At 39.5% G+C, this 543,905-nt stretch overlaps 3 protein-coding genes and 2 pseudogenes across 6 annotated transcripts; 1 reads left to right on the top strand and 4 right to left on the bottom strand.

Annotated features, from left to right (window-relative positions):
- Positions 1-128,024: 128,024 nt before the first annotated feature.
- RAB3C (RAB3C, member RAS oncogene family) lies at positions 128,025-527,530 on the bottom strand. Of its 3 annotated transcripts, none has more exons than XM_060295790.2 (5): positions 527,405-527,530; positions 409,779-410,006; positions 296,329-296,447; positions 193,227-193,351; positions 128,025-136,325 (listed from the first exon to the last, which is right to left on the bottom strand). In XM_060295790.2, the coding sequence occupies exons 2-5, from the start codon at positions 410,004-410,006 to the stop codon at positions 136,138-136,140; spliced, it is 660 nt and encodes a 219-aa protein (XP_060151773.1). In that variant the 5' UTR covers positions 527,405-527,530; the 3' UTR covers positions 128,025-136,137. The 3 variants fall into 3 exon arrangements, with proteins under 3 accessions (XP_060151773.1, XP_060151772.1, XP_060151771.1); XM_060295789.1 differs by lacking the exon at positions 527,405-527,530 and adding an exon at positions 437,590-437,814; XM_060295788.1 differs by lacking the exon at positions 527,405-527,530 and adding an exon at positions 436,770-436,937.
- LOC115845630 (pre-mRNA-processing factor 40 homolog A pseudogene) lies at positions 361,847-364,717 on the bottom strand (annotated as a pseudogene).
- GAPT (GRB2 binding adaptor protein, transmembrane) lies at positions 491,780-527,538 on the bottom strand. 2 transcript variants are annotated; one of them, XM_030843691.2, is made up of 3 exons: positions 527,405-527,518; positions 511,781-511,900; positions 491,780-493,423 (listed from the first exon to the last, which is right to left on the bottom strand). In XM_030843691.2, the coding sequence occupies exon 3, from the start codon at positions 493,136-493,138 to the stop codon at positions 492,665-492,667; it is 474 nt and encodes a 157-aa protein (XP_030699551.1). In that variant the 5' UTR covers positions 493,139-493,423; positions 511,781-511,900; positions 527,405-527,518; the 3' UTR covers positions 491,780-492,664. The 2 variants fall into 2 exon arrangements, with proteins under 2 accessions (XP_030699551.1, XP_060151774.1); XM_060295791.1 differs by lacking the exon at positions 511,781-511,900 and having other exon boundaries at positions 527,405-527,538.
- On the bottom strand, positions 520,092-520,606 carry LOC132596992 (acireductone dioxygenase-like; annotated as a pseudogene).
- A 744-nt stretch (positions 527,539-528,282) lies between the features above and the next one.
- On the top strand, positions 528,283-534,240 carry PLK2 (polo like kinase 2). The gene is made up of 14 exons (XM_030843654.3): positions 528,283-528,688; positions 529,315-529,422; positions 529,564-529,680; positions 529,881-530,010; positions 530,241-530,328; positions 530,805-530,900; positions 531,010-531,208; positions 531,308-531,455; positions 531,814-531,911; positions 532,213-532,342; positions 532,575-532,815; positions 532,937-533,066; positions 533,303-533,413; positions 533,546-534,240. The coding sequence occupies exons 1-14, from the start codon at positions 528,419-528,421 to the stop codon at positions 533,735-533,737; spliced, it is 2,058 nt and encodes a 685-aa protein (XP_030699514.1). The 5' UTR covers positions 528,283-528,418; the 3' UTR covers positions 533,738-534,240.
- The last annotated feature ends 9,665 nt before the right edge of the window (positions 534,241-543,905 follow it).

The raw sequence follows: 543,905 nt of genomic DNA, 5'->3' as shown, positions 1-543,905 counted from the left end.
GTGCTCTCACCTGCAGCCAGTCTTGGGACTTTCCATCTCTGTCTTTATTAGCACATCCCCTCTCCCTCCCAACATAAAAGTGCTCTCACCTGCATCAGAGCAGAAACACCACTCCTGGGTGTTGTCAAGACTGCAGTGGTTCCTTACAGTTTCTGGGCTCTTTGCTTCCTTCTCACGCACATGGTGCCCGCTGAGGCTGGGAACCCCTTACGCCCACCACAGATACAAAGGATACCACCCTCCCAAAATCCAGAGCCACTCCCCAAGATAGTCCAAAAAAAAGACGGACCTAGACAATTCCTCTGAGAGCTGGCCACGGTCAGTAGGACCCAAGCCGCAAATGAAGTACATTCCATTTCCTGTCCGGCCTTATATGAGCTGCGAACGGAGTGCAATCCACATTTCTGTCGGGCCGTATTTTGGGGCCCCCAACTGGAGGGTTGAGCAGCCTGCACAAGAAGGAACTGGCAACCTGTGTGCCCCAGGCAGGCAGAAAGTCACGCCAAGTTGGCAGGACACAAAATGAGACAAACAAGGAGGCAACGGCTGTTCCTGGGAGAGAAAGGATCCACAACCAAGGGCTCAGGCTTCGGCAAGGAAGGGAAAACTTGAAATTTTACCTTTCTCAACGGGGCACTACAGAGATCCAAGCGAGCTGACGCTGGTAAGAATTCTCACCCTTCCTTGGCTTTTCTGCTGGTTTTCCTAGGATCCCATCTGCAGGCTCCAGAGTGAGTAGGGTTTCAAGTAGAGAGTGTAGCCCTGTGTCTGTGAGAACTGACAAGGCTTTTCATTAATTTGAATGTTAGCTTCTCCTGGGCTGTTGAAGGGAATAACTGATAACAGTTGACTGGAGAATATCTGCGAGTCTGGTCAACCCTGGGAGGGGCCCTCTTTCGAGGGTAGATATGGGGGCATTCGAGTTGGAGTGGAAGGATTTGACAAAACCTTTTTTCCAGTGTCCTAAGTGAATGCCAATGAGACGATTTGTTTTGCCGATGGACCCCAGGAGGGTGCAGTGGGGGAGGCCCAGGTGTTCCAGGTTTCTGGCTTTAAGGCTGTCGCCGCTATAAGGTAACTGACTTGGTGGGCTTTTAGTTACGGCCTTGGGGTCTCTTCAGAGTGGAAAAGCAATTCAGCGCAGGCTTAGTGAGTACTCAGGCATCGGAGGGTACAGGCGTCGGTAGGAATCACCTCTTTGGTCTTTAATTTTTCATTAGCCTTTTACAATGAATTTCAATGATGCTTTTTTGGAATCTTGAAGCTTTTGGAGGCTTCTGCATGCCAATTAATATAGATATCCCATTCTGTTCATTGGTTTGGGAGCCCTTGCTTTCAGGTGCACTTCTTAAATGAACGATCTTCCCTAATTGGAAAGTTCCCCATGACAGCCATTGTAATTCTAGGTTGTCTTAGTAAGATTTTGCCATTTTTGTAGATATCTATGGCTTCCTGGACCACAGTTCTTAGACTTAAAATAAGCAGATGTGCCGGGAGGTGGCATACTCAGGTCTTTGAAACTTGAGAATCCCGTTACTTTAGCTAAGCCTTGGGTCTCTAGGAGACAAATGAATACCTAAGGGGGATGTGCTGTTGGGCTAGGGCTTTTGTGGTGTTTCAAAAAACTTGCCAAAAACTGTTTAAAAACGATGAAAGAAGATAATTTGGGTGGTACGAATGGAGAACTGCCAAAGGGGGAAGAAAGCAAGGAGCTTTTCTAGGTTAAAGAATAAAGAACAAGAAAGAGACAAATAGAAAATATCTGCTTGGCTGGGGACAAATACTCAACCTTGTTTGGGGCAAGAAGCCGGAGGCGGCCTGGTGTCTGGGGATTGGCTGACTGGATACACTGTGTTTCTGATCAAGAGGCGCATTTACAGGAACACAAGTTATGTAAGTTTTGGTTTGTTGATGTGGCATCTCAGGCAGGAGCCGCTCCATCTTGGGCCTAGAAATTTATTTCAACAGTATTTTGTACATATCCCTAGATTAGATGTGTACATACCCCTCACTAGCTTGTGAGATTTTGCAGATAGTGTGCTCCTTTTGGTCTGGCTAGTAAAGATTTAAGTCAAGACATCAATATTTGCCTGTTCCTTCTCCTCTAATACCAGTGGTCCTTGCACTGACATCAGAATCAACTAGATTCTTGTTAGAAATGCAAATGATCAAGCCCCAACTCAGATCTTGGGAATAAGAATCCCTAGGGGTGGGTCCCAGAATCTGTCTTTTAACCAGTCGTCCTGTTATTCCTATGGGCCATAAAGTTTGAGAAACTCTGTTCCAGACCTCTTGGAGTTGTTTTTTCCTCTTTCGGTTTTGCAGAAAAGCAGAATTATCTCAACCCCCTTTCTAATTCACTGCATTTACTCAAAGGGATGCATGTTACAGCAGGAGTTTCAACAGGTGTCGCATTGACAGCTAATGGCAATTGGAGGAACGGTAGAAACACAGGTTTAACCAGCCAGTTTCCATCAAGCAGGAATAGTGAAGCCAGCTATTGGCTCTCTTCAGTAGCAGAGGAAACCTCAGGTTAGCTGTTACCATTATGACAGTTATTGACATAATTACGGGTTCTGGACCCAATTTCAATGTGGAGGGTTGGAGAGGGTTCTTCATACCAACAAGGAATTCGCTTACACCAGCTGGGGGTCCTACAATTCAACTTAATCCTGGCACTATCCACCTGGAGATAGTATTGGATTCCACAAGGGCTACAGGACTCAGTACTAGAAGACACTCACCCTCACCCCTCCATCCCCACCTCCTCCACTTCAGAGGCCAGTGGCAAACTCAGGTCGTTACCTGCACTTCTGACCTACTAGCTATAGATCGGGGGTTCCAGCGACACCCCCGTCTTGGGTTCCATTAATTTGCTAGAGTGGCTCAGAGAAATATTTTACTTACTAGATCACTGCATTATTATAAAGACATATCACTCAGCAATAGCTAGATGGAAGATATATAGAGAGCAAGGTATGGGGAAAGGACAGAAGTTTCCATGCCCTCTCCAAGGACATCACCCTCCCCAAATCTACAGTTTTCACCAGTCTGGAATCTCTTCGAACCCCAATCTTTTGGCTTTTTTAATGGAGGTTTCATTCCATAGGTATGATTGAGTAAATCATTGGCCATAGGAGATTGAGTCAACCTCCAGCCCCTCTCCCTGGAGGTCAGGGAGTGAGACTGAAAGTTCCAACCCTCTTATCACATGGTTGGTCCTCCTGACAATCAGCCCCCATCCTTAGGTGTTTTCCAAGCCACTATTAACATAATAAAGGACAACTTTACCACTCTCAACACTTGGGAAATTCTGAGGGTGCTCAGAGCTTTATGCCAGAAACTGGGAAGAAGACCAAATATATGTTTTTATTGTAAGTTACAGTATTACATATCACAGTTGGCATGGGCTAAAGGGTGTAAGATTAAAATATCATTCAAAGAAGAGATGAGACAAAGGAGAGAAGATCCCGCCCATATCCTCCCTGCAGGGCCATTAGTGTAATAGATGGGGACTGAGCACCTTCACCCAGCTTCAGTGGCCCCATTCTGGCTGTGAGTCACACAGCGCGTGCCCCTCTGCTTTTGTAATTGGGTGAAACCCCACAGCACAGGGCTTGGAATCTGGCATCACAAGGGGCCGCCAAAGAGGCCACATGACACACCCAGAAGTTCAGAGGGTTAACTTTTTTTTTTTTTTTTTTGCGGTACGCGGGCCTCTCACTGTTGTGGCCTCTCCCGTTGCGGAGCACAGGCTCTGGACGCGCAGGCTCAGCGGCCATGGCTCACGGGCCCAGCCGCTCCGCGGCACGTGGGATCTTCCCGGACCAGGACACGAACCCGTGTCCCCTGCATCGGCAGGCGGACTCTCAACCACTGTGCCACCAGGGAAGCCCCAGAGGGTTAACTTTGACCATTGGGAATCCAGAGATGGGAGGAAGCCAGGTCAGTTAATTTTTTTTCCTTCTTTCTCTGTGGCTGCTCTGAGGCAAGGTTTCCTCTTGAAGCCACGGGGACAATCCCTATATTCCTATCCAGTGGAAGCCCCTCCGAAGCTGCCTGCAGTGTCTCAGCTGCACCTTGTGAGGCAGTAGCCAGCGTGGAAACATCACAGCACACTGCTTCCCATCTTTCCTGCTTCCCTTTTTCTTCCTTCCTTGCTTCTTTCAGCCTTAATCCTTTTTTTCTCACCCCACTGCCCAAGGGTTTGCACCTCCCAAGTAAACTCCCATCACTTTAATCTGTGCCTCCCGTTCTGTTTCCTAGAGACCAGGGGCTCCATGCCATGCTTTACATTCAGAACAGCAGACACATATATATATATACTACCAAACGTAAAATAGATAGCTAGTGGGAAGCAGCTGCATAGCACAGGGAGATCAGCTCGGTGCTTTGTGACCACCTAGAGGGGTGGGATAGGGAGGGTGGGAGGGAGGGAGACGCAAGAGGGAAGAGATATGGGAACATATGTATATGTATAACTGATTCACTTTTTTATAAAGCAGAAACTAACACACCATGTAAAGCAATTATACTCCAATAAAGATGTTAAAAAAAAATCAGCAGACGCCAAATTTGAGTATATGTGCATGTGCATTACGTTTAAAATAAGACCTTTGGATATTATAAGCAGAGACTGTGCCTTCTTCATCTTTGTTTTCCTATAACTCAGTTCAGCATCTGTCATATAGCAGGTGTTCATTAAACAGGAAAAGAATGACAGGTGGGTGAGTAACTGCCTGAAAGAATGAGGTTGATGATGAAGAATGGATGGAGAGGGTGTGAACTGGCCTAGAATGGATAAACAGGAACTGACACAGTTAAGGGGCCAAAGGCAGCTAGAGGAGAATATGGAAGCAACCCAAGTAGAAGTTGAAGGGATTAGTCCTTCTAATTAGAAACAAAGGACATGGGAAGAGAGATACTGTGACGCCCTTCACCTTCTGGGAATTCTTATTCGTACCCACTGTAAAGCAACATTCTTGCTTGCCTACTCTATTATTACCACCCCCCCCACTCCCACTTCTTCCTGGGGAGTGGAAGTTGGAATTAGTTTGGGTCTTGTGAAGCCACGGAATTCTGGGGAAATTCGGCCCCTCCTTAGTCCCACAGGCTGATTCTGAACCTTTTATGGAATTCCTCTGCCTTTGCCAGTGATTAGGTTAGAATTGTGGCTTGCAGGGCCGCAATTCTAGACAATGAGATACAGGTGACTCCCGGGAAAGTATCCCACACTCTTACAAAGGGAGAAAAGGAAGGGACTGGGCTTTGGAAATGGTTCCTGAGGCTGCCATCGTTGGACTGTTATCTTGAGACCATGAGAGGAATTATCTGAAGATACAAAGAACATACCAAGGATGACAGAGTTGATGACAGAACTGTAGTCTTTGAAGATGTTTTTGAGCTGCTGAAATAATCAACTTGACTTCTAAGCTAATTATGTAAGATAATGACCAGTTTTTCATTATAATGTAAGCCATAACAGTTGGACCTTCTGTTACTTGCCCCTGAAAGAATCGTGACGAACACCTCCACTATCTATTCCAACAACATGCCAGGGAGTCTGGCATGTTGGGAGGCACGCCTGGCACAATGGAAAGGTTGGGGCTTTGGCCCCAATTAGCTGAGTGACTGTAGGTGTGTTAATTGATATCTGTACCCTACTTTTTCTCATTTTAAATATGGTAATTATGATATTAGAATCTACTCTAATTCTTCACAGTGTTATGAAAGCAAATGAATTAATGCTAATCTAACTGTAAACTTTATTTTTTTAATTTAATTTAATTTTTTTATACAGCAGGTTCTTATTAGTTACCTCTTTTATACCTATTAGTGTATACATGTCAATCCAAATCTCCCAATTCATCCCACCACCACCTGCCCCCCCACCCCCGATCTCCCCACTTGGTGTCCATATGTTTGTCCTCTACATCTGTGTCTCTATTTCTGCCTTATAAACCAGTTCATCTGTACCATTTTTCTAGATTCCACATATATGCATTAATATATGATATCTGTTTTTCTCTTTCTGACTTACTTCACTCTGTATGACAGTCCCTAGGTCCATCCACGTCTCTACAAATGACCCAATTTCATTCCTTTTTATGGCTGAGTAATATTCCATTGTATATATGTACCACAACTTCTTTATCCATTCATCTGTTGATGGGCATTTAGGTTGCTTCCATGACCTGGCTATTGTAAATAGTGCTGCAATGAATATTGGGGTGCATGAGTCTTTTTGAATTATGGTTTTCTGTGGGTATATGCCCAGTAGTGGGATTGCTGGGCCATATGGTAATTCTATTTTTAGTTTTTTAAGGCACCTCCATACTTTTCTCCATAGTGGCTGTATCAATTTACATTCCCACCAACAGTGCAAGAGGGTTCCCTTTTCTCCACACCCTCTCCAGCATTTGTTGTTTGTAGATTTTATGATGATGCCCGGTGTGAGATAATACCTCATTGTAGTTTTGATTTGCATTTCTCTAATAATTAGTGATGTTGAGCAGCTTTTCATGTGCCTCTTGGCCATCTGTATGTCTTCTTTGAAAATGCCTATTGAGGTCTTCTGCCCATTTTTGGATTGGGTTGTTTTTTTAATATTGAGCTGCATGAGCTATTTATATATTTTGGAGATTAATCCTTTGTCCATGGATTCATTTGCAAATATTTTCTCCCATTCTGAAGGCTGTCTTTTCATTTTGTTTATAGTTTCCTTTGCTGTGCAAAAGTTTTTAAGTTTCATTAGGTCCCATTTTTTTATTTTTGTTTTTATTTCCATTACTCTAGGAGGTGGATCAAGAAAGATCTTGCTGTGATTTATGTCAAGGAGTGTTCTTCCTATATTTTCCTCTAAGAGTTTTATAGTGTCCAGTCTTACATTTAGATCTCTAATCCATTTTGAGTTTATTTTTGTGTATGGTGTTAAGGAGTGTTCTAATTTCATTCTTTTATATGTAGCTGTCCAGTTTTCCCAGCACCACTGATTGAAGAGGCTGTCTTTACTCCATTGTATATCCTTGCTTCCTTTGTCATAGATTAGTTTACCATAGGTGCATGGGTTTATCTCTGGGCTTTCTATCCTGTTCCATTGATCTATATTTCTGTTTTTGTGCCAGTACCATATTGTCTTGATTACTGTAGCTTTGTAGTATAGTCTGAAGTCAGGGCCTCTGATTCCTCTAGCTCCATTTTTTTCCCCTCAAGATTGCTTTGGCTATTCGGGGTCTCCTGTGTCTTCATACAAATTTTAAGATTTTTTTGTTCTAGTTCTGTAAAAAAAATGCCATTGGTAATTTGACAGAGATTGCTTTGAATCTGTAGATTGATTTGGGTAGTATAGCCATTTTCACAATATTGATTCTTCCATTCCAAGAACATGGTTTATCTCTCCATCTGTTTGTGCCATCTTTGATTTCTTTCATCAGTGTCTTACAGTTTTCTGAGTACAGGTCTTTTACCTCCTTAGGTAGGTTTATTCCTAGGTATTTTATTCTTTTTGTTGCGATGGTGAATGGGATTGTTTCCTTAATTTCTCTTTCTGATCTTTCGTTGTTTGTGTATAGGAATGCAAGAGATTTCTGTGCATTAATTTTGTATCCTGCAACTTTACCAAATTCAATAATAAGCTCTAGTAGTTTTCTGGTGGCATCTTTAGGATTCTCTATGTATAGTGTTGCGTCATCTGGAAACAGTGACAGTTTTACTTCTTCTTTTCCAATCTGAATTCCTTTTATTTCTTTTTTTCCTCTGATTGCCATGGCTAGGACTTCCAAAACTATGGTTGAATAATAGTGGTGAGAGTGGACATCCTTGACTTGTTCCTGATCTTAGATGAAATGCTCTCAGTTTTTCACCATTGAGGATGATGTTGGCTGTGGGTTTGTTGTATGTGGCCTTTATTATGTTGAGGTAGTTTCCCTCTATGCCTCCTTTTGGAGAGTTTTTTTCATAAATGGGTGTTGAATTTTGGCAAAATCTTTTTCTGCATCTATTGAGATGATCATTGAGATGATGGTATTTATTCTTCAGTTTGTTAATATGGTGTATCACATTGATTGATTTGCATATATTGAAGAATCCTTGCATCCCTGGGATAACTCCCACTTGATCATGGTGTATGTACTTTTTAATATGTTGTTGGGTTCTGTTTGCCAGTACTTTGTTGAGGATTTTTGCATCCATATTCATCAGTGATATTGGTCACTAATTTTGTTTTTTTGTAGTATCTTTGGTTTTGGTATCAGGGTAATGGTGGCTTCATATTTTGAGTTTGGGAGTGTTCCTTCCTCTGCAGTTTTTTGGAAGAGTTTGAGAAGGATGGGTTTTAGCTCTTCTCTAAATATTTGATAGAATTCACCTGTGAGGCCATCTGGTCCTGGACTTTTCTTTTTTGGAAGATTTTCAATTTCATTACTTGTGATTGGTCTGTTCATATTTTCTGTTTCTTCCTGGTTCAGTCTTGGAAGGTTATACCTTTCTAAAAATTTGTCCATTTCTTCTAGGTTGTCCATTTTATTGTCATAATGTTGCTTGTAGTAGTCTCTTATGATGCTTTGTATTTCTGCGGTGTCCGTTGTAACTTCTCCTTTTTCATTTCTAATTTTATTGATTTGAGCCCTCTCCCTCTTTTTCTTGATGAGTCTGGCTAAAGGTTTATCAATTCTATTTATCTTCTCAAAGAACCAGCTTTTAGTTTTATTGATCTTTGCTATTGTTTTCTTTGTTTGTATTTCATTTACTTCTGCTCTGATCTTTATGATTCCTTTTAGTAACTTTGGATTTTGTTTGTTTTTCTTTCTCTAGTTCCTTTAGGTTTAAGGTTAGATTGTATATTTCAGATTTTTCTTGTTTCTTGAGGTAGGATTGTATTACTGTAAACTTTCCTCTTAGAACTGCTTTTGTTGCATCCCATAGGTTTTGGATCATTGTGTTTTTGTTGTCATTTGCCTCTAGGTATTTTTTGACTTCCTCTTTGATGTCTTCAGTGATCTCTTGGTTATTTAGTAATGTATTATTTAGCCTCTATGTGTTTGTGTTTTCTTACTTTTTTCCCCTGTAATTTATTTCTAATCTCATAGCACTGTGGTTGGAAAATATGCTTGATATGATTTCAATTTTCTTAAATTTACTGAGGCTTGATTTGTGACCCAAGATGTGATCTATCCTGGAAAATGTTCTGTGTGCACTTGAGAAGAAAGTGTAATCTGCTGTTTTCAGATGAAATGTCCTATAAATATCAGTTAAATCTATCTGGTCTATTGTGTCACTTAAAGCTTGTGTTTCTTTATTAATTTTCTGTCTGGTTGATCTGTCCACTGGTGTAAGTGAGGTGTTAAAGTCCCCTACAATTACTGTGTTACTGTCAATTTCCTCTTTTATAGATGTTAGCAGTTGCCTTATGTATTGAGGTGCTCCTATGTTGGGTGCATATATATTTATAATTGTTATATCTTCTTCTTGGATTGATCCCTTGATCATTATGTAGTGTCCTTCCTTGTCTCTTGTAACATTCTTTATTTTAAAGTCTATTTTATCTCATATGAGTATTGCTACTCCAGCTTTCTTTTGATTTCCATTTGCATTGAATATCTTTTTCCATCCCCTCACTTTCAGTCTGTATGTGTCCCTAGGTCTGAAGTGGGTCTCTTGTAGACAGCATACATATGGGTCTTGTTTATGTATCCATTCAGCCAGTCTATGTTTTTTGGTTGGAACATTTAATCCATTTACATTTAAGGTAATTATTGATATGTATATTCCTATTACCATTTTCTTAATTGTTTTGGGTTTATTTTTGTAGGTCCTTCCTTCTCTTGTGTTTCCCTCTTAGAGAAGTTCCTTTAGTATTTGTTGTAGAGCTGCTTTGGTGGTGCTGAACTCTCTTAGCTTTTGCTTGTTTGTAAAGCTTTTGATTTCTCCGTCGAATCTGAATGAGATATCTTGCCAGGTAGAGTAATCTTGGTTGTAGGTTCTTCCCTTTCATCACTTTAAATATATCATGCCAGTCCCTTCTGGCTTGTAGAGTTTCTGCTGAGAAAGCAGCTGTTAACCTTATGGGAGTTCACTTGTATGTTATTTATCATTTTTCCCTTGTTGCTTTTAATAATTTTTCTTTGTCTTTAATTTTTGTCAGTCTGATTACTATGTGTCTCGGCATTTTTCTCCTTGGATTTATCTTTCCTGGGATTCTCTGTGCTTCCTGGACTTGGGTGGCTATTTCCTTTCCCATGTTAGGGAAGTTTTTGACTATAATCTCATCAAGTATTTTCTCAGGTCCTTTCTCTCGCTCTTCTCCTTCTGGGACCCCTATAATGTGAATGTTGGTGTGTTTAATGTTGTCTCAGAGGTCTCTTAGGCTGTCTTCTTTTCTTTCATTCTTTTTTCTTTATTCTGTTCTGTGACAGTGAATTCCACCATTCTGTCTTCCAGGTCACTTATCCATTCTTCTGCCTCAGTTACTCTGCTATTGATTCCTTCTAGTGTATTTTTCATTTCAGTTATTGTATTGTTTATCTCTGTTTGTTCTTTAATTCCTCTAGGTGTTTGTTCTTTAATTCTTCTAGGTCTTTGTTAAACATTTCTTGCATCTTCTCGATCTTTGCCTCCCTTCTTTTTCTGAGGTCCTGGGTCATCTTCACTATCATTATTTGGAAATCTTTTTCTGGAAGTTTGCCTAGCTCCACTTCATTTAGTTGTTTTTCTGGGGTTTTATCTTGTTCCTTCATCTGGTACATAGTGCTCTGCCTTTTCATTTTGTCTATCTTTTGTCTTTCTGTGAATGTGGTTTTTGTTCTACAGGCTTCAGGATTGTAGTTCTTCTTGCTTCTGCTGTCTGCCCTCTCATGGATGAGGCTATCTAAGAGGCTTGTGCAAGCTTCCTGATGGGAGGGACTCGTGGTGGGTAGAGCTGGGTGTTGCTCTGGTGGGAAGAGCTCAGTAAAACTTTAATCCACTTGTCTGCTGATGAGTGGGGCTGAGTTCTCTCCCTGTTGGTTGTTTGGCTGAGGCGACCCAGCACTGGAGGCTACAGGTTCTTTAGTGGGGCTAATGGCAGACTCCGGGAGGGCTCACGCCAAGGAGTACTTCCCAGAACTTCTGTCAGTGTCCTTGTCCCTGCAGTGAGCCACAGCCACCCCCTGCCTCTGCAGGAGACTCTCCAACACTAGCAGGTAGGTCTGGTTCAGACTCCTATGGGGTCACTTCGCCTTCTCCCTGGGTCCTGATGCACACACTACTTTGTGTGTGCCCTCTAAGAGTGGAGTCTCTGTTTCCCCCAGTCCTCTCGAAGTCCTGCAGTCAAATCCCACTAAAAGTCTGATTCTGTGGGAATTCCTCCTCCCATTGCTAGACCTCCAGTTTGGGAAGCCTGACGTGGGGCTCAGAACCTTCACTCCAGTGGGTGGACTTCTGTGGTACAACTGTTCTCCAGTTTGTGAGTCACCCACCCAGCAGTTATGGGATTTGATTTTATTGTGATTGTGCCTCTCCTACCATCTCACTGGGGCTTCTCCTTTGCCTTTAGATGTGGGGTATCTTTTTTGGTGAGTTCCAGTGTCTTCTTGTCGATGATTGTTCAGCAGTTAGTTGTGATTCCAGTGCCCTCTCAAGAGTGAGTGAGTGAGTGCACGTCCTTCTATTCCACCATCTTTTCTCACTGTAATTTAAAAGATGGTTGCATCGAGTACTAAAAATTAAAAGAACTAAAGTGGAACAGAAAATATTACTGTTGCCACACACAGTAAGTTTAGTCTTCTGCAATTATTGTTTCATTCACGTGTGTAGTTGTACATGCATGCATGTGTATGTGTGCATAGCTGTCAGGTTAAATATTTTTCTTGCTTTAGGTCATGCACAAAAAAGTTTATGAAGCATGGATTTAGAACAAACTCAACACCTGAGATGACTAGAGGAACCTGGGTCTCTCTCATCAACCCCCACGCCTGCCAATTTACTTTCCTTCCAGAATTCCAGAATGATTTCTAAAGATAAATAAAAATTGACCAAAAATGGAGTCCTAATTTGAAACATAATAGGTAGCCACTGCTGGTTTTAGGGCAGTATAATGGTGCAGTGTTTGGGAAAAGATCCCAACAGTGATATTTCAGATTGTGTGGAGAGGAAAATAGACAAAGTGATTTCCAGGTGTATTAGTCAGGGTCCTCCAGAGAAACAGAACCAATAGGATGGATAAGTAGATAGAGAGATAGATAGGTAGATAGATAAATACAAGCAGAAATTTATAGAAATTGGTTCACACAATTATCAAAGCCAAAAGCCCCATGATCTGCTATTTGCAGACTGGTAGACCAGGAAAGCTGGCATTATAGTTCAGTCCAAGTCCAAGGGCCCAAGAACCAGGGAGCCAACTGTGAGTCCTGGTCCAAGTTTGAAGGCCTGAGAAGCAGAAGCACCAATGTTTGAGGGGAGGTAAAGATGGATATCCCAGCTGGAGCAAAGAGAGAAAATTTGCCCTTCCTCTGCCTTTTTGTTCTATGCAGGCCCTCAAAGGACTGGATGATGCCCAACCGCATCAGTGAGGGCGATCTTCTTCACTCAGTCTACTGATTCAAATACTAATCTTGGCACACAAGATTGGCACACCTTGGCACACATCCAGAAATCTGGGCATCCCTTAGCTCAGTCAAGTTGATACATAAAATTACCCACCACATTTGGCTTTTGAGAATCTGTGGTTTCCAGAGCCTTGTTCTAGAAGACTGAAGACATAGCATGCCAGCTCATCTGTGTGAGAGGACAAAGGCAATGCCACACTCGGGAATACTAGTTGGAAGTCTCAGCTGAAAATCAGCTACTGGACTAATACATCCCTTGAGGGTTAGGTATGTAGCTTAGACTTGCCTGGGTCTCAAATTGCACCTGGTCTAGTGCTGGATAGATGTAAGCCATTCATATTTGAGCCATCATCCATCGCAAAATTTTCAAACTAATATACATTTCCTTTCCCTTGTTTTGATCCTCTGCTGAATGTTGGGGTAGTCTTCAGGTGAATTGTGGTGATGTGCAGTGTCTCCTGGGAAGAGACAGAGAACAATGGAATGCACCCAGAACCAATAGGATACCCCACACCTCATGGGAAAGTTGGCTGCTTCGGGGGACAGGTAGCTTTGCTCTGTTTTGTGAACATAGGGTACTGCTTAATTTTATGCTCCCTTATCAGCAACGTACATCCTAGAGGGATATGGGCTAAAGAAAAGAGGAGAATGAATTTTGCAATTCTTCTTACTGCCTAGACACAAACAGGAGACACCTAAGTGGAGGTGGGGCTTGCTCACCATGACCTTTAATCAGCATGGGGCTCAAGTGTGTGCACAGGCAAGAAAAGCAAAAATTATTCCAGTGCAAAGGAAAGAATAAAATCAAATCCTTTCAAAATGCAGGTTCTGCCATGGTTTGTTTTTCTTCTTTTAATGAGCAAGTAGAGAAGATTAGACAAAATTATTTTTTAGATCATTCACACTTATCTGGGCAAGGGATAGGGCCTTCAACCATGAAGAGAGAACAGCAAATTCAAAATCAACTGAGTGATAACTGCCTCACTATGGACCACTGTGTTAGGTGCCTTAAAGGACTGGTGCTTGACTCTTGCTTTTGAGGAGCTTTCAGTTTGGTTGGAAAAGGATGGTGGAAAAGGTAGGAATCAGGGAGGAGTATAGTGAGTACTGAGGCCACATCACACCTGTGCTTTTTCATTTCAAGTTGACAGGAACACAGCGTTCCCTCTGTTTTACAGAGAAGTCAAAGGAGGCTGAGAAAGATAAGGTTGCTCATTCAAAATGTCAGAGCTGATATTTGAACATAAGCCTGCTTGTCTCTCAAGTCACCTCTATCCCCTGGAAAGGAAAATCTTTAACCTGATTGTTGCTTAAGTTCCTTATTTCTTTTGCTTAAGTTCTTTACCTTGTCAGCTGTGAGTATTCAAGTTATTATTTTTGGGATTTCTTTTTCTTATCTCAAATTTCCATCTTCTTTAATAACTACTATCAATATTATTAAAGTAATTAACATGTTGGGAATGTGGTTATTTTGCTCTACATTGAGCAAATACTTAACATACATTATTACCAGATCTTATTGCAAAAGTTGGTGATCACCACCTCCCCCTCCCCCTCCCTCTTCCTCTTCTCATTTTAGAAATTAGAAATACAAGTGAAATACAAAAAACTTAAAAACAAACAGACAACCTTGTGTCCTCAGTATATGGCAGAGCAGGATTTCTAACTTATGCTGGCTGACTTTTCACTAAACCTCTAACATGTACACATATATGTACACGTGTGTATTTAAAACAGTTTCATTCCCATGTTTGAGGCCAATCAAATAAGAGTGAACACAGAAAATCCTAATAATTCATTCTCTGTATTCTGGGCCCTTCTCAAATGCTCTGCAGATGCCTCTTTGTAGCAGCCAGTCTCATTCAATTTCTTAAAGCTGATGAAGATCAGTGTGTTCAGTGCTCATGCAATGATTCTCAACATGATGAGTATTTTTTACCAAGAGTTGAATTGCAGCATAGTGAAATATACCACCATGTTTGCCAACCTTGGAACTCAGAAAGAGGAAGAGGGCCACAAGTTTTTGTTCCTGCCAACATCCTCCATTTTTCTCTAATTTATACACATGCTAACAAGCAGCTGGGCTCAAAACATGGACTCACCTTGCCAGGAAGGCCCTCCGAGACTTGACCCCACTGTTGGGACCTTCTCTTCCCTCTCCCTGGATAGCCTTAGGGAGAAAGGGGAAGTTCCCCAAGAGCCTTTTGTAATTTCATCCCTTCTCTGGTTTTACTCAGGTTCATAGCGCTGTGACCTATGTGAACTCTTTCTCTTTAATACAAGAAATAAAAATGTTTCTTCCATCAATGCAGACCTCAAGAGAACCTCTGAGTTCAGGTCTCTCAGTACAAGGGCCATGTCTTTCTGCCAGAATCACTCCCAGGGCAGCCCTTGAGCTGGGGAGTGGTGTTCAAAAGTATGCTGATGTGGGCTTCCCTGGTGGCGCAGTGGTTGAGAGTCCGCCTGCCGATGCAGGGGACACGGGTTTGTGCCCCGGTCCGGGAAGATCCCACATGCCACAGAGCAGCTGGGCCCATGAGCCATGTCCACTGAGCCTGCGTGTTCGGAGCCTGTGCTCCGCAACGGGAGAGGCCACAACAGTGAGAGGCCTGCGTACCGCACAAAAAAAAAAAAAAAGAGAGAAAAAAAAAGTATGCTGATGAGATCTGAAGAAATGAAGAGTTGACATACTTAACTGTCCTACCCCAACCTGCAGAGCTTTGTAACCAAGATGGTAGCTGAGCGGTGATAGTAGCCTAAGGGAGAAGGATGCAGAGGGCGTTTTCCTCCAGGGCAGTCCAAGCTATTGTTCTGAGCAGTCAGGGTCCAGTGCTGCCAACACGAAGGGGCTGAGGTCTTTGTGGGGCCCCTTGGACCCTGAGAGAAACTTGGAGATCTCTGGGCCCAGGGAGTGAGATACACCTGGCTTCAGATTGTCACCCTGAGCATATTCTTCAACTAATCTGAGCTCCAGTTTTCTTTCCTATAGGATCTATTTCACATGCTTCTTATATTTATTAACAATTTTAAAAATTTTTATAAAAGCAATACAAGTACATTATTTTAAAAGTCCAATTTTTACATGACTCATTACCGTGTATTAGTTTACTCAGGCTGCCATAACACAGTACCATGGACAGAGTGGCTTAAACAACAAAAAGTTATTTTCTCACAGTTCTGGAGGCTGAAATCCCAAGATCAATGTGTCAGCAGGTTTGATGTCTCCTGAGGCCTCCTTTCTTAGCTTGCAGACGGCTGCCTTCTCCCTGTGTCCTCACATGGTCTTCCCTCTGTGTGCACATCTCTGGTGTCTCTGTGGGTCCAAATCTCCTCTTATGAAGACACCAGTCAGATTGGATTAGGCCTACCCATATGACCTCATTTATCTTTACTCACCTCTTTAAATACCCTATTTCCAAACACAGTCACATTCTGAGGTGTGGGAGGGAGGCGGGGTTAGGGTTTCAGCATGTAGATTTGAGGGGGGCATAATTCAGCCCATAACAACCAACAAAAGGAAACCCTGTACCTATCCCTGCACACCCTGATTTCCACTTTCTGAGAGCCTAGCCCTCCTTTTCCTTTTTCTTCCTGTATTTACTGCCATATTTATAAATGACTTGTTTGTACTGCTATTTTTTGCTTTTCTGATTTTAGCTCTAATCTGATTTTATTATCAGAGATGAGGATATACCCTCAGTTCCCATCCCCACATGCTTTCTTAAAGTCTTCTACCAGAAGTGTATCATGTTTTTGGTTAGATTATAATTAAGAGTTTGCATTGTTATAGTTATGTAAAAAATTATATACAGCCAATCCATGTATATATAGTTTGTTATAATTACATTTGCATTTTTCTGTAGTGCCTTTCCTGAAGATAATAATTATTTCCATTTTTATTACCTTAGTTTTCAACCTCCTTATCACTGTTCATCCCATGCTCTCCACTGAAGCGAATCTCCTTTCATTGTCATGAACACATCAGGGAGTTCTGGCTTTCACTGGCACACCTGCTCCATCCGGGATGGTTGTTTTCCAAGCCTGTGGCTTTGAGATCTTGTCTTGACTACTGTCCTTGGATCTTTGTTCAGCATCCTCCTGGAGAATCCCTTCCCCTCTTGCTATATTGGATCTTCTGTTTCCTGGATCTTAGTGTTTTTGGTTTTCTTGGCTTATTTCTTATTTTACTTACTTTGGTGTAGCTCATGCCTTTGTAGCTTCCTGAGAAAGTGCATAGTAGATAAATTTGATAAGACTTTGAGTATGAGAATGTCTTTATTTTACTCTGCTATTTTCATCTTAGTTAAATAGAGAATTCTGGGTTGGAAATACATTTTCTCTCAGATCTTTGCAGATGTGCTAATTTCCTGCCTTGGCACTGAGAAATCAACTGACTCTCTGATTCTTATGTAGATCACCTAGTTTTCCTTTCTTGTTGTTTTTTCTTCATTTTCTTGATGCTTTTAAGATCTCTTTGTCCTATTTCCAACCAGCCCTCCTGTTTGCAGAACCCACTTGTGCCCTCATTTCCACAGGTCCCTGGATTCTTCAGTTTCTGAGCCTTTCCAGGATTCTGCAGAGCAAATTGCTTATTGATGGGCATCCCTTGCTCTGGGCTGTGTTTTTTTCTAATTCTGCTCCCAGCTCACCTCTCCATCTGCTTCCAGCTTCTACCATATGGTTGTGACATCTTCTTTTCCATTCTCTTCATCCTTGTGGGTTTATGCCTTTAAAGAAAATCCTTTTACTGTCATCTTTGTGGAAAAATATACAAATATGCATATTCAACCCCACTTGTTTAAGTGAAAGTTCCTCACAGAATTATCATAAAAATTAGAAATTCTATATATATATTTACAACCACTTATCATATATAGCACCTGTTACATAGCAGGCACTGAAAAAATAATATTTATGTATATATGTGTAGCAGAGGGCTAACAGGGATTTAAACACACTGAGGAGCATATGATGGCCTGGAAGCAACCTCTGCATGAAGACTTACAAAAATCTTAAGAAAAAGATGGAGCCTGGCATGATTCAGTAAAACCACAGTTAGAGGGAGAAGTACTTCTGAACATAGGACAGTATTTTCTGTTACTAGACTGCCTCTCCCAGCCCCATGGATTCATGCCTATGCCCTTGATAGGGAAAAAACTCTAAAAAGGAATGCAGCAGACTTTGGTTTTAGGTCAGTATTTGTCCATAATCTGCTGTTATGCTTCAGCCTTCAGAAAGCCTACTTCATTATTTCCGACATCTGTGTATCAGTGATGATATAGTTACATATCAAATCAGTGTAACAGCATCAGATACACGAACAAGGCATGTAATTAAAGGTATTGTTAATATCTCTACACTGTCTTTCAGATCCAACTTTAGAGAACAAATCTACAATGTGTGAGAGGAGAGTTGTGCTTAATGAGGGCTATAGAAAGATTTTGAATATTAGTTCACCTTGCTGAAAGGACACTCAGAGAAGGTGCTGCATGAGTTTGGAGGCACTGGGTAAAGAGTTAGACAAATCAATTTGCCACTCACATTCATAAGAGTTGGTGATAAAAACTACAAGAATTCTGAAATATCTACGAGTTGCTGCACTGAAAGTAAAGAATTAAGGGGAAAATGCCAAAAGGTAATGAGAAAAGAATCAGCAAAGGGGAAATTTTCAATTAATCAACCCAGGATACTTCTTGAGCATATTTTGTGTCAAGATCCTAAAGAAGTGGCCAGAGAGATAAGGAGGAAAGAAAAAGGAGGTCATCCCACCCTGGGGTCCCATGTCTGTTGGATAACAAGGTAGTATTTTATTCATGACAAATCTGGGCAGAAACCAAAAAGAACAACAGTGGGGAAATGGGATTTGAATTTGGTCGTGGTCAGAGATGTGGGTAAATTCAATGATTTTCAATCAGGTGGGAAAAAGGCCCCCAAATCTAGCTGTTCAAAAATTTACAAACAGAGCTTCCCTGGTGGCGCAGTGGTTGAGAGTCAGCCTGCCGATGCAGGGGACGCGGGTTCGTGCCCCGGTCCGGGAAGATCCCACATGCCGCAGAGCGGCTGGACCCGTGAGCCATGGCCGCTGAGCCTGCGCATCCGGAGCCTGTGCTCCGCAACGGGAGAGGCCACAACGGTGAGAGGCCCGCGTACTGCAAACAAACAAACAAACAAAATTTACAAGCACATGACAAGCATACTTAAAAGCTAATGGCAGAAAGTGACAACAAAGGTAACCTGAGGGTCACAAGTAAACTGGATTTCCTGAATAGCTGGGCAAGCAGGTTGCATTTGGGGAAAGCACCAGGTAAGTGTAAAGGGAGGGATTCTCTTTTTCATTCTCCTGAGAGACTTCACCTTGGAAAATGATGGCATTATTGCTGCCTTTTTGGAAGGCAAAAACCAAAGGATCCTATTGGGTTGGAATGACTTTGAGCTTGTACCCAAATGTGGCCAGCCCCTTTGCAGACAGCTTATTTACCTGATCGTTTCCCCTCGTATCTGGAGTCCCATCTCCCACCTCTCTGACTCCATTAGCTCCAGTTCCTCTCAAATGCCAGCTGAAAGCATTTATTTTTCTCTGTTACCCAGACCCCTTAATTTGCAGCTTCGTTGGCTTTTGCTTAGTATTAGTAATCCTTGGTGATTATTTCCACACTGGTGATTGTTGTGGCATTGGCAATTGTATGAAGTGTTTGGTGATATTGTTGTTTGGGGGAAGCTGGGGGAGTGAGGGAAGTGTTATCGTCAGAATTCAGTGGCCTTTAAATGCAGTTTGGTGCCAGTGCACTGGGGGATTCTCTGACACTCGTGGGAGTATTTCATTCTTACATACTAGGAACGACCCGAGAGACCCACCCCAGTGCATCATTCACAATAGAGCCTGCCTTTTAAATAGCTTTTCATTTGGTTGAAAGAACAGATTCCCACACAGTTTTTAGAATGCATGGAAAAGCCCCTATCATTTTCCTGCCTCTACACCCTCTTCACATGCAACCACACAGTTCTTTGCTCTATGAGAGAGAGAGAGAGGGAGAGATGGAGGGAGAGAGAGAGATGGAGGGAGAGAGAGAGATGGTGGGAGGGAGAAAGAGAGTGGTCACAGATGACTCTCTGGGCTGTGCAATGACCTTTCCTTCTTAACTGTTCTGTATAAGGTATATGCCTTCACTAGGCGGTGTGCAGAAATAATGAGTGGGTAGGAGATTTATTCTATGCTAGTATCACCACTGCCACCACCCACACGGACATATGACTGCATTCCACGATCGCTTCCTTTTGTTTCTATGAAACACTTCTGACTATGAAAGGAATTATAGAAGGAATATGTACGTGCTCATTGTTGAAAACTTGGATAGAAACAAAAAGCATACAAGGTACAAGAGCAGAAAAGAAAGAAACAAACTCGGAATACCACTCTCAGAGCCAACTACTTAATACTTTGTGGTATTACAAATCAAGGATTTATTTAATAATGTATCAAAGATTTACCGAGTGCTTACAACATACCAGTCATTACGCTACTTGCTGCAAATACAGAAGCAAACAAATGAGGTCCTTACTCTTGTGAAAATGTGCCCCTGTGAATGTAAGTCCAGTCTGAGATGTTTCCTGACCTTCTAGCTCCTGTACAGTGTGTTCTGCAGTCATAAAAGGCCCACTTCCGGGCTCCCTGGTGGCGCAGTGGTTGAGAGTCCGTCTGCCGATGCAGGAGACACAGGTTCATGCCCCGGTCCGGGAAGATCCCACATGCCGCAGAGTGGCTGGACCCGTGAGCCATGGCCGCTGAGCCTGCGCGTCCAGAGCCTATGCACCGCAACGGGAGAGGCCGCAGCAGTGAGAGGCCCGCGTACCGCAAAAAAAAAAAAAAAAAAGCCCACTTCCTAGGGGCTCTCTAGGCTGGGTTAGCTGATCCCTTTCCTGTCTTTATGCAAGGTTCTTCGTGGCTTATCAAGCAAGATGGTGGGCATCCTGCTCTGAAGGAGGGAAGCTGTGAACATTTGTGCTCCTGAACATCTGGCCAACCACTACATCCTCTGGGGACTGACAAAGATTTATGGAAGAGCCCATGCTGACAAACTGAGGGATTTTTGTCATCATTGTTGTTGTTTTTTATTTTAAGCAAGCAAGCCACTGGGCTGGTCCTTAGGTCACTGTAAGCACCTCAGCCGAGTTTGCTGGTGTCGCCATGGACTCTGTTCATCTGTTTATTTATGTACTTCACAAACTTTTACAGAGTACCAGTCACTGTGCTAGACACTGGGATGGCAGAGAGAAAAAACAGCAGAGAAACTCACTCTCTAGTTGAGGGGAGATTCCTTATAGACAATTACAGTGCAGTGTGCTAAGCACTCCAACAGGCTGGGAGGAGAACCAAAGGATGGTCACCCAACTTTACTGCGGTCTGGGGACAGGTAGTTCAAGAAAGTCTTTCTGGAGGGGAGATCTGATCTTGAAGTTTGAATAGAAGAAGCAGATGAAGGGTGGGGTCGCAATTAAAGAAGAAACAGCATGTGCAAATGCCAGTGAGCATTAAAGAGGCTGGTGCCGTGGAGAGACAACCAGTAATTCCCTGTGGCTTGTTCACTTTGCAGGGGTACAGTGTGAACAATGAAGCTGGCCAAGTGGGATTGATGCCAGATTTTGAAGGGCTTGTTTCTACTAGGCTTGAAGGTTTAGACGTTGTCCTTAAGTTATCCAATAGCTATCAAAAGATTTTTTTAAAGCAGTGGCAGAATCAGTGCATAGTATGAAGAGGACAGGGAAAGAGGATGCTTTTATAATTCAGGTGAGAGAAATAGGCCTAGCAGAGATGGAGAAAAGAGTTGAGAGATGTTAAGGAAGGAGAAGCAACAGAAGTTGATGGCTGGCTGAGTGCTGGAGGGTGAGGGTTGGGATGACTCCCTGGTTTCTGATTGGACAACCCAGTGGGTAGTGATGTCCTTCACTGAGACAGGTGATACTGATGGAGGGACTCAGCTAAGAGATGGGTATTCAGAAAGGAAGAGGGACTGAGGAGGAAGGTGAAAAACCAGCAAACAAGCACATTAACAAACAAAAAAAGCCAACCAGAAAGAAGAAAAACCAGGAACTAGGAGATCACATGTGAGCTAGTCAAGAATGATTTCCTTGGTATAGTAGGGGCCAGGGAGAGATTACAGTGGGTTAGGGGGTACGTGAGAGGTGAGAGGGAAGGAACAGCCATGGCAGGCTGCTGTGCGGCTGAGCTGGGAGGAGGGAGATGGGGGCTGTGCACCAGCCTGAGGAGGACTTAGTGATAGATTGGGGTGGGAGTGCCTTCATTATGGCACTGAATTGAGGAAAAATGGCAAGTAGAGAAGGCGAGGTTGAAGGTTAAAAATGAAGGGCTAACTGATGAAACAGACTCCCTGAAGAGAGATCCAGAACACAGACCAGTACTTGTCCAACCACACAAGGGTGAAGGCTCTGGCGGGAAGCACCTTGGAAATGTGTGGGTATCACAGTGCTTTGGGGCTGTTAAGGCATCACATGCGCAGAGTCCAGGCATGTTCTGTGTCCTGCACGGGGTGATATAGTGAGGAAAGTCTCCACATTCCAACAGCTTTCAAATGACCTACCAGCCAGGAAAGTGAGAACCCTCTTTAGCATTACCTGAGCCTGGAACCTAGCACTGTTTTTCATAGAGACAAAAAGTAATTTTTAGGTAGTTTTAGTATAGATTAAATTTTCCAAAGTTTCAACCACAGTATAAATCAAGGGAAGATTGTACTGCGTTTTACTGGGACTTATAAAGCATTGCTTGTCGTTTTGGAGTGGCATTTTTCTCCTGCTATTTGAGTGCCAATATTAAATATCTGTGTCTGTCTCCACATTCATAATTCCCACACAGCGACTCCACATCTAGATGTAAGGCTTTGTCTACCTAATTTTGTATCCAGTATAATAGTACGTGAGCTTTCACATACTGAAAAGCATATTACTTTCCTTTCCTTTTCCTTTTATTTTAGAATTATGCTATTACATCCATTAAAGTATAATTATCTAGGTAGGTTATATTCATTTCTCGATATTAAAGGGAAGGAGAGTTACAAAATATTTTATTTTTATAGAAAGAGCATAGGATCTGATTCTGCTGAGAATCGCCAGCAAACATAGAAGCGTTTAGGAGGAGAAGTTATTAAACACTGCCCTAGAGAAGGCAGTAAGGATGGATAAGACTCACAGAAGCCAAAGGAGGGGGGGACATGGAGTTGAGGGAATCATCCTGTCCTTTATCCTCTGTCAAGTAGGAGGTTAAGATGTGTTCAGAGTGAAGGAGAAAGTGAGCTTGAAGAAAGTGCCATAAGAGAGAGAGAGGAAAGCCAGTGGTGGATGAATGCTGTCTTCAGACACTTGGAAGATCACCAGGCAGTGTTAAAAGTCCAGCTGAGGTTGGAGACCATAAATTTGTCGAGAGCCTCAAGCAGCAAGGCTCTCGCCTTTGCCAGAAGAGCTCAGTAGGAGCGCTTCTCCAGGGGAGCGGAGAAGGCTGGCTGGATTCATCCAGGGTTGGAGTTTCCCTAAGCAAGAGTAGCAGAAGAATAAAAGATCAGGTCACCGAGAACACTGACTACCAGACTGAGCAGCTTAGCAGTGAACCATGATTAGGGCCAGAAGGGACACCTAGGAGACTGTTACATTATAAAGGCCCCTGGTCAACCTCAGGGGCCCTCAGTGGTAGTACATCCTTCCTCTTTCTATTCCAAGAATGGAACCAGCTTTGTCCCCTACCTGGTTTGTTAGTTGGTGAAGCTCTTTTAAAAGATTTTCCTTTATTTAGCTGCATGAACTTTTTTGCTCTGACTTACATGGGCTGACATTCTCCCAGGACTCTGTAAAGAAAAAGTGCAGCTTCCAGGCCTCCTGATGTAAATGGAGGCAGGCTTTGCTAAGGTGAAGGTGAGGGTTCCCAAATCCAGAGGGAGGGTGGCTTTTAAAGGGGAAAGTCAGTACAAACTAAGCTGAAAATATGAGGTATAGCCAGTGGAAACCCCTTGGTTTAAAAGAAAAGAAATGCTCTGTGACTTCCCACATGTCCTCTGAAGAGTCAGACTTTGTAGAATCAGGTGGGACCTTCCAAGTTGCTCATCTAAATTTCCATCCTAGTTTCCATTTCCAAGCGTTGGAATCTTAAGTGGTAGCCTCTGGCCACACAATCCGAATCCCGTCCTGTTCCCCTCTTCTCCTTAACGGCGGTGGAAGCAAAAGAGGCACCAGGAAAGGAAGAGCGTCGCCATCAGATGGCCACATTCAGATGTGGGGACTAAAACATGGAAAGGGAGGGAGGGGCGAGTTGCTTCACCGGTGCCGTTGCTGGAAGCTGAGGACACTTGAGCTTGGAGACACTGGGAATGTCAAGGGCATGACTGGGCTTGGGGCAGGGGTGCACACTCATGTGGGACTTGGATATGGGTGGCAGACCTAATGTAGAAACTGATATAAAATGCTGTGAGGTCTCGATGAATAAGGTGCTGAGAATATCTTCCTTGAAATATCATGAATAGAAGTGACTAAAACCAACATGAATTCATATCAAGAATAAACAAGAAGTAAGAAAAGGGTATGATGAAGGGAAAACCCAAATGGAAAACCCAAGTGGCTAATTGTCCATAAGTATATGAACAATTACACAAACACTAATAATCATAGAACTGCAAATAAAAATGGGGCACTGGAGATCGGAAAAATATGGAAACTTAAATAACAAAGCATTGGCAAGGAGGCAGAGGATAGGAGTCCTCAAGCATTGCTGGTGGAGCTGCAGACTGTTAAAGCCATTCTGGAAAGTGATTTGGCAGTACTTAATGGAATTAAACATGAGAATACTCTGTGACCGGCTGTCATCCTTGTCTACTTATACCCAAGAGAAATTCTTTCAAAAATTCCTAAGGGAGGCTTCCCTGGTGGCGCAGTGGTTGAGAGTCCGCCTGCCGATGCAGGGGACACGGGTTCATGCCCTGGTCCGGGAAGATCCCACATGTCGCAGAGTGGCTGGGCCCGTGAGCCATGGCCTCTGAGCCTGCGCGTCCGGAGCCTGTGCTCCGCAACGGGAGAGGCCACGACAGTGAGAGGCCCACGTACCTCAAAAAAAAAAAAAAAAATTCCTAAGGGATGTCACAGGGCTATCGTTATGGTGGTGTTTGTGGTAGTGGGGAGTTGGAAGTAATCTGGGTGTCTATCACTAGGGGAGTATGTAGGAAAAGTACGGTGCTCTGCAGCACTTAGAAGTAAGAACTAGATGTGCTCATTGTAGCAAGGATAGAGTTTTAAAAATAGCGCTGAGTGAAAAACCTAAGAAACAGAACAATACCATTTAAAATGGGAAACACATGCAGACATATTAAATGCCCTACACACTTTGCAAAGATGCTGTATTTATTTAGGAAATTGGATCAATGGCTGTAACAGAAGGACTCAAAATAATGATTAAACTGGATAGATTTTTCTCCTGTTAAAATTCAGGAAGGTGATACAGAGGGGGTGCAACATCATCAGGGACCCAGCTGTTTTTGTCATTTTACTTTCCCACCTTCAACTCGTGACTTTTATCTCAGGGTCCTCTGTGACTACCTGATCTCCTAGCACACAATCAGAATCTGCCCGGTGGGGAGAGGGAAAGGAAAGGAAAGGACACATTTCCGCCTACAGAGCAACCTAGAAGTTGACACATCACTTTTGCTCATATTCCGTTGGCTAACATGAAAGTGTAGTCATGCCTAGCAGCCAGCTACAAATTCTGTTAGGATGCAAGGAGGACAAGGACCAGTGCCTACCATAGACATGTACGTGTGCAAGTAACACAAGTCAGGCGCCTTAGGGTGGGGGCCTGAGGACGGAGGAATGGGCATCGGGATGAAAGGGGAAGAATGACATTTGTACAAAATAAGAAAGAGTCTTTGTGTAGATTCATGATGAAAGTGTATCATAAACTGATGAAAGTGTATCATAAACCTATGATGACAGCACTCCTCTGTACCTATGGAAGGAAGGAAGGGAGGGAGAGAAGGAGGAGAGAGGAAGGAAAGAAGGAAGAGAGGGAAGAAAAAGAAGAAAGAAGGAAAGAAAAATGGCAGAGATTATGGTCACACGAGAGTCCCTGGGAGAGCAGTGTGGGGAGACATAACACAAGTAGGTGAGTGCGAGGTGTGCCAGGATGGGAGGGAAATTTTCCCAATAGTCTCATGAAACCACCAAAAAGAAGCAGAGCTGGTCTCTGGTGTCATAGGTCAGCTTGGCTGCTGACTTCCCTCCTGGTCACTGGACTGGTCACAGATATTCCAATTGCTCAAGTGCACAGAGTCAATTACATGTAAGATCAAGGGCAGGGTTTTCCAAGGCCGAGTATTTTGTGAGTCAGTGAGCTCTCCACATTCTCTTTTGCAGACACTGAGGAAAACAGAGGGGTGGGTACTGGGGTAGAGCTCCCAAGCCACCATGCTCTGGGGAGGAAATAAAGAAGAGGATGAAGCAGGCTTACCAGTCTGAAGACTTTGCTGGAAAGCACTGACTTAGGTTCAGAGTTTAGCAAGTCTCGTTTGACTTATGCAAAGGAGAACGAAGTCTCAAAAATGATTATGTTATAGTTAAATCTGAACGGCTACAGTGAGTATCTTTAACTGACTGGCTAATATCTATGTATTCTAATAATCAATTACTTTGTAATTATCCATTAGCAGTATCTGTGATGGAATAGGAAGAGAATAGCTTAGAAATGGTACAGATGCAAGTTCACATTCTTGCTTTAGTACTTGTAGATGTAAAGTCTTGGGCAAGTCACTTAACCTTTCAAAGCCTCCCTACATTGGTAAAATGAACATAACAGCAGTTACCTAGCAGAGTTACTTAAGATACTGTAGGTAAAATAAAGTGTCTGCAGTGCCTGTTAAACAGGTGTCCAACAAATGTTAACCTTATCCGCTAAATACCAGAATGGGTCTTTTCCCATATTATTTTTAGTTGGTCATTTGGCTAATACAGAAGTTCACTATATTTCTAGTTAATAAGTGCATGTGTGAAGAGAAAGCGAGAGCATTAACACTGATCAACCTATTTCATTTACATATAAAATTCTCATCTTTTTTAAATTTTATTCAAGTATAGTTGATTTACAATGTTGTGTTAATTTCTGCTGTACAGCAAAGTGATTCAGTTATATGTATATATACATTCTTTTTCATATTCTTTTCCATTATGATTTATCACAGGATATTGACTATAAACCCCTGTACTATACAGTAGGAGCTTGTTGTTTTCCATTCTATATATAATAGTTTGCATCTCCTAACCCCAAACTCCCGGTCCTTTCCTCCTCCCACCCCCTTCCCCCTTGGAAACCAACAGTCTGTTCTCTATGTCTGTGAGTCTGTTTCTGGTTCGTGGAGAAGTTCATTTGTGTCATATTTAAATGCCACATATAAGTGATATCATATGCTATCTGTCTTTCTTTTTATGACTTACTTCGCTTAGTATGATAATCTCTGGGTCCATCCATGTTGCTGCAAGTGGCATTATTTCATTCTTTTTTTATGGCTGAGTAGTGTTCCATTGTATGTATGTACCACATCCTCCTTATCCATTCATCTGTCGATAGACACAGAAGTTGTTTCCATATCTTGGCAATTGTAAATAGTGCTGCTATGAACATAGAGGTGCATGTATCTTTTTAAATTATAGTGTAGTCTGGATACATGCCCAGGAATGGGATTGCTGGGTCATATGGCAACTCTGTTGTTAATTTTTTGAGGAACTTCCATACTGTTCTCCATAGTGGCTGCACCAACTTACATCCTCACCAACAGTGTAGGAGGGTTTCTTTTTCTCCACACCCTCTCCAGCCTTTGTTGTCTGTAGACTTTTTTTTTTTTTTTTTTTTTGCGGTATGCGGACCTCTCACTGTTGTGGCCTCTCCCACCGCGGAGCACAGGCTCCGGACGCGCAGGCTCAGCGGCCATGGCTCACGGGCCCAGCCGCTCTGCGGCATGTGGGATCTTCCCGGACCGGGGCACGAATCCGTGTCCCCTGCATTGGCAGGCAGACCCTCAACCACTGCGCCACCAGGGAAGCCCGTCTGTAGACTTTTTAATGATGGCCATTCTGACTGGTGTGAGGGGGTACCTCACTGTAGTTTTGATTTGCATAAAATTCTCATCTTTAATGTTGTCAATCCTTTTAAACCTACAGGTCAGTCATTTTTCCCATTGTTGAAACAGTTGATTCTGGGACACCTATCCCACAAAGAGCATGGCAGCAGGAGGGGAGAACACAAGAGACCAAGTGACATGATGAGAGGGCTGTCTTTTGACCACAAATTGGGCAGCATTCACATCTTCGGTTATGACATTAAAAAAGAAATGCCACGAAGAACTTTTGAAACAGTTGAAGGAAAAACAGTCAATGGAACAAAGTCTTGAACGTAGAGAAACCTTAGCTGTCCAAGAGAACAGTCCTGCTGTTTTCTGGGAACACACGCAAAAGTAGAATCAAGGGTCGCATGCCAGTTCATTCAGCATCCAGCTTTGCACTAAGGGAGAGCCAGAACGAAGCTTCACCTAGCTTAAGGACCAAATGAATCACCACAGAGCTCAGATGTCAAACACACCGATGGAGAAATGAATAATTTTCAGTGAATGACTTTCAGCATATACTTAAATCTTAAACTAAAAGAAATCGCATAATAGCAAGGAGACTCCTCCACTAGCTGGGGTTTTCATGAGATAATTACACCCCTGGAGGATTAAGGTATCACCTTTGTTTTGGGCTCTGTAAGACTATGGAACTGATTGTCTTTCAGTTACCACCCCCTGCTCTGTCTCTGGCTCCAAGACCTGATGGTAGGTAAGGGAGAATATATTTGTGTGTAAAATCATGGGTATGTTTTATCTGGCTTGCTGTCACATACCTTGTGTTTCTTAAGGATAGCAGAATAATCATAGAAATCAGAGAATCCATTTGCAGACTTTAAACTGAACCTCCTTTCAGCCCAATAAGTTTGAAAGAAATTATACCCACAGCCATACATACACACCCACACCCACATCCCTAAAGGAGGACATTTATAATCACCATTTTCTCAAAAAGAATCTTCATAGCTTAATGGGATAAGCTCACTTGCAGGAAAAATTTTATCTTTAGATGAGTTTGTATGTGTATGCAATGAAAATATAGTAGATTATTTCTCTTTTCACCTTAGCTTTTAATTGCAACAGTTCCTTTTATGCGGGTGCCTTGTCATATCTACTCCTTTATCTCTTTTATAGAATCCCTGTTTGGTTCCTTAATCCTTAATTGTCCTATTTTACATAATGTTTAATTTTATGAGTTGCCTGGAATATTTCTGGAAACCTAGATGTTTTAAAATCAGTTGAATAAACCCTCCTTTTCCTGAACAGAAGGAGGTAAATTCCCGTAAATATTCCCTTGCCAGATTCAGAATTCTGCCACGGTCTTCAGAACCTCTCTTGTTCAGGTGTTCAAGTTGCTTCTTTCTCTGCAAACTACTCTGTCCCCTTAACCTTCACCAACCTGTCCTAACTCAAGTAGTGGCTTTATCATGCCTAGATTACACATACAGTGTTCACCCTGGCACCCTCTCCAGCCAAATTTCCCCTCCATTTAATCCCCAAAGTGATGCCAAGCCAGCCTTTTTATAGACAGCTCAGGGTCTCCTAGGTCACTGACTATTGTGGCTAAAAGCTAAGGTTATGTCCATTCAGCCCCAAACTTTAATCGTCAGTGAACATCTAAGCCCCAAGGTCGATGTGATCAGCTTCCCAGACCCTTACGCCTAACCAGGAGACTATGTTGCCTTCTTCTGGAATGATTAGGACTTATCCTCTTGAGATCAAACAGAGATGATGGAGTTTGTACTCCCAAGGATTGTTTTCTTGTCCCACAAGTCTGAAACACAGGGCAAAGGCTCTCGGAGTTGGCATGTTTATTATCGGACAAGGTGACAACCTTTCATGCTCCTGGTCTGTTTGACTGGAAACAGGGATTACAAACTCCCCGAAGGACCAATGAAGGAGAAGCATCTTCAGCTAAAAAACAGTAAAAGCATTTCTGTGTAGCACATGCTCTTTCCCTGGTACTCCTGAAGTTCCCTGGGATCTGTACAAGTTTACCTCTACACACTGGCCAGCTCAGGGTGACGATTATCAAGCTGATTTTATTTGGTGTGCTCATTTTTTAGGGCTGCCAAAAAAAGTACCCAAAACTGGGTGGCTTCAAATGACATAAATCTATTCTCGCAGAGTTCTAGAGTCTGGAAATCTGAAAGCAAAGTGTAGGCAGGGCCATGCCCTCTCTGAGGCTTCAGAGGAGAATTCTTCCTCACCTCTTTCTAGCTTCTGGCGGTTCTCAGCAATCCTTGGCATTCCTTGGTTTGCAGACACATCACTCCTGGCTCTACCTTTTCCAACCCGCAGCCATCTTCTCCTTGTGTGTTTCTGTCTCTTCACGTTCTAGCCTCCTCTCTAAGGATACCAATCATACTAGATTAAGGGTCCACCCTACTCCAATATAACTTTATCTTAACTAATTACACCTGCAAAGATGTATTTCCAAATGAAAGGTCACATTCTGAAGAACTAGGGGTTAGGACTTCAGTGTGTCTTTCAGGTGGGACATGATTCAACCAGTAAAATTTGGGATAAATTTAGCTTAACGCCTCCCAGATGCCCTTATATCCTGCAGGAAAGAACTTGTCCTTAAGGTGAAGGGTACACAGTTGGGGTGGGTGTTGGAAAAAGCACAGATCCTCACCTCTCCAGTGCTCAGAAGGAAGAAATCACCCTTTGCTCTTCTGAGGGCCTCCGTTTCTGTCCGCCAGTTGGCACACACTGTAGCCCGTGTCCCGACAAAGGTTCTGTCTGCGTTTGCAGAGCGAGCAATCAAAACTACATCTGTGCTGTGAAAACGCTCGCAAATCTGCCAGGAACATGAATAACAGGCATTTTCCACAAAAGTTCCTCTTCCTCAGTCAAGCCAGGAACTGTTTTCTGAAAGCACCACAGAGGCAGTGAGTTTTCTGGTTGTAAATCTCTTTGTAAGGAGCCAGATCAAGTGCCAACTTCCTCTGCCCAAGTTTCCTCTCCTCCAGCCCCGAGGCTGGCCTTAAGGGAGAAGCTGGGAATGTGCTTCTGCCTGGGGACCACAGGCAAGGTCATCCTTGGGACATTGATGGGGGATGAGAAGGAAGTAGAGGGTGCCGGGGAGGGCTCAGGTTTGCCTTTGGCTTCCTAGTGAGGAGCTAGTGGGCTGAGAGTGTGGGCGGACAAGGGTGCGGGCTGTGCTGGAGCAGCTGGCCTCCCTCCCAGTCCCCCAGCTGCTTCCCTCCCTGGTGGCAGCTGCCTGGGTACTCCTTTGATGCAGCAAGAACACTCAGAAGGGGCTCTGTGGGACAGGCCCTGGGCAGAGCTGTGAGACAAAGCGTGTCAGGGCTGCCGTGCCACACACATGCCCCCTTCCAGCACCTCAGCCCACTCCATGCCTCTGCCCATCTCAGCCAAGCTTGCCTCTCACTTGGCTGGCTCCTACCCTTTATGTTAAGAGGCAGACAGACCCAAAGTCGATTGCGCCTTTTTGCTCCATCAACTCCTATCTCAAAAGAAGTAAAATCCAACAAGAAAGCCTTGAAAAACACTGTCTTTCCTGATAGCTTAAATAAGGTGGTAAAATGGGTAGCAGGCAACATTCTGCCATAAAACAATAAAATATCGAAAACTTGATCTTACAGATTCTCCCCCCAACATGATTGCCTCATACCCTCTCTTCTCTTCTCTCTCCTCCTCCAGGTTTCTAAACCACTGTTTCTTCTCGTGTAAAGTGATCTTGGCTCTGCCTTTCTTCATTCTGCTTCTGGACCCTTTGCCTTTTGTCATCAAAACAAAGGCAACGAAGCATTGTGAACGAAAACTCTTCCCATAGAAACCTGGTAGAGGAAATACTGAACCAGTAATAATTTTGGTCCATATTACACTCTCCCCAAAACTTGAAAATCTTTTATTCCTTAATGCACTAAAAAGTGAAGCTTTAATTGGAATTTTAGGTACAGAGTGGGGGAGTTACTGCTGGTATGGGGGGGAGGGGTGCAAGTGGAGAGGTTGGTGGAGAAGGGATTACCCGTCTCCTCCTAGAATAGCTCTGGGGCCCAGTGATGGCTCCGCCCCTCTATGGAAGTTTCTGGTGAAGGCCCTAACTCCCTGCCCTTCTACACCCTGGGCACAGGGCTGACTCAGAGCACCCAGGTTCAGGCTGGGTTGTATGCCTCAAGAGATCCAAACTGGTGTTGGCTGTAGCTGCATGCACAGTGCTACCAGGTTAGGCTGTAACCATAGATCATCATCTCCCCGAAATACCCAATTTTAATTGTATTTAGTTTCATCTCCAGGTGATGCAAATGAATTGTTGAAAAGTTGTGCTTTTACCTCTTTGTTACAGCCCCAAGGAGGTAAATCCCCTAAAGTGAATTTTTTTCTTCCATGCTTATATAGAAGCTAGCTTTACCTCAAAGTTCAAGACTGTCCCACTCCTACACATCCTCCATGAGTTTGTAAATCCTCAAATTATTTAAAAGGCTCAGCATCTCTGGTTCTAGTCCACAGCTTTGAGACAGTGGAGTGGGCTGAGGCGGAGGGAGTAAAGGGATGGGGTGGGGGTTGAGTGGGTGGGGATGACAGGAGAGGAGATTGTAGTCATGAGCACACCATGTCACCAGTCCCCAAACTCGCCTCAACGCTGTGAAGTCTCAACACAAAACTGAAAGGGTTCATACCTAGGACACTGAGACTTCCCCTGAGACATTCTTATGAGTTCATATTTGACTAGCAAGCTCTGGAAGGGAAGCCAGGCCCTCCAGTGACGGCATGGGGTGAAGGAAAGGGGTTATAACCTGGGGCAAAGAGTGTAGTTTGCTAGTGGTTCTTCCTATTCATAGTAGTTATTTCTATTTTGTGCCATTTTCCTTTCATCCTAACTCATTTTTCTTAATAAAGCTTGTTGTTCCTGACTCAGTGATGAGATACCTAAGGAGGTTCTTATCCTAAATTACTGATTTGTACTAATATCCATAACCACTAGCCTCCTTCATTTATCTAAGAAAGGCTTTCCTGAAAGAAGATGTTGATGTTGAGGTGAGCTGGCCAGTGACTCATTAAAAGACCTTTTACACACAGATGGGCTGGTAAGCAAGGGAAGGGCTGGACAAGCAGTTCCTGGAGTTCAGAAGCAGCTATAGTTACAGATCTCTCTAGGCTGCTGGAACCACAGCCGAGGTCTCCTGGGCAGTCCTCCAGACCCAACCAAAGCTACCCTGGCTCTACTGCCTGGCTTCCAGGTGGCCCATGCAATGTGTCCACCTACACCATGGCTTTACTAAGAGTACTGTGGCGGTGCTACTATCCTCAAGGCTGATTAAGGCAGATCCAACCCTCACTGGGTAAACCATCGACCCACACTTGGAAGATCAGTAACTTTGAAGACAGAGAGCAAAGAGAGTATGATTGAAAACAAAAACCTTTTGCCCCAAATTCACCTTTCTTATATTGTATTTATTTAACAGGTATGACTGCCCAAATGGTTCCTTTTTCAGCAAACCTAAAATATTATTTTTCTAAAAGATTGACGGGAATACAGATAACCTCATTTAGGTTATGATCCTATAAATTGTACTGCCTTGGTCCAAAATTATCTAGCTGGTCAATTTCAGATAACTATCAAAGAAGAGAAGCTGAAGCATGGCATTTGCATGGTCAGCTCTAAAAGAAAGGATGAGATGGTCAGATATGGAGAAACTCTCTTCATCAGTTAGATCACTGGCTAATTATGCCAGGCTTGCAAATAAAAATCTCCCTTAGACTTCCCAGCTTCACTCAGAGAAAAACTCTAGTCTATAGCTAGATTATACCCCAATATCAGCAAGTCATCCCACTAACTGCTGGTCAGGAAAATGTGCAAACAGCAAAATGCGGGAAGTTCAACCAACACATCCTCACGACTGTGTAGACAGGATCAACTGAGGAGGGACTGGGGGAGTCATCTCCGAATAACAGTGGCATGTCTGGAACCGTGCATATGTGCATATACAATACGTGTTTATGTCTCACATACATAGTCAAGACAGTTCCAGCTCTAACTAGTACATCCGTGAGCCGGTCGCACAGCCATCACCTGATTTCCTTTTATGGGCTTGGCACTTCACACACCATTCATTTAATATGAGACACTTTAAATTAAAGAAATTAAAAAAAGAATTTGCTGAGGTCTGACTCAGAGAAAAAGAATGGAAAGCTAAAAACAAGACACAACTCCAACTGAAATAAATTTGAATACTCACCATTCTCTATATTCTCAGTACTCATGTCTTAGGCTGAAAGCTCTCAGTTTTTCGATGAACTGAGTAATACCAGTGACTGCAATTGCTGTCCAGATGACATGAGTTCACAAGATAAAGATAAAAACATTTAATTCAGTGTTCCAGGAAAATAAAAGTGTTCATCTGGTTGAGAGGAGGAAGACACTAACAATTACATTCTAGAAATTGCTATGGCTATAAATGTCTGATTCTTTTTTTTAATTTAATTTTTATTGAATGAAAGATTCTTTAACTTCTGTAGTGCTCTACTATTTTCAAAAGTTTCACACAGATGATTTTATATAATCCCATAATAACCCCTTTTTCCCCCATACCCCTGTATTGACCCTCCCCCTTCCCTCTCCCCACTGATAATCACTAGTTTATTCTCTATATCTGTGAGTCTGCTTCTTTTTTCTTTTTTTCACTAGTTTGTTGTATTTTTTAGATTCCACATACAAGTGATACCATACAGTATTTGTCTTTCTCTGTTTGACTTATTTCACTTAGCATAATGCCCCTCAAGTCCATCCATGTTGCTGCAAATGGCAGAATTTCATTCTTTTCTATTGCTGAGTAATATTTGTGTGTGTGTATATATGTATATGTACACACACAACATATTCTTTCTGCATTCATCTGTTTATGGACACTTGGATTGCTTCCATACGTCAGCAATTGTAAATAATACTGCTGTCAACACTGGGGCACATGTATCTTTTCAAATTAGTGTTTTTGGTTGTTTTGGACACATACCCTAGAATGGAATTGCTGGGTCATATGGTAGTGATATTTTTAGTCTTTTGGGAAACCTCCATACCATTTTCCACAGTGGCTGCAAAAATTTACATTCCCACCTTTACTCCACATCCTTGCCAATTGTTATTTGTGTTCTTTTTGATGATAGCCATTCTGACCAGTGTAAGGTGATATCTCAGAAATGAAAAAGAAGCTACAACTGACACCACAGAAATACAAAGGAACATAAGAGACTACTACAAACAACTATATGCCAATAAAATGGACAACCAAGAAGAAATGGACAAATTCTTAGAAAGATACAATCTCCCAAGAATGAACCAGGAAGAAATAGAAAATATGAACAGACCAATTACCAGGAATTAAGTTGAATCAGTAATTTAAAAACTCCCAGCAGACAAAAGTCTAGAACCAAATGGCTTCACAGGTGAATTCTACCAAACACTTAGAGAAGAGTTAGCACCCAGACTTCTGAAACTATTCCAAAAAACTGAAGAGGAAGGGACATTTCCAAACTCATTCTATGAGGCCAGCATCACCCTCATACCAAAACCAAACAAAGATATCACACAAAAAAAGAAAATTACAGGCCAATATCACTGATGAATATAGATACAAAAATCCTCAACAAACTATTAACAAACCTGAATCCAACAATACATTAAAACGATCATACACCATGATCAAGTGGGATTTGTCCCACGGATGCAAGGATTTTTCAATATCCACAAATCAATCAATGTGATACACCACATTAACAAATTAAAGAATAAAAAAAAGATCATCTCAATAGATGTAGAAAAAGTTTTTGATAAAGTTCAACATCTATTTATGATCAAAACTCTCCAGAAAGTGGGCATAGAGGGAACATACCTCAACATAATAAAGGCCATATGTGACAAACCCACAGCTAACATCATACGCAATGGTGAAAAGCTGACAGCATTTTCTCTAAGATCAGGAACAAGACAAGGATGTCCACTCTTGCCACTTTTATTCAACATAGATTTGGAAGTCCTAGCCACAGCAATCAGAGAAGAAAAACAAATAAAACGTATCCACATTGGAAGGGAAGAAGTAAAACTGTCACTGTTTGCAGATTACATGATACTATACATAGAAAATCCTAAAGATGCCACCAGAAAACTACTAGAGCTCATCAATGAATTCAGTAAAGTTGCAGGATACAAAATTAATATGCAGAAATCTGTTGCATCTCTGTACACTAACAATGAGCTATCAGGAATAGAAATTAAGGAAATGATCCCACTTACTATCACACCAAAAAGAATAAAATACTTAGGAGTAAACCTACCTGAGGAGGTAAAAGACCTGTACTTGGCAAACTATAAGATACTGAGGAAAGAAATCAAAGATGACACAAACACGTGAAAAGATATACCATGTTCTTGGAAGAAACACTGTTGGTTAAAATGACCATGAAAGGCAATGTAAAGATTCAATTCAACCCCTATCAAAATGCTAATGGCATTTTTCACAGCACTAGAACAAATAATTTTAAAATTTGTATGGGGGACTTCCCTGGTGGCACAGTGATTGAAAGTCCACCTGCCGGTGCAGGGGACATGGGTTCAGGCCCTGGTCTGGGAGGATCCCACATGCCACCGAGTGACTGGGCCTGTGAGCCACAACTACTCAGCCTGTGCTCTAGAGCCTGAGAGCCACAAAACTACTGAGCCTGTGTGCCACAACTACTGAAGGCTGTGTGCTTAGAACCTATGCTCCACAACAAGAGAAGCCACTGTAATGAGAAGCTCGCGCACTGCAACGAAAAGTAGACCCCGCTCACCTCAACTAGAGAAAGCCCATCCACAGCAACAAAGACCCAATGCAGCCAAAAATAAATATTAAAAAAAAAATTTGTCTGGAAACAAAAAAGATCTGGAATAACCAAACCTATCTTGACAAAGAAGAATAGAACTGGAGGAAACATGCTCCCTGACTTCACACTATACTACAAAGTTACAGTAATCAAAACAATATGGTACTGGCACAAAAATAGATACAAAGATCAAGGGAACAGAATAGAGAGCCCAGAAATAAACCCACACACTTATGGTCAATTAACCTATGACAAAGGAGGCAAGAATATACAGTGGAGGAAAGACAGTCCCTTCAATAAGTTGTGCTGGGAAAACTGGACAGCTACATGTTAAAAGAATGAAATTAGAACACTTTCTAATACCATATACAAAAATAAACTCAAAATGGATTAAAGACCTAAACGTAAGACCAGATACTATAAAACTCCTCAAGGAAAGCATGGGCAGAACACTCTTTGACATAAATTGCAGCAGTATATTTTTGGATCTACCTCCTAGAGTAATAAAAATAAAAACAAAAATTAAAAAATGAGACCTAATTAAACTTAAAAGCTTTTGCACAGCAAAGGAAGCCACCAACAAAATGAAAAGACAACCTACTGAATGGGAGAAGATATTTGCAAATGATATGAACGATAAGGGGCTAATGTTCAACATATATAAACAGTTCATACAACTCAACATAAAAAAACACAAACAACCCCATTAAAAAATGGGCAGAAGAATAGAGGAGACATTTTTTTCCCAAAGAATACAACAGACGCATGAAAAGATGCTGAACATCGCTAATCATCAGAGAAATGTCCATGATTCATGACTGAACTCTGCCTCTGCAAATGTGCCAGGGAGCTGCCATCCCTCCATGTCAGGCCTGGCCCCAGGCCTCTGCCTGAACCCACAGCAAGCCCCCACCTGGATCGCAGGCCAGTTGTTCACATGTGGAGCTGCTTGCCTGTAAGGTGTTAACCTGAGCCTGACAGGCAAAGATGGTTTCCCACATTTACCCTTGGTGCTTCCTGGATCGAACTTTAGATTCTCTGTTGACCCCATTAATAATTAAGAAGGAAAGAGAGGCTATTCTGTTGTGAAGTAGAATGATGCCGATGAGCTTTATTTTTACACCTCAGGATTTCTGTTTCCTCCCTCATTCAGGAAAGCTGTTAGATAACTCTGGATGATGTCACTGCAGACCTCCTCCCTGTGTCCTGATACCAGATATGGGCAGTTTGAAGTAAGCTTTAAGGGATCAGCTCAGAGGAGGGAGCCAAGTTTCCACACATAGCCATGTGGCGACCAAGTGACAGCACAGAGGAGAGGAAAGGGGCTGTGTGCCCAGAGCGGGGGAGCGGACGCTGGGAGCTGAGGCTCCATCCTCCAGTTAGGACTCTAGCTGAGTAGCTTCCCAGTGCACAGGTCTATGACACGAAAAGCCAACAATCCCATCTTGGAAGTCACTGCAGACCACCTTACCACACCAGTTCAACTAGTCTAGATTCTGGGGTTCAAAGCCTTGTAATTTATAGAGCAAAGGTCCCCTAAAGTCAGTGTGGGAAACTGCAGATTGGGAAGCCAATAAAAACCAGGGGATAGAAGCCACTGGTATTTAAAAATGCTTTGATAAGATTGATTGAAATATTCCAGGGACCAAAATAGGCTATTTTTAATATCCGGCACCTTGTCAGCGTACAAAGGACATTCACCTTAATCAGTGCAGAGTGGGTGGGGTGGGTGGGAGGACTTTAACGTTTTCTTTCTGAAGGTCAGAGTGTCCTGAGGGTGTGTGGGTGACGTCTGTTTCACCACTGTTATGGGAGGTTTTGTTACTGTGGCCCACGTTTAGCATAGCCAGAACCGCAATGTTTCTTAATGACATTTAGCTGGTGTAAAAAGGCACTTAATAACAACAGCAAAAATCTCTTCTACTGTAGTTTTTATCTTCCCGTCCAGGACCACTGAAGGCACCTCTCTTCCATCACACCCTGCTGAGGGGATCTGAACACCAAAGCACTGGGCTTCACCTCAACCCAGTGACCTACATAGTGTGCACCCAGCCATCCAGGCTCCTGCAGGCAGCAGACTGGGTTTCAGCATCTCTCCATGGGCTGCTACTGCCATCTCGGGGGAGGGGGAAGCGGGGGGAGTGGGAAGCCAGGGGAGGGGAGAGCTGGGGTTAGGCTTGGGCAAGTCATTGCATAGGGCTGCCTCTTACAATGAGGAATAGTAGCATGTCTGTTCCCCTGCCCCACATTCAATGCCAGAAAATCCCTTCCCTAATACACATTTTCAAATGTCCCTATAGGAAGGAGAAATGTGGTTAAGGAACTTCATATAAAAAGAAGTGAGTCATAAAAATTCAAGCCTCTTGCATAGCTGCGTATGAAGAGTTGAAGAGTTTGGACACCACATGGCCAGTCTGCATGGAGGCATCTTCTAAGGAGGCATTATTCTGAGCCCAGGAGTTTTGTACCCCATAGTTTTCCACAAATGATCTTACCTGTGATCTCAGAGAAAAAGAGACAAGTAGACGAGCAGAGAGAAGTGGCAATGAGATAATGTTCAGACAAGAGATTGATGCGTGTCCCTAGTTCCCAACGCTGTCCCAGTCCCTCCCTCCACAAGTGTCTCATGAGACCTGCTGGACTTTCCACTCTTAGATCCGTGGGATTGTCCACAGCCTTAAAATAAATCTCCTTCCCCTTTTGTTTTTGGCTTAAGCTAGTTTAAGGTATTTCAGTTATTTTTAACAAGAAAAGCTTGACTCAGAACTTATACTTGAAAGGATAATTTTTAATGCATGATGCTCATAAAACAAGCCATAAACACAGCAAGATCATGGAGGAAATGTCATACATATGGTGACCAGGTTTGCCTGTAAGTCTTAGTTTGTATGATTGCCCCCCTTTCATGTCCAGTGTCTCAGTTTGCCAGTAAATTATATGGTCACCCTAGCCAGAGGATCCAAAATGAACAACCAAGTTTTCATGAAGAAAGTTGACCTTAACAGAAGAAGGACTTCAGATAAGAGGAAGAGGAAATATTTTGCCTCAAAGAGTCTCCTTTAGCTGTAGAGGCACCTGAGCATGGTATAAGATGAAAAATAGCTGGTCCTCAAGCAATCGGCTGTGGATAAATAAAAAAGGGAGAGAGTAAGATTACTCTATTCTGTTTACCTTCACTGACAAACCCATGTATTAAAATCTGTTACAGTGGGCTTCCCTGGTGGCGCAGTGGTTGAGAGTCCGCCTGCCGATGCAGGGGACACGGGTTCGTGCCCCGGGAAGATCCCACATGCTGCGGAGCAGCTAGGCCCATGAGCCATGGCCGCTGAGCCTGCGCGTCCGGAGCTTGTGCTCCACAACGGGAGAGGCCACAACAGTGAGAGGCCCGCGTACCGCAAAAAAAAAAAAAAAAAAAAAATCTGTTACAGTGACCCATGGCAGTAACTAATTCTGGTTTGGTAGACAGAATGGCTAGTGTTTTAGGTTTATAATCCATTAAGAGGAATATTACCTAATCAAAGTGCTTAGATGACCCCGTCTAATTGGAGTCCTTCCTTGTTGCAAGAGGAGCAAAGCAGCAAAGGGATTCTCTCCTTTATGAGAGCAGTGGTGATTTCCAAGGTTAAGGGACATATGAAGAGAAGGTCTATGTGAAAGTCCAGGGGCCACATTTAAGCAGCACTTGGCAAAAGCCACTGTACCTCTGGCACCAGCCAATGGGTTGTTTCCCTTTGAGGGTTCTTGTTGCTGGGGTAATGGCACTCTATAGAGTCGAAAGTCAAAAATGCTTTTTTTTTTTTTTTTTTTTTTGCTTTTGGTTTTTAATCTTATCTCATTAATTTTGGATACGTGGGTAGTGTTTTGAACACTTAATGTCTGATCCTTTTTCTTGCAGCAATTCATTTTATCAGCAAGACTTTAGTCAGTCATGTGGTTCTGCTCATCCCTGGGGCCAAGTTGCTCTGATCAAAGAGGTCTACTCCCTTCAGCAAAAAGTTCTTTTCTACTCTGTGCGTGTGTCATGTTTCTGTTTTACGTTTCTACATCTAGGAAGAGAGAGAAGGAAAATAAAGATTGGACTACTTTCTCCCATTTTAATCTTTGGTGGAGAGGCAGTATATCAATTACTTAATTAAACAATGGGACTAATGTTGAACATCACCTGTATTGTAAACTGCTTGCTATGAGTTTCTGAATACCCCTGTGATGGTTAATTTTATGTGTCAACTTGACTGGGCTAAGGGATGCCCAGGTACTTGATAAAATATTATTTCTGGGTGTGTCTGTGAGGTTGTTTCTGGAAGAGACTATTATTTAAACTGGTGAACTGAGTAAAGCAGATGGCCCTCCCCAATGTGGGTGGGCATTGTCCAATTTCCTGAGGGCCCTAATAGAACAAAAAGGTGGAGGAAGCGTGAAATCTCTCTGTTGGAGCTGAGGCATCCATCTTCTCCTGTCCCCAGACACCAGTGCCTCTGTTTCTCGGGCTTCTGGATTCAGATCAAGAGTTACACCATCCGTCCCCTATCACCACCACCACTAATTCTCAGGCCTTAGGACTTGGACTGAATAACACCACCAGTTTTCCTTATCCTCAGGCTTACGGATGGCAGACTGTAGGGCTTTTTGGCCTCCATAACTACATGCGCCAAATCCTGTGATAAATCTCCTCTTGTGTGTGTCTACATATATCTTATTGGTTCTGTTGCTCTGGAAAAACCTGACTAATACAACCCCTCAAAGAGCTTCGACTCTCTTGTTTTTTTCTTTTGGGCTTTGCATCTGTGCAAATAGCAGGACTTCAATTTGTGACTATTGAGGATGCTTTCTGTTATCTGGGGATTTTATTTTTTTTAGTTTTTTATTGAAGTGTAGTTGATTTACAATGTTGTGTTAGTTTCTGGTGTACAGCGAAGTGATTCAGCTATATATATGCATACACAGGAGATTAAAATCCACAACTAACTAAAAAAAAATACATATATATATATATTCTTTTTCGTATTCATTTTCATTATGGTTTATTACAGGATATTGAATATGTTTCCCTGTGCTATACAGTAGGACCTTGTTGTTTATCTATTTTATATATAGTAGTTTGTATTTGCTACTACCAAACTCCTAATTTATCCTTCCCCTACCCCCTTTCCCCTTTGGTAACCATAAGTCTGGGAGTCTATTTCTGTTTCATAAATAAGTTTATTTGTGTCATATTTTAGATTCCATACATAAGTGATATCATATGGTATTTGTCTTTGTCTGTCTGACTTACTTCACTTAGTATGATAATCTCTAGGTCCATCCATGTTGCTGCAAATGACATTATTTCATTCTTTTTTATGGCTGAGTAATATTCCATTGTGTGTGTGTGTGTGTGTGTGTGTATGTATACATACACACACACACCACATCTTTATCCATTCATCTGTCAATGAACATCTAGGTTGCTTCTATATCTTGGCTATTGTGAATAGTGCTGCTATGAACATTGGGGTGCATGTATCTTTTCAAATTAGAGTTTTCTTTGGATATATGCCTGGGAGTGGGATTGCTGGATTATATGGCCATGCTATTTTTAGTTATTTGTGGACTTCAATCTCCTGCCTTTCTTTTCTGAATTCATAGACTACTGTTTTTTTGCTGTATTCACCTTCTCTGTTGTCTTTATCCATCTTCTTCCCCCGCTCCTGTCCAATCCCATTTCCCCTTTTTACTTTGCTATATTTACAGATCCAATGTATTGTAATGTATGTACCTATAGAAGGCTCTAAAGTAGATCAGTACATTCATCAAAACCAAGGCCAGAGCTGGAATTTGTCTGCTCTCCTGTTTCCCAACCTGTTATGTCTGGCTGCTTTCTCCATCACAGCCTCAAATGATCCGCTAAGAAAGTAAATGGAAATATTGATATCAAAAGCATAAAGCCGAGTCCGCCTGCCGATGCAGGGGACGCGGGTTCGTGCCCTGGTCCGGGAAGATCCCGCGTGCCGCGGAGCGGCTGGGCCCGTGAGCCATGGCCGCTGAGCCTGCGCGTCCGGAGCCTGTGCTCCGCAACGGGAGAGGCCACGACAGTGAGAGGCCTGCGTACCGCAAAAAAAAAAAAAAAAAAGAAAGCATAAATCTGCTCTAACACTAAGGCTCTGGCCATGTGGACATGCCCTGAATTTGAATACCAATGTCATCACTTGGTCAAATTCGTTTTTTTCTTCTGGTTTTATTGAGTTGTAATTGACATATAGCACTGTAATAGTTTAAGCATAATGGTTGGATTTACATACGTCATGAAGTGGTTATCACAATAAGTTTAGTGAACATCCATCATTGCACACAGGTACAAAATTAAAGAAATAGAAGGCAAAGATATTTTTCTTGTAATGAGAATGCTTAGGATTTACTCTCTTAACAAGTTTCATATATAACATATAACAGTGTTAATTGTGTTTATCATGTCGTACATTACATCCCTAGTATTTTTTTATCATATAAATGGAAGTTTGTTCCTTTTGACTGTCTTCATCCAATTCCCCCTCCCCTCGCCTCTGGTAACCACAAATCTGATCTCATTTTCTATGAGTTTGTTTGTTTGTTTCTGAAGTAGAATTGACCTACAACCCTATATTAGTATCTATTACACAACATAGTGATTTGATATCTCTATGCATTTCAAACTAATCCCCATAATAAACCTAGTTAGGCTATGCCCACAACATCAAATTCCTGAGGTAAAGTCCAAGTATTACTTGGTAAAATCCAATTCAAAAAAGTCTTAAAATTCAGACTCAAATTTCCCTTTAATGAGTTGAAAGTCTGAAGTCCAAAATTCTTAAGTTAATGTCCAAAAACCAACTTCAAAGTTTCTTATTCTTTTCGGTTTTGTCAGAACCCCAGTGGTTTCTGAGTGATGGAGAAAAAACAAAGGAAGACTTTTTGATTTGTCTCCTTAAGTTGTTGGTCAGTGAACGCTAGTTGTCCAGAACCCATGACGTGTAAACTTTAGTGCAAAGGGGAGAAATATTTTTGGCATTAGACATTGCTTTGCATTAGAAAATTCGTCTATGTACACCCTCCACTCTCTGAAAGTGGCTTTTGAGATACTGCTGTCTTCTTTCAGAGTCCAGAAACATGCAATAGAAGCAGCCCTTCTAAGTCACCCTTCTCATTTGACTTGCCTTTCTTCCCTAGCCAGCATAATCAGAATCTCTTAATTTTTGTTTCTTCTTTGAGCCCCATGTTCCTGTCTCCTCTCTGACCCTCCAACTTCCACCCTGTGTTGTATGAAAGTGGGACTTTGTCTAGTTTCCTTGTCTTTACTATCTCTTATAGAGCAGGCATTTTCTATTCTTTGCTAGATACAGGTGGTGCTTCTTATCTGTGGGTTCTGCACCCGCAGATTCAACGATCCACAGGTCAAATTTGTGGTTAGCTGAATCCATGGAGACAGAAACCACAGATGTAGGATCCCTTGTAAATGACTTGAGCATGTGGGGATTTTGGTATCCACGGGAGTTCCTGAAGCCAATCCCCTGCAGATACGGAGGGAAGACTGTATCTTTTTTCCATGCCTTCTTGCTGTGAAATTGCTTAGGTCTGAAAACCTGTCACCCGGAGGAGGTTCTCCCTTCTCCCCATATTTGTTGATTTTGGAGAATCACATTGAACAGATTCCCGAGCAAAGCTGTTGTTGATGCTTCTGAAGCGTGTGTCCCTGGGGCGTAGAGACCAGCAACGTTTCTGCTACGCACACCTCCAGACGCAGTCCTTCTCTGCTTTTGGATATTCCAGGCCTTGAGTAGCATTTTCTCTGCTGCCTCTTTTGCTGCAGTCCTGGCTTTGCCTCTAGTGTTTTATCTTCCTCTTCCCTGCTGCTCCTCTGCTTTGGGGAAGGTTCAACTGACGTCTAACTTTTGACTCTGTTTCTCAAGCTGGTGCCCTGCTTTCCCAAATCGTTTGCTGGAATTAAGAGCCTGCCTTCCTTTCACATCTTCGTTGCCTTCTGGCTCAGTCATTTGTTCTCAATTTGTGTCCTGTAATGAAAAATATCAAATCAACCGTTGCATGGTAAACATTCATTTAACTGTGTTGTGTCCAGCAGTAACAAGGAAGGAACTATTGATCCACCCCAAACAGAAGGGTGTCAGGTGCACTATGCTAAGTGCAAAAAACCAGACTTAAAAGGTGACACACTGTGTGATTCCATTTATATGGAAATCTGGAGAGTTATTATATGGACATTCTGGAACTGTCAGAAATATCCTTATTTTTAAATAAATCTTATCAAACTTCTCCTGCTTGACTGAGGTAATCCCTCCTGGGAGATAGTCTCCCATCAGAATAGAATGTAGCTCAGGCCTGACTGGTCTCAGTCTATACTCACCTTTCCTGGTTCTCCTTTCATCTTTGCAACTTTCTTTCTTTTTTTTTTTTTTTTTGTTTAACATTTATTACCTTTTTTTTTTTAATCTTTATTGGAGTATAATTGCTTTATAATGGTGTGTTAGTGTCTGCTTTATAACAAAGTGATTCAGTTATACGTATACATATATTCCCATATCTCTTCCCTCTTGCATCTCCCTCCCTCGCAACTTTCTTTTAGAATCTTAATTCTGCAGATTTCTTGGTCATGCTCCCTTGTGGTACAGGCAGTGGTCCAAGGACTGTAAACTTTTAATCAATCAAGTTGTGCTTTGACTATTTTATATGACTCTTTTTGGCCTTCCCACTCAAATCTGTCCAGATCTACTGAATAGAGTTTACAAAATCTTTACACAACTCTCTTACTATGGATTTCCACCTAAAAACACCCTCATAGAAACACTCATAAAAATGTTTGACTCTCTGGGTACCCATGGTCCAATCAAGTTGGCACATAGGCTAATCATCATCACTAATATTCTGGAATCAGACAGTGGAGAAGGTTGCACACATTGTGAATATACTAAAAACCACTGAATTGTACACATTAAAATTAGGTTAAAATTGTGAATTTTATGTTATGTGATTTTTATCTCAATTTTAAAAAGTTAAAACCAAGGAAATACCACTACATATGTATGTATGTGTGTATATATATATAAATATATATGTATATATATGTGCACATATATATTTAAAGAGACAGATACACATGTATATAAACTTATATATATGCATAAGAACTGACAATACCCAGTGCTAGCAGAGATACAGAGTAAGTATAATTCTTGTACATTGCTGTTGGAAATGAAAAATGATACAGTCATTTTGGAAAATGTTTGGTAGTTTCTTAAAAAAATAACCATACACTTACCTTAAGACTCGGGTATTCCACTCCTAGGTAATTACCCAAGAGAAATGAAAACTTATATTCACATAAAAACAGTATGTGACTGTTGATAGCATCTTTATTTTAGTCTCCCTACCTCCTAAATGGAAACAACCCAACTGTGCCTCAGTAGATGAATGGATAAGCAGCCTGTGTTGTGCTGGGCAGTAACAAGGCAGGAACCATTGATGCACCCCAAACAGAAAGATGTCACATGCAGTATGCCAGGTGCAAGAAGCTGAACTCAAAAGGCGACATACTGCATGGTTCCACTTATAAGGAAACCTGGAGAATTATAATGTGGGCATTCTGGAAGAGGCAGAGCTATAGGGATGGAAAACAGAGCAGTGGTTTCCACGTTCTAGGGGTAAAGATAGGGGTTGACTACAAAGAGGTGAGGGGGGATTTGGGGGCTGATGAAACTGTTCTATATCTTCACTGCGGTGATGGTTACACAACTTATATATTTGTCAAAACTCCTAGATTTACATGGTAAAAAAAGTCTAAATTTTATTGTACGTAAATATCTTAATTTTTTAAAATGGGGGAAATGCATATACATATCCTTGGTACAGCATCTGACATAGAGTCAGGGACTCAATAAATGTTAAACGTAATCTTTTATTTTTTAAAGGATTAAATGATATGAACACCTAAAATAAAAGCTAAACTTTAATTTGTTGTAGGTTATTGAAACTTTTCCTGGCAGCCGTACTGATATAATGAGAAATCCCCAAGGGTATTTAAACATAAAGTTGGGAATGGTTGATTTAAAGTTTCCATGACCTTTGGACATCCTTTATTTGGGGCAGGTATTTCATTTGCCCTTGATTTATGTTATGCCGGAAGGAGTCCAGCTCTTTTCAATTTGTATGGAAAGGAGGACACTTAAAGGGGCTCGAGTCTCAACTTGTGGCTGACAGAATACTTAGAGTACCGATGTGAGGTAAAATGAAAAAGGTAAGCTTAAAGTAATGAGTTCTCCCTAGAACTAGATCTATTCAGCTTAAAAGACTGCCCTTTATTCTGAGATCATGTCCTTTCTTCTTATTTTGATACTCAAAGGTCTTTTATTTATGAAATAGTGGTTATGGCGGATAATTTTTTGATATTTTGTTGTTTTTTAGATGTTACAAGAAGAGTCTACAATGCTATTTCAGTCATTCTCTGTTCTCTCTCTGTCTCTCTGTTTCTTTATCTGTCTATCTGTCTCTCTCTTCTCACACACATCTATCTTTACCAGTCAGTGAAATCCAAGAATCTGTCTGGTAAATACCAGTTAAGATCTGAGTTGAGCATGTTGTATGGGGGTCATGAACCTGGCCATGCCTGGCTGGACCTCCTGTGGCCATGGCTTTCCTTCTTCACCGTCCCCAGTCTCTGCCCAGGCTCTTGTGCCCAGCTGACCTCAACAAAGGCAGCAGCTTAACGCGTCTCAGAAATGTTTTGAAAATTTAGGAGGCATTTTCTAAGTTCCAAGGACTTGCTCAGAAATGTTGGATTGAAATGATCAAAATCTAGGCTTTGCAGGTCACCTGTTTTGCCCCATGAAGGGTGGAATTCACACCTCTTTGGATACTTCGCTGTTTCACCCTGTCTGCCTGGAAAACAAACAAAACAGCCCTGGTTCTATCAAGGCTGGGTTTGGATCGTGCCTTTCACCCTGCTCTCAAACAGGATCCCACTGTGATCACATATTTTCATAGATGCTGCCACTCTCCACTTGTACACTTCACCTGCCGTGGAGAGGTCTTTCCACTGGCCTGTAAGAACATGTCTTTTAAAGGCATTCTCTGAGCTGAGTATCATTCCACTGTTAACTCTACTGAGAGTCATGTTTATTTTTGCAACCCAATTGAGATTTAACTAGGCTGCCATGCTGTGCGACAGGCTCCGGGAGCCCAGAGTCCAAACTCAGGGGTAGTAAACAACCGTCACTGACTGCCGTTGGCCAGCACTTTAGGATCAATCTAAATTTGTCTTGAAAAATTACAGTACCTTATAATAGTTACACTCATTAACAGTTTATATGATTCTTTGCATATGTGGTTTTCTTTACAGATGATAGTTTTATTAATCATTCCTTATAAGAAGCCCATAAAACCAATTGTTCTTTGCCTGGGAGGCCATCGTTTCTCTCCCTTTTCACATCTTCCCATCTCCCAACCTTGGAGTGATAGTGTGAAATGAAAGGCTGGCCCCCTTGCCTCAAGAGGGGCTAACTTTGTGGTGCAAACTCTGCATAGGGTCAGACCGAAGTTAGTCTCTGGCTGAAACCATATGTGGCTCCATTTTTTCCCTCCCTCTTCTGCTTCTCTCACCCCCCCCCCCACCTTATCCTGACAGCATCCCCCAATCAATAATTTGAACAAGAATCTCTGTCTCAGGCTCTGCTTCTAGGGAACCCTATAAGACTGGCATGACCCCAAAGTCGCCACAAATGGTACAGATGTGGAAAAGTCCAGCTGCCTTTGAGATAATTTGTCAAGAGCACTTCCCACTAGGGACAGTCTACATTATGTGGCAACAAACCAGCCCAGGCTTATCTTCTCTTTGAGGTGAAAGTTGGCCACTGCAGTTCAGGTTATTTTCCTGAAACGAGGGGAAGAAACATTGTGAAGATTCAATAAAGCATATGACACATCATAATGCTGGATACTCTGGGACTCAAAGGCATCAATGGTATTGAGGAGTGTACACATTCCTTGTGGCTACTGGAACAAATTATCACGAACTTGGTGGCATAAAATAAATTTATTCTCTCACAGTTTTGGAGTCCAGGTGTCCAAAACCAGTATCACTAGGTCGAAATCAAGGTATCAGCAGCAGGGCTATGCTCCCTCTGGAGGCTCCAGGGGAGAATCTGTTCCTTGCTTCTCCCAACTCCTGGTGATAGCCAGCATTTCTTGGTCTGTGGCTGCATTACTCTAATCCCTGCCTCTGTGGTCACAGTACCTTCTCTTCCATCTGTGCCGTATCTCCCTCTGCCTCCCATTTATAAGGATGTACGTGATTGCATTTAGGGCCCACCCTGATAGACCAGGATCATCTCCTCCTCGTCTCAGGATCCTTAACTTCATCTCAAATGGAATGATCTTATTTCCATGTAAAGTACCATTCACAGGTTCCAGGAATTAGAATATGTTATCTTTGGGGTGACCATTTTTCTACCTAACACAAGGAGACAATTGCAGTTCTACTTTGTATTCCTGTGTTCCTTGTAAACCTCTATCACCAAAGGTGAACCAAAAACTTTTGCTTTACTTATTTTATGCTTACCACAATATATACTATGGAAGATATAGAAAAGTGAAATCACAGTCCTGCTCTCAAGATCTTGCCATCTATTTCAGGAGAAGTACCCCATGCTCAAATTAACGTAACTTATTACCACTGACACAGGAGTCTTTTTTTTTTTTTTTTTTTTCTTTACTAAAATTATCTATTTTATTTATTTATTTTTGGCTGTGTTGGGTCTCTGTTGCTGCGCAGGGGCTTTCTCTAGTTGCGGCGAGTGGGGGCTACTCTTCGTTGCGGTGTGCAGGCTTCTCATTGCGGTGGCTTCTCTTGTTGCGGAGCATGGGCTCTAGGCGCAAGGGCTTCAATAGTTGAGGCACTCAGGCTCAGTAGTTGTGGCTAGAGGGCTTAGTTGCTCCGCGGCATGTGGGATCCTCCTGGACCAGGGCTCGAACCCGTGTCCCCTGCATTGGCAGGTGGATTCTTAACCACTACACCACCAGGGAAGCCCGACACTGGATTCTTGTAGGCCTTGTATTCCAAGAAGAGATAGAGAAAGCCAGTGGGCTGGAGTGGTGAAGGGAAGCTTTAGAGAGAGGTAAGACTTGAACCAAATCTTGACATTTTGTTGAAGTTGGGCAAGCAGAGGAGAAGAGGGTTGTCTTCTTTCGTTCTGGCTGCTGTGACAAAATACCACAGACTGGGTGGCTTATAAACAACAAAAATTTATTTTTCACAGTCCTGGAGGCTTGGAAGTGCAAGACCATGACACCAGCATGGTAGGGTGAGGGTTATCTTTCAGATTGCAGGATTCTCATTATACCCTCACAAGGTAGAAGGGGCTAGGGAGCCCTGTGGAGTCTCTTTATTAAAGTACTAATCCCATTCACGAGGGCTCTACTCTCATAACCATCACATTGAGCATTAGGATTTCAACATGTGAATTTGGGGGAGACACAAATATTCAGACCATAGCAAGAGTTCAATTTATTTCTTCATTTGATTTTTACAATTGCCCTTGAGGGTTGTTTCTTTGGAACATTTTTTGGCCCGACTCATATTAAGAAATATATTTTATATTATGACTTAGTGTATGAAATGTACTTATGGAATAAAAGTTTCATAAGACAATATTTATTTTTAACACTTCCAATCAGTTCTGATTTTTTTAAAAAATTCTATTCCGTTCTATTCCATTCCATGTTATTTCATTAAAAAATTGCTGGTTGAGGCTCACTAGCTCACTAAATTAGATCATGACCACTAGAATGGATTGAGATACAGATATTTGAAAAATACCACTTCAATGCAAATACTCTCTATCATGATTTCTGACCATATTGGTTATTAGTTATCTATCGCTGTGCATGACAAATTATCCACAAACTTCCTGGCTTAGAACAATACCCATTTATGATCTCAGAGTTTCTGAGGGTCAGGAATCTAGGCATTGTTTAGCTAGGTACTTCTACCTCAAAGTTCTCTCACAAGGCTGCAATTTAGTCAGAGCTGTGGTCTCATCTGAAGACTTGACTGGGAAGTGTTACTCAGAGCTGTGGTCTCATCTGAAGACTTGACTGGGGAACAGAAGGATTAACTTCCAAACTCATTCATATGCTTGTTGGAAGGATTCAATTCCTTGTGGACTTTGAGAGTCTCCATTATTTGCTTGCTGTTGGCTGGAGGCCTCCCTCAATTCATTTCCATGTGGACCTCTCTACAGGGCACCTAGTGACATGAGAGCTGGCTTCATTAGAGTGAGTAAAAGAGAACAAGAAGGAGTGAGCAAGGCACAATCACAGTCGTTTCATAATGTAGTCTCAGAAGTGATATTCTACCACTTTTGCTGTATTCTCTTTGTTAGAAGTGAGCCACTAGGCCAAGCCCACACCTAAAGGGAGAGAATTATGCAGTGGAGTGGGGAGTCACTGGATACCATCTTATTGGCTGCCTACCACATTGGAAAACCTGGTATCAGCAAGAGAAGATATTAGTGGTTCTTGAGGGAATTGAGCATAATGTGAAGTCTAACTTGCTTAATCCATTAGTGAGCCATCTTGACTTGTGATATCCAGAGTGTGACTGTTGTCTACAGGTATGACCTTGAGGAACAAAATACTGAAGAGCATGGCTTTAAGGCAAATAGGGAAGCAAGAGTATTGCCTTAATTTGACATTCAATGAAAATGAGCTGTGATGGTTGACTTGCTCGTGCTCATATTGTGAGTAAGTGATAATACTGTAGTTATCACCCAGTTCGGCTTAGAGAGATTAGTAACTTGACCAAGGTTGCCCAGTTCTCCTGACTTGATAATTTATTAACTTGACCATGGTTACACAGTTAGATGTTAACACAATACTATACTCTCTTGTACCAGGCTAGAAGTTTGAATAAGAAGAACTGATGCTCTCTTTCATGTTAAATTAGCCAAATTTAGGAACTTTTTACTTTCTCTGAGGCAAGGAGGATAGTATAGCTCTTATGGAGGAAGCAAACCCTTTTAATTTTTTTCAGATTTTATCTCAAGAAGTAGGCATTCTTCTCTTCCACCTAACCCCAGTCCATTCTTCATTGGGAACAAGTAATTCTAGCAGTCTTTAGAAACTTGATAATGATTAAAGAAAAACATTGAGGAGTCTTAAGAACAGGATGCTATATCACACAAAGTTAAGGTCTTACTATCTTTTATTTATTTGAGGGATTGAAAGATTGGCATTTGGGAGATACACTTCAAGTTCTTTTTAATTTCAAGTTCGTAGACTCGTATTTCTCCTGGGGCTCCAAGTTTGACCTATATAATGTCTTAGGAATGCTCAGATGATTAGCCAGTGAGTCACTGATAGACAGTTGGTCCTCTGAATCTGTGAATTCTGCATCCAGAGATTCAACCAACCATGGATTGAACAATTTACATAGCATTTACATTGTATTTACATCTATTTACACAGCATTTATATTGCATTAAGTTTATAAGTAATCTAGAGATGATTTAAAGTATGTGGGAGGGTAATTCCCTGGTGGTCCAGTGGTTAGGACTCCGAACTCTCACTGCCGTGGCTCCAGGTTCAATCCCTGGGCAGGGAACTAAAAATCCCACAAGCCACATGGCGTGGCAAATATATATATATATATATATATATATATATATATATATATATATATATATATATTTATATTTATATAAAGTATATGGGAGGTTATGCATAGGTCATATTATGCAAATACTATGCTATTCACATAAGGGATTTGAGCATCTGTGGATTTTGGTACCTACAGGGGTCCTGGAGCTAATCCCCTGCAGACTGAGAGATGACTGTATCTATTTTATATATATACAATTTTCCAGTTTGTTGAATGCAGTCTAAATACTAGGAGGAAGGGGGTGACTTCCAGTAGCAAGAGGTGGTGAGAGATCTAGCAGGATGTAGAAGAGGATAAGTTTGAGCACTCAAGGCCCTTTCTGTAGCATCACCCCAGGAGGGAACAATAACACTGCTCTTCTTTACCCTGCTCTTGTTGCTGTGGTGATCTCTACACTCACAGCAGCCAGAGACAATTGTGCTGAGACTCATCTCCTCCAAGATCCTCTCCTCCTGATAAACCACTAGAGAGATTTCAATGACAATGCTCACCTATGATGCAGGCTGCATTCAAATGATGGCATTGAAGGCTTTGACTAGCAGGAGGAACTATCATGGAGTGACCCAGAAAAGGAATTTTGTAAAGAACTTTCTCCTGAACTAGGAATAACCTTGGGGTTTGAGAGAATTTTCTAACCTTTCATTCTGTCTTCACTGTAATCATACCTCCGAGGTTCTGAAAAAAAATCTGCCCTGAGCTTCCACTTTGGATTAAGTGGGAAAGAGGGTTGAGGCATGAAATTAAATGAATATTTCTTTCTTTTCCTGTTTCTCAGAATTTTATCCAGGGATGGTGGGGAAAGGAAGATGGAGATGGTGTTTTTTTATCTGAGAGATCTTTCCTCTCTCCGGATGCTAAGACATAGCAAAATAGAATAAAATTGATCTGTGAGTTCAAAAAAGGAGACTGAGAAGGCCAAAGGAGGATTTGGATACCTTGAAATTAATGATGAAAATTATTTTAAATATAATGAAAATATTTTCGAATGATTAAAAAATTAATAATATACACTTATCTTTTGATTCTTTGTTTTCAATAACTGCTGATCATTTTTAGCAAGAGATCTTTGCAATGCAAGGGTCTTGGCTGACAGAGATGTTGGTAGAACTTCTACTCATGAACAAGTTCTTGAAACTACTCGAGTTTTCCATTCAGGGCCTGTATTCCTGTCTATTTTCTTTCTTCTCTCCCTCCAGTCTTTTCTTCCTGTCTTCCTGTGTCCTAGTTGGTTAAGCATTTGATCTCTTTGGTTAACATGCACTGGGGAGTGGAGACTGCCAATGGGAATCTCAGCTGATAGCTGGGTCTTAAGGAAACTCAGGAAGAGTTGACTCATCAGGCTCCACAGAGAGAGCAAGAGGCTGGGAAAGCCTGGCCTCACAAAGCCCAGGAGGGGTCAGGATGGCTGTTTGGAATGCCAGCCCCCTTCATACACACACACTTCCAAACACACCCAGCAGCAGGACTCAATGTCTCTTGGCCCGGGGCTCTGCCTTTCCTGTGGTTCTGCTATACTCAGCTTCTGCTTGCCTTGGCATCTTCTTGCTTTTTTCTTCACGGCTGATTCTCTCTACATTTCCCACTTCCAATTCTGAGGAAAGGTCTGGCTGGCCACCTAACTGTCATCATCTCTCTTTGCACAGAGCTCTTTGTGCAAGATCACATCACGGGTCCCAGGCCCATGTGGGAATTGGTAGTTTTTGTGCCAGAGCAGGTCACGTAGCCTGAACATTGCCAACCCTACTGGAATTATTGCTTGGGAGCCCCTCTCCCCAGTGGGGCAGTTTTTCTCAATGGGACGGGGAGGTCTCACACGGTGACTGTCTGCCAGGAACACTCTTTTCCACTAAGACACCCATGGCTTCAACAACATCTTGTCCCACATGTTTTAATCTGACTTAAGAATGACTGCTCATTTACTTGGTAATACTCCCTTGAAGGAAATTTGCAGGTGGGCTAGGCAAGATCTTCTTTCTTTACTCACAAAGGAATGCTATTACAGGTAAGAGTACACCAGTGAGATTTTAGAAAGTGTAGGTGAGACCTCCTCTAATCTTGCTTTAGATTGGCCGTGACGATTTGCTAACCTCTTCCTTGGTGTGTGAGTGGACATTGAACAGGAGACTGACTGGAGCTTATGCATGGACACTGCCATCATCTGTCCAGTTCATCAGATCAGCCAAACCATCCATCTAAAATGGATTAAATGATAATGACCTCAGACTGTGGATGAATCTGTTTCCCTACAGGTGTTTCTCATTCTGGGTCAACTGGTTCTCATCTTCCTTGCACCACGTGGCCAAGAGTCATGGCAACGTGGAAGATGCAGACACGGAAGGCTGGGCAGTGCAGAGGTGAGTCATACATGGCTAGCTTGGGTTTTGTTTCTCTATTTCTTTGTGCCTGACTGCTTACATGTCTTGTTTGGGGTCGGGAAGGATACCATTTGGGAATACATGCTTTCCTTTTGAAAAGGACTGATATGGGTAGAGTTTGAAAAGTCAGCCATTTCAGGAACTTTACCAGAGTTTCCTCCTTGACCTAGTTTGCAAGTCTGCTGCTGTGTTTCCTATTTCAGCCCTTAAGATTGAGGTTGCTATGAAATGCCTTCAGTTCAGTTTGCTCCAGAGGCCAACGCTCCAGCATCTGGTCCACAGCAAGTGACAGAAAGTCACTAAATTGCTCAAGGTGTCCTCAGTGTAACCAATAGCCCGCCTCCCACTAAGGCAACCAGCTTGGAGCCCTGCGTTCTAAATGTGAGCTCATCTTTACACAGTGAGAGAGAGAATGAATTTCTGTGAACCTGCGTTCTACACCTCTATTTATACATCTACATGTTTTCTGCTTCCCTTTAAGATAACAAAAATCTGTAGCTGAAACCACAAATTGCGTAAATGACCTCATTTAATCTGCTTACTTCTTCCTCTTCAAGATTGTATTTAAAGAGTTAAAAAAAAAAAAGGACAGGAGGATATGCAGGTGTAAATTTCAGATTTGCTGTTGAAAATGCAAAACAGTGAAAAACTACCTGGGCAGAGAACTTACTGAGAATAACAAATGATGGCGAAATGCCTGAGGATGTCTTATGAATCATTGTATATTGATTCATGTTTTTGAGTTCTGGTTTAAAATTCACCGTCAATGCCTTATGTGGGAGCTTCTTACAATGCAGAATCTCAGGTCCCAGCTCACAGCTGCTGAGTCCAAATCTGCATCTTCACAAGTTTCCCAGGTGATTCTCAGGCACTTTAAAGTTGGAGAAGCACTGGCCTAAATACTTTGTTGGTTGTTGTCATGACAACCTGGTCACTTTGATTCCAGTTGTTTTATTTTTAATCCAGCCCAATTCCTCCCTGCTCAGTGGTCTGCAAGTCTTCCCCATTGCCTGGCAAACTGAGCCCAATTTTTTTTTTGGGGGTGGTGGTGGCGTAAAGGCTGGGCACAATATCTACAACCTACATTTCTAGGCTCGCTTCTTCTTAGTCCCCCCTACACACATGTATCTCCATTCACACTAGGATATTTCGCTCATCATGCGAAGGTGTGTGACTTGACATTTCTTATGCTGTTCTTTCTGTCGGATGCACCCTCTTTTCCTTTCCTCCCTGTATGCTGAGATCCTGTCAGGTCTATAAGACCATATCAAATGGTCTATCCTTTGAGAAGCCTTTCCACAAACGGACAGGATTCCTCTGTCCTTTTACTCCTGTAGCACTTGGTTTATAGCTCTTCTATGGTGTTCTTCTGAGAATGGTTCATTTTACTCCCAGAGTGCTCATCTGAGCTTCTCCTACCTCTCCCAGCCCTACTGCATATTGTAAGCTCTTTGAAACAGTGGCCACATCTTAACTCATAACTGTCCTCCCAAAGTCATGGCCTCAGTACCTTGCACGTAGTGGACAGTCAGTAAATTAAACTCCTAGGCAATACAATTGGTGAATATAAAATCATCATATGGTAGGCTTCACATATAAGGTGGTGCTGTACACATCGTGAGCAGGATTTTTAGTGCATGAAGAACACACTCTCGCTCAGTTCTCTTTTTGAGTACTTGCTTCAGTGGCAAAGGACAAGAATGAACTCTTTGGCCTTAGAACGTTGTGAAGCAAATTGGTCCCAGGATGCATTGCATCTGTGGTTTGCCCACATTCATGTGGGGCACCCACCAGGATGACAAGCTCAATGTGTGAATCTTGGTTCTTTGACTTCCTAGGTTTATCCCCTTGGGCAGGTAATTTGAGCTCTCTAAGCCTCAATGTTTCACATAATTAAGTAAGACACAAGACATTTATCACGGTGCCTGGCACACAGAAAGCACTTAATAAACAGTAACTATTTTGATAATTTCAAAGATAATGATGAGAATTGTGATAAAATTAATAGGACCATCTATTTTATTATTCTAAGAAAACATTTAAACCACCAGATCTTCAGATGATATCTAACCTGGAGTGTTCAGTGCTGGTCTTCTATGGCAGACAGTAGTGGACAGATCAGAACCCACACGAGACACTTCTCACTTGTCATTGGATAGCGTTATCTCCAAATGATAAAGTGCTATTAACTCAATCATGGAAAAATAGTATTTTCCTCTCTTTTTCTCTCACACTATTTAAAAAATTTCTCTGCATAATTTATTATTTTTAAATCAAATCCTACACAGAATAGAACCTATAGTTTCTAGCAACTTTAAAGTAAGAATAATCCATGTGGAATAACGTACATAAAGAAAATTTGTTATCATCCTGAACACTGACAAGTAACGAAGGTAGAGGGGAAAAATAATTAGATCATGGCATTACCAACATCCCCGTTTTCCATTTGTGATATTGCCATGGTGATGGAAGAACCAGTTAGTGGAACAAAATCTTTTCCTTGCTTGGCTTATTTTGTCACCTGTCCTATTGGAAAAAGTAGCGTATTGATAGCTTAACAGTTTTAACATAGAAATCTTGATTAAGTTGATGGATTTCTACTTTCTTGAAACATCCGTCATTGACTAGCTCTTCCTTTTCTGACATTGCAATTTTCAAAATAATTTTCCTTTCCTTTCCATCCTCCAACATTGCTCATTCTCTCTGGCCTCAGATTTTTGTTAAATGAAATCATATTCTCATCTTTCATACTTGTTACTTTCTTATTAAATTTCCAACTATTTCAGTGCATTATTTAATATTTCCCATGACATCAATGACTCCACTGCCCTTTGGACTTTCTTCAATTTGTTTCGTATGTTAAATTATGTGAAACTGAAAGGAGGATTTCAGACATTTTTTTACTGGCAGTTCTCATTAAGAAGGGTCTCAGATTATCACTATCATTGGAGAGGCCTAGAAATTTGTAGGAAAAAATGAAGCCAGTGGGATCTTACTGTGTCAAATAGAAAGGATTAGAAAATTCTGTGGGCTCTAGAGACCTATTTTTTCTCTTGCCTGCTATCCTGTTCTTCCTTTGATAGCAGCATCTCATTTTCCTTTGGGGGATGCTCCTCTCCCACACTTAGACCATATGATCAGGTCGGGCTGACCTCATACCCTCTTGAGAGGCTGGCACATGGCCCAGACCTGGCCAATGAGGTCCCCGGCCAGATCTTTCTCTGGATTCAGTGTGAAAGGCATTTTTCCAGCTAAGGTGGTGAAGTAGGTAAGACGTAAGCTGGAGCTGCTATTGCCTGTCCTTGTCACCAGGGCAGAGCTTACCTTTGGATGAAGCCATAGAGAGAGAAGCAAAGCTCAGATGAAGTGAGAGTGACTAAGGACCCACTAGGCTCAAAATCAGAGCTTTTGGTTACATGAGCTATTGAAGCTCCTAGCTTAAGCCAGCCTGGGGTGTGTTTCTGTTACTGTGAGCTGAATTAGTCTGATACAAGTAACCTTGATTCATTCTTAGCTATCTGTGGCATGGAACAGTAAGGAGGAAATAAGAGTGCTTCTGAATTTCCGTGTGGGTTTTATCACGTAAGAACCTAGGAGAATCTGGCTTGACCCTGTTTACATAGACTTGGAAGCAGCTGAGCACAGTGGTAAGAGCAAGAGCTTTGGGAACAAAAAATACTTGGCTTCAGATTCTACTCTTGCAGCTCTGTGGCCTTGGGCTCTTTGCTTCACCTCTTTGACCCCCAGTAGGATAGCATGTGGACAAGACTGGGGGGCGGGGGTGTGCAGGGTGACATTTTGGGAGGGTGTGAAAGGAAACTCAGTGTCTCATGATGGTAAAGCACCTGCAGCCTCGCAGGACAGGAGCAGCCATTGTGGCGACCGCACCTCAGAGTCCTGTGCACAACCCTGGGTCTCATCCACTGTGTGCTCTGTAGAAACCCATGACTTTGTAAACCAAGCACCTGAATCCAGCCATGTCACTGCCATTTTTAAAATCCCTCAGTAGGGCTTCCCTGGTGGCGCAGTGGTTGGGAGTCCGCCTGCCGATGCGGGGGGCGTGGGTTCGTGTCCCGGTCCGGGGGGGATCCCACGTGCCGCGGAGCGGCTGGGCCCGTGGGCCGTGGCCGCTGGGCCTGCGCATCCGGAGCCTGTGCTCCGCTACGGGAGAGGCCGCAGCGGTGAGAGGCCTGCGTACCGCAAAAAAAAAAAAAAAAAAAAATCCCTCAATAACTACTCGTTGTCCAGTCTTCTGAACTTATACATAAAAAAACTCTTCCCGATCTGACCCAGAAAGCCCATGGATGGCCGCTGAAAGATAGATGGTACTTGGCGCAAATTGCATAAAGGTATGCAGGGAGAGGTTGAGTTACAAAAAGGCCCTTTCCTGGGTGGGTGCAGGAACGTTATGCGGTGTGCAAACAGCACAACCTTCTATGGGAGGGCCTGCCTCACCTCCACCTGGCACTTTTTTTTTTTTTTTTGCGGTACGCGGGCTTCTCACTGTTGTGACCTCTCCCGTTGCGGAGCAACAGGCTCCGGACGCGCAGGCACAGCGGCCATGGCTCACGGGGCCCAGCCGCTCCGCGGCACGCGGGATCTTCCCGGACCGGGGCACGAACCTGTGTCCTCTGCATCGGCAGGCGGTCTCTCAACCACTGCGCCACCAGGGAAGCCCCACCTGGCACTTTTGCCTTTTTTCTTAGGCAGAGTAGCACCATCCTACCTTCTGGCCATAGAGAATTTCTTCCACTTCTTTAAAGGCCTAGCAGCTTTCCTCCCTCTGGCCCTGTTATCAAAATCTGTTTTCTCAGTCTGGAAGCTTTCTCACTTCCTTGATACCTGGAGAACACCTACCTTTGAGGCAGGTGTGAGCAATTCTCCCAGAAGCCTTCCCTGATCACATCTAGGCTAAAGGTGACCTTAGTATCCCATACTTAGCCCTTCCATGACACTTGTCAGATGTTATTTTTATTATGATTGCTTGTTGAATTGTCTGACTTCAGACCATTGGGTCTTAGTATGTGAAGGCATCACAGTCACTTAGGGATCCCATTTAAAGTGTAAGATTTTGGGGATCCAATCCCAGAGATTCTCCTCCAGTTACTCTGGGCACTGGGATTCGATCTTTTTAAGGTAGGTTTAGGGTGTAAGTACTGAGCCCAAACTTCCAGATTTAAGTCATGGCTCTGTTCCCTAATGGTGTGACCTTTGGCAAAGTAATTCACTTTTTTGTTTCAGTTTTCTAGTCTGTAAAATGGGGATAATAATAATAGGTCAAATATAGTGTTGGTCTGAGAATGAAATTACACTACGTGTAAAGCACTTAGTTTAGTGGCTGCCCGTACCACGCCCTTAATACATGGTAGCTGTTACTGCTAGTGATGATTCTGAGGCAGATGTTCACCAGACCACACCTTGAGGGGCACCACATTAGATGATGAGCATTCCAAGGTCAGCAAGCTGGTCTGTCTTACTCACCTGAGCCCCCAGAACTGAGCACTGTGCCTGGCACATAGTAGTCACTCAAACAACCCTCTTTTGCTTTTTTGAGTAGTTGGTATCCACACCAGTCATTTGGCACCTTTCCTTATTTTAGTGTATATTATAGATTACTCACTGCTTTCTGGCCTTTACCTTGTCTGTCATCCAAATCAGAGGTATCACAAGGGCAGAGGGTGTGTCTGACACCCCTTGTATTTCCACCCAGCAGGACTTCCCCACGTTTCTTCATGGAAACAGAGCTGAGCTCATCACTCTTCTTGGAGTCATCACACATCTGTCCCTTCTGGAGAGCAGAAGCCTGCAGCCCCCAGCATGGTTCCCCATATAATGTGGAACATTCAATTCCCTAACTTCTTCCTCTCCCACATGTCAGGAGACAGATATACTACATCAACCTTAGTAACATGAATGCTTACTTCCAAGGTGGGTGGTGGCAGTGGTATACTGTTCAATGTTTAAAAATAAGCTCTCTGGAGTCAGGGATGGGGAGACCCCTGGTTTACTGTGGTTACCAATTTCCATGGCATAAATATTTCCACCATGCCTGATTTCAAGCTACCAATGAGATGCAGCTGGATGTAGAGTTGGAAAGAAGTGTGTGCAACCTGCTCCTGTGAGCTGGTCAGATGTGTGATGGCTCCAGCACGTCATTAGTCCATGGGTGAGTAGGTATTATCATTTCTGGAGGGGTGGGAAACCTATACAGGGTGCCACTGAAAGGCTCCCCAGAAGATTCTGAGAATTTCCTTTAAGGGGGAGCTCTGCCTTCCTTTTCTATCAACCAGAATTACCTTTGTAGATAATTATCAAATTCAGAAAGCTGCTGGGATTTGGGGGAGGGGTATAAGGAACATGGATGCTAATTTTTCAAGTTTTGTCCGGGTACTTTGGGTCAGGGGCAAGGATATTAAGAGAAGCTCGGGTGTTAGAGTGTATGTTTAGCAGTAATTCTCCTGATGATGCAAACTGCAACCACTGTAGCAAGTATTCCTCCACCTATTGCTGGTACTGAGAATTTCTTTCTCAGATGAGTTTTCAGAAATTGGAGAGTTTCATTGTTAGGTGGTTTCACATCTTATTGTGTTTATTGATGAATGCATGAATCAAACTATCCAAAATTTTTTTCTACTGCCTTCCAACGCAAACTCTCTATTGTAGCAGGTCTGGGATTTTCATTGTTTTCCAAAGCCCACGCTCACTCTTGCTTTTATACCTTTGCATTTTCCTATTGTCCTTCTTGGTGGCATTACTCTTTCTCCCATGGTGGAGCCTAGGGCATGGGAGATGAGGAAAGGAACTGGACACAAATGTACCCTCTCTTCTTGGCTAGATCAGAGTCAGGAAGAACTGCGTATGTGTGTGCGGGTGGGTTTATGTGTTTAGAGTCTGTTATGCAATAATGGCCAAGAATCGTTGAGTCTTTACTACATATCAGGTACAATGAAAATGCATTAGTTCATTTCATCCTCAGAACAACTCTGTGAGGTAGGTACTGTTAACATCCCTTTTATAGAGGAGGAAATGGAGGCATAGGAAGGAAAAGCAAATTGCTCAGATCACACAGGTGGTTGATAGGAGAGCTGGGATTTGAACCTAGGCCTGGGCTAGATACATAGGGCTGTGAAGGGCTCCACTAGGTTCTCACCCCAAGCTGTGGCTTGGGTGGCGGTTTGGTGGGAGCAGTGTGGTTGTTACCACACTGCTTACCTTTCATTCTTTCATCCACCTTTACCTAATCCCATAGGATGGGACCGTGTACGCCAGTAACTATGATGTCTTTTAAGAAGGCATTGGCTATTAGTTGTCCACACTCCAGGGAAGATCCCCTTGGTCAACCTCATCCAGTGATACAGTAGCAATCTTTCCCTGAGAACTCCCCCACAGCCTGGTCAAGAGGGGCATGCTAAGAGGGGCAGAGAGCGCTGGCTCTCCTCCAATCTTCTTTCTTCCCTTCTCTACGTAGAAACAGAGGTTCTAGCTGGGTAAATGCCAGTGATGGCCATAATTCCCAGGTTCCTCAGCAGCTTGATGTGGCCAGTTGACTGCTTTCTGGCAAAAGGGATAGGAGAGAGAGTGAAACATCCAATGTCGAGGTTACGCCCCTAAAGGGAAGAGTGTACCCTCACTTCCCATTTCAGACGAAGGAACGCAGTCTTTCAATTATGCTTCTTCTTCTTGGACAAGATGGTGGCAGCCATGAGTGGAAGCCATGCATTGAAGCCTGGACTCCTGACCACCTTGAGAAGCAGAGTTTTGCTATCAGCTTGGATTTTTATGGGAAAGAAACTATTAAGTATTTAAACCACTTTTGTTTTCGCTCTCTGTTATATTACCTCAATCTAACTAAGACATCGAGAGATATTCAGCATTTGTAAATCACAGCAATTACTTCCACTTCCTTACAAAAATCTTTTTTTCTGCTTACATAGGCCCTTTCATGCTCCTGTTACCACTCTCACTTGTCCCCATGGAGAGTGTCTTTCCTCCAATTCTCCGTACCGTCCATCTCCCAGAGCCCCACTCCCTTTATGTCTCTTGCTGAGACCAAGCCCACATATATTAAGCAGATGAGGAGTGAGCTGGGGTTCAGGCAAAGTTTGGGGATGGTGCTGAGAGTAAGACAGGGGATAGGATAAAAGCCAAATGTCAGGCGAGGCAGTGAATCAAGTATCTGCTTGCAGGGAGGAACCAGGGAACAGGAAGAAATGGCGTCAATACAAAAATGAGTCCAAAAGGTAGGCAGGTACGTAAGACCAGAGGACAAAGAAGAATTCGGAGGTTAAAATACAGCCGTGGGTGAAAGTCCGATGTGCATTTAGGAGAAGAAAAATAGACACATCCAAAAAAAAAAGCAAGGAACCTTTGGAAGTTAGGTGAAGCTGCCCCAGATAAAAAGACTCTTAGAGCTTGCCTGCTGTAGCAGGAACTCAGGGCTGACTCAGGCTGAGATCCACCGAGAGCCCGGGGTAGCAGCTCACAGTTCCTGACTGGCCTCCTGGCCTTGTTCACGCAAGAGCTCAAGTCGTGCATGAACCTTTCTCGTCTAGTAGACACTGTGGTGGCGTGGTACAACCTAGGGGCTGGCTCAGTCAATAGCCCTTCCAACCTCTTCTTGTCCCTTCTCCACATTAGAGTCAGGAGAGTTAAAGGGTCCTTGAAGCCTGATTATAGATGTAGCCTCAGTTCTGCTGAGCAGATGCAGCCCTATGCTGCTGGGAAGGAGGATGTGACCTGTGTGCTCAGCGCTCCTTGTAAGCATGGTGGCCGAGCTCTGTTCCCCAGGCATCTCTAGCAGAGTTTGCACTCTCGGGTGTCACTCTCGTGTCATTGGTGCTGAGTGGCAGACAGTCATATCACTGATTTCCGACAGAACGGTCCTTGGGTGGTTGGTTACTTCCTCTGGCTGCTGCTTAGCATCTAATCCTGGCTTACTGGTCCTGCAAGAGATTCTATAAGCCACCTAAGAAATTTCTTTTTGCTTAAAATAGTAAGAGTCGGTTGTTTGCAAATTAAGTGTTCTGGTGGCTACATTCATATCGTTTTACATTGTCTTTAGATCTTTTATATCTATTGCTATATCTTGCCTTCACAGCTATAGCATAAGCAACTTTTAGATAGAGAACATGTTTTATTCCTTTATTTACTCATTTTTTGTTCCTTCCATAGTGCTGAGTACACAGTAAAAGCTCAAAAAGTACTTTTTTTAAACTTGAAATGTGGCTCTTTTTGAGGAAGGAAATATGAACTGTTCAGTGATCTGTGTGGGAGATGCATAAAATGAGCCATTGTTGTGCAAGAAGAAAATATTAGAATAGAAACTTAAAATTTTATGAGCATAATTTTTTATCATTTTACTAATATTTAATACAGATTGATAATAGTACATACACATGGACAAACAAATGTGGGTGTGCACTGCCAGAAAGTTGTTACTTATATGGGTGAGAAATTTTAAAAATATTGGAGGCCCCTGGACTGAGTGACCTTTCACGATGCTTTCCAGTGACTTTTTAAAACACCACTCAGATTTCTCATCAGAGCCAAGAGACGGGCAGAGAGCTTAGTAGAGTGCCATCTGGTGGTGAGTACTTCAACCTGCAGGGTCGATCCCATTGTTCCTCCAGCAAGCTCTCTCTTAGCTGGACTGCAGGCATAGGGGACAGTTCGTAGGAAGGAGAGGGTGAAACTCATCTGGTCCGAAGGAAGCGAAAGAGTGGAGAAGGCATAGAAGCACAGGACACAGGACACAGTGAAGAGGGAGACAGGTGGGTAGAGACACAGACTAAAATAAAAATCTGTACGTAAAAGACACAATGTGACTAAGACAGAAACGTGTTGCAAAAAGGATCGATCGTGCCTCCTGGGTTCTACTTATCCACATTCATCATCAAAAACCAAAAGGCCAGGATGAAGGGGGCCTGAGCGCTCCTCTCTCCCTGGGGCCAGGTGTCATCGCAGAACAAAGAGACCTGCAGGCTAAACTTTACTTCGCCGAGAAAGAAATTATCTTTCAAAGACAAACACGTGGTACCTAACCACAAAGAGCAGAGCCTGAAATTCTCTTCTCTACCAGATGAATGACGTCATGTTTCCTGCTCTGGATCCTTGTCTCCTTGACTAACCGCCCCTCTGGGGGAGGTCTGGTCATAAGCACGTTAGAACAGACACTGCGTTTTTCTGGGGCATCACAAGGTCACTGGCTGTTACGTCAGAGGAGGCTGCTCCTTGGGAAAATGGAAGCAAACAATGACAATTATGCTTCCCAACAGATGCCCGTGTCCTTAATCTGCCCGCTGTGGAGTGAAACAGCAAAGGAGACATTTGAGTCAGCCCGGGATGAGGTGTCAGGACTGTCCAGTTTTGATGAAGAGGCACTGGGGAACAGGGCGCTGATGTCTTCTCACTACAAGTGTCCCCTCTCTTTTATGCACAGGGGGATAAAATAAATCAAGAGGAACAGGTGAAGGAACGCAGGCAGGGGAAGGAGGGAAATGATGCCTGAGAGAGGGAGAGAGGGGATAGAGGGAACCACACAGCGGGACTTCCCTGTTCTTCTAGGCAGAGAATTTCATCAGGATAGCACATAGGGGTGAGGAAGGGGGAGAGGGCTGGAAGGAAGGTCCGGCAGAAACAGTCACCTTCAGAACAAAGAGAGAACAAAGATCTTGGGACCTCAAGCTTCCGTGACCATGCTGTGGGAGTTTGCAGGAAAGCAGAGGCTGCGCGTTGGCAGTTTGGTCTCAAAAAAGCAGAAGGCTCTGGTCAGGAGCAGATATTGGGGGTTTCCTAGCTGGAGTGTCACAGGGAAGATTCTTCAGTGACTCAACTTATGGGAGTCACTGAAGGAGGTGGGTTAAAGCTGCGTTAAATGTGCAGCAGAGCCTCCTATGTGCCGCGTGAGGGAGCGTCCCCGGCTCTGCTGAGTGTTGGCAGGGGGCAGGACAGAGTCAAGGTGACCTCAAGGGTCTGCTCACTGAGCTTTACCGTGGTCATCGTCAATGGAACACAGTGCTGTGGGGAAAGGGGTTCGGGAGACCACTTCCCCTGTCCTTAGGTTCATGACCCAGTATGTGTCTATCTTCTCTAGCCTTATTTCTTTATCTGCAAAGTAGGTAGACTCGTCCTTGTTTAATCATTCATTCGTTCCTGATAGAGTTACTGAGCAGCAATGAAATGCCCACAACTCTGCTCCGTGCTAGGACTGTAAAATGAATCAGCCTTGCCCTGCATCCAGGCCTTACCCAGCCCCATGCACTTTATCTATTTATTTTTTACACGGAAATTTTTATTTTATTTTTCTATTGAAGTATAGTTGATTTACAATGTTGTGTTAGTTTCAGGTGTACAGCAAAGTGGTTCAGTTATATATATATGTGTGTGTGTATATACTATTATTTATATTATTTTTTAGATTCCTTTCCTTTATAGGTTATTACAAAGTATTGAGTATAGTTCCCTATGCTATGCAGTAGGTCCTTGTTGGTTACTTATTTTATATATAGTAGTGTGTGTCTTTTAATCGCAAACTCCTAATTTATCCTTCCCTCCCTTTCCCCTTTGGTAACCATAAGTTTGTTTTCTATGTCTGTGGGTCTATTTCTATTTTGTATATAATTTCATTTGTGTTTTTTTTTCTAGATTCCACATATAAGCAATATCATATGATATTTGTCTTTCTCTGTCTCACTTCACTTAGTGTGATAATCTAAGTTATCCATGTTGCTGCAAATGGCATTATTTCATTCTTTTTTTGTGGTGAATAATATTCCATTGTATGTATATGCCACATCTTCTGTATCCATTCTTCTATCAATGGACACTTAAGCTGCTTCCATATCTTGGCTATTGTAAAGAGTGCTGCAGTAGTGAACACTGGGGTGCATGTAGCTTTTTAAATTATGGTTTTCTCCGGGAATGGGATTGCAGGAGCATATGGTAGCTTTATTTTTAGTTGTTTAAGGAACTTCCTTAAATGTATCAACTCACTACCACTACCCTCAGAGGGCAGTGCTTTCATTATCTCCATCTTACAAGTGAAGAAGCCGAGCACAGATTAAATACCACACCAAGGGCACACAGCCGCCAGGAACTGGAGAGTCTGAATTTGAACCCAGGCAGCCAGCACCAGAGGCCAAGTTCCCACCCTCTGCTCTGCCTCGGGGTAACCACAGGCTTGTCGTTTTGTCTAGAAAATGGAGGAGGTTGACTGCATATTCTCCGAGGTTGCTTCTACGCCTAGGTTTAAAGAGCCAACCATGCGGTATCTCAGGGTTAGAAAGAACTGCCTGCAGCCGGGCTTACTCCACGTGCCCTTGTTCCACGCAGAATGTGGGAGCAGACACCCTCCCCAGTTCCCCACGACTCCCCAGGCTCTCAGCCCGTCCCCCTCTGTCGTGGCCAGAAGTGGACGCACAAATGTCATCTAGTTGAGCACAGATGTGAGTCACCGTAGCTCTTCTGAGAAGAAAAGAGGGAACACTGGATGTTAGGGCTACCTAGGAGAATATCTCATACTTTTTTTTAATATGCACGATTTTACGTCATCTACTAAAACTGTGGTTAACAGGCTGACAAAATTATATGCTCTGGATGCCCTGATATCCATGACAATAAAGTGCTACTTGAGGCAAAAATGATAATGTCCACTTGGCTCAGTGTTTGTTTTTGTTTTTTTCAAAGCTAGTTAAACCAGCGTTAAAAAGAAGCTTATTTTTCTTCTATCCCAACCCTGCTGGTGACCTGGTCTCCAGATGTGTACATCCCAGAGGGGCCAGGAATGAGGGTAGAGTTGGCGGTGGGTGATGGAGGGGTTTTCAGACAAATGAAACAAAAGCCAGTGCTGGCTGACCTTCGGGGGGCATACCCAAGACGGCAGGGCCTGAGTGGTATGGTTTTTGAAGGAGGGAAAAGGATGTATGTTTGAAAAACAACCAACCAACCAACAATACTCCCATCTCAAGAAGAAGTTGTAGGTTCCTATATATATATATATATTTTCGGTACGCGGGCCTCTCACTGCTGTGGCCTCTCCCGTTGCGGAGCACAGGCTCCGGACGCGCAGGCTCAGTGGCCATGGCTCACGGGCCCAGCCGCTCCGTGGCATGTGGGATCTTCCCGGACCAGGGCACGAACCCGTGTCCCCTGCATCGGCAGGCGGACTCTCAACCACTGCGCCACCAGGGAAGCCCCAGGTTCCAATATTTTTAGAGCATTACGGGCAGAGGACCACTCAGGGGAAGATGATGGTTGCCTTCTCCCTGCATTTCTACTCCACACATTTCTGCTACGAATCCCCACAGAGGGGTGTGAGGAGGGGGCTCTGTGACTGGAGAGCGGTCCCCCTAATCAGGGACACTCGTGACTCGGGGGCAATCCTTGTCAGAGCGTTAATGGGCTTTATAAAAACTCATTTTTCTGTGTCAAAGAGAGGCTGGATAGGTCTGTGGGTCCAGCAAGAGGAGGTGGAGACCACCTAGGGCTGGACGCCAGGGGGTAAACAGGGGAGGCGAGATGGAAGACACACAGGAAGGCACAGCCCCAGCCAAGTGACACAGAGCCCAGAGGACCAGTACCGAGCTGAGCAGGCCAACAGCTGCCCAGACAGTGTTTGCACCAAAAGCCAAAGACCTGGGACGTGAGGCCAGCAGGGGAATAGTTCAGCCACTCCAGAAAACAAAGGTCTGCCCTGGGATAAGAGAATGGAAAATGCCAGTTGGCCTGGGGATGACTCTTCATCCCCACGGCAAGGCCTGAACCCTCGCAGGGAAAGCTGGCAACAGATGGGCTCTGTCAGAGGATGCTGAGTGCTTGGAGACCGACTGGGAGTGGACCCGTGGCCTCCCCCAGCGCCCACCCCGCGATTCAGAAGTGTTTGCTACCGGCATTAAACCAGCTGAGGACGGGAGGGCAGTGACAGGATGTGCTGGAGAACAGGATATCTGGGGAGAGTCTTCAGTGAAGAAACTCCCCATAGTTTCGCCCTTGGAAATCCACAGAAGGAATCAACAAGAGCCTTGCCTGGGAGGAAGCGTCCGTCTGACGGGGAGGGCTGTGGGCTTGGGTAACACTTGGAATCACTTTAAGATGCTGGGAGTTGGTAGTAGAAAGCAGACAGGATACAGAAAGCGTTTTAAGTCAAAAATTACAGCTGAGTTAAAACAGAAATGCTTCTGGAAGAGTTAATGATGTCCTGAAATCAAGCTGAGGAGTAAAAGACTGAATCTTTCCCGGCACTGGGGGGATCGGAGAAGGGGAGGAGAGGGGTTACCAAACCAGACGCTGCGTCTGGGAGGGGCTTGGAGGTGGACTCTGGCGGAGCGGGGTGGAGGACGCACACCAGGGCCGGGGGATCACCCCCTTCAGTCTTGGTCCTGGGGGTCTCTCTTGCCTCACCTTCGAGAACATACATATTCTGCCTAAACTGAACCTATACAGGCTGCAGACTCCGCCTTTCTGAGGCGCTGTGCCGTCTGGAGATTGCACGCTCCCACAACTGCCCTCCTTTTCTGTGCCTCTTAGGAACGCAGAGACGTGTTGATATTATAAAGTGGTAAATGGGATTCAACTATTCTCTGAGAGTAGACACACACACACACACACACACACACACACACACACACACACACACAGAGTCTCCTTCATATTAAACTATCTCAGTGTATTATCAGTAACACTCTTCACAACGGAGTCCAGAACAGTAAAGAACTACAGCTTCAGGCAACTTGAAAACAAGAGACAATTGAGTGACACATTCCAGCCACCTTCCCGCAGAAAGCTCAACTCAAGATGCATCTGATCTACAAGTCCCCTGGGTCTCAGCCTTAGGGTTTGGGTTCTCTCTCAGGCACGTGTTTTTCTGGTCTCCGGTGAGAATGCTGCTCAGGCCACCAGCCTGCACCATTCTGGCCTGACCGGAGGGCGCCCTCTAGTGGCTGTCTGGAGCAGGTTCTTTTAATTTCCAACCCACCAAATTTAGAAATACATAATCCCAAAGGCAACTGTGGAGTTCTTAAATCTCTTAATTCTTTTTTTGATAATGATAATTGCTAACTTGTTTGAACACTTAATACCTAGATGTATTAATTCTCACAATTGTCTCCTGTTTTACAAATGAGGAAATGGAGGCACAGAGAATTTACCTCATGTGTCAAGATCACGCAGATGCGTTGTGGAGCGGGGTGACTTTGAACAGCCATATTCTAGAGCCCAGGCCCCAACACTGCCTTCTTCTCTCTTCCTAAGCCGTGTATAGGGCCCAGAATGCCAGGGTCACCACGTCGGTCTCTAGGCCTTCAACAGAAGGGCACTCAACAGATTCTGTAACTAGCGCTTGGATTTCTTTGTGAATCATCACTTTAGACAAACTTGTAGCTTCATTTACTGTTAAAAGATGGTTCACTTTACAAGGTAAGCTCCCTGAACAAGGTTCTGGGCTCAATTTTGCTACCATAGCAAAAAGCATTTAAAGCTTAAAGTATCTTCTATTCTTCAATTTCCTCATATCTAAAATGTAACTAACACATTATTCCTACTTTTTTTCCTTACAGATCCTAAGTTCTGTAGACAAATTTAATAGCTCTTTGGGGTTTTGAAAGCTACTGTCTTCCTGTTATTCGGAGAGTTAGATTCCTGAGGTTTAGAGGACACTGGTTTTGAAGCCAAAAAGAATCAGGGTTGCATCTGGCTCTGCTTTTCAGCAATGGGTTGACCCAGGCAAGCATTTAACATTTCTGGATTCCAGTTTCCTTACCTGTAAAATGGAGGAATTTAACCAGATGAATTTTAAGCCTCCTACTAGTTGGAATATTAAGTATTGGTAGGTTATGAGAGGAAAAATATAAAAAAATGCCATCATGATTAAAAGGTGTTGATAATTTGGTTCATACAATCGTGTACCACATGCTCTACCTTCTAGATCTGGATAAGTTAAGCTCGTTATTATCTAAATTCCTATGGGAAATGGGCTGGCTGACTTGGGATCCTCAATTAGGAATGTCAAGGTGAAAATGAAATGCCCCATCCAGTCTCTGAGTAGTTCGTATGAACTAAAATAAATTAGGATACATTTTCCAATCTTGTGTTAAAATACTGGCGTGCACATGGCCACACACTTTCTTCTGTTATCTGTGTACCATGGAAACCCACGGCATATTCGTAGTAATATAGGTGACCCATGTTATTTAAAAGGAGTATTCTCCTTTTTCTTAATTTGAGTCACAATCGGCCTCCTCTGAAAAGCAACCAAGCCCAGGCTCAGATGCGTGTGGCTGTCCATGATTAATCTTTACAGAGTGTGAGTGCAAGAAGTCAGGAGTAGAGCTTTTCTTGAAACCACTAAAGAGCAGGGTCAGGCCTGGATTGAAGAGAGGAAGAGGAGGATATTTGGATCTGAGCTTCCTGCAGAGCAGGAAGTAAGCAACTCTCTTTTCCTGATCTGCAAGTGATCAGCTTTTACAAGGATTATTTTTTTATTATTTTTATTTTTATTTTTTTTGCGGTACGCGGGCCTCTCACTGTTGTGGCCTCTCCCGTTGCAGAGCACAGGCTCCGGACGCGCAGGCTCAGCGGCCATGGCTCACAGGCCCAGCCACTCCGCAGCATGTGGGACCTTCCCGGACGGGGCACGAACCCATGTCTCCTGCATCGGCAGGCAGACTCTCAACCACTGTGCCACCAGGGAAGCCCAAGGATTATTTTTTAAGTCAAGTTATAGCAGATCAATTTAAATGACTGGAATCAAAGGAAGGAAGCATTTTCTGGTGCAGGAACAGGAAGCATAAAGTCAGACTTAAACTGTGGTTGGAAGATGAGAGAGAATCAGCCAGGCATCAAGTGTTCCGGTGTCCAGGAGAGGGCGTCATCACTCAGGGTTTTCAGTTGCCAACAACAGAATCCACCTCTGGCTTGGTTAAGCAGGGGATTCTCAGAATGCTTGAAAGGGTTGAAAATCTAGGCTTTGAACCTAGACAGCCAGGAATGGGTCTTGTCTGCAGGCTTCCTTCCCAAAATGATTCCACACAGCTCATTCTTTTGCTTTCCCAGTTTCAGATTCAAGTTCTTGCATGGATACACCCAACTTGCGGAGCTCGGGTCACATGCCTCTACCCCAGGTGCAAAGGAAGCTGGGAAAGTGAGCTTTGGGCTTCTGTAAAAAAAGCTATCTCCTTCTCCTAAGGGGTGGGGAATTCTCCAAACCAAATATATTAGTCAGATTCTTAGCACTCTCAGCTGGGATGATTCAAGAGTTTCATGAAAAACTACTCTAATTATAAAGGTGGGGACAGCAATAAGGAAAACCAACAAGTTCCCCAGGGCCAACAACAGAACAGAAGTCATTACCACGTCCAGACCTGAAAGGATAGGGAGCTATCACTGCAATGTAGTAAAACCTGTAGCTATAGCAGTTGTGGCTCCATAAAGAGGAAGGCAGCCGCTATCAACCTGTATCCTGGCACCGGACACAGGTTGCCAGGGGAACCTGAGTTGGGGAAATAAATACCTTGCTTCCTCTCTCCCCACTTTTCAATCTCCTGCTGGTGCCTCCCATTAACTGAACACAATTGGAAGCTAGCAGTCCAGGGAACTCATGATGCCGTCCTTGGAGATTGGCCTTTCAGGCACAGAGCCAGATGAAGAAAGGTAAAGATTGGACATGGAGGGCCAAATGGAGACTATCCAACACCTAGGAAGGGAAATCAAAGGTGGGGGCTGCCTCACCATCATAAAAAATATTCTCTACAAAGTTGAGGGAAAGGGACCCAAAATAGAAAGCCACATGGTGCTGTTGCCAGCAAACAGAAATGATTTCACTTCTTCCTTTCCAGTTTGGATGCCCCTAATTCTTATTCTTGCCTGATTCCTGTGGCTAGGACTTCCAGTACTGCGCTGAATAGAAGTGGGGAGAGTGGGCATCCTTTTCTTGTTCCTGATATTAAAGAAGAGGCTTTTTACTTTTTACCATTGAGTATGATATTAGCTGTGAGCTTTTCACATATGAGTGTTATTATGTTGAGGTACATTCTTTCTATATCTAATTTGTTGAGAGTTTTTATCATGAAAACATACTGAACTTTGTCAAATGTTTTTTATGCATCTATTGAAAATGCCAAATGATTTTTATCCTTCATTCTGTTAATGTAGTATATCACATTTATTGATGTGCATATGTTGAACCATCCTAGCATCCCAGGGATAAATTTCATTTGGGCGTGCCGTTTGATCCTTTTAATGTGCTCTTGAATTCAGTTGCTTGTATTTTATTGAGGATATTTGTGTCTATGTTTATCAGGGATATTGACCTATAATATTCTTTTTTTATGGTGTCCTTGTCAGACTTTGGTATCAGGGTAATACTGACCTCATTAAATTGAGTTTACAAGTGTTTCTTCCTCTTCAGTTTTTTGGAAGAGTTTGAAAAGTATTGGTATTAATTCTTTGAACGTTTTGCAGAATTCACTAGTGAGGCTATCTGGTCCTGAGCATTTATTTGTTGGGAGATTTTTTTTATTACTGATTCGATCTCCTTGTTCATTATTGGTCTGTTCAGATTTATTACCCCATGGTTCAGTCTTGGTATGGTGCATGTTTCTAGGATATTATCCATTTCTTCTAAGTTATCTAATTTATATAATTGTTCATAGTAGTCTCTTATGATCTTATGTATTTTTGTGGTATCAGCTGTAATGTCTCCTCTTTCATTTATACTTTTATTTGAGTCTGCTCTCTTTTTTTCTTAGTCTCAACAAAGTTGTGTCAATTTTGTTTACCTCTTCAAAAAAACAACTAAATTTCATTGATCTTTTCTGTTGTCTTTCTCATCTCTATTTCATTTATTTCTACTTTAATCTGTTATTTCTTTCCTTCTGCTAACTTTGGGTTTAGTTTGTTCTTTTTTTTCTAGTTCCTTAAGGCATAAATTTAGGTTGTTATTTGAGATCTTTCTTTCCTCTTAATGTAGGCATTTATCACTAAACTTTTGCCTTAGAACTGCTTTTGCTGCATCCCGTAAGTTTGGTATGTTATATTTCCATTTTTGATGTCTTAAGATCTTTTTTAAATTTCCCTTTTTATTACTTCGATGACCCACTGGTTGTTCAGGAGTGTGTTGTTTAATTTCCACATTTTGGTGAATTTTCCTACTCTCCTCCTGTTATTTATTTCTAGTTTCATACTATTGTGTTTGGAAAAGATATTTGATATTATTTCAATCTTCTTAAATTTGTTAGGATGTATTTTATGAACTAACATATTATCTATCCTGCAGAATATTCTGTGTGGTATTTGAGAAATAGGTATATAGTGCTGTTGGGTGGAATAGTCTATATATGTCTATTAGGTCCATTTGGTATAAAGTGTAGTTCAAGTCCATTATTTACTTATTGATCTCTGTCTGGATGGTCTATCCATTGTTGAAAGTGGGGTATTGAAGTCCTCTACTATTATTGTTTTGCTGTCTATCTGCCTTCAATTCTGTTGACTTTGAATATCTGGGAGAGAGCTCCAGAGTCAGTTCTGAGCCCTGAGGATGTATGAGTTGGAAAGGGATGCTACCATAAGATGCTTTGAAAGGAGAATTCATTATCTTGGGTGCAGCTGGGTGTCAGTACAGAGCCATCCCAGATATCCTAATGACAAGTAAATGAGACCTAGACCAAGGAAGCAACAATGAAAATGGAATGAAGGGCTGGATTTAAAAGCTATGGATTTATGGTCACCAGTCATAGGTGCTACAGTCTTTAGCAAACAATAACTTAGCAGGGAAAGGGTCAGAAAAAATTTAAGATGCCTAAGCCCTCAGTATTTTGTGGCTAGGAGAATTTTGATGTCATTAATAGAAGGAGAGAAGTCAAGAAGAAAAACTATTTAGGAAAAAGATGTGCTGATAGTTATTGTTGAGGTTACAAATGTAATCTTCTGCAGAAAGCTGCATAATTCCTGCTTCTAGGAGAGATGAGGTACACACGTACATAATTGGGCAAAAATATGGAGATGGTAGGTGCCATATGAATGGTACCCAGAAAGGTGTTATGGGAATCTAGAGGAGATTACAGCTGGGAGAGTCAGGGAGGGCTGCACTGAGAAGGTGGAATTCAAGCTGGGCCTTGAAAAATGGGCAGGATGTTGATAGATACTTAAAAGATGACAAGTATCTTTAGATACTTAAAAGATAGATATTTAAAAGATGACATAGGAGAGCCAATTGGTCATATGTAGTAAAATTGAAAATTACATGTAGTCAACAATCTGTAATTCTACCTACAATTATACACCTTAAAGAAAATGTAACTTTTATATATAAGGATACATACACAGGAAAATGTAATGAGTAAGACTGAAATCTCTCTAAATTTCCATCTACAGGAGAATTGATAAAAGATGGTGTTTCATGCAATAGAGTTCTATATACCTATTAAATTAAATGAAGTAGTGCTACATGTATCAACATGGGTATATCATAAAAATATTAGTAATGAGAGAAAAGAGTATATGTGCCAGGGTCCCATTAGAAAACATGGTACTCTGATGTTTGATGGAGTTTAACTGAAGATAATTGAATGAAGAGACTATATTCAGAGGTGTGGATAAGTAAATGGAATCAGAGCGTTGGTAAGATACTTGGGAACTAGTAACAAAGGGAAGTTTTCACCACTTCTAGACTTGAAATGTTAAAAAGGAGGGATTGGGGTTAATGGAACCTGGTTAGAGATGAAGCCATAAAAGAGAGGCTGCTGGAAGGGAGTTATTGTCAAAAATGAAGCCACTGACAGAAATGCAGCTAGACAGGGAGATAGCAGAGGGGATGAATATCTTACACGTATGAGATTCCTATATCTGCTATAACAAAATGGCATAAAACTTAACATTTATTATGTTAATGATTATGGAGGTCAGACATCCAAATTGGGTTTTACAAGGCTAAAATCAAGGCATCAGCGGGACTGCATTCTTGCTGGAAGTTCTAGAGGACACTATATTCTCTTGCCTTTTTTCAGCTTCTAGAAACCGTCTGCATTCCTTGACCTGTGGTCCTTTCTTCCATCTTCAAGGCCAGAAGTGTAGCTATCTTCCAATCTCTCTCTCTCTCTCTCTCTCTGACCCCTCTGCCTACCTCTTATAAGGACCCTTGTAGTTACATTGCACTCATCTAGAGAATCCAAGATAATCTTCTCATATCAAGATCCTTAACTAACCACATCTGCCCCCTTTGCCATATAAAATAACATACTCACAGGTCCCGAGGAATAGTACATGGACACCTTTGGGGGGTCATTATTCTGCCCATCATTTCATACTTTCTCTTCTGCCACTCTACCATCTCCTGCTGTTGCTTTCCAATGGACAAATCCAACCAGCAGCAGAGAGCAAGGAAGCCCAAGGATGCAATCCATGGAGGTCACTTTTTTGGGGACAGCTGCAGAGAAGAACAGAGAATAGAATTGGGGTGGTGCATTGGCAACTAACCACTGAAAAAATCTAGTTATATAATGAAATGTATAGTATGCTATCATTTATACAAGCTGGAAAACCTATAGAACATTTAGAATAATGCTACATGCTGTCAGTGGTTATACATAGGTGGTAATAATATTTTTAAGATAATCTTTTTATGGTAGGATAAACTTAGATTTACAAAAAAATTATGAGAACAGTACAGCTAGTTCCCATATAACTATACCCAGTTTCCCCTATTATTAACATCTTACATAATGTGGTACATTTGTCACAAATAATGAATGGTTGCGGATGCATTATTATTAACTGAAGTCCCTGGTTTACTGAGATTTCTTTGCTTTTCCCTAATGTACTTTTCCTGCTTCAGGATTTATCTAGGATATCACGTTACATTTAGTCATGTCTTCTTAGGCTCCTCTTTGTGGTGACAGTATCTTAGACTTTTCTTGTTCTTGATAAATAATAGTGTTTTAAGGGTGTAAGGAAATCACAAGCACCAGTTCCAGGACATCTGTTACCTCTGGGGAGGTTGTGAGGGCCACAGGCTCAGGAGCAGATACATGGGGGCTTCAGATACATCTGTAACGTGTGATCTCTTTAAAGAGATGTAAAGTACGTGTGACAAAATATTTAGAATTGATAGCATTGGGTGGGGTTAAGTTTATTATTCTATTTTTTATTTGTTTGAGATATTTCAGAGTCAAAGGATTTGACGGGTCGAGAAGAAAACTGCCAGGTAGTTGGAGGAGAGTGAGAAAAGCAGAGAGAAGGGGCCGCAGTCTAAGGAGGAACGGGCTGTGGTTAGACGGAGCTGGAGCACAGGGTCCTCAGATGCTGTTGGAGGGATGTGTGGCTGGAAACTCAGGCTCTGGACCTACTGTGGATGCTGCTGATGGAGGACGAATCAAGCTGCTTCATCATCTGAGGGCCACTGACAACGTTGGAGTGGGATTAGCACGGTTCATCTTTGCAATGTGTGGAAGTTGCTTTGGAGAAGAATTAAGGAGTCAGCTCAGCTAGGAGAATGGTACAGAGGTACAGGTGTGCAGTGATAAGGCTTACATTTAAAGGGCAGCAAATACTTATTGTTGACTCTTCTAGTGCTCTGTGTTTTATTTGATTTCATTCTCACAACAACCCATTGAGGTAAGTAGTAGTATTACCACCTGTCTTTTGCAGATGAGGAAGCTGACCCACAGAGAGGTTAAAAAACTTCCTGATGGGGCTTCCCTGGTGACACAGTGGTTAAGAATCCACCTGCCAATGCAGGGGACACGGGTTTGATCCCTGCTCCAGGAAGATCCCACATGCTGCGGAGCAACTAAGCCTGTGAGCCACAACTACTGAGCCCACGTGCCACAACTACTGAAGCCCGTGCAGCTAGAGCCCATGCTCCGCAACAAGAGAAGCCACCACAATGAGTGGTCCACGCACCGCAACGAAGAGTAGCCCCCACTCGCTGCAACTAGAGAAAGCCCATGCGCAGCAATGAAGACCCAACACAGCCATAAATAGATAGATAGATAGATAGATAGATAGATAGATAGATAGATAGATAGATAGAGAAATAAAACAAACTTCCTAATGTTCATAAATCTGGAAACTAGGGACACTGGATGGGGATGCAGCCAGGCTCGCTCCTGCAGACATGCACCCAATGTTCCTGCTCTGATCCCACCCTAGGCTGATAGCACTGGGAGAAGTGAGGAAATCCAGGCATTAGGGATAAGGAAGACGTGGGTGTGGGGGAATTAATGGTTTCAAGCCTGGTGACCAGAGGATATCGTTACCCCAGAGAGAAACTTTAAGTATCAGGAGGAAGAGCTGGATTGAGGAGTTGGCTAATAGGAAAAGTTGTGTCTGAGGGGCTGAGGAAATATCAAGCAGGCAGCTGTAGAAGTGGGGACCAGCTGCTCTGGAGCACGAGAGTTAAAGCTGTGTGACTGAGCCAGAATGTTTCCTTCAGGGAGGAAAGGAAGAGAGAAAAGTGAAAGGCAGGAAGGTATAAAACTGTAAAGATAGAAATGGTTTTATAAGCTTGGCTCATGAAATATTTAGTAGGCTTTTTACTTAGCTATGCTATTTCCTCCCACCTTCGTTTTGGGCGAGCTTGAGTGAGGTAGTTTGTCCTTTCTTTTTTACAACATCTTCCACTCGCAGAAGGGGTTCTTCGCTTGGTGTGGTTTCTAGAAGGATGAAATAGCATCCCTTTGCCCCAATTTATTCTCATATTATTTATATTATCCTTTCCAGTTTAGCCAAGTTCTTTCCACTTTCATCTAAAGAGAATAATATTCCCTTTCTTTTCAACATTTTTAGTTTATGCGAACTATGCCTCTTTCACGGTAAGATAACAAATAGAAGTTTAAATAAACGACTTAAAAATGTAGAGTGTGTGGGCAGAACTTTGCTGACTTTTTAAAACTCTGTCTTTGATGTCAGAGTGAAATTAAGGTTTTATGTGCTTATTTTCTTTTGTCGCAATGAGGAGGTACTGGGGACGGGACTCTAGCTTCTTCGTCCTACAGTGGTTCAGAGTTGAGTGTTACTGAGGCCCATTTTAAAACACTGAGGAATGAATACCTTTTAAAATGTTTGACTGCAAATTGGTAAATCTAGGCAGTCATAATACGTCAGATTACTGTAAAACATGAACTATCTGCTGAAGTATGTTATAAAATATGCATTTATTGCAAGACTGCTCTAGGGGCTATGAAATGCAAGCCAGAATCAGGTCAGTCTTTTTCTTCAGGTATTTCTGAAGAAATCTAAAAAGAGTTAGAGGAGGAAAGTGTTGATATAAACTCGAACTTTGTTGTTCTCATAGAAAGGAAGATTTGTAGAATGTCCTTTATTAGTCAAATCGCTTATATATGCTATATAGAATTGCATGGAATAAACAAGAGGGGAAGCCAGGAATGGAAGGAATGTTAAAACAGGAGTCAGGAGATTTGGTACCATCCCTAAACTGCTATAATCCTGGACAAACCAGGGTTTGCTCCCACCCTCAGAGATACCATTTTCATTGATCTGGGGGTGAGGTCAACGTTTGGTATGTTTAAAAGCACTTCCCAGGTGATTCTACTGGGTACCCAGCATTGAGAGCCGTTGCATACCACAACAGTTTGGTATCACGGGACAGCCAGTGCTCATTTTAGGAGAGACTGAAGCAGAGTTGGAGGGGAACATAGTGGACATTTAATTGACTTTCAATATCCATCTCACTCAAATGCTTAGCCTAAGCCAGCTAGGGGACCCTCCTTCTCCTGCTGGTAATGGGCTCAAGGTGGAGCACATAAGCCAGTTGTGGTTGATGAGACATAAGAAGTTCTCTGCTGCTGCTAGCTAGGGCCTGGGGGTGTCATTCTGGGAAAGGTTTCTCTCACCTGAGAGAAAGTCCCAGAAGGAGATACTCTCTCTTCTTCCTCCTGCCATTTTTGTCTGGATGTGATGCTTGTTTCCACCAAAGCTATCTGGCTACCTGCCTATAGAGGGAATAAACATCAAAGCTCAGAAGACCCTGGGTCTTGATGACATTGTTAAGCCACTGTATCAACCTGCCTTGGAGCCCATCCTACTTCTGAGATGTTATAAAATAGATATTTAAAGACACTTTGATTTAGATTTTATTTGTAGGCAAACACACCCTAAATGATGTAGCGAAAGATAGTTCATTCCTGACATAAAGACAAAGGAGAGTTTTCTGATGGTGGACCTCTCTGGAACCAGGGCAGTCTTTGTGTGGCTTGGGTGAAGGCCAAGTCTGAGTTCTGGAATCATAGACTGATAGACTAAGAGAGCCATATTATTCCAACTCCCTATTTTTGCTGAATAGGTAAGAACCAGAGAAGTAATATGACCTTCTAAGGTCACACAGCAAGTTGGTGATGTGGTTATATCTAGAAAACCCAACTCAGTTAGAAAGACCACACCATACCATACTTCTAACGTACAACTAGGTCTTTTATATCCTCCATGTGTACAGTGATGCCACGTCCTCAGTATACACAGTGATACCAAGAATGTTTCTTACCAAACTTAGAAAGTGTGAAATATGGTGTTCGAGTTTTCAAATCATTATGGGGTCTTGCTCTGAGAGAAAGGTTTCATTCTGAACAATACAGATTTGCCAATCAAGAGAAATTAGGTAATGGACCAAATTCCTTTTGCTCCATATCATAGGCCATCAGACCTGGTTGAACCTGTGCCTTACCCTGGAGCAAAGCGGGTGTCCACCTCCTTCACATGACTTTTCAGAAACGTAAACAATTCACTTGCCCTTCCATGCCTTCCCGTCACAGACATTACACTCTGAACTTAGGATTCCTTCCTTCCGTCTATGGCTCTTTCTGATATTAAAAGGAGAATAGGTCTGGGAGGGGTAATACTCAAATCCATGCTTCTTAAGCAGAGGTAAGGGGACCCCTGTACAGCCTCCCAAGGGGAGGGCAAAGGGGAAACAGGGCACACCTTCCTAGAGAACAGACTTAATCTGATGGTAAAAAAGAAAAAGGTATAGGAGAAATCCAGTTTCATGGGGGATCTCTTCACTTCTTTCTGGGGAACTTTGGGTGGAACAGTTTACAAGTTCTGATAAGTTGCTCTGCCTCAGTTTGGATGAATTTTTTCTCTAGAACATTTCACTGAATGTTAGCTGAGCCTAAAAATGGAGCTGGCTATGGTCAGAGTTCCACTTACCATGATTGTGTGGCACATTGTATCAAAACTTAGTGGTGTCAAACAAACAACAAATTGTCATGAGCATGGATTTTGTGGGACAGGAATTTGGACAGGGTACAGCAAGGCTGGGGCCTTATTTGAAAAGCTCACTGTCAAGCTTGAAGGCTGGAAGGGTTGTTCACTTACCTTTTGGGGGTGAAAGCTGGCTGTTGGCCGGAGCATCAGTCCTCTCACATGGGTTAACTTGGGCTTCCTCACTGTGTCCACACAAGTGTCCTAAAAGACAGAGCCAGGCAGAAGCTGTACCCTTTTTAGATGACTCAGCCTCGGAAGTCACTTAGCATCGCTTATGCCATATTCTATGGATGGGAGCACTCAAAAACCTGCCCAGAATCAAGGGGAGGGGACACAGACCCCACCTCTTGGGTGAGTGGCAAGGTCTTGGGAAAGCAAGTGAGACTGGAAACACTACTGTGGCTTTTTTTTTTTTGCGGTACGCAGGCCTCTCACTGTTGTGGCCTCTCCCTTTGCGGAGCACAGGCTCGGGACGCTCAGGCTCAGCGGCCATGGCTCACGGGCCCAGCCGCTCTGCGGCACGTGGGATCTTCCCGGACCGGGGCACGAACCCGTGTCCCCTGCATCGGCAGGCGGACTCCCAACCACTGCGCCACCAGGGAAGCCCTACTGTGGCTTTTTGAGAAAATAAAATCTGCCACGGTTAGCTTACCTTGGTCATGGGAATTTCATCTTCTTTTGAGTCTATCTTCTATGGCTATAGAGAAATCCTTCCCTTTGTCTATATCTCATTCAGTTGAAAAGTTGTTTTAATAAAAACCTATGAAGATTATGGATGCATCAGTCTAAACCTGTTTGTAGTGCTTGAAAAGTACTTCCAAATGAAGGCCCTTCAGGAACATCTTTACAAACGATGAAAAGTACATTAAATCTGCCTCTGAAGATAGTGTTGTCAAGGTAATTAAGCAGCAGATACTCAGAAATGAGCTGGATCCTGATGCTGTCTTAGACCTTCTGAATTTAAATTTCCTCCCTCTGAAAGGTAAGACCTGGCTCTGTCCACCTCAGAAATTTGCAAGACAGTGTTGCGTGGTGGGAAGGTTGGGACTTAGAGGGTTTGGAATCAAACCTTGACTCACTGCCCAACTCTGGTCTTGGACAACTACATCATTTTTAAAAGGCTTTGTTCCTCATCTAGAGTCTAGAATAAGGACCCTAATAGAAGCTACCTCCTGAAAATGCCTGTAAGTAAGCAATACAGGCAGGCACCTAATGTTATAGTTATCTCATAAGGCCAGCTGTGATGCGGATTCAGTGGCAAAATGCAGTTTAAGTCATTTTGCACACTGTAAACCCTGTGGAGAATTTGGTATTATTGTTATTATACCCAATTTGCTAGCTCTCACCTAGCTGAAAAGTTCTGAAATCTGGTGCTGATGAGATTTACCCAATAAAATAGTTTAAAATATGGATTCTTGCCAACTAGTTTGAGAGATTTTACTCAGTGGGTCTGAGGTTGAAGCTGAGAATGTGTAATACCCCTGCCCCAGGTGATTCTGATGCATCGGATGAATTCAAGGTGGGCATTTGGGATCTACTAAGAAGAACCCTAGGGAACCTGAGCCCTTGAGCAGTAAAGGACATGGAATGGAGTTCTGCTTCATAACAGGCAGTTGGGGGAGCTCCTGCTACAAAGTCTGCAGGCATCAGAAGATGTCAGGATGCCTGCACACCTGGGAGGGACACTGGGAGGAGGGAGGGGAGACCGCCAGACAGAGGTCTGTCTCGATGGGAGTCTATTAGCCTCATCATTGCCCTGGGTTTAGTGGGTATGAGGGTTTGTCTATAGTATCGATTAAGGAAAGGCATTTTTAGCTAATAAAGTAGGAAAATTACCCAGGACTCAATTTTTGTTTGAAAGATCAAATAACTGAGGAGCAAACCACACTTTGCAGAGGACCAATTTACATGTCAAGCAGCATTAAAAGAAGCTGCTGATTCCTTTCGCCCCATGGTGGATTTGGTATTTCTGACAGAGATCTGCAGCAGTAAGCTGGCGGTCGATACATCCGGCCCGTAGTCCCCTCTGCCTTTCCGGAGGAAATGTACGCACTAATTTCAAGGACTTGCCACTGAGTGAGACACTGACAAGAAGTCAAAAGTGTTTTATCTTATTTTCTTTGGGAAGCGCATTCCCGGGGCCGTCTTGGAGAACTCAGAATGGTTATTTTTAAGGAACAATTTTCAATCTGTAACATAGTTTTGCCTGCCTCCTTCCTTCCAGCATACTCTTACTTCTGTGATTTTTAAAATTTTAACAGTTTTTGGTAAAACATTTGCCACTTGCATGGTTTAACAGAAAAAGTTGTATCAATTGAATGATTTTCCATATCCCCATTTATTCTCTTTACCCACACATCATAGTCTAAAATAATTTTAAAGATATTGCTGAGTATCTTTCCAACTTAAAAAAAATCCTCATAATTACTTTATATTTGTCCTCACTACCAAAATTTCCTGTTTTGAAAGTATTCATACAATTGAATATATATGGAATGTACATTGAATTTATGGAATGTAAAATAATATTCAGTTTATTATTCTTCATGTATTTCTTTTTTCATGTTTTTGTTTCTTTTTAAGTCTTTTGTAGCCTCCTCTCGGGATCTAAGGATTAGTAAATGGTATCTAAGTTATGTATTCATATCCCATTCTACTTTCCCTTATCAGAACTGACATAGAAAAAGACACAATAATTCTTACTCTGCCCTCTGGTGGAGACAATTGAGTACACATTTCCTTTCTAGCCTTGTCTACTGTGCAGCATGTAAAGAATCATACCTACCACACGTTACGCATTACATTAAGCGTTGTGGCAGGCACTGCATCCATCGATTAAGTCTGACAACAATTGAGGATGATATTATAAGGAAATTGATGATCACAGAAGTCAGAAACTAACACACAGAGGCAAAATTCAAATCCAAGGCTGTCTAAATCCAAAGCTTTGCTCATGCCCTTATGCCATGCTGCCTCCCATCCAATATCTTCAAAAAAGAAAATAGCCTAATGAAACTATGCATTGGGTCTCTGATAACTATATGCAGGTTTGCCTATAGGATTTCATGTCAGAAAAACCTGGCTTTAAGATCCATTCCTCCCACTTTCTGTCTCTGTCTCCTTGGTCACCTTATTTAATATCTTTAAATCTCTGTAGTCTCATGTATGATTCTTGATGAGGATCATGGTGGCCACATTTCAGAGGTCTTTGTTGAGAATTAAACAACTAAAAGAAATCCATAAACACACAAGGTAAGCAATCAGTGCATGGTTGATCTGATGACCATAATCTTGTTGAAAAATATTGTGCATGCCCCAAACTCAAATTTGTTGGGTACACTTTCTTTCTGTTGTTGACTTTTATGACTTCTTCATAAATTTTAAATGCAAATTTCCTGGTAAAAAGGGACTTTGAGTCTTTTGACATCTCTTGGAGCTACCCTGGGGACTGCCATTTTCCCCTCAGTGGGTCTAATTTATGAGAGAGTTGCTTTTGTTTTCCTAGGAAGGGGCAGGTACTCAGGCTCAAATGAGAATATGGTCCCTGAACCTTTGCTTCTTGTATATAATTCTTTTTTTAAATTTATTTATTTTATTTTATTTATCTTTGGCTGCATTGGGTCTTCGTTGCTGTGTGCGGGCTTTCTCTAGTTGCGGCGAGCGGGGGCTACTCTTCTTTGCGGTGCGTGGGCCACTCATTGTGGTGGCTTCTCTTGTTGTGGCGCACGGGCTGTAGGCGTGCGGGCTTCAGTAGTTGTGGCACGTGGGCTCAGTAGTTGTGGTTCACGGGCTCTAGAACACAGGCTCAGTAGTTGTGGCGCACGGGCTTAGATGCTCTGCGGCATGTGGTCTTCCGGGACCAGGGCTCAAACCCGTGTCCCCTGCATTAGCAGGTGGATTCTCAACCACTGTACCATCAGGGAAGCCCCTTGTATATAATTCTATTCAAAGTCATTTAGGAATTCATCTCCTAATAAGAAAAATGTATCAATTTATTAATTTAATGGTTTACTTATGATTTGGTCACTAATTTCTCTCTGGTGCCAAATCTTGCTAACTAAAGGGCCTCACCATGCTTGAAAAAGAAGTCACCTTCCAATGAAAATGTTTTCAGTGAAGGAAACAGAATGGTGTGGGGTGGTTGAATGATGGTAAAGCTCTTTTTAAACTCAAGCCTCAGAAACTCATGAAAAAATAAATAGCACAATTTAAAAAATCCACAATGCTTGCAAGAATGTGGTGGAATTTTTTGCAGGAATTTTTGCAGGAATTTTTATGTCAGTGAGTATATAAGTTGGCATAGTGTTTTTGGACAGTAATTTGTAGTAACAGGTTTGAACATGTTCATGCACACTGAATTTTCACTTTCAGAAATCTGCCCTAAAGAGCAAAGCAAGCAAATCTTTAGCTAAAGAGCCGCTCATCGTAGTGTTACTGATGACCAAAAGCTAGAAGTGACCAAAGTGTGAATAATAGAGGATAACTTATATAATTTACTGTATTTATAGTACAATGAACTACAGTATATCTATTAAAAATATTGGTATGGGAGATGACTTGGGAAAATACAACACAGTGACAGGTGGAAAAAGAAAACCAAAATACTGAACTATCTATACTATAAACTACGTATGTATGTATGTATCTATGTGTCTATCAATCTTCAAATTATATACATATACGTCCCATTATAAATACACTATTTCCTTCCTATTCCATTCTCCCTCTTCCTAATCTAACAGAATTTTCTGTGACACTCCAGAGCTACTTCTTGCCTCCAGTAGGTCATATAATCAAGAATGGATTGTACTGAATCAGACATCTCCACTGCTGTTAGAAATTGCTGTGTTCACATGTTTGTTTTTGCCTACCATGGGTTGTTGAATAAGGAAAACATCTGACAATCAACAGGGGTATGGATTCAGAAATTATGATTGGCTGTTTATTTCTAATGTGTAATTAATATAATAACATCATTATTTTCTGGATTTTTTTTTGGTCTGTTTAACAAAAAAGCCAGTTCTATACCTGGCTTTAATTTGCGCATTGTTCAAAAGAGCCAGATATCCCTTCAATAATAAATCATAGCATTTTAATCCTATTATGTATCTTTTGCATCTTCAGCTCTGGTGAATTATATAATCGACATGTAATAAACACATATTTAAAGTGTATAATGTGATAACTTTTGACATATGTACAAACCTGTGGTATTAGTTATCCTGTTGTGTTACAAATTACCCCCCCCCCAATTAGTGGCTTAAAACAATAAGCATCTGTTATCCCACAGTTTCTGTGGATCAGGAATTTAGGAGCTCAGCTTTTGGGATAATGCTCAGGACCTCTCACGTGGCTCCAGCCGGGATGTTCAAAGGGCTGCAAACATCTGAAGGTTTGACTGAGGCCAGAGGATCTGTTTCCAGGACGGCACACTCTCATGCCCATTGGCTAGAAGCCTCAGTGTTTTTGCTTGCTGTTGACAGGATGCCTTAGGTTACTTGAGTGTCCTCACAATGGCAGCTAACTTCCCCCAGAGTAAGTGATCCAAGAGAGAACAAGCGAGAGAAAACTGCAGTGCTTTACGACGTGGGCTCTGAAGGCTATCGTCACTTCATCTTTATTCTACTTGTTAGAAGCAAGTCACTAAGTGCAGCCCTTACTCAGAGAAGGAAGCTTAGGTTCCACTCCTTGAAGGGAGGAGTATCAGAGAATCTGTGAACGTATTTTAAAACCAGCACACCCATGAAATTAGCAACACCATCAAGATAATGAATATATACCATATTAATCAGATTCTAAGCCAAATTAAATGTTATTGTGTTTAACAATATTTTAATTTTGGTGAAGTTACTAAATTGCACACAGTAGTTTTGCAAATACCACTGTTCCCTTGTATTCACAGAGCACCTTTCAGACTGAATTATGTTTTAAATGTTTTCAAAATTTTTCTTAGAGTAGTCAGCACATCTTTTATGCATGAGTCTGGTGAACATCCAGCAATTTCTGGCCAGAAATATAAAAATTCCTTATTTGGGGGATAAAGAAAGGGGAAAGGATGCAGCAGAGGATAAATAAGAACATGTACATAAATTATATTTCCTTATGTCAGGCCTTTGACTTCCTCATGGCCTCACCGGAACAGATTATTTGGAACTCCTAAAGAAAGATGTTTTTCTGATAAATGCTGAAAATGTGTACTTACTTCTAGTATGCTCACCCAGCATCTCTTCAACAAGCACATGGAGGGCACGTTTTCTAGCTCCTCCTGAGTTTTTCTGAGAGCATAGGGTTTTCTCTGCCGTTTCTGCTGACACATCAAGCACCTATGTGACGACCACAGCAACACAAGCGCCATCACCACCTTCCACATAGTGTGCACTTCGTATGTGTATCAGGCACTGTGCTGTCTGTTGCACACACATTAGCTCATTTCTTTCTTACTCTAGCCCCGTAAGAGAGGGGTAGTTTTCTCATTTTATTTTTTTTTCTGTTAAGAAAATTGGTGAAATTAAGACAGTTGCCCATGGTCATTCATTCAGTAATTTGCTCACCCTTCATTCAACAAATATTTTAGGAGCGCTAGCTCTGTGCCTGGCAGTCTAGGTGCTGGGGATTTGAAGGAACAAAAGAGAATTCTCTACCTTCAGAACTACATGAAGGAGGTGAGATTTAAACACAGGTTGTTCAAAGTCTGCACCCCTAACCACCATATCAGTGGTTCTCAAACTTCTATGGGAATAAACAGCACCTGAGAATCTTCTTAATAAGGCACATTTACTCCTTATTGGAGGTTTTAGTTCAGAAGACCCAAGAATCTGCAATTTAATCAGCCATCATAGGTGATTCTAATATAAGTAGTCTGAGGACCACACTTTGAGAAACACCCCTTCAACTACCAAAGAGAGGGCACACTTTTCTTCATTGTGCCCAGTTATAATGTATCCTCAGTACTTTCCCCCCTATTTATATACTATTTAAATCAGTCTCCTTGAATCCAGAGTTTGTATGGCCCAAGTTCATAATAATGTAGGTTTCTCTTATCTGGATTCTACTTCTCTATTTTGGAAATATTTTGCTCTATGCAAACTATAACGGTTAAACCAGGGCTAAAAGGGTGTTTGAAATACTGATACTTTTTGTTCCACATCTAAATATACCCAGTTTCTACATTGTTAACAAACATTTTTCCCCTTGTCCACAATAATAGATCTTAGGGACTTCTAGCTGAAGACCTCTTCCTGCAAATGGAGAGGAATAAAGTACCCCCAGTTTTAGAAAAGCTCAGGAAGAGAGTGACTGGGCATATTAGTTATCTATTGCTGCATAATAAAGTATTCTAGAATTTAGCAGCTTTCAACAAGCATTGTCTCAGTTTCTGTAGGTCAGGAACCTGAGAGTGGCTTAGCTGGTTATTTCAAGATCAGATTCTCTCAAGGATGTGATCAAGAAGATGGATGGACCTACAGCTGTCTCAAGGCTCCACTCCAGGTAGATGTGTTTCCAAACTCATTCATTTGGCTGTTGCCAGACCTAAGAAAACCTGCTTCTGCTTCCAAGCTGAATCCCGGGGACGAATCCACTATAGGTCTGCCTCACAACATGGCAGCTGGCCTCCCCAGAGTGAGTGATCAAGAAAGAGTGAGAGAGAGTGCCCCAGGAAGGAAGCTGCAGTCTTTGATAATTTAATCTTGGAAATGATGTCTCGTAACCTCTGTTGCATTCTATTTGCTAGATCCATTTCCCACTTAAGGAGAGAGAATTATATAAAGGCATGTGGTAGGCACACTAATGGCTCCTCCTAAAGATGTTCACTCCTTAATCCTTGGAACCTGTGGAGATGTTATATTACGTGGCAGAGGAGTTTGCAGGTGTGATTAAGTTGATTGACCCTAAAGTGGAGAATATTCTGGATTATCCAGGTGGGGCCAATGTAATCACATGATCTCTTAAAAGCAGAAGAAGAACGTGAAGGGGTGTGGCAGAAAGGGAAGTCAGAGAGATTTTAAGGCTGAAAGGTGCAGGTTCTGAGACGTAAAGGTCGTGTGCAGTGACTGGAGAGAGGCTTCTAGGAGCTTATCCAAAGCAAGTAAGATACATAGAGGCTCCAGCAAAGACTGGTCCTGGGTGACAATCAGTAAGGAACTGAGGACCTCAATCCTACAACCAAGGAAACTGAAATCGGCCGGCAACCTAAAAGAGCATGGAAGCAGATTCATCCTCAGAGCCTCTGGTAAGGAGTGTGTCTCTGTTGATACATTAATTTTTAGGCTGGTGAGACTAGTAGGACTTCTGCCTACAGAACTGTGAAATAATATTTGGGCTGCTTGCTTTAAGTTGTTAAATTTGTTGTAATTTGTTTTGGCCACGTAACAAAACATGATACCACCAGGAGATGGGGTCCTTAGGGGGCAGCTTACCATACTGAGTGTGTGCAGAGGTTGAATGAGTTTCTTATAGAAGCATGGGGAGCACATTCTGCAGCGCCTAGGTTTACCTGGGAATAAAGAGGTGCTTCTGCCAGTACAATGGCAAATGTAATGTCCCTGCACTCTTGCAAGAGGAATGGGCAAACTCGTTTTCATGGGCCACGACCAGAAAGTAGAAATGGCTTGAAAAGAAAAGGAGATAAAAGGGGAATTAATGCTATAGGGGCCATTCACTGTTGGTGGGTTTGTTTGGTGGGTTGTTTGTCATGATGTTGTCATGGCTTCAGTAGCACTGACCAGGGCTCCATTTGCATGCTCAGATGTTGACCCTACTGGTAATAAGGAAGCTGCTGCTCTTGGACTTAATAATTCCTGGTTGGATGAAGAATAGGGAACAGGTGGAAGGGCAACTGTAATGGCCCTTGAATAGCTGGATAACCCTTGATGGAAAAGAAAGCTCTACTTAGCTCAGTATTTTGGGAAAGCTGTACCAAACTGGTATCTCCTGTTAGGTTTTTCATGCTTCATAAAACTGGACCACATGAAAAACACCTGAGGAGCTTTTTTTTTTTTTTTTGCAGTACGCGGGCCTCTCACTGTTGTGGCCTCTCCCGTTGCGGAGCACAGGCTCCGGATGCGCAGGCTCAGTGGCCATGGCTCATGGGCCCAGCCGCTCCGCGGCATGTGGGATCTTCCCGGACCGGGGCACAAACCCGTGTCCCCTGCATCGGCAGGTGGACCCCCAACCACTGCGCCACCAGGGAAGCCCTGAGGAGCTTTAAAAAAATACTTAATCCTGGGTCTCAGCACCAGAGAATCTGATTAAATTAGTCGAGGTAGAGTTAGAGAATCAAGTTGACAAGCCCTTCTCTCTGGGCTCAGAGGATAATAAATTACCCCAGAGGATAATAAATTCAACTTATGTGCCTGACACATAAAAGCTCTTTATATAACATTTATTAAATGCATAGATGAATAAAATAATGCACACTGCCCCCAGAAGATTGAAAACACCGTAAAACTGTACTTGGTTTTAATGATCAGATCATGCAGTGACTTGAGGGTGGTCTTAACATTGAATAATTTACATTGAAAGTCCAAGGGTCTTTCCAATTAAATCACTGTATTTGAGGATGGCCTGGGGTCAAATGGAAATGATAAAATTCCAAAAAGCTATTATACTTTTCAATATCGTAATGCTCTTTGAAGAGTTTTTTTTTTTTCCTTTTCTACTGACACAGTACAATGAAAATGTTCTAGGTCTTTACCATTTAAGAGCAGACAGATAGTGAGAGAAATATTGAAATGTCTTTTATAGAGAGTCACAGTAACCTTAGGAGAACACCAGCAATTGTGTAGTATAGCAACTGCAATTTAAACTACAGAAAGGGAAAAAGATTTTTCTGGATGTCCTCTTAAGGTCCCATTCAGTTTTTGATAATATATAAAAATTGTGAGTATTTTTGTGAAAACCCTATTTTCAGCTCTAGGATTGGAATTCATGGCACCTAAGAACCTAATCTATTTTCCAAGACCTTTTTTTTAAACTAGCTTTTGATTTCTTGCTTATACTGTCAAACTTCCGTAAGAAATTCTCCCTCCCCTCCCGCTTCCCATTGCAAATCCTGACTGCACTTTAGCGCAAGTATCAACAAATGGCCTTTTGTGAATGCCATCTTTTTCCTTGCTAAGCCTATGTTATGTGTCAGTTTCCAGGATTTCTACTACCAACACCACTCCTCCCTCCAAAGTTCTATTTTTAAATGTCCTTTTAATTTTGACTTGCTCTCCATTAGCCTACCCGTCTTTTGCCTTTTCTGTTCTATGAATAGAGGCAAGGGCAAAAAGATGCCGAGGAATATGTTATTTTATACTTGATCTGAAGTGATGTCAACCACAGGGAATGCATCACACCTGGTGTATCCCAATGAGAAAAAAGTATAAAGGAGCAGCTGCCGGCTTTTCAGAAATATCACCTTCCCTTCTCCTGCAAATGGTTTTGTGATTTGGTGGAAAAACAGCAGTTTAAAACCTTAGCTCCGTTGGGTGTGTCACCCACTTAACGAATGGTTTCTGGTTTCTTCGACATTAAAAATGTAGTCATCACTGTCAAGATGAGGTAATGCTTTTCTTGGTTAAATTTTTTTTTTAATAATATTCAATGTCTGTTTCAGTATGAACCTTAAAAAGATAGTTGTTTTTCATCTCATCGTAAGTAGTTGTTGGAAGCTCCATGCCCTACAGATTAGTAAAAATATTAGGAAAGGACAAAAGCAATTAGTTTGAGATGGTTGTATAGAAAATAAAGTGCATAGAGAGGGAGCAGAGGAGAGAGAAACAGTACAAATGGGAGAATAAGACTTGGATGGAGAGGATATCAATTTTTGCTTATATTTTCGAACTCTGTTGGCTCTCTTTAACATTAAATGATATGTAAGCATCTCATTTTGGGAAATAAAACCCTCCTTTAGACTATCCTCATTAAATAACCCTCACTTGTATCTTCAACGTACCTGAAAGAATAGTGTCTTATCTTCATCATTACCGTTTGATTCTCTGCCCATTGCAATCTTTCTCCTCCATTGCTATTCTACAACTGCCCCTGTCGACATGACTGGCAATCCTGATTTTTCTTCACATAATCTGAAAATGTGGACCACTTCTATCTCAAAACTCTCTCCTCTCGTGGCTTCGTGTATCCCACTCTCATCCCATTCTCCATCCATCCCTTTTTTTAAGTATACTTGATTTACAATGTTGTTTTAATTACTGCTGTACAGCAAAGTGACTCAGTTTTTATATATATATATATATATATATACACACACATATATATATATATATACACACATTCTTTTTCATATTCTTTTCCATTATGGTTTATCACAGGATATTGAATATAGTTCCCTGTGCTATATGGTAGGACCTTATTGTTTGTCCATTCTATATATACCAGTTTGTATATGCTAAACCAAAACTCCGAATCCAGTCCTCTCCCAGGCCCCTCCCCCTTGACAACCACCAGTCTATTCTTTGTCTCTGATCTTTTTCTGTTTCATAGATAAGTTCATTTGTGTCATATTTTAGATTCTACATATAAGTGATATCATATGGTATTTGTCTTTCTCTTTCTGACTTACTTCACCTAGTATGATAATCTCTAGGTCCATCCATGTTGCTGCCGATGGCATTATTTCATTCTTTTCAATGGCTAAGTAGTATTCCATTGTATATACATACCACATCTTCTTTATCCATTCATCTGTCGATGGACATTTAGGTTGTTTCCATGTCTTGGCTGTTGTGAATAGTGCTGCTATGAACAAAGGGATGCATGTATCTTTTTGAATTATAGTTTTGTCTCGATATATGCCCAGGAGTGGGATAGCTGGATCATATGGTAATTCTATTTTTAGTTTCCTGAGGAACCTCCATACTGTTTTCCACAGTGGCTGCACCAACTTACATTCCCATCAACAGTGCAGGAGGGTTCCCTTTTCTCCACACCCTCTCCAACATTTGTTATTTGTAGACTTCTTCATGTCCATCCATCTATTAAGCCTCTCCTTTTTCAAGTTTTTTTTGGGAGCTTGCCTTCCTTGGTTGCCTATAGATGTAGTGTATCCTAGTTCCCAGTTTTCTCTTCTGATATGTGACATTCTCCTGCATTTTGTTTTCTCTACTCCCCAGAGTTTTGGTTATTGTACCTGTTTTTTTTTAATTGAGTATATTTGACATACAACCTTGTATAAATTTAACATATACAGCATGTTACTTTGGTACTTATATATTGTAATATAATTTTGTAGCTATATTTATAACATCACATAGTTATAGTACAATATTGTCTAAAGTCATTATACTGCTACTCGTTGCATATTTGCACCCTTAAGCAACATCAGTCTTATCCCCCACCCCATTCCCTGGTAACCATCATTTTACTGTTTTTTATGAGTTTGACTTTTTTATATTTCACATATAAGTGTTATCATACAGTACTTGACTTTCTCCATCTGTCTTATCTCACTTAGCATAATGTACTCAGGGTCTATCCATGTTATCGCAAATGGCAAGATATCCTTCTTTCTCATGGCTCAATAATATTCCACATCTTTTTATCCATTCATCCACTGATGAATATTCAGGTTATTTGCATGTCTTGGCTATTGTGAATAACACTGCGATGGGAGTGCATACATCTCTTCAAACTCCTGTTTTCATTTCCTTTGGCAATGTAATGGAAAAATGCAGTTTTCCTCCTTCCATTGTAGGGAAAAAAACAGTTCTTCCCTACTATGAGTTTCCTCCCTGTGAGTCTCCTTTACTACTCATAAAAAAACACTTCACTTTTGGTCACCAAATATATAGAAGTTTTTCCCCACATCAAGCAATTCTCTGTGACACCAGCTGGGTGTCCTCTAATTTAGCTCAATTCTAAAACTCTACGTGTATAGAGTCAGATCCCATAAGTTAAGGGCTCAGTCCTACAGGCCTTCCTTCCAACAACTTCCCAGGTTGTCACCTGGGCTTTTTGAGAAAATGGCTGTTGGTTGGAGGTTATGACAACTTCTTCCTCATGTTCAATTTGCTAGAAAAACTCACAGAACTCAGATATGTTTTACTTTTCTACCAGGATATGCTGAAGGATATAGTAGAACATCCAGATGAAAGACAAGTGTAGGGCAAGATCTGTGGGAAGGAATGCAGAGCTTCCATGCCCTCTCTAGGTATGTCAGTCTCCTAGCACCTCCACCTGTTCACCAACCTGGAAGATCTCCAAACCCTGTACTCTTTGGATTTTACAGAGGCTTCCTCATTCCTAGGCATGATTTTTACAGAGCCTTCCTCATTCCTAGGAAGAGGCTTGATCATTCCTAGGCATGATCAATTATTAACTCCATTTCTAGCTCTTCTCCCCTCTCTGGAAGATGTGGGGTGGGGTTGAAAATTCCAAACTTCTAATCATGGCCTGGTCTTTCTGGTGACCAGCCTCCATCCAGGAGCCCACTCAGAGTCACCTCCATGTAACAAATAAGAGCCCTAGGGTGCATTATCCCTTAAGAAATTCTAAGAGTTTAGGAGATTGCACAAGATGGTGGAGTAGAAAGACCCTGAGCTCACCTCCTCTCACAGGCACACGAAAATCACAACTTTTTGCAGAATAACCATCAGTGAAAAAGACTGGAACCTACAAGAAAAGATCTACAAATGAGATGAGGAGGGACACAGTTGTGATACAGTGAAATCCCCTACCCCCAGGTAGGTGATTCACAAACAGGAGAATAATTACAATTGCAGAGGTTCTCCCAAAGGAGTGAGAGGTCTAAGCCCCGTGTCAGGCTCCCTAGCCTGGGGGTCCTGCACTGGGAAGATGAGCATCCAGAGTATTTGGCTTTGAAGGCCAGAGGGGCTTACTTTTGGGCGAGCCAGAGGACTGTGGGAAATAGAGACGTTACTCTTCAAGGGTGCACAAAATATCTCACATTTCTGGTGCAGAAGCAGTAATTTGATAGGAGTCTGGGTCAGATCTACCTGCTGATACTAGATAGTATCCTGGAGAGGCAGGAGGCAACTTCATCCTACCCCTGGGGATGTAGACACTGGTAGCAGACATTATTGGGAGTTTGTTCTTCCACTTGGATACTGGTGTTGGCAAGCACCATTTTGGAACCTTCCCTCTAGCTTATTAGCCCAGGGCCCAACCCTGCCTTGGCCCAATCATCTGTAGGCCCCAGTTCTGGGACATTTCAGGCCAAGCAACTAACTGGGAATGCACATAGCCCCACCCACCAGCAGACAGGCTGCCTTAAGAATCTCTAAGCCCACAGCCACCTCTGGACATTGCTCTGCCTGCCAGAGTGTCCAGGACCCAGCCCCATGCACCAGTGTGCAGGCAGTAAACACAAGACCTCCCAGGGTCCTCCATCCAGAGACTGCAGACCCAGCTCCACCACCAGTGGGCAGACATCTGGCCCAGAATCACTAGGACCCCAGCCCTACCCACGAGTGAGCCAGCTCCAATATTTACCCACCAGCCAATGGACACCAGCTGTAAGAAAACCATAGCACCACAGTCTGCAAACCTGGCCCATCCACTAGCAGGCCAGATTCTGCACTGGGGCCAACTGGGCTCAGGCCCCACCCACTAGCAGGCCAACACAAGCTTCAAGATACCCTGGGCCCACAGCCAAGTGCATCAGGAGCCAGTCCCACCCACCAGCAGCCCAACACCTGCTCTAGGACCCATGGGCCCTGCAACCAGACCCCAGGACCCAGCTCTGCCAACCAGAAGAGCACCACTAGCCCCAGGACCTGACTTCACACACTAGAGGGTGGGCAACAGCTCCAGAGTCACCTGGACCCTGACCCTGGCTTACCCCGGTAATCCAGCACTAGCCCCAGGGATCCTGGGTTTCTTCAGCCAGCCAGCTGCCTTGTGACTCAGTCCCTCCAACAAGCAGCTGGCAGCCTCCACACAAGGCAGGACCTGGCAACCAAACAGACTAGGGGCCAACAAAGCCTACAATATCACCCACATAGTCAGCCCACCACAACAGAAAGACCCATGCAGCCCTCATAAGGGGAACACCTAGAGCATATTGCTCTGGTGAAGAGAGGGAAGTGCACTGCTGGAATGCATAGGACATCTCCTACAAAAGCCTACTTCTTCAAGATCAGGAGATGTAACCACCTTACCATAAAAATTAAAAAAGCAAGTTAGGCAAAATGAGGTGACAGAAGAACATGTAAAAATGAAGAAACAATATAAAACTCCAGAAAAGAACTAAGCATGACATGGAGATAGGCAATCTACCCAAGAAAGAATTCAGGGTAGTGATTATAAAGATGATCGGAGAACTCAGGGGAAGAATGGATGCACAGAGTTAGACGTTAGAAGTTTTATAACAAAGAATTAGAAAATATAAAGAACAACCAAATAGATGTAGAATACAATAATCGAAATGAAAAATACACTAGAAGGAATCAACAGTACGCTAAATGATATGGAGGAATGGATTAGTGAGCTGGAAGACGAGTAGTGGAAATCACTGATGCTGAACAGGAAAAGAAAAAGGACAGTTTAAGAGACATCTGTGACAACATCAAACACTAATATTCACATTATAGTGGTCCCAGAATGAGAAGAGAGAGAGAAAGGAGCAGAAGACATAATTGAAGACATGGTAGCTGAACACTTCCCTAATCTGGGAAAGGCAACAGACATTCAAGTCCAGGAAGTGCAGAGATCCCCTTACAGCAGGGGTCCCCAGCCCCCGGGCCATGGACCAGTACTGGTCCATGACCTGTTAGGAACCAGGCTGCACAGCAGGAGGTGAGTGGTGGGCAGGCAAGTAAACTTCATCTGTCGCTCCACATTACTCCCCATTGCTCACATTACCGCCTGAACCATCGCTCCAACCCACCCCGGTCTGTGGAAAAATTGCCTTCCACAAAACTGGTCCTGGGGCCAAAAGGTTGGGGACTGCTGCCTTACAGGATTAGCCCAAAGAGGACCACACCAAGACACATGGTAATTAATATGGCAAAAATTAAAGAGAGAATATTAAAAGTAGCAAGGGAAAAGTAACAAATAACATATAAGAGAACTCCCGTAAGGCTATGAACTGACTTTTCAGCAGACATTCTGCAGGCCAGAAGGGAGTGGGGTGATATATTTAAAGTGATGAAAGAGAAAAACCTACAACCAAGAATCTTCAACCTGGCTAGGTTCTCGTTCAGATTTGATAGAGAGATCCAAATCTTCAAGACAAGCACGAGTTAAGAGTTCAGCACCACTAACCAGCTTTACAAGAAATAGAAGACAATATACTGAATTAGAGAAAATATTTGCAAATAAAATAACTGATAAGTGATTAATATCCACAACATATAAACAGGTCATACAACTCAATATCAAACAACACAATTAAAAAATGGGCAGAATACCTAAATAGACATTTTCCCAAAGAAGACATACAGATGGCCAACAGGCACATGAAAAGACGCTCAACATCATTAATCATCAGAGAAATGCAAATCAAAGCCACAATGAGCTATCACCTCACACCTGTCAGAATGGCTATCATCAAAATGACCACAAATAACAAATGTTGGCAAGGATGTGGAGGAAAGGGCACCCTTGTACACTGTTGGTGGGAATGTAAATTGGTGCAGTCACAGTAGAAAACAGTATGGAGGTTCCTCATAAAACTAAAAATAGAACTACAATATGATCCAGGAATTCTACTCCTGGCTATATATCTGAAAAAAATGAAAACGCTAATTCAAAAAGATACATGCACCATAATGTTCATAGCAGCATTATTTACAAGAGCCAAGATATGGAAGCAATATGTGCCCATCAACAGATGAATGGATCAAGAAGGTGTGATACAAACACGCACACACTGGAATACTACTCATCCTTAAAAATGCAATATTGCCATTTGAAACAACATGGATAGACTTGAAGGGTATTATGCTAAATGAAATAAGAGAAAGACAAATACTGTATGATATCACTTACATGTAGAATCTAAAAATAAAACTAGTTAATATAACAATAAAGCAGACTCAGAGATAAAGAGGACAAGTTAGTGGTTTCCAATGAGGAGAGGGAACATGGGAGAGTCAAATTAGGGGTATGAAATTGAGATACAAACAACTATGTATAAATTAGATAAGCAACAAAGATATATTGTCTAGCATAGGGAATTATAGCCCATACCTTGTAATAACTTTTAATGGAGTATAATCTGTATAAGTACTGAATTACTATGCTGTACACCTGACACTAATATAACATTGTAAATCAACTATACTTCAATTAAAATTTTGGGAAAAAGAAAAACAGTTTAAGGAGCTCTGTGCCAGGAAGCAGGGGCAGAATCTATATCTATCTATCTATCTATCTATCTATATTTTTTCTATTATTCCACATGTTATATACCCAGAATTGGAATTGCATGATCTTATAGTATTTCTATTTTTAATTTTTTGAGGAACTTCCATATTAATTTCCATAGTGGTTGGACCAATTTGCATTCCTACACTTTTCACCATATCTTCGCCAGCCTCTGTTGTCTCTTGATTTCTTGATAATAGCCATTCTAACAGGTGTGAGGTGATATCTCATTGTGGTTTTGATTTGCACTCTTCTGATGATTATAGATGTTGAGCATCTTTTCATATATCCATTGGCCATTTTGATGTACTCTCTGGGAAAATGTCTCTTTAGTTGTTCTGTCCATTTAGAAAATTGGACTGTCTTTTTGTTATTTTATGAGTTATTTATATATTTTGAATATTAACCTCTTAATATATGGTTTGTAAAAATCTCCTATTATGTAGAATGTCTTTTCATTTTATTGTTTATCTGTTTATTTATTTTGCTTTTTGTTGTTTGTGATTTTAGCATCATGTCCAAACAATCATTGTCAAGACCAATATTAAGGAGTTTTTCCCCTATGTTTGCTTCTAGTAGTTTTATGGTATCAGGTCTTACATTTAAGTCTTTGACCCATTTCAAGGTTAATTATTGTGAGTGGCATGAGACAGAGGTCCAGTTTAATTGCTCTGCTCGTGTTTCTCCCTTTCTCCCAGCACCATTCATTGAAAAGATTATTCTTTCCCCGTTGAGTGTTCTTGGCTCCCTTGTCAAATATTAGTTGAACATATATGCCAGAATTTAAATCTGTGCTCTGGATTGTGTTCTGTTGGTTTATGCGTCTATTTTTGTGACTGTGTCATTCTTTGTAGTATAGCTTGACATCAAGAAGCATGGTACCTCAGACTTTCTTTTTTCTCTGGACTGCCTTGGCTATTTGGGGTCTTTTGTGGTTCTACATAAATTCTAGAATTGTTTCTTCTATTTTAGTGAAGAATAATTTTGGTATTCTGATGGGGTTTGTATGAATCTGTAAATGGTTTTGGGTAGCATGGACATTTAAACAATATTCTTTCCATCCATAAACACAGGTGTCTTTTGTGTATCCTTTGATTTCTTTCATCAAAGTCTTATAGATTTCATTGTATAGATCATTAACCTCCTTGGTTATATTTATTCCTAATATATTTATTAGGAATATTTATTCCTAAGTATTTTATTGTTTTTGATGCCATTGTGAATGGGGAAGTTTTATTTCTTTTTAGGATCTTTCATCATTAGTATAAAAATGCAAATTATTTCTGTATGTTAATTTTTGTATCCTGCAACTTTACTGAAATCATTGATTAATTATAAAAGTTTTGGCTGACTGATATTTTCTGTATATAAAATCATATCATCACCAAATAGCAACAATTTTACTTCTTCCTTTCCATTTTGGATGTCTTTTATTTCTTTGTCTTCCTTGTTGCTTCAGCCAGGATTTCCAGTACTATATTAAGTAGGAGTGGTTAGAGTAAGCATCTTTGTCTTATTCCTGATCTTAGAGGAATTGATTTCAATTGTTCCATCTGATAATCTCCAGGTCCATCCATGTTGCTGCAAATGGCATTATTTCGTTTTTTTAATGGCTGAGTAATATTCCATTGTATATATATACCTCATCTTCTTATCCATTCCTCTGTTGATGGACATTTAGGTTGCTTCCATGTCCTAGCTATTGTAAATAGTGCTGCAATGAACATGGGGGTGCATGTACCTTTTTAAATTATGGTTTTCTCTGGAAAAAACCCAGGAGTGGGATTGCTGGTTCATATGGCAGCTCTATTTTTAGTTTTTAAAGGAACTTCCATACTGTTCTCCATAACAGTTGTACCAATTTACATTCCCATGTTGGATGGAAGAGATGGAACACCATTCTGACTGGTGTGAGGCGATACCTCATTGTAGTTTTGATTTGCGTGTCTCTAATAATTAGCAATGTTGAGCATCTTTATATTGCTTTTTGGACATCTGTATGTCTTCTTTGGAGAAATGTCTATTTAGATCTTCTGCCCATTTGTTGATTGGGTTGTTTTTTGATGTTAAGCTGCATGAGCTGTTTGTAGATTTTGGAGATTAGTCTCTTGTCTGTCACATAATTTGCAAATATTTTCTCCCATTTTGTGGGTTCTCTTCTTGCTTTGTTTATGATTTCCTTTGCGTGCAAAGTCTTTTAAATTTAATGAGGCCTCATTTGTTTATTTAAAAAATTTTTTTATTACTCCAGGAGGTGCATCCAAAAAGATATTGCTGTGATTTATGTCAGTGTGTTCTGCCTATGTTTTCCTCTAAGAGTTTTGTAGTGTCCAGTCTTACATTTAGGTCTTTAGTCCATTTTGAGTTTATTTTTGTGTATGGTATTAAAGGATGTTCCAATTTAATTCTTTTACATGTAGCTGTCCAGTTTGCCCAGCACCATTTATTGAAGAAACTGTCTTTTCTCCATTGTATAGTCTTGCCTCCTTTGTCATAGATTAATTGACCAAAGGTGTGTGGGTTTATTTCTGGGCTTTCTATCCTGTTCCATTGATCTACCAGTCTGTCTTTGTGCTAGTACCATACTATTTTTATTACTGTAGCTTTCTAGTATAGTCTGAAGTGAAGGAGCCTGATTCCTCCAGCTCCATTTTTCTTTCTCAAGATTGCTTTGGGTATTTAGGGTCTTTTATGTTTCCATACAAATTTTAAGTTTTTTTTTTCTGGATCTCCAAAAAAAGACATTGGTAATTTGATAGGGATTGCATTAAATCTGTAGATTGCCTTGGGTAGTATAGTCATTTTCACAATATTGATTCTTCCAATCCAAGAACATGGTATGTGCTTGTGTGATCTTCTATTTCTCTCATCAGTATCTTATAGTTTTCAGAGTACAGATCTTTTTCCTCTTTAGGTAGGGTTATTTCTAGGTATTTTATTCCTTTTGATGTGGTGGTAAGTGGATTATTTCCTTAATTTCTCTTTCTTATCTTTCCTTGTTAGTTTATAGCAATGCAACAGATTTCTGTGTATTAATTTTGTATCCTGTAACTACCAAATTCACTGATGAGCTTTAGTAGTTTGCTTGTAGCATCTTTAGGATTTTCTATGTATAGTATCATGCCATCTGCAAACAGTGACAATATTACTTCTTCTTTTCCAATATGGATTCCTTTTCTTCTCTGATTGTTGTGGCTAGGACTTCCAAAACTATGTTGAATAAAAGCGGCAAGAGTGGACATCCTTGTCTTATTCCTGATCTTAGAGGAAATGTTTTCAGCTTTTCACCATTAATTATGTTGTTAGCTGTAGGTTTGTCATATATAGCCCTTTATTATGTTGAAGTACATTCCCTCTATGCCCACTTTCTGTACAGTTTTTATCATAAATGGTTGTTGAATTTTGTCAACAGATTTTTCTGCCTTTATTGAGATGATCATATGATTTTTATTCTTCAATTTGTTAATATTGTGTATCACACTGATTTGCGCATACTGACAAATCCTTGCATCCCTGGGTAAATCCCACTTGATCATAGTGTGTGATCTTTTTAATGTATTGTTGGATTTGATTTGCTAGTATTTTACCAAGGACTTTTGCATCTATGTTCATCAGTGATATTGGCCTGTAATTTTCTTTCTTTGTGGTATCTTTGACTGGTTTTGGTATCAGGGTGATGGTGGCCTCATAGAATGAGTTTGGGAGCATTCCTTCCTCTGCAGTTTTTTGGAATAGTTTCAGAAGGATAGGTGTAAACTCTCCTCTAAATATTTCATAGAATTCGCCTGTGAAGCCATCTGGTCCTGGACTTCTGTTTGTTGGGAGGTGTTAAATCACAGTTTCAGTGCTTGTGATTGGTTTGTTCATATTTTCTATTTCTTCCTGGTTCAATCTCGGGAGATTGTACTTTTCTAAGAATTTGTCCATTGCTTCTAGGTTTTCCATTTTATTGGTATATAGTTGCTTGTAGTAGTCTCTTATGATCCTTTGTATTTCTGTGGTGTCCATTGTAACTTCTCCTTTTTTATTTCTAATTTTATTGATTTGAGCCCTCTCCCTTTTGTACCTGATGAATCTGGCTAAAGGTTTATCAATTTTGTTTATATTTTCACAGAACCAGCTTTTAGTTTCATTGATTTTTTCTATTGTTTTCTTCATCTCTATTTCATTTATTTGTGCTCTGATTTTATGATTTCTTTCCTACTACTAACTTTAGGTTTTGTTTGTTTTTCTTTCTCTAGTTGCTTTAGATGTAAAGTTACGTTGTTTATTTGGGATTTTTCTTGTTTCCTGAGATAAGATTGTATTGCTATAAACTTCCCTTTTAGAACTCCTTTTGCTGCATCTCATAGGTTTTGGATGATCATGCTTTCATTTTCATTTGTCTCTTATGTATTTTTTGACTTCGTCTTTGATTTCTACAGTGATCCATTGGTTGTTTAGTAGCATATTGTTTAGCTTCCACATGTTTGTGTTTTTTATAGTTTTTATTTTCTTGTAGTTGAATGTTAATCTCATAGTGACGTGGTTGGAAAAGATGTTTGATATGATTCCAATTTTCTTAAATTTACTGAGCCTTGTTTTATGGCTTAGCATGTGATCTGTCTTGGAGAATGTTGCATGTGCACTTGAAAAGAATATGTATTTGCCTGCCTTTGGTTGGAATGTTCTTTATATATCTATTAAGTATATTTGGTCTAATGTGTCATTTAAGACAGTATTGGTTTTCTGTCTAGATGATCTCTCCATTGATGTAAGTGGGGTGTTAAAATCTCCCACTATTATTGTGTTACTGTCAATTTCTCCTTTTATGGCTGTTAGCATTTGCCTTATATATTGAGCTGCTCTTATTTCGGTTGCATATATATTTACAATTGTTATACCTTCTTCTTGGATTGATCCCTTGATCATTATTAATGTCCTTCATTGTCTCTTGTAACTATTTATTTTAAAGTCTGTTTTGTCTGATATGAGCATTATTACTCCAGCTTTCTTTTTTTGCGGTACGCAGGCCTCTCACTGCTGCGGCCTCTCCCGTTGTGGAGGACAGACTCCGGATGTGCAGGCTCAGCAACCATGGCTCATGGGCCCAGCCGCTGCGTGGCATGCGGGATCCTCCTGGACTGGGGCACAAACCCCTGTCCCCTGCATCGGCAGGCGGACTCTCAACCACTGCGCCACCAGGGAAGCCCTCCAGCTTTGTTTTGATTTCCATTTATATGGAATACTTTTTTACATCCCTGACTGTCAGTCTTTATATGTCCCTAGATCTGAAGTGGGTCTCTTGTAGACAGCATATATACAGATCTTGTTTTTGTATCCATTCAGCCAGTCTATGTCTTTTGGTTGGAGCATTTATCCGTTTACATTTAAGGTAATTACTGATATGTATGTTCTTATTGCCATTTGGTTAATTGTTTTGGATATGTTTTTGTAGGTCTTTTTTCTTGCCTTCCTATTCTGTTCTCTTGTGATTTGATGACTGTCTTTTGTGTTGAGTTTGGATTCCTTTTTCTTTTATTGTGTGTGTATCTACTGTAGATTTTTGGATTGCAGTTACCATGAGGTTTTGATACAGAAGTCTCTCTCTCTCTCTCTCTCTCTCTCTCTCTCTCTCTCTCTCTATATATATATATATATATATATATATACACACACACACAAGATTGTTTTAAATTGCTGGTGTCTTAATTGCAAATGCACTTCCAACATCCTGCATTTGTATTCTCTTCTCATGATTGCCGGTTTTGATATCATATTGCATTTGGGGGATTTCCTACATTTACTCTATATTTGCTTTTACCATTGAGCTTTTCCATTCATAATTATCTTGTTTCTGGTTTTGGCCTTTTTTTTTTCCACCTAGAGAAGTTCCTTTAGCATTTGTTGTAGAGCTGGTTTTGTAGTGCTAAATTCTCTTAGCTTTTGCTTGTCCGTAAAGCTTTTGAGTTCTCCACTGAATCTGAATGTGAGCCTTGCTGGGTAGAGTATTCTTACTTGTAGGTTTTCCCTTTCATCACTTTAAATATATCATGTCACTCTTTTCTGGCCTGCAGAGTTTTTGCTGAAAAATCAGCTCACATCCTTATGGGGTTTCCCTTGTGTGTAATTTGTTGCTTTTCTCTTGTTGCTTTTAATATTTTTTCTTTGTGTTTAATTTTTGTCAGTTTGATTCACACGTTATCGACCAGGGGATTTTTGCAGAAACTAACACCTGTGCCCAGTGATTTCTTATGTAAGTGAATATTGAAACACCCACATGTGTGTAAATATCAACAACTTTTTTTGCACTTAATGTATTTATTTGAAACTTTTATGTGTCTTACTAAAGCATTCTAATATTTTGTTAGACTGTGATAGGCAGTACAGCAGGCACCTCTGTGCAGGGGAACAGAATATCTGTTACAAATATACTGTGTTTCACTGCACTTTTCCCTTGAAGAGCAGACTCTACACTTTCTGGAGGGTTTTTTTTTTTTTTGTCCTGTTGGTATTATTTCCTCTAGATTATGTTCTTTTATTTATTTTATTTATTTTTTTATATTTTATTTATTATTTATTTTATTTATTGTCAACAAGGTGGATCTTTGTAGGGGGCTCTTTTAGAAACACCACAAGAAGAACCAGGTGTGGAACTACCACTACATTCACAAGAATGGTCAGTTACCTATTCTCTAGCTACTGCTAACAAAAATTGCTTGTAAGTCATTTTATTCTGTGCATTAAGGCTACAATAAATTTTAAACACATTGAATAAACTGCAGTTACTCAAATAGACACCCACTTTCTTATATCATTTTTGAGTTTTCTGGAGGATATTGAAGTTTGCTAGATATTGATCAGATCAATCAATTACTTTCCTATATTTATTATACTCTAACATACAAGTGGACTTAGTTATCTCATGGCCGGTCCTCCTGTCTTCCTTTCCTATAGATGCTATGGAGGCAACATGAATAGTTGTCACCATGCAGGCTAGCTTCTTGTCTTTCCATATAAGAAGAATCACTTCTCCCTTCTGTAAGAATGTCATTTCTCCCCTCTGTAGATTTTTAGATTTCTCCTTTAATTAGTTTAGTAGACCATGATTCTCTCTTATAGTCCCACAGACTCTGGTTTTATTCTTCAACAATATTTCAGATGTGGACACATTGTTGTAATAATTGTCTTGCTAAATATGGTGCCATGAACCAAGATAAGGTTGTAGGACTAATAATATTGTTTCTTGCAGTTTCTTTCCTTTACCCTTCTAAATCTCAAGTTTGCATATACATCCAGTTTCACTTTCACTAAACATCCTGACCAAAATTTCATATTTTGTAAGTTATCCAGAATTATACGTTTTGAATCGGAGTCATCCTCTCCATTTTATCATTGCCTCATCAAGTGATAGCTTTTGTTTGGGTATATAGATCGATTGAAATTTTGGAAGAAAATAATCCAAAAGAAGTTTAACTTTTGAAATTCTGTCTGCAAGAAGTGGAGTTTCCAAGTTATCATGAAAGTGAAGAAATGTCATTATTTGTTCGAACCTTCTTCTCGTCATAATCTTTGAAAAGATCGGTGTTTCAAGTAAGGGATAAGTCGGCCAGTATTCTTTCCAGTGTGACTTTCTTATTTGTGCTATCAAAATTATTAATCCAAGAAACTTCTTCATGTCACTATTGGTTACATCAGTCCATTTTAAAGCCTTGTCATACTTTTTATATGATTTTTCATTCTGTTGCCAATACAAGTTTTTTGAGAAGTGACCAACTCGAAAAAGTCGTTACCAAAAATTGTTATTTCAGGCTTCCCTGGTGGCGCAGTGGTTGAGAGTCTGCCTGCCGATTCAGGCGATGCAGGTTTGTGCCCCGGTCCGGGAAGATCCCACATGCCACGGAGCGGCTGGGCCCGTGAGCCATGGCCGCTGAGCCTGCGCGTCCGGAGCCTGTGCTCTGCAACGGGAGAGGCCACAACAGTGAGATGCCCGCGTACTGCACACACACACAAAAAATTGTTATTTCACTGACATTTTGCAGGTTATTACATTCAATAGTTACCCCTGGCACACCTGTAAAGTCTTCTAATTTTCATGAAATGTTGTCCCCATCCACTCTTCTGTAGAAGCAAAGAAGCATTCTACAGCACCATGAGTTTCATTTTCACTTTCCATATCAGAATCAATCACTAAAATTTTTTGTCTTTTTTTGGTCTAATATTCACATTGTCTGAATCAGAGCTATATTCTGAAGAACTATCATCTTCTGAGACACTAGTATATATGTCACTCAGACAATCAGAAAGTATATAAATAAAATTCACTGAAAAATTATTCTTCACTCAAAATTTTCTGATGTGTAATTTTTGAAAATTTTATAGTAATAAACTTGCATTTATAATATACACAAAGTTGGAACAAAAACCTGATGGAGCAAAATGTGAATGATAACAACAATCATAAGTTGTATAATGAACCCTTGATCAATTTTAAGCTCTAACAATTTCACACGGTGATGTTAATTATATCACTCTCTAAAAACGTATTGATACATTTCCGATCAGTAATTTCAGATAACAAAAGACTTATTAATACATCTCCGGTCAATAATGTGTTAAAATGTGTCTCGGCATATTCTTCCTTGGGTTTATCCTGTATGCAACTCTCTGCACTTCCTGGACTTGAGTGATTCTTTTCCCATGTTGGGGAAGTTTTTGGTTATTACCTCTTCAAATATTTTCTCAGGCCCTTTCTCTCTCTTCTCCTCCTCAGAACCCTATAATGTTGGTGTGTTTAATATTGTCCTGAAGTCTCTTAAACTGTCCTCATTCCTTTTCATTCTTTTTTCTTTGTTCTGTTCTGTGGCAGTGATTTCCATCATTCTGTCTTCCAGCTCACTTATCGTTCTTCCTCCTCATTTATTCTGCTATTGATTCCTTCTAGGGTTTTTTTTTTCATTTCAGTTATTGTATTGTTCACCTCTGTTTTTTTGTTCCTTATATCTTCTAGCTCTCTGTTAATCATTTCTTGTATCTTCTCAATCTGTTCCTCCATTCTTTTTCTGATATCTTGTATCATCTTTACTATCATTACTCTGAATTCTTGTTCAGGTATATTGCCTATCTCCACTTTAATTAGTTGTTCTTCTGGGGTTATATTTTGTTGCTTCATCTGGAACATATTCCTCTGCCCTCTCATTTTGTCTAACTTTCTCTGTTTAAAGTCTTCATTCTGCATGCTGCAGGATTGTAGTTCCTTTTGCATCTAGAGTCTGCCCCCTGGTGGGTGAGGCTGGTCTAGGAGTCATGTGCAGGCTTCCTGGTGGGAAGGATTGTGTCTCATCCCTCTGGTGGGCAGGGCTGTGTCAAGTGATATGTATAGAGGCTGCTGTGAGCTCAGGAAGACTTTAGGCAGCCTGGCTGCTGATGGGTGGGGCTGTGTTCCCACCCTGTTTGTTGTTTGGCCTGATGTGTCTCAACACTGGAGTCTACAGGCTGTTGGGTGAGGCTGGGTATTGATGACAAAATGGCAGCCTCTAGGAGAGTTCATGCTAATGAGTACTGCCCAGTACCTCTGCCACTAGTGTCCTTGTCCCCACAGTGAACCACAGCTGCCACCCCCACCTCCCCAGGAGACCCTCCAAGACAAGCAGGTAGGTCTGGCCTATGATCCTATGAAGTCACTCCTTTTTCCCTCAGTCCTGGTGTGCATGATACCTTGTGTGTGCCTCCAAGTGTGGAGTTTGTTTCCCCTAGTCCTGTGGAGTTCCAAGCCCCACTGGCCTTCAAAGCCAAATGCTCAGGGGGCTCCTCCTCCCATTTCCATACCCTCAGGCTGGGGACCCTGAGGTGGGGCTCAGAACTCTCACTCCTGTATGAGAACCTCTGCAATATAATTATTTTCCAGTTTGTGTTTTGCCCACCCAGCGGGTATAGGGTTGGATTGTATTGCAAATGCACTCCTCCTACTGTCTCATTGTGGTTTCTTCTTTGTCTTTGGATGTAGAATATCCTTTTTGGTAGGTTCCAGTCTTTTTTGTCAATGGTTGTTCAGCAGTTAGCTGTGATTTTGGTGTTTTTGTAAGAGGAGTTGAACTCAAGTCCTGCTAGGCCATCTTGTCTCCAACACCTTCTGGTTTCTCACTGTGGTGGATAGAGACACAGGGGCTTGTTGATGCTAAAAAGTGATGGGGATTCTTTCCTCTTTTACCCAGTCTTTATGTTGCTTTCAGTGTTACTGAGTGTGGTTGTTTGTGACCTTGGGCAGGTTGCTCACTCTTTTCTGGTCTTCTTTTTCTCATATATACATATATGTATTTTTTTCCCTTTGTTCTTTCTCTAGTTTCACTTATTCATATGGTGCCATGTGCAGAGACCTTGTCCCCAGGCACTTCAGACCAGAGTTCCTAGTGTGAAACTGCTGTGCTGACACTGCAGCTCGGGGGACCTTTTCTTTTTGATAATAGCCATTCTAACAGGTGTGAGGTAATATCTCATTGTGGTTTTGATTTACATTTCCCTGATGATTAGTGATGCTGAGCGTCTTTTCATGTACCTCTTGTTCATCTGTATCTCTTCTTTGGAAACATGTCTATTCAGATCTTCTGCCCATTTTTAAAAATCATACTTTTTCTGCTATTGAGTTTATGAGTTTTTTAATATATTCTGCATATTAACCCCTTGTCAGATATATGACTGGCAAATATTTTCTCTCATTAAGTGGATTGCCTTTTTTTTTTTTTAAAGAAGATGTGGGTAGGAGTTTATTAATTTATTTATTTTTGGTGTGTTGCGTCTTCATTTCTGTGCAAGGGCTTTCTCTAGTGGCAAGTGGGGGTCACTCTTCATCACGGTGCACGGGCCTCTCACTATCGTGGTCTCTCTTGAAGTAGATTGTCTTTTCATCTTGTTAATGATTTTCTTTGCTGTGCAGAAGCTTTGTAGTTTGATGTAGTCCAATTTGTTTATTTTTCCATTGGACTGTGATTCGATGTCAGTTTGAGATAATTATTTCTTATTCTGTGTGAATAAACATTTTTGGAATTAGGCTGGTAATAAAAGCATATGAAATAGTGGCTTTTATGTAGGGTGGATATATGTTACTTTTGTAAATGTTACAGTTATTGTAATTGGAATTGTTAAGATAAATAGTGTGACTAGTGTTAAGAAGGTAAATAAGTTTATTACTTTTATTGGGAGTTGTACCAATTTTTTGGTTCCTAAGACCAATGGATAACTGCTATCCTTTTTTTAAAAAAAAATAAATTTATTTATTTAGTGGCTGCATTGGGTCTTTGCTGCTGTGTGCGGGCTTTCTCTAGTTGCAGCAAGTGAGGGCTACTCTTTGTTGTGGAGCACAGTCTCTCTAGGCATGCAGGATGCAGTAGTTGTGGCACACAGGCTTAGTAGTTGTGAATCTTGGGCTCTAGAGCACAGGCTCAGTAGTTGTGGCACATGGGCTTAGTTGCTCCGTGGAATACGGGATCATCCTGGACCAGGGATTGAACCTGTGTCCCCTGCATTGGCAGGCGGATTCTTAACCACTGTGCCACCAGGGAAGTCGCTGCTATCGTTTAAAAGCTTGAAAAAACCATACTGTTAGGTATGGAGGCATGAATTAGCAGTTCTTGCATAATTTTTTGGTAAATGAGAAGATCTAGTCTTCTGTTACTAGATTTACAATCTAGTGTTTTTTTAAACTAAATTTACAGTACAAGGGCCCTAAAATGATTTTGGGGTTTAATGATAGGAGTAATAGAGGTAACAGGTGAAGGGTTATGAGGGCATTTTCTAGTGCAAATGATGGTTTGATATTGTTGATATTATGTGTATATTTGTCTCATTGTGTTATGGTTAACATATATAGGGAGTATAGGGCAGTAATTATATTAATTGCTATTAAGATAATGGTAATGTTTGATCATGAAATAATATGTAATATTACTACAAATAACTCTGATAGGTTGGTAGTTGGGGATAGAGCTAAGTTTGTTAGGCTTGCTAATAGTCATCATGTTGAAATTAATGGGAGAAATGTCTGTAAGTCTCAGGCTAGAATTATTGTTTGGCTGTGGATACTTTCATAATTTGAATTTGCTAAGCAGAATAGTGTAGATGATGTGAGGCTGTGAGCAATTATTAGAGTGGTAGCTTCTATATAGTTTCAAGGTGTTGGATAAGAATAGCTACGATAACTAAAGCTATATAACTAACAGAGGAATAGTGATTTTAGGTCTGTTTGGCATTAAGCAAATTGAACTGGTTATAATTATTCCTCATAAAGAGAGTATGAGGGAGGGATATGATATAAAGTCCGTTAATGGATTTAATATTTTTGTAACTAGCAATATACCATAACCTCTGAGTTTTAGCAGTATGGCTGCAAGGTCTATAGACCCTGCAATGGGGGCTTCTACATGTGCTTTAGGTAATCAAAAGTGGAGACCATATAGGGGTATTTTTACTATAAAGGCTGTTATGCATACTAATCATATGAAAACGTTGGATCAGGTGTTGGATATTGCTTGAGTTCAATATTGGATTATTAGAAAATTAATGAGCCTGTGATACTCTGAATATATACTAATGCTACTAAGAGTGAGAGGGACCCTACTAGTGTATAAAATAAGAAATAAAGTCCTGCATTAAGTTGTTCTGTTTGATTGCCCTATTGGGTAATGAAGATAAGTGTTGGGACTAGTGTTGCTTCAAATAAAATGTAAAATAAGGTTTGTTCTGTGTGCCAGTAAATGTTATAATTAGGAATATTTGTAGTTTTACTAGCATAGTAATATATAATTTTTTTCCAGGTTAATGATTCTTTGAACAGGTGAAATTGGCTGGCTATTAGTATTAATGGTAAGAGTCATGTTAAAATTAAAAATGGTGCTAATAAGGAGTTGGAGGAAAAACTAGTGAAAGTTAAGATTTTTGTCGTTGAATTGGTTTAGGAGAGAAAGGCTTATGAAATGAATTAATAGGCTATGTACTGTAGTGTTAATTCAGATTATGTTGCTTTTTGATAGTCATGCTGGTGGTATTAATATAATTGCAAGGATAATAATTTTTAACATTAGAGATGTTTAAGGTTTTGTACGTAATCAGTGCCATATGTGTTTGATACTATTACCAGTAGGGATAGTCTGAGTGCAGCTTTGAAGACGGTGAAGAGTAGCAGAACGATTGGTATTATGCTGGCCAAGGTAAAATTTGTGTTTAGGATTATTAGGGTTGCTATAATAAATAGTGATAATATTATATCTTTTAGGCATAGTAGTGAGGATATTAGGTGAGACTGATATATTAATAACCCTATGAGAGATACTATAAATACTGTAACAATATTTATATATACTAAAGGCATTTGGTAATTATGAACTTAATCATATTCTAATGAGTCAAAATCATTTATTTTATTTTAAACTAATTACCATATTCAGTTCATTCTAGTCCTTTTTGGATTTATTTGTAGTCTAGGCTTGTTGCTAGTGATAAGATTAGGAATAGTGCTATAATGAGTATAGTTTTTAGATTGTTTGAGATGCTTATGGTAGGGGTAAAAGAAGATCAGTTTCTAAGTCGAAAAGGAGAAATGTAGTAGCTACTAGGAAAAATTTTATGGAAAAGAGTAGATGGGCTGATCCTATGGGGGTCAAATCCGCACTCATAGGGACTTGCTTTTTCTGTATAAATATTTAATTGAGGGAGTCAAAATGCGACGAATACAAGAAATGAGGCTAGTGCTATATTTGTAATTAATGTCAGTATCAGGTTTATTATTCTTTTTCAGATTATACCAAAACTGATTGGAAGTCAGTTGTACTATTTAATTCTAAAAGAATAAGATCCTCATCAAAAAATAGATACATAAAGGAATAGTCATAGTACATCTACAGAATGTCAGTATCAGGCAGTGACTTTGAAGACTAAATGATGATTAGATGTAAAATGATGTTTTAATTGACATAAGAGGCAGACAATAAGGAAGGTAGAGCCAATAATTACATGTAGTCTGTGAAATCCTATAGCTATGAAGAAAGTTGATACATACACTCCATCTGAGATTGTAAAAGATGCTTCATAATATTCTGAGGCTTGTAGAAGTGTAAAAAAACACCTAAAGCAATTGTAATAAAAAGAATTTAAATCATGTGTTTGCAGTTTCCTTCTATGAGGCTGTAGTGGACTCAGGTAATGGATACCCCAGAGGCTAATAGTACAGAGGTATTGATGAGTTGAACTTCTAGTGGATTTAGGGGACAGATGCCTGTTGGTGGTCAGCATCCTCCTAGCTCAGGTGTGGAGGCAAGGCTTGAGTGGTTAAAGAACTTAGAAAAAGCCAGTAAAGAAAGAGGACTTATGAAATAATAGGATTATTCCATATCAAAGTCCTTTTAGAACAATTGGTATATGATGGCCTTGGAAAGTGCTTTCTTGGATGGTGTCTCAACATCATTGATATATTGTTAAGGTATTTGTTAGTGGGCTTGGTGACAATAATGTTGAATTAAAGTGAAATCACATAATTAGGACTGATGTTATTAGCAGGGCTGAAAGAGCTCCTGTGAAGGGCCAGGGACTGGGGTTTACTATATGATATGCATGGGTTTGGTGGGTCATTATGTATTATTGTGTAAGTAAAGGCTTCCTAGTAGGATAAATATGTAGGCTTGAATGATGGCAACAGCAAATTTGAGAATGGTGAGGAAGATAAGGATAATAAATGTAATTAAGGCTGTGGCAGTGCTAATATTTAGTAATGTTGGAGTTGCTCCTCCAATTAAATGAATCAACAGGTGTCCTGTGATGTTAGCTGTCAAGTGTATGGCCAGGGTTATTGATTGAATAAATAAACTGATAGTTTCAATGATAACTAGTATGGAAATAAGAGGAACTGGTGTTCCTTGTGGTAGAAAGTGAGCTAGGGATGTTTTTACTTTGTGACAAAAGTCTGTAATTACAGTCCCTGCCCATAGGGGAACTGCCATGCCTAGATTTATTGAGAGTTGTATAGTAGGTGTAAATGAATGTGGTAGTACTCCTAGTAGATTTGTTGATCTGATAAATGAGTGATATTAGTATTAGTGTTCAGGTTTGTACTTTGTGATTGTGAATAGCTGTTATTTGTTTTGATGTTATTTGAACTAATCACTTTTGAATAGAAGTTATATGCTTGATTAGTAGGTTAGGTGTAGGAAATAGAACGCTTGGAAATATGATAATTAAGATAACAACAGGAAGCCCTGTTAATGAAAGAAGCAAATAAATTTTCATTCATTTTATTTCTAAAGGAGTGGGTTGTTTTAGTGTTTTGGTAATATTGATTCTGGATTTGAATAGTAAATATGTTTTGAAATTTTTAGTTGAAATATAATGAATAGGACTAGAATTATTGATAGGATAGTAATAAATCATGTTGATGTATCTAGTTGCGGCATATCATTAAGGGGAGGATTAACTCCCAAGCTTTAACTTAAAAGGTTAACGTTATTTAGCTTCTTAACGTATTTATAGTATTGATGCAGATCATTTCTCAAAGTATTTTAGTGGTACTAATTCAAGGACGATGGGCATAAAGCTATGACCCACAAATTTCCGAGCATTGTCCGTAATATAGACCTGGTCATGCTTCCTGGAATGGCATCTGTTTTTAGGCCTAGTGAAGGTATAGCTCATGAGTGTAAAACATCTTTTGAGGAGATTAGTATTTGGATTGTTATTTCTACAGGAACAACTACTCTGCTATCTACTTCTAATAGTCGTAATTCTCCTGGTTTTAGATCTGATGTAGGAATTATATAGAAGTCAAAGTTTAAGTCTTCACAGTCTGTATATTCATAGCTTCAGTATCATTGGTGTCCTATGGTTTTTAGTTAGAGAGGGATTATTAATTTTATCCATCATGTAATGAATTCATAATGATGGTAAGGCAATTAAAATTATGATAATAGCTGGTAAAATTGTTCAGATAGTTTTTAATTCTTGTGCATCTATTGTGCTTGTATGTGTTAATTTAGTTGTTAGTATAAGTGAAATAATGTAAAGAACAAGAGAGCTAATTAAAAATATTATTAATGTATGATCATGAAAGTGTAGAAGTTCTTCTATAATGGGTGATGTTGCATCTTTAAATCCTAGTTGGAGGGAATACGCCATGGAGATATATAGGACTTTCAGCTATAATTCAACTTTGACAAACTTATGTAAAATTGTACTAATGACTCATTTATTGAAAAAGACATAATGGTTATGCTATTGGCTTGAAACCAGTAGAAGAGGGTTCGAGTCCATCCTTTCTTCACTATTTTAAATTGACATAAATGGGTTCTTCAAATGTGTGATATGGTGGAGGGCATCAAGTATAGTTACTCTAAATTTGTAGTAGTTAATCCTACTGTTAAGACTTCTCATTTTGATGCAAATGCCTCTCAAATTATGAAAATTGTTAATATTACTGCTATTAGTGAAATAAAGGAGCCAATTGATGAAATACTATTTCATGTTGTGTAGGCATCAAGGCAGTCAGAATATTGTTGTGGTATTCCAGATAGACCTAGGAAATGTTGTGGGAAGAAGGTTATATTTACACCTACAAATATAATTACAGAGTGACCTTTTGCTCATGACTCATTGAGTTCATAACCTGAAAATAGTGGGATTAAATGTACGAAGCCTCCTATAACAGTGAATACTGCTTCTGTTGATAATACAGAGTGGAAGTGTGCAACTACATAATATGTATTGTGAAGGACAATATTTAGGGTTGAATTAACTAAAACAATTACTGTTAGTCCTTCTACTGTGAAAAGGAAAATGAAGCCAAGAGCTCATATTATGACAGGGGATCATTTGATATTACCTCCGTGAAGTGTTACTAGTCAGCTAAATATTTTACTCATATAGGAATGGCAAAAATTATAGTAGCTGTTGTAAAATATGCTTGTATATCAACATCTATTCCTACTGTAAACATATGGTGGACTCCCATGGTAAACCCTATGAAGCTGATTGACATTAAGACTCAAACTATACCTATATACCCAAAAGGTTCTTTTTTTTCCTGACAATATGTGGAATTATTCCAAATCCAGGTAAAATAAGAATATAAACTTCAGGGTGTCCGAAGAATCAACATAAGTGTTGATATAAGATTGGATCACCTCTCCCTGTGTCTAGGTTTCGGTTTGTTAATAGTATAGTAATTCTGGCTGCTAAAACTGGCAGTGATAGTAATACAGCTGTAATTAGAATGGATCATACAAATAGTGGTGTTTGGTATTGGGACAGAGTGGGTGGTTTTATATTAATAATTGTAGTAATAAACTTAATAGCACCTAAGATTGAGGAAACACCTGCTAAATGTAGGGAAGAAATGGTAAGGTCAACGGAAGCTCCTGCGTGGGCTAGGTTTCCAGCTAAATGTGGATATATGGTTCAACCTGTACCGGTGCCAGGTTCAACTACTGATGATGCGAGTAATAGTGTGAAAGAAGATGGAAGGTATCAGACGCTTATATTATTTATGCAGGGGAAGGCTATATGGGGTGCTCCAATTATGAATGGGACTAGTCAATCTCCCAAACCGCCAGTTATAATAGGTATAACTACAAAAAAGATTATTAAAACTGCGTGGGCTGTTACAACTATATTGTAAATTTGATCATCTCCAAGTAATGTTCCGGGTTGACCTAATTCAGCATGAATTAATAGGCTTAGAGTAGTGCCTGCTATTCCAGCTCAAGCACCAAATAATAAATATGAAATACCAATATCTTTGTGGTTGGCTGAGAATAATCAGCGGTTTATGAGCACAGGTAAAATGGTTAAGTAAGCATTAGACTGTAAATCTAAAGACAGGGGTTAAGTCCTCTTTTTGCCACGTCCTGTGGTCAATCTAACATACTGAATTGCAAAGAAGCAGCTTCAATTCTGCCCGGACTTCTTCCGCCTGTTTTTCCCTGACCGTGGGGGAAGTAGCTTGAAGCCAGTTGACTAGAGTATTTAGCCTTAACTAAAATTTCCTGGGAAATGTGAGCCCACCAATCTAGTGAGGATTTAGCTTAATTACAGTGTTTGATTTGCATTCAATTGATGTAAGATATAGTCTTACCATCCTTATTAAGTAAGAATTAAGTAAATTATACTTATTTAGGGTTTTGAAGGCTTTTGGTCTATACTAACCTAAATTCCTAGTCCATTACTGAAAAGACTGGTGTAAGTGGTAATAGCATTGTAGATATAATGATTACTGTTGGTAGGAACATCATTTGTTTTGTGAAATCAAATTGTCATTTTATTTTTATGTTGTTGGTGGAGGGAAATATAGTCAGTGCTGTGGAGTATGTGAGTCATATGAAGAAATATAGATTAAGTAACGTCATAATACCTATTAATGTAGGTAAAATAATGTTATTATTTTTTGTTCTTTCTTGAATGATTATTTATTTTGGTATAAAGCCTGATAGTGGTGGAAGACCTCCTGCTGATAATAGGGTGATTAGAATAAAGGTTGTGAATGGGCATTTTATTTCATGTCTGTGATAGTGATAGTGTAGTGGTGGCTGAGCTATAAATAAATGGTATAAATATGGTAAACATTATTATGATATAGATTAGTAGATTTAGGATTGTTATAGTTGGATTATACCATATAATAACTTATTATAGTTATTCACCCTATATGGGTGACTGATGAGTAGGCTATGATTTTTCGTAATTGGGTTTATTTAGTCTGCCTCATCCTCCAATTATAATTGATAATATAGATACAGATAGTATTAAACTTAGGTTAATGGATGGTGAAATTTGGTATAATACTGATAGGGGTGCGAGTTTTGTCATGTTAATAAAATTAAGCCTGCTATTAACGAGATGCCTTGTGTGGCTTCAGATACTCAGAAGTGGAATGGAGATAGCCCTAGTTTTATGATTAGGGCTATTGTTATTACCATTGATGCTGCTGAGTTAAAGATTTTTGTAATAGTTCATTGGCCGGAATATAATAGGTTAATTATAACCCTATTCTAAGTAATAATGATGCGGTGGCTTGTATCAGAAAATGTTTAATAGATGCTTCCATGACTCATGGGTTGAATTTTTTTATTTTAATGGGAATAATGGCTAGTATACTTATTTCAACTCCAATTCAGATAAGTATTCAGTGTTAACTGGTAACTACATTTATGTTATTCCTGAGATAATGGTTGTTATGATGATAATAAGAATAACAGGATTTACTAGTAGGGGAAGGATATAAACCAACATTTTCGGAGTAGAGTTGATCATATCAGAATCAAGGATAGAATGCTCAAATTCACAAGAAGGAAATTGTTGATAGTAGTGTTTTGATAATGAAGTTGGTTGTGTATAGTTCTGATGTGTGGAGGTTGTGCAGGGCTCCTAGAAAGAGGATTGTTGGGAAAATATTTGTTGTGATGTTGTTGGCATGTTCTGCTAAGAAAAATATAGTGAATGAGCCTGCTGCATATTCTACATTGAAGCCCAATATGAGTTCAGATTCTCCTTCTGTTAGGTTGAAGGGGGCTTGATTGGTTTCTGCTAGGGTAGAAATAAATCATATTATGGCCAGTGGTCATGCTGGGAAGATTATTTATAAATGTTCTCGTGTTGTGATGAGGGTTGAGAGGGTAAAGGATCCGTTTATTCGAAGGATTGACAGGAGAATGCTTGTTAGTGTTACTTCATATGAGATTGTTTGTGCTACTGCTCATAGGGCTCCAATTAGTGCATATTTTGAATTGGAAGCTCATCCAGACCATAGGATGGAGTAGACAGCTAGGCTTGGCATAGCTAGTATAAAAAATACCCCTAAGTTTATATCAGTAAGGAGGTAGGGTATGGGTAGGGGAATTCATATGCTTAGGGCTAAAGTTAAGGCTAGAATGGCTGTGATAATAAAAATGGAAATAGAAGATGTAGCGGGTTGTAGTGGCTCTTTGATGAATAATTTGATTGCATCAGAGATAAGTTATAGTAGGCCATATGTTCCAAAGATATTTGGTCCTTTTCGAAGTTGCATAGCCTAGAATATTTCATTCAATTAATGTTAGGAGTGCTACAGCTAGAAGAATAACGATAATGAGTATAAAGATATTAATTATAAACATTTTTTTAGGGAGAGGATTTGAACCTTTGGTTATAAATTTTTAAGTTTTACACAATTACTAGACTCTACCACCCTAAGAAACCCTGTTCTTGGGTAACGTTTTCTATATGTTAAGATTATATCATTAACTGATTTTAAGGTGCTTTTAAAAGGTAGGCCTCATTTCTCTTGTCCTTTTGTACTGGGAGAAATATGTAATAGATAGAAACCTACCTGGATTGCTCTGGTCTGAACTCAGATGACATAAGACTTTAATTGTTGAACAAATGAAACTTTAATAGCGGTTACACCATTGGGGTATCCTGACCCAACATCGAGGTCGCAAATCCTATTGTCAACATGAACTCTCGAATAGGATTGTGCTGTTGTCCCTAGGGTAACTTGTTCCATTGATCAAAATATTTGGATCAATAAGTGATAATGTGTTTTGACTAGTAGGTCTAGATTTTAATCATGAGGAAGCTTTTTTGTTCTGCAAAGTCACCTCAACCAAAACTGTCAGACCCTCATGAAAATTATATTATTCCTCGGTGGTTAAGTTATATTTATTTGGGTTAATTAATTAAAGCTCCATAGGGTCTTCTCATCTTATTTTTTTACTCCTACTTCTTCACAGGAAGGTCGATTTCACTGATTGAAAGTAAGAGACAGTAAAACTTTTGTGTGGCCATTCATACAAGTCCTTATTTAGAGAACAAATGATTATGCTGCTCGGGCAGGATACCACAGCTGCTTAACAGTTATCACCGAGCAGTCAGTGCCTCTAGTTATGCTAGAGGTGATGTTTTTGGTAAACAGGAGGGTTTATGTTTGCTGAGTTCCTTTTACTTTTTTTAATCTTCCCCTGGGTGCATACCTGTGCTGGGTTAACAGTGTACTTAATAAATAATTTAGTGTTGAATTGTGTTTATTTGCTGTTAACTATCAGTAATATTATCAGTTACCTTTGTTTTGGATATTAAATCCAAAAAATAATCACAAAGACTGATGTTAAGGAGATTGCTACCTTTGTTTACTTCTAGGAGTTTTATGGTTTCAGGTCTTACATTTAAGTTTTTAAGCCAATGTGAGTTAATTTTTGTAAATGGTGTAAGATAGGCGTCCAGTTTTATTCTTTTGCAGTGGCTGTCCAATTTTCCCAGCATCATTTATTGAAGGGACTGTCCTCTTCCCACTGTAGATTCTTAGTTCTTTGCTTGTAAATTAATTGACCACATATGTGTGCACTTAACTGCTGGGCTCTCTGTACTGTTCCACTGAGGTATGTGTTCGTTTTTATGCCAACATCAAACTTTTTTGATTACTATAACTTCACAGTCTAGTTTGAAATCAGCATGATGCCTCCAGCTTTGCTCTTGCTCAAGATTGCTTTGGATATTTGGGGGTCTTCTGTGGTTCTATACCACTTTTATGATTTTTTTCTATTTCTGTGAAAAATGCCACTGGAATTTTTATAGGGATTGCAATGTCTCTATAGATTTCTTGGAGTAGTATGGACATTTTAACCATATTAATTCTTCAAATCCATGAGCATAGAATATCTTTTTATTTATTTGTATTTTCTTCAATTTTTCTTCATCAATGTTTTGCAGTTTTCAGTGTAAAAATTTTCACCTCCTTGGTTAAATTTATTCTTGAGTTTTTTTTCCTTTTTAATGATATTTTAAATGGGATTGCTTTCTTAATATCTTTCTGATAGTTCATTGTTAGTGTATAGAAATGCACCAGATTTTTACAGACTGATTTTTATATCCTGAAATTTATTTAGTTCTTGCATTTTTTTTGGAGGTGGAATCTTTTGGATTTTCTATATATAAGATCAGCAAATAGTGACAGTTTTACTTCTTCCTGTGTGAGTTGTATGCCTTTTATTTCTTTTTCTTGCTAATTGCTCTGGCTAGGACTTCCAGTACTATGTTGAATAAGACTGGTGGGAGTAGTCATCCTTGTTTTTTCCTGATCTTGGAGGAAAAGGTTTCAGGTTTTCACCAGTGTGATGTTAGCTGTGGGCTTGTAACTGATAGGTATGTCCTTATTGCTATGTACATATATGGCCTTTTATGCTGTGGTTTGTTCCCTTTATATCCACCTTATTAAGAGCTTTTATCATAAATGGATGTCGAATTTTGTCAAATGCTTTTCATTAATATGATGTACTACATTGATTTGTGAATGTTCAACGATCCTTGAATCTCTGGAATAAGTTGCACTTGATCATGGTGAATGATTCTTTTAATAGTGAATTCGGTTTGCTGATATTTTGAGGATTTTTGCATCTATGTTCATCAGTGATTGTAGTCTGTAGTTTTCTTGTGGTGTCCTTGTCTGGTTTTGGTATCACGGTAATGCTAGCCTTCTAAAAAGAGTTTGGAAGTGTTTCCTTTTCTGTTTTTTTCGAAGGGTTTGAGGAAGATTGGTATTCATTAAATATTTGGTAGAATTCACCAATGAAGCTGTCTGGTCTTTGACTTTTGTTTGTTGGGAGGTTTTGGATTACTGATTCAATCTCCTAACTAGTAATTGTTCTATTCAGATTTTCTATTTCTTCACAATTCAGTCTTGGTAGTTTTTATGTTTCTAGGAATTTATCCATTTCTTCTAGGTTGCCTAACTCAATGGTGTGTACTTCTTCACAGCAGTCTCCTGCAATCCTTTATAGTTCTGTGTTATGCATTGTAATGTCTTTGATTTCTGATTTTGAGTCCTCTTTTTTCTTGGTGAGTCTAGCTAAATATTTGTAATTTTTTTTTTTATATCTTCAAAGAACCTGCTCTTAGTTTCATTGATTTTTTTTCTATTGTCTTTTTAGTCTCCATTTGTTTCTATTCTGATCTTTATTTCCTTCCTTCTGCTAACGCTGGGTTTTAAGTGTTTTTTTTTCTAGTTCCTTGAGTAGTAAGTTAGGTTTTTTTTTTATTTGAGATATTTGATTCTTGATGTAGGTATTTATGGCTATGAACTTCTCCCTTAGAACTTCTTTTGCTGTATCCCATAAGATTTGGTTTGTTGTATTTCCATTTTCATTTGTTCAAGTTTTTTTTTTGACTGCATTGTGTCTTCATTGCTGTGTACAGGCTTTCTCTAGCTGCGGCAAGTGGGGACTACTCCTCATTGCAGTGTGCGGCTTCTCATTGTGGTGGCTTCTCTTGTTGTGGAGCACAGGCTTTAGGCATGTGGGCATTAGTAGTTATGGCACATGGGCTCAGTAGTGGCTCGTGGGCTCTAGAGCGCAGGCTCAGTAGTTGTGGCATACAGGTTTAGTTGCTCTGCGACATGTGGAATCTTCCCTTGTCCCCTGCTCTGGCAGGAAGATTCTTAACCACTGCACCACCAAGGAAGTCCCCAAGGTATTTTTTGATTATTTTTTGGACCCATTGATTATTCAGTAGCATATTGTTGAATTTCTACTTCTTTGTGAATTTTCCAGTATTCTTTAGTAATTGATATTTAGTTTCATATCATTGTGGTTAAACAGATGTTTGATATGATTTCAGTCTTCTTAAATTTATTAAGACTTGTTTTGTGGCCCACCATACGATCTATCCTAGAGAATCTTCCATGTGCACTTGAAAAGACTCTATAATCTTTTGGGTAGAATTTTCTTTATATACCTGTTAAGTCCATCTGGTCTAATGTATCGTTTAGGGCTGATGTTTCTTATTTATCTTCCGACTGGGACAATTTATCCAATGATGAAAGTGGGGCTTTAAAGTCCCATACTACTATTGTATTGCATGGCTTATTCATTTAGGTCTATAAATATTTGCTTCACATATTTAGGTGTTCCTATGTTGGGTACATGAATATTTACAAATGTTATATTACCTTGTTGATTGAACTGTTTTCATTATGTAATGCCCTTCTTTGTCTCTTGTTACAGTCCTTGTTTTAAAGTCTATTTTGTCTGATATAAGTATACTTACCCTAGCTTTCTTTTAGTTTCCATTTGCATGGAATATCTTTTTCCATCCCTTTACTGTGTATGCCCTTGTGTCTTTTGTAGCCAGCCTGCAGATGGTTCTTTTAAATTTTTATTTTATCCCTTCAGGCACTCCATGTCTTTTGAGTGGAGAATTTAATATATTTATTTTAAAGTAATTATTGATAGATAGGTACTTATTGCCATTTTTATTGTTTCTGGCTGTTTGTATTTCTTCTGTTCTTCTCTTGCTCTCTTCCTTTGTGATATTATGACTTTCTGTAGTGGTGTTTTGTATATCTTTAGCTTTCTCTTTTGTGTAGCTACTGTAGGTTTTTGCCTTGTGGTTACCATGAGGCTTTAATAAAACAACTTACATTTATAACAGTCTAATTTAAGTTCTTAACAACTTAAGTTCAAATGCATCTAAAGCTCTACATTTTAATCTCCCCCCTGCCTCATTTTATGTTCTTGATGTCATATTTTATATTTTTATCTTATGTATCCCTTTCCTAATTATTGTAGTTATAGTTATTTTATTACTTTTGTCTTCTAACCTTCATACTAGCTTTACAAGTGATTAATTCACCATTTTACATTAGATTATTCCTAATTTTACTATATATTTACAGTGAGATTACTTCATATCTTTTCCTGTTACTAATTAGTGCCCTTTCTTTTCAGCTTAAAGAAGTCCCCTTAACATTTCTTTTAAGGACAGTTTAGTTATGATGAACATTTTTAGATTTTGCTATCTTGTCTTCAATTCTGAATGATAACTTTGCTGGGTAGAGTATTCTTAGTTTGAATATATTGTGCCACTTTCTTCTAGCCCACAAAGTTTCTGCTGAAAAATCTGATAGTCTTAGGGGGGTTTCCTTTATGTAACAAATTGATTTTCTCTTGCTGCTTTTAAGATTCTCCCTTTGTCTTTACTTTAGACATTTTAATTATGTGTCATGGTGTGGGTCTGTTTTGGGTTCATTTTACTTGCAATTTTCTGGATTCCTGGATCTAGATGTCTGTTTCCTTTCCCAGGTTAGGGAAGTTTGGGGCCATTATTTTTTCAAATAAATTTTCTGACACCTTTCTCTCTTCTCTTCTGGGGCCCCTATAATATGAATATTGGTATGCTCAATGTTGTTCTTTAAGTCCCTTAAGCTATCTTTACTTTTTGTCATCATTTCCTTTTGCTGCTCTGATTAGATAGTTTCACTGCCCTGTCTTTGAGTTGACTGATCCTTTCTTTAGCTTCATCTAGTCTGCTATTGAAATTTTCTAGTGTAGTTTTCAGTTCATTTATTAGATTCTTCTGTTCTATGACTACTATTTGGTACTTTCTTATATTTTCTATTCCTTTGTTGAAATTCTCACTGTGTTCATTCTTCTGAGTTTGTTGAACATCTTTATGACCATTATTTTGACTTCTTTATCAGGCAAATCAGTTATATTTGTTTCATTAAGAACTTGTTCTTAGGTGTGTTCTGCCTTTTAGAACACATTTTTCTGTTTCTTCTTTTTCCTTGACCCTCTGTGTTAGTTTCTATGTATTAGATAAAACACCCACCTCTCTCAGTCTTGAAGGAGTGTCCTCATGTAGGAGATGAACCTTATCGTTCAACCCTGCCCTAGCTCTTGGTTGCCTTTTTTGATTGTTCAAGCAGATTATTTTATTCTTAGTGACTCCCAGTAGTTGAGGCTGTCAGTGTCCTAAAGGGGAATAGCTCAGTCAGTACATAGATTCAAGCTGATGGAAGCCAGACCCTTAGGCAGCAGCTTTTGAAGTACACAAATATATATATGGTCTTATGTGACTCTATGCATAAGTTTCACTGGCCACAGGAGTCCTGGAATCTAAAGGCATCTTGTGGGTGGCAGTTGCAAAAATTGGGGTGCCAGATGAGTACACAAGGTCCTTTAGAAAAGATACAAGTGGCCTAGAGCAAGGCATAGAGAGAGCACAAACATGGAGTCCAGCAGCTTCTGTCCTTGGAATGCCCCTCTGTTAGGCCCTAAACATGTGACAAAGTAGAAGCCTGTTCCCCAGGCTGAAGAACCAGGAGAAGCGAATAGACCTCTATCACATAAAGACTGGGGATGTGTTTCAGTCTGCTGTCTGCACAGTGTCTTGGGAGTGGTAGCTTGCCAAGAACCATCTCTCTGTTTATTACCATCCCATGGAACTCAGGAAAGCAAGCCCTGCTGGCCATCAGAACCAGGCCATCAAGGGGCATTCCCTGGGGGGCAACCACAAAAACAAAAGCACCAGACATAAAAACTGGGCACCAGACACATGTAAGAGCCCTCCTCTTGGGGTGTGGCAGAGGGAGAACACAAAGATTGTGCCTGCCCTCTAATGTTTCTGGAGAAGATTACATTAAGCTCTTAGATGTCTGTTTAGTTAGAAACCTATCCCTCAGGCCGTAGCTTGAAGATAAGCTGGTAGGCCTCTTTCACAGAAAGACTGGGTGTCTCAGTCTGCTGCCTCTTGCTGTGCTCTGGGGGTGGCAGCCATGTAAGAACTCTTTCTCCATTGGTTACTATTTTTTAGGATTCTCAAGCTTGAGCTCCACTGGCCACCAGAGCCAGGCAATTAAACTTGGCAGGGTGCCAGAGAGGGTAAGCACTCCTTTCTAAGGGATAAAGGTGAGCTGAAGCATGGCAGAGAGAGAGCACAGAGATGTTGCCCGCCAGCCTCTGTCTCTGGAGAGTACCCTATCAGGCCTCTAGATGTGTATTAAATTGGATGCCTGCCCCTCTGGCTGATACTTTATGTGAAAGAGGCTTACTTGCTTGTCTTAAAGCCTGGGCTCCTCTCAGTTGACTGCCTCTGTGCTGGTTTCTGAGGCAAACGAATCTTGAGTCCACAAACTCTTTATGGGCTGTTTCTTGGTTTGCTATAGACTCATGGGTCTCATGGATGTGAGCCCCATTGATTTTAAAAGCTAGATGTTTTGGAGTTTATCTCTCAGATGAAGACTTTAAGAGTTGGGGTGCCTGATGTGGAGCTCAAACCCTTTCCTCCACAGGGAGAAGCTCTGGGTTTTGAGTTCTCTCCTGATTGTGGGTCACCACACTCAGTATGGAGTTTATGGTGAGACTGTCTCAGCCTCTCTTACCTGCATTTTTTTTTTTTTAATTTGCCCAGTGTATAGGGGTTGCTCAGGTAGTTTTTCATTTTCTTTCAGTGGAAGTTTTTCGATATGTAGCTACAGATCCAGTGTGCTCATGGGATGAGATGAGTTCAGGATCTTCTACATCAACATCTTGAACCAGAACCTGTACTTTGTCTTTGAGTTAGTGGAGCTAATATATACTTAAACTGAGCCAGAAATGTCAGTGTCTCCTCTCAGTTTCTAGTTCTCACTCTTGAAATCCTATTGGTCACCATTACCTACTTTCTAAATTGAACTATCGTGTATCCTGTACTCTTCACCACTACTGAGCCACCTTTATTTCAAGCATATAGATAACCTAACAGCTTTTTAATGCTTGTTCTGTTTCCACCATTGCCTCCTATTAGTCCATTTCCTATATTGCCATTTGAGTGATCTTTCAAAATTCAAATCTGATCAGACTAATTTCTTGCTTAAATTCCTTCAAGAAATTTTCAAAGCTGGAACATGAAATCCAGACTTTTAAAGTATTTCAGAAAAGTGTGATGATCTCAATACTGAGCCTCTCTTTTTCTCTTCCACCCTGTGATGACCTATGTGAATGGTTTTGGAGTTCTAGGAATACACAGTACTCTGCTCTACCTCTGTGGTTTGCTTTTGTTGCTCTCTCTGTGTGGAATAACCTTCTTCTTCCACTTCTGCTCCAGCATAACTCCTACATCTCCTATATGTTTTAACTCAGGTTTCTTTTCTTCTAGTACACTTTCCTGAAACATTGCAATCTTTGCCTCCAATCTGGGTTAATTGCCCCTCTTCTGTGCTTTCACAGTAGTTTGTATGTAACTTCTATATAGGCACACATCAAATTGTATTGTAATTGTCTGCTTGGTAGTATACTGTTTTGATATTTTAATCCAGACTTTCTCCCAATACTTGCCTTCTTATATTGTCTATACAATATATTATCTTTGCCTTTCTACCATTCAGTCAGTAGAATTGCTTTAAGGGGGGAACAATATACTTTAAAAAAGAATATGATTTTTAGTTGAAATTGCCTGAGATTTAGAATTAATAAAAAAGAAATTCTAGTGCAGAAGGACTTGGGGCATAAAAAATAGATTAGGAAGAAAAGTTGAGCAGTCAGACTACCTCTCCACCAGACTAAAGATTCTTTGGACTTGGTGGGTATGGGGTGAAGTGAGAAGAAATTTAGAGGAGAAATAAGAGAACCTTCAGACTTGAGTGTTCCCGAGAAGTGTCCAAGACCAGAGCCTGCCATGTGGCCTTTTATTTAGAAGTCTTTTTCAGGACCAATAGGAACGTAGAAAAAATGATTAGCATCTTCTGAGGGTGCCAGATATATTCTTTCTAGGTCTACCTTTTCAATGTTATTGAGAAAAATAGACACATAGTAACTTCATTTTTTAAAAATTAAAGCCAGGGTGATTATTTCTGAGGGGTGAACATAGAGGGGGATTCCTGCTAAAACCAGTTGGAACTGGTTTAGCCACAGAAACCTCAGAATGACCATGAAGCATGTGTAGTTCTTCTGAGGTCTTGCTACTGGCAAGACTTTTACCTAGGGATAGAGGACTCTTGTCTAAAAAAATGTATTTCATAAGATTTCAAGCAGATATTTTTGTGAGTTCTTTTAGAATGAAACAACTTTCTAATGTTCACTTCAATTATTTATTAGACACAAATATTAGGAAAGAGTAATATATAAACTGGTAATCTATTAATATTAACTTATACATTTTCCTCTATCACAATTTGTATGAGTTCACTGAGGTAGTATTCTATTTATGTATTTTCATGTACACCAAGAAATTAGCACATAAAAGACATTCTATAAATGTTTGTTGATTAATATAACTGGAAGTCCCTTAATTTATTATTTTCCATTAATTTTGATTCTTTTCATGTTGCCTGCTTTGTCTAGACAGACAGGTGACCCTCTTGTCACTGAGTTCTGTTCAGGAAGTTATTTTGACCCTGTGGACCCATGTGGATATTCCTAGGACCGTCTTGCTTGGCTTATTTTTAGCACAGAGTTTGGGAAACAGCTTTAGAGGCATATTTGAAAGAAAATATGTGGAAATAGAGCTGTTGGCATGACTAGAACATTAAGCAATCTTAAAATTAGTAGTAGATCTGCTGTGATGCAAATAGATGGATAACTGGGTGCTTCACCATGCTCTGAGGTCCAAGACCAAGGCAAGCCTGCATATTACCTGAAGCATCACTGCATCACACACCATTCATTTAAAAAAGCCTATACCACTCACACATCCCATCCATACATTGCCTGGTTGAATGCTTCTTTCCCAGGCTGTGTCAGTAGGGTGCAAAATAATCATTGGAGCCTAGAATTCAGATACAGGAACACATGGTCTTCAGGTAGCAGAGGTGACTTTTTAATACCATAGCAGCCTTTCTTGATTCTACAACCAAGAGCTTTGACTCTGGAATATAGTCAGTCAGGTATAAAAAGTTACCTACCTTAAAAGATGACAAATGTTAGAGTTAACTCCTTTGCCTAAGTCCAAAATCACGTGTAGGAAACTCATAGCCCTAAATAAAAATACACTCATTCTGTCTCTAGTTCAAGCTCAGCACTGTGCCTAGGATTGTAGATGAGGAAGGAAAAAAATGAAAATAGGTATCCTAGGACCAAAAGTAATACAAATTGAGAGGAGATGAAAAATGTTCTCAGACCAAGACTGAGAAATTCAGGAATATAGTCTCTTAGATATTTATTGTAATCTCCAAATAAAACAAGATAAACCCAAAGAACAAAAACCACTTTCTATACAGAATTCACATACAAACTTAATACCTAATAGAGCACATACAGTTCTTACACAATTAATTTTAATAAAGAGAATTAAAACTTCACAATGTGAATACACTTTATAGCGTTAAACCCAGACAAGAGCTCCTGTGGACACATGAAGAGTCATAATATTTGCTGTGCAGCAGTAGTGTTCAAATAAACATCACGATCACTATATGAAAGCATTAAGCTGTTACTCAATTTTTTCTCAAGAAGAGCTCCACAGTGCAGTCACTAAGAAGGAGCCGAAAGTGCCTGGTTACAAAGGAAGGTATTCATCTATGCACTTCCCCACACCCTTTATGGGAAACACAGAACCACAGAAAAATCTCTGGGCTCACATCTGCCTGGTTGACACTGGATTTGACAATGCCTTGTGGTTTGGTGCATGGGCAAAATGTCTAAATCTACTGTTCTTATGAGCTTCAGATTAATTTGTGTTTTGGGCCCGAGTCTGGGGCTGTTCAGCACAGAGGAATATGATGATACTGCAGCTTGCTTTCCTCATGGGGATAAAAACAGAGAGAACCAAACTGGGGTAATTTGTTGGGTTTCCGAGGGCCAGTCTTGTTCTCTGGAGGAAAACAATGATCTCTAGCTGCCAGCTCTGTCCCCCTTCCATTCAAGGGAACAAACTGTGACCTTTCCCATTTATTTGCCTGGCACAATCTCCTCTATCTAATTCTTTCTGGGATCATGTCTCACCTCTTCAATGGAGCCATTCTTGACTTTTCCTGTTTTTGTAGGTTTCACATTCTCTGTGCTCCTATAGCCTGACATAACATAGCATTTAGATCATATCCTGGTATTTCTTTCCTTGTTCTTCAGTCAGTAAGCTTATTAGAGGCCAGAGCCATACCTCTTCCATGTTTGATTCCCACAGCACTGAGTACATGGTATTCAGTAACTATTGATGACTAAATATTTAAACACACCCTTAAATTATCATTCTAATGTGGGCTACCTGCTTATATTTTTCTTTTTTTAAAATTTGGCACGAAGTAGTCTCTAACCTCCCTGTTTCACCCACCTCTACTTGACTTCTGTGGGTCCGAGAGCAGGCTATCACATGTAAAATAGGGCCACATATCGCTGGTAGTGGTCCAAAGCCATTTAATATGATTGGCACATTCTCACATGTCAATTTCAGGCAATTGCCATAGAGAGAACTGAAGGCTTCCTGTGATGTACAGAGGGCCATGGTCATCTAAAACCAACTGTTTTTCATCATTTTTAGTGAAAAACTCAACGTTTTTCCCAAGGGTATTATGATTTACTCTAACTAAATGAAAAGGCAAAACACAGTATTACAATGAGTGTTTTGCCTTAAAAATTAAAATGGGAGTTTAAGGTAGTTGTCCTACTTGAAACTTCATATACATAAATACATAGTTTTTGGTAATCCAGCAACCAGGCCTAATTTCTTGATTTTGTATCTCATTGAAGTTCTATGCCACCAATTATGAGATTAACCAAGGGAGTCTGAGGACGAATATATGAGTTTATGATGACATACCAAAGTGATTTAAGGATTCTGACTTGTTTCTCCTATATTATCAGTGTGGACAATTGAGAATTGAAAGTGAATATAATATTAGCAACAACCTAAAAAGACATCAATATTTTAGGATTCTCAGGATTGACAGTGTTAAATTTGCAAACCAAACACAAGGTTGAGTGACAATAAAATATACACAAAAATATGAGTGAAAATTCTTAGGAGACAGAACATGTGATCAACATTTCAGAGAAAAATAAAAATGACTTTTCCTTATGTGCATATTTTTTCTTAGGTTTCTAAATTAACCTCTTATAAAAGGCTTAAGGAAGATTCTGAATTAAAGAAGGGAATGCCTATATAAAATAAACTAACAGCCATTCTGTCTTGAAAATAAAATCCACAATTCTAAAAGGCAAAATTGACATATATTCCCAGATCCTAAATGTTTGGTCTTATAGGGGAAAAAAAAACATACCTTGAAGTAGGCACAGAGGAGTTTCACATGACACCAATAAGGTATTTACTGTATAAATTGTACCACTAGACAAATACAGCTACACGAAATAATCTGAGTAAGTCAAACAGCCATCAAAGCATCTCACACATTCATTATTATTCACTCTTTCACACTAGTTTATATACACTGAGTAAGTCATTAAATATTGCACTTATTGGCCCATGAACCCTCAATTCTGAGGTGTTGAAAAATAGAAAACAAATCTATTTTTATAACATATTTCATGCAACATTTAAGACATTTCAGTTCCACAAACACCATTAAGTAGTTGTACATTTGGACAGTTCAACGGTATCACATCACGTCTGACATTAACAATATATTAACAGGAATTACAGGAAATTTTCATTCAGCACATATCCTAGGGATGATGAGACAATGCATGGAAAACCGTCATACTGAAACAGCGTACAATCCCCAGATTTCACTTTTATGAGGCGTATGGAACCACTAGACAGATGTAATTTATGCTCACATCCCTGAAAGGCCAGGTGTCTGTGGCTCATGTACCATCTGCATCTTTAAGAATGGCATTCATGAACCTAAGCAACCTCTAGTGCCAAATAATATGACCATGGAAACATTTCCATCAAGAAATAAAGCCACAGCCAACTCTCAGTTGTCCACAATGAAGGAAAGTATGAACACAGGTGAATGAAATACACAGGTACCCCCCCCCCCAACCTCATTTCAGCAAGTAATGACCGGTTGAAACTCTACCACTAACTGTACTGATGGGAGGTAAATGGTGAAACTTGAGTCTCATTTCCTATTCTTGGTCCTGTCACTCTGTGAGGAGAGTGCTTTAAAAAACTGAGATGATAAAAAAAAATCAGGAAGTAGAAAAGAGAATTGTAAATAGAAAGCTCAATTTGTCCACTAGCTACATGGTCTGATCTTAATACCCGAACTCTGACAGAGGCTTTGAAATAATTTCTTTTCTCTAGAAGGTTTGCAAAATATATTCTCTCTATCCTCCCCTTTTAATGGGAATGAATTCTCTGCACAGAGGCAAATCAAATCAGTGTGAAGAATCTATTTTGTAGACCTTTTTAAGGGAAATGCCAGTTACAGTTGTTGGAGCATAGTAAAATCTCCCTTTTCCCTAGCACTGAGAAAGCACCATATATGGAAATTTTCCTTCATAGAAAAGGTATCTGTGTTTGAGTGTGTATGTGCTGGGAGGGGCAACACTCTCTGTGTGGCCCAAGTGTAAATATTTTAATCTACTTAAGTGAAGTATTTGACTAGAGTGTCAAGCATTCCTGTAAAGGTTTTTAAGAAAAAAACATTTATTTATGAAACAACAATAGGTGGATATATTTTAAACAAATTCTTTAGACCTGTTTTTGTCCCCTTAGAGGATATTGTATTTTTAGAACCTGGAACCCTTTAGGTTCACTGTAGAGATAATCAAGATGCCTTTTTTCCTGGTTATAAACGTCATCTTTTACTCAATTTTCCTAATTTGTTTCAGAATATAAAACAGGTTTTTGTCTTTAACTGGCTTTGATCAAAAAGTTATCTGAAATATAAAGGAATCTAAAAAGCTGACCCTGATTGTTCAGCTGATCAGAAAGAATTCACCATTTTACTGGTAGACCCCTAAAACACAGGTATTATACACAAAAGGGCAAAGCCAAGCAGATCTGGAGTGGCTGCATCTTCTAGGGGGTGATTAGAAAGGCCACATGGGTCTAGTTGCTCACATGGCAGCCTGACATGGCACACTGAGTGAGTACACACACAAAGGAACAAAGAGTTCTAGTTACCAGTCATGCAAACTATAATTTAGAGAGAGAGAGAGCATTCTTCAGACAGAAAGGCTACCTCCCAAGTATGCCACGCCAAAAATTCCTGATGGAGCATTCCAATAGTAGGTGGAAATTATTAAACACTTTTTGACCTAGAAGGGTTTTAATCATGACTTTAAGATTTATCTTAGTATTTCACATGCAGCTGCTACCTCAGCCTTGGGATAGCTTGGGAGAGTCTGGATACATTTTTAACATAGTCTCACAGATGCCACACAGTTGACTGAAGGATGGCACAGTATATCCTCACTGAGCACTAAGAGACACATTGGATAAAGTACATCAAAATGAGCCACTGATTACTGACTACCACGCTCCAAAATTAATGTTGCTTCATGGAAGTTCAGTTAACAGTAGACTGTATTTTACTTTAAAGCAAGAACATTGCATCCCTGAAAGTCTATCCTCAGTATAGATGTAGTTAAAATGGGAAGGTTAAATTAGTTCCTGAAAGATAACCAATGTGCTGAACCAAAGAGCTATTATTAATCTGGATAAGAGTTAAGTAGGTGAAATACATATTTGTTTGTTGAGTATGTAGATGTCTTGTATAATTGCGGTTGTAGTGGAATGCATAGTTCATATTTAACATAACGCTGAGGCTTTCTGCAGCAACCAAAGACATCATCATAGTTCCCATTCCAAATAAAAATCTTAGCATTTATTTACTAGGCGGGCAAAGGGATAATGATTTTAAGTTAAACTAAAGAGGTGGTTAGAAGTTTATCAAGGCAGTAGAGGTTGCTCAGCAGTGGCAATGAACTAATTCACTGTCTTAATTCTTCTTATAAGCCCATAGATATAATGCTAACTTGTAAACTGCCATCTTAGGACTTAAGAAACTTCATGCACCTTCTACATCCACTCACAACCCCAAAAGCTGAAATGCGGGTCCACTAAATGGCTGTTTTTGTTTGTTTGTTTGTTTTGCGGTACGCGGGCCTCTCACTGTTGTGCCTCTCCCATTGCGGAGCACAGGCTCCGGACGCTCAGGCTCATCGGCCAGGGCTCACGGGCCCAGCCGCCCCGCAGCATGTGGGATCTTCCCGGACCGGGGCACGAACCCGTGTCCCCTGCATCGGCAGGCGGACTCTCAACCACTGCGCCACCAGGGAAGTCCTAAATGGCTGTTTAGAGGAAATAATTTCCAGTCCAATTTTTCATTTACATTTAGAACAGAAAGGAATGTCCCCAAACCAAAGCTCTTGGAAGTATCTGCTCAAAACAATCAAGGTTTGATTATAAAAGTAATCGGAGGGATGGGGTGATGAGGAGAGGGGTGACAGAGGAAGAGAAATTTGTTCTTGAAACACTAATTGAGTTGCATCAAAGACAAAACATGGCTGTCTACAATTTACACACTAACACAAACATACACTTTGTAAGATGTCTCTGTTCTTTTGAATACAAATTTAGTTAGGCCATTAGTAAAAATGATCTGTGGTTATTTAAGCTGTTGGCAGACAGAATATGGGAGATATTGTATGCGTGTGTGTGTATACACATTTGTGTGCATGATGGCCTAAAGGGTGAAAAACCTTGGAACCACAGCATTATAAATAATATAGCTTGATGCCAATAGAAGTTTACTTAGTGAATCCTAGGCTGGTTCTTCTTTTGCCAAACTTGATTTTAAAACCAGGATCTCTTGATGAGATTAGGAGTCGAGAATTTTTCTCTCTTTTCATGTGCTTTACCGCAGGAGCATAGGTGCTCAATTCATTGAGCTCTGTGACGATCCTTTTTGGAAGCGTCTCACTTAGAAAATCACACTGGGGTAGGGGCTTCAGAACTGAGAATCAATTAGTAAGCCTCTACTTCCATTGAGGCTTGAAAAATAGAAATTATTGGATGTCCCTTGGCACTGACACCTGGGCCATTCTTGCATTCTGCTCCCGACTGGCACACAGTAGCTCAAGTCTGGTATGTTTGACACTGTGGAAGTGGGTACTTGGCTTAGGTCTTCTGGTTCTAGAGCCGTTTAATTTCAATGGCAATTAGCTCTTCAGGGAAGGAGTTTACAAGAGGGCAAAACTCAACTTTCTTTCCCATTTTCTACCCTCTCTGATTTTGCTTTCCATTTTACGATAATATGCATATCAATGTTCTTCTGAAAAAGCCATCTGAGACATCATATTGAGGTCCTTGACATCTGTACGTATGTATGTGAGATCAGGTCTGAGAGAGGATGCGAAGGTCTTCCTAGTTCTATTGCTTCATATTAGATTGTAAAAGTCAGCTTAACAGCTATATCATTTAACATGGCCATTTTCTAGACCATGTTAAAGAAATATTACAGTATCATGCAAACAGGTTTCTGTTGCAAACAAATCTGCTTTGATGGCCCCTGCCTTCTCTTTCTTCCCTTCACTTTAATTTCTGTGATTTTTGAAGCTAGTTGCCCCATTAAAATCTAATAAAGCATTAATGTCTTCTTGTCTTCACTAGGCTAAGGTCTACCTTGCAGAGTGCCAAAGTGAAGATTTATTGCCAATTAGTGGATCTTAGGCTAAGATGAGCAATAATAAGAATGTGGATATGCTTAAGACATCCCAAATGCTTTCTCCTGTAATTTTCATCTTCTAACTTACTAGTAATATATGTGACCTAGTTCCCTGACTTGCAGGCATTTATCCTCCAGAGATCTCTTTAGATATGCATCTTTCCCTATCAATATCCTTGCTCAAGAATCTTGCGCTCAATACTTTCATGGGAAGTGTCTCTGTTTTTGAAAAGAGAAAAAAATCTTTTACATGATCACCAAAAAAGGGGAAAGTTCACTTAATGGAACTGCCCTTCCAAATATGCCAATGTGTGCCTGCTGCCTTAAAGTCCTAGCCGTAAACAATGCTGGGTGGTGATACAGATGCTGTGTCTCTTTTCAGTCCTCACTTAGAATCGCTGGTGGGATTGGTTTGCTTGTTAATCATATATGGTCTTCAGGAAATCCAGGCGAAGGAATCTCTAGGAGAAAGAATCTGGGTGTTCAAATGGTTTCCTTTCTCCTCTCAAATTGCTTATGGCACCCTAAGATTTTTCTGTAACTCTCAGCTCCAAAGAGAGGTCTCTGAGTAACTTAAGCATGTTTAAAGGCTTACAGAATGGGGATACGCCTTAAAGGTATAAATACTTGGATTGAAAAGGATTAGCGATGATAATTGTCTTTTCCTCAATCTGAGAGCCATGGAGATACTGTTTAACTGATTTCTAGCCAGGTAAAAGAACCTAGGGAGGTGCGAGCAGAAGGCAATGTTTGGGGAAGCAAGCCTACATCCTATGGGAAGAGGTGCTCTAACAAGCTTCAACTTGACCTCTGTTCCAAGAGTTGGTAATTGTTCCAGAAAGTCGCGGTGGTATATGTCATGGGGGGGAGCTCAGGCCTTGGAATCCCACTGCTACTCATATCCTTCTTGGTTAAGACGCTTGTTACATAACACATTCAGCAGATACCTCTGTCTGTCAGTGCCCTCAAATATTCAGAATGTTGGGTGGTGCAGTCTTGGGTTAGGTATTCCTTATTTAAACATCTAAACTAAGACTACTGTTAAAATCTACTTCCAGTCAGGTAAATATTAATCTCTTGGTAAATTTGCAAGGGCCTTAAACAATTATTCAAGTTCTTTATAGTCAATGGTCTTCTCAGTTATAATAACACTGAAAAATAGATACCTTTCCTGAACAGTAAACCAACCACACCCATGACAGTCTCCCTAATCATGAGTAACATTTCCACTTGATTTTCGATTGAGAGTAAAGCAAATAAGGCCTCCTGAGATCTCGCCCTGCTCACACCACACACACAACCAATTTCTTGGTTATCATCCCTACAAGTGAATAGCATAATTTGAACCCGTAGCCCAAAACTCAGTTGTACTGAAATTATAATCAGAGGTCCCAGCAGTAGCTTAATCTAAGAAACCTGAAACAAAAAGAGCCTAGAAGACAAATAACAAATCACATGCAAACATCTGATGTTTATAGATGGATAGTCCTTACAAAGTTAAGATCACATATTTGTCACTTATTAACACCGGAAATCTCCCCGGAATTGAATGCATGTTTGAGCCACAGACATCAAAGATTTCCCTCAAATAATTATTAGGCAGTATAAATGAAGGCTAATTGACCATTTATAAATGCTATTTTTAGCAACCAACCCCTCTGGAGCTGCCTGTACCGGGACACTAACAGCCACAGTTGGGCTGCGGTGGGGGAGGGGTTTCCCTGAGCCTCGTGTTCTGCTTTGCAGCAGTGATGGCTGGATCTGTCTCCAAACTCTCGGACATTTTGTCGCAGATGATATCCACGAGACGCTCAAATGTCTGCTTCACATTAACATTATCCTTGGCACTTGTTTCAAAAAACTCAAAACCTGGAAGAAACACAAAGAAACACAGCTTGGTCACTTCATACTTCTGCGGAAATTAAATGGGACATGGTGATGGTAGGACAGCAGTGGCTGGTAGGTTTGGTTTGGGTGGGAGATGAGAGGCAGGATTGAACAAATGCTACCATCTTGCTATCCATTAACAAGAAGTATAAAGTCGAATTAGTGATGTTCACATCTTATTTTTCTCTAGACAAAAAAAAAAAAAAAAAAGCCTTGGCAAGAGTTAGTAAGGACGACATGAAGAATCCTTGACACAGTCTGTCTCTGCCATCTCTTCCTGCAACCCCTGGATCAGCATGCAGCCTCTTCTAATCTTTTCTAGGTCTGGGGTTATTTGGCATTTTTTTTTAATTTCCTCATTTCAGATTCTACCAAGATTATTAATTTTCATTTTTTCTTTAACTTCAGGCTTAGAAGACTTCATGTTCATATTCTGCTGTGAAAGGGACTCCCAAACTCCAACATAATGCAGCTCTAACTTTTTCCATGTCTGTCCTACTGCTGCCTAGTAAAGTGTTTGAGGGTAGGCCTTTGGTAAATTTCCAGTATTTAACTGGACATAAGGTGGCACTAAAGAATCATTGGATTTACCCTAAGCGAGCTCCAGCCTCCTTTAGGAAATTTGAGTGGTGTTAGCCTAACAGCCCTCCAGGGCTTTGTATACCATTGCAGCTAGCTACTGGTGCTGATTTTTCCATATCTTCTGTTACCTGTCAGCAGCAATGTTTTATCAACATCTGGGAAAGGACACGATAAATTTCAAATAAGCTGCCAGAAGTGCAAGAAGTTACAAAAAAATGCAGTGGCAGTTTCACGCATCGACTGATGTGTCACTGTACCTGGGTAGAAGCAGCCTTAGTAGGCTGCTCTGTACACAGCCTTGTCACTATTGTTTGCATTCACATTCCACGGGCTGAGCTTGCCAGTCAGTTGCCATGACAACCTCCCCACTAGGCCAGCCAGAGATTGCTCTGGTCCATCCAGGGAATGTTGATTTAGGATGTATTGGGTTGAACACAGAAATGCTGTCCTAATCCATTCTGAATTTTACACCCTATAAATCCTCTGGTTACATCTGGCCCTATCTCTGAGGAGCCACATGGATTCAGAATGATTAAATCATGTGATTTCATCCCAGCTCCTGGGGCCAAAAGAGGAAAAAATGGATTAATATTTTGAATCCATGTCAAAATCGCTCTCATGAGCTAGAAATACTTATTTTCTTAAGCAGTATTGAAGATAAACAACAAAAAGCAATTTTCGTGAATTAAAATTTAGTTAAGATAGATGATGATCTCTGAGCTCGAATTTCTTTAGTTACTGTGTATTCTGTTAAAATCCGAGTGAGTAACCGCAGGATTTGAGCTGAAGGAGCGAGCATGAGTTAAGCCAGGTTCTATAAAATAGAGAATATTTCAAGCCCTCTTTGCCTTGTATTTATTTCCCTTGCATTTGTCTCTCTGGACAGTGTTTATATAGCTCTCTTAAATTCCTAATTTCTTTACAAAATTCTGGCATTAACAGAATTCTCTTTTCTAATGTTTGCAATCTATAGGGCTAGATCGTTCACCTTTCAGCAATTTGATCCAGATCTTGGAAAGCACAATTGCTTAGAATCCATACTTGCCTAGATGTCAGGACTATTTGCATCCTTGTGGGGATTTTCTCAGTGTTAACAGGAGGGTGCTTTAAGTCACAAGATACCAAAACCCCACTGAAATCAAGATCCCTAAATGAGATTTTGTGATAAATTATGGGATTTTTTTTTCTCCAAAGGTTTCACTTTTCTCTCATCGCTTCTGCTGACACATCTTTTATTTATTAGCATGATTTGGGGGAAGGCACTGAACTTGAAGGGTATCATAAAAGATTTGGCCATTGTAAAACAAACCACAGTAATCCGTGCAAACCTTTATCAAATGTGATTCTTTTAATCTGGGCTTAGAGACACACAATGCTGCTGGTGTACAACTTAAGGTCAGTAAAATGATCCTTGAGCCCAGGAGCCAGAATGCTCTGTGTCTTGACCTTAACCTGGAACCCCAGGAAGAGAACACCATATTATAACAGCCCTCCATTTATCCAGCATGGCTGGAGAAGGAGATGCCATAATGTGGTGAGAGGGATGGATTGTCAGATGGGAGATTTAGCCATAGGAGCAATACTTACTGGCTTTGTGACCATGGGAAAGTCATGTTTTTATTCTTATGTTCTTTATTTATGACATTTGTCTTACATTAGGCTCAAATGAGAAAATATATGTAAAAGTGCCAAGCAAACCAGAAAATGTTATTATATAATTATACAATAACTATATAATTAAATACTATTATTATAACAACAATAATAGTAAGAAACTAACATTTGGGAGGTTACTGTAGAACAGGTGCTATTTAAAACACTGTATCTGTAAGGTAGGTGCCAGTATTTTCTCCAAATTATTGATAAGGAAATAGAGGCACAAAATGGCTGAGTACTTTGCTCATTTACTTGATCAGCCAGTAGTGGCAAAGCTGGCATTTGAACTAAACCTGAACACTCTCCTCCTCCTTCAGATACTCTGCAAAGCCTACTGTTTGGTTCCAGTTGAACTGGAAGTTCTATGTTAAGTAATACAACAAACTTTCATCAATTTACATAGTTAGTGATTAACTAGATTTAACACTCCGGGTGAAACATATGAAACATCTTTTCTTAATGATTCCAAAGGTACTCTGGTATTTTGTGCTGCTTAAGGTTCATCAAGGTGGCCATCAGGACAGCTATATGTCTATAGAGAAATATGTGAAAGGTTCTGGAAATTAGGCCTCCTCTCATTGACCACATGTGCTGTTGGTCATAAAATGAGATATTCAGGATCAAACTCAACATCATTATTTTAGCATATAGTTGTTTGGATTCAGGGCAAAGCAAGTTTACTGTGCAATAAATGATTCTCCATCCTGGGGAATCAGTATCTACAACCAAGCAACTCTATGTGCGACCACACTCCACACCTATGGGTGTCCATGGTGTTTAAAGCTCATGAACTAAATTGTAACCACAAATTCAAACACTTCAGCCTACTTCAGCCTTTATTCTTCTATTGAGTCATTGTTGGGTTTTATGGCCATTACCTACCAATGTATCATACTAAATTCAACTATAGCAGCATGACCTTGTTCTTAGAAATATTTAACCTCCCATTCATACACACGAACATCAGTGGAAAGCCAGCACTTCAGCCAGTGATCCCTAGGAAACAGTCTTTTTCATAAAACTTTGAAGATCATTTCCAATTTACTAGGTAGGACAGCGTGATTTGGCAGATCAAATAAGTAGCCCAAGGTCACAGAGCAAGCTGATTGTGAAGGGTGACAGAGATCTCCTAATAAATAGGTTGCTGACTTAGCCTACAGTCTTGGACACCTGTCCCTCAGACTATATCATCCTGTATTAATAATTGCAGCATACACATGTTTTCATCAACAAATCAGTGAACACTTTCAGTTGATCACAGAAGCACTAATCATCCATTCTAATTTCTCTCTGGCACAGACAGCAATGTTCCAAGCTGGATAAGCCTTGCACCATGGTTCAGAACATCTTTTTTTAATAAACATTTATTGGACTATAAGTTGATTTACAATGTTGTGTTAGTTTCAGGTGTACAGCAAAGTGATTCAGTTACATACATACATTCATTCTTTTTCAGATTCTTTTCCCGTATAAATTATTAAGAATATTAAGTAGAGTTCTTGCTGGTTATCTCTTTTATATATAGTAGTGTATATGTTAATCCCAAACTCCTGATTTATCTGCCACCACCATATTTCTCCTTTGGTAACCATAAGTTTGTTTTTGAAATCTGTGAGTCTGTTTGTTTTGTAAATAATTTCATTTGTATTTTTTTAGATTCCACATGTAAGTAATATCAACAGATATTTGTCCTTCTCTAAGTGTCTTACTTAGTATAATAATCTCTAGATCCATCCATGTTGCTGCAAATGGCATTATTTCATTCTTTTTTATGGCTGAGTAATATTCCACTGTATATATGTATCACATCTTCTTTATCCATTCCTCTGTCAATGGACAGTTAGTTGCTTCCATGTCTTAGCTATTGTAAATAGTGCTGCAATGAACATTGGGGTACATGTATCTTTTCAAATTATGGTTTTCTCTGGAAAAAACACAGGAGTGGGATTGCTGGCTCATATGGCAGCTCTATTTTTAGTTTTTTAAGGAACCTCCATACTGTCCTCCATAACAGTTGTACCAATTTGCATTCCCACCAACAGTCTAGGAGGGTTCCCTTTTCTCCACATCCTCTCCAGCATTTACTGTTTGTAGATATTGTAATGTTGGCCATTCTGACCATTGTGAGGTGACATTGTAGGTTTGATTTGCATTTCTCTAATAATTAGTGACGTTGAGCATCTTTTCATGTGCTTTTTGGCCAACTGTATGTCTTCTTTGGAGAAATGTCTATTTAGATCATCTGTCCATTTTTTGACTGGGTTTTTGGTTTTTTGATATAGAGCTGTATGAGCTGTTTGTATATTTTGGAGATTAATCCCTTGCTGGTTGCTCCATTTGCAAATATCTTCTCTCATTCTGTGTGTTATCTTTTCACTTTATGGTTTTCTTTGCTGTGCAAAAGCTTTTAAGTTTAATTAGGTCCCATTTGTTTATTTTTGTTTTCATTACTCTAGGAGGTGGATCCAAAAAATACTGCTGTGATTTATGTCAAAGAGTGTTCTGCCTATGTCTTCCTCTAAGAGTATTATAGTGTCCAGCCTTACATTTAGGTCTTTAATCAATTTTGAGTGTACTTTTGTGTATGGTGTTAGTGTTCTAATTTCATTCATTTATGTGTAGCTGTCAAGTTTTCCCAGCATCACTTATTGAAAAGACTGGCTTTTCTCCATTGTATATTCTTGCCTCCTTTGTCGTAGATTAATTGACCATAGATGCAAGGGTCTATTTCTGAGCTTTCTATCCTGGTCCATTGACACAGCAATTTGTCTTTGCACCAGTACCATACTGCTTTTTATTTTCTTCTGATTTTATTTATTTTTTTGGCTGCATTGGGTCTTTGTTGCTGTGCATGGGCTTTTCTCTAGTTGTGGAGAGTGGGGAGTACTCTTCGTTGCCATGTGGGCTTCTCATTGCTGTGGAGCATGGGCTCTAGGCGCGCAGGCTTCAGTAATTGTGGAATGCAGGCTCAGTAGTTGTGGCACATGGGCTTAGTTGCTCCATGGCATGTGGGATATTCCCAGACCAGGGATTGAACCTGTGTCCCCTTCATTGGCAGAAGGATTCTTAACCACTGTGCCACCCAGGGAAGTCCCTACCATACTGTTTTGATCACTGTAGCATTATAGTATAGTCTGAAGTCAGGGAACCTGATTTCTCCAGCTCAGTTTTTCATTCTCCAGAATGCTTTAGCTATTTGGGGCTTTTTGTGTTTCCATACAAATTTTAAGATTTTTTTGTTCTAGATCTGCAAAAAAAGCCATTGGTAATTTGATAGGGATTGCACTGAATTGGTAGATTGCACTGGGTAGTATAGTCATTTTGACGATATTGATTCTTCCAATCCAAGAACATGGTGTGTCTTTCCATCTGTTTGTCTTCAATTTCTTTCATCAGCATGTTATAGTTTTCAGAGTACAGGTCTTTTGCCTCCTTAGGTAGGTTTAGTCCTAGGTATTTTATTCTTTCTCATGTGATGATAAATGGGATTGTTTCCTTAATTTCTCTTTCTGATCTTCCATTGTTAATGTATATAAATGCAAGAAATCCCAGTGTATTAATTTTGTACCCTGCCGCTTTACCGAATTCATTGATGAGCTCTAGTAGTTTGCTGGTAGCATCTTTAGGATTTTCTATGTATAGTATCATGTCTTCTGCAAACAGTTTTACTACTTTTCCAATTTGGATTCCTTTTATTTCTTTTTCTTCTCTGATTGATATGGCTAGAACTTCCAAAACTATATTGAATAAAAGTGGTGAGAGTGGGCAACCTTGTCTTGTTCCTGATCTTAGAGGAAATGCTTTCAGTTTCTCACCATTGAGAATGATGTTTGCTGTGGGTTTGTCATATGTGGCCTTTATTATGTCGAGGTAGGTTCCCTCTATGCCCACTTTCTGGAGAGTTTTTAATAATAAATGGGTGTTCAATTTTGTCAAAAGATTTTTCTGCATCTACTGAGATTATCATATGGTTTTTCTCCTTCAGTTTGTTAATATGGTGTATCATATTGATTGATTTGCGTATATTAAAGAATCCTTGCATCCCTGGGATAAATCACAATTGATCATGATGTATGATCCTTTTAATGTGTTGATGAATTCGGTTTTAATGTGTTGCTGGATTCGGTTTGCTAGTATTTTTATTGAGGATTTTTGCATCTATGTTCATCAGTGACATTTCCCTGTAATTTTCTTTTTTTGTGGTATCTTCATCTGGTTTTGGTATCAGGGTGATGGCAACCTCAAAGAATGAGCTTGGGAGTGTTCCTTCATCTGATATTTTTTGGAAGAGTTTGAGAAGGATAGGTGTTAGTTCTTCTCTAAATGTTTGATAGAACTTGCCTGAGAAGCCCTCTGGTACTGGGCTTTTGGAAGATTTTTAATCACAGTTTCAATTTCAGTGCTTGTGATGGGTCTGTTCACAGTTTCTATTTCTTCCTGGTTCAGTCTTGGAAGGTTGTACCTTTCTAAGAATTTGTCCATCTCTTCTAGGTTGTCCATTTTATTGGCATATAGTTGTTTGTACTAATTCTTATGATACTTTGTGTATCTGTGGTGTCAGTTGTATCTTATTTTTCATTTTTTTTTAACATCTTTACTGGAGTATAATTGCTTTACAATGGTGTATGAGTCTCTGCTGTATAAAAAAGAGAATCAGCTATATGTATACATATATCCCCATATCCCCTCCCTCTTGCATCTCCCTTACACCCTCCCTATCCCACCCCTCTAGGTGGTCACACAGCACTTAACTGATCTCCCTGTGCTATGCAGCTACTTGCCACTACTATCTATTTGATATTTGGTAATATATATGTCCATGCCACTCTCTCACTTTGTCCCAGCTTACCCTTTCCCCTCCCAGTGTCCTCAAGTTCATTCTCTATATCTGCTTCTTTATTCCTGTCCTGCCCCAAGGTTCTTCAGGACCATTTATTATTATTTTTTAGATTCCATATATATGTGTTAGCATACGATATTTGTTTTTCTCTTTCTGACTTACTTCACTCTGTATGACAGTCTCTAGGTCCATCCACCTCACTACAAATAACTCAATTTCATTTCTTTGTATGGCTGAGTAATACTTCATTGTATATATATACCACATCTTCTTTATCCATTCATCTGTCGATGGACACTTAGATTGCTTCCACGTCCTGGCTATTGTAAATAGAGGTGCAGTGAACATTGTGGTACATGACTCTTTTTGAATTATGGTTTTCTCAGGGTAGATGTCCAGTAGTGTGATTACTGGGTCTTATGGTAGTTCTATTTTTACTTTTAAAGGAACCTCCATACTGTTCTCCATAGTGGCTGTATCAATTTACATTCCCACCAACAGTGCAAGAGGGTTCCCTTTTTCCCACACCCTCTCTAGCATTTATTGTTTGTGGATATTTTGATGATGGCCATTCTGACTGGTATCAGGTGATACCTCATTGTAATTTTGTTTTGTATTTCTCTAATGATTAGTGATGTTGGGCATCCTTTCATTTGTTTGTTGGTAATCTTTATATCTTTGGAGAAATGTCTTTTTAGGTCTTCTGCCCATTTTTGGATTGGGTTGTTTGTTTTTTTGATATTGAGTTGCATGAGCTGCTTGTATATTTTGGAGATTAATCCTTTGTCAGTTGCTTCGTTTGCAAATATTTTTTCCTGTTCTCAGTGTTACCTTTTCATCTTGTTTATGGTTTCCTTTGGTTTCCTTTGCTGTGCAAAAGTTTTAAGTTTCACTAGGTCCCACTTGTTTAGTTTTGTTTTTATTTCCATTTCTCTAAGAGGTGGGTCAAAAAGGATCTTGTGATTTATGTCATAAAATGTTCTGCCTATGATTTCCTCTAAGAGTTTTATAGTGTCTGGCATTACATTTAGGTCTTTAATCCATTTTGAGTTTATTTTTGTGTCTAGTGTTAGGGAGTGTTCTAATTTCATTCTTTTACATGTAGCTGTCCAGTTTTCCCAGCACCACTTATTGAAGAGGCTGTCTTTTCTCCATTGTATATCCTTGCCTCCTTTGTCATAGATTAGTTGACCATAGGTGCATGGGTTTATCTCTGGGCTTTCTATCTTGTTCCATTGATCTATATTTCTGTTTCTGTGCCAGTACCATACTGTCTTGATTACTGTAGCTTTGTAGTATAGTCTGAAGTCATGGAGCCTGATTCCTCCAGCTCCATTTTTCTTTCTCAGGATTGCTTTGGGTATCAGGATCTTTTGACTTTCCATACAAATTGTGAAATTTTTTGTTCTAGTTCTGTGAAAAAATGCCATTGGTAGTTTGATATGGATTGCATTGAATGTGTAGATTGCTTTGGGCAGTACATTCATTTTCACAGTGTTGAGTCTTCCAATCCAAGAACATGGTATATCTCTCCATCTGTTTCTATCATCTTTAATTTCTTTCATCAGTGTCTTATAGTTTTTGCATATAGGTATTTTGTCTCTTTATGTAAGTTTATTCCTAGGTATTTTATTCTTTTTGATGCAGTGGTAAATGGGAGTGTTTCCTTAATATCCCTTTCAGATTTTTCATCATTAGTGTATAGGAATGCAAGAGATTTCTGTGCATTAATTTTGCATCCTGCTACTTTACCAAATTCATTGATTAGCTCTAGTTTTCTGGTAGCATCCTAAGGATACTCTATTATATATAGTATGATGTCATCTGCAAACAGTGACAGCTTTACTTCTTTTCTGATTTGGATTCCTTTTATTTCTTTTTCTTCTCTGATTACTGTGGCTAAAACTTCCAAAAGTATGTTGAATAACAGTGGGGAGAGTGGCAACCTTGTCTTGTTCCTGATGTTAGAGGAAATGTTTTCTGTTTTTCACTGTTGAGAACAATGTTGGCTGTGGGTTTGTCATATATGGCCTTTATTATGTTGAGCTAGGTTCCCTCTATGCCTACTTTCTGTAAGGTTTTTTTATCATAAATGCTGTTGAATTTTGTCAAAAGCTTTTTCTGCATCTATTGAGATGATCATATGGTTTTTCTCCTTCAATTTGTTAATATGGTGTATCACATTGATTGATTTGCATATACTGAAAAATCCTTGCATTTCTGGGATAAAGCCCACTTGATCATGGTGTATAATCCTTTTAATGTGTTGTTGGATTGTATTTACTAGTATTTGGTTGAGGATGTTTGCATCTATGTTCATCAGGGATACTGGCCTGTCGTTTTCTTTTTTTGTGATACCTTTTTCTGGTTTTGGTATCAAGGTGATGGTGGCCTCATAGAATGAGTTTGGGAGAATTCTCCCCTCTGCTATATTTTGGAAGAGTTTGAGGAGGATAGGTGTTAGCTCTTCTCTAAATGTTTGATAGAATTCACCTGTGAAACCATCTGGTCCTGGGCTTTTGTTTGTTGGAAGATTTTAATCATAGTTTCAATTTCAGTGCTCGTGATTGCTCTGTTTATATTTTCTATTTCTTCCTGGTTCAGTCTCAGAAGGTTGTGCTGTTCTCAGAATTTGTCCATTTCTTCCAGGTTGTCCATGTTATTGGCATATAGTTGCTTGTAGTTGTCCATGTTATTGGCATATAGTTGCTTGCAGTAATCTCTCATTAACCTTTGTATTTCTGCAGTGTCAGTTGTTACTTCTCCTTTTTCATTTCTAATTTCATTTCTAATTCTATTCTACCACTGCATCATATTCTATTCTATCTTTTTTTCTTGATGAATCTGGCAAATGGTTTGTCAATTGTTTATCTTCTCAAAGAACCAGCTTTTAGTTTTATTGATCTTTGCTATTGTTCATTTCTTTTATATTTTTTTCTGATCTGATCTTTATGATTTCTTTCCTTCTGCTAACTTTGGGGTTCTTTATGTTCTTTCTCTAATTGCTTTAGGTGTAAGATTAAGTTGTTTATTTGAGATTTTTCTTGTTTCTTGAGGTACGGTTGTATTGCTATAAACATCTTCCTTAGAACTGCTTTTGCTGCATCCCATAGGTTTTGGGTCATTTTGTTTGCATTGTCATTTGTTTGTAGGTAGTTTTTGATTTCTTCTTTGATTTATTCAGTGATCTCTTGCTTATTTAGTAGTGTATTGTTTAGCCTCCATGTGTATGTATTTTTTATAGATTTTTTCCTGTAATTGATAACTAGTCTCATAATGTTGTGGTTGGAAAAGATTCTTGATACAATTTCAATTTTCTTAAATTTATCACTTGGTTTGTGACCCAAGATATGATCTATCCTGGAGAATGTTCCATGAGCACTTGAGAACAAAGTGTATTCTGTTGCTTTTGGATGGAATGTCCTATAATTATCAATTAAGTCCATCTTGTTTAATGTATCATTTAAAGCTTGTGTTTCCTTATTTACTTTCATTTTGGATGATCTGTCCATTGGTGAAAGTGGAGTGTTAAAGTCCCCTACTATTATTGTGTTACTATTGATTTCCCCTTTTATGGCTTTTTAGCATTCTCCTTGTGTATTGAGGTGCTCCTATGTTGGGTGCATAAATATTTACAATTGTTTATCTTCTTCTTGGATTCATCCCTTGATCATTATATAGTGTCCTTCTTTGTCTCTTGTAATAGTCATTATTTTAAAGTCTATTTTGTCTGATATGAGAATTGCTACTCCAGCATTCTTTTGATTTCCATTTGCATGGAATATCTTTTTCCATCACCTCACTCTGTCTGTATGTGTCCCTAGGTCTGAAGTGGGTCTCTTGTAGACAGCATATATATGGGTCTTGTTTTTGTATCCATTCAGCCAGTCTATGTCTTTCAGTTGGAGCATTTAATCCACTTACATTTAAGGTAATTTTGGATATGTATGTTTCTATTACCATTTTCTTAATTGTTTTGGGTTTGTTATTGTAGCTCTTTTCCTCCTCTTGTGTTTCCTGCCTAGAGAAGTTCCTTTAGCATTTGTTGTAAAGCTGGTTTGGTGGTGCTGAATTCTTAGCTTTTGCTTGTCTGTAAAGTTTTTAATTTCTCCATCAAATCTGAATGAGATCCTTGCTGGGTAGAGTAATCTTGGTTGTAGGCTTTCCCTTTCATCAGTTTCATTATGTCCTGCCACTCCTTTCTGGCTTGCAGAGTTTCTGCTGAAAGATCAGCTGTTAACCTTATGGGGATTCCCTTGTGTGTTATTTTTCTCTTCCTGCTTTTAATATTTTTTCTCTGTATTTAATTTTTGATAGTTTGATTAATATGTGTCTTGGCATGTTTCTCCTTGGATTTATCCTGTATGGGAATCTCTGTACTTCCTGGACTTGGTTGGCTATTTCCTTTCCTATATTAGGGAAGTTTCCTATATTAGGGAAGTTTCAAGTATTTTCTCAGTCCCTTTCTTTTTCTCTTCTTCTTCTGGATGCTATAATTTGAATGTTCGTGTGTTTAATGTTTTCTAAGAGGTCTCTGAGACTGCCCTCAATTCTTTTCATTCTTTTTTCTTTATTCTACTCTGCAGCAGTTATTTCCACTATTTTATCTTCCAGGTCACTTATCCGTTCTTCTGTGTCAGTTATTCTGCTATTGATTCCTTCTAGATAATTTTAAATTTCATTTATTGTGCTGTTCATCATAGTTTGCTCTTTAGTTCTTCTAGGTCCTTGTTAAACGTTTCTTATATTTTCTCCATTTTATTTCCAAGTGTTTGGATCACTGTTGCTATCATTACTCTGAATTCTTCTTCAGGTAGGCTGCCTGTTTCCTCCTCATTTGTTTGGTCTGGTGGGTTTTTACCTTGCTCCTTCATCTGCTGTTTCTCTGCCTTCTCATTTGCTTAACTTACTGTGTTTGGGGTCTCTTTTTGCAGGTTGCAGGTTCGTAGTTCCCATTGTTTTTGGTGACTGCCCCCAGTGGCTAAAGTTGGTTCAGTGGGTTGTGGAGGGGACTGGTGCCTGTGTTCTGTTGGATGAGGCTGGATCTTGTCTTTCTGGCAGTCAGGGCTACATCCGGAAGTGTGTTTTGGGGTGTCTGTGAACTTAGTATGATTTTAGGCAGCCTCTCTGCTAATGGGTGGGGTTGTGTTCTGTCTTTCTAGTTGTTTAGCATGGGATGTCCAGCACTGGAACTTGCTGGTCATTGAGTGGAGGTGGGCCTTAGGGTTGAGAGAGAGACATCTCTGGGAGAGCTCTTGCTGATTGATATTATGAGGTGCTGGGAGGTCTCTGGTGGACCAGTGTCCTGAACTCTGCTCTCCCACCTCAGAGGCCTCACACCCAGCCAGAGCACCAAGACCCTGTCAGCCACACGGCCAGGTATGTGGGGAGTTTCTTGCCTTTTGGGTAGTCTGAGGTCTCTGTCAGTGTTCTGTAGGAGCTGTTCTGCATGTAGATGTATTTTTGTAGAGGGAGTTGATCTCCATGTCTTAATCCTCCGCCATCTTGAAGGTCCTCCCTCATTTCTATTTTTATTGATTTGAGCCCTCTCTCTTTTTTCCTTGATGAGTCTGGCAAAAGGTTTATTGATTTTGTTTGTCTTTCCGAAGAGCCAGCCTTCATTGATCTTTTGTACTGTTTTCTTCATTTCTATTTCATTTATTTCTGCTCTGATCTTTATGATTTCTTTCCTTCTACTAACTTTGGGTTTTGTTTGTTCTTCTTTCTCTAGTTGCTCTAGATGTAAGGTTAGGTTGTTTGAGATTTTTCTTTTTTCCTGAGGTGAGGTTGTATTGCTATGAACTTCCCTTTTGGAATTGCTTTTTTGCTGCCTCTGATAGGTTTTGGATCATCATGTTTTCATTGTCGTCTGTCTCTAGGTACTTTTTTGATTTCCTCTTTGATTTCTTGAGTGATCCATTGGTTATTTAGTAGCATATTGTTTAGCCTCCATGTGTTTGTTTGTGTTTTTTACAGTTTCTTTTTCCTGTAATTGATTTCTAATCTCATAGGGTTGTGGTTGGAAAAGATGCCTGATATGATTTCAATTTTCTTAAATTCATCAAGGCTTGATTTGTGGCCCAAGATATGATCTATCCTGAAGAACGTTTCATGTGCACCTGAGAAGAATGTGTATTCTGCTGCTTCTGGATGGAATGTTCTACAAACATTAAGTCCATCTGGTCTAATGTGTCATTTAAGGCCTGGGTTTCCTTATTGATTTTCTGTGTGGATGGTTTGTCCATTGATGAAAGTGAGGTGTTAAAATCCCCCACTACTATTGTGTTACTGTTGATTTCTCCCCTTATGGCTATTAGCATTTGCCTTATATATTGAGGTGCTCCTACGTTGGGTGCATACATATTTACAATTGTTTATATCTTCTTCCTGGATTGATCCTCACTTGTTCATTATGTAGTGTCCTTTGTGTCTTACAACAGTCTTAATTTTAGTCTATTTTGTCTGATATGAGTATTGTTACATCAGTTTTCTTTTGATTTCCATTTGCATGGAATATCTTTTTCCATACCCTCACTTTCAGTCTGTATGTGCCCCTCAGTCTGAAGTGAGTCTCTTGTAAGACAGCATATATACAGGTCTTGTTTTTATATCCCTTCAGCCAGTCTATGCTTTGATTGGAGCATTTACATTTAAGGTAATTACTGATATGTATGTTCTTATTGCCATTTTGTCAATTGTTTTGGATTTGTTTTTGTACGTCTTTTTTCTTTCAGTTGTACATCTTTTTTCTTCCAGTACCCTTTTGTTCTCTTGTGATTTGATGACTATCTTTAGTATTAGATTTGGATTCCTTTTGTGTGTGTGTATCTATTGTATATTTTTGGTTTGCAGTTCCCATGAGGTTTTGGTATAGCAGTCTATATATAAACAAGAGTGTTTTAAGTTACTGGTCTCTTAATTTCCAATGCATTTCCAATATCCTGCATTTGTACTCTCCTCTTCTGACGAATGCTGGGTTTGATATCCTATTTTTGTGTGGATGATTTCCTGCCTTTACTGGTGAGCTTTTCCATTAGTAATTTTCTTGTTTCTAATTATGGCCTTTATTTCCCCCACCTAGAGAAGGTCTCTTAGTGTGTGTTGTTAGGCTGGTGTGGTGGTGCTGAATTCTCTTAGCTTTTGCTTGTCTGTAAAGCTTTTGAGTTCTCTGTCGAGTCTGAACAAGAGCCTTGCTGGGTAGAGTATTCTTGTCTGTAGGTTTTTCCCTTTCATCACTTTAAATATATCATGCCACTCCCTTCTGGCTTACCGTGTTTCTGCTGATAACCTTATGGGGTTCCCTTGTGTGTTAATTTTACTATTTTCTCTTTGTTTTTAATTTTTGTCAGTTTGATTAGAATGTGTCTTGGTGTTCCTCCTTGGGTTTATCTTGTATGGGACTCTCTATACTTCCTGGACTTCTGTGACAGTTTCTTTTCACATGTTAGGGAAGTTTACAGCTATAATCTTTTCAAATATTTTCTCAGGCCCTTTCTCTCTCTCTTCTCCTTCTGGCATCCCTATAATGTGAACAGTGATGCATTTCATGTTGTCCCAGGGTGAGGCAGCAGAGAGAGGTGGTACAAACCAGATTTCACTCTTCTGCCCAAGGGATGTGATCCTACACCCTAACATCATACCAGTAGAAGGATACCTGCAGTAGAATCACCTGAAACACTTAAGAGCTTTTAAACTTCACCCCCAGACATACTGGAATTGTGAGGAGGAGAAGGGCCTTGAATATGCCCTTTAAATAGCTCCTTAGGTGGTTTCTTATGCACATGAAAGGTTAAGATTCACTAGCCTCTCTACACCCATGTTCATTACAGCATCATTCACAATAGCCAAAAGGTGGAAGCTAACCCAAGTATCCATCAACTGATGAATGGATAAACAAAATGTGGTATATACATACACTGGACTATTATTCAGCCTTAAAAGAAATTCTGACACATGCTACAACATGTATGAATCTTGAAATCATGCAATGTGAAATAAACCAGTCACAAAGAAGTCAAATTCAGAGAGACTGAAGGTGGAGGGCCAGAGTCTGAGGGAGGGAAAAACTGTTGTCATTTAGAGTTTCACTTTTGCAAGATGTTCTGGGGATTGGTTGCAAAACAAAGTGAATACATGCTGAACTGTTCACTTAACATAAAATTTACCATGTTAGCCATTTTTATGTGTATTTTACCAAAATTTAAAAAAAATCATAGTGATAAATGCCTCTATTAAGAAACAAGAAGAATCTCAAACTTAATACCTCACTACCTCAAGAAACTAGAAAAAGAAGAACAAAGTCCAAAGTTAGCAGAAGGAAGGAACTGACAAAGATCAGAGTTGAAATGAATGAAGTAGCAACAAACAAAAAGTAATAGCTGGTTCTCAGAAGAGATAAGCAAAATTGACAAACCCATAGCTAGACCTTCCAAGAAAAAAGAGAACTCAAACCAGAAATGAAAGAAGAGACATTACCACAGCAATACAAATGTTCATAAGAGATTGCCATGAACAATTATATGTCAACAAATTGGACAACCTATGTTTCTAGGAATTTATCCAAGATGGAATCATGAAGAAATAATCTGAACAGAACAATTACTAGTAAGGAAACTGGATCAGTCATCAAAAACCTCTCAACAAATAAAAGCCCAGGATGCTTCACTGGTGAATTCTATCAAAGAAGAATTCATAGCAACACTTCATTTTATGATATTTTTATGATATCAGCATTACCCAGACACCAAAACAAGGACACAACAAGAAAATTACACATCAATATCCCTAAAGAAATCTTCAACATAATATTAGCAAACCAAATTCAACGATACAGTAAAAGAATTTTATACACCATGATTAAGTGGGCTATATTCCAGGGATGCAAGGATGATTCAACATCTGCCTATCAATCAACATGATACACCACATGAACAAAATGAAGGATAAAAATCTTCATCTCAATAGGTGCAGAAAAAGCATTTAACAAAATTCAGCATCCATGTATGATAAAAAAAACTCTCACAAAGTGGATACAGAGGGACTGTACTTCAACATAATAAAGGCCATATATGCCCAGCCCACATCATACTCAATGAGTAACAGCATACTCAATGGTGAGAAGCTGAAAGCTTTTTCTCTAAGATCAAGGAACAAGGCAGAAATACCGTCTCTTGCCCCTTTGATTCACCATGGTAGTGGAAGTTTGAGTCAGAGAAATCAGGCAAGAAAAGGAAATAAAAGGCATCCAAATTGGAAAGGAAGGAGTAAAACTGTCAATACCTGCAGATGACATATTAAATACAGAAAAGCCTAAAGACTCCATCACAAAACTGTAGAACTAATAAACAAGTTTGGTAAAGTTGTAGGATACAAAATCAATTACAAAAATCTGTTTTGTTTCTATTCAATAATAACATAATCAGAGAAATTTTTAAAAATCCCATTTTCAATTACATTAAAAAGGAATAAAATAAATTTAACCTAGGTGGTGAAAGATATGTATACTGAACTGCAAGACATTAATGAAAAAAATTGAAGATACAAATAAATGAAAAGATAGTTCATGCTCATAGATTGGAAGAGTATTGTTAAAATGTCCATACTACCCAAAGGAATCTACAGATTCAATGAAATCCCTATCAAAATTCCAATGGCACTTTTCACAGAAAGAGAACAAACAATCCTACATTTTATATGAAACCACACAATACACCCCAAATAGTCAAAGCAATCTTGAGCAAGAACAAAGCTAGAGGCAACATGCTCCCTGATTACAAACTATATTATGAAGCTATAGTAATCAAAACAGTATTTTGTGACATAAAAACAGACACACAGATCAGTGGAAAAGAGAGCCCAGGAAGAAAACCATGTAGATGTGGTCAGTTAATTTATAACAAAGGAGCCAAAAGTATACAGTGGAGAAAGGATAGTCTCTTTAATAAGTGGTGCTGAGAAAACTGGACAACCACATGGAGAAGAATAAGACTGGATCACTAACTTAGACCATACACAAAAATTAACTCAACATGGATAAATGATTGAACATAAGACCTAAAACTATAAAACTCCTAGAAGAAAACATGAGCAGTAGACTCCTTGATAATGGTCTTGGTGATGATATTTTAGATCTGACTCTAAAAGCAAGAGCAACAAAAACAAAAATAAACAAGTGGGACTACATCAAATTAAAAAGCTTCTAAGGAAACCATCAACAGAATGAAAAGGTAACCTACACATATCAATAGCAAAAAACAAAACAATCTAATTAATGAGAAGAGGACCTAAACAGACATTTTTCTGATGAAGACAAACAGGTGGCCAAGAGGTACATGAAAAGATGCTCAACATCACTAATCAGGGAAATGCAAATCAAAACCACAATGAGACATCACCTCACACCTGTCAGAATGGCTATCATCAAAAACAAAATAACAAGTGTTGGCAAGAATGTGGAGAAAAGGGAACCCTTGTGTACTGTTGGTGGGAATGTAAATGGGTGCAGCCACTGTGGAAAACAGAATGGAGTTCCTCAAAAAATTAAAAATAGAAGTACTGTATGATCCAGGAATTCCACTTTGGGTTATTTATCTGAAGAAACCAAACAATAACTGGAAAAAATATATGCACCCTCATGTTTATAGCAGCATTATTTACAATAGCTAAGACATGGAAACAACCTAAGAGTACATAGATTGTGTGAATGAATTTTAAAAATGTGATATATGTGTGTGTGTGTGTATATATATATATATATATACACACGCATGTATATATATATACACACACAAAATAGAACATTATTCAGCCATATAAAGATGAAATCTTGCCCTCTGCAACAACATGGATAGACTTTGAAGGCATTATGCTAAGTGAAATAAGTCAAACAGAGAAAGACAAATGCTGTATGATCTAATTTATATGTAAAATAAAAAGATTCAGCTCAGAGATTCAGAGAACAGATTGGTGGTTGCCAGAGGTGGGGTTGGCAGGGTAGGCAAAATGGGGGTCAAAGAGTACAAACTTCCAGTTATAAAAGATTTACTATCCTTATACACTGCTGATGGGAGTGTAAAATGATGCAGCCTCTTTGGAAAACATTCTGATACTTTCTCAAATAGTTAAACATACTTATTGTATGACCCAGCAGTTCCACTTCTAGGTACAGTACAGCAAGAAATGAAAACAAACGTCCACACAAATCTTACACAGAAATGTTTACAATAGCAATAGTTATAATGAACAAAAAGAAACAGCTTGAGTGTCCATCAACTGATGAATGGATAAATAAAATGTGGAATATGCATATAATGGAATACCTTTCAGCCATAAACTACTGATACAGGCTACAATGTAGATAAACCTTGAAAACACTATGTTAAGTGGAAGAAGTCAGACAAAAAAGGAATACATAGGATATGATTCCATTTATATGGCATGTCCAAAATAGGCAAATCTATAGAGTCAGGAGAAATAGGAAGTAGACACTAATGAGCATAGCTTTTCTTCCTGGGGTGATGAAAATTGATTGTGGTAAATGTTGCACAGCTCTGTGAACATACTAAGAACCACTGAATTGAACACTCTAAATGGGTGAATTGCATGGTATGTGAATTAGATGTCAATAAGGTGTACATATATATGTATTTATTAAGAATCACTGTTTTAAATGAATGAGAATGTATGTTGTCCAGAAAAGGCCTCTCCAGAAGGAATCTCCATGCCTTACTGGGGGAACCATTCCACCGATAAAGGATTCTGTCAATCAGAAAATAACGCCTCATGCCCAACACAAACATTTCAAACAGGTATTTGTGCATTGTTTTTGCTCTAGCCTCAGTGGAGATGACAGAGAAGCTGCTTATTAGGAGGACATTTGAATACATTCTGGTGAATATGAGGAACACAAACCACTCTCAGCTTGGCTGCCGGTACCACTCTCTCTACTTGGCTCCCTGACGGTCAAGTGAGTGCCGGGTCCCACAGATGTCTGGCACTTTTTCAGACCAATACCCACACAGGGTAGCTTAAGGCTGAAAGCATGCTTCTCATTAAGGTAGCAGGTCCCGGGAAGGCTCCCCTTGGCACCTGAAGAGTACTGAAATGTCACAGCACCCCACAAGAGACTCTGTTCCCCTTGCAACTGTACTGCATTAGTGGTTATAATCACAACTCAAATATTCAAATATTGAGCATTAACTACCACCTTCTCAGCCTTTTCATATTCCCACGCATCAATGGCTATGCCATGTTGGGAAATACCATTTGTTTCCATAAGACATTCTGGGGAACTGTTTCTCTTTCTCCACCCCAGGAAAATCTTAAACACCCTTTGGGGCACTATGACTGTGTTCAACTTCATTTTGAGAGAAAAAAATTACAACTGTCTTTTCGTTCCATAAAAATCATAGTGCGGTAAATCATTTTCATCTCTAATTGTTAAAAATCTATGATCTGTCCTTAGGTTTCTATTCCCAAACTCCTAAATGAGAAGACTTTCTAGCTGCAGTGTCAATGTCTTATCTTCCCTTTCCTGTGGAACTGAATGAACCGGAGCAGCAAGGAAAGGTCATTCTGTTGCCAGGTGGGTGACATTTGGACCAGATCTTGGGATTGCTGAGCAGCACGACAAGCTATGATATTAGCTTGTTCCCTGCTGGGCCCCAGCCTGGAGACAGACTTGAGAGGAATTGATAAGGATTTTGACCCACTTGCCTGAAGAAGGGCCGCAGAAAGCAGACAAAAGCTGGAGAATGGGAGTTCAGCCCAAGGTCTGTGTTGCTAAAATAAAAGGTCAAGTATTCTAGTCTTTGAGTCCTTGCCCTTAGCCAGGCCTGACTAGTTGGTAGCTTTCTCCTGCTTTGTTAGTATTCTGAAACTATGCAAGGATCATTCCTGCTCAATGTAGAGGCTTCCTCCTGGTCCTTCCCTCTGCAGATATTAGCTTAACACACTTCATATGTGGGAGAAGCTCAGATAAACAATACAGAGGAAAGGAAGCTTTCTGAGCTTGCTGGTGTAGCAGCTCCCCATGCTACATACAGTTCATCATTCTCAGTCAATCCACCCCCAGAATCCCACACTCAGTGAAGCTTGTCCACTCCCTGTCTGTTGTAGAGACTCAACACAAGCCCCTTGCAGCTGTGCCATGTGAGTTATCTCTTTGAATCATTGTCCTTCACCCTTTCCCCCTTCCCAATCCAACCTACTCTTCAAGACAGAGGCTCCTGTATGTTATATCTGGTCCCCAGACTTAACATTTATATTTTGAGCTTACCTTTAAAAATCTAGATTTCTGGAGTGGTATCACCAAGATGATGACACAGGTCATTCCTGACTTCATTCCTTCACAAGGGGAACGACTAACAACTGTTCATGTAATAAGACACCACTGAGAAAATCCTAGAACATGTGGAAGAGGCTGAAGCACCCCCCTGAACCCCAGAGAGCCAAGACAGACTGCATTAGCACGGTAAGAAGAGCAACTACATGCTGACTGTGTTGCTTCTCCCCCAGGCTGGTACAGCACCACACCAAGAGCTGATACTTCTTCCAGTGGGAAAGAGAGCCCAGGGTGGACGTTCAGCTTCCCCAGTATTGTGGGTTGCTTCTTAGGAGCCTCCATTCCACACACATCCCACAAGGGATGGCAAGGGAATGTGTAAGGCTCAGCCACTGGGAATCTGATGGTGATAATGTGCAGGGAGAGGCTCACAACAGCCAGCACTTGGATCTTGACAGATTGAGTTCCTATCTGCAGCACCCAAGTAGCAGTCCCAACCAGTGGCTTTGCTCATCTGTGGAGCCAAGATGGTGGTGCAGTCTGACCAGGGAACACAGCAGGGTATGGTTCTGCTTGACACAGGTCCTCAAAGAGTTTTCTTTCCCTGCAACTCGGCCTTTCCCCACTCAGGCACGAGAGCTGAGTCATAGCCTGGCTCACTCCTGAACGTAACTCCCAGCACTGCCTAATCAAAAAGGCTCGTCAGAACACCTGGAAGCTGCATAGCCCAACAACACTTGAGCAGAGAGTGTGGCAGGCAGAGTTGGTTTTCTGCAGAGCAAAGACTGTCGGTGGTCCTGTATGGCTTGGGAACTTGGGATGTGGGTTGGCTTGAGATAAGACCAGAAGTGGATCTCGTTCTACTTTTTTGTCGGGGGAGGGAAACTAGTTCATAGCTCCACCCATTGCTGAACATAGCCTTCAGCCCACGTGACCAGGGTACCGAACCAGACCATATATGGAGCTGTGCAGCCTATCTAATAGCCCTGCTTACATTGGCACTTAAACAGAGAGCACAGCCTATGGCTTTCCTCGTCTTCAGAGAGCAAAACCAGTGGCCCCACTTGGACAGGGAATTCAGTGTACAATCTTGACAGATTCAGGTTTCTAAACAAGCTGTACCACCTCTGGGGTATGTCCTGCTATGCTGCCATGGCAGAGAAGTTAATTCATAACACCATCTACTGCTGAGTATAGTACCCAGTTCCAACGATGTAAGAAGCATGGCCAGAGAACCCAGATAAATACAGAGCCCACCCTGTAGCCTGGCTTCGGCAAGGAACCAAGCCAGCAGCACACACCCACCCCCCAACCTCAGAGCTTGGGCAGTGGCTTCACACCAAGGATGCTGCCAAGAGACACATCCAGAAACCCAAACTGAGCTGACTGGTGAACTCTCTCTGCCAAAGTGAACCTATAAAGTTTGGATGAGGGAACTGTTTACTCAAATGTGCTGATACCAGTGTAAAGAATTAAGAATCATGAAAAATCAGGTAAACGTGACACCACCAAAGGAAACTAGTAAGGCTCTAATAATTGACACTAAAGAAATGGAAATCTATGAACTGTCAGACACATCAGAACAGTCCTCTTAAAGAAGTTTAGTGAACTACAGGAACACACAACTAAATGAAATTAGGAAAACAATGCATGAAAAAATATGAAGTTCAGCAAAAATATTAAACTTCAAAAAACATATCATAGAGCAGAAAAATACCATGAACTAGAGAATCCAATAAAGAGCTTCAAAAGCAGACTCAACCACACAAAAGGAAGAATCAACAATGTAGAATACAGCACATTTACAATTACCCAGTCAGAGGAGCAAAAGGGAAAATGAGAAAGAGTAAAGTAAGTCTGTGGAACTTATAGGATACAATCAAAAGGAACAATATCCACATTATGGAAAGAGAAAGGAGCAGAAAATATATTTAAAGCAGTAATGACTGAAAACTTCCCAAACCTAGTGAGAGAAACGGACATCCAGATCCATGAATCCTAAAGGACCTTAAGTAGATATACCTGAATATGGCTACATCAGACACATTTTAATTAAATTGTCAAATGTCAAATATAAAGAATTCTGAAAGCAGCTAGAGAAAAGAAAGAAGTGACAAGGGAACACCCATAAGATTAGTGGTAGCTTTCTCAACAGAAACTTTTTTCAGTCCCAGAGACAATTAGATGATATATTCAAAATACTGAAAGAAAAACTTATATCAGACAAAACAGACTTTGAACTAAAAATGGTACAAAGAGACAATGAGGGTCATTATATGATGATAAAGATGTCAATCTATAATGATATACAAAAATTGTAAGTATTTATGCACCCAACAGTGGAACATCTAAACATATAAAGCAAAAACTAACAGAGCTAAAATGAGAAATAAAGAGCGATACAATAATAGTTGGGAATTTTAATACCCCACTCTCAACAATGGATAGATCATCCAGATAGAATAAAAGAAGGAGGATTTGAACAACACTACAGACCAAACAGACCTACACAGAGCATTCTATCCGACAACAGAATGCAGTTGAAAATCCATGTATAATCTCTGTCTCCACAAAAACTTAACTAATACCCTACTGTTGACTGGAAGCTTTACCAATAACGTAAGTTGATTAACACATATTTTGTAACTTATATGTATTATATGCTATATTCTTACAATGAAGTTAGATGAAAGACTTAAAACTATGAGAAGGTATATTTACCGTACTACACTTCTCAATACCATATATTTGTCATCCATTTACAAAAAGATAAATTGTATGTCAGTACCAACACATTAATATTGTCTTATATGATACAAAACACTGTAGATGTTATACTTATTACTAACACTAGAAATCAAAATGAAAAGGTAATGTGAAAAAGTTAATGCATTGATAATGAAGAAGCAGTAACATGATTGCTTCATGGTAGCCTAGCCGACAAATAAAATTATAAAATATTTACGGCATACAAATATTACAGTCATATTCATAAGACAGTACTGGAAACATTTATTTAAAACCCACTTACCAAGTTTCTCCAATTATGAGAGAGGGGCATACTGTATGGTAATGTAATACCATATTATTAATCTTATATTCAATTCACTCACCCAACTGCTATGTAAGGATACATTAGTATTTAGATATATTATATGCATTCATGACATACCTGACTTTTAAAAATATTTTTCAATATTTCTAGGCTATGTGATTTGTCTGTGAGATTTCTCACATTGTTGAAAATCTCCAAATATTTTTTTCAACATATTTATTTTAAAAAAAGCAACATATAAGTGGACCCATGCACTTTATCGTTTTTTTGATTTAACATCCTTAATGGAGTATAACTGCTTTACAGTGCTGTGTTAGTTTCTGCTGTATAACAGAGTGAATCAGCTATACATTCACATGTATCTCCATATCCCCTTGCTCTTGCATCTCCCTCCTACCCTCCCTATCCCAACCCTCTAGGTGGTCACAAAGAACCAAGCTGATCTCCCTGTGCTATGCGGCTACTTCCCACTAGCTATCTATTTTACATTTGGTGGTGTACATATGTCCATGCCACTCTCTCACTTCGTCCCAGCTTACCTTTCCCCGTGTCCTCAAGTCCATTCTCTACATCTCCATCTTTATTCCTGTCCTGCCCCTAGGTTCTTCAGAACCTGTTTTTTTAAGATTCCATATATATATGTTCACATACGGTATTTGTTTCTCTCTTTCTTACTTCACTCCATATGACAGTCTCTAGGTCCATCCACCTCACTACAAATAACTCAATTTCATTTCTTTTTATGGTGAGTAAATATTACATTATATATATGTGCCACATCTTCTTTATTCATCTGTCGATGGACACTTAGGTTGCTTCCATGTCCTGGCTATTGTAAATAGAGCTGCAGTGAACATTGTGGTACATGACTCTTTGAATTATGGTTTTCTCAGGGAATATGCCCAGTAGTGGGATTACTGGGTCGTATGGTAGTTCTATTTTTAGTTTTTTAAGGAACCTCCATACTGTTTTCCATAGTGGCTGTATCAATTTACATTCCCACCAACAGTGCAAGAGGGTTCCCTTTTCTCCACACCCTTTCCAGCATTTATTGTTTGTAGATTTTTTGATGATGGGTGTTCTGACTGATGTGAGGTGATACCACATTACAGGTTTGATTTGCATTTCTCTAATGATTAGTGATGTTAAGCATCCTTTCATGTGTTTGCTGGCAATCTCTATATCTTCTTTGGAAAAATGTCTAGGTCTCCTGCCCATTTTTGGGTTGGATTGTTTGTTTTTTTGATATTGAGCTGCATGAGCTGCTTGTAAATTTTGCAGATTAATCCTTTGTCCGTTGCTTCCTTTGCAAATATTTCCTCCCATTCTGTTGGCTTTTTCATCTTATTTTGGTTTCCTTTGCTGTGCAGAAGCTTTTAAGTTTCATCAGGTCCCATTTGTTTTTATTTCCATTTCTCTAGGAGGTGGGGTCAAAAAGGGTCTTGCTCTGATTTGTGTCAGAGTGTTCTGCCTATGTTTTTCTCAAAGAGTTTTACAGTGTCCACTCTTACATTTAGGTCTTTAATCCATTTTGAGTTTACTTTTGTGTATGGTGTTAGGGAGTGTTCTAATTTCATTCCTTTACATGTTTTCCCAGCACCACTTATTGAAGAGGCTGTCTTTTCTCCATTGTATATTCTTGCCTCCTTTATCAAAAATAAGGTGACCATATGTGCATAGGTTTATCTCTGGGCTTTCTATCCTTTTCCACTGATCTATATTTCCATTTTTGTGCCACTAATATACTGTCCTGATTATTGTAGCTTTGTAGAATAGTCTGAAGTCCGGGAGTCTGATTCTTCCAGCTCTGTTTTTCTTTCTCAGGGTTGCTTTGGCTATTTGGGATCTTTTGTGTTTTCATAAAAATTGTGAAATTTTTTGCTCTAGTTCTGTGAAAAATGCCATTGGTAGTTTGACAGGGATTGCATTGAATCTGTAGATTGCTTGGGTAGTATAGTCATTTTCACAATGTTGATTCTTCCAATCCAAGAACATGGTATATCTCTCCATCTGTTTCTATCATCTCTAATTTCTTTCATAAGTGTCTTAAAGTTTTCTGCATACAGGTCTTTTGTCTCCTTAGGTAGGTTTATTCCTAGGTGTTTTATTCTTTTTGTTGCAGTGGTAAATGGGAGTGTTTCCTTAATTTCTCTTTCAGAGTTTTCATCATTAGTGTATAGGAATGCAAGAGACTTCTATGTATTAATTTTGTATCCTGCTACTTTACCCAATTAATTGATTAGCTCTAGTAGTTTTCTGGTAGCATCTTTAAGATTCTCTATGTATAGTATCATGTCATCTACAAGCAGTGACAGTTTTACTTCTTCTTTTCTGATTTGGATTCCTTTTCTTTCTTTTTCCTCTCTAATTGCTGTGGCTAAAACTTCCAAAACTATGTTGAATAAGAGTGGTGAGAGTGGGCAACCTTGTCTTGTTCCTGATCTTAGTGGAAATGGTTTCAGTTTCTCACCATTAAGAATGATCTTGGCTGTGGGTTTGTCATATATGGCCTTTATTATGTTGAGGTAAATTCCCTCTATGCCTACTTTCTGGAGGGTTTTTATCATAAATGGGTGTTGAATTTTGTCAAAAGCTTTTTCTGCATCTACTGAGATGATCATATGGTTTTTTTCCTTCAATTTGTTAATACAGTTTATCACATCGATTGATTTGCCTATATTGAAGAATCCTTTCATTCCTGGGATAAACCCCACTTGATCATGGTGTATGATCCTTTTAATGTGCTGTTGGATTCTGTTGGATAGTATTTTCTTCAGGATTTTTGCATCTATGTTCATCAGTGATACTGGCCTGTCATTTTCTTTTTTTGTGACATATTTCTTGTTCTGGTATCCGGGTGATGGTGGCCTCATAGAATGAGTTTGGGAGTGTTCCTCCTTCTGCTATATTTTGGAAGAGTTTGAGAAGGATAGGTGTTAGCTCTTCTCTAGATGTTTGATAAAATTCGCCTGTGAAGCCATCTGGTCCTGGGCTTTTGTTTGTTGGAAGATTTTTAATCAATTTCAATTTCAGTGCTCATGATTGGTCTGTTCATATTTTCTCTTTCTTCCTGGTTCAGTCTTGGAAGGTTGTGCTTTTCTAAGAATTTGTCCTTTTCTCCCAGGTTGTCTTATTGGCATATAGTAGCTTGTAGTAATCTCTCATGGTCCTTTGTATTTCTGCAGTGTCAGTTGTTACTTCTTTCTCATTTCTAATTCTGATGATTTGAGTCTTCTCCCTTTTTTTCTTGATGAGTCTGGCTAATGGTTTATCAATTTTGTTTATCTTCTCAAAGAACCAGATTTAATTTTATTGATTTTTGCTATTGTTTCCTTCATTTCTTTTTCATTTATTTCCTTCATTTCTTTTTCATTTATTTCTGATCTGATATTTATGATTTCTTTCCTTTTGCTATCTTTGGGTTTTTTTGTTTTCTTTCTCTAATTGCTTTAGGTGTAAGGTTAAGTTGTTTGAAATGTTTCTTGTTTCTCGAGCTAGGATAGTATTGCTATAACCTTCCTTCTTAGAACTGCTTTTGCTGCATCCCATAGGTTTTGTGCTGTCGTGTTTTCATTGTCATTTGTTTCTAGGTATTTTTTTAATTTCTTCTGATTTCTTCAGTGATCTTAGTTATTTAGTAGTGGATTGTTTAGCCTCCATGTGTTCGTATTTTTTACAGATATTTTCCTGTAATTGATATCTAGTCTCATAGCATTGTATTTGGAAAAGATGCTTGATCTGTGACCCAAGGTATGATCTATCCTGGAGAATGTTCCATGAACACTTGAGAACAAAGTGTATTCTGTTGTTTTTGGATGAAATGTCCTATAAATATCAATTAAGTCCATCTTGTTTAATGTGTCATTTAAAGCTTGTGTTTCCTTATTTATTTTCATTTTGGATGATCTGTCCATTGGTGAAAGTGGGGTGTTAAAGTCCCCTACTATGATTGTGTTACTGTTGATTTCCCCTTTTATGTCTGTTAGCATTTGCCTTATGTATTGAGGTGCTCTTATGTTGGGTGCATAAATATTTACCATTGTTATATCTTTGTCTTGGATTGATCCTTTGATCATTATGTAGTGTCCTTCTTTGTCTCTTGTAATAGTCTTTATTTTAAAGCCTATTTTGTCTGATATGAGAATTGCTACTCCAGCTTTCTTTTGATTTCCATTTGCATGGAATATGTTTTTCCATCCCCTCACTCTCAGTCTGTAAGTTTCCCAAGGTCTGAAGTTGGTCTCTTGTAGGCAGCATATATATGGGTCTTATTTTTGTATCCATTCAGCCAGTCTATGTCTTTTGGTTGGAGCATTTAATCCATTTACATTTAAGGTAATTATTGATATGTATGTTCCTATTATCATTTTCTTAATTGTTTTGAGCTTGTTATTGTAGGTCTTTTCCCTCTCTTGTGTTTCCTGCCTAGAGAAGTTCCTTTAGCATTTGTTGCAAAGCTGGTTTGGTCGAGCTGAATTCTCTTAACTTTTGCTTGTCTGTAAAGGTTTTTATTTCTCTGTCAAATCTGAATGAGATCCTTGCTGGTTAGAGTAATCTTGCTTGTAGGTTTTCCCTTTCATCAGTTTCAATATGTCCTGCCACTCCTTTCTGGCTTGCAGAGTTTCTGCTGAAAGATCAGCTGTTAACCTTATTAGGGTTTCCTTTGTATGTTTGTTGCTCTTCCCTTCCTGCTTTTAATATTTTTCTTTGTATTTAATTTTTGATAGCTTGATTAATATGTGTTTTGGCATGCTTCTCCTTGGATTTTTCTGTATGGGACTCTCTGTGCTTCCTGGACTTTGATTAACTATTTCCTTTCCATATTAGGGAAGTTTTCAACTATAATCTCATCAAATATTTTCTCAGTCTCTTTCTTTTTCTCTTCTTTTTCTGGACGCCTATAATTCGAATGTTGGTGCATGTAGTGTTGTCCCAGAGGTCTCTGAGACTGTCCTCAATTCTTTTCATTCTTTTTTCTTTATTCTGCTCTGCAGTAGTTATTTCCACTATTTTACCTTCCAGGTCACTTATCCATTCTTCTGCATCAGTTATCCTTCTATGGATTCCCTGTAGAGAATTTTTAATTTCATTTATTGCATTGTTCATCACTGTTTGTTTGCTCTTTAGTTCTTCTAGGTCCTTGTTAAACGTTTCTTGTATTCTCTCCTTTCTATTTCTTTACTATCATTTGTGTGAATTCTTTTTCAGGTAGACTGCCTATTTCCTCCTCATTTGTTTGGTCTGGTGGGTTTTTACCTTGCTTCTTCATCTGATGTGTGTTTTTCTGTCTTCTCATTTTGCTTAACTTACTGTGTTTGGGGTCTCCTTTTTGCAGGCTGCAGGTTCATAGTTCCCATTGTTTTTGGTGTCTGTCCTCAGTGGCTAAGGCTGGTTTAGTCAGTTGTGTAGGCTTCCTGGTGGAGGGGACTGGTGCCTGTTTTCTGGTGGATGAGGCTGGATCTTGTCTTTCTGGTCAGCAGAACTTCATCCGGTGGTGTGTTTTCGGGTGTCTGTGGACTTATTATGATTTTAGGCAGCCTCCCTGTTACGGAGTGGGGTTGTGTTCCTCTCCTGTTAGTTGTTTGGCATAGGATGTCCAGCACTGTAGCTTGCTGGTTGTCGAGTGGAGCTGGGTCTTAGTGTTGAGATGGAGATGTCTGTGAGAGACCCATGCACTTTAAATTGATGTCATTCAAGGGTCAACTATACACATTCTTTTCAAATGTACATGGAATATTTTATAGGACTGACCATATTATGGGCCACAAAAGAAGTCTTAGAAAATTCAGGAAGATTAAAATCATACCAAGTATCTCTTTTAAAATCATACCAAGTATCTCTTTGCACCACAATGATATGAAAGTAGAAATCAATGACAAGAATAAAGATAGAAAATTCATGAATTCATGGAAGTTAAATACTTCTTCAACAACCAATGAATCAAAGATTACAGGGGAAATAAACTATCTTGAGACAAATGTAAATGGAAACACTACTTACAAAACTTATGAGATGCAGCAAAAATAGTTCTAAGAGGGAAGTTCATAGAAATAAATACTTTAAGAAACAAGAAAGGTCTCAAACAACATAACTCTATGCCTTAAGGAACTAGAAAACAAAGAAGAAATCAATCCCAAAGTTAGAAAAAGGAAAGAAATAATATATTAGAGCAGAAATAAATGAACTAGAGAACAGGAAAACAATAGAAAAAGTTAACAAAACTAAGAGTTGATTTGAAAAGATAAATACAATCAACAAACCATTACCTAGACAACCAAAGAAAAAGGAGGACTCAAATCACCAAAATTATAAATGAAAAAGGAGACATTATAACTGGTATCTGAGAAATTCAAATGATCATAAATGGCTACTATGAAAAATTATACACCAAAAAACTGGACAAGCTAGGAGAAATGTAAAAAAATTCATAGAAACATACAACGTACAAACAATGAATCAGGACAAAATAGAAATTCTGAACCAACCACTTACTAATAAGGAGATAGAATCAGTAATAAAAAATCTCCCAACAATGACACAAATGAACTTATCTACGAAACAGAAACAGACTCACAGACATAGAGAACAGACTTGTGGTTGGCATGGCGGGGGGAGGGATGGATGGATTGGGAGTTTGGGATAAGCTGATGCAAACTATTATATACAGAATGGCTAAGTAACAAGGTCCTACTATATAGCACAGGGAACTATATTCAATATCCTGTAATCAACCATAATGGAAAAAAGTATGAAAAAGAAGGTATTTATATGTATAAATGAATCACTTTGCTCTTCAGTGGAAATTAACATAACATGTAAATCAACTATACTTCAATAAAATAAATATTTAAAAATCTCCCTACAAAGAAAAGCCCAGGACCAGATGGCTGCAGTGGTGAATTTTATCAAACTTTTAAAGAAGAATTAATGTCAATTTTTCTCACACTCTTCCAAAAAATTGAAGGAGGGAACATTTCCAAAATAGTTTTTTGAAGACAGCATTATCCTGCTACAAAAGCCAGAAAAAAGCACTGTAAGAAAAGAACTACAGGTCAATATTCCTAATGAATACAGATGTAAAAATTCTCAATAAAATATTAGCAAACCAGGTTCAGCAGCACAGTAAAAGGATTATACACCATGATCAAGAAGGATTTATTCCTGGGATGTAAGGATAGTTCAACATAGGCAAATCAATCAAAGTGATACATCACAGAAAAAAACACTGAAAATATTCAACACCTGTTCATAATAAAAATTCTTAACAAATTAGGTAGGAAGGAATGTGCTTCAATGTAAAAATAAAGGTCATATATGACAGGCCCACAGCTAACATTAATGGTAAAAGGTTGAAAGCTTTTCCACTATGATCAGAAATAAGACAGGGGTGCCTACTCTGACCACTCCTGTTCAACATAGTACTGGAAGTCCTAGCCAGAGCAATTAAGCAAGAAAAGTTTTAAAAAGGCATCAGATTTAGAAGGGAAGAAGTAAAAATTTTCTCTATTTCCATATGCTATAATTTTAGACATAGAAAATCTTAAAGACTTCAACAAAAAACTGTTGGATCTAATCAACAAATTCAGTAAAGCTGCAGTATATAAAATTAACATACACAAATCAGTAGTGTTTCTATACCATCACAACAAATTATCTGAAAAAGAAAACAATCACATTTATAATAGCATCAAAAACAATAAAATACTCAACCAAGAAGGTGAAAGATTTCTACTCTGAAAACAAGATACTGATGAAGAAAATCAGAGGCAAAAAAAATGAAAAAGCATCCCATGTTCATGAATGTAAAGAATTAATACTATTAAAGGGTCAATACTACCAAAGGCCATCTGTAGATTCCATGAAACCCCTATTCAGATTCCAATGGCATTTTTTACAGAAGTAAAAAAAAAATCCTAAAATTTACATGAAACCACAAAAGATCCTGAATAGGCAAAGCAATCCTAAGAAAGAAAAACTGGAAATCTCATACTTCCTGGTCTCAAACGGTACTATAACTCTATAATAATCAAAACAGTATGGTATTGGCATAAAAACAGACACATAGACCAATGGAACAGAATGAATATCCCAGAAATAAACCCAAACATCATTTGACAAGGGAGCCAGGATGCTCAATGGAGAAAAGAGAGTTGATTCAATAAATGGTTCCGGGAAAATTGTTATATCCACATGTAAAAAAATTAAATAGATCTCTATCTTACACCACTCACAAAAATTAACTTGAAATAGATTAAAGACTGAAATGTAAGCTCTGACACCACAAACTCCAAGAAAACAGGAAAAAAGCTCCTTGACATGGGTCTTGGCAATGACTTTTTTTCCATATGACACCTAAAGCACAAGCAACAAAATAGAAAATAAACAAGTGTGACGACACCAAACTAAAAAGCTTCTGAATAGCAAAAGAAAAAATTAACAAAGCAACCACCTATGAAATGGGGAAAAAATAACATTTGCAAACCATTTATCTGATGAGGGGTTAATATGCAAAATATACAGAAACGCATACATCTCAATAGCAGAAAAAAATAATCCAATTAAAAAATGAGCAGAGGATGTGAATAGACATTTGTCCAAAGAATACACAGACGGCCAACAGGCACATGAAAAGATGCTCAACATCACTAATCATTAAAGAAATGCAAATCAAAACCACAATGAGATGAGATATCACCTCATGCCTGCTAGAATGGCCATCATCACAAAGATAAGAGATAATAAATGTTGGCAAGGATGCGGCGAAAAGGGAACCCTTGTGTACTGTTGGTGAGATTGTAAATTGGTACAACCACTATGGAAAATAGTATGGAGGCTACTCCAAAAATTTAAAATAGAACTACCATATGATCCAGGAATTCCATTTCTGAGAATATCATAAAGGAAACAAAAGTACTGTTAAAGCAATATCTGCACCTCCATGTTCATAGCAGCATTATTTACAATAGATAAGGCACAGAAACAGTCTAAGTGTCCAGAGGCAAATGAATAAAGAAGTGGTGGAATACACATACATACATACACACACACACACACACACACACACACACACACAGGAATATTATTCAGGAATAAAAGTGAAGGAATTCCTGCCATTTGTGACAAGATGGATGGACCTTGAGGGCACTATGCTAATTGAAATAAGTCAGAGCAAGACAAATACCGTATGATCACACTTACATGTAGAATCTAAACAAAACAAAACACCCCCAAACTCATAGAAATAGATATTCAGATTTACGGTTACCAAAGGTGGCATGAGGTGGTGGGAGACTGGGTGAAGGCACAAACTTCCATTTGTAAGATTATAAGATATAAAAGTACTAGGGATGTAACATACAAGGTGAATACTATAGTTAATACTGTTTTATGATGTACATAAGAGTTGTTGAGTTGTAAATCCTATGAGTTTCTCTTCACAAGGAAAAAAAAATTTTTTAAATGGTTGTCAATTTATTGTGGTAATCATTTCATGGTATATCTAAGTCAAAGCATTATATTGTACACCTTAAACTTATACAGTGCCGTCGTCAATTATATCTCAGTAAAACTGGAAAAAATTCAGATTTCTGGTTTATCTTTAAATTTTGGAATACTCATGGGTCTTTGGTCGCACACCCTGATATCTGTGGCTGGTCTACTTCAGATGGGCAGTCTCTCTTCAGCTGACACAATCTCTGTCACAGTCATGTCTCTTTGGCATGAAATCCATGTTTCAATTGTTAGTTCCTTTTGCACTGGCACTTCTTGACCCCCACATCTCTATTAACAGTGGGAAAATGGAAGCTACATAGAGAAGAGCCTATTGTTTCCAGAGAAAGGAGAGTACATTACTTTTGTAAAACAAACTGTGTTTGAATCTTACACTTAGCAGCTTCACTCTTTCAATTATTTGCATCACCTGCCCATCCCCTGTAGGTATTTGATTTTGAAACTTTCAAGACCTAGCTGATAGCCAAGACATGGAAGCAACCTAAATGTCCATAGACAGAGGAATGGGTAAAGAAGATTTGGTACATATATACAATGGAATATTACTCATCCCTAAGAAAGAACGAAATAATGCCATTTGCAGCAACATGGATGGACCTAGAGATTATAATGAAGTCAGACAGAAAAAAATATCATTATTATATCACTTATATGTGGAATCTAAATAGATTATACAAATGAACTTATTTACAAAACAGAAAGAGACTCACAGACTTCAAAAACAAACTTATGTTACCAAAGGGGAAAGGTGTGGGGGGAGGATAAATTAGGAGCTTGAGATTAACACACACACACACACAATTATATATAAAATAGATAACTAATAAGACCCTGCTGTATAGCACAGGGAACTCTACTCAATACTCTGTAATAACCTATATGGGAAAAGAATCTGAAAAAGAATGGATATATGTTTATGTATAACTGAATCACTTTGCTGTACACCTGGAACTAACAACATTGTAAATCAACTGTACTCTAATATAAAATAAAAATTAAAAAAAAAGAGACCTAGCTGAGACCTTACTGAACTCTAAGGTCTTGCTGGATGACTCCAGTGTGCACTGAACATTCCCTGCTCCCTACTAATTCTCTTTCTACCTTGTATTTGGAACTTAGTAGTTGCTGTTTTGTACTAGGTTCAAAATTTGCAAAACGTAAATTCACCATTTTAGCCATTTTAAAGTGTACAATTCAGTAGCTTTTAGTACACTCACAATATTGTGCAACCACCACCACTACCTAATTCCAGAACATAATCATCACCCTGCCAAAATCTCTGTATCCATTAAGTAGTTAATCCCCATTCTCAGCCTCCCCTTACCCCACCTCCTCATGCTAGGTGTATTTTGATCCCCAGTTAGATTGTGCATCCCATAAGGACTTCTCTCTATCTCACACGACATTTAATATAGTGCCTGACACCAGCAGATGTCTGGTAGATTTTGGCTAATTAAAGGACTGATTGCTGGGAGAAGGGGAAGAAAGGGAATGGAAAAATAAAAGAGAATCAGTTATTCTTTTGTTTATAGTTATAAAGTGAGTACAACTGTGAGCAATTTTGTCAGCCAGATTATTTCTAGGTGGGGTTTACCTAGTACAGAATTCCATGTAATATTATTTTGTTTTTGCCTTGCGGAAAATTTGTGATATAAAACAAACCATCTCTATCCAACTGTGAGGAAAGATACATTTCTGAAACTATTGAAGAAACGCAGAGTTGTTACACTTCAACACTTCAATAGTTGTTAATTCAGGTGTTGAAGTGGAGGTTCTGTCAGACTGGTTTTGGTAAAGAAGGATCATTTATGATTGGCAGAGTAACTGTGTAGACGGAAATAGCTGCTGAGTGTTTAAAAGGAGTTTTTCTTAAATCGTTTAAATATTCCCCGTGTACCTTAACATTTTAATAGGCTTTCAGTGATAAAGGAGACAATTTCCAGACAGCCTATTTGAAGGGAAAATATCAATAACTTTTATTGTGCAGGATTTTAGTTTACAAATATATTTATATGCATTATCAGTGGCTTATTTTTGCTGTGAGGGATGCATGTGACTTAGAGCAAGTAGTGTAATAAATGTTCAATTATCAGGGCCCAAATTAATGAGATCTCACTGTGATATCCAAGGATGTGGAATCTTAAATATAACTAACTTTTACTGAGCACACACTATGTGCAAATACTGTGCCAGGCATCTTGCATCTATTTCCTAATCTTGGGACAAGCTCCATGAAGTACTTTCACACTGCCCATTTTACAGTTGAGAAAAGTGATTGGGTCACACGTTTGGCAGACCAGGACAGGAAGTGAAGTCTGACTCTAATTCCTGCATTCTTAATCTCCAAGCATCCCTTAATTTCTATTTTATATTCTGGCAGCACCACACTCAAACATTATAGAATGATAGCTGTCAGCTTCAGAAAAATGTTCTTGGGGATTCTTATCCACCCTGAGTAACATATTTTAACGTTTACCCACTCTTAAAATCAGGACGTTCTCCTCAAAGCCTAAATCTAGTTCCTTTCTATGGTAACACAGCCTAGTTGTCCTATTTAGAACAGACACAGAAAGCATGTGAAGCTTCATGCAAATGATTTTCCTACATATAGTGAGAGATTCTGAAAGTTGTAATTAAGCCATCCCTTCTCTTGACAAATCTTGAATCTGGAAAAGGAACCATCTCTCCAACAGCAGTTTCTTTGTTCATTAAGCCATCAAGGCAGAGGACGAGATGATGATTAATCCTGCAGTCTTTTTTTCTCCCCAGTTTTAATGAGAAATAATTGACATACATCACTGTATAAGCTCAAGGCATACAGAATGATGATGGTTCAACTTACATATATTGTGAAATGATTTCCACATTAGGTTCAGCTAACATCCATCTTCTCATAAATACAATAAAAAGAAAAGAAAGAAGATAGCAGGAAAAAAACTTTCTCCTTGTAATGAGAACTCTTAGAATTTACTCTCTTAACATTCTTATATACCATACAGCTGTGTGAGCTATAGTTATCATGTTGTACATTATATCCCTAGGACTTATTTATCTTATATATGGAAGTTTGTGCCTTTTGACCACCTCCATCCAACTCTCACTCCTCCCTCCCCCACCTCTGGTTAACCACAAATCTCATGTATCTTCTTCTATGAGTTTGGCTTTTTTTTTTTAAAGTTTACACATAAAAGTGAGATCATACAATATTTGTCTTGTTCTAACTTATTTCACTTAGCTTAATGTCTTCAAAGTATAGCCATGTTGTTGCAAATGGTAGAATTTCCTCGTTTTTTTAAAATGGCTGAATAATATTCCATTGTGTGTGTGTATACACTCCCCACAACTTCATGCGTTCATCCATCTATGAACACTTAGGTTGTTTCCATATCTTGGCTATAGTAAATAATGTTGCTATGAACATGAGAGTGTAGATATCTTTTCAAGTTAGTGCTTTTGTTAACTTGGATCATATGGTAGTTCTATTTTTAATTTGTTTGAGAATCCTCAAAAAGCCACTGTTTTCCATAGTGGCTGTACCAATTTATATTCCCACCAACAGGGCATAAGAGTTCTCTTTTCTCCACATCCTTGCCAGCATTTATTATCTCTTGTCTTTGTGATTATGGCCATTCTAAGAGGCATGAAGTGAAAACTCATTGTTGGTTTTAACTTGCATTTCCCTAGTGACTAGTAATGGTGAACATCTTTTCACGTACCTGTTGGCTTTTTGCTTATGTCTTCTTTGGAGAAATCTCTCTTCATGTCCTTTACCCATTTTTAAATTGGGTTATGCACTTTTTGCTATTGAGTTGTATGAGTTATGTGTTTTGAGTAAACTTCTTGCTTAGAATGGCAATTTCTCTGTCAGTTAAAGCCAATCCAGGAGAATGTCAGTTAATTAAAGTAAAGGCAAAAGAGAGAGACAAAATAAGGGTGTAGTATCTAGACTTAGTGGGGGTAAAACTTCTATTCTGATGACTTTCATCAGGAAAAGCTTTCAGCTATTTCTCTAAGAGCAGAAACAAGACAAGGATGCTCACTCTCACTACTTTTATTCAACATAGTATTGGAAGCCTTAGCCAGAGAAATCAGGCAAGAAAAGGAAAAAAAAAAAAAAAAAAGCATCCAAATCAAAAAAGAAGTAAAACTGTCACTTTTTGCAAATGACATAATATTACATATAAAATAACATGAAGAATCCACCAAAAAATTTTCCAACTAATAAACAAAGTTAGGGAAGTTGATGATACAAAATCAATATACAAAAATCTTCTGTTTCTATACACTAATAACAAACTACCAGGCAAAGAAATTAATAAAACTGTCTCATTTACAACTGCACCAAAAAGAATAAAATACCTAGGAATAAATTTATGCAAGGAGGTGAAAAACCCATACACTAAATCTATAAGACATTGATGAAAGAAATAAGATACAAATAAATGGAAAGATATTCCATGCTCATAGATTGGTGGGATTAATATCATTGAACTATCCACACTACCTAAAGCAATCTATAGATTCAATTCAATTCCTATCAAAATTCCAATGGCATTTTTCTTTCACAGAAATAGAACAAACAATCCTAAATTTTATATGGAACCACAAAAGACTCTGAATAGATAAAGCAATCTTGAGCAAGGACAAAGCTGGAGGCATCATGTTCCCTAATTTCAAAGTAGATTACAAAGCTATAGTAATCAAAACTGCGTGGTACTGGCATAAAAACAAACACATAGCTCAATGAAACAGAACAGATAGCCCAGCAATAAATATTTTGTCAATTAATTTACAACAAAGGAGCCAAGAATATACAATAGGGAAAGGACAGTCTTTTCAATAAATGGTACTGGGAAAACTGGAAGCCACATGCAAAAGAATAAAACTGGAACCCTATCTTACACCATACATAAAAACTAATTCACAATGGATTAAAGACCTGAATGTAAGACCTGAAACCATAAAACTGCCAGAAGAAAACAGGCAGTAAGCTCCTTGACATTGGTCTTGGTGATGACCTTTTGGATCTAACTCCAAAAGCTAAGGCAATAAAAGCAAAATTAAACAAGTGAGACTACATCAAACAAAAGATTCTGTACAAGAAAGGAAACCATCAACAAAATGAAAAGGCAACCTACTGAATGAGAGAATATATTTGCAAATCATATATCTGATAAGGGGTTAATATCCAAAATATATAAAGAATTCATACAACTCAACAGGAAAAAAAAATCTGATTAAAAAATGGTCAGAGGATCTGAATATACAGTTTTCCAAAGAAGACAAACAGATGGCCAACAGGCACATGAAAAAATTCTCAACAACACTAATCATCAGGGAAATACAAATCAAAACCACAACAAGACATTATCTCACACCTGTTAGAATCGCTATTATCAAAAAGACATGAAAAACAGGTGTTGGCAAGGATGTAGAGAAAAGGGAACCCTCGTGCACTATTGGTAAGAATGCAAATTTTGCAGCCACTACGGAAAACAGTATGGAGGTTCCTCAAAAAATTAAAAATAGAACTATCACATGATCCAGCAACTCTACTTCTGGGTATTTATGTGAAGAAAATAAAAACACTAATTTGAAAAGACATATGAACCTCTATGTTCATAGCATCATTATTTACAATAGTCAAGATATGGAAACAGCCTAAATACCCATCAATGGACGAATGTATTGAATATAAAGAAAATGTGGTACATACTTATACAATGGAATCCTATTCAACCATAACAAAGAATGAAATCTTGCCATCTGCAACAACATGGATAGATTTTGAAGGCATTATGCTAAGTGAATAAGTCAAACAGAGAAAGACAAATACCATATGATCTCACTTATATGTGGAATCTAAAAAAACAAACCAAAAAACGAGCTCATAGATACAGAGAACAGATTGGTGGTTTCCACAGGAGGGGGTTGGTGGTGAATGAAATGGGTGAAGGAGGTCAAAAAGTACTAAGTCATGGGGATGTAATGTACAGCATGGTGAGTATAGTTAATAATGTGTTGTATATTTGAAAGTTGCTAAGAATCTTAAAAGTCCTTATCACAGGGAAAAAAGTGACTATAAATGGGGAAGGGTGTCAACTAGACTTATTGTATTATCATTTCACAATATATACAAATATTGAATCATGTTGTACACTTGAAACTAATATGACAATTATACCTCAATGAAAATAACTAAATGCAGAAGAGAGAGAATAGGGTGTAGTATTTAGATTTAGTGGGGAAAATTTCTATTCTGATGACATTCATGAATGAAATACCATGGTTTAGATATCGTACACAGATATGGAAGAGGTGCCTACAGGTACCAAATAGAATGTATCCTTGGAATTTGGGATTGAAACAAGAAAAAGTCACCCACTGAGGAATAACGGTGCTAAATTAGTGCTACAAAGTACATGAGATTAGCCATATGCAGGCATAATTCACTGCAAGATAGGATTAACAGATGACTCTGGTGAGAACATGCATGACATTTCCCAAAATCCATTAAGGGACTAGGGTGTCTCCCAAATTTCTAACACAGGAGGCAAGATCTTTCTCTTAGCCATGGCCTAATGAGTTTTAAAATTTCCAAGGTGAGACCATCAGGAGAGAATGGAGTTGGTCTGCATGGAGTCAAGAAAAAGGAGAGTCAAGGATTGAGAGTATTTACTGTTCAGCATGGTCAAGGGGAAAGAGAGGGTGCCTGACCAAGTTGTGTGAGTATTCAGGTTTGCCTACCTGCCCACTTCCATTGGAAAAGGAAACACTGTCCTTGCTCACTGGTATTCCTATAATGTCACAGACCTGGCACATAGTAAACAGTCAATACAATAAGGAATAAATGAGTGAATATTGTTGGGTTCCCTTTTCTTTGCTCTAGGGCCACTGAGAAACCTTATGAAATTGAACGCCTTTTCTAAGGGTATTATCAATTGACAATAGGATGCACTTGATTAGCTGTTAGAAATATTATCAATGATGTAACATTTACACTTCTCAATAATAAAAGGCATTTTTAATTACAAATCAGTCCCTTGTGAATTTGGTTAGTGTGATTTGTTCCCCCACTCTCCCCTGCTCTGATAATTTTGCCTCAAGGGAAAAGAAATAATATTGGTAAGTGTACAAAGCTGGTAAACAGACCTGGACCTCTGCCAACTGTGCTGACCAAGAATATATTTCACAATTCAGTGTGATCAAATGGTCCTCATTGATTTAAACTCTTTCAACTCTCAACACTTAGCAGATTAAACTCTATACCAATGCTGCAGTTTGTATTTCTTATATCTGATGTTAATTTTATTGTTAAGTAACATTGATATTAGCATTTGCTGTTTTTTTAAAAACCAAATAAAAGACAAAGACACCAGTTTATACAGATTTCTGTAACATGGAATTGGGTTCATTTATAAACATTTCACAAAATGAGAAGAGGTCACAGCTTGGAAGATCATTCTAAGAGGAGAAGCAAAGGTAGGGTTCTGAGCCAAATCCAGGTAAGAAAAGTGAGGGATGGATAATTTTGTAAGATGGGACATGTGACATATCAATTTGAGGTTGTTTAGAAGATAAGCTTTGATTCACAAGTGGTAGCAGGACAATGGGAATTTGGAGGTTCTTTAGCAAGAACATATTGAGCATATCAGCAGCCCTTGGAGCAGAAGGACTCATGGGAATGAGGATATCACCAGAGATCAATGTTGGTAGAAATCTGGATCAGTAAGGAGAAATATGGGAAAGACCACCTAGGTTAGTGGGGTTGACTAAAGAAAGTGGTGAGTCAAAGAAGGATTCACCAGGGTCTTCATTTACTGGGAGATGTGAAAATATTAAATGAGTGGCAGTTCAGAAGAGTAGCAGCATGCAGAACCCCGAGGTAAATGAGGAAGTTGAGTTTACCACTCAAACATGCTGTGTGGGTGGGGATCCATGGGCTGGATGACCATAAAATTTATCATTTAAACCAAGTCATTTTTGAGATTGAAAGGGGGTGCTATTAATACTCATACTGAAAAATGAGCATAAATTGAGACTGTCCTGAGCACACTGGGGCACACAGTCACTTTATTCATAAAGAACAGATACTTGCTAGGGAGTGAATTTTAGCTTCCAGTAAAGAGAGTAGAGATTCATAAGATTATGAGATAATGGAGAGCAAGAGTTCATATGAATTGGGGAGCTCAAAGGAGACAAGGATCAGGAGGAAGTAGGGGTCCCTTCCCTTCCTACCACACAAGTAGGATCACACCTAAACTAATCCAAACACGTTAAAATGGACCCTGTTGATTTGCTTTATACCTCCTGGGACTACTTAGCCAAAGAGAAAGTGAGCCAGTGGAAATAATTGTTGGGTGGCCATGTTTCCAGGCAGAGAGTTGTGTGCAGACAGGTACTTAGAGCATTTAAACAGCACTGAATCCAGAAATTGGAAATTCTTGTTCTTTCATAAACACTATGATTAAGATTTAAATAAATCTTTAAAAATCTTCTGAAGAACAAAGTCAATGCATATATGATGCAAGTGGTTTCAGTTTTAAAAATAGGCTTCAGGGTACTGCTCTTCTCATTAGAGTTTGTGGCTCCTCAGCCTGGCTTTATTACAGAATTGGTTTTGTAGGGACAAGAGAAAGAGATTAAAAAACTGAAGGAAAAAAATACGTTATTAAAGTGTGGTTGCTGGAGGCAACATTGCAGGTCTGAGCTTGACAAGAAAGCTTTAAAATAGCCCAGGCAGGAGTGTGTTCACCACCAGAAATGCTCATGCTTCTCTGGCTTGTGTACCCCACCTAACTAAGTGGCCCTTGGCAAGCTAAACTGACACTATAATGATAGGCTGAAGCACACGAATTGAAATTAGCTATAAAAATGTGCACCCCACCAACCATTAAACTAGTTATGGTCTGTTGCTAAAGACAAGGTTAATAATGCAGACATGGCCATGATGGCCAGTTCTTATGATTTGCTTTACTTTTTCCTACCAATTAGGAAATGCATACAAAATTAGGAAATGTTATAAAAAATGCATTTAATGGAGGCAACTCTTAACAACAATTTAAATTCATAGAAAGAAAGGGATGGCTACTTGCATTTGAAAAATAATTTACTGTCATCTTTAAAACTATGGATTTCTGGTTTCCAGTGTCTAGGTTTAATGCTAGTTCTTTCCATTTGCTCACTAGATCTTGTCCCATTCACCCTATGGCTCTCCACCAAGTAGCTCCATTCTCCTGACTCTCCACCCTCTGCTTCTTCTTGGGTTTCTTCCCTTCTGCCTGTTAACATGCTGATTTTACTCCCAAATTTCCCTCCATAATGACTTCAATTAGTTACTCAAGCCAGAAACCTTGGGTCATCTTTTACCCCCCTCAGCCTTCAGGATCCAGATATTCACCAACTGTTGTTAGTTCTACTGCTTAAATATGTAAAAGTTTCTCTCCTCATTTGTACCCCACTGCCACTGCTCAGTTTAGGCCTATGGTCCTCAACTTCAGCACAATCAGGTAACACATGGGCAGAACATAAATTAGGGGTTCTCAACCCTGGATATACATTAGAATCATCAGAGGAGCCAAAACACCAGTGTCTGTACTCCAGCTTTAGAGATTTTGATTCATGTGACATACATGTGTGTGTGCACACATGAGCTTCCTGTTCTCCCCCTATAAACCATCATCTAATCAGTGATCTCCAAACACTTTTTTTTAAGTCTAAGGATTGTACAAACAAAAAAAGTTTCAAATGAAGTGACGTCAGCATCATGGCAGTGTGAGTCATCACTTTTCCTCTCCCCTTTTATTTACAATGAGTTGGACATTCACAACAAAACCAAACTGCCTCTGTCCATTGTACCAGGACACCCAAGAAATTTCTTCCTGCCTGTGTATTAGAAAGTAAGTAGATAGGATCTCTGAGGATCCAAGAGAGTTGATTAGCCTGCCCCACTCCCATTTGGCACTATGTTGGAACTGAACCATACTCTAAAAAAAATGGACTTAACAGACATATATAGAACATTCCATCCAACAGCAGAATATACACTTTTCTCAAGTGCACATGAAACATTTTCCAAAATAGACCATACAAGACACACACAAAAAAAATCTTAGCAAATTTAAGAAGATTGAAATCATACTATCTTTTCTGATAATGGCATGAACTAGAAATCAGCAAAGAAATGAAAATAAAACATTAAAACTTATGTGATGTGGGAAAAACTATTCTGAGAGGAAAGTTTATACTGAAAAAAACAATGTATTAAGAAATTAGAAAGATCTCAAATAACCTAACTTTACAACTCGAGGAACAAGAAAATGAATAAATTAAGCCCAAAGTTAGCAGAAGGAAGGAAATAATAAAGATCAGAGCAGAAATAAATGACATGGAGTTTAGAGAAGGAATAAAAAGGATCAATGAAACTATGAGCTGCTTCTTTGAAAAGAAACAAAATTGAAAAACATTTAGCCAGACTAAAAAAAAAAAAAGAGAAAACTCATATAAATAAAATTAGAAATAAAAAAGAGACATTACAACTGATACTACAGAAATTCAAAAGATCACAAGAGACTATTATAAACAATTATATGCCAACAAATTATATAACTTAGAAGAAATAGATAAATTTATAGAAACACATGACCTAACAAGACTGAATGAGAAAAAAATAGAAAATCTGAAAAGATCAACAATGAGTAGAGACTGAATCAGTAATCAAAACTCTCCAACACATAAAACCCCGGGGGGGGGGGGGGGCTGATGGCTTCACTGGTGAATTCTACCAAACATTCAAAGAAGAATTAATACCAATCCTTCTCAAACTCTCCATAAAATTGAAGAAAAGGAAACACTTCCAAACTCATTCTATGAGGTCAGCATCACCTTGATACCAAACCAGATAAGGACACCACAAGAAAAGTACAGACCAACACCCCTGATGAATATGGATGAAAATATTTTCAACAGAATATTAGTGAATCAAATTCAAGAGAACATAAAAAGGATTACACACCATTGTCAAGTGGGATTTATCTCTGGATGGTTCAACATACACAAATCAATAAATGTAATCATCATATGAATAAAAGATAAAAATGACATGATCATCCCAACAGATGTAGAAAAACATTTGACAAAATACAACACCCTTTCATGATAAAAACCCTTGGCAGATTGGGTATAGAAGGAATATACCACAACATATATGACAAACCCACAATTAACGTTACACTTAACGGAGGAGAATTGAAAGTTTTTCCACTAAGATCAGGAATGAGACAAGAATGCCTACTCTCACCACTCCTATTGAGTATAGTACTGGAAGTCCTAGCTAGAGGGATTAGGCAAGACAAAGAAATAAAATGCATCCAAATCAGGAATGATTTGCTATTTGTAGACAATATGATTCAGTATATAGAAAATTCCAAAGTCTCAACCAAAAAACTTTGGAACTAATCAACAATTTCAGTAAAGTTATAGGATACAAAATTAACATACAGAAACCAGTTTCATTTCTTTACACTAAGGTTGAAATATCTGAACAAGATACCATTCACAATAGCATTAAAAACAATAAAATACTTAGGAATAAATTTAGCCCAGGAAGTGAAAGATCTGTATAAGACTATAAGAAAACTACAAGGCTTTGCTGAAAGAAACTGAAGACACAAACAAGTGGAAAGACATCATACTGTCATGGATTGGAAGAATATTATTACTATCTCCATAACATCCAAATCTACCTACAGATTTAATGTAATTCCCAACAAAATACCATACGCATTCTTCACAGAAATAGAAAAAACAATCCTAAAATTTGTATGGAACCACAAGAGACTCCAAACAGCCAAAGCAATCCTGAGGAAAAAGAACAAAGCTGGAGCTATCATACTTCAAACTATACTACTAAGCTACAGTAATAAAAAACAGTATAGACGCATAGACCAATGGAATAAAGTTAGAGAGCACAGAATTAAACCCCTGCTCATAAAATCAACTAATATTTGACAAGGGAGCCCAGAGCACCAAATAAAGAAAGATAGTCTCTTCAACAAATGGTGTTGGGAAAAATGGATGAACACATGCAGAATAATGAAAATGGACCTTTATCTCACACCACTCATAAAAGTCAACTCAAAATAAATCAAAGACCTAAACACAATACCTGATACTATAAAACTCCTAGAAGAAAACATAGGGAAGAAACTCCTCAACACTGGTCTTGGCAATGACTCTTTGGATATGATACCCAAAGCACAAACAACAAAAGCAAAAATCAACGAATGAGACTACATCAAACTTAAAAGCTTTTGCACAGCAAAAAAGAAAAAAAAAAGTTATTAAGAAAATGAAAAGACAACATACAGAATGGGAGAAAAAACTTGCAAACTATTTATCCGGAGAAGGGGTTAATATCCAAAATATATAAAGAGCTTGTGCAACTCAAAGGCAATAAATAAACAAAAACTATGATTAAAAATTGGGCAGAGGATCTGAATAGACATTTTTTCCAAAGACGTACAGATGGCCAACAGGTATGTGAAAGAATGTTTAACATCACTAATCATCAGTGAAATGTAAGTCACAACCACAAAGAGATATCACCTCACACCTGTTAGAATGGCTATTACCAAAAATACAAAAATTAACAAGTGTTGGTAAGGGTATGAAGAAACAGGAACCCTTGTGCACTGTTGATGGGAATATAAATTGGTATAGCCATATATGGATATTCCTCAAATAATTAAAAATAGAAATATCATATTATCCAGAAATTCCACTTTTAGGCATTTATACAATAAAAACAAAAACATTAACTCAAAAAGATATAGGCACCCTTACGTTCACTACATTATTATTTACAATAGCCAAGATATGGAAACAACCTAAGTGTCCATCATCGGATGAATGGATAAACACACATATGCACACACACGTACACAATAGAATATTATTCAGCTATAAAAACGAAAGAAATCTTGCCATTTATGACAACATGGATGAACCTTGAGGGAAATATGTCAGAAGGAGAAAGACAAATACTGTATGATCTCACTTATATGCAGAATCTCAGAAAAAAAAGCAAACCACCTCCCCCCAAAAAAACCCTCCAAAATAAAACCCACCTCAGATACAGAGAACAGACTGGTGGTGAACAGAGGTGGGGGCCGGGGGTTGGGCAGGCAAAATGGATGAAAGGTTCAAAAGGTACTAATGTCCAGTTATAAAATAAATAAATCACAGGGATGTAATGTACAGCACAGTACCATAGTTGAAAATACTGTATTGCATATTTGAAAGTTGTTAAGAGAATAAATCTTACGTTCTCATCACAAGAAAAAAGTTTTTGTAATTATGTATAGTGATGGATATAGACTTACTGTGGTGATCATTTTGCATTTTGCATTACATACAAATATTGAATCATTATGTTACACACCTGAACTAATATATCAATTATACCTCAATAAAATAAAATAAAATACTGTTGACTGAGTCCCACCAGAGAGATCCCAATTTAACTGGCCTGATGTATAGCTTGTACACTGGTATTTTTGAGAACCCCTTCTCTAGATTCAATCTTCCTTCTATTTACTTTTCTCCTCTCCTTGCCCTGGTCTTGCCTGAATTGAATTTTCTGAGAAAGAAGTGAGATCCCCTCAATGTTCTGAGGCCTACCTGTGACTTGAGTTAATTTATCTGTTATTCCTAGTCTCAGAGCAGTCTTATGTTGCTCTCTCAGCGCAACAAAGAAGAAAGACAGCACACTTTACAATACCTTAATTTTTCATTATTTAGAAGGGAACTACCGTTAAGTAGTCCTCCTGACAGATTCCCTAAAATAATGCTCTAAAGGTACTAAGAAGTTGCTGTTAACCGGTTAGTGGTAACTGTCTCAGCGTAATTTTTTTTTTTTTCGGTATGCGGGCCTCTCACTGTTGTGGCCTCTCCCATTGCAGAGCACAGGCTCCGGACGCGCGGGCTCAGCGGCCATGGCTCACGGGCCCAGCCGCTCCGCCGCATGATGGATCTTCCCGGACCGGGGCACAAACCTGTGTCCCCTGCATCGGCAGGCAGACTCTCAACCACCGCTCCACCAGGGAAGCCCTCAGTGTAATTTTTAAGGCCCAGAGAGTGAGGCATCAAGAATTTTCAGAGGTTTCTTATAAGGCACAGAATGAGTAGTAAAGGAGTTTTCCAATTTACTGGTTGGAGGAAATTCCATAAAGCTGGGCACTGTTTGAAAATAAATATTATGTACTTGGGCAATATTGCATTTGAGAAAATTTATCCTGAACAGTGTTCTAGTCATTTTCTGTCATCTTTCACTGGATCACTGTGGATCACTGGAAGATTCTGGGGTCCATGAACAGAGTTTAAATAGGCTTATCTGTAATATAGACCCTAATTCTCTCCTGGATTGTAAAATAGAAAACTAAACACAGTTAAGACCTAATCTGTATCTCAAGGTCGTTCCAAGTATACAGTGACTCAAGCGGAGCTTAGCAGTCAGGAGGGTGTGACGCTGGTAATTATAATTCTCTTCAATGGAAAATGTATAAAGAGAATCTGGCTGTGTAGGATCAGGCTGCATGGATCCAAAGTTCAGTGAAGTTACTGCTTTGTTCATTCTCACCTGAGTTGGCAATGAAAGACAAGGGTGTTTACACTAAAAGACTCAAATTAGAAACCAATTGAAGAATCCTAGAATCAGAGTTCCTAAATTAGGCATCCCTGAAGTCATCCAATCTCAGCAGAAATCAGCAGCATGGGCACTAAAATCTCAAGAGGTAGACTTTCCTGGCTTGGTAACAATGATGTTCCTTTCACCCTAGTTAACATGTCCCCAAGAGTGATATCAGGGCATATGAAGCCGCATGGTCAATGTGCTCAAACTTATTCTTGGTGGGATAGAAATGTCCCATAGAGTCCAAACTCTATTAGCCATGGTGTATCTGCCTTACTTGATTTATCTAGACTTTTGGGGAAGCAACTATATTGAATATATCCTGTCTGCACCACCTCCCTCCTCCAGAAACAATCAGTTCTTTTAGTATATACTTTGTTATGTGAAGGAGTATCCTTTCTGATTTGTCTTTAATTTACCTTTTTCTACTTCAAGAGATTATTCCCTTGAAGGAACTGTTTAATTAAGCCAGCTTTTACTGAATCAATGTTTCAGAGTTTATAGACATAGAATGTGACTTTTTTTGTCACTCTTCATATTCTTAATACAGAAGGAACTATATATTTGCAGATCTGTATGTCCCACCTTCATCCTTCAAGTTATACTTGTTTTGAAGGGCTGGAAACAATTTATGCATTCACGATATTTTATTGTATTTTTGACATGCAGACCACACATTAAGCTCCACGAGGAGGAAGATACCTATTTTATGACTCCTTAATATCATTACAGGTGTTTAATAAACATTTGAAGATGAATAGACAAAACAAAACAAGTCATTAAATGTGAAAAGAAGGGGAAACAAATTTTACAGGTTGGAAAGATGGCAAAGTATAAGAATATTTTATAGTTGTCAGAAATCCTCATGGGTTCCCTGTGCTAGACAAGGAGGAAGGATGGAGACGACAGGGTTGGAATTTAGTAATACAGGCACATGATATCATGACAATTATTTGAATGGAGAGTAATAGGATATATGTATCTGTTACTTGCTTTAGGAAGAAATATGAATGCAAATTAAAAACAAAATTAGAGCCTTACAAATTAGTTATTAAAAACATCACTTCTCTCCAGAAGCAAATTTAGTTTATCTGCAATTTTTGTTTCTCTGACTGCATTTTTAGGAAACCTCAGAGTTTCTGCACTTTCTGCCCATTCAGTGCTTGTAAAAATGGTTCAAGTATTCTTTCTTCTATAATTTCAGGGCAATACAAATCCATTCTCCTCCATACATTTCTTTGTTCTTATTCCCAGTTATATTACTTTTATTTTAGGAAAATTTCTATCTTTAATTATTTCTATTTTTTCTAATTTAATATTTTTACATTTAAAACAAATTATGAGACTGTACATATATATAGATTATTGCCATATTATAAATTTGGCATTTGGATAAAAATAAAAATTGAAAACATATCTATATATTGTTATAGGTACACGTGCCTATAGTAAATACCAAAAACACACATGGGAAGAATGATACTAGCTAGAGGATAATGTTCAGCTCAGGGGCAGTTCCCTACCTTCTCCAAACACTTGCAGCTATTTAAGCCAGTGTTCTAAAATTTTAGGGTTGTAGGAAAGTCAGAATGTCGTTTGTTAAACATGTAGATTCCTGGCCTTCAGAAACTTTGAAGCAGCATGCCTGAGTTAGGGTTGACAGATATGCACTTGAAAAAGAACCCCAGAGGATTCAGCTGCACATGATTTAGAGGACCACCCAAAATCGGAAGTATTGAATACATGCAGCTGGCAGGTGGGTAGAGGGTCAGGTGAAAGGGTCAGGGCTAAGACATGACTTGGCTGTCATTGGTTTATAGGCAGAGTCCATGCCTCAGAAGTGGTTGGGAATATCTAAGGGAGAGTGCAGAGAGAGAAGAGTGGTGGGCCAAGGATGGAAAGGCAAAGTGCGAGAGGGAGAAAGAGGAGGAGTCTCCCAAGGAAACAGCCAAGGTATGGCTGGAGAGAGAGCACCATGGTATAGAAGCCAAGATGGCAGAATGCAAGAAGGAGGGCATGCCCAGGAGGCCAAATGAAACAAAACAACCAGGAAAGGGAAGACCAGAAAAATGCTGATTGTCTGCATAGTGCATCACAGGCGCCACAATGGTTGCTCCTGAAAGGCAGCATTATGACTGTATTCCCAAGCACCTGATGTATTGTAAATGTTTGGATTGGCAAGGGCAGCTGACATACAAGTATTTTAAAGACCTCAGCTACAGCTCAGTTCCATCAAGTACCTTCATTAGGATAAGCAAATGTTATGGATGTAACCATCCACAATGGAGAATTAATTGTAACTAGATCAATACAGCAGTGTTTTTGAACCATCTGCTAAGATGTGGTAATGACATTTATAAAACAGTGCCCAACCTTTGTGTGTGTGTGATGCTGTTCTGGACAATGGAATTTTACCAGTAATTAAAAGAAAATAAAGCTAAGACCTTTAAAATCTTTAAACTGATTGTGAGGTTTTTTTCCCCGTATAAATGATCTCTCATGATCATTTATAGAAGGGTGTGTAGTCATGAAAAGAACAAAGCACATTAAAGAAGGTAAACGACTCTCTAAGAATGCCCAAGTGTTGGTTGCTATGACAACTGCTGGGGTTTATTGAATACAGAGCAAAAAATCAATCAGAAATCATTGGAGGAATGTGTATGGGTACATAAACCATTTCTGCCTCACAATTTCAGGAACTTTCCTTCATCTGTGTACCGCATGAAAAGGGTTTGTGTCAGTCAGTGGAGTTCCAAGGAAGGCTGCCCTCTTGATGCATTCACACCATTCTACATGTCCCCTTCCACAACATGACCTTCTCAACACCCAGGTAATTTATTACAGTGGTAAAAAATGTAACCAGCTACCTGGCTCAATGTCACTAAAATATTGGCTCCCATCTATTGTTCTTTGAACCAAACAATTTTCAGGTTTATATATAGAAGTCACTTACGTCTGTGTAGCAGTTTCTTCCCTCCACATAGCATATGCCTGACTAGTCAAGAAAATACAGGGAGGGAAGAGATTGTCTCAGGCAGCCACCCTGCCAACCCTCTCCCAGATTTCTTTTCTCTCTTCTCTTGGGGAATCTACTGTTCTCCATTCCTAACTTCCTGAGGTGCTAAGAGGACAAAGAAAAGATAGCCAAGTTTTTCAGACTTTGGGGGGAAAAAGATTGTTAAATTGATGGAATGGGGAGAGGCCCTATGAACGAGATGATAAAAGCTCAAGGGCAGCCACAGAAAGAACAGACATCAGCTGTATGATTTTGTCATGGGCGAATGTAAGAAAGTTTGGTGGGAGGGTTCTTGCAGTCATTGGGTGATAACCTTTGGTCTAATGAGCTCACTAATCTCATAAGGAAATGGTCAAGCTCTCAGACTGGACTGTGCATAGTTCATTTATGAGATGACCAAGTGACAGGGTGCCCCACTGAGAGGATGTCTGCTTCTCTAATCTGTGCTGCACACTCCCTGCAGATTAATCACAAAGTACCCCCTTCAGAAGAGTGTTTTTCAAATTATAGCGGGTTGAAGCACATTAGTGGATCCTAAGATTTATTTAGTGAGTTGAAACAATTATTAAAAGAAAATGAAAAATAATAGAAAAGAGAATAGCATCAGAACAAATCTCATCTAATAAGAGTAAATGTGTTTTGTAAAACTTTGGTTTCATTCTCTTTCTACGTATGTATGCACTGGGTTGCTAGATTGAATGCATTTCTTACTGTAGGTCCTGGGCAAAAAGGTTAGAAAGCCAGACTCTCAGAAGGAAGGGAGGGAGGAAAAAGGGACAGGAGGGAGTGAGGTGGGAAGGAGGGAGGAAGGAGGGAAGGACAGGAGGGAGGGAGGGAGAAGGGAGGAAGGAAGGGAGGGAAGGAGGAAGGAAAAGAAAGAAATTCCAGCTCATTTGCTTAGGGCTGGAATTGTCCCCCAAATCCACTCTACTTCCATAACATCACGCTGGGTTCCAACTTTTCCACTCTCTGTCCTCCCAATGTTCCTCTCGATGTCCTTACTCCACTGTGCCCTTTATTCATGATGCTTCTTCTCCTCCTCATGGTTTTCATATTCTACTCTCCTTTCAGGAACATTCAAAACTTGTCTTGCCATTTAACCCATATGATGGTTAGCTCCTCTCGTCACTCACCTCTTCCTAGCTGTTCTGCTCATTTCCATACATTTTCCCTGTTTCCTCTGCATTGCTCCTTATCTGCCTCCCATCTCACTTCACTCTCACACCTCCTTCTAACACCTGTGTCTGCCTCCCTCCCTCTGTTGCTTTCCTCTTGGCGCCTGTCTCCGAGCTTATCATATCCTCATAATGCTGTTTTTGTTGTTGTCCTGTTATTTCTGCTTTCTTGTGTGTATCTCTGGTCTCCCCACTTGATTGGAAGCAACTTGAGCCGAGGGACTGTGGATCACACTTTTTTGGTATCCCCCGTGATGTCTGACACAGTGCAGGATACACAACTGGTACCCGGTAAAAAATGCCTTGAATTAATAAATCAATCATGGCCATTGCAGCCTCTCTCCCCATGCACCAGTCCCTGCCATGGGTGTCCCCCAGCCGCCGCCTCCTCTGTGCCCCCTTCCCACCAGGGCAGGCTCATGTGCTCTGGGGCAGCCTCAGGAGCAGATGCCTGTGGGTGGCCCACATGCATAGGTGGGGCTGAAACCACAGCTGAGCCCCAGGGACCGTGCAACTAAGGAGGAAGAGATGAAATCTCCCCTTACTGCTGTGCAAACTGAGGATTTACACCCCTGCAACCGGCTTTGTAAACTCAGCACCTGCAGAACATCTGAACAGACAACGAGTGCTCCTACAGTTGAGACGGGTCTAGCTTTAGTAGCTGTGGACTTTGTGGACACGTACACATGGGTGTTGGGCCAGGCCAGAGTCCGAGCTGACCCCATAGCACCCACAGTGGATGCAGATCCATGATTACTGCAATCCTGGAACCTGACTTCAGTGGACCTACACTAGTGGCCTGGTGAAAACAGCACCTGAGAGACACCAGGCCAACTGCCGGCACACCCACACAGTTAAGGTGGGGCTGAGAGCAGTGCCAACAACAGTGTAATATGAGAGCTTGCACAACAGGTGAAAGGTGACACAACAGAGCACACCCACAGGTGAACACTCTAGAGGAGGGATACTCAGTGGCTTCTCTCCCAGTGGAAGGGCTCCAGTCCCACCTAACTCACACCACAGATCAGAATCACAGCCAAGAAACAGATCTGGGGGCCTCTACTCCAAGAACTAGGGAGCAGACCCCACCCAACAGGGCAGTGACAACCACAGAACAAAGGGGAGGTTCAATATCCAATGCAGGCTCTTGTCACTACAACATCAGTCACACCTCCTATCAAGGGGATAATGGACAGCATATACTGAGGAAAGAGGTGGCAGACACCTATACTAAAAACAGCCCTAGCACCAAAAAAATTTAAACCCATGCAGGCCACACAGAAACGTTCCCACATAAAAATAGCCCTCCAAGACACAGTCTGAGGATCTGGCATTGGGAAGAAGAACCCCCAGAACATTTAGCCTTGAAAACCAGCAGAGCTTGAGTGAAGGAACTCCACAGGGCTGGGAGAAAGAGACTCTACTCTTGGAGGGTGCACACAAAGTCTCGTGTGCACTGGGACCAGCAAAAAGCAGTACATCCATAGGAACCTGTGTTAGACCTACCTAGGGGTCTTGGAGGCTCTCCTGGGGAGATAAGGGTCAGCTGTAGATTGCTGTGTGGGGCAAGGAGACTGGTAGTGGAGGTCCCATGGAATACTGATTGGCATGAACTCTCCAGGAGGTCCCAACTTTGGCACCATACCCAGCCCGACCCAACAACCTACAGGCTCCAGTGCTGGAAAGCCTCAGGCCAAACAACAAAGAAGATAGGAACACAGTGCTACCCATCAGAAGACAGGCTGCCTAAAGTTGCACTGAGCTCACAGCCACCTCAAATCACACCCCCTGACACAGCCCTGTCCACCAGAGGGACAAGACCCAGCTCTACCCACCAGAGGGCAGGCACCAGTCCCTCCCACTGGCACGCCTACAAAAGCTCCAGCACCAACCTCACCCACCAGGGGTCAGACACCAGAAGCAAGAGGAACTATGATCCTGCAGCCTGTGGAAAGGAGACCACAAACACAGAAAGTTAGACAAAATGAGACAACAGAGAAATATGTTTCAGACAAAGCAACAAGATAAAAACCCATGAGAACAACTAAAGGAAGAGGAGATAGGCAATCTACCTGAAAAATAATTCAGAGTAATAATAGTAAATATGATTCAAAATCTCAGAAAAAAATGGAGGAACAGACCAAGAAGATATAAGAAATGTTTAAAAACGAGAAGATTTGAAGAACAGAGATGAACAACACAATAACTGAAATAAAAAAACACACTAGAAGGAATCAATAGCAGAATAACAGGCAGAAGAACACAGTGAGCTGGAAGACAGAGTGTTTGAAATCACTGCCATAGAAGAGAATAAAGAATGAAAAAAAAAATGAGGACAGTCACAGAGACCTCTGTGACAACAGCAAATGCACGAATATTTGCAATATAGAGGTCCCAGAAGATGAAGAGAAAGGAAAAGGGCCTGAGAAAAAATTTGAAGAGATTATAACTAAAAAGTTCCCTAACATGGGAAAGGGAGACACTCATCCAAGTCCAGGAAGTGCAGAGAGTCACATACAGGATAAACCCAAGGAGGAACACATCGAGACACATGGTAATCAAATTGACAAAAATTAAAGACAAAGAGAAAAATATTAAAAGCAACAAGGGAAAAGCAACAAACAACATAGAAGGGAATCCCCAGAAGGTTAACAGCTAATTTTTCAGCAGAAACTCTTCAGGCCAGAAGGGAGTGGCATGATATATTTAAAGTGATGAAAGGGAAAGACCTAGAACCAAGAATACTCTACCCAGCAAGGCTCTCATTCAGATTCAATGGAGCAATCAAAAGTTTTACAGATAAACAAAAGCTAAGAGATCTCAGCACTACCAAACCACCTTTACCACAAATGCTAAAGGAATTCTCTAGGCAGAAAAGAAAAAGACACAACAAGAAACAAAATCACAAGTGGGAAAGCTCACTGGTAAAAGCAAACATAAAGTAGTGGTAAAAAATCATCCACACACAAATATGATATCAAACCCAGCAACCGTGACTATGCAATGGAGAAAAGACAGTCTCTTCAATGAGTGGTGCTGGGAAAACTGGACAGCTACATGTAAAAGAATAAAATTAGAACACTCTCTAACACCATACACAAAAATAAACTCAAATTGGATCACAGACCTAAATGTAAGGCTGGATACTATAAAACTCCTAGAGGAAAACACAGAACTCTCTTTGACATAAATTGCAGAAATATCTTTTTGAATTCACCTCCTAGAGTAATGACAATAAAAACAAAAATAAACAAATTGGACGTAATGAAACTTAAAAGCTTTTGCACAGCAAAGGACACCATAAACAAAATGAAAAGACAACAGAATGGGAGAAAATATTTGCAAATGAAGCAACAAGGAATTAATCTCCAAAATATGCAAACAGCTCATGCAGCTCAATATCAAAAAAGCAAACAACCCAACCAAAAAATGGAAGATCTAAATAGACATTTTTCCAAAGAAGACACACAGATAGCCAAAAAGCACATGAAAAGATGCTCAACATCACTAATTATTGGAGAAATGCAAATCAAAATTACAATGAGTAGTTGTACAAAACTACAATCACCTTAAAACAGTCAGAATGGCCATCATCAAAAAATCTACAAACAATAAGTGCTGGAGAGGGTGTAGAGAAAAGGGAACCCTTCTACACTCTTGGTGGGAATGTAAATCGGTACAACCACAATGGAGAACAGTGTGGAAGTTCCTTAAAAAACTAAATATAGAACTACTACATGATCCAACAATCCCATTCCTGGTCATATATCTGTAGAAAAACATAATTTGAAAAGGTATCCTAATGTTCATTTCAGCACTATTTACAGTAGCCAAGACATGGAAGCAACCTAAATGTCCATTGACAGAGGAGTGGATAAAGAAGATGTGGTACATATATACAATGGAATATTACTCAGCCATAAAAAAGAACAAAATAATGCCATTTGCAGCAACATGGATGGACGTAGAGATTGTCATACTGAGTGAAGTAAGTCAGAGAAAGACAAATATCATATGATATCGCTTATATGTGGAATCTTAAAAAATGGTACAAATGAACTTATTTACAAAACAGAAATAGAGCCTTATTTACAATACCGAAACAGATGTAGAAAACAAACTTATGGTTACTAGAGGGGAAAGGGGGGAGGGATAAATTGGGGGATTGGGATTGACATATACACACTACTATATATAAAATAGATAACTAATAAGGACCTACTGTATAGCACAGGGAACTCTACTCAATACTCTATAATGAGCTATATGGGAAAATAATCTAAAAAAGAGTGGATATATGTACATGTATAACTTATTCACTTTGCTGTACACCTGAAACTAACACAACATTGTAAGTCGACTATACTCCAATAAAAATTATTTAAAAAAATCAATCAATCATGATTCCCTCCTTTGCACCAAAACTCTACCTTACTCACTCAAGCATTTTTTCTCCTATATACAATGTTTTGCATTTGAAATGGCTTTGCCATTTCTAAAACTCTTTCATATCTATCTCTTATCTCAGTTGATCTTATCTACAAGGACTTGGTAAAGTAGGCATGGGTCATAATACTCATTTTTAAGAGATGAGGAAACTGAGTTTCAAAGAGGTTTGTAACTGTAACACACGTTGCCAGTGGTGTCTCTAGAACCAGAATCTATAACATGACCTATTCTGTGCCTATTACCCACCCTCCTCCAATGGAAACTTGAAAACAACAATCATATAGCATAATAAAGTGCTCACTCAGTATAAAATATTGTATATAGAGAAAAAACCCCAAAGAAATAGCAAGCAAGGCACATCCTGTCTTTCTTATGCAATGGAATTTGAACATCTTGTACTAAATCCAGATGCTGGCTGTCTATTTTGCTTCTGTAATTGTGCTTGGATTCTAAGGATACCACAGAAAGTGGGAGGAAGTCCACTTACTACTTACAGGTGATGTGTTGGTTTCTACTGTCGGGTTGACAATCTTTTCATTAAATCCATCCTAGCAAGTAGCTGGGACTCTGCACTGTGTTACAAGTAATTACCATGCTCTTTCTCATTGATTTGATCATTTGTTTCTTACCAAGCTGTTCTCCTAAATGTTGGCCCCTCTCAGTTGAGATGACTCGCTCATCTTCCATGTCACATTTGTTCCCAACCAGGATAACCTGGGCATTATCCCATGAGTATGTTTTGATTTGAGTTGACCTACCAGGAAAAAAAAAAAAAGGCAAAAAAATGATCAGAGGAAAATGCAACAGCATAAAATGAAGGAGAAGAAATACATCCCACAGATGACGATAACAGCAAAAAATGAAGCCCAAATACCTGACATTTAGAATTAATTAGTTCAGTGCAATTTTACCCTTCAGACACTCATCAGGGATTGCATGAGTCAAAAATCAGGGGAATGGTGGTGTTGTATTTAGAATTCTTCTGTGTTTGGTGAGATTAATATTACTACTGCTTCTTCCTTTCCCCCTTCTACTTCACCTTATACAGTACTTTTATACCTGGAGTGAGTGGCCAACCATCCCAGTTTGCCCAAGATGTTCCCAGTTTTAGCAGTAAAAGTCCTATGCCCCAAGAAACCCCTCACTTCCAAGAAACCTGAGATGGTTGGTCACTATTTATAGCCCATCACAGAAAAGAATTTTTACCTCGTTACAGTCACAACTTAAAGAGCTAAGACAATTGGGTTAGGAAATCTGGGGGTAATGATAATATTTTTAAAAAGCGTTATAAGAACTCATCTACTCATGCCTTACATTTTTAAGAGAAAAATGCCAGGTTGATTAATATCAAAATTATAATACAATGAGCTGGTGTTTTAGGTTACTATAAACAGGATATCTAGGATTCAGAATAAGCTTCTGGTACGGATCATAATGCACATAACCAAATTTTGATTTTGAAACTTAGTTGATAACTATAATAGTTAATATTTGCAGGTACTGTTTTAAACTCTTTATATATGTTACCTTAACTTAATCCTTAGAGTAACTCAAGGGAGATAATATTATGATCCTCATTTTATAGTTGAGGAAAATGAGGCACAGAAAGGTTAAAAAGTTCGCCTAAGACAACTCAGCTAGCAAAGTGGTAGATCTGGAAATCAAAACGCAGGCAGTAAAGCTTTCAAGCCTGTGCTTTTAAACACATATCTGTAGTACTCATTACAAGTTTGATAAGTGAAGTTCCAGTGTATTTTTTATCATTTCAGAGAGGAAGCTGAAAGGAAGCCATGTTCTTTAATCCTCCCTTTTTATTGGCCACGTTCTTATTTGATAACAATTCTAGATAGGTGGGAAAGACATATCACCCAGTGGGTGGTTGAGAGAAAGAGAGAGAGAAAGAGAGAGAGAGAGAGAGAGAGAGAGAGAGAGAGAGATGCTAAACAAATGATGAAAGTTTAATAAAGGGATTTGTATAATGTCAAAAAGAGAAGCTTGGCATGTTCTTACTAGCAATTGTCAAATACTTCAGGATTTTTACAAAGAAAATAGTGATGAGCTGTTCTCAGCTTGAAGACAGAATGAAAGCAAATAGGTTTAAACTGCAGCAGGAGAGCTTTTAATGAGATGTCATCACTATTTCTCCTTTCCGAGAAGAAAGAAGAGAGCTAAAGGGCAGATAGGGTCTTATTTCAGAGTACTTCCCTGAACCAAGTACAAGTTTTCAAATGAGATTAAAATACCTGGTGAAAGATACCTTTGGTTCCATGTGAGCATCTCAAGGTGCAGCATATTTTATCAGAAAAATCTGGGGATGTGACCTTTCTAATTATGACACCTAAGAGAATAATACATTCCTCTAGCAATAGTCACATTCAGCATGTGTCTATAAACTGGGAAACTAAAGGCAGACATTCAAAATCTACACTTTTCACTTACCTCATCTTATGAGTGGGGTATATGAAAAATGATGAATCCAGAGTGAATTAAGATGTAAAAAATATTCTATACCTGGACACATCTTAAATCTCAAGTGCTAAGATAGTTGTATAAATAAATTCCAAAGGTTCTTTCAAAGGAATTCAAATCTAATCAGATTTCCTTAGGTAATTTAAAAAATTATCCCTTTGCTCCTTTAGGTCTTGTTAGCCAAGGCTTGGCCTATGCCTGGAAAGGCCCTAGGTTGAGAGCCCCTATGTTAATGGAGAAAGTTCTTATCCTGGCACACAGCTAGAACACAAATTTGCAGAATGAAGCTGGGGAGACGGGAGTCACAGGAGTGTCATACTTGCATAAGGAGGAGGCTGGGGCTGGTATGTAATAGCATGGCTTACTGAATTTACCAAGGACAAATGCTTGCCTGAAAAAATTTAGCACTCTTCTGACCTAGTTAAACTCTTCCTGCTGCACCCGAATGTATAAACTTACACCGGGCCGGGGTGCACCTTTGTGAAGGTAAAGAAGAAACAACTCAGCTAGCTGATTTGTACTCTTTAATCAAGTTAATGGAATGCTTGCTTCTGCCATTAAACATGTCTGAGTCTCTCAGTTCTAGCATAATAACTCATGGGGTCTTTGGAGGCCACAGAGATAGATTGTACATCTATGCATACACAACATTCCATTTATACTGTGTGTCTGTATAATTTGGGGATGCCATGATTACATCAGAACCATCCCCTTTTCCAATTGTACCTATATCAGAAATATTTTACTGTAACCTCTGCAATGTCCTAAATTGCCAATAATTAAAAATGAACACTTTCTGTAATTAGGGAATTATAAAGATCCGTTACCTTAAAATCTTCAAGAGCCCTTGGAGACAATTTCTCTTTTTAATCAAATATCAACTGTGGTCTGAGACATTTGTGTTGAAGTGAACAAAACATTAATTTGCCAGAGTTGGTTAATCAAATAAGATTTGTTTTTGGACTCTGGACTTTCTGATGAAGTCCGCCATCAACAGAGTAGCTTTAGGCAAAGCCCAATCACCAGCTACAGGGGGAACAGAACCATGCTGACTGATTTATGAATTACTACATATCATAGAATCTAAGATGCTGTGTATTATAAGATTAAAAATTACTTTACGGATGGCCAAGAACAAAAAGCAGCAGCCTATGAAACTATGATACAATGGTTAACAATTGTCCTGCTAGACATACTTGTCAGTTACATCAGCTTCTTGTTACTTTGAAGTTTTTTTCATGTATTCTGAGGGATTTAGTAATTCTTTCTGTCTTCAGTTGCTTTGTTCATGAAAGATGATCATCCTATGACTACCTCAATAAGTCAACATACCCTTCTGCTTGTGGGTATCTTCCCTTAAGACCTGTAGAGCACCAGCATGTTGCTTTGCAGGGAAATATGAAATGATGGTCATTACTCCAAATGAGTATTCACATCCCTAACATCAAACTGATACCCACCTCCCGCATACACAATAACTTTCTACCTACGTTGTAACAGTTCCACCACTCAGTTGAGGTAAGGACAGTATACACAGCTATGACCATGCTGGTGCATGTACAGGCAGTGGAATCCATTTCTCATACAGCATCAGCAATTACAATGTCATTTATTGTAAGACACATCCCAATTTCAGAGATGTTAAAATATGAGTAATTGTGCATCTTAGCTTCTGTAAAACACTACTGTTTTCTTGGTATTTCTTTTATGTATGAAGACCTAGCTTGAAATGAGAGCTTGGATTATTCCTTTAGCTCAGGAATACTTGAAGATGAGAAAATATAAACCTCATGGGTTGAGAAAGACCCAGAGTTGTGTGTAATATGAATTAAGGGCAGAAGAATGTTGGGATGAAAATCCAATCCCCAACCCTTCCAACTCAGAATCCTAACAATTTTATTCAGCTCATTTAAAAGAGAGTGCTAATACTGAGTATGGGAAAGTCATTCTGCACTCTGCAGCCTCAGCATCTTCATCTGCAAAATGAGGCCACCACATTTTGTACTTAATCTCTGGGGATGTTGTAGGACAAATGTGGTTTTAAGTAGGGTCATGCTCTACTTTACGTCGCAAACACCTTTTCACAAATATAAAACATTATTAGTCCCAGCTTGGGCAGCCAGCTGTTTCTCTTCCTCAGTCCAGGTCAACTCATCCTTTCTATAACCTAAAAAATAATTTGAGTTTTTTTCATTGAAGAATCTCAAATTTTGTCTCCGGTTTATACCTTAAGGCTGAGGTCCTGTACAGATACATTACTAAGAAGGAGTAAATGGCCTTTTTTGGTATGTCTATTAGGAGTACGGTACATGTTTATTGAGTGAATCCTCCTTTCATGTGTCATTTCTATGTATCTACTTTTTCAGTCATTTGCTATATTTTGTAAAATTTCTTATTCAGGAATGGATTTTTATCACCTCATTAGGAATTGTCTTATTTCTTTGTCTGTTACGGAGACATATTTAAAGAAAGTGCTGTCACCAAATAACATACATGAGAGAAGATGATTTATTTCTGAATCACTGTAAAAGATCCTTTGGGATTTACTGTTAACCTCAACAAGATTAATGGACTCAGAAGCAACACGCTGGTCACCATGGTTACTCTACGAATGGCAATTAACTCAGACCTTACCAGTAACGAGGTCCTGGTTACTAAAAAAAAAAAAAAAAAAGGTTATTTGTCTTTTAGTTAAAAACAAAAATAAAACAATAACCCCCCTCTCTATATATATTTCTATATTTTTATATGTTTCCTCTATAAATACATATGTAGGGAGAGAGGATTTTGATTTTTGTTTTTTATTTTATACTATGAGGCAGAGGGAGATGAAGAGATTTTCATATTTTATACATAAATGACCGAACTCTGCTCAAAATAAAATAATTTAGGAGAGCTGTAAACAGACAAATCAAATTCCTATAATATCTCTATTTCTCCTCTCTTGTTCTGGGTATATAAATAATCTCCTACGAGTTCAACCTGTTTTCATTGAGAAGAGACTCTTATTAGTGATAATGTTCTGAAAAACAGTCCACAAAATGTACCTCAGGAACCCAAAGAGCAGTTATCTCTTAGGGTCTGATCTGGGCTATACATGGGAAGATGAGGTGTCAGGGAGAATATGACCAGCTCTTCCCCCTGCAGTGAATCTCAGACAGATCTTAACAGCAGTCCTGTTCTTCATTCTGGAAGCTCAAATTTCTCCTCAGCAACCATTTCCCTTACTCTCCTCAATATTCGGGAGCCTCAGCCTTCAGCATCTCAGCAGACTTCAAGTCATCATGGAATTTCCCAATCTCCTGCTGCTCATCGCATAGCATTGGCCCTTCTGTTACTTTTCTACTAACTTAATCATTTATTTATTCAATTTTTCTCAACCCTTGGAGAGCTTTGAAAAATAACTTCAACCTAGAACAATTAAATCAGAACCTTTAGGGACGTCATCATAAGCATTTAAAAAAATAATCTCTGCAGCTCATTTGTATGTATGACTGGGATGGCTCTCTCGCCCACACCTGTTTCAGTTTTTAAAATAATCGGTTTCTTTACTTCCCATCTAACGCTCAAAGTGTTTGCAGGTGGTTTACAGAGATACATACAAATTTAAGATATAAACAAAATAAATTTTAAAATGAATGAGTAGTAATAAGGAAACAAAAATAGGAACGTAATAAAACCTAATGATTTTTATACACTGTAAAAGCTAACAGGTAGTCTCAGAAGTTGAGGAGATAGGCTTTTCATAGGTACATTGACTCATTTAATAAAGGAGTTATAAAAGGAAATGTTAAAAATGTATCCTCAAATAAATGTTCTCCAGCCTCTTTTTTTTTTGCAGTATGCAGGCCTCTCACTCTTGTGGCCTCTCCCGTCGCGGAGCACAGGCTCCAGATGTGCAGGATCAGTGGCTATGGCTCACGGGCCCAGCTGCTCCGCGGCATGTGGGATCTTCCCGGACCGGGGCACGAACCCATGTCCCCTGCATCGGCAGGCGGACTCTCAACCACTGCGCCACCAGGGAAGCCCTGTTCTCCAACTTTTAATATCTTTAATTACTTAAGAAACAGGTTTATAGTTTTTGGTAAAATTGCTATATTCTCATTAAAAATTCTAATAAGAGAAAAAGCTAAAGCAAAAAATAAAAATTATCAGAAATCTCACTAACCCCAGATAACCACCACTAACATCTTGGTGAAAATCCTAGAGTAGATTGTATTACTGACCTCACTGAGTCATCACCTCCTTCCCTGTAGGTGGATTATATTTCCTTGCCCTCCTGGTTTTGGACTGGGCCAAGTGAATTGCTTTGGCCAATGGAATATTAGGAGATTTGGTGTGAGCCACTGGTGAGCAATAGGCATCAGAGGCACTGTGAGTTTCATCAGCCCTCTGGTATTCTTGCTCTTCATCATGGAAGAGCCCATCCCAGAAAGGGGGCTGCTCTGCCAGCCTGTCCCAGAGGAATGAGAAAGCAGGAGGAGCCCAGCTGAGTTCTACAGAGATCAGCAAATCACAGCCAAACCTAGAAGAGCCCAGCATTGCTTTCTCATTTCATCTCTTGTACCCAAAGGAGCTATCACTATGGGTGGGTCTAGGTTTTGCAAGGCCTAAAACTAATACAAATGTGAGGGCCCAATTTAAGGAAAAAATGCAAATTAGAAATACAGACAGTCAGAATGGCCATCATTAAAACGTCTACAAATAACAAATGCTGGAGAGGGTGTGGAGAAAAGGGAACCCTCCTACACTGTTGGTGGGAATGTAAATTGGTGCAGCCACTATGGAGAACAGTATGGAGGTTCCTCAAAAAACTAAAAATAGAGTTGCCATATGATCCAGCAATCCTGCTCTTGGGCATATATCTGGACAAAACTATAATTCAAAAAGATACAGGCACCCCTATGTTCACAGCAGCACTGTTTACAATAGCCAAGACATGGAAACACCTAACTGTCCATCGACAGATGAATGGATAAAGAAGATGTGGCACATACATACAATGGAATACTACTCAGCCATAAAAAAGAATGAAATAATGCCATTTGCAGCTACATGGATGGACCTAGAGATTATCATACTAAGCAAAGTAAGTCAGAGAAAGACAAATACCATATGATATCACTTATATGTGGAATCTAAAATATGACACAAAAGAACTTATTTATGAAACAGAAACAGACTCACAGACATAGAGAACAGACTTGTGGTTGCCAAGCGGGAGGGAAGGATTGGGAGTTTGGGGTTAGCAGATGCAAACTAGTATACATAGAATGGATAAACAACAAGGTCCTACTGTATATCACAGGGAACTATGTTCAATATCCTGTGATAAACCATAATGGAAGAGAAAAAAAAGAAATACAGAATGAGGTACAGGGCAGTTTGTAGCAGATGCTGTTGGTGCTCTGCACATATTCCCCAGGCCTTGCCACTTCCTCGTGTGCTGGCTGCCTTCCAACTGCCAGTATCTGCAGCTTTTGGCTTTAAAGTCTTCTCTGAAGCAATGGAAGGCCACTCCACCCATCAGGGAAAGTCAAATGTAACAGGGAAAGAGCACACCCCAGGAATAGACCTCAGCCAATGACTGACAGGAGTTAGCGTGTAACTACTGCCACTCCCTTGCTCCTCCGGCTGCTGCTGCAATGATTCCCAGAATTTCAAGAAGGATGAAACTCTAGTTACCCATAATGGTAGAAACACCATTTATTGGTGGTCTTCCCTTCCCCAGCTAACTTTCCCACCCTCTGTGGCTATTTCTTACACTTTCTGAAAAAAACCACTTGTATACAAATTCCCCTCTACGAGCCTGCTTCAGGAGAAACCCCAACTAATACACTTGGAATGGGCTTGTCCAGGAAAGGGACCCAAAGCTTTCTAGTAAGGTTCTGGAGACGGCAGTACTGGCTCAAAAGCACTGATTATTAAATATTAAGGACTTCTGTGGGTTGGTTGTGAAACTGTACCTTAACGTTGACCACGATGGGTGTTTTTATACCATGAAAATTAGCAAATGCTACAAATCAGATTTTTTTCTTTTGTTTTTGCCTTTTTTCAAAGAGTCTGTTTCCTGGTACACCACAGAATGTAAGCTTCATTAGTTTTGCAAGAAATTCACCTGTTGCTATCACATGTGCCATTGTCTAAAACACATGGCCTCTGTGTCAGGCTACCTCACCCTCTTCCATCTGGTCTCCGCTCAATCCCTCCTCTGGACTAGGTGCTCATCATATAGGCCCCCATACACCCTGTACCTCACTCACCTGGACCTTCTCACTTGTATCTCTCCTAGACTACAGGGGGGCAGGGACCCCAACTGTTTTGTTCACCACTGTGCACTCAGGAAAACATCTGGCACAAAGAAGGGTCTCAGCCAGTAACTGTGAATTAGTGACCAAATGAATGAGAGAACCGTAGACCGAATGTGGCAAAAATGCCTAAGGCATTCAGTAAGTTCAGAATATCAGCATAAAATTAAAACAGCACAGGAGGAGAATCACCACTGTATGTGATGCCAGTGCCCCACGACATCCCTTTCAGGACGCGTTGCTGGCAGAGTTCTTCCAAGGTCTTTGACATCCTGACCACATCCTTGGTAGAGAAAAGCAAGTGTTGGCCTCTCTACAACCTGCAGGGCCATCTGTGTGATGAGCTATTCATTCCAGCCAACAGGAATCACATTCCTTTCCGCTCCAGCACCAACAGTCAGGGTGAGGATCCTCAGGGAGTAACTTAGCACCTCGTTACCGTGGAATAGTTGCTTTGGAGGTTCCTAGTCTGACTCCTTCATTTTGTAGATGATAAAGCTGAAACTCAACATGTGGAGCGACATGTTAATGGAGAGGATGCAGTTACCTAGTGGCTGACGTGAGTCTGTATCCCAGGACTTTCCATGCTTCCTCGTCTACTTCCACAGGGAAGAGTAGTGACTACATTCTACTGAGCATGGAAGTTGGGAAGAAATTCACGTGCCAAACAGTTGACTGGTTTTTAAAAATAAAAAGTAATGTGTCTCCTGAGGAGACCAACATACTCTAAATCTCCATATATATGAGAGTCATGAGGCTGCATGTAGAAATGAGCAGAACTGGATGGGTCTGAAGGATCCGATCCTCTTCGCAGGAAGCCCGTTGCTGAGAGCAAATAGCATTTATTCAAGAACTCAAGAAGCAGTCATCTTCAGCAGTGTGGTCCTGGAACCACCTGGGACCACATCAGATTCTGCATTGTCAGTCTAAAACCAACTTTAGACCCATTTCTATCATGCCTCTGTTATAACTTCTAATCTCATTTTGTTTGTACAAAATGTCAAATTCTATTTTTTTAATCCATATGTGTGGTAGGAACAACTGGACATCTCTCTTCTATGCCAGAAAGAAAAACAACTGGATGGAGGAAACATCACCCACTGGAAAACAGAGACAGAGCCCCCCCTTCAGTGAGCAGAAGGGAGTCTGACCCAGGAAAGGGACAGATGTTCCTAGGTTCTAGAATGCCTGGGTTATTCTTCCACAACTGGCAAGGCCAAATCCAGGTTAACAAATATCCTTTTCTCAAATCAGACTGTATTATCCTGGGGGAATGAATGGTCTTTGATAAGGCTTTTTGCTACTTAGCTGAAGGGCAAGCTGAACTTAGAATCTAGCATCTGCTCTGCCCTCACTCAGATACCAGGAAATTGTCCTTCCCCTTCACAGCCCGGGGGGCTGAGCAGAGGAGAAGCTCCACACACATTCGAACAAAGCCTGAGCACTGAGGCATGCAAGACATTAAGAAAGGACCAAGGAGGAGGAGGAGGGAATGTCTCCTCCTGTGGGGTAGGCGGGGTTTCCAAGAGGGGAATGAAACCTCAAGTCTTTGGGACTGAGCAAGTGGAAGCCAAAGGGAAATGAGAAGTGGAGATTAAGAGGAGATAACGACAGGAAAAGGAGAAATGTCCGCTAAACCTGTTTGAAGTCTAGGACTGTGAAGCCTCCATTCCAGGCAGGAAAATAAATAATATAGTTATATCTTCCTTTCCTCTAACACTAGCCAACTCTTCCAAGATCCCACTGTCAGGATTAATTGTGGAAGGCTTTGAAGTGGGCAAAAGAGATGTCTAGGAGTTCTGACAAGCATATCTTTCCAGATCATCTCTTGCTTTTCATAGACTTTGAGCTATTTTACAACTCTGTAAATGGGAGAAAATGGATAATAATATAGATGAGTTCTTGCCAATAGGAAATAGACGTGTAAATGAATTGTGTCTGGGGGAATGTCATTGATCATCGCCCATGGATATTCACCTATTTTGCAAATATTGGTAAATTCATTCCAGCATTCGCCATTGCCTCTACGTGTTTTCACTGACTACTCCCTTGAACCTTGGCAACTTATATTGGTTCCATCATTAACTGCTGAGTTAAATAAAATCTTTAGGGGCTTCCCTGGTGGCGCAGTGGTTGACAGTCTGCCTGCTAATGCAGGGGACCTGGGTTCGAGCCCTGGTCTGGGAAGATCCCACACGCCGCGGAGCAACTGGGCCAGTGAGCCACAACTGCTGAGCCTGCGCGTCTGGAGCCTGTGCTTCGCAACAAGAGAGGCCCATGCACCGCGATGAAGAGTGGCCCCCGCTTGCCGCAACTAGAGAAAGCCCTCGCACAGAGATGAAGACCCAACACAGCCAAAAATTAATTAAATTAATTTAAAAAAAAGTTGAAAATAAAATCTTTAACATGTTTATTTTATATTTGAATGGAAGTGTGATTTTACCTTATTTTAAAAGGAAATTAAGCATTCCGGGGGGAAGGGCTCAAGATGGCAGAGAAGAAGGACACAGAGCTCACCTCCTACAAAAACATTAAAAATACATCTACAAGTGGTATGATTCACACAGAGAATCTACTGAACACTGGCAGAAGACCTCAGACTTCCGAAAGGGCAAGAAAACCTCCACAAAACTAGGTAGGACAAAAAGAAAAAGAAAGGAATCTGGGTGGGGCCTGCACCTCAGGGAGGGAGTTGTGAAAGAGGAAAGGTTCCTGTACGCTGGGAAGTCCCCTCACCAGTAGGGCGATCAGCCTGGATGGAGGGGGAGCTTCAGAGCCTAGGAGGAGAGCACAGCACCCAGTTTGTGGAGGGCAAAACAGAGAGCAACATGCACAGAAGGTCAGCACTGCCGCCGTGCACTCCCCAGGCTGGGATGCTCATCTGTCGGTGTGGGCGGGGGCTGAAGCTCAGGCTTTAGAGGTTTGACCCAGGGAGAGGACCAGGGTTGGCTGCATGGAGACAGCCTGAAGAGGCTGGACTGTGGCAACTGAGGGTGTACCCGGAGGAGGCCTGGGCCCACCAGAGAGGCAAGATGCCATTGTTGGGGGCACAGAAGGAGAGGGGTGGGACCACCAGAAGAGCTTTTTTCCCTCTGAGTGCTCCCAGGCAATAGGTCACCGCCTACAGGAGCTCTAGGGGCAGGCGCAAGTTGCTGCTGCCATTGTGGGCTCCAGAGGCGAGCAGGGGCCACTGCTGCAAGACCCATGAGCAGGCGCCAAGCACTGCCCCCATTGTCCCGGGAGCATGTGGGCCACAGCAACCCCCAGGAGACTCATGAGCAGGCACAAAGCACTGCCCTCACCGTCCAGGGAGCACACTGACCATAGCCGCAGCTACGAGAACTGTGAGCAGGTGCCAAGCACCGTCCCTGCCGTCCCAGGAGTGCACAAGGGCCACTGCACCTGCACACTCCATATCAAGGGGTTAACAGAAAGCACATGCTGAGGAAAGAGGCAGCAAGCATCCAAACTAAAAGCAGGTCCTTGATTCCAGACAAGATGGTGGAGGAGAAGGACTTGAGCTCACCTCCTCTCACGAAAACATCAAAATCAGAACTAACTGCTGAACGACCATTGACAAAAAAGACTGGAACCTACCAAAAAAAAAGATTTGACATTCAAAAACAAAGAAGAAGCCACAGGAACATGGTAGGAGGGGCACTTTCAAGACATAATCAAATCCCATGCGCGTGAGGTGAGCAACGCACAAAATGGAAAGTAATTATATCACAGAGGTTCTCCCACAAGAGAGTCCTGAGCCCGATATCAGGCTCCCCAGCCTGAGGGCCTGGCATTGTGAGGAGGAACCCCCAGAGCATTTGGCTTTGAAGGCCAGTGGGGCTTGACTGCAGGAGCTTCACAGGACCGGGGGAAAGAGAGACTCCAGTCTTGGACGGCACACACAAATTTTCATGTACACTGGGACCCAGCAGAAAGAAGTAAATCCATAGGAGCCTGGCTGTACCAACCTGCAAGTCTTGGAGGGGCTCCTGGGGAGGGGGGGGAGTGGCTCTGACTCACTGGGGGGGGGCAAGGACACTGGTGGCAGATGCCTCAGGGAATATTGATCAGCATAATCTCTCCTGGAGGTGGCCATTTTGGCATCAAGACCTGGCCGTACCCAACAGCCTACAGGCTCCAGTGCTAGAACTCCTCAGGCCAAACAACCAGCAGGATAGGAACACAGCCCCACCCATCAACAGACCAGCTGCCTAAAGCCATACTGAGCTCACAGCCACCTCAAAACATACCCCTTGACAGAAAGGAAACCACAAACAAAACAAAAAAAACCACCCACACAATGGGAGAAAAATTTGCAAACAATAGACATACAAGGGATTAGTCTCCAAAATTTACAAACCATGCCTGCAGCTCAATATCCAAAAAACAAACAATCAAATAAAAAAATGGGCAGAAGACCTAAATAGACATTTCTCCAAAGAAGACATACAGATGGCCAAGAGGCACATGAAAAGATGCTCAACATCACTAATTATTAGAGAAATGCAAATCAAAACTACAATGAAGTATCACCTCATACCAGTCCAAATGGCCATCAACAAAAAATCCACAAACAATAAATGCTGGAGAGGGTGTGGAAAAAAGGGAACCATCCTACACTGTTGGTGGGAATGTAAATTGGTACAGCCGCTATGGAGAACAGTATGGAGTTTCCTTAAAAATTTAAAAATAGAGCTACCATGAGATACAGCAATCCCAATCCTGGAAATTTATCCAGCAAAAGGCATGGTTTGAAAGGATACAGGCAGCAAAATGTTCATTGCATCACTGTTTACAATAGCCAAGACATGGAAGCAACCTAATTGTCCATTAACAGATGAATGGATAAAGGAGATGTGGTACGTATATACAATGGAATATTACTCAGCCATTAAAAGGAATGAAATAATGCCATTTCAGCAACATGGATGGACCTGGAGATTATCATACTAAGTGAAGTCAGACAGAGAAAGACAAATACCGTATGATATCACTTATATGTGGAATCTAAAAAAATGATAAAAATGAACTTATATACAAAACAGAAACAGACTCACAGACTTAGAGAATGAACTTATGGTATGAAGGGGGAAAGGTGGGGTGGAGGGTTAGATTGGGAGTTTGGGATTTACATGTACACATTGCTATATTTAAAACAGATAACCAACAAGGACCTACTGTAAAAAAAAAAAAATGGAATTTAAAAATAAAAACAAAAAACCACACTTTTGACATGACCGTGCCCACCAGAGGGACAAGACCAGGCTCCATCAACCAGTAGGCAGGCACCAGTGCCTCCCATGAGGAAGACTGCACAAGCCCCAGGACCAACCTAATGCACCAGGGGGCAGACACCAGAAGCAAGGCCTACAAACCTGTAGCCTGCAGAAAGGAGACCACAAACACAGAAAGTTAGACAAAATTAGATGGCACAGAAATATGTTCCAGACAAAGGAACAAGATAAAATCCCAGAAGAGCAACTAAGTGAAGTACAGATAGGCAATCTACCAGGAAAAGAATTTAGAGTAGTGATAGTAAAAATGATCCAAGATCTTGTTAAAAAAATTGAGGCACAGGCCAAGAAGATACAAGGAATGTTTATCAAAGAGCTAGAAGATTTGAAGAAGAAACAGAGATGAACAATACAATCACTGAAATGAAAAATACACTAGAAGGAATCAATAGCAGAATAACTGAGTCAGAAGAACAAATAAGTGAGCTGGAAGACAAAGTGGTGGAAATCACTGCCACAGAACAGAATAAAGAAAAAAATGAAAAGAAATGAGGCCAGTCTCAGAGACTTCTGGGACAAAATTAAACACACCAACATTCACATTAGAGGAGTTCTAGAAGAAGCAGAGAAAGGGAAAGGCCTGAGAAAATATTTGAAGAGATTATAGCTGAAAAGTTCTCTAAAATAAGAAAGGGAACACTCACTCAAGTCCAGGCAGCACAGAGAGTCCCAAACAAGATAAACCAAAGGAGGAACACGCCGAGACACATATTAATCAAATTTCCAAAAATTAAAGACAAGGAAAACATATTAAAAGCAACAAATAACATACAAGTGAATCCACATAAGGTTGTCAACAAATTGAAATTCTGTAGGCCAGAAGAGAGTGGCACGCTATGCTTAAAGTAATGAGAGGGAAAAACCTACACCAAGAATGCTCTACACAGCAAAGTTCTCATTCAGATTCAACAGAGAAACCAAAAGATTTACAGATAAGCAAAAGCTAAGAGAATTCACCAGCTTTACGACAAACCCTAAAGGAACTTCTCTAGGCAGAAAACAGAAGGCCACAACTAGAATCAAGAAAATTATGAATGGGCAAGGTCACAAGTAAAGGCAAACATACAGTAAAGGTAGGAAATCATCCACACAAAAATAGGATATCAAACCCAGCATTTGTGAGGAGAGTACACATGCAGAATATTGGAAATGCACTGGAAATTAAGACACCAGCAACATAATCTTGTTTATATATAGACTGCTATATCAAAACCTCATGGTAACTGCAAAGCAAAAATCTACAATAGATACACATAGCAAAAGAAAAAGGAATCAAAACACAACACTAAAGATAGCAAATCACAAGAGAACAAAAGAGGAATGGAAGAAAAAAGACCTATAAAAACAAATTCAAAACAATTAACAAAATGGAAATAAGAACATACATATCAGTAATTACCTTAAATGTAAATGGATTAAATGTTCCAACCAAAAGACATAGACAGGCTGAATGGATACAAAAACAAGACGTGTATATATGCTGTCTACAAGAGAACCACTTCAGGTCTAGGGACACATATAGACTGAAAGTGAGGGGATGGAAAAAGGCATTCCATGCAAATACAAACCAAAACAAATCTGGAGTAGCAATACTCATACCAGACAAAATGACTTTAAAATAAAGTTTGTTACAAGAGACAAAAAGGACAATACATAATGATCAAGAAATCAATCCAAGAAGACAACTTAAGAATTGTAAATACATATGCACCCAGCATAGGAGCAGCTCAATATATGAGGCAAATGCTAAAACCCATCAAAGGAGAAATCAACAGTAACACAGTAATAGTGGGGGATTTAACACCCCACTTTCATCAGTGGACAGACCATCCAGACAGAAAGTCAATAAGGACAGCCAGGCCTTAAATGACCCATTACACTAGATGGAGTTAATTGATATTTATAGAACATTCCATCCAAAAGCAGCAGAATACACTTTCCTCTCAAGGGCACATGGAACATTCTCCAGGATAGATCACATACTGGGCCATAAACCAAGCCTTGGTAAATTTAAGAAAATTGAAATCATATCAGGGGTCTTTTCCAGCCATGATGCTATAAGATTAGAAATCAATTACAAGAAAAAACTGTAAAAATCACAAACACGTGGAGGCTAAACAATGTTACTAAACAACCAATGGATCACTGAAGAAATCAAAGAGGAAATTAAAAAACACCTAGAGACAAATGAAAACAAAAGCATGACCATCGAAAACCTATGGGATGCAGCAAAAACAGTTCTAAGAGGAAAGTTTATAGCAAGAAAATCTTACCCCAGGAAACAAGAAAAATCTCAAATAAACAACCTAACATTACACCTAAAGCAACTAGAGAAAGAACAACAAACAAACCCAAAAGTTAGCAGAAGGAAACAAATCATAAAGTTCAGGGCAGAAATAAATGAAAGAGAGATGAAGAAAACAATAGAAAAGATCAATGAAACTAAAAGCTGGTTCTTTGAGAAGATAAACAAAATTGATAAACCTTTAGCTAGACTCATCAAGAAAAAAAGAGAGAGGACTCAAGTCAACAAAATTAGAAATAAAAAAGAAGTTACAACTAATACCACAGAAATACAAAAGATCATAAGAACTACTATAAACAACAATATGCCAATAAAATGGACAATCTAGAAGAGATGGACAAATTCTTAGGAAGGTATGACCTTCCAAGACTGAACCAGGAAGAAATAGAAAATCTGAACAGACCAATTGCCAGGAATGAAATTGAATCAGTTATGTAAAAACTTACAACAAACAAAAGTCCAGGACTAGATACCTTCATAGGCGAATTCTACCAAACATTTAGTGAAGAGTTAACACCTATCCTTCTGAAGCTATTCCAAAAAATTCCAGAGGAAAGAACACTTCCAAACTCATTCTATGAGGCCACCATCACCCTGATGCCAAAACCAGACAAAGATACCACAAAAAAAGAAAATTACAGGCCAATATCACTGATGAACATAGATGCAAAAATCCTCAATAAAATACTAGCAAACTGAATCCAATAATACGTTAAAAGGATCAAACACCATGATCAAGGGGCATTTATCCCACAAATGCAAGGAATCTTCAATATCCACCAATTGATCAGTGTGATACACCATGTTAACAAACTGAAGAATAAAAACCATATGATCATCTCAATTAGGTGCAGAAAAAGCTTTTGACAAAATTCAATACCCATTTATGATTAAAAAAAAAAACCCTCTCCAGAAAACTGGCATACAGGGAACTTACCTCAACATAATAAAGGCCATATATGACAAACCCACAGCTAACATCATTCTCACCAGTGAAAAGCTGAAAGCATTCCCTCTAAGATAAGGAACAAGACAAGGATGTCCACTTTCGCCACTACTGTTCAACATAGTTTTGGAAGTCCTAGCCATGGCAATCAGAGAAGAAAAAGAAATAAAGGAAATCCAAATTGGAAAAGAAGTGAAACTGTCACTGTTGGCAGATGACATGATAGTATACATAGAAAATCCTAAAGATGCTACCAGAAAACTACTAGAGCTCATCAAGGAATTCAGTATAGTTGCAGCATACAAAGTTAATACACAGAAGACTCTTGTATTCCTACACTCTAACAACAAAAGATCAGAAAGAGAAATTAAGGAACCAGTCCCATTTACCATTACATCAAAAAGAATAAAATACCTAGGAATAAACCTACCTAAGGAGGCAACAGACCCATACTCTGAAAACTATAAGACACTGATGAAAGAAATTGTAGATGACACAAACAGATGGCTAGATATACCATGTTCTTGGATTGGAAGAATCAATACTGTGAAAATGACTATACTACCCAAGGCAATCTGCAGTTTCAGTGCAATCCCTATCAAATTACCAATGGCATTTTTCACAGAATTAGAAGAAAAATTTTACAATTTGTATGGAAACACAAAAGACCCTAAATAACCAAAGCAATCCTGATAAAGAAAAACAGAGCTGGAGGAATGAGGCTCCCCGACTTCAGATTATACTACAAAGCTACTATCATCAAAACAGTATGGTACTGGCACAGAGACAGACCAATAGATCAATGGAACAGGATAGAAAGCCTGGAATTAAACCCACTCACCTATGGTCAACCAATCCACGACGAAGAAGGCAACAATATACGATGGAGAAAAGAGTCCTTTCAATAACTGGTGCTGGGAAAACTGGACAATTACATGTAAGAGAATGAAATTTGACCATTCTCTAACGCCACGCATAAAAATAAACTCACAATAGATCAAAGACCTAAATGTAAGGCTGAACAGTATAAAACTACTAGAGGAAAACATAGGCAGAAAACTCTTTGACATAAATCTCAGCAAGATCTTTTTGGATCCACCTCCTACAGTAATGAAAACAAACACAAAAATAAACAAATGGGAACTAATTACACTTAAAAGCTTCTGAACAGCAATGGCAACCATAAACAAAACAAAAGGCAACCTACAGAATGGGAGAAAATATTTGGAATGAAGCAACCGGCAAGGGATTGATTAATCTCAAAATATACAAACTACTCATGCAGCTCAATATCATAAAAACAAACAATGCTATTAAAAAATAGGCAGAAGATCTAAATATACATTTCTCCAAACAAGACATACAGATGGCCAAAAAGCACATGAAATGATCTTCAATGTCATTAATTATAGAGAAATGCAAAACAAAATTGCAATGAGGTATCACCTCACACACGTCAGAATGGTCATCATCAAAAAGTCTACAAACAATAAATGCTGGAGAACAGGGAACCCTCCTATGTAAATGTAAATTGGTACAACCATTATGGAGCACAGTATTGAGGTTCCTTAAAAAACTAAAAAGAGAGCTACCATATGAGCGAGCAAAGCCACTCCTGGGCATATATCTAGAGAAAACTACAATTCGAAAATATACATACACCTCAATGTTCATTGAAGCACTATTTACAATAGCCAAGACATGGAAGCAACCTAAATGTCCATCGACAGATGAATGGATAAAGAAGATGTGGTATATATATATACACATACATACAATGGAATATTAGCCATAAAAAAGAAGGAAATAATGCCATTTCACCAACAGGGATGGACCCAGAGATTACCATATCAAGTGAAGTAAGTCAGACAGAGAAAGACAAATACCATACGATATCACCCATGTGGGATCTCATTTAAAAAACGGATACAAATGAACTTATTTACGAAACAGAAACAGACTCAGATATCGAAAACAAACTATGGTTACCAACGGGGAAACAAATGTGGGGAGGAAGGGATAAATCAGTAGCTTGGGATTAACATATATTACACACACTACTATATATAAAATAGATAACCAATAAGGACCTAGTGTACAGCACAGGGAGCTCTACTCAATATTCTGTAATAATCTATACGGGAAAAAGAAAATATATGTATATGTATAACTGAATCATTTTGCTGTACATCTGAAACTAACACAACACTGTGAATCAATTATACTCCAATATAATTTAAAAAATAAGATTAACACATGACACACACAAAAAGTGCATTCCAACCTTTTTTCCTGGTACATATAAAAACATTAACACTTGTAGAAAAGCAGCAGGGGAACCTGGAGAAGTATAAGACTTGGCAGAACATAACTTACAGGTTGTTTATGCTTTATGAGATAAATTAAATCACAGAATAAAGAATATGTTAAATAAAAAAATATCAATAAAAGGAAATTAACCATTACAACTTATCACCTGATGGAAGGAAGGCATGTATTTGGAATGACTAGCCAACCTGTACTTGAGAACAGAAATCACCATTGTGCCGCAGTAGATGTACTCAAACATCCTGATGGGTTATTAGGTGTAATGACCACAGGAATCAGCAGGAGACCCAAGGGAGGGCAGCAGTGAGAAACAATCCCAGTCATGTGAGTTGGACTAAATGCCTTAAATGTCCCCTAAATTTAGCAAGGAACACCCTCTGAGATGGGGAAGACGCTAGCCCTTGTTACCCACATGTGAAGTACTGGTCACTCTGGTGGTATAATAAAAAATAATACATATTTATGTACATATAAATAATATAATATTTAAACATAAAACAATAAATTGATAATAATAAAACAGTAACATCATTAATTTAACCCTTTATGTCAGGCAATGTGCTAAGTGCTTTACATTTATTATTATCTCATTTAATTCTGATAACACTGTAGGTAGATACTATTGTTTTCCCCATTTTGCAGATGAAGAAATTGTAAAATGAACACCTATTGAGGGTAAGTTACCAGAAACCCTCAGCTAATATAATGCAATTGGACTGCAAACCTTTCCATTGGAGTAGGAGCTCAAAGTGGTGGGTTCTAATTTTTGTACCTTATTCAGAGAACCCAGAACTATTCTCTTAGCTTTCTTGAATCTCTGCTGAGAGGGGAGAACAAACCCTAATATTTTCACTAGATTTTCAAGAAGACCAATGAGGAGATGTCCATGAAGGAGTTTTGAAAACCAGAGAGTGCTATATGAATGGAAGGTATTATTATTACCGGCAAATGATATTAATTTTCCATATGGCATTGATATGTTATCTCAAATCATTCTCTAAACAATCCTCATTGTGATTTTCTTTGCTGTTTTGTGATCTTTAATTAGAAAAGGTTAAAGTGGGAGGAAAACAACCACAAAAATAAAATACTAATTCTCTTTCAACCTTACAAATGCATTGTCAGGTGTTACTTGAGGAGCTGGGGACCCAGCAGTAAAGAAAGATATGGGCTGTGCTCTCAGGGAGCTGCGGCCTGACCTCATACTGTGATCTCACAAATACACTCAAATCAGCAGGTGTTTATTCATCAACTACTGTGCATAAGACACTAGTGTCTACAACACAGGGTGCCGCTTTTCGAAAGGGCATCGGAATCACCTGGAAGGTTTGCTCCCACCTTCTGAGTTCCACCCCCAGATATTCTGCTTTAGGAGGGCTGAGGCAGGGCCTGAGATTCTGCATTTTTAACAAGCACTCAGGTGGTGCAAGCACATTTTGAGTATCACTGTAGTGGGGGAGAGAAAGAAGTAGGATTTGGCCCCCGTCTTCAGGCTGTTACATTCACTAGAGAAAAGAGTCTAGTTTGAAAAGTTAATGGTCAAATGGGCAGGGTAAGTGGGGGGCCCTTCCAGTGGGAAGGCTGTGGTGATTGTTCCAGCAGCTTGGGGGATGATGGACCAGGGGGGCAGTGACGAATGGAGGCTGGACCTCTGGGAAGTAGAGGAGGGGTGTGGCAGATGCAAGATAGGAGCTAGCACACATTACCCCTTCAGAAGGATAATCATGGGTCTTTTAGGTATTCATAAGTCTAAGATTTAATCTCCAAGTCAGAGAAATGCATAGACTGAAACAGAGGATCACGGTACTGGGATGGGGTTGGGGTCTCTGGGGTGAAGAGCTGGAGGAGGCCTTCAGAGGGGCCTGAGGAGATAAGGCTGCTTGGGGGTCCCATGTTGGCAGTGGTGGTGGGGATGTGTGGGGCAAGGGGGGGGAGGGTGATCTGGGGGTTCACCATTTCAGTGGTTCACTGACGTGAATTCAGCTCAGACTGCCCCCCTGTACAGTGAGAGACAGCGGGGGTGTGGGGAGGGGGCCATCCCAGATAGCTTCGTGTCTTGGGGAGAGGGAAGGGCAGTGGGGAGGAAAAGAAAATGATAAACGGGAAACAAAGAAAGATTATCCTCAGGGCCAAGGAACAGACTTTACTGGGGGCTCTGGCCCCTTCCGTAGGCCTTAGGTTCTGGTAAAACAGATTTGGAAGAGCCAGGAACTGTCCACTCTCTTCCAACCCATTTGCCTTTTAACCCCTCCCATTCAACATGTCTGAAGCATTGTTCTATTGTTTGCCATAAAAATCACTGTAAAATCGCCTCTCTTTCTCTCTTCTTTGAAATGACAGTGTTTTTCACATGAGCAAGAGCAAAGAGGTTTTGCCATTGGGGAGAACTCTGGCCTCAGGAATCCAGAAAATATGAAAAGGCTGAGCTCCACAGTCGCCATCTGCCCAGGCTGCAGACAGCAATTGGTATTCGGTTTTTTAGGTGCCACTTTTAGTTGCAGGCTGTGCATATGAACCGCAGTCCTTCTCTAGCAAAAGGCATTCTGCCATAAAGAAGAGTAAGGTTGTGCAGTAAAGATGTGGTTCATAGAACCTGTGCTCAGCTTGCTCAGATGAAGTCCTGGTCTCATCGTGCCTCTGTAGGACCAGAATAATCCATGTCCATAACGCAGCCCTTGGAGGCAAACAAGACCTTGGCCGCACCAGTTTGGTGGGGGAAAATTCTAGAAGTACACCATCATGCAGGCGAGGAGGACAAGCTACAACTGTTGTGCAAGAGCAATACATCAACTAAAAGAAGACGCAGCTCGTGCATATTAGCACGTGTTCTTGAAATACACACCTGCCCTTGTACTCCTGCTTTAGAAGAAATTGCCCAACATCACCATGCTTCTGGAGAAGATCATATTAGGTAGTAATCATCTCATCTCAAATTAGAACAAAACAACTAACTCTAATACACACACAGAGAAAGCACACACAAAGAAGACTTCTGTACCAACAGAAGCACTTTTGTTTCTTGTCCAGTGCTTTCTAGATGCATCAGTCATTTGCCTATTTGTTCTTCGGTCTGTTTCTTTCCCTTACCATGCTGCGCTCTGTATGGCAGGAGGATGACCCTTGCACGAGTGTTTCCCAGGCTGCCTTGCCAGCTGGTTTCCAATGGGAGACTTGGACAGGAGACTGGAGAGGGAAGAGGGCAGAGCTCAGGGCTCCCCCCGGCTTCTGCTTTGAGCGGCCTCTCTAAAAGAGGCGGCAGCTCTATGGACAGTTCCAGCTCTTGGTAGGTGGTGTCCCCAGTCTGTGGGCTCTAGAAACCCCACTTCAAAACCCAGTGGTTGATAATCTCTGGATTGTCTCATTGCCCCTAGTTATCTGGGATTAGATTCTCCCTATCGAACGACCTGGCCAATGTCTGTTTCCTAGGCTGGATCCTCACTGACACACTATGTTAACATTTGAATAGTTTTTTATTCAGGAAACAAAACAGGACACTATTTTGTAGCTCAAAAGTCTAGGCTACCTTATTTCTCCAACTATTGCGGAGGCTTCCTCTGGCACACAGACTTTGGAAAGGAAGAACAGTAAACAATAAAGTTAACATAACTAGAGGTTTTCTCATCATAATTTATCAACTCCAGAAAGACCAAATTAGGCTAAATGGATTATATGTTGTCAGCTGTGAGAAGACTGAAGGCTATACACCAGGTTTTAGTTACTATGCAGTGGGCACTATCCAATAAAATAAAAAAGAAGAGAAAAATAAAATTATCTATACAGAGAAATAATAGTAAATGTAGAAAAATACAGGCTATGTTAAGAAAAAGCCATTTAGTCAAAATTCTAAAGCCCTAGTGTTTACTGAGCTATTTGAAATAACTTTAGCTGGCTTCTGGCAAAAATAAGAAAAAAAAAAAGAAAAAAAAAGAATTGTAAAATAACAAAACATGACACAGCATTTCTTGAGAATTTGACACAGAGGAAAGCTGTTGAAAGAATAAATATTCTTGCCTGACTCCAAAGGAGAAAACCAAGAGCTGAAAGGTGAAGTTAATGACAAGAAAACTAGATCTGTCTCGGGAAATAAAGTTAACACTTTCAATGAGTTGACTGAAGTATTCCTCTCCCCCTCCTCATTATTTTTGATTGATCTGATAAGTAAACCCATAAGGCAAATTTTATTTGGCAAAGCAAGCGTCTCGAAAGTTCTTTTCAATTTTTAATTTGACCTGTAATGCAATTAAGTAATTCAGAATGAAATGAATAATAGCATTACTTTAAAGAATTTCTACTCATATTTAATTTGTATTTGATTCAGACTTAAAATAACCATCTTAAAAAGCATTTTGTTCACTGAATTATTTTCTGCCGCATGATGGACTCTACTTGTTCACTGTGGTCTGCTTTTATTTGGACTACTAAGATATTTCAAAATATCGTAGCCCTATGATAGCCATAACCACAGAGGGCGCTAGAGTTTCCTTTAGTATTAGCAACATCATTCAATCTCCTGCTTTCTGGACTCAGCATTTCAGCAATCAGGTTCATGAAAATCCTATTTGCAAGAGTAAACATTTGAAATTCCAGGTACCATATTTGGTGGTCATGGTTTTCCTCTACTCTCCATGCACTTGCTTTTCTACGAGAAGATAATGTTGCCAGCTTCTCTAGCAAAAGGCATCCTGGCATAAAGAAGAGTAAGGGCAAAAATCCAGCAAAATGAAAGTATGTGATGTGCCCAGGGAATGTTAATAACCCAGTGTCCCTGGAATGCTATGTATGAATGGAAGGGAATATTAAATTCCGTGGGGTGTAATGATTTCTTTTGAGTTTGAAATTATTTCATTTTAACCACAAGTTGTTTCTTCTCAGATAAGAATAGAGGGATATCCCTCGAGGACTGTGGCTCTCCCTGAAAAAGATGCTTTTGACTTCACAATATCACTGAAGAATTTGTACCTGAAGTGTTTTGGAGGCAGAACTTTGATAAAAGAGAAGGTCTTAGTTTTGGAAATCTTTTTTGTCAGGAAAAAAAGCATCATAGAAACACAAATTAAAAATTAGAAATATATGACCCTTGAATCTTAGCATTTTTCAAAGTTAGTGATAGAGATGAGCAATATAAGACACTATAGAACCCCCCCCCAATTCATATTCACCCCAAACTGAATTGAAACTTGAAAATGAGTGTCAGTCTGTGGCTGTGAGCTTTCTAGGAGGAGACAGGTCACCAATCAGTGAGAAAGGTCCTGCTTCCCAACTATAGTCACCATCCAGACAACCCTTGCAGCTTGGCATGCTGCCTTCAAAAGCCTATCATATCAGAGAAAGCAAGAAGCAGAACGTATCTAGTAGATTCACAGTTCTATTACACAGGAGCATTTGAGATAAAAACCAAAGTAATTATTTCTAAAAGAAAAATGGCTCCTCTAACAGCCAAGTAGTTTATTTTCCCATTCTGCAGAAGAAGCGAGGTGATGACATCACTACCAGGTCCTTCTGCTTGGTTGGCAGATGCTACTAGTATTCAGATCTTGCTAAGTCATCTGTGCATCTCTGATTTTTCCTCTCTCTTCGTACCTCTTCACCCCACCACCCAACTGCCACTGATACTGGCTCCTGAAGTGGTTGGTTTCTGCCCAGTGAGGCCACTGAGATGAAAGCCTGGGTTTATTTGAGTGAACATGGGCCAAAGGAACCAGTATCCATTGTGGCCACACTCTCCTGTTTGAAAAACACAGGCAATGGGTTTCCATCCAATGAGTCTAACAGAGGTTCTTGACTAGGGATGATTTTGTCCCCTTGGTGATATCTGGCACTGTCTGGGCACATTTTTTTATTGTCATGACTGGAGGAAGGAGGTACCACTGGCACCTAGCGAATAGAGGCCAGAGGCATTGCTAAATATCCTTCAATGCACAGGACGTCTGCCCCCCTTCCCTAATAGAATTATCTGGCACAAATTGTCAACGGTGTCATGGTAGAGAAACCCTGTTTTAACAGACCAAGGGATTTATTTCCTTAAATAATCACTTATCTAGGGAGCTTGTGCTTTACTTTAGTATGAAGCAGAGTAGTAGAGTCTGATTAGTTCAAATGAATTCAAGCTAGCTACTTAGGTTGCTTTGAAGAAGCACAAACAAGCAACAAGCAACACCTGAATGCTTATAACGCTTATTGCTTTATTGGAAAAATGAAAAATGCCATAGAGGATAGTCTTTCTAAGTAGAATGATTCTTTTTGAGGGGGTGGCCTTTTTCATATTCAACAGCAATGTGCTAACCTTCTGTTTTCCTGGGACAAGATCTGTGACTAGTTAGAATAGGTTTAAACTTTGAATCTCCTTCCTGTGGTTGACCAGAGTTTTCAATATCCTTACATCACTAAACATATCCAAGACAATCAGATTCTCATTCAGTCTCTTCATCCTCTTCCCCCTCTAAAACTGAGGCAATGGTTGCCTGTGTTTTCTTTCTATGATCACAATAGCTAGCATTTATTGAACACTTGCAATGTGCTAGGAGCTTTCCAAATGATTTTACATGTTCGATCTCATTTAATACCCAAAACTACCCCAGGAGTTGGGACTGACATTATCCCCATTTAACAGGTGAGTGAAATGAGGTAGAGGGTGTTGAAGCATCTGTCTAGAATTGCACAGCTAATAAATGGAGGTGTGGGGAAACAAACCTAAGGGATAGGCTCCAGAGTTAGCATCCTTCGCTTCTATGCTAACGTCTGGCCCAGAAGATTAAATATTCCGTCTCTCTCCCCCAGATACATTTTCCTTCCTTCTCTTACAATTTCTGTTAGATGTGAACCCATCTACAATCAGGTTGCTTAAAGCGACAGGGAAAAAATAAGGGAGCCAGATAACCTATTTAATAGAAATCCAAACACACGTTTTTGAAATTAAATGGAACAAGGTCAGCCCCTGGTCATATATGGACTTGATATCAGACACCACCTCCACCGCCCACCATACCCCCTTCCAGGCTCTCTCTCACGGTAGAGTCATTTTGGGGGGAGAGGGGCTTTGCAGCGCTCCATGTCTGCCCTTTGCACCTTTGCCCACCCAGGCGGAGGGCTCATGGTATCTTTGTAGGAATATTTCTTGCTACTTCTGTTCCCACGTGTTACTCACTCTTCCTCAAACAAGCCCAACTCATCATCTGAGCACATTTTTCTATGTTCCCTGCCTGGAATACCATCTCTTTCCTTTCTACGTACTCAAAGTCTGTCCATTTTCAACTCCAGGACGAGTTCTCCCTTCAAGCTATTTTTCCTGTATTCTTGGTCCTTATAGTACTTGCTATTTATACTGCTCACCTGGCTCTTAATTCTCTACCGTATTATTTTGTGTTGTTATAAAAGCATTATACATGAGTCTTTCTTCTGAGTTACAGAGTTGGATTCTTGAAAATAGAACCTTAGACCACCTTGTATTCTCCAAAGTATTGAACAGTGCCCAATATGTATTTAGTAAATGACTTCAGTTTGGTGAAATTGGACCACTCTAGTTCTGAAACTCACCCTGAATATCTGGATAAATTAAAACCTAAATAAATTAAAGCATACCTTTATCCCTTCCCAATTCTGACTTTCATTACTGCAATCTCCAGCATATAAAAATCATATAAAACATCAAGTGCAAGTCAATAGATGTTGCGAATAAAAATAGGGAAACAAAACCACTATCTTTAGGCCTTTATGAGCACCAAAATGTGAAAAATCTATCTTAATTGCAAATCTTTTAGTAGAGAAGTCATAGCTTACATACTGTTGGTGTTATTAGTACCTTCTGCAAGAAGGGGATGTTAGTTTGAGTGCTCGTGTGTGAACACTTCTCTGGAGAAACATGTATATACTTCTGGAATATGCAACACACCTACAGACACACACCCCACTGTGTACAGTGATTTTATTTTTTTTCCTCCTGTGGCATTCAGCCAAACTAGCTTTAGAGTAATATTCTTTCCTAAATTTGTCTTTATTGCAAATAAAGTGGTAAAGATGTGCTAGCAATGGTGCTAAATAAGACAGATACCTCTTTGGGAAGAAGAAAGCAACCGTGAAGCTACATGATTCATGTGCAGCCCTGAGCCCCTTGCTCATTCCCCTTCCCTGGTTGAGAGTTTGCCTGGGGAGGGAGAAACCTGGATGGAACAAAAGCAGGTCCTGAGGGCTCTGTGAGAGTAACAGGAGTGGAAAAGCACACAAGCAAGGAAAAATTCTGATTGAAAACCCCAATTAAAAACGATGGGGCTCTTGGTACTTGAATGCAGAGGAAGACAAGAAAAATGGTAGGTCAACTGCTTTTTACCAGCCTTCCAAAAAAGGAAAGGGAAAAAATGTTGGTTAAGATACGTCACCAGTAATTTCTGTTGAAGAAATTTCCTGTCAGATAACTGGATTTAGAGAAAGAACAACTAACGAAAGATCCCGGCAGTTTGTAACAATTTCCTATTTTCACAAAGCCCAGAGAACCAGCTGAATTCCTTTAAAGCTTATTGTTCTGAACGCCTTTATCTTCCTGGTCTCCTAACTATCTTCTACGGAGGATTTATGCCTTTCAATCTGCACGATAAATCACCCCAGCTGAGACTGTGCAGCGATAGTTCTGGATCATTTACAGAAGGCCAGTTGCTCAGGAGAAAATGGGCTGACATAGATGAGCAAAATCTGTCCTTCTTTTCACATACATAAAGCTGGTTTTGAAAGACAATTAATTTGCTTCTGATATTGAACAGCAGAGGTTTATCTGGTAAGTCTTGTGCACCTCCGTGGCAATACACTGGATACCAGAAGCCACCTTTGACTTGTGACAGTCTCTGAAATAAAGGCATGCATGGACTTCCCTGGTGGCGCTGTGGTTGAGAGTCCACCTGCCGATGCAGGGGACACGGGTTCGTGCCCCGGTCCGGGAAGATCCCACATGCTGCAGAGCGGCTGGGCCCGTGAGCCATGGCTGCTGAGCCTGCGCGTCCGGAGCCTGTGCTCCGCAACGGGAGAGGCCACAGCAGTGAGAGGCCCGTGTACTGCAAAAAACAAAAAACAAACAAACAAAAAAGGCATGCATGATCTCAGAGAAACCTAATGCAGTGAACTTGTCTTTTTTCATTTACAACTTTTGCCAGAAATGGAGCTTGCCTGCATAGTTCTTCTGGTATCAGAAGCCCAACTGGAAATAATACTAACAGGAGGGAGAAAACAAAGGTGCCACTTGGTGACTGGTCTGCTCTGAGCAGGCACTTAATACCAGAAAACTGCATATGAAAGAGTTAACACTTTAACGTGGTGATAAGACTTTACTGTCCCAGCACTTTATTAAATTGACAAAAATCTGAATTATTCCTCAGACAGCTCAATTATGTATTAACATGATCCTCTTAGAAACAGGGCTTGGTTATGGAGAATAAGAACCTTAACAGTGAGAAGCGCTAGCCAGGCAGTAAATTGCTATTTGTCACTTCCAAATCAGTTTCCTTCTTGGGACAGGGCCACCAGCTAGAGACATCCTTACAGCTAGCTCTTGCTATACATCTGTGATGGTTAATTTTATGTGGCAACTTGACTGGGCCAAAGGATGCCCAGATAGCTGTTAGACATTATTTCTGGGTGCTTCCAGGAGAGATTCGCATTTGAATTGGGGGACTGAGGGCCCTTCCTGATGTTGGTGGGCATCATCCAATGCATTGAGGGCCTGAACGAAAGGACAGAGGAAGGTTGGATTTGTTGGCCGCCTGACTGCTGAGCTAGGACATCGATCTTCTCTTGCTGTCAGCACTCCGGTTCTTGGCCTTCAGACCCAAGCTGAACTCTACACCATCCGGTCTATGGCTATCAGGCTTCTAACCTACACCACTGGCCTTCCTGAGTCTCCAGCTTGCAGGTAGCACATCATGGGACTTCGTCTCCATAATTGCATGAGCTGATTCCTTTTAATGTGCCTACCTCTATCTATCTGTCTAGATAATACATATAATATATACATATCTTATTGGTTCTGTTTCTCTGGAGAATCCTAATACAATGACTGAGTTCTGGTTACTACAATGAGATCAGAATGGATGGGTGCAGTTTTGCCTTGTTCCCTCAAAAGACAAATGCTTGCCCTGGACCGTCTCACGTGTCCCATTCGTAGGAATCTGGGTGAAGCTATGACCCAGCTTCCATCATGCAGATGACATTCATGCTGCAGGAAGGCTGTGGCAGCAAGTTGGAAGAAGCCCGTGTCCCTGAAGGACCTTGTGGAACATGGATGTCCTTCAAGCTTAGTCCAGCTGTGTTTCTTAAATGAAACAGAAAGCAGTGTCTTGTAACATTTAGCCTTGTATTTTAGGAACTTTTTGTGACAGCGGCTTAGCCTTTATCATACCCAATTCTAATACCCAATTCTTTGTCTAAACTTGTATAAATTCAGCCCATACCCTTATGTGCACCCACCTACTGCCATATCCCTTTCATCTGGAACAATCAGTTCCTTTGTATAGATTCTTAGTCCATCACAGAAAGCTGGAAAACTTTTCAGGACCTATTTTTGGCAGCAGATACAATCAAGTCATTGATTGCTTAGTTATAAGAAAAGTTGTAATTTCTAAAATTTACCAGTCTAGTTATAACCTTGCCAGTGTCAGCAGCCAGGGCCATTACATGTGAGCTGACATTTCTTCCTGTAAACGCTCTCTATGAGGTTTCTGCATCATTCCCCTGTCATTTGGGAGTGTGCACATACAACCATTGCACTATAAATGCATTTTCTCATAAGTACAAACACCAAAGATGCCTGGCAGAGTGCTTATTTTTTATCCCTTTACCTGAAATTAAAGTGTGCTAGTCCACTAGTAAGGAAAATGGGTTCCATTACAAACGAGAAAAAAGAGGCTAATTCTGAATATTTTTCCCAGCTTCATTGAAGTGACTATTAAAAATTGTATATATTCAAGGTGTACAACTTGGTGATTTTATATATGTATCAAAGCTAATTAATCAAGCTAATTAATATATCCATCACCTCACATAGTTACTATTTTCATTTTTTCTTGTTTTTTGGTGAGAGTACTTAAGATCAACCCTCTTAGCAAATTTCTAGTATACAATATCGTTTACTATAGTCACATTGCTCTACATCAGATCTCTAGAACTTACTCATGTTGTGTAACTGAAACTTTGTATCCCTTGACCAACATGTCCCCCTCTCCCCAGCAACGACCAGTCTATTCTGTTCTATCAGTTTGACTATTTAGATTCTACATGTAGGTGAGATCATACAGGATTTGTTTTTCTGTATCTGGCTTATTCCACTTAGCATAATGTCCTCCAACTTCATCTATGTTGTCACAAATGGCAGGATTTCCTTCTTTTATGAATAATATTCCATGGTATATGTGCATGAGCTACACATAGATATATCACATTTTCTTTATCCATTCATCCATCAATGGATGTTTCCATATCTTGACTATTCCATATCTTGACTATTCCATATCTTGACTATTGTGAATAATGGTATAATGAACATGGGAGTGTAGGTATCTCCTTGAGATAGTGGTTTCATTTCCTTTGCATATATTACCAGGAGAGAGACAGCTGGATCATAAAGTAGTTCTATTTTTAATTTTTTGTAGAACCTCCATAATGTTTTTCATAATGGCTGTACCAACTTTCATTCCCACCAACAGTCTATGAGGGCTCCCTTTTCTCCATATCCTTTGCCAACACTTGTTACCTTTCACCTTTCTGATAACTTTCTAACAAGTCTGAGGAGATCTCTCATTGTTTTTATTTGCATTTCTCTTACAAGAAGACATACACTCAAAAAGTCAGATTGATTTACTGTAACTAAATGCAATTTTTAAAAATGTTCAAAACAGGTTTTTCATACCTCAGGTTTAAAAATCTTCCAAATTTATATTTCTCTTAGTTATATACTTCTAATGATTCATAGAGAAAAACTTCTGTCTAATGCTTCACTCAAAAGGTAAAATTTCAAACATCCCATATTAATGCGTGGTTTTATGGAGAATAGAAAAGAATGCAGCTCCATAGTTTCTTCACTGTTGCGTGACTCCAGTCATAATCACTAAGGGTGTGATAGCTAGAAAGTTAAGAGCTCAAAGGCCATTGAATTTTTCACATTTACATAAGGAGCAGATTTTCTATATCCCTAGCTACGTTTTGCAGACTCCCCTGAAGTAGTTTGGGTATTATGACAAGTTGTCACATTGCACCATTTAAAGGGTCAGCTTTGTGCAAAGCAATGGAAGTCCCAGGATCTGCTGGTCTCATTACATCTCCAGAGGGTTGACCTCTGACCAGAAAAGATCCCCTTTCTGGGATTGAGATATTAATTTCAAATTTCTTAACTTTCATAATTATCTCTACCGTGAGTATGAGATGATGCCGTGCTGTAGCACAATGAGAAAGAATGTCAGGAGTTTTGAATTCCAAAATCCTTGGAGGAATTCAATCTTCAGTGATTGGCTGGATTTGAATTTTAACCTAGCCTCTGAACTTCCCCAGGCACTCACATGTTGCTGGTTCCCATTGGTTCTCATGTCAGACTGGAATCACATAGGCTACTCTCTCATGCATCGCCACCAGTTTCCTAGATTACACCATGATGGAATTCTGCATGTTGCTCTAATTCCTTACCCCACTGGTTCACTGTTGCATGCAATCTTGGCCTTGCCCAGGTCTGTAGGACTGATCCTTGGAACTCTAATTGAGACGTTTGGTCTTACCCTTGCTGCTTCTTATTTCAAACATGGGCTTGTATATTTCTTTGCTAGAAACCCTTTAGAGCCAGAGAGAGAGATAGTACTCCAGCGTGAGAGTAGCGAGTTCTGTGGCCAAGAGACATACAGGCATATTCCTCAAGGAGATGCCATAGTCTCAAGCCTCTGCAGGGGCTTTTGCAGCCCTGTTGATATTCCCCTGTCTACCTGGATGCTCAGGAATGTACCCAGGGCAAATATAGTTAGGCTGCTAAATACATTGACTGTAAGAAAAATGGCAATCATTCCATGTGGGAAGGAAGTGACTGAATTCATGTGGTAAAGCCATATTTTCACTAGGAATGACTAGACAGGGCCTGAAAAATTATTTAGTGGCATTTAGTTACACAAGAGGATGAAGGGCCACATCAAAGGTCTCTCAGAGCTAAGCCAGTATTTAAGGATCCAGTCTCCTACATTCTCTAATTTTTTTTTCTTTTCCTCAAACTTACTAAAGAATTCCATTCAAAAAATGTGGAAGGTTCCCCACAAAATGTGATTTCCTCTGCCCTTCCCCTCCACGTGTGGCAGGTGAAACACAGCACATGGCTGTACTCTGATATATTCTCCAAAGGAGGCACTGAAGCACAGCTCTTTCATTACACAAAGACACTTCAGGGATTTACTTAAACATTAAAAAATACCCATTTTTAGGGGTGGTGAAAATAAGCATCTCCTAGTGGGAGAGAAGTACCAGCCTATACAGAGTAGCTTCAAACCCCTGGATTATATTTTCCTGCTCTCACAGAACAAAATTGCTAATGGCACCACTAACCTACTGTGAGCTTTTCCCTGTCTGCACAAAACACTTTTCCAAAAAAAGATCTGGCTCCTGTCAGCAATTCACAGAATCCAAAAACTAGATGTAGGGTAAAACTGGAGGGCACCCATGTAAGGGAGAAGTGGGGCTACTGCCTACATACCACCAAAGAATGAGTTTCCTTTTTACCTGGTTATATTAATTGAGGACATTTAATGAAGATTTATTCACATGCCATAAGAAAATGTTGTTATGGAACAACATAAGGTATTAAAAGAAAATTTAAACTTCTAATGCCATTCACTACAAAGCCTGAGCTGATTGATCTAAATACATGAACGTGGAGCAGATATTACCTGAGATGGATGTTTTCAAATTCAATTGAATACATTATTGCATGATTAATCACCTCATATACACCAGATAGATCATAGATTTCATAAATGGCTGATAAATTCTTTGAAGAAAGGGGGCCAATGGATTTGAGCCCTTTCCTGAGCCCTTCCTTTGTTCAGATGTCATCAGTGTAAAATGAGTCCGCAAGAACTGTGCATTATGTTGACCTCTATTAGAGCTGTCTTCAAAGTTGCCTTCTGCTGTCTGCTAGGTTTTGTGTTCTGAGATGATGAAAAGTCAGAGTTAATTTAGATCCCAGCATTCCACAAGAGTTTGCATTTTGGGCCTTAATAACTGACATTGAGCGAATTCAAAACCACTGTTTGTAATATTCGTAGGAGAAGGAAATGCCTGCCTCTTTCACAAGGGGTTGGGGGAGGAGGCCAGCAGCACACTTGCACACCAAGCCCAGGTCCTCAGCTCTCAGGGGAGATCCTTAACTGTCCGGGTCATGAGGAACTGAGGGAAATAAGTGACATTCTTTTTCAAGACCGTCTCATACTGATTGTGGTCACACGGACTATACCAGGGCCAAAATGTACTGAAAAGTTTGTAAAGTCAGAAAGACGTAAGTTTGAATATTAGCTCTAGCATGTGTACTAGCAGGGGGATCTCAACCTTAGTTTCCATTTTTGAAAAAGTGGTATCAATAATACTGTGTGTTCTCCCAACGTTATTTTTTAAAAGTTCAAGCCTACAGTTGTCATACACCCAGCTTTCACAAAAGTTCATGAATTGTTAACATTTTGCCACATTTGCTTTCTCTCCACATAACACTTAAGTTGTTGCTGAACTATTTAAAAGTAAATTACAAACTTGATGACACAAACACTTCACAGATTTCTAAGACTAAAAGACAGTTTCCTCCCTAACCACGGCTCCATCAAGTCAACCAAGAAATCTGACCTAATACTATCATTACCATCTAATATGTAGACCACATTCAACTTTCCCCAATTATTCCAGTACATAACTTTGCACCTGACTTTTACCCATCCAGGATCCTAAAAGATCACACATTATATTTTCAGCTGTCATCTCTGTAGTCTTAGTTTAGATCACTTTCTTTTTTTTTTTTCATGACACTGACGGTTTTGAAGAATTCAGGCCATTTGTGGCCAGGTGAAGAATGTCCCTAAATCTGAATTTGTCTGTTTCCTCATGACTAGATTCAGGTTAAACACTTCAATGAGAACACTTCCCATTACAAACTAACACAAGGCACATAATATCAGTTTGTCCCATTACTGGTGATGTTAACTTTGCTCACATGCTTAATGTATCGCCAAGTTTTTCTATTGTAGAGGTATTTTTTTATCTCTTTGTAATTAATAACTAACCTGGGGCATGATGCTTTGCGACTGTGCACATTCTATCTGCCTAACATTTTAGCATCCGTTGATGACTTGCTTAAATCAGTTACTACATTCATGGTTGAAAAATTCTGATTTTCCAATTCTGTTTTTCTTTTTCCTTGTATTAACTGACATTCTTCTATAAAGAGATTCCACCCCTGCCACCCTTTTGAGTACCATTAGGGATTTTATTTATTTATTTTGGCCATGCCACGCGGCTTGTGGGATCTTAGTTCCCCAACAAGGGATCGAACTCGGGCCCCCAGCAGTGAAAGTACCGAGTCCTCCTCACTGGACTGCCAGAGAACTCCCCATAGGGACTATTTTAAATTTAATGTGTCACAATCTAATACTTAAGAGTTGTGATGATTAGAACAAAAGTATCAAACTCTTGGTACATATCTGGAGCATACTGGGCATTTGACAAGTGGTAGCTTTTATGATAATTTTATTCTAAGTGCAGAAGCTAAAATGTCAAGTTAATGTCATAGTAGAGTACAAACTGGTCACCAGATATTATCTTGTCCATGGGAGAAATTGTGATGGCGCTACCTGACCAAGAATTTCCAGAAGTCCTCTAGGCCTGTGGTTAAAAGGCTTTCCTCTTGTAGATCTGCATGGTACCTACAGACTGGCCAAATGATTGACAGCTGCTCGTGTCCCAGTCACATCTCTGCTTCCATCTTCAGCATTGCATGGATACCTCCTTCTCTGATCGCTGCTAGAGGCCAACAGGTCCAGCAACTCCAGCAAGCTAACTATCCCCTACCTCTATGGAGGGAGCGGGGAAGACTCATACTTTCAAGTGGAGACAGCTGTAGCTTGTCGAGAAGTTTGCCACTATTTAAAGAATCAGTCTTGGGGAAGAACTGCAAGGAAGTGTAAGCTGCAGCAGTATATGAGTTGCTTGCTTTTTTAATTCGGTCTTGTAGAGACTCTGATGCCCTTGGTGCCAAATACTCATTAGCAGTAAGTAAGTTCTTTAGGGAAGCACACTAGCTTTCTCAGGGAGGGAAAGGATATTTATGTATCTTAGAGACAGGATTTGGGTCCAAGAGTTAGTGTCTTTCCAAGTATATAACCAAGTGGTCCTGAGGTTTTGAGAAAAGGAAGAGCAATGTTTATCTTGGATTCATTGCTGGACTTGGCACATCATTAATAGGATTACTGGTGAAATAAGAACTGCTTCCCTCAACGCTATTCATGCAGTTTTGTTTGGAAATACGAAGCTGTGGGTGTCTATGTAGTACATTAAGGTTGAGACATGGAAATGAATTCATTGAAAAAACTCCTGGCCCCCTTTCTCCTTCCCCATCGATCCTATGCTTATTTCTCCCTTGCTCTGTGCTGAGGGAAGCTGACCCCATGAACTATGTCATCTGGGCATCCTTCCCATGTGGCTTCCAATTGGGTCTGGCAATGGGAGGCTCTAGTAGGAGCACAGATGGCAGGAGGAGAAAGAGGCCACCCCTTCCCTGATTCTCTGGCAGTAGCTTGTCGCTCCACACTGTAGGTTTTACAGACTTCTTCACAGCTCCTGCTCTCACTGCAGAATAGCTAACACTCCATCTTCTGTGCCTTCCGCTCTAAGGGTAGTAATGGATTCCTGCTGTAACAGTCTCCAGGCATCTACCATCTCATTTTCTTATCCCTGCTAACACCCTTGTAAATCACCTCTTCAAGGAAGTTATCTTTGAACCATCATGGATGGGTTCTTTTTCCTGGCAGGACCCTGCTACAACTGTTATCTGCCAGGGCCTGTCTAAACGATTATTCACTTATCCCTCTCAACCACCCGGTATAGTTGCACTATGACCAACATGTTTTAGCTCGGTAAGCTGACACCCGGTGAAATTACTTGATATGCCAAGCATCATACAACTACTAGGTGTTGGAGCCAAGCGTGAGTTACCATTTCTCCAATACTACAGCCAATGCTTCTAAAACCTGCCAAGCACCTTCTTCCAATATGGCCCAGAAAGTTTTTCATAACATAGGTGAGGAGCTGCCTTAAAGTATTTATGCCCCTTGGAGCAAACACTAAGAAATAATAGGGAAGGCTTTGGAGTTCCTGGACCCTGTTGGACTATTATTTTTCTCCTTGCAACCATGTTACCTCAGATTCACAGGAAAGGCCATCTGCTAGGCAAACCCATTACATAAGTGAACCTGACTGGTGGAGATACAGAGCCGAGGAGGGTAAGTTTAGTGGAGTTAGTCATTTGCAGGTGTCCCAGGAATTGTAAAAGGAAGGCAGTTGAACACTTGGAGTGGACTGATGCACTGTTAAGCTTAACCATGGTTTGCTCTGGTTGTAAGAGCCTCACATTTCCATAGTTTTCCACTTTTCCTCTTCCTGCTTTTTCCGTGCTCTTCTACATCTTACGCCAACATTTCTATCCTACCTTCTTTCTTTCTCTCACTGCTGTGGAGTTTTTCTTTTGGTCCTAAGGCTGCCTCAGTTCCTGCTGAGTGTGCTGTTCTTTGATGGCAACCCCCATTATCAGGGAATGGAGACCTAACGAGCTAGAAAAAGCTGCACCCATCTTCTCACCTCTGAGACTTTTAGCTTTCATTTTCTCAATCATTTTCACAAGGCTCTTGTGGCCTTTTACCTTAAAGAATGTTGAACACACATTTTCAGGATTCCCTTTTAAAAATATGATCGTTAAAATTTCTGGTTGACAAACACCCAGCAGACCGGGTATTGGGGTGTGGCTTCCTGTGGCTTGAGCTCTGAAGAGATAAAACCCAAGGGATGAACATAGCACAGGGTTGGGGAGTTCCTTCATCTCCCTAACTCAGACACGTCTTCCCGAGCAAGGCAGCCACAGTGCAAGCCTTTCCTGAGCGGGGTCAGGATCGCCTGATGGCTTGTTCAAATGCAGACTTCTGGGCTCTCTCAGGCCTACTGAAGGGGAATCTCGGGGGAGAAACCGGCATTTCAAACAAGTTCTCAGAGGAGATTATTATGTACACCAAAGTACAAAAACCACCAGCATTCTGGCTACAAATCTAGGTTTCTGAGCTTGCAGATCTGGATTTTAATTTCAGCTCTGTAATTTACTAGCTGAATAATTTGAGAAATTTAACTAAACTTCTCTGAGCCTCACTTCCCTCATCTGGGAAGGATATCTCTTTCATAGGGGTATTATAAAAATTAACACATTATTTAGTTCTGTCTGTCTGGAATACTTTAATACTCAGCCAATGCTTGTTTATAGCAACTAATTAAAACTGATGATTCACCTATGAAAAAACTGAATTGATCAGTTAATAGTCACAATGACTGGCATTCAATATCTAGCAAAGACATAGACAAAATAATCTTTAAAAGCATAACCAATGATGCAACCTGGACTACAAGTTGTTCATGCTTATCAGCTGAGAAACCATTAGAAGTTATTGCTTCTAATATTGCTTTTTCCTGTTTCATATAATCCTGCAGGTAGCAAAACCAAGTAATAAGTTACCATGCTTCTCAGAAGCTTCTGTGTTTTGTTGTATTTTTGCCTGCTTTTTTTCTCTTTTACAATTGTGAATTTTGTCTGAAGGACCAAAAAATGGTAATAAGTAAACAGTTTTATACATTTCTGAGGGAGACTCGAGTAATATACTACATATGGGGGTATGAAAAGCACGGTGCTTTTTCACTCACTGCATTTGATGGTATGGAAAGTTCTTTAGTGATCTGCTCTAAGAACAGAGGGTCATGCATTTTAATATATATCCTGCTGAGAAACTTGCAGCTGATTTATGACCCTTCAAACCTGCAACTTTGCATTCTGCATGCACAATTGTAAGAATTCATGGTTTCGTAAAGGGGAAAAAGCAAAGATTTCTTCCACCTTTTAAGAATTAAATTCCAACTCTATATTGAGGTGATCTCCAAGATGAAATAAGGATACAGACAATAAAATGGCAAAATAGAAATGTAAAATCAGGACCATAGTGAATTATAGAATTTTATGAGCATAGAATTAGAAAAATACAAATCCAGTCACTAGTAAATGATTCCCTCACTTGAGTGACCATCAAAAACACATGAGATGCTTTTAAAGTCTGTAGAGCGGGGCCCACCCGAGACACACTGATTCAGCCTCTTCAGAGGTGAGGCCCAGAAACTGGACTTTTAAAAGCTCCTCATATTGGGGAATAACTAATGTACGCTATAGTGTTATATGTGTGTGTATATGCGAGAGAGAAAGAAAGAGGGGAGAGAGTGTTGCAGAGAAGAAGAGAGGCCGGGGGAGGCCAGAGAGACCAGGGGTGGTAGTAGGGGGTTGGGGCATGTGGGTATAGTTATTCTGAATTCTGTCTGCCCAGGCAAAAAATTACAAAGATGAAGTCTGTAATTCTCATAATAGAAATATTTATAGTGGGAAACACAAGAGAAAACTTTCCCATAACCGAATTCTGAAAGCAGTCTCTTTTGGTGTGGTACCAGCAGGCCTCCTGAGGGCTCAAGATAATGGGATCGATCGCGGATCTGATAATGGCGTAATGGGTCTGCTCTGGTGTCAACTATACTAGGTATGTTTTTGCTTCCCTCCACATCCCTTCGTGCCAAAACCAAAAATGTACACCACCGTCATCTCACAGTTGTATAGTGCTTGCTATTTACAAAGCTATTTACTTATTCCATCCGATATTTAAAACAGTCTGATAATCAGTCATTGTTACTATCAGCCGATATCGTCACCATTTTAGACATAAGTCATTTGAACGGCTTGCCTAAAGTTACATGGAAGGCCAGCGGCAGAAAGAAGCAGTATGATGTGAGGGGAAACTTTTTCTAAGTATCACTGCCAATCTTTTCATTAGATTATAGCAAGATAGGTCTAGCTCTTTGGTAAGCAGAATGTAGTGAATATTTCTTTTCATTCTGATTTTGTAGTTAAAGATACAAAGGAACTCATACGACAGGGATGGTCTCTGTGCTGGAGAAGTTTATTATCTAGTAAAAGTAGCTCACGCATTTTCTATAAAAGAGTTTAAGCCTAGTGAGTTCTCACTGTTTATAGTTTCATGAAAGTATCTGTCTCATGTAAAGAAAAAAACCTCAAACTTAGGAGGCTCTCACTTTAAAAGACTGCATCGTAACTTCTGAGTACATGAATGATATGTTCTCTTTCCTTGTACATAGAATCTTCAAGGAACCTAAACATTTGATTTGAGCAGATGATTAAGTGGCTTTTTAGATTCACAATAGTGGAGGGGAATATTGGGGAACATGAATTGTTTCAGCAACAGTATAATCATTGGCAATACTTAAAATTTCTTTTATATCTTCTCCTACTCTGCCCATCTTCCCAGACTCATCCCAGTTGGACCGTCCCTTTCAACTTCCTGTCTCTCCAGATGGATGAGATGTCTTTCCCTTTGCACCTGCAGAGTTGCATCGGGGATTTCTATGTCCAGCCCAACTTCTGACTCTTCTTTTAACAGGACCCACGTTTTTCCCTGGGGATTCACCCCTCTTCCACTGTGAGTACCACGTGGTTTGAGTGGACCAAGTCTCCCTTGATTCCAGGTGAGTCCATGGTAAAAACCTAGCCAACCAAATCCCCTTGGCCACCTGAAATTTGAAAGGTGATTTTCTTATGGACAATAAGACCCATATGTTCATTTCAGTTAACTTTGATGTAAAACATCTGAGCTTTATTCTTCCTTGGCATCCAGGAGGGAACTATCACAACATTCCCAGTAGTCAGTGCCTGAATTCGCTAGACTTTTAAATTCCACAGAAGCTCTATAAATTTATACAGCAGCCAGCTGGTGGTCTGGCATGTCTATTTTAATCCCAGGATTATGTTTACCTAAAGATAGGAGTCCCTTAGAATAGGAGGCCTATTCTACTCAATACTATAACTAGTGTTAAAAAAAAAAAGATGCAGGAAGAGGATAGTCAGGTTTAAGTGGAAGGACAATTCTGGTTTGGACATGGTGAGTTTGAGATGCCTGTGGGATACTAAAGCCAAGATAGCTAAGAATTAGTGGCATGAATGTTCTAGACTTCAAGAGAAGTCTAAGAGGGAAAGAGCTATTTGGCTTTGTATTAGAATCACTGGAGAGCTTTTAAAACCCATGATACCTTGGCTGCATCTCAGACCAATTAAATCAGAATCTCTAGGAGTGGAAACCAGGCATCAGGATTTATAAAGCTCTCCAGGTTAGTACAATGTATAACCAGCATTGGGAAACAATGCCCCAGTGTGTCTGGCTAATTTCAACACATTTGAACCACTGGAAAATTCAGGCGACAAATAAAAACACTTGTAGATTTAATTATTGACTTAAAGTGTAGTTCCAACCTTCCCAGGAAAATGGTTTTATTTGTATGTCCCTTTTTCTGCTTGCTATTTTTCCTGTAACAATTGGAAATTAAATCGAGAGGCTGCATAAAAGAAGAACGTGAACTTTCCCAGGTTGGAAGATCCGACTGCAAATTCGACCTTCTCCACTTGTTAGCCTGCTGACCCTGGCTGAGACACTTCACTTCCTTGAGACTTAGTTTTTCTTATTTGTAAGTACTAACTTTCAGAAGACGGTAGGTAACAAGAGAATTCAAGAGAGACCATCAACAAAGGGCCAGCTACTTTATAGCTGTTCGATAGATTGGTAACAGCTGAAAGAAGGTACATAGTTCATTTGCATAATGACAGGAGCAGATTTCTGTTGCTCTGCAGGTCATAGTTGTAAGCGCATCTGGTTTGAGGTCTGCAGCCATCCTGTCTACACACCGTATCTCAAGATCTTGTCATTCACTGTCAGGGTTTTGTAACAGGTTCACCTTGGTTAATGCTGTGAGAACAGACCTTAAATGAGGCAGCTGGTGCTCAAAGCAGACATTGGTGATAAGGCCTGACCAAGTAAGCCAGTGGCTCCTTATTTCCCCCGCCCATCCATACCAAGGCCCGGCTTATCGCTACATTTCATTTTCCTTCCACCCCAGTTTTATAATTATAATGCATATTTTCTCTCATGCCTTTCGCTTACTATTTGTTTCCCCAGGTCGCACGCTTACATACGCCACGCCACCCCTCCGTACCTGCACCCTCTTCCTTAGCAAAGGTCACTAAAGCTAGCCTCTATTTCTTTCTTTTTTTTTTTTAATCTCCTAACTCCCCCTCACACCGGTGGCATCATCTGGTTTTGCAGATATTTCACAAATTTGACAGTCATTAAACCATGGAAACCACTTAGGGAAATGGGACTAGGACACATTTACATGTCATTATCCCAAATGTGAGATTTCTGTAGCAAATATTGCTTATTTGGGATAATACCAAAATGCAACCATCTATTTAATCTCGTGGCACCTTTCAATACAATTCTAATTATACACATATTTTCATAGTATTTAGAAGAGAACATTCTACAGGAGAAAACGTCCCTCCTTTGCCTACCACACACTGTTCATCCCTAGGAACCTTACTCATGCGTTTGGAATGCACATTTTACTGAAAGGATGCTTGAAGCTTTTATCAAACCTGTCTTAAGACACTAAAGCCAAGTCCAGAAACATTTTCACAACCAGGCAATTATATACAAATGCATGCATTTGTTCCTGATATAATCTGATCGACAAGCAAAATTAAAACTGATTTTCTTTCCATTCATTCACCTCAAAAAGACCGAAATGCTAGAATTCAGCATGTTCTCATTTGCAGGAGAAACAGAAGTGGACCACACAGGACCTACCTGGCAGGCAAGGTGGTGGCGGTGCCACGAGATTTTCGGCCTACAGCATATGCATCGAGCTCAAAGCCATCTGTGGCTGCTTTTCAAGACAGAGGCAGGGGGGCCGCAGAAGGCTCCTGTGAATGCCTTATATGGCAGGGAGCCAGCCTGGAGCAGCACAGAGCCGCTGAATTAAATGCGCAGATTAAATGAACAGCTTGCTTTATGTACATCAGTTAAGTTCAAAGCTTTCCGGCCAACTGCTAATAGCAGGCTGGGTGAAGAAACAAACAGTGACCTGGGTGGCACGGGGCCTGGCGGAAGGCAAGGTGACAGCAGCTCCGCTCTCTCCTCCCCAACCTGCATTTCACTTGCCTTCTTCTCTTTACCTGGGGATTTATCTATAGCACCTTCTCTTGTGCAGAAAAGAAAAGGTTTGATCTCTATTTGGCCTGGAGTCCCTGACTGACCACAGCAGAGGGGAGTGTTCAGCATCCCTGGCAAAGGGTTGGAAAATGAGAACTTTCCAGCACAGGCTCTGATTATCATCACCTGAGGAACAAGGGAAGAAGCCCCACCTGCCCAGCCACAGAACTCAACAATCTTCAGGTGCAAGCTGGCTCATGCACGTCAACTGTCGGTATCATTAGACTTATTGTAACTGTGATTAGTATTCACAATATCTGAGGGCAATTCTAATCCCCGCCCAGTGAGGGTGGCAGGTGTCCCCCTGGGAGTTCCAGATTTAAGGAAATAGTTTTTCCCCAACCGTCACCCCTGCAGTCCACCGCACTCTCCTTAGGAGGGTAGGTCTGCCCTGGGGATTCAAGATTTACAGAAATGTAGCTGTCCAGTTTTCCCAGCACCACTTATTGAAGAGGCTGTCCTTTCTCCACTGTACATTCCTGCCTCCTTTGTCAAAGATAAGGTGACCATAGGTGTGTGGGTTTATTCTGAGCTTTCTATCCTGTTCCATTGATCTATATTTCTGTTTTTGTGCCAGTCTAGGTGGGATAGGGAGGGTGGAAGGGAGGGAGATGCAAGTGGGAAGAGATATGGGAACATATGTGTATGTATAACTGATTCACTTTGTTATAAAGCAGAAACTAACACACCATTGTAAAGCAATTATACTCCAATAAAGATGTATATAAAAAAAGATTTACAGAAATGTGCCAGCTCACTCAGAGTCGTAGTGGTGGTAGGTCCCACCCCACCCTGCCCAGGTCACACCCATCCTTGTGACACAGGCTTTATTCACACCTTTCCATAGGGGCACACAGCAAAGCGGGGAGCTGCCTCTTGGGAGGGAGGGGGAGATGCAGCAGCCACATAAGCAGCAGGGCCTGAGGCTCTTTAAGGATGTGGCCAGGGGGAAAGGCCCCTAGAAAACCCCCTCTAGGCTTTTCATCACCTACCATCACAGTCCTTTCCAGAGTGTGGTTACCCATAAGGCCCCTTTCTCTCTCTGGCATCCTCTTCCCCACTCCTCTGGGGGCTGTGGGCAGTGGGGGAGGAGCTCGAGGCAGGAGCAACACCCATATTCCTGTCTACCTCACCTGCTGTGAACTGTGCTTTCCCATCGCAGAGGTCCCCTCGCCCAAGGGCCGCCACTCTCCAGAGCTACCCCTAACCTTTTCCTTGCTTAGTCAAATTCAAATCCCAAGCTCAAAGGAAGAGGGAGCTCTTTTTTTTCTTTTGTCCCCATATTGGTACAAAGGGACACGTGCCAATTGATTAACACACATTCGACTTTGCATTCAGGTCTGTTTGCAATTTATATCAACAGGAAGCTGGTGACTTCCAGAAAGGGGCAAGCTCAAGGTCAGGACCACAACAGAGGGTCTGAAGACACCACTGACTTGTTCGTTAGGCGGTGCATAGACAACGGGATGCAGGAGGGCCATACTCTCCCAAGCAGTAATGCGGGAGCCCACAGCCCCAGCGCGCCTGCCCACACAGAGGTCCCGGCCTTGCAGCAGGAGGGCTGAGCAGGTCACCGCGCACAGCTGAGGATGAGCCCTCCAGCTGCTCCTCAGCACTGTCCCCTCCACAATGCTTCTGCTTACCTTTAATAAGTTGTACAAACCCAACGTTCTCCGAGAAAATACAGATGAACATAAAACCCAAACCACTCTCAATTACACTCCCAGATTAACCAACATGACCATTTTTTCCATCTACCCTTCTCCAGGGACTTTTTAGGCAGTCCCAAGTCTCAGTCTCCTGATAAAACCGGATTTTACTATAATCTACTAGGTTGTCACCTACAAAGGCACTGTAATAACTTAAATCTGTACAGAAAATGCTGACAACTTACATAGAGGCTACTTTTTTTTTGCTGCGGAAACCGTAAAGAACTCTAAGTTGTAAAGTTCAGAAAAGACTCCGGCGCCAGCCTGGCTGCAGTGCAAGGGGGAAGGTTTTTAACCCTGAGCCCCCAGGGCTTTCCCGTGGGGCAGATGTGAGGCAACCACGGGCATGCAGAGCTCAGGTCCGCTAGGCATGCGTGCTGGGGATGAGGGGACTGCCTGCAGTGGCCACTCACGTCACCCCTGAGGGCTTAGAAAGAGGCTAGTTTCCGGAACTTCAGATCCTGAAATTATGCTCAGGACTTTCTGGCGCTTGCTACTTTACCTCTAAGCTGACCTCCCGCCCCTTGGGTTTCTTCACTTCCTCTCAGCTTGCCTCTAACATCCTCAAAAAGCCCCCATACTTTTCTATCTCTGTACGTGCCGGGCAGATATAACATGCTTATAGCAGCGAGGATCTTTCTTCTTTGTTGGGGAGTGGGGAGGGGAACCATAAAATAAACCTCATTCTGTTTTCTTCTCACACACGAGTAGATGGTTAATATTTTGACAAATGAACTCATGTTCTTTTCTTCCTGGATGGGCTCTGTTCCCTTTTCGCTTGCCTTGTCCTGTCCCCTGTGCTGCAAAGCCAGCTGGGCTCAGAGCCCCAGGGGAGCCTTGTGGTCTCACAGAAAATAAAGATAACCTGCTCGGTCTTTTTTCTGAACTGTTTTCCAAAGCCCAAACCTCTGGGTGAATTTAGGGACTTCATAGAGGTATATACAGAGTGACTTGAAGAAGCGTGGAGAGAGAAAAGCTGAGATCCTCCTGGGCTGGAAGGGCAGAGGGGGGATGGAAAGAAGGGAGCACCACCCTCCTCCGCATGTCTGGGAGATGCCAGGACCCACAGAGAGCGTGGGGTCAACTGCTGCTTGTAGACGGGCCGCCACAGGCTGTCCTGCCAAGACCCCACCTACCCATGGGCGTTGGGGAAAAGAAGGACTGGCCAGCTTCCTTCTCCCAACACATCTCTAAACTCTGGACTCCAGAACTGCGGCCAAACCCGAGGGTATGGACGGGGGCTCAAAACCCCATGAAGGGCTGAGGTTCAGGGTTGGGAGAAAGGGGCCTCAGAGTAAGAAACTGACTTATCAAGAATATAACTGTGCTTCTTACCCAAGTTGTGGACTAATACCATACTTGTAGTGCTTTCCTACTGCCGCCAAAACAAATTACAATAAATACTTAAAAGAACACAAACTCATCACCTTACAGTTCTGTAGGTCAGAAGCTGGCCTCAAGTCACACTGGGCTAAAATCAGCATGTCATCCACAGGGGTGAGTTCTCTTCTGGAGGCTCTCAGGGAACATCTGTTTCTCTGCCCTTTTTCCAGCATCTAGAGGCTGGCCACATTCCTTGGCTCAGGGCCTCCTTCCAACACTCAAAGCCAGCAATGGCCAGGAGTGGCCAGCGCAGCCTCTCTCCCACCACAGCTCCTCCGCACTGACTCTTCTTCTACAGGCTTCTCCCACTTTTAAGGATCCTTTGTGATTATACTGGATCCACCTGGATAATCACGGGTACGCGCCCTATTTTGAAGTCAGCTGATTAGCAATCTTAATTCCATCAGTAACCTTTGCCATATAACATACTCACAGGTTCCAGGGATTAGTATGTGGACATCTTAGAGGTGGAGGCATTATTCTACCTACCACATACCCAAATGTATATACCTGAGTTTCTACCCACTGTAGCCACCTTTTCCATGTATCCATCCCTTCCTACTTCCCTTAATAACAAATGCCTTGATAACGTCCGCTAATCTTCAAAGGAAAGAAGGTTATTTTGAGTAATTCTTCTCCCCCTTTGATGTTCCATATTCTCCTATGCAAAGCGTGATCCGTGGATAGCAGTGTCACAATCACCTGGGAGCTGGTTAGAAATGCAAACTCTCGAGCCTCTTGCCAGACCTCCTGAATCAGAATCTGCACTTTATCACGATCCCCAGGTGATTCCTATGCACTGATTCAGCACATCCCAAACTGTGGAAGCTTGAATATTACTGTAAAAGTAAGAATGCGAAAAAGCAGGGCAAGTTTTTACTAAAAGAAAAACTGAAGCTCAGAAAGGTCAAATCACTTGGCAAAATCATTTAGTGCAGGGGTTTCCAAACTGGGTCCTAATGCATTAGAATCACCTGAGCTTTAGGAAATCCCAAAGGCCACGCTGCACCCCAGATCAAAGAAATCAGATTCTCTAGGGGCAGGACACCAACACCAGTGGCTTTTACAACTCCCCAGATGTTTCCAGTGTGCAGCCAGCTTTAAACGTCTGGGATTTAGAAGACTTTCAATGGTGAAGAGAGTCTAAATTGTGTTTTTTGAGGATGACCAATGTCCCAGTTTGCCCAGGACTATTTTGGTTTTAAAACTGAAAGTCTCTTGGGACACGAGACTTTCAGTTTTAAAACCAAAATAGTCCTGGGCAAACTGGGACATTGGTCATCCTTGTTTACAGATACAAAATCCAGACCACCTCAAGCTGCGGCAGAAAAAGAGTTGGGTCTAGTTTTCCACCCTTACTCCCCCTCCCCCAACCCCGTTTCCATTGGGAGGCACTTCTAGAATGTGTGGGTCAGACAGATAAACGCTCCCCTTTAGAACTGAGATACATTCTTTTTTTTTTTTTTTTTGAATTTTATTTATTTTTTTTATACAGTAGTTTTTTTTTTTTTTCTGCGGTATGCGGGCCTCTCACTGTTGCGGCCTCTCCCGCTGCGGAGCACAGGCTCCGGACACGCAGGCTCAGCGGCCATGGCTCACGGGCCCAGCCGCTCCGCGGCATGTGGGATCTTCCCGGACCGGGGCACGAATCCATGTCCCCTGCATCGGCAGGCGGACTCTCAACCACTGCGCCACCAGGAAACCCCTATACAGTAGGTTCTTATTAGTTATCTATTTTATACATATTAGTGTATATATGTCAGATACATTCTTAAATATGTTCATCTGCATCTCACACAGCCTATGAAAGTTTGCTAATGGTCCTTAAAGGCCCGTAGACTCTTTCCCAGCAAGCTAATGAGGTAAGGGGAAGAAGGGCAAAAGTAGATTGTCTCTCCTTCTTTACACTCCCCCTTTAGTCTTCTTGACTCCCTTCCAGCATTCTCTACTTAAGGAACATATTTAGAATATCTGGTAATAAGAGTAAGGTCATTTATTGGTTTGTAACACAATTGTTTTTCTCTAATGAAAGCAGCCATACATGTAAAGCCAGTCCCTCTAAAGTAAAAATATAATTATTTGTATTTTTATTATGTATTTTGTTATATATTATGTATTTTATTATGTATTCGTCACATTTGAGTTGGGAGAGGTGTTCCCAGCCATTAATTTTGAAGATAGTTTTTCAAACAAGAGAAGGAAAAGCAGACCTTCACCCTATCAAGGATGGCCTGCCGGTCTCAGCCACAATTTAAGTGCTAAACAATAGCATCTCCGGGTTCCTGGTTTGCTTTGGAAAACTGAAGGAAATTGTTGTTAGAGGATACAGAGGGAGGACAGAAGAAAGGCAAATTTTGAAAAGTTGAGTCCCCCAGTTCACTTCCAGGGCATGTCTGGCCACCTGCCCAAAGAGACCCACAGGATAAACCCTTCAAGGGAACACAGCAGCCTTACGAAAGCGTTCACTTTAAAAGTATTTCATCTAAAGCAAGTGCTGTGTGGAAAACACTTTGCCTCTACTTTCTCATACTTTGTGGGAGACCTACTTAAAAAAACAAATAATGGTTTCCTACGAGTTTCAGTAAAAACAAACAATCATTTATCTGAAACATCCTAATACAAAGATTATGCTTCTTTGGAAGGAAACAAATTCATTTTGGTGTAATGGGCACTGGGGAAAATCATTTTGTTCTGAATAATTCACACATGTTGTCTTTATTCCTGCATTTCAGATATTCACTATTCTGAAAGACTTAAAAGTGTCCATTTGAATTTTTTCACCGTACAAACTAATATACTGCCAAGCTGGAGGTGAAGGTACTTTACAACCTTTAATCTGAAAAAAGTTCTCTTGATGGGCATATCATACGGCAATTTCTTAAAAATCTTATCTCTGTTACAGGTGCAATTTGGGGGATATTTTCGCTTTATAAACATATATGCATTTGTGTTGGGCTCTTACTAGTTTCTAAAAAAGAGAGGATGGAATCAGTGTAAAAACATATATTCTGACAATACCAGCACTACACTGATGACAAAAACAACTTCCTGAAGCCCAAAGGAATAGCTATGAATATGCAGTGTTACGGAAATCAAGAGGAATTGTATGGTAGTTTCCTACCAGGAAAGAAGTGAAACAACTGAAATAAATCACAGTATAGGGCATAATACAACTGAAGGCTTCACATTTTAAATCTGAAAGGCAAATGTGGTCCTTAGAACTGGGCTCCTGAGAAATAATTCTTATCCTTCTATGTTCTGTTCAGGTGCTGAAGGCTATGAATGTTTTCTAGGGATAACACTCATACTCCGAGTAAAATTCTGACTGAACCATACCTTGGCATGACTGATGTTCCAACAGTACATTAGAATTCTCAAATATAATGTACTTCAGAAAGGCAAAGTTTTAAAAATTGTTATTATTGTCGAGATGATTTCTGAGCAGGAAAAAAGCGCTTAGTTTTCATGTCTGGGCTGCTTTCAGATAAAGTCGTATGTAGCGGTCACTGCAAAGGAACATACTATGTAGAAGTACTGGAGGAAACATTTGCTTTGACGGTCACAAAGACTAGCAATTATACATGGAATAACAGTGGACACAATGACTATTCACAGTTGGAGTTGTTACTTAAATACTGCATCCAAGGTGTTAAAGCGTGCACTAAGAAATTCTGGGTACAGCCTAGATAGAAGATTTGGGCTGGGGCTATTAGAGGAAGCAGAGGCCATGTAGATTTTTGAAGGGAGTTAAGGTATCATGGCATTGCACGGCACACACGAGCATGTAGAGCGATGAGGCTCACTCACTCTCGGGATGCTTTCCTCTTCCAAGCCTAGCCTTCTTAACCAGTTGAAATTAACCCAGTGGTGCGCCAATAGACAGGTGGCAAAGTACTCCCATTCCCATTCATTCATTCATTCATGCTTTTACCAAAGCTTTACTGACATTATACCTCTTAGTCATGAGGATAAGGGGTGAAAGAGGATGCACTGTTCCTCCCTTGGGAGCTTTCAGGCCAAAGAGGTTGATAGGAGAAGCCCTCCAATAAAAAGTGGACGGTAGTAAGTTCCACAAAATAAAAAAGTAAAATCTGGTAGAGATTAGACAGAAGTGAGATCAGGAAAGGTTTCCTGTAGAAGGTGACATCTGAGCTTGGCCTTGAAAAATGAATGGAGACATACAGAGCGGGGAGTCAGAAACTGGGGTGGTGGAAATGGAGGGGAAAGTTGGAAGAGTACTTTCTGATGTGGCCCAGGATGGGTTGGAGAACTGGAGAGATGCCAGTGCACCTGGCTGTAGGTTGGGTCCAGATCATAGGAGGCCCTACATGCTAAAGGACTTTATCGCTCTCGGGAGCCACTGAAAGATTCTAAGAAGGGTGATGACGTGAACAGAAGAGTGATTTTTAAGATTAACTTGCTGAGAGTTTCCACTCCCCACTTTGGCAACTGAGAATTGCGTCCTGATGCCTTAAAAGTGGGGATAGTATGTAGCAAAGTAACTTCTCTCCTATGTATCTAGAATGATACTAGTTAAGGACCATACTTGGGAGAACTGAGAAAACAGTTTCTCAAATCATATTTAGATTAAGAAAGAAAGGAAGTGATTGGAAATACAGAGACAAAATTAGGCGACTCTTATGAGTTCAAATGAAAGAAATAAACTAAGATGATAGCAAAGGGAGAGATATGTAAGTACTGATTTTAATCAAATCATATCTACCCAGAGGACTATTCTCCTGGCCAAAAGGATACGTGTTAACAGTCAACACTAGAAGGTCACACTTGTGTGGAGTTGAGTGTGAATCTGATGAGCAGCTGTGAGTACTTTTGGCTGGAGGTTTTTAAATTTTTTATTTGATTGATTTTTAGGGAGATTTCTCCTTGCTGGAGAAGAGAGAGTTTTAAAGATAGGGCTGGAGTGTAATTTAGGAAAAAAACACATTTGGAATTCTAGAGATAAATGAAGATCTGAGTTAAATTACAGTCAGTATATAGTTGAAAACTATGAGATAGATGATTAATAATAAAATATTAGCTATATCATGTTAGTCACATATCCTTGGGTAGAGTACCTATTTTCAGCCCATTCATTAAACAATAAACAGCTCTACCTTTCAACGGAGTGTTTTAAAAGGTCCACCTAAGACCCCAGGGGATCCCAGAATGCTGATTATACCAGCTCTAACCTGTCCACCAAAGAGACCTGAAACAGACACAGGCTTATTCTGACTAAGGAGACAGATAGCTGCAGCATCACACAGCCACTATATGCATTTTGCTGACTATATTGGAAGGAAGCAAAGATTTCACTGAAAATCAACTGAAAAGCACTCAGTTCATAAAGGTAACACTCTGAGCAAATACATAAGCAAAGAGCAAAAGCTAGTTACTAAGGACCCTGGGGTAAGAAACAAGATATCCAGACTTAGATGATTTGGAGACAGAGAGCATATGTAAGTTACGAAGAAGGATCCAGACCAGATCAACATTATTTCCTTAGAGAAAAGGACTTAGAGAGATATTGGTACCCAAGGAGCATTCTTAATAGATTGCTATACTTCAGTACATAAACTGTTCAGCCCCAGGTGTCTCAGATCAGTGAGGATAAATGTATTACCTTTTAGAGCTCTTCCAAATATCAGTGCTTTGATTCTCAGGAAACCAAATTCAGAAGCTCCCTCTAAATTATTCAGTCTTCCTTGAGGAGAGATGGGCTGTCTCACTTAATCAGAGCTGCTACCTGCACGTCTGCCGTCCCGTGTTTTTGGAATCCACAGGCCTTACCGTCAGTTTGCTATCTGACGGTAAGGTGTTGCTCCACTGCCCCCTATTTCCTGCCAATAATAACATCCATGACACTGCTGACCTCCTCTGTTTCTCTGCCCCTCAGTGTTCTTCAGCCTTAGGCCAGTAGGAAATACCTTTCTGCGGTTCCTGACCACTTATTTGAGAGGACGTTCGCACACCAGGGGGTTCGGGCCCGTAGAGTTGTCATCTTTTTCCCCACAGTGTCTCCCTTCCTCTATGCAAAGTACCACCAGGCACATATCTCTCTCTATCTGATCCTGACTGTGGGCTAAGTTCAAGTTATTTTCCTCATGGCCTGTTGGTACCATGCACTTTAAAAAATGTGAATAAGCACCTATTTGGTGTTTCCTAAATATTCCACACCCTTAAACTCTCCCAAACTCATTGTAATAATTAGGAAGCTGGATGGCCCCGCACACACAGACAATCTTCCAGTGATTCAGTTCCAGCTCCTCTAAAACACCCTCTTTAAGTCATATATCTATCTTTCTGACTATCTGTCACGGGTTCATTCTTGACAAATCAACAAGTTCATTTTTTGTAGTTGTTGACGTCACAAAATTCTGAGTTAAAGAGCACCTTCCAGGTTTTGTTATATAAATATACTTGGACCTGGTGGTCAAGACAGTCAGAAATTAAGAGCCAGAGTGAGAACTTGGATGTGGTCAGTTTGTCTTTGTGACTCTGCTCTGTTAGCACTGGCTTGTCCTCTTGATTCTGAGACTGACATTATGAGGGTTCAGCTCTGGGCTGCCTGTATTCGAAAATAGAAAAAATAGAGTGAGATCTTATCATAATGGTTGAGCAGAGACAGAATGAATGTGGCTTAAGAAATGATTGTTGATGGGATGCATAGACCCTCAAAGATGACCTTGTGCTCTCAGTCCTGTCTGACTGGGAGAATGACGATATTATTAATTGAGCAAGAAACGGTAGGAGCTGCAGTAGGCTGGGGAGTGAGGGTGATTAATTCAGCTTTTGACATGCTGAATTAGAGATTCTCCTGATTCATCTGAGTGGAAATGCCCAGAGTCAGCCAGATATAGGGAACTTGGAAGAGATGTCTACACTCAAGACATATGTTTGGGTGTCATTCACATAGACATGATAGATGAGGCCAGGGGTATGAATAATTTTAGTGCACTACCTTGACATTCAGCTTGGGTATGAGAGGCAGAGACGTGGGCAAGCAAGTTAGTGTTCTTGGCATGTCTCATTTAATGATGAGGCTCACTTCTTATCACTCACTCCTACAATAAAAGCAAGGCAATCTGCAATTACTAGGCAGTATCAAAGCCCATTCTAGCCTTTATCCAGGCTTTAAAGTCAGGCAGAACTGGATAATTGAGATTCACACCTTTGCCCTGTCTGCATTCCCTTCTTTATTGGAAATGACTCTAAGTCAGTGGAAGTGGAAGAAATAACCAGCTCCCAGAAAACCAACAAATGCCTGCTCTCCTTTACCTATTCTTTAATGAGTCTAGGGTTTGCAATTTGTAAAAATGGTAAAATCCTGGAAGGCCCTACCTCTTGTTGAGATGTAGCCAAGAACTTACTATAGTATTCTACACAATCTTCAGAGAAAAGTTTGCTAAATTGGCTGGTGAAGGATGCTGCTTTCACTAAATTTTCACCCAAAATCCTATGCGATTTAGATGGCTACTAGCTCCTAGAGCACAAATAATAAAATTCTGAAGTGAAGAAAAATACTGGGCTGGATTAGTCTAAAAATAAAAATGTAGAGCTCTAATTTGCATTATGATATAATTACAAAAAGATTCATTCATTCATCAGGCATCAGCTGAGCATCCCCAGTGTGCCAGCTCTGAACAAGATTTAGGGACGACGAATCTGGCTGAAGGAATTATACAGAAAACACAGTCCTCCTCCTTAAGAAATCCCCAGTCTTATGGGAGACAGAGACACATAAAAACAGTTATAAGTAAATGCGCTAAAATGCTATAGTGTAATATGAATTGTTTTGTTGGACACATAAATAAATTATGTCTGACTGTGGGACTTGGGAAGGCTTCTAAGAAAAAGTGATGTTTGAGATGGGTCTTGAGGCTCAAAGAAGATTTTTGAAGTCGTGAAGGAAGGGCTGGACATTCTAGAACAAAGAAACACCCCTGGCACACACACATACATACAGCCTTTGCAGCTTATTGAAGAAAGAAGTAAGGAAGTTTGGTGCAGGGCATAGCGGGAGTTGCAGAAAGGATTAAAGGAGGAAACTGAAAAGGTAGGTTAGAGCCAGCTTGAGGAAGACCTGTTTTTATCCTGAAGTGAACAGCAGTAAGCCAGCGAAGACTGGGGGCTGAGTCAAAAGTTCCAGCAAGAAGTGATGCGGTTGAGGATTGCAAAGAGCAGAGGAGGTGAGACTTTGCTGAGCTGGAACTACTAAGATTCAACAAATGAAACGGAAGTTGTTTCTCCCGTTTCTATCTTGGAAGCCCGGGTAGCATGGCTGAGGATTCTAGCGATGCCCCAAATGAAATAAATTTATTTGTTTATTTTTGGCTGAGTTGAGTCTTTGTTGCTGCATGCAGCCTTTCTCTAGTTGCGGCGAGCGGGGGCTACTCTTCGTTTCAGGAGCTACTCTTCTTCCCGGCCACACAGCCAAGTCCACCACCCAGAATTCTTGCAGTTAGTTGGGGTGATGCATCTGCATTTTGCACAGTGGAGTGCGGGCAGACGTGATGTACACACCACTTCCAGACCTGTGCATTCTCTCTCTTCTCCATCGGCGGTAACCTTCTAGGCAAGGTGTTGAAGATGCCACATGACAGGATGAAAGGAGGTCGGCTCTGAAAAGTGCTTGGAGCAGAACTTCCCCGCCACCCCACCCCTGCAGGGCTGCACTGGACCATTATATACATTAGGCTGGGAGCAAGCAATCCAATTTTACTGTAGCAAGGCATGAAGATTTTGTGATTTCTCTCTTTCAGCAGCTAGTGTTACTACCTTAGTAATACTGAGGAGAGAAAGGAGGAGTGGTGTGAATAAAGTAGAAGATTGAGAAGAAGACAATGGCCTTAGTTTCACCTATGTTGACTTTGAGAAGTGCGAGGGCACCCAAGTGCTCAAGAGATCAGGAGAAAAATGGGCTTAAAGCTTAAGAAAGAGGCTCAGGTTAGCCTTGTTATATTTGGAAGTTACTGGCATATAGATATTCTTTGAAGTCAAAGAAGTGCAAAGAACCAGTCTTGATGCATATAGGTTGAGATGAGGAAGCAGAACTCTGGGGCAACACCAGTATTTAAGGTGTGGAAAGGAGAGGTTCATCAAAAGAGTTTGGGAAAAGAATGGTGGGGTTAAGAGAGAAAGGGAGAGACATTTTGTTTGCTTGTTTTACTTACTTCCTGAAAAACAGCATATTAGGTTTTTTAAAAATATAATTGACCAGGTACATTCCTCAAAGACCCAGTGAGATGGGCACTTCTCAATTTGTGAATTAGAAGATGGAGGCATACAGAGGTTACATGACGTCCTTAAGTTTCTATAGCTCATAAGCTAGAGAGCAGGGCTTTGAATCTAGACCAGTCAGCTCCGGAAAAGTGGAATAGACCTAAATGGTGGCTGAGGGTGTGAGTTGCTGCAGAGAGAACCAGGAAAGATTCTGATGTGTCTGGTGGCAGATGGGGCGAGCAGAACAGAGCAGGGTGTGGTCACAGCCAGGGAGCAAGCAGCAGAAACAAGGTTGGTGTGTGATGCAACATGCAAGGTTGTCCAGCAGGCGAGGGGCTGCCAGGAACTCAAGAGAAAACAAGATCTGAATACGGGAAATGGCAAAACCTAGAGCTGCATGTAGGAGTTTAAGGCTGCAAACTGGGGAAACAATGAATGACCTTTCAGTCGGCACTGACTCAGCAGTTAGAGTGCCAGGCCAGCGTACTCCCTCATGACACCCAGCTCAGCAATTCCTCTAAGAAGCTTTGCAAACTGGTGCCCTGCTGGCTGCATATGACTTACAGATACATTTTTTTGGTCCATAAAATGTTTTTCAAAATTTAAGTTCATTACCAAGATTTAAAAATGTTGACAACTGACACAAAACTTCAGTTTTCAGGATTCTTTGGGAAACTTAGAATGTCTGGCAGCTCTGAACCACTTGCCTATGTGACACTTATTGTGGGGAGGTGAGAAGTTTGCCATCTTGGAGGGGTCATTCCATTCCCATCACCCATCAGCCTTCATAGGATTTCAGTCTGCAAACACTGTTCTAAGGAGATAGGAAAGGGAAAGTCAGGCCTCAATGGCTGTCGTGATTCCACTACACCAGCCAGGAGGGGTCTTCTGACTCTGCAGTACTTGTAATAGGTAAGGGCACAGTTGGGCTTGCTTTGGCCCTGAGCTTTCATAAAGGAGCACACAGACACTTAGCAGAAACTCCAGGGCCTGGCACTTGGTACTTAGGTCATTTGTGACCTTAGCCAAGGGTATTTTCAGAAGACCAGTGGGAGCCTAAAACAGATGGGAGTGAGTGAAGATGGAGGGTATGGCGGTCCTGGGTGAACTTGCCCAGGCTTCCTGTTTCTACCTCTGCCCCCTGAATTCACAACACAGCAGCCAGAGGGATCCTTTAAATACGTCAACTCACGTCATCCCTTTACTCGAAACCTTCCTATGAGCTTCCCAGTTCATCCAGAGTAAAAGCCAGAGTCCTGACCCGCAATGCCCCCCAAGGCCCTCAGGACCTGGACCCCTGGCCTCATATCCCGCTCCAGTCCCCTCCCCATGCTGGTCCAATCACAGTTTCCCGTGTCGATCCCAATTTACACTAAGGACGCTCCCACCCTGCTGCAGGACCTTCACCTGGCTTGCCCTCTGCTTTGAATGGAATGCAGAGCTTCCACATGGCTTACTCCTTCCCCGCCTTTAGATCTTGGCTGGGTGTCACCCATTCCTGACAGCTCCATTTAAAGGAGCATCCCCACTCCCTCCCTAGTACTCAATGCCCCATTCCTGCATATATTTCCCCAAGGCATGTATACACATCTATTTTTAACTTGTTTGTTTCCTTCATTAATATATGATCTGCCTTGTATCCATTAAAGGGCAGGAGATTTTTTTTCTGTTTTCTTCCCCACTAATATCTCTCTAGTGCTAAGGGCAGTGCCTCGCAGGCAGTAGGTATGCAGCACATAGTAGGTGGATGAGACTGAACCAGAGACTTAAGTACACGTGTGGGCTGAAATGTAGAGGATGAAAAGAGATACAGAAGGTGGAGGATGTCAATGATGGAGCCTAATCCTGGGAAAGATGTGGGCAGATAGAACTGGGAGCCTCGGTGGAGGGCCTGGCCTTGAAAAAGCAGAAGGAGAATTCTCTCTCTCAGGTAGGCATGAAGAAAGCAAGGATAGGTCCCGATACCAGGCGAGGAAGGAAGCGAAACTGACATCTACCAATTACCATTCGCTCATGAATTCACTCATTCATTTATTGCACTCTACTGTGTTTGGGATACTACATTAGGGACCAGGGGTGCAGAGGCGATGCCCTCTGTTTCCTCATTGAGGTAGGAGCAGAGACAGTAGTTGAGAATGAGGAGAGGGAAGAGATACAGGCTGTTTGAGGAGAATGAAAGGCTTTGGAACAGCTGCTTCGGGCACTGTAAATAGAAAGTGGTTAGGACACGTGAAAGGACTGCCGAGTAGTATGGAGGGCCCAGCTGAGGCTGTCCTGGTGCCAACTGGCCCAGGTACCTGATTTCTCCAGCATCATTTGCAGCCTGGGAGCAGAAGCCGAGAAAAGCAGATGATTGGAATAAATTGGTCCTGGGATTGCTAGGAGCGGGTGTCGTGGGAGGAGACGGGAGAGTTGGGGGGAATCAACCGATCAGGCTGTAACCCTAACTGCTCACTGCTTCTTCCGTCACCCTGGGGTTGCTCACCTAATTTGGAAGAATGACACTGATTGACAGCCCTGCCCTCTTCCCCCCAGGAATCAGCACTGGCCTCAATCAAGTGTCCCCAGTATAAATTACTCCACAAACTTTGAATAACGAAAATGTTGATACATATTTCTGGGGGCTCTTCTCTCCTCACTCCCCATGAATTATCCAAAAGGGGTACCTATCTGACTTCCACACAATGATGCTTTGAAAACCGATTCTCAGTACCCAACAGACATGCTGGGCCCGCTCTGTGGTGAGTCCTCACTTATTTAGCTTCTGAAGCAGGCAGCTGCAGTCCTTTGAGGGAGGATGACTCTAATCTGATTCCAGGTCAACTTAGGAGAGTCCCTTATGTGAGTTCCCAAGGACATGCTTCTACGAATGGAGGTGACTTTCTCCAACATCCTCCTCAATACAAGCCTCCATTTGCCGTAATTTTGGACACTAATTAGGACCAGTATGTACTCTATTGTAGGCCAAACTTATAGCTGGTTAGTCCCTTGGTCCCAGGCTCACCAATTCTGTTCAACCTGAGGAGGTTGGCTCACCCCACTGTTGACCTGTCCCTCTTAGGAGTTTATCTGAAATCTTTATAATGACTCACTTCCTCCAGACACATAGAATGAATCTGCTGGTCTCCTGGGAGAACTTCTTTATGTAACTTCCAGAGGTCAAATGATACGCATTCAATGCCTGTTTCTGCTGACTGCCCCACCTTCCTACCTGTAACTTGACACTCAGCCTTGGCTTCATGGTCCTGTGAATGCATCATGATTTTACTCTGTCACTTAAAAATATTTTACTTCTCTACTCTTTGTAGGGTTTTCTATACGAGAGAAGTATGATTTCCTTACCTTATTTGTAAAGTTTGAGCAATTTAGGAGTTTTGAGCTATGAATTCTGGCAATCAGAGAAATGTGAATTTAGATCATTATGTTGGAAGTGAGCCATCCAGGATAGTTAGAAATGCCTGGAGGTCTTGGGAATGAGTTGGAGTGTGCCTTTATGGGATGCCAGGAAAGGAGATAAAACCAAAAGACAAACACCATGGGCTTGTCCTCTTCTCTTTTTTGTTCTCATGACAATGAAAGGACGTATCTATCCTGGAAAACATTCTGCAGGGACTTGGCTAGAGCTGTACACCCCTAGTGGTCCCAGAGAGCTACTGCATCACCATGGTGCTTCAGTCCCTTCTTGCTGTCCTTTCTTTTTTTTTTAAATATTTTCACTTTTTTTAAATTTATTTTTTTATTGAAGTATAGTTGATTTACAATGCAGTGCCAATCTCTGCTGTACAGCAAAGTGATTTTTAAAATATTTTTAATATTAAAATATTAATATTTTTAATATTCTTTTCTATTATGGATTATCACAGGATATTGAATATAGTTCCCTGTGCTATACAATGGGTCTGTTTCTGTTCATAGATAGGTTCATTTGTGCAGTATTTTAGATTCCACATACAAGTGATATCATACGGTATTTGTCTTTCTCTTTCTGACTCACTTCACTTAGTATGGTCATCCCTAGGTCCATCCATGTTGCTACAAATGGCATTATTTCATTTTTTTATGGCTGAGTAATGTTCCATTGTATATATGTACCACATCTTCTTTATCCATTCATCTGTTGATGGACATTTAGGTTGTTTCCATGTCTTGGCTATTGCAAATAGTGGTGCTATGAACATAGGGGTGCATATATCTTTTTGAATTATAGTTTGGTCCAGGTATATGCCCAGGAGTGGGATTGCTGGATCATATGCTAATTCTATTTTTAGTTTTCTGAGGAACCTCCACACTGTTTTCCATACTGCACCAACTTACATTTAAACAATACCTTTTAAGATGCAGACATAGAGAATGGACTTGAGGACATGGATAGGGGGAAGGGTAAGCTGGGATGAAGCGAGAGAGTGGCATTGACATATATACACTACCAAACATAAAATAGATAGCTAGTGGGAAGCAGCCGCATAGCACAGGGACATCAGCTCTATGCTTTGTGAAGACCTAGAGGGGTGGGATAGGGAGGGTGGGAGGGAGGCTCAAGAGGGAGGGGATATGGGGATATATGTATATGTATAGTTGATTCACTGTTATAAAGCAGAAACTAACACAACAATGTAAAGCAATTATACTCCAATAAAGATGTTAAAAAAAAAACCACTGTCACTATGGTTCTGCAAGTTCCCTTAATTAGTTTATAGTATATACATTGATCCAACTAAAAATGAAGATTAAAAAACTGGAAAAATGATTTTTTTCCTCACTACTCAGAAATTTTTTTCTCATTTTCACTCTAAAATCATTAACCTATAATCCTTTCAACTTCAATACTTTTCTGTTCTACTTAAAATTAAAAGCGAAAGAACTACCAAAATAAATAAATAAATAAATAATACCTTTTAAAACAGTACCAAAAATAAATAAATAAATAAAATACCTAGGAATAAACCTGACCAAGGAGGTGAAAGACTTGGCATATGCTCAGAACTATAGAAACATTAATAAAGGAAATTAAACAGGATTCAAAGAAATGGAAAGATAGCCCATGCTCTTGGATTGGAAGAATTAATATTGTTAAAATGACCACACTACCCAAGCAATCTACAGATTCAATGTGATCCCTATCAAAATACCCATGACATTTTTCACAGAACTAGAACAAATAATCCAAAAATTTATATGGAACCATAAAAGACCCAGAGTTGCCAAAGCAATCCTGAGGAATAAACACAAAGCAGGAGACATAATTGTCTTTTCTTAATAAACAGAGAATATATCAGTGTTGATTGTTTGCTCTTCTATTCTAATGCAGAAGCCAACTTAGATAATGATAATCTTTCAAATGTTCTCCTTACCCTGATCACCAACCAAGCTTCTCCACCGTGACTCTAGTTTACACACCACAATCAAGTTCATATTCTTGAAGCACTACTTTGAACCTGTCAGTCCTTTGTTTAAAAACCTTCACTAATTCCCTTTTGTTAACCAAATACAGTGAATTCCCTTGATCCTGCCATTCAAGGCTGCATTTATCAAGCCTAGGCTTGCATCATGCTTGCTAATGTCCCATTACCCAACATAATCAACATGGCCAAGCCTAGAATCAGTGTGAGGGGACCATATAAGGGTGTAAATACCGGAGGTGCTGTTTATCAGGCGTTACCAATGCAATAGTCTATCACATGTCTCTGCTCTACAAGTAATATTCCATGATTACTCTTTTCTAGTTCCATATTGCAGTATAAGTTTGAGTTTCTTAAAGCTTCCCTTTTCTCTTAATGCTAACAAATAAGATTACAGTGTTTAGCCTTGAGATACCAATTCCTCCATTAACATCTTCCAGTAAAAAGAATCTCAGAAAAAGATAGATGTTTCCACTTCCCTTTCAGACACAGATATTCAGACACTATTTTGCTTCATAAAAAAGAATTTGTTCAAAAACAAGCTTATGGCTAATAAAGGGAAAAGGTGGAGGGGAGGGATAAATTAGGAGTTTGGGATTAACACATACATACTACTATATGTAAAACAGATAATCAACAAGGACCTACTGTACAGCACAGGGAATTCTACTCATTATTCTGTAATAACCTATATGGGAAAAGAATCTGCAAAAGAATGGATATAAGTATATGTATAACTGAATCACTTTGCTGTATACCTGAAACTAACACAATATTGTAAATCAACTATACTCCAATATAAGATAAAAATTAAATGAAAAAAAAGAATTCTGAACGTGAGAACATTCACAAGAGTATCAATCTTAAACTCTGGCTCATTCACAAGAGTAGCAATTAAACTCTCCACATAAGTAGAGACTTATGTAACTACAGCTATTCTTTTCTGATTTCTGCTACTTGAAAACCTGTCCTTGAAAGTGTTATTTATAAAAAGAGTTACTGAGGACACCTGTACTCCAGAGATGGTTGTTATATTTGAGATTCTAACCTTTACCTTCTGAAACTTTGAATGTCTGTTTCCCTTGTCTATAAATTTGTTGCTGGATAATATTTTTCACACGGTATAAATACTTGTAAATTTTTTAGCAACCAAGAAAAGGAGCTTTTTGAGTTTTTCACTTCTCTTTACATTCATTAAAGAATAATAAGCCTATGATTCTGACAGATTATGTTATCAAAACAAGAGTTTTGAGAGATTTCGTCTCATTTAAATCACTAGTATTTAGTTAAATATTTATTTCTCCCTTGACAAATTGGAATCTCTTTTAAAGCAGGACCAATTACATATGTATACCTATATTTATATAAATTATTAAATATATATTCATACTTCATCATAATTACTTAACCGGTATCTAGCATTATGCTTTTTCCAACAAGCAATTGCTGAGTGGTTTTTTAGTAGCTTACTCATGATTTTGGTCCTTATGAAGACATGGGCACATTGCCTAATTGATCTTGTCAGAGCAGGAGCTGTTGATACCGAAGTTGGGAGTTTGGCCCCTATATGGTCAGATCCCATAATAAGGAAACATTTTCATTGCTCTATGGGCCAGATTACATATGTAGCAAAAAATTTTTAGTCTTTTATAAAACACTTGGAGTATTCGTTAAATATTTTGGATCATTCTTTAATTAAAAAATGTGGATGTATTAATTATCTTGTGATATGTATGCTTTTGTGTGTGTGAAGCATATGTGAGAGTGTGTCTTTCAGAATCTAATCTATTCCCAAACTATTTGGTTTTGTCTTTAACCACTTCATATGAATTTCATTTAAAATGACATATTTAAGGTCAAAAAGAATTATTATGATGAATCATAATGAATATTAATTATAAACCCACATTTGGGCTAGGCTGTGGAGTAGGATACAATTTGTGGTAGCTTTTCCAACTTTACGTCTTCCTGCTGAAGGTCTGAAAAGACCCATGGTCTTTAAAGAAGGAAAACTATAATAAAATGCCTTTTACTAAAGACCTCTTCTTATAATACATTTGGGAACTTTATCTTTTAGAAACATTAAAAAATATGAAACATCTTAGGCAAAGAAGTAGGCCACTTCCAAGAAAACCTGAACTGGGTTCAGCCTCACATCAAGCCCTAAAGAAGATTTCCTCTTTGTATTTTGTCAGTCGTCCAGAACAAACACTATTCCAAGCTGTTCTGCTGATTATTCAGCTTCTTTGCCAATATCATTTCTGGGTTACAGACAGTGACTTCTTTTCCACTCTGGTTGAGAAAATGGTTTGAATAACCCATTAGCAGGAGAAAACACCTAACAGCCCGCTATATTGCACATATCTTACCAATGAGTCATCCACAGGTAGGAGAAAGGGTGCTTCATTAATTAAACATCCTACTCTCACCCCAGGGCAGAACATATTAATAATTACCATCTTTATTCTTTAATAATATTATTGTGTTGAAGTGAAAAATTAAATTACATAGAAACCTAGCAAAGATCATTATAATTATCATTATGGAATGAATAGCAGCATCGTTGTCCATATATTATATTTTTCTAAGCTAGATGTGCCTAGATGTATTTTCACAGGACGTGATTTTAAGGTATAAGAACATCTTACACGTGATTTAGCTACTGTTTTTCATTAACACCCTTCAGAGCTTCATATTTTATCAGAAATTATCTAATCTAAATACTTTACATTACTCGTATTCCTTGGTGGAGAATATTAAATGTAAATTCATATCTTGAAGAATCTTACAGATGATTAAATTTCTCTCAAAGAAACATGCATAAAGTATTTCACCTCTTGGCAGAAGTTACATATGAAGATGCCGCTGAAATGCAAGTTCATAAAAGCAGAAAGAAATAAAAGGTCCAAATCTAATAAAATTAGGCACTGCAAGATTAAGTCAGAATTTCAGAAGCTTCCTCAAATCAAATCGAACTCTGACAATGCTCCTTTTCTTTTATTGTTAACGATGTGGCCGTCTTGATTCTCTATTTTTTTAAGCAGAGGTAGTTTCCTAATACCATTTACTCTCCCAGAGAAGAAAGAGCATGAGGAAACGAGCAGCACGTGTTCAGCATCCCCTACCCGTCTGTGCTAGGAAGGAAGGACCAGTGTGCACGTACTTTAATGTTTTAATGCTGGGACCGCTTGCATACATCTCTAACCCTGAACTCTTTCCTGAACCCCACACTCAAATATCTAACTGCCAACTCAATATCTCTGCTTGGGCGTCTGGTAGAAATTACAAATATGAGTGATCCAAGATGTAGCCCATACACTGCTACCTCAACCCTCCCCTGATCCCCACTGCTGCCTAAAGCCAACCTCTCGAGGTCTTCCCCTCCACTTACTGCCACCATCATCTACTCAGGAGCTCAGGACCCAAACTCAGGAGCCACCCGTGGTTCCTCTTGCTCTCTCCTGTCATTGTTACGTCCTGCCTGGCTTCCTTTCAATATCTATTCTGAATTTGCTCACTCTTGCTTCCCCCAGTGCCACTGCCTTGGCCCACGTGGACATCACAGCTTGCACGGACTGTGGTCACAGCCTCTACATGGGTCTCTGGGTTTTCCTTTCTTGGATTCCTTCACTCTAAGCTCTACACAGCAGTGGGAGTGATCTTTTCAAAAGGCAAGCATTAGGACACTACCTTGGCTTCCCATTACGCACAGAATAGCCGCTGCCTAAGGAGCCCTCCGAGTAGGGTCTTGTACCTCTGACACTCTCACCCTTGCTCTCTGGGCCCCAGCCACACAGGCCTCCTAATCCCTTCTGGACTCAGCAAGCTCCTGGCTGCCCTTCTCCCACTTGCTGTTCCCTCCTCTGGCTGGACTGCTCCCTGCAGCACCCCACAGTCTTCACATGGTTGGCCTCTTCTTGTCATTCACATCTCTGCTCAACTGTCACTCCTCAGAGCACCTGATCTAAAAGTCCCGGGGCGACATCCCATTACTCAGCTTAATTTTCTCCATAGCATGTATCACCATCCAATACCGTATTATTGTTTGTTACTTGTATCCTTATTTATTTGTCATCTATCTCCCCAGCTAGACCTGTCTGTGGCTGGCACCTAGTAGGCACTCAACAATTTTGTGTTAAATGAATGACTAACCGATCCACCCTACTGTATGGAAATACGGGACATGCATTTATAAAATCAGGTTCTGACAAAGTGGAATTTAAACTCTTCTCAGTGGTGCCAACATGATTGTTATAGGGTAAGAAGTACTCAGATCAAGAGTCTTTCTACTTTTGTTTTGAGCACCAAGGTGACTGGAGGTGCTGCCTGCTTAGTCCATAGCTCTGCCCTGGATGTCCTACAGGTTTCAAAGTCATGTGCATGACAGGCCCCTGCCTTCACAATAACCTCTCCCCCTGCCACCCTGCCCCTTGCCCCCTCTATTCCAGTCACAGCGTTTTCTTGCTGTTCCTGCAGGCTCACGACATATGTTCCAGACTTGGAGGTCTTGTACTAATGGGCGCTGGAATCCTCTGTCCCAGGGCTGGCTCCATCTTGCCATTCAGAGTTCAGCTTCAAGGTCAATTCCTCAAAGAGCCATCTATGACTGCTGAGTCTATAGCAGCCTCTCACATCATTATAATTTAATTCTTTGCATAGCCCTTATCACTGGTATTTTTCTTCTTTATTTTCTTCCCCTTCCACCAGGCTATAAATTCCAATGTCTCTCTTGTTCCTACTGTATCCCCAGGGCCTGGAACAATGCCTGGCATATAGTAGGTGATTAGTAAACATTTGCTGAATATGAATCTAGCTTGGCTCCTTAAATCCACTGAATACATAAGAAGCGTTAGTTGAAATATTAGCAGAATGCTTATTTCCCCCACCCCCAAGTCTCCTATTGATTTGTAAAGTGATGTTAGTCTTTTTTTTTTTGCATAAAACAAGTTTCTCTTTTAACCCAAACTTCTCTACCGACTCTCGCAGATGTGGCACAGTATAATTTCTCTTATTCTTTGAAATGAGCAAGGGCTGTGTTTTATTTGTTTGCAGCACAGAGCAGAGTATCTGACGCACAGCAGGTGCTCAATGAATATGTATTGAAAGAATGAATGAATAAAAGAAATGTTTAGAATAAAGCTAAGGATCTGCTGGCGGGCACGCCAGAAGTGTAGAATGGGATAAAGCTAGAGCGCTTGGCAACGTCTCAGCCCACCTTTCAGAGCTGAGGATTGTCAGGTGAAGTATTCTGGCCTGATTTCTGAGATTTGGCGGCCCGCATCCCTTCAATTCACTGGAAAACTGCTCACCCTCCTTACAACGTGTTGGTCTGTTATGAAATCTGTGAAGACATCACAGATAACTTGGCTTTCTCTTAAACTGGCAGCACCGGCAGAATTTCGCTTCCCCTGAAAGCCAGAGCACACATATTGGCCCTCTCTTGTCTGATTTCCAGGGCAAAGTTATGATAATCCTTGTCCCGGGTCTCCTCCTGGGTTCTGTGGTCCTGTGTTCACGCATCAGATTCAGAGATGCTGTCCTCAGTCCCCTGAGGTCTACTCCCTGCCTCTTCCTCAGACCCCGTGGTACCTAGGTCCCTCACCTGGATGTTTGGAATTAGCTCCTGCCTGTGTCTCCTGGCTGTACATCCTGGCCTATACTAGTGTGTATACCCTAACAGGTATGTCTTACTGCCTTTGTACCTTTGTACCAAGCCTTTATCTCGTCTGAAAGCTCTGACTATTCCTTTAGCTGAGCTCCGTTTACTTCCTAGACTCTGAACCCCACCAATAATCTCTGGTTCATACTGGAGCTTCGGTATCATGTTCATGACAATTATACAATAATTTTAGAAGCATCTAAAAATGCCAGAACCTCTGGATATTCCATCTCCTCAGTTGATCATTTGCTGCCTTGGATTTGGCATTCATCTTCTCATATTTCCACCTGGCGCCATAGGGCAGCTTTGTCTCTGGACTCTTGCCATGGACCTACAGTCTTACTTCTGGACTTCATTTCAGTTTTATCTCTTGCTATCATGTTCGTCAATAAGTGGCTGATTAGATAAATGCTAGATGATGTTTCCACGGAGTGAAATATTTTATGGCCACGAAAAGGATGACGCATGACTAGATTGACATGGAAAGATCTCCACGGTATATTTTTGTATAACAATATAGGCTTGCAAAATAATACGTTCAGTATCATTCCATTCACATCAAATTATATACCTCTCTGTAAAGGTAGCATGGGATTCTTTTCAAGAAATAGCAGTGGAGGTAAGATTATGAGCCTCTGTGCTTTCTTCTTTATCCATGATGATGTATCGTTTACGTTTTCTAAAATGAGTAAGTGCTATCTCTGTAAATAGACAACCCCGTTAAAAAGAGGAAAGAAAGATAAAACTTATGGTACGGACCCATTACACGGCCATTTCTTCTCTGATCTGCAGTAAAGCAAGTGAAAGGAAAATGTTAGCTGAGGGAGGTGGAAATGGAAAACCTGTGTCAGTGATAGTTTAACAGTCCAGGCCTCCAAAGGCAGGCTGGACCTCTGGGCCTGACCCCACTGTAGGAGCAGAAGGTACTGGCCGTGAATGCAGCTTACTGTACCTAGAAAGTTAGGGGTCTGTTTCCTATTGACTTTACTTGTCCCAAGCAGTGCATAATCCTTAGTTTTTTAATCAGATTCTCTTTTTTTCATTTTTTTAAAAGAATTTTCCCTCTTTTTAGTTGGTTTTCTTGACAGTTTTGAAGAAAGTCAATTGAATTGCAAAATACAATATTTCAAAAATATATTTTATCAAAAAAGTTAGTGCTTGAAAACATTAACTATGATATGCATGGAAGAAAAGAAACTCTTAAGGCCAATATTCTCCTTAACGCTTCCTTCTGTTAGGGTAATGGTCATAACAGATAATAGGAAGGGTTGAAAAGAGAAATAGCTGATAAAACCATTCCATGGAAATAGTCATCTGGAAAGCCTCCCAATGGATAGCCCCAAATACAAGTACAGGGCAGCTGCTTTCTAAATGTCATGGCCCAGCTGCACACACCATCCTGCATTTTGAACTACAGGCCTTGACCATGGCCACACAGGATGCAGGTTAGATTCAGAACCATCCTCAGGAACCTAGTCCTTTGTAAATTTACCTGGAGGGGAGATTCCTAGTCCTCAGGTTGAAGGAGTAACGGAAGGGGATTGTCCTCCTCTCTGAAGTTTGACCCTGTATTCCTACATCAGTACAGTACAAATTTGCGAGTTGGGTTCTACAAAGGGATCTCCAAGTTTGATGTATGCCAAAAAAATATGCTGGTTTATTTTAATGCCGTTCATTGTTGTTTGTCTTACTTTTAAGGAAAATAATTAAAAGTTAAACCTTATCCAATCAGAAAGACATGACCACACTTGGGATAAGCTGAACAAGACTCCCCAAGGATGAATAAAAATTGGCAGAGCTGGGTGCAGCCCCTGTGCCTCCTGACTTCCCACCCCCTGCTCTTCCATTCTATCACCCAGTCCCACAAGGAATTTCCAAACACTCCCATGTGTCCCTGTTAGGATGCCATCAGCCATTTCTCTCTGCATTGACACATTTGTTTTACTTTATTGCTATTTCTGCTTGCTTGGCAAAAGAAAATGGCTTTTTCTCTAAATCACTGTGCTTTATTTTCTAAGTCATGGGAAGGCAAATTTTTATTAAATGCCTACCTTGTGAACCAGAAAGGTGGAAACTTCTTCTTCAGTGGAAGTGGAAACAGAGTGATAAGTCCCCAGAATGTGCGAAAAGCTTGTTCATCTGTTCCTTTGTGACAGCCTGCAAACTCTTATAATATGGGTTGGATGCCTTCATCAGGAGGGCAGGGAGACTGCTTGGAAAAAGCCCAAACTACTTATCTAGTGCTAGAAGACTGGTTTCACGATGGGACCTGCTTCTGTTTCCCATTGTTTTAGTACCTCTGGGGGGAGGTGCTCCGGTGAAAATGCACTTTTGGAGATCTTCCTTTCAAAGAATCATATTGCTGGAAGCAAGGTTAACAAACATCTAATATCACTCCTTGATTCATCAATGAGAAAAATGAAGCATAATCTTCCAAACGTGCCTAAGCTTACAATTTGGGGGCAGAGCTGGGACTTGGTGGTTTTAAATGGATTATCAGATTCAAAGGCATAAATATAGGTACTTATTAGTTATAATATTTTATAATGTGGGTTCTCTGGGTCTACCATTTTTTCTCTTTTTTCCTTGCTATTTCCCCCTCTCAACTCTTAGTTTATTAATGCAAGTTGTTCCAAAGGTGGAGGAAGCCAACCTCAGCTTAGTTAAAATATCAACCTCTTATCAGGTGTGAGGAAAGGTTTTACAGAAGTAGATGGTAAACCTAAAGTCAAGAGGAGGTAATTAGCAAATTTAATTTAAAAAAATTACCCCATTTCCACTTCCATTACTACGGAAAATTAGATGTAGATATACAAATTTTAATGTGCTTAGAAGTTCAAATAAGAATAATTTAATAAATCTAATTTAATGTGAATAGACATAAAATCTAGTAAATGCTGATAGGCTCTAGTCACAGGAGATATATTCTGTATATTCATGATATGTTATAGCCATATTTCAACAAAATATAGTCAACAAAAGTAACATATCAAGATTTATTATTTTGGGGCTTCCCTGGTGGCGCAGTGGTTGAGAGTCCGCCTGCCGATGCAGGGGACACGGGTTCCTGCCCCGGTCCGGGAAGATTCCACATGCCGCGGAGCGGCTGGGCCCGTGAGCCATGGCCGCTGAGCCTGCGCGTCCAGAGCCTGTGCTCCGCAACGGGAGAGGCTACAACAGTGAGAGGCCCGCGTACCGCAAAAAAAAAAAAAAAAAAAAAAAAAAAAAAAAGATTTATTATTCTGATATGTAAAAAACATTTTGTGTTTCAATGGATAACTGCATTATGTACAGTATACCGTTTTGGGTTATCAGATTTATCAGATTCCAGTCCTACTCATGTCGTTGAGCTAATTTGCCACTCTTTGTAAGTGGTAGGTAAGTGATAGATATGTGAGCTCTGTCCTACCTGGTAGTGATTTAATTGACTTCCCTCTTGTGGGAAAAACATTCCCATTGGCAACTCATCTCACCATTGCTTACCTCCATATAAATTTATACTCTTTTGACTTTTCCTTTGAAACAGTTATAACACCTGCCTGGTTCCCTCATATCACATGAGTAAACTAACTTTTTCAATATGTGTTCATTTTATATCTGTCTGAAAGTCATGCCTTTACCTTTTGCTGAAAATTATCTTTTAACAGATACTAACTAAGAAATGTTCATATTGTAGCTTCCTCAGAAGGCTAGTTACTGGAAAGAAAAATCCATCAAAAGGATAAATAAATAGTGATGAAAAGTGAAAATAAAATATTTTCCATTAAGGAAGACAATTTGACATGTTTATGAGCCAAATTTCAGGAAGGAAAAAAAATCCCGCAAAACATCTTATATCTTTAAATATCTCAGTAATAAAATAACAGCAGTTTTAAGGAAGTGAACAAACCATCTCGATCTCTGCTGTTTGATATGGCAGCCTTCAGCCACAAAAGCCTGCTGAGGGTTTGCGGCCTGGCTTCTCCAAATTGAGATGTGCTGTACGTGTAAAATGAACACTGTATTTTGAAGATTTAGTACCAAAAAAAAAAAAAGAATGTAAAATATCTCATGAGTAATCTTTATATTGATTATGTGTTGAAATGGTAATATCTTAGATAACTTGGGTTAAATAAAATATTTTTAAAAACTAATTTTACCCATTTCTTTTTGCTAGTTCAATGTGACTAATAGGGAATTAAAAATTACATATGTGGCTATTGGATAATTCTGGTACAGAGAATTAAACCACAAATTTAATGTTATTTTGCTATACATTATTGGCATATTCTTGGGTTTCAATATCTATGTAGGAGAAAAACAAAACAAGAAGAAAGGTCATAAATTGAAGAGCAGTTGCCTGGGAATTCATAAAAAATTAATATGCTTCCTCTATGAATAATCGCCTAAAGTTTGTCAGTCATCATTTACGATACATAAAGACAGAAGAGATCATGAAACAGCTGCCTGCAGTAAACAGTTTAAAGATCAATAAGTATATATTTAGTTTTGTTGTACCTTTTGTCCTTGATGGAAAGCAAGTAAAATCCTAAGAGTGTGTGTGTGTGTGTGTGTGTGTGTGTGTGTGTGCGAGTGTGTGTGTGTGTGTGTGAAAGTTTAAGGTTTTCATGAGGAAATGAAAAGAGCTGAGCATTCAAAATGAAGAAGGAGGTACAAGCTTGGCTAACCTTTCTAGAGATATGATTGGTTGCCTTGGAAACAGTATAAAGTCTTATATCAAACAAGATCCTGAAATTGATCTATTTTTTTTAGAGCAAGCAGAATATGGATTTAAGGTGTTTGTCATTCCAAAGTGAAATTTAATAAGTGTTTGTGGGTATTGCAAATGCATACATTAATTAATTGCATAATTTTCATTTGTAATGAAAGAACAAGTTATACGGCTATCAGGTTAAAAGTCGTGAGAGATAAATTGAACTTTTTCAGGGACTTACCTTTGATATATTTTTACTAAAATAAAATATTACACTGGTTTTTCTGATTAAAAAATATAAAATGCTTATTGTAAAAAAATATTCAATCAATATATAAGGAATTAAAAAAAAGTAGAATGTAACCTCTGCTCACAGACCCAATCCATTTGTTAGAGATGTTCACAGTTAGCAGTTTGACATATGTCCTGCTAAATGTGTTCTTGCTGTGTGTGTGTATGTGTGTGTGTGTGTGTGTGTGTGAGAGAGAGAAGGGGGGAGAGAATGGGATCATATAACTCATGTTATAAAAACTGTTTTGTAAAAGCATACATAATGTCTTTCTTTGGAAAATTAAGATATATAAGTAATACTCCTATCTCTCTAGGACTCTTCACTGACAGCCTCCACCTGTCAGTACAAGTCCAGTACTAAGTACTGGACTTGTACTGACGTTGTTAGACATGTATCCACGCCATGCCTCCAGTAACTAAATTGGAAGCTCCCTGAGGGCAGAATCGAGTTGTACCTAAATGCACCATGGATTCCAGCATAGAGCTAGGTCCACGATGGGCTCTCAAAAATACGTTTTCAATAATAGGTATTTCTTGTGAATATTAACTGATTATACAAGATCCTGAACACCAGACAAGAAGGAAGAACAGGCAAATTGCTTGGTTAATAATAATTGCTCACATCCCAGCAGGAGTGATATTCTAGGCTTCTGGCCATCCCATTCTTGAGACTCATAATTCTGAAAGGAGCCTTAGAGAGCATTAGTGGATCACCACACTAAAGTGCTTTACATATAGTAACCCATAGTGTAGGTACCTTTAACATTCCCACTTTACAATGAGGAATCTGATGCAAAGTGTTAAGTAGTGGCGCTGGGGACTGCATCCAAGCTTCTAACTTCAGGACCCATACTCTCAACCTCTAACTTTCTTTTTTTTTTTTTTGCGGTACGCAGGCCTCTCAGTGTTGTGGCCTCTCCCGTTGCGGAGCACAGGCTCCGGACGCGCAGCCTCAGCGGCCATGGCTCACGGGCCCAGCCGCTCCACGGCATGTGGGATCTTCCCGTACCGGGACACGAACCCGTGTCCCCTGCATCGGCAGGCGGACTCTCAACCACTGTGCCACCAGGGAAGCCCTCAACCTCTAACTTTCATGACTTTTCCATATAGTTATGGTGGACAACAAGCAACTGGCTAAATTTTTCATACAAATAAACACCAAAATCTTATTGACACATAAATCCATTGCACATTTATTTTGATAATGATGCCATTTATCTTACTCATAATGATGCATACTCATCACAACCAAGTGAATGGCAAGGAGGCTGAGTGGGAAGGTCCCAAGTAAAGGATGAAGGGGTTAGGAGTGAGCATCAGATAAGGTCTCTTATCTAGGTCAGAGACACAAAAGAGGGAGAAAGAAACCCTAATCTTTGCCGCTTCTATCAGTTCCATTCTGGCAGTGATATTTTTAATAACAAAGAGCATCTCTTGAATGCATTGCTACTCTGTGGCCCAATTTTCATCCTCTAAATTTGCCAACGTGTACTTTATGATATTTTAAGCTAAATGACTCATCACTAATTAATCAGTATTGTGATGCTAAATTTCGACCACAAAGAGCAAACCAAAGCCAAGTCAACCTGGCTTTCAGTTAATTGGAAAAATTAAATGCATGAGCGAAGTCAGTTCTTCTAGGTATAAATGTGCTTTACACCCCATCTGTTTAAAGGCATCAGCAGAAATAGCTTAATAGCAGCAGACTCTAAAACTGTTCTATCTTCCTCTTCATTATGTAGTTAAAGCTACAGTATGGATGTAAAGTTGGTACTATAGAAAGTAGAATCAAATATGCTAAATATTATAAAGAATTTTATGTTGAATTTTATCAAGGTTATCTTTACTTCTGAGGACAAAATATCTCTTATGCATGTACCCCCTCACTCTTTGCAAAATAGTTATTGAGTATCTACTATGTGCCAGACACTGAGGGTATAGTGGGGAGCTAGGGAATCAGGGTGTATGTGCCCACTTTCTTTGTGACATTGCAAATGCTGTTCCTGCCACCTGGATGCAGGGAACAGCTATTGGTCTCTGGCTAACTTGTACCAGTCTTTAAGTATAGGCTTCACTTCCTCTAAAAAGCACTTTCTTCCTACTTGCCCGGTCTGGACTAGAATTCTCTTGTTTAACCTCCCCCAGGGACCTATAGTTAGCATTGTGGTTACAGCACCTTGCCTACTTGCTTGTTTGTATCCTTCGTTGAAATCTCCATTCCACTGAGAAGAGGTACTGTCTATCTTGTCCACCATTGTTTTCCATGGTCCGGCACATAGTGCATTCTTATTAAATATCTGTTAAATATTTGAGGTAGGTGGTATTTTGTATAAACTGTCTTGGTTTGGCTATTTGGTCATTTTTGTATCATGGTATAAAAGTTACTGACATGCAGTCACCAGTTGGGGAATTTCTAATCTAAAGGCTGGACGCAGGAAGGGGGCTACAGCAGGAGTATGCCCTGGTCCTCCTTCAGAGGCTGCTGCAAAGAAGCTAGAAGAAGATCATGGAAAAACACCAAAAGAGAAAAAAAATGCACTGAACATCTGCCCAGAGAAGCACCACTCAAACATTCATGAGAGATCATGATGAAGCTGTCCTCCCACATTTCTGTTTAATCATGGCTGCCCTCTATGTTACCTTGGTAATCATCCATTATCCTAGTTCCTGTTTTCTTTTTTCTCTCACAGCCCTTTTCAAAACCAATAACTCTTTTGACACCTTATTTATTATGTACTTGTTTGTTGATATCTTCCCCCATTAGACTCCTTGAGGGTAGGGACTCAATCAGTACCCTCAGCTCCTAGGACAGTTCTCAACACATAGGTGTTTGATAAAAATTTCTTCTAGGCTACAGCTGTCCTCAAACCTCTGGATGTACTTATAGAAACAATATGTCTGTAAGAATGGGAAAGGACGGGTTGCATCTGTCTGTTTCGCTCATAGTTGTATCCCCACAATGTATCAGAGTGCCTGGCATATTGTAGGCACTCAATGAATAATCACTGAATAAATGAGTAAATAAGCCATTCAATTAAAATTCTATTTCAAATTTATAAACCATTAGGAAAAAATTGGAATTCATAGGTCCACGCTGATGATAAAAAGATAAGTAAATAAATAAATGGGAGAATTTTGCTTGAAGTAGAATGCTGAGAGCTGGTGGCAAGTGTGGAGGGAGTGCAGAAATTGGAAAATCTTAATTTTGTACACCTTTTATTAAAGACTGGATCATGCAAGAGTCATCAATGGATGCTAAATCTAGAAGGAAATCTTGATGAGGAACTAGCTATTAGCATGGGTTTAAAGTGTCCCCAACAGGCTGCTTATTAGTTACGGGGGAGAAAATGAAACAGTAATTACCTAGTGGAGAAATCAAAAAAACACTCAACTGGGTGATGAGAGTTAACATCACCACAGAGTGACAGATGGACAGAGTATCCCTCCATATATGATACCCTGAGAGGGACACACCATCACCTGGGCAGCATTCCAAATGAGAACATATAACCTGATCGTAATCACGGGGGTGCTATCAGGCAAACGAGGAATGTTCTATTTTAAAAGGGGGAGGGGTGGCGATTCTCTATGCCTCCAAAACGTCAATATTAGAGAAGACAAAGAAGACTGTAGAACTATTCCATATTGAAAGAGGTTAAAGAGACATGGCAAGCAAATGTGATACCTGCCCCTAGATTTGATCTTATACTAGATGGGAAAATGCTATAAAGCACATTATTGGGTCAACTGATAAAACTAAACTATAAAAGATAGATTAAAGAATTCTATCAATGTTGAATGCCCTGAAGTTGCTTACTCTACTGGGTAAGAGAATATCCACACTCTTAGGAAATAGGCACTGAGGTTTGGATAAAGGGCCATGAAGTATGTGACTTATCCCCAATTCCTTCAGAAAAATATTATGTGTATAATAATATGTATATAATACCTATAGAAAGGAAGAGCCAGAGAGAGAAAGAGTGCACACAAAATCAACTGTGTGAAATGTTAACAATAAGTGATTGTGGGTAAAGGGTATATGAGTGTATTGGTGTTCTTTGCACTATTTTTTTTTTTTTGAGAGTTATGTTTTATTCGGTAGACATACTGAGGATTTCAAGCCCAGGATGCACTATTTTTATATTTACAGCTTATCCATAAGATTGAAATTATTTCCAAATAAAGAGCAAAAAAAAAAAAAAAAGTAAAGGAAGGTAGAAATATGTCATGAAGTATCAATAATCAAATAAATAAAAATTATTTCATTAAATACTTGTGTGGGTTTATGAATACCACATTGATTTGAATTATAAGTTCTCAAACCTTCTTATTTTACATGCTAAAAAATGGTTTAACTTCAAAAGGGAAAGTATAATAAAATCAGTGATAATGTGAAAGTTTGCATACTAATTTGTAGCACTCAGCAGTCCCCAGACTTAGCAGTTCTTTGGGTTCTGAAATGCTGCCTACTGGGAATTTTCAAAATTGGAGCCTCCTAGCTGCCCCTGCCTGACGAGACCATCACCAAGGAGAAGCACAAGCCCTGGCAGTAGGCATTCCCCTACTGAACGCTGCAATCATCCGGATGCTCCCAGCTCCAGATACCCATCCTGCCTGCTCCCAAATCCTGATGTCTAGTTCTGTCCAGCTTGGCAGCAGCTCACAGTGATACAGCCACTTCAGCGCTCAGACACGCAATTACTAGGGGTGACTTACACTTTACAATTGTACCCAAAACACGAACATCATTTCAGAATGCACAACACAACAAGTGCATCCTGCCCTGAGGAACAGCAATTGATCAGATGAAAACAAATAGCCAGACTAAAAGGGAAGTGTTAATTGGAAGTAGCCAATTAAGCTTTTATGACGTCAGATTAGTTCAGGCTTACAACCACATTAAATCAGGACATCAAAAGGGAGAGCCCTAGAATAATAAGGTAGAAACCAGCACTGTCACTCAGGTTCTCTGGAAATTATTCGCCTGTGCCCTTCTGTTATCCTCAGGAATATGGCCCTCTTTGTCACAGCTCTGTGTGGCTGCCATGCTTTTGGGGTTGTTGTGTAAGTGATTAGAGAATGATTTCTAGTCAATAACGTGTCAGCTGTCAGCTCAAATTGTATGTTTTATATTCTGCATGTTAGAGCCAATCAGATTTTTCTTCTCACTTTTTTTATTCCTTTTTTGGTTTCCTTGCCTATGTTGCTTGGAATTTAACTTGGGCTGACAAAAGAGGTTTTACTGATTTGTGCAGGGGAAGGGGAGAGAGAGAGAGAGAGAGAGAGAGAGGGAGGGAGGGAGAGAGGGAGGGAGAGAGAGAGAGAGAAAGAGAGAGAGAGGGAGGGAGGGAGGGAGGGAAGGAGAGAGAGAGAGGGAGGGAGAGAGAGAGAGGGAGGGAGAGAGAGAGACGTCAAGAAAATACGCAAGGAGATTTACACTTAGCATTCTGGATTTTGCTGGGTGACCCAAGATGGAGGTGGTCACAGCCAGTGCTCAGTGTAACAAATACTAGACAGGATGTTATATCTGTGCAATTTATTATTCTGGATTTTGTGCCTCAGTTTCTTGTCTTTCAAGAAGGAACACAGTGTCAATACATTGAACATCATCTTATAAACAATTATTTCTGGTTGCCCTTTGCTGCTGTCCCTCTTCGAGGCTGGCACAGTTGTATGAATGTCCTGTTTATCCTTGGCCGGGGGTAGTTACCACTGTCAGTGTGTTGGGCGGGGTGTATGTTGCCCCCCACAAAAGACAAAGATTACCTCTGCTTTGTGTCTTCCTTATTAAATTGGGTTTGGGCTGTACACCTATTCATGCTGAGTGTGACATTGACCCTGACCTCTTTTCACTTCGGCAAGCATTTTTCTAATAACTGCCACGTGGAAGGTACCTGAGTTGGGAAAGGTTGAACTCGAAATCATAAGACGTAAGGCTCAGCCCTACAATAAAAAGCTCGCCTCCCTGACAATGTTATGTAGATCACAATTGTTAAATTGCTTTGGTTACATAAATTTAGTGTGTTTCTACAGGACCTTTGTTAATAACATGGACAGTATAATAATTGTGTTGTAAAGTGCAAGTCCCAACCAGGGAGAAATAGAGTATATTGTACAGTTCACTCCGCACAACACAGAGATGAAGGTTAACCCTATAAGTGCCAGATTTTAATCTTTCATGATGGAACGCTTCCCCAAATATCTTGCGCACTCTCTCCTCTCTCAAACTGAAGAATCTACCTGTCCCAGCTCTACATACCCCTCCCCCAACCTCTAGCCCTCCCCCATCCCTCCCCAGCAAGCTGGAATCCAGCATCTGACAAATTTTGGCCCACTACTGTTGGCAAGAATTATTCTTCCCCTCTCTTCAACAGAGAAAATAAAACCTTTCAATGCGGAAATATTTAAATGGCTACAGACTGGGGAGGAGGGAAGCCAGGGGTCCCACCAATGAGCAGGGGGGTCTGTGCTCCCTCTCCAGGTGTCCGTCCACCAGCCCCACAATGGTCATTGCAGCCCTGACACTACCAGCACCACTGCTCTTCTTCGTTCTGTTTCTTAATTCTTGTCTCATCACTCCCCTCCCGCTTCTGGCCTTGATGCCTTCTCTGGACAGGGTCAGTCAGTGAGGGCGCCCCCTTCCCTCCTGGCCTTCTGCTTCTCTTCCCGGGTACACCAGATACTGAACTAACCCCATGGCATTTCATGAGAACAGTGGTCAGCCTCAGTTCTGATTGCTGCCCTTTCCAGATGCTCAGGAGTTCCTTCCTGCCTTAAAAGCCTATTGGAGGTAAAGGGGATAGTTGAGGGTGAAGGATTCTATCCGGATCTGAAAAATTTCAGGAAAACTAGAGGTTCTGGAAAACTGGATAATGGGTAGTTGAGGGTTTACTCTATAAATGGATGAGAACTTTATTTTAAAAAATGACCGCTTAAAATCCATGATTCAGGAATGAGGAAAAGCATGTGAGATCTCTTTCCTTAAAAAAAAAACTCTTGTTTCTTTTGGGAAAGAGAAAGTTAATCCTATAGTTCAGTTGAAAGATGCCTCTACGTAGATCAAACTGATAATCCCCACTAGTTTCCTTCACACATTTAAAAATAAATGCAGCCTCCAGACAGGACACCCACCTTAGCAGATAATTATTTTCGTTCAGCAGCAAAACATCAAGCTTCAAATAACTAATTGAGTCCATGAATATTTATGAATACTGGAGGAAGTTTAAGCATGCTCAAAACACCCTATTAACCACTTTTCTAATAGGAATGTCATTTTTTTTAATGATCCCTTTTCACTCTTTAAGGTCCAAGTTAAAACTGACTCTGCCTGGGATCCTAAAATGACGGCTCCCTCATCTCAACTGACATAAAGAGTTTAGCCTAATTCCTTACATGGAGTTAAGTCATCAACAACTATTTTCAGATTGAGAGTGAATTTCCATAATTTAATCTTTGGGGAAGCTGGTATATGATTACATTATTCAAATAACATACTATATTTTAAAATGATGAATAAATCTGCATTTTAGGTAGTTGAGAAGTAATAAAATTGAGCAAAGTAGAGTAAAGGAATTTCAGTGCTCTATCCTTTCCCCCGAAGCTGTAATACCTCTTTCTTGTTTGATACTTCACTTAATAGCTGGAGAAAGTCCATCAGCAATCATTTCCCATTTGGAATCAAGCAAAGAGACAACTATTGAGAATTCTCACTGACTGGAATCACTGCTGGTACCTCAGAAAACCTTAAAGATTAAGAGTTTAAGATGAACATAGGTAAATGTTCAACACAGAATATATGCATTTTCCTTTGCAAAAATCTTTTTCTGCAGTTGGTTCAATGAGTTTTTTGTACTGTGATTCTGGACCTCTTCTATCCAAAGCAATCCCAGATCTTCTTTTCAAGGATATTCCTTTGGGACACAGTCCTGTTGGGAGTTTTCACTTGGCTGAGTTCTTAAATCCCTGATAGATCATTAGGTGCTAATATCTTGGTCTTTTCCTAGAACTGAATTGCAGTTCTACCATTAAGTTACAGCAGTAGTATTTTGTGAACTGGGTTGTTATTTCTTCCGCTAGGGATACTGCTTAGATGACAGATTTGTTGCTAAATATTTCCAGAATTAGGGAAATACAAAGTTATTAAGTAGGCTCAAGAAGTGATTTCAGTATGTAGTTATGTTGAATTTCATTTACAAGCCCTAGTTTGAGTTAAAGAAACATGGGGTTTTTTTGAATCTCTGAAATAATTTTATTACCAGTTTAAGAAAAGTCTAGAGTTCTAAATACATTTAACATTTCCCTAAGTCAGAAATCAAAGTAATCATACTGAGTCTGAAAGCTGATTTCCATATTTTCTTTTACACTTTATTATGCTTAAATCTGCTATTTTGTTTTGAGGTATAACTGAAAAGGCAATGTTTGAGAGGCTTCAAATTAAGGAAAATCAATAATTACACCTCTGACCTACATTTAAATCATTAATTCACAGTTCTATTTAAAAATACAGAAATAGCAGTTTCAATTCAGCATTCTGAAAAACAATTAAATGTTCTACAAACACAAGGTCAGGTCAGTCAAATAAGCTCTTCATTAACATACTACCTAATGCCAGACGGTCTCTCTCCCTCTTCCCCACGTATCTCCATTTGTGGCTTCTGTCCAAACCTCTTGCGTTAATCTATCTTGTGTTCTGCTTCCTGACCTCCTCTCAGCCTCCCTGACTTAGATCTAAAATTACTCCTTCAGTGAGCTATCTTGCTGGCTGCGACACACGTTTGACACCGAGTCATTCAAAAAATGTTTGTTGAATGCCTACTATGTGTCTTCAAGCACTGTTCTGGTAACTGGAGATATGGTGGCAAACAAAATAGACACTCCTCAATTATACCTTTGGTTTCCTGTCTCAACTATGATCTGGACCTTTTAGCAGACCCGCAAACAGGATAATGGTCAAGATCTATATATGATGGGACCAGTTTTTATTTTTATAAGCAAAGCACCCTTTCTAAATCTAACCTAGTTTTAAGTCTTGGTTTTAAAATGAAGCCATGAGTCATAATGAGCTTCATAAGGTAAAGAGTGAACGTTTTGCAATCTGATTACAAAGACTCTACTGACTGAGGAAATAATTTCCATATATATTAAAGGAACCCAGAGTGAAATCTGATACCCCGTTAATTGCTTTCAAGAGTCAGAGACCTAATTTCTTCTCTTTTTCTTTTTCAAAGCCTTTATAACCTAAAAGTTTCAGTGTTTTCTAATAAATTTCTTGAATTTTTGTATCTATTACAGAGAATTGCTGAATTCAACTCTTCCCCAACTTATCTGTGAATTGAGTTACTGACTTGCAAAAGAAACTAGTCAGGGCCAAGCAGTGATTCAACACATATATCATGCATCTATTTTCCAAGGTCTTAAACAGAGTCACAAAGAGTAAGGAGATCTCTTTCCTTGAAGCATTCATAGTAGCAAGAAGTAAGCGGCACCAACTACATAGCTTACTATTTCCTTTTTTTTTCTAAACCTTTCCATTGCTTCTTGTTCATTTTATCAGTTTCTAAACTTCTGGCCGTTGGAAATCAGTCCCTTGCCAGAGTGAAAATTGTATAAATTTGAGTAGGAGGGAAAGCTAACATTGAGGATCTTGCTCTATCGTACATAAAAATGTTTATAAAACACCAGGTGTTAAAACTGTGTAATGCAAGTTAAAAATAGAAGACTAGAGGGCTTCCCTGGTGGCGCAGTGGTTGAGAGCCCACCTGCCAATGCAGGGGACGTGGGTTCGTGCCCCGGTCCGGGAAGATCCCACATGCCACGGAGCAGCTGGGCCCGTGAGCCATGGCCGCTGAGCCTGCGCGTCCGGAGCCTGCACGTCTGGAGCCTGTGCTCCGCAACGGGAGAGGCCACAACAGTGAGGCCCGTGTACCACACACACACACACAAAATAGAAGACTAGAATGATGGAACAAAATAGAGATGCTTAGAATGGAGCTAAGCCTATAAGTTTAATAAATTACAATACCATGGAAAACAAAATAATGGACAAATAAGTAGTGATTAATAAAAATGGATTAATAATGAAGAAATAATTTATTTGTTATCATATATAACCATAAATCCCAGAAGGACTAAAGAATTTGAGTTAAAAAGCTCTCATGCTAAAAAAAATTGTGAATGAGATTGTGGTGATTGAAGCAAAAAGATAAATTATTAATGGTAAAGTTAATAACTGAAAATTTTATTCAGCAAAAGACTAAAAGTAGGACAAAGGGATAGTTATTCCTGATGAATGTGACCAATTTTGATATGACAAACCAATATAGTTTTATAAAAAGCAGTATCCTCTTTTCATTGTACAAATGGTTACAAGATGTAAACAATGACTCATATCCTTTGACAGATCTCACATTCTTTCTCCAAGACCTAACTCAACGTCACATTCTCTGTGAAGCCTTCTCCTCCAAGTAGCTCTACTGGCTCCCAGAGACTTATTCATAATGCTGCAACTTTTTTAAAAATTGCATTCCCTTGTAATTTATCCTTTATATGTCTTTTTCTTTAGCTAGTTAATCAGTTAACTATCTTTTTATTCCCCAGGCTTAGCAGAATGCATGATCTATAGAATGACTGCTAGATTAATGTTTATTAAGTGAAAAGAAAATTCACACAGAACCAATCACTTTGGAATTCTTTAAGAATCCTATTTCCTCAATACTGGGACTTTTCTAAGCACTAGAAAGAAAAGATGGGGAAGGGCAAACTATAAGACTATATAGTCTAAACAACTGCTTCTGGAGAGAACAGAAAAAGCAACTGAATAGGTGTTAAGTAAAATCCTACTAGTAAATTATGTTAGTAGTGAGGCTATTTTCTGGAGCAAACATGCCTACAGCTCAGACATGATAGAAGTTTATTCCTTGTATACATAATATATACAATAAGTGTTCCTGATTCAGGGGGTAGAGGGGAGCTCTCTTTCCAGGAGTGATTTCTAGAAACCCATTCTCCTTCCATCTTTGGGCTCTACTATCTTCACCCCGTGGTCTCCAAGATTCTGCATGGAGCCCATTAAAAGAGGATAACAGGGATGGAGAAAGCAAATTCACATCACCAAGGTCTGGTAGTGGCAGACATTACTTTGGCTGACATTCTGTTGATGAGAACTAATCACATGGCTCACCTAGCTGCAAGAGAAGCTGGGAAACATAGCTCCTGACTGCAACTTCTTCCCAGTAAGTAGTACTATAGAAGAGTGTGCATAAATTTGGTGGAGCCATCTCTGCCCATAAAGATTTCCTACATCTTCTTTTAAATACTTTGTAAATGAATATCTACAGATACACATACACATATGTATACATATGTTTCTTTATCTATGTAGATTTAATTTCTGAAAGATACACACACACACACACACACACACACACACACACACACACTACTTGAAAGTTTTAAGAAATGAAAGGCTGGTGCTACAAGCAAGCCAACACAGTTAGAGGTATGATTCTTCCTCAAATCAGAATGTTGAGGAGTTTTACCTAACTCTCTCACTGCAATTACATCCTACTTCAGAGCAATGGTTCTCAGACTTTTTGAAATAATTACTGCCACACACTATGAACCAGGCACTATTCTAGACAATTTCAACCTAAAAATGAGGCAAGGCTCTTATCACCTCACAGGAACAATCAGCCTAGGGGAAAGAAAGACATAAGAGCAGGTAATTTTAACATCAAGGCTAAACAATGACAAAATCTGTGCAGATTTTAATGCTTAAAAGGGTCAATTATCTTTCTTATTCTTAGTGTTTTCCCAGCATTCTGTCTGGATGGCTACATCATTTCACCCATGAAATTCTTTCTAAATATTGTGGAATAGCCTATGTGCCTATTAAAGAATTTCCTAATCTCCACTATATTAACAAGAGTGAGGGCAGGGATAGCAAAAGTGGGGGGAAAGTTCTCTACTTTCTTAACACATGTTTTGTTGTTGTTGTTCTATCTGTCATTCATTCATAAGGCCGTTACCTTAAGGCCATGTAGTAACACTAAAAGCTCTTTTCTGTAGTTGTTCAAAGATTACTCTAAGTATACTATTTAAATGCCTGAAAGAATGAAAGGGTTTATTTAATAAGTAGGAGGATTGGGCATAGGCAATATCAAATCTCATTTGGAGCCATTTAAGACCTAGAACTTTTTTTTTTAAGGTCTTCATTGTAATGCTTGCTGCGATCTAAAATAAATATTTCCTGAGTATTTACAAGGTAAATGATTTGGTGCTAAATATCATTAGACTGACAGACTTTTACATTATGTTGTCCCAAGCTAAAGAATAATTCTGTTGATGAACAAAAAGAATATTTAAACAATGAGATGATATATATATATATATGTATATATACAAAATAACATGGAAATAGGGTTGGCTGGGGGCTGTGGAATAAGTATCAATCAACACACATTATGCTGTTTTCTTTGTGAGCATTTCTCACCTCAACCTTTGGAAGCTCAGACATAATAAATATTTTGACTAAATAATAACATGCTTTTGGCTACCAGCTGTGACCTCCAGAAAAATGGGAGAGGCAGATGGCAGAAAGCAATGAAAGGGAAGTTCAATAGAGAAATGTTAGAATGTGAGTGTTTTTAAAACTTTCTACTATACCCAGGTTGTCTGTAAGTCTCTAAAGAATAGCATTACCAGATAAACTAGTGGATGTCCAGTTAGGTGTCAATTTCAGATAAATGATAAAATATTTCTTAGTATAAGCATGGGAATACTTATACTAAAAATTTATGCATTATTTATCTGAAATTCAAATTTAAGTAGACAGTTTACACTTTCATTGCTACATCCAGCAACCCTATTAAAAGTTCTAGTAAGGAACCTTCGAATGTTATCATAATACATGTCTACTGTTGCCTAAAAATCTCATTAAAAACAAATTTGGTCAGAAATAATGTTAGAAGAAATGTAGAGGATTTCATTGTAGGTGGTGGATCAACAAAAGCTGTATCTACTCATAGTATGTTTTGATTTCTGAGGGAAGTGAGAGGGCTTGAAGCTACTGTCAGAATAACTAAGAATGTGAAAGTGAAATATGTGAAATAAGTCCACGGCTTCAGGTTTAGCTTCCATTGGCCTTTTGCTAGCTTTTGTATGTGTCTCCAGATAGACAAATTAAGTATCAAGCTCAAAGAACCAATCAAGCAGTTTTCTGATCTAGAAACAGGAATCAGTGACATAAATATCATAAATAGTAATTATTAAAATAATAAATTTGCAGAGTGTTACAGTTTTAGGATGTTTTCAGAATCTGTAAACACATTTGATTTGCAAACCAACTTTGTGAAATACTTTTTTTACTTCAGGAAGATCTACACCAGATTCTTGATTTCAGGGAAATTGTTTGCATCCCCTCCACAGCTGCGGAAGAAGCATGAAAAAAATATGGCTTTTCATTCTAGCTGCCAAACGTGTACTTTATGGATGAGCTCATTATTATGCAAGATGGTATGGAATCACATTGGTGTGTAGGGGCTGCTAATGAGAAGTCATAAGTCCAAGTCCTTAATGTTAAGCTCAGGCTACAACGGGCCATTCTCTTGAAATATCACAAGGATGGCAACGTGTGTGTGCATACATGTGCAATGACTCTGACTCTCAGGAAGTTAGCTGCTTCCGGATGCCCAGTTTAAATATTCAGCATATAACCCATCCTCTCTTCCCTTTGAGATGTCTTTGTTTCTCTTAAGTCCCATATATGTGGGAGCTCTTTACAAGGCTGCCTGAGAATGCCAGAGAATGATGCTGGCTCCTTGTGTTGAATCCCTGACAAACTAGTTACAGGCAGGATGGTGACTGTCTAGAATGAGAGGATGTTTTTTGTTGGTTTGCTTTTGTTTTTTCCTAGCCTCAGCAATGAACAAAAAGACCCTCCTATTTATATTCATCACAAATCCCTTAGAAGTTGGAGATCAGTTTAGGGATATAAAACTCTTTCTAAAGTGAAAATGTTCCCATCTACCCTAGCAAAGCAAATAATAATTTATACACATTCTGTAAATTGTTTTAACCTGAGTTGGCCCTGGAAAGCATCAAACCAATCAGCTAATAGGAGTTGTTTGGACAGGGAGAAAACCCTGTGGAAGGGGAGTTATGTAGGCGAAGGTTGGGCCTGGGCATTTGTGTTCTCATTCATTCACTCATCAATTGCATATTAATTGAGCCCTTACTAAGTATAAGATTCTTTGAGAGATGCTTGGGTAACGTAGGGATAAATAAGTCTAATACATATTTGAACATCAAGAACTTCATAGCATAGTGGAGGAAATAAACAGGTAAGCGATGAACATACAAGGCAGGATGAGCTAAGTGCTTATGAGATCTATAAGGGACAGTACAGGGGGAGCCCCTGAGTGAGGAACAACTGATCCTGATCAGGAGGAAGGGAAGGGAACTAACACTTAATGAATTCCTGCCCCGTGGCTGGTGTCAGTTAGGCCTCAGTTAGGACACTACCCGCATTATTAAAAAGGGGGATATTCAAGGTGAGCTTTAGAAGACAAGGAAGACTCCAGAGGTCTGCAGTCAGGACAGGAACCCCTCGTTCTGTTCTATAGAAAAACAGAGGGATCAAGATGCACTGCACATGTGAGTATGGCCCGTGGTCTGGTGTGGTCAGAGTGAAGAAAGGTGCATGTGGTTATGACACCTCATCTACTTCTGAAACAGTAGGCCTGGAAGAATGGGGGCTTTGGAAATCAGAGGGTGGCTGCATAAAAGCCCTGACCCCATGGAAGGGACAGAGGAGAGGCAAGGGCAGAGAGACTGACCAAAAAGGCAATCTTAGAGACAAAGATGGATTCTGCAATAGTGGCCTGGTGACTTTCACAGTGATTGCCATGCAGAGACCTTTCAATTGCAAAAACCAACCAACCAACCAACCAAGTGACCCCTCCCCCTCAAAAAACATGTGTTGGTCGAATTGAATCTTGTAAGCTATATTCAGCATACTGTGGGCTTCATATCCAGGTTTTAAAAAATATATATGTGTGTGTGTGTATATACATATATAAACACACACACACACATATATAAGGGACTTGAGCATCGATGGATTTTGTTCTGGAATCAATTTCCCTTGGATACTAAGGGACAACCGTGTCTTGAAAAGACGTCCAAGTGATTCTAATGAGGAATCTGGATTGAGCCCTACTGTCTTATATAGACCTAAGGGCAAGATAAAGTCCTTTAGTTTCTACAGCATGCCAGGTACATTACATTGTCTCCTCTGTTCCTACAATCACCTTGTAAGTTAGGAATTCTTTCTCTCTTTTAAAGATAGTCACGAAGGCTGAGAAAGGTTAGATACTGTCAAGTTTCTAAGGTTATACAGTCTTTGGTTTGTTGGATTTGTCTAACTTTGAGGCAGGAGACTTCAATTAATGGTCTGCAAAGCCTTTACAGCTCCCCTCACCAGCCTCAGAATTCTCAGCTTGGTGCCTCTTGCCCTTTTCAAAATAGATCTTTAACCAAGAATTCTGTTCCCTTCTTTCTACCTTTCTCATTCCCTCTCAGATCCCTATCTCTGTTGGTTTTAAATGGAGGGAATTTTTTTAAAAAGGCAACTTTTCCTCTCAGCTTAAGAAAACTTCTCCTAAAATAAGCTGTTCTATTCAGCTATATAAATTAAGTCATTCTTGGTACTTTTATAGGTCATAGGATATAAAATTCTGTGCTCTAGCAATTCAGAAAAGACTCAGCTCCAGCATATAAACTATGAAAGCAAAGATTTACATAAATTACCATATTAATATTCATATTTAAAGTTCACAGCTTATCCAAAACAGAAAGATAAGGAAATAATTTCAATTATAGCAGAGCATCCATTTTTTTTCATGTTGTTTAAATATGTGATATGCATTTAGGAAGTGCTGGGTCAGTGGGACCACAGCTAGATTTTACTATACTTAACTCCTTGAATGCCATAACAAAGCTTTCAAAAATGTCTTGTTCAGGATTAAGCCCACTGGGATTTAGAGAAGGCATGAGGTTGAGGGAAGGGGTTTGATCAAAAGTGGGGTTAGGGATGGAACTGGAGGTAAAAATATTTGTTGTTCTACTATTGCTCATAAAAAGAAGAATGTTTTGACACTTTGACATGGGCATTTTGATGAGGGCTCTATCAACATGACCCTGTCATACTGGCCTTATCACCACGTTTCACCTCAGTGTCAATGAAACTGATGTGAATAACAAAATTTAGGGAGTCAACAAGGGCAAGAGTGGGAAGAAATGACAAGGGGAAAGTGAGATGCAAATAAGAATAGTGGGAGGCCCAGGGGAGACCAGCTGGTGTTGCTGAAACCGGCATGCACCACTTCTGTCAGCCTTACAGGGCTCCTTGGTGGGCTTGTTTAGGGCAGCTTTCTACAACGTGGTCTTTCACAAGGGTGTTGGAAGACAATATTAGAAGCTCTATTTATATTTAACTCATCCTTTTTTAGCATCTACTTTTCTGTGTTTGTTTTGTAATGTGCATTATAGATTGGCACAATGGTATATGCTTATTATTTATGAATAAGTAAATGGATGTTGTGTAATAAAAGAATTTGGCTGGTTTTTGTCCCCAACTCCTGAGAGGTAACCTTGGTATTTCTCAAGTGACTGGAGTGTCTTTGTTATTCATGGTGGGTCCTTTAGAGCAAATCAGATAGTTAATGCTAGTGAGATAAATCAGGATGAGAGGGGGGCCATGCCAAAAAGACCAACTGTGTGATTAGACGGTTGGCATTTTGAGTCTGGTGATATCGGGCCATCCTCTGAGGAGGGGAGGTGGGTTGGAAATTGAGTTCAACTATATGGGCAATGATTCAACCAGTCATGTTGATGTAATAAACCCCCAACCAAAAACTCTGGACAGAAAAGCTTAGGTGAACTTCCCTGGTTGGCAATCTCCTGCACATTGTCACATATCAATGTGCCTGGACAGTGATGTGTCCTTGAGGACAACAGAAGCTTTTCATGTGGAACCCTCCCAGATCTTGCTCTATGCATTTCTCTCTTTGGCTGGTTCTGATTTGAATCCTTTTGTTATAATAAAACTATCATTGTAAGTATAGCACTTTCCTGAATTTTGTAAGTCATGCTAGTGAATTATCAAACCCAAAAGTAGTCATGGGAAACCCTGTATTTGCAGCCTGCTGGTCAGAAGTGAGAGTGGTCCTATGGATGCCAAACTGATATGTAGTATCTGAAGTGAGTCCAATCTTGAGGAGGATGGTGCCCTTAACCTTGGCTAACTCTGGGTAGACATATATTGGAATGACTACTCAAAAACTTTTAATGGCTCTAAGTATTTTGTTCAAAAAAAGTTTGAAAACCACCTAGGACACCACTCAGGCCTCGACACATCTCTTCCCTCACCTGCCATCCAGTAGCTGTTGCTTTCAGTATGCTATGTGAAGGAAAACTATAAAAAAAATTCGTTTGATATATACAAATTACATTTGGATTACAGGATACAATAGACTTTAAATGAGAACTTTTGCAGCAACATGGACGGACCTAGAGATTGTCATACTGAATGAAGTAAGTCAGACAGAGAAGGACAAATATCGTATGATATCGCTTATATGTGGAATTTTAAAAAATGGTGCAAATGAACTTATTTACAAAACAGAAATAGAGTCACAGATGTAGAAAACAAACATATAGTTGCCAAGGGAGAGAGAAGTGGGGAGGTATAAATTGGTAGATTGGGATTGACATATACACACTACTATATATAAAATAGATAACAAATAAGGACCTACTGTATAGCACAGGAAACTCTACTCAATGCTCTGTATATGGAAAAAGGATCTAAAAAAGTAGTGGATATATGTATATGTATAGCTGATTTGCTTTGCTGTACACCTGAAACTAACACAACATTGTAAATCAACTATACTCCAATAAAATTTAAAAAAAAAAATAAAGAAGGAACTACAATGAGAAAAAAAATAAATGAGAACTTTTCTAAAGGGTATTCTGTGACTAAAGAACACGAGATTGAGGGCATGGAGAATGTGGCATGGTTGGGCTGCTTGTAACTCCTTTTATTTACACCATAATTCTTGCTCTTGTTTTGGAAATTGATAGTATGGGAAGGAAAAGGTACCTGACAATACTTAATATGGGGCTCTGTCTAAATTTAATGGAATCAGTCATCATACACCATGACCTAGCTTCTCTGGTGACAAAACATAATCCTCCCATAACTAATATTGTGCTATTTTTCTAATTTTCTCTTTAGAATAGTTTCCTTCAATGTCTATCAGTTTTTAAGGAGTGGGTGTGTAGGGGGGTTGGTTTACAACTGATAATGAGGATAATTATCTCAATCAACTGGACTGCAGAGATAAATAACCAAGGCCATCCCAACATTAAATGAACAAATAGGGCGCCAGAACCCTCCAGCTAGACTGGGAACCCCACATTAGGCAAATAGTGCCATAGATTTAGAAATAGGTAAAATTAAACTGGGATTGTATCAATTTAGACTGAGAAGATTTGGCCTTTACTCATTTCACAGTGCAGTGGCTGAGTGCATATTATTTGCTGACTGGACAATTAGAAAATGAGGACCGGGACTTCCTTGGTGGTCCAGTGGTTAAGAGTCCACGCTTCCAATGCAGGGGGCCGGGGTTCGATCCCTGGTCAGGGAAATAGATCCTGCACGCTGGAACTAAGAGCCTGAATGCCACAACTAAAGATCCTGCATGCCACAACGAAGATCCCGCGTGCTGCAACTAAAATAAAAAAAAGATCCCGCATGCCACAACTAAGACCCAGTGCAGCCAAATAAATAAATACATACATATATATTTTTTAAAAAGAAAAGAAAATGAGGACCAACAGTATGTGTCATAAAGTACTAAACATTCTAAATATTCACTGAGGTTGGAAAGCAGACTTGATGGAGATTACATTCATGATGGAAAATACTAGTAAGGTTCAAGTAAGGCATGAGCGTAACCATTCATTTTTAAGCCTAAAACTCTGTTTTCTAAATAGGATCATCAACAATCCCACACATTTTCTTTTTCATTAAAAATATTACCCAGAAACCAAGCTGAACATCTAGAACTAGGAAATGAGCTCTTACCACAATCTCCTCTCTGAGGAGTTATGTGACAGGTATAATTAGTGTCCTTCAAGACAAATCCACTCCCCAAAGACAGGCAACTAATTTCAAAGAAAAGAAGGCACAATAAAATAGATAGGAACCAAGAAAATCCTGTGAGAAAATAACAGTATTTGCAATAAACATTTTGACACACAGCTGCACATAAGGAGCTGCTAAGAAGTCTATTTTCAGAGTATAAGTGAAGCAGAACAAATAGCAATCATATTTATATAATATCTTTCATCCAAGAGACCAAATCTTTTATTTAATCTTCATATTCCCTATATAGCCTGTCTTAGGTAAGGCTGCAGGAACAAGAATTTAGCTTCTAGCCTTGACTTTAGTGTCAGTGTTTATGGAATTATAATTACCACCTCCAAGGACAGATGAGGTTAGGCGACAAAGCACAAAGTCAGACGGGACAGGCATCTCTATTCCCCTAGCTCCTTCTCTGTACATAATCAGCACATTAACTGCTAATGTGTGTTTCATGCTTCAGTCTTCAAGGCTTTTGCTATTTCCTGGATCACCAAAAAAAAAAAGGAAAGATTCTCTGTGACCAGAATATAAGCCCAGGTTTGCCCTCTTTGGTCTGGGCAGATACTGAGTAAACTTAAGTACTTAATTAAAACGTCTTTAGTTCCAGGCTTTACATTTTTTAACGTGTCTGCATTCTTCCTGGAGCTAATTCTGGGCCAGAACTAAGTCCAGCAAATGAAAGAATAAGTGGAAAAAACAAAGAAATAAAAAAAAATCCAGAGACAGAAAGTTGGTTGATGGAACTTTGAGGCCATAAGAGATGAGTAAATATTTCTCATTGAGTTAGATGACATTTCTGGCCATTTTTAGGGGCCCCCAAATATGTGTTGTATATTTATTGTTCTAAGGCATTCTTCACATATACTCTCCCCTCCAAAAATAAAGATAAAAGAAGACCATTTTAGGGCTGGAATCAGGGTTAGTTCCTACAGGAATTAACCAGGTAACTTCAAGTCACTTTGCCCAGTATGGAAGATGAGACAATTTTGATTTCTCTTCATCAATTCTACCTACATATCAGCTCCATCTTACTGAGAAGTTGGAAGGTCTTACTATATAGACAAAAGTTGGGTGAGATAGGCAATACCTCCCTACACACTTGAACTGAGAGCACTGATTTGTTTTCTTCAAAATATTCTGATACTCTTGTGGCCCTTGGTCATCAACTTTTTGTAGGACATGTAATTGATATGTGCCTGGGACTGTGAAGGCTATGAAGAAACAAAATGAGTAAGATCAAGTCCTATATACCTCTCTTTCTGTCATTCATACATTCATTCATTCAACAAATATTTATTGAACATCTAGTATGTGCCAGGGACTATTCTAGACACACAGATATAAAACTACATAAAAGGGACAGAGATTTGCTATTCTATGAAGCATGCTTGCTGGGGAGACAGATGTGGTAAATAAGTCAATTAGAAAATATATTAGAGAGTGGTAAATGCTATGGAAACAAGATAAAGCCAAGAAAGGGGATACGGAGTGCTAAAAAGGGTTGCAATATAAAATAGGGTGGGAGGGGCACACCTTGATGATAAGGTGATGTTACAGTGAAGAATGGAAGGCGATGAGGGGAGAGCCATAAGATATCTGAGGAAGAGACTTCCAGGCAGTGGGAATAGCAGGAGTAAGTGCCCTGAGGTAGAAGAAGCATGTCTGGTATGTTCTAGGAATGGCAAAGAGGCTGGTGTAGCCCAACCAAGAGGGAGAGCAGGAGAAGGTGAGGTCAGAGAGGCAGTGGGTAAACTGTGCAGGGCTTGTCGGCTCTCGTAAGGGCTTTGGCTTTAATGCAGGGGAGGTGGGATGCTGTGAATATTTGTAGCAGAGGAGTGACACGATCTGATTTACAGTCTGAAAAGCTCATTCCATCTGCTGTGCTGGGAAGATGCTGGAGGCTAGGGCAGTGCTAGAAGCAGGGAGACCGCTTAGGCTATTGTAATAATCCAGATAAGAGATGAGGTAGCATAACGAGGGTGGTAGCAGCATGTTATGGCTTGAATTGTATCCCCTCCCCAAAATGTTAAAGTTGGAATCCTTAGTACCTATGAATGTGATGGTACTTGAAAATAAGGTTTTGTAGATGATCAGATTAAGATGAGGTTGTTGGGTGGGCCCTGATCCCATAGGATGGTGAAGGAGAAATCTGGGCACAGGAAGAGACACATATAAAGGGGAGATGATATGAAAACACAGGGAGAATGTTGTCTACAGGCTAAGGAATGCCCGAGGCTGCCAGAGGGAGAGAAGCATGGAAGAGGTTCTCTCTCACAACCCTCAGAAGCAACTAACCCCACCGACACTTTGATCTGGGATTTCTAGCCCCAGAACTGAGACATTTCTGGTTTTGAAGCACTCAGTCTGCGGTACTTTGCTACAGCAGCCCTAGCAAGCTAATACACAGTGGAAACAGGGAGGGGCGGGGGTGGCGGTGGGAATTTGAATATGTGATTGGTTCTTACTATTCACGGATTCCATATTTTTGATTTGCTAAAGTTTATCTGCAACCTCAAAATAAGTACTCATGGCCCTTTCACAGACATTTACAGACATGAGCAGTGATTAGAAATCCGAGTGGCCCAAACACATACTCCTAGTTGAGCTGAACAAGGGCATGTTCTGCCTTCTTGTTTCAGCTCTCACCCTGTAAATAAGTGCCCTTTCACAATACATTTAGAGTCATACTCTTCACATTTTGGTTTTTTTATTGATGATTTTGCTGTTCAATATGACCTCCAAGCATAATGCTGAAGTGCTGTCTCATGTTTCCGAGTGCAAGAAGGCTGTGGTGTGCCTTACAGAGGAAAAAGGTGTGTTGGATAAGCTTCATGTCAGCATGAGTTGCATTGCTGTAGGCCATGAGTTCGATGTCAGGAATCAACAATATATATTAAACACAGTGTCTTGAAGCAGAAACACACCTATCATAAGGAATGTATTGATCGGCTGGCAAAAATGTTGTGAACAGAAGCTCGCAGGAACCTAACCCCATACTTCCCCAATGGGGCAGATTCTGTACTCACTAATTCAACACTCTTGATAACTTTATAGAGCATAACTACCTCGAAGGACAAAAGAGATGTATTTTGAAATTAGAGCCAAGATAATAACAGTATATTTTTTTAAAGACTGGATGTGGGCTCTGAGAAAATGAGAAGTTAAGATTAACCTCAATGTTTTTGGCCTGATAAACTGGAAAGATGGAGACAGAAAAGACAATGGAGGGAACAGGGTATATTTTGTTTTTGTTTTTTGGGAAGGAGCTGTGGATTAGGAGCTGTCTATCTTATAAATATAAACTTGAGCTTAAGTTGGATGACGTGAAAATTTCAGAGGAAGAAAACTGTTTTATGGCTGGGTCCAAGCAGCAGTTAAGAAATGTAGTCATTAAGATCCAGGGAGAGGAGAGACACCTTGATGCCCAGTGTGGGGTGGTGGTAAAGCTCGGGGGTCAGACGTCTGTGCTCTATTCCCACCACTGCCCCCTCCAAGCTGTCACAGAACTGACCTTGTAGTTGAGAAGACCTTGAACAAGATTAGGAAGCTCTGAACAAAGGCTTAGCAATTGCTCATCATATCTCGGCTGTTATTACCAGGCTAAAATTCTTTCATATTGAATATGAGGTCACCTTAATTTAAGACCATTATATATTTTTGGAGAAAAAGAAAGAGACAGAAAACTGCAGAGGAAAAGAATATTTGAAGGTGAAATTTCATTCCAGTTCTAGTACATCTGCAATGGTACCCTGAATGTCATGGAAATGAATTATTTAAAACTGGCGGGATGATGGTGTCGGACTTTTATCCTCAGTCTGGTGGTTTTAAAAAAAATATCAACCTATCAACCTGCTCACCAGATTTCCTGCCTTAAAAAAAAAAAAAACACCTTGTATTTATAGTTTCTCATTGTGTCATCAAAAGCAGAATGTAAATAAATAAGGTGGGGGAAGTAAACCAGAGACAATCTCCTACAGGAAATACAGCAGCTTGTGGCCATGCCAGACTTAGAACAGAAATGCATTTAAAGTCAGGAATGGGGAAGAATTTAAACCAAGTTAAAATTCTCTGCAGTGTGTATAAACATTTGAGTTTTAGTGCTAGACATTCAGGAAGAACCTGGACAGCAGATCCAAATTCCATATACCTGGGGTCACGCTCCCACGGAGACCCAGGAAACTCTCTAGGCCACAACTCCTCTGAGCAACATTTCAAAGGCAGTGAATTTTCAGTGGTGATCTTCTGTTTCTAGAACTATCTAAATCTATTTGGGCCTTGTCTCTCTAATAAATCATTCATTTATTTCTTAAATCAAAGCCCATTGGAGGATTCAAACCACAGAATACTCTGTTTTCAAAAAAGAGGTAACTTCTATTTTCTCAAAATTATGGAGTCACTAAATTGCTGCTCTTGACTTTGAACTCCACACAGCTGTCTCCTTAACAAACTGCAGGTTGGAGCAAATGGGGATCTGGCCAATTAGTCTAGTTACTGACCACAGTGACACAGTTTCGCCACCTGGACAAAGCTGAAGAACACTGTAAACCTTGTTGCAGCATCCAAAGCGATTGTTTACAGCCACTTCACTTCCCTGTGTCTTTTTAAAAAATATGCCAACCAATTCAGATAACCTCACTAGATGTGCACTTTCCATGCGGGTTTCACTCACTTTCAATAAATAATTCTTGAGCAGTCACTCAGTGCCAGGCCCTGGGGTAGGCAAGGAGATATAAAGGCGAAAAAGAGAAGGCATAGCCCTTGTCTTCAAGGAACTTGGAATCCAGCAGGAAACCATAAAGTGAAATAGGCATTTACTTTATAAGATAAACCAGTGGTGGTGTTTCAAGAGCCTACAATAGGAGCAAGTAAACACATCTGGAGTTGAAAAAACCTATCGGAGGAAATGATGGTCAAGCTGAGATCGAAAGGATGAGAGGAAATTAGCTTGATCTGTGTGAGGGCTGGAGGGATGTGGTTTCTTGTAGAAGGCAGGGCATGTGCAAAGGCCTCTTCTGAAGAGGAAGAGAAACAGAAGTATACGGAACCCAGAAGTATTCAAGGAACTAAAAGAAGTTCAAAAACTGGAAAGACTTTGGGGAGGGGGAAGGGTAAGCTGGGACGAAGTGAGAGAGTGGCATGGACATATATACACTACCAAACGTAAAATAGATAGCTAGTGGGAAGCAGCCACATAGCACAGGGAGATCAGCTCGGTGCTATGTGACCACCTAGAGGGGTGGGATAGGGAGGGTGGGAGGGAGGGAGACGCAAGATGGAGGGGATATGGGGATATATGTATATGTATAGCTGATTCACTTTGTTAAATAGCAGAAACTAACACACCATTGTAAAGCAATTGTACTCCAATAGAGATGTCAAAAAAAAAATTGGAAAGACTTTAACAAGCATAATAATACAAGGTCAGCATCTGGTTTCCAAAGTATTGGATGCAATATAAGCAAGCACCTGAGGCCCTCTTCAGAGAACATAAGCTCAAACTGCCTTCTGTCTAAGGTATAACGTAGAAAAATGGAATTTAGGGAGGATAGTCTAGGTAGCATGGAATCCATGCATTCCCTTGAGTGGTTACCATTTGATTCTTGGATCGTCTGAGACCACAAGAAGTCTATGTGCTTGGAGTATATTTTCCAAGCCTCCCACAGGGGCCTTCACTGAACATACTCTAATGTTTGTCTTCTATGTTTTAAAGGCACTATAAAAAAGGAGTCTCATGAGGTCTTTTTAGTACTAGTTGTGAAAGCCATTGTTGACATAAACCCAATGTGTCCCCAAATGAAACATATTTCCAGCAGAATTTAATAAAAAAAAAACAACTTTCTTTGCCCTCAGGGATTGGTATAGCAATTTTTACCCCTTCCTATATTGAGAGCTGTATATTACATCAGGTTTAATTATTTTTTTCAGCCATGATTTTCACCTTGGTTTCAAAGAGTCTCAGAACCAAATTTTGTTTTAAACACAAGAGCCCTTTTGCCCTTTACACTTCCATAAGCTTTAAAATTCTCTATCAGACACCCTCAAACTGGACTCACCTGTCTGAAAGGCCAGCCACTCATTCCATTCCATTCCTGCAAGGGCTCTGCTCAACTGCCACCTCTGTTATCAGCATGACATGGGCATGATCCAAAGTAGCTCACCTCAGGCTAATGCCACACAGCTCTGCCTTCCACAATGAAGCTTCCCTGTTGCCACTGAAATGAGTCATCCACGGATGTGTAACACGGAAATGTGGAGGAGTTAAAGCCTGAACCTCTTACCAGTAGAAGACAAAGGCTCATGGGGAAATTCTTCTCCCTTCCTCTACCTGACAGTCTCTCTGAAGAAGTTCCTGCGAGACCTGTGGTCAGTTGCGCTTGATACCAAGTGGTGACTGGTTTGCCAGATGTCCCCTAGTGTTGGTTCCCCCTTCTCCGTGCCACACACCCCTTTCTTCTCTCTTGCTTCCCTGAGACTGTACTTCCCAACAAAGTATTAGCATTTAAGCTTTTCCCACCCTGTTTCTAGGGAACTAGGGCTAAAACAATATTCCCTCCTGATTTTGGGGGTCACTCTCTACTCCTATTTTATTAAGCATATTCTATGTATCTTTTGTGTTTACTTCACACTCTTTTTGAAAATGTATAGACTCAAGATAAACTTATAAATAAGATCACAGTGGGCTTCATTTTGTATTAACTTTACAGAACTTGGGAACTTGGCTAAAGAGAGTATTTTTATTTAATTTAATTCCTCAAATAAAATTCTACTGGCAAATTCAAAGTACAGTCTAACGTGTTTTCAAAAAAGGAACAGCCTCTATTTCCTCAAAATGATTTGTTACTTTGCTGCCATTCTCTCTAAATCTCTATACCTGCTTTCTTAACTGACTAGGATTTGTGTGTAATTAAATTCTAAGAAACTATTCACTTCATCTAAATCTTCCTACAGTTAGATAGTTTAAGGATTTTACTGAGATCACAGCCAACAAGCATTTTCTTTTCTTTCTATATAATGAAAGTACATTTTGTTGAGAAGAGTATTTGAAACTTTAGCCGCAAATAAATTTCAATTAATTTTTCTTTTTGCTATGTATGATTTTCTGTATTTTTTCTAGCCTTAAGGTCAGTACTTGGATACCAGTAATTTAAAGAATCTATTCCTTTGTACTTGTTTTGCTTAGGAATACCTTATTTCTTGTTGTAGAAAGGCATCGTGGAATATCAGCAAGTCCCTCCTTCTTCACTGCTGCTGGACAATACTGTATATGTAAGTAAGTTAGTACTGCTGAACTGGATTTTTTCCCCCAAACAGGTTTTTTTTTCTTACTATACAATTCTGTTTCTATTCCTTAAACATTTCCCAAGGTTTTTGATGGGTTGAGTTCATCAATTAACAGTAATTTTTAAAATGCCCATTTTGTGCTAGTTACTACATTAAGTAGGAAATACAAAATTTTTCTCTACAAATAGTTTATATTCTATTAGGAACTTAGGACAACTATATACCTAACAACAATAAAAAGTTGAATATAATATCGCCATAGCAGCAATACACATATGATATTAAATCTTTGCTGGGAGGAAGAATAGAACCATTAATTCCTATGTCGGTCTGAAGTAATTTCTATATTTTTTTGTTGGGTTATCAAGCAAGTATGTGAACCTCTATAGTTCCTTGGATCATCCATTCAAAATACATATTGGATTAATGTGGTATATATATATATACACAATGGAATATTATTCAGCCTTAAAAAGGAAGGAAATTCTGACATATACTACTTCATGGAATGAAACTTAAGAACATTATGCTAAATGTAATCAAAACCACAATGAGGTATCACCTCACACTGGTCAGAATGTCCATCATCAAAAGATCTACAAACAATAAATGCTGGAAAGGGTGTGGAGAAAAGGGAACCCTCTTGTACTGTTGGTGGGAATGGAAATTGATACAGCCACTATGGAGAACAGTATGAAGGTTCATTAAAAAACTACAAATAGAACTACCATATGACCCAGCAACCCCACTACTGGGCATATTCCCTGAGAAAACCATAATTCAAAAAGAGTCATGTACCAAAATGTTCATTGCAGCTCTATTTACAATAGCCCGGAGATGGAAACAACCTAAGTGACCATTGACAGATGAATGGATAAAGAAGATGTGGCACATATATACAATGGAATATTACTCAGCCATGAAAAGGAACAAAATTGAGTTATTTGTAGTGAGGTGGATGGACCTAGAGTCTGTCATACATAGTGAAGTAAGTCAGAAAGAGAAAAACAAATACTGTATACTAATGCACACATATGGAATCTTAAAAAACGGTACTGATGAATCTGGCTGCAGGGCAGGAATAAAGATGGAGATGTAGAGAATGGACTTGAGGACACGGGGAAGGGGAAGGGTAAGCTGGGATGAAGTGAGAGAGTGGCATCGACATATATACACTAGCAAATGTAAAATGGATGGCTAGTGGGAAGATGCTGCATAGCACAGGGAGATCAGTTCAGTGCTTTGTGAAGACCTAGAGGGGTGGGATAGAGAGGATGGGAGGGAGGCTCAAGAGGGAGGGGATATGGGGATATATGTATACTTATAGCTGTTTCACTTTGTTGTGCAACAAAAACTAACACGACATTGTAAAGCAATTATACTCCAACAAAGATATATATATAAAAAGAACATTATGCTAAATGAAATAAGCCAGTCACACACAAAAAAGGAAATACTGTATGATTCCACTTATATGAGGTACTTAGAGTAGTATGAATAGAGCAGTCATATTCATGGACATAGAAAGTAGAATAATGGTCCAGGGGTTGGGGATAAAGGAGAATGGGAAGTTATTTAATGGGCACAGAGTTTCAGTTTTGCAAGATGAAGAGTTGTGGAGATGGACTGTAGTGATGGTTGCACAACAATAAGAATGTATTTAATACCACTGAACTGTGCACTTAAAAATGATTAAGATTGTAAATTTTAAGTTTTGTATATTTTACCACAATAAAAATTTAGAAAAAAGTTTTAATAAAATTGTACTGTATTCAGTACTAGGGAAAAGAGATGAATGAACTCACACTGCAATACAGAAGACAAAATGTAATCAGATAAAAACAGAGTCTGCTAGGTTTTTTATGTGGTCTGCAGAAGTGCTAGTGTGGCATGGAAGCAGAGATATGGGAGTGAATAGCATTGTCCACTGGGAATGGAAATTGTGGTGGGTGGGAAACGAGATAGTGGTATCTTCAAAAGCTTCATAGAAGAGCTGTTATTTGAGATGGGCTTGAAAGGGGAATAAGAATTTAGAAAGATAGCAGAGAAGGTATTCCAAGCAGAGGAACAGAGTTATTGAAAGAATGGAACATTAGTAAATTGAGAAAAGTTCTGTCTGGTTGAAACCTAGGACCAGTGGAGGAGAGTGGTAGGAGATGATGTTAATGGAATAGCTATGAGGAGGCAACACTGCCCACCATGTTAGAGGGTGTGGACTTCATTCTAAATCAATGGTCTTAACCAGAAATGGGCATCAGGATCACTTTTAGAGCTGACACACATACATATACCAATATTTATCACTGCAGACTTGGTTTTGTTTGTATAGAGTGGAGCCTGGGCTTCTTCATACTGTCAAGGTTCCACAGTGATTCAGAGAGGCTCCCAGAATCTCCACTATAAGTAATAAGATATTATTAAAGGTTTTATTATTAAGATGAGAGACGTTACTTAGCTCTGACGGCAATATGACAGATGACCTGGAGAGGGTGGGACTTGCCAGTAAGTATACAAGGTAGAAAATTCCTAAAGTGCTGAGAGCTAAGGTTCTTAAAGAGCTCATGACAGTCTGAATTTAGACAGTGGCAGTAGGAACAAAAGCCTTCAGAAAGTTAAAACTACTGGACTTGGTGGACAGTGAGAAGTAATGGGTAAAGAGAGAGAAATCAAAATTAGAGTTCAGATTTCCACATCAGACAACTGGGTGCAGGTGGATCCACTAACTGAGATAGTAAATATTGGCATAGGTACTAACTACAATATCTGGCAGATTGTCAAAGAGTAGGTGCTCAATAACTGTTGAATGAATGAAAAATCCCTAGTAAAACAATGATTATACAGTTGTGGATGAAAACATGACTAAGAGTTGGTTTATGGATAAGCTTTGTGGGGTTTTGACAAATCTAGATATCCGGGGGAGGTAGAGTGGAAGGTTGTGAAAAAGAAATGCAAAACAGAGGGTACCATCAAAACACAAAACCCACAAAGGTTGGAAAGTTTAGGCTCGGTGCCAAAAACAGTGAATGGTTCAGTTTGGCTTTAGAATAGTGAGAGATGAGACTGTAAAAATATAGGGACTCCATGATGTCATGTGTCTGAAAGTCAGTCTGAGGAAGTTTTAATTAATTAAGGAGGTGATGGTAAGTCATGGCTTTTGGGCAGGAGTCTTCCATGATCTTTAGGATCATGTTCTTTTGGGAGACTCTTATAGCAGCAGTGGGATAGGATGGATTCGGATGGGAAGAAATCTAAGGGGGAAAAGATCAGTTAGAAGGCTATTATAAAGGAAGAAGCAAAAGATAAGAAGAAGAAGCTGAGCCATGATGGTCATGTGATTTCTCAGGCAGGAGCAGATTCAAAGGATAGTCAGGAAAAAATTAATATGCAAGATCAGGCCCCAGAATAGGATGGATGGAAGTTAGAGTTGGATACAAGGTGGAACCTGGGTGGCAAAGCATTGTGGTCTCAATGAACAGCAAAAATTGAAGTCAGGAAGGTGAGCAGTTTCAGGTGAAGACAAGTGATTCTGAAATGGCAGCAGGATGTCCAGGTGTATAAATATTTCGGATACCAGGAAATGCAACATTGCACTTCACAAGACAGACGGGGGCCCGACAGTTAAACTTGGGAGCCATCTGGTACAAGTGATAAATGATGTGTACAAGTGGATAAGATGGCCAAGGAAACAGAATAAGCCCAAGAAAAAAGCCATGAGAGGATGCTTCCCCTTTGCTGGGTGAGGGAGGGAGTGAAAGCTAGGAAGTAGAAAGAGGAGCGGTCTGAGAGACACAAGAATAATCTGGGAAATGTGCCTCTAAGACAACAGGAAACAGAATTTCAAAGGAGAGAGTGGGTAAATAGAGTCATATAGAGAATTGGAGGAGGTAGGGGAGAAGTGAGATAGGGCAGATGGTCTCTTGACAGGTGAGAGAGCCTGGGTGGGGTTGCAGAGGGAAGGCGTGGAGGAGGGCATGAGGAAGCTGCACTCTTCCACAGTGTTTCTGATGCGCGAGTCAGAGGTACGGCTCGGATGGCTCTTGGCACTGTTACCATTTGGTTTCAAAGAACTCAACAGATCCATCTCTTCTCAGTCGTCATATAACTTTCATTGGAACAACGGGCCAGAGCTATGGGTGCAAACAGATTTAGGAACCCTGATGTCTGAAATCTAATTCATGAACACTCCTGGGTCTTATCATTTCCAGAGAGGAAATAGTCAAAGTTAAAATGACCATTTTGTATGACAATATGTGTGCCAGAGCTATGTGTGGCAATTAACTGGATAGCACCATGGTATTCATTGAACCAACCTTTTTGTTACTAGTTTAAAATGCTACTTTTATCATAAACCAAATCCCATATGGCTTTGTGTCTATATCTGGACTCTCTATTTCATTCCATTCTATACCAAACCTCCTGGTATTTGATTGGGATTGCCTTGAGTTTATGAATTTATTTGTGAAGAACTGGCATTTCTTACAATATTCAGTCTACTGAAAAGAGGGGTACTTAAGCCTTCTGCTATGCCCCTCAGTTGAAGATAATTATTTTTTCATGGAGGTCCTAAGCTTGTCTTTTTCAGTTTATAGCTATATATTTCCCTTTTCAGTTGCTATTGTTAGTGGTATTATTACAATTTTTTTGTATTGTAAGTGTGTGTGTGTGTGTGTGTGTGTGTGTAAATAAGAAAGATGTAGGTGCATTTTCAGATAAGCAAAAAAATTTTAAAGAAACAATCTAAGCAAACTGAAATTTTTAATAGCATCTGACCTTCACTGAGCTGATACACATATAAAAAAATCATTTTGGATAATATTATCATGTAAAACAGAAAAAAAAATGTTTATTTTACCTGTGTATTGCTAATTTTTCCTTCGATAAGACAAGCCATGACTGTATTTGGAGTTAAAATGTGGTGTCTGTTTAGTCCTGGTCCTACCAGTGAGCTCACTTTCCTCCTAATACCACACAAAGCGCAACTAGACTCTGGCTCTTTCCCCAGAAAAGTAGCCCTGTTCTGCCCTGCTGCTTTAATTCATGACCATGACCATGACCATCAGCTTTTCAGTGGCTCCTCCTGAGGTGCTGGTGGAATAGGCTGAAGGAGCTGCAGCCACAGCAGTCAACCCCCCATAGCAAATCCCACAGACAGAAGTGTTTTCACATGGTTTGATGTAGCTGGGAGTCAAGAAAGGTTTCCGTTTTTTCTTTTTCTTCATCCCAGTCCTTTGGAACTTTTCAATTTGAAGAAAAACTGAAAACTATCTAACAAATCCAGATAAGGGGTCAGCAAACTTTTACTGTAAACAGCCAGACAGAAGGTGTTTTAGGCTTGTGGGCTCTATGGTCTCTGTTGCAGCTACTTAACTCTGCTGTTGTACCATGAAAGTAGTCAGAGAGAATAAGTAAATGAACCTGGCTGTGTTCTAATAAAATTTTATTTATAAAACAAGTGGTGAGCCAGTTGTGGCTCATAGTTCAAATTTGGCCTATGGTTCATGGTTTCCAGATTCCTATTTTAGACCAGTATGCTTCCAGACCATTCATTATTTGTACTTCAAAAAATCAAAAGCAATGTACGTGTCCCCACGGAACTAAAGATCACAGGATGCAAAGCACTGGAGTGAACAAAATAGAGCAAAATCATCAAAATGATTTCTTATCAATCCTTAAATGGGTCTGAGCATAGCTAGCCCTTACTTGCTTTATGAAACACAAGTGGGATCACAGTATATAAAAATACACATATTACATTGTGGTGTGATCACTGCTTTGAGGAGGGAGAGAGAGGTGAGTGAAAAAAAGTCATTATTAGTAATGCGAACATTTGCTCTTACTTACCAATCCTGTACTGCATTGAAGGATTCTTCATTTGTGATGTCATACATTAAAATAAAGCCCATGGCTCCACGATAATAGGCTGTGGTGATAGTCCTGTATCTTTCCTGGCCTGCTGTGTCCTACAAAATAAAAATAATAATCTGTCAAAAAATGAGGCAATACACCTTCTGGGAAGTGATTAGTTATTCCCAAAATAGTCATAACAGAGAGTCTAAATTGTATTTACAATGTATAGCTATATATGTTTTTCAGTCTTGTTTTTCCTAATGATTTTCATATGGCCGCTCTGCAGTATTATGAGCAAATCTTTTTTTTGGGGGGGTGTAAAGAACTAGCTCAGAGTACCTTCTACATATGTTCATTCCCATTAAGGAGCATTTAACTATAGAAAAGAAAATAAGAAGAAAGATCATACATATCAAAATCTGTGGCTTTTGTAGAGTTTAAAACCAGAAGAGTACATAAGCTCCAGCATTATGTATTTACTGTCTATCTGCTAAGTACAAGCCTCTGTGGGGGAAAAAAGAGAAAAGGACCTTTTATGAAAAGGTCCCTGCATTTAAAAGCATGCAGTGTAGTTTCCAGTTATTCAATGGTAAAATGACAATTAAAATACCTACTTTGTGTGGGTGTTTGAGTCGGACAGATCTGGAGTTCCCACTCTCCCATTAGAGAGCTTGGGGGGACATGCACAAGCTGCTGAGCCTCTATTAACTTAAACCCCCTAAAGTCTAGCGTGCCTGTTAGGGTGACATGAAATAATGCATGGAAAGTACTTCACTGAGCCTGACACACAAAAAGTGGTCAATAAATGGTAAGAACTGGCTGTTATTCCTGAAATTTGGGAAGGCAAGGCTAACACAGGATGGTAGATGGCAGCTTACAAATGCAGGGGCTCAGGGCCTGCAAAATAGTCTCATGCAGCAGTGAAATATGAGAATCAGAGGCAGCTACATCACTGAAATGACCTATATAGGTCACAGATACTGCACGATGTAGTTGAAGAAATTATTCCTCAATTCAACTAACTCTTGCTCCTTTGTCTTCTCAGGATCTGGGGGTATAACTTATAACCCAATGCTCCTTGGCTTCCCCCTTCACCACTTTCCCAGGCGATTGGGCTCTGATTTCTCTGTCCTAGTATTCTAGGTGCTTAGCATTTTGGACAGAAATGTCACCTTCTTTCTGACTTCGGTCTGGGTCCTCTTTCTTCCCTTCTCCCAGAGATGCCTCCTTTGTATACAAAGTGCATCCCAGTTCCCCCTAAGGCAATATTAATAGGTCTTGAAGGGAAAGCTAATGTGTTGGAAGATTCAAGAAGTTCCTTTAGCATCAAAATGAAGTGAACAAAGCACCGAGCTTATCTCCCTGTGCTTTGCGGCTGCTTCCCACTAGCTATCTATTTTACGTTTGGTCGTGTATATATGTCCATGCCACTCTCTCGTTTTGTCACAGCTTACCCTTCCCCCTCCCCATATCCTCAAGTCCATTCTCTAGTAGGTCAGACGCAAGAGGGGAGAGATATGGGAACATGTGTATATGTATAACTGATTCACTTTGTTATAAAGCAGAAACTAACACACCATTGTACAGCAATTATACTCTAATAAAGGTGTAAAAAAATAAAATAAAATAAAATAAAATAAAACCGTAAAAAAAATGAAGTGAACATCTCCTGGGTCTCACTCTTAGAACAGGCTCATGTTGGACACACTGTTCCTCACCTGTAGGTACCCTCCTGCTCAGATGCTTGCACTCCACATCGGACTAACAGTAGGAAACTCAAGAATGCTCACAATTTTCTCCTAATTTGTGTGGTTTATTCTATTTGGCCCCTGAAAATTCAGAGAATGGTAACCAAAGAAGGTTGAGGAAATCAGCAAATGATTCTAGGAGAATGTGGGCGTGTGAAATAAAACTTGAAAATTAGCAAAGGGTGTGACTGTTCATGAGCAACAATTCTACCCTACACTTGGAGCAGGGATAAGGCTGGCCTGATTAGAGGTGTTTATTAGGTAATATTATTGAAATAATTTCCAAAGGTAAGATAAAAACAGGTTATGGTATCCAAAATAACAAAAAATGAAGCAAAACAAACGAGGAAGGTCTTTCAGAACATACCACCAATTGGCAGAAAATAAAAAGGAAAGTCTAGGTTTCACCACGTGAAAATGTGACCATTCCTTGAATATAAAAAAAAATGCTATGAAGAAAATTGAAATGATATATAATCAAATGATATTTGAATATTTTACTGTACTTTGCTTAGTATTTTATAAATATGAAGGTATAGATATTAGAGATAAACTTGGAAATCAAAAACTGCATGTAATTGGGACAATCATAAAAATTTATTAGACAGAAAGAAGACAATCTTGAGCTTATTTGGATATTTTTGGATATTCGTTGGATATAATTCCATTAACAGTATATCCAACTGTGAAATGAAGGAGAAAGAGAACCAAATGCTCAAAGACTGTGTTTAAAAAGCAAGGTATAATTAGAGATTGTGTAATATATTTTAGCTCCTGGGGAACAGAACCCCTTATAACTAGTCATTCTATTTTAAAACTTAGGCACTTTTGTCTTGGGTTCATATTTTTCAGAATACATTATCTATAAAATTACCACTTTTTTTTCCTACTGTGAAGTAATTTTAAATAGCTTTCTTTATCTCTTGGTAAAATATCTTTTTTGACATTGACCAAGTAGCCTTCTTACAGGTTAGGGACCCACTTCCTCCTGCTTTCTCTATACAAAAGACAGCTTTTCCCCAATTTCTCAATAGGAGAAAACAGCCAATATGCCCGAGGCACTGCTAAAATGTGACCCAGACCCTTCCTGTCAAGCATGTCTTCAATACAGACACTAAATAATGTTGTGTTGAAAAACTATGACATTTTCTCTCTCTTCTTGACCTCTTCCAGTGATGGCTTCCTCTTTCATAAGATGTTAATTTTATTTTGACAGCAAAGAAACTAGATCTAGTGTTATAAAACATATCAATTTCACACTGGAAGTGTATTTAATCTTCAAGGGAGCAGAAATCAAGGTCCCGTTACATTATGATTGAGATGTTACAGGAAACCACGGGGTTGGATAGCCATTATGTATCCAAATTTTAAAACAGAGAGAGGGGGACAAAAACAGCTTTTAAGAAAAAGAAAAAAAAGAGAAGCTTTCAGACAGCACTTAAGTCACAGCAAGGGGCAGGACCTTCCACAGGATTCTGACTTGAACTCAGAAACACAATCTAATTGGAGGTAGTTGTCACCTCGGAGCTCTCAGGGAGAATAAGAAATTGCACCAAGTAGGGGAAGTGTAGTAAGAAATACAGAGAGGAAATTTCCTTCCCAAATGCAAATAAAATAAAAAGAGTAAAACTAAGCTAATAGACACTAGTTGGCTCTGCATTGGTTTTGAGTACTGAAAACAATTTTAAGATTACAAACTCATTAGCATTTTCTCTCCCATTATATTAGGAAGAAAAAGGAGTCAGAAAAAATACCTCATTACATTTGACATTTACCAATAATGATAGAAGGTTATATTGGAAAGAAAAGAACATTTATAATGTCAAGTGCCACTAACGTAATTAAATGTGAGAATCTCAAAAGGTAACTGACTAAGATGGTACTTCTCAATCTGCTCCGGAAAATGGCTCTAAACTCTGGCTTTGCCTTGCTGCTCTGCCCAGTTGATTCTGATAACTGGAGATACCTGCTGGTTTTCTATAAATGTAGGCTTCTGGTGATTGAAAAACACAACAGGAAATCTTTCACAAAAAAAGGGATAAAAATATGATTTAAAAATGAAAGCTTTCTTCCAAGAGAGTTAGCTTTCATTTTTCTCTCTTTTAAGAAAAAATAAAATCATCTTAGCTGGCTTAAATATTTTGACTTCTCAATCATGTTTTTAGGAGGAATTTTTGGCTTAAATGATAGGTTTGATTAGCAAATACTTGAATATCTGTCAAAAAAGAGCTCTAAAATGGAAAACATTAGCAGTTTGATAAGTAGTAGCTAGGAACATTTTCAGTTTGAATTTTGGCATTTTTGCCTGTTTTTGCCTTATGTTTTCTTTCTCTGGTGAAACATTTTATTTTTTTAACTGCATGTAGTGCATTCTCAAACACTTCTGAGGTCACACAGAGATAATGTGCAGTTTTAGGATCGAGGAAATAGCTTTCACTTGTAAAATCTGGGTTATATTGTAATTTGTTTTTGTTTTGGTGGTTACTTCTCTCTGTATTGGATTAAAGGGAAAATGGAAGATACCATTAGTAAAGAAACATAACTCAAATAATATCACTACCCTCAAAATACATTTATTGAATGTCTAGACAGAGAAAAATAGATTGAAGGACAGACAATCCTGATACATGAAAAAGTAGGTAATTTTATAGATGGAGAAACCAAACGAGAACACATTGGTGTTAACTGATCAACAAAGGTAATTTAATTAAGCTAAAGGAAATAATATGTAATAATCCAAAGAGGAAATCAACAGCAATGTAGGATGAGAACACTGAAACATAAGACATAAAACACATTTTATCTAGTGAACTTCTAAATAGAACACAAATATGTGAAATGGAATAAACAGTCATTTAGCATTCAAGCAAGTAGCAATCTTTTAACTTGTACCTTGCTACCTTCTACCTGTAGGAATTATTTTGAATCATCAAAGGAAGATTAAATTATACTCAATATAATTTAATATTAATGCTGATTGGTTGATTGATTCATTCATTCAATAAACAATAAGTGAACACCTATTACCAGTTACAGACTGTGATAGATATTTATTAAATTTATTTTATGTATTCTAGATGTATTTTTTATATTTAAAAACTCTATACTTTAATAGCATTTCATTAATCAGGATATCATATTCCTCACATGTCTACAAAATATTAGACACGAAATATCATTTCTAAAGAACCAGATAGCATAGCAATTTAAAACTGTAACTGAGACCATCTGCTCAGTGGTGAGGTTCTCCAATTCATAGTCACAGTTATGGGCTGTACTGTGTTCCCCCCACCAAAATATGTGAAGTCCTAACCCTAGAACCTGTGAATGTAACCTTATTTGGAAATAGGGTCTTGGCAGATGTAATCGAGTTGGGATGAGTTCATACTGGATTACGGTGGGTTCTAATCCTATGACCAGTGTCCTTTCAAGAAGGGAAAACAGAGACACAGAGAAGGCCACATGAAGGCAGTAGCAGAGATTGGAGTGATGTATCAACAAACCAAGAAACGTCAAGGATTGCTGGCAACCCCTAGAAGCTAGGAGAGAGGCATGAAATGAATTCTCCCCCTAGAGCCTGAGAGAGAGCATGGCCCTGTGATACCTTAATTTAGGACTTCTAGCCTCCAGAACTGTGAGACAATAAATTTCTGTTGTTTTAAGCCACCCAGTTTGTGGTACTTCATTATAGCAGCGGTAGGAAACTAATGCAGTCATCGACCCCAGTCTGCAATCTTCATGATCAGGGCAAAAACAATATAAATTTCACAGCTATCCACATACCCCTTTACTACTTTACAGGAGAGAAAATATAGAAGATTAACAGTAGTCTTATTGAGAAGCCTAACATTGTCTCACAAAGATGTTATGCTAAAATGCATAACTATATTCCATTTATGAAAAATTAATTCTATTCAAAAATGGTGAGTTGATATATCTTATTGCTTTAAAAAAGTAGATCTTAAATATACATGAATACATACATATATTGTTCTTAGAAGGACAGAGCACCATTGCTTGAAGCGATACACATTATATACTGTTTCCCGTTGGAATTTCATCCCCAAATTTTTGAAATGCTGTTACAGAAAAACCTAAAGTCATAACATATACTGAGACACTACTCTCCAAAACAACAGAAACAACAAAATGCTGATTATTATACATTAATTCTTTTAGGTGATGTTACTTTCCTTCCAGTTGTATTTATTTTTTAATTTGCATAAATAGGCAGGCATAAAACAGCATTGAACATAGTCTGATAAAAATAGTAAGCAAAACAGGAAGCTCAAATATTTTATGCTTTCTTGTTGCATGCTTATTTTTGGAATAAGAACTTTTTTTCCTTACAGCATTTAATCTTCCATTAAAATGAAATTTACAAACCACTTTTCCCTACTGATCTTGTACAGTTTGAATTCATTTACAGACACTTAGTTATACAAGCATCTGTAAATGAAGCTCACATTTTAGAAGAGTTCTAATAAACTGGCCTCTAAATAGTTCTTTGATCAATGTAGATGTTCTTCTTACCTATTGTCTTTTATCCATCCTCTTCACACCAGCCGATTTTATTGATCAGATTTTCTTGGCATGATGTTTAGCTTTGAAATACCCAAACCTTCATTTTACAATGGCATCCACTTCCAAGCAAAACCCTAATAAAATAACCCTGAGGCACAAGGATAAAACTTGACCTATTATTTCTTGGCAGTGTTACCATGGCAATTCATCCTTCCTGGAAGAGAGGAACGGTTGTATTGTACACTTACAATTCTTTTATAGGGGGCCTTAGACTCTATTGTCAGTGACAACCCAACACATCTACCAATTGTGTGTTTCTGCTCATGAAAGTTGAGACACTTTTCAGTAAACGCCATTTCAATGCTCAGATGGACTCTCTTCAAGACCTTAATAAAATTTACAATCAAAAGCACGTAAAGGCATCTTCACTCATTTAAGAGCTTGTTATCTAAGAACAATTAACACAAAGGCAGAGAAAGGTGCCATTTTTTCTTTCTTTTTTTTATTTATTCATTTTTCGCTGCGTTGGGTCTTTGTCACTGCACGCAGGCTTTAACTAGTTGCAGTGAGAGGGGCTACTCTTCGTTGCGGTGCAAGGGCTTCTCATTGTGGTGGCTTCTCTTGTTGAGGAGCAGGTCTCTAGGTGCACAAGCTTTAGTAGTTGTGGCACACAGGCTCAGTAGTTGTGGCACACAGGCTTTGTTGCTCCGCAGCATGTGGGATCTTCTTGGACCAGGGCTCGAACCGGTATCCCCTGCATTGGCAGGAGGATTCTTAACCACTGCGCCACCAGGGAAGCCCTGCTTTCTTTCTAATTAATCTTTTCGACATTCTTCTCAGTGGGATTTTGATTATGCTCAACTTTGTCAAAACCTAGGGCATAAATATTTAAATGAAGGCAGCTTGGAGCTTTTAGTCAAAATCAGTGATTGCTTTTCTTCCCAGAATGCAATTCAAAATGCTTGCCAGCAGATCAAGTGCTCTGTGTTTTAAACGATAATAGGCTTTTGAGTGGGATTCTTATTGTTGCCTTAAAATTGGCACTAAGACTCCAACCAAACTTCTTACAAAGGGATGGAGCTTTCACTTGCACAGCCATGTGCCAGTTGGTTGGTTGGATGGATGTCTGCTTAGGCAATGGAATTGCTGATCTGCGCTTATGTAGGGGTATTTGAGACCTGGAGAGAGATGGCAGGGTTGAGGAGGGGGAGGTGGTAGAGGAGCCCGACTTCCCACAGGTTAGCAATAAACACCACAGCAGGCAGCTGCTCTTGAGACATCTTGCCATTAACCCACCTCTGAGAGGGCTGTCTCCTGGAGGAAGCTGGGGAGGAGATGGGGAATACTAACAGGGGCAAGAGGGGTCAGAAGGAATGTTAACAGGTTCTGGCTGAATATCTGGCACATTTTAGCTGTGTGAACTTGGTTATCTCACTTGCCCCTCTGGGCTTTGATGTCTTCATTTGTAAATGAGAAAATAAATTTTCTAAGTCTGTTTCAGCTCTCAATTCATAGAATGTCTTTAAATACCTTTTCCCCTCTTCTAGGATTTTTGGGCTAGTGCATCACAATCTTTCTACTGGTGAAATCTGTCCATTAATATTTACCCTAATTACCACTCTCTTTGCATAGATGTTTCCCATCTTATTTTATATTTGGCTTGATTTTCCTGTAATTCTTTCTATTCATTTCCTGCTTTCTCTTTGGCTGAATGTTTTTCACTTTTTTCTAATTTTATTCTTCCCTTTATTAGTTTGGAAGTTATACCTGCTCTATATAAAGTGATTATTAAAATTTCAAAATTTATGTTCAAAAAATTTAATTATATCTTTATCTTTATTTACCCAAATTCAAATATTTAGAATAATCTGTCAGTCATCCCTTCCCATTCTACATAATAATGCTGTACAATGTTCCATATTCTAATACTATCTTGACTTTTTACTCCCTGTATTAGACATTATTATGTTTTACACAGACATTATTCATTTATATTTATCCTATGTTTTCCAGTTTCCCTGCTCACAATTTCTTCTTATCAATACATATTAAACTACCATTCCATACTTCTGAAGTGCGTTCTTCAGAAATCTCACCGGTGAAGTTCTTTTGATAGTAAATATTCTCCTCCTGCATGTCTGAAGATATATTTATTTAGCCATTATTCATGAATAATGGCTAAATAAATATATATTATTGGGTGTAAATTCTAGTTATACTCTGTTCTTTATAGCATTATGCTATTGTTTATAGACTTCAGTTGATACATTCAAAAATATGCTATCACTTTAATTATTGTTCTATTTTAGGTAAACTGTTTTCTCTGAAGCTACTGTTAAGAGTTTCCCTTCATTGGTGGTCTTCAGTTTTGCAATGATGTGGCTACACTTACAATTCTTTTATTTATGTTGCTTGGGGTTCACTGTGATTCCCTATTTTGAGGATTCTTGTCTTTCAAAATTTTAGAAAAAAATCCAATCATTATCTCTTCAAACTACTTTTCTCCCATTCTTTATTTTCCCCCCTTTATTTTGGACTTACAATTAGATATCAGGAAAGTAAGGTGACCACACAGCCTGGGCTTCTCAGGAAAGTCCCAGGTTATGCCTTGTGGTAGATCAATGAACACTCAAATAATGAACTTATTGACTCAAAAGTCTTCTGGAACTTTTTCAATTTAATTCATATCTGAAAACATGCCTGGATCGATATAACAAGTTCATAGTTTCTGACACGGTTTCTGTCAGTTCTGAAGAGTTTGGAAAAAAAGGTTTGAAAAAGTTTTAAAGGTCAGCTGAGTCACACATTGTAAAACTTGTTAGCTTTAAAATGAAAGTAGAACTGGGTATAAAATATATGCTGTGGCATGAGTCTGCCTCTAGAAAAGGAGTGTTTCTGTTTCTCGTGAGGTCTCTGACCTGTGAAATCATCACATTGGCTGTTCAGCTTATTTTTTTCTCTGATCAGTTTTCTTTAGTTACCCATGTTTAAAAGTGGTTGTGTCACTCATTGCAGGTCAAGATCACAGGCTGGTATCTGATTCACTGGTGTTACATGTGATTAACACAGTCGTTAAAAAATTGTAAGCCAACATTGAAGAATGTGGAGATTTTTACACAAAAGCCCAGATTTCCAATTTCTTTTGAAAAATGTTAAAAGATGGTAGCAAACTGCTGTATGGCCATTGAGGGCTGAGGCTGGGTAGCAGCTAGCTGCCTCTTTTATACAGTCATCTGCCTTTCTCTCCTTTCTGCTGTTGCCTGTTCCCTAAGGCACTGCTATTTGAGATCACCCAGCACTTACCACCATAAGTATTTCTGTTTATCCTCTGTTCAAAACCATCCTATGTCTTCCTTTCAGCCTGAGGATAAAGTCCAAATTCCTTAGGCTTTTTTCCATTTGGCCCCATCATCCCTTTCCAATTTTATCTTTACACTTATATTTATTATATGTGTTTATTTTTCTTTTCGATCCCATTGTGTCAGAATCTGACCATGTTTCTCAAACCACGCCCCCTGTGTTTTCTGACTTCCGTGTCTTCTTCCTGTGTGTATACGCCTCCACATGCTTGTCCTCTTGATCTTGTGTTTTCAGACTCAGTAGAATCCCAGTATATCTTTAAAAAAATGTCTTATCAAATAGCTATTCTTCTTATTCTTCTGGACTGTCTTAACCAAAGAATAAAACTAGTTCTTAACCTAGCCTAGGCAATTGAATGCCTAGGTGAAAGTTACATTTGGGATCAAAATTTATACAAGGAAAAAGTCAGGTTGTCTTAACAAATCAATATTCTGTCTGGGTTGACTTCTTGTTAAAAACTAATCAAACACTGGAAATCTATATTCCTAACATTATACTGGGTACCGAGAAAAATACAAAATAAGCATCCATATGATACGATCTCTAAAACAAAGAGTTTGTATTTTCCACAAACTGCCAAAATAAAGCACGTAACGTGATCTGAGACCCTAGCTGTATTTGCAGTGTTTATTGTATGATGTGTGCAGTCTGTGCTAGAGGGGTTGACTGAAATGAGCTGGAAAAGGCTCCAGGAAAACGTAAGGCCAGTCCTCAAGGATCAGTAGGTTTTGAAGGGCAGAGGTGAGGTAGTTAGCAGACACAACCACAACTGGGATCATGGAAAGACCATGGAAGTGACAGGGAGTGGAGAGACTGAAATTGATGTTTATCCTTCATATTTACTTACCTCAATCCCTCTGCAGGGATTAAAACAATGTTTATTGTGAAGTATTGCAGAAGGCTTTTGTTTGGTACCTGATAATTCACCAGGCACTGCAAATGGACAGTATGATTCCCTACTCCCTTTTAAATTGTAGTATCTTGTGGGGGAAACTGAGAACAGATTCTGTTTCTTCTACAGCAGGATCCATAATCCGAAATGGAAGAAAGAAAATGTAATCTATGACCCAGTACCAGGTGGATTAAGTAATTAAACCGCTCTGAATTTTCACTTTCTAGCTAAAATAGGGATAATATTATCTACCTTCTCAAGGTTGTTGTAAGGATTAAATAAATGAACATATTGAAAGGCTTCTAGCACACACTAGGTGCTCAATAAATGGGTTCTTTTTTTTTTTCTAGAAGCAGCAATGTGTGGAGGAAAGAACAAGGATTTGGTGTTAGAACACCTGGGTTCCTACTCTGGCTCTGAGACTCACATGCTGAGCGATTTTAGAAATATCACCTAACCTCTCCGAGAATCAGTATCCTGATCTCCAAAATGAAATTAGTAACTGATACGGAGTTGAATTGCAAGTTGCAAATGACAAAAGTTCTCTGTAAGCTATAAGTTCTCTGTAAGCTATAGGTAATATCATTACTAGTGAATGTGTTAAAGATAGTACAGAATTGAAACATGTCAAATCCCAATAGAAAGTATTTGTTAAATGCAACTGGATTCCTCGGTAGAACATTGTTCCTTATATCTCCCATCTCCCAGAGAGGAGAGAAAATAAAGGTAGTTGTCCTTCAGAGTCACCCAGAATCTACATACCCTCATTTTCTCTCTCCACGCCCCCTTACCTAAAAAAGGAACAGAATTCAAAGATGAAATACACAATTAAATCCTTATCATGACAATTACTTGATTATGCTTACTAATTTCTTTAAGATCCTCTGCACAGTCTCACTTTTATGATTGTTTTGACCTGCATTGAAACAAAAGGCCTAATGAATAACAACGGTGTTTCAAGGTTAGAGGAATGATTTCCACATCTCAGAGTACTGCTCATTGTAGTTGATAAGTATCATTGAACGACAAGTACTATGTCCAATGAATGAAGTCTCAAAGATACATAGAGAGACAAAGGGAAATGAAAACGTAGAAACCAGATGTTAGAGAAACCGAAGTCACTGTAGCATCTCATTATGTGCTCCGAATCCAGAGAGAGAAAGCTCGGAGCAGGTAGCTAGCTGTGCAGCAGGCCTGGGCAGCAAGAGGATAAAGTAACCGTCTGGCTCTGGAAGGAGCACGGGAAGGCCAGGGAGAAGTTTACTTTGGAAAGCCTTCTTGACTTGACCAGAAATAGTACTACTGTCAATAATGGCCTATATTTCTCTTTTTGAAGTGGGTCTAATATATTTATTTGTTTCTTTATATATAACCTTCATCATAAATAATTCAAAAAATATAATGAGATGACATTACATCCATATGAAATATCTAAACATCAAAGGCAACTTTGAGTTGTTGAGTACTATTTTACAAGTTGTTAAGTTGGTAGAAAATATTAAGCCCATTGCCTGGCATTCAAGAAACAGGGACACTCAGACTCAGGCCTCACCCAGCATAGGGAACTTTCATGTGTGGCCTTTGTGACCTCACATTTCTGTATGAGATTATATAGGATCAAATTTTATAAGGCACAAAGCCATACAGGGTCTCCTAAGATCGACGGTAATCGCAAATAAGCTTTGGAGATCACATAGCTAAGTAGAAGACAAACCCTGGCTTCTGCCTACTTTTTTGGTTATGTTGAAGCCATTGAAAGATAGTTTCAATGGCTATTTAAGCAGTTCTCTCTTTCCTTTCTGTTCAGTTCTGAACAGACACCCATGCAGAGTTGAGGCTGGGGCTCAGCTTCATAATCAGAGGGACTGAAATCGAAGGCGGAGGTCAGAGGTGGGTTACAAAGACCATTATAGGGTTAAAGAGAGATGTGCTCGAGGGGAACAACTCAAGCTTTATTAAGTCTCGGAAGTCTGAAAGTGACTTCCTTAGAACTTCAGTATTTTGAAATCTTTCTGATAGAGCATGAGAAGTGGCTCTTTTCTTTTTATAAATCTTCATTCAAGACAGGACTAGACTTATTGGGGGAAATGGGGCCTGGACATTGGCTGCAAGGTTTGTGGAAGCTGGAAAGGCAGACAGGATATCTAAGGGCTGGGCTGTGAGTTATGGAGGCCCCTCTGGGGAGGCAGAGGGGCCAGAGCCGGGAGAGGAGAGCCCCGTGGGCACTCAGGGCCCCTTTAACATTGTTACTATGGACGCTGCTTTTGAAAGGGCTGAAACCTGACCACAGAACCAAAAGCAAACAAAATCTAAAGGAGAAGCCAAATTCGTATTAAAACGTGATACAATCTCAATCTAGAATAACACCTATAGAATTGATTCAACCTGAATTCCATGTAGGGGTTAAATCTTCTATTAAGTCAGAAAAAGTAAATTTCCAGGAGTCATTACAAATAAATCAACCACATTATCTCCAGATCAAATAAAAAAGAGCCTGTATTGAATTGTATGAAAGAGGATGCAGACAGGCAGATTTATGTTGTATAGTATATATGACACTCACACATTAGCATTTTACATTTAAGAAGCAAAATTAACTAGGATGAAGAAAATCATTATTGATGTGAAATAAAACCCATGCATAAAGAAGCATTTAGCTTTTATTTTTCATAGTAAAAAGTTACCCAAATCACTGTATTACAAATAGACCAAATAGACCTAAATCATTTGCCAAACAATCTGACAGCCCATAAAATCATTCTTCCCACATTTAAATTTCACTAACAACATGGCTGCTGGCATGAGAAGCCTGAAAGGGCATTCATATTCCAAATATAATTCAAATTTCTACTTTCAATGCAAAAAGTTCTTTTATGGCTTGTGTGCCTGACAAACATATTTTTCTTACCATGTCAACAGAACTCTACTGCTTGAATAGCTTGATAAGCAGAGTCAGAGAGCAGATCATTCTCCTACAGGAAAGACAGAAACTTCTCCAGCTGGGTAACACTCAGCTGGAGGATGCCAGGCCTGAGGATCACGCTGTGCTAATAAGGTCAGGGTCTGATCCCTGTGTGTTCTTCATTCTGCCCGATTACACGCTCAACCTGGTGAGTTATTTCACAAATGTGAGAGGCAGGCAGATGGGCAAGGGTGTAAGGCTGGACTTGCACAGATCCATCATCCTTCATAAAAGGACAAATGAATGATTCATTATATCCAAAGAAAATTCTAAGCTACTTCTGAAGAACTTGACCAAGTGGGTCAGAGTTTCTCCCATTTTGCAACCAAGAGCAATAAATTCTGTTGCTCAGAGTTGGCTTGGAGGGACAGATAAGATGGAGAGTTACCTCTTATCTTCAGGGAAATTTTAGGAGACCTATGCCTTCTCAATGGCTTATATAAAAATTACATTTGGTCATTTAAAATAGTGCCACACTCTCAGAAGTTCTCCTTTGGTCAATTTGGTGGTGGAGTCTGGGGATGTGCACTCTCTCCAGGTACCTTCGGTCATTCTGATGCTGGTGGTTTGACTAATGCTGAATACCTTTGAGGTGCAGGGACTCTGGGGTTAGGTGATTTGGGCTCATACTGTGGCTCCATCACTTACTAGTTGTGTGACCTTAGAAAAATCAACTCATCTCTCTAAACCTCAGTTTCCTCAACTGTAAAATGGGATCATGATAGATTACCTCTCAAGGTTGTTATGAAGATGAAATGAGCTGACACAGGCAATTTGTTTACTATAAGAGCTCAGACTAGCAAGTGAGCAGTACATGGTAGTTACTGTAACTCCCAAATGCTCTTTCATTTTTTAAATTTTCTTTCTTATATGCAATGTTTTATCTATTGATATGTTTCATGCTTATATTTTGGGTTTTTTAAGTCACTGCAGGATATACAAATAATGCATATGCCATAAAGTGTGTGTGTATAATATTATATACATATATATATATTATTGGTGTGATAGATCTAATTTTGGATGTCATTTTTTTCAAAGATGTGACTACAAACCACTGTTAACCATTCTTACTTAAATACAATGTGAGTGACCAAGGAGTAAAGATGTCTTATACTTTGTCATTCTTTGCTAAAATGTGATCTTCTTTTTCTCAAATGGAAATGAGATCACTGCTGCGGTCTTCCGATTTGTTTCAAGTGGACAGGCAAACATCTCCAAGCTTTAAAACTTCTTTCTGACAGAAGACCTACTTCAATGTGTCCGAGGCAATTTAAAAAACAAATAGAGACAAGCAAATAAAAATTTGAAATTGCCACAGAAAGAAAAGCAAACAAATAATGACTAAAAGTTTGCTTGGGCCTTTATCCAAGCTGGTTTTAGAGAAAGTATGAAGACTCTTTGCCTCAATGGTAAAAATGATTGGAGATATATAGATTTTGATGAAAACAGAGAAACTTACTAAGAAAAAAAGGGGTTGCCTCATGAACTGGCGAGTACTTCGTCACTGGACATGTTGGAACACAGGCTGGGTGAGCAATGTTAAGGATGTCGTAGAAGAGAGTTATGCATTCTGTAAAGCGTTAGACTACACAACCACAAGATTACAAAAGGAAGATGATAGATGGTGTTAAAGTTGTGAAGCTGGGTATTGGAAGGTTCGTCATGTTTTTGGTAACTACAAAGAAGTAAAGAAGTTACTAAACATCTGTGAAAAGACAAGGAGCTCAGATTTTGGACATATTTTATTTTAGCCCTAGGTGGAAACTCCAAAGCAGAGATGTTCTAAAACCAAACAATCTATAAATAGGTATGTCCTCATTATATTACCAACCTACATTTTTTTCTTAATAACTCTTTTTGATTACTGGTTTTTCTGCTTTTCCTATCATGCAAGTTTCGGTGATTCAATAAGGGAAGTAGCCATTTACCTGTAAATAAAGATATAAACTTGGGATGGGGGCCCAAAGCAAAAGGTGAAAAATATGTTTATCCAGAAGGTGCTCAAACTCTCTCCTTCCAAGACCATTGTCCCACAAGTTGTAGCTGAAACTGACTGACCCCTCCTCTTAATTAGTGAGATAGTAAAGCTTACTATTCAACGTGGCCACAATAAGCTACTCCTTAAGCAAAAAAAAAAAAAAAGAAAAAGTTTCTATTCTTGGTATTTCCTTTACACTTATTACTAGATTACTCAATGGTTATTGACACTAGATTAATGTGCATTTAAAAAAATTGTCCCAACTATCCCCAAAACCATCAGAGAAACATTACAAGTCATAAAATCATAATTTTATATTGGAGGCACCAACAATATAATATCCAGTATCTCCTATGATCAAATGAACTACAAGGCTACTATGAGAAATCTAAAAATAAGAGGAGGTGGATTGGTCAACATAAAATCAAATGCAGCCTAATCTCTTGATCATAGGAAGATGGATACTTCAGGCATAAGCACATTAATATGTAAAATTTAATTTGCTCCATTTCCAGAAACAAGTTAAATTAGGTTAGAGACCAGAGGGCCTCTTTCCAAAGAGACAGGAAGAGAGGGAGGATGGAGAGAGGGAATCAGAGCAAGTGGAGAGAGGTGGACAGAAGTGCTTGGGAACAAGTCATTTTATTCAAGGAGTCCTTTCAACAGTAAGTTTGTGTGTCATCTAGTTCTACTCCATAAACCCAGTTCCAAGAGACTTACACTCCCTCCAAAAGAATTCTCTTTATCCTTATAATATTCACTGAAACACACATTTGTTTTATCTTGGATTCTGAATTCAAGTCCTTCTTACCTGCTTTTGTAATAAATAAGAAATCCAAATGCCACAATGTCAAGCTCATCATCAAAAATTTTTAAGAGTTTATAAAAGAAAGCCAATTGTTTGTAGATGACCAGTAATTCCATTTAACAGTGATACTGCAAAACTGCTGGCCATGAGACAGAAGAATCTAGTTCACATTTGGACTAGTCACTTATCTCTAACTGCTGAAATAAAATTCACTTGTGAGAAGCTATCTTCTTCCTGAAGGTCAAGGTTGCTTTACCTACTTAAAAAATAAGAACGCAAAAAATACTCTATGTGATATACAGTTATTTCATTAGTCAGTTGTTTATCTAAAAGTATTTTGAGAGCAGAGATTTCCTGAAGAAATATCTTTCTAACATATAACATGATGTCATAAATAACCAGATGGTTAAAAAATCATTACTGAAGATTGAGGAAAAAATCAAAAGATCATAGTGATGGTCAAAAATAATAAATTACATTCTCCTTTGCTTCGATGAAATTGGTTCTGAATATAACACTGCACTGTCACTCGCTTTGAACCTACCATCCATGAAACAAAGCAAAAGGAAATGCATACAGTTAGCTACGAGCTTGAAATTCTCTCTGATTTGGTAACACATGTTTCTCATGGTGTTAATTAATGGTGAGCACAGCACTGTCCAACAAATCAGTCTTTCCAGTATTGAGCAAGGGGCCACGGCTCCTAATTCAAACTGGAGCTAAATGTCCAGCTAGAGAGTGGCTGAAGGTTACAGCAATAAAAAAAAAAGAGGAAGAGCTAGCTCCCCTTCAGACTTCTGAAAATATGGCAACCAAAATAATTCAGGCAAAATAAAAGTCATTTTAACTGTCCATCATGTATCTCTCTCTCTTTTTTTTTTGACTGCAGTTCTGGAATGGAATAGAATTTTAGCACCAGAAACATTCTGCACAGATCATTTGTACAGCATTTTTGTTTTGTTTTTTATCTAGTCTCTTAGCAAGTTTAATGTTTATAACAAACACTGTTGTCTATAATCACTATACTGTACATTAGATCTCCAGGACTTATTTACCCACTAGTTGCAAGTTTACATCCTTAAACAACATCTCTCCTATTCCCCCACCCCCCAGTCCCTGTTAACTACCGTTTTATTCCCTGTTTTTATGAATTCGGCTTTTTTAGATTCCACGTATAAGTGATATATACAGTACCTATACAGCATTGTTCTTATAAGATTCTCAGTGCTTTCAAGAATTGTGTTTGAGATTATTTTCCGCTATTTAGATTACTTTTCACCTCACTAAACAAGGAGAATTTTTTCCTGCTCTGGAAATAGAGATATCTATGCAGTTTATTCTATCACAATCCTTTAATTTAGAGCTCTCACTGCTTCCTCTTATCTGAGTATACCAGCAGGCAAACTTAAGAATTATGGACCACAGATTATATGCTGTATGCAGTTAACAAAGGAGACTTCATGGCTCTGCAGTTTTCACAATTACATTAAAGCCAGGTGTGTTTCGCTTTAAACACCAAAATGTGTTTTTATAAAGAAATTGGTGTTAGGATTTGTCATTAGAAAGTAAATAAGCAAGGATTAAAATGGCATTTACTGTGAGGAAACAGAGGCTCGATATAAGTCACCCAGCAGCTACAGTAAAGCACACTCCAGTCTGCAGAAGGAAAGGGCTTTGGACTTGGAGTCAGAGGTTCTTTTTGGGTAACAGGCTCAGTTCTTTCACAAACTGGCTCTGAGACTTCGGAAAGGTCACTTCATCTTTTGAGTTTCCTTATTTGTATAGGGATGTGATTGAATTACACAATTTTTAAGGTCTCTTTCAATTCTAAAGACTACTAAGGTTAAGTCTTTTTAAAGGAATTTATTTCTTGGGAGAATGTACATTAACACACACTGTAGGGCCCCTAAAAAGCTGCTTAGTACATTGATTTTTAAGAGTTTTAAGCATTTCAGTGCAGTGATTCTCAAACTTTGTTATACATCAAATTTGTTAATTGTAAATTCCTGGGCCCCGTCATTAAAGACTGATTCAGGAGGACAGGAGTGGGCTCAGAAATCTGCACTATGAATGGCTCTCCAGGAAATTCTGATGGAGGTGCTCTGAGGACCTTACTTTGAGATTAAACTAGTAGCTTGAAAGAAATAAAGCAATTTCTTCAAATCCTGGCTTAATGCCTGGAAAAACTGCTTCAACAGGATACTAAGACACAATCATTCCAAATAAAACCTTTTGCCCTCAGAAATAGGATTATAAAAGAATAAATTTGATGTTATTCATAAGGAGAGTTCGGATTTGGCTGCCACATGCAATTTCTGAATCATCCCTTTCTTCTTTTATTAAAAGTTCTTTACATTTCTCCTCCTCGTGGAAGTCACCTTTAATTACCACATACCCTGAGTATTAGCTAACCCAACATATAGGTTGCCCTAGATTTTTCTGTTAAAAAGTTCAGGTTCTAGCCACACTTACTATCCAGGTCAAAGCCAAGTCTATTCTTAGCAGGTTACAAAATTCTATAGTGGAATCCTAGTTTTGCTTAATAAAGTATATCGATCTAGATATCAAAAAAGATTAATTGAAAATATATAAATATTAGCAGTTACCTATTTTCTGTTTATTCTTCTGTATTTAAATTTTTTTCTACAAAGCCTATTATATTTTTATAATCTTGCCTTTAGAAAGAAAAAAGAAAGAAGAAAAGGAGGAAGGAGGGAAGGAAGAAGGAAGACAGAAGAAGGAGAAGAAAGAGGAGGAAGAGGAGAAGAGATGGTATGTGTGCATTACTATTCATTCACAAATATGAGGTTAGCCTAGTCTTTATCCCTGCATATTATTTTCTTATGAGGAAATATATATTTGTATTTCTGGTAAACGGTACATCAATTCTTTTTTATTTTTTTTGACAAATGCATTATCTAAAACATTTAAATACACATTGATGATTCTACTAGCTAAACTTTGAGTTTATAAAACACTGCAATAAAAAGGCAAGTGTCGGGCTTCCGTGGTGGCGCAGTGGTTGACAGTCTGCCTGCCGATGCGGGGGACGTGGGTTCGTGCCCCGGTCCGGGAAGATTCCACATGCCGCGAAGTGGCTGGGCCCGTGAGCCATGGCCGCTGAGCCTGTGCGTCCGGAGTCTGTGCTCCGCAACGGAAGAGGCCACAACAGTGAGGGGCCGGCGTACCGCAAAAAAAAAAAAAAAAAAAGAAAAAGAAAAAAAAGGCAAGTGTCTATATTTTGGGATGTATTTAAATTACATATACATACAATCTTATTCTCTCATTTGTATATTACACATACTTTGAGTTTCTAAGTATGCAACCATTTGGAACTATTTTCATGCCAGATGTAATACATGAATCTAAATAAATTGTAATTGTGCAGCAGGCCTACTCATCTTTGAGTGTTCTGACCTTGAAGAAAAAGCATCACTTTATTGCTTTAGCTGAAGTCTAGACTGTGATTCCTCCAGTCCAAAATGTGCCTGGATCCATCAATCTTCAGAACACAATCACATTTTGTGAAAAGAAGAGTAGAATGATTCATTTATGATTGAAGAACAAGAAGACCAGTTCCACATTTTAATTAAATCATGGTATAAATGGGATTTATCTGCTGTACTTTTTTCAGTGACATTAGGTGAACAGAAAACAGGTAAAATCTTGTCCAAAACAATATAATGCAAAATATATATTCATATATATATATATATATTTTAAGGATCAAACACCCACTTGGTGTTCACTGAGCATCTGTGTTCTAGGCGCAATGTGCAATGAAAGAAGCCCAAGTCATGATCCCCACGTATCAGAAGCTTTCTGCTCCCTGGAAAGACATTTTGTACCAAGTCAGTTCCTCCTGAATGCCAAAGTCTCTCACACAGTTCTTTATGTCTGGTAATCATCCATATTTTCCCCTTCCAGCTAGACCAGTGCATTTAAAGACTGTGAAAGTGTTTTGGCTAGTTTCCCTCTGACATCTACATCAATGTGGAGCTTCTGGAGACAAACACAGACAAATATCTCTTCTTCTCTTCTTTGTTTCTTCCCTTGGCTTTCCATTTCCTCCAGACTTTATCAATACTCACCAAGTAGATGCCCCATCTCTGTGTCCCTAATACTCTGGTTATTTAAAGCTCTTCTCTGTTTGGAGGAAGAAACCTTAGTCCATTTATGAAAACATGTAGAACTTATCCCACTACACGTTCACCCACAGCAGAAAATCTAAAATGTAAAGTCCTCCAGTGCTTTCCCATTGAACTTGAAATACAATCCAAACTCTTTATCTGATCAATAAGAACCTATGTAATCTGTTTCTTAGCTACCCCTTCCAACTTCTCTCCTTCCCATCTCTCCTTCATTCCTGCCACGTTGACCAGAATCCTTCACAAGAAGGACTGAACAAAATGAAGAGGATATGAATATTCTATGAGGAGCTACTTCATTGCATAGATGGGTCAGTCTAGGAACCACAAGAGGTGTCTTACTGCCAGATTCATTGAATATATTTCTGCTTCTCTGTCCATTCAGGCCATAAAATCCAAGTGTTGTCCACTTTATTTCTTTCCACTGCCACTATAGAAGGGATCAATGCAAGTCTGATGACCTATAATTCTAGTATAAAGAGAGTTCAGGAAAAGAATCAAAACGAATATAAAAAAATATTAGAAAAGAAAATATAAATTCAACTCATCTTTACTCCTTCAGCTCTGGTGCCATTTTCATAATTTTTAAATTGTATTGTAAAATATATATATATATATATGATAATAAAGAAAATGGCCATCTATTGAAAGATTTATGAATCAAAAATATAATAAATCTACTATAGAAAATAGAAAAATTGACTATAATTTGGCTTATGTAGCAGGCATATACATGCCATTTATGAAAAGACTTCATTTAGTCTCATGCTTACATTAAACACCACCATGAGTTGCTCAGAGCAAGGACTGGGTCTTTCAAATCTAAAAATCCAGTGTTTAGTATATAACAGATTCTCAATATACATGTCATTTGTATGGAAGAAATTAATTGATGGTAAAAGGTCAGGAGTTACTAGATCTGTATCTCAAGAGAACTTAGAAAATCTTAAAACTTGATAATCTCTTCAAAACAGAATGGCCAAGCATCTCAGATATGCTTTAGATATCTAAGGTATTTTCCTGCCTGGGACACAACTGATTTTCTGAGTGCTGGATCAGTCACACCATGCTGGCCTTCCATCATGACCCCCTTATATATATATATATATTTTTAATAAATTTATTTATTTTATTTTTGGCTGCATTGGGTCTTCGTTGCTGCATGCAGGCTTTCTCTAGTTGCAGCAAGCAGGGGTTACTCTTCATTGCGGTGCACAGGCTTCTCACTGCGATGTCTTCTCTTGCTGTGGAGCACGGGCTTTAGCCGCGCAGGCTTCAGTAGTTGTGGCACGTGGGCTCAGTAGTTGTGGCTTGCAGGCTCTACAGTGCAGTCTCAGTAGTTGTGGTGCATGGGCTTAGTTGCTCCACAGCATGGGGATCTTCCCGGACCAGGGCTTGAACCCATGTCCCCTGCATTGGCAGGTGGGTTCTTAACCACTGCACCACCAGGGAAGTCCCATGACCCCCTTATATTAACTTCACTGATGGTGATCAAGGTAGTAAAGGAGGGAAATGCAGGTGCCTGAGACCTTATCCTTTGCAAGTTCTTCCTACTCCTGATAATAGGTAGGTTCTTTTTGGAATATGGAGGAGGAAGAACAAAATAGTCTAGTAGGTTGAGACATCCTGGATGTGACTTTGGAACCAATAACAGCATCCCTCTAGAATTTTAACTTACTGAGCTTCAAAGTTCAGTATGAATGCTTGCTTCTTGGTGAGTCTCTGACACTGTCCACCCTTACGGTCCCAGCAGTGGGGAATTCACCACTTTGCTCTTTTATCTTTCTATGTTTCCACAGCAATTTGTTCATCTATCAACAAAGTGAGCTATGTAGGTTTATCATCACTCACTGAGTAGACTCGCAATATTTCTTCCAAAGTGTCCCTAGAAATAGCAAAATAAGACATCTACAAATGTCGACATCTACAGATGTCGAAGAATTGTGGCTACTGTTATGAAGTAAATTATACTACAGCCAGACAACTAATTTTCAAAAGCGGGAAGTGCACATAAAAACACTTTCCCTTCAATGATTCCTCTGCTTTCATTCTATCTCAATATGGACCAAACACTGGACTTTTCCAAGCTCATACTTCCATGGTGCCATGAAAAGTTTTTCATTAGTTTCATAACTACTCCATACACTGTGACTTCCCCCTTTTCTCTAATATTCTTTAAAATAATAATACTTATAATAAACTTTATTGCCTGTCAGAGTGATTGCCAGTCTTTACCTTAATCTTACAAGATATAAAGTTACCATGCCTTATAATCAGAGGCTCTGGTCTTAAAATACCACACAACATGACATTCAACAAAACTTACAAGTTAAGCATACCACAGCACGGAGCATTTTCTCTCTTTATTTCCTCCCTAACCAGCTTATAGAACTTCCAAAAGAACATCCAGGCAGCTTTTGAAAGGTTTTCAGGTTACTTTTTTTACTGGAAATGTTATGAACATCATAATTTGTGAATTCTTTATGAATTAAATATAAGCTATTATTAATAAGCTAGATACAAAAATGGCTTAAGAGCAACTTGTTTAACATGGAAATCTACCTCTGCAAATTACCATTAATAATAGCCTCTTATCTCATGATCAATTGCAACAATTCTTAAATGTGTTAACTGGGTTTATTAGTTATTACAAATCTTATTCATCCCATTACTGTTTTATAAACTAGGAACTGCAGTAGTCGGTAACATTGGTTACCATGAGAGGTACTATATAATAATGGTTGGGAATTCAGGTTCCGGAGTCAGACCTTCTAACTTGAATTCTGTTCTAACCTCATAGTAGTCACATTACCTTGGAAACATTACTTCAATTTTTCTGGGCTTCAGTTTTCTCATTTGTAAAAATGAGAATAAAAGTAGCATCAACGTCATAAAGGTTCTGTGGGGATTAAATGAGAATAAACTACATAGAATACTTAGCATAGTGCCTGGCACACAGAATAAGGTCAATAAATGTCAGCTGTCTCTATTCCCTACTATAGAGGATATATATCCAACTCAACAGGAATTCTAACAAATTATTAACGTAAAAATTACAAAGGAGGTAAAACCAAATCAAATACATGTTTGACTTCACTGAAATCATTATTGAATCCATCAGGAGACCATTTCTACTGATTTTCTGAATAGTATTAAGTTATCATCATTAATAACCAAAGATGCACATTACGTTTAGAGAGCCTAATTTATAATCAATTCCTGTTCACAGAATTAAAGGTCAAAGAAATACCAATAAAACATCCAAAGAAATTAAAATGGATTGCGAAATCGTAAAGAACCTAAAGGTGCCCTGATTTCTCTATTGAATCTTTGGCCTGAGAAGACAGTAGCACTGACGTGTTCTTATGATAGCTGAAGAGCTAAACCTTTTGTATAGAGCAGTACATTAGTTAAGGACTTTGTAATTTAGCAGCGTAAAAAGATTGACTTTCAAAATGGAATAGACTACATTTAAATACAAACGAATAAGACCATTCCTATAGACCTGAGAGAGGTAAACACATTGCCAAATACTGAAGTCTGCAATTTAGAGCTGTCCTTGACTTATTCTTGGTTTTGGAAATCCTTCTATTTACTTTAAAGAGAAAGGTGGAAGAGGTAGGGTTGTTCCATACACACAGCTGCCATAAAGAATATGCTGTTGGGTAAAAAACCTTCAGCCAGCCAGGCTCAGAGCTGTGAGGGGCATCTTATGTTTAAAAGAGGAAAAAGTAAACAAGGAAAAGTCAACAAAATTGATAACATTTTTAATGGGATTCCTTCCTTATGGGAACCCTGCAGAAACCAGGAAAACGCTTGGCTCCAGAGTCACAGTTAGAAAATTCCAGTTTCTACCAGAGAGCAAACTTGGTACCAAGAAAAAAGGATTTGAGGCATCTTTATAGAAGCAAACATTCTGGCCTTTGCAAAACATTTGCGAGAATTAATTAAAACAGCTGATATGTTGGGAATAGCGTATTCAATCAAAGTGTCAAAGATGGTTAATAGGTGAGGAAGGTTAAATAAACAGACATTATCAGCCAAATAAAATTCTGTTCAGGAACTTAGATCAGAAATGTTTTCAATAGTAAAAGTCTAAGACTTCATAAACTGAAGAATGCAAAACAATACAGCAGTGACTAGAAAAGATACCAGTACATCTAAATGCCCAGCCAATGTTCCTTCTTAAGTATATTTTGAATTTATCTTATATGCAGGATCAGCTGCACTAATACTTGGATTAGGCTCGTTATACTGAATGTAATATGTGCCCTATTGTCTCTAGGTAGATTGGATCTCCTTATTTTTTGCCCTATATCTCAATTTATGGCACATTTATATAGACAAGGATTTATTAGGTAGAGCTTCCTAACATTCATATAATATTTCCTAAATGCAGGAAAAAAGGTTAACTGCTGCACCAAGCATATTATTACTGAAATGTTTACTGAGGTTTATTTACTCGCAATTACTATTGTTGTTGTTTTAGTACAGAATTAAGTTCATTTTAACACAATTCTATCTAATTCATAACTGAAAAGAAAGAGTGTCAAGGAAGAAATCAACTTAAATGAAACTACCCTCCAGCTGTCTACCATGCGCCAGCACTAGAAATAGAAAAGAGAACTTGATTTTAAAATGAATTCTGGCATGGTTCCCTCTCTTCTAAAACTTGGCAGAAAATATGATTTGGGGAGTGGCTGCACATTTTGCCAAGAGAGTAGGTTATTTTGGTATCTAGTGGGTGGACAAAATGAACCGCAATCATTTCTAGAGGGGTTTCGACTCACGAAGGCTGACAGAATGATCCTGTTCCCAATAAACCACGAAAGAAAACAAAGATGACTATATTGTCATTATTATTCACAAGGGAGCTGGGTGGTTGGGGTTGTTAGCAAGGGAAAAAAGTTGTGGAGCTCTAGGTCACTGGTTGAAATCACCTGGAGATTTAAAACTAAAGGGTTTTTTTTTTTTCAACTCTATTTTTAGAGTTATTGGGCTTAAGTTAAAACTGGTAGTGTTGTTGGGGAGATCTTGTTAAATAGGTTAAAGCTTCTACTCTCCTCCAGGTGACTGTTTTAGGAGTCACTGGACTGGATAACTGGATGGGTCAAGAGTTGACCCTGTTATGTATAAATTTATTTCAAAATTAAAACCATTGATAAGAGGTTTTCCTCTCCTCCCTATTTAAATAGGAGAGCTGGTCCTAAGAATTCAATTTGTATTTGTGTGTGTGTGTGTGTGTGTGAGAGAGAGAGAGAGCGAGAGAGAGAGAGAGAGAGAGAGAGAATGAGAATCAGAGAGATGCAGAACAAAGAAAAGATGGACACATATTTAAGATGGACACAGATTATGATAGAACTCCTAGGTCATAATAGGAGTAATTGTTGATATTTTTGTTAATTGGACCTAAAAAGGAAGACATTTAGGGGCAACTGTAGGTGATTACTATATTGTTGTTTGTTTGTCTTTGACATTGTGTACACAATTATATACATAATTTACATAGAATAGATAAATAACTTAGAGGATTTGGGCACAATTTTTTTCAGTTCAATTATACAAATAATTGTCTCAGTTTCCCCATCCCTATCACATCCAGATAAAAATCCTAGTGAATAAGTGGTTAGGAATAATTCCTTAAGCAGAAATAACCTAGTGTAATACCCAACTTTAGAGTGGGAAAAGAAAATTTGAAAGAAGAAATGACCTTTAATTCTGTTCAGTTCAAGCAACATTCATTGATAACCTACAACTTGCCAAGCACCTCAACAAGCCCAGAGGATAGAGAGACACAGAAAATATATTCCCTGCCTTTGTGGAATGCATAGACGAGGGGCCACAGGGAGAGGTGAACCAATGACCTGAATGAGATGGGAAATAAAATTATCTGATGGTAAGCTGGTAGATGCTGATTACTTCTTCTTCCCTTTCCTTGTCCTCTTAAGAATTTTTTAAACCTTTTTTTCAAAAAACAAAATTTCGCTTTGCTCAGTCTTTCATCTCATTAACGAGTGTTCAGCCCCCTCTTCCCCACCTGCCTGAAGCTTATTTAACTTTAGTGTCAAAAGAAATGAGCACATCCATTGGATATAATCAAGTGCTATTAGGATCTTGTGCATGGTTTTACGAGCAAATTTTTATTTGATTGATTATATCAATAAAAATGAACAAAGATGCTGATCAAGCCATTTCCTGCCACCCTCTCTTTTCACTCACTCCCCTTCTTGCTCCATTGTTTATATAACTCCTTAGGGCTCTTTTCTTCTTTTCTGACCTTTCTTTCCACAACTTGCCACTTCCCACCAACTCAACTCTCCCTCCTTCCCCTATGGTAGTGATGATTCTCGAAGCCTAGAGAGCCACTGTAATGCATCAGAGTGAAAACTGAAAATTGGAAAATCTGATTTGTAGTCTCAGCACTACCAGGAAGTTTTGTAAGATCCCAGGATAGCCTCCAGCTCCCCCTTCGCCTGCACTCTCTGGTCTCTCCCTGCGATGGCCTGTGGTTTTGCGGGGGGGGGGGGGGTGGTCCTAGAGAGTGTTCTGCTCCCAAAGTTGTGGACTCAATTCCTCCCCGGTATTAGGTTGACTCATTATGTAACTGCTCAGCTACATAGTTAGCCTAATGGATAAGATGGTAAATAACCAAAACAAATTTCTTCAACTTGCTGTTACTGAAAGGAAGCTTGTGATGGGTAGTGTTAATAATTGCTTCAAGAGATCTTAATGGTGAGTCTATGCTTTCATATACATCAGCAAATAAAATGTAACCTCCTTTAGATATCTGTACTTCCTCTGCTCTGTGCTTCTCTCTCCTGATCCTCTCAAACCTTTGTTTGTTTTTAACCTTAATAAATGCTAATTTTAATCATAGTTACATGTACACCTAGTTTAAAAAGCATATTATGAAAAACAGCAGTCCAAGGCCCCAACACTCTGATGCCTATATTTCTCAGTAATATATTTTTCTTGCTATTTCTAATTGGTCAGTTTTAGACGTTATCTATTGGCTTCCTTTTATAATAGAGGAGGTTTGAGCTCAGTGATACCCTTACCCCAATTTCCTTTCCCTCCAAACTCTCAATGAAATTACAGCAAAAGAGCACAAGGTTTCAATCCATCAAATGGTCTGTTTTATAACTATGTGACTATTTTTCACTGTTGAGAGAAGTAGTGTCTCTTGTGCATCTTTTAGATTTTCTTGAAGTTAATAATGACCTCATGCTTCATTTGTTTCATAGTCTGTGGGCTCATGATTAATTCTTTCCAGTAGTTCCATCAACCTCTTAATACTATTATCATTTGGTCAAACACATCAGGGAATCTATCAGATCATCTCCATCATTTCCACCTTTTATGGTGCCTGATGTTTTCAAGTTCTGAGATTTACAAGGTTCAGCAGCATGGATCTACCCTTTCCTTGGACCTGAAATGCAGCTCCTACCACCTGGGAGGTCAGTTCCTCTTTCCGGTGGCTTTCCCTGTTCAAAAATTGTGAGCAACATTCATGCCCTCCTCTCTCCTGCTCTCTTATTGGGGGCTTAGAGGGCAGAGAGAAATAACAATGTTCAGCCTTCTCTGTTTCACCAGAAGTCTCCTTTCCTATACTTTTCTGTTTTCTCTACTGTTTAACAAATCACCTTACAACCTCAACTTCTTCACTGTATGTGTAGTGGAGCTCCTGTGTGAGAAAACTAGGTGAACTGAGTGGTTTTAGTCAGAGAGGGAGGTCAGACTTTAAGAATTCAAAAGAGATGTCCAGGATGTAACCCTAAGAGTAGTCAAATGACCTAGAATGAAAGGTGAAGGTGATACAGTCGTCAAGGAAATGAGAGGCTAGCAAGTTAGATAACCCATCTCTCCAGGCAAGGAGAAGCACAAGTCTGTGGAAATTTGTAACAGCAGCAATAGGAAACTAATGCAGGGAGTAACTGATTTTTTTTCCTAAATAGCTGCTTGGAATTGTGTGAAGTTGTATATACATTATAAAAGCAACCAGGTCATTATCTTTTCACAGTTCACTTCAATAATGTTACATTCAAAAAGTGTGATCTTTCTGAATCATTTTTGATCTGCTTCTGGGCATTATAAGTTTTTCTCTTTGGTTAGACAGCCTGGAAAAATTACCTATTTTTTTTAGGTTCTAGGACTTTGAGGGAAGGTTCAAAGGCCCACTTAACATGGAGCTAAATTGCTGGTATTGTCTTGAGGTGTTCCATTTTCTCTAAATGGGTGATTTCTGAACCCCTGATTCATAAACTATATAACTCCTTCGCTTTGATTATTTTATTTGCTATAAATTACTGCCACATTTCCCTATCACTTGTAAACAAAGCTGATTTCCCCACTTGTTTCAGTTTATAAAATTATGGCCATCAGTTATTTAAAATATTCACATGGAGGAATTTTAGATTTCAAAAGAAATAAGCAAAAATTTGAATGGCACAAAAATCTGCTGACAAACTGAACCTCTAAAAGCCTGAGCTCAGCAAACATTTCTTACTTCACATCAAACATTCTGTTTCCTAAAAGGATATGTTTGCCATCCATGGACTCAGAAGAAAACATTGCCTCTGCTTATTTCACTGTGCAAAGAAAAGGCTGCATGAATTTGCTGACTAATTCACATTTGGATTTGCTGGTTCTGATTCTGGTTTTTGAGCCAAGGAGCAGCAGAGAATAGCTTAATTTGAGGTTAAAATCATTCGAATACAGTAAAGACCACCTGAAGGCATTCTTTTCAGGAAGACAGCTACTGAAAACGTTAACTTGAAAAGTTGCCTTTGGTAAGAGAAAAGAAAGCTATGAGACTATCAGGAATAGAAAGTGTCATTCCATGTGGAAAAACTATCAGATGAAAGGCCTTGACAGGATAACGAGTGTCTTCTAGATGAGAACGCAGGCTCAACGTGTAACAGAGTTGTCTGCCTCCAAAATCTTGACATGTCAATCCTGCAAATTTGTGTCCTCAATCAGGACAAAGATTCCCCTTTCAAGGGAGATCCTGTTAAGAGTAATAGAAACCTAGCATCTGAGAGATGAAGGGGGCTATAGAGAGTATCTAGTTCCAGCTGTTGAGATGAGACTCAAAGCAATCAGTTAACCCAATGAAAGTCACAGAGAAAGTGAGCCACAACTCAAGCCCTGGACCACAGCATTTGCAGCACTCTCACTGTCTTCCCTTAGTTGTACCACCCACCCCACACTGTGTCTTCTCCTTCACTCCACACCATTCCCTCCTCACAGCAGCCGACATGTCTCCTTGTTCTGGCTTGGATGACTGGGGTGGAAGAGTCGGTCAGGGGCACATATAACCAGTATGGAGTCCATCAGGTCAGGAAGCACCTATTAACCAGAATCTAAAATGATAACCTTCCCTAAGCAGACAAAAAAGTCTTCTTTGAATATATAATGGCCTCCTAATAGCCTCTCCTTGGTTATACAGGGCTTTTCTATTTATACCCACATCCAGCAAAGACAGCAAAAGGAGATTTTTTTTTTTATCAGAATAATCCTTTTGAGTCAATGATAAAGGAGCTTAGCATTATTCATATTATTCTAAGCTTTTTAGAAAAATCATGATTCTATTGGACTTGGAATGACTTGCAGTTTGATTATTGTTAAAATAGAGAATAGCTGTATTGAGATTTTTACTCAGTTTAAAATAAATCTCTTAGGCAGAGTTAGGGAAAAATTTTGCTAGTAATATAAGAAGTATTTTTTTCTAAAAGTTAACACATTAATGCTCTTTTCTGAGACACGCAGGGAAGACTGTTAAAATACAAAACAGTAAAAAAAAAAAAAAAAAAAAAAACCCACAACACATTGTTTTACTGAGAGATGACCACTTGACAATAATTTTTTTCCTAATCATTCCCCCAAAGTCAGTGACTTATCTTGTCACCTTATATGACAAAGCATCTTTACTTAATGAAGCTAATCAACAGTCTGGTTGACTCCATGTACTTCCTTCAAATTACAGATGAGTAACTGTAATTACTTTGAACATGAATATATATGACACTGTATGAATTTCATCTATTTGCAGTAAAATGTTCCAAGTATGTCTTTTTGTTACCAAACATCAAATATGACCCACATAAGTTTCATTACTAGCTATCAAAACTTAGTTTTCAATAGTTTCTATAACTTTCATGTCTTATATGAAAAATACTTATGAATTTAGCACCATAAATTAGGATTATCTAAGCTTTAAAATTTAGAATGGATCAACAATCATTTTTATCATTGCTCTAAAATGTTGTTCATAAGTATTTTCAAGAGCTTACATGGCTGCTTCTTGGCCTCTTTACTTACTGGCCACCCCCCACATATGTACACTGAATACATGTACACACACACACACACACACACACACACACACACACACCCCAAATAATGTAGCTGATACCTCCCAGTAAACCAGTGAAAGAAAAGGACATCTGTTTTACAAATCAGTCTTCAATTCTAGCTCATCACCCTGTCCTATAGCCTACTGAAAAAGATATGTCACAGAAACATTGTTTATTTCCTTAAATAAGTAGAAAATGCTAGTATTTCCTTTAACCCAATATCCTTTGGTTCACAGCTATGGGCCTTGTCATTTCTCTAGGATTTCTTCACAACCTGAAATCAAACAGTTAGATAAGCTATCATCTAGTTAGGAAGTTAACAATTCAGTTCTCTGGTCGGTGATTTGACTTAATTTAAAGGACATTTATTTAGTACCTGGTTATGATTCAAATACTTTGCCAGGTTCTGAAGAGGATAATATAATGGATAAGACACTTTAATTTGTGCTAACTCTTTAGGAAAATATCAAGGCATATCCTTACCCCTATCTTACACTTTATACCAAAATAAATTTAAGGTGGACCACAGATGGGGAAAAGAAAAACAAAACAAACAAAAACTATCAGTCTGGCTTGCTGGCCATCTGAAAGCTCTATAGGAAAGTCAGGATAGTTTTAATAAATATTGGAGCATATTATGGGTTGAATTGAGCCCCCCTCCAAATTCATATGCTGAAGTCCTAACCCCCAGTACCTCAGAATGTGTATAATTAGTTAAGCTAGGATGAGGCCACACTACAGTAGGATTGGCCCCTAATCCAGTATGACTGTTATCCTTACAAGAAGGGGAATTTTGGAAATAGAAAGCACACAGGGAGAACACCATGTGAAGATTGGAGGTATGTTGCCATAATCCCAGGAACTACCAGAAGCTAGGAGAGAGGCCTGGAAGAGATTCTTCCCTAGCACCTTCAGAGGGAGCATGGCCCTGCTGACACCTTGATTTCAGACTTCTGGGCTCCAGAACTGTGAGACAATACATTTCTGTTGTTCAAGCCACTCAGTTTGCAGACATTTGTTATGGCACCCCTAGTAAACTACCGGAACCAAGCAGAACCCTGCGGCCCCCCACCCCAAGTACAAAGGCCCCTCCATGTCTCCTGCCTCTTGTTTATAGAAAAGCTGCAGTCTTCCAGGCCTCCCTGAGTCACAAAAGAGGAGGCTCGAGCAGTTAATGATTAGGACAATAGAATCACAGACTCAGTGTCTGATGCACATTCCTGAGTCATTTTACAGATACTATAACTGCCACCAGAGAAGAAAGCTAACTGCACGATGACCAGAATCCATCTTGAGCAGTACTGAATTTATGGCTAACACAATTCCAAGAACTGGCCTTAAGAGAATGGGATTAACACTATTGCTTATAATCATCTATACCTTTGGGGACATCAAAATAACTGTAGCTTGCTCTGCCCGTATATGTAAACGGACAACTATAACTGTCAACAAAGAGATGCTACAGACCCTTGTTGACATCTTCCACTCTAAGAATACGGCAGCCTATGGGCACCCTATGCCAGCAGGAAGAAGTTACAGAAGACGGACCTTCACCCATAATCCCATAATAATGGAATGTTTAGACAAGTGGGGATTTGTAAGCGGCTTTTGGCAGGAAAGAGCGTTCTGCAGGAGGCCCCTTTTGTCTTGTCACTAACCTTAAACTAGGCACCCCATGCTCTACTCATCTCTGCCCCTAGCACGCCTTTCAAATCTTTTGATCACGCAATATCTTGCCTAATCTGCTGGTTCTTTCCGTAAATCAAAGAAGTAAAAATGAAGAATAAGTAATTAATAGATGACCAGATCTCTCCCCTAGCTTTCCCTTCAGTAATCTTTCCAACAAACTGTGTGAACAAGATAGTGTCTAAAAGAAAAAATCACAAGTTGACAAGCCTGCAACACAAGCCTACACACAGTGGGGGATGGTGAAAACTCTGACCCCCGATCTCAATGATTAACTGAGATTATTTCCTTTTTTCCCTTTAAAAACTTCCATGGCTGAGCAAAATCTTTGGGGGTGGTTTTTGAGGAACACTGAGTCCACCATCTCCCCAGATTGCCAGCATTTTGATTAAAGGCAATGTTCCTTTCTATCAACATTGCCTCTCCCGAATATTGATTTTTAAATGGCAAGTAGTCGGACCTGATTCGGTAACCCAAATACAGAGTGAGAAAAGTCACTCTAAGCAAATATAAAAACTAGAAACTATAAAAATCATTGATAACTTTAAGTAGATAATTTTTTAAAAATCTGTATGACAAAGAAAAACAAAACAAACCAGAATATAAAACAAAAAACTTCCTGTTTTGGAATTTCAACTGAGGGCCCAAAGCTGAGGAAAATATCTATCAAGTATCCTCACATACTAATCAGGTTCTATGGTTATCAATGCAGGGCCTGAAAAGAGGGTGATCAAACGGCTGCCAAGATTAGCCCATCCTCCACCAAGAGTCTGTAAAAGCAAGGGCTGAGAGAGAATTCAGGGTGACAATGGGTTCTTCAGTGGTTAGAGAGAAGGCTGTCAGAGTGCTATAGAATTTCCTTAGTCCTTAATGGAGGTGGAATGAGGGAGGCTTCAGAAAATACCTGAGGAAGAGCAACCTGGGTCTCCTGAGGCTTGGGGAACACAGGGACTTTTTCTTTGAAGTGACCCTAAAGGCAAGTGGCTGATGGGACCAAGCTGCGTGGCAGAGCCAAGAGCCAAGCTGTGCCAGGAAAGGGTGTCCTTTCACAGTGCCACAGGGTGAAGACATAGGGCCGATCCCTTGGGCCAGATGGGGACCTGCTAAAAGAGTAAGGTTTAAGCTAAATGGAAAGGAACCAAACCCAAGAAAAACAACCTGGAGGAGAAAGTGGATGTCAGAAGAGGGGTCACCGAAGTAGGAAACCAGAAAGCTGAGTAAGGATGACTGAGAGCTTAGAAGATACATTCATCTCAGATCATCATGAGGAATATTTTTGAACAGGAATCCTGAACATTATATGATCAAATCCGGTGATTTGTGTAGCACTGGTGGCAGGTGCTACTGATTTGGGTTTTGATATTTTCTTTTGGTAGTCATTTGCTTAAAAGGCTAAAAAAAAAAAAAAAAAAAGGGGAGATAAGACAAATGGCCTCTGGTGGGAGATGCTGATGGGGTGTTGGGAAGCATATTTCCTTCCCATTTCAGTGTAACTGTGACTCCAATTTGCTGTGCTTGAATGTCTGCCATGTGTGGAAATGAAGCAATGGCAAGGCTTTCTGCTGAGAAGAAAATTTAAATAGCAGATGGGAGAAAGAAACAGAAACCTTAAATTATGATATATGGAAAATTTAAAATGTATCTTGACAAAGGAATCTTAAAAGCGTTTAATGAAAAATTGTGATTACAGAGATGGGAGTTAAGTAATGGTATAGCCCAGGAAGTATTGATAGAGGTGAAGAAAATTAGATTTGGAGAAAAAAAAATGTTTCTCTTTTAAAGAGATATTTAATGTCATCTGAAATCTAGTCTCAAAGAGCCTAAATGAATGGGGTATGGGATGGACACAAAGCCATTTTCACGAAGTCTGTTGAAAGGTATGTACTGAGCCTGAGACAGGTCTGTGGTTGAAGCAAACCTTGGTTGGGGTGAACATGAGAAAGCTACTCGAAACGATAGACATGCATGAGAAATGGTTGGTAGGGTTTGGTAACTCAACTCAAAAACCTCAATATGATCCCAAAGGTGTTGGAGTCACCATTAGGTCTGAGGAATGCACTCAGAGGAATCCTCTGAACCCCAGGAAAATAAATGGAGGTTCATAAAGTTATGGTGCTTTGGTTGTTTATCGTATCATTCAGGAGTGAGTTAGACTTCAGATTGGGAAAGGTTTATATTTTTATGCAGATGTTTCATCTCCATAAAAGTGTTACTTTCACTAACTTCAAAGAGAATTCAAATTTCTAAAGACCAACAAAACAGGTCTTATACTTTATATCTTTACCTTCTTTGGTGTCTTAAGTTTTGAACATATTTTCACATCTTCTAACACATTATAACCTATAGAAAAGATCTCTATGCATTTAAAATATGATACATTATTCAATGTAAAGCATCATAACATGCATGTTGAACTTCATGCTATTGGAAACTAAATTTCAGTGTTAAGTGTTACATTGCTGTATTGCATTGCCCACACAAGCTCCTGTACCATCTCCATTTGTAGTTTGGCAGATCTTTTTGACTGTCATCCATATATTCTTCACATGGATTGAGCAGAAAGCATGATTTCTTGGCATTAGGCATGATTTCCCATTGTTTTCTCTTGTATAGGAGAAAAACTTTCAAGTAGCATCCATCAGACACATTCTTTATAGAGCATTCAATTAAAAAACTAGGACACATCAAATTTACCGAAAAACACATCAATGTACATTTTAAAGAGATAAAGCAACGACTCAAGCTCTAAAGTTGTTTCCTGGCGCATTAGAGACATTATGTCCTGAGGTCTAAATCTAATATACACAGGGATGATTTACATAGAATATACATACTCATTGTTCTTACTAATAATATATATCACATCACATGGAATACACTCAGTTCTGATCCTGAGATAGTTTCTAAATTCCCCGTCTAGATTCTCTCAAATATTTATTAAGAGTGAGATTTTATTCTGAAAAATGCCAACACCCTGCATCTTCTCAGAATTACCAATCCTATGCTGCAATTTGCCTGTACTGTCACTGACCTGTTCCCTAATCCACTAAATACACTTCAATAATTCATTGATTTATGCCATTGATTTATGTCATTTATGTCTATAAAATAATTTCTATATACAGTACACATTTCTTTGATTATGTATTGCTTGTGTATATTTGCCAGTGCTGGAGAAAGTATCTAGGTCTTATGGTAGGAGTCATGACCCCTCTTTGCATTAACTCTGAATGCCTCCGAGTTATTATAGACATGATCAGCTTGTGGCACCCTTGAATCTTACCAAACAGATGCAGATAAACAAAAAGTATTGGAACATAACTGAAAATCTTGATCCTCTTGGTTTGGAAACATAATATAAGAGAATCAAATCCAAATCCAAAGCCCCACCCCCCAAAACATCCAACCATGTGGGCAACTGAAATTTTGAGAGGCAACATAGGGGCAGTGGAAAGAATTTGCTTTAAAATCAGACACCCCTGGGTCAAATCCTATGAAACACAGGTTTTTCAAGTTTTAGTCTATATAAAATGGAAATAGGCCTACTTTATGGGATTGTCAAGAGGATTGAAGATAATATGTATGTAACTGGTTTGTTGAGGAGAAGAAAGGAAACAAACTCTCACTTCTTCAGTACCAATTTCCAAATTGGATCAGGCTTGATGGGGGAGAAACTCTGAATTGGATCTCAGATGAACGTTTCATTTTGGATCAGGTTGGACTTTCTAATATCTGAGAGTGATAGCACTCTAATACCTAAAACTAATCGGAGAATTTGTGGACACTGACAAAATATCCCACCGGGCAGGGAAAAGCTCAGGAACAGAACATGTTTTAAGGGGATTGTGGGTTCTATCAAGGGCAGTCTATTCACTAAATAGAGTTCTCAATGCAAAGCACCTTGCCTAATGCCTAGAATACAAGAAAACACTCTTAAAAGTTTTCTATTTTAATACATAGTAATCTTGCCCATCCCCAACTTCTCCTCACCCCAAAGAACCCAACTCCAAGAACCTAATATGTTTATTAAAATTAAATACTAACATATAATACATTCCTGGAAAATCCTTAGAGATTACTTAGAATAGCAAAGACTAGAACAACTGGATGACCGAATGGGGGTGGAGTCCAAAAATAACAATCATTTTATATATATATATATATATATATATATATATATATATATATATATATATATATATATATATATATGGTTTCATCTTTTACCAGCATATAAATGTAGCCAGTGAGGGTTAAGAGAACCGTAGGGCTTTACCAGAAACTAAGTGGGTTGAGTTTTCTCAGAGCATACATCAACTTACAAGAAAACTACAGGATAAAAGAGTTGTCCAAGAAGAAGCAAGAATGATATAAGGCAGGATAAAATTTCCCAGAGTTTGATTCCTTACACATTTTCAGTCTCAACACCATGGAATGATGGAGATGGACATGACCTTCAAGAACCATCCTGTCCAATCTCGTTTTACAGGTGAGGAAACTGAGACTCAAGGAGTAACTTGGAAAATTAAAGGTGCAGCTTAGAGAACATAGGACTCCTAACTCATACAAATGCGGTTTTCACTCTGTCCCATTATCCTGAAAACAATGGAGCATTGGACTTTTAATACATTTTGTTTTAGAGGCAGACGAGGGGAAGATGGCGGAAGAGTAAGACACGGAGATCACCTTCCTCCCCACAGATACACCAGAAATACATCTACACGTGGAACAACTCCTACAGAACACCTACTAAACGCTGGCAGAAGACCTCAGACCTCCCAAAAGGCAAGAAAGTCCCCACGTACCTGGGTAGGGCAAAAGAAAAAAGAATAAACAGAGACAAAAGAATAGGGACGGGACCTGAACCAGTAGGAGGGAGCTGTGAAGGAGAAAAGGTTTCCACACACTAGGAAGCCCCTTCGTGGGCGGAGACTGCTGGTGGTGGAGCGGGGAAGCTTCAGAGCTGCGAAGGAAAGCGCAGCAACAGGGGTGCGGAGGGCAAAGCGGAGAGATTCCCGCACAGAGGATCGGTGCCGACCGGCACTCACCAGCCCAAGAGGCTTGTCTGCTCACCCGCAGGGGCGGGCGGGACTGGGAGCTGAGGTTCGGGCTTCGGTCGGAGCGCAGGGAGAGGACTGGGGTTGGCAGCGTGAACACAGCCTGCAGGGGGTTTGTGCACCATGGCTAGCCGGGAGGGAATCCGAGGAAAAGCCTGGACCTGCCGAAGAGGCAAGAGACTTTTTCTTCCCTCTTTGTTTCCTGGTGCGCGAGGAGAGGGGATTAAGAGCGGTGCTTAAAGGAGCTCCAGAGACAGGCGCCAGCCGCGGCTAAAAGTGCGGACCCCAGAGACAGGCATGAGACGCTAAGGCTGCTGCTGCCGCCACCAAGAAGCCTGTGTGCGAGCACAGGTCACTATCCACACCCCGCTTCTGGGGAGCCTGTGCAGCCCGCCACTGCCAGGGTCCCAGGATCCAGGGACAACTCCCCCGGGAGAACGCATGGCGTGCCTCAGGCTGGTGCAACGTCACGCTGGCCTCTGCCGCCGCAGGCTCGCCCTGCACTCTGTACCCCTCACTCCCCCCGGCCTGAGTGAGCCACAGACCCTGAAGCAGCTGCTTTAACCCAGTCCTGTCTGAGCGGGAACAGACGCCCTCCGGCGACCTACATGCAGAGGCAGGGCCAAATCCAAAGCTGAGCCCCGGGAGCTGTGAGAACAAAGAAGAGAAAGGGAAATCTCTCCTAGCAGCCTCAGAATCAGTGTATTAAAGCTCACAATCAACTTGATGTACCCTGCATCTGTGGAATACATAAATAGACAATGAATCATCCCAAATAGAGGAGGTGGACTTTGAGAGCAAGATTTATGATTTTTTCCCCTTTTCCGCTTTTTGTGAGTGTGTATGTGTATGCTTCTGTGAGAGATTTTGTCTGTATAGCTTTGCTTCCACCATTTGTCCTAGGGTTCTATCCGTCCATTGTTTTTTTTCTTAAAAAATTTTTTTTTCTTAATAATTATTTTTAATTTTAGTCACTTTATTTAATCTTTATTTTATTTTATCTTCTTTCTTTCTTTCTTTCCTTCCTCCCTCCCTCCCTCCCTCCCTCCTTTCTTTCTTTCTTTCTTTCTTTCTTTCTTTCTTTCTTTCTTTCTTTCTTTCTTTCTTTCTTTCTTTCTTTCTTTCTTCTGTCCTTCCTTCCTTCCTTCCTTCCTTCCTTTCTTCTTTTTCTCCCTTTTATTCTGAGCCGTGTGGATGAAAGGCTCTTGGTGCTGCAGCCAGGAGTCAGTGCTGTCCCTCTGAGGTGGGAGAGTCAACTTCAGGACACTGGTCCACAAGAGACCTGCCAGCTCCACATAATATCAAATGGCAAAAATCTCCCAGAGATCTCCATCTCAACACCAGCACCCAGCTTCACTCAACGACCAGCAAGTTACAGTGCTGGACATCCTATGCCAAACAACCAGCAAGACAGGAACACAAACCCACCCATTAGCAGAGAGGCTACCTAAAATCATAATAAGTCCACAGACACCCCAAAACACACCACCAGACGTGGATCTGCCCACCAGAAAGACAAGATCCAGCCTCATCCACCAGAACACAGGCACTAGTCCCCTCCACCAGGAAGCCTACACAACCCACTGAACCAACCTTAGCCACTGGGGACAGACACCAAAAACAATGGGAACTACGAGTCTGCAGCCTGCAAAACAGAGACCCCAAACACATTAAGATAAGCAAAATGAGAAGACAGAAAAACACACAGCAGATGAAGAGGCAAGATAAAAACCCACCAGACCTAACAAATGAAGAGGAAATAGGCAGTCTACCTGAAAAAGAATTCAGAAAAATGATAGTAAAGATGATCCAAAATCTTGGAAATAGAATAGAGAAAATGCAAGAAACACTTAACAAGGACCTAGAAGAACTAAAGATGAAACAAGCTATGATGAACAACACAATAAATGAAATTAAAAATACTCTAGATGGGATCAATAGCAGAATAACTGAGGCAGAAGAACGGATAAGTGACCTGGAAGATAAAATAGTGGAAATAACTACTGCAGAGCAGAATAAAGAAAAAAGAATGAAAAGAACTGAGGACAGTCTCAGAGACCTCTGGGACAACATTGAACACACCAACATTCGAATTATAGTGGTTCCAGAAGAAGAAGAGAAAAAGAAAGGGACTGAGAAAATATTTGAAGAGATTATAGTTGAAAACATCCCTAATATGGGAAAGGAAATAATTAATCAAGTCCAGGAAGCACAGAGAGTCCCATACAGGAAAAATCCAAGGAGAAATACACCAAGACACATATTAATCAAACTGTCAAAAATTAAATACAAAGAAAACATATTAAAAGCAGCAAGGGAAAAACAACAAATAAAACACAAGGGAATCCCCATAAGGTTAACAGTTGATCTTTCAGCAGAAACTCTGCAAGCCAGAAGGGACTGGCAGGACATATTTAAAGTGATGAAGGAGAAAAACCTGCAACCAAGATTACTCTACCCAGCAAGGATTTCATTCAGATTTGATGGAGAAATTAAAACCTTTACAGACAAGCAAAAGCTGAGAGAGTTCAGCACCACCAAACCAGCTTTGCAACAAATGCTAAAGGAACTTCTCTAGGCAAGAAACACAAGAGAAGGAAAAGACGTACAATAACGAACCCAAAACAATTAAGAAAATGGGAATAGGAACATACATATCGATAATTACCTTAAACATAAATGGACTAAATGCTCCCACCAAAAAACACAGATTGGCTGAATGGATACAAAAACAAGACCCATATATTTGCTGTCTACAGGAGACGCACTTCAGACCTAGAGACACATACAGACTGAAAGTAAGGGGATGGGAAAAGATATTCCATGCAAATGGAAACCAAAAGAAAGCTGGAGTAGCAATTCTCATATCAGACAAAATAGACTTTAAAATAAAGACTATTTCAAGAGACAAAGAAGGACACTACATAATGATCAAGGGATCGATCCAAGAAGAAGATATAACAATTGTAAATATTTATGCACCCAACATAGGAGCACCTCAATACATAAGGCAAATACTAACATCCATAAAAGGGGAAATCGACAGAAACACATTGATACTAGGGGACTTTAACACCCCACTTCCACCAATGGACAGATCATCCAAAATGAAAATAAATAAGGAAACACAAGCTTTAAATGATACATTAAACAAGATGGACTTAATTGATATTAATAGGACATTCCATCCAAAAACAACAGAATACGCTTTGTTCTCAAGTGCTCATGGAACATTCTCCAGGATAGATCATACCTTGGGTCACAGATCAAGCATCTTTTCCAAATACAATGCTATGAGACTAGATATCAATTACAGGAAAATATCTGTAAAAAATACAAACACATGGAGGCTAAACAATCCACTACTAAATAACTAGGATCACTGAAGAAATCAGAAGAAATTAAAAAAATACCTAGAAACAAATGACAATGGAGACACAACAACCCAAAACCTATGGGATGCAGCAAAAGCAGTTCTTAGAGGGAAGTTTATAGCAATACAATCCTACCTTAAGAAACAGGAAACATCTCAAATAAACAACCTAACCTTGCACCTAAAGCAATTAGAGAAAGAATAACAAAAAAACCCCAAAGTTAGCAGAAGGAAAGAAATAATAAAAATCAGATCAGAAATAAATGAAAAAGAAATGAAGGAAATGATAGCAAAGATCAATAAAACTAAAAGCTGGTTCTTTGAGAAGATAAACAAAATTGATTAACCAATAGCCAGACTCATCAAGAAAAAAAGGGAGAAGACTCAAATCAATAGAATTAGAAACGAAAAAGGAGAAGTAACAACTGACACTGCAGAAATACAAAAGATCATGAGAGATTACTACAAGCAACTCTATGCCAATAAAATGGACAACCTGGGAGAAATGGACAAATTCTTAGAAATGCACAACCTGCCAAGACTGAATCAGGAAGAAATAGAAAATATGAACAGACCAATCACAAGCACTGAAATTGAAACTGTGATTAAAAATCTTCCAACAAACAAAAGCCCAGAACCAGATGGCTTCACAGGCGAATTCTATCAAACATTTAGAGAACAGCTAATACCTACCCTTCTCAAACTCTTCCAAAATATAGCAGAGGGAGGAACACTCCCAAACTCATGCTACGAGGCCACCATCACCCTCATACCAAAACCAGAAAAGGATGTCAGAAAGAAAGAAAACTACAGGCCAATATCACTGATGAACATAGATGCAAATATCCTCAACAAAATACTAGCAAACAGAATCCAACAGCACATTAAAAGGATCATACACCATGATCAAGTGGGGTTTATTCCAGGAATGCAAGGATTCTTCAATATATGAAAATCAATCAGCGTGATACACCATATTAACAAATTGAAGGAGAAAAACCATATGATCATCTCAATAGATGCAGAGAAAGCTGTCAAAAAATTCAACACCCATTTATGATAAAAACCCTGCAGAAAGTAAGCATAGAGGGAACTTTCCTCAACATAATAAAGGCCATATATGACAAACCCACAGCCAACATCGTCCTCAATGGTGAAAAACTGAAAGTATTTCCACTAAGATCAGGAATAAGACAAGGTTGCCCACTCTCACCACTCTTATTCAACATAGTTTTGGAAGTTTTAGCCACAGCAATCAGAGAAGAAAAGGAAATAAAAGGAATCCAAATCAGAAAAGAAGTAAAGCTGTTACTGTTTGCAGATGACATGATACTATACATAGAGAATCCTAAAGATGCTACCAGAAGACTACTAGAGCTAATCAATGAATTTGGTAAAGTAGCAGGATACAAAATTAATGCACAGAAATCTCTGGTATTCCTATAGACTAATGATGAAAAATCTGAAAGTGAAATCAAGAAAACATTCCCATTTATCACTGCAAGAAACAGAATAAAATATCTAGGAATAAACCTACCTAAGAAGACAAAAGACCTGTATGCAGAAAATTATAAGACACTGATGAAAGAAATTGAGGATGATACAAATAGATGGAGAGATATACCATGTTCTTGGACTGGAAGAATCAACGTTGTGAAAATGACCCTACTACCCAAAGCAATCTACAGATTCAATGCAATCCCTATCAAACTATCACTGGCATTTTTCACAGAACTAGAACAAAAAATTTCACAATTTGTATGGAAATACAAAAGATCCCGAATAGCCAAAGCAATCTTGAGAACAAAAAACGGAGCTGGAGGAATCAGGCTCCCTGACTTCAGACTATACTACAAAGCTACAGTAATCAAGACAGTATGGTACTGGCACAAAAACAGAAATATAGATCAATGGAACAGGATAGAAAGCCCAGAGATAAACCCACGCACATATGGTCACCTTATCTTTGATAAAGGAGGCAGGAATGTACAGTGGAGAAAGGACAGCCTCTTCAATAAGTGGTGCTGGGAAAACTGGACAGGTATAAGTAAAAGTATGAGATTAGATCACTCCCTAACACCATACAGAAAAATAAGCTCAAAATGGATTGAAGACCTAAACGTAAGGCCAGAAACTATCAAACTCTTAGAGGAAAACATAGGCAGAACACTCTATGGCATAAATCACAGCCAGATCCTTTTTGACCCACCTCCTAGAGAAATGAAATAAAAACAAAAATAAACAAATGGGACCTAATGAAACTGCAAAGCTTTTGCACAGAAAAGGAAACCATAAATGAGACCAAAAGACAGCCCTCAGAATGGGAGAAAATATTTGCAAATGAAGCAACTGACAAAGGATTAATTTCCAAAATTTATAAGCAGCTCATGCAGCTCAATAACAAAAAAACAAACAACCCAATCCAAAAATGGGCAGAAGACATAAATAGACAATTCCCCAAAGAAGATATACAGATTGCCAACAAACACATGAAAGAATGCTCAACACCATAATCATTAGAGAAATGCAAATCAAAACTACAGTGAGATATCATCTCACACCAGTCAGAATGGCCATCATCAAAAAATCTAGAAACAATAAATGCTGGAGAGGGTGTGGAGAAAAGGGAACACTCTTGCACTGCTGGTGGGAATGTCAATTGGTACAGCCACTATGGAGAACAGTATGGAGATTCCTTAAAAAACTACAAATAGAACTACCATATGACCCAGCAATCCCACTACTGGGCATATACCCTGAGAAAACCATAATTCAAAAAGAGTCATGTATCAAAATGTTCATTGCATGTCTATTTACAATAGCCCGGAGATGGAAACAACCTAAGTGTCCATCATCAGATGAATGGATAAAGAAGAAGTGGCACATATATACAATGGAATATTACTGAGCCATAAAAAGAAACGAAATTGAGCTCTTTGTAATGAGGTGGATGGACCTAGAGTCTGTCATACAGAGTGAAGTAAGTCAGAAAGAGAAAGACAAATACCATATGCTAACACATATATATGGAATTTAGGGGAAAAAATGTCATGAAGAACCTAGGAGTAAGATAGGAATAAAGACACAGACCTACTAGAGAATGGACTTGAGGAGATGAGGAGGGGGAAGGGTAAGCTGGGACAAAGCGAGAGAGTGGCATGGACATATATACACTACCAAGCGTAAAATAGATAGCTAGTGGGAAGCAGCCGCATAGCACAGGGAGATCAGCTCGGTGCTTTGTGACCACCTAGAGGGGTGGGATAGAGAGGGTGGGAGGGAGGGAGACACAAGAGGGAAGAGATATGGGAAGTATATGTATAACTGATTCACTTTGTTATAAAACAGAAACTAACACACCATTGTAAAGCAATTATATTCCAATAAAGATGTAAAAAAAAAAGGTATATTTCATCTACATTTAAACTTTTTAATTACTAGGCAAAGTAATCTTTTAACTTGTTTTTCTTAGATCAGTCCTGATGATCAACATTTTTGTTACTTTTTATTAATAAAGTTGATTTTTTCTCCCCCAAAATATATACATTTTGTTTTAATTTTTAGCCCCACCTGAAAGCTCTATAGTAACACATATTAAAAGTATCTTTACTGTAAAGTTCTGGCATTATGGCACCTAGTTTATAATCTACCAAGCTGAAAAGATGAGTTATGAGTCACTGGTGAGTATGTACATAATTCCTAGTTAGCACAAAAGTTATTTCTAGAACATGTCTTATTTGTATCATGTCATTTCTAAATGTATTTTAATTTCACTTAATTTCTCAGTCTTTCTCCTGGTGGAAATGGTATATTCTCAGTATTTCTGAATAACAGTTGTATTTCACTAATATCCTATTTCTTATGGAAATGAACTCACAAAGATTTTGGATATCAGCACACATAAAAACAGATGAAAAGTGAAACCTCAATTAACTTTGAGTCACATACACTACAAAAAAAACTCTTCAGTGTAAATCACATTTTATTTTGAAATTCTATCCAGTTGGTAATCTGTTATGTTCGTAGCCAGAGTGCTGATATGAAGAAATGCGAAGGCCTTAATTAAAAGCAAATATGAAAAAAAAAAAAAAAGCAAATATGCTTGATAGGAGAAAAAATTATGTCAACTGTTTTAGGGGTGCAATTCTGTAAATGATTCCAATTCCAAAGTATGTAAATTTTGGTTAAATGTCTAAAGTCCAGAAAAATATGCTGGAAAATAAGCAACTGAATCTAGGAAGTCTAACGAGAAATACTCTATTGCTTTACCGCAACAGCAGAGTCTTCATGCATGCCTGCTCTGCAACCAGAGAGCCTCTGCTCTGCCTCTTGCTAACTGTGTGAACGTGACCAAGCTATTTAACTTCCCTGATAAGCAGTTTATTCATTTTTCAATGGGGGATAATAACAGTACCTAAAACATAAGGTTGTTGTGAGAATTAAATTTTTTTTATTAAGCATTAAGAACAGTGCCTGCATATATACAATGGAATATTACTCAGACATAAAAAGAAACGAAATTGAATTATTTGTAGTGAGGTGGATGGACCTAGAGTCTGTCATACGGAGTGAAGTAAGTCAGAAAGAGAAAAACAAATACCGTATGCTAACACATATATATGGAATGTAAAAAAAAAAAAAGGTTATGAAGAACCTAGGGGCAGGACAGGAATAAAGATGCAGACCTACTAGAGAATGGACTTGAGGACACGGGGAGGGGGAAGGGTAAGCTGGGATGAAGTGAGAGAGTGGCATGGACATATATACACTACCAAATGTAAAATAGATAGCTAGTGGGAAGCAGCCTCATAGCACAGGGAGATCAGCTCGATGCTTTGTGACCGCCTGGAGGGGTGGGATAGGGAGGGTGGGAGGGAGACAAAAGAGGGAGGGGAAATGGGGATATGTGTATACGTATAGCTGATTCACTTTGTTATACAGCAGAAACTAATACACCATTGTAAAGCAATTATACTCCAATAAAGGTGTTAAAAATAAATAATAATAAAAAAGAACAGTGCCTGGCATGAGTCAGTGTCAGGCTTTCGGTAACTGTTAGTATTATTATCTTCAGGAAAGGAAAGAGCACACAATCAGCAGCAGCCCGCGGTTGATGGATCGTGAGGAAGGCGAGAAGGAGCATTGAACATGACCTGAGAGGTAAGGTTAACCTGTCACTTGGTAGAAGAAATGGGGGCCCAGAGAGGTTGTGACTTACTGGAACAGAAACAAGAGCTGGGATCGCCTCTGCTCAGAAGTCCTGCAAAATGTATGACGGCCAAAGCATTAGCATGAGTTTGATTTCATAGACGTCATTCCATACTGACTATGTAGATATGGCACCTGAAGTGCACTCTGTGAATCATCAGGGCAAAGCTGGACTGAGTCTGTAGTGGAAATGAGACCAGAATCTGACTTTGACCATGAAGTCGGCCAGCTTCTACATGTAATCAATAAAATGAAAATGACCCAGCTGTCACACAAAGCAGGCATAAGGCTTCTGCTTAACTTCCTTTCATGTAATTATGCATCAGGCATAGAGTTTAAACAAATAACTGCAATTCTGATTTTAAGGTGATAAATACATAATTTGTCTTTGATAACATTTCCCCATTTTTAGGCACATTTTTATGGGCACCTTGACTTTTTTATGTTGGAAAGGCATAATGACATAACTTTGCGTTGAAATTTGGCAGATCCTCAACAGATATTTGGCTAACTTAGAACGTTATCACATTCAGCACAGCCTAGGAAGTCCAAAATCACCAAAAAGGGAAAGATAGTGGAAGAGAAATGTGTCTTCTCCATAGATGCTGAGAAAAAATCACTTCTGTTGTTGAGCAATTTTTTCCCTCAAATTATATCTGAGCCAACGTTTAAAAAAAAATGTTTTTAATCCATCCTTTGGAAACATTTTTATTTTAAAGAGTGTATGTAGACTTAGAATCTTTATCACAGGCCTTCCCAAAGGGTCAGGAAGAGGCACCAGGGGGTGTCCTGGCCTCTGAAATTGCTTGCACGTGCATGTGATAGTAATGCTGGTGAGAGAGGAGATGACGATAGCTTGCATTAGATTCTCAAAAGGTTTTATGATTCCCCCCTCACCCCCATCAAAAAAACCAGTCCTGAGAATAACGAGAGGGGTAGAAAAATGATTAGTGGATGTGTGCATTCCTGGGGAATATTCACGCAGATGGTATAAATGGCTGCCTGTCGCCTCTTCTCCAAATTCTCAAAACAAAAGAGGGTGAGGGCAAAAAAACAGTATACTCTTTAGAAATCTCCAAATCATCCCATGGAAAAAGTGTTGGTTAATGAAAAACAAATTGGAAGAGTTGGTCTTTATGAGAACAGAAGGACGACTCACACCTTGGTTTTGCCTGTATGCGCAGTATGTAGGATCATGACAGACCCTAGGGCTAGGATCAAGCAGGGATTACATTCACATAATTCATTCATTTGATCTTTTCAACACTGTGGAGTTAATATTGTTAGGTCCATTTTGTAGATGAGAAAATCAAAGCACAGCGAGGACAAGCGACTTGCTCAAGGTTAATTTAAGGACCAGTTATCAATGGAGCTGGCATGTGACCCCAGTTATTTTGACTCTTCAGCCACTGCACCTAACACGGAGGTCCTCCTGCCTCCAGGGAGGCCCCAGCTGACCTAGGAACCTGGATTTATACCATCACTGTTAGTTGTACTCCGAATTTGGGGCTGAGGGAGCTTGTCAGGAAGCAGGCTGGATGTGAGGTGAACACCCCCTGCCCCATGCTAACTACCCACCCCCATGTTCTAACAGCCTCTGGGTGTGGTCTGCTATGACTTGGGGAGCAGGCTCTTGGAACATCGGTTGCATCTCAAGAGTGGGATTTTCTCTAATTCTGTCAAGGGGAAATGATATCATACGTGACCACATTAGGGATGGGGATTTGATTTCAACAACAAAGGACACGCTTGAAAGTCATCAGTTGCTTGAGCCTACAGCTAAAAAATTATACACATCTACTGGGACTTAGAATGTGGAAAAACAATACTAGGGGAATCTTTCACGGGAGGCCATGGGGGACTAGAGAGAATCTTAAAGTAAGATTTAGGATCCCCTAATTCTAGTCCTGGATTAGATACTAGCAGGAATGACTCCCACGTCTTAGCTATAGTGTTTTCATATAAGAATGGGTATATTAAACTAGATACCCTGAGGTCTTTAAAATTTGATGATTCTATGATTTGACCCTGGTTGTGTGTCATAACTATATACTTCATGTGAATTCAGAAGATATGATTTTGTAAACTTGTGTGATCCTTTCCATACAGGGGAATTAAAACTTTTAGTTGAGTTTTAATAATGATTTTGTGAAACACTCAAGTGCCAAAGAAATTTCAGTCATTTTGAGGTTAACTAGAATTCCAGACTGACATTAAAATTTAATTTAAAACTAGATTCTCCATTTATCTCTCAGGTTTCTAACCTTCCACCCTCATATCCAAGCTGCAAATAAATTCTAGATAGTGTGAACCATTTCTTTGCAAGCTAATTTTCCCCTTTACCTCTGAGGTTCAGGTTAATTTACTCCACTTAGTGTTCTAATAACTTTTCTTTAAAAAGGAAAGGAAGGAACATGACTTAGCACGACAGTCTTTTAAGGTAGGCAGCTGTAATAAAAAAAAAATTAATGGGGCTTCCCTGGTGGCACAGTGGTTGAGAGTCTGCCTGCCGATGCAGGGAACGCGGGTTTGTGCCCCGGTCCGGGAAGATCCCACATGCCGCGGAGCGGCTGGGCCCGTGAGCCATGGCCACTGAGCCTGCGCGTCCGGAGCCTGTGTTCCGCAACGGGAGAGGCCACAACAGTGAGAGGCCCGCGTACCGTGAACATAAATAAATAAATAAAAATTAATGAAATTTCTGTGCATGGGTAATTTATATTATATACTGGCAGAATCTACAGTGGAGCCATTTCTATCAAGCCAATGTCTCTCCGTAGTCTATGTCCATGTTACAAGAATCAAAACTGTTTCACTTAAGAGAAGTTTCACCTTATTTGAACCAAGTGGGAGGTAAAGATTGATAATTACAAGTCAATATAATATGCATAGGACAATATCACAATAAAGCAGGTGTCAGGAGACTATCTTAGGAGCTGGGCCAGGTTAAAATAAATAAGACTCAAATCTACCCAAGTAGAGTTACACAGGCATTATTAAACATGCACTTTTTCTTAATGCTGTTGATTCTCCTTAGAAACTTTTGGTAGAATGGAACAATATACCTCATGGTGTTGCCATGAAGGTTAAATGATATAATACATATACAATTCTTAGTGAAGTAGTTGGCATACACATATAGTAAATTCTCAATAAATGATACCCATTTCATCTGTTAGGAATGTTGTTTGGCTCCATATAACAGGTACAGAAAAGCAGCTGCTTAACCAAATACTTTCCTTCCACAGTAGAAACCTAGGGTAGGCAGCCCAGTGCTGGTACGGAGGCTCCAGGGTGCCATCAAGGTCCCAGATCCTTCCATCTTTCCATTTGGCTTCTGTCCTAATGCTTGCAAAGATGGGTCCTATACCTTCAAGTCTTACAACCACATTCTAGGAAAGGATAAAGAGGAATGGCAAAGAGCACTATTGCAGCTCTGTCTGTCATTTTATTTCTTTAAATCAGGGAAACAACAGGATTCCTGGAAGCTTGCCTAGAAGACGTCTGCTCATATCCCTCTTGCTAGAACTCAGCCATGTGGATGAATGTGGCTGTAAAGGAAGCTGAGAAATGTAATTTTATAACTGGACATGTTGCTACACTCAATAAAATCTGCCTCCATTGCAAGGGCCATCAATAGTATATAAAACTGGGCTTCCCTGGTGGTGCAGTGGTTGAGAGTCCGCCTGCCGATGCAGGGGACATGGGTTCGTGCCCCGGTCCGGGAAGATCCCACATGCCGCGGAGCGGCTGGGCCTGTGAGCCATGGCCGCTGAGCCTGCGCGTCCAGAGCCTGTGCTCCGCAATGGGAGAGGCCACAACAGTGAGAGGCCCGCGTACCGCAAAAAAAAAAAAAAAAAAAAAAAAAGTGTATAAAACTAATCCCATTTGTCCTCAGTTAACATCATACCGTGGTGCTGTTGGTATGGAGGATGGGTGAAAAGATATTGGGAAAGCAACCAGGAGGGTGTGACACAGCTATTACCACGATGCATTGACACACCATATAGTCTATCTAAAGGCATCATATAATTTTGTTTTCCAATTCTATGGCAATGGGTTGTCCCCTTCGGATAAAATGCCCAAAGGTTCAGAGGCAACAAAAGAAATCTTTGGCTTTGGCCTGACATTCCCCACACACACGTCACCACTTGTTTTCACATCTCCATTCGGTTTTGCAGCAGCACTTTCCATAAATCACCTCCATTATCCTGTGAGTCAGCTCCCACGTAATTAGCATCACATTCATCATCTGTCTTCAGAGGCGCTGCAGTTTCTTCCTGGGGAAGACGAAGGCCTTTCTGCTCCTACCTCAGCTGAGGCCTCTGGCTGATTTGCACCTAACTTGCAGCCAGGTGGAATACCAGCAGTTCCCATCTCTAGTGCTCGTTACACGGCTAACTCTGGCTGGCCTGGTGGGGTGCTCCAAAGTATGTGGTGTGCAGACCAGTATCACCTGGGAGCTTGTTAGAAATGCAATTTGTTGTGCCCTCCTTGAGTGTCTGGCATCAGAATCTCTGGGCGTAGGGCCTAGGAATCTTTTTTTTTTTTTTTCAGCTTTATTGAGATAGAATTGGCCCAGGAACCTCATGCTTTTAACAAACTCTTCAGATAATTCTTACTCAAGAAAGATTGTCTTTGTCCTCCAGGTGGGTTTTAGCATATCTCTAACCTAAACACTTAGCAGAAGTAGAGATGCTCAGACACCAGGCTACCCCCTCAGACAGTGTAATAGCTTATTTGCCTTCTCTGTCAACTAGCATTTACAAGCAGAAAATGCTTTGGATATTTTCGGTTTAATTATAGTCAGAGCAGAGCTGGCTTGGGGAAACATGAACATTCCAAACATAATAAAATGCAGTCAATTATATTGGGCTGTGCTGATTTCCTGAGGGCCAACGAATGTCACCCTATACAGTCCCTAACCGAATAAACATAGCTTCCTACTTAGCGATTCACCCTCTCACACCTGTGTTGGAACCTGCCAGAAGCACTGAATTAAAATAGAGTACAGCCCATCATCTCCTCATAAAAATCTATGGCAGCGAACCCAGAGGAGTTTGCAGTGCAGGCAATAAAATGGTTTTTTTCTGTCACTCAAGAATTTAGTGAGGGGTGTTAGCCTCCATGGTCCTCAGTGGACGTGCAGATTTCTCATTAACTCTTTCACTTAAGAATGTCTAGAAGGCTAGCATTTCATGACTTTATGGGGTTTCAGAGGAAATAAGCTTATGAAAGTTTCCTATTCCTAAACATGTGAAATGGAATCAAATGTCCTTTGTTTATCCATTTCTCTATTCTTTTTTTCAGTATAAATTTTATTTATTTATTTATTTTTGGCTGCACTGGGTCTTTGTTGATGCGCACAGGCTTTCTCTAGTTGCGGCGAGCAGGGCCTACTTTTCGTTGCAGTGCACAGGCTTCTCACTGTGGTGGCTTCTCTTGTGGAGCATGGGCTCTAGGCGTATGGGCTTCAGTAGTTGCGGGACACAGGCTCAGTAGTTGTGGCTCGCAGGCTCTAGAGCACAGGCTCAGTAGCTGTGGCACATAGGTTTAGCTGCTCCACAGCATGTGGGATCTATCTGGACCAGGGCTCGAACCTGTGTCCCCTGCATTGGCAGGCAGATTCTTAACCACTGCACCACCAGGGAAGTCCTCATTTCTCTATTCTAAAATACATTTCTGGAAAGCCTATACAATGCAAGCCATTCCGATGATACCAGGAAGATATAAAACGAATAATACAGAGTTTGAATAATTCAAGGAGAAGCAGTCCCAGGACTTGCATAGAGAAGATGATTCTTCCACAGTGTGGGTCCATTAAGGAATTAATCAAATAACAACAATGAAATGAGTGCCCATAGATTGAAGAGCATTTAACTGACCAACTATTATACTGCTTCAATGTGAAATCACTGGTACTATACACTGGCAGTCATAAAGACTATTTTGTTTGTAGGCAGGGCCCAAGCTTTAGTGTCTTCTAATAAAGAGAGGTCCATAGCAGTTAATTCCTCAAGAGTACAGCTTAAAAGAAGTAACTAGAAAAACTATTGCAACTGAAAGACGTTGCTAACAAGTTTGTACACAAAAATTTTTCCGTAGATCATATTCCCATATCTTCTGTAACACAGTAATACCCATCAGGTATTATTTCTCTCTTCTCTCACTTGTGATATACTAATCCCCGTCCCCAACCCATAACAGCAATATGCATTACCAGCCTGGCAGGACTAAATAATATATCATGATTTTATAACCCACATTTCCTCCCACAAATACTCTCATAGAGGTATGTATACTTTCCCAAATTGCTTTTGTTCACTCAATTATTCATTAATTTAATAACTGTTTACTTAACAAATATTTGTTCTAGGTCCAGGGGATTTAATAGTGAGTAGGGAAAATGTGGGCTCTACCCTAATGGAACTTAATTACTATTCATTGTGGTAAATAAATAAAAATGATACTATAATGGTAAATTTTATGTTATGTATATTTTACCACCAAAAAAAGTGGAAAAAAAAAAAGATATTGTAGTGTCAGGTAAGAATACCCAAAAGGGAAATTAAGCAGCATCAGAGAACAGAGACTGATATGGGAGTGGGTTTTGTGTCCTTTTAGATACAGTGGTCGGAGAAGTCCTCTTGCAGGAGGGGATATTTTGCCAAATGGCATTAAGTGAGCAAGTGAGATTAAGGACATGACCTGTGAGCAATTGCACTGAAGGGAGAGAGTAAGTCATTCTAAAGTCTGGAAGAAGAGCATTTCAGGGCTACAGTGCAAAGAGCCTGAGATGTGAAGGGCCTTGAAGTATTTGAGAATTGGAAAGAAGTCAAGTGTGGGGTGCAAAGTCAGCTAGAGGAATAATGGTAAGAAATGAGCTGGAAGATGCCAGGGGCCAGATCCTGCAAATCCTGTGAGGTAATTTTGAGGCATTTTTGGGTTTTGAGTGTGATGGGAAGCTAATGAATGATTTTGAAAAGGAGGGTTATATGATTTAATGTGCTTTTTAAAAATTAAATTTTCATTTTGAAATAATTATAGATTCACATGTAGTTGTAAGAAACAATATAAAGAGATCCTGTGTACTCTTTACCCAGTGTCCCCCAATGATAACACCTTACAAAAACTATAGCACAACACCACAACCAGGATATTGACACTGATACAGTCAAGTCCAGAACATTTCCAGCACCACAAGGATGCCTCCTATTGCCCTTTTATAGCCATGTCCACTTCCCACCCCCTCCTCTGTCCCTGCCCCTAGCAACCACTAATCTGTTCTCCATTTCTATAATTTTGTTATTTCAAGGATGTTATATAAATGGAATCCTACAGTATATGACCTTTGGGGATTGATTTTTTCAATCAGCATATCCCTGGAGGTTCATCCAGGTTGGTGTGTGTATCAGTGGTTCATTCCTTTTCATTTCTGAGTAGCGCCCCTTGTGTGGATGAACTACAGTTTGTTTAGCCATTACCCACTGAAGGACATCTGGGTTGTTTTCAGTTTGGGGCTATTAAGAATAATGCTGCTATGAACATTCATGTACAGTTTTCTGTGTGAACGTAAGTTTTTCTTCCTTTGGGATAAATGCTCAGGAATGCTATTGCTGGGCCACATGTTTAGTTTTACAAGAAACTGTTACACTGTTTTCCAGAGGGGCTGTTCCATTTCACATCCCACCATCACAGCAGGAGAGGTTCAGTTGTTCAGCAACCTTAACAGCACTTGGCACTGTCAGCTTCTTGCTGTTGTTTTTATTTTTGTTTTTTACTTTAGTATTCTAATAGGTGTGTAGTGGTATCCCACCATGGTTTTAGTTTGGACTACCTTAATGATTAATGATGTTAAGCATCTTTTCATATTCTTGTTAGCCATTTGAACACCTTCTTTGTCACCTTCTTTGATGACATGTCTGTTCAGATCTTTTGCCCAAGTAACATTTAATTTTAGCTAATAGCTACATCTGGGTTAATCTTTCCCCTTCTATTTCACCTTAGTAAATTGAGTTACATTTTAATATTTAAAACTCAAGGTTCTTAGGAGAAAGATAACTAATCTCTTAGCAAAATTAATTTTCCAACAAATAACAATGAAATTTTATTCAAACCTCTTAGTAAAATGTGTTTACAAGGCAGAATATCTGTGTCAAGGGTGGGTCTACTAATACTACCCTTTTGATCTGAACTAACATTAATTTTATAACCCACATTTCCTACTGCGGTCAAGCTAAGCGTTAGTCAACAATGTTTATCTGTACATAACAATGTCCACAGATATAAGTACAAATGAAAGTAATCATCTAAATATTTTAATTCCCCAAAATGTGCTTTTGTTTTAATTTGAAGAAGAAAAATAATTAAGCAAAAGAATGGATGCTGTACTCTGTGTACTCTGCATGTTTAGACATAACTTGAGTAAGTGTCTGTTAATTAAATACAGTGAAACATTCAGTTTTTGACTAGAAAAATGCAGAAGTACCATTTGGATGATTCGGATGAAAGAAACATAAACAGCTCCTTCTTTAAGAGCCAGTGATTCTGCACTTATATTCTTTAACCCATCTTCCCTTTTGTAGACATATACAGATTCCTTCCTTGTGGCAGTGTCTCTTTGAGGAAAGTGTGCTTTATTGGTAGGATCATTTCCTCTTTTTTAAAAAAAAAAAATCAATTTTATTGAGTTAAAATTTACATACATTAAAATAAATCCATTTTTGCATAGAGTTCAATGAGTTTGGATAAACATATGCTTGTTTAACCATGGCCACGATCAAGAAATAGAGTATCTTCAAAAAAAAGAAAAAAAGAAAGAAAAAGAAGAAGGAGAAAGAAAGAAATAGAGCATCTTCATCTCCCAAAAAAGTTCTCTCGTGCCTCTTTGAAGTCAGGACACTCCCACCCCTCACCCAGGTCACCCCTCATCTGATTTCTATCACTATAGCTTAGTTTTTGTCTGTTCTAGGATTTCATACAAATGGATCCATACAATATGTTCCCTTTTGTATCTGGCTTTGTTTGCTCTGCATAATGCTTTTGAGATTCATCTAGTTTATTGGATTTGAATCCCAGCTCTTTTTATGAGCTGTATGGCAAATGGACCAATTATTTAACTTCTGTTTTCTCAGCTGAGGAATTGTCTTATTCGTACATTTCTGAGGGGGTTGTTATGAGAATTAATATCAAGGTAGCTGGCTTGGTGCTCAATAATTTTATCCGTATGGATATAAATGTGATTTATATCATTATATTTTTTTCCTTCATTCTCTCCTCCTATCAAAGGAGAAGTGGATAATTCTGAAGCGGCCACAAGCCTAATTCAACATGTTCTATGAGAGAAACCAGCACAGAGAAAACTCTGCCATCATAATTTTATTATTGAACAAAGACACTCCCCTGAATTTCTGCCTCTTTCTTCCCCATCTCCTTTGGCCTTGAGCAAATTGGTTATAGGCAGCTCTGCCTTCTCTGCCCTAGGTTCCATTCTGCCCCTTCCAGAGTCAAATGACTTCCAAGAAAAGGGCACAATATCCCTTCCCTCCGAACACAGTAAAAGAGAAAATGAAACTACAGGCCGCCCCCTCCAGGGGCTTTCTCGATATAAAAGACTAAGCACAAGAGGCCTTTCCTTCTCCTAACAAAAATCTCATCATTCCTGACCTGATTCCATCAAGTGGGGATTCGGGATATGGGAGAGGAAGAGCAGCCGGAGATTCGATATTTCCTCCCTGATCGGTCGCCTCTGCCAAATCTCTTCCTGCTCACACTAGAAAATGATTGATATTCTAGCTGCGTTTTGCTTTTACCACTGTTTACCCCATTTTGTTCTCTTACACTTTTGTCCATCTCTTCCTCTGTGGTGCATTCATGATATTATAATATGAACATTCATTCACAGGAAGCTGGGGGGTGGGCAGGAGGAAAGATACAGGGCCTATAGTTCTGGCAATTAGCAACTTTCAAGAATAGGGTTAATGGATTTAACTAGCGTCCCTTTAATCTTCTGAAAGACCTCTCTTTTGGCACTGCCCCTGGCTTCTCAAGCATTGCCACCCACTGGGTGTAGTCAGGTCACCAACCAAAAGACAGCTCTCATGTGTTTGATCAAAGTCAGATCTGTCTCTACACACTACTATATATAGGGAACTATATTCAGTATCCTATGATAAACCATAATGGAAAAGAATCTGAAAAGAAATATATTTATATATGTATACTGATTCACTTTGCTGTACACCTGAAACTAACACAACATTGTAAATCAACTACACTTCAACAAAAAAATTATACTGAATATATCCAAATAAAACTTATTACGTCCATTAAAAAAAACACTTAGATCTGTCTCATCTAGGGTTTAACCAATCAGTCAGCTGCAGCCCCACTTGCTCAGATGGGTCTTTAACACTTGAATTATTAGAGTGGCTTAGTCAAGCGTACAACGGTAAATACAAAAAAAAGTGTGCACAAAAATGGTTTTAAGTAGCGAGTGTTTGGTCCCAAGAAATTAATAATTCTTTGGAGTTGATACAAACTGTTTTGCTATGGATGGAAAGTACATGTCTAATTAACATGGGTATGTATATTAGAAATAACATGGCAGGAAAAATAAAGTAAGATGGACACACGATTCCAAATGATATTCAGATGCATTCATTTCCAGTTACTGAACTTGTTTATTTCTCTGAATAGAATGATATTTGCTGCAGGTAGCAAAATTCTAATGAAAAACCCGTGAGACATGACTGTCCTTTAAGGTATGCTTTAGCTTCTGTTCTTTCACATGCTAACGAAAACCCTGATGTTATTTCATGGAAGAAATGAAATATTCACAAAATTAAGGCTTTAATGGGACGTTGAAATAAGAGACGAATTTTAGGGGTACATGAACATTATAATGTTTTAATTTTGATAGTGCATGTTTATCAAGTTTCTCTGAATATCTCCCTGAGTCAGAGGTTGTTGGTATTCCTCTATACTCCCCCAACCCCAATCATCCATTCTAGATGGGTCCTACGATTCAGTTTTACCAGTGGAATGTGAGGGAAGTGAGCCCTATCCATGGCAGGTAAGAGTGTGTGTGCTTTCTCCATGCAGTCTCTCCTTTCCTTAGAGTTAAACATAAAGGAATCCAAGATGGTAGACTTAAAAGATGGAAGAAGCCTAGGCTTTGTGCTTCAAGGAGGGCTACATAGAAGAGCTACCCAACTTGATTCAGACCATAACATAAGAAATAAATAACCACAAGAAAAAAACTGTATTACATTGTCACTATGATATTAGGGTTGGTCTATAGTGTTATTAATTTCCCTGGCTAATGTAGTCTCTTTCCCATATCTGATTTGTGTGATGAAATGGGGTTGGTATTCACAGAACCAACTCCAGGAAAACACAGGCAGCTATCTTTGAAGAACCATTTACTTCCTTATTTTATTGTTGCTTCTGTATAGGCTGGGGTGGGATAGCAGATGGATGGGTAGAGGGATAAGTATACCCTTATTAAGAGTCAGTCTCAGGGACCATATCGTCTCTTACTTTTCAAATCCCAGGTAAGGCATAACAATTAGAATTTCTATAATGGACTACTAAAATCTTATGGGTTTAAGGGAACCTTATAATATGTTTCATACTTGTCTACCTTGCAGACATAGAGGCAGAATATTATTTTGTTTGTTTGTTTCCTTTTGGGTTTTTGCATCCCAAGGTAATTACCATATTAAGAACTTAAGGAAAGAGGTGATCATCATGAAATCAGTGGCCAGTGAATTAGAACCAATTTCTAGCTGCTTGAGAAAGAATTAATTTTATTATTTCTTTGAAAATCTAATATTGGCAAGAATTACTTTATTATTTCTTTGAAAATCTAATATTTGCAGTAATTAATTTTATTATTTCTTTGAAAATCTAATATTTTTTTCCTATAAAAAAAGCCAGCTGGGAAAATGAGGCTTGGTTCTGCCAGAGTAAATAGTAGACTAATTGTTCTCCATTATGAGCACCCATGGTATAACTAAATGGTCCTGCCCACCACAGACTCTGGAGGGGTAAACTATGTGTTATCTAGGAAAAAAGTTCTGTCATCTCCCTCACTGGCAAACATGAGTGATATAAGAAGAGATGATTGCTTCTTACTCTCTGGGACTAAAGGAAGAAAAAGATTACATAAAGCCTGGAAAGGATTATTCACCCAATATTTGTTGAGAGTTTACTATGGGACAGGCATAAATTCTCAAAAGGGACCAAAGAAAATATCATATGTAGTGAAGACATTACCCCTTCCAAAAGAAGAGACATAATTTCAATTCATTATACTTATTCATCTGAAATAAAATACCTCATAGGGAAATACTTATATAATACATGTATGTGTATGTATGCATTCATAAAAATACATACATGTGTGTGGACTTCAAAAAGCAATACTGAGAATTATTTTTCTATGCAATTAACTCACATTTTTGCCTAATGTGGTAGATTGCAAAATAGCCACAATTCTTCAAACCTACCTGTCTGCATGCCCCTTTTATAACTTTGCAGCTTCTCCTATCACAATATGGCAGTTATTTTTCCTCTCCTTTGAATCTGGGCTGATCTTCTGACTTGCTTTGGCCAATAGATATGACTGAAGTAATGATATGCGAGTTCTGAGTCTAGGTCTCAAGAAGTCTGTATGCTTCTTCCCTCTTTTGAAACTGTCAAGGTAACATGTAAACAAACCCAAGCTAGCCAGCTGGATGATAAGATACATGTGGCCCAACAGCCCCATTGTCCCACTGCCCAGCAAACAGCCAGTCAACCTCAGAAGTAAAGCCTCTCTGCTGCTGACCACAGATGTGAGAAAATATGATCAAAACTCAACGCTCAGAAGAGCCACCCAGCTGAGTCAAACTGTTGACCCAGAGAATAGTAGGCTAAATAAATTTTTGTTGTTTTAAGCCACTAAGCTTTAACATGGTGTGTTAGGCAGCAAGAGATAAGTGATGCAACCAACAGGGGGATTTTAATGTATGCATTAACCATGGAAGAATTTTTAGTAGGCTGCTAAATAATATTCTACTTATTTTTAAAAGTAAGGTTCTCATTCCTAAACTACAGTCCTTTCCTCTAGTGCTCACCGTGGTAAATACATAAGCAAGCTGGAGTTTAAATCTCAAATTCACACTTATTTACTAGGTAGACCTCGGGGAAGTCACTTGGCCTTTCAGGTTTTAGTTTGTCCTACGTTAAGATGGAGATATGCTATTTCATCGAGTTTTGTTGGGAGGATTAAATAAGCTGACATAAGTAAATTGTCCATTACTATACCTGCAACATAATAGACACACACAAAGCAGTTCTTTTTCTTCCCAAGCTTTCTGTTTCTATTTTTAATTGTGCAGTGATTCCCAGTGTCCCCCTCTGTCACTAATTCTGGAACTATCACTTTGAAACAGAGTTAACTAACTTTCATTCTAGTGGCCTCTCCCTTGCTTAAAACAACTTTTTTCCCCATGGGTTTTACACAAACTAGGTTTATTACACATATAACATCTACCTTTAAAGAAATTATGTATATGTTTATATTGTATATATTATATATAGTTATAAATTATACATTATACATATTGTATGTGCATATATGTGTAATTTGCTTATCACTACCTGAAATTAATGTGTATATTTCTATACTTACATATTTGATTACTTAGTATTGTTTATCTCACCCACAAGAACATCAGCTCTCTGAGGTTTTTGTGTTTCATATCCCCACCCCTGGCACAGCACCTGGGACACAGTAGACAATAAGTATTTGTGGAATGAAAGGATAAATGAACAAATGCTTCTCAATCATTACTATGAAACAAATTTACACATTCGTGGGAAAATATTTAATTCAAAGATTTTTTTTCAAATGCAATTTTATAAGACATTAGAAAGAGAGAGAAGTAACATGACATGAAGGGATTTCACTATTGCTTGCTTTATGCAGTTTGCCTTTTAATGGTTTTTCATCACAATGAGGATTTCCTAAAATATTTTCTCATCTAAAACTGAAGATTTCATTTGAAATTTTGAATAGTAACTCTAATTAATTATGTAAGTACTCTCTGTAGTAGAAACTGTTCCTATGACTTAAAACAGTTAAATTATAACTATGAACAGCATAATCAGACATATATACTCTGTCATAAAATGATTTGAAAAGTTGGATTTGAATCTCATAGGGTAAAATTAAACTCTTTTGGAAACTCTTCTTATTTCTCAGTTTAAAATATATTCCAACTTGCTGTGTTCCCCGGAAGGAACCTATAAATCCTTGACCATGAAAACCCTTTTATTATCTGCTGTTAAAAACGATTTCCTTCGGGCAAATTGCACTCTCCAAGCTATCCTTTATTGCCTACGTGACATATTATGGTCCAACAGTGGATCTAAGAATGCTTTGGAAACCTTAAATTGCTCTAAGCTTTAAAATCAAATGCTTAGACTAAGCCAGTTCGTCTAACAAAAAGAGCAAGCAGAAGAGATCAGGGCAAAAAAAGAGGGAGAAGCAAATGCAGAAAACATTAACTTAGAAAGTCAGAAAATATGAATTTTTATAGTTTGGGGTTTCATTTCCAGGTCATTTCATCTAAAATGCTTTGTCTATTCTTCAGGCTGCTGTCATTGTATGAATAACAGGCACCCTAAATAGATTATGTGTAAACTGAAGACTATGGAACTTAATATGCACAAAACTCTGTCATAATTTTTCTTTCAATTAGGATAAAGTTTATCTTTCCGTGACTTCAACTACCACCTAAAGGCGAATGATGTCTAAATCTGTCACCAGTTCCCTTCTCTATCAAGTGTTCCAACGGTCCTCACCAAGTAAATGTCTTACCACCACCTCATCACCAACCACCAAGTCAACGTGACCCACACAAAACTCAGTTATCTCCTGTACTACTTATCTCATCCCATGACACAGTAACCCACCAGGCTCCCCAAGCAGAAGTCTTGCAGTTTTCCTTTCTCATTCTCATTCTCTCTTTAACCACTCACCAGACCTGTTGTTCTACCTTCAGATTCCAAACTTCTAACCATCTTTCACAATGTAGTCTCACACCACCTCCCCAGATCATTGCCTTTCATTTTCCCTTCATTCCTTCAGGCTGCTGAAGATTATTCTTCTTGGGAGGTGTTGATTTGTTAACAGGAAATATTTCCCAAACTCAATATTCCTCCTTATATCAGTAAAATTGTGAATACATATAATATTACTCTTTCATCTTGGTGTTTCATAATTTTATGTACATTTAAAACTTAATTTATTGATACTTTTTAGAGAAATTATTTTTCCATACCTTTGTTAGTTGTGTATACTTGTTTTATAAATATATTAAAAACACTTATAATGCATAAGTAATGATCTGCAATTTTTCTTCCAGATTTACAATAAAAGCTCACCCATATCAATTTTAAATAATAACGGCAAAAAAAAGATCCTTAGAAGAGATTATGATACTAAGTGAAGTAAGTCAGAGAAAGACAAATATCATATGATATCGCTTATATGTGGAATCTAAAAAAATGATACAAATGGACTTATTTACAAAACAGAAATAGACTCACAGACATAAAAAACAAACTTATGATTACCAAAGGGGAAAGACAAGGGAAGGGATAAATTAGGAGTTTGGGATTAACAGATACACACTACTATTTATAAAATAGATAAAAAACAAGGACCTGCTGCATGGAACAGGGAACTATATTCAGTAACTTGTATAACCTATAATGTAAAAGAATCTGAAAAAGAATATATATATATGTCTGACTGAATCACTTTGCTGTACACCTTAAACTAACACAACATTGTAAATCAACTATACTTCAATAAAGAGTTGTTTGTTTTGAAAAAACAAAAAAGACCCTTATAGACCAATAACAATTGACACCTTTTCTAAAGAAACAGAAATTTACAAGTGAAAAGTAAAGTTTCAACTCACTCTAACAATAAAAATCTTGAAATATCTAGGAATAAATTTGAAGAGAAGTGTGAAGATATTGTATAGGGAATATTATATAACACTACTGAAGAGTGCAATGTAAAAATTGCATAAATGAAGAGTCAACGTTTTTTCTTTGCTGTAAGAACTCAGTATTGTGAAACTATCAATTTTCCCTAAATCAGTCCATAAATTCAATGTGACCAAAATAAAACCCCAATAGTATTTTATTTTACAAGTTATCAGAATTTTTCTAAAGTATATCTGGAAGAGTAATAAAGGAAAATTTCGAACAATAAAGAGTATAGAGCAAGAAAGTATCCTTCCAGATTTAAAAACGTATTATAAAGCCAGAGTAATTAAAACCAATGTACTGGGACAGGATTAAACAGATCAATGGAAGCTTTGTATAGAAATCTAGTCAAATATACAATGGAAAAGCAAAGATGGCATTCCAAAACAATAGGGGAGAAATGATTATTGAATCAATGGACTTGGACAAGCTAGTATCTTTGAAAAAAAAAAACCTGGATCCCTCTATCCTTTCCCAGAATAACTTTTATATGAATCAAAGATTTAAATGTAAAAAGCAAAGATAAAATTACCAAAAGAAAACACAGAAGTTTAGTACTTTCTAAACATATTAATTATTTGTGGAAAATTAAATAATAAAAGAGATATTGGAAAAAATAGCAACACATGACAAAAAATTAAAATCCTTTTATATATGAAATAGGTTTTATACATAAGAAATATTAATGAGTACGATGGCAGATTAAAGAGTAATCTGTAACATGATGCCATTTATATAAGACTGTTTACCTACTTCTATACGTCTATAAATGTATAAAGAAAGGTCTAGAAGAATATGCTACAAAATAATAATTATTATATTCTCATAGGCATGGGATAAGATTTTTGATAATTTTTATATTATTTGACTATATTTGCATTGTTTCAACGGTTTATAATAAACATTTATAATTATTATAAAAATAATAAAGCTATTTTAAGCAAAATTAAATTTGTATGGAATAATAAACACAGGAAAAAGCCAAGAGAATACTGCAAAAGGAAAATAAACAAAAACTACTACTCCATATATTTTTTAAACATTTTTTATTGGAGTATAATTGCTTTACAGTGGCGTGTTATTTTCTGCTTTATGACAAAGTGAAACAGCTATACATATACATATACCCCATACCTCCTCCCTCTTGCGTCTCCCTCCCACTCCCCCTATCCCACCCCTTTAGGTGGTTGCAAAGCACCGAGCTGATCTCCTGTGCTGTGTGGCTGCTTCGCACTAGCTATTTTCCATTTGGTCTACTCCATATTTTTTAAAAGAGGATATAATTCACATACAAGTAAGAGAGAAACTATGTGAATTGGTGTTCAAAAAGAGTTCATTATTTATTCATCATTTATTATATTTCATTCTCAATTCATCCTCTGGTTTACCATGCAAATAATCATTTAAGATATTTATGACTCAATTTATCTGTTTTTGACTGATACAAAGAAATATAAGGAACCATATTTTAGGCATAGGACAATGCTTAATAACCCTTTTATTAGAGCATCTTTTTTCCCTAGAAGAGATTTAATAATTGATAAAAATGTACAAAAATATTCAAATCAGAAATGCTTTAGAATGTGTACCACGAAGTCAGTACTTCTCAGTGAGTAGGGAAGGTAAGACTTCCTCAATGAAAAAAAGCAAGAGAAAGATCAGATTGTAAAAGAAAAAAAAAAGAAAAAAGACAACTGTTAAAAAAATCGTTGAAGGGGCTTCCCTGGTGGCGCAGTGGTTGAGAGTCCGCCTGCCAATGCAGGAGACACGGGTTCGTGCCCTGGTCTGGGAGGATCCCACATGCCGCAGAGCGGCTGGGCCCATGAGCCATGGCCGCTGAGCCTGCGCGTCCGGAGCCTGTGCTCTGCAACGGGAGAGGCCACAACAGTGAGAGGCCCGCGTACCGCAAAAAAAGAAAAAAAAAATCGTTTAAGTCAACATTGATTTGTTTTAGACAAGGATATTGCAACCATCACTTAAGGTTTGGTGGCACATTCTTTATTAGGTCCTTAAGGCAATATATTTAAGCTAATTTACAATTTAATTTGATGTTAATTTTTTAAACATCACCTCAAAATAATGCCCTCACAATAGCCTTTTTTAAATGCATTTAGAGAAATATGTGAAGACACATATTAATCAAACTATCAAAAATTAAATACAAAGAAAAAATATTAAAAGCAGCAAGGGAAAAACAACAAATAACATACAAGGGAATCCCCGTAAAATTAACAGCTAACCTTTCAGCAGAAACTCTGCAAGCCAGAAGGGAGTGGCAGGACATATTTAAAGTGATGAAAGAGAAAAACCTACAACCAAGATTACTCTACCCAGCAAGGATCTCATTCAGATTTGACAGAGAAATTAAAACCTTTACAGACTAGCAAAAGCTAAGAGAATTCAGCAGCACCAAACCAGCTTTACAACAAATGCTAAAGGAACTTCTCTAGGCAGGAAACATAAGAGAAGGAAAAGATCTACAATAACAAACCCAAAGCAATTAAGAAAATGGTAATAGGAACATACATATCGAAAATTACCTTAAATGTAAATGGATTAAATGCTCCCACCAAAAGACATAGACTGGCTGAATGGATACAAAAACAAGACCTGTATATATGCTGTCTACAAGAGACCCACTTCAGACCTAGGAACACATACAGACTGAAAGTGAGGGGATGGAAAAAGATATTCCATGCAAATGGAAATCAAAAGAAAGCTGGAGTAGCAATTCTCATATCAGACAAAATAGACTTTAAAACAAAGACTATTACAAGAGACAAAGAAGGACACTACATGATGATAAAGGGATCAATCCAAGAAGAAGACATAGAAAATAATTGTGGCTTTATTATAGTAGTGCTCAATAGCACCACTATAGTTAAGGGTCTACCAGGTTTCCATTAAGAACACCTATTTCTGAGTTCACCGTAAAAGATCATATTGGCTTTAACCAGCTGGATAGTGCACAAAAAAGCAGTTTTATCCATTGCTGGTGCTTTTTTGTACTACTAGATATCAAAAACCTTTCATTATATCTTCAAAATCCAACTTGTATAAAGTAAATCAAATCACCTCATGATTTAGACTTTAGAACAAAGTAGAGACACCTGCAGTTATCAGTAAATTGCCACCTTTCTATTTTTTTTTTTGCAGCACGCGGGCCTCTCACTGCTGTGGCCTCTCCCATTGCGGAGCACAGGCTCCGGACGCGCAGGCCCAGCGGCCATGGCTCACGGGCCCAGCCGCTCCGCGGCTTGTGGGATCCTCCCGGACCGGGGCACGAACCCGCGTCCCCTCCATCGGCAGGCGGACTCTCAACCACTGCACCACCAGGGAAGCCCCTTAAATTGCCACCTTGAATCCATTCTGCAGTGCCCTATGAAAGGGTCACAGACAGTTATGACTGTATGAAAATATGATTCTTGATACAGGATCAAAAGTTATTTTTAATTTCCTTTGCTTTTATAAAGTCCACAATAACAATACCTAAATGTACTTTTATTTGTGTGATATAATTAAAACCCAGTGTTATTTCAATTGACTTAAAATAGAATCCCTGGTCTGAATTAGACTTTACATCATACTGTAAACATACTTGGTATAATTTATTGATCATCACCCAGTTGCTCCAGAAGGGTGCTTCTGTGCTCTTCCAATTCCCCTCCACTCAGTTCATTGCCAGAAGTATCCCAATTACCAGAATCCTTTGCAGTCTTTTTCTCAGGTGATTTGTGTTCTGATTCTGATCTTTGTCTAGTTCTGTCTTTTTCGCTTTCCCAGTCTTTTTCTTTCTTATCCTTCTCCTGTTCAGCATCTGACTCTGGGGAGTCAGATTTATGTCTTCTCTTCTTGCTTTTCTTCTTATGTTTTTTTGATTTCTTATAACTTCTCTCAGATTCAGCACTAGAAGAATGTTCTGAAGCAGAACGAGACTCTGATTGCTGTCTTTTTTTCTTTGAATGGCTGTCGTCATCATGTGAATCCGACCCTGATCGAGAGCAGGAGTGTTTCCTGTGATGTTTTTCAGATTTCTTAGAATATTACTTATTCTTTGAATGATGATGTTGACATTCATGATCTTCCCAGAGAGCAACCAATTCCAGTGAAGGAGTGGCTTATTTCAACATACTCTTAAATGCAGATTCTTTTCGTTTCATCTTCCAAGCCTCCTCTTTTTCTCTTTCATGTTCACGGGCTTCTGCCTTTTCTAGTAAACTATTGAAAGCCAGCTTAATACTTTCTGCATCTAATGTGGTTGATCTTTTAGTCAAACTGATTATTGCCACAAAGTCTTCAAAAGTAGTATTTACTTCAACTACAAATCCTTTATTCTTTAGAATGTCTTTTATTGTCTTCTTCTCATCATGATGACATGCTTTAAGATCCTCAACGTAAAACTTGAAAAGGTCAAGTGCAGTTGATCCTGGCTGACCAAGCATATTAGTGAATCTAATGTCAGAACTAATTATTGGATACAATTCCATCCAAGATGACATAGCATGCAGTTGTCCATGTTCATGCAGTTCATCTAAAAATATCTGAAAAGATTCTCTGTTTTTACGCTGTCGTCTCCTTTCCCGAAGCAAACTCTTCTATTTTTCTTCTTCTTCTTCCTTTTCTAAAGCCCGAATGTGTTCTTCAAAGCAAATTAACTCATCTTCTTTATCTATGTTCTGTAATTCTTTATCTTCTGCAAAAGTTGGATTATCCATCAGATACTGCTGGGCTTCAGACCAAGTAGTAGAGTATGTCACGTTAGCCATGTTGTCAAGTATGTTTTTGAAGGCTTCCCAATTTCTCTTTTGCAACTGCTTTGTTTGCTCCTTTTCTTTTTTTGAAAGAAAGAATAAAACATCTTCAGAGATTTCAAGATGATCACGTTCTGATATTGCATTCCAGACTTCCATCTCTCCAAACGTTTGCTCTGCTTTTTTGTATCTAGCTGTGGAAGTCATTTTCTCATGATTTTCAAGAAAACGCTGAAAGGATTCCCCAGCCTCTTTGTATTAGGAGCTTGCTTCTTCTCTTTCTTCTTTCTCTGTCTGGACTTTATAAGCATCAAAGGCCTGCTTTTTTTTCACTCAACTTTGCTAAAGCCCTGTATCGTGGATCATTAATGATCATTTTCGTAGTTTGCTCCCATGAAGCATTAGATGGTACCCGCTTTTCTTTCAATAATTCTTTAAATGCTTGCTTTGCCTCCTCCTTTGTATTCCAAGTATATGTGTTTTTTTGCCGGTTGGCTTTCTTCCTCCTCCTTTTTCAGAGTAAAATCAGCTACAGTTTCCTGCTTAGATGTTTCTTGTCCCGTATTACTAGACACTTCAGCACTTTGATCCTGAACAGCAGGGGTACTAGTAAGTTGTGCTTGTTCTTCAGTCAAAACTGTTACTGTATTTTCATTATCTACAACAGTAGCAACAATCGAAGTAACCTCAGGCTCAGGAACAGCTGGAACAGTTCCACCGACAGTACTGGAGGCAGAGGTGGAAGCACTGGCATTGGCTGCAGCGGCAGCAGCCATGGTGCTCACTGTGGTTGGAATTTCTGTTGTAAGAACTGGGGCTTTTGATGTTATGGCGCACTCTTCTTGTTTACTGCTTTCTTCAGCTTTGATCATTGTGGGCAGGCTTGATTTTGTAATAAGACTTCAGCAACAATGGTATTCTCGGATCCTTCAAGATCTTCAAGTTCTTTAGGTTTGGCCCAGTGGGATTCTTTTGTTTGAGAATTGTGATAGGAAGGCTTTCCAGAGTCAGATTTGTACTGCTTCCAGGGCATTTAGATGAAAGTTGCTCAGCAGGACTTTTAAGATCATCTGGTTTTTCCCCAATAGATTGTGTTGTTTCAGTATTGCAATAGTAGGTCCTTCCATCAGGTGATTTATGTTCAGTCCACGTTGATTTTGCACCGGGTGTTGCACCTGCTGCTACATCCATGTTATTTACTCCTGGCAGTAAAGGCAGGCTGCATGGAAGCCTGACACATATGAGACATCAACATTCCAAGCATTACTGAAGACATCATTCCAGGCATTTGTCCCACTGGTGGTCCTCCCATTGGGTGCATCATCCGGGGCATCATTCCATGAGGTACAGGAGGCATATTCGCTCTCTGACCCACAGGATGCATTCCCACTGGGGCATAATGCATGCCAGGGTGCCCCATCATAAGGCCTCCATGCTCAGCTCCCGTCCCCAGCCTCACCGTCGGACCGATTAGAATTTTAAACTAAAATGTTACCTGATTTTTGAAGCACATGTATTTTATTAAAAGTTGTTTTCATTTAAAATTTTAATTTTTTTTTTTTTTTTTTTTTTTTTTTTTTTGCGGTATGCGGGCCTTTCACTGTTGTGGCCTCTCCTGTTGCGGAGCACAGGCTCTGGACGCGCAGGCTCAGTGGCCATGGTTTACGGGCCCAGCCGCTCCACGGTATGTGGGATCTTCCCAGACCGGGGCACGAACCCGTGTCCCCTGCATCAGCAGGTGGACTTTCAACCACTGTGCCACCAGGGAAGCCCTAATTATTTTTTAATCAAACTTAGATGTTTAATACTCAAAAGTTCATATAAATTTCAGCAAACTTGTCTCATCTTTTCTCTTTGTTTTTCTTCTTTATCGAGGAAAAAATCCCCTAACTATTCCATATATAGCTCTGCAGGGGTGTGTATGCCTGTGTGCACATACCAGTACCAGAGGTTTGGAAATGCAAGTCACAATGTATCATTAACTGCATCTCTCCTGTTATTTCCCAGTGGAATGACTGTACCTCTGGGCCATGCTTAACCTTAGATATGATACTTCTTCCAGCTCAGCAGCTCATATAATAACAATTTCACTTCTACAGTAGGCGATGGAGAAAAGAAAACATATAAAATTAAGTTTTATGACAAAAAAATTCACTTTCCCATTTTTTAGGGAATATAAACTGATGGTGGATACTATACTTTATGGGACAATTCATGAGAGGATATTATAAAATATATTCCAATTTCCAAGGAAAACTATAAAAGAATAAGAAGTCAGGAGGCTTTCTTGATAACTCCCACCCCTAGGCTAAGCCAAGCTCCTCTGTTATAAGCTTATATTCATCACCCTGAGAATTACTATTCCAAGTAGACTGTAAGCTTTGAATGGAGGACTTGTATTTATTTTGTTTACAATTGTATCCTCAGTGCCTAGCATAGTGCAGGGCACAAGATACAGACTAAAAATTGTTTATGGAGTGCATGAATAATTAATTAAATGCCCTGGGATTAAAATCAAAATTCTTCATTGTGTATAGTTTTGTTTTTACACACATACAAACACATATAATAACATGTATAACATGTATAACATAGTATATACTGTACTATTGTACCAATGTATTATGTATATGGAAACACATACATAAATTAATTTAAAGCCATAAATACATTTTCTAATATTTACTGCTAATGTATTATCTTGTACACCCTCTGGAGTGAATGCTACCTCTACCATCTCCCATCACCCCTGTCACTTTGAAGATAACTGATCTAAAGACTTACTGACAGCCTCATTTACTGACTTATTGAATGGTGACAGAAAACATGCAAAATAAACAGGAATCTAGAAAAGCAGTCAGTATCAGTCATAATTAAGAAAGTGGTCAATGGTATGAGACCAGAGCTAGTAAAGACCAACATTTGCATCTCAAAACTCTATGATGTGACATAGTTTATATCAGAGCTTTGCGGTCACTGCTACTGTGGCTGATCCAGCAGATTACACGGTGACAGGAAACAATCTGGTTTTAAGGAAGGTCTGATTTGCCTAAGTTTAACATCCCCATATCAGTGACATATGATAGACTGAATTTGATTCAAACTACAAAGTAAAGACATTACCCAGCTCCTGTGGAACCAAATGCCCAATTTAATTTAGGCTCCAGAAAAGTGATCCCTCTGGATCATGAGTACTCCTGCTTAATCCAAACATTCAAAGCTGTTCTCTATTTCAGTTCTGAGTTTACCTTTTTTTCTTCATCTTGGAGATTAGTCTTTTCCAGAATGGAAGGTACAAGAATAATGTGGAAGTGATTTTCAAAGTGGGTGCCAAGGATTTCCTAGCCATTCTCAATAATTCATAGGGGAATCACAGTCGTTAACGCCGGTCCTCAAACCATCTACAAAAACACAGCTACAAGAAATTCACAGATGATAATAAATGGCAGCTTAACAAATATGGCCATATTTCTTCTTCCAGCAGTAGCATCTCTAGTTATAATTTATAGCCATAATTATGGAAGCTGATTAAACTGAGGTATGAAAGATTTCATTATATGTGAATGCAGAGTTGATCCTGTTAGCACACATATGCCAATTATCACATGTATCTAAAACTCCCAGGGTTTCTTCTGACTCAACTGGAGTTACTATATTTCTTGCTAAATCCATTCTTTATTATTCCTCATTCTTCATTCAAAACCCAGAGTTTTACATTTGGTTTTCTTAACTTTTATTGTTTGCTCCTCTGCTGTCTAACTGTACCAGCCTTCCCTCCTCCATACCCTCTCTCTTGTACTCCCACCATATTTCCCTGTTTTGCTTCCTCTCTTTCTTCCTAGACTATGATCTTTGCTCTCTTACCTGATATTACTAAGAATTTAGCAAGAATCGTCCTTTTTCTAAATCACTAGTACAAGATGAATCTTGCACCTTAAATTTGAATGGAGATCAGAGTTAGAAATCCTCGTGTCACATTTAAGAAAATGTTAACCAGTGCAAAGCCACTATTTTATACCTGTTCATTTAAAATGTCACTGGCTACATGAGTTGAGGTTTTAAATGCATGTAATTAGGGTTCCAACAATGAGATTACACAATTTTTTTCAGTTTGTAATGGTCAGATGCCAAAAATTCTTTGCATATAAATTGTAAATTATAAACAGAAAGGCAGGGAATCGGGAAGGCAGGAAAGAAATCAGGGCCTGTCAGAGACAGGGGAAGAAGAGTGTAGTTTGATGCCATTGTAGTGCTTGAAAGAACAAGAATGTGCTGCTTTTTGAGCTAAGGTTTTATCTTCACCTGTCTCCAGCTGTCAGACAAATGCACTGTCTAAGATGGGCAGACCATTAAGACATTTTAGCAGAGATGTGTTCATTACTTTGGCTAATAGGGTTCCGAGTTCCCTGAAAAAGTGACACTGGCCAGGCAGATTCTGATGAGGAGGGGATGGAAATACCTCTTCATTGAAGGGAGGCTAAGAGAGAGACAGTAAGGAAGGAGAGGCCAGGAGCCTGTGTCAGGCGTGGGGGAGAGTGACAGTGATGAGTCCAGAAAGCCCAGGGAATTATGAAGACTCTGTGTGCCTTGGAATGTCAGACTCCCCACTTAGGTGGTTAGGACACTCAGGAGGGGAATGGCATGAATAAGGTGGGGATGGACTATGGCTGTTAAGTCAGGGTGGAAGGGAAGATGGAGAATTCTGGGAAGGTACCAGTCATCAAGTCCAAAGGAGCTCCCAAAGGGAGGATGAAATCTGGAATTGGAGGTCGGTGACCACAACAAGCAAGTTAGAGCCAGAGAGTTCGGAAAACGGAGCTTGGAAAGATACCTTTAGTTGCTGGACTGTTCAGGGGCTCCCAGTGGACCAGGTAGTGGTGGGGCACTTGGGGAACTTGAGACGGGAGCTATGTATTTACTGGAAAAACATGGCTGAATAACTAAAATATATGTTAGAAAGTGGCTGCCTAGCCAGAACATTTCTGGGCTCCCCTTTCAGCAAGCAGGGGCCGTATGACTAATTCTTGACAGAGGAATACGAAGGAAAGTTCTGTTTGGTTCACAGCTGAGGTAACTAAGCACTGGGAGTAAGATTATTTTCCCAGTGATGACAGGGAAATCTTGAAGCCACAGGAGGATGGAGCCATAGGACGGAAGCCCCGGATCCTTGAGTTACTACTTGAAGGAGGCCTTTCTCAGGAGAACTGCTCAACGGGAAAACCAGAACTGGACTCAGCATGACTGAGAAATTAAATTTCGTTGTATAAGCCTACTCAGTTTTTAGGATTTTTATAGCAATTAGCTAACCCTGAACAAAACACGGAATAAAAATACTTTAGCATTTTAATGCATCCACTTCGCACTGATAAATATGAGCAAATTTCTTAGTTTACTTTTGTCCTTTGAGAGAATGTAGAACATTCTACAGAGACTTTTAGGTCACAATTAAAAAACCATAAATTTCTATGGTTACCAAAGAGGAAGCAGGGGAGGGATAAATTAGGAGTTTGGGATTAACACATACACACTCCTATATATAAAATAGATAACCAACAAGGTCCTACTGTATAGCACAGGGAACTATGCTCAATATTTTGTAATAACCTATAAGAGAAAAGAACCTGAGAAAGAATATATATATATATGTATATATAGTTATATAACTGAATCACTGTGCTGTACACGTGAACCTAACATGACATTGTAAATCAACTATACTTCAATAAAAATAAATAAATAAATAAATAAATATGAAAAGTATCTGGATCTTATAGTTTCATCTTTCCAAGAAATGAGAGGTTTTATTGTTTGTTTTCTGTTTTCCTTACATTTTGGAACATGAGTTCTCCTTCTTTTATAAAAAACTATAGGGGTTCCTATATTACATTGAAAAGCCTGTTTTGTAAACCCAAAACCCACACAATCACACAGTAAACTGATTTCTCTAAGGGGAGATGCTCAGAGCAAAATCTCATTCAACTCTGTATCCAAGAGGGGGCCTATAGGGCTCATCCAGTGAGTGCTTTTTGAATGAATGAATGATGTCATTGCTACTAGAAAAGCAATGTTCTGAGGAAAAGTAAATTAGAAGGCAATTATGGAGAGCAACCTGGGGTCTTCTGCTAATTAACCTTATGATATAGAATTCTCTAGTCCTTATTTCTTTGAAGGACTTTGGTGACTTTAGAGTTTTGGCTTCTCATTTTCCAGGGAGAGAGCTGTGTGGCCCTGAGAAGGAGTGATCAGCTCATACCCAGAGAACTATTTTATATCAAAACTTAGATGAAAACTCTGACTTTCATAATCAAAGAGTAGTAGTATTTTCCCTTACTGTGGCACCTACTATTTTTGGGTTTTTTTTTGCAGTACGCGGGCCTCTCACTGTTGTGGCCTCTCCTGTTGTGGAGCACAGGCTCCGGACGCACAGGCTCAGCGGCCATGGCTCACGGGCCCAGCCGCTCCGCGGCATGTGGGATCCTCCCGGACCGGGGCACGAACCCGCATCCCCTGCATCGGCAGGCGGACTCTCAACCACTGCGCCACCAGGGAAGCCCGGCACCTACTATTTTTGACTCTCCATTGTTTTTCATCTGCAAAACTTAGATAACATTCATTTCACCTCACACAATGACTGTAAAGGGAGCACGAGGCGGTATCAAAGTGCTATATTGCACTCAATATCAAAGGAGTGTGGCGACCTTCAATCTCCAGACCTATTTAGCCAACTCAGGGACATGTGTGCATCATTAAACCTGAGGACTGGGATTATCTTCAAATTCAGTGTGTCATTAAAAAAATCCTATAGTACTTATTTCTCCTGGACTCAACACAATTGCATCAGCTCTCAGATACTCTTGTGAGACATAAACCATCAGCTAAAGTAGTAACTAAAAGTTTGGGGGTAAGGAAGTTATTATTCTGTTCATCAGAAAAGAGCTGAAGTATCTTATCAGCTAAAAAGCTGGTTGTAGGGATTTTTCTTATCCCGAGTCCTGCTTTTCTTTTAGTTGTCTTCAGTGCCTTATCCAATAGCTCTTCAAAATAGAGGATCTCGGTTTGACTTGAGATGCAGCTTCGAAAGAGGAACACTGAATTGAGTATAGCATGCTCCTCCTTTATATCTGGATACTTCTGGGTGGACCTAGATCACCAATAGTCACAGCCTGCAATAGGAGGTGAGCAATACAGAGTGTGATCATCCTTCTCCGTAACTGACTCGTCACACTTTGATACGATACAGCAGAAGGTGCCAAGGGGCAGCTTGGGGAAAATTACTTGTGTGGCTCCTAATTGGATGTGTCAGCCGTGAGTGATCACTGGGCTCACGACTTAATGAATGAAGTAAAACCAGGCTGGTGAGGCATGGGGCTGGCTTTCCCTGCCCCAGTGAGTGGAGGTGGGGGGCAACCTTGGAAGGCTGGAAGCAAAACTGAGAAGCAGGCAATATCGAGTTTGCTGCCTTCTCTTTCCACTGTGTGCTCTGCTCTCCACTTACAGAGCTCCCACCCAGCGGAACAAGCTTGGTGTCCACCAGTGAAAAGTCTGCTCTTTCCTAGGAGCCCACAGCAGGCCTGGAAGCCCGCCAGTCACCCTCGAGAGAACATCGCCTCTGCTTTGCTGGATGGGTGACTGGTATGAAGCTTGCCCCACTGACAGGGTTTTTCCTAGGAAATCTCATGTATAACAGGTTTCCTTAAAACTCATCAGAAGAGCCAAATCATATACTCATAGGTTCATTCTTTTAGAGAACCTTTATGGAGAGATAATATGTGTCAGGCTCTGTCAAGCGTTAAGGATGCAAAGGTATTGAATAAACACATTGCCCGCTGACCTTCAAGAAATGGAGACGGAAGCTGTTTCTAAGGGTCAGTGACAGCAATAACACGGTAAGTGCAGTGAGAGACAGTGTGAGCAGAACAGAGGGGGTCCCAACTCCACCTTTGGATGGGCATGGGTGGCACCCCAGAGGCTACCCATAACTCAAAGAAAACAGCCCCAAAGTAATCAAGCCTACCACCAAGGGAAAAGTCATCAGGCCTCATCTTTCTCATAAAACCTATTCAAAGATTCCTCATGAGATTCTGTGCTGGTAGACTGTCCCTTAGGCTCCAGACACCATATCCTGACCCACCCAAATCACGAACGGCAAAGGGAAGGTACATGAAGTTCCTTTCTGGAATCACTCTCCTCTCCTGGAGTAGAGAAGACTTAGATCCTCACTTCAGGCCCTGCCCGACCAGTGTTGTCCACAGTATCTGCTACCTGAGGCCCCAGGCCCACCTTGGCCTCATTCTGTTCCCTCTGCCTTGATTGAGTGTCCTCCTTCCCAACCCCCTTGCTCCCTAATTAACTCCTCTTTGATTTCAGGACTCAGAGAAATTACCACTTCTTATTCCAGAAAACATGCTGCACTCCTCCCATAAACTGAGATTCTCATTTTTTCTGCTCCCACAATACCCACTGCTTGGTTACTTCTGTCTGAAATCACACTAATAACCCTGACTTACAGTTTTCCTTTTGTCTGCTTGAAGAAGACAGATCTATGTCTTCTTCTTTGTACATAGCACCTGGCAAACTCTGGGTACACGTAACACGTGTGTAGACTAGATAAATGGGTGGGTGGATGCATGAATGGAAGGATGTTGTGCCCTTATTTTTCTGCTGTCTTTGAAAGGACCCTAGGACTCCCCCAGTTATTCCACTCAGAGAGTCATGGGTGTTGTTTCTTCCTCCATATTTCCAGTTAGTTGTATTTCATGCATCTGAAGCATATTTTCTGTATTAGAAGCGAGACACATGATTGGTTATGGAAAGGTATGCTCTGCATATTCATTTAGGAGAGCTACAAGAGAAAATTAGAATCCAGTGATCTCTCAATTTGTATTCTGTGGCGTTATAATCGGCCTGTGGCACTTGTTGACACGCTGCAGCCTAATAAACTTTGCAGAGGGAGACCTGCTCCATCTCACTTGAGCCCCGGTGATTCTAATATGTCTACTGATGGCCTTGTAGCTGTATGCAAGAGGCTTCCTCTGAATCATGTCTCTTTTCCCTTTCCTAACATCTCCTCTGCCTTTAACACTCTCTTGGAAATAATGTTCCCCAAATGACAATTGCTTTTGATCATAAATCATTTACTTGTTAATATTACTTGATTCTCAAACCACTCAGTTTGGTTATTAACCAACAGAGAGCCGAATCAGCCCTTCATTTGTGCTCTGTAAATACGATGTGTAAGGATCACTCTTTCTTCACTGTGTGCTCCTGTGTAACTTTCCCGATCTTCCTGGGTCCATTTTCAAATGTGACGAGACACAGAGAACAGAAACTCGAAATGATGGCAGCTCAGCTAGTGCTGGTTATAACAATTTATCTTCATACTGGTCAAATATCTTAAACAATTTTAACACCAGATATATAGCATGAAAATGAGGAAATAAATTATAAACGAAGAACCAGGAGAAATGGTTAGGATAGAGACATTTCTTTTCCCTTCCTCATTTTCCCTTTCAGCTGGGGAAGATCAGTGAGAGGAACACTCCTGGCCTCTCTCTTTCCCTCACTCAACTCTGCCCAGAGTGACTTATGTGATTAGTGGGTTTGGGGAAAACAAAAGCAAACAAATGAAAAATCTGCTTACGGAAGGCTCACTCTCTGCTCTGTTCCTCAAGGAGAGGCCTAGGTGGACCATTACCTTCCATTGCTGGGGGATAAGTTTGTCTAACTCTGGGGCTTTCACACTTAAGCCACTCTCTCCAATATCTGCCTTATAATTAATACAGGTGATTTTAAAATTTCCTCCATTCGTTAACTATTTTGCCTTTTTTTCTCATTTTTTCTGAAACTCAGACAGGAAAGAGAATTATTGTTTATGTTACTTATGTTGTAGAATTTCTGGAATATACGTCACCGGTGGTTGGTTTGCCGGAAGTGTGGTAATTGAAAATATAGGCTTCCTAGGTTTGTATCCTGGCTCAGCCATTTATCAGCTGTGAGCTGTGTGTCCTTGTGCCCATAATATAATTCCTCTGTACTTCAGTTTCCCCTTTACAAATTGGGGCAATAATAATGCCTACTCATAGGGTTACTGGGAGTATACTAGCCTAACACAGTTTCTGTGAGCTATTTCTGTTATCATTAAGCCATGCCATTTGCTTGATGGAATGCCTTGGATGTCAACCTCATGTTGATTCCAAACATGCTGAACTGTTTGGCTTGAGCCATTACTAAATCATAGAATAACAGAACCAAAAGAGACCCGAGAAATCTTAGCTTTAGATCCTAGTTCAATGGAAGATGAGACGGAGGCCCAGAGCATAGAAGTAATTTACCCAGGGTTGCACGTGGCAGGTCCAAGCCAGGATATCCCATCTGTCTGGACACCTGGCCCATTGAATCTCCCTCCACCTTAGCTGCTGCTCTCACAATTATGATTTCTGTTAACTGCACTTCTCACATTCACTCTACTTGCCCACTTAAGGCAGTTATTAAGTCTAGTTGCCAATCACATTGTACCTCCGAGGGTACAATACCAGGCCTCGATAGAATTTTGAGCATTACAACAACAAGAAGAATGAGATATTGCTCCCTGAGCCTCTCAGTATATTTTTCCTATTAGAGAAAGCTGAAGTCTGACTCGCCCAAGATAATTCATGTAAGAGAAAGCCCATTAGAAAAGCAGTGCTGCTGATTTACTAGCATCCTGGTATTGCTTTGTTCTTTACAACGCAGACCATTTTTAAAGCCAGATATTTATTTCTTGATTGTTCTCCTAACCCCACTGCTTCCTGCCTAGGGAACTCACTCTTCTGTTTGCAGCATCCCAGGGAGTACAAACTAAATATAGTATTGAAGTAAAATCCCTGCAAAGCTAATGAACTACTTTATGGAGATTGAAGCAGGAAACCTTTTCAGGAGTGGTGTTGCAATTAATTGGATGTGGCTACACAAAGGCACAATTTCAGAAACAGGTAATTAACAATAGGGAATTCAGAAGGTCACAAGTGATGGCTCAAAAGGTAGAAAATGATTACTTTCAATCATGTATCAACCTGGATGCAAAATCAGACATTTTAATATATGTTTTCAATGGAGTGCAATTTGCCTAAATTTCCAAAATGAAAATGTGGCACATATGCCAATAACTAGTCTGAATAGCTAATTACCAATTACATACCACTGAGAATCTGATGCCTGTCATGTGTAACCTTAGATTTCTCAAGTATGGGAAAGGTGGTCAAGTACGTTAGCAGATAAAGTCATAACAGCTAAAAGATCATTGTCCTTTAAGACCCTCAATATTAGTTCAATATGAAAATAATCCTTTTTGGTGAATTTAGGATAAATGACACAATGGATCAATAACAGTTAGCCAGATTATTTTTAGGCATGTTCAGCTATTCTGCTACTGGTGACACTTACGGCTATTTTTAGAACCCAAGTAAAGAATAACTTTTTTTTTTTCTCTTTCTACATATCTTCAGGAATTGTTCTTCTATTTAATTATTTATAGAAACTGGGATCCAAGTTAAGTTGACCACAATGTTATCAAGTCATAGAGCTAACTGGATTTAGATTATGAAATTGAAACAATTAGCATCAATTTTCATCTCTATCAAAGTGTGTTTAAATTGACAAAGCAATACTGTTTTTTCCCCACAAATTATTGAACTTTATGAAGTAATATGTATAGAAAAACAGGATTAAAAAAAAGATCTTGGGCTTCCCTGGTGGCGCAGTGGTTGCGAGTCCACCTGCTGATGCAGGGGACACGGGTTCGTGCCCCGGTCTGGGAAGATCCCACATGCCGCAGAGCGGCTGGGCCCGTGAGCCATGGCCGCTGAGCCTCCGCGTCCGGAGCCTGTGCTCCGCAACGGGAGAGGCCGCAGCGGTGAGAGGCCCATGTATCGCAAAAAAAAAAAAAAAAAAAAAAAAGATCTTATTAATCGTTTTACTAGAAATTGAGTCAGACAGTAGCCTAATAGATAACAGTGTGAGATCTATGAGCTATATTCAAATCCTAGCTCTGCCACTACCTAGCTGGGTGACTGGAAGGGAATTACTTAACTTCACTGAAATTTAGCTGTCTCTTATGGGAATAGTGATATTGACTTTACCTCGTGCTGTGTGGACTTCATCATGTAAATGCATGTCAGATGCCTCACCCAGTGCTGGCATGCATGATAGGTGGAAGATATTCACTAAACATTAGTCATCATTATGACATCTGAGAACCTCAAGGATCAGGGAGAGAGTTTTTAAGGAAACTTAGCTCCATTTTAGATGATTAAGCTTGAGTGTCTGAGGAATGGAATTGTCTAGTGAGTCTCATGCATGGTCAAAAGAGGTCAAAAGCAGATATTTACATTTTGGAGATATAAATAGGTCAAATGGATCATCTAGGAAGACTGAGTAGAGGTGAAAAAGAAAAAGGAAAAATCTAGGAAGTGCCAATATTTATGGGAAGAGCAGAGAGGAACAACTAATAAAGAGAACTAGAAGTGGTCAGAGAGTTGAAAGGGGAATCAGGAGGGGCTGACACCACAGACCTCAAGGAAGATCCAAGGAAACAGTGGCTGAGTACCGGGAGGATGAGGCCTGGAAATAGGTCTTTGTATTTAATACTTAGGATATAATTTCCAGCCTTATGTGAACAACTTCACCTGCCTGTGGGGACAGAAGCCAGACTGAACGGATGTGAAGAGTGACTGCAACCCAGGAAGAGGGGACTTTTAAGAGGGCTGGCAGAGAAGAGGAGAAGGCAACAAGGGCAGTCAGCTCGGGAGGGAAATGAGCAGAGAGGGGGAAGCGTAGGCATGGCCCAGTCTATCAACAGTTCACTAAAATCTGCTTTAGTGAAACATCCTAAATACACAGCTAGTCTCTATTCCCTAGCCTCTCATAGTTACGTGTAGCCATTAAGCTGATTGTTGTCAAAGGAATGTAGGTTGAAAATATATGCCAATTCAAAGCCAGTATTTTTAATAAGCAGGTGTGTCTTCTGCCAGGCGTCAGGAAGCAGCACCTTCCTCACTGTTCACTTCAGGCCCTGACTCCACACCCTGGGACCCTCTGTCCTTGTTCCTCCGTGGCCTCATCTGATGTTGGCATTGGACAGGATGCCCTCCTTGGGAAATGCAGGTTTTGCAACCCACTTTCTATGAGTATCGAGGGTTGTTAAAAAAAAAAAAAAAAAAAGTCACAGTCTTATTTTTGCCAGTGCCCTGGTTTCTATGGCAATATAATAATATAATTTCCTCGAAAACTAAACAGGTTTCTAATCTTTTTGTATCCAGTCAAGTCTAAAGTTCTTTCTTTGACATAGTTCTCAAGAACGCTTTATTACAATTACAATTTTTTTTGGTAGCTTAGGAATTATATACAGTTTTTAGCTCTACCAGGAAACTAACCATTTCTGTAACGTTTTTAAATAGGAAAGTATGTCCTAATTCCAAATGATGATGTAAAAATTAACATCTGGAAGTATGAACAACAATTTTTTTTTTTTTTTTTTTTTTTTTTGTGGTACGTGGGCCTCTCACTGTTGTGGCCTTTACCGTTGCGGAGCACAGGCTCCGGATGTGCAGGCTCAGCGGCTATGGCTCACGGGCCCAGCCGCTCCGCAGCATGTGGGATCCTCCTGGACCGGGGCATGAACCTGCGTCCCCTGAATTGGCAGGCGGACTCCCAACCACTGCGCCACCAGGGAAGCCCAACAACACATTTTTAAGATAGAGATTGCATATAAGATAAATGTATGGGACTTGTTTTGAAATTGTTGGAATAAAGTATGATGAGGTTATTGGTGTGTTTAGTCTACCTGGGGTTCTGAGAATCACAGATGCTGATATTGAGGTGGAGATCAGTTAGGACACAATCCCATAATCTCTTCTCTTCTTATATCCAGATGGGTTCCTGTCTCTCTTAATGACTTTTTTCCCCCTTGGGCTTACTTGCACTACAATTGGCAGGGCTCATTCTTATACATTCTCAGATAAGAGAGTGAGAACAAGGGAAAGTTTGACAGATAGGACAGTGTGGAAGCAGCCCTCCAGCTCTCCGTCCCATTGACCACTGAGCACAGTCGCTCCAGCAACACCCCCTGCCTCTTTAAGGGTCAACTCATGTCCTGCTCACACAATTAACCTTGCTCTGATAAAAATCTGAGAAAGCATGCTTGATTCTCTTATATGAAGTTGATTACAGGTGTTGACAACCAGCCTTCAGGAGAGATCAAAAGTGGCAAAAGCAATTTATTCACTCACATGACTCTAGGATGATTGGTCTGAGGGGATAAACCATAATCCAAGGAAAGATCTGATGAAAAGATTTATTTCCTTGTTCTTAAAACCTTAGTGCAGAATACGAACAATGTAACTCAACTAAAATTATTTTTTGGAAGCTTCACTGTTACACAATTGGAAAGTTAGTAAAATTACAATATTGTACCTGATTCCTAGTTTACAGTAAAAGAATTGCTGTTCTCATGTTGTAACGATAAGTGCAGCTAGCATCCTAGGGAAGAGGGCACCTACTCTGACGACACCGTCCCTGAAAGACATCTGATATTTTATTCTGTTCTTCCATGTCAGGAATTCTTAGGCCATGCTAATGAGAGTATTTTTAGTCATATATTTCAGCTGCATCTTATATACCACCTGAAGCAGGGCAGCTTCAAATAATAACAGCACTAAGCAGCATAGTAATTATTATTTATAATTACTTCCGCACAGTAGGTTGGCTCATAAATTTTAATGGAGCTCTTTCCACAGTGGTGATCGCCAACCTTCCTGGCATTTGTGGGATAAATGTTTATCCAAATAGAAATAATGTGGTAGAGTAATTTCATAGTCAGCCTGAATCCTCCCTTCCTCACTCTCCCTAGAGGTTATTTTAAATGCATAGAATTGGAGGGGAGGGAGGTGATAGTTATCCTACTTTGGAAGTTCTGATGTCCACACACTGACGCCCGATATTCATTTTCCTGGCAGAGATGTCGGTTGGTGCAAAATAGCTCCTGGGCAGGCAGACAAATTTACTGCCAGCAGCTGGAAGCTCAGTTCTTTCCAAGAGCTAGGTAAGAGCTTGACTCCAGGAAAGGAATCAGGAGAAGCTTCCCTCCTTTCTCTCCTCTGGATTCATTGTTAGCTGGAAAGGGGGTGAGAGAGAAATCAACCGCACTTTACAAAGACACTAGAAATAGAATGTGTCTTTGCAAAAAGAATGCATAGCATGAGGGGATTTTTACACTATACCTATATATACAGTCGATTCCATTTATGCAATGAAATTCTCCAGTACCTTTAAAAATCACCGATTATTTGACAGAACCTGGGGACACAGAGATTGGAATCCCTGATGGTCAAACGTTGTTGGGGAAGGAAGAGGAAACATCTTTACAATTATAAAGGATCTTTGAGGATTTTATTTCATCCAAGTGCAATTAACATATATATGTTTAAGAAGACATTGTTGGGCTTCCCTGGTGGTGCAGTGGTTGAGAGTCTGCCTGCCGATGCAGGGGACACGGGTTCGTGCCCCAGTCCGGGAAGATCCCACATGCTGCGGAGCAGCTGGGCTCGTGAGCCATGACCGCTGAGCCTGCGCGTCCGGAGCCTGTGCTCCGCAACGGGAGAGAGGCCACGACAGTGAGAGGCCCACGTACCGCAAAAAAAAAAAAAAAAAAAGAAGAAGACATTGTTGGAATTTTGGTTCCTCCAAAAGCAGAGCCTGAGAACATAGAGCAGGTAGTTTTTTGGGGAGGTGATGCTGGGAAACAGGAGTGAAGTAATAGGGAGAATGAGACAGGAGAGGAGAAAAAGACGAAAGCCATCCCCTGGCTCTGGTCTCTATTAATTGAGGGCTATTACGGGGTTAGGGGTGATTCACAGCCCTGCACTTCCTGGCTGTGCTTGCAAGCATGGACCTGGTGAGTTGTGCTGTTTTAGAAGGCCCTGGGGCAGAAAGCAGAAAGGCGTGCGTGATATGCTTGAGGTAGACCACTGAGCATGCACAGATTTGCTCGCTGCAGCTGAAAATCAGCAGCAGGCCAAGGAGATGGGTGGGGGCCTAAGAGCATCTGCTACTCACAGCCACTTAATAAGGAAAGACCATTTTAGAATGATGATGTCAACTGCATGAAGAGCTTCTAACTGTGTTTCCTATTCTTCCTTTTAAAGGTGCACACACATCTAACGCCCCAGGTGACATACATCATCTGTTTCCTGCTATATTCAATTCCAAACTTTGAGTCTATTCTGACATTATTGTTCCACAGGTTCTTAGTCTTTGCTGAAGTTTCCATTATACTTAAGGCCTAACACATCTGCTTGAGTTGTAAAATGGATTATAATTTCCAAAGAAAAAGGACATATTTATGATTTCATAATGGTTTTGACATTAGTATGGCTTGTTTTTTTAAACAATCATTTTAAAGGAAATAATTGATAGATGTGGCTCCGTAAAAATGAGAGGAAAAGAAAGGTATGCCCCAAATACGCCATAAACAAAACTAAAGGCAAACAATTAGGGGGAAAAAAACTTATTTGCAAGAAATACAAGTTTATGTTCAGGAAAAAAGTGTCACAAATCAATAAGAATAAAGATATATAGCTGAAAGGTTAGTAACTTATGTAAGAAAAAATGCAAATGGCAAAGAAACATTTGAAAAAGACAGTCCAAGAGATGAGAGTGAAATTACAATAAATATAAAATTGGCAATGAAAAGAATGATCATGCTATCTATTACAGGTTCAGTGAAATGGGCATCTTGTGCCCTGTTATTGGGAGTGTAGAACTGGAGCATTTCTGTTATGTCAACTTGACATAACAGAATTTACAAAATTTTAAATTTAAAAACCGAGAAATTCTATTTCATACGATTTACACCCACATAAAGAGGTAAATTCGGTAAAGAGGTATCAATGCAAATTCCCATCATTTACTGTGGCAAAAAGAAAAATCAGAGAAAAAAGAAAACTACCAATAAGAGATTGTTTAAATAAATTTTTATGATGTTGCTACTTAAAATCAGGCTTTCAAAGTATATTTAAATATTTTAGAAAAGGTTCATAACATAGAAGAGAAAACACGGTTGGTGATATAGCAAGTATCTTCTTTTTAAGTATGGACTATACATATAGAAAACAATTGGAAAGTTATACACAAAACTATTAATAGCTATCTTTGGGTAGTAACATTCCTCGTGATTTCCTTTCTACTTTTCTATATTTGCATATTTTCTACAATGCCCATATGTACTTTTTTTTTTTCTTTCTGTACGCGGGCCTCTCACTGTTGTAGCTTCTCCCGTTGCGGAGCACAGGCTCCGGATGCACAGTCTCTGCGGGCCATGGCTCACGGGCCCAGCCACTCCGCAGCATGTGGGATCTTCCCGGACTGGGGCACGAACCCGTGTCCCCTGCATCAGCAGGCGGACTCTCAACCACTGCGCCACCAGGGAAGCCCCCATACGTACTTTTAAAATACTAGTCAAAACTAATTATTTTTCAAAAATCTACTTCAGTGTTAAAATTAATTATGACTAAGACTTGAACTTAGCCAACTTCAACTACTTGAAGGCAGCTTCAACTACTTTTTCTGTCTTCCCTCCTTTTCTTTTAGAAACTTTTATCTTCTAAAGGAACATATTAATATAGTATATCTGAATTTTAAAGTCACTCTAAATCTACATCATTTTTCTTCAGTTAAATCCTTTTATGGGAAAATTCCGGAAAGAATTTGGAGGCATCAGCGATAGAGAGTCTAGTTTTTTTTTTATAGTTCTAGCACCAGAATATACAAGGATAATGAATTATCTAGTCATTTAGAGAGATAGTGATGGCAGGAGAAAAAAAGAAAGGGGAAGAGAGAAGTACAAATGAAGAGACAGAAAAGCACGTACAGAATTACAGAATGTAGCTTGGATGTTTGAGACTGTTTTTGTTTCGTTTTCCTTCTTGAGTCATAAAGGTCAGAAAGACTATTAAGAGATTATTAAATGTTTTGGTTTTCCAAATATGACTCTTCTGTATATAAGAAAACATCAAGAGTGGGGAACTAGAAGTAAAATTTTTAAATCCACTCAAATAGAAAGTAAAAATGGAAAAATTATTTTTTGAATAAAATAAATTAAATGATAATGCTTTCTCCTTGTACTCAAGCCCCTTCCATGAGTACTACCCAATAATTGTAAAACTGGCAAGGAAAATAACCTAATGTACTACCCAAAGTTTCTTTCCTAATCAGATTTCTGATTTCCATATGCTCCTTATTAGTTTCTCCAACATTTTAAGGTGGTGTATTATATATACAAAAGTTACACAAAGGCAAAAAATTAAGAAAAGCGTGTACTACGTGTTGACATAATCGAAAATAAGAAGGTTGAAATTCTCATATGCCCTTTTTTTTTTTTCTCATGGCAACAGCCTGGGAACTTTGGACGAGACGACTCGGAGGATCATGATTCACCACTTGTGGGTGAATGATTTGTCATCCTGGTCTGGCACATTTTTTCCCTCTTCGTTTGATCTTGCCTCATTAGAGGCAGCTGACAAAACAATCTTAATTGAAAATAGGATGGAGGAAGCATCTGCTGAATATGGAGTCCAAATAATGCACTGGGACATGGGGAGTCAAATCATACAACTCAAGAGCACGAGTGCAGACAGATCAATAAGGTGAGGCAAAAGTAAAGAAAGGAACAAGAGTGCAAAAGCAGAGTGATGGTTAATCAAGAGGCAAACACACAAGGACGGGTCCATAGATAGGACTCAAAGTTGACCTGCCCAGAATCCAAGCAATATACAGGCATTAGCATTCAGGGGCAGGCGTGCAGTTTCTAAAATGACTGTGATATTAAGGAAGGACATCTAGGCAGAAGCCACCTGCAAGAGAATGGAATGGAAGATAAAGGAAACCAGAAATTTCCAGTTTCTAGGAAATCAGGATCCCAGGAAGACCAGGTAGACGATCTATTTGAAATATGTTTGGATTTTATATATTCCCTTCATCCAAGAAGGATTGGTCTCAAAGTAGGGGTGGAGCCCAAATAATAAGTAATTATTTCAGCTGTCCCAAGTCCTCAGGTTTGAGAGCTACAGGAGCAATAAGATAATTAACATAATGCTATATTATCTGTGGTCCTCTAACTTTTCTTGTTTTTTTTACATTTTCTTTTCCATAAACTCAGAGACTTCCAATGTTTTCTTTTAATCCATTCCCCAAAAGCAACTATAAATTAGATAAGCAGAATTATACAACATGTTAACATAACAGTAACACATGTCCTTTCCTATGATTTCCTGCTGTTTCCATTATCAAACCCCATGTGCTGTCCACCATCTAGTGACCTACATGCCCCTGAGTCCCCTGGTAGCTATGATGTGGCCATGCGCCTTCTGAAACTGTAACAGAAGGGTTATTTCATTTTCCTTTCTGTGTCAGGAAAGAAAGCAAAAGCTAGGGGACAATCAGTCAAGAGGTACAGTGTGCTCTAAAGTACAGCCTCAGGGACTCAGGGAGGAAGTCAGAGAGAACCTGAGGATGTACAAACCCTGGTCCTGACAACACCAGTCAAGACATGGAGGATTCCAGGTCCAGACGCAATTAGTTTGATTTTGATTCCTAGGATGACAATTCTGTGCTTGGTTACAAAATATCCAATTCTCTAGAAACCGTTCCTATCAACACAGAGATCATTCTGCATGCCAGATGACACAACTTAACAAAAAACGTATTTTTTTGGAGGCAGGAGCAGCCTTTTTAAGTCATCAATTCACTACTCTGCTTTCTTTAAACTATTGCACCTAGATTTATTTATTTATTTATTTATTTATTTATTTATTTATTTTATTTCTTTTTCGGTACGCGGGCCTCTCACTGTTGTGGCCTCTCCCGTTGCGGAGCACAGGCTCCGGACGCGCAGGCTCCACGGCATGTGGGATCTTCCCGGACCGGGGCACAAACCCTTGTCCCCTGCATCGGCAGGCGGACTCTCAACCACTGTGCCACCAGGGAAGCCCTGCACCTAGATTAAGATGTATTCATTTGGAAAGCTTCTGTTAAGGATGGACTGCAAGCACCCCATGTAACAGATCCCATGTTTGACAAAACAAGATATTCTTCCTTATGCATTTGACCATAAGCTTGTCATTTGGCCATTTTAGTATCACACTTCCTCCTTTGTCCTCAGAGCAACTAGAGAAGGGTTGATCACCTTTACACACACATCAGTATTCCAGAGCTGTGTCTCCAAAACAGATGGCTCAGATGTCTCATCCATTCAACTCATAGACACAGAGGCAAAAAATTTCCTTGTCGCCTCACATTCTTACGTCAAATGCCCCCCTTACTGTGGGCACCCAAATTGAACTGAATTCAATTCAACAATGCACTTTTACCAAAAAGTGTTGTTCTTTTGCATAAATGTTGTCCTTTCCTATCTCTATTTTAGTCCCACTACAAGTCTTGATCTTACATGACTTTTCCGTCTGCAGTGAGGATCAGCAACCTCCAATATATTGTTACTGAGCTCAAGTTTCTTCCACTGCCCTGGAAGGGAAGTCTAAATGTGGGTGAATGCAGGTTTTGTGAGGCCTGGAGTTCATACAATTTGTGGGTCTCCTAGCATCTTACAGAACATCCAGTGTTTCTCAAGAGGTCAGAGAGTTATGTTCCTCAGTGGTGACAGTGGGGCACTCTCACTTGGTCATATTATATCAACAGGGGAAAGTCTCAAAATGACAACACACAACTTTCTGAGATTAGATGTTGAGGTTTTTACTGGGTCCAAGCCACAAATAGTGACAAGAACTAACCTTTATTGGCTATTACTGTCTACAAGGTGCTAGGTTAAGTGACGTACACATTTATTATTATTCATAAACACATTATGAGAGGGAGATATCCTAATTGTGCCCATTTTACAGATGAAGTAACTGGGGCTGAGAGAGGTTAGGAAGCCATGATTCAGGATTTGAACCCAGGCACTTTGCCATCAGGGCCTGCGCCCCTAACCAGGATGCTGCTCTGGCTTCTGAGAAGCAGAGGCTCTTGCAGGGAATCTGCTTTCCTTGTGCAATATTTCCTCCAACTTTTAAAAGGTGTGAATAAATATTCTTCAACCTGGACAACTGAAATAATGTGAGGGAAGAATGGTGATGGTTATGAGAACTGGAAATAGGTGGATAAAATTTAGGATTGCAACCAAATAGACTTCACAACCAAATATCTATAAAGCAAATGGGCATGATTAGAACTCTATTAGACATAAACATGCTCATGCATGTGCTCAACGTGTGCTGGTGGCTCCCATGGGCCAGCCGTCACAGACACTGGGACTCCTGAGTTGAATAATGCATAGTCTATGACCCCCATAGAAGCTCATAATTTATTGGAAGAAAGTAAAAAACTAAATGACAGATTGATCATGTAAATATCAATTACTAATATGACTTTTAATGGCAAGTTTTAATCTCTTGCTCTTACCTTGATTCATTCCTCTTCTCTATGTGGAAAGAGTGTCCACCAAATGTTTTTCCTTGCACTACTGAATCTTCACTCAAATACACCAATTAAAAGATTAGGGTCCTGGTAGATCCCCCTGGGGGTGAGATGTCCTAAGCCGATGCTCTCCCCTCCACTTTCCTTCCCATCACCTAGTTTTTAGAGCCTCTGGGCTCTGTCCATAAGAGCTGCCATTTTGCAGGGGGTATGTCTGATGGACAGTCAGCGAGAGGTATATCCATGTGTTCTCCAGGCTCCTATTCTAAAAGATATGTGGAATAGTAGTGTTCCAGGCTGCACTTTCCCTGCCCTCATCTCAGTAAGGGGTTAGGAAGTTGAAGGGAATGGACTCTGGGCTCCTCACTTGCTTAAAACAGGTCAGTTTTCTCCAGTCACTAGGATACCACACAAGCCTGTCTTTAAGAAATGACTAGATATCCTAAAAAATATTTGAAAATCACTGTGGCAAATGATAAAGAGTTTGAGGAAACAAACCTCTTTGCTTGAGATCGAGAGAGTACTGGAACCTTCCCATTTTAGTTCATGATGTATTCAGAGACACAGAATAAAAACCTGAGCTAAAGGGGAATAGAGAGAGAGTACGTGTAGACATCAGTATCTAAGGATGTATCAAACAGCAGGGAGGGCTTCCCTGGTGGCGCAGTGGTTGAGAGTCCGCCTGCAGTTGCAGGGGACGCGGGTTCGTGCCCCGGTCCGGGAAGATCCCACATGCCGCGGAGCAGCTGAGCCCGTGAGCCACGGCCGCTGAGCCTGCGCGTCTGGAGCCTGTTCTCCTCAACGGTAGAGGCCACAACAGTGAAAGGCCCGCGTACCGCAAAAAAGAAAAAAAGAAGAAAAAAAACAGCAGGGAAAAGAATCAGGAGCAAAGTTAGCAACCAGTGGGGAGTAGGGCTGTATTTAATCCTGAAGTAAGGGAAGGATGATAGGCAGACAGGGCAAGAGGAGAACGGGATGAAGCAGCAGGTGGACCCATTGTCAGGTAGAGTATGTTGGAGGCCCTGAAGCTTCGATGCTACACACATACCCTGTCTCCAGCTACTCCAAAGGATAGACCTCCAGCCAGAAGCCACATTTGGGTCATCCTAAGATGTTCTCTGGCTCCAGAAATCAGAAGGAGATCAGATCTGAATATCTAAGTCTACTCCTCCCTGTATCTATCCTCGACCTTAACAGACTAACGTAGACCTACCTCCTGTTCTTCATGAGCAGACACGATGTGACAGGAGTAAATTGGTCCATTTGAGTGGGACCGGTTCTTTAGAGCAGCAGTTATCAAACTTTATTGCGTCAGACTCATCTGGGAATCTTGTTAGAAATCCAGATTCCCTGGTTCTGCTCACAGAGAGATTCTGACTCGGTGGGCTTGGGATCTACATTTTTAACAAATTCTCCAAATTATTCTGACAAGTGCCTGCCTCTGGGGCCACACTTTGAGGACTGTCTCTCTGGAGAGACTGTGGTTTCCGTGCTAAAATCATTGACTAGACACGCCTCTGGGGAACGATGGTGCTGACGCTAGGACCCTGCTTCATACAGCCTTCTGTGCTTACTTTCATGTGTTTTTCTCTCATATTCCGAGATCCGCCCATCTGCAGAGTCAAGAGCCTCCCAACCATAGAATCGCCTTTACATTGTTTGAGTAGGTATCATCAACAAGGCCAGGTAAAAAGGTCTCAGAAGGTCTTGATTTTCACCAGTCCCTGAGTAAAGGGCCTGTCCTTCCACCTCTGTTTTCAACCCTTGGCAGCTATGTTACTACAAAACTTACTTTAGAATTTTACTCTCAAAACCAGACCTACAGACTCCGTTACAGCATTCACGGAAGCATGCCATAGAGCAAAGCGGAAAAACGCTTTCAATTCTCACTCTCTTGTTTCCAATTGACTATAAATTTGTGAAGAATTAAACAGTAGAGATGAAATCTGAGCTTATCTGACCCAGAGCTTAAAAGCTTTGCAAAATTTGAAGGGGTAAAAAAAGTCACTACTGTACTTTTTCTTAAAAGAGGAGGACGGATCTACCCGCTAAGATAAAATGAAATGATTTATATCTGCACATTATTCCCCTCCATTACCATAAAGGGGCAACAATGTACCTTAAGAGTCTGGGTCAGCCTTTCACACAGGTGGTACAAGTTGAAGAGGCCAGGGAAGGTGGTCCCACTGTGACACCCACTGCTGTGAGCTCCTTCATTCCTTTGGTTAACAAGCTACTACCTTTAGTATATTTCAGATGTGAGTCTATCAGTTATGTATAATTTAGTGTAAATTAACACTTAGCCTCTGATAAACTTTGAAAGATTAGAATTCCAGAATCCAGGAGGTTGCCTTCACCAGCAGTGCTCTCTCTGAGACTTATGTCAGGAAATCAAATGGCCTCTGTGCTCAGTTGTCCAGTTTGTAAACTAAGTAGGAGTTGGGAGAGGATTTGCCACACTTGTCACCTGCCTCCCTCCCCAGAATGGGGGGAGATTCTTGCTCCAGTGAGAAGATTTGAGGAGGACCTACTTTCCAGTCTCTTGCACTTGCTATTGCCATAACAGCTTTTGTTGCCATAAAAGATGTGGGTGTGCTTTAATTTTCTCATTCTCTCATTCAGATACTACTGAAAAACTTCCTTCTGGTTCAGCCTCTATTTACAAAGACTTGCACTCTTTGCTCTGAGCCTCAAACCTGGCTTCCAGGAAAGCCACCTACTGTCAGAAGATCTCCTTCCTTTACCTACCAGCACATGGGAATAGAAAGCAGTACCTCTATATAAAGATGTGCCCTGTCAGGTATGTGTCAACAGTGCTATAAACTTCTGCTAATATGATTAATAATTTATTGGAGGCCTAGAGCAGCTCTACTCAAAATATGGCCTGGGGGCCCCCAAACTCTTTCAGAAAGTCTCTGAGGTAAACTTTAAAATAATGCTAAACTATTATCTATCTTTTTCATTCTCATTCTCTCACAAGCGTTCAGTGGAGGTTTCCAGAGGTTATAGGTTACATGACATGTGATAGAGCAACGGATTGAATGAGGAAGCAGATATGAGAATCCAGCTGTCCTCTATGAAGGCAGACATTAAGGAGATTTGCAAAAATACAAAACAATATCACATTTCTCACTACGTTTTTGTTTTTCAAGATGTAGTTCTTTTCATTAAAAGTATGTAATTTATGTTTACATGCAATGTGTTTATTATTGTTATTTTAAATAAATTAGTAAACTTTTTTCAGTTTTAATTTTTAGTACGTAAATATTAATAGATATAACCCACATATACACAAGATCTTTGGGGTCCTCAATAATTTTTAAAGGTACAAATGGGCCCCAAAAATATGAGAACACCATACAAACCATATTCCACATACTATGTTATTAAGGCAAATATTCTTATCTTTATTTTATAGAAAATGAAACTAAGACATAACAGGGTTACATAATTTGCCCAGAATCAAATCAAAACTCATTATTTCTCCTTGTGTTATCTCTCTTGCTGCCCTCATGAAAGCTGGCCTTGTGTTTGGCTTGCTTGTGAGTCTGAATATACAAACGGACAACGGGCAGACCATATATAAAAATAAAACTTTGACCCACAACCTGTAGCAACCTGGCAGGAAACCCGCCCCCTCATCTCTGATAAACAACTCAGAATGCCAGCCTGCTGTAAGTCAGACTTGCAGGAAGCCAAATTGTTATCTCTAGTGACAATCCAGGAAGCTAAATCATAATTTCTATAAACTATTGGCCCCAAAGGCTCAGGACTTCATTAACAACCGACAGCTTCTTCTCTTTTTGTCCCCACTTCCAACTTAGGACCAATCAGAGAAAGCCAACTAATCAGACAGCCCTAACCAATCAGAAAGAAGTCCCCCCCTTCTCGTGACCTCACCTACAACTTTCCCTGCCAACAGCCTCCAATCACTCAGGACATCACCTGAAGCCTTCCCTCTTCTCTCCTAGAAAACTTTCCCTTTCCTCTTCCTGCCTTTCAGTCTCTGCCAAAATACAATGGTGACTGACTCCCTAGCTCTATCGAGTTCAGCATAAAGAGCCTTTGCTTTTCTCCTTTGGTTGTTCTTCATTTATTTCCACACTTATTTCTGTGCCATTATCCTGTAAGTCGCTGAAAGACAGGAAGCTTAAAAGTCCTTGGCTCTCTCACCTCCAGAGTCTAGCACTTTATACAGCACAGAGTGCTCACTCATAAACGTCTGGTCATTTAGGAGAAAGCCATCCTGGGGTCTGTTTGACTAAACCAGGGTGACTCCCTGGCTATCCAGCTGTTCCCTCCCCGTTGTCCAGCCTAGCAGGGTTATACCACACAAACCCCCATGTCACTGATTCCCAGACATTTGAGCTTCCGAGATCTAAATGACACTAATAATTGTGAACATTTTCAATCTAAAATGAAACTAAGGGGTATAAAATGCATGTGTCCTCAGGAAAATAAAGCTTAAGGACTGAGAGGCTGATTTCTGATAAATGCCTGATTCACAGAAAAATGATAATACTGGAATTTTCTTAAATGATAAAGAAATGGTCAGGGGCTGCCTAATATCAGCCCTGGGAAGTTTTGCTTATAGTTTCCAGAGGCATGAACAAGAAATGACCCAGGTAGGGTTGGTCTCACAAAATAAACTGAATTGAACTTTGATTTTATGACTGGACTGATTTTGACTGGTAGGGGAATTTTCAAAGCTGGTCTTTGTTTGTTTTCTATTTTAACAGACTCTAACTGAACCCTCCCCTCTTGCCTGCCCATAAAGAAACCCACCCCAAACCCTCAAAGGAGCCTGTGTCTTGCTAGAGTTTAAATGTCCCAAAGTGTAATTCCTCTGCTATTCCTGAATAAACTCACCTGTTGAACAATGTTGAGTTTGCCTCAGTTTACCTCTGCATTCAGGTCAACATAATAAATAAATACAAATGGGCAACTGACAGAGAACTGCCATATTTTCCCCACATCTCTTCCAAGAGGATTAGATAAAAGACCTGGGTTCACTGCTATTTTTATTTTCTATGCAGACGTTCACCCAGATTTGAGTGAAAATTAATTTCCTTATGAAGCAGACCTTAATGGTTATATATGTGTTCAAAGTGCTAACTCATTAGCAATATCTTGAGCGTTTGATAGAATTATCCAGTGAATGCGCATTGAAAAAGTTAGGGAGGACCATGTGATCAGCCAAAACAAAATGAAAGTTGTGAAATGTACCATATTATTCAAATTATCAGGGGTATGAATATATGAAGAGCATGCCATATAATAGCTATGATTCAAGTTCTCTAAAATGTAGATTTGGGATGTCTGCCTTCTTATTTGATAATTGAAAGGTTTTATATAGAAAATGTAAAACACTACCTTCTTCATTGTACGGGATATATGCCTTCACCTTTCCAGATGCCCTCTTTAACCCAGTTCCATCCTGCTCCGTGCTCCAGGGAGCTAACTTCTGAGAATTGCTAAAACAGAGCTCCCTTGATGGTGGGCTCAGCCAGTGAGAGACACAGGTAAAAGGTCAGGAGTCAGGAGGAATGAAACATCGGGACATTTCTTCCCTTGGCTCCTTCCCTGCAGGGCCACTGACTGGCAGAAGCCTTGGTCTTCTGGAAGAACACAGGCCCCCTCCTACAGCTACAGCTACAGCTCTCTCCTGGTCCCCATTCCCTTCAGTCCAAGGCATGGGAATGGCTCTGAGGTCTGCACCATCCCTTCTTGCTTCCCTAAACCCTGCACATACCTTTGTAAAATCATTAAACTCTCCTAAATCACCCGGTGCATTTCTCCCCCAAACCCTGTTGATACTTTCACCCACTTCAATTCTTTTAAATTTTGTCTCTCTTGTGCTTTTAGTTTATACTCCAGAGTTTTGCATATGATGCTTTATAGACATTCTAGGATTGATTAAGTTGTTTTCAAAGACTGTAAACTTCTTGAAGGTGGAAACCTTGCCTTTCACTTCTCTGTATCCATCAAAGGGCTGGGTAAAGTGATTTCTGTCAACTGAAACTCACAGTTTGATCTTGCTGGTTGAGTTGTCACAGTGGCCATGCCCAGAACTAGCAAAATTAATGTTCTGAGAGCAAAAGCAGGAGGGAAAAAATTCATAGTACTGAAAATAAGTACTATCTAGCTTGGGAAATGCTGTGCTTTCTCCTTAAATCTGACTTGAGAAACAAATATGAAGTAATTAAATGTTTCATTTGTATTCAGATTTAAGCTGTGTTTATATAACGTCAGAACTGGTCAGTTCAGTATCACTTTAAACAAATCAATAGAGAAATAATAATGAGTGATGGTGACACACATACAGCCCATATCTTATATCAGAAGCTGCCGGTATCACTGGGCAATATCCTGAGGAAATTATATCCCAGTATTTTAATAACAGCTCTCCATCCATGGATCTAATGATTTATAATTGTTTTGTTACAGGGCAGAACATCAATTTTATGAGCATTTAATACACAGGCTTATGGGTTTGCCTTTCCTGTGCAGTTCATGGCTCTATCTAAATGCACAGATGGCTCCAAAATACCAAGAAATACCTCAACAACACAGCTGACTGCACTTGGGCAGATTAACACTTACCAGTGGCTGTTGAGAGGAGCCCAGGGGTCCAGAAGATGTTTTATCTTGTCAGTATGCCGGCATATTTCATTACCATGTCAGGACACCAAAAGAAAGGTCTTCATATAAGTATCTGCCTACATTAGAACTGGCAATTTATGGCCCCAAAAGTGTATGTTCAGTTCCAGAAAGGATGGAGTTAGGTAGATGAGGTCAATAGTATTGGTAAAATGCAGGAGACTGAGAAAGAAAAATGACATACTATGTGTCAGGCACTATGCTAGGAACTTCATAAATATCATTTTATTTAATCTTTACAAAGAGAATAATAAGCAAAGTCTTATTATTATTAGCCTCAGTTTATAGGTGGAAAAACTAAGGCACAGAGAAGTTAATTTGCCCAAGGTCACACACCCATAAGTCTTAGAACCGAGATTTAAACTCAGACAGCCCTGCTTTGGATTCCATTTTTAAGCACAACACCACTATATGATATTGCCATCTTAGGGGAATTTAAATCCAAGTAAGTCTAGAATAGGCCTAAGGTCAAACTAACACCAATGTGTTCAGGCAGATTAAACGTTTTAGTTGATACATTTGTGAAGATAACAATACAGTAGCAAAAGGAAGCCTCTGTGAAGTCAAATTAGACCTTCCAGCACCCTTATGCCAAAGCTTGTGCATATTCTTTTTTTCACGATGCCTTCTTTTTTTTAACATCTTTATTGGAGTATAATTGCTGTACAATGGTGTGTTAGTTTCTCCTTTATAACGAAGTGAATCAGCTGTACATATACATATATCCCCATATCTCCTCCCTTTTGCGTCTCCCTCCCACCCTCCTTATCCCACCCCTCTAGGTGGTCACAAAGCACCGAAAGCTCCTGCATATTAACACAAAGATACTCTGAGCCACTTTGCTCTCAATTCAGCTAAGATCAAAGAATTTGATATACAAAACAATACAACAAAAGTAAAACATCGAAATGGGAGAAGAAAGCAACTAGAAACATGAAGGGGGACAGGGTGATATTAAAAATAGAAATATATAAGTAGATCCAAGACTACGGAAGATATCATCTGGTGACTGTTGAGTAGAGTGGTAATCCCCAAGGGACTCATACTGATAATTCTGAGAGTCAAGTCCAAGACAAGTTCACTTATCTTTCACGTTCTTAGTTTTGTGTAAGTAAATGCACAACACAGATTAGAAAGATTTTCATTAAAATATGTAATTTGTTTAAGATTTTGGCAATTTAAACATTCAATTATCTGGAACCTCACATGTGCAGAACTCCCATTCTCTGCTACCAAAGGTGGCATTCCCATTTTTAGAAGGTTTTAGAGCAGCAGTCTTAAGCCAGAAGTCCCTGTAGGAAGTAGGATGACAGGAGAGTCATGAAAGACACCAATCTGGATAGAATATATTGTCATGATATATTTTTGGAAAAAATTTACTCTGTTGATTTTTGCCTACTTGCTGATTTATTTATTTTTTAATCAGAGAGTTATAAAGTTCAAAGTTACTCTAAAAGAAGTAGAAAGAGCTCTGTGACTAGGAGGAAATTACTTAACCTCTCTGAGTCTTAGTTTCCTCATATCTTTAAAAGAGCTATATTAATACCAACATTTCAAGGTTGTAGTACTAAACATAAAATGTGCAAAGCGGATGGTCCAGGAATTATTCAAAAGTGGCACTTCTAGAAAAAAGATGTTAAGAGAAAAGACTCCAAGGCTAGGTGGCCCATACTCAGCTCTGCTAACTACTTGTTAACTATGTGACCTTCGGCAAATTATCTGCACTCTCTGTGCCTCAGTTTCCCTATCTGTGAACTGTAGATAAGAACAACATCTATCTCACAGGTTTTTTATGAGGATTAGATGACTTAATACCTATAAACACATACAGCAGTACCTGGAACATTAGCAATCATTGAATGTCAATTTTGGTTTTGTTTTAGTTGAGTCCGTCCCCTTCCTTTTCAAGATGAGATAACTGATACCTACAGAAGTGAAGACATTTGCCCCAGGGATCCAATCTCCTACTCCCAATACTCCCTCTTCTCCATCCCACTGTCTCATCACACCTTTGTCTGCACGCTCCCAGTGGGCGTTCCTCTTTTGCACTAGTTGTAACTGCTTCACATCAGCCACATGTCCTTCATTCTCTACAGACATGCAGGAGAAATTTCCACAAAGGCAGACGTGAATTGCTATGATGCTGACTGAAGGTTAAACTTTAGGTTCCTTCCAAGGGGGTCCACAAATGTGTTCGTCTGCTTTATGCTACTTTTGCAAAAGTAAGGTGTTTTTGTATCTTGTTCCTTAAAGACGATTGCCAAACTGTAAAATCTTCAGGCCCTAATAATCTAAATCCACAGTTGCTCAAATGGAGGGCAAAACAAGATGAAAGTCAGGATTTGAAAAACAAACAGTAGGCAATGAATGCTCTATATAAAGCTATGGTGGAAAAAAATCAGAAAACAAAGACTCATTTTGAAAAACTTTCACTTTTTCAGAGACAGGGAGAGAGAAAGCTCCCTGTTTTTCAAATAGCTGGCTCCTTATCCTCTGTGTCTCAGCTCAGTTATCTCATACAAACCCACCTTGATCATCTAACAAAAATATTCTTTCCCTCTTCTGATACTGTTTTGCATTTATCAGATTTTTCTGATGATTTCTCCATAGCACTATCACAATCTATATTTTTTCTGTTATTTACGTTCAACCTCAAATTCATTCACTGTGTCTGGCACACAGTAAAAACTCAATAAATGTTGATCAAGTGAATGAATGAATGAATAATTCCTTTTCACTCATCAGTTCTTGGCTCAGATATAGATGCTCTCAGGAAGCCTTACTAGAGTCCTCAAGACCGAGTTAGGCAACTTTTCTGTGTGTTCTGTGCCCCCTACCTCCTGGGAATTTATTATAGAAGATGAATTCTCTCTTCTCTCATCTACTGCCCCATCAGATGGTTGGCTCCTAATGGCCAACCCTGTGCATCCTTCACTATTGCATCCCAGCACCTAGTACAGTGCCTGGTACATAGTAGGCACCCAACAAATATTTGGTTTGATTAAATTACTTGATTGGGTACAAAAGTCTGAAGGTTGGTACAAAAACCTTCTTTTCTGTTTACAAAAGAAGAAAGCTAACATTTATTGTTAATTTTGCACCTAGTATTGAACTAGGTATAAGTATTTATTACAGCAAATACTTAGCAGCTAAGGGGTAGGTGTTATCTTCTCTTGTTTCACAAATAAGTAAATGGAGACATAGGGAAGTTTGGGCTTGAGGTCACATAGCTAGTGAGATCAGGGTCAGTATTTGAGCCACAGAGTCCCCGCCTGTGTCACTGAGCCACTCTGCCCCTTGGTGGCAAAACACTTACTGATCCGTGGGGTGATCTTTTCTTGCATGTTTGTTTTCATGTCTTCCCACATGGCTGGTAAGCTCTATTAGGCCAGGAACAAGGTCTGTACCATCCTTTGTATTTTGTCAATGCTCAGAAGGGTGGTTTAAACACAGCAGGATGCAGGAGTCACTGCTTCCAGCTGTCTGACTAAGTGAATGTTTGCATCTTGACATTTTGCACACAGTATCAACTTCTTGTCAGGAGTGAAACTAAATCTTGCCTTTCTCAATATCCCAGGAAAAGCAGATGCTAAGTTAGAAGAAATGTGATGGGAGGAAAAGACCATATAAATGACAGCACCAGGAATGGTCTTGGCAGCTGTCACTGGCTTCTGTGGTTCTCTTAAAGATTCTCCTGGGCAGAAAATGTTGGTTCCTTATCCACAGACTAGAGGGTTGAACACCGTCCTGAAATCAATGGGCAGAGTGACTAGGCTAAGTGAGCACCAAATGCAAAGATTACAGTCAGCACTATTTTCCTGCAGGTATTCATTCCATTTACTCAGACGCTTCTTTCCAAATACTCTTCTTTCTAGGCACACTCCCCAGCGGTGGAAACAGGCATTCCAGAAATGTGCAAGAAGTGAATGGAATATGTTCCAGTCCCTCCTATTGTGCATATCTATGTGTTTTAAACACAAAACAGATAATGCACAACCTGTTCATGCTGGCAGATAGTAAATTTCAAGCAAAATAACTGATTCCTTTCTGTACCTATAAATAATTTCTTGGAACAGGTAAAAAGGGAATATAGAAGGTTGTCAAGCAATTACTTAGTGTGGAAAGGGTACTTGCTGGGATTAAGATATGTAGGATTACAGGGAGTTGGAGACAAGACAGAGAAGTAGAAGGACTTGAGCTCACCTCCTCTCACGAAAACACCAAAATCACAACTAACAGCTGAACAGCCATCAACAAAAAAGACTTGAACTTAACAAAAGCAATATTCTCCATCCAAAGGCAAAGAAGAAGCCACAACAAGATGGAAGAAGGGGCGTATTCGCAATAAAATCAAATCCCATACCCTCCAGGTGGGCAACCCACAAACTGGAAAATAATTATATTACAGAGGTTCTCCCACAGGAGTGAGAGTTCTGAGCCCCAGATGTGGCTATTCAGCCTGGAGGTATGGCATCAGGAGGAGAAGTCCCCAGAGAATTTGGCTTTGAAGGCCAGTGGGGCTTGATTGCAGGAACCCCACAGGACTGGGGGAAACAGAAACTTCACACTTGGAGTGTGCACACAAGGTATCATGTACACCAGGACCCAGAAAAAGAGCAGTGACTTCATAGGAGCCTGGGCCAGACCAACCTGCAGGTCTTGGAGGGTCTTCTAGGGAGGTAGGGGGCAGCTGTGGCTCACTATGGGGACAAGGACACTGGTGAAAGAGGTACTAGGGAGTACTCATTGGCATATTTGAGGCTACCATTTTGACACAAAGACCTGGCACCACCCAACAGCCTATAGCTCCAGTGCTGGGATGCCTCAGGCCAAACAACCAACAGGGCAGGAACAAAGCCCCACTCATAAGCAGCAGGCTGCCTAAAATCTTCCTGAGCCCCCAGCCACCTCTAAACACACCTCTTGATATAGCCTTGCCCACCAGAGGGACAAGACCCAGCTCCACCCACCAGTGGGCAGGCACCAGTCCCTCTGTACAAACCCCTTAGACCAGTCTCACCCACCAAGGACCACACAACAGAAGCAAGAGGAATTACAACCTGTAGCCTGCAAAACAGAAACTGCAATCACAGAAAGTTAGACAAAATGAGATGGCAGAGGAATATGTTCCAGACAAAGGAACAAGATAAAACCCCAGAAGAACAACTAAGTGAAGTGGAGACAGGCAATGTACCTGAAAAAGAATTCAGAGTAATGATAGTTAAGTTGATCCAAGATCTAGGAAAAAGAATGGAGGCACAGACCAAGAAGATACAGGAAATATTTAACAAAGAGCTAGATGATATAAAATACAAACACACAGAGATGAACAATACAATAACTGAAATGAAAAGTAGACTAGAAGGAATCAATAACAGAATAAATGAGGCAAAAGAAGGAATCAGTGAGCTGGAAGACAGAATGGTAGAAATCAATGCCATAGAAGAGAATAAAGAAAAAAGAATGAAAAGAAATAAGGACAGTTTAAGAAACCTCTGGAACATTAAACATGTGAACATTCACGTTATAGGGGTCACAGAAGGAGAAAAGAGAGAGAAAAGGCCTGAGAAAATATTTGAAGAGATAATACTGCAAAGCTTCCCTAACATGAGAAAGGAAAAACTCACTCAAGTCTAGGAAGAGCAGAGAGTCACATACAGGATAAACCCAACGAGCAACACACTGAGACACATATTAATCAAATTGGCAAAAATTAAAGACAAAGAGAAAATATCAAAAGCAACAAGGGAAAAGCAACAAACAACATAGAAGGGAATCCCCAGAAGGTTAACAGCTAATTTTTCAGCAGAAACTCTTCAGGCCAGAAGGGAGTGGCATGATATATTTAAAGTGATGAAAGGGAAAGACCTAGAACCAAGAATACTCTACCCAGCAAGGCTCTCATTCAGATTCAATGGAGCAATCAAAAGTTTTACAGATAAACAAAAGCTAAGAGATCTCAGCACTACCAAACCACCTTTACCACAAATGCTAAAGGAATTCTCTAGGCAGAAAAGAAAAAGACACAACAAGAAACAAGAAATTTACAAATGGGAAAGCTGACCAGTAAAAGCAAACATACAGTAAAGGTAGGAAATCATCCACACAGAAATATGATATCAAAATCAGCAATCATGAGGAGAATACAAATGTAGGATATTGGAAATGTATTTGAAATTAAAAGACCAGCAACTTAAAACAGTCTTGTGTATACCTATAGTCTGCTATATCAAATCCTCATGGTTACCACAAAGTGAAAATCTACAATAGATACACACAGCAAAAGAAAAAGGAATCCAAACACAACACTAAAGTTAGTCATCTAATCACAAGAGAAGAGAACAAAAGAGGAAGGGAAGAAGAAATGACCTACAAAAACAAATCCAAAACAATTAACAAAATGGCAATTAGAACAAACATATCATTAATTACCTTAAATGTAACCAGATTAAATGTTCCAATCAAAAGACATAGACTGGCTAAATGGATATAAAAACATGACCTGTATATATATTGTCTACAAGAGACCCACTTCAGATCTAGGGACACATACAAATAGAAATCAAAAGAAAGCTGGAGTAGTGATACTCATATCAGACAAAATAGACTTGAAAATAAAGGCTGTTACGAGAGACAAAGAAGGACGCTACATAATGATCAATGAATCAAAGAAGATACAACAATTGTAAATATATTTGCACCCGAGGGGTGGTGGTGTGATGAATTTGGAGTTTTGGATTGATATATATATATACACTAATATGTATAAAATGGATAACTAATAAGAACCTGCTGTATAAAAAAATAAATAAAATTCAAAAATTCAAAAAATATATATATATATGCACCCAACATAAAAGCAACTCAATATATAAGGCAAATGCTAACAGCCATAAAAGGAGAAATCAACAGTAACACAATAATAGTGGGGGATTTTAACACTCCACTTATATCAATGAACAGACCATCAAGACAGAAAATCAATAAGGAAACATGACACATTAGATCAGGTGGCCTTAATTGATATTTATAGAGTATTCCATCCAAAAGCAGCAGAATACACACTCTTCTCAAGTGGACATAGAACATTCTCCAGGATAGATCACATCTTGGGCCACAAAGCAATTTTAAGAAAAAGCAAATTTAAGAAACCTGAAATCATACCAAGCATCTTTTCCAACTGCAATGCTATGAGATTAGAAATCAAATATAAGAAAAAAAATTGTAAAAAACACAAACGTGGAGGCTAAACAATAGGCTACTAAACAGCCAATGGGTCACTGAAGAAATCAAAAAGGAAAGTAAAAAAAAAATACCTAGACATAAATGAAAATGAAAACATGATGATTCAAAACCTATCAGATGCAGCAAAAGTAGTTCTAAGAGGGAAGTTTTTAGCAGTACAATCATACCTCAGGAAACAAGAAAAATCTCAAATAAACAACCTAACCCTATACCTAAAGCAACTAGAGAGAGAAGAGCAAATAAAACCCAAAGTTCGTAGAAGGAAAGAAATCATACAGATCAGGGTAGAAATAAATGAAAGAGAGATGAGGAAAACAATAGAAAAGATCAATGAAAGTAAAAGCTGGTCCTTTGAAAAGATAAACAAAATTGATAAACCTCTAGCCAGACTCATCAAGAAAAAAAAAGAGAGGGCTCAAATCAACAAAATTAGAAATGACAAAGGAGAAGTTACAATGGACACCATAGAAATACAAAGGATCATAAGAGACTACTACAAGCAATTATATGCCAATAAAATGTACAACCTAGAAGAAATGAATAAATTCTTAGAAAGGTACAATCTCCCAAGACTGAACCAGCAAGAAATAGAAAATATAGACCAATCGCAAGTACTGAAATTGAAATTAAAAAACTCCCAACAAACAAAAGTCCAGGACCTGATGGTTTCACAGGTGAATTCTATCAAACATTTAGAGAAGAACTAACACCTATCCTTCTGAAACTCTGCCAAAAAATTGCAGAGGAAGGAACACTCCCAAACTCATTCTATGAGGCCACCATCACCCTGATACCAAAACCAGACAAAGGTACCACAAAAAAAGAAAATTACAAACCAATATCATTGATGAACATAGATGCCAAAATCCTCAACAAAATACTAGCAAACTGCATCCAACAATATATTAAAAGGATCATATACCATGATGAAGTGGGATTCACCACAGGGATGCAAGGATTCTTCAATATCTGTACATCAATCAGTGATATACACTGCATCAACAAATTGAAGAGTAAAAATCATATGGTCATCTCAATAGATGCAGAAAAAGCTTTTACAATATTCAACACCCAATTATAATAAAAACTCTCCAGAAAGTAGCATAGAGGGAGCTTACCTCAACATAATAAAGGCCATATATGACAAACCCACAGCTAACATCATTCTCAATGGTGAAAAACTGAAAGCATTTCCACTAAGATCAGGAACAAGACAAGGATGTCCACTCTTGCCATTTTTATTCAACATAGTTTTGGAAGTCCTAGCCACAGCTATCAGAGAATAAAAAGAAATAAAAGGAATCCAAACTGGAAAAGAAGAAGTAAAATTGTCACTGTTTGCAGATGACATGACACTATACATAAAAAATCCTAAAGATGTTACCAGAAAACTACTAGAGCTCAAAAATGAATTTGGTAAAGTTGCAGGATAAAAAAGTAATACACACAAATCTATTGCATTTCTATATACTAACAATGAAAGATCAGAAAGAGAAACTAAGGGAACAATCTCATTTACCATCACATCAAAAACAATAAAATAACTAGGCATAAACCTACCTAAGGAGGCAAAAGACCTACACTCCAAAAACTGTAAAACGCTAATGAAAGGAATCAAAAATGACACAAACAGATGGAAAGATATACCATGCTCTTGGATTGGAAGAATCATTATTGTCAAAATGACTATGCCACCCAAGGCAACCTACAGATTCAATGCAATCCAAATTACCAATGGCATTTTTTACAGAACTAGATCAAAAACCTTAAAATGTGTATGGAGACACAAAAGACCCTGAATAACCAAAGCAATCTTCAGAAAGAAAAACAGAGCTGGAAGAATCAGGCTCCCTGCCTTCAGACTATCCTATAAAGCTACAGTAATCAAAACAGTATAACACTGGCACAAAAACAGAAATATAGATCAATGAAACAGGATAGAAAGCCCAGAAATAAATGCACACACCTATGGTTAATTGATCTACAACAAAGGAGGCAAGACTATACAATGGAGAAAAGACAGTCTCTTCAATAAATGGTTCTGGGAAAACTGGACAGCTACATGTACAAAAATGAAATTAGAGCATTCTTTATTGCCATACACAAAATAAACTCAAAATGGATTAAAGACCTAAATGTAAGACCAGATACTATAAAACTCTTAGAGGAAAACATAGGATGAACACTCTTTGACATAAATCAAAGCAAAATCTTTTTAAATTTGTCTCCTAAGTAATGGAAACAAAAATAAACAAATCTGACCTTATTAAACTCAAAAACTTTTACATAGCAAAGGAAAGCATAAACAAAACAAAAAGAGAAGCCCCAGAATGGGAGAAAATATTTGCAAATGAAGTGAATAGCAAGGAATTAATCTCCACAATTTACAAACAGCTCATATGGCTCAATATCAAAAAAACAAACAACCCAATCAAAAAATGGGCAGAAATTCTAAATAGACATTCTCCAAAGAAGACATACAGTTGGCCAAGAGGCACATGAAAAGATGCTCAACATCGCTAAGTATTAGAAAAATGCAAATCAACACTACAATGAGGTATCATCTCACACCAGTCAGAACGGCCATCATCAAAAAGTCTATAAGCAACAAATGCTGGAGAGGGTGTGGAGAAAAGGGAACCCTCCTGCACTGCTGCTGGGAATGTAAATTGGTACAACCACTATGGAGAACAGTATGGGGGTTCCTTAAAAAATTAAAAATAGAGCTACCATATGACCCAGCAATCCCACTTCTTGGAATATATCTGAAGAAAACCATAATTTAAAAAGATACATGCACCCCAATATTCATTGCAGCACTAATTACCATAGCCAAGGCACGGAATCAACCTAAATGTCCATCGATGGATGAATGGATAAAGAAGATGTGATATATATATACAATGGAATATTACTCAGCCATTAAAAGGAATGAAATAATGCCACTTGCAGCAACATGGACGGACCTGGAGCTTATCATACTAAGTGAAGAATGTCAGACAGAGAAAGACCAATATCCTATGATATCACTTATATGCGGAATCTAAAAAACATGATACAAATGAACTTATTTACAAAACGGAAACAGACTCACAGACTTAGAAAACAAACTTAAGGTTACCTAAGGGGTAAGGTGTGGGGAAGGGGAGGAATCAATTAGGAGTTTTGGATTAACATACACACACTACTATAGATAAAATAATCAACAAGGACCTATTGTAGAGCACAAGGAACTCTACTCAATATTCTGTAATAACCTAAATGGGGAAAGAATCTAAAAAAGAATAGATATGTGTATATGTATAACTGAACCACTTTGCTGTACACCTGAAACTAACACAACATTGTAAATCAACTATACTCCAATATAAAATAAATATTATTAATAAAAAAGATATGTAGGTTTACAGATTGGATCCCCTGAAGATCTCTGACAGATCACTTGGCCTCCTTTTACCTCATTTACAAGTGTGGTCAAGTACATGGGCTTTGATTTCAATCCCCTGGTTCGAATCCTGCTTCTGACATATCCTAGCTAGGACCTTGGGCCAATCCCTTTATTTTTCTGATTCTCTGTTTCCTCAACTATAAAATGGGGCTAATAATACCACCTTCCTTCATGGGGTTTGGCAAAAAATAAATTCTAAAAATGCATATAAACATAAAATGCTTATTTATGGGTCAACACTGGGTTCATTAAGTGATGTTATTATCAGTTGTATCATCAAATGAGGGCTTGGGCTAGAAAATCTGAAAGATCTTTTCCTGACCCCAATGTTTGAGGTCTCTAAATACTAAGACCCAGAAATGCACTGAGTCTGCGGTGAGAATGGTTGAAATCGAAAGCATTTGTCAGAGTGGAATCAATGACAGAAGCCACCCCTGGGACTCCAAGAACCTGACTTTTGTATTAAGCATGTCTTTTACTTTCTGTATTCAGATGCTTTGACAGCTGAGGCCTTATGGATCCTGGAGGGACTGCCCTACCCTGAGTTACTCAATTCTTAAAGACACTAAACAACTCACTGAAGCTCACTCGTCAAATGCAAACCACCAATACAGAGCTCATAGGGCTTGCTCCATCTTGGGCTCTCACACTATGAGCCACTATCCACCTGCCCTAATTACCCCAGGCACCTGACAACTTAGGGAAGTCTTTATGCCCCAGGGTCTGCTGCAGGTATTCAAACTAGCCAGTCCTAAGCCTGTTTACCCTGCCTGGCCCATTCCTTATACAGAAACCACAATAGAGGCTCTTGTCACATTCCTCCCGCCCCTCCTTCTGCCTCCTGACCCACACAGGGGATTCCCCTCACTCCAAGTGCCCCTCTCCCCGAGCCCATGTGTCTTTCTCTTAAAATCTGTGAGCATAACGAACTACTATTTCAATGGCAGTTGTCTCCTGACCTGTGGGCCTCGCCACACCTAAATAACAATAAAACCTATATTTTAAAATACCGTCTTCCTCCAGGACTGGGCTGGGGAAGCAGGGCTTGTATTCTCTGTTTACTCATCCATCTCCTGCATAAGATTGTGATATAGCTACCGCCTATGTATATGGTTGCTGTATGGGAATCAGAATTCCCTTTGGTTGCACGTGGACCAGAAGCACATGCTTGACAGCAGATGACACCTTTGTGAAAAAGAAAAGGCACCCCTTCCTGGAACTGAGCACAGCTTAGCATGTGGCGCTCTGGGTGGAGAACAGCCTCACTTGACCCCTGGTTGGTGTCTTCGTCCAGTGCACGACATGTGCATCTGTATGCGGCAGCCCTGACCTCTGAACACACTGAAGATGTTTCTTATTAACTCAGGCTGGCCAGGGCTCAGAAATGAAGGTGGGAAGGAGAGGGGGAAAGGGGAAAGAGGGAGAGAAAAGACAAGGAGTGGTGAAGGGTGAGGGTGGGAAAAAGAGAATGCAAAAATGATAAAATGCTAGTTCTAATTCCTAAGGAAACAGTGATCTCTGCCTACCTGCCCTCTGCTCACTTTAAACCTATATTCTCTAACTAAGCTACAAATTTTTCAAGCTAAGTCTTTCATTAGTTAGAGTCAACCTTGATTTTTGGACTTGAACAATGTAGATCCAACTGAAAAAGGAGACCCATGTGTTGTCTTTCTTTCTTTCTTTTTTTAGCATCTTTATTGGAGTATAATTGCTTTACAATGGTGTGTTAGTTTCTGCTTTATAACAAAGTGAATCAGCTATACGTATACATATATATCCATATCTCTTCCCTCTTGTGTCTCCCTCCCTCCCACCCTCTCTATCCCACCCCTCTAGGTGGTCACAAAGCACCGAGCTGATCTCCCTGTGCTATGAGGCTGCTTCCCACTAGCTATCTATTTTACATTTGGTAGCGTATATATGTCCATGCCACTCTCTCACTTTGGCCCAGCTTACCCTTCCCCCTCCCCGTATCCTCAAGTCCATTCTCTAGTAGGACTGCGCCTTTATTCCCGTCCTGCCCCTAGGTTCTTCATGACCTTGTTTTTTTTTTAGATTCCATATATATGTGTTAGCATACGGTATTTGTTTTTCTCTTTCTGACTTACTTCACTCTGTCCATGTGCTTTCTTTACACAAAGGAAATTGCCTTTTATTCAGGGGAACCACACTGTCAAACCTGGCTCTCTACACAGCCTAGTTTCAAGAATTACCAGCACTCTTTACTTTACAGATAGCTATAGGCATCATAGTTCATATAGTAGTAATCTAGACACTGAAAATAAATACAGTACTAAGATATTCTTAGTAATAGTTGCTATATTATTTTTCAATCTTCTTATTGGGAGGAAATCCACTCTACATAGTCTTTCCCAAAGCTAAACTACTTTTAAATTAGAAGCAAAATATTACAGACTCCAGTTGTGAAATATTTTGCTCTAAGCAAAGTGAAAAACCCATGCTAGATTTTTCTCCAATATATTCTTAACAGCATTAGACACAGAAAATGAAAGAACCACCTCTAATACTTGACACCTTAAAATTTTTGACTTGAGAATCATAAAAATGATAATAAAATAAAAGTGCAATAAGAAATGTTAATGTAGTGAAGGACAGAGGGATTCATAAATATACTAAAGGAAAATAAGGTTTGTAACTAAGTACAAATGAACGATGTTATTTCTCTAGACAAGTTTATTCCAAGGCAGTAGTGAACTTCCACAGAGAGGAGGCGTAACACAGCCAGAAAGAAATGTCAATGTTTGTAGTAGCCGTTAAAAGCTTTCTTTAAATGTGGACTGTTAAAAATCCAGTTTGTGGTCTCAGAAACTTCCCCCACAGCACATGCAAAAAGCAACCCATCAAGTAGAAAAACTGGGCAGTCTTCCCACCCAGGTTCTTTCTTCCTGACCTTTTAGAAATACTACTTGAAATCTGGCTTCAAGTTTGATGTTCCTATGCCTGATGGCAACACTGGCAACCAGGTATGAGATTTATCCCAATTGTCATAACACAGCACTTACCTTGAGAGTGAACTTGGTGTACTAGCAACTGGACTGGCTTAGCTAGCAGGAGACCTGGATTTTAGACTCTACTCTGGCACTAACTGTAAGGTAAGGTCAAATCACTTAGCCCACTATATATCTTCATTTCTTAACCTGGAAACAGTTCTATTTACGGGCAGTTTAAAATAGAGTCATCAGAGTCATGTTAATATCTGAAGCCTGTCTTGGTTAAGGTAAAAATGCATTGGACTAATCCATGACAGTTTTCATTACTAAGAAACAATTTTGCTTCTCTTCCTTTGAGATATATAATAGTGTGATAGACCAAGGAATACATATTTGGTTTTCCTCCTGGTTCCTGACAAAGAGCTTCTATAACCCTTGGAATTTCCTAAGAGATGGGGGAAAAAGGATCATCTTTTGTTATTCATAATAAGCCCCTTTCAGTCATACCAGAGTTCATGCTAATGAGGTGACTCTTGGTTAGCCCCTAGATAGCTTCAAAATGGGGGCTGATTACAACATCGTAAATCAACTATACTCCAATATAAAATAAAATTAAAAAAAAAAAGACTAGGGGATGATTGTTAGAAGAACAAACCATGTAATCAAAAGGTTGGAACTTTCAGCCCTACCCCCGCCCTCTGGGAGGGGAGAGGGTCCGAAGACTGAGTTAATCACCAATGGCCAAGGATTTCATCAATCATGCCTATGTAATGAGAGCTCCATAAACATCCGAAAGGGTGAGGTTTGGAGAGCTTTGGGGTTGGTGAATATATCACAGTGCTGGGGAGACTGCATGGAAGCTGCTCCCACCCATCCCCACAACAATTTGCCATACGCTTCCCTTCTATCTGGTTGTTCCTGAGTTGTATCCCTTAGAATAAACCGGTAATAGTAAGTAAACTCTTCCTGAATTCTGTGAGCTCTTCTAGCAACTTATCAACCCTGAGGGGTGGGACTGTGGGACCTGCGAGTTTATAGCCTGGAGGTCAAAAGCACAGGGCACCCAGATTTGTGATTGATATCTGAAGTGGGGTGGGGAGGGGAGGGATAGGCTTATGGAACTGAGCCCTTTACCTGTGGGATCTGTGCTAACTCTGGGTAGTTAGTGTCAATATTGTATTAAATTACAGGACACCCAGTTGGTGTCTGCATAGCAATGAAGAATTGCTTGGTCTGGAAAACCCCGGCATGTGGTGTCAGAAGTGTTGCACGTAGAAACAGATCATAGTATAGGCTAAGATAGCTGTGGACACCTTAATGAATTCATTACACATTAATATAAGTGCATAAAGATACTATAAGCTGGAAAAAACAGTTCACGTTCAGTTATTTAAATACGAGATGGCAAACCATCAGTGCCAGATACAGTCCCAAATAAATAATTTGTTTAAGTCATAAACAATAAAAGTTGTACACAACTAAATATTTTCTAGTATACTTACATCATGGCATAAAGCAAGAACCCCTAGAATTATTGTGGGAATGTCTAGACTTAGGCAACCACCCTGTTGCTCCTTATCCTGTCTCCCCCTGCATGACTCAGTTCATCGGGATGGTCAGACTCTTAAAAACATCTTCTTCAGCATCCCAGGATACATTGCCTAAGATCACCATCTTCACAAAAGCACCACCATATTCAAGAAGACTTCTTAATTAGGGCAGCATGGTGAAGGAGAACAAGCCAAAGCATTAGAATCTGATAGATCTAGCCTGGAACCAGCCTCTTGCCACATATGACCCTGGACGAGCTATTTAATTTGTCCGACTTTCAGGTTTCTCAGATAAAATAGGAATAATAATAAATACAAAGTTGGGTTGTTGTGGAAATTAGAAATAAGATATAGATGATGCTTGGCATAGTTCTATGTTCAATAAATGCTAGCTACATATAATATTTATACAATTTGATATTTGCTTATAGACATACATATATAGTTACTCCGTGAGTATTCATTTCTTTCTCCAACTATACTACAAGTTCAATGAGAACAAAATCTTTGCAGAGTACTGCTTGTGAATGGTTCACAATATAGTAGACCAGTTGGTATATGGTAGTGTAAAATCCATTTTCATACCCCTAGAATCACAGGTACATTAAGAGCTCCCAATAGCCCTAAGAGGAAGAAATAAGATTGTTTTGATTGCAAAGAAAACAGTGGCCATCAGACTACCGTTGCGACTGAGGAAGGTCTGGGTGAAGGGTTCCTGAGTGGCTGACCCCTGAAGGGAGTGTGGGTATCCACAGAATGAGAGAATGAAAACCCTGGAAGGAGGTCCCAGGCTGGACGGAGCTGTGAAGAGAGTTGGAGGTTTTGGGAAAATGGTGGATTATGGACGATTAGAGACAGATTTATATGTCCCAGGCTTTTGAGTGAAGTTATGGAAATTGAGAAGCATGAGGAGGTATTAGAGGAGAAGCAGCCCAGAGACCTGAGCTGGCATTTGCTTGGCTCAGAGAAGAGCAATTTTCACGCAGAAGTAAGACCTGGACAGAAGTAACGGAACTTCAGTGTCCAAGAAAAGTACAGGAATGAGCTGTGGCCTGGTACTAGCACTGAGGGTTTGGAAAAAAATATTTTTGTAAGTATGACAATATAATTCTCAAAAAAAGTATATTATTTGAACTTTTTCGTTTTACATTAAGGACGGATGATTTTATACCTCTACAAAGCATTTCTGTCAAAAACCTAAATTGAGAAATTGCTAGAGATTATAGGATTGAATTTATACACCATGTTGATGTTTTACCTAAACAATCACAACAACCACCTTTAAACATCCCTAAGATATATGGCAGGAGCCGTCAGACAGAGGAATGACACTTCTTTGATATTAACAGAAAGAACATAGTCGCAGAGGTAGGCGATGTGTAGTTACCAAATTAATTTAATTTTCAATTCAACAAAGCCCCTGAGAGTTAAGGGACCTTTCTTAAGCCTGGATATGAAAGTTATCTTCACATGACAATTGGTTGCTTAAAGCTCAAAAGGAAGAGAATGTGAAGCAATAAACACAGCTCTTCCTGTCTGTATCAACAGGGCTGTGTGTTTCTAAAGTATCTAAAGAGGGACCCCCTTCCCAACAAAAATGTCTTTGGGGACCAGTAGAGCAGCGATGGGGGCTGGGCCTATTTTTCCAAGTTCTTTTCTTTTTTTTTTTTTTTTTCCAGTACGCGGGCCTCTCACTGTTGTGGCCTCTCCCGTTGCCAAGCACAGGCTCCAGACGCGCAGGCTCAGTGGCCATGGCTCACAGGCCCAGCCGCTCCACGGCATGTGGGATCTTCCCGGACCGGGGCACGAACCCATGTGCCCTGCATCGGCAGGCGGACTCTCAACCACTGCGCCACCAGGGAAGCCCCCAAGTTGTTTTCTGAGTTCTAATTAGACTTGGAAGACTCCAGAATTAGAATAAGTAAAATAGTAACAATCTCTTGTAAGCTGCCTAAGAGGATACCTACCTGTGTATACACCTGCATCTTTAAATTTTACTCCTAAGAGCTTTAAGATATGAAAGGACATCTGGAATATTTATAATGCTATCTTAAGGGCTCTTTTATTAAAAAAAAAAAAAGTTTAAACGTTTTACTCTGAGATTTGTCCTTCTTTCAGCTTTCCATATCTGAGGAGGCAGGCTTATCGTCGGTCCTACAGATGAACCATGGCACCAGTACCAAATGGTAGTAGACATCAGAATTGTCTCAGAAGAAGGCAGAAACCTCATCTCTTGGGAGATGCCTTTTTAAAGCTCAAATCAATTTGAGTGGCAGAGGTATAAATGAACAGGGAAAGGAGACCAAAACTAACTGTAAAAACATTCTACCATTGTACCCATACATTGCATGATGTACATAAAATGCTTACTACATAACTCTATTTTGGTATAACCAATTTTTTTGTTACTTCAGCTCTTATATTACCTTGAACGTGTACCCACACACACTTTTTATGTTTCTCACTTGCTATTCTCCTAAATTTATCCCAACTATTTAGTTAAGGAATCTCTGATCTTCTGCAGCGGGTGAGGAGAGGCACAAAGCTAGCCACACAGTCTCAAAGCTTATTGGAGAACCTTCTGCTTAGGGAAAAACCCTACTTAAAATAAATATCCTATTTGTTTTGTTTTGTCTGGGTAGGTAAACATAACACTTAGAGCTGAAAACACAAGGTTTGTGGAGATTAAATAGACCCTTTTCAAATTTTAGCTGGGGCTTTATGAAGGGACTAAACCTAAGCTTTCTCTATATCTGGTTGTTTACCTTCTTTAAAACGACCAGGGCAGGCTGCTTCCTGCAACCTAAAAAGGCTAAATTTACTTTGCCTATTTTGTGTATTAGAAAAGTGGCAGAGAAGGATTCAGAGACTTGCTCCGGGTCACACAGACCATAAAAGACAGAGCCAGACTTTCTGTTGAGTGTTCTTTACCACAATAAACAGACATTTATATTTTCTTTCTTCTGAAGACTCTTAAGAAGCATCAATGACAATAAGGCTTAATTCAGTCTCCCTACCTTAAAGAGGCAACACTCTATTGCCTTTGAAACAGAATGTTCTGTGGCAAAGAACCTGGAAATGGAGGCTTACAGACCCCATGGGGACAGAACAAGGCAGAAAGGTTTCCCTCACACACTTATATGTTCAATGCCCTAGACTGAAGGATGCCATCAGTTCAAAGTCACTTACCCAAATCTGAAGCTTGATTCTCTTTTCATTTTTGAATACAGTTTTGACTTTGAAATCAATCCCAACTGTGCTGACGAATGCAGATGTAAAGGAGTCATCCGCGTAACGGAACAGAAAAGATGTTTTCCCCACACTGCTATTGCCAATGATGAGCAATTTGAACATGTAGTCAAAGTTCTGATCAGAGGAGTCTTTCTGGCCGTACCTGGCATCTTGGGCAGAGGCCATCTGTGGTAAAACAAAACAAAACAAAACAAAAGAGGTGTGGATCAGTCTCCCATTTGCTATGAAGCTAGCAGCACACTCATTATTGGTCTTGCCAGAAACAGATGTCAGACCACTCAGGAGACAAGTTGAGAGAGTTCCCCAGCCTTCCTCTGATGCTGGTATCCATGGCAATAATTCCCTGCTGGAAGACAGAAAAGCAAATCTTACGGCTCTTTCCAGCTGTGTTGGTGTGTGTCACTGCTCAGCATTCAGAACGAATCAAAGACACAAAAGGAGATGTAACATGAAAAGCAAAGATATGAGGAGCTGGCCAGGCATGTGGATTCTGAAAGTTTGTAATTCCAGTGATGGCGACACCAAGGTGGCTGAACAGCAGGGTGTTTCTTCCTGAGTCATCTAAATTATTAGAGTCTCTCTTATTTTCTAGGGAAGAACTCCCAAAGCCTATCTCTATTTCATCTATTTATATCACTTTAAATCAACATCCTAACATATATGACCAATCTCTTTCAAATAATGATAATGACAAATACATACGGTTCAAACAACGTGCCAGGAACTGTTAACTTACTTAACCCTCACCACACCCTATAGGTGGGTACCTTTATTATTTACATATTAAAAGGAGACAATTAAGCTCAGAGATACTAATTCATTTGCTCAATTTCACATACTTTGTAAGTAGTAGAGGCGGGTTTCAAATCAGGCGGTGTGGCGCCAGGGCTCATGTTCTTAATGCCTCCTACTCCCTGCCCCCCAGCCCCGGTTCCCAGTGAGAACTAGGGAAACATGTACACGTGCTCTAAAGTTGAAGTGGGAAATATTCATTGTGAGATTCATTAATGAAGGTCCCTACCTGGGTTCAAACCTCGGCTCCACCACCTACTGGTTGTGGAACTTTTGCTTTTTTATTTTAAATTGGTGTAGCTCAGTTTCCTCTCTTGCGTGAAATGGAAAAAATTATTACCCAACTTGAAACACTTGTGAAAATAATAATAGATGATAGAATAGAAAATAATAGATGATATATCTGTACAGCAGATATATAAAGTGCCTAGCAAAGAATAAAGAATAATCTATTCTCTATAAATGCTCTAGATGGATTTTTCCTCATCTTTTTTGATGATCTTTTTCACATCTATCAAAAGTGCTGCAGCATTACTCTAAGAACCATTTGGCTCCATATAGAAAAGAAGCATTTAGGACGGTGAATCCCAGTGATTAGTGCACTTACCGGGTCACCTTTTTGGATGCTATGAATTCTTTGCCAATTGCTGTGCTGCCCAATACAGTAGCCACTAATCACATATGCCTGTTTATATTTAAACTAAGTAAAATTAAAAATTCAGTTCCTCACTCACACTAGCCATACTTCAAGAGCACAAGAGCCACATGGGGCTTGTGGCTATGACACTGGACAGTGCAGGTTCAGGACACTGTCATAACTGCAGAAAGTTCTATTACTCAGTGCTAGGCTAGACAGTCTTTTTTCATTCCTTATAAAATCTGATTAATAATTACATATTTCTCTTGGAGGTATGGCAAAGAGAAAAGCCCCAGAAGATAGCGGAATGCTAGAAACAGTATATAGTGCCTAGTCTCATCTAAGACCACATTGGTTGCTGAAATCAGGTGTGTGTGTGTGTGTGTGTGTGTAAGACAACTGAGGGAAAAAGAAAAGGGGAGATGGGGTGATAACGTATTCCCTTTCTACAAATACTCATTGCCAGTAGGAGAACACAATAATATGAGCAAGAGTAAAGGCAAAAAGAAAATCTGTATATATTATGAAATTTAAGGGCAATAAACATTCTGACTTCATTTCTTATTAAATATAAGTTGAAGCATTTCTCTTTTTAAGTCCATGTAACCACACTGCTGTCTTCAGTAAATATACCTTGTAATGATTGTCTGCCAGTGGGAAAAACTGGGCCAGTAAAACAGGCAGATATCATCATTTTCCTTTCTGGCCCTGGAGTCTGCGTGCTAAGGTAAACTTCCCCCAACACAAGCAGCCCACCAAGAACAAAAATAGGATTATAATTCTTGACTTTCAGTTTGAACAATGATGTCTTGCTCTGATGACTTCTGACACCCCAGAAAGCCAGGTAACTATTTCATTTGACATTCCTATTCCTACAGACATAAGCCTTTCACCAATTAAGATCCCCCCCTTATGGAGGTGCTAAGTTCAACCAGGCCTGCAAATGACCTTTGTTAGGAAGATCTTTTACTATCTTTTATATGAAGCAGCCCAGATACTACATTCTGGATTAAGCATGTTCAGCTAAGCCACAGTTAGAAAATAGACTCTACAAGTTTCCTAGAGCTGCTCATTTTCTCAGCCTGACAGCCTACCATTACCCTGAGGTGGGATTCTGAGTCCTGTGGATTTCTAGGCTTCCTTGAAAGAACATGTGATAAAGAAAGCCACTATCAATCACAAGTCCTAGTCCAAAATTAGACCAACTCCAAAGCCTGAGGAAATATAGACATCACCATTGTATGTACTTTTTAAAGGTAATTGTAGAGATTTAGATAGAGAAAACCATACTGGAGTTTTCTCCAGCATGAGAAATAGAAGATGTTCAATTTTAAGGACAGATTATACCAGCTGTATTAGCAGCAAAGAAGGTGGTAGGAGCACCGAGGATGATGGGGCGTGAGGCTGGTGGATTTGTGGATCTAGATCCTCCAAGGGATGAATTAGAAGAGTTTGCTAACCTGCTCTTCTTGAAGATGGTGTGTGGTTTCTTTAAATTATTTCCTGATTTATATCCCCAAAAGTATTCACAGAGAGCCCCAAAGATGTGTATTCAGAACATATGTGTTTCATAAACTTTAGAATAATGAAATAAATCCTGGCTTAGAGAATGGAGAAGTAGACTGCCCGAATCTTGCTGAGAATAGAAATGAAGCAATTTTTATTTACAAAACAGAAATAGAATTACAGATGTAGAAAACAATCTTATGGTTACTGGGGGTGGGGGTAAATTGGGAGATTGGGACTGACATATACACACTACTATATATAAAATAGATAACTAATAAGGACCTACTGTATAGCACAGGGAACTCTACTCAATACTACGTAATGACCTATATGGGAAAAGAGTCTAAAAGAGTGGATATATGTATATGTATAACTGATTCACTGTGCTGTACACCTGAAACTAACACAATATTGTAAATCAATTATACTTCAATTAAAAAAAAAGATGAAGCAATTTGACAGCATATGAATGTCAAAGGAACATATAGACAGTCACTATGTAAATTTACTAACAGTTCTAAATACTAAGTCATGTGAATGTCTCCAAAATTTTCATGGGAAAATATAAAAACAGGAGTGGGCATGAAGGAACCTCCCAGAGAGCAAACAGGATTTTATAAAACATACATAAGAAACCCTTTAAATTGCATTAATCTTGAATTAATTTAAAAAAAAAGAATCATAGAGTGGGAAAGACTCTTCAGCGAAGCCCTCCTTCCTACTCATCCCCAAGTGTCCCTCTTGTCATTGGTATTCTAGCCCAGCCCTTCAAAGCGAGTGACAGAAAGTTTGCTAGGCTGTGAAGCAGCCTATTTCATTGCTGAACAACTGCAATTGTTATAAATTTCTTCCTTAGATTTGAGTTAAAATCTACTTCCCTGTAGCTTCTGTCCATGTGCTCCAGATTCTGCCTATGAATCAAAAGAGTTGATTCCTTTCCCAATCACAGCTCCATAAGCTTTCTCTCCTCCTGCCTGGATAATCTCAACTGCTTTAGCCCCTTTCTCCACCCAGGGCATGTCCGAAAAGTCCCACACGGCTTCTAGGTTAAAGGGGACATCTCTGCAGATGTCAAAGTCCCATGCATGGTTCCTACAATTGGTCACAATATTCCAGATATTTATCTGGTCGTTGCAGAGTGAAATGAGATTCTCATGTCCTGTCACATCTGTCTTCACAATAAAGTCTCCTCAAATGCTCAGCACTTTTTTCACATTCACTGTTATAAACATAGGTCTCCCCTAACCCCATCCTATGCCTCGGCAATTTATTTTTTTTAATGGAAGTGTCAACCTTTATTATGTACTCTATTACATTTCCTTTTGTTTGTTTTGATTTACAATTCCATTCTGTTTTGATAACTTTTTGTCCTTTCATCAAAAATATTAGTTATCCCTTCCAGATTTGTCTCATTCCTAAGTTTGATCAGTATGCATTTCATATCCTCAAGATGCTAATCAAAATGCTAATCAGTTTGTAGACAAATCACAATGAAATTTTTTTTTACCTTGCTGAATACATAAATCTATGGACGAACTCTACAATATGTCATTAAGGAACTCAGCAAGTTTGAAGCAAATCCTTAACCTCTGGGAGTTGGTGCCTTGCAAAGCCACTGTGCTATCCCTCTAGGTGTGCCTTGGTTCAGTAGCAGGGGAACAGATCATAGATTTAATTGATGTGTCATTTTTAATTTCAATTCTAGTCTCCCCAGAAGTCCTACTGACCAGGGACCAAGCAGATTACCTTTGACTAACACACGTAACCATAGCCTTCTTCAGAATTTTTGACATTAGGCTTTTCCAAATAAATGAGAAAAGCAAATTATTTGCAGGGATTCCCTTGGGTGCTTAAGAATCTAAACTATACTAAGCCATCTGTGCATCTGATGAGAAAAACAAAAAGAAGTCATTTTAAATGTACTATGTTCCATCTACTACTACTGATAACATCCTGAGGGTCAGTGGGAGAAAGAACGAGGGTAAATTATCCAGAAAATGCAATGCAATTCTTTGAAATTGGAAGAGTGAAAGCAAGGATGGGACATATGTATGGGAAGTGTGGAAATATGTAAAGTAGTTTCAAATCTCAATTGTTGTTACCTAGGGGAAAAGAAAAGAAAAAGGTAATAAGAGGAGTTATTCCTGAGAGCTCCAAAGTAAAGACTAAATTTTAAAACCAAGAAGGAAAATATTAAAAGATAGGATTTCCAAACACATGTCATCTGGGCCCTGGTGGTTTCTCGTAGTGAAGGTCTCATCTGCGCTTGGTTGCCTGTCTCCCTGTTTGTTTTTCAGGGTGGATTGGAATTGTGATTCTCTTTGCAGTCTCTGGCCAGCAGTTTCTCCATGTGTCTGCTACTGTTTGCTCTGGCAAGAGCCAGCTGAGAAGCAATAAACACTACTTGTACCACTGTGGACACATCACCATCAAGCTGAAAGGATGCTGTCCAGGGAATTGGAAGCAGCCAAGGCACTAGAAGACTTAAACTCTAACCCTGGCCTCTGAAGTAAAGGGCCTGGAAAGTAGGGCAGCATTTGGAAATCGTCTTTGTCTCCTTTTATGTTAGCAGGGATTGACTAACTACTATATTTCTTGGGACTCCTGGAGAATGTATATGATGGTATGCCAAATGATGGTAACGTTTCCAGGATGCAAGTTGCTCTATGTTTTAAGGGTATCCCTCAAGCTCAGTTTCACAGAACTCCTTTCAGTCTGCGTCTGGACCTCTATTTCATGCATAGCTTCTTTAGTACATGTGGATAACACTTGGCTAATGCACAGGAAAGTGGTACAATAACTGCAACAACAGCTCTTACAGACACTGTACTCTGCTTTACACATATTATCACACCTCATCCTTTCACTGTCCCCAGATTTCAGAATCTAACTCTTAGCACCCCCCGTTAGAGGAACAGAATGCTGAGTGTATTTCAGAATGGCTACCTTCCCCAGTCCCCTGCCAGAAGCATGAGCAGATTTTTCTCCAACCTTCACTATGAGAACTTAACAGACCTCCTGAAGGTAGTATTCACAAAAGTGTGAGGCCCTCTGGAGCTTTATGTCTTAGACTTGTCCACACTGAGCCTCCAGCAATTCATCAATTACAGTCTACATTTTCTTCATCAATTACATTTAGGTTTTCCTACCCTAGTACTGATCCCCGTGAAGGTTTCTATTCCAGTAAATTGTGATTCTCTGTGTCTGCCTATTTGTCTCTCCAATTTGCAGGGCAGCAGTCTTCCCCGTGACCCCACTTTTCCAATGATCTAAGAAGAGTTGTTAATTTTCAGTTTGTTCATCTTTTTTCTTGTGTGAGAATGGGAGTGACCACTTCCAAGCACCCTCCGTACTGGACAGAAAACTCAAAGCTTTTATCCCCATTTTAAGGATGAAATTAAGAGTATTTGAGAGGAAGCTACAGTAGAGGGGGAGGTCCTTGTTTTTCAGTAGGTTGTTATCCTGATCCCTCTGTCTGCGTACTGACTGTGCCTTCATGACCTGGACCAAATGGATTAGGACCTACTGTATAGCAGAGGAAACTCTACTCAATATTCTGTAATAAGCTATATGGGAAAAGAAAAAGAATGAATATAGGTATATGTATAACTGAACCACCATGCTGTACATCTGAAACTAACACAACATTTTAAGTCAACTACACTCCAATAAAATTTTAAAAGCAAGAATTACAGACATGCAGCTCAGCTACTTCACTCTTCCCTTCATCAAACTAACAAGTCTCAGCCTTCAATCACAGAGAATATTGAAAGAGGTGAGGGTCCTTCTTTTCTTTGCTTCTAGAAGAATATCCATTCCTTTGTTGAAGAGAGGTATGCTCTAAATTTGATACATTTTAAAGTTCATTATAATGGTTTTTGCAACTCCTTTGATGTCTATACATGTTTGTTACTACAGTGTCAAGAAAAAGGAAATGAATTTTACCAAACCATATAAAACTGGTTCCTATTAGTATCACAGACCAGTGTTCTCAGCCCACGCTACATTTCACCCCAACTCCTAGTGTGCTCACTGAGGGCTCCTGGCAGGGAGAGCCTGTAGAGGGCTGTGCAGCAGCAGGTGAAGGGGCCACCCAGATCACACAGACAAGAGTGCGAGCGAGGTCCGCTGTGAAGGGAACCACGGTGGCTGGGAGAGCTCTCCAGACTCCAGTGATGCCATGAAGCAGAGCCCTGCCCAGTAGCTCCTGTACATCTTCATGGATGCTGAAGCCAGAGGGTCATTAGTGCAGTCCTGGGGTGCTGGTGATCACCTAGCTGCTGGTAACCCAGGCTTTATAATCACAGTGGGAAGAGAGCTAGGGAAACACCATTCCGCTTCTTTTCTACCAGGTCTGAAAGTATGTGCAGCAGACACATCTGTGAAAAAGAGCATTCCACATTCTTGGTGTAATGTGGGTGTAGGTAAAGAGCACACTCTCTTGGGTCAGGATTCCTAAGAAGGAATCCTAGGTCTGTTACCTGTGCAAACTTGGGCAAGGTTTTTGTTTTGTTTTAAATATTCTAAGCTGCAATCTCCTCATCTATTGGAGAAATAGAAAACAGAAATAATAGGAATAATAGTGGGATCTTCAAAGTAAAATTGCCGGCACGTGTAAAGTCCTTGAATAGAGCATCCATGATCGTCTTTGTTATTCCTCTTGTTATACTGAAATGATACACAAGCCACTCACTTTCTCCCAACTCCCACTGTTGCTACTCTCTGAAATGGAAATGTTTGATTTTATAGGACATGTTCCCTCTCATTTCCTAGCTTTAGAGGACAAGAGGCTTTGATACCCAATACTCCCACTCTGTAGAGTTTCATAATTACCAAAATAAACACATTACATTCACTCTCTCATTTCAAATATTGTGTCATGGAACAAAGAGCATTCATCAAAACACGTCTGGGGACAGAAGCTGAGACCCTGAGTACCTGTGGCAAAGATAGAAGTCTTCTGTGGTCTGGAGAGGCTGTGGGGAGGGAAATGTGGCCAGTGGCCGTACACCCTGTGATGTGACCTGTCATATGACACCACCCACTACCCGGTCACATTTGGAGAGTTACTAACTCATGAAACCCTTGGGTGTGGGTGGACTTTTATGGAAACTGGGATTGGCCTAATAAGGGTGCTCAGCATACAGATGGCCGACAGGCCCATGAAAAGAGGCTCAACATCACTAATCATTAGAGAAATGCAAATTAAAAATACGATGAGGTACCACCTCACACCAGTCAGAATGGCCATCATCAAAAAGTCTACAAATAGGGCTTCCCTGGTGGCACAGTGGTTGAGAGTCCGCCTGCCAATGCAGGGGACGCGGGTTTGTGCCCCAGTCCAGGAGGATCCCACATGCTGCTGAGTGGCTGGGCCCGTGAGCCATGGCTGCTGAGCCTGCGCGTCCGGAGCCTGTGCTCTGCAACGGGAGAGGCCACAGCAGTGAGAGGCCCGCGTAACGCAAAAAAAAAAAAAAAAAGTCTACAAATAAATACTAGAGAGAGTGTGGAGAAAAGGGAAACCTCCTACATTGTTGGTGGGAATGTAAATTGGTGCAGCCACTATGCAAAAGAGTGCGGAGGTTCCTCAAAAAACTAAAAATAGAGTTGCCATATGATCCAGCAATCCTACTCCTGGGCATACATCCAGACAAAACTATAATTTAAAAAGATACATGCGCCCCTATGTTCATAGCAGCACTATTCACAATAGCCAAGACATGGAAACAACCTAAATGTCCATCAACAGATGAATGGATAAAGAAGATGTGGTACATATATACAATGGAATACTACTCAGCCATAAAAAAGAATGAAATAATGCCATTTGCAGCAACATGGATGGACCTAGAGATTATCAAACTAGTCAGTAAGTCAGAAAGACCATATGATATGACTTGTGTGTGGAATCTAAAATATGACACAAATAAACTTATCTACGAAAAAGAAACAGACAGAAAACAGAGGTGTGGTTGCCAAGGGGGAGGGAGAGGGGGGTACAGATGGATTGGGAGTTTGAGATTAGCAGATGCAAACTATTATATATAGAATGGATAAATAACAAGGTCCTACTGTATAGCACAGGGAACTATATTCCATATCCTATGATAAAAACCAAAATGGAAAAGAATATGAAAAAGAATATATATAAATGTATAACAGAATCACTTTGCTGTACAGCAGAAATTAACACAATATTGTAAATCTATTATAGTTCAATAAAATAAATTTGAAAAAAAAAGAAAGGGAGCTCCAGGAACTAACTCCTAATAATTATGGGGAAGCTTTCTTCTTATAGGGCCTTAGAGTAGGTCTTAGGTAAAATTTAACCTAATTTCTGATGTGGAATTTGATAAATCATCAAAGCCCACAATATCATTATAGACAACAATACTGAATTATGAACTTCAAAGTCTTTAAGAGACTGGAACTTAATTGTTCTCACCATGTAAAAGAAATGATAATTATGTGATAAAATAGAGGTGTTAGCTAACACAACGGTGGTGACCATACTGTAATATATAAACATATCAAATCAAAGTGTTGTACACCTTAAGCCTATACAATGTTATATTTCAATTCTATCTCAATAGAAATAAAAAATTTTTAAACCCCACAATAAATAAATAAACAGTATCTTGCATACATGATGGTTATTTCCAGCATTTGCTAATACCTCTCTAAAATAATGGCAAAGGGTATTCACAAAAGTAAAATTCCAGATAGACAAAGAAAAGTAGAAAAGAAAGGTCAACAAAAGTTCGGGATTTGGAAGTGCATGACTGGGGAAAGGGGAATCCTAGGCCTGCTAGGGAAGTCCACAAAAGCCCTTACCCTGTAGAACTTGGGATGGCCTTGGGATTGGAGACATCAAGTGTCTTGATCACGGGGTGTGGCTAGAGTGACCAACTCTCCTCGTTTGCCAAGGACTGTGGGGTTTCATGGTGCACAGCAGAACTTTCAGTGTTAAAACAAGCAAGCTGAGATGTTGGTCACGCGAGGTGTTTCTAGGGCATGCAAACAGGAGGACTAGTTGAAAATCCAAGTCCCACATCTCTCTCTGACCCTGTAGAGCCAAGCAACCATCTTCCCCACGTAAGACTTCTTTAAAACAAAATTAAGTTTAAAATATAAAAAAGTCATCAAACATTCTTGGCATTCACACTTCCTATATGCAGATGTCAATTTATAAAAATGAAAGAGCCTCTCTCTTAGCAACGAAATGTAAAGAATCCTTTAAAACGTTTCTCATGAATATGGATAAAATATACATATGCTTTCTCATCATTTCTTGGTAGCAAGAAATACCAGACATTGTGTTCTCAAATATCCGCTCTCTAGAGCTGGATATATTTTTATTCAGGAATACAAAACTAAATATTCACTAGATTCAAGATTTCCAAACCTGGGAAACTCCACCTGAATTCTGCAAAATTAGAATATTCAAGGTGGGGTCAGGTATCCAAATTGTTAAAGCTCCCCTTGTGGCTCTTTTGACCAGTCACGTTTGGAATTTATTGGATTAACAAATGCCTGCAGGGAATCCAGGGCCCATGTCTGCTGTCAAGGCCTCAGGGAGGTACATACAAGGAGACTGAGTAATCTGATATTTAAGCTCGGATCTGTGGGACAGGAAATGGAATCTTAGTGCTCTCTACCAGCTGTGGTCTTCACCAGTCACCCCTTCCACTGATGGGGACAGCTGATCTCACCAGAATGTTGACTCAGCACAGACAGTCTATACCCTAAAATGCTCAGCCTGCACAGACAAGCTGGATTCTGAGAAATGTATTATCTCTGCCCTGGGAGGAGCCAGACCTTCTGAGGACCAGTGATACAACTCACTGTGAGCTCCCCGTCAGACCCAGAGGAAGTACAGCCTAGTGAGAGGTAGCAATCCTGTTCTCACAGCACACGCAACTCTGCTCTACTCAGCTCTGTGGTGCGTGGCCCTGCCTTTCTTCATTAGTCATTTTTAAAAATAACACACAATTAGATTTTTCTTCCCTCCACTCCATAAGAAAGCACCCAACAGCTATAGGAGGCCAATGTCTAAACTGAAACCACAAAATGAAGAATATCTCTTCCTGAGAAGAAAATAAAAATTAAACAGTAGACGTACCCAGTACTATGTGGTATAAGGAAAACCTCTCTTAAAAACACGTAGTAAAATACTCTAAAAATCCCCAGTGGGGGGAAAAATCTAAATTTTAATATTAACATGTGTTTCCCCTCAAAATTTCATCATTAAACATTTTTAGAACATTAAACATTTAAAAAATATTTCACATGAATTTTAAATATTTAAGGCCTTGAAAAATGCCTCCAGAGATTTGCTATACATTCCTTCTAAATCTCGACATTTCTCTTCCCCTCCTCCAGTCATCGAGGTAGGTCATGTACAGGGGCAAACACCCCATGGTCCACACATTTATGAGACAAAGGGACTATCGGGACCATTCTTGAGGATCTCAGTGGGCTAGCAGTCTACATGTCTGTGTTTCCAGACTGTGCAAATGGAATGACTTACAGAGCCACTTTTCTAGTTATAATTGTCCCTACTTTTCATTCAAAAGCTACTGCTACTATTATTTACTACAAAGAACAAGCCCGCCCAAGCACACTTATAAAAGAATGTTCACATGCACAGGTGTGCTGTGTTTCCATTGTCCCCTTTCATCAGTCCTGCTACTCAGACAGGTGTTCAGTGAATCAAACATTTGAAAGAAAAACTGTCCTTTACTGCGAACACCATATATAAGTGTCACGTGGGAGTCATATTTTGCTAATTGGTACTTAACATGCTCTTTCCTCAAGATCTTTAAGGCTCTTCAAGCTATGGCTATTTTAGCAGGAATCACTCACTGTGTTGACTAGGAAGAGTCTCTAGCTCATGAGACTCAGGCATGCATCTGAGCCGCTCTGGACAACTAACAAGTAATTAAACTGAAAGCAGGTAGACTCATGATGAGAGGATCAGTTCCTCACCTCTTAAAGTTACATTATGATTTGGGTTCCCAGACCATGAAAAGTTGACAGTGTAGGAGCAAAGTGACTATGGTTCCAGGGTTTTCTCAGTTAGGAGGCCAAGTAGGCACAAAATGAGACTCTTTTAGGCCTGCTAGAGCTAAATTCCTAATGCTAGACCCAATCCAATCAGCTTACTGAAGAGTTCATCAGGGAACTACTGACCCTGACTTTTTACCAGTCACTAGGTGACTGAAGACCTAGTGCATTCACTCTTATGGTTTCATTGTTTAGTGGACAGAAGAATATTTCATGACTCCAATAAAACTAACATAATGCTTCAAACCAATCTCAAACATGCTGGTGTTGGAAAAGGCATATTGTTTCTGCAGAGTTAAAGCTTTAAGGAATATAGTATATATACATATATATACAGGCATATACATGTGTGTGTGTGTATATATATATATGCATGAGAACACTATTAAGAAAGCAAGAGTGTCTGTATTAATATGGAGTAAATAGACTTTAAGACAAGGAGCACTGCCAAAAATAAAAAAGGACATTTCATAATAATAAAAAGGAAAAAATTTCAGGAAGACACAACAATTACAAATGTGTGTTTCCCTAATAAAGGAGTTCAAAATATATAAAGCAAAACTGAAAGAACTAAAAAAATGGAAAGATTGATTACCATAGTTGGAGATTTTAAAACCTTTTTCTCAGTAATTGATAGAATAACTAGACCAAAATCACTAAGGTTGTAGATGATCTTAGCAACACCACACAAAACCATGAGCTAATTGATGTTTACAGACCACTATACCTTACAACTGATGCATGCAGCATTCACAGTGCACATGAAATGTTCATGAAGTTAGACCAGACACTAGCCTGAAAACAAGTCTAAAAAAATTTCAAAAGAATGAAATCTTAAAGAATATGTTCTCTGGGGCTTCCCTGGTGACGCAGTGGTTGAGAGTCCGCCTGTCGATGCAGGGGACACGGGTTCGTGACCCGGTCCGGGAAGATCCCACATGCCGTGGAGCAGCTGGGCCCATGAGCCATGGCCGCTGAGCCTGCGCGTCCGGAGCCTGTGCTCCGCAACGGGAGAGGCCACAGCAGTGAGAGGCCCGCGTACCGCAAAAAAAAAAAAAAAAAAAAAAAAAAGAAGAATATGTTCTCTGGTAGCAAGAGAATTTAATTAGACATCAGTATCAATAAAATATCTGAAAAATACCCAGTTATCTAGAAATTAAACAACATACCTCTAAACCCATTAATTAAGGAAAACACCACAAGAAAAGAAGCAAATAGTTTGAAATAAAATATAATGCAAATACTATACTCAGAAATTTGTGGGAGTCAACTACTAAAGTAGTAAAGATTTATCTTTGTAAATACTATGTTTATTCTTTAAAAAGAAACATTTAAACTCAGTGATCTAAATTTCTAAATCAATAATTTAAGCCTGATAAACAAAAAGGTTATACTAAAGTATTATACAAGGAACACAGTTGTTTTCTAAAAGCCCAAGTCAATGCAATACAAAATAAACAACAAAAAAGTTAACAAAGGCAAAAGTTGGTTATTTGAAGACATTAATAATATGGATAAATATCTAGTAAGACTGGTGAGAGGGAGGGAGGGAGGGAGGGAGGAAGTGAGAGAGAGAGAGGATTCATATTATCAATAATAGGAATGAATAAGGGGATATCATTATAGATCCTAAAGAAATTAAAAGGTAATAAAAATATTTTGAACAATTTTATGTCAATAAATTTGAAAAATTTGGTGAAAAGCATAATTTACCAAAACTGACCCAAGATGAAATAGGAAATTTTATATATGCATAATTAATTTTCTACTGCTGCCATAATGGATGTTTAAAACAACACCCAGTTATTACTTACTGAGTCAGAAATCTAGACACAGTGTAACTCAGCTAGGTCCTCTGCTCATATTGCTAAGGCATTACAAGACCAAAATCAATGTGCCAGCTGGGCTGGGTTCCTACTTGAAGGTTCTGGGGAAGATTCCACTTCCAAGCTTTTTCAGGTTGTTGGCAGAATTCAGTTGCTTGTGGTTATAGGACTGAGGTCCCTATTTCCTTGACATATAGCCTTCTTCATCTTTAAACCAACAATTCTCATGCTTCAAATCTTTGACTTCCCCTTCTGCCACATCTCTCTGACTAAAGCAATATAATGACTGATGTCATTATACTGGACTCACCTGAAAATCCAGGTTAATCTCCTTATTTTAAAGTCCATAACATTAATTACATCTGCAAAGGCCCTTGTGTTGTGTAACATAATTTACTCATACGTTCCAGGGATTAGGCAGACATCTCTGCAAGGAGTTAGGGAGAAGGCTATTCTGCCTACCACAATATACTAAAGGGAGACAGATAGATAGATAGATAGATAGAGTAGATAGCTGGAAGATAGAGATATTTGTATATCAAAAAAGTTGTATTTGTTTAAAAAAAAAAGTCCACAAAGAAAACTCCAGGCTCTAATAGCTTCATTGATAGACTCTACCATACACTTGCAAGACCAAAATATATCTATCTTACACACCAAAATCATTCAAAAAGTAGAGGGAAAAAGAACACTTCTCACTTGTTTTATACGGTTTCCATAACTCCTACATTATAACCTCATAAAAGCATTAAAAGAAAATCATATATCAACATCCATCATGAACTTAAGTGCAAAAATCTTCAACAAAATATAGTCAAATTGAATTGAGACAGTACATCATGACTAACTGGGGTTTATCTAAGTAATGTCACATAAAATAAAAATCAATCAGTATAATCCAATAGAATAAAGGAGATAAACCATGTGATCACCGCAACAGATGCAGAAAATGTATTGACAAAATTCAGCAACCATTTATTTTAAAAACAAATATTCTTAGCAAACTAGGAATCAAAAGAAATACCTTCTGTATGATAAGGATATCTATAATAAAAATAACAACAACAAAAAACCAATTATAGCTAACTTCATACTTAATGGTGAAAGATGGCTTTCTGCTAAGATTGGGAATAAGAAAACAATGTCTGCTCATCACTTCTACTCAACATTTTACTACTCCCTCTTTTGAGAACACCAGAATCACAACTAGCTGCTGAACAATCATCGACAGGAAGACACTGGAACTAACTAAAAAAGATACCCACATCCAAAGACAAAGGAGAAGCTGCAATGAGATGGTAGGAGGGGCACAATCACAGTAAAATCAAATCCCATAACTGCTGGGTGGGTGACTCACAAACTGGAGAACACTTATACCCCAGAAGTCCACCCACTGGACTGAAGGTTCTGAGCCACACATCAGGCTTCCCAATCTGGGGATCTGGCAACGGAATTCCTAGAGAATCAGACTTTGAAGGCTAATGGGATTTGACTGCAGGACATCGGCAGGACTGGGGGGAACAGAGACTCCACTCTTGGAGGGCACACACAAAGTAGTGTGTGCACTGGGACCCAGGGAAAGGAGTAGTGACCCCATAGGAGACTGAACCAGACCTATCTGCTAGTGTTGGAGGGTCTCCTGCAGAGGCGGGGGGCAGCAGTGGCTCATCAAGGGACAAGGACACTGGCAGCAGAAGTTCTGAGAAGTACCCCTTGGCATGAGCCCTCCCAGGGTCTGCCATTAGCCCCACCAAAGAGCCCACGTAGGCTCCAGTGTTGGGTCGCCTCAGGCCAAACAAGCAACAGGGAGGGAAGCCAGGCCCACCCATCAGCAGACAAGCAGATTAAAGTTTTATTGAGCTCTGTCCACCACAGCAACAGCCAGCTCTACCCATCAACAGTCCCTCCCATTAGGAAACTTCCACAAGCCTCTTAGATAGCCTCACCCATCAGAGGGCAGACAGAAGAAGCAAGAAGAACTACAATCCTGCAGCCTGTGGGACAGAAACCACATTCACAGAAAGATAGACAAGATGAAAAGGCAGAGGGCTATGTACCAGTTGAAGGAACAAGATAAAACCCCAGAAAAACAACTAAATGAAGTGGAGATAGGCAACCTTCCAGAAAAAGAATTCAGAATAATGATAGTGAAGATCATCCAGAACCTCGGAAAAAGAATAGAGGCGAACATCGAGAAGATGCAAGAAATGTTTAACAAAGACCTAGAAGAATTAAAGAACAAACAAACAGAGATGAACAATACAATAACTGAAATGAAAAATACACTAGAAGGAATCAATAGCAGAATAATTGAGGCAAAAGAACGGATAAGTGACCTGGAAGACAGAATGGTGGAATTCACTGCTGCGGAACAGAATGAAGAAAAAAGAATGAAAAGAAATGAAGACAGCCTAAGAGACATCTGGGACAACATTAAATGCAATAACATTCGCATTATAGGGGTCCCAGAAGGAGAGGAGAGAGAGACAGGACCCGAGAAAATCTTTGAAGAGATTATAGTCGAAAACTTCCCTAACATGGGAAAGGAAATAGCCACCCAAGTCCAGGAAGCGCACTGAGTCCCATACAGGATAAACCCAAGGAGAAACACACAGAGACACATAGTAATCAAATTGGCAAAAATTAAAGACAAAGAAAACTTATTGAAAGTAGCAAGGGAAAAATGACAAATAACATACAAGGGAACTCCCATAAGGTTAACAGCTGGTTTCTCAGCAGAAACTCTACAAGCCAGAAGGCAGTGGCATAATATACTTAAAGTGAGGAAAGGGAAGAACCTACAACCAAGATTACGACACCCAGCAAGGATCTCATTCAGATTCGATGGAGACATCAAATGCTTTACAGACAAGCAAGTGCTAAGACAATTCAGCACCACCAAGCCAGCTCTACAGCAAATGCTTAAAGAACTTCTCTAAGTGGGAAACACAAGAGAAGAAAAGGACCTACAAAAACAAACCCAAAACAATTAAGAAAATGGTCATAGTAACATACATATCGATAACTACCTTAAACGTGAATGGATTAAATGCTCCAACCAAAAGACACAGGCTTGCTGAATGGATACAAAAACAAGACCCATATATATGCTGTCTTTAAGAGATCCACTTCAGACCTAGGGATACATACAGACTGAAAGTGAGGGGATGGAAAAAGATATTCCATGCAAATGGAAATCAAAAGAAAGCTGGAGTAGCAATACTCATGTCAGATAAAACAGACTTTAAAATGAAGAATGTTACAAGAGACAAGGAAGGACACTACATAATGATCAAGGGAGCAATCCAAGAAGAAAATATAACAATTATAAATATATATGCACCCAACATAGGAGCACCACAATACATAAGGCAACTGCTACCAGCTATAAAAGAGGAAATCGACAGTAACACAATAATAGTGGGGACTTTAACAACCCACTTACACCAATGGACAGATCATCCAAACAGAAAATTAATAAGAAAACACAAGCTTTAAATGACACAGTAGACCAGATAGATTTAATTGGTATTTATATGACATTCCATCCAAAAACAGCAGATTACACTCTCTCCTCAATTGTGCTCAGAACATTCTCTAGGATAGATCACATCTTGGGTCACAAATCAAGCCTCAGTAAATTTAGAAAAATTGAAATCATATCAAGCATCTTTTCTGACCACAATGCTATGAGATTATAAATCAATTACAGGGGAAAAAAATGTAAAAAACACAAACACATGGAGGCTAAACAATATGTTACTAAATAACCAAGAGAACACTGAAGAAATCAAAGAGAAAATCAAAAAATACCTAGAGACAAATGACAATGAGAACACGATGATTCAAAACCTATGGGATGCAGCAAAAGCAGTTCTAAGAGGGAAGTTTATAGCTATACAAGCCTACCTCAAGAAAAAAGAGAAATCTCAAATAAACAATTTAATCTTACACCTAAAGGAACTAGAAAAGAAGAACAAACAAAACCGTAAGTTAGCAGAAGGAAAGAAATCATAAAGATCAGAGCAGAAATAAATGAAATACAAACAAAGAAAAAAATAGAAAAGATCAATAAAACTAAAAGCTGGCTCTTTGAGAAGATAAACAAAATTGATAAACCATTAGCCAGACTCATCAAGGAAAAGAGGGAGAGGACTCAAATCAATAAAACTAGAAATGAAAAAGGAGAAGTTACAACAGACACCACAGAAATACAAAGCATCCTAAGAGACTACTACAAGCAACTCTATGCCAAAAAAATGGACAACCTGGAAGAAACAGACAAATTCTTAGAAAGGTATAACCTTCCAAGACTGAACCAGGAAGAAATAGAAAATATGAACAGACCAACCACAAGTAATGAAATTGAAACTGTGATTAAAAATCTTCCCAGAAAGAAAAGTCCAGGACCAGAGGGCTTCACATGTGAATTCTATCAAACATTTACAGAAGAGCTAACACCCATCATTCTCAAATTCTTCCAAAAAATTGCAGAGGAAGGAACACTCCCAAACTAATTCTATGAGGCCACCATCACCCTGATACCAAAACCAGACAAAGATACTACAAAAAAAGAAAATTACAAACTAATATCACTGATGAATATAGATGCAAAAATCCTCAACAAAATACTAGCAAACAGAATCCAACAACACATTAAAAGGGTCATGCACCATGATCAAGTGGGATTTATCCCAGAGATGCAAGGATTCTTCAATATACTCAAGTCAATCAATGTGATAAACCATATTAACAAATTGAAGAATAAAAACCATATGATCATCTCAATAGATGCAGAAAAAGCTTTTGACAAAATTCAACACCATTTATGATAAAACCTCTCCAGAAAGTGGGCATAGAGGGAACCTACTTCAACATGACAAAGGCCATATCTGACAAACCCACAGCAAACATCATTCTCAATGGTGAAAATGTGAAAACATTTCCTCTAAGATCAGGAACAAGACAAGGATGTCCACTCTCACCCCTATTATTCAACATATTTTTGTAAACCTAACCACAGCAATCAGAGAAGGAAAAGAAATAAAAGGAATACAAATTGGAAAAGAAGAAGTAATACTGTCACTGTTTGCAGATGACATGATACTATACATAGAGAATCCTAAAGATGCTACCAGAAAACTACTAGAGCTAATCAATGAATTTGGTAAAGTTGCAGGATACAAAATTAATACACAGAAATCTCTTGCATTCCTATACACTAATGATGAAAAATCTGAAAGAGAAATTAAGGAAACACTCCCATTTGCCATTGCAACAAAAAGAATAAAATACCTAGGAATAAACCTACCTAGGGAGATATAAGACCTGTATGCAGAAAACTATAAGACACTGATGAAAGAAATTAAAGATGATACCAACAGATGGAGAGATATACCATGTTCTTGGATTGGAAGAATCAATATTGTGAAAATGACTACACTACACAAAGCAATCTACAGATTCAATGCAATCCCTATCAAATTACCAACGGCATTTTTTACAGAACTAGAAGAAAAAATCTTAAAATTTGTATGGAGACACAAAAGACCCCGAATAGCCAAAGCAGTCTTGAGGGAAAAAAATGGAGCTGGAGGAATCAGACTCTCTGACTTCAGACTATACTACATAGCTACAGTAATCAAGACAATATGGTACTGGCACAAAAACAGAAATAGAGATCAATGGAACAGGATAGAAAGCCCAGAGATAAACCCACGCACCTATGGTCAACTAATCTATGACAAAGGAGGCAAGGATATACAATGGAGATGAGACAGTCTCTTAAATAAGTGGTGCTGGGGGGCTTCCCTGGTGGCGCAGTGGTTGAGAGTCCGCCTGCCAATGCAGGGGAAGTGGGTTCATGCCCTGGTCCGGGAACATCCCACATGCCACGGAGCGGCTGGTCCCGTGAGCCATGGCTGCTAAGCCTGAGCGTCCGGAGCCTGTGCTCCGCAACAGGAGAGGCCACAACAGTGAGAGGCCCACATATCGCAAAAAAAAAAAAAAAAAAAAAAAAAGTGGTGCTGGGAAAACTGGACAGCTACATGTAAAAGAATGAAATTAGAACACTCCCTAACACCATACACAAAAATAAACTCAAAATGGATTAGGGACCTAAGTGTAAGACTGGGCACTATAAAAGTCTTAGAGGAAAACATAGGAAGAACACTCTTTGACATAAATCACAGCAAGATCTTTTTTGATCCACCTCCTAGAGTAATGGAAATAAAAACAAAAATAAACAAATGGGACCTAATGAAACTTAAAAGCTTTTGCACAGCAAAGGAAACCATAAACAAGATGAAAAGACAACACTCAGAATGTGAGAAAATATTTGCAAATGAAGCAACTGACAAAGAATTAATCTCCAAAATATATAAACAGCTCTTGCAGCTCAATATTAAAAAAACAAACAACCCAATCCAAAAATGGGCAGAAGACCTAAATAGACATTTCTCCAAAGAAGACATACAGATGACCAAGGAGCACATGAAAATCTGCTCAACATCACTAGTTATTAGAGAAATGCAAATCAAAACTGCAATGTGGTATCACCTCACACCAGTTAGAATGGGCATTGTCAGAAAATCTACAAACAACAAATGCTGGAGAGGGTGTGGAGAAAAGGGAACCCTCTTGCACTGTTGGTGGGAATGTAAATTGATACAGCCACTATGGAGAAAGTATGGAGGTTCCTTAAAGAACTAAAAATAGAGTTACCATATGACCCAGCAATCCCACTACTGGGCATATACCCAGAGAAAACCATAATTCAAAAAGACACACGCGGGCCCCCCTGGTGGCGCAGTGGTTGAGAGTCTGCCTGCCGATGCAGGGGACACGGGTTCGTGCCCTGGTCTGGGAAGATCCAACATGCCGCGGAGCAGCTTGGCCCATGAGCCATGGCCGCTGAGCCTGTGCATCCGGAGCCTGTGCTCTGCAACAGGAGCCGCCACAACAGTGAGAGGCCCACATACCACAAAAAAAATAAAAGACACATGTACCCCAATGTTCATTGCATCACTATTTACAATAGCCAGGTTACGGAAACAACCTAAATGCCCATCAACAGATGAATGGATAAAGAAGATGTGGTACATATATACAATGGAACATTACTCAGCCATAAAATGGAATGAAATTCGGTCATTTGTTGAGACGTGGTTGGATCTAGAGACTGTCATACAGAGTGAAGTAAGTCAGAAAGAGAAAAACAAATATCATATATTAATGCATATATGTGGAACCTAGAAAAATGGTACAGATGAACTGGTTTTCAGGGCAGAAATTGAGACACAGATGTAGAGAACAAACGTATGGACATCAAGGGGGGAAAGCGGTGGGGGGTGGGGGTTGTGGTGTGATGAATTGGGCGATTGAAAAAAATAAAAATTAAAAACTAATTAAAAAAAATAAAACATTTTACTAGCTGTCCTATCCTGTGGAATAAGTTATAGGAAAAAAACAAAAAAAAGGAGGTCACTGGAAAGAAAGAACTGTCTCTATTTGCAAATGATACAATTATTTATGGGGAAATTCTTAAGGAATCTAAAAAAATACTACTAGAAATAACAAATGTATTAAGGTCTTGGGACATAGTTAAGACAAATAGATCAAAGAAAGTACAGAGTCCAAATATAGACCCCACCTATAATTAATAACCTAAATTTCATCAAAATAAAAATACTCATCAAAAGACACTATTAAGATATGAGTATTCAAGGCACAGACTGGCAGAAAATATTTTAATACATTCAAAGAACTTGTTTCAAAACTAAATAAACAAACAGATATCAAAAAAGAAAAAAAAACCTATATAAAGATCTTCTGCAACTAAACAATAAAAAGACAACCCAGATAATGGATAAAAGGCTAAAGACACTACACAAAGGAAGATATACAAATGGCCAGTTAAAAGATACAAATATAATGAACATCACCCTCATTAGAAAAATGCAAATACAGATCACAATGAGATACCATAAACACCCATTAAAGTGGCCAGAATTTAAACGGCCACTGACACCAGACAGTGTTAAGGATGTGAAGCCACTAGAATGTTCATACATTGCCGGTGAGAATGTGAAATGGCACTACCATTTTGGCTAGAGATTTGACAGTTTCTTAGAAAATTAAACAAAGACTTACCCTTACCTCAACGACTCCACTTCTAGGTATTTACCCATAAGAAATGAAAACACATTATCATAAAAAGACCAATGTGATAATGTTTGTAGCCTTCATTATAGTAGCACCAAATGAAATTACCTCAAAGTCCATCAACAGACAAATAGATTTTAAAAGTGTTGTAGATTGATACACCAGTATAATATGCATCAATAAAACAAAATGAATTATTGATACATGCAAAAACATGAATAAATCCCTTACACATTATACTGAGCAAAATAAGCCAGACTTAAGAGTACACACTGTATATTCTGCAATATGTTCATTTTGTATGCTTTCCAGAACTATATAGAATTCTAGAACAGGACTAATTTATGGTGAAAAAAGTCAAGAATTTATTGCATTGGTAGATTAACTGGAAAAAGAATATGAATGAAGGAATTTTGGGGGCTGATTGGAAATATTCTACATCTTTATAGTGGTATGTATTACACAGGTGTACCCATTTATCAAAATTCATCAAATTTGGGACTTCCCTGGAGGTCCAGTGGTTAAGACTTCACCTTCCAGTGCAGGGGGTGTGGGTTTGATCCCTGGTCAGGGAGCTAAGATCCCACATGCCTTGCAGCCAAAAAACCAAAACATAAAACAGAAGCAACATTGTAACAAATTCAATAAAGACTTTAAAAAAATAAAAATAAATAATTTTTTAAAATTCATCAAGTTGTTCACTTAATATTTGTACATTTCAACATATAGAAATATATCAAAAACTGTAAATAAACAAATGAAAAATGCTAAAAATTTATGTAAATCCAAATAAATCTAAAAGATTTCATCTTCACAGGTCATAGTATGCATGGTAAAAAACTATGAGCTGTTAAGAGGGTTCCTTTAGAACCTCTGGACCCAATTAACGAATGAAAAATGGGGAAAATTGTTGGACGACCTTTAACCAATACAACATTTTTTTCAGGTGGCACAACTGTTTATACTTAGTAAGCTGAGTATCCTTGGTGTAAGAATAGTCCCAGGAAAATTCAATCCTTAGCATAAAAATGTATTTCCATCTTGGCATATGATGGTCAGGAAAGGAACCTGCAGTTCCAATATAAGCTTAGAATGGCAGGGGAAAATTGTGGTTATGCCATGTAATAAAACCATGACTTCTTGGACTAAAAAAATGAAAATGGAAAATCATTCTTACACCACAGAAATTTATTTTTACTGTAATTCTCCTCTCTATCCTCCACTTTCCTTTACGGAAGGAAGGTGGATACTTGAGGAATTTGCTCAAATGGAGTAAGAAAAAAGTTCTCGTTTCTCCAATGTCAACTAGAGTTTTTCTCTATCTCTGTAAGGGATGAGGACTAAACTTCCATTTCTTATAAAGATAAAGGGATCATCACAGAGGCTGGATGTGGTTAGAAATTCCACAATAATAAAATGCAAGATTGCCATGTACCTTCCATAGCCAAATGAAACAATGATATTTAGACTGATTCTTTGTAAGTTGTTTTTGTTATATAGCATGGCTGTATTTAATACCTATTATGGTTTTCACCTCAACCTCATTTTCAGCCTACACTTATATTCTTTCTTCAATCATCCTCATTTTTAGCCAAATAACCTTTTTTGGCACTCTGCTCCATGCTTTGAGTAGTTGTTTTCCTCTCAAGTTTCCTAAATAGTTAGAGGGCTCTGCACTTATGTGATGACCCAGAAAGCTTGTGGATGACAAAATTGAAGATAAGCATTTAAACAGAGACAATGAATTCCACTGGTCCTGCAAGAGAGTAAGTAAAGCTGCAAGAAATTCAAACCCAGGAAACAGAAAGCTAACCATTTTTAAAACATTGGCCTTTCTCAAATATTTGGTTTAGTTCATGCAAGATAAATTTATAAACAGAAGAGACAGTTTTCTTTCTTCTGAACCAAATGAATGAATCAAATTATATCAATAGTGCCCTCATTCATTACACCACCATTTTGTGTCTTCTTGAGGAACCCAAAATAATAGAGGAAAGAACAAGGGCTTTCTAGAGTCTGGCAGAATTTTGAATTTACCGTGTTGGGAAAGTTTTTTAATCTTAAAAAGTTCTAGTTATCTGCCCATAATTAGGATAATGGTGACCTCTAGGACTGTTTTATATTTTACACACACACACACACACACACACACACACACACACACACGCAGAGACATCTGAATGCAAGGCACAGTGCTTAGCACAAAGCACTAGATAAACTGGAATTTGTTCAACCTGGCTCCTGAATCAAATGACAATTTGTTCATGAGAGTCTTGCCCTCAAGTCACGAGCGCTGTTATTCCCCATTTCATTTGGCCCTCAGGATTTATGGATGCACTGAATGAAGAAACACAAAATGACCATTTCCTGCATTAAAATTCTAACCCATCATTTGGAACACTTACCAAATGCTATTCCTGGTTATTTAGTTGCAAAGGAAATACAGACAGCAAAGACTATTACGGTTTATTATTTTAATAATCCCTATAAAACAATTATTATCCCTTATTTTGCATCAACTCAGAGAGAAATATTCTTCAGAAAATTTGCATATATCAAAGATAACTACCTTGAACAGAGCACCAAGCTATGTACATAGGCACAATAAATACTTTTTAAAAGACATTAATTTTTAAAGGATTCTTTGATTTAAGAAAATAAAATAAGTAAATTAGGAAATCAAGAATTAAAGAGCACATTTTGTTTCACTGAATAAATGAACTAAATATTTTTATATGGGGAAAAGAATCTCTTAGGATAATGAAACTATAGAATGAGGTTTTGCTTGTGACTCATTTTCCAGAAACCTAAGGGAAAACTTAGGGGCATGTATTTTAAATGATGATGTGGTTCAGTCTTTAAATGTAAAAGAAAAAAAGTCAACTATTCATCTCATTGCATTTTCATATGCCAAAATCACCTGGAATGTGATTATGTGCTTATGATTCAGAAGTACAGGTGCTGAGACATTACTTGCCACTTAAAAAACATATATATATGAAGCATGTTTATAGTTTTTATTCTTTCCATCATTATATATGTTTGAAAACCTGACAGTAATTGAGAGAGGGCCACCATAACAATTTACTTGGTAAATTGAATCAATAAATGTGCTGAAATGAAATATACTACAGAAAATAGTCTTTGTTTTTTTTAATGTACATGTTATTCTTGATAGCATTTGGGCATTGAAAGTTTTAATTTCAAAAATCAAGTCCAGTGAATAAAATACATCCTAAATATGACAACTCCATCCAGAAGCAAATTAATTTTGTTACCTATTTTTATATTAATTATTCATTAAAGTTCTGACTAAAATATGGAATTACAGTGCCTACTACAAAGTTGATATGAAATAATTTAAAATAGTTCTCAAGGCACTAATTTCATACAGTTCTGTAACATTTTAATGACCCTTTTGAACATTCTAAGCAATTATTATAAGAAAATAAAAAAGATGCAGTGTGATTTATTTGTTAGAAATTTATTTTAACATAAACACCTCAGTGCATATATGGGTTTGATGTTAAATACTAACAATCTACTTTTAAAATCTACTGTCAATATTTACTTGTAATCAGATATGCTTAATTTAGCCAGTTGGTTCCTGGCAGTACCTCTAGTAGCGGGAAATTATCATAAGCCAATATATCTTGATTGCAACAGCCTGCACCTTTATTGTCTGTCCAGATTCTTTTCACATCAGGTCTATAATGAAAAACTAAGTCACAAACAGAGGTATTAGAAGATTCACAATAGGGCCAATGTTCTCTGGACCAAATCAAATTTTCAATAACTCATAAGGTAATTCGAGAGCTTCTATTATATAATCCTTCAACAAACAATTAAATTCTACAGATCTTTTTTCATTGAACAGTCCAGTCAGCATATATGTTAATATACATAACCCATACCATAAATAAAAAGTAAATTGAAGCATACGTTTAAAGCCCTTGATTTTTGTGGAAAATGTTTAAGCACGAATTAAAGTCAAACATTTATATTGGTGGATTTGGTAGCAGGGTTGGGTTCTCAAGAGAGACAACACGTTCCAAACGTATGTTCCATTCCCCTCTCAATCCCATTCATAAAGTGCCTTTCTGTTACGCAATGGGATCACTCTGCTTGGTAATGAACACAGGCTGATGTTTAGCGTTAACTGATTGTATATACAAAGGAGACAGCATCACTCATCTTTACTTAAAAACAAAACTTAAGCAAGGTGCTTAGGCAGAGGCACCTTTGCACCGGAGCCAAAGGAAGCAAACATAAGAATGTGACAGAAATAGGGAATCGGAACGGACAACAAATGGGCACATTACTCAGGAAAGCTCAGAGGATAGTCTTTGAAACGCAGCAGTAAACCAGTTGTGTGGACAGCGATAAAGGCTTGCTTACTTCTGGGAAGAGTCAAGCCCCAATGGGTTTGCTTTTTCCGTTGATACTAGGACCCTAACTGAAGAAAGAGGACTATGGGGACCCTAACACTGGCTTCTCCTTTCTTAGCGCGCTCTTAACCAAGCAGTATTCGCTCTATCCCGACTCCAGTAGAGTTCGCAACCCCGAACCTCGCCATAAGTCCGTGTGTCTGCACCGCGATCACAACCAGGCAAGCCAGGAGGGACAATCAATGCCAATACGAGATTGCATGCTCCTCTGACTTTTGTTTGCTCAAGTTTACGTTTTAGACACTATAATCCTCCTTGTGGAGCCTAGAAAGATAATGTATACTCTTACCCGCGTCAAAACATCCCTAGTTACAGCCCCGCGGAGCGTAGAGGAACCCAGTTCTGTTCCATGGACCAAGTCAGAACCGCATCCCCGCGGGTGGCTGCCTAAGACCTTCCCTTAGATCGGGCGCAGTTTATGCTGGGAGCGAGGGAGAAAGCATCTTTCTCAATTCCTCCCGAGGCCACACTTTCTATATAGACCCACCTGCATGGGAGCTTCGTGTCTCATTGTTCGCAAAGTGTCCTCTCTCCCTGGCTAAGACAGTGCTGGCCCGGGAGCCCGATCAAGCGTGCACAGCCCGCGCGCTTCACGCTCCACACTGCACTCTTGGGGTTCGCTAACCGGCTCCAACATCAGCACCGGAGCTGTCCCTTCCTGGCGCCGCACACGCGTACTGGCTGGGAGCCCCGCGTGCTCCTGGGAGTTGTAGTCTAACCCTGCTGAGCTTTCCGGGAAACCGGTGAGCCGTGAACTACATTTCCCGGCAAGCCAGCATAAAAACAGGCTGCTCCTCCTGTTGGACTCGGCCGCCGAGCCTCCCTTCTCTTTTGGAATCGCTCCCGGTTGTTGCTGCTCTCAGCCTCACAGACCATTTCCTCGCAAGGTGCAGGCGAAAAGTGACCCCGGCTCATCTCAGCTGGAGATTTTTCTTTGCTACCTATCGCTTTCCGAAGCTAGATTGTGATTTTTCTTGTTAGGAAACGCACTACCTTGTGCTAATTCCCAATCTAAAAGAAACCTGCGCTGCATTCTGGAGCTCTCCGCGCTACACCTCCCCATCCTGAATCGGGAAAGTTTATACATTTCCATAGGCAGAGTGGGGTGGTTTTACAATCTCATTCACCAAACGCGGGGGAGAACGAGAATGAATGGCACACACATAAAGAAAGTGGTTTACTCACACAATTGCATTGAGAAGGCACCCACGCGCGCGCGTACACACACACACACACACACACACACACCAAAGTCCATCAAAGCAAGATTTCACTCAGAGCATGCAGAGGAACTCCCTTCTGCTTACCTTTCCATACAGCTCCATTGCAACTCAAGGTTCCGAAATTCTTAGTAATCCGTCCCGCTACAAAGGAGGTTAAGGTCTCACGCAGGAAGAGAAGCTAAACGCACTACACAATGGAAGGGGTGGGGGTGGCGGCTGGCGGAGGGAGAAACGAGGGACGAGAGAGCACAGCTAATTTAGATAGATGGTTTCTTTTCTCTGGAGGGAGAGTGTGGAGGCTTCAAGTACCAGCTGCAGAGAAAGAGCTGAGAGTCTCTTAGGAAGTGCCAGGGGCGCGATCGTGCAGGGCAGCCCCTCCCCAGGCCCTCCCCCAGACACCTTCCACCGTCATTAGTGCGCACACACGGCCGCTGCTGGCCCAGGGCTGGAGAGCTGATAGGGCACCGGGTTATTTACCCAAAGGAAGTCACAGAAAATGAACACATTCATCACCAGAGCCTAGAAGCACCGTCACAGAACAAGATAGGAGACCTCTATTAAGTTATCCTGTCCTTTCTTTAACACAGAGTCATGCCTTACATTACAATCATGCTCCTCCAGACTAGTTCAAAAATAGTTTTGAAATCTCGGAACTGTACTTTTATTACACGTATCTTTTCCCCTCAGTTCACAAATATGTGTGACTATCCATATTCTCTGTACCGATCTAAAAACTCTCTTTTCCCTTTAAGAGTAAATGTTATTCAGTCCAGTAATCATCCCCGCCTTTCACGTGTGGTCAAAAATTGGAGGCAGAATGGGAAAAGAATTAACTTGATACTGACAGAGACATGGACGTAATAACTTAAAACTGCTTGAAACTCCATTGCACTAGACAAAGCAGTAGAACGGAGGTTCTTAAACTTAAATGTGCTTGAAAATCTCTTGGGGGTGTTAAAATTCATATTCTCAAGGCATGCATAGAGATTCTGATTCACTGGAAGTGATGATGTGTCTGGGAATTAGCATTTTAAACAAACACTCCAGCAATTCTGATGCAAGTTGTCCTTAAACAGAGAAACACTGCCTTAAAATTTTTTATGTGTAAGAATTTTTCAAAAATACAAACCTCGAAAACGTCACAGACTGACTCAATATTGCAACAACAATGCATTGGGAACCTACCATGTTCAAAATGTCCCAATAATTTTAGATTGTGTTTTTGTTTTTGCCGTTTTTTTTTTAAGAAATCTAAGATCTGTCTTCTAATCTTGCAATCAATGAGAATGGAATTGATATCACCTAGGTAAATAGTTTTTATAGCTATTCAGAAAACACATTTGAAAATGCTCCCCTCATAGGGGAGCATTGGTTATGTGAGGTTTCAAGCAATTTCATTTAAGTTAGCTAATAGCAAATAAAATTAAAAGGTAAAAACCAATATCTATATGTTTCTTGATAGATTATTACACATAAGCCTTCTGCAGATCTTTTGTAGATCTATGTAAAGGTACACTTCTTTATAAATTTTTTCCAAGAGAAGTACCAACAAAGTAATACTGACACTTAAATGTGTATAATTATTGGCATTTAATAATAAAAATATGCACAGCTACTTAGAGCTTGTCTTTCTTCAAAAAAATTTCCTATAATTTTCATACTATCATCATCACCTTCTGAAATTCTCAGAATTCAAAGAGTCTGATACCACAGAACATGTTGAAATATTATAAGTGTTGAACCCTCTTGGATTTACTATTATTTGAGAAGTTCATCCCTTCTTAAAATTTTATTACAATGATTTACCCCCTCAGTTTTCTAGTATGTCTTTTATTTGTGGAAGAACCCATGAAAATTGAGTTGAGGAAAAAAAAAAAAAACATTGTGAAAGGTTTTGGGGAACTTAGTTCTGTCCTGTTTCTCCTGCCTCAGTTGGTTATTTAAGTGGGTGAAGGGAGTAAAAAAAAAAGCTAGTCAGGGATCAACTCAACAAACAAAAGTGGACTGGAATTGATTATCTCCCTAAAGTCAGAAGAGCACTTTATCTTTGCTTGAAATTAGGCCACCATCTGTGAGTTTCATTCCCAAGGTCAGCAGACGACTGCTGGAGCTCCATCTCTTATATCCACATTCTAGCCAGCAGGAAGGAAGATATGATGAAGAAGGGCATTCCAGCATCCCTTTTAATACACCAGTGCTCTTACATTACAGTGCCTAGACCTTAATCTTATGATCATACCTACTTGCAAGGTAGGCTGGGAAATGTAGCCCCTATTCTGGGTAAACTTGTGCCCAGCTGAAAATCAGGAATTCTGTTATAAAATGGGTACTGGGGAAGAACAGGTGCTGGCAGACAGCTGGTAATCTCTCCTATAGGGCATAAGGGGGACTATAAGATAAATCTTGCTACTTTTTTCCTTTAGCAATTTTACTGAAATGTGAATGTCTAATAATTTTAAAATTTATCCATTCCCAGGGAGCTCTGTAATTTAACAGCAATCAAAGCCTTAAAATCAAGGAATTACCCAAAGGTTAGAATAGTCTGGCTCTTGTTGAGGAAATAAGGAAAAAGGGAAGTCTTCTCCACTTACATATGAATCTGGGGTTAGTTGACATTAAAATGGTTTTAAAAGGCACAGTAGAGTTAAGTGAAGGCAAAGAGCCCGCCAGTGAGTGTCACAAAGTATGTAACATGAGCACTTCCCCATATTAGAAAGTAGAGCAAGCTCAAGGTCCTGAGGTCCAGAGAGCATGACTTACCCAGGGTCACATAGATCATTAGAGGGATAGCTGAGATAAGAACTCTTAAATCTTTGTCTTTGGATTCAGTTTTCTTTTCATTGTCTGACATCACTCTTCATTATTGACTGACTATCCTGTGTTTATCTGATATTTACTAGCATTTACTTTGTTTTTTGTATTTATCTAGTTTATCTATTATTCACTTTGTTGTTATCAGTCCTTGTCTATATCAGCTCTATTAAACAGTAAAATTCTATCAAGTAGGGTTAAATGGGGATAATTTATTAGGCTAAACAAACCCAAGAACAAGGATAATTATTAATTAGTAATGATGATATTGGTTAAATGAAAAATAGCATTAGATATTTTGTTTCTACCATTGTTACTATCTCTCTGTTAGGACTTACACTGAAAAATAAAATGACTGAGGCTTGGTATAAGAGATAAGTATGACCCTGGGGATTCACTTACTCCCTCATGCATGCCTTACTCAAATCCACTGTGCAAGGATATGGCTGGGTGTCTAATCCTAGGTGTATCTGGGACCATTTCCAAACAAACAGGAGGTTTTTCTAGACTGAGGCCCATTACCTTTGTCTGACTCTGTGTTAAAGCTGTCTTTGATTTCAACTTTGTGCAGCATCTCTATCAAGAATTGCTATTGATTGTCTCATGTTGCCTTTGGAAGGAATTGAATATCCCCATGATGTTATTGATCTCTTTTTAATTAAAAGAAAAATAATTTTAACTCATTCTTGCTCATGATTTTGCTTATGGACACCTAGCCAGCAAGATGTTGGGGCAGGATTTGAAGCTCAGGGTTATCTGATTCCAAAGCCCAGATTCTTGCCCATAGTTTTTCTCACAAAAGGCAATATTGAGAGGGCAGATAGCAGAAGCAAGAAGAACTACAATCCTGCAGCCTGTGGAACAAAAACCACATTCACAGAAATATAGACAAGATGAAAAGGCAGAGGGCTATGTACCAGATGAAGGAACAAGATAAAACCCCAGAAAAACAACTAAATGAAGTGGAGATAGGCAACCTTCCAGAAAAAGAATTCAGAATAATGATAGTGAAGATCATCCAGAACCTCGGAAAAAGAATAGAGGTGAAGATCGAGAAGATGCAAGAAATGTTTAACAAAGACCTAGAAGAATTAAAGAACAAACAAACAGAGATGAACAATACAATAACTGAAATGAAAAATACACTAGAAGGAATCAATAGCAGAATAATTGAGGCAGAAGAACGGATAAGTGACCTGGAAGACAGAATGGTGGAATTCACTGCTGCAGAACAGAATGAAGAAAAAAGAATGAAAAGAAATGAAGACAGCCTAAGAGATCTCTGGGACAACATTAAATGCAACAACATTCACATTATAGGGGTCCCAGAAGGAGAGGAGAGAGAGACAGGACCCGAGAAAATATTTGAAGAGATTATAGTTGAAAATTTCCCTAACATGGGAAAGGAAATAGCCACCCAAGTCCAGGAAGTGCAGAGAGTTCTATACAGGATAAAGCCAAGGAGAAACACACAGAGACATATAGTAGTCAAATTGGCAAAAACTAAAGACAAAGAAATTTATTGAAAGCAGCAAGGGAAAAAATACAAATAATATACAAGGGAACTCCCATAAGGTTAACAGCTGATTTCTCAGCAGAAACTCTACAAACCAGAACGGAGTGGCATGACATATTTAAAGTGATGAAAGGGAAGAACCTACAACCAAGATTATGATACCCAGCAAGGATCTCATTCAGATTTGATGGAGACATCAAATGCTTTACAGACAAGCAAGTGCTAAGACAATTCAGCACCACCAAGCCAGCTCTACAGCAAATGCTTAAAGAACTTCTCTAAGTGGGAAACACAAGAGAAGAAAAGGACCTACAAAAACAAACCCAAAACAATTAAGAAAATGGTCATAGGAACATACATATTGATAATTACCTTAAACGTGAATGGATTAAATGCTCCAACCAAAAGACACAGGCTTGCTGAATGGATACAAAAAGAAGACCCATATATATGCTGTCTTTAAGAGACCCACTTCAGACCTAGGGATACATACAGACTGAAAGTGAGGGGATGGAAAAAGATATTCCATGCAAATGGAAATCAAAAGAAAACTGGAGTAGCAATACTCATATCAGATAAAATAGACTTTAAAATAAAGAATGTTACAAGAGACAAGGAAGGACACTACATAATGATCAAGGGATCAATCCAAGAAGAAGATATAACAATTATAAATATATATGCATCTAACATAGGAGCACCTCAATACACAAAGCAACTGCTACCAGCTATAAAAGAGGAAATTGACAGTAACACAATAATAGTGGGGGACTTTAACACCTCACTTACACCAATGGACAGATCATCCAAAATGAAAATAAATAAGGAAACAGAAGCTTTAAATGACACAATAGGCCAGATAGATTTAATTGACATTTACAGGACATTCCATCCAAAAACAGCAGATTACACTTTCTTCTCAAGTGCGCACAGAATATTCTCCAGGATAGATCACATCTTGGGTCACAAATCAAGCCTCAGTAAATTTACGAAAATTGAAATCATATCCAGCATCTTTTCTGACCACAACGCTATGAGATTAGAAATGAATTACATGGAAAAAAACGTAATAAACACAAACACATGGAAGCTAAACAATATGTTACTAAATAACCAAGAGATCACTGAAACAATCAAAAAATACCTAGAGACAAATGACAATGAAAACACAATGATCCAAAACCTATGGGATGCAGCAAAAGCAGTTCTAAGAAGGTGTTTATAGCTATACAAGCCTACCTCAAGAAATAAGAAAAATCTCAAATAAACAATCTAACCTTACACTTAAAGGAACTAGAGAAAGAAGAACAAACAAAACCGAAAGTTAGCAGAAGGAAAGAAATCATAAAGATCAGAGCAGAAATAAATGAAATAGAAACAAAGAAAACAACAGCCAAGATCAGTAAAACTAAAAGCTGGTTCTTTGAGAATATAAACAAAATTGATAAACTATTAGCCAGACTCATCAAGAAAAAGAGGGAGAAGACTCAAATAAATAAAATTAGAAATGAAAAAGGAGAAGTTACAATAGACACCGCAGAAATACAAAGCATCCTAAGAGACTACTACAAGCAACTCTAGGCCAATAAAACGGACAACCTGGAAGAAATGGATAAATTCTTAGAATGGTATAAGCTTCCAAGACTGAACCAGGAAGAAATAGAAAATATGAACAGACAAATCACAAGGAATGAAATTGAAACTGTGATTAAAAATCTTCCAACAAACAAAAGTCTAGGACGAGATGGCTTCACCGGTGAATTCTATGAAACATGTAGGGAAGAGCTAACAGCAATCCTTCTCAAACTCTTCCAAAAAATTGCAGAGGAAGGAACACTCCCAAACTCATTCTATGAGGCCCCATCACCCTGATACCAAAACCAGACAAAGATACTACAAAAAAAGAAAATTACAGACCAATATCACTGATGAATATAGAAGCAAAAATCCTCAACAAAATACTAGCAAACAGAATCCAATAACACATTAAAAGGATCATACACCATGATCAAGTGGGATTTATCCCAGGGATGCAAGGATTCTTCATTATATGCAAATCAATCGATGTGATACACCATATTATGAAACTGATGTATACAAACCATATGATCATCTTAATAGATGCAAAAAAAGCTTTTAAAAAAAGGCAATATTGATTCAAGATAATATGTTTAAAATGTCTTTCAAAGAAGTTTTACTAGACTTTGTTGCTGTTGTTGACCTTGCTTGGGAACAAGGATACTACATAGAGTCCTCTCATGGAATTACTGGGTTACTTATATCTTTTCATACATTTTTAAATTTGAAAACTGTCAACATTGTCAGATACTGATTCATTTGATGCACTAGAGATATTACTAAGGAGCTTTGTATCAATTTCAGATCTTTTGGTAAAGTGTATATGTTATATTTCCAAATCATAGAAGATAGCTTTAGAATAAACAGATTATAATTATGCAGATTATGAGAAAAACAAAGGAATTTTAAACGACAGTCTGCACATTTCATGCAAAGTACTTATTCAGCTACAGGTTTCAGATTGCTAATCTTGCGTGAAGGTTATGTGACCTACATCTTTACAGAAGCCAGGTCTTACTTCCAAAGAGCTAGATATCATTATCTTTTTAAAACAATTATTTTGTAAAGCTATTACAAATTTTGAAAATAATTTTATAATCAAGACCCAACTTAATTATGTCGAGTGTAGATATTAAATTTTCTACCTCTAGGCTTCTGACCAGTCAAAAAAGAGTCAATCTAACATACTAACTCTGAGAACAAAGGGTGGCCCTAAGCAGCATCTCTTAGAATTGCAACAGTGTGGAGTGTGTGTGTGTGTTTTGGGGGTGAAGGTGGGAGGTTGAGGGGTGAGATGGAAGAACATGCTGTGGGCACCCAGCCAGAGCACCTGTGAAAGCCAGCCTGCACGCCTTCAATAGCTCTAAGCTAAGCTTATATCTAAGAGCCAAGTCTAGCTAAGAAGAATGAGGCTCATGACAAATATCTATGTCCTGAACTTCCATAGCACTTAAAACATGACAGATTAGTACATGAAGAAGCGTTCTTACAGATGATCTAGCTGAATCCTTCCATTTTATGCATTATAAATTAGATTCCAGTAAAGTGAAATGACCTGCCTAAAGTACCACGTGTCATCCGATGCCATTGAAGGGCTCTAACAAATATTGGAAAAAAAGCTATCTTGAAAGTACATCACAATTTATTATTATAGTCAATTTTATGTGTATCAATAATTTTCATTGAGTTATTTTTAGGTTTACATTTTATACTTTAAAATGCACAGTCAGAAAGGATAAGACACCACCCTCATCCCCAAGTGGGGTTCCAAACTAGTTCAGAAGAGCAGATAAACAGGTAACAGATAACAAGATATCAGTGGCAGAGATAACACAAACCTGGGCCTGATTAGCTGCCTGCCCACTCTTCTCATTAGTAACTGCTTTAAAGATTTATAGGAAAGAGTAATCAGTTCAAGGATATTCTATGGAGAAGTAAATTATGCCTCTGAATAAGAAGGTATCCGATTGTAAATGTAGAAGGCAAGACAAAGACTAGAAGACCTTCAAAGGGACTTAAGGATTATTTAGTATTTTTCTGAGTTTGCAGATAAAGGCTCAAATATGGGTGATGACTCACCTAGCATCACAATACTTAATAACTGAGCCAAGACTAATATGCAATTCACATGACATTAAGACCAGAGTTCTTTGTAAATATACAACATTTCAACAATCACTACTTTGGACTTGAACACTTATTTGCTATCTCATAACTTAAACAAACTTTTGCTCAAAAATCATGAAATTACCACACATTAAATCAGAACTCAAAAACCTCCTCCAGAAAGTTATGTGATCTGATGGTTATCTCTCCTATGCTGGCTGAGAAACAGGGTATAAAATCTAAGGAAAGCTGAAGTATAATACTTTCCTTTTCACATAAGGGCTTGTTAAATATTTTAAATTTTATTATTTTAAAAATGTGACATAAGCTACAGAACCAGGTTTTATTATTTTTCTAATTGAAATAAAGTTTGACTCAAGTCCCCACATATTAAGATGGTTAGAAAGTTCAGTATCAACTGATCTGACAGAAATGGGGGCAAGGGTTTCTCCTTCCTCCCTGCTCAGACTACACAGAACCCTGAAGGACAGGGACCACAGCAAAATGGTACATGCTGGACATCTCTGATGGTCACTGATGCTGATTTTTTTCAGGTCAACATGGCCGATTTGTAGTCAGGTAGCACCATTCTCCCCATGCCAAGCTAGGCCACAGAGATTCTGATCAAAATCCCAAAGTCATAGGCACAGAGTGTATCAGTTAGCTTTGCTGGGTAACAAATAATCTCAAAACTTAGTGATTTAAACATTCTTAATTCATGATTCTATGGGTTGACAATTGGGGCTGGACTTTGTTGAGTGGTCTTTCTGTCTCACTTGGGTTTACACATACCTCTGTGGTGAGCTACAAGTCAGCAAAGTGGCTTCTTGGATTGTTTGGCTATCAGATGGGGAATGGGAGAAGGACCATGCCATGTGTCTCTCATAGAGTAGGATATTTCAAATCTGTTCACATGGCAGTTTTCCAGGTTCTAAGAGAAAGAGCAGAAACATGCAAGGCCTCCTGACACCTAGATTTGGAACTGGCATATCATCCCTTCCACTCTGTTATATTTACCAGAAGACATCACAGTTCAGCTCAGATTGAAGAGGTGGAGAAATAAACTCCACTTCTTGATAAGAGGAGCTGAATAGTCACATTTCAAAAGGACTCAGATACAGGAAGCTGTGGAGACTGTGGCCACTGTTTCAACTTGCCACACACAGCCCAGCATTGCATCAAGGCTCTACCATCAACGGCTCTGCATTTCCATGAGCACCTGCCTCTGCTGCTCTTCACCAGAACTTCCACCACCTCCCTGGCTTCAGGGGATCTATCAACCTCACAGAGCCCCTCTTCAATCCTCAATCACAGTACTTCTGCTGGTTAAGTTTCTCTTTGAGTAATCCAGTTTCATTATTTACATGGACCTAAGCCTTTAATAACAAAGTCATGTTCAGAAAATTCCTTCCAGCATACCTACAACAACTGATTACTCCTTCTTCTGACTGTTAACTATCCCCGGGAGGTAAGGAAAGTTAAGGATTCCTGGACAAAAGAACTCACAAGCCTCATCACCCCTACTGCAAGGAAAGAACACCTTTCATTCTTCCATGATCATCTTATGGAGAAAAGGGAGACTCGATCATTTCCCAACAGATATTCTGTCACATTTAATTCTCAGTTACTCTCCCTGCCACAAAATCTATAGGAAACTTGAGCTAGAAATATTATCAATCATCTCCAAAACAAATTTTTGTAAGCAATATTTTGTCCACAAAGCTGTTGCCTATGTCAAATAAATCTTTTTCTTCTGTCTGACCCTTGTGCTCTTTTATAGTCTGAGTATGTATGTGTTCCTGAAAGGAGGGATATTATATCATTATAAAGCACACATTTAACTCTGGTCAAAGCACTTATAGTTGAAGTACACTTTTCTTTAGATTGCCATGACTCATTGAAAGACGCATTTTCTTGATTTCATTGGCTAATGACCCTGATGTAAGCAACAGTTTTTTTTTTCTTTATAGTAACAAAGACCTATTCAAGGAGAAGTTATTAAACTATTAAAAATCAGATTTAGTACAGATTCCATACTAGCATAGACTAGTACCTTGTCTTTAGGAAGGCCAGAGTGTTCTACAAGAAGGAGAAGGAGGGTGAGAGAGTCATATTTGCTAAGACTTACTTTATATTAGGAACTCTGCTGGACATTTTGCATAGTTTAACTTAATGTTTACATTAGCAAGAGGCAAATATGGGGCTTCCCTGGTGGCGCAGTGGTTGAGGGTCCACCTGCCGATGCAGGGGACATGGGCTCATGCCCCGGTCCAGGAAGATCCCACATGCCGCGGAGCGGCTGGGCCCGTGAGCCATGGCCGCTGAGCCTGCGTGTCTGGAGTCTGTGCTCCACAACGGGAGAGGCCACAACAGTGAGAGGAAAAAAAAAAAAAAAGAGGCAAATATGATTGTTGTCTGGATAAACAGGCAAAGATTGCACAGTCAAACTGGGTAATTGGTAGAAAATTTAATAAAGGGGCTATTTACAGAGCCATGGCAGTGTTAGTGGAAACCAACAGGAGACAGTAGTGTACCCTGGGACTAGAAGCAACAGAGAACCAGGGAGAAGTTACAGCCAGATGGCTAAAGTCCAGGAAGGAAGCATTGAAGAGAGAAGAAACTACTGTGGAAGATGGAGACTGCACTGGAAGGAAATAAGCAGCCTTCCACCTTCTGTCCCCTGCCAGCTCCCCATTGGCTAAACCCAGTCAGAATCATGAGCCTTGGAATCTGTTGATTCAGCCTCCTAAGACAGAGAGCAGAGTAAAGAATGGCAGAGTAGGGTGGAAAAGGAGGGTAAATAGGAGGTATCAGCACACTGTCCCATTTTAAAGATGAGCAAATTGAGAGTCAAAGCAAATAATAACTTTTGCAGGTCACAGAGGCAAAACAAAATTTAAACTCGGATCTTTCTAGTTCTCTTTGCATTCATTATATGTATTAACTATGCTATTAAGCTTGGTTAAGAGAAAAATAATCTGTAATTTCATCATAGGGAGTTTTCCCAAAATTCCAACTCCATTTTCCTCATTTAACTTTCACAGCCTTAACATCCCCAGGACTATACAATCAAGTGTGTACATACATCATCACATTTCAACTGGACCCTTGAATAATTTCTATGTACCATCTCTTTTTTGTCTGCTTTTATTATTGTTTCCTAATGTGAACAATTTCACTAGTGAATTTTTTAATTCCTCAAGTCAACAAATACTTATGAATTGCCCAATGTGCACCATAGTTGTTTTTGACACTGTAGAGGATACAACTGACATATTTGCATGGTCTGTACTTTTTAGTGCTTATAATCCTATTTTTTTAATGAAGGACTATATGCTCCAGGAGACCAGGGGTCCTATTTAAGTTGTTCACTACTATTTAATAACTACCTGGCAGATGGTAGGTGCTCAACAGATTTTGATGAATTTAAATGTAAAATACTGAAAAACAAATATAATGAAGCTCATAAGTGTGTGGCACATGTAGTAAAGGGTTAGAGGTCTGGGAAGATGAAGCTCAGGGAGAATCAGCAAAGAGCAAGGAAGCTTTGGTGGAAATGGAGATGTTCAGAGGAATCTGAAAAGATGAACAAGGTTTAATAGATACAAATGGGAAGGACACTTGGGTACTTTAGAGGGGAAATAGTTTAGAGGACTAGGTTTTTCCTACAGGAAATGAAAGCAAACATGATAAAAGGAAGAAGTTTGCTCTGGAGGAACACACTCTGCCCCTTCAGGTGCCTTCCCAGATCTTTCCTGTCCTCATTCCCCCTCCCCCCACTCTGGAACATCTCCTTTTCCCAAAAATGTCAGCTGTTTCTGGTTGCATGATATTCAGGAAAACCTGCCTGTCTAGCCTCCTTTCTCAGAATAAGGCTTTGTTTAATACTTCTAGCACTAAATTAAACATGTGTTTAAGATCCCAGCTTATGTCACAAAAAACAGACACCTAGATCAATGGAACAGAATTGAGAGCCCAGAAATAAACCCACACACTTATGGTCAATCTATGACAAAGGAGGCAAGAATATACAATGGAGAAAAGACAGTCCCTTCAATAAGTGTTGCTGGAAAAACTGGACAGATACATGTAAAAGAATGAAATTAGTATATTCTCTAACACTGTATACAAAAATAAACACAAAATGGATTAAAGACCTAAATGTAAGATCAGACACAATAAAACTAGAAGAAAACATAGGCAGAACACTCTTTGATATAAATACCAGCAATATTTTGGGGGATCCATCTCCTAATGTGTAGGAAATAAAAGCAAAAGTAAACAAATGGGACTTAATTAAACTTAAAAACTTTTGCACAGCAAAGGAAACCATCCACAAAACACGAAGACAACCTACTGAATGAGAGAAAATATTTGCAAATGATATGACAAATAAGGGATTAATATCCAATATATATACAAACAATTCAACATCAAAAATAAATAAATAAACAACAACAACCTGATTAAAAAATGGGCAGAAGAACTGTATACACATTTTTCCAAAGAGGAAATGCAGATGGTCAACAGGCACATGAAAAGATGCTCAACATTGCTAATCATCAGGGAAATGCAAATCAAAACTACAATGAGGTATCACCTCACACTTGTCAATAGGCACAAACTATTGGGTGTAAGATAGGCTCAAGGATGTATTGTACAACACAGGGAATATAGCCAATGTTTTGTAATAACTGCAAATGGAAAGTAACCCTTAAAAATTGTATTAAATTTTTTTAAAAATTAAAAAAGTTCTCAGCTATCACCATCTAGGAAGATTTCCTTGATTCTTCCAGGCTCCAGGTATATTTGTCCTGTGCTTCTATAGTACTCAGAACTTTGGCCATCATAGCACTTTTTGAGGTGTATTGAGATGGCTTACCTTATGGCTTCTCTCCCCATAGTAAGTGGCAGGAGTTCTGGGACTGTCTCCCTGTTGCCATACAATGTATGAATGACTGTATGTTACCAATAAGCCACAGGGAGGATTTTAAGCTATTTTATGAATATGCTTCTACTTATCTTTTCTCAAATGCTGTATTTCAAGCTGATGAAGATGCTTTTCTGGTGAAGGCACTTTTGGAGCCCTGAAAATTACATTGTAGATGTGGCTAGGTGTAGGACTGACTTGGTTTGGGATACAGGGTGACCAAGCATTTCAGTTTGCCCAGGACTGAGGGCTTTGCTGGGATATAGGATTTTCAATGCTGAATCCTCAAAAGTCACAGCAAACTGAGGTGAATTGGTCCCACCCTAGTGGGAAATGAAAAACCGATAAAAAGGAGCATTTTTTATGTACTGTGCTATGCCTGTAAACACTAGCTAAGGTTATGTTAGTGCTGAAAAATGTAATTTCTGATCTTGCTTTTTCATCTTTTGACTAATGGAACATTATGTCTTAGTAGAAAAGCTTTCACCCTGTGAAGAGTAGCCAATCAAGAGACTGAGAATTCTTAGGCTCTTCCATTATGTTGCTTTTAGCATACCACAGTAATTGGTTCTCTCCAAGTTCCCAGTTAGTCCTCATGATTTAACTGATTGTAAGAACTTCCAAGTAGGGAGTTTTCATCTTAGATGTTTCATTACAGATGGATTTGTAGGAAGTGTTTTTGTAGTTGTTGATTTTTTGCTTTTAACTCTCAGAAGCTACTTGAGGGAGAAATTACTTTCATCTCTTAGAGGAGACACTGGGTTAGAACATTCACAACCAAGCACCTCAGCACTATTTGAATTGAGCCCCAGTGAATGGAATTTCAGTTCAATTCACTCCATTATTTCTTTACTGGGTTCCTTGTTTTTGCCTGTAGAGAAAGAGATTGGTGGATGATAGAACAAGGATAAAAATTATGCAAGGTTTTGAGGAATTGATTTTCTTATTCAGGAAATGAAGTGGATGGAATATACTCTAAGGTTGGAAGTGCCCTCGAGTCTAACACTGAAGCCAGGAGAGCAGCAGCAACTCAGCTCTTTCGTTAGCTTGGAATCCAAGAGATGATTAGAAGTTTAACTCATGCAGCTCAAGTGATTTTCTGGAACAGTACGTAGGTGAATACATAAGAAAAAGTTTCGCTCACTAAGAGTTTTATGTTTTATGTGCTTGTGAATGACTGTGGCTTAAATTACTGGCCTATTTGTTGTCTCATTCTTACGGATCACAGGCACAAATTAGACAAAGGCAACCCTAAGGCATTCTTTTGAGGCAAAAACGTCCAGTAGTACATTTAATAGCTGTCTTTTCAAGAGAGTTTAGTAAGCTTTTTGTACACGCAGTTTTATCATTTTCTTCTCACATAAAACCCACAAGATAGATATTGTGATGATCCTTGTTTATAGACGAGAAAACCAATTGAAGCTTGGGAAGTTTAAGAAGTTTGCTTTTTGTCAGCAGAAACGTAAGCATTCCAATTCAGGTGGTGCGGCTCTAGAGCTACAAGCTTATCCACTATGTCACAGGTATTTCACATGAGTGAACAAGTGACCCCACCCCTCTATAATGAGAAATGGTCTGCAGGACCGTTTTTGAAGTTCTTGAGTAATTTCCTATAACGTCAAAGAGGCAGCTTTGGTATTTCGCTTTGTAACTACAGAATCTGAGTTCCTTAAGTTTAAAAAAAAATTACTCCCAAACTAGCATACAAATTGCCAACTGTCCCTTTAGGTACGTATTCAGAAATCAAGTCTCAGAATTTTCCTGTCCAAGAATCTTCATCCTAACTTCCACAGAACAAATTTTGAATTAAGAAAATTATCAATGAAAAAGATAATGATAACAGAAACATAATGTTGGATTTGAATTTTGAAGGAGGAAAATATGCATTTCTTTCTTTACAAAGTTAATATTTTTGAGATTCATTAGGTTCATAGGATTATATGCAGAGTGCATGTGTTCCTTTTTCACATTATGTTTCTTATGTCCAAATAAAATATCTTCCCTTTTTAAATTCTGTAACATTAGCTCAAGTCTTTTCAAAGTGAAAGGTGTGGTATCATAAAACTTTTGAAGAAAAAGTAAATTAGTAAAGTAATAATTTCTTATATCTTCATACCAACTGTGATATAAGCATTATTATTATGAATCTCACTTTATAGATGAGGAAACAAAACCAAAGTTAAAGTGAATTACCTAGAGTGCATGTCAAGCAAATGGAAGACCCTAGACTGGAAGGCAGTTTTGCAAAAGAAGAAATGATTTATCCTGGACTTAATAGCTATCCCAGGAAGTACAAGGTCATTCCCTTGGTCATCACTCCAGCACTTGAGTTGCTATGGGAACCGAGCAGTTAGAACCTAGTAGAAATAAATGTACCATTAAAAAGGAGTCACTCACATAACCACGAACATTCATTGACACTGAGGCTCTTTCCTTACTAACATCAGCCTTCTTTACTGAATCCTAAATCTGCATATTGTTTGGTTGATGCTGGATTCCTCTGGAATGTTTGAATTCATCTGGTTGAAACATAAAATACTGCTAATGAAAGGATTCTTAAGCAGGGTGATTTGCTTTGCAGTGGGATGACCCTACCTAACTGAAATAGAACTCTGATTGCTATCATTAATAAAATAATAAGAAGAATACCCCCGTTTTCCCAGGGATACCTACCATTTACAAATCACTTTCATATTAATTAAGTCATTGATTCTCAATATAATCATTTAGGTGGAAGATATGCTGTTTTTAATTATGTTATATATTTCTATGGCTGAGGGTAGACTAAGGAAACATTTATAGGTGGATTCTCCCTATAATGGTTCATAAATTTATAATAGAAGAAATTGCAAGTGTCTTTTAGTATCGTTGCATTGATCACTGACTTATACTGCTATTTCTCATTAATTTCCTTATAACTGATGGTTATAATCCTAATGACAAAATTTAGTATTTGTAGAAACTTAAAGGTTACAAAATCATACCCCCATATTTTAATTTTACTTTATGGCACCAGGAGAGTCTGAAACTAAAACAGAGAAGTAATCACTAGGGTTCACATTTATTTATTACTTTGTTTTCAGAAAGAAGTATATACCTTCTAGTAAAAATTAGTGAGTTCCTAGAAAAATCATGATGCTTGCTGTGAATAATCAGAGGCCCAATTTCATACTCAGGCAAACCAATATAAAGAAACAAAAACTCCACTGAAGTTATGGACCATAAAGGTTTTCTAAGTTATTACTATATTAGTCAACAGGTATTGAAAGCTGGTTTTATAGTATCAAAATATCTGAATGAAAGTTCAGCCACTCCCTTTTCAGAGTAAGAAACATAGATTAGTCTCTCGGCTTCTGTGAGCCTTTATTTTCCTATCTGTAATATAAGGTCAATCATGGCTGCAGGGCTGTTTTTGAATATGTCCACTGTAAAGAGCTATACTGATGGGATTGATGGTCAGAGGCACTAGGATGGACTTCAGTGAGCTTGGACAAATTATTGAATTGAACCTCAATGTCCTTGCCTGTAAAATAAGAATAATGTTAATAGATTCCTCTGAGGGCTTTTTTTTTCAGGATTAAATGATAGATGTATGCCTGTGAAAAGGCTTCAAATGACAAAGCATATGCTAGCCAGACCACCTTAGTATAGACAGGAAGCACATCCACAACTAAAAAACATTTTGATATCTTTGGATCCCAATTGCATTTCATAACCACATATTAATTGTGGTGAAAAGAAAAAAAGTGGAAGGTTGTGATATGTCATATTTTAACCTGATTTAAAAACTAGTGTCTGCTGTTTTGAAGGCTCCCCTTCTCTTTCCCCACTGGATATATCAGTGTTACTCTTGGTTATAATTTGCTCTCTCTCCTGACTTGTATCTACTGTCTTCCTAGATGAGCTCACCCACACCCTCAATTTTCATTGACCTAATGATGCTCCTAGATCCATATTTTGAGCCCAGATTTTCTCCTGCCCTTTAGACTGGTTCAGCCAATTGCCTACTGGATCTCTGCACCTGTATGTCCAAGGGTACCTAAGCCACAGCAGGTCCAAAAGAGTCCTTCCCTGTTCCATACTTGCACCTTCCTCTGTGTTCCCCATCTTTGCAAGTGGTTCCACCATCCACCTAGCTGCTCGGGTCAGAAATCTTGGCTAGATATTGACTTTTCAATCTTCATCATTCTTCAAATCTAATCAATCAGCAAGTATTGTCCTTTCTACCATCTAAATATCTATCCAATTAAATCCTTCTCTCCATTTCTACTAGGTTACCTTCATTAGCCATTTGAATTTTTGATTGTAGTCCCCAGCCTCCATTTTCTCCCAATCTATTATCCATATCACGTCCTGAATGATCTTTCTGAAATCCAAAATTAATCACTTGTTCTCTATGCTTAAAACTCTAATTTCTTCCCTGTGCCCAGCAACTTAACATGACTCACAAGGCCCACATGATCTAGTTTCTGCTTGTTCTCACAGCCTTCCTCTCTCACCTCCACACTCTACACACCAGCTCTACTGAGTCTCTTTCACTCATCCATTGTGCAATGCTCCCTTTTGCCTCTAGACTTTAGCAAAAACTAGGTCTTCTGCTTAGAACATTTTATCACCATTCTCCCTGTAATACACACACACACACACACACACACACACACACACACACTTTACTTTTTTAATTCACAGTCAATTTTTTAACTCTCAAATTAAACTTTCCATCATCTAGGAAATATTTCTTACCCATTCCACTCTGAAGTCTAGGCTAGGTATCACCCAATATATTCCCTGTATTTCTACCATCAAAAAATTATTTTGTAATCACCAGATTACTTCCATGTCATCTCCACCAAACCACACAATTGGTAAGGACCAGATCTGTGTCTATCTTTTAGATTCCTCTCTCCTTAAGTATGTCAGGATTCAACCAGAATCACAGAACCCATAGGAGAGATACAGCAAGAGATTTTTTTTTTTTTTTTGGCAAGGAATTGGCCTATGTAATTGTGGGAGCTGGCTGGACACAAGTGAAATGTGTAGGGCTTGCCATCAGGAAGGACAGGCTGGAACTCTTGGTAATAAGCTGAAGCTGCTATCCACAGGCAGAATTGCTTCTTCAGGGAAGCCTCAGCTCTGCTCATAAGACCTTTCAGCTGATTGAATCAGGTCCAGCTCACTCAGATTATCTGAGAAAATCTCCCTTACTTAAAGTCAACTAATTATAGACTTTAATCACATCTACAAAATACCTTAACAGCAACACCTAGATTAGTGTTTGATTGAACTAGGGACTATAACCTAGCCAAGTTGACAAACGAAATTAACCACCACACCTCAACACCTAAATAAATATTTGTGAAATTAATGGCTGCATGAACTATTTTGTTCAGGAAGAGCACCCCTGGGGTACATATGAAATATTCCACTTTGTACTAAGGACATTGGTGCTATTACATTATTTATATTTCATACTTATTAAAATCTTCTGGGTTTTCTTTTTTGGTACCTTTGAAAGGAAAAAAATTGCACACTTTTTGCTATATTTATGGTCCCTCAGATTTCTTAGGAGAGAATCAATCCACATGATTAAATGTAACAGGCTTTGAGCTTCCTGAGGTCAGGATGGTGTATTATTTATTGTTTGGCGCCCTCTCAGCCCTACCAACTGTATGTGCACAGCAGCTGCTCAATGAAGATCTGTCAAAAAAGAACAAAATTAACCTGCTAGGGTTCTTTTTAAGACAGATTTTGAAATTGTTCTGGGTGCTGTGGGTCCTGTATTTTTTTTTAAATTAAGGTATAATTTAGACAGAGCAAAATTCACCCTTTTAGGGTGCACTTATGAGAGTTCTGACAAATGCATGCAGTGGTTCATTACCCAAAAATCTTGTCCATACACTTTTATAGTCAACCCTCTCCCACCTCAAATCCTGGAAACCAGTATGGTCTGCTTGCCATGCCTAAGGTATTGCCTTGTCCAAAATGTCAGGTAAATGGAACCATACAGAATGTCATATAAACTGCAGATCTCAGACTCTTTTGTGTCTGGTTCTATCACCTGGCATAATGCTCTTGGGATTCACCCATGTTGCTGTTATGTCAGTGTCAGTAATTTCTTCCTTTTTCTTGCTGAGTAGTATTCTACAGTATGGATGTATCACAGTTTGTTTATCCATTGTGGGATCTGCTTTTAATTACTCAAGATTTCTCTCTCTTCATTCTTCCTCAATTCTTTTTTGTTTTCTCTTCCTATTCATCTCTATCTCCACCCAGAATCAGGCGAAGTACTGTTCTATTTGGTCAGATTTTAAGATAGTTATTTGATCCTATTTTGTGGCTGGAGCCTAGTGAGCAGCAATAAACTCATACTAAGCCAATGTTTTCTCTCAAGACACATTGTGGTGGTTAAAAGAGAAGGTTTTCTCCACAAAAATGCTGGGCAAAGATGTGGAGAAAAGGGAACCCTCGTGCACTGTTGGTGAGACTGTAAATTGGTGCAGCCACTATGGAAAACAGTATGGAGGTTCCTCAAAAAACTAAAAATAGAGCTACTATATGATCCAGCAATCCCACTACTGGGTATCTATCTGAACAAAACAAAAAGACTAACTTGAAAACATACATGCACCCCAATGTTCATAGGTGCATTATTTACACTTGCCAAGATATGGAAGCAACCTAAGTGTCCATTAGCAGATGAATGGATAAAGAAGATGTGGCATATATGTGCAGTGGAACACTACTCAGCCATAAAAAAAGAATAAAATTCTGCCATTTACAACAACATGGATGGACTTGGAGGGCATTATGTTAAGTGAAAGTGAAATAAGTCAAACAGAGAAAGACAAATACTGTATGATATCACTTATATGTGGAATCTAAAAAATACAACAAACTAGTGAATAAAACAAAAAAGAAGCAAACTCACAGGTATAGAGAACAAACTTGTGATTACCAGTGGGGAGAGGGAAGTGGGGAGGGGTAATATAGGTGTAAGGAATTAAGAGGTACAAACTATTAGGTATAAAATAATCTATAAGGACATATTGTACAACAGGGGGAATATATCCAATATTTTGTAATAACTATAAATGGAGTATAACCTTTAAAAATTGTGAATCACTATATCATACACCTGTAACATATAATATTATAGCAACTATACTACAATAAAAAGATTCTTTTTAAAAAGAGAAGATTTTGTTTGTATCCCTCCTCTGTCATTTACTAGCTGTGTGATCATGATCAAGTTACCTAATCTCTCTGTGCCTGTATTTCTTTATATGTGAAATGGAGATAATAACAGTACCTGTCTTAGCTTATGAGCATTAAATAAGTTAATAATTACAAATGGTGTAAAACAGTACCTGGCGTATTGTAAACTCTTAATAAGTGTTGGCTGTTATTATTTGGAGCCATTTCAAGACACTAAGGGGTCTTTATTTTGAGTAAAAATGTAGCATGTACAAAACTTGCTGAAAAGTTTACTTTTGCTCCGAGAGGAGGGTGGACCCATGGTCTTGGGAGGGTGATTTTGGGCTGTGGGACAGGAGCTTGAAGCTCTGTTCAGCTTTAAGTTATGAAGGTACCCTTTGGGTGGTGGTATAGAGTTCCTGTATCTCTTTACCTCTTTTACCAGTGGAATGCTGCCTAATATGTCCTCATGCACTCTTCCCATTGTCCCTGCTCTGAGATAATTGGATTGACCTAGCTGGCGTAAAAGCTGTGTCTGGGTGAATTACGAGTTTGGCATTTATCTGATTTACACAGTTCTCTCAGCAATAGGAGCACAGGCTTGCTGGGAAATATTGCTGCCTCAATCCTTGTGTGGGCTCCCAGGTTGTGTCACTCCTGTGGCTATTTTGCCACCACCCTCAACGTTATTCTGTGCACATTTTCACTCTTTGCTGGCTTGTCCCTGGAAAAGGGAAAAGAGAGAACTACAGACAAAAAAATAATTTTAGTTTCCTTTTATTCTTACTTCTTTAGGCTTGAAATATTGAAAAAATGAGTTCTTCCAACCTAGTTTATAATTCCCATGCCTCAGTAAAATGTTTGTAACTTTCACTTACTGTGTCTGCTCTGCTGGAAGATAATTCCTTTGTTCATATTATTCTATAAACCTAGTATTTACTTCATTTATGTGATCTTCCACTGAGATTTTAGGAACCCATTTTTTTTTCAGGTGTGGCTCTATATTCCTTGGGCTTCTATTTTTATAAGCAATCTAATCTCCTGCAAACCCTGCAGTAATTATAAAATGGTATCAGAATAAATTATCACTGAGTTATAAGCTTGCAATATAAAAAGAAAACCTTTTCACTTTTAGCCTTTTTTAAAATGATAAAGCATTTTTATACAAGTTATATAAGTATAACTTAGATTTTTGAAAGTCAGATAAAGAAGAGGAGAAAATAAAAAATACCCAAAGTACCACTTGGAGATAACCTTGTTTTTGATTGAGCTTTTCCAGAATTATCAATCTACCATATGTGTATAAAACAAGAGTCTCATGCTTTATTTCTATGCCAATAAGTACATTTCTACATTATTGTATTTAATGTACGTTATTTATTGTTTTAGTGGCTTCATGAATTTACACCATCTCTATGAGGCACGGAGTAATGTATACATACACATATAAACATAGATGTGTCTGTTTACTGACTTTTTCTCCATTCTTTTATCTTTCTGTATATTCCCATGAGAAAATACCTTGTGATGGTTTAGTTTTCGTAAATTTATAGTACTTTTTCATATTTAATTGAGCAAGTTGTCCATAATTTCCCGTTTTTAAAAATTTGAAGTAAAGGCCTGCCACTATTTTAGTGACACTGTCTAATCTTAGAAGCCAATTGTGATTTAAATGATATTTCCCCACTTTACTATGCATATTTCACAAGTGTAAACATACCCCTTACAGCAGATTTATTACAGGTAAATGGTGAAGTAAAGAGAGTTGATTTCCAGTGTTCTCACTCCTTTCCTTACATGGGCTTCTCCTCATTCTTGTAGTCTCTGGAGGTGCCTGGTGTTCTCAGGGTGTCTCTGCCAACCCCCCATCAAATTTTCCTTTAGTTAGTAGTCCAATTAGAAAGGAAAGGCAATCCCATGTCAGACCTCCTTCTTACAGATATATGCATTTTAAAATCATCCACTTCTCTAACCCACAAAAATAAAGCCCCGATGCTGGAGTTACAGTTCTCTAGACATGGTCCACAAAGCAAGATGTTTTTCATCTCAACGGGTAACCACATACTTTACAAACTAGGTACCAGACTCAAGTATCATGCTCTGTGCCAGTCTTTTAAGGTTTAAAATAATTCCCTAGCATTAAAATTAATACTGAGTATTGACTACTATACACAATGGAGCCTTTCTCGTTTAGAGAAGTTACTGTTTAAACGGTTGGAAATGGCTCACTAATGGGGAGCATGTGAGGAATGATGTGATGAAGCAGTGTTTGGGGCACTGATGTGACATCAGCATGCAGGATAAGCTCCCAGGGAAAGGACCTGGCAGAGAAAGGAATCATCTGGATCAGAGGGAGGCAAATCAATCATCTGGAGGCAAATCAGAATCATCTGTATGGGACTGAATGAATACTGGAGCCTTACATAAAGGAACAATTAAATCCCAACATCTTGGAGTCGGGCTGGGGTTTTGTTTATCTTTTATTATTTGTTTGAATGCTCCCCAGGTGATTTCAAAATGACTTAATTATTATTGTACTGAAACATCTGTAACAAAAATTATAATTTTAACCATCTTTAAGTGTATGATTTCCAGGTGATTTTAATTTAGGCTCTCAATGTGTTCTAATAAGCAGATGGGGAAAGGTATATGTGTTGGGCAGGTAGAAGACTTTGGAAACAATGCAGCTTACTGTTAAACGTAAGTTAATCTATGACATCTGTGGGACCTCTCACTGTTGTGATCTCTCCCGTTGCGGAGCACAGGCTCCGGACGCGCAGGCTCAGCGGCCATGGCTCACGGGCCCAGCCGCTCCGCGGCATGTGGGATCCTCCCGGACCGGGGCACGAACCCGTGTGCCCTGCATTGGCAGGCGGGCTTTCAACCACTGCGCCACCAGGGAAGCCCGACATCTGTGATTTTTAAATTCATGGTGACCCTCACTAAATAATAAAACATTTGAGTTATCAAGACTAAAGAAATAGTGAATTAGAGTAATCACTTATGTAGGCAAAAGCAAAAATTTTACATAAATTATTTGTCTACCTCAGGGCTTCTTTTGATTTATAAGTGCATCTCAGATTTAGTAATGAGGCCCTTCCCTGCTGGGTAGCCAGTGTTTGAAGCTCACATTTCACTCCGTTAGAGCTCTGCTTTCTGGCAAATGCTATACATTTTAGATCTCATACTCTATATGTGTGTGTGTGTGTGTGCGTGCACACGTGCGTGTGTGCACGTGCTTTTCCTGAGGCTAGATCTCGAAATAATTTCTCAGATTATCAGCTTCAAATATAAATCAACACCTAAAGTATCACTAAGTGTTGCTATGATTATTAAAAATGAGTATGCAGATACCTTACCTCACAGTCAACTAAATTAAATCAAGCTAAAAAGAATCAAACCCTTGAAACAAATCTTACCTCCACATATGCTAAATCTGCAAATGTAAAAGCTTTGGTTTTCTCTAGCTTCTTTCCATTTAGTTTCCCGGCAACAATATCTACCACTTTACAAAAGCAGCAGCTAGTGTTAATCGTTATAAATTTTGTTTATGGGTTTTTTTCAGTGGTTATTAAATGTTGAAGAGGAGGAAAAATAATTTTCCCTCCAGTCTTCTGAGTTCTTGGCTGAGACCTCGGTAATAAAAGACAGATTAACAAGAGAAAAACAGAAGTTTATTAACATGTATACCTCACATTTTCATGAGAGAACCCAGGAAAAATGAGTAACTCCCTGATATGTCCCAAGCCCCCATCTTAGATACCATCTTCAGGTAAAGACAAAAGGAAGATGTTGGGGAATTGAGGGGGAGCAATTCACAGGGAAGGAGAGGGGAGTAAATGTTTGATAAACAAAGTTGCCCTGACATATGGATAAATCTCTCAGGTAAAAAAGTTATCTCTGGTAATAGCTCTCTTCCTGGTACAGACATCCTTTCTAATGTAAATTTCCATTATAAATGAAGATTTCCCTTAAAAAAGGATAATCTCTACTCTGCTTTCAGAGCTTCTCCTGTGTGTGCAGTTTCTCAAAATAATCCTTATACCAAAGACGCTTATTTTGGGGTGGCATATTCTGCTCCCTTCAATGTGCAGCATCAAGGGTGGTGACAATACAAACTACTATGGCCTGTTAAGGTCACCATGTCTGAATGTGGTAGAGAAAAGCTCATTTTAATCCTTGACTTCTAGAATAAAAATGAAGATTCTCAGAAAGCAAGTGGTCAGTGTTCCACTGTACCAAGGTACAAGGAATCAATTACAGCAGTATTTATCAAACTTAAAGTGAAAGACCCTTTCTTTAAGATTTGGGAAGTCAAAATGGCTAGATTGATTCTGTGCAAATCAAGGTCAAAATCCTGAAAACAACTGCTTCCCTTTGAACTTAGAAAACATCACTCCAGAAGAAGAAGGTTTAAGAAAAGAAGCTAAACCAGGTACTTTCATATTATTTCCCTAGGATGAAGTAAAAAGATCATTTGGTTAAGATCAGGATTTTGATATTGTGATTTTTTTATGTCAGATTAAAATGATCCAAAAAATCTAAAACCTTCTTCTCTTGAAGAACTCTGAACAGATTATTCTTTCAACTGACTTAGATAGTTGGGCAAATCTGAAACACAACATGAACAATGTGTTTAATCATAGAATCAGTATCTCTAATAAATGTCAAAGGAGTGTTATCTACCATGTCTCCTTTCTTGAGATACTTAAAATTATATGCTATTTTAAGGAAGTTAAAATAAATTGCTGACAATGGAATTTCTCAATATTAAAATCAGCATGCTATACTCCTTAGTCCCACTGTGATAGACAAGAAGAAATGTTTCCAGGCTCATGGAAATTCTAGGGTATCCTCAAAGGATGGGTAACCTTACCTAAACACGGCAGCCCAGTACCTAGAAAGCAAGTGTATTTTCCATGTTCTGGGGCTTTCAGAGCTTCACTAGGGAAGCAGGTTAAGAATGGAACCACTTCCAAAGACCAGAAATTTTCCTTTTTGGCTCAGGTTCATTCCCACTCACGGCGCGGTTAACACTGAACTTCTTATAACTGACTTGAGTCTTTGTTGCAGAATTCCATTCTGTTAAAGAATTTCAAACAGCTGGGCCATTTGCAAAGATGAGCTTTTGCATAAAAAGGTCATGAAAAGAAGAGAAGTGGAAAATATACTAGAAGAGAAAATAATGGGGAACCTTGAATAAGATGCTAAACTTGGACTTTTCCAAATGGCAATGCAGAGTCATCCAAGTACTGGTGGGGGAGGATGCAGAGTAGTGATGCAATAATATGCTGATTTAAGGAAGATAATATGGTATCATGATGAAGATGGGTTAAAAGGGGAGTTGACTACCAGCTGAGAGATCTGTCTGCTCTGGCCATTCTGGAGGTGGGATGGGTTTTAGTAAAGAGTGAATGTCATTACAAATACTCAGTGTTGAAGCGGTAGATCATAGGGAGGTCTTTAGCCCTCCTTATTCCTGGCCTGGAAGATCAGGGTTAAAGGTGTTCCTCTGGTTCACTTATGCAGCACTGGCATACTCATCTTGTTGTTTGACTCCCCACCCTGGAAGGACCAAGCATATGAAACACTGTCTCCTTCTGTTATCGGAGCCCCATGCGGAGAAAAAGACAGACCTTTAAATTCTGTCCTGGACTATCCCATAACTAGACCTCTGGATATCCAGATACTGGCAAGAGCAAGATAGCCTGTGGACATATAACTCAGGCCTCTCAACCTCATTCGCTCAACCGACTCAGTGAATCAAATCCTCAGCATCACTATTCGTGGGATAGAAGGAAGCATCTTCTGTGGACCCTCTGCTGAATAACAGTGAGTATTATCAGCCCTGGGAAAGCAGAATCATCTTTGCTAGTTTGTAAAATCTCTCCAAAGAGATGGTAAACATTGAGAATTTGTTTTGAAGCAGAAGAATATTAAGAAAAAAATTTCTGGAAAGGAATAAAAGGCGAACACATGCGCCCAGAAATGATTGTTGGTTTTATAGTACTCTTCAGAAAAGAAACCCACCTAGGCTGTGTAACAGATTGCAGGTATTTAATGTGGCCATTGTGGACAAGACTGGCAGATAAGTGCTTTCGGAAGGTGTAATCAACCCCTCAGTTACCTCTGGGCTGACAGTGCTGCTGAGAGCTGTTTAGCATTCCAGTTCCATTGTGGAGTTCTGGGCTTGGAGGGCCTCTAGTGGCTGTCAACCTCATTAGGAAAAAAAAGAACAATTGCTATGTCATCTAAAGAGTTTTACGCCCAGAATGTAAAATGTGACAGTTTTAAGGCTGCCCTCTTTTTGTCATAGGGAGTTTTAGAGTGGAGTCTATAAGAGAGAAAGAGAGACATTGGTCATTCTTGACTTTATTTGTATGTTATTGAGTTAGTACCACAAGCAGGTCCCTGATAAAAAGAAGAGAGATGGTCACTGTACACTGTACCAAGAAATGTAATTCTACCATCCTCCCATGTCCAACTTAAAATGTTGAGTAGGTATATAAAAAAACTTTTTAGTACATTTGGTTACACACTCTTACCTCTCCCCAACCCACTCCCCCATGCTCAGAGAGCCCCTAAGAAAATAGAAGAAAATGAACACAGCCTTTGGTGGGAGCAGCAAAGTGCATCCAAGCTTTCTCCTATGTGACTCTCACTGGTTCCTTTTCCCCTACAAAATAGTATGAGGGCCTGGAAATGCATTCTGCTGATAGGTGCTCAGGTCAGAAAAGCTGATAAGAACTCGGTGGGCCTGGATTAACAAGAATCCTATAGAATGAAGCTATACAATCAGAGGAAACATGTCATCCTGTCCTCCACTCTATCTCCCATGTATCACACATAGAAAATATCTAAAATACATTTTTTCCAATAAGAAAATAAATTTTAACATATCAAGTGAATTTCTTAGGGCTAGCTCAGTACCAGGCTGTGTGAGATGCTCCCTGCAAGTTCTTTGTAATCCAGCCTGTACACCAGAGCAAGAGTCTACATAGGACTTTGGGGAGGGAAAAGGAGATATGCCAAGTAGCAATTAAAATGTTCATATTACCCAAATCCCCCAAATTATATATTCTTGGGAATAATATAGTAATCAGGAGACTGAACAAGGTGTGAAGCCAATAAGGAAGAGCTACCTGAGGCCCAGAAGGCATGAGCTACAGCTATTAAGAGGCAGGGAGGGGGCTCTATAATCCTTAGTATTTACAAACTCACGACAAATGCCTTTACAGTTAAATATTCCTCTTTACATATCATACTTTGTACTTGATAATGATGTGAGATTAACTAATTAAAAGCAAGTGTGTCCAAATGAGCTGAGGTAAACCAAGGGATCCTTTTAAAATACATTTTCAGCAGTGGTCATTAAAGATGGCCATCTGGACATCTGTATTTATCTCCTCTCCCACCCAAATCCCCATTAAATCACTCTGAAAGGAATTTAACAATGTATTCATGCGTAATAGCAGATAGAATTGGAGAGGGACTGTCAGTCGAAAAGAGATTTCAATACGTCTCTGGAAAGCAGAAAGATAAAGATGGTGCTGACCATACAGCTTGAGTGAGAGCAAACTGGAGCCCAGAACTCATGCTTTCTGAGCTGCCACCAAAGAAACAAATAGCCTGCCCAGTGGCGCCTTGGCAAAGCTTCAGACTCAAGACCCTATGGAGGGAGCGAAAATAGGGGATTACTGAAAGGTATGAATACAGAGTAGCTGACTTCCCCACCCCGTCACTCCTGAAAGCTGTGGATCAGGCATTTATCCCTGAGGGGAAACATGAGGCTTCCTCCTTAAAGAAACTGGACAAAAGTTGTCTGGGAGAACCAGGGCAGCCAGCACGAATGTTGCCATGCCAAAGCAAATCTCAGGGATTCCTGGACTTCGGGGACCATCCAACATAAGGACCAGCTTCTTACCCGTTCCTCCTAAAGCCACAGTACCCATTAAAATGTATACCCAGGATAGCCTTTTATGATCTTGTTCTGAAATTCAAAATGACCCAGTCAATGCTCACCAAGACTTTTAGGAAAGACTCCTAAATGAAAACAAAAGAAAATAAGCAAATTTTAAGAATCACTCAGAAAGAAATTAAGATTGTTCTGGAAACAGAATGTTAAATAAGTAGCTTCAGAGAAATTTGAGAAGATATTATACCCACAAACCATGAACAGTATACTATGAAAAAGGAACTATTAGAAAACATGAAAGATGTCTTGGAAATCTAAAATACGATTGACAAAATATAAAAATCATTATCAGGTTTAAAAGACAAAGTCAAAGAACTCTTCCAAATAGGTAACATTTTCCAAATAGCCAGGAACTGTTCTAAGCAGTTTAGTCAACACAACAAGCCCATTATGTAAGTAATAATATGACGCTCTTTTTTTAGCTAAGGTATAGAGGAATTAAGCAACTTGGTCAAGGTCACTTAGTTAATGAGCTAGGATTAAAACCTAGTTAGTCTAGCTCCAGAGTCAATGAATTTAACTGTGATGCTATACTATTTCCAAAAATAAAGCCGGTATTTTTAAGCACTTACTCTGTGACAAGCACTGCGCTAAATGAATTAACTCATTTAGTCCTCAGAACAACCTTATGAGTAGACACCACTATTAGTCCATTCTAGAAATGAGGAAATGTAACAAGAAAGGTTCAGAAACTCCTATGGGTAACACAGATAATAAGGGGGAAGTGGGATTAAATTCATGCAGCCTTGTTCCATAACCTATTATACTATCTAAAACACAAGGGGCTAAAATATGAAGGTAATGGTAAAAGAAGGTCTACAACCAAGCAAGTTAATATCTGACTTAGAATAATTTCAGAAAGAAAAGAACAGAGAAAATGGAGGTGAAGAAGTTATCAAATACATTTTAAAAGGGAAGTGCCCAGGCTGAAAGAAGACATGAGATTTCCTATCAAAAAAGGTTATTAGAATAATATAGAAGTTGACTTTTTTTAAAAAAAAAAAAACGATACCTAGACAATCCCTGTGAAACTTGGGAGCAATAAAGAGAAAGAGAGTATGCTAAAAATTTCCATTGGCAGTAGGGGTATGCTGGTGGAACAAGGGAAGAGAAAACAGATAAAATATGATGTAACTGAGAATAGATATCTCATCTGCCAGACTTGATGCTAGAAGACAATGGAGCCATAACATTCTTAAAATTCTAAGAGGAATGGTGCTCAATCTAGAATTCTGTTCTAAGCTGAATTATCAGTGAAATTTGAGGGCAAAGAGAAGATAATTTAGATGTGCAAGGAATGTGAAACTTCGTCTCTCTGGTAGGCACTTACTTGAGGCTCTGTTCCAACTAGGTAAAACAAGACAGTAAATTTTTTCAAAAGACATGAATTCCAGGAAATAATGGCATCAACCCAAGAAAATAATTAGAAAAGCCCAAGCACACAGCCGGTTCCAAGATCAAATAGTCTAGCCTAAAGCAAGGGAAGGAGGGTTCCAATGAGGAAGAGGGAGAGAGAGAGAGAGAGGGGTAATATAAAAAAGAAAAATGGCAATTTTGGAAAAACAAAGGGCTATACAAAAAATAGGAAATGTAACCATACTTTTGTCTACAGTGAATAATATATTGGTATAGTAATGAAAATGCTTTATATTAATATTCAATCTGTATACAAAGTACATATAATTTTGGTTGCAAAATAGAATGTAAAGATTGAAAAGTAAAGTACATTTGATAATAGTGGGAAGTGGAAAGAGAGAGGAGGAAAGGAGGGGTGGAGTCAAGGCTGAGTGGATTTTTGTACAGTTTGCGCACTGTGCAAAGGTACACAGATGATGGGGCTGTGGGGGCTGAGAGCTGACACCTGCAAGAATAGGCATGTAGTTTTTAACCACTAAACTTATTTTCTCTCAATATACAAAAAGGGGTTTGTTTGTGTGATTTTTTTAGTGGATGATATGAACTTAAAAGATGAGTAAAAGCAATGTGAATTAGAACAGGAAGTTGGGAGAAGACAGAAGTGATCCCCTCCTAGTGGAACACTGTAGTCAATGCAGAAGAGGGAGTAACCAGATGCAGGTGTAGAGAGAGAAATATTGAGTTTTAATTTTTTTTTTTTTTTTTTTTGGGAAGTGAAACAAATGTACAAGAAACTAATCTGGATAATAACATGGTCCCATCACCTTTTTCCAAGGATTTTTTTCACATTATATACATTCAACTGTGGGATTTGACATTAAATATTTAAATGGTGTCTTCTAACCACATTTTCATACGTATATATGTATAACATTAGATATTTAAATGGTGCCTTCTAACCACATTTTCACTATAATGGTGACCTCAACCTATTCTGGATTATTCTGGCAAGGTTTAGGCTCAGCCTAATGCACTGGTATAGTTAATAATCTGTACATTTCAATTGGGGCAGGAAAACCAAAACTCCTTTTACCGTTTCCACACCTTTACTTCCTTCCCCAATTAGCTCGCTGTCAACTTGCTAGAGTTGTTCAAATTCCACAATTGGTTGTTTTGGCTCCTCTCAAATGCAAATCCTCTCTCGGTGGCAAGGAAATACATTAATTTACATAAAAGAAGTTGGCATATGGGGGTCTAGGAGTTAGAGGTGGAAAAGATATGGGAAAAGGCACCAAGACAAGGAGAGAAGGAGAGGAAAGGAGAGCCATGTTGAATATAAAATGGCGTGCTTCATTTCATAGTTTTGCCTAAGGTATTTGAGTATGGCAATAAAACAGCACACTTTCTGTTTCCAACCTTTAAAGCTACTGTGGGTAACTTTTAGGTAAACCCCTCAGAGACATACAGTCAGACACACTCACAGCTGCTAACGATGAGACAGTCTTACCCAACACATAATCTCATTTAAATTATAAGGAGCTACATGCAGCTCAATAACAAAAAAACAAACAAACAAATCCAAAAATAGGCAGAAGACCTAAATAGACATTTCTCCAAAGAAGATATGCAGATTGCCAACAAACACATGAAAGGATGCTCAACATCACTAATCATTAGAGAAATGCAAATCAAAACTACAATGAGATATCATCTCACACTGGTCAGAATGGCCATCATCAAAAAATCTACAAACAATAAATGCTGGAGAGGGTGTGGAGAAAAGGGAACCCTCTTGCACTGTTGGTGGGAATGTAAATTGATACAGCCACTATGGAGAACAGTATGGAGGGTTCTTAAAAAACTAAAAATAGAATTATCATATGACCTAGGATTCCCACTACTGGGCATATACCCAGAGAAAACCATAATTCAAAAAGACACATGCACCCCAATGTTCACTGCAGCACTATTTACAATAGCCAGGTCATGGAAGCAACCTAAATGCCCATTGACAGATGAATGGATAAAGAGGATGTGGTACATATATACAATGGAATATTACTCAGCCATAAAAAGGAATGAAATTGGGTCATTTGTTGAGACGTTGATGGATCTAGAGACTGTCATACACAGTGAAGTAAGTCAGAAATAGAAAAAAAAATATCGTATATTAACGCATATATGTGGAACCTAGAAAAATGGTACAGATGAACCAGTTTGCAGGGCAGAAATTGAAACACAGATGTAGAGAACAAATGTATGGACACCAAGGGGGTAAAGCGGTGGGGGTGGGGGTGGGGTGTGATGAATTGGGCGATTGGGATTGACATGTATATACTGATGTGGATAAAATGGATGACTAATAAGAACCTGCTGTATAAAAAAATAAATAAATTTTTTAAAAAAAGAACATACATAACAATAATTACCTTAAATGCAAACGGATTAAATGCTCCAACAACAACAAAAAATATAAAGCTACTTTGGGTGACTTTTAGGTAGGAGATAAGAGTGTTAATCAAGATAAAGTTATCAGGGAGAACACAGCAAGAAGAAGGAAGGTGCAGCAAACACTGGGCTGTAAAATTACTAAGATGCATGGCGGGCAAATTAATATTCCCAGAAGAAAAGCAGACAACTTTCATAATTAAATGATGCCACTATCTCACTTAAAAGAAGTGCAGAGAATTTTAAGAATCTGTCTCAAAGGGATTGTGAAAACATTTCTAGTTCTAGCAGAGGACATAGAAAGCAGAAAATATGAGTGCTTAACATATGATTTAACAATTCCATTCTGAGAAGATGCTAATGCAGCATCTCTACTTTGTGAAGATTTAAAAAATTCTTTTTAGAAAATTGCCTCCTGAGGGCTTTGCACTATCATTTCTCTCTTGGTGTTTGAAGTGTAAGAGTTGTGGCAGGTAAAAATCCATTATCACTTAACATGTCAGCTCAATCTGTGATATCCATGTAAATGTGTTAACCTAAAACTAGTGACAGAATTTTTAAAATATGAATTTTATACCACTTTAGATAGGTGTTAAAATTACTGTAATTTTCAGGAATACTATTAATAAGTTACAGTACCTATTTGTTTTTAAGAAAGCATGCATTGAATCAGCTAGCACTGCACGCCCTACTGGACACATTAAGTAATGACTTTGTGATGTTGACGTATACACACTACTGTAAATAAAATAGATATCTAATAAGAACCTACTTTATAGCACAGGGAACTCTACTCAATACTCTGTAATGGCTATATAGGAATAGAATCTAAAGAAGAGTACATTTATGTATATGTATAACTGATTCACTTTGCTGTACAGCAGAAACTAACACAACATTGTAAATCAACTGTAGTCTGATAAAAATTAATTTTAAAAAAAGCCTAAGTTGGGTGTTAAAATGTCATTCTGTAACATTTTGTTCTGAAAGAAGTATTTGACTTTTAAACAACATTCTGCAGTAAATTCAGATTTTTGAATCTCGAACTCTACAGCAAAGACAACTTGTGACCATTTCTGTTTACTTTTGAGTTTACATTCTCCTCAGGAAGTAAATAAATATTCAGAGGTTAATAAAGCTGCTGTAGACACTCACCCACTGGTCTTTGTAGGGACATATGTTTCCTGTTATCTTAAGCAAATACCTAGGGGGGGGGCGTGCTGAGTCTTATAGGAAATAGCTGTTTTTCTTTATAAGAAATTGCCAAACTATTTTCAACTGTAACTGTACCATTTTGCATCCTTGCAATGTGTGAGAGGTTCAATTATTCCTCAATCTCCCAAAACTTGCTATGAAGCCCTTATATTGCATCCATTCTAGTAGGCATGTAGTGGTAACTTTTTATTTTTATATAAACTAATTTATTTATTTATTTTATTTTTGGCTGCATTGGGTCTTCGTTGCTGCGTGCAGGCTTTCTCTAGTTGTGGCGAGTGGGAACTACTCTTCATTGCAGTGCACGGGCTTCTCATTGCAGTGGCTTCTCTTGTTGCAGAGCACAGGCTCTAGGCATGCAGGCTTCAGTAGTTGTGGCACACGGGCTCAGTAGTTGTGCTGCATGAGCTCAGTAGTTGTGGCTCGCAGGCTCTAGAGCACAGGCTCAGTAGTTGTGGTGCACGGGCTTAGTTGCTCCGCGGCATGTGGGATCTTCCCGGACCAGGGCTCGAACCCATGTCCCCTGTCTTGGGAGGCGTATTCTTAACCACTGCACAACCAGGGAAGCCCGTTAACTTATTTTAATTTGTTTTTCCCCAGTGATTAATAATGTTGAGAAACTTTTCATATGCTTATTAGCCATTCATATATTTTCTCTAGTAAAATGTTTCTTCTCACTTTTTGTCATTTTTATTAGTGGGATTTTTATCTTCTTACTTAGTTGTTAGAGTCCTTTATATTATCTGGATACGTGCCCTATACAAGACAGTTATATTCCAATTATTTTCTCCAACTCTGTGGCTTGCCTTCAAAGACTCAGCTTTTCCCACTGTATTAAAAAAAAATTACAAGCTGAGGTCCACAGATAATCAGAATTCTGCAGAGCTGCCTGGGGCTGCTGAGGTGGGTAAAGGGCTGAGTGGTTTTGCTGTCTATCTGTCTGCCTGTCTTTCTATTTACATATTTTTAATATTGGAGTACTGCAAAATATTTTGCTTTAGCAAAACATTTGAAATTACCACCATAACAGAGCAGCTTGTGGTAACTGTTTACTAGGTCAACTATGATCTGACTTTCCAAACTATTATGAAACTACAGATATAAACATAATGGCAGTTTGTGGTACACGGGCCTCTCACTGTTGTGGCCTCTCCTGTTGCGGAGCACAGGCTCCGGACGCGCAGGCTCAGCAGCCATGGCTCACGGGCCCAGCCGCTCTGTGGCATGTGGGATCTTCCCAGACCGGGACACGAACCCGTGTCCCCTGCATCGGCAGGTGGACTCTCAACCACTACGCCACCAAGGAAGCCTATGGCAGTATACTTTAATGGGGATGTCTTAAGACCTTAGAGGACTTTTGGCATCCTTAAGTTTGATGGTGTCCCTATAGTATTCTAAACATTTTTAAATTACTCACATTAAATATATCTAAATTTCTTAATTCAATTACTTATGTCAGTATGGATACATAGATGTTCATTTTATACTTTAGGTTACAATTATTTATTTACTTTATTGCTCAAACTGTTCCAGTTTTGGCTACTTGGAGCTCTTTATGTTGTCCCCTGTGTCCCTAAACATACTTTTTGCATTAAAAAAATTGAAATGAACTTTTAAACTTTGCTTCTGAAATTATTTGCCTATGGATAATGCATCTCATGAACATTTGGCTATAATTCTCAGCAATTATCAAGTATACTCGGGAATTCTTGCAAAGCAAGGTAAAGCTAACCTATGCATTCTTTTCAAATATAATGAAATTTTTGTGATTATTAATAGTAACAATTAAGTAAATGTAATATACATTAGCTAGCAATGACTAATTTTTTTTTTTTTTGCAATGACTAATTTTGATTTTGCAGTTTTATTTGTGCACTTTAGAGTCGATACTTCCGTTTTGGTTGTTTGTCTAAGGTCCTGGTTCCTTGAAGAGCTCACAAGCTCTACACTCTGTACCTTATAGAGAGTGTGCAGGGGAAAATAATCCACCCCTTGTGTGATGATTATGCAGAGCAAATGTCAGGGTAGCCCCAGTAACTCCCCTCCAGGTGTCTAAGTTAAGATGGTACTTTTGCTTCTGCTTTGCTCCTGTCTTCTTTTCTCTCTTTCCCACAAAGGGGCAAGACTGAGCAGAAGAAAGTAACAGCTGTAATTAAGATCAGACTCAGGGAAGAGAAAGGGGAATAAGTTATAATGAAATGAGCCCACATAGTTACCACAGGAAATAGACAAGTGGGGAGAGAGGTGAAATTAGAAATTAGAAAGGAATTACAAAGAATGTATATATGTGTATAACTGAATCACTTTGCACAGCAGAAATTAACACAACATTGTAAGTCAACTATACTTTAGTAAAATAAACTTTTAAAAGAAGTGAAAAGAAAGGACTTATTCTGCCAATGTTTTCTTGGAAATGTTAGCTGAGCATGATTGTAAGAGCTAAGAGGTCTCACATCCACAGTGGTTGTGAGTAGTAGCTGTTAGTTCCCTCCTGGTGGGTACCCTGTTGGTGGACTGGAAACAGGCAGAAACCATATCAGATTAATACCCAACAGAAACTGAGTTTGGTAACAGGAGCCTCTCACGTCATGAATTTCAGCAGCCTCTTGCTTCCATACTTACTCACAACCAGTTAAAAAAGAAGTGTAGAGATTTTTAAAATGCAGATTTCCCTGTTCTTTTCTATAAAGATTTGGATTCAGTTTGCAGAGCTTCCCAGAAATCTGTAGTTTTAAGTCTCCTGGAAACTCTTAGTAACCAGTCAAATATTTAGACTGATTTTCTTCTGTCTGAAGACTTTTTGTATAGGATTTCAGTCTCACAGGGGAAATGGTGAGTCTCTTGGATTTAATATGATTTGTTATTCATTGGAAAGGCACATGCTAAAAATTTGCCTCTTACTGTGGGTGAATAAAAAGGTAAAGGAACCAGGACCTTAAATTCTAATCTAACAGCTCATATATTATGGGCAGGACTGGGGATGTAATTTGCAGGGCCCAGGGCAAAATGAAAGTGCAGAGACACTTGTTAAAAAATGATTGAGGATTTTAACGCAGCAAGAGCAAAGCAGTAAACCAAGTATGGGGCCGTTCTAAGCATAAGGTCCTATATAACTGTATGGATGGTACACACAATGGAGCATCTGATGACGGGATTAAGATTCTGGTAAACTGCATTCTGTAAATGAAGTCATCAGATTCAAAAATTGAATTGTTGGCAGGATTAAGGTTAGACTTAATCATTTCTCAGAGACAGTGTAAAATACTCAATATTATCATTAGCTAAGCATTTTCTTCTCTAGTAATATAGCATCTATCAGGGTAGGAACATCACAATGTCCTGTCTGTTCATGTAAAAGAAAGTCTTAGTTATTGATGAAACTTCACATGCTTAAATTAGAAAAATCAGTGTGAACTTATGCTTTAAAAAGAAATACATATATTCAATAACGTGGTACTAACTTTGTATGTTAGTAGTTTCTAAACTTAGTAACTACTAAGTTAGATAGATAGTTACTAAACTTATGGTGATCATTTCATAATGTATGCAAATGTCAAAACACTATGTAGGACACTTGAAACATAATATTGTACGTCAATTATATTCAATAAGAAAGAAATACATATATATGTACATATACAAATGTGTACATACATACACACATGTATATATATACACAAACATATGTTTTACCTCTGTCACTAAGGAAAATGGATCAAATGAAGAAACATTTCTGCTCATCACCAATCCTCTTGTGCAATCCAAGAACCCAGGTATTTTATTATAATAGTATTCTCAACTAAGAGGCAAGGGGTATTACAGGAAAGTAATGGATTCCATATCTTAAGGAAAAGAAATATCAAAACATGTCTAATTCTTACCAAAAAGGGTAGTGCTGAAAGGACAAAGACTCTTCAAAAAACAACTCATTAATCAAGTGGTGATAATTTAAACCACAGCCACCACAGCAATAATACTGTAATACTAATAACTATGATTATTCTTGTTATGTCAGTTTGAACAAGGTTTGCTGTGAAATTCAGTAAGTTCCTAATGCCATTCCAAAGAGAACAGTTTGTATAAACATTATTTAAAAATTCAGAACAAAAGAAAGGTGAATACATTCAAATTTATAATGATTTTGTAACTGAGCAGGACCCTATGGGGCCTTCCTGGGACAGACCCCCCACATGTCCTCCACCTGCCTCTGGTTTATAGAAAAGCTGAGGCTCCCAGGCCTCCCCTGAGTCACAAAAAGCTAGCTAAGGAGTTAATGATTAGAAGAATGTGAAAATGTAGTTACAAAAAAATAGCAGCTGGGCCAGGAAAACTGGTAACAGTTTAAACAATAGATCAGCCTTATGGCAGAGTCACAGAACCTTTGGTTCCTCCCTAAAGAACATGGGCAACAGTGTCTGATGCACATTCCTGAGTTGTCTTGCAGATAATAAAATCCCACCAGATGGGAGAAACTAACTGCATGATGACCATGAGCACATAGGCCCCAGACTGGCTGGAGGCTGAGCACTGATGATGTTAAACCCTGTGACACCACCTTCCAATGTGCTTCACCATCAACCAGTCAGAAAATTATGAACGAGCTGATCATGCACTTTGTGACTCTCTCCCTCATCTTGCCTTTAAAAAACACTTCTCTGAAATCCACCAGTGAGTTCGGGTCTTTTGAGCATGAGCCACCCATACTCCTTGCTTGGCCCTTGCATTAAACCTTTCTCTGCTCCAAACTCCAATGTTTTGGTTTGTTTGGCTTCACTGTGAGTCGGGCACATGAACTTGGGTTTGACAACAATTTTAACAAATAAAGTTGCAATATATAAAAGTGCTCAGTTTCTTATACTTTTATATAACTGCTATATGTCTGTTTATAAAGATTAGACATGCTGTTGCTTTCATCTGTGTACAATGGAAAGAATAAAGAGAGAAGCATGGAGAAAGTCTGGGGAAAAAAAGGAGTCTATACCAAAACTAGGAAGGAATGAACATTAACAGGTGACCCAAAATAAAAATCAGGTGGAAAGGGAGTTCAACAGGTAGTCAGTATCAGTGGCCACAAACAAAACTAAGTAGAGAAGGAGGTCACCAGTGTTCCAGGGAAATAAATAATAAGCCAGTGTTCTTAATGAGGAGAGCTAACTACCTAATGTTAATTGCTTATTGCCTAGAAGGTGAAGCTCCTATACAGCACTATTGATAATAATAAAATTTTACCAAGAAATATATCAGTTTGTAATATTGCTAACAGACTAGGTCAATATATCATAAAGACTAGACAGTGGGCTGTGTAGCTAAGTGATTATTTGAAAGTATATTATGGCTGGGGGAAGACAACAGGAGACAAAATAATGACAATAATAATCCACATAAGAAGTGAGGACTTAGAGTCAATGAAGTAACAGATAAAATATGTCACCTAAAAGAAAGCTCACTATGGGAAAAGTGACCAAATTCTTTGTCCCATCTGTTGGCAACAAAAATCCTTGGCTGGTCTGAGAAGGTATTATTTTTCTAATGCATCTGCTAAGATTACTTCAACCCCAAGAAGTTATCAAAATAATATGACTACAGCTCTAGGTATGTATTAAAATTAGTATAGCTATCCACCTAGGAAGGTATTAACATCAAGTGTGAAACAACAAAGGAATGAATTAAGCTTGTAATAGTGAAACTGTAGAATAGTTTTAAGTTAGTAGAATAATAAATTTGCTGAGTTTGTATGTGTGTAAGTTTTGTCGTCTTAGTAGTTTTGGAGTATTCAAAATAATCAGTCATAGTAATTTTGTATTTCCCATTTAAATTGAAAGGATATTTTGTTATTTATGTGTTATTTATATTTAAATATTTATGAAAAAATATTTTCAAAGATTTATTAAATACATAAGTTTAACAAATTTAATAAATTTACCATTATGTTGGTTAATTTTATGTGTCAACTTGACTGAAACACAGGATGCCTATATGGCTGATTAAACATTATTCTGGGTGTGTCTGTGAGGATGTTTCCAAAAGTATTAGCATTTGAATTGGTAGACTGAATAAAGCAGATGGCCCTCTCCAGTGTGGGTGGGTATCGCCCGCCCAGTCCTTTGAGGGCCTGAATGGAACAAAGGGCAGAAGAAGGTTAGATTCCTGTTCTCTCTGCCTCACTACTTGAACATGGATCTACCCTCAGCACTCCTAGTTCTCAGGATTTCAGACCCAGGCTAGAATCTACACCATCAGGTCCCTGGCTCTCAGGCTTTGAACTACACTACCTGCCTTCCTGGGTCTCCAGTTTGCAGACAAAATATCCCATTGGTTCTACTTCTCTGGATAATCCTGACTAATAAAACTATTAAACAAAATACAAATAGAAATGAATGTTCTTCTCCATGAGGTGTTCAGCTCAGACATTAAAGAATTGATAAAGAATTGATGACTACTCCAAAGAACAATGTTCACTTCACATCACAATGTAATGTCTAGGTGCTTTACAGTTTTTTTTAAAGGAATTATTCACATATAGAAAATGAAATATCATAGCCCATTAAACTGTGTAACATACCTCTGGGACATGTGTCCTGCAAGAATATAAACTCTCCATATTTGTATTACACAGAAATAATCTGTGAGCTTCATCCTGTGGAGTGACCCACGACTTATGTATAGGTTATATTCCTGGATCTCACCGCTTTTACTGGTGTCGAGAGGTGAGAGTGGAAAGTATGGTATGGGGCTAGAAGGAAAACTTCACTATATATCTTCTTGTATCTTTTGAATTTTGAACCACGTAAATATATAACCATTACATTAAAAAAATTGTCTATTGAAGTTGCCCTTTCTGGATAATTGATGTCTTACAACTCTTGCTGTGTTAGGAAGGTGTTAGCTACTATTATAGAGTGAATGAAGCAACTAGCCTTGAAGAAAATGAGAAAATCGTCTATATGGGTATCTAGAGGAAGAGCATTCCAGGAAGAGGAAACAACTAGGAAAAGGGTCTGAAGGACCCTATTTTATGGCGTGTGAAATCACCCTGGAGAGGAGATTATGGTGAAATTCTTACTACTCCAAAAATATGTCTATTAAGAGCAGTGCCATGCAAATTGCCCCCAAAATTATAGTTACAGGATGATTTTATAACTTTGCAAATTAATTGAAAGATCAGGATTTTGTTTTATAGTTTTAAGTTTTGACTTCTCCTGATTTCTCAGCCTAAATTTTCAATCAAGTGACACAGAGTACCATTTAAAATATACCCTAAAGAATATTGTATATTTGTGGGCCACTAGTGTGCACTGCCTTTAAAAACTTATACAGTTATACAGAGGAAATAGCAATGTAAAAGCAAAAGCATAAAGTATGTTTTACTGTTTTTACTTTAACTTCTTTTAAATTTTTATATTAATCTTTCAAAGATCAACAAATGCAATCATTTTTTTTGAAAAACAGAACTCTTTTATAAATTAAATAGAAAACCCAAGCTTCTCTCTTTGGCTATGTGTCTATTTTTGTTCTCCAGTTGAGTTTTCCAGTTGTCATTGTTCTCTGATCTTTAGCCATTTAATCTCCTTTTGAAAGAGATACACCTTATTTTCCTATCCAAATATGTGCCATAGAGCGTATTTGAACAACCTGAATAGCTGTTTAATAGAGTTAGCTTTGTCGTATTTCATTATTAGAAACTGTTGGGGTGGAAAAATACAACTTATTTTCTTCTTAAATCTTTAATTGTGGGAGTAAAGCAGATATGGTGACCTAAAAAACTAAAAAGGAAAGTATAAATGTATAAAATAAGTGGATTTTTAAAAATTTTGTGTTGGTAAAGAGTAGGTTAGGAATAGAGGAGACTATTATTTTTCTAGATAATTACTACTGGCCTTCTCTGCTTTTTAAAAAAAATAATTTTTATTGGAATATAGCTGATTTACAGTGCTGTGTTAGTTTCTGCTGTTTTTAAAGGCTCTCTCCTGAACCTGTATCTCTATCTGTTCCAATTTTCCCTCATTTATTACCAGTACATACTTAGAATAACATACTTAGAATAATTTCCTATTTCCCAAGAGCAGACATGACTATATATGTAGGTAATGCCAAAGAAAATGAAAACAAGTACACGAGTGTCCTCCATGTTGTTCTTTGTTGATGGAATACTGGGGGTAGGGATGATGGAGGGAGATTCTTAAGGGATTCTTAAGTCAGGACATGAGTTGTTAGATAGTGTCTATTATCTCTCAACTCCATAATCATTGTTCTATGGTCTCCTCTATACCACTGGGGATGAGAATCTGCATGTTATATTTCTCAAACTCCCAAGCTCCCTTGTCGGTTGCCTTTTGGTAGGTTTGAAGGTAGAGAGAAGCAGAGAAGTTCTGCTTTCTCGTGGTACCTCCTGCAGTGATGGCTGCTGCGCATCACTTCCTGGGCTCCTGCTCACATAACTTGATCCCCAAGGAGCAGGCTCAGGGGCATAGGAACTGTGAGCTCTAGTCTAGTCTGGATCATTTCGCTTTAGCTCTCCCTGGGGGAGAATAGGGAGGGAATAGGTTCCTGCAGTTACTGATCTTTTGAGTAGAATTACCTACTCCTTTTTGTTCTCGCAGTCCTGCAACATCTTTGCAACCAATTCCTTTATCAAGTTCCCTCTATCTGAAATGCCTATACACACTCACATATGCATTTTCTACAAAATAGTGAAAAAGTGTGTACTTATATTTTACAAGCTTCCCACCTCTCCTTCTTTAGTCTCTCTCCTACTTTTAGTGTTTTCCTAACAACTAAAACTCCCTCTGACCTCTGGTTTCCCAGAATTTATCATGATGCTTCTGGTTTTCTCATGATGCTCCACTGGGTCCCCATAGTGGCCATGCTCAGATTATCTCTCATATCAAGTCATATGTATCTTGTATTAATATTTCCTGGGACTTCCAAGGTAATGAAGTCTTGTACTCTTCCCCCATCTTAGCTCACCATTTCTTTCTGAAGAAACATTTTACCCTCTCAGTCAGAATTAGACTTTCTCATCTCTGCTCACATAGCTATGAACTTACGCTTCTACTAAAGATAAAATTTATTACATTGTACTAAAACTGTTGGTTTATTTATGTGGCTTTCACAAAAGTCTATGAGTCATTTGACATCATTTCTGTGTCACTACAGTCTAGAATGGCCATGGCATATGAATATATTTAAAAAAAAATAAAGCAGTACATGTTTTATCTGGAATGACATTGAATTCCAAAGATTTGCAGGCCTAATAATGCAAATTAACAGGTGAGTGGCAATATCAGTCCATGATTTGAGGGGGAAAAATGATTATAAGGTTAAGCAGACTATAAACCTCAAGGGTAGAGGCTTGCCTTTCATGTATCTGTATCCTCAGCTTAATACTGTGCTGAGGTATTACATGGGCTAATACCTGGAGGGCTGTAAGAGATGCTCTTAATTAGGCAGCCATGGTGATGAATGTCAAGGATTAAAAAGGACAACTGAGTACCAGAAGGCAGGAATATAGAAGAAATATGAAGACAATTTGGCTTATTTCCTCATAGCATCTTTTTACCAAAAGCCATCTGAAACTCCATTATATCTTCCCCCTGAACCAGCCCAGAATTCCAGAACCTCTGCACTATGTGATCACTTGTCTTAGAAGAAAGCAGTTAATTAGTTGCTCAGATGTGTGGTGGCTCTTCTCTAAATCCCTGTTACTTACCTGAATCATCAACTCTTGAAAGAATTAAGTAGTGGGTAATGGTTTAAGAACACAAAAGGATTTTAGAGACTCTAAAGAGCAAGGAAGAACCCTGTATTGGTGTGAGTTTCAAACTCTGTGACAGGGAGGAGGGATGTGTAATTGGGACTTTGGACACCCTTAAATTACCTTGACCCAAGCAACAACCTCCTATATCATTCTAACTCTTGGACAAGTGCACACACTCAACCAGCAGTCAACGTGGTGGAAGTAACTTCAGGGCATATCAACAATCTTGGGAATTGAAAAGAGAGAAACTTATATCATCATGGCATGGCCCAAATGGGGGTGGATATAATTTTTATGGACACTGTCTCTTTAGGTAATACTTCTGTACCCATCATGAGAATTTCTCAAGGCCCTCCATAATGCTCCAAGGAGGGAAGCTTGTAAAGTATGGCAGCCAAAGAGAGGCAGTAAGATATACAAAAGCTGATGAATTTTGAGCAGAAATGTAGACTGAACTAAGCAAATTTTAATACCCTTTGAACTCATCAAAATAAGTGTGACAGGGCTTCCCTGGTGGCGCAGTGGTTGGGAGTCCGCCTGCCGATGCAGGGGACACGGGTTCGTGCCCCGGTCCGGGAAGATCCCACATGCCGCGGAGCGGCTGGGCCCGTGAGCCATGGCCGCTGGGCCTGCGAGTCCAGAGCCTGTGCTCCACAACGGGACAGGCCACAACAGTGAGAGGCCGGCATACCGCAAAAAAAAAAAAAAAAAAAAAAAGTGTGACAACTTTCAGAAGGTGAGCTCTGTGGCAATGAAGTCATTCCAAACATCTGAGTCAATGATTTAACAGTAGAATCAATACAACTTTTAATTGACACATATTGAAATTAGGGATTAAGCTATATCGTTCTAGTGCATTGGAGTTCAACTAGGACTCTCAGAGCTGGTGCGAGGAGCACAGAACTCATCTATCTCCAGCCCAGCCTCCCTCAATCTTGCCCTTGGTTCAGCATTCTTGCCCCTTATTTTCCTGGAAAGGAATTTGGACAAGAGCTGCTTCACTGTTCACATAAGAGGTAGCTATTTTGAATTTTAAAAAGTCGAAGTAGTGCAAGAAGTTTTTTTAGTTATATAAATTCAATTGTGACCATGCTGATCAGAAGTTCTGATTGGTAGTTACAAGTGCATGATTGTTGAAAATTTCAAAATCAATTATTATTATTATTAGTTTTTAACGTCTTTATTGGAATATAATTGCTTTACAATAGTGTGTTAGTTTCTGCTGTATAACAAAGTGAATCAGCTATACATGAACATATATCCCCATATCCCCTCCCTCTTGCGTCTTCCTCCCACCCTCCCTATCCCACCCCTCCAGGTGGTCACAAAGCACGGAGCTGATCTCCCTGTGCTATGCAGTGGCTTCCACTAGCTATCTATTTTACATCTGGTAGTGTATATATGTCCATCAAAATCAATTATTATATAATAAATGCTTATTTTATTGAGCAAAATTTCAAAGCACAAAATCTTTGAAGAAGAAAATCATAAAAAATAATCCTTAATGGTGAAAAGTCCAACAATAATATGTAGGTAATATAACTGAGACAAGTAATACAACAGATTAATGTTTTATATGCATCTTAGGCATTGAATAATTTTTTTTTTTTTTTTTTTTTTGCAGTACGCGGGCCTCTCACCATTGTGGCCTCTCCCGTTGCGGAGCGCAGGCTCCGGATGTGCAGGCTCAGCGGCCATGGCTCACAGGCCCAGCCTCTCCGCAGCATGTGGGATCTTCCTGGAACGGGGCATGAACCCGTGTCCCCTGCATCGGCAGGCGGACTCTCAACCACTGTGCCACCAGGGAAGCCTTTTTTTTTTTTTTTTAATTTTTGGCAGCGTTGGGTCTTCGTTGCTGAGCAGAGGCTTTCTCTAGATGTGGCGAGCGGGGGGGCTACTCTTCGTTGCGGTGCGCAGGCTTCTCATTGCGGTGGCTTCTCTTGTGAATCACAGGCTCTAGGCACGCAGGCTCAGTAGCTGTGGTACTCGGGCCTTGAGGGCGCAGGATTCAGTAGTTGTGGCTCGTGGGCTTAGTAGCTCCACGGCATGAGGGATTTTCCCGGACCAGGGATCGAACCTGTGTCCCCGCATTGGCAGGTGGATTCTTAAGCACTGCACCACCAGGGAAGTCCAGGCATTGAATAATCTTAATGTCTGAGGCATTTTCACATATTATTCAATTTCCACAATAACTCTACCATATTCTTATTAGTGTTACTTATCAGCTGTGGATTTTCTGACTCAGAGTGGATAAATAACTTTTGCAAAGCCACATAGCTAATATTCATTAGAACTGTGATACTAATATAGTCTAGTATATGTTTTAGCATTTATTTTTTCCACTCTATTACACTGCCTAGAAATATTTAAATTCATGCCAGACCTGTGTAGAAAGCTAATCTGTATGAAATTTTCTCAACCAATATTTTCGTGTTTCTAATTATTTTTAATAGCAGTTTACAAGCCCTTCAAAGCAATTGGAGATTTTGCCCTTTCTTTTACACAAACAAGCCAACACAGTGATAATGTCCTATAATAATGGGCTTCCTTTGTAGAAAGGCAGTCATTAATTCTTATTTTCATTCTAGGTAAATTCTGCTATATAATTCATGCTTTAGTAATCCAGTGTAAGTAGCCTGTTCTGACTGCTCAACTACGTCAAGTTCTTCTATTACAAGCTTTAATATCACCATGTTTCTTTCCTTCATAGCATTTATTTATGTTTTTAATTATGCTTTTGTTTGTAGGGTTTTTTTCTGGTATTTCATCTAGACTGCATTGTATGTTTTTATTCACCATTGAGTTCCTATCACAATGCCTAACAGCTGATGCACCGTCAGTAAATATTTGTTAGCTGGGTAACGGCTAAATGGATGCATGGATAGACAGAGGAAGGAAATCAGCACAAGATAGGTCATTTTGGACTGCTGGCATTAAACAAGGCTTCATATGTGATCTGGAATTTAATATAGGCTTTGAGAAGGGGGCAAAATGTTTAACATGTCAATCCACATGTTAAAAATATACACCCTTTATTACAGCTTTTTTTTTCCCATTAAGTGCAGTCGAGGAGATGCATCCTAAATTAAGCCTCACAGCTTTCTTTTTCAACACGTGTGGGTGAGAAGGTATTGTTATATTAAGCAACACAGCTAATTAAAAGAGGAAATGAAAATCATTCTTAAATGAAAAGAGTACCACTTCCCCCTCTGGTTTCCTTTACTATTATATATCCTTGAACTATAAAGTGTTTCAGTAGAAAGAACTATTACTAAACAGTAAAATCAAACCATTTCTACAGATCTGCATGACGCATTAGAAATAGTAGGAACAAAGAACTACATCTTGATTTAGAGCTAAGGGACACATTTGCTTGATTATTGTTTGTTCTGCAGAGGGTCTGAAAAGGAAAGACACACAGGCAGCCCTTTCACTTGCTCCACATACAAGACTCTTAGCCCCCGACTGCCTTTCAGCAGCCTCATTCATGAATATATGTCCTTGCCTAGCCCTTGTAGATGTCTAGCTTTCTCCTTTAGACAGAACGTTCTCTTTTGATTACCATTAAGGGGATTATATATTCTCAAGGTTCTTTTTTTATGCATCTTTTCATTCCTCCTTTTTCTAAATGTTCCCCCTCCCGTGCACTTTTCTAGTCCTCTCCCAAACCTTTGCTCTAAGATTTAATTAGTTGATCTAGCAAATTCAAAAGTAATTATTGCTTTGCTTTTGCTTTTCCACCTTTTGATGTTAAAAGGAGGAGATTCTCCCTTAAATGTAACATCAGATTTTTCCTTGCTCAGGTACTTCACAATATTCTCCTTGATCTTCTGGAACAAACAGAATGAAAATAGCTTCTAGGGCCTTGCCATTCCAGCCCAGAGAGAATATTTGTCATTAGCTCTTCCTTCAAATGTGCTCTCCAGCCCTCTCATTGCAATGCAGTTGTCACAGACATTTCCCCACTTCCTCCCCCTTCCCCTCACCCTGAATGCGCCTCTTCTGTTGGTCATGTGTCTCTCTTATCAGATAATTGAGTTAAAAGTGTATATAGTCTAGACAAATTCTGCCAGATGAAACAAGATGACAAAGGAGTACATTTTAAGAAATAATGACCAAAAGAGGACATGTCGTGCACCACTCCACTCCTGATTGATGGGCTTCATTACTTAGCTCCGGCCACACGAGAACCACATGCATTAAGAAATCTGTATACTCTGCTCTCTTAGGGCTATCTTTGCTTAACATTTAGAAAAATCAGCGTCATTTCTAAATGCAGAGAAGGCCCAGCTAAAATAAAATAGATAAAAGCAAAGCCCTCAGGAAATGAGACTTGAAAGGATGCTATGAAGAAGACTTGGATTAAGAGACAAACAAAACCTTTCTATTTTCAGTCAATAAGAAAGGCAGCAAGTTACGTTGACTAGCCCTGAGTTCTGATCCTGGTTAGTCATGAATCACTGTATTACTTTAGGGAAGTCACATAAACTTTCTGGGACTCATTGTTCTCATTTGCAATATGAAGAAGTCAGTTTAGATAATTTCCAAGTTATTTTCTCAGTCTGAAATTCCACGATGCTAAGATAGAAGATATCATCTACTAATAATACTGTAATAAAATAACCTGAGCAAGTCTCTCATCAGAATGACTGGGTTCAAATCCTGCCTCCATTTTTTTTTTATTGACACTAAGATCTTTGGTCAGATTTTAACTTCCCTAAGTCTCAATCTTCTCATCTGTAAAATGGGGATAACAACAGTACAAATGCAATAGAATTGTTGGTGAATTAAGAAAGATAATTCACATAAAGCCTTATCATGGTGCTTGGTGCTCAGAAGCCAGTCCAATCGTAGGAATGTAACAAGGACTACAGTCTTCTCAGAAACACCTAAGAAGGAAAATAAAATGTACATTTCTGTGTATTTGCTTGATGAGTTTCCAATATCCTAATTTGATATTTAAAAAATCATATGTTAATAAAGCCTAGTTAATTATATTCCTCCTCCTAAATTCTCAGTATCACAATTAATATGTCAGTCTAGCATGGAGTGGAGCATGGAGTGGGCCTGAGGCAACAGCTAGACTCTGCTTTTCACTGAGCCTCAACCTTATGGCTTTTACAGCTTCCGGGCTTCTGGGGAGCTCACCTCAGACCCAGCTAGCCACCGTCTCTGTCACTAACAAAGATTTAGAATACATGTGGCAGTGGATGGTCTGACTTCCATAATTTTCAGTCTTAACTATTCACTAAAGCCAGTCTGTCCTTAAAAAGGAAAAGCACTCCAGAACCACTGAGCTTTTGTTCCCATGGCAACAGCGCAGGTCAATAGCTGCAGTCACACCTTCATCAGCCTTGATTGCATCTGGCAATTTACCATCTTCTGTGCTTCCTTTTGTTTGAGCCTCTCTCATTTGCTTAATTCCCATCTCTATTGGGAGAATCGCAAAATGCAAAACTACGGGAGCTGAATTTAAATGAAAAGCTATGGGAGCCTTAATAAAACACTGGAGAGCACGGCTTATTTTATAAAACTCATAGACATGTGCTTGTTAGAATCAAGTCCGATATCCTGAACCTCAGAATCTCGCTTCCCCTATTCTGTTACAGCTGAGAAATTATTTATTTGCAATACCCTATGGTTTTTGGAAAAATCGATGCCACTTCTGCCTTCCAAGATCCTATTCTGATATCATGGGTATCAGCTTTGTCAGGATAAAGTCCAAATTCCTCAGCTTGTCACACAAAGCCCTATATCAGCTGACCTTTGCTCACAGCACCACCTTCCTCTTGCCCGTCTCCCTTTACACTCTACACTTAGGTGGTATTTCTCTTCTTTCACTTCTTGAACACATCCTATACTCTGGGTCCTCACGCATGCTGTCCCCTCCTTTTGGAACATCATTCCCTCAGCCTCCTTGCCTGGCTATCTCGTAATTGTCCTCCAGGTCTCAGTTTAGGTGTCACTTTCCACAGGAAAGCCTTCTTAACCCCAAGCCTGGAGAGTCTTCCATTACACCACGTGCTTCCCTGTTACACCATTATCTCAATACATTCTAATAGCCTGTAGAAGTATCAGAACTCCTTAAAACTGTGTAAGCCCACCGAATGCAGAGGCAGGGTCTGTCTCTACACCCTCCATCCACTAACCCCTCTGCTGAATTTGCAGTGCTCCTTAAGTGTCTGATACATCACAGGCGCTTCACAAATATTTGTTGCATGACTGAAATCACTTTATCCTACTAGATCATGAGAGTCCCTTGTTATAAATTTCATGACTTTGGTGTTCTGCAACTCCCTGTCTATCCAACTGTAAGCATCTACCAGAATGTGCTTTTATTCAAGATGTATTTGCAATTTTCCTATCCTTTACAGGGATTTCAGTAGATAACCAGTCACTTAAAGTGGACAAATTCTAAAATCCCTGGTCTGTGGTCTGTGTTTTTTTTTTCATGATTTAGTCCACTAACCACTGATTTTTAGGTCAGCTCAATGCAGTTATCCTAAAAAGACTTAAAAATAAGGAACAAACAAAAATGTTGAAGTAAATGAAATAAGTAGCACTACTGAGCCATACACCTATAGTCATCAGACAAGTCCACTACCAGGCCTAGCAAGCCCTGGACCCCTTCTTGCTACTATACACAGAGTCTTATGTTTCAGAGCTCATCAGTCAGCAGTCAGCGGAAGAGAAGGACAGACACACTGTTTGCTAAATGTGACACCACCTGAATTCAGTGACTGGGGATCACAGGGACAAATCTTGAGCCAGGCACTAATGTTGAAGAGGCAGCTACTCAGTACGTGGTATACTGACACCATGATACTTTGAGGCTGGAGTTTCTGACACTGCGACATTCTGAACTGTCAGCTTCTGAAATTATTAGCAAGCATCCCATGCAGTGGATACCCTCCCTTTATCTCTGAGCCTTCTCTGATCCCATCATTAATTTCATTTCTATGTCTGAGTGAAACCCACACCTTGACCTCTAGCCATCAGTCTGACCCATGCTGAATTTCAGATGTCTGAACGATACTAATACTGCATAGAAATAAGCATTAGATGGTGAGCTATGTGAGTCAAATGCTTCCAAAGGACATTGGGGGCAGGAGAGTTCAGGCATAAATGTCTAAGTCACCTGGGGAAGAAGTGTGAGAAGAAGCTGGGAGCTAAGGAAAGCCTCATGGAGCACCACTGTGCTGAATGGGTGTACAAGAGGAAAGGAACTTGCAAAAGAGCTGAGGAGGGGAGAGAGGGAACAAGAATACCATGCTGCAAAGTGATAACACAATATAAGCACTAAAAGGGGACGATGGAGTTTATAACTCCCTGAATCGTAAAAAACCAGCTGGTTATTGTGGCTTAGAAGAGCAGTTAAAAAGGTGGAAATAGGGTTTCCCTGGTGGCGCAGTGGTTGAGAGTCCGCCTGCCGATGCAGGGGACATGGATTCGTGCCCCAGTCCGGGAAGATCCCACATGCCGCGGAGCGGCTGGGCCCGTGAGCCATGGCCGCTGAGCCTGCGCGTCCGGAGCCTGTGCTCCGCAACGGGAGAGGCCACAACAGTGAGAGGCCCGCGTACCGCAAAAAAAAAAAAAAAAAAAAAAATGTGGAAATAGGGTCATCTTTCCCCTCTTTTCCCTTTCCTCCATGGAACCCAATGTCCAGTCTCCCCACTGGCCTAAGTGCCACACCTGCTCTGCTCCTTCTACTGATGTGGCACGAAGCTCACTTGTGCTGAGACAGCAAAGAAGTCTCATGGCACTGAATTTCTATTAAAATCTGGCTTAATATATCCTTGCATAATAGTGATATTCAAAATAATATTTGTAAGTTTTCCCATTTTGTTATTTTCCAAAGTATTTCAGCAATTTCACTAAAAATGTTAGCCTTCAAGAAAACACCTTAATGATTTGATCGGCAAACATAATTGAGCATATCCTATAAGCGAGTACTGGTGATCAAGCAGGGAGTAAGACAGAAAATGTTTCTGACCTCATGGAACTTACATTCTAGGTAAAGAGAGCAGATTATAAACATACAAGAACACTTGTCAGGTAGTGATAAGTCTATGAAGGCAACTAAAGCAAGGAAAAGGGTCTGAGATTCACAGTAGGGGGCCATTTCAGATTGGGGGGTCAGCTCTGAGTACGTGTCCTTTGATCAGAGAGTTCAATGAAATGAGGAGTTCACAGTGTGAATATCTGGAGGAAGAGCAGTCAGGGCTGAGATAATGTAATGTCCCTGAATTCAGGCAAGTCTGAGGACCAGCGAGAAGGCTAGTGATCACATAAGTACACTTCCATGACAAGGACGGGTGCAATTACCAATATGTTTACCAGTAGCCAATTGTTATCTACATTCAACAAGGTTAGAAAGGCAGTAAAGGCAGACAACTTCTTCCTCCTTTTTACATCTACTTACCTTACTAGCAATTCTTTTTTTTTTTTTTTTTTTTTTACGGTACGCGGGCCTCTCACTGTTGTGGCCTCTCCCGCTGCGGAGCACAGGCTCCGGACGCGCAGGCTCAGCGGCCATGGCTCACGGGCCCAGCCGCTCCGCGGCATGTGGGATCTTCCCGGACCGGGGCACGAACCCGTGTCCCTGCATCGGCAGGCGGACTCTCAACCACTGCACTACCAGGGAAGCCCCTTATTAGCAATTCGTGTGTGTGTGTGTGTGTGTTGGGGGGAAACAACAGAGGGGGTAAAGGAAATTGTCATTCAACTTCTCTTTTTACCATACATGCCCTCCATTCTCCGTCCCGCTCCTATTTCCTATTCTCGTTTCTCTCTCTCCTTCTCTCATTTCCCCCACTCTTCTCCTCCTCCTCTTCTCTATCTTCGTCCCCACCTCCCCTTTCAAATTTCTATCTTCCATCTGCATCCTTTACAATATTTCTGTACCTTCTTAAAATCTCAAAAGTGAAAATCGTCCTTGAGAGATAAAAAGATTGTTTACATCGGCTGAGAATAGCAGTTTGCATTTGAGTTAGATTATTAGCGAAATTAACCACATGTACCACAATTAAAAGAGGAAGGAAGTTGGGGGTGGGGAAAAAGACCCAGAAGCGTCAAATATAATGAGCGCGGCTTTACGAGGTACTCACAGAAATGTCGGCATGTTCACACCCCGTGACTCGTAGCTAGTCTCTGCAGGGTTTCATGGCCAACATCCAGCAACAACGAGCACCTGGCTCCTTGCCCCGGCGCTCACGCCTGCAACTTGCAAAGTTTCACTTCAGTCTGACTTAACACTTCATCATAAAGGTAATAATAATATACCCCAATAAGAGGGTAGAGTAATATACCCCAACCCACTATTGATCTCACAGCAAATGGGCCCTTGCTTAGCTCACTGAGAAACCTTGCTTTGCCTCCTCCCGATGAATGCTCAGACCAGACTGGTAAGGCGGCTCCTCCAGTGCCCACCTGTGGCTACTCACCTCCACAGGGAGTCTCGTGACCCCTTTAGATAATACCACTTCAGCTGTTCTGGATTAACCCCCTCTTCGTTCCAGCCTGATTCCCACCATCCTACCAAGACACAGATACTCTCTGGTGGTGTTTCTGGCAGGTAATTTTCAGCTCCTATGATTGAGTACTAGGTAGGCATGGGTATAGATTACTCTAGCAAAAAACTTACTGTTTGGGACTTCAAAATGACCATGTGGTCCGGGACCAACATAAATGCTTGAGATCAACATAAATCCTTTTCTCCTCTAGAAAGTGAATAGGAGCCGTTTCAAACCTCGCCAGGCTTTATGGACTTTCATTAATGAGTAGTAAGGTACTGAACATTCTTTACTGTCTTGAGCACTTCCATCTTGACCCTTTCCAGTTATTTCTCAACCTGGTAGCTCTTCTAAAAATGTAATGTTGTCACTCCTCTGCTTAAAATCATTTTTTTAGATTCCACTTGCACCCACGTCAGAGTCCAAGCCACCTACCAAGACCTACGAGAAGCTGCGCTGTGTCTACTCTTCCCCCCTTTGCCAACACATCAGGTGTCACTTCAGCCCTCCCTCACCAAGCTCCAGCCACCATGGCTTTCTTTAAGTTCCCAGAGCACCACACATTCTTTCATGCCTCAGATTCTCTCCATATGCTGGTTCCTTTCTTGCCCATCACCGCATTTACAGAACCCCTTTCACCCTCAGGTCTCAGCTTAAGCGTGCCTTTAGAGAGGCCTCCTTCGGCCATCTTATTAAAATTCAAATCCTCTTCCCTACTGAACGAATGCCATTGTTCTCAAAAACAGAAAGCTTTTGGGCTTCCCTGGTGGCGCAGTGGTTGAGAGTCCGCCTGCCGATGCGGGGCACACGGGTTTGTGTCCCGGTCCGGGAAGATCCCACATGCCGCGGAGCGGCTGGGCCCGTGAGCCATGGACGCTGAGCCTGCGCATCCGGAGCCTGTGCTCCGCAATGGGAGAGGCCACGGCAGTGAGAGGCCCGTGTACCGCAAAAAAAAAAAAAAAAAAAAAAAAAACAGAAAGCTTTTTTTTCTTCACAGCACCTACTATACCATTTTTAGTTGTATCACTCAGGGTCCACTTCGGGAAATGGAAACCATACCAGCTTGTCTGAAAAGGGAGGACCAAATATAAAGCATCAATTTTAAAAAAGTACTGGCAGACTGAAAAGACAAAAAGAGGACACTGAGGTACCAGAGAGATAGGAAATGCGGGAAATAGCCACCAGACCTAAGGCTGGGGATCATCAGAAACTAGGAGGAGGTGTCCTGCAGGGCTGGGACCCAGAGCTCAAGGTTCCGTTTGCTTCCTGCCAGTCCCTCAGGAGCTTGGAGGAGGGCCTGAGGGGCTGGTTCTCAGATACCAAGGAAAGGGTGCTGCTTGGCTGGTGCCGGCAACTCTGACAAGGTGCAAAGAAGCTGGTTCTGGGAGTGCTGGGAGAATTAGAAACTGCGAACAACCAGTGATGCTGGAGTAAGTTAAATGACAACAGTACCTTCTCAGAACAGCAAGGAGAACGAGAACGAGCAAGGCCCCTTTTCCTTCCTGTTTGTTGCCTACCATTCTTCCTCACTGCCCGCTATTGACAGATCCTAACGTGGATACACCTGGCAAAGGAAAAAGGTATTGATAGTTTGCAGAGTTCCAGCCTGAGCAATTTAGAGCAGCATATCCAAGGGTGGGTTTAGAGACAGCTTAATAAATAGCATCGTATTTGTTTGTTTTTTGTCTTTTCTTTCGTACTAGACAGAACATGTTCAGGACCCATGTCTTTCTTTTCACTATTTTACCCCGTCCATTTGTACAGCACAGTAAGAAGTAAATAGAAGGTACTCAATAAATATTCCTTGGATGGATGAATTTATTAGATTGTTTTCAAAAGGACTTAGTAAAATATACAGTTCAATTCTTGTCAACTGAATAATATTGAGTGCCTCACACGGCGGTCTAAGCATTGGAGCTAAAATATGAATATGAGACAGTTCCTGACTATTTAGTAGGGAATTTAAGACATCGTCATAGGACACTAAATAATAAAATGCCATTGCAAACATTCGTATATTTAAACGCCCAAAGAATTGAATAGGCAGCCAAATCTATAGGAGATCAGGAAAAGAAAAAAGGCAAATGTAGGTTTGGAATGATTCAAGAGACTTGTGGAAGAAGTTATGATCTGAGGCAGGCTTAGGAGGGGGTGGACAAGCAAAGCTGTGGAGGAGGGATGGGTTCGGCAGGTTTTCAGATGATTCTGATGAAAACGAAGTGAGAGATTAGTAGAAGTCACTGGAAAAGTGAATTTGAACCAGCTGTGTAAAATCATGAATTCTGGAGTTAGAATTATGAGTAGTATGTCTTTTACAAAGAGGCGACATTAAGAGGTTATATGCAAAGGAGTGATGTGGCCGTTGGGAATATTTTCTGCAGATGAATCGGGCAACATCATGGGGATAGATGCAGCATCACTGATTATGTAGAAACTAGAGCCAGAAAGACTAGTTAGCAGACTGGGACAACAATCCTGGGCCAGAAAAGAAGGTGGAGATAGAAAAAGAAGAAAAATATAACAAGTAATGTTCAGAAGGAAGAATCAGTAAAACATAACGCAGAATTAATCCAGGGCAAGGAGGGTGGAGAGGATATCTAGAGTTAATCCACAGTGATACATGCAGAGAGGATTCGGAAGGGTGGAGATAAAACAGAGATCATTGAGTTTGAACAGAAGAACTTGATTAATAATGTTATCAGTACAATAAAAGTTCCAGAAAATATTTATCCTCCAATAACTAAACCCACATTTTGAAAAGTTAATAAGAATCCGGAAGAATATATATGTCTTCATCTTGAGGTTCTTCAGAAGTATCAGGCTTCTGGCGGGTATAATAGTCACATGGTGTCTCATTTCCATAGATGTGTTCCTTGAAATTGGTCTGCCAAGTGTTTTCATATACTCCCTTGTCTGTTTCTTCTTTAGCTTGGGGAGGACACGCTTCCACATTTTCATAGTTGCCATGTGTGTTAGTGTCCTTCCCAGCAGAGCTGTGGTCTTGGGTTTGAACTGAGATTTTATGCCTTGGGCCGATAACCTGGGAGCTCAAGGAGACTCTTTTACTTTGGTCTTTTCTCTTTTTTCTCCTTTGCAAAAACTTTGGTAAGGTAAGTTGCCTTGTATTATGCTGTTTCCAGTGCCAAACACACCCAATTCCACAGATCACCAACAGTAAAAGAAGGGAAATTCCTATGGAAACGGCCACTGAAGTATTTCCACAGCTTTTCAGCATTTCTGCACAGTATTGTTTTGTAGTATGGTGTAGCCCTTAATGAATTCACAGGTACAGTCCACTGTAATTCTTTGTAGGATATGGTCTGAAAGTAATTTTGGAAGTTCTTTTAGGCATTTCTGTTTCAGATATGAAAGAACATCATGGCAAAGTCCTGGTGTACATAGAGGAGAGGTGAGTAAACTTGATTTTGGAAGCTGGCTCTTGTTGTAGCTGATGATTATACAATTGTTGTTGTATAATTGCACCGTGTCGGGGGGATTTCATTCAACTCCGCTTCCTTTTCTATCAATGAATCACAAAATGAAGCACAAATGAGTGGAAACTAATAGCAGAGCAGAAAACTCAAGGAAGGGAAGGTTGAACGATCTACCATCCACGTGCCTGCTGTAAATCAGAAACATTTTAATTGCGTATTTAGTACATAGCATAGTCAAAAATCTGCCAATTTCTACCACTACATTAAGCACCAGCATTTAGTGAGCTCTTCCTTCAGGGTAGAATACAGTACTAGCTGTTGCATTTAGTGACTTTTTGTTTTAATATAAAATACAGTACGAGCTGGTGTGTGTGTGTGTGTGTGTGTGTGTGTGTGTGTGTGTGTGTGTGTGTGTGTGTGTGTGGTGGGGGGAGAGTTAAAAGAACCTGTCTCTGCTGAAGCCTGAGTGGTTTTATCACTTAGATTTCAACATGGTTTTTGACCATAAGGCTAATAATTTTCAAGAGAAAGTTAATGCTTCAAACACAATAGGAGCAAAGAGATAAGAGTATAGATGTGCAATCATTTCCATTACCCATCACCTCCTCTGTGAAACCTTGCCTGTCCCTCTTTGTAATGATCTGGGACCATGTCTTTTCCCTAATCACACATTCCCCTGTATCCCCATATTAATGAGTCAGTTCTCTATTATAGCATGGCAATCTAAATTACAGGAAATTGTTTGTCTTCCTATCTGGTTAAACGGTGGACAAGGGATAAGGTCTTTTCCTCTGAATACTCCTAGAGAAAAGCGTAACACCTAGCACAAAAAAGACACTCAGTCAATATTTATTGAATAAATGATTAAATAAACATAGGACTCCAAATCTAAGCATCTAATTGTTTAAGTTCACAGTTTAAAACTCGAGACATGTCTTCTAAAAGGTACAGTGTATACTTAAAAAAAGAAAAGAGCTCTTTGATGTAACACAAAATACCTAAAACCAAAATATTTAAAACAAAATTTGAAAGACTTCCTCTCACTAGTCTTCTCACAACTTCCAGCAAATAACTTCCATTTAATTAAGATAATTTTTGAGTGCTACCTGTTGATGCTTTAAAATGGCAAAGAGGAGAGAAAAATGGAAGTGTTCAACTCGGCTGAGTGTTCTATTATGATTTTATCAACAAAATATTATTACTGTATGTTTTTAGCCTAGTCAAAGAAATACTTATACCCAATATTGTTTTCATTATTATTGTTGTTTTCTTCCAGTTTTATTGAGATATAATTGATATATACCACTGTATCAGTTTACGGTGTACAACATGATGATTTGATATATGTGTGTATTGTGAATTGATCAAAACACTAAATTTAGTTAATATGCATCAGGTCAGTTACAATTTTTTTTCTTGTAATGAGAACTTTACGATCTACTCTCTTAGCAACTTTCAAATAAATAATACAGTATTGTCAACTATAGTCATCCAATTTCATAGTGCTTATGAGATGATTGTCATGATCCACTGAATGTCATCATCAATAATATTTAGTTATTTGGGGTCAGCTTCTAAACACTTTTACACGGATTATCTCATTTAATCCTACCATGCACAGCTGTCATGTTAAATAGATACTACTGTTATGCCCATTTTATATGTGAGAAAAGAGAGGATTTAAAAAGTTAAGTAACTTCTTTAATGACTAAGAAGTGATTAAATCTGGATTCAAGTAAAAATTTCCCCCAAATATTATTCCTACCCACATTTCTATGAATGTCTATCAAGCACATCCATTGCTAAATTTTTATAGATGATTAGCTCTGAGGTTCTTGAGTGTTCGGAATCGTATCTTATTCATCTTTATATTACCAGCAGCAGTACTAGACACAGAATAGCTAGCTTGCTAAATATGTGTTAATGAAGGGAGCAACCTGCATTAGGATAAAAATAGTCATGATAAACAGGAAAAAAGAAACCCCACGAAATTGTGCCCTGCTCTCAGTAGGAACTCATGTACAACAGTGAACTTTTCTAAATTTGTTCAAGGTTAGAATACATCAATGTGCAAATTTTCAATTGGCATTTCACATAAAATATGAAATTAAATAGGAGATGCAGTTAACTCATAACATTTATTTGATAAAACTATAGGGACAGACACCCCAGACTGCAACATCTTTTACTCTCTTTGGAACTTTTGTAGGTTCCCTCCTTTAAAAGGCCAGACACAGTGCTTGTGTTCAAAGGCAAAGGTTTGGCAAGTGACTTTAACCATTCGGAGCCCACTTCCTTTTTTTTGCAGCAGTTGAGAACTGACCATATGTAAGATATTTCATGGTATAAATGATTACTCATTTAAGTAAATATTTGCCAGCATATTTGAACTAAATTTCACATATTGATTGAAATTAATCAGCTTTTTAAAAGCTGCCAGGATTGCAACAGCAGTGAGGAAGGCTAACTACTGTCCTCTGAGGATAAGGTAAGAAATTGCTCTCTGGATTTTCGAGAGGAGAATTTATTTTTAACCATCTATGTTCTTCTATGTAGACATTCCAGTACATTCCCAATATATATTTTTTTTTTTTTTTTTTTGCGGTACGCTGGCCTCTCACTGTTGTGGCCTCTCCCATTGCGGAGCACAGGCTCCGGACGCGCAGGCTCAGCGGCCATGGCTCACGGGCCCAGCCGCTCCGCGGCATGTGGGATCTTCCCGGACCGGGGCACGAACCCCCATCCCCTGCATCAGCAGGCGGACTCTCAACCGCTGCGCCACCAGAGAAGCCCTACATTCCCAATATTAAAGCTGTTTGTCAAAGTAGTGTTCTCTGAGATAAAGACAAGGAGACATTTTACAGGAAAATAAATGCATCTGTCCTCTTTCTTCAAAATAACAATAGGAAAAACCCTGCAAGACATGAATAAAGACCTACTAGAATGGGATACATATGTTAAACAAGAGTCCTTCAAATATAACTTATAGGTTTCACTTTGCCCAATTTGAAAGAAGACTGCTTCTGTTTTGGAAGACAATTCCAACAGGTTACCTAACAATTATTTGTCTTAAGACCACAAATTGTTGACAAACTTCTGAAATTTTCAGTCAGATACTGTCCTTCTGTTTGAAACCAAGTCAACAACAAAGCATACTCTTATCCTTGTGAGGCTCTATACTAGTAAAGAAACATTAACCTCACTCTCAATTTGTAAAGTGGTTTTTCAACGTATGGCCACCTAATTCTACAAACTGTGTTTGATAAGATAAAAAGCCATTGATTATTTAAAATGAACCAGTTTTTATAGTTTTCATTTCACACAAACACCTTAAAGCAGGTCTTACTTACCTTGAGATTGGTATGCCGAGCTTTCTTTTGTTCTTTTGGTTATGTTTTAAACCCGCTTTTGTTTAGAACTTGTTCCTCTTTTTCACATAGGTCGGTTACTTCCTTCTTTACTCCCTCCTTTCAGATCATTTCATACTTGCAAAGTTTCCTGGCTCTAGAGGAAGTTCTCATCAGATGCACAAGAATTAAGATAAATTGCACGAGTTTTTGAGTAAGGAAGTCCAGCCCTTCATCTTTACCCAGTAATAATTCTCCAACTATATCAGAAAATGATGCCTAAAGCCTAGGTGGTGTTTTTATTTGAGCAATATTTGCAGTCTCCACTTTATTTTTGTTTCTTTTAAACATCAGAAATTTATTCTCTCACATTATGGAGGCCAGAAGTCCAAAATCAAGGGGTGGGCAGGGGCGGTACTTCTGGACACCCCAGGGGAGAATCCATCCAGGCCTCTCTCCCAGCTTCTGGTGCTTCCTGGCGATCCCCGGTGTTCCTCATCTTGTGGACACATCACCCCCAACTCTGCTCCATTGTCTCATGGCTTCTCCTCTTGTCTTTTCCTCTATGTATCTCTTATAAGGTCACTGTCATTGGATGTAGGACCACCCAGATAATCCAGGGTGATCTTTTCACAGACCCTTCATTTAATTACACCTGCAAAGACCCTACTTCCAAATAAGGTCCTGTTCACAGCTTCCAGGAATTAGGATTTGGATGGCTCTTTTAGGGGCTTGGTGGGGGGGGTCACCATTCAACCTACTACAATACCTAAAAGAGTGTGCATTTTACCTTTTAATTTTTATAACTTTTTTTTTTTGCGGTACGCGGGTCTCTCACTGTTGTGGCCTCTCCCGTTGCTGAGCACAGGCTCCGGACGCGCAGGCTCAGCGGCCATGGCTCACGGGCCCAGCCGCTCCGTGGCATGTGGGATCTTCCCGGACCAGGGCACGAACCCGTGTCCCCCCCCCATCGGCAGGTGGACTCTCAACCACTGCGCCACCAGGGAAGCCCAAATTTTTATAACTTTTAAAAGTTTAATTCTGTGTGTAATCTTCAGGCAGTCCTCACTTTAGAATAAATAAGTCATTTTATTAGTACTTTAAAATTTTTAAAAAGAAATATTTTAAAATGTAGTAATGCATAGGTCTTTATTTATTTGCTTGTATGTTAGAACAGTCCTTGTTCCAAGTACTATGTCCCAGTGCCCCAGGTTACATCTACACATGTCAAACCAGTGTCCCAATTTTTGTTCAGAATATGCTAATATTCTTTTAAATTAAATTGATAAGACGGGATTTCCTAAAGTATATTCCAAAGTGTACTACTTCTGGAATTTTCTAGTAGAAGTTTCATCAAGTAAATTTGGAAAGTACTGCTTGCCTGGAGACTCATAGGCACTCAGCATACTAAAAGCTATGAGCAGTCCTACAGCAAGCAAACAAAACAAAACAAAACCAAACATGAAAGAAAAACTGTTTCACTTCATTTAATAATAGTCGCCAGCATTTTCTGAGCACTACTATGTATTTAAAGCCTTTGTGTGCTACTCAGTAAATCCTGACAACAGCTTGATAGGAGAGGACTCTATTCGTCCTTTCTTACAGAGGAGGGGAGGAAGGCTGAGTGGTGAGGTACTCACTCCCCCGTGTGGCTGGCAGTTTGCTTCCATCACCTGTGTGCTAAAGTCACCATACTAGCTGTCTCGCTAGGCTGAAGGACAAGTCTCCATCACGGAACCCTTATCTAACAGCATCTCTCAGAGGACAACTCTGCGGAATACCAAAATGGGAAATGGTGAATTAGACAGACAAGATGATAAAGTAACGGAAGTTTTGCCTTTTATGTTGTACTGGAACTTTTTCAAGCACAGAGGATGAACTTTGCATGAGGCAGTTTAAAAGAAGATTTAGTGGGCTTCCCTGCTGGTGCAGTGGTTGAGAGTCCGCCTGCCGATGCAGGGGATGCGGGTTCGTGCCCCGGTCAGGGAGGATCCCACATGCCACGGAGCAGCTGGGCCCGTGAGCCATGGCCGCTGAGCCTACGCGTCCGGAGCCTGTGCTCCGCGATGGGAGAGGCCACAACAGTGAGAGGCCCGCGTACCGCAAAAAAATAAATAAATACATAAATAAATAAAAGATTTATTTACTGCAATACCAATTGGACATTCGAAGAACAATATTGTCAATACTGACTGGACACTGACACCGTGCCAGGCATTATGCTAAGCAATGGGGATGCAATAGTGAACAAACTCCCTTGCAGCACCTAAAGCCTAGTGAAGAGGTTGTACCCACAGATCTTTTCAGATCAAGACAGTAGGAGCTAAGAAAGACACCGTTATGCACAGGGAACAGTGGGAGCGAGGAAAAGAGACACCAGCTCACAGCTGGTGAAGGGAAGGGAAGACATGAGCAAAGCCTCACAGAGCACGAAGGAGATAAGCGAGGCAGAATAGGAGTGTTCTAGGCAAAGATCTCAGAGTGAAGGAGGTTATGAAGTTGTGAAGCTTGAAATGTGAATTCAATCTTCAGTCTACCAATATTTTAACTGCAACATTAGCCACGCTTCCAAGTAATAATACACACACACACACACACACACACACACACGCACACGCATACAATCTGCAAGTAATGTAATAAATACAATATTCATGTGAGATTATACAGTCTACTCTAGAACTCAGGACAACTGGAAGTTCATCTGGATTTTGCTGTTTGAACTTAGGAAAGTTTTAACCCTTTATCACTTTAGTTTTTCTAAAGATAAATAAAATGAAGGGATATTCCCTGGCCTTTTTCTCTAGATATGATTTATTTTTAAGTAATAGATATAAGCATTCTTTGAATTTACAGAAGAGATGCTATATATTTTTTTTTTCAAAATAGAATTATTGTATAATCATCATGTATATAGATCAGATATTATGTCTTGAGTTCTGTTTTCCTACCTTCCTATCTTTGGCCTAGCAAGACACATTTTTATTGTCTTCTTACAGTTCCCTTTTTAATCATAGCAATTATAGTTAGGCTTTCTTTTCCTGCTTTTCCTTCCACCATGTCGTTTGGGTAGCAGAGGGCGTGGGAGGTAAATTGTTCTCTAGTGTAATTTGGACTGAATAGTTTATCCAGATAATCTTTCTTCTATTATTTGATGACTAACAACCAATTTACTTAACTGTGATTAAAATTCCTAGCAATTTCTTTTGTGTCAGTTAATACCTATTTTATTTTAACCATGTACTTTTTCAGATACTTGAACTGAGTAATATTGGTGATGACAGATGTGGAAAAATGTTTGTGAATGTGGATTTTATTTGAAAGCATGACTGACTAAAAACATCTTCCTGGATATCCTGTAGGGAGCCCCCAAACTCCATGCTACTGGTTAAAGGCGTTATGGAAGCAAACATTTTAGCATAAGACATTATGTTGCCTGGGAAAGGTAGCATATTATTAGCTAGCAAATTCATTAATACTGATGGGTTTATGGGATTAGCCAAAAAGCAACTAGAGCTTTAATGGAATGAGTCACTGCCTCTCAACTAGTAAAGTTTCACTGTGTGGGCCAAGGAGTTAAGAAAATTTTAAAGTGAGGAAATTGAGGAGTTGAAGGTGAGGAGAGAAGGCATGAATAAGAAGAGGTCAAAATAGAACCACTGTTGCTTTAGTTATGCTTAGTGTCAATCCTGTTAGCAGCTGGCAAACTTAAATCATATAATTTTGAGGGGACAGGCATGGATTTTGCTGGTAGAGATGTGAGATATTATTTAGTCAAGGAATTCATTCCCAAACCTGAAAGTCTATCAAGGTCACTTATGAGGGGCTTCCCTGGTGGCGCAGTGGTTGAGAGTCCGCCTGCCGATGCAGGGGACACGGGTTCGTGCCCCGGTCCGGGAAGATCCCACATGCCGCGGGGCAGCTGGGCCCATGAGCCATGGCCACTGCGTGTCCGGAGCCTGTGCTCCGCAACGGGAGAGGCCACAACAGTGAGAGGCCCGCGTACCACACACACAAAAAAAAGATCACTTATGAAACTTAAAAAAAAATAGAAATTCATAGGACCCTGGGGATTCTGCTTCATTATGTCTGGAGTCAGGCCCAGGGAACTTCATTTTAAAAGTTAAGAACAATACCAAGGAATTTCTGAGTTAGAGGAATAAGGGATTGCACAGACTGTGTCGGGGAGAGGAATTTTTACTTTTGATTTTACAGTCTTTTATACTTTTTGATCTTTTTTCATAAACATGTACCACTTTTATAAGAAAAAGGAACATTGACATCTCAGATGATTTTGAATTGTGGCCAGGTTTGGGAACTACTGATATAATTGAACCCTCTGAGGGTCAGAGAAGTGATGTGATTTACTCCATAGAAAGTAGAAATCTAGACCAGATATCAAAACAGTCTCCTGATTCTGATCTAGTAATTTTCCTCTATACTATGCCACCTCCGTGAGGAATAGATAAAAAGAAAGTCCCTAGATGTCCCCTTCAAGAGTCTATCTGTTTTTCTCTCCTTACATTAAGTCAGAATATATATGACAGGAAGTTAGAGATAAGAAAATGAGAGAGCAAAATCCATCAGGGATGCCATAGGTAGTGAACCATGAAAGATGTTACTCTATTGGTGGACCATTTTAAACTATGAAATCTGCCACCTGAAACACTTGTCAGGACTAAAGAGACGTATATTGTTATGGTTCATTTAACAACTTAGAAAGGTTAGATTATGGTCAAGGGCTAAAAAAAGAAGACATTGAAAGAAAAACAAAGTAAAAAGACCTAGGAATTGCACTCTTATGTATATACTCAACAAAAACGAAGGCCGTTTCTGATTATGACTGCTTTCTTCATATTGTGCCAAAGCTCTAGAAACATTCCAAATGTCCATCAACAATACAGTGGGTAAATGGAGCATGGTAAATCCACACAATGGAGTACTACACAACAATGAAAACAGCCAAGTTACTGATATGCACAAAAACATGGATGAATCTTACAAACTTAATATATAATTAAAGAAGCTATGCACAAAAGAGTACATGTTTTATGATTCCACTCCTGAAATCATGTAAAGCTTTCTACAACCATATAATGGTAGAAGTCGGAAGAAAGGTGATTATTATAGACTGGGAGGTATATAAGGGAGCCGTCTCAGATGCAAGAAAATGTTCTATATCTTTCTCTTTGTGGTGGCTACAAAGACGTATCTATGTATAACCATTCATCAGGCTGTCCATTTCAGATTTATGCACTACATTATGTAATTGTATCTTAATTAAAAAAAAGAAACTGGAGATGAAGAGTAAGACAATACCTTTAAAAGTCATGACAAATTGAGGTAACTAGATATATGTTTTTATTCATTCAGATTACCATCTTCTTTGGTAAACTGATCTACTAATTTGGGAGGGGAAATTTTGCTAAATTGCAGGTAGACTTTGAGCTGGATGAGTTATAACTTTATCTGGAGCTTCCTGAGCCTGAAGGTTGGTAAAGGCTGGTGGTAAGAAGGATGGGAGTTATTAATGAACCTTGAGCTTCCACCCAGTCAAAGCAGGGAATTTCTACTTTCTGAGATTATGAATATGGTCTTTCATTGGCACGCCTTGACTTACTTAAGGGATGTGTTGCTGAAAAATAATATTCAATCTAAAACACAGGTATAAAGCAATTTAACCTAAAAGGAATAATTCTGTGATCTTGGGCAAATAATGACTTCTCCATCTTGCTTTCTTCATCCACAAAACAAAAACGGATTCAGTAATCCCTAAGATTCCTTCAAATTCTACTAAGTACAAATGAATGGTATAAAAATGGCCATCACATTCAGAAGATGATATTTCAAAGCAGTTTTCACGTTTAGCATATATTTCCTTTCACTCCAACTCCTTTTTCATCATGTCTTTCCTAATTGCTAGCGCATATCAGATAACATGACTTGAAGCTTGTTTCAACTTCAGTTGAACAACACTCCTTCTCCTTCCCTCGCTGTTTCCCCTTTTATTCCTTCAGATTAAAATAAATGGACATTGGGAAAGCTGAAAAAGATTGCGAACATTTTACTGCTTCATGAAAAACATTTGAAAGCTGCATAATTTAGCAGTCTGACAGAAGATACACCGTTCATCTTAGACTGTGTATATAATTTCACAAGTCAAATAACGGATAAACTATTTCAACAGATGTTTGGTTTTTGTTCATTTGAGGAGGAGAGTATTATAAACTAGGATTAATAATAGGCACCAAGTCAGTCACTGGTTGATTCTGCCAACTTCCTCAGAAAATTCTGCAAGGCACATTATAACATATCATTACTTTAAAAATAACTGCCCATATTTTGAAACTTTACACTGTAGTCAGACTGGATGTGAGAACTACTGGAGAGCAGACACCTTTCTCCCAAGAACAGTGTCAATCACTATGACCATTTCAAACCTGGCACGGGAAGCGGGTACTAGGGAAGGCTCACTCATCAGAGGTAAGCGTATTCTCAGGCCTTTGCTTGAAGACCCTAAGTGATCTGAGTTATACACTGTTTCTGAGCAGGAAATTAGGGGATGGAGAGAGAATAGTAGCTGTTTAGAGTCACTTTTCTCCCCCCAAAATGAGATTGCGCCCTATATAAATTTATTCCCAGGAGGAGGAGTAGAGGGTGAAGAAAACAACAAACACTAAAATGGAGTGGGTAGGGCAGAGGGCCTGTCTAAAAGGGTCCCAATAAAGAGGGCAAGAAACACACTCTGGAAGCCAATTCATATTCAGGTAAATATTGGTGAACATTCACCCAGAGCACGAGGGCATTTAGTGGCGAGGCATAAATTGTTAATAGTCTCAGATAAGCCAGTGTTATGCCCCAGCCAAGTCGATGTCTCTGAAACCCATTTTCTATGCTTCGTTGTAGACCACTGGCTTCTTGTTAGTAGACCAGGCTAACATCATGTTGTTCATTCTTAAGAGACATATCTCACCGTAATATGTTCCTTTTATTAGCTAGTTTATCAGAATTTGAAGACCATCTCTTTCTTGTCCTCAGAATCTATCATCTCTCTAATATTAACTAGCTTGAGCCAGTCATTTAATCACAGAGAACCTCAATTTCTCATCTGTAAAATGGATCTTAATGAGTTAATGGTTCTTAACTCTAGCTGTTCATTGGAATCTCATTAAGGAGCTTTAAGAATCTTGATGCTTGGGTTCCAGGCCACAAAAATTAGAGCAAAATCTCTGAGGGTGTAACTTGAGCATTACCAGTTTTTAAAAGGTCTTCAGGTATTTGAAGTCCCCAGCAAGCCAGTATTGAACAGTCAGGCCTCTTTTGAACTAATATTCTATGGCTGTGTGCTGTATGATCTTGAGAACCACTTAACTCTTTACTTCAGTTGTCTTCACTATAAAAAGAGAACTTGAGGGACTTCCTTGGTGGCGCATTGGTTAAGAATCCACTTGCCAATGCAGGGGACATGGGTTCGATCCCTGGTCCGGGAAGATCCACGTGCCATGGAGCAACGAAGCCTGTGAGCCACAACTACTGAGCCTGTGCTCTAGAGTCTGCAAGCCACAACTACTGAGCCCTTGTGCCACAACTACTGAGCCTGTGTGCCACAACTACTGAGACTGCATGCAGCAACTACTGAAGCCCGTGCGCCTAGAGCCCGTTCTCTGCAATGAGAAGCCACTGCAATGAGAAGCCTGTGCACCACAATGAAGAGTAGCACCTGCTCGCTGCAACTAGAGAAAGCCCACATGCAGCAGTGAAGACCCAACGCAACCGAAAATAAATAAATAAAGAGAACTTGAAACGTAGTGTTGTAAAAACATATCTGCAAAGTGCTCAAAGTTCACCACAAAAATATATGTTACTAAAAGCTGCCAGGAATTTGCATGATGGCTAAAATGGCACTAATAGGACATACGCATTGATTTCACACTTGAGCATATGTCAGACCATTCTCTCATCTCTTTATGTGGATTTTCTTTTTTAATTTCTGCAAGAATAGGGATGGGTGTTATTTACTAGTTTGAAGATGAAGAAGCTGAGGCCTACCCGAGGCCATATCTCTTTCCAGAGCCTGAATTCAAACTCACAGCGTGTGACCTGAATCTAGAGCAAGTGCTTTTAACCTCTACGGTATTTATGAACTGCCCTCCTTCTCTTTGTGTAACCAAATGCCTGTGATGTACCAGATTAAACAATTCACAGAAGGGGAGTGACATGCTTAAAATGGCCTGAGGCTGGTGACCCTTGTCACTACCAGGGAGAGTGATGGAAATGACCTCACATTTAGCTCTGACTGGACTCAGTAAGCTGTTAACACATAGAGTCTGCCCTCTTCTCTGTATGTACACGGACATGTCCTTATTCCAGACCACACCATCTCCGCCTGAACAAATGAAATAGCCTCTTACTGCCTCTTTATCCTACCCTGCTCACCCTCCAATACTGCCGTAAAGCTGACAGAGTGATATCTCTCACACATAAATTAGACCACATCAGCCCCCTGCTTACTAAGACCCTTGAGTGGCTTCCTGCAGTCTTGGAACTACTCCACTTTTACTGATAAGGATTTTCATAATCTAGCCCCTGCTACCTCCCTCCCTCACTGAACCCCAGACACATTTGCTGTCTGCGAACCCTCCACTGCGTTCAGTTCGTTCTTGCCTTTAGGCCGTGTGTTAGCTGCTCCCTTTAGCACAATGTTACATCGGTGTACGTATCCACACTCAGGTAAAGAAACTGAAAATCACCACTACTTTGGAAGCCCCAAACTTGCGCCACCCTATGACACTGTCTTCCCTCATCTCCAGAGTAACGGCAGCCCAGGTTTTTTCTGTTAATCATTCCTTGCTTTTCGTTACAGTTTCACCACCTATGTATATATCACTAAATAGTCTGGAAAACTGCAGAGCAAGCACAGACTCAGTTCATGTAGACATGGCAAGATCTCCACTGTCAGATGAGGCTCTCTGCAGAAGAGAAGTTGTGCTGAACCACGAGACCACCAGTTGCCTCAGCCTCCTTGAGTTCGTACAGAGTCCCTTCTGGTGGGCTGGCGTGTCTCTGGACAGGTCTAGGAAGTGGCATGAAAATGTACAGCTTATTGTCAAGCAGCTGGTAGGCCTCTAGTATGGACCAGACATGGATGTCTAGTGGAGACAAGGTCAGGGACAAAGGGTGCTCTGTATTTTCTGCTTCTGAGTATGGCCTTAAGGGGTAGGTCAAAGAAGAGCATTTCTGTGGGGTAAAAAGGGGCTTCAAGTATCCTGGCAGCATATTGTCAAGACAAGCCAAGTATAGGAAAGTATCAGGGCCAGGCTCACTGAGACCTTCTGTCCTTAGGCTTAAAAGGGTGCAAAATCTTGGTGGTTTCTTACAAAACTAAACATACTCTTACTGTACAATTACCACACAATACCATACAATCATGCTCCTTAGTATTTACCCAAAGGAGTTAAAAACTTACGTCCACACAAAAACCTGCACAAGGATGTTTATAGCAGCTTTATTCTGCTATAATAATGTAAATTGGTACAGCCACTATGGAAAACAGTATCGAGATCAAAAAACTAAAAATAGAACCACCATATGACCCAGAAATTCTACTCCTAGGTATATATCCAAAGAAACAAAAACACTAATTCAAAAAGATACACACACCCCAATGTCATAGCAGCATTATTTACAATGACCAAGACATGGAAACAACCTAAGTGTCCATCGACAGATGAATGGATAAAGATGTGGTAGGCAGGTAGATAGATAGACAGACAGACAAGCAGATAGATATATATGGATAGATACACAATGGAATACTACTCAGCCATAAAAAATAATGAAAATTTGCCATTTGCTGCAACATGGATGGCCTTGGAGGGCATTATGCTAAATAAGTCAGACAGAGAAAGACAAATACTGTATGATATCACATATCTGGAATCTAAAAAATACAACAAACTAATGAATAAAACAAAAAAAAATGCAGACTCACAGATATAAAGGACAAACTAGTGGTTACCAGTGGGAAGAGGGAAGGGGGAGGGGCAATTAAGGGTAGGGGGAAAAAGGGTTATTATGGGATTATATGAAATAATGTGTGTGAAACTTTTGAAAACTGTAAAGCACTACAGAATTTAAAGAATGTTTTAGTCAATAAATTTTTTAAAGAATAAAATATGCAAACATTCCTAAAAAAAAAAAAAAAAAACTTGGAAGCAACCAAGATGTCCTTTAGTAGCTGAATAGATAAATAAATATCTAGACAGTGGAATACTAAAGCGCTAAAAAGAAATGAGCTATCAAGCCGTGAAAAGGCATGAAGGAAAATTAATGCATATTACTTAGTGAAAGAGGACAATCTGAAAAGGCTACACACTGTATGCTTCCAACTATATGACATTCTGGAAAAGGCAAAACTAGGGAGATGGTAAAAAGACCAGTGGTTGCTTGTGATTGGGGAAGGAGGGAGATATGAATAGGCAGAGTACAGAGGATTTTTAGGGCAGTGAAAACACTATTTATGATACACTAATGATGGATAAATGACATTATACATTTCTCCAACTTGTAAATTGCACAACACCGAGACTGAACAGGTAATGTAAACTCTGGGCTTTGGGTGACTATGATGTGTCAGTGTAGGTCAGCTGTAACAAATGTACTGCTCTGGTAGGGGCTGTTGATGACTGGGGAGGCCCCACATGTGTGAGGACAGGGAGTATATGGGAAATCTTTATACCTTCCCTTCAAGTTGGCTATGGACCTTACTGTTCTAAAAACAAAAGTCTTAATTTTTCCAAAAGGGTTAAAAATCAGCTTCAATAGGGTCCATTACTTGCAACTAAAACTGTGACTGATGCACTGTGCAGTTATTTACATCTTTACATTTGTTTATGTACTATGCTTTCAGATCATCTTAGGACATACTTTACTGGATATGTGCTGGAACTCTCCAGTTGTAAGGGACACAGCCTCAACTCAAACTGGCTTACACAAAATAGATTGACTGACCTTTATAACTGAAAAGTCCATGAGTTCAATGTCATTGGTAATCTTTTATTTCCCAAACTGCCTGATGGGTGCATGGATGTTCATTACAATAATTTTCACACCTTCTTGAATATTTGAAATACTTCAAAATAAATGAAAACAAACCAAGATAAAACAACATGAAGCGGCTGGATCCAGCAGCTCAAGAAATGTCATCAGCAATGGCACCCCCTCCTCTTGGCTGCACCCCCCGTGCCTCTGCAGGCCCGCTGCAGCTGGAATCGCCTGCAGCCCCAAGCTTGCTATAGCTACAGTTGGCAGTTTAGTGGCAAGAGTGCCTGGCTTCTCAACAGTTCCAGAAGCCCCAGAATTGACCACTGGCCTGTGTCAGGTTTCAAGTCAGTTCTTGGAAGAACTGTTTGACTCAGGGGGTGTATGATGCTCTGATGGGTTAGGCCAAGCTTGCATGTCCTCCCCCGGAGCGGAGGTGACAAATGAGGTTAACTACTTCTCTTTGCCGGCTGATGCATGGTTTACAGAAGGACATTATGGAGTTTTGTGAAGAAACACAAGTGACCCTTTTTCTTCTTGAAGATTCTTTAAAGGAAAAAGGACAGGGACAAGACAACAGTTCTCTCAGGACAGAGAGAACCATTTCTCAAGTTGTCTCCCAAATTCTGCTGAGATCTTTTTTTTTTTTTTTTTGCGGTACGCGGGCCTTTCACTGTTGTGATCTCTCCCGTTGCGGAGCACAGGCTCCGGACGCGCAGGCTCAGCGGCCATGGCTCACGGGCCCAGCCGCTCCGCGGCATGTGGGATCTTCCCGGACCGGGGCACGAACCCGTGTTCCCTGCATCGGCAGGCGGACTCTCAACCACTGCGCCACCAGGGAAGCCCTCTGCTGAGATCTTAAAGCAGTTCCAAAGCAGAATTATTGTCAATGAGTCAAGAAGTACCAGCATTGTCCCACTGGCAGAAGAAGGTAGTGGAATTATATTTTTGTCAATAAAACTAGTATTAATACCATTCCCTGTGACAAAAATTGTCTCCTTGACCAAACTCTAGCCAGGTTCCTCTCAAGCCCTTTCTCAAGCAGGCCTCACCTTGGCCTATGAAGACTTGAACAAATAGCAACATAGCTTCTAGTAGCTCAAGACTGAACCCCTAGGAGGACCCTCACACCCCCTTAAAGTACCCGCCTGAGAAAACTCATTGCTGCCAAAAGACTTTATTGTTTGTTCCAGCCAATACTTAAAGATAGAGCCCACCTCCCAGTCTCTGTGGGATGGTAGGAGCCTAATTTTGGTGAGTGCCAGTTAGCAAACCCAGATGGGTTTCTTATGGACCTACCCCCACTTCGTCCTCCTTTTTGTAAGCTTTCAGCTTCCTGACTCTGCTGAGCCTCTGCTCACCAACACCCTCATTCTCATTCTCCCTTTAAACACCCAGCCACCTCTGTATAAGTCAAAGTTGAGTTCAGTTCACGCTGAACTCCTTTCCCTACTGCAGTAGTAGGTTACTGATTATAATGTGTTCTTATCACTTTCCCTAGTGTCTGGCTTTATCTATCTTTAATACTTGTATCACCACTAGGAAAAACTAGGAGCAAATGCTGTAGAACCCAAAACCTAGAGAAGACTGCCCTCTACTGGCTAAAAATCTGGGTTTGGTAATGCACCTTTTTTTTTCACACCCAATTCCTGTATACCTGCCAAGTCATCACTATCTTTGTTATAAACATGACTTCTATGCAGACTGATCATTAGAAACCATCATACTCAGGGCCAGCAAAATTTGAGCAGGTAGTATGGCTGACTGTCGGCTCAGCTGTGGGTAGACTGCTTGAAAGTACTCATCTAACGTTTCAGAAGACATCTTTATAAGCTTCCTCAAACTGGCAAAACAAACTCAGAAACACTGAGCTACTACTCCACATAAAGGCAATGACTCCTCCTTTACGTTACAGTATTACAGTACCAAGGGAGTTTGCTGAGGACATTGTTCTAAAACTGTGTTAGCTTTATTGAGGTATAATTGACACCTTATGATACATTTAAAGCATACAATGTGATGATTTGATATACATATAAGGATTCCCCAATTGAATTATCACATTCATCACTCACATATTTACTTTTTTTCTTGGTGAGAACACAAGATTTACTCTCTTAGAAAATTTCAATTATACAACACAGTATTGTCAACTATAGACACCATACCATATACACTAGATCCTCAGACAGTATTCATCTTGTATCTGAAAGTTTAAACCCTTCTACCAACCTCTCCTCATTTCCCCCACCACCCTCATCCCCTGGCAATCACCGTTTTATTGTTACTATGAGTTTGATGTTTTTGTTAGATTTCATATATAAGTGATCCCAGGCAATATTTGTCTTTGTCTGTCTATTTTAATTAGCATAATGCCCTCCAGGTTCATCCATGTTGTTGAAAATAACAGGATTTCCTTCTTTATTTTAAGGCATTTGAATAACATTCCATTGCCTACATATGCCACATTTGCTTCCTTCATCATTGATGGACACTTAGCTTGTTTCCGTACTTTGGCTATCATGACTAATGCTGTAGTGGACATGGGACACAGATATCTCTTCAAGACTATGATTCTGTTTCCTTTGGATATATACCCAGACATGGAATTGCTAGATCATATGGTAGTTCTATTTTTAATTTCTTGAGGAATCTCCATATTGTTTTCCATAGTGACTGTTCCAGTTTACATTTCCACCAAGAGTATACAAGGATTTCCATTTTTCCACAACCTTGACAGCTTTTGGTATCTCTTGTCTTTATTATAATAAACATCCTAACAGGTGTGTGGTGACATCTCATTGTGGTTTTGATTTGCATTTTCCTGATGATTAGTGATGTTGAGCACCTTTTCATGTACCTGTGGGCTATTTGTATATCTTCTTTGGAAAAATGTCTATTCAAGATTTTGCCCATTTTTAATTGCGTTATTATTATTATTAGCTGTGGAGTTGTACGAGTTCCCTGTATATCCTGAATATTAATGATTTATCAGATAAATGGTTAGCGAATATTATCTCCCATTCTGTATGTTGTCTTTTCATTTTGTTGATGATTTCTTTTGCTGTGAAGAAGCTTTTTAGTTTGATGTAGGTTGATGACATTGTTTACCTGCACCTTCTTTGATCTTTTATTTTTTAACCCCTTATTTTGGAAAAAAAATTCTTTATTCCTTGTTCATTGTAGGAAATTTGAAAAATATAGAAATCTTAAAGGGGACAGCATTGACAAAACTACACTTTAAAAACTCATAAGAAAATTACAATGCAACAATCCTAAAATGGTCCTCTCTCCTGAACCTCTCTTAGAAATTTCTTGGCATAACTTCTCAGCAGTCGTTGGACTCCTCTGCTCTCCACCCAGACGGCTACTCTCAGCACAGGAGCTCCCCTTCTCCTTAACTGAGACCGTCGCCTGGAGCTGGAGGCTCTGGCCGCTTCCCTCCTCTCCAGCTGTCTCAACAGCTCTCTGCTCACTCCCGCCAGTTTCAGAGGAAGAGCTCTCTTCCTTCTCCTGAAGGCAAGTCCCTCTCTCTATGCCCCCTGCCCCCCTGCCACTGTATTCCTTCAAACAGTCTTCACTGGCCAACATCCTGAATTGCTCTTTCAGTTACAAAATCCATTTTAACCCCAGTGATCTGGCAAATAGTACTATAAACAGTATTCTATTTTCCTTGTCATCACTGCCCAGCTTTTTTTTTTTTTTTTTTGCGGTACACGGGCCTCTTACTGCTGTGGCCTCTCCCGTTGCGGAGCACAGGCTCCGGATGCGCAGGCCCAGCGGCCATTGGCTCACGGGCCCAGCCGCTCCGCAGTATGTGGGATCTTCCCGGACCGGGGCTCGAACCCGTGTCCCCTGCATCGGCAGGCGGACTCTCAACCACTGCGCCACCAGGGAAGCCCTGCCCAACTTTTTGAATGATCTAAACAGACTATTAACTCTATCCCACCTGCAGAAACTGCATTCACAAAGATTTGTATCCAGTTGTTATTCTCCTTAACCCTTCTGCAATGTTTAGCGCTTCTCATTACCCCTCTTTTTTGCCATCATACTTACCTCCTGGACTGGAGTCTCTTCTGCCGTCTCTTCTGGTTCTCCTCCTTGCCCCTGACTTTTTCTGGTCCTTTTCTGTCTCTTCAGGTCCTCTAACTCACAGGACTTCAAATGTTTTGGTCCCTGTACTCCATAATAAAATAACGTTGAAAATTATGTACCACCTCATACATTTTTAAGTTGAAATGTAAATTTTTTCATAAGATTAAGGGTCACAAGGAATACAATATGTGACACAGTGAATATTGTATATGTGCCTCTAATACATTTTTGACAAAACTATGGAGTTGCACCTTCAGTTTATGGAAAACTTCCACTACATAATTTAATTGGCAAACACAGTCGTCACTGCCGAACAAATCAATCAAAAAATTGACTTTGTGTTCCAACTCAAATAAATGTGTTAAAACCTGTCTCTGTGTCAACCATCTTGCTTCTAAATTCTAAGTCTTCGGCACAGAAAAGAAAGAAGGAAAAAAGGAAAAAGAAAAGAAAAGATGAGGCAGGAGGTCTTGCCACAGGTTTGCCACTTGGAGGAAGCTTCTTGCAGAAGCTCTGCAGTCTCAAACTTTCCCTTTGTTCTGGGGAACGATACTCCAAAGGTATTTATGAAACTGAGGACAGTCATTAATGAGGATCCCTTAAACTATAACTTGCTTAATAAATGATACCCTGTAACCTGTCTTCATTGACTAAGCTCCCTTTAATTGTTCCTGCAAATTGCCTACCCTCCAAACTTCAGGTAGCCTAGACAATATACTGCAAGCCTCCTTTAATTGCCTTTATAGATAATACTTCTAACGTATGGGTCGCTATGGTAATGGTTGCTTAAGTTTGTTTTTTAGGAACTTGGAGTATTTGTTTAGTTCAAGTTCAAGCTGGTTAAGGCTGTTTGGGACCACTGACCCTCCAACTGGGCCTGCATGAGTGTCCCACAGATGACCTTTTGATGTCAGAGGGCCAAAAACTCCACCCTCAGATCTCGCTAACACTGCCATTTTCTGATCATGCATCCCATGAAGAAGCATGTAACTCAGATATGCCTGCACAGAACACTGATTACCTCACCTTTTTCCTACTTCCAATCTCCTTTCCCCACACCTAAGACCACTCTGCTTCTCTATCCTATAAATATCCTGAGCCCCTCACCTTTGGGAGGCAAATCTGAGACTTGTTCTCCTGTCTTCTCACTTGGCTGCCTTGTGAATAAACCCTTTACCTGCTGCCAACCTCAGTGTCTCAGCATTCGGCTTGCCATGTGTCGAGCAAACGAACCTGGTTCAGTAACATTTACACCTGGAGGAAATGCACAAGAGTAAAATTCTGGATAGATGGATGGATGGATGGATGGACGCACAGATGAGAGGCATGCTCTCCTACTGTAAAATGAGAGGAGGGCAGTTGTGAAAGAGAAATTGGGAAAGGAGAACAAACAGACGGGGTACTTCACAGGCAGATGAGTTTCAGGAAAGAGTTCATGTAACAGCTGGGAATTCGTAAACTGACTTCTTTGAAACTATCTGTGTGCCCCAGCACTCCTTGAAACATTCCAATATATGCATATCCTCATTTAAATCGACTTTTCTACAAAATTAGTTACTTTCTCTGTATTTTTTTCTCTTGGAGAATTGACTCATTCTCACAAATCCCCAATCATCACCCCTAGGTGGATGACTCAGAAATCTTATTGATCTCTTTTTACATTCAGAAACACCAGCCAGATGCTTCTACTTGAAGATCTCACATTTAACTAGAGATTTTCACATCAGCATGACAATAAAGTCTATTTAAAATTTAAAAATTTTGTGTGAAGGTGTTTCTTCAACTACCCGGAGCCTGAGATAAAATTCACGTGTATCACCAACAACCTAATTGTCTCTGGCTAGAACTTGCACTGGACAAAGGCAAAATCACAATCTTCCAGCAGGCTCTTCTGTCTGCCCAGATGGTGGGTGATTCAATGAGTCTCATGCAGATTCAGAGTGAGGACTGGTTATGTTATATTTTGTGTGAGAAAGAAAGAGAAATAAAAGTATTTGAATATGAATATATTATGCATATATATAGATAAGTAGATAGGTAGATATAGATAGGCAGACATATCCACTTATATTTTCAGAAGGAAACTCTGTAAGGCAAACCCAACACTAATGAAAATATCTACTGGTTAGGGATGGGTGTTGGGACATAAACAGTATTAAATGAACAGAAATGGAAGCAAGACCTCTTGGAGTATACTTTTATGAAATTTTGACTTTTGAATCATGTAAATATTTTACACATTTTTAAAAAAAGTAATCCCTAAAATTGAAAATATTTTAAAAGGAAAGATACTAACTGTATATCAGAATTTAACATAACCAGACAGAGGAAACAATTACGTTAGATCACTCTAGAATATTGTATTCTTGCCGCAAACCTTTGGAAAGATATATTCTAAGGTCAAAAAGAGCTTCAAACTCAGTGGTTTTACTGTTAATAGTAATATTGGTATTGTTATTTGGAAGTCATTTTATGTATACTATAGAGCTAAAGCAAATAAATGATTATGCCACTATAAAATAAAATTTTCATTTTAAGAGGGGAAGTGTAAAATCTAAGGAATTAGATAAAACCCTATAAGTCAAATTTGAATTGACAAATGTCAATTTAAACTCCTGATTTAAAAAAATGTATTTCCTACCTCTGCTGTCTGAATGGGCCTACATTTTTGAAAAAGGTGAATATAATTGATTAATACACTTGAGACATAAAAAATTCATGAAACCACAGTTGTATTAAAAAAAAAAGTAAGCATGCAAACGTAAACTTCCTCGCCCGCACTGGAATCCTTATTCTGAAAATTGGTAATTAAAGGGAACGCATTAATTTACTCGTCTTACTCTTTCTTATATAACAATATAATCCCAGTTGATAAGGAAACTTTTTTCCAGTTTTGCTGGGATATAATTGACATACAGAACTGTATAAGATTAAGCTGTACAACATAACGATTTGACTTACATATATTGTGAAATGATTACCACACTAAGTTAAATTATCATCCATCTTCTCATATAGATACAAAAATAAAAGAAAAACAATTTTCCTTGTGATGAGAACGCTTAGAATCTACTCTCTGAACTTTCCTATATATCATACTGCAGTGTTAACTATAGTCATCATGTTGTATATGACATCCCTACTAATTTATCTTACAACAGGAAGTGCATACCTTTTGACTACCTTCATCCAATTCCCCTTGCCCCCATCCTCCGAGCCTCTGGTGATGAGAAAATATTTTTTATGGAATAGCAACTAATAAATGTAGAAAGAATGGACACTATCAGAAAATCACCATTCTGCAACCATGAATGACATGACTGGTTCTATTAAGAATCACCAAAGTGGGATCGAATCATTAGGTGAATGGCTGATGGAAAAATTTTCCTACATTGCCCCCAGATTCCCTGCAGCTTTATGACGGTGAGATCTGGCTGCCAGCATCTTAACTCGGAGAGCAGAGTGGCTATCAGGAATGGCGGGACAACACTACGTGCCTCCTGATGGGACACATGGGCATTATACGGTGTTCTCTAGGACGCATTCTTACTACAACATGCTCAGCCCCAATCTAAATCAGTCTGCATTTCTAACTTCAAGTTTAAAGGAAATACAGACAAAGGAATATGTTAAATGAAACGTTTAGGCAAAAAATAAAACAAATCCAGAAAACAGACATTTTACAAGACATCTAGCCCGGTCTATTCAAAAAGCCAAAAGAAGGACTGACTTGCAGCTTTATCGAGTTAGGAGTCATAACAGAATGCAGTCTGTGGTCCTTGATTGGCTCTTAGTTTGAACCAAATCAGCTATAAAATGTATCTGTGCAACAAGTGGGAAAATGTGGATGTGAGCTAGGTATTAGATATGAAGGATTATTGTTTATTTTGCAAGGTGCAATAAAAGAGTTACAGTTCTATATGAGAATTTCCTCATTTTAAGAGATACATGCTGCAGTATTTAAGGATAGCGTGTTATGATGTCTACAACATACTTTTAAATGGCAAGCAAGAGAGTGGGGGGAATATGTGTAAACAGCTGCTGAATGTGGTGCTGGATGTATGGGCATTCACTGTGCCTTTTTTTTTTTTTTTTTACAATTCTATACGTTTGATTGTTTTTCACAATTATGTTAAACAAACATATGCTCTGTGCTGCCAACCTGTCACTGCAGCTCCACAGTGAGACGCCAGTGGCCCAGATCCCTCCTCCTCTGCCAGGGCTTCGCTCCTACCCCAGTGGTTGGAGGTCCTGGGTTGCAGGCACCACACTGAGTCCCCAGAGTCAGCCTTGCTCTTTGCACCCCTGAATTCACAAAAGCTGAGTTAGGTGTGGGTGGGGAGCCACGGTGGGAGGCGGTGTGGAGAGGTGTTTGGACGAAGTGGGCTTGGGACTTCTCAAGAGGAGCAGGTCGCTTCCTATGCACACGGCCGCTCCGGGCACCAGACTGTTTGCCAGGGCTGGCCTCCTGGAGCAGAGCTGAAGAAGCCCGTCCCACTTGGACTGCCTAGGCAGCCACTGAGAGAAGCACACCAGCCTCTCCCAGCCCTCAGAACAGCTAAGCTGCAGCTTCCATCACGTTCCGGGTCCAGAGCTGGGACATCTTCTCCCTTGGCTGGTGGTAACAACCTCCTAGATGCTTCTCCTCTCTCTTTCCACTTACCCAAGCCAGAAACAAAGCAAAAAGGCAAACAAAAACAGTGCTTATTTGCTCACTCTTTCTCCTTGTTAGTTCCATTTATTTTTGTTCAACTCCTTTCAGTAAACCAGATGCTGGAGAGAAGATCTTTCCACTAGGCCTTGGGTTAAACTTCTCTTTGTCCATCCCTGTTGCCCTTGCTAGTTCTTTATCTTGCCCCTTCCTTTCTCCTGAATATTAAATAGTAACTAATACTATTCATCTCTTCCTATATGTCAAGCACTGCTCTAAACACATTCTAGGCATTGGATTATTTAATCACAACCACCTTATACAATATTGTAATCCCCATGTTAACTGTGGCACAGAGAGGTTCAGTAATTTATGCAAGACCAAATCTAGAATGTGTCTAGTCTCCTCAACTGTTTTATAATTATAAATTGATTTATCCAAAAAATAATTGATTTCCTACTCTGTACCATGTACTGTTGTAGACACAGGGAACACAGCACTGAAGATAGTAATGAACTTGCCCTCATGGAGCTTTCACATCTGTGGGGAAGAAAAATAACCACCAAACAATTAAATAATACAAAGCAGGGTATACATCAGAAATCTTGATCAGCTGATTGACAGTAACAGAGGGAGTGTAGACCAACAAGCCCTCTTTGAGGAGCTAAATCCTGTCATAAAAATATTTTTACATATTTTAAAATAGGTAATCTACTCTCCTGGTCCAAACACTAAAACCTATAAAAAAGTGATCAGAAAAGTAAATAACCCACCTGCAAAAATAAATGTATAAACAAGTAAATGGAGAAAACCTTTATTGTTATTAGTTTCCTATTAATCCTTCCAGAAATTTTATGCCCTATTCACATTTGAGACTATAAAAGTATATTATTTTCCTTTCCTGTTTCACCCTAAGGAAATCTTAAAATTTGTACGGAGATACAAAAGATCCCAAATAGCCAAAGTACTCTTAAGGGAAAAAAACAGAGCTGGAGGAATCAGGCTCCTGGACTTCAGACTATACTACAAAGCTACAGTAATCAAGACAGTACGGTACTGGCACAAAAACAGAAATATAGATCAATGGAACAGGATAAAAAGCCCAGAGATAAACCCACGCACCTATGGTCAACTAATCTATGACAAAGGAGGCAAGGATACACAATGGAGAAAAGACAGTCTCTTCAATAAGTGGTGCTGGGAAAACTGGACAGCTACATGTAAAAGAGTGAAATTAGAACACTCCCTAACACCATACACAAAAATAAACTCAAAATGGATTAGAGATCTAAATGTAAGACTGGACACTAAAAAACTCTTAGAGGAAAACATAGGAAGAACATTCTTTGACATAAATCACAGCAAGATTTTTTTTTGATCAACCTCCTAGAGTAACGGAAATAAAAACAAAAATAAACAAATGGGACCTAATGAAACTTCAAAGCTTTTGCAAAGCTAAGGAAACTACAAACAAGATGAAAAGACAACCCTCAGAATGGGAGAAACTATTTGCAAATGAATCAACGGACAAAGGATTAATCTCCAAAATATATAAACAGCTCATGCAGCTCAATACTAAAAAACAATCCAATCCAAAAATGGACAGAAGACCTGAATAGACATTTCTCCAAAGAAGACATACAGATGGCCAAGAAGCACATGAAAATCTGCTCAACATCACTAATTATTAGAGAAATGCAAATCAAAACTACAATGAGGTATTACCTCACACTAGTTAGAATGGGCATCATCAGAAAATCTACAAACAACAAATGCTGGAGAGGGTGTGGAGAAAAGGGAACACTCTTGCAGTATTGGTGGGAATATAAATTGATACAGCCACTATGGAGAACAGTATGGAGGTTCCTTAAAAAACTAAAAATAGAACTACCATATGACCCAGCAATCCCACTACTGGCCATACACCCAGAGAAAACCATAATTCAAAAAGACACATGCACCCCAATGTTCATTGCAGCACTATTTATAATAGCCAGGTCATGGAAGCAACTTAAATGCCTATCAACAGACGAATGGATAAAGAAGATGTGGTACGCATATAGAATGGAATACTACTCAGCCATAAAACGGAACGAAATTGGGTCATTTATAGAAACATGGATGGATCTAGAGACTGTCATACAGAGTGAAGTAAGTTAGAAAGAGTAAAACAAATATCATATATTAACGCATATATATGGAACCTAGAAAAATGGTACAGATGAACCGGTTTGCAGGGCAGAAATAGAGACACAGATGTAGAGAACAACTGTATGGACACCAAGGGGGGAAAGTGGCCGGGGCCGGGGTGGTGGTGTGATCAATTGGGAGATTGGGACTGACATGTATACACTAATAGGTATAAAATGGATAACTAATAAGAATCTGCTGTATAAAAAATAAATAAAATAAAATTGCAAAAAAAATTTTTGTTTAAGATTTCAATGAGACAAAATGTTTTTACTTCCAAGAATGAGGAAAAGCTAAAACACTTTTACCTTGTTTTTGTTTGTGTTATATTCACTTAATAATTTGTTTTTATTTATAAAAATTTATATAATTTGACTTTAGAAAATAAGTGTGGCCCTTAAGATAGATTCAAAAGTGAGATTACTTTTTATGCTGATGCTACACAAGGCAATGGAATGGTGGGTATGACTTAAAGGAATAGCTGCATTTTAAATAACCTTAAAAACTTTATAGCATTGATTGGCATTATCATTTTGTACCAGTAGAGGGAGATCTATGTCCACTGCAATAAATTAGTAGTTTCAGTCTGTGCAACAGTGAATGAAGGGAAAGGGGAGTTGCTCTCAAACACTGTTATTATCATGTCCAGGAAACAGGTGGATGGGTAGTTAGGTAGGTAGACAGGTAGACAGACAGATGAATGAATAAAAGTTTGGTCAACTATTTTGATAAATGTATAATATAAACCCTCATCAAAGATTACTGGCAGGATTTACCACAGAGTTTTATTCACTTACAAAATGCCTGTATGTCAAAATGAATGTAACATAAAAGGTATTTAACATATTTAATATTTATTTATTAACGTTAAGGCAGCTACTCTATTTTGAAGAAGAAAGTGGCATAATCAAGTGAGGGCCCCCCTAACTCGCCAGCTCATCCCCCACGGCACCCCTCCCCCACCCAGCTTCCTCCCGTGTTCTGGGAGAAAAGCTTCTTCTCTCTGCCCAGTCCTGTCATCCACTATCACTCCTCCGCACAAGGCAGTCATGGCCTCGTTTGGTACCTGCTTCAAGTCCAAGAATCAGGTTCAGATGGGGCAGCTAAGTGGCTCCGTTTGGGGAGTTGAAACTCACTCGGTCACAGCTGAAGGCACGAGCTGATACAGGGCCACTGACCACTGGTCCTGAATTAGAGAAAACGAACGGATTTGCCCAGATTTCCACAGGTGCTTCTATGTACCAACCGATTCTACAGCTACTTCCATTAAAATGTATTCTGATCAAACAATCTTGCAGAGGAAAGCTCACCTAGCCTCAAGTCCACAACACAAAAGCAAGGAGAATAGGACAGATTTTCTGCTGCTATCATGTCCCGGACTTTCGGGTGCCCGAGGCCCCAGGGCACCGCTAGGCCATCTGTGCCAGAAACTCAATACTGCCCACGGGCCTCGAAGTGGTCAGCCGGCCGGCTGTACGCCGTCCACACTGGGTCTCCCACAAACAGCTGCATGGCCTTCACGTAGTTCTTCTCGTCCAGTGTGAAGCGGTGGTATATCCCGGCGGGGAGAGTGATCATGTCTCCTTTCCCCATGAAGATCCGGATCCACTTGTCCTCTTTATCCCTCACGTCAAAGTACCCACTGCCGTCCAGGATGTAGCGAATCTCGTCATTCAGGTATAAACGCTCCTTGTAAAACATCTTCATCTTTTCTTCGTAATTTGGTAGTTTGTCTTTGCATATGGTTATTGTGTCCATCCAGGAGTAGTTTTTCTCTTTTCGGATCTTTTCTAATTCTGGATCATTCTCATCTTTGTCAGCATCCAGCGTCCAGTAAAGGACGCCGAGCCCCTGCAGCCGCTCCAGGCGGACCGGGCGCGCGGGCTCTGCGCCATGGGGCCACCGCGGGTCGCCGGCGACTCGTCCATGTACCAGGACTGCACCATGGCTGGGCCGGGGGCGTGGCTGCCTGACCCCGGACCTGCACGGGCCACCACGCCTAATATTTAAATTTAAATCTTAAAATTAACCTTTTATTTTATATTCATTAAGTTGCTTTTCAAAGAGTTAGGCCTTAAATTTAAATATCCAATCAATTAGATATATTGTGACAAATATAAAACGAGGTTTGGTCTCTTTTCACCTTCCTTAGACGCTCAGGATATTTCAGTGGAGACGTACCATGGCCAGCCTAGCCCCTGTAGCCTCCTGGCAATGCATACATATATCGGAATGTTCTTCCCATTGTTTCACTTCCCTCAAATCATGCTGGTTAGAAGTACGTATTTTTTTTTTACCTGGATGTAAGGTACTCATAATTGGCCTAACCATATTCCTTGGCTCGTGACATAGTTATCATTGGTCTCCCCAGGTATACACGTCTTGTTTGAGTTTATAATCCAATCGAAAAACCGATCATGGGCAATAACTTATACAGACCTGCATGTTCTTTCCCTCTCTTACACCCCTTGCCTCATACATGGTAATCATTGCTCTAAATGTTCTGTTTAACATTTCCACATTTTAAAAAAATAGAATTTTAAATCAATACATATATATGTATAAACAAAATATGTAGGTTTAGCTCTTGAATTTTATAAAAAGAGTAATCTTCAACTTGCCTACATCTTTATTGGAGTATAATTGCTTTACAATGGTGTGTTAGTTTCTGCTTTATAACAAAGTGAATCAGTTATACATATACATATGTTCCCATATCTCTTCCTTCTTGCATCTCCCTCCCTCCCACCCTCCCTATCCCACCCCTCTAGGTGGTCACAAAGCACAGAGCTGAACTCCCTGTGCTATGCGGCTGCTTCCCACTAGCTATCGATTTTACATTTGGTAGTGTATATATGTCCATGCCACTCTCTCACCCCGTCACAGCTTACCCTTCCCCCTCCCCATATCCTCAAGTCCATTCTCTAGTAGGTCTGTGTCTTTATTCCCGTCCTACCCCTGGGTTCTTCATGACATTTTTTTTTCTTAAATTCCATATATATGTGTTAGCATATGGTATTTGTCTTTCTCTTTCTCACTTACTTCACTCTGTATGACAGACTCTAGGTCCATCCACCTCATTACAAATAGCTCAATTTCGTTTCTTTTTATGGCTGAGTAATATTCCATTGTATATATGTGCCACATCTTCTTTATCCATTCATCCGATGATGGACACTTAGGTTGTTTCCATCTCCGGGCTATTGTAAATAGACATGCAATGAACATTTTGATACATGACTCTTTTTGAATTATGGTTTTCTCAGGGTATATGCCCAGTAGTGGGATTGCTGGGTCATATGGTAGTTCTATTTGTAGTTTTTTAAGGAACCTCCATACTGTTCTCCATAGTGGCTGTACCAATTCACATTCCCACCAGCAGTGCAAGAGTGTTCCCTTTTCTCCACACCCTCTCCAGCATTTATTGTTTCTAGATTTTTTGATGATGGCCATTCTGACTGGTGTGAGATGATATCTCATTGTAGTTTTGATTTGCATTTCCCTAATGATTAATGATGTCGAGCACTCTTTCATGTGTTTGTTGGCAGTCTGTATATCTTCTTTGGAGAAATGTCTATTTAGGTCTTCTGCCCATTTTTGGATTGGGTTGTTTGTTTTTTTGATATTGAGCTGCATGAGATGCTTGTAAATTTTGGAGATTAATCCTTTGTTAGTTGCTTCATTTGCAAATATTTTCTCCCATTCTGAGGGTTGTCTTTTGGTCTTGTTTATGGTTTCCTTTGCTGTGCAAAAGCTTTGAAGTTTCATTAGGTCCCATTTGTTTATTTTTGGTTTTATTTCCATTTCTCTAGAAGGTGGGTCAAAAAGGACCTTGCTGTGATTTATGTCATAGAGTGTTCTGCCTATGTTTTCCTCTAAGAGTTTGATAGTTTCTGGCCTTACGTTTAGGTCTTCAATCCATTTTGAGCTTATTTTTGTGTGTGGTGTTAGGCAGCGATCTAGTCTCATTCTTTTACATGTGCCTGTCCAGTTTTCCCAGCACCACTTATTGAAGAGGCTGTCCAGCCTTTTTACTTTAAGGTATCTTTTTTTTTGGCTGCACCGCATGTAATGAGGGATCATAGTTCCCCCACCGGGGATTGAACCTGTGCCCCTGCAGAGGAAGTGTGGAGTCCTAACCACTGGACTGCCAGGGGATTCCCCAACTTTAAGGTGTCTTTTGATGAATCAAATTTCTTAATTTTAATTTAACCAAATTTATCAATCTCCTGTTATATGGTTAATGGATTTTGCATGTTGAAAATCTTTGCCTTTATTGAACAGGCTATCCTTTCCCCATAATATATTTTTGGACATATATAAAGGATAGTCTCTTCAATAAATGGTGCTGGGAAAACTGGACAGCCGCATGCAAAAGAATGAAACTGGACCATTATCTTTATGCTATACACAAAAATCAACACAAAATAGGTTCAAGATCTGAAACCATAAAACTCCCAGAAGAAAATATGGGGATAAGCTCCTTGACATTAGTCTTGGGTATGATATTTTGGACTTGATGACAAAATCAAAGGCAATAAAAGCAAAAATAAACAAGTGGAACTATATCAAACAAAGAAAGCTTCTGCACAGCAAAGGAAATCATCAACAAAATGAAAAGGCAACCTATATAATGACAGAAAATGTTTTCAAATCATATGTCTAATAAGGGGTTAATATGCAAAATAAATAAATAACTCATACAACTCAACTGTAAAGAGATAAGCAATCCGATTAAAAATGGGTAGAAGACATATGATCCAGCAATCCCATTCCCGGGCATATATCCAGAGAAAACTCTAATTTGAAAAGATACATGCACCCCAGTGTTCACAGCAGCACTATTCACAATAGCCAAGACATGGAAACAACCAAAATGTCCATCAACAGATGATGGATAAAGAAGATGTGGTATGTATATACGATGCAATCCTACTCAGCCATAAAAAAGAATGAAATAATGCCATTTGCAGTAACATGGATGGACTTGGAGATTATCATACTAAGTGAAGTAAGTCAGAAAAAGACAAATATCATATGACATCACTTATATGTGGAATCTAAAATATGATACAAATGAACTTATATACAAAACAGAAACACACTCACAGACATAGGAAACAAATTTATGGTTACCAAATGGGAAAGGGTAGGGAGGAATAAATTACGAGTTTGGGATTAGCAGATACAAACTACTATTGATATATATCAAATAGGTAAACAACAAGGTTCCACCATATAGCACAGGGAATTGTATATATTCAATATCCTCTAATAAACCATAATGGAAAATAATATGAAAAAGAATATATTATATATATGTATATATATAACTGAATCACTTTGCTGTACACCAGAAACTAACACAACATTGTAAATCAACTATGCTTCAATAAAAAAAAAAATGGTTAGAACACTTGAATAGATATCTTCCAAAGAAGACATACAACTGGCCAACAGGTAAATGAAAAGATGCTCAACATCAATAATCATCAGGGAAAGGCAAATCCAAACTACAATGAGATATGATCTCACACCTCTCTAGAATGGCTATTACTAAAGAGACAAGAAATAACAGTGTTGGTGAGGATGTGGAGAAAAGAGAACCCTTATGCACTGTCGGTGGGAATATAAATTAGTGCAACCACTATGGAAAACAGAATGGAGATTCCTCAAAAAATTAAAAATAGAAGTACCATATGATCCAGCAATCCCACTTCTGGGTATATAATCAAAGGAAAGGAAATCATAATCTTGAAGAGATATCGCTATTCCCATGTTCACTGCAGCATTATTAATGACAGCCAAGGTATGGAAACAAAGTGTCCATCAACGGATGAATGGATAAAGAAGACATTTGATACACACACACACACACACACATAATGGAATATGATTTAGCCATAAAACAGAAGGAAGTCCTGCCATTTGCAATAACATGGATGGACCCTGAGGTATTTATGTTAAGTGAAATGAGAGAAAGACAATGTATATTCTCATTTATATGTGAAATCTAAAAAAACCTGAACTTCTAGATACAGAGAACAGATCCGTGGTTAACAGAAGTCAGGGAAGGTAGGCAAAATGGGTAAAGGGGGTCAAAAGGTACAGACTTCCTATTATAAGATAAGTAAGTCCCTGGGATGTAATGTAAAGCATGGTGACTCTAGCTAACGATACTGTATTGTATATTTGAATGTTATTGAGAGAGTAGATCTTAAAATTTATTATCACACAAGGAAAAAATATGTAACTATATGTGGTGATATAAACTGTTAGCCATTTCACTGTATATATATATATATATATATATACACACACACACACACAGACACACATATATATATACACATACATATATCAAATCATAATGCTGTACACCTAAAACTAATGCAGTATTATATGTCAACTAGATCTCAATAAAAAAATCTTTCCCTACCCTATGCTCTGCAAGTTGGTTACTTATATTTCCTACTGATATTTTGTTTTGTTCTTACTCTTTAAGTCCTTACTCCATCTGAAGTAGATTTTTTGTACATGGTGTGTGTTATGGGCTAAAAATTGTTTCCCTTCAAAATTCATATAATGAAGCTCTAGTCCCCAGTACTTCAGAATATGACTGTATTTAGAGATAGGGCCTTAAAAAGGTGATTAAGGTTAAATGAGGTCATTTGGGTGGGCCCTGATCCAGTCTAACTGCTGTCCTTATAACAGGAAATTTGGACATACAAGGGGACACCAGGGATGCTCTCTCACAGAGGAATGATCACGTGAGGACACGATGAGAAGGCAGCCATCTGCAGTCAAAGAGAGAAGGCCTCAGGAGGAACCAAGCCTGCCCACACCTTGATCCTGGACTTGTAGCCCCCAGAACTGTGAGAAAGTAAATTTCTGTTGTTTAAGCCACCCAGTCTGTGGTATTCTGTTAGGGTAGCCCTGGAAAACTAATACAGTGTAAGATACGGATTTCATTTTTTTTTAATATGGAAAAATCAATTTTCTACTTCCATTTACTGAATAGTTTCCTTTCCTCAATGATCTATCATGTTTCCTCTGCCATATACCAAAGTTCCATATATAAGTGGATCTATTTCTAGGCTCTTTATTCCATTGGTCAGTCTATCCCTGTGAGAGGACCAAATTTTCTTAATTGCTCTAGCTTAATTATAAGTTGTGATAACTGGTAAAGAAAGACCTTCCCCCTTCTAATTCTTCTTTAAGTTAGTTTGCTATTTTTGATCACTTACACTTTCAAAGTTTGCAATCAGCTTGTCAAGTTTCACTAAAAGTCATATTGGGATTCCACTTGTAATTACATTAAATCTACAGAACTACAGAGAAATATTTTGTAATTAAAGATTTATCTCCATTGGAAAGTACATTTATTTTCTTTTTTGTTCTACTAACAACAATTTTAGTTCTGTCCACACGATGGCACCACGAACCAAAAAATCAGATTTTCATAGTTGGACAGAAGGTCCCATAACACATATACATGTTAATATTTTATTAAATGCTCAAATGTTTTGGAGGATAGACCTGAATTTCATATGGCATGTTCAACAGTCCATAAAATGCTTAAGTACATTTGGTAAAGAGATATACTATAGTATATGATAATCAAAGAATGGAAATAATAATGAAAAATATCATGATTATTCTTCATAGTCCTTTTATCATAGAAAGTCATAAACAGATATAGATTAAAAAGTTCATTATCAACCGAGAAAATAAAGACAAGGTGTAAAATTAACTCTGGAAATTTAGGTAGTATTTTCTAAACCTGCAAGCCTACTACAGGCTAGTATATAAGTTTGCATAAATCTGGGGAGCAAAGGTCACCCCTAGGTTTATCTTTAAAGAGGAGGGTTGTGTAATTCTTCATATCCACCACCAGGCGCCTGTTCCAGCCCTGATAATCATGGGGTAAATTCTACTTTCACTTTATGAGAAACATGCCTTGGCTTGCCCTGAACAGCTTACAGAATCAAAAAGGAGGAGTCACAGAAGACTTTCCCTTTCTACTCTGTAATGCCAATGAAACTCCTTTCTACATTATGTGGGAAACACTTGAGACAGAATCTTCGAAACCATGCACATTTAATTAACTGATACCATGCATACCCTGATGGTATCTGTACTGGAGCCAACCGTTTTCTAGGTACCTTCCAGGGGGTTATTAATCTGGTATTCTATATAGCACTGGAAATTAGTATCAAAAAACTGTTTAACACATCTTAACTTGGATTTAAAAATCTGTCTATTGCCAATTAACATAACTTGGATGTTCTACTAAATATATATAGAGGGAATAGTTAACTTAAATTCGTTAAACCCCAGATTCCTCATCTGTAAAATGGGAATAACAATATTTCCTACTTAGAATGGATGTAGAATTAAATAAGGCTTTTCAAAATACTAAGCACGGTACCCTGCACATAAATGCACTACTGTCATTAGAACAAGAAACAATGGCAGTCCCAGGTTAGCAAGTCTGAATCGTACAATCTGGAAATAGGAAACTAAGCCATGTTTTAGCTCACTTGGCTATGCTCCTCCCTCATGCTACCAATCCTCTCCACTTGGAAGGCTTAGGATTGACTCTCCCAGCACCAGAGCAGCCACGTGGCTTAATGAGCCATTTTAAACGACGCATTCCGCATAACCCCTTCGGAATAAGAAGTGATAGATGATTTAGACTGTAAAACCATAGTTAGCACCAGGAGCACTTTTAAACCACTTACTGTCAAAGGAAGCCCATATAGTCATTAACCGCTGCCCACTCGGACTAACTGCGCTTCTGGAACATTCCACGAGGTGGCGCCTTTGCTCCCCGTCTTCGGTCATTCTGAACGCGAAGCCTTCCCAAGGCGCTGGCCTCCCTCTCCAAGGTTAAGGGCCTGACCTCCGACAAAGGCTTGCTCTAAGGTGATGGGCAGAGGCCACACGGGCCTAAGTGGGACTTGTCCATGGTCAGCCGGCCGGCCCCAGCCGAAGTCCGCTTCATTTAGAAGCGGCGGGGAGCTCGGAACACCCTGTTCCGCGGACCCTTGTCTTTCAGGGGCACGGCCTCCCCGCAGGGCCCCTCTAGACAGGAGCTAACGGGGTAAAACTGCGGGGGCGGCGGCAGCCCAGAAGGTCTCCAGGTGGCCACCGGGAAGCCTCACGTGACTGTGCAGTGGCTCCGGCCACACTCACACGTTGACACCGGAGGCGTCAGGTTGTAGGGCGGTGAGGAAGGGCTGTGCACGGGAGGGAACCTGCGAGGACCGCAGCACCCGGTGGGGCTCTGATCACTGCACCGCCCGCCGCGGGGCGGGTGGGGGCGGAGCCAGGCGTCGGCCCTAGGGTTTCTACTTCAAACCCAGAAGCTCGGAACATTCCAAGAATGGGATGGCGGTCACGGGAACGGCCGGACGCCTGTGTCCGCCTCCCCATCGGGGTGAGCGCTCCCCGCGGCCGGCAAGCGGCTCGCAAGCTGGAAGCCACCAGCCCGTCGCAACCTCCCGCTCGGCCCCGGACGCTCTTGAGGCCGGTGGGCGGGGCGTCACCCGTGATGTAGCATCCCGTTTCGATTCTCCGCCCCCTTCTCCGCCCGTATATAAGACTTCTCCGGGCGTTCACACTCGTACAAGTGAACGAAGGCGTCGGGCGGGGGAGGTTGGTGCCTGCGGCTGGGGCTCGAGGGTAGAGGCCGGCTCGGTCGCGTGTCCGCGCCTCGGAGGTGGCAGCGGGCAGTGCAGGGTGGCGAGGGGACCATGGAGCTCTTGCGGACTATCACCTACCAGCCGGCAGCTGGCACCAAGATGTGCGAGCAGGCGCTGGGCAAGGCTTGCGGTGGGGACTCGAAGAAGAAGCGGCCGCAGCCGCCCCCCGAAGAGCCGCAGCCGCCGCAGCCCCAGGTGCAGGTGCAGCCGGCCGCCTCGCACCACCATCACCACCACTCGCACTCGGGGGCCGAGATCTCGAGGATTATCGTCGACCCCACCACGGGGAAGCGCTACTGCCGAGGCAAAGTGCTGGGAAAGGTGACGAGCGGCGGGCGCCCTGCTGCCAGGCGGGAGGGAGGTCTGCCCGGGCATTCCCCAGGCCGGGCCGGACGCCGCGCCCACCGCTTCTCGGCGTCTCGGGAGGCCGATCCCGGCGCGACGTGGGCTGCTCACCTGCCCTCCTCTGGCTTTTGTGCGCTGGCAGCGCCGGGATCGATTTCACATCCTTAGCCGCGGCTCAGTCTGCGTCCCGCCGCCCAAAGACATTGATCTTGAGGCCAGAAGCGAGGGCTTTCTATACCAGACCCAACTCTCTCGAGCTGCCCCCACAGAGGATTTTCTTGACAAGTCTCTTCATACCCTATTTCTCATCTCCCCAACCCCAAGCCCCCGCTCCGGAAAGCTCCTCTCTGTAAAGGGAGAAGGGGCACTGTTTTAACTTACTGTTTTCAGGAATGCTTTTCCCTTCGTGAAAGAGCTTTAAAAAAGTAGACCGCATCCCTCTGTCCGCCCTTCCTCTCCCATATTTTTGCTTTTCTTTCTCATTTACTTATATATATATATATATATATATATATATATATATATATATATATATATATATATAAATCTGCCGTCCATGTCCCTGCCATACTCAATTCCGTCTCGGCTTTGTTTCCTGTCAGGGTGGCTTTGCAAAATGTTACGAGATGACAGATTTGACAAACAACAAAGTCTACGCTGCAAAAATTATTCCTCACAGCAGAGTGGCCAAACCTCATCAAAGGGAAAAGGTGTGTATGACTGTTGAGTAAAGTATTTTCTTTGTGTGCAAGATGGCCCTTCCCTTTTAGGAAAATGTCTTCTGCATGTGTAAGACTGGCTTTTCAGAGGTGAGGGAGGCTAATAAGACTGATCTTGCTTTTTTCTTTTAGATTGACAAAGAAATAGAGCTTCACAGAATCCTCCATCACAAGCATGTAGTGCAGTTTTACCACTACTTTGAGGATAAAGAAAACATTTACATTCTTTTGGAATATTGCAGTAGAAGGGTAAGTGTTCACTCCTATTTGAATGCATTTACTTCCCGCAAACTGACATGGCATTCAAACTGAACTTTATCTGGGAATTTCGTTGTGGAGGTAATTATTACACTGCAGCATTAACTTTCATCACTCATCCTGCACAAGGAAACGCCTGATTTTGGTAACTTTGTTTGACAGATTCTCTTTTTTCCTTCTCCTCTTCCCAGTCCATGGCTCATATCTTGAAAGCAAGGAAGGTGTTGACAGAGCCGGAAGTCCGATACTACCTCAGGCAGATTGTGTCTGGACTGAAGTACCTTCATGAACAAGAAATCTTGCACAGAGATCTCAAACTAGGTAAGCCTTTCACTCCGAATGATGACTTTTGTGTCAGAGAGGTGTGCTGTCTCTCTCCCTTTTTTTTAACATATTAACGTTCTTAGTTGGGATCTCACCAGTGCAATCTTGCTTATGAATGATGGCTTTCACTTGAAGCAACTGGCTGCCTGCCTGTTGAGTGGATGTGTGTGTACTTGGTTAGAACAGCTTTCCAAGGGAATTCAGATTTCTTTTTTTTAATCATCTAGGAAACTTTTTTATTAATGAAGCCATGGAACTAAAAGTTGGGGACTTTGGTTTGGCAGCCAGGCTGGAGCCCTTGGAACACAGAAGGAGGTAAGAGTCAGAAGGACACATCCTGATAGGGTTTTGTGGAGATCAAATATGCCCTTCTTATTTTCCAGTTAATGTTTCAAAGGCCAGTTGATACTAAAATCTATAAACCGCTACAGTGTTAATTGAAGGAAACACTTATCCAGTGCCACTATGGACCAGGCAGAGTACCTTATGCCTATAAGTTGATTATGAAACAAATCTGTCTTATATTTGCCTGAAATATATAAATATATCCTGCTGTACTTGGTCTCAGTTGGCTTAAAACACTTTGTCATGTGGCTGAAAAAAATTGTACACACATTAAAAAAAAAATTACCAAGTCACTTGGTCAAATGTCAGTTGTTTACATGCCAGAAATCAAAAGTCAGATGTTTCCAAATAGAAATTCAACATAGTGCTTTTAAGGTTTTATCCAGAGAACTAAGTTTAAACAGTAGAATAGTTCCTAATGAGATCTTCATATTTTGTTTTCCTAGAACGATATGTGGTACCCCAAATTATCTTTCTCCTGAAGTCCTCAACAAACAAGGACACGGCTGTGAATCAGACATTTGGGCCTTAGGCTGTGTAATGTAAGTAAACGCACCAAAATAATCAAAAAGCAAATTTGGATGTAGGTTTTTAACACTCGAAAAGAGTCGCTTTTTGACCGTTCCTAAAGAAGTGTTTCCTTGCATACAGGTATACAATGTTATTAGGAAGACCCCCATTTGAAACTACAAACCTGAAAGAAACTTACAGGTGCATAAGAGAAGCAAGGTATACGATGCCCTCTTCATTGCTGGCTCCTGCTAAGCACTTAATAGCCAGCATGTTGTCCAAAAATCCAGAAGATCGTCCCAGTTTGGATGACATCATTCGACATGATTTTTTTTTGCAGGTGGGTGCATTTTTTTTTTTTTTTTGCCGTCTTTTTATTACATGTTCTTGATCCTAATTTCGCAGCAGGTTACTGAAGATCTTGTCTTTTACTCCATAGGGCTTCACTCCAGACAGACTCTCTTCTAGCTGTTGTCACACAGTTCCAGATTTCCACTTGTCAAGCCCAGCTAAGAATTTCTTTAAGAAGGCAGCTGCTGCTCTTTTTGGTGGCAAAAAAGACAAAGCAAGATATATTGACACACACAGTAAGTTATAAGACTTCTTTTGTTCTTCCGTGTCCAATATTATATATAAAGTTGATAAGTTAGTTAAAAGAGGCTTTTATATGAACATAAGTTGGCCTGTATGTTTGTATACTATTTGACTTTCTGTAGCGTCAAAAATCCACACTGCAAACTGTGGTTGATAGCTTTTTGTTTCATAGGCATTAAAGTGTGCTTCTTGCATAATTGCAGCTGATGGCAAAGATAAAAGTAAAAGCTGATGGTTTTGCCTTGGATGCTCTTAAGTTGGTTATTAATGCCAAAGGAGGAAATAGGGCTAGCTCTGTTTCTACCTTGTTTGGATAGAATAATGCTCATAATTCTTTTCCTTGATTTACAGATAAAGTGGCTAAAGAAGATGAAGAAATTTACAAGCTTAGGCATGATTTGAAAAAGACTTCGATAACTCAGCAACCCAGCAAACATAGGACAGATGAGGTATGCTAAAGAAGAGTAAAATAGTTATAAACACTTTATATCCTTTTCATTCTTCGTTAATTATCGCTTGGATCACATATTTACTTAACGTTTTCTTCCCAACCCTTTAAAAGGGAAGATTTTTATCTCTTAGTTTAACAATGCATGCAGTTGAGTTACCGAAATAGCTGTTACCTGGCTTGTGTCCATTGCTTTTTGATAAGCTTTCCTACTAATTGCCACAATCTCATCTTAAACTAGAATTCTCAACCCCAAATGAATTTTAAAAGCTTGACCATGGCCTGGCTCTTCTCTCTTCTAGGAACTCCAGCCACCTACCACTACAGTTGCCAGATCTGGAACACCCGCAGTGGAAAACAAGCAGCAGATTGGAGATGCTATTCGGATGATAGTCAGAGGAACACTTGGCAGCTGCAGCAGCAGCAGTGAATGTAAGTGGTTGTCAACTGCATTTTAAATAAGGACGCTCTGAATGCCAGTGCTCAATACTAAGTAACTGACGTCAGTTTGGTTTTTGGCCTGATTTAACATAGAAGAAGCAAAATTAGAGGACTGGAACAATTTTGAGTCCTCCCTCCTTAGATTTAGTGAAGGGAGACTTAGCACCTACCATAGCCTGAGGTTTTGTTGTTAATTATTTTCTAAATTTCTCTGACTTTCCAGGCCTCGAGGACAGTACCATGGGAAGTGTCGCAGACACAGTGGCAAGAGTCCTTCGAGGATGTCTAGAAAACATGCCAGAAGCTGACTGCATCCCCAAAGAGCAGCTGAGCACTTCCTTTCAGTGGGTCACCAAATGGGTCGACTACTCTAATAAATATGGCTTTGGGTACCAGCTCTCAGACCACACTGTAGGCGTCCTCTTCAACAACGGTGCTCACATGAGCCTCCTTCCAGATAAAAAGTAAGCGTGTTCAATTAAGGAAGCCCCGTCAGTTCTTTAGTTTTGCCCTAAGGAAATCTGAAAATAGTGACTAACTACTTCCGTTTTTCCTTCTTTTCTCCGTATTGTTCCTGTTCTTTAGAACAGTTCACTATTACGCGGAGCTTGGCCAATGCTCTGTTTTCCCAGCAACAGATGCCCCCGAACAATTCATTAGTCAAGTGACGGTGCTGAAATACTTCTCTCATTACATGGAGGAAAACCTCATGGATGTAAGTACCGTGGCTTTCCAGCAGTGATGTTTGCAGTGTAGTCCACAGAGCAGTGGCATCTGTGTAACCTCAACGCTTTAAGGCATGCAGCCTCTTGTGTCCCGCCCTCAATCTACTGGATTAGAATCTCCAGGCCACTCTGGCACTTGCTTAAGTTTGATAGGCATTTGCTGAGAAGAACTGAGTGCACACACAGCAAAGCTTTTATAGGCACTAAGTCTCCCAATCTCTCCCAGGGTGGAGATCTGCCTAGTGTTACGGATGTTCGAAGACCTCGGCTCTACCTCCTTCAGTGGCTAAAATCTGATAAGGCCTTAATGATGCTCTTCAACGATGGCACCTTTCAGGTAAATGAACCCTTGAGGAAAGCAGGTGTTTAGGTCCCCAAATGATTGTGACCTAGCCAATCTGATCATTGACGAAACTCTTCACATCTTGAGTATTTAGAGAGATCTAATATCTATGTCTGCTTTTTAAAGGTGAATTTCTACCACGATCATACGAAAATAATCATCTGTAGCCAAAATGAAGAATACCTTCTCACCTACATCAATGAGGACAGGATATCTACAACGTTTAGACTGACAACTCTGCTGATGTCTGGCTGTTCATTAGAATTAAAAAATCGAATGGAATATGCTCTGAACATGCTCTTACAGAGGTGTAACTGAGAGACTTTTTGAATGGATCCTATGGGACTCCTCTTTTCCACTGTGAGATCTACAGGGAAGCCAGTAGAATGATCTACAGCACGTTGAAGAAGGTGGACAGGTGGTGGTACGAAAACAATTCCTCCGTGACCTGCTGGACCCGGTGGAACCAGACCGGGCAGAGGCACACAGTTCTGGACCTTGGACAAGCTGAGAGTGAACCCGAATGCAGTTTTCCTTGACGTACCTGTTTCAAAAGGTTTTTCAGACAATTTCGCAGAAAGGTGCATTGACTTAACTTCTCTCTGTGGAGAGCACTTCAGACAGAGGACTTGGGACTGTGAATATACTTCCTGAAGGGGAGGGAGAAGGGAGGACGCTCCCGTGTTGTTGAAAGGCTGTAACTGGAGCAGCTTTTGGCTGCTCAACTGTGAACTATGGCCATATATAATTTTCTCTTTTTTTTGAAGACACTTGTGGCTGGAAAAGTGCATTCCTTGTTAATAAACTTTTTATTTATTACAGCCCAAAGAGCAGTATTTATTATCAGTTTTTTTTTTTATGTTGACCATTTTAAACTGTTGGCAATAAAGAGTATGAAAAAGCAGAAACAGTGATCTCCCGTCTTTGGTGTGGCCCCAGCACTGCATCCCAGCATTCTTTGATCATGGATCCTTGGCACTCTTTGGCAGGATGTTGAGTGCAGAAGCAGGCTAGAAAGTTAGAGTTTTAACTTTGCTGATAATAATTTCTAGGAAGTCAGTCTTTAATACCTGAAGTGAAGTCATATGCTCTCTGGTAGATCTAGCTTGAGAAGAGAAGAGTGTAACAAAAATACCACTCTTTTCACAACCAGAATATAGGCCTCCTACTGAATCCAAACCCAACTTCTCTCTGGAGTATTTCCCCAAAACTCGTTTAGCTTGGAGCTAAAAACTAGAGTAATCCCGTGTAAACGGATCTCTGTTATTAAGTGTCAATAGGTACCGGAAGTTTATCTTAATGTGGGCAGGACTCTGTACTTTATGATACTTGCACCACCTAAATGTATAACTCAGCTTAAACCTACCTAAACACGCCCGTTGCCACCAGTAGTGAGAAGTACTTTGTAAATAAGTCATTTTCCTTCTGGTGCATGGAGGATGGGGAATGGTAAGGGTACCAAGCTTTGGTTTTAAGCCCATCTTTTAAACTATCAAATTATCCAAGGGGTAAATCTGAGACAGTTTTCTCTTTCAGTGGGATGTCTCCTTTGACAGGTGTACAAAGCTGCTCCCTGTTACTCTGAACTTACAGTGACCTGTATAAAGTGCAAATACTTTTTCTGTTCAATTGTAATCCCACTATAAGGAAAATATTGTCCTGAGAAAAGCAGCACTCTCTCATGTGTCAGGCTCTGTTTGCACTAGGATCCTGTACAGAGTAGTGGAGAGATGGTGGTTGTAATTTTACAGTTTTCTAAAATTACTACAAACTGCCCCTGATAAGCTTTATTAATAAAAGTCAAATCTGGAGAGCTGTTTATGGATATTTCACAGTTCCTAGAGTACCTCCTGCTGACTGGAGTTCTCTGGCCACGTGTACAGCTTCAGCCTCTGTTAAATGGTTTATGGTAATAGCTGAAGAAAATAGTAATAGCTGAAGAAAACTGGATAATCACACTCATAGCTGGGTGTGCAAAAGTAGAATCTATTTTTATCTTTGTGAGCAGAGAGGTAGAAGTAGGAGTTTGTAAATAGTAAAAAATGTGCTTTCATTTTGAGTTTTACAGTGTTAGGTTGTATATTACTTCACCATTTCAAAATTAGGTACTTATCCATTCTTGTAGGTACTGAGGGTCTCCTGTGTGCCAAATCCAGGGCCTGGTGTTGGAGATGCTGAGTGAGCCCAAACCTCTCCCTGTCCTTGAGGAAATCACAGCAGAGTGGAGGAGACATTTGTCTAGTGCATTTGTCTAGTAGTCTGATAAGTGCTGTGATATTATGATAAAGATATGTAGTGGGTGTTGTGGGAACCAAGAACAGGAATCGTGGAGAAGGAGCCGCAGGCGTGGCTGCGCAGGAGATTCCAGAGAAGAAAATTCTTTTTTATTGGGTTTTGAAAGATGAGTGAGGGTTAAATAAAGGTATGAGATGGGGAAGGGTATTATAAGCAGTGGGAATAACATATATAGATGCCCGAGGGTGAAAGAGTTCACAGGAGAAGTGGATGTGTAAGTCTGAAGCATCATAAGTAAAGGCTGGAAGAAACAGACCTGACGTGCTCCCAAGTTCCATTACAAGGCATTTAGGCTGCACCGAAGGCTATTTGTAGTTACTGAAAGATTTTAAGGAAGCAAGTGACCTAGTATTTCAGTTTTATTAAATTAATTATTAATTAATTAATTAATTTAATTTAATTAAATTAATTAAATAAATTATAAATAAATTTATAAATAAATTAAATAAATTTATTAAAGCAAGATGGGTGGGGAAGAAGATGGAGAAAGATGACCCAAACAGTAAAGATACTAATGTTGTGATCCAGGTGAGAAAGGACTTTATAAAAAGGAGCATATAAAGAGTTAGGTAGTGTCTCCTTTGGCCCGTCTACCAATAGTTTATTTTAGTATCCCCAGTACGGTGGCATATGGCAATCAAATATTGAATGAATAAATGACAGTAGATTTGGGAGGGACTTAGAAAGTTGATTTGAATAGGATTTGGCACTTTATTGAATGTGGAGCCTGAGGAAGAAGGTGGGCCTTAGGATGATTGGCAGTCAATGGCGGGCAGGCAGTGTACTGTGGGGTCATTAACTGAAATAAATTAGGAATGCAGAAGGAAGAGCCTGATATTCAGGGAAATACAGTGAGTTTAGGACAGCTTGAATCAAACTCGTGTGAGGACGCTCAAATAGATCCAGAAAACAGTTGGATATACATGTCTACATCTCAAGAGCGGGCAAGATTTGGGAGTAAACAGGCTTTGGATGAGAGCACACAAAAATGGGTCCCTGTCATCCCTTCTACCCAGCAGCATTTTTATTTTTTGGTACTGAGGACATCTATGTAAAACGTAACAGTGTTGATAAACCTTTACAGTGAAGGAAAGAAGATAAAAAATTCCCAAATAAATTCTACTTTTCAAAACCAAGGACCCTGGATTCCATAAAAACAACTCCCAAATAAGAGATGTGCATGATGAACACCTTCGGTCCTCAAGAATGTTTCTCACTTAGCCATCCCCAATCCTGGCAGTCTATAGGCTGAGATACAAGGCGATCTTTTAAGATGTAAAACTTCAGTTTTGGTGCATAGTAATAGCTAACTTCAGCTAAGTGTGGTGTGACCATGGCAGGACTCAGATCCTGAGTTATTTGACATTTACTACTTCATAAAAGTAGTAAAAAAAAAAAACCAGAAAAACCAACCTTCAAGAACTATTTTTGAATGTAACCTTATGTTTGCTAGATAGGAAGTGTACTGCAGTGGAAAAACTTTGGAATCAGTCCTAAGTTCAAATTCCTGTTCAACCATGTATTACCAATAAGATCTCAAGAATACCTAACCTCTCTAAGCTTCAGTTTCCTCACCTACAAAGATTAAATGATAATAAAGCACTTGTACATCAAAGGTGCTCAATAAATATTTGCCCCTTTTCTTGTCCTGTTTCCCCTGCCTTCTTCCACACCCATCATAACAGTAACCCTGGTTACCTAGAAAAGAAAATAACTGACTCATTTCTGCCCCTTCCAGTCTTCCTTTCTGTATCAGTCATGGGCGAGCCAGGAATGCACAAGTCATTTTAGGACTTTCAAAGAGAAGGAATTTATTGGAGGCTATTGGTTGTATAGATAATGGAAGAGCTCGGAAGTCAGATAGGAGGCGGTGAGGCAACCAAGAGATAAGCAGCAGTAGGAAGCCGCTACCACGCCCTTGGCTGGAGAGACCCAGAGGGAAAGTGGGAATACTCCAGAACTGGGGGTTTCTGGCAGAAAGTAGAATTATGGTGGTCACTGCCTACCAGGAGTTTGAAATCATGGAGCAAATGTAGTCACTGCTTGAGATAACCCCTGTACACATCTGGATGGGAAAGAAAAGGGATAAAATATTCTGGATTATTTCTTCCTTTTGCCCTAGAGTCTACCGTTGACCAAGTGAACTGGACGCTAGTGGAAAAGAACCCTGATGAATGTAGTTGCAGGAATCATTCTTCTATTGGAGAATGAAGCAGGGAAGGGCAGGGGTGGGTCTGAGCTTGAACAGGCCAATACCTTCCTTCTTTCTTAACTTTTCTCTTCCATTAATTTTGTACCACCTCTATCCTCCCTTCCTCTTAAATCCCAAAGTGACATGAGTGCTAAGAGCTCTAGTTCACTAGGCAGGAGGATGACAGGCAGGGGAAGGTTAGAGGAGGAACAAGATAGAGTGAGGAACCTTAAGATGAGTCACTCTTGCTTTAGGCCTCTGTGATTTGAAACATCATCAGACTTTTTTACACTAGAGAGACGTTAGTCTAATGAAAATAGATATGACTTAAAAATGAGTAAGATACATTTTCATAAGGTACATGGAGAAATCAATGTTGGTATTTTATAGCAATTCTGTGCATGGTAGAGTTAGTATATTTCCAAGGCTTGGAATAACCTCTTCTATAAACAGAGACCTGTAGATTCCATTTTGTTTTTCCTTGACTTGCAAGAGATTCTAATCTATATATGAATAGACTCATGCTTTCCTCTAGTACTTCTTTGTGCCTTATTAACTTTAGTAATGGAAAGTACCCCTTTGTTTGAATTGCCACAATTTAATTATATTAGTGAATTCAAACTAAAATGTTAAACTCCCATATGCAGTGTTAGAATTTAATATAACGGTTCATCAGTGTTTGGAATTCAACTGAATAGAATGCATAGATTTTGCCCCTGGGATTAGCTTTATAATACAATTATATACAAAGCAAAATTGATTTTAATGATTGAGGTACAATAACTTCACTACCAAGTTAAGGTGAAAATAATAAATGTACTGAGGTATCTCGGCTATGAAATACTGAACGATCAGATATTTTAATCCAACCATACGAGTTAGAACAAATTCTCTTTTTTAGGCCTGTAGCAAATTAGTACTGCAAGAAACCAGGCAGCAGGCCTAAATGAAATAAAATCAGCAATGCCTTTCTTTGGTACTGCTTTGGAATCAACGGCAGCCGAATGACCTTTAAAGTTGGGATCATGTTGAACATGCCATAAGAATTTTTAAACTGAATGAAAAAATATCTTTGCAAATGGACTTTTATAAATGTATTCATACATGGCAGTGAAAATCAAATTGAGCTGAATATAAGTATGAAAGCTAATACATTTTCAAAGTCCTAATGTGTAAGAAATTACAGTTAACCTCAAAGACAATATGCAAGTTATATTTCTTGTTTAAAATACAAAACTTGTGGTAAAAAGTCAGTTCCTCAAATAAGAAACATTTGTGGTAAAACAAAACCCACAATGAACAAATTATAAAAATATATGATGTAGTAGGAAAAGTTTGGAATTTTAATCAGCTATATTAAGCTTGACTGAACTGGGCCAATGGCATCATGCTGAGTATCAGGAACACGACACTGCTTGATTCTTAGTTTTCTCATCTGTAAAATAAGGATAATAATAAAAATTGTATTGGAATCTATTAGGATGAACAATATGATATTGATGATATTTGACCATTTTTGACCTACAACAGAAGCTATTTCTTTTCATTCAAAAAAAAAGAGAAGAAATCAGATTGAAAGTTTTCTTCTTCCCTCTTTTAATATTGTCTTTATTAATATTTCCTTTTGTTTTATATTTATATCATTTACTGAAGAGTAAATAAGAGTATACACAATATAATGTGTGATATACACTTCAGTAAAGAGTATATTTTGTACCTAATTAAATATTGTTAGAGCTTTTCAATTATTAATTGCTTCATTCACCATGCTCCTAGGAATCAAGTAAGGAATGCCCCAAAGTGAGAGCAGTTTAATTTCTGATAACCGACAAAATTTAAGTCCAGTCACATAAACATCTCCCACATTGTAAGTCCTCCTTTGTTGCTTTTTCTTGTTATAGTCCTTTCTCAACTATCTTCAAAAATAATTCCTCTACTGTGTTCCAAGGAATACCAAATTCTTTCAATATCATGAAGATTCCCTGAAAAATATACTCACTGGCAAATTATTTGGGGAAACACTGAATTAAATAAATGTAAACATTTCTTTAAGTCAAAACTTCTCAGGAACTTGAATATGCTATATCCTGCATTGTGAATCTCCAGAGAGGAATAGAGTGGAAAGGTTTCTCCAAACTTATTTGCCCTAGTACACTCTTTGTTTTGGATTAACTTTTAAGATCGTAAGCAATGTTCCTTGGAATGTAGTTTGCCAATGTATGTAGTAATCATATTTAGTAACTGAAATTTACTTTTAAAAGATCTTGAACCAGTCAAATAGGTTGGGATGAAAGCCCAGAGTTTTACAGTGGTAGAACAATATTTAGGTGAATAGGGAGTTTAACACCACCTCTGATATCACAGTTCCAGACCCCTTAGATATCTTCTACAGTCTTACTTAGTAAGAAAATTTTCCCTCTAGAGGGAGAAACTTATGGCCCAGAAATCAACCGTATGGCCAGGTAACCACGTCAACTTTGCAGTGCAGACATTCCATTCCTAGATAATAAGGAGAGGCCTACAGTTGACTTATGCACATTTCTGTTTCTTTACCATAATAGCATTGAAATGCTTTAAAATAAATTTTAGTCCATGTTCACTATGATTTGCAAAAGACGTTTTGGGTTTGAAGAGAGCATGTTTATAGTTCTTTACACTGAAGAGCACAGCTGTAAAAGATGTAAAGCATCTTCCTCCATATGCCACCTCCTGTGAAGAACCTACTGAACAGTGCATGTGGATCTATCATACTGAATACATTAGAGCAAGATTTATTAATTAAACTTCATTGTGAAATCATTGTAGAAGGGCAAGATTTAATTGACTTATTTTAATGGCGTGATAAGGAAAGGAGTTATATATTCAGAAGGGATACAGAAACTCAGTTCAGTTTAAAGAAAAAAGTCAGGAAACCCTAATTGAATAAATCTCACACTGCACCAGGAACATAATATTATAGTTCCAATCCAAATGAAGAGGGTCTTTCAATGTCCACTAGACAGTTTGGAACATGTTGTTTTAGCTATTGCTTAATTGTCCAATTTGGTTTTTTCTCATTAATACTGAACAGCCAGATACTGCAAAGATGTGATACATATACGTGGAGGGTGACCACACACCTCTGTTTACCTGGGAAAATCTTACCCAGACTTTGTCCCAGTCAAATGTGTCTGGATTTGGAAGATGAATTATATGGTTACCCTATGAAATATTCATTGCTATCCCATTCATGCTCTATCCCACATGAGCTAAGACGCATCTAGCATGACCTGCTCCCATGTTACTGCACCTTTGATTTCCATTCCTTTTCCTATGGAAGTTAGGTTAGAATTTTTCAGTACTGTTAGTGTCTATGACCTTATTTTTATGCCTCATTAAACAGAGAAGCAGAAAAACTGAATCCAGGCTACACAAATTTATTTAGATGCTGGTACACATTACATACTTTTTTACTTTACCTGCTTGTTAAGACCACTATGCCAATGATGGTAAAAAATATTAATGACAGTCAATGACACAGGTACCACCTGGTAAATGAGAATGAAAGAAACATATTTGGAAAAGATATGGTTTCTCTAATCACTAATCTTTTACAGACTCTGACTCATAATCAATTATGTGTCATTTCAACTTAGAGGTATATGGTTGAATTAAACAGTGACATGATTTCATCCTGGCTTTAAAGAGGAAGGACTGAAATAGAAATATGGAGTTCTTGTTTCAAATAAAATAGATTTCCTTCAATTCAGGTGGATAGACTGGAAAAATAATTTGACTGGAAAAATGAATGAATTTGAAATGTACTCTGAAAATAATAGATCACATAGATTTAAAAATATTTAAAATATTCTGTGGAGTGTGGTGAAGCTCTTATGGAAATAAGAATTTAAATATAGACACCCCAGCTTCTTCGGTCAATATTAGCTGAAATGCCAATATTAACTAAACATACCAAGATGTCATAATTATTTATCTAAGGAAGGAGGTTATAAAATAGTAGTATTCTGAGTTTCTAGATACATCAAAAGAATTTCACCTTGAACTTAGTAACATTGTCAATTTAGTGACGCATTTAGAATTGCGATTGTATTGGTACATTTTATGGGCTTAGCTAAGAATTAAAAGTAAGAATGCACTTTATATCAGGCATATAACAGCTGGTTTGCTTTAGTGACGTAGATACTAAACTGAATGGACTGCATAGCAAATTTAAATTTTTCATTAGGGTTTCCCAGTTTCTAACTGGCTTTTCTCTTAGCATTCATGGTATAAGAGTGACATTATATGGTTTCTTGAAGTTACCCTTTTACTTTAATGGGCAGAAGAACAAAAACAGGAATTAAGATTGAGAGTCATAATAACAACAATAAATATGAAAGTTTTATTACATGTATGTAAAGATTTTAAGAATTAACAGTCAAAAGAAACATTTAAAAAAATCTTTGGGTTATATCAATATTTTTATTGAAAACCTAAAAATCTGTGTTTTAAAAAATACAGATATTGCAGGTCACATCACAATACTCCAAATTCTTGTAAAGAAAGTTGATTCGAGCTCTTGTTCTTACACTCTATTAGTTCAGCACCAAATCGGCCAAAATAACTTATTTTTTAAAAAATATCATTTATTTTAGTTACACAGACATGGTATTGAGTTCTCTATGTGTTTGGATGACTTTTTTTCAGTGAAGCACCATGAGGTTTTCAGAAAACGTATCAGACATATCGATGCTATTTACCTAGCGTCATTGCCACAGTACCAGTCTGATATTAAAGTGTAACAAGTGTCTACAGGAGCCAGTTTCTTGGCAACGTGAAGGAAATTTTAGGTCAATAAAGTAGACAGAATCTCAATGTTTGGTCATATTCCAATCTCTCAACGTTTGGTCATATTCCAATCTTCGGACACTGTGAAAGGTACTGTGGATTGTTTTCCAAACATTGTGTGCTTGTTTTAAGTGGGTGTGAGAAGACTGAAAGGCCAGTTTCCTGACAAGCTAATGGTAGAGCATAGCTCACTTTAGAAATTAAAGCAAAACAACACAAAATCCACAAGCCTAACCAAAGTATCCAAAATATAAGGCAGATGTCATGAGGAAGATGAACATTTTTGAGCACTTTGAGCTAGGGTTAGCTGTATTTAAGAAAATAAAAACTTTTGAGAAATAAACCATTTTGTTTGCTTGTTTCTTGTTTGTTTTCCTTTTGTTTTCTTGGTAGCAGACCGTGGTTATCAGGACTAAATGAAGCACTTAGATGTTTAAAAGACAGGTCTTTAAAAGACAGGTATTTATTTCTTAGAAGACTTTTAGCAGTATATTAATTCATTGTCTTCCTGAAAGCAGGAGACAGATAGAAAAGCTAAATGACACTAACCCAATTTTGAAAAAAATTCCTATGAAACAGTAGATAATGTATAATATCATTCATGAAAATCCTGGTTTGTGAATTTCAGGTTCTTTCAGAAAAACGCTTCTGTATCATTTCAAGGTCAACTTCAACAACCAATAGCACCTTTATGGAAAGCATTTTGTTGGTTCAGGTGCTTTAGACAATCCAGTTCAGTGTGAAAGTTTGCACTTCTTATCTAAAAATGGCTTCTCAAGAACAAACACACCATTTTAAATTTGCAAGCCATAGATGTCTCTCTGGCTTAATAGTTTTATTCCTAGTAACTCTGGACTGTTAGAGTCATTCATTAAGAAGCCTTCAGCGGTCTGGTTGCTATACCTCAGCTCTCCTTGGAGAGATTACACATCCTATAGTTTCCCCGAGTGGGAGACATGCCAGCCTGACTAATGACGGCTGTCCCTGTGATGCATCAGGTCACCAGGGCCAGCAACACTGTTGTGCCATTGCTAGATTATGGTACAAAATGGCACTTTTAGTGTTGAAGTAAAACCTGGTTCATCATCTTATGCTTTGTTCTGAGGCAGAGCTTAAAGAACGTGTTGTTACTCCTGTATAGCAAAAAAAGGCAATGTTTATTTATCACCTTAG

The sequence above is a fragment of the Globicephala melas genome, chromosome 3, assembly GCF_963455315.2.
Source record: "Globicephala melas chromosome 3, mGloMel1.2, whole genome shotgun sequence".
Classification (NCBI taxonomy): Eukaryota; Metazoa; Chordata; class Mammalia; order Artiodactyla; family Delphinidae; genus Globicephala; species Globicephala melas.
The sequence above is the reverse complement of the archived record's forward strand: the minus strand, read 5'-3'. Positions and strand labels throughout refer to the sequence as shown.

Coding starts and splice junctions, on each gene's coding strand:
- RAB3C (XM_060295788.1), bottom strand. CDS start 436,793: ATGAGACACGAAGCTCCCATGCAG. Junction 296,448..409,778: donor GAATCAAGCTTCAGATTTGG/GTAAGTGACTTT, acceptor TTTATTTTGTAG/GACACAGCAGGCCAGGAAAG. Junction 193,352..296,328: donor TTCAATGCAGTACAGGATTG/GTAAGTAAGAGC, acceptor TTTTCCTGGTAG/GTCAACTCAAATCAAAACAT.
- GAPT (XM_060295791.1), bottom strand. CDS start 493,138: ATGCTGAAAAGCTGTGGAAATACTTCAGTGGCCGTTTCCATAGGAATT.
- PLK2 (XM_030843654.3), top strand. CDS start 528,419: ATGGAGCTCTTGCGGACTATCACCTACCAGCCGGCAGCTGGCACCAAG. Junction 529,681..529,880: donor TGGAATATTGCAGTAGAAGG/GTAAGTGTTCAC, acceptor TCCTCTTCCCAG/TCCATGGCTCATATCTTGAA. Junction 531,456..531,813: donor AAGATATATTGACACACACA/GTAAGTTATAAG, acceptor CTTGATTTACAG/ATAAAGTGGCTAAAGAAGAT.